Source organism: Drosophila willistoni (assembly GCF_018902025.1).
Source record: "Drosophila willistoni isolate 14030-0811.24 chromosome XL unlocalized genomic scaffold, UCI_dwil_1.1 Seg142, whole genome shotgun sequence".
Classification (NCBI taxonomy): domain Eukaryota; kingdom Metazoa; phylum Arthropoda; class Insecta; order Diptera; family Drosophilidae; genus Drosophila; species Drosophila willistoni.
This window is the reverse complement of record NW_025814053.1, coordinates 8,135,660-8,656,009: the sequence shown is the minus strand read 5'-3', so window position 1 is coordinate 8,656,009 and position 520,350 is coordinate 8,135,660. Positions and strand designations below refer to the sequence as shown.

At 36.3% G+C, this 520,350-nt stretch overlaps 57 protein-coding genes and 1 long non-coding RNA gene across 83 annotated transcripts; 28 read left to right on the top strand and 30 right to left on the bottom strand.

The window, feature by feature from the left end:
* The first annotated feature begins 59,625 nt into the window (after positions 1–59,625).
* On the top strand, positions 59,626–65,191 carry LOC6644811 (AF4/FMR2 family member lilli). Its single transcript, XM_023177032.2, has one exon. The coding sequence runs from the start codon at positions 59,840–59,842 to the stop codon at positions 65,021–65,023; it is 5,184 nt and encodes a 1,727-aa protein (XP_023032800.1). The 5' UTR covers positions 59,626–59,839; the 3' UTR covers positions 65,024–65,191.
* Positions 65,192–88,987: 23,796 nt separating this feature from the next.
* Positions 88,988–91,443, bottom strand: LOC6644688 (kinesin-like protein subito). Its single transcript, XM_002067254.3, has 4 exons — positions 90,842–91,443; positions 89,767–90,769; positions 89,387–89,567; positions 88,988–89,310 (listed from the first exon to the last, which is right to left on the bottom strand). Exons 1-4 carry the CDS (start codon positions 91,362–91,364, stop codon positions 89,188–89,190), a joined length of 1,830 nt encoding a protein of 609 aa, XP_002067290.1. The 5' UTR covers positions 91,365–91,443; the 3' UTR covers positions 88,988–89,187.
* A 648-nt stretch (positions 91,444–92,091) lies between these two features.
* LOC6644689 (cytochrome c oxidase copper chaperone) lies at positions 92,092–93,542 on the top strand. 3 transcript variants are annotated; one of them, XR_006954445.1, is made up of 4 exons: positions 92,092–92,165; positions 92,250–92,451; positions 92,530–92,834; positions 93,079–93,542. XR_006954445.1 is itself a non-coding variant. In XM_023176927.2 (2 exons), the coding sequence occupies exons 1-2, from the start codon at positions 92,294–92,296 to the stop codon at positions 92,612–92,614; spliced, it is 243 nt and encodes an 80-aa protein (XP_023032695.1). In that variant the 5' UTR covers positions 92,213–92,293; the 3' UTR covers positions 92,615–92,749. The 3 variants fall into 3 exon arrangements, 1 of the variants encoding a protein (XP_023032695.1); XR_006954444.1 differs by having other exon boundaries at positions 92,530–92,972; XM_023176927.2 differs by lacking the exons at positions 92,092–92,165; positions 93,079–93,542 and having other exon boundaries at positions 92,213–92,451; positions 92,530–92,749.
* LOC6644690 (microsomal glutathione S-transferase 1) lies at positions 92,740–93,937 on the bottom strand. Of its 2 annotated transcripts, XM_023176926.2 has the most exons (4): positions 93,691–93,937; positions 93,579–93,614; positions 93,106–93,185; positions 92,740–93,038 (listed from the first exon to the last, which is right to left on the bottom strand). In XM_023176926.2, exons 1-4 carry the CDS (start codon positions 93,877–93,879, stop codon positions 92,786–92,788), a joined length of 558 nt encoding a protein of 185 aa, XP_023032694.1. In that variant the 5' UTR covers positions 93,880–93,937; the 3' UTR covers positions 92,740–92,785. The 2 variants fall into 2 exon arrangements, with proteins under 2 accessions (XP_023032694.1, XP_002067292.2); XM_002067256.4 differs by lacking the exon at positions 93,579–93,614 and having other exon boundaries at positions 93,691–93,934.
* Positions 93,938–100,824: 6,887 nt separating this feature from the next.
* Positions 100,825–104,431, top strand: LOC6644691 (lipid storage droplets surface-binding protein 2). Of its 4 annotated transcripts, XM_023176900.2 has the most exons (5): positions 100,825–101,358; positions 102,580–103,017; positions 103,306–103,359; positions 103,663–103,835; positions 103,981–104,191. In XM_023176900.2, exons 1-5 carry the CDS (start codon positions 101,133–101,135, stop codon positions 104,122–104,124), a joined length of 1,035 nt encoding a protein of 344 aa, XP_023032668.1. In that variant the 5' UTR covers positions 100,825–101,132; the 3' UTR covers positions 104,125–104,191. The 4 variants fall into 4 exon arrangements, with proteins under 4 accessions (XP_023032668.1, XP_023032669.1, XP_002067293.1 ...); XM_023176901.2 differs by lacking the exon at positions 103,306–103,359 and having other exon boundaries at positions 100,826–101,358; XM_002067257.4 differs by lacking the exon at positions 103,663–103,835 and having other exon boundaries at positions 100,828–101,358; positions 103,981–104,431.
* A 4,279-nt stretch (positions 104,432–108,710) lies between these two features.
* LOC6644692 (1-acylglycerol-3-phosphate O-acyltransferase Pnpla3) lies at positions 108,711–110,183 on the bottom strand. The gene has a single exon (XM_002067258.4). It carries the CDS (start codon positions 110,043–110,045, stop codon positions 108,834–108,836), a length of 1,212 nt encoding a protein of 403 aa, XP_002067294.1. The 5' UTR covers positions 110,046–110,183; the 3' UTR covers positions 108,711–108,833.
* Positions 110,184–110,941: 758 nt separating this feature from the next.
* LOC6644693 (T-complex protein 11-like protein 1) lies at positions 110,942–114,223 on the bottom strand. The gene is made up of 6 exons (XM_002067259.4): positions 114,200–114,223; positions 113,011–113,423; positions 112,202–112,686; positions 111,833–112,136; positions 111,581–111,747; positions 110,942–111,514 (listed from the first exon to the last, which is right to left on the bottom strand). The coding sequence occupies exons 2-6, from the start codon at positions 113,262–113,264 to the stop codon at positions 111,252–111,254; spliced, it is 1,473 nt and encodes a 490-aa protein (XP_002067295.1). The 5' UTR covers positions 113,265–113,423; positions 114,200–114,223; the 3' UTR covers positions 110,942–111,251.
* A 160-nt stretch (positions 114,224–114,383) lies between these two features.
* Positions 114,384–116,139, top strand: LOC6644694 (protein-lysine N-methyltransferase EEF2KMT). The gene is made up of 2 exons (XM_002067260.4): positions 114,384–115,355; positions 115,422–116,139. The coding sequence occupies exons 1-2, from the start codon at positions 114,509–114,511 to the stop codon at positions 115,538–115,540; spliced, it is 966 nt and encodes a 321-aa protein (XP_002067296.1). The 5' UTR covers positions 114,384–114,508; the 3' UTR covers positions 115,541–116,139.
* LOC6644472 lies at positions 116,116–117,927 on the bottom strand. The gene is made up of 3 exons (XM_002067261.4): positions 117,708–117,927; positions 117,372–117,629; positions 116,116–117,308 (listed from the first exon to the last, which is right to left on the bottom strand). Exons 1-3 carry the CDS (start codon positions 117,766–117,768, stop codon positions 116,182–116,184), a joined length of 1,446 nt encoding a protein of 481 aa, XP_002067297.1. The 5' UTR covers positions 117,769–117,927; the 3' UTR covers positions 116,116–116,181.
* Positions 117,928–120,741: 2,814 nt separating this feature from the next.
* On the top strand, positions 120,742–122,447 carry LOC6644473 (heparan sulfate glucosamine 3-O-sulfotransferase 6). Its single transcript, XM_002067262.4, has 3 exons — positions 120,742–121,174; positions 121,264–121,736; positions 121,805–122,447. The coding sequence occupies exons 1-3, from the start codon at positions 121,028–121,030 to the stop codon at positions 122,310–122,312; spliced, it is 1,128 nt and encodes a 375-aa protein (XP_002067298.1). The 5' UTR covers positions 120,742–121,027; the 3' UTR covers positions 122,313–122,447.
* A 1,306-nt stretch (positions 122,448–123,753) lies between these two features.
* On the bottom strand, positions 123,754–131,102 carry LOC6644474 (rapamycin-insensitive companion of mTOR). The gene is made up of 10 exons (XM_023177120.2): positions 130,919–131,102; positions 129,959–130,169; positions 129,352–129,897; positions 129,108–129,261; positions 128,012–129,052; positions 127,742–127,950; positions 126,878–127,669; positions 126,693–126,817; positions 125,719–126,619; positions 123,754–125,655 (listed from the first exon to the last, which is right to left on the bottom strand). The coding sequence occupies exons 1-10, from the start codon at positions 130,980–130,982 to the stop codon at positions 123,903–123,905; spliced, it is 5,796 nt and encodes a 1,931-aa protein (XP_023032888.1). The 5' UTR covers positions 130,983–131,102; the 3' UTR covers positions 123,754–123,902.
* Positions 130,165–131,453, top strand: LOC124460573. The gene is made up of 2 exons (XR_006954475.1): positions 130,165–130,315; positions 131,152–131,453. It is a non-coding gene; the product is annotated as an uncharacterized LOC124460573 (long non-coding RNA).
* A 476-nt stretch (positions 131,454–131,929) lies between these two features.
* On the bottom strand, positions 131,930–137,599 carry LOC6644475 (ran-binding protein 16). The gene is made up of 17 exons (XM_023176868.2): positions 137,268–137,599; positions 136,097–136,492; positions 135,790–136,016; positions 135,628–135,727; positions 135,342–135,557; positions 135,138–135,284; positions 134,389–135,068; positions 134,013–134,305; positions 133,795–133,948; positions 133,318–133,723; positions 133,102–133,240; positions 132,956–133,033; positions 132,827–132,888; positions 132,589–132,728; positions 132,402–132,521; positions 132,265–132,335; positions 131,930–132,198 (listed from the first exon to the last, which is right to left on the bottom strand). The coding sequence occupies exons 1-17, from the start codon at positions 137,268–137,270 to the stop codon at positions 132,149–132,151; spliced, it is 3,282 nt and encodes a 1,093-aa protein (XP_023032636.1). The 5' UTR covers positions 137,271–137,599; the 3' UTR covers positions 131,930–132,148.
* Positions 137,600–137,906: 307 nt separating this feature from the next.
* On the top strand, positions 137,907–142,333 carry LOC6644476. Its single transcript, XM_002067265.4, has 9 exons — positions 137,907–138,061; positions 138,872–138,953; positions 139,295–139,407; positions 139,468–139,616; positions 139,678–139,852; positions 139,976–140,243; positions 140,305–140,404; positions 140,470–140,668; positions 140,735–142,333. The coding sequence occupies exons 2-9, from the start codon at positions 138,890–138,892 to the stop codon at positions 142,238–142,240; spliced, it is 2,574 nt and encodes an 857-aa protein (XP_002067301.1). The 5' UTR covers positions 137,907–138,061; positions 138,872–138,889; the 3' UTR covers positions 142,241–142,333.
* Positions 142,334–144,158: 1,825 nt separating this feature from the next.
* Positions 144,159–155,561, bottom strand: LOC6644477 (stromal interaction molecule homolog). 3 transcript variants are annotated; one of them, XM_023176886.2, is made up of 11 exons: positions 155,370–155,561; positions 152,743–153,365; positions 151,677–151,846; positions 151,377–151,609; positions 151,204–151,319; positions 150,960–151,132; positions 150,304–150,898; positions 150,175–150,222; positions 148,346–148,679; positions 147,936–148,160; positions 144,159–145,495 (listed from the first exon to the last, which is right to left on the bottom strand). In XM_023176886.2, the coding sequence occupies exons 2-11, from the start codon at positions 153,176–153,178 to the stop codon at positions 144,721–144,723; spliced, it is 3,105 nt and encodes a 1,034-aa protein (XP_023032654.1). In that variant the 5' UTR covers positions 153,179–153,365; positions 155,370–155,561; the 3' UTR covers positions 144,159–144,720. The 3 variants fall into 3 exon arrangements, with proteins under 3 accessions (XP_023032654.1, XP_046867537.1, XP_046867538.1); XM_047011581.1 differs by having other exon boundaries at positions 155,478–155,561; XM_047011582.1 differs by lacking the exon at positions 147,936–148,160 and having other exon boundaries at positions 155,478–155,561.
* Positions 155,562–158,554: 2,993 nt separating this feature from the next.
* Positions 158,555–162,632, top strand: LOC6644676 (pro-resilin). Its single transcript, XM_002067267.4, has 3 exons — positions 158,555–158,767; positions 161,947–162,027; positions 162,100–162,632. Exons 1-3 carry the CDS (start codon positions 158,666–158,668, stop codon positions 162,220–162,222), a joined length of 306 nt encoding a protein of 101 aa, XP_002067303.2. The 5' UTR covers positions 158,555–158,665; the 3' UTR covers positions 162,223–162,632.
* A 636-nt stretch (positions 162,633–163,268) lies between these two features.
* Positions 163,269–166,411, bottom strand: LOC6644677 (myb protein). Its single transcript, XM_002067268.4, has 2 exons — positions 165,108–166,411; positions 163,269–165,043 (listed from the first exon to the last, which is right to left on the bottom strand). The coding sequence occupies exons 1-2, from the start codon at positions 166,258–166,260 to the stop codon at positions 164,370–164,372; spliced, it is 1,827 nt and encodes a 608-aa protein (XP_002067304.4). The 5' UTR covers positions 166,261–166,411; the 3' UTR covers positions 163,269–164,369.
* On the bottom strand, positions 165,753–167,065 carry LOC124460519. Its single transcript, XM_047011506.1, has 2 exons — positions 166,875–167,065; positions 165,753–166,804 (listed from the first exon to the last, which is right to left on the bottom strand). Exon 2 carries the CDS (start codon positions 166,757–166,759, stop codon positions 166,418–166,420), a length of 342 nt encoding a protein of 113 aa, XP_046867462.1. The 5' UTR covers positions 166,760–166,804; positions 166,875–167,065; the 3' UTR covers positions 165,753–166,417.
* Positions 167,066–167,533: 468 nt separating this feature from the next.
* On the bottom strand, positions 167,534–174,783 carry LOC6644678 (BTB/POZ domain-containing protein 7). 3 transcript variants are annotated; one of them, XM_002067269.4, is made up of 4 exons: positions 174,461–174,783; positions 171,007–171,648; positions 168,372–170,933; positions 167,534–168,283 (listed from the first exon to the last, which is right to left on the bottom strand). In XM_002067269.4, exons 2-4 carry the CDS (start codon positions 171,412–171,414, stop codon positions 168,143–168,145), a joined length of 3,111 nt encoding a protein of 1,036 aa, XP_002067305.1. In that variant the 5' UTR covers positions 171,415–171,648; positions 174,461–174,783; the 3' UTR covers positions 167,534–168,142. The 3 variants fall into 3 exon arrangements, with proteins under 3 accessions (XP_002067305.1, XP_046867491.1, XP_046867492.1); XM_047011535.1 differs by having other exon boundaries at positions 174,554–174,783; XM_047011536.1 differs by lacking the exon at positions 174,461–174,783 and adding an exon at positions 174,252–174,270.
* Positions 174,784–175,256: 473 nt separating this feature from the next.
* On the bottom strand, positions 175,257–178,786 carry LOC6644679 (WD repeat-containing protein 6). The gene is made up of 3 exons (XM_002067270.4): positions 178,549–178,786; positions 177,645–178,430; positions 175,257–177,584 (listed from the first exon to the last, which is right to left on the bottom strand). The coding sequence occupies exons 1-3, from the start codon at positions 178,616–178,618 to the stop codon at positions 175,372–175,374; spliced, it is 3,069 nt and encodes a 1,022-aa protein (XP_002067306.2). The 5' UTR covers positions 178,619–178,786; the 3' UTR covers positions 175,257–175,371.
* Positions 178,787–178,953: 167 nt separating this feature from the next.
* LOC6644680 (putative tRNA (cytidine(32)/guanosine(34)-2'-O)-methyltransferase 1) lies at positions 178,954–180,340 on the bottom strand. The gene is made up of 4 exons (XM_002067271.4): positions 180,266–180,340; positions 180,024–180,154; positions 179,272–179,960; positions 178,954–179,198 (listed from the first exon to the last, which is right to left on the bottom strand). The coding sequence occupies exons 2-4, from the start codon at positions 180,142–180,144 to the stop codon at positions 179,088–179,090; spliced, it is 921 nt and encodes a 306-aa protein (XP_002067307.1). The 5' UTR covers positions 180,145–180,154; positions 180,266–180,340; the 3' UTR covers positions 178,954–179,087.
* Positions 180,341–180,418: 78 nt separating this feature from the next.
* LOC6644681 (cathepsin B) lies at positions 180,419–182,166 on the top strand. The gene is made up of 4 exons (XM_002067272.3): positions 180,419–180,751; positions 180,831–181,091; positions 181,241–181,408; positions 181,486–182,166. Exons 1-4 carry the CDS (start codon positions 180,629–180,631, stop codon positions 181,954–181,956), a joined length of 1,023 nt encoding a protein of 340 aa, XP_002067308.1. The 5' UTR covers positions 180,419–180,628; the 3' UTR covers positions 181,957–182,166.
* Positions 182,167–186,769: 4,603 nt separating this feature from the next.
* LOC6644775 (protein retinal degeneration B) lies at positions 186,770–202,142 on the bottom strand. Of its 9 annotated transcripts, none has more exons than XM_023177107.2 (14): positions 202,039–202,141; positions 196,734–196,987; positions 196,534–196,631; positions 194,886–195,030; positions 194,545–194,736; positions 194,043–194,456; positions 193,574–193,968; positions 193,146–193,178; positions 192,741–192,816; positions 191,343–192,671; positions 191,138–191,275; positions 190,063–191,033; positions 189,815–189,987; positions 186,770–187,091 (listed from the first exon to the last, which is right to left on the bottom strand). In XM_023177107.2, the coding sequence occupies exons 3-14, from the start codon at positions 196,609–196,611 to the stop codon at positions 187,019–187,021; spliced, it is 4,017 nt and encodes a 1,338-aa protein (XP_023032875.1). In that variant the 5' UTR covers positions 196,612–196,631; positions 196,734–196,987; positions 202,039–202,141; the 3' UTR covers positions 186,770–187,018. The 9 variants fall into 9 exon arrangements, with proteins under 9 accessions (XP_023032875.1, XP_023032878.1, XP_023032877.1 ...); XM_023177110.2 differs by lacking the exon at positions 186,770–187,091 and adding an exon at positions 187,696–187,770 and having other exon boundaries at positions 191,177–191,275; positions 202,039–202,142; XM_023177109.2 differs by lacking the exon at positions 186,770–187,091 and adding an exon at positions 187,696–187,770.
* A 121-nt stretch (positions 202,143–202,263) lies between these two features.
* Positions 202,264–203,558, top strand: LOC6644776 (mitochondrial tRNA-specific 2-thiouridylase 1). Its single transcript, XM_002067274.4, has one exon. It carries the CDS (start codon positions 202,332–202,334, stop codon positions 203,472–203,474), a length of 1,143 nt encoding a protein of 380 aa, XP_002067310.1. The 5' UTR covers positions 202,264–202,331; the 3' UTR covers positions 203,475–203,558.
* Positions 203,559–203,642: 84 nt separating this feature from the next.
* On the bottom strand, positions 203,643–205,920 carry LOC6644777 (cell division control protein 45 homolog). The gene is made up of 2 exons (XM_002067275.3): positions 204,751–205,920; positions 203,643–204,694 (listed from the first exon to the last, which is right to left on the bottom strand). Exons 1-2 carry the CDS (start codon positions 205,647–205,649, stop codon positions 203,878–203,880), a joined length of 1,716 nt encoding a protein of 571 aa, XP_002067311.1. The 5' UTR covers positions 205,650–205,920; the 3' UTR covers positions 203,643–203,877.
* Positions 205,921–205,998: 78 nt separating this feature from the next.
* On the top strand, positions 205,999–206,758 carry LOC6644778. Its single transcript, XM_002067276.3, has 2 exons — positions 205,999–206,246; positions 206,312–206,758. The coding sequence occupies exons 1-2, from the start codon at positions 206,080–206,082 to the stop codon at positions 206,706–206,708; spliced, it is 564 nt and encodes a 187-aa protein (XP_002067312.1). The 5' UTR covers positions 205,999–206,079; the 3' UTR covers positions 206,709–206,758.
* Positions 206,759–206,833: 75 nt separating this feature from the next.
* LOC6644779 (gamma-butyrobetaine dioxygenase) lies at positions 206,834–208,587 on the top strand. The gene is made up of 2 exons (XM_002067277.4): positions 206,834–207,689; positions 207,763–208,587. The coding sequence occupies exons 1-2, from the start codon at positions 207,097–207,099 to the stop codon at positions 208,394–208,396; spliced, it is 1,227 nt and encodes a 408-aa protein (XP_002067313.1). The 5' UTR covers positions 206,834–207,096; the 3' UTR covers positions 208,397–208,587.
* A 607-nt stretch (positions 208,588–209,194) lies between these two features.
* LOC6644780 (protein suppressor of white apricot) lies at positions 209,195–215,045 on the top strand. Of its 2 annotated transcripts, XM_023176882.1 has the most exons (7): positions 209,195–209,660; positions 211,098–211,270; positions 212,043–212,263; positions 212,334–213,360; positions 213,424–213,690; positions 213,755–213,883; positions 213,946–215,045. In XM_023176882.1, the coding sequence occupies exons 1-7, from the start codon at positions 209,371–209,373 to the stop codon at positions 214,866–214,868; spliced, it is 3,030 nt and encodes a 1,009-aa protein (XP_023032650.1). In that variant the 5' UTR covers positions 209,195–209,370; the 3' UTR covers positions 214,869–215,045. The 2 variants fall into 2 exon arrangements, with proteins under 2 accessions (XP_023032650.1, XP_015033413.2); XM_015177927.2 differs by having other exon boundaries at positions 212,334–213,690.
* A 179-nt stretch (positions 215,046–215,224) lies between these two features.
* On the top strand, positions 215,225–215,641 carry LOC26529286 (chymotrypsin-elastase inhibitor ixodidin). The gene is made up of 2 exons (XM_015177966.3): positions 215,225–215,324; positions 215,383–215,641. The coding sequence occupies exons 1-2, from the start codon at positions 215,237–215,239 to the stop codon at positions 215,577–215,579; spliced, it is 285 nt and encodes a 94-aa protein (XP_015033452.3). The 5' UTR covers positions 215,225–215,236; the 3' UTR covers positions 215,580–215,641.
* A 9,405-nt stretch (positions 215,642–225,046) lies between these two features.
* Positions 225,047–226,599, top strand: LOC6644781 (27 kDa glycoprotein). The gene has a single exon (XM_002067279.3). The coding sequence runs from the start codon at positions 225,062–225,064 to the stop codon at positions 226,046–226,048; it is 987 nt and encodes a 328-aa protein (XP_002067315.2). The 5' UTR covers positions 225,047–225,061; the 3' UTR covers positions 226,049–226,599.
* A 9,980-nt stretch (positions 226,600–236,579) lies between these two features.
* LOC124460525 (uncharacterized protein DDB_G0290301-like) lies at positions 236,580–238,083 on the bottom strand. The gene is made up of 2 exons (XM_047011533.1): positions 237,904–238,083; positions 236,580–237,789 (listed from the first exon to the last, which is right to left on the bottom strand). Exon 2 carries the CDS (start codon positions 237,684–237,686, stop codon positions 236,745–236,747), a length of 942 nt encoding a protein of 313 aa, XP_046867489.1. The 5' UTR covers positions 237,687–237,789; positions 237,904–238,083; the 3' UTR covers positions 236,580–236,744.
* Positions 238,084–241,353: 3,270 nt separating this feature from the next.
* LOC6644711 (succinate--CoA ligase [ADP/GDP-forming] subunit alpha, mitochondrial) lies at positions 241,354–242,759 on the bottom strand. The gene has a single exon (XM_002067281.4). It carries the CDS (start codon positions 242,558–242,560, stop codon positions 241,505–241,507), a length of 1,056 nt encoding a protein of 351 aa, XP_002067317.1. The 5' UTR covers positions 242,561–242,759; the 3' UTR covers positions 241,354–241,504.
* Positions 242,760–253,006: 10,247 nt separating this feature from the next.
* On the bottom strand, positions 253,007–328,186 carry LOC111518889. Its single transcript, XM_047011528.1, has 7 exons — positions 327,945–328,186; positions 309,006–309,056; positions 295,842–295,889; positions 286,875–286,915; positions 266,747–266,775; positions 255,459–255,780; positions 253,007–255,392 (listed from the first exon to the last, which is right to left on the bottom strand). Exons 6-7 carry the CDS (start codon positions 255,688–255,690, stop codon positions 253,942–253,944), a joined length of 1,683 nt encoding a protein of 560 aa, XP_046867484.1. The 5' UTR covers positions 255,691–255,780; positions 266,747–266,775; positions 286,875–286,915; positions 295,842–295,889; positions 309,006–309,056; positions 327,945–328,186; the 3' UTR covers positions 253,007–253,941.
* Positions 274,254–275,162, top strand: LOC124460523 (26S rRNA (cytosine-C(5))-methyltransferase NOP2B-like). Its single transcript, XM_047011530.1, has 2 exons — positions 274,254–274,398; positions 274,478–275,162. The coding sequence occupies exon 2, from the start codon at positions 274,480–274,482 to the stop codon at positions 274,846–274,848; it is 369 nt and encodes a 122-aa protein (XP_046867486.1). The 5' UTR covers positions 274,254–274,398; positions 274,478–274,479; the 3' UTR covers positions 274,849–275,162.
* A 23,333-nt stretch (positions 328,187–351,519) lies between the features above and the next one.
* Positions 351,520–352,413, bottom strand: LOC111518892. Its single transcript, XM_023177018.2, has 2 exons — positions 352,279–352,413; positions 351,520–352,217 (listed from the first exon to the last, which is right to left on the bottom strand). The coding sequence occupies exons 1-2, from the start codon at positions 352,286–352,288 to the stop codon at positions 351,559–351,561; spliced, it is 669 nt and encodes a 222-aa protein (XP_023032786.1). The 5' UTR covers positions 352,289–352,413; the 3' UTR covers positions 351,520–351,558.
* An 11,657-nt stretch (positions 352,414–364,070) lies between these two features.
* On the bottom strand, positions 364,071–366,210 carry LOC6644714 (eukaryotic translation initiation factor 4E1). The gene is made up of 3 exons (XM_002067284.4): positions 365,849–366,210; positions 365,320–365,708; positions 364,071–365,255 (listed from the first exon to the last, which is right to left on the bottom strand). Exons 2-3 carry the CDS (start codon positions 365,699–365,701, stop codon positions 364,555–364,557), a joined length of 1,083 nt encoding a protein of 360 aa, XP_002067320.1. The 5' UTR covers positions 365,702–365,708; positions 365,849–366,210; the 3' UTR covers positions 364,071–364,554.
* Positions 366,211–372,958: 6,748 nt separating this feature from the next.
* LOC6644715 lies at positions 372,959–374,908 on the bottom strand. Its single transcript, XM_002067285.4, has 2 exons — positions 374,713–374,908; positions 372,959–374,617 (listed from the first exon to the last, which is right to left on the bottom strand). The coding sequence occupies exons 1-2, from the start codon at positions 374,891–374,893 to the stop codon at positions 373,104–373,106; spliced, it is 1,695 nt and encodes a 564-aa protein (XP_002067321.4). The 5' UTR covers positions 374,894–374,908; the 3' UTR covers positions 372,959–373,103.
* A 3,253-nt stretch (positions 374,909–378,161) lies between these two features.
* On the top strand, positions 378,162–382,608 carry LOC6644716. The gene is made up of 4 exons (XM_023176989.2): positions 378,162–378,199; positions 380,223–380,272; positions 380,861–381,628; positions 381,701–382,608. The coding sequence occupies exons 3-4, from the start codon at positions 380,864–380,866 to the stop codon at positions 382,385–382,387; spliced, it is 1,452 nt and encodes a 483-aa protein (XP_023032757.1). The 5' UTR covers positions 378,162–378,199; positions 380,223–380,272; positions 380,861–380,863; the 3' UTR covers positions 382,388–382,608.
* Positions 382,609–383,966: 1,358 nt separating this feature from the next.
* Positions 383,967–385,296, top strand: LOC6644717 (27 kDa hemolymph protein). Its single transcript, XM_002067287.4, has 2 exons — positions 383,967–384,230; positions 384,300–385,296. The coding sequence occupies exons 1-2, from the start codon at positions 384,065–384,067 to the stop codon at positions 385,070–385,072; spliced, it is 939 nt and encodes a 312-aa protein (XP_002067323.1). The 5' UTR covers positions 383,967–384,064; the 3' UTR covers positions 385,073–385,296.
* A 1,989-nt stretch (positions 385,297–387,285) lies between these two features.
* On the bottom strand, positions 387,286–389,318 carry LOC6644832. Its single transcript, XM_002067288.2, has one exon. It carries the CDS (start codon positions 389,316–389,318, stop codon positions 387,579–387,581), a length of 1,740 nt encoding a protein of 579 aa, XP_002067324.1. The 3' UTR covers positions 387,286–387,578.
* Positions 389,319–395,935: 6,617 nt separating this feature from the next.
* Positions 395,936–396,779, top strand: LOC6644833. Its single transcript, XM_002067289.4, has one exon. It carries the CDS (start codon positions 396,080–396,082, stop codon positions 396,650–396,652), a length of 573 nt encoding a protein of 190 aa, XP_002067325.1. The 5' UTR covers positions 395,936–396,079; the 3' UTR covers positions 396,653–396,779.
* A 66-nt stretch (positions 396,780–396,845) lies between these two features.
* LOC6644834 (tyrosine-protein phosphatase 99A) lies at positions 396,846–401,741 on the top strand. 2 transcript variants are annotated; one of them, XM_023176987.2, is made up of 3 exons: positions 396,855–397,958; positions 398,025–398,100; positions 400,744–401,741. In XM_023176987.2, the coding sequence occupies exon 3, from the start codon at positions 400,744–400,746 to the stop codon at positions 401,635–401,637; it is 894 nt and encodes a 297-aa protein (XP_023032755.1). In that variant the 5' UTR covers positions 396,855–397,958; positions 398,025–398,100; the 3' UTR covers positions 401,638–401,741. The 2 variants fall into 2 exon arrangements, with proteins under 2 accessions (XP_023032754.1, XP_023032755.1); XM_023176986.2 differs by lacking the exon at positions 400,744–401,741 and having other exon boundaries at positions 396,846–397,958; positions 398,025–398,095.
* Positions 401,742–402,440: 699 nt separating this feature from the next.
* Positions 402,441–412,846, top strand: LOC6644835. The gene is made up of 3 exons (XM_002067291.2): positions 402,441–402,482; positions 409,840–410,204; positions 412,129–412,846. The coding sequence occupies exons 1-3, from the start codon at positions 402,441–402,443 to the stop codon at positions 412,844–412,846; spliced, it is 1,125 nt and encodes a 374-aa protein (XP_002067327.2).
* Positions 412,847–413,276: 430 nt separating this feature from the next.
* LOC6644836 (putative mediator of RNA polymerase II transcription subunit 26) lies at positions 413,277–422,934 on the top strand. Its single transcript, XM_047011601.1, has 3 exons — positions 413,277–413,375; positions 420,857–421,344; positions 421,405–422,934. Exons 1-3 carry the CDS (start codon positions 413,277–413,279, stop codon positions 422,792–422,794), a joined length of 1,977 nt encoding a protein of 658 aa, XP_046867557.1. The 3' UTR covers positions 422,795–422,934.
* Positions 422,935–431,018: 8,084 nt separating this feature from the next.
* LOC6644838 (alpha-protein kinase 1) lies at positions 431,019–431,911 on the top strand (the record flags this gene model as incomplete). The annotated part of the gene is made up of 2 exons (XM_023177041.2): positions 431,019–431,238; positions 431,349–431,911. Coding segments are annotated over exons 1-2 (783 nt in total), but the record flags the coding sequence as incomplete, so codon positions are not given.
* An 18-nt stretch (positions 431,912–431,929) lies between these two features.
* Positions 431,930–433,709, top strand: LOC111518907 (hybrid signal transduction histidine kinase L-like; the record flags this gene model as incomplete). The annotated part of the gene is made up of 1 exon (XM_023177085.2): positions 431,930–433,709. A coding segment is annotated over one exon (1,737 nt), but the record flags the coding sequence as incomplete, so codon positions are not given.
* Positions 433,710–435,443: 1,734 nt separating this feature from the next.
* Positions 435,444–436,216, bottom strand: LOC6644839 (histidine-rich glycoprotein). The gene is made up of 2 exons (XM_002067295.3): positions 436,202–436,216; positions 435,444–435,892 (listed from the first exon to the last, which is right to left on the bottom strand). Exons 1-2 carry the CDS (start codon positions 436,214–436,216, stop codon positions 435,470–435,472), a joined length of 438 nt encoding a protein of 145 aa, XP_002067331.1. The 3' UTR covers positions 435,444–435,469.
* A 1,971-nt stretch (positions 436,217–438,187) lies between these two features.
* Positions 438,188–440,742, bottom strand: LOC6644668 (ESF1 homolog). The gene has a single exon (XM_023177081.2). The coding sequence runs from the start codon at positions 440,667–440,669 to the stop codon at positions 438,270–438,272; it is 2,400 nt and encodes a 799-aa protein (XP_023032849.1). The 5' UTR covers positions 440,670–440,742; the 3' UTR covers positions 438,188–438,269.
* Positions 440,743–441,053: 311 nt separating this feature from the next.
* LOC6644669 (solute carrier family 12 member 8) lies at positions 441,054–444,951 on the top strand. The gene is made up of 8 exons (XM_002067297.4): positions 441,054–441,072; positions 441,170–441,760; positions 442,022–442,569; positions 442,634–442,835; positions 442,903–443,137; positions 443,204–443,821; positions 443,887–444,065; positions 444,145–444,951. The coding sequence occupies exons 2-8, from the start codon at positions 441,516–441,518 to the stop codon at positions 444,302–444,304; spliced, it is 2,187 nt and encodes a 728-aa protein (XP_002067333.1). The 5' UTR covers positions 441,054–441,072; positions 441,170–441,515; the 3' UTR covers positions 444,305–444,951.
* A 788-nt stretch (positions 444,952–445,739) lies between these two features.
* On the bottom strand, positions 445,740–446,800 carry LOC6644670 (aurora kinase A). Its single transcript, XM_002067298.3, has 2 exons — positions 446,559–446,800; positions 445,740–446,505 (listed from the first exon to the last, which is right to left on the bottom strand). Exons 1-2 carry the CDS (start codon positions 446,727–446,729, stop codon positions 445,813–445,815), a joined length of 864 nt encoding a protein of 287 aa, XP_002067334.1. The 5' UTR covers positions 446,730–446,800; the 3' UTR covers positions 445,740–445,812.
* A 246-nt stretch (positions 446,801–447,046) lies between these two features.
* Positions 447,047–451,510, bottom strand: LOC6644671 (mucin-5AC). Its single transcript, XM_002067299.3, has 2 exons — positions 450,999–451,510; positions 447,047–450,932 (listed from the first exon to the last, which is right to left on the bottom strand). Exons 1-2 carry the CDS (start codon positions 451,199–451,201, stop codon positions 447,266–447,268), a joined length of 3,870 nt encoding a protein of 1,289 aa, XP_002067335.1. The 5' UTR covers positions 451,202–451,510; the 3' UTR covers positions 447,047–447,265.
* A 10,748-nt stretch (positions 451,511–462,258) lies between these two features.
* LOC6644672 (N-alpha-acetyltransferase 30A) lies at positions 462,259–464,448 on the top strand. Its single transcript, XM_047011631.1, has 4 exons — positions 462,259–462,733; positions 462,795–463,648; positions 463,711–463,956; positions 464,025–464,448. The coding sequence occupies exons 2-4, from the start codon at positions 462,797–462,799 to the stop codon at positions 464,187–464,189; spliced, it is 1,263 nt and encodes a 420-aa protein (XP_046867587.1). The 5' UTR covers positions 462,259–462,733; positions 462,795–462,796; the 3' UTR covers positions 464,190–464,448.
* A 1,251-nt stretch (positions 464,449–465,699) lies between these two features.
* Positions 465,700–470,687, bottom strand: LOC6644673 (poly(A) RNA polymerase, mitochondrial). Of its 2 annotated transcripts, XM_002067301.4 has the most exons (4): positions 470,635–470,687; positions 470,445–470,570; positions 469,522–470,380; positions 465,700–466,846 (listed from the first exon to the last, which is right to left on the bottom strand). In XM_002067301.4, the coding sequence occupies exons 2-4, from the start codon at positions 470,542–470,544 to the stop codon at positions 465,937–465,939; spliced, it is 1,869 nt and encodes a 622-aa protein (XP_002067337.2). In that variant the 5' UTR covers positions 470,545–470,570; positions 470,635–470,687; the 3' UTR covers positions 465,700–465,936. The 2 variants fall into 2 exon arrangements, with proteins under 2 accessions (XP_002067337.2, XP_046867585.1); XM_047011629.1 differs by having other exon boundaries at positions 470,445–470,677.
* Positions 467,272–468,878, top strand: LOC6644674 (tetraspanin-2A). Of its 2 annotated transcripts, none has more exons than XM_002067302.4 (2): positions 467,272–467,319; positions 467,983–468,878. In XM_002067302.4, exon 2 carries the CDS (start codon positions 467,996–467,998, stop codon positions 468,728–468,730), a length of 735 nt encoding a protein of 244 aa, XP_002067338.1. In that variant the 5' UTR covers positions 467,272–467,319; positions 467,983–467,995; the 3' UTR covers positions 468,731–468,878. The 2 variants fall into 2 exon arrangements, with proteins under 2 accessions (XP_002067338.1, XP_023032856.1); XM_023177088.2 differs by lacking the exon at positions 467,272–467,319 and adding an exon at positions 467,380–467,402.
* A 546-nt stretch (positions 470,688–471,233) lies between the features above and the next one.
* Positions 471,234–477,984, bottom strand: LOC6644675. The gene is made up of 6 exons (XM_002067303.4): positions 477,743–477,984; positions 475,649–477,688; positions 475,459–475,588; positions 473,542–475,395; positions 473,259–473,473; positions 471,234–473,200 (listed from the first exon to the last, which is right to left on the bottom strand). Exons 1-6 carry the CDS (start codon positions 477,899–477,901, stop codon positions 471,311–471,313), a joined length of 6,288 nt encoding a protein of 2,095 aa, XP_002067339.2. The 5' UTR covers positions 477,902–477,984; the 3' UTR covers positions 471,234–471,310.
* Positions 477,985–478,233: 249 nt separating this feature from the next.
* Positions 478,234–498,900, top strand: LOC6644656 (ecotropic viral integration site 5 ortholog). 4 transcript variants are annotated; one of them, XM_002067305.4, is made up of 9 exons: positions 478,234–478,656; positions 492,054–492,571; positions 492,646–493,681; positions 493,744–493,858; positions 494,111–494,128; positions 494,390–495,057; positions 495,126–495,243; positions 495,314–495,412; positions 496,368–496,473. In XM_002067305.4, exons 2-9 carry the CDS (start codon positions 492,352–492,354, stop codon positions 496,419–496,421), a joined length of 2,328 nt encoding a protein of 775 aa, XP_002067341.1. In that variant the 5' UTR covers positions 478,234–478,656; positions 492,054–492,351; the 3' UTR covers positions 496,422–496,473. The 4 variants fall into 4 exon arrangements, with proteins under 4 accessions (XP_002067341.1, XP_023032846.1, XP_015033414.1 ...); XM_015177928.3 differs by lacking the exon at positions 496,368–496,473 and adding an exon at positions 498,236–498,900 and having other exon boundaries at positions 478,235–478,656; XM_023177078.2 differs by lacking the exon at positions 494,111–494,128.
* Positions 485,515–488,024, bottom strand: LOC6644655 (sphingosine kinase 1). The gene has a single exon (XM_002067304.4). The coding sequence runs from the start codon at positions 487,751–487,753 to the stop codon at positions 485,669–485,671; it is 2,085 nt and encodes a 694-aa protein (XP_002067340.1). The 5' UTR covers positions 487,754–488,024; the 3' UTR covers positions 485,515–485,668.
* A 4,545-nt stretch (positions 498,901–503,445) lies between the features above and the next one.
* On the bottom strand, positions 503,446–508,630 carry LOC6644657 (glutamine synthetase 2 cytoplasmic). The gene is made up of 4 exons (XM_002067306.2): positions 508,511–508,630; positions 508,216–508,400; positions 504,594–505,126; positions 503,446–504,525 (listed from the first exon to the last, which is right to left on the bottom strand). Exons 2-4 carry the CDS (start codon positions 508,397–508,399, stop codon positions 504,133–504,135), a joined length of 1,110 nt encoding a protein of 369 aa, XP_002067342.1. The 5' UTR covers position 508,400; positions 508,511–508,630; the 3' UTR covers positions 503,446–504,132.
* Between the last annotated feature and the right edge of the window lie 11,720 nt (positions 508,631–520,350).

Below are 520,350 nucleotides of genomic sequence, written 5' to 3'. Positions count from 1 at the left end.
CAAAAAGGCAAAAAAAAGCCTTGTAAACCAATCCCACAATATATATATATATATTATATATACAAATATCGAATGTAATGCAAGTTTAAAATTAAAATTATATGCATATGTTTTATTTTGCTTCTTTTTGCTACTTGATAATTTTTAAATTTGTACTTATTTGATAAAAACAGCAGCAGCAGCAGCCATATTCAAAACTAATTCATTAAATAATCATCCCCGAGAACATATATAGATATATCCCGTATATATGTACAGTAATGTGCGCAAATGGAATTTCGTACACGCCAAAAAAACAAAATATAATAATCGTTTAGTTTTTTTTTTGTTTAGTTCTCTCTTAACTATTTTAAATAAACATATATTTGATTTGTAAAGCAAATTTTGCAGGCGTTCCTAACAACGGTTAATTTGTAAAACAACCTATGTACGTGGAGTTTAAATATATGACCACACACACACACATGTGTGTGTGTGTGTGTGTGTGTGTGTATTGCTCCATGTAAAACAATCAAAATAAAGTAAAGAAAATATTGTAATTATTTTAGTAAACTGTTTGCCATGTATTCCCCGGGTTAATTGTATAATCTCAGACTGCAGCCATATATGATGAAAGGAAATCGGAGTCTACATATATGTATTAACTAAATATATATATATACATATGTATTATGTCGAATTTACATCTATATATCTTTATGTTTAAGCATCGAATTGATATACATAGCAATAGATTTGCAATTTCTGAGCTCTAAATCTTTTTGTTAATCATATATAGTTGAAAAATTTATAAATTTCTTTCTTACTTTATTTTTTTTTTGTGTATTCTTGTGTCGAAATAGTTTAAGCAAAAGCAAGAAAGAACTTAAAGTCCGCCGCTACCGATGTGAATAATAGTTGTTAAATCTCTTTTTTTTTTTTTTTGGTCCGTTCTAATGCATCAGAAAAAGGATTAGTAGTTTTCAATAGTTTCATTATAAATAGACAGACTATGGAGCAAGAATATGTACTTTAAGTGCGTTTTGAAATGAATAGTTTAATCATCCATCGTGTTCAGTTGAGTCTTTATAACCAATTTTCAACTATTGCCATTGTCCATAGTCATCCTTGGCCTTTTGTGACTTGTCTCTTAATTTATACATAGATTCTTTATTTCACATATCATTTTTATCCATATATAGTATGCAAATTTCTTTTTGTATGTATTATTCATATATATATATCGTTTATTAAATAAATAAATGCTATTTATTAAACAAAATGCGTTTTGTTTTTTTTTGTGTTTTATATTAAATTCTATATATTTTGCCAATTTAATTTGCTTACATTTAAATGTATAAACATGAAAAGAAAACAAGTAAATAAATAAACAAATTCAAATATTTTTTAGAAATCATTATTATTATAAAAATAAACTTATTAAAAGTATATAAATATATATACAATATACTATATATTATAGGAACAGAAAATGAAATGCTTATAAAATGAAAATGTGCCATAGGCGCGCTCGGCAAGTAGAAAGAAGTTGAATTTTTGAATGCGAAAACAGATACAAATACTTTGTAGCGATTTGCTAAACGATTGTACTAAGAATGAAGCATTATAATGATTTATCTAGGCCATAAGTTAAACACTAAAAGAAATCAAAAAGAGAAAAAACAAAAAACCCACACACACACACACACACATATTTCAGCAATACAAAGAAAGGGCAAATGAAAAGTGAAAAAAACTTTAAAAAATATGCTTATATATATATAAGAAAAATAAAGGAAGGCGAAGAATTTAAAAACAAATGCGTATTACCTAAGCATATTTTTAACATAAATTCGATTTAAAAACAAAAACAAAAAAAACCTATAGTCTATAGAAGCCAATATAACTTCGGCTAAGGCCGAAGATCCTATACCCTTGCATAGTTACAGTTCCTGGACTCTTTATAGCCCGCATAACTAACAGGTTAAAATGTTTACTAAAGTTCCCTTAGGTTCAAATGTGAATGTGACATTTTCTATAGATTATGATTAAAAAAATATATAGAAATATTGTGCAGAAGTTATTACCTTCATATCAAAGATCGATTTTTATGGTCATTCCGATAAATTGAAACCTCTTTACGGCAAAACTCTCATATTGTTGTAATTTAAGCTCGAAAGATTGCTTTTTTCTCAATCGACTCTAGTTTTGGAGACATTCAGTAATATTCAAAAATAACTAAAAATTAGTTTTCTGTCACCTAATGGAAATATTAAACACAAATAGATACAAAAGACTTATTTTTATTCAACATTTGGGCAAAGTCAAGACAGTGTTAATTGAAAAATTAAATTAATCTTAAATTTTGATCATACAAACATATTTATATTTTCGTATTTACGTCTTAACTTGAAAGAAATTTTGATTTTTGGACACAAATTGTGGTACCTAAGATTGATTTACTCAAATATGTTTATTTCAGTAAGCTAGTTTGATTTAAGAATGGGATACTGAAAATGTTTCCTTCTGTTTTTATAACTAACATGTTTTGGCAAATTAAATCTAGACACCATAATTCTATTTGAAAAACTAAAACTGTTTTAGGTAAAAATGTTACAAAAATACAGTTTCGAAAGAAAAAGTTTCAAAGTGTTTGAATAACATGAGGAAATATGTATAAAAATTACATGTTATCCACTTTTTTTTTGAATATTTTGGAATCGGGAGGCAATTGGAAAAAGAAACAGAATCTTTTCGAGGAAACAGCGAAATTATCCCAAAAAACAATATAAGAAATACTTGCCGCAAAATGGCTGTTAATTTTTGCAGTTAAAATAACTCTTACCATATATGTATATATATACAGTGGTGGTCAGCAGGTTAGCTTCCGTATGAAAGTAAATAGAATTTCCCGTCAAATGATACATGTTTTATAAAACAAAGACAAAGAATACACATGTCTAACTATAATATTAAAGATTTTGGAAAGACGGGATTAAACTATTGAGCAGAATTTGGGAAGCGCTTTTCGTTCAAACGCACCCGTAAAAAAACGTCGAAAGCTAACATAACAATAATTACGGGTCATCATCTAAATACAATAACCAACAAATAACTGAAAAAATTTCTTCACTAAATTTCTTAGGAGCCGAGAAAATAAAATTCAAAGTTAAAATAAAAAAGAGCGCTAACCTGCTGACCACCACTGTATATAATTTTTTTTTTTTTTTGTGAACTAACGAGTTTAAATCTTTTCGTATTGTCTTTCTCTGGATTCATCTTTGAATCGTTAAATGTTTATTTTTACTTTTACAATTTTTGAAAACTATTTTGTGATTCATTTGTGTTCATTTTGTGGCGAATTCCAATTTAAATTTTGATTCAATTTTATAGTAAACTCCGATTCCGAGTCTCTAATATATGCTTTTGATCTGATACTTATTTTGCAAGGGTATAACGGTTTTTGTAATGCCAATAAACAATAACTTTTAAATATTTTTGATTCTGATTTTTGCTTTTTACTAAACTAAAAGTAATAATAATAATAGAAAAACAAAAACACAAAGACATAAAAAATGTGTACTAAATAAAATATGTATTTTTTCTTCTGTTTTTTATAAGATGCATAAATAATTATGCAAACTAAAGGCAAATCAAACTAAACTCTTCAACCCTCCCTCAATTTAAGAAATCAGCCGAAAATACTTAAAGCTTCATAGAGAATGCAATAGAAGGCAAAGCATATAAATATATAGTATAAAAGTAAGGCGACTTGATATATACATATATATAACAAAATATGAAAAAACATTTCTAAGAGCATACAATATTTATACACGTAAGTGTGTGTCTGTGTGTGTGTGTGGATGTGTGGGTGAGTGGGTGGATGGATGTGTGAGTGTGTTTTTGTCATAATATGTGTATGTATGTACTACAAATTTACAAAGCGAAACAGAAACAAGCCATAAACAAACAACTACAACAACTACAACTAATTTATACATTTATACATATACATACATACATAAATATATAGAATTATGTATGGAATAATAAAATGAAATACAAGAAATTTTTTGCAGGTCTATTATATAGTGAAAACAATGTTGCCATTTGATAAGATATTCCCCCTTCCCAAAACAAAAAGACACACACATTTGATATAAACTATACATGTATACATACATACATACATGCATACATGCATGTAAGACGTACGTACATACACATGTATATGTAAATATATGTGTATGTATATAAAGTATGTATACATATACATACATAAGACTATATACCTTATATTCCAATTAAAAGAGGGAATTTTTTGTAATTTTGATAGAAACATTAAAAACCAAACAAAAACAACCAACAACAACAAGAAAATTTGCATACAATTTGTTAAATTACTAAATCAAAAAAGAGACAAAAAAAACAAAAAAAAAAAAACCAAAAACTACAAAACGACACAAAAATAAATGGAACAAATGCCTAAAAATTCAAACAACATCAAATTGCATTTTTAATCAAAATGATCCATAAAGATCACTTATCGATTATTTCCCACTGATAGAACTAATCGATAACGAGTTTGTTTGCGATCAATTATGCCCTATGGGGCAATATGACAATTTCCTGTCATTTACTTCATTCAGAAAGAGAGAAGATACATCGCTGGAAATTAGTTACAATTTTTCCAATTAGGCCATTATTCCGTTCGTCCCGCTAAAAACTTTACATTTTGATTCGCTTGCATACTTTTAGACAGTCTTTGTATTAGTTTGAATCTTTTTTTTTAGCCCTTAATTTCTCACTATAAATATTAGAGCTAATATTATTTTGTTGTTATTAATTTTTATCCCTCTCAAATTTCTTTCTGCTAATCAAAGCGATAATTTTTTACCATTTTGTGCACTTTTATTTCTCAGATATCCCTTTTTTAGTTTATCCCCTAAAACATTCAAGTTCGCTTGTGAAGTTCAAGTGAAGAAATTTTGGATTGTCTTGCGAATCAAAAATAAACCTTGATGACAATTTTTGCAACTTCCACGAAAAGTTATAAAAGTTTGTTGAAAACAATGAATACTTTTTTAGCCTATTGCATACTTAAAGGAGCAAAGATCTTTAATTTTCCCTTACATCCCTCGATGAATGTAGAAAATTGAAAAGTAAGAATGGTAAAATTAGTCTTCTAGGTTGTAAAGAATTTTCGCTTCGTTTCGTGATGACGTGGATCGTGGGATCGTAGGATCATTTTTAAAATTTTATTTTGTGCGATTTAATAATATTAATATTACCATACATAACCATTGGTAATATTACTGATTTGTATATTGTTAGTTTGTTTTTAGTCGATAAATGAGAATTGCGATTTATAAAAGGATATAGTATACGAACAGTCTTGTTGATTTCATCAATTGTGTTACTTATATGTCCATTAAATAATAGTTTTTTGTTTAAATTAAATCCTAGATATTTAACAGATTCTTCCCAAGGGATTTTGATGCCGTTAAGTTCGAGATCTGCGGTTGGTAGGACAAACATGGCTTTCGCTTTTTAGTAAAAAATAAAGATTTCAGCTTAATTTTCCATCTATGAAAATAATCGAGAAAGCGTTGCAAAAGCAACGTGTATATATAGCTTTGAGCGATATACATTTATATCTTGTTGCTGATTATACAGATGTAAGAGTTTGTGCTCGGAATATATAGTATAGTACTTAGCTGCTCTATTTGTTGTATTGTGTATGTGTGTGTGTGTGTGTGTGTGTGTTATCCCTTGTCGTCTGATCAATCAAATGGAAAAAGCAAAAGAAGAACAAAAATTGCACACTTCGCTGGAAAAATTATTTCTCAATTCGTCAGACAAATTTTTATGCCAGAATTGGAGGCCAGGATAATGAGGTGCGGACCACATATGTATGTATGTATGTATAAAGGGTGGAGTTGTCCTTGTCCCGCCTAAGGCAAGTAACCAACGCCTCAGCCCACACACATGTATCCATATGTATTTACCACCCAGACAGAACGTAAATCATATTACTGCGGTAGTCCTGTGTGAACATGGACCTTACGCCAATTGAACTTTTGCACCATGCTCCACGCCCCCCTGCCACACCCCCTACACCATCGGACTGACGGCGAACTATAATATTTATTTGCCTATGTAGTCCTTACACACGCATGACGCTGATGCTGGCTGGAAAGGGTTCACTCTACAGCCCAACAGTGTGAGGGATTTTTTTTTTGGGGGGGTAGGGTTTGGTTGGTCTTTAGCGATGCAACGCACGCTTAGGTCTGTCCCCCCCACCCTCCGCACATACCATCGTAATTTCTTCAAATCATTTTGGGTAGTTGAGCAAATGTCCCAGAACCCTGCACATATTCACTTTCACCTCACAGTGGTTCTGAATCGCTTGAACTTTCACTTCAATTTATTTGAAAACAATTTTAAGAAAGTTTATGAAAGAACTAAAAAAATCAGCCTAAAAGTATGCAAGCTATTTTCGCAAGAAGATAAAGGATACTTTTTTCAATACTTCCTTCAGCAAAGAATCGGTTCATAACTGATAAGAAGAGAAAATGATAAGATACGAAAGGGATCAAATTCTTGGGATATACATATAAGAAAAATATTTATTTAGTTTTTTATAGCGTCATATGAGGCTATTTTCTTTAGCCCGTGTTTGGTCCTTTTGCCCGCTTGGGGTCTAAGCCAGACGGTAAGCAGCCTCTTCTTGTACCTTTTTCTATATAATTTGATATTCGACCGTTTACAAGTTAAGATCCTGTCGTAGTGAGGCATCTCGTATAAACTAGGGGCACCCTGTTATCTGCTGCAAAACTGTATTTTGGAAAGTTCGAACCTTTCTGTCTTTAGCTACATATTTTCCAGAAGGAGCATTGTTGCTTTATAGATTGCGCGTTTGCATCTTAAGTTTAACTAACTTCAATGGAGTCCTTTGAAGGCAAAAAGCGTGTCAATGACTATTTCCAGGTATTTTCCCTTTATCACAAAATGTAGTACCTTTCCATTTAGCCATACACCAGAAGGAATGAAGGAATGATCCTGCGTACCCATCTCTTAAGGCAGTTAAAGACTTTCTTTTAGAATTAAAGGGCAGAAAATATAAATTTTGTTTAAATCATATCTAATAAGCTGTTTTTTTTTAATAGTTCCTGGCTAAACATCTTAGTCCTTGAAGGTTCTTAGATAATTTTTCAATCTAAGTTGATAAAGAATTAACTTACTTCCAATTTTTGCAATATATTCAACCCTTTCTATACATTTTATCGCATTGGTCACACAGTACAAGGTTTATTTTGCTGTAGCATGAACAAAGTAGGAAGATAACAGTCAGCCATACTTCCGTCTATGCACACACACACACACACACACAGAGACACTCAATGCAGAGAAGTCCTTGCAAATTTACGCATTTTAATGGCTACGCACTGACCAGGCGCGGAAGCTGGAGCAAAGGACACGAAGCCAGCCGATGGTCTCGACGTCGGCGCAGATGTAACCAAAAGCCTTGGCGTCTCCATAATTTTGAATTTCTTGTTCTCTTTACGTGGACAACAACTTGGATTTCAGCCGGCCACTGGGTACTGCAAAAAAAAAAAGAAAAAAAATAAAATACACACAACGAAATTGTACGTAAAATGGAATAAAAAAAGTATGAAAACTCACACACACACACACACTTGAACAAAACAAATTCATTTTGCTATGATCGAATATTGCTTGCCCTTTCCTTTTCTCTCCCTTTGCTTTGAATATAATACATACAAAATGTCCCTAAACCGCTTTGAATGATGTTTGTTTCGTTTTTGAATGGAATATTTTTTTATTCAATTCAGTGCGTGTTTATTTTCAAATAATATATTAATTTTTGAACAGCTAATGATTAGGTAAAGTTAAAAGTACTTTACGCTTTTCAGCTGTAAGATATAAATACTTTGAAAGGATAAATAACTTTGCTATAGAATTAGGATACGAATCTATATTTGATTTTCGTCAAAACACAAATCGATGATAGAATATTTGGAAACTTTCAAAACTCTGTAAGCCAAAACGAATTTGTTTGAACTAAATATTAAATTTTGTCTTAAAAAGTTTTAAAACTATGAAGAATTGCCGACAATTTATTTTTAAATCGTTTAATTTAGTTCCTTAATTTTTTCTATAAAGTTTGATACATTTTATAAAAAATAAATCAGAATAAATAAGAAAAGAAGTTTCTCTAAATTTCAATCTTTTTGAAGGTAATCAAAACGTTAAAGATATAGTAAGGCCCTTACAAATCTGGATTCTTTACGATGTCTGCCGATTATAGAACTTTGTGGTTCTTAAAATTGCTATATAGCCAACATGCTCACCTTTTGTGCTGTCTATGATTAAAAATTAGTTAGTATAATTTTTGGACTTCAAGTTGGCTAAAACCCAGTTGAAAACGGAAATGTTTGAAGTTTCAGATGTTTCTATTTCATTTCCGAGCATTTTTGAAACACTTTTAAAGACAAGGGGTATATTTGGGTAGACAAAAACTAAGACTTTTTTAAAATGTGGTTTGAAGTTTAAATTTTTGTAGCTGCCTCTTGTTCAACTAACTGATGTATCCTTCTCCTTGTAAGAGTATCAATAAAGGAAGGAGAAATCCAAAAGAGAAAGTCGAATCGTTGGACAGAGACGAAAGGGTTGTTAGCCGTGTGTGTGAGTGTGTGTGTATGTTTTTTTTTTTGTGTCTGCTCGGCATTTTATTTATGCTGCGTGGTTGCGTGGACGTTGTTCCTTATTTGGCTCTGCTCTGGTCTCCCAAGTCCGTTGCTGTTCCCTCATCTTTTTTGTTTTTTACTTTCTCTCTTCTTTTCTCCCACTTTTGTTGTGCTTTTTAAATTGGCAAGTGCCAGCGGGCGAGCTCAGCCAACACAGCCGAACAAAACTGTCCCCCACTCTGCCTTCACTTTAAGCCAATGTCAAACGCTAAAACCCCTTGACAACGGCTTACACTGGGCTAAAAGTGGGTCCAATTTGAATCATTTTATTCAAAAACGATAAAACTTTAAGAAATGTTCTCGAAATAATTTGAACTGTTCTAATTTTCGAATGCTTTTGTTAAAGCTCTACGCCATATAATTCGCTTTGTTAAGAGTTGAATCAAAATTATTTAAAAACAAAAAAGACATTCTAATATTAAAACCGTTTTGAAAGCAGATTTTAACTGCTTATAATTTTCAATTTGTTAACAATTGGGAAATTTTGACTTCCTAGGCTTAAGAATTGGCTTTCCAAAATTACTTCAAAAAGCATACGATTGGTATTTCATTCAAAACATCAAATTCAAAAACACTTCGAAATTGCTTTCAATCTCAAAACTCGTAAAAATCACTTGAGCGTTTTCCTTTTAAGTCAATCTTTCCAAACATTTACAATCTTATTGTAGGGAGTCTGAAAAAAATAGTCGCGGGGAAAAAAATCTCAAAAAATTAAAGGTTAAGCGAGTGGAAAATCATTCGGGGAAGCCCCGAGCTAGAAATCTCAAAATTTGTATTAAACTTAAATTGAGTTTTTTGTTTTTGTCGCTGGGTTTAATCTATTCTAAATGTAAGGATACGAAACGATTGTTTAATTATATATGTTTCATTTCATTTCTAATTTTTCGATTTCTATTGTAAATGAATTTACAGGTCCATTAAGAACAAATTCGTTGGAGCAATTGAGAACAAGTTTTAGTTTATAAATTCGGTTCGTTTAGAAAAGTATAAAGTCAGTCTAAACTGAACAAATGAATCAGTGAGTTAACTGAAAATGTGATCAAGTTACTCAGTGAGTGAGCAATTGAGTGAACAAACCTGTTCACTCATTGAAAAGTGAGACAAAGAACTAGTTCATAAATGGTTTGGCCCGACACTAATATGCACCAATTGTAGCCTACTTTTGAGGGAATCCGTTTTGGTGGTGGGACCACAGTGGCATTTACGTCACTTGTTTGACTGCTTTTGGCACATTGTGCAATGTGCGCGATGCGTTGCGATGCGATGCTACCTCATCAACAGGAACAGAAGAAGGACCAAGGTCTGGCTGGACCCTTAACCCGTTCGTGCGTTGTTTGAGCGCTGCCTTCGTGTGCGTTGTCCATCTTCATCGTCGGGTGGCTTAATGGATGGAGGATGGGCGACGGCGACGGTAATGGGGGATGGTGATGGTGGTTGCTGTTGTTGGTGGTGTTGGCCAGTAGGTGGGTTTAATTTAAGCGGGTTTTATTTTTTTTGTTGTTGTGAATTTTCGTTTTTTCTGCGTTTTTTTTTTTTCTTTTTTACATGCTTTTGGTTTTCTTTTTTGCGTTTTTTATTTGATTTTGCTTTGTATTTTTTTTTCTTGCACAAAAGGGGTGGCTTTTCCTTGTGTGTGTGTGTGTGTGTGTGAATCTCGTTATGTTGTCTTTTGTTTGAAATGCCCGCTGCTGCAGCGACGTTGGCTGCGCTGTCGACGTTGCTGTAACTCTTTTAGCCATTAACATTTGTTGTTGTTCCTTCTCTCTCTCTCTCACGAACATTTTCATTTTTTTTGCCGTTATACAATTTTATTTATATAATGTATTTTATATGTATTTTGTATTTGTATGTTCCTCTTGCTTAAGTTACAAAAAATTTTAATTGAATTCTTCATTCGTTGGCAGGTTGTTTTTTTTGTTGTTGTTGTTTTTGTTTTTCGTTTTTGAAGTCCATTTATTATTTTTAACTGAAAGGTTAAACATATCGAGCGAATAAATAAAGGATGAAGGAGGAGTAAAAACTGTAGAAGCCATTGAAATCGGTTATACAAGGCAAGAACTTGATGCATTTTCAATTAGATAAAAAGTTTCTTACCAAGTAGCAGGAGGAGTTGGAGTTAGTTTTTCAATTAAGCATTTATGGGATTTCGTTTTGAAATAAATGACTTTTGATGCTATGTTTTCAGTTTTCATTGTTTCCAAAAGTATGCAATGAATATTTTACATTTTCGGCACTCAAAATTGACCCATTTCTAGAAGATTTTCCAAATTATGGTAATTGTAACTAATTTGCATTTATTAAAAAATATATATATTAGATAATATGTAGTTTAAAGATAATAAATCGAAACAATGTCAGTGCTATTGAAGCTATTTATATTTTGTAAATTTTGTAAAACTTAATATTGAATCTAAAATGTAAGTGGACACAGTGAACAAGGTTAGAAATTAAAGCCTAGAAAACTTTTTGGCAATTAGGCAATATTAATAAATGTATATAGGTACATATACATATGTATATGTATATGTATATATATACTGATAACTGAGAAACAACTACATATATCAACACATAATTGTTTTTAACAAATCTATAACTTTTCGTATTTTTTTCTCAACTTAAAAATGGTCGAGAGTTACTTTCTATACACAGGAACTAACAAAAATTCATTCTTAGTTTTAAAAAGCTAACCCTTTGACTATTTATTGCCTACTTTAGGGGGCAATTTCCTTCGTTTTCTAGCTCTTCATCTACTGATGCTATAACAATCAATATAAGCAATAAGCGAAAGGATTAATAAAGTAAATCCAACATAAATATTTATGAAATTTTGGCAGACTTAAACAGTTTAGCGGAATTATATATAGACTAAAGCTCAGTTTTGGTTAACTACAAAAAAAGGTCGAAATCTAGACAAACTATGAACATACATATGTATGAATTGTATGTCTAGAATTAAAACTTCTTAAACTATATTAAAGCATGCGTTTAAGTCTACTCTAGAACTAGAGTAGTATATAAATATTATATGTATAAATATTATATAACTACTTTAAAAGTAGTTTAGAAAACAGAATGGTTTAAAATTGCATTCTTCTTTCTATTCTCTGAATCCAATTTTAAATTTGCCATCAAAATAGTTTAATTTGTTTTCTAATATTACATCATGGACAAAAGTAGTCGCTATAATAACGGCTATAAGCGATTTTTCAATGTAATTATTAGTATCTAAAGCATTTATTTGTAGTTATATTTATTTGTCAACAAATTCAACTCTCATTTATTCAAATAACACAAGAATTTGTTGTTAAACCTTTGTCTAGAACCATTTTTTGACCTTTCGCCAAACATATTGAAAATGAAAGGCGCTACAGCGACTTTATTATGCTCTTTAACGATATAAAACTTACAATTTTTAATGACACTAAGCTTGGGTCAAGCATAGAATAATACTATAGCATACTTAATGGGGATCGAAATGGTTTTCTTTTTTTATCTTTTGAATTATAGAGTATTAGAAAATCAAAATAAATGCAAAGAAAAAATGAAATATGTATTGCCATGGCAAATGATGCAAACTTAATTGGTAAATATATATATATATATATATATATATGTATATGTATTATGTAAGCAGGAATGAAATATATACTTATATGTATATATGTGTGTATGTACAAGGAGTAAAATGTAAACGAAAATCAAATTTAAAATTGGGCAAAATGTCTTTTCTTTGATATTTAATATGCTTAAATATGTAAAGCCTTTGAAGCGTGTCGGAAACAAATTTTCAAGTAAAAAAACTCTGAAATGTCTCGACTTTAAAATATCCTTTAGAATTTGTAGTTTTTAATTTGATCTTTCTTTCATCAAGTTACAATTAATGTGGCGTGTGGAATCGGTTAAGTTTTAAGAACAAATCGATTCCCTTTATAGATCCGCCAATGCTTTTCAATTTTTAAACCTTTTTTCTTTTCAACCGATCAACCGATCTTTTTTAAGCAAAGTTTTTGAAATTTATCGATAGCATGAAGAATACTGATCAGATATATCTCAATATATAATTTTGTCGATTACACAAAGAGGCAGACAACAATTTTCTGAGTACAGGGTAAACGAAATGGACAAAAACAAAATCAAATAGATTCAACTTACACATATGCACATTACATACATATGAAATTGTATATGTATGTGTGTATTTGGTATTAGGCTGATATAGTAGAAACATCAGCAAAAGGCCAAGGCGAAATTCATTCAAACGAAACGAAATGAAACGAATTCAATTGAGATGACGATGACGACGCCGACGACGACGACGACAAAAGCAGGAATAATGCCAATGAAGAGTAAAGTAGATCGATAGATAGCACTAACACACACACACACACACACATGACCAGCATGTGTGACCATAAGAAGGTGGGTGGGGTTAGGTGGGGTGGGGTGGCATGGGCTTCTAGAGATCGTAATGCAAACTGTCAGAATGCGTAACTCAATTTACAATTTTTTCCTTTGCTATTTCTTTTTTTTTCACTTTGCAGCAGCAACAAAAGAACAAAAAGTGAGAGAAAGAGAAAGGAAGAGAGAGAGAGAGCAGGAGAAAGACAAAAGTAAAAGAAAAGAGAGAAAGAGCAAAAGTGCGTAAAGGTGGTGAGGGGATAAGAAGGGGGTTAGGCTATAGCAAAAAATGGAAAATGCTAAAAAAAAGCAAGAAAAAGCGGCTGGACACAAGCAGCAGCCGCAGTAGCAGCAACAGCAGCAGCAGCGGAGTCGTAGACGTTAGTCCACATACTTGTTGGACGGGGGTAGATGGGGTAGGAGGCGGCTAAAGGAAAACGCTTTCTCTCTCTCTCTCTCTCTCTATCTCACTCGCTCATGATAAAGACACCCAAATGTGCTAGGCGTGTGTCAGACGCGAGCAGCAGTTGCAAGCGGTTGACAGGGGACGTGGTGGAGGTGAAAGTGTGGATGGGAGGGGGATGGAGGATGGAGTTGGTCATCTGGGCAGGCGGGTAGGCAGGTTTTTTTTTTGTTGTTTGTTTCGCACGAATCCTTTCGCCAACCAACAAAACGAACAGGCAAAATAAAAAAAAAAAAAAACAAGAAGAAAATATAATAAAAAGCGAACGAAAAAATGTAACAAAGTGCGTATGGACGGGGAGGGGGGTATGGGGAGTGCGGCGTTTTCTGCAAGACTGGCAACGGGCATGGAGAAAAGTTCTATACGTAGGTACATACAGTGAATATCCCATAAAATGGATTTCATTCATTGACTAGTTATTATAGATTAAACCAGCCCTGACAGACTAAGGAAAATAAGGGGCACATATCTAGAAATGGATAAATGTGGCACACATAACATGGCCAAAAATTTTAGCACATATTTGTATGACCAAGGTCTAGGTCCTAGTTCTATCCCAGCTAGCGTTTTCTACAAAATTTCTGACCAAATACGAAATACGAATATTTTTCGTATTCTCTAATCATAAATGGCCTCTTTGTGAGGAGAAAATCCAAACCCAGGGACCCAGCTTATGCCTTCGCTTGATGTTTTGGGTATAGTCCCTTCTTTTATTTATTATTGGATCACAATTTTAATTAAAACCTTCTCTAGAATTACTTTTTGTTAATTTAATTTATATAAACCAAATTTTTAGCTTATGGACGAAATAGCAATATAATTTTGTAACCGAAAAGAGGTTTCAAAATAGGAAAAACTATCTTGCAAATTCTAAGTGGGACCTTTACAAATATTTGTCCACTTTTGTTTTGGTGGCAATTCCATAAGAAAAACGTTTTTCTAACCATTTTATCAATCTCTCATATATATTTTTTATTATTTGAAAAGATCTTTCTTGAAAGAACTTTATGATATACATACTTTTCTGATACTAATAATAATTTGTACATATATAAACACTAAAAAAATCAAATGTGTGAAAACGAAGACTGTATTACATAACCTATAGTATTACGTGTACCTACTAAATTATTGTTAGGGTCAATTAAAAATATTTATATTTCTATTGGACGAGATACTTACTTATACCTCAAACAAGCGCTTAAAAATCGGTTGAGTGGATTGTCATTAATGTATAAGAGTATAAAATAAGAACTGCTTTCACTTGTCAATCGCCAGTTATGGCAATCTCTCCTCTACCTGTTGTAATATCTAAGTTATGGCTAAGTATACACTTGAAATGCTTTCGATTTAAATCAATTTCGTGAAAGTTTCCTAGCTTTATTGACCACTGAAATCTATTTAAGTTTAAGAGTTTAAAAGAGGCTATAGCACTTATTTGTTATTATTTTTTGGAGGTGGATTTCAGAAGAATGAAGAGGATTTTTGTCGATCTTTTTGAATATTTTCTATTTAAATTAAACGTATGCATACCTTATTTTAAGTGAATTTGACATGAGAGGTCTACGAATAATAAGGTATAATATTTTTTGAAAGCACTGAAGAGTGCTTTGATCACAATTATTGGTTTTGTTTTTGTTTGAACTTTACCCCTAAATGCATGACATGAAAGCAATACAAAACAGAATATTATTAAAAAATAGTGAAAATAGAAATAAGTTTAAAAGTTTTCTTTAGTTTTAGGGGACATGGTTTGTTTTTAACCCCTATTAGAAATTTTGCTGTCGTTTTAAAACGATATATATATTTAAAGCAAAAGTATTTTACACCTTTCGAAATATAATACAAATATAATATGCACATATTCAAAGTGATTCAAATTTTCGCATTCATTTCCGGCTAAATTGAGATAAATTTTGAGTTTTAAACCCAAAAATACTCGTATCAATTTCATGAAATTGTTATAAGGACTTTGTTATTAACTAGCAAAATGATGCATTTAAAATTATATAATAATCATCTTAGTCTTTTAGCAGAAACAATCTTCTCATTTGTTAAGTCAAAAGATGATTTAAAGTCTGACAAGAGCTAAGAAGTTAAAATAAATAAGTTTTAGTAGAAGAAATTTAGAAGTATATTAAGATTTTTTTATATTTAGATTAACTTAGGTTTCTTTTTACTCAAATTCCATTCTAAGATTGGATGATTTGGTCATTTTGTGTTATCATTCTATATTGATAGTATTTACTGTAAAAGACATCCAACACACACACACACACACACACACACACACACATTCACATACATACAGTTATGTATATTATATATATATGTATATATATACGCACAGATACGCTCGTTTGGACAATTGGCCATGGCTACCCCTTGCAAACCTCCTTTCGCTTATCTCCCACTCCTTACCCAACGCAATACCCCCTTAATGTCCCCCGCCCACCCCCCTCCCCCTCCCATCCCTTCTACTCTACCCCTTCTCGCCGCACTGACAATGTTTGCCAAGCGTGCAGAAAAGCTGACCAGCACAAAAAAAAAGAAGAAAAAAAAACGCAAAAGCAGACGCACCAAATTATATAGAAAATATACGGTACAAAAAAGAAAAAAATAAATAAAAAAGAAAGCAAAAAAGAAAAAAAAAACACACGAGCCAAAATCTCTAATAGAAGGAGTATAAAAAGGGTTAGAAGAAATTGCGTTGGCAAAAGTAAAGAAATGTAAAGAAAATTACAAAATCACCCCCTTTGGCCAGGCTTACATGCTTACAGTTATTACCGTGATAAGGTGGACGGACGTGTGATTGTATATATGTGTGTGTGTGTGTGACTCAAGGAGGGAGGTATGAGATATAAGGATGGGTAGGGGTATGGGTATGGGGATGAAAGTAGAATGGGTATGCAATTGCCCTTGATAGTTTCGCCTGTACTTTATATGTTACTTACATATCTACTTACAAAAGTATGTCTCTACTCTCTTGTGTGCTCTTATTTCCTCACTGATTATCAACGTTAAATTAACGGAAACGAGTTGTTCAAGTTGCAAGAAGAACAAAAAACAATACATAATGCAAAACTGCGACTCATAGGTTAAGCTTCTTCGCCATCCCCCATCCATTTACATTTAACCCATTTTTTTTAAAGAGTCCCCCAAGTTTGTATCCCATAGTTTTTGGTTTATGTAAAAGGTTTTTGAGTGACTTAAAACATAAAGACACAATTTGTCTGAGGGTCATAGGGTCAATAATTTCACTACATTTTCAATGCTTAAAGGGAAAACTTGATCAAGTTTTTTTTAGTTTTTTTTTCACATTAATTTGAATTGAGTAAAAGTTAGCAACGTCTGCTGGAGAAATCATAAAACGACGCTTAACAGGATGTAAGGACATACATCTAGGACAATAAGAAAATGTAGTATTGCAATTTTAGGCAGGAAAATAATAGGTCATTTCAAATGCATCAATAGTTTGAAAATTATTGAATCAATCTTGTTCGCTGGTTGGCTTGTGAGTGGGTAACAAAATCGAATAATTCTTTTCAGTGAGTGAGTGAACCTTTTCATAATGCTCGTTCCTTTTTTACTCACTCACTTGCTCACTGACTCAATAGTTTTCTGACTTAATAGAGATCACTAACTCATTAGAGGCACTGGACTCTTATAACAATTAATTCTATGACAATGTTATCTAGTCTAAACGTGAGAATCTTCCAAGTGAAAGTATCTAGTTCAATTTATATGAATAAAGAATACAAAAATGCATTTTAAAAAGTTTTCAACAATTTCGAACAAAATTGTTGCATGCAATATTTTGTTGCACGATACTCTTAAGTTTATTTTGCTGTTTAGGATATTCACAGTTTCCTTATTTATTTACCCCATGTATGTTCCTAACTAATCTTAACTGAACATTACAGTGCACTATGGTCCAGATGTCGAAAATTTTGGCATAAAGTCAATTTTTGGTGGTTTTTTTTATTTTTATCTTAAAGTAAACTCATCATACATTATATTTACAAATTGTAATAAAATGTTTTTAAAGCGACACCAAAGCATTTTGAGAGTTTTCAAAAGTGAGTTAGCGATCTGTTGATTTCGCAATAGAAATTGGAGCCAAATTATTTAGTTGCTTTATGTTGTGCCACACTCTTCAAATTGGTTCATAGAATGTAACTAAATTATGGAAAAAATCTTTAAGGTATGCACTATCCATTGTACATTGTTATTTTATGTGTAGTTCCAGAGATTTAGTGTTGGGTAATGTCCAATTTATATGCATTTTTTTTAGAAAACGCATGTTATCTCAGTGTTTCGTGGATAATAACTAATATGCTGTTTCATGCTGAAAGCAACTTTTTGGTCCAGTTTGTACTTGTGAGTGTTGTCTTTAGCCACACATCAAAAACTCATCCCCGTTCGTTCCCCCTTTCGCACATTTTGGTAATATAGAGGAACGTTCGATTAGAATTGTGCTAAAATGTTAGAGTTTTGGCTTGTATTTTTCCAATTTTTGCCGAAATTTTAAACTCTTTAGACTATACTAAAGAGTTTTAGGTAAAGTGGATTAATTTAAGTTCGTCTTTTATCCATTTAATGCTTCGTAATAATAATACAAAACTAAAATGACTTTTCGAATAATTAAAAATGCGCCTAAAAGTATGCAACTTGGTCAAATTTTACACTTTTATACAAATTACAAGAAATTAATGGTCGCATTGCAAAAAATTGGTCTTACACCCGCGAAATTTCAATTCGCTAGCATTAAAATTGTAGTTTATGCCAAAGTTTTCGAAATCTGGACCATAGTGAAGTGTTAACTTTATGTAGATGCTTTCTATTTAATATAATTTAATTTATTTGTAAAATTAAATAAAGTTTATATTGCATTGCCATTCGTTTTCCTAAGTATTGTAATTATCTTATTTGTTTAAGCTTATATTTTAAGATTAACACATTCGAGTTTCTGTTATGTCAGTGCCAGTAAAAATTAGAATTAATAAACTTACTAAAGTTGTAATATGAGTTTTTTTTATTTTAAATGAAAAAATCATAAAATTTGTAGACGTTGAAGAAGAAATAAAATTCGTAACGTTTGGAACACACTAAAACTAAGCATAAAACATAATTTAAAATGCAATTAATGTTTATATTGTAATAACTTGTTTATGTCTGTTAAGAAATGTTTTCATTTCGTTTCTTTCTTAAGTGAATAAATAAAAACTTTCCACAGTGTATTTACATTAGTTTCCTTTTTGTTAACAATACTAATTAATCTATGTACATATGTATGAGTTTTGATTTAGTCAACTCACCTGTCTCTAGTATGTATCTAGTCTCTGTTGGCCTTGGAATGCCATTAGGAAATATAAAGGTGATTGATATCCATATCCTTACCCAAGGAGTATACAGAAATATATATACTACATATGTATCTATATGTATGAATGAATACACTCGTATCTGTGCATAAAAATTCATGAATATGCATATAAAATATTATAAAATTTGCTTCACTCTCTCCCACACAAACACACAGACAGTCATATGTATATGCGCTATGTGTGTTATGTGTCTGTGTGTATGTGTGCTGGTCAAGCAAATATGGCAAATCAAACGCATTTCCATTCCCAACTTCACTTCACCTCTCTCTCTCTACCACTTTCATTTTTTATTCCCACACTCAGGCCCTTACGCAAAAAAGTATGCTATGGAAAATGTGAAGGCAACAAAAAAACCGAAAAATTAGATGCTGACCAAAACGTCGACGTCGTCGTCGACGTTGGCAGCAAATGAAAAATTACATAAAAACCAAATTTATATACATATGTATATATATATATGTATTTATATATATATATGTATCAGTGTGTGTGCGTCGGAGAAAAAGGAAAAAAATCTTCCCTTAACTTTTCATTTCAATGTTATGTAGTTGACAGTCCAGACGCCCCCTTTCTTTTTTATTTTACTTCTTTTTTTCCCGTATTTTTGTGTGTGTGTGTTGTTGTTGTTGTTGTTTTTTAAGTAGGAAATTGTGTCCAAGCTTCGTTGTCTGTCATCTCTGGTCGCTGTCTCTTATCAAATGATTTTCTTTTGTAAACTTTCACTGGCCGTCAAGGCGAACAAGGACAAGGCAACCCTTTTAGTTCCATGCCACAAACATAGGATAGAAAGGGGCAAACGGGTAAGATAGAGGTGGGCGGGGGAAGGGTGGTTTGCCTGAAATGATGAAGTATGCTTGGGCGGGGGGTTGTGGGGGGGTGTGGAGTGTGGGCAGTGCGAGCAAATGCTAATGTCGTATGCGCTTGTCATTGGCAAAATGTTCCAACATTTTCCCCAGTTTTCCTGTGGTGTTTTTATTTTCCTCTTGTTTTTTTACGTGATTTTGCATTTTGGTTTTGGTTATGTTGTCTGGGTTTGCTTTTTTTGTTTCTTCTTTTTCTTATGTGTGTTTTTTTTTTGTCAGTCTCAACTTTAACCCAAATATTCCGCTGTGGGAACTAAGTCAGTGTGTCTGGTTTGCAGAGAACACACATACACACACACGTTCACTAAAAAAACGAAGAAAAAAAAGATAGAAAACATAAAAAAGTAAAAAAAAAAACCAACAGAGGAAGAAAAACTACACAGATTCAGGGCATAAAATTTTCGATGGCCATAAATTAAGCATGCAGCCCACAAATGTATGCTATGCTAAATGCGCTGAAGCGTGCGACTGACTGGCATAGGCAAACCAACAAAATTATCCATCTCACTCTTTGTCTCTCTCTCTCGCTCTATCTATTTAGGCGGCTTGTCCAACGATATATGTAAGTTTGTTTGTAGGTTTGCATAAATATGTAAAGATTCATGTGTGCCCATCAGCCCAGATCCCCCCCTTCCCACCGAATTTAGCTGTCCTCCTTCAAAGGGCATTTTGTTTGTGTGGTCGCAGAACTTCAAAACTACTTTGCATAAGACACAAAACTGGGAAACACAAACACACAACCCTCACTCCCTTATAGCCATCCCCCATTCACCATTCTCCACTCTCCATTTTCTGCTTTAACAACAAAAACTTGCCTTGATTATAAATTTCAACTTAATTACAAAAACAGAATTTAATCCTTTCAAACTGTGTCGCTGACTGGCCTGCACATGTGTGCGTGTGCCCATCGGTATGCGTATGTGTATGTGTGTGTGGGTGAGTGGGTGGTTGAGTGGTGGAGTGTTTCGGTGGGACGCACACTAATTTATGGCCAGCAAACTATCCACACCACAATCCAAAACGCCTGAAGTGACTGAAATCACAATCACACCGTGGAGCAAAGTTTTTTAGTTTTCGACCATAAATATATATGGAAATATTTGAAAAGTTTAATTTGTAGACTTAAAAAAGTTATTTATTAAATTCAAAACGTGCATTTAAGCCGGCTCGATGTCTCTTGAGAAGAAGATTATTTCAAAAGGCAATAAAAAGAGGCAATAAATTAAATTTATTTTCACTCCAATTTTTATCTTATTCATTGTATTTTGAAAATAAACTCCTGTCAAAAAAACTACAGCGTTTTTTCTCTCTTTTTTCCTTGGACACTTTCTTTAAAATAGTCGTTAAAGATAAGAATAATATAATTGGAAATTGAATAATAAAATCGTGTAAAACGAAATGGACTAAAATCAAACTTTTTATGGCATTTGTTTAATTCCAACTTTATACAGTTAATAAAATATTTATTTATGTTTAAAAAATGTTGTCCATAAATATGCTAGCTTAAATGCCATCATTTTCATTAATTATTCTTTTCTTACAAAATTATATAATCTCATTCTCATCATTCTCTCATTCTCATTCTCATCATTAGCTACAGAAAACCCATTGAAACTTTGTTCCATAATTGCTGAATATGTTGTAGATTGAGGGAATCTCTCCTTAGGGAAAATTTTTGTATTTACTTTTAGTTCCTTAATGTTTTAATCACATCTTTGCAGACTTCTTTAATTGTCTAAATAGATCATTAACAAATCGTTGAAACAATGTAGAACACGATCTAAAATAACATCTCCTTCTTAAGAATGTGTACTTCCATTTCTTTCTAGTTGAGTTCTTTGTTAAGAAATTTTGCTGAGCTCATAATTGATAACTAAAATCAATTAGGTATTAGCCGTTCTAAGGTCAATGTGACGAGCAAGATTATGAAATCAAAGAATCAAACAATGCTAGAAACTTCAGAATTGCAACGACCACATTACAGCGCCAAGACTAAAACTAGTTGAGAATTATAAGTTATAATTTATTTAAGCAGGCTAATGTAATATAATCAAATATATCGAAATTCTATGACATATCAGTTGTTTTATTGTGCATAACCTATAATCTATATCTATTTATGATGGTAGATTCATAGACGGAATGAGTTAGTGAAGTGTAAACAATCATAAGTAACTTAATTGTTAAAAATGAAGCTGCTGAAGCTTTTGAGTTGGTTTAGACTTCCTCAGTTTTCTAACCTGTTAGCTCATCGATAAATAATGATATTCATTACTAATAATTAGGTATTTTCATGCAAACCAGTGTTGTTATAAAGGAATGGATTTGATAAGTGTAAGTGTATATATACCTACACTTGTGTTGCTCTCTTCTTTCTTTATTTTTAGAATTTTAAAGTCCAAGAATTACATGTTCGACTTACTGGTTATGTGAATTTTGTTAGAATTCGTCTAGAAAACATTACGCAAGATTGATTTGTTTAGAATGACAATGCAATATTCTGACCGATTCTCCATTTTATTCATTGTTTCATGACACTATGCCTCAAATTCACAGAAGAGCAGAGCAAAGCATCGACTGCTTGGACCATGATGGATATACACATATCAAAGTTGCTTCCACATACATATATATACATATATACTCACACATGGTCATATATGCATACATACATATATTATGCTTCGCATAGTTTACAATTGAGGAGCTCAAGTTAAGTGTAGCATACAATCAGGCGTTCATGTTGTTTGCTTCCCTCTTATATATACAGAGACAGAGAGAGCGAGAAAGATAGAGAGAGATGTGTGTGTGTGTATGTATAAAGTTTGGCCATTAGGCAGTCTTGGGCCGATCAGCACCATATACACCTGCCTCCCCCCAAACACACACACACACACACACAGAGTCCCCCTACACTTGCCCACCCTTGGCCATCAAAGACCATCCATTGCTAAACCAATTTCCACACAAAAATTTTAAATTTCCGACACACGAAGGACGAAGATTTGCGAATGGCAAACTGAAGGATGCCTTGAAGCTAACTCACCCTCACACACACACACACACACACACACACACACGCATACATATATGTATACATATGTATGACCAACTTAACTTACAATAAAAGCTATCCCCCATTCCACTACCTCTATACCCAACCCCATTACCTTATAGCCCACGACAATTTTGCTGTCCCATGGTTCCTGCTGTTGCCGTATGTAAAGTGTGTAAGTTGTGCCCTGAGCTTGTTTGTATGTTGTATTCGTGTGTGTGTGTGTGTGTGTAGTGTGTAGATTGAGGCCTGAATTCACTATTTTACATACGTAATGCAAACTTCATGGCGTTTTTTGTTGGCCAAAGCTCATAAGCGCCGCTGGCTATAGATTTGGAAATTAGCGTAACGTTTGGACCTGGACCCAAAATTACAAGGGGCTCTGTGTATGCGTGTATTAGTGCGTGTATATGCTATTTGTGACTGTGTGTGTGTGTGTAATGTGTTAGAGGACAAAATTACTGTGTGTATACATATAGGATATCCAGGGTATTGATGTTCCCAACTGAGAATTAAGTCAACTGAAGCTTTAAAAAGTTTATTATCTAGTTGAGAATTGCACAAAATATTTGCGTGCCAATTGTTATTTCATTTTCCTCACACAATAAACAACTTGCTCCATTTCTGTATATGGGTTTCAATTGTGAAGACAATCATAATTATAAAATAAAGAAAACATTTCTAATTTATGTTTAATAGGTAAACTTTTGTGTTAAAATCATGAAAAGAAGAGATAATTCAACTGATTCAGATGATTAAGGGGTGATTAATATTGAGTCCAAGTTTCAATTTTTAAAAAAAGGAATGCAAAACTTAAAATCATAGCTCCATAACTCTTAAATTTCTACTCATTGGCATAAGATTCGATCTTACATATTCAAAGTTTGATATAAACTGCAGGCAAAATCTGGACACGTCTATTGAAAAATGGGATTTTGTGTCAGCTGCTAGTTTTTACAGTTCATTAAAATCTCATTCCTTAGATAATGTCCTTTATCCAGAAATTGTGCATATGCGAATTCAATGATCAATTAAGGAACTTGTTTTGTAGTTTCTTTTTATGTCATTCTTTTGATTATTACTCAAAAGTTTTGGGCCTACGAAAAAGAATCTTTTTCAATGAAGAAAAATGTTTTCTTTGTTCAAATTCTTAGTGCAAGACATTTGCTTTTTTCACGAAGTGAATCCTTGACTAATAGGGCTCTTGTTTATTTAGTTTTATCAAATAAAAATAAAAGAAAGAAACTGTTTATTAAAATATTTATAATATAAAATGCTTTATCTGCTTTATCTTGAATGCCTGTTATGTGACTTTAAACAAGATGCCCGGTAAATGTTTCCAATATGTGTACATATAATATATATTTTTGTTTGTTCGATTTAAACAAAATATCTATCTTAGTCGCGGCTAATCAATTTAAAAGCAAGTCAATTCTCTTGTTGGACATACTAGTATCCTTGTATCCTTTTTAAGTCTAGAAATAGACTACGAACTTTAATAACAAAGAAATTTTACACTTAAACGTTATGATTATTAAAAAATAAAAATATAACTGGCACAAAAAGCTACCTTTAATTAAATTTTGCAACGAATAAATATTTTAATGTAGAGTTTAAATATGTTCAAAATATCATGACATATCTAGAATCAAACTACATAGACAGACAGCGAAACAGACGTACATGGCTCTATGAAAACGCCCTGTCATGTTGGTCTATAAAATACAAAATATATCTCTTTATCTTGAGTTTAAGCTGTGACGAAGCAATACTTACAAAGTAGTTCCATCAAAGATAGTAAAAACGAGCAAAAAAAGCATCTTTGATCATACTGGTTTGTGATCAAAGATGCTCTTTTTGGTTTTGATGATCAGGGTGATGTATATCAAATATATGTATATCGGCTCTCGGAACGAATTACAATGAATCGGTTTGGATCTTATTTATTTTCAAAACTAATTTGCATACTGTAAGGCGCTTCATGGAACACAGTGAAGAATGTATAAAGAATAAAACAACTGATAAAGTTATTGGCAAACTTAGCTTAGGTAGCTTATTTAATGCCAACTCTTTCTGACTCTTGCTGTTCTAGATTGCTCTTAAGTTGACATAAATATTGTATATTTTTCTTTCGGATAAAGTTACAAATATATGTATATATGTATTTTTTATTCAAGTCCAACCAATCAAATTCCAAAAAATAAGCATAATTTATATTTAACTTCTTGTTATACTAGATTGAATGTCATTTCGTCAGTTTTAAGGACATAAATGATACCAACAAATCGAATAATGTAATCTATTTATCCAGCTAATGTTTAATTGAAAACGTACCATTTTCTTGGTGATTTTGATTGGTTTGATTCGTATAGTTTTCTTTTGTATGTAAAAGTTTATATATTTGTAAATATTACCCATGTAGAATCTACAGAAAATTGTAACCTTTACGAAAGAGTCGCCGAGATCATGGAACGGCATAAGAAGTTGTAAGTTGTGTTTGTCAAGGAATACAGTCTGCCTTAAGGTGAGAATGACGAACACATCCGGACCTTTCCATGGAAGCAAATTCCGTTCTTCAGTCATTTATTTAGGTGCAATTAAATTTCCCGGAAGTCTTAAGAATGGAGAGTAAAAAGGTTAACCAGGTAATTGAGATTGATAATATTAATTTGCAAAATAAAGTGAGAATCTGAAGGCAACTCGTAGCCATTTGTCGAAAAGTTGATTACATTTTTCCTCTGATCTTAAATATAAGACACGCTTAGTGTCTATTCGGTTTGTAATGTCAATCAATGCTTGAGATTTTTACTTTATGATTGTGTAAAATTTTTCTGCAATAATGATGGGAAAACAAAACTAAAAATATGAAGCAAACTGTTTACTATCATTTAGTTTCTTGACCCCTTTCAATTGCAAAACTAATCAATTCAGATGAAGTAGATAACTTAATATTTAGCTTATTAATTTGGACATGGCTACCCACCCAAGCTTTCTACCTAACTACACACTCACTCCCACACCCAGACACATTCAGGCTAGGCCAGGATCTAAATCCAATTTGCAGCAAGTATTATTCAATATATATTGAACTTTTAAGCGATGACTGGGAGTTGGTAGATGGATTGGGGAGATGGGGTGATGGACGGGGGTGAAGAGGGGTGGGTAGGAGAATTGCCGGCAGCTGCCACCAAAGGACGTCACTCGAGACTTGTGAGTGACGCAGACGGGAAGAGCGGAATAGCTGCATGATAGCCGGGATGGGGTGAGGTGTAGTGGGGTGGGGAGGGCAGCGGAGAGGAGGGCAGGGCAGATGGGTGTGGGTGGTAAGAGCAGGACATGTTGTGGATGTGGCAATGCGTGCGTTCGACCGTGCGTTCCTCACTCACCGCACACACACACACACATACACACACATATGCGCATACATTTACACATGAATTTTTTACAGAACCAGGACACAGGCACAGGACTCGCTCTCTCTCTCTGTGGCAGCATCCTTGTTTCCTGCTTTCTACCCGTTTACAATTTTTTTTTTCGTTTTTCTTTTTTTTTTTGCATTTTTTACTGGACGTCAAGACTTACGTGCGATTACGTTCTTTAGCTTTTGGCATGGCACATGTGTGCGCCAAAAATGGTTGTGTGTGTGTGTGCGTTTGTCCGTGTATTTGTGTGCCTGAGAAGCTGCTACCCCCATTTGACTTTCACTTTCGTCTGGACTTGCCCTTGCCCTTGCCAATTGCCAAGTATTTACCCGCCAGCTAAAATAAAAACTATCTATATTCAAAACGAAGTGCTAATACCCTGCATAGAACAATTTATACTATATATAACAGGAAACATTTTTGCTTCTTCCAAAAAGTGTTAAGTAAATGCCCCACGCTAAGTTTTACATACATAATTTTACAAAATTCGTGTAACTAAAAATTGTAAAAAAAGAATTTTTCAACTAAGCCAAAGTCATGAATTTTATCATTTAGAAATCTAAGAATCTTCAATATCTTTACTTAAATATATATCCTTTCCATAATATATGTATACTATTTATTATATCGAAATTGTGTCTGATCTTTGTAGATTCGAGAAAGCTCTAGTAAAGCTAAATTGTTAATCCACAATCCAATATATAAATATATATTTAATAGTTCTCCACTGAGCCATAAAATAGAAAAAATTACAAATTTGATATTTGCTGGAGGGTCATATATGATTCTCTCCACCAATTCTTGTTTTCAAGATGAATTATTTACTTAAATGTTTTTACATTTTTATGTTATATTTCGCTGTCTAAAATTTTTGTTATAAAATGACAAAAAAACATAAATTTTTCCAAATTTTCTGCGAAATTTGGAGCCGAAGAAAATTCAATTAAATTATTTTAATACATCTTATTGTTAGCTTAAGGTCTAATTTGATATTGTTAGTTTACAATCTTCTTAGCTCGAAAAATTTGTAGCTTTCATGCTTTCAGTTAAAAAACAAGTTAAAATAGACTTAAAATTTAAATATTCAATTAGATTTAAGTTTCATTTAGAATACGTTTATTATATATAACTCAAAATGAATATGTAGTTGTAAATAAAATCTAAATAAATAAGATTAGCTTTCTAATTTTTTTGAGTAAAGACTTTTTTTAATTGTTCCATAGAAATGTTCAAAATATAATTCATTTTCGATATGCAAAAAGCATAATGAGGGAAGTTTAATTATGCAAACATATTGAAGATCATTTTAAACCATGTGTAGGGTCTTTATTTAAGTATAAAAATGTAGTTATTCTGAAAACTTAGAACAGGAAAAATCATATTACTTAATAATATGACTTAACATTATATATTTTTTTTATATTAAAGCCGTTTGTTAAAGAAAATTCTGTGAAAATTCTTAATTAACTACTGAATTAATAGCTCCAAAGCACTTAATATAACTATTAATAATTTGTCCATTTTTGATGTTGTGATATATTTTGTGGGTCAAATAATAATCAAAATAATAATCAAATTTTGATGGACGTTTTTGTTATTATACCATGCATCCAAAGCATGAATTGGTATATTAATTCTTATTATCTTACTTAAAATTGGAATATTACCAAGAAAGTTTTTACCTGTAAGATTTCGATTATCATGCACTACAAGTTTAGGTGAAATGATAAAACGATTGCAAATTGTGATAACACCTTAAATTGGTAAAGGGTATGAATTTTATTTTTGCCAAAGCTAAAGGCAAAAAGCATTTTCTGTTGTCTGTCTATTTGTTTATTTGACAACGTTTTCTACATATACCTATCTGTGTGTGTGCGAGTGTGTGTGAGTGTGTGGATGGGTGTGAGTGTGTTATTTATGCGCCTGTGTATATGCTTTTAAATTTTTCATTTCCCCGTTTGCTTTTTTGGTTGTTTTTTGGTTCTTTATTTTCTCCTTTGTCTTTGGTTCAATTGACATTAGGTTCAAACTGAAGAGTTAAACGGCATATTTTAGGGGGGAAAAACAGGAAAATGGAAACAGAAACCATATGGCGCATTAAGCAATTAAAAATCATAACTGTTTGATTGGCCTGTGGCTGAAAGTTAAAGCTTTTTTTGTGACCTTTTTAATTTTTGTGTATTTATTTATTTTGAGATATTTTGCAAGCAACTGTACCTTGTAGCATCTTTTGTTGGCCGAAAAATGACATTGAAATATTACAAGAAATTTAAAAACCATTAGAAGCAGATAAAAGTGGACGGGGGGTCAAAACACTTTACCCTATCCTATCCTATATATATATATTATATATTTACATATACACAATCTTATGTACAAAACGAGAGAATAAAAAGGAAAAGAAGTTGAAATTCAGTAACACCGAAAATTGCGCGCGAATAAAGACGGAAAATACATATATAAATACATATATATATATGTATATATCTAAAGAGAAAAAAAAACACAAAGAAAATCGACAGCAGCCCAAAGAAAAACCATCCACTTTTCCACTTTTTTGTTTTGTCCTTGTCGACGGTTGGTCTAACTGGACTGGTGGCCACCCTGGGGGGGTGGGGGTACATATTATTGTTGTTGTTGTTGTCGTTGCGTACTACCAATTTGCTAGTGACCATAATCAACCCCTTTTCTTTTTTTTTTTTGGTTCGGTTTTCGTTTTGTTTGGTTGGTAAGTATGCAAAAAAAAAAAGAAAGAAAAAAAACAGGAAGAAGCGAAAAAAAGTGCGTAAGGCGAAAGGATGCGCAATCAAAACATGGACGTTACCTTAGAGGGGACAAACCAATTAAGTAGTCATCCAAAATTGTGACAAAAGAAATGACTATCATCTAATATATTGCCATTCGAATTGGTTAAATCAAAAGAGAACTGAAGTAATCGAGTCGTAAAGTCTCTAGCGAATCTATAAATTAGTTTTTAGAAAACTATATAACTCCACCAAGTTTCATCCCTTGTTTTGTCTCTATTCTTGACAGCAATAATAATATCTTTATTAACTTAAGGCCATTCGGTAATACTCATTTAAAAGAGTTCATAGTATTGGAATATATTGTACTTAGAAGACTTTTTTGCAAATTAAAAATATTTTCTAATCACTATTTTTGTTTTTTTTTTTTATTTTATTGAGTGAGAACTTGAATTTCTTGAAACAAGAACTCTTATTTTTGAATACGAGTCGAAATTCTGCTTGTTTTCGTTTTCGTTTGCGAATGAGTTGAACTCAATTCTACCGAATACTACGAATACGAATACAGAAACTATTTTTTATAGTAATCGTTTCATTCGTTTATAGCATTTTTTGTCAATCATGAAATGTATACAACTTTTTAATTCTTAGAGTTATTTACTTAATGTTTCAGTATTTATTTATGTATAACAACATATCTATTAACCTTGAATTAACTTCTCATTATTTGTTATTAATGATAAATTATTCTCAATAACACAAAGAAATCGTTATTGATAAATCGGCAAAAAAGATTTAATTTTCTTTAACATCAGCATTTTCCCTTGACTTTTTTACGTAATTAACTACCTAATTAACTTTCGCAATCAAGTAATTAACTTTCGCAAGTAATTAACTACCTGCAAGCATTAAACAAACAGACTTTCCGACAAATAATGATACCTAAGTCCTTGTCTATACATTAATATAACGTTCTTATTTTAAATTTATTATATCCTTGCAAAAAGGGTATATTAATTTTGGTCCGAGGTTTGCAACGCATTGAAGGAAGCATCTCCGACCATATAAAGTATATGTATTCTTGATCACCACCACGAGGCGAGTTCAAATAGCCATGTCCGTCCGTCCGTCTGGCTCAGCGCAAACTCCTCCTACAGAGCCGGATCGGACCACTATATCATATAGGTCCCATACAAACAGCAAAGTCACGAACAGTCGTCGTGAAATTTAATATTGGTAAGTTTATTATACCTATAAACGACTGTGCCAAATTTAATCAAGGTCGGGTGACTATATACTATAGGCCCCATAGTAACGATTGTTTCACTTTGATCTAACTTTTCTTTTTTGAGTGGGGAACTCTTAACTTAACTCAAAGGGCCCAAATTGACTGATTAAATTTGTTGTTTACTGCTTATTTAGTCATTTCTGTGCTAAAATACAGTCAATCCTCGATATAACAATCTTTTTTATAAAGATAAACTCAATATAACAATTTTATCTCAAGGTCCTTGAACAAAAAAAAAAAACCTCAATAAATAAAAGATAATAAGTAACATTACAAATCAATAGACTTAACTAAGAATTTGTAATTTGTCAGATTCGTTGTATCGAGGTTTCACAGTACTTATATTAATGTTAACATCATTGCTTAGACTGCAAACAAAATATAGACCCAAGTTTGTTTTTGTTTTGTGTTTTAGATGAAACTTTTCAGTAGTTTGTTGCTTAATATAATCATTTAGAACTATTAAGCGATCTCTTTGGATTTTCGAAAATTAAATTAAAACTAAAATTAAAGTTTAAGTTTTAAAAGGATCTCTTTCCCAAAAAGATCCCCGTCTCCATTTAAAAACCTTCAAAGATCACGAATAATTGGTTTTTTGTATATATATTTTCCATCGCCAAATTTGTTGGACTTATTGAGAGATCTTGAGAGATTTTTGATATCTTGTGATAATTGCATCCCTTTTTGCCTCTTGCTTTGCTTTAACTCCTACGCACGTGTCATCGATCAAAAGCGCCTTAAAGTATGCCTCATGCATATTCAAATGATGCCAAAGGAATCACAGCAACGAAAATCAAGCTTACGCATTTAAAAAGCGCCAGCCCATGAACTCAGTCCATCTTCGACTTCAACTCCAACACTCTCACAGTCCATCCCATCCCATTCCAACCCATCCCAAGCCTGTTTCCAAGTCATAAAACGCGACAAAAAAACCAAAAAAAAAAAAAAAAAACCAAAGGCAAAGACAAAAACGAGAGAGAGTAAAAAAAAAAGAAAAATTAAAATACGCACAAAGTTTTGACAGCTGAATTGGCATAATGATGGGGTTAGTGACGCCTAAAGGGGCAAGGGGTGGGAGGTGGGAATGGGGTGGAAATGATGGCCAGTGGAAAGGGACAATGGGCGATACCGCATTGTCACTGCCTGCTAGTCTGTCCTGTCTCTATCTCTATCTCTCTCTCTCCCTCAATCACCTGTCTCTATCTGTCTCTTTACTTGCCCATCCAATATTTTTTAGGATTCTTTCCTTTCCTTTTCTTTCTTTTTTTTGGTTTGGTTTGGTTCTTGTTTTTGGGCGGCCATCATCGTTAATTTTATCTACGCAAATGCAAAATAATTACTTTACTTTTTCTTTGGTTTTCCATCACCCACCCCACCCCCAACACCCCACCACCAACACCGATCCGTTTCCCCTTTCCCCTTCCCCCGCTGTGGAAATTTATGTACATACTTTGCTTTTTCTTTCTCTATTTTTCTCTCTTTTTATTCAGTTTTTTTCTTCTTTTTTTTGTATTGAAAAGCATTTTAAAATTCGGCGGCAGCTGTCCCATCTTGTTCCTTTTGGGCCCGCTGTCGCGTCTTCTCTATATTTTCTCTTGTTTTTTTTTTACTCTCTCTTCTTCTTCTTCTATTTTTTTTTTTTAATTAAACAAAAGGGTTAAAAAGTTTGCCAACGAAACGAAAATCTATGTTGGAAAAAAAGGGGGTAAAATCAAATTTTTGCCCTTGCCTTTCGGTTTTTTTTTTTTTTGTTTTTTGCTTTCGTTTTCATTTTCAGTTTCTATTTAGTTTTCATTTATTTTTAAAAGGAAAATTTTAATAACTAAGGGTTGGCCCACGGCCAACAACGGGGAATAGGCGACAGTAGGGTTGGGCGGGGGGAGGAGGAGGGTGGGGGGTTGCTTCATTGGTTCACAAAGAAAATACATTAATGTAATTTTTCTACAACGGTTTTCATTTACTTTTTTTTTTTTGTTACTCGAGTGGGTGGATGAGTTAACCCCTTTTTCTTTCATTAATGTCCGGTTTTGTCAGTTTCTTTTGGGTGTTTATCCTTATTTCGTTGCACCCGCTTTCCGTTGTTGGTGTTCTCTTCTCCTTCTCTTTCCATTTTTGTTTCTTTTTCTTTCTTTTTTGGTCATGTGTTTATCTTCACGTCTCAGTTGGCAGATTTTCAGTCAACTTCTGGCCGGGTCCAATAATACAAGAAACGAAAATTGTATAAATGTTTCATTACATTAATTTTCTTTGAAACGAAAAATAGTTGACACAAAGTTTGCAAAGCATTGCATACAATTGGTACAAGAGGAAAGGGACATACAGAATAGACACCGAGTTCTTTAGAATTCCCGAAAGGTTCTTAGTTAAAGACAAATTGAGAATTCATTAAAGCAAGATTGAATTTTCGTAACGAAAACAAAAATGACAAAATAAAACTAAAAATAACTTAATGCATCATGTCGATCTTTTGATACTCTTAATATTTCAAGTATTTAGTATAGAATTTTGAAATTTATTTTGCTAGATGAACTAGCTAATAGTTTTAGATGAATTCTTGGACAACTTCGTACCTAATCTTTCTTTTAGATATTCAAATAGAGTTTTGGGCTGCTATCAGATCAGATAAAGACGATATGGGAATGTTTTCAGGGCAAATACATGTGAGTTTTTGTTTTCCCTTTCATCTCAAGTAAATGGCAATTGAAATCAAATACATTATTATTTAATAAGTATATTAACTGTTGAAACATATTAAAAGTAAACGATTTAAATACGAATCAAGTGGACACTTTTTTGCTAAGCGGAAGCTAAAGTAAATACCAATTTCGATAAAGAGATCTAAAATCATATCTTCAGGATAACTTGACATTAGACCAATCTTAGTTTATGTTAGCCCACAAAAGTTTGACTCCTAATAGTATCAGATCCAAGGTTCTTCTTCCTCAGGTGGATGACACTGTTCATATATTTATCTTATTGTAACTGTATGCGATTTTGTAGAATTTCAGAGAGTCTAAAGAAATCATTTAGTTGGTCAAATATATAGCTTCTTCTATATGCCAAAGTTGTCTGAGTGCTTGCTTATGGGAAAATTTGATAAGTTCTTTGGAATTTGAATTTATTTGTTTCACAGCCAACGACTTTTTTTCACAAATGTTGCACTCTCTGTATAGTCAAAATTTGTTGAATTATCCACTATCAATTAAATATTTTGTGGATTCCTTACTTTATTCTAGTATCCATTAAAAATTGACTTTTTGAGATAACCCAACAAACTCAAGTTCAACTTGAATAGAAAATTAATTCCAAGCAAAACTTAAAACTTGAAACTAACAAGTAAATTCACGAATTCCCGCTTAATGTTTTTCAATTTAATGTCTGCATTAAAATCTCGACAACTAAATTTTGTGTCGAACTTAAATTTTCCAAATATCCAAGTGTTTGAAGTGTTTTTTAAATTTTGTCTTCAATTGAACTTAAATTGAGATATAACTTTCTGAAATCGGTTAAAAATTGGGGAGTATACAGTCTGAGGATTATACATAGGTGGAATTACAAGATTTAAATTTAAAATATCTGTTATAATCTTTACTTTGTGAATCTCTAATTCTGTAAATTTCAAACCGATTCTCAAATTTCTCAAGTTTCTTATTAGAAAGTAATCTTTAAGTTTGCATTAAAACCTCAAGAACTTAAATTTGACAAAATTTCGTAAAAAGTCATGATTTCTTTTTCAAAAACCGGGTCATATAAAAGTATAATGAATTCCAATTAATCTGATAAATTACATTTTGAAATTGATTAAAAATGGGTCAAACTATAGCCTAAAAAAAAAAACAGATTAACCAAAAATTTATGTTTAAAAATTGTAAAAAAAAAAACAAAACATTATTTTCGCCAATCGTTTTTAATCGATTTTCAATTAAGTTTTTAAACTTTCACAAATGAAAATAATTTTGAAAAATAATTATTTTTTCAGTTTTTTAGTTATTCCAAAAAAATCCAAAAAAATTCACTCAAAATCGATTATTATTTTGCATTGAAATTAATGAAAATTTGACAAAATTTGGTAAAATCATAATGCCTAATTCATGCATTGACAAGTAAATTGGATTATTCCCCTCCAAAAGTTATGACATTTTCTTGTTCGCCCGATAAGATTTTGTCCATTGCGATGATGGATTTGTAGGAAAATCCAATAGATTTGCAATCTTTCAACACTTATTAAGATCCTCTCTTGATCAGCAATGACTCCATCGCCCAGAGAACCCATCCAAATGAGATTACTTCATGATGCAACAGTCGTGATGCCTTGAGGGTTTCGGGTGACATGAGTGGCTTGAATTTCCCGATTACCTCAACTTGTAAAGTTTCTGTAAGTTTTTTTTTGGGACAAACTTTGTCATCGAAGGATTCATTTGTGTGTGCGTGTGTGTGTGTGTGTGTGTGTGTGTGTGTAGCAACAAGTTTGAAAATTTCCTTCTTTGCCACGCACAATTTGAACTCTCATATGCAGTGGCATTTATTTCTATTAAATTTAATAATAACCCCAAGGAGCAGTGCCTGGAGGGGCAGCAGCTGCTTGGTCAGCCACAGTAGAGCATTTAGAATGGACCCAATGTATCAACGGCTGCTCCAGTCCTCTGACCGCCTTTTCCCTCAATTCACCCCCTCTCCATTTCTCGCTCGCCTTTTGCCCTTATTCACATCTCACAGCCTTTCTGGTTCACCCATGCCATTCACAAGCAATCGTGAAGCAAATGGAAAGTAAAACTCATTTTCCCCTTTAGCCAGGCATTTTTTCACTTTTGCCAAACCAACCAAGAAAGAAAAAAAAAAAACAGAAAAAGAAAAAGAAAACCGAAATTGTGTAGGAAAAGGCCAAAAGGAGGAAAATACCCCCTTGAGTTTATAACTTAAAAATTCAAAGCACGAACAAAGTTCTAATTTAAACACCGAAAAACGAAAGAAGTGAAGAGAACAAAAAAAAAAAAAAAAAGAAGAGAAGAAAAACGAAAAGCAAATGGAAAAAAATTGGACATAAAGTGCACAGGCACAGGCGCAGCTCCAAGGCGAGTAAATAAAAAAACGAAAGCTCAGGACCCTTCGGACGGGCAAAACAGACGGACAAACGAGCAAACGGACAAACGGACAATCAGGCTAAGCAAGTAAAGGGTGGCGGCAATGGCAAGTTCTTTGCAAAACCCTTACCCCAATCCCAAAACCCTCTCTTTCACACACACACACACATACAAAAAGAAAACTGCGTACAAGAAAAAAATAAATGCCAAGTGAAAGTGAAAGCAAGTAAAATTATTTGAAATGAGGATGAGTTGCCTGCTAGTGGCACAGGTCTATGGGGTCGAGCAGTCAAGAGGGTGGGAGAGGCAGAAGGTCATCAGGTTGGTCAACACATGAAATCAAGTTACATCTACTTCTCTTCCACTTACTAGTTGACAATTCACTTGGCTAAACTAGCCAAATTACAAAGGATAAAATCTGCAAGCGTTTAAAGTAGAATTTTCTTAATACCGTTAACGTTAAATAAGTTTTAAATATCGTCTAGAAAATAATTGCAAATTTGTAACTCTGCCAATTATTGACCGATTTTGATCCTAGAAAAGTTTTCATTGAGCAGATAAAATCCTAAGCGATAATTGTTGTGCTTTTACCATAAAGGAAGCGCAGCCTTTATGAGTCCTGTTACTTGTTAAATGGTATAGAGAATAGATCGTGTTTGCCTTAAGTAATCCGAAAGACTGAATGCAAAATATCTCAGCGGTATAACAGACGATTAGAGGTTACATTAGCGTACAGATAGCCTTTTAGATATCCCGTTGGTTAAGACTCTATCTAAAATCATATAAGTTTTAGGTGAAGTTTTGGGGAGGGTGAAACAATACAATATATTTTTTGATGCAGTTTCCCCTTCTTGTTATGCTCAACTATAAGAACAACTAACAATAGTCATCTGTTGAGCAACTTAAACAGGTCTTAACTTAAAGAAGTCACATCTACATATATTTTGAAGTCTGGTGACTAACTATCAGGCCCGGACTGGGACCCTAAGGGCCCACCAGGCATACAAGTTCAAGGGCCCCCTATACTATATGCTTGAAAAATTATATCCGAGGAAACCGAATAGTGCACATTTTTAGTTTTTACATCAAGTATGATAGTTTATGTGAATAAAATATAAAAGACTAATTTCAAACTTATCTTCCAAATAAGGGCCCTCCTACCTTGAGGGGCAGTCCGGGCTTGCTAACTATTACTCCCAATGTTGGAGACAATATTAAAGTGTACCTGACCCTAATTAGTCACATCTTCTTTTCATCTTTGAAATTGAAATTCAGTTAAAGACTTAATCCATTGATTAAGAAAGTCAAATATTTCTGGATGTTAATTTAATGCTGATTTCAATAATTGTTAGACCATATTGACAGGTGTTCATAATGACCTCAGATTTGTTAACTGGATCCATTTCGGAAATTAAATTTTAGATACGTCAATGATAGAACTGCAAAAAATACCTACATGGAATCGATATAAACCAAGATAGAAGATATTATAAACCAACGGAAATGAGTAAGATATTAACCGATTAGAATCTTTTACGTTAACAATCAATGCCAAATAGTACAGACTTATTGGTACCTACTATTGGCCTTTGTAACTTGTTCTTATAACTTATTGCATGATGTCCGATCGGACGACCTCAATTGCGATCTTTGTATACCCTTGAAAGGATTTGTGTAACTCTTTTCCTACGAATGTCCTTCTAATAGAAATACACCAAACTAAGGAAATGTTAGTGCTAAGAATTCACATCAACCTCTGAAACCAGGGACCAATTCAGGGGGTTGTTTAAGGGACTAAAGAATTCATTATAATAATAGTATTTTGTGTAGGTCTCCTAAAGACTTTAACAATAACAGGAAACAAAGCTAGTTTATCATACGAAAAAAAATTTAGGTAAGAATTGATCCTATGAAAACTTTTTTTGAAACAGGCCTAATAAGACGGAGGGAGAGAGAGGTGGAAAAACAGACTCGTGATTCCTTCTTCGATGCGTGGCTAACTTCTCACTAAATGGAGCAAAGCCCGTTTTGCGTAGAGTATATAATCATTACATATAGATAATTTTTGTTTTTTTTTTTATGTACACTGTGATGAATCAGTTTGATTCTGCTTATATAGTCTATCTCACTTTACCACTCGTTTTGTCTCTTTCTAACTTGTTTTTGCCTTTCTTTTATGTTTTTTGTTTTCGTACCAATTCTTCAGGTTGCCTTATGCGTATTTTTAATTTATATAAATGCCAATTTTCATTTGCCCCGTGGCCAACCCTTACGCGAACCAAGCTCATTATGTCCAAAGTCCTCTTGTTGTTGTTGTTGGCGTCTTCTTTTTTGTTTTTATGTACTTAGCCTGGCCAGGCATAATCGCTGCCTCCACATTGTGGCATCATCATTTGCATTTTTTTACCCCCTCCACCCCTCCATTATCCTTTCTGACTTCTTTACACCGTTGTGATAAGTGGAGGGCTTACTCGTTTTGGTAGGACTAAAAAAAGGACGATTGCTTGGAAAATTGAGGCTACAACTATCGCTCTCTATTAAATAATTATTAACAGATTTGTTAATTTACTGCAGTATTTAAAAAATTTTGATTTCATACAATCAAAATTCAATTTAAATAGATAGAAATTGTAAAACATATGTTCCTATAGATTCATTTAGGTTCAGAACAAGATTAAATAGGATTAAAGCAGAAATTTACATTTAAATTCTTTGCCTAAAGAAAAGACAAAATAAACATTACCGTTTAAACTTTAGAGTATCAGTTTTTTTAAATTTATAAAAAATAGTTGACCATGTTAATACCTGGAAAATGTGAAAAATTGTTCAATTTGTTTTACCTTTGAAATTCATCTTTGCAGTAATGAGAAATAGCCCAGGACTAGCTATTTGACTAGTTGTCATTGGAGCTGGACTAGCCCAGGACTCGTCATAGTATCATATAGCTAGCCCATTTAGGCTAGACAATTGTCTAACATATCAAACTGCCGACTAAATATTATCAAAAATTACTAGATTAGCCTGCTAATAATGACAAGGTACGTAGTCTCGTCTAAGCCAAAGCACGCTTCGATTTGGTACCTCATTGTTGTTGCTTCATTATTCCAATCTTTGCCAGTTACTCATCGAAAATTCCTAATAAAATTACTGTGAAAGGTAAGCATGAAGTGTAGCTTTAGTGAATATTCACTAGGGTTAAGAAAAAACTTTGACAGTCAAGCAATTGGGTATCAAAACGAAGCACGCTTCGTTGCTCGGACAAAAGTACCTTGTCCTTATCGCATTATGGGCAGAACCGTTCAATTATGACTAGAATTGACCAGAAAAATGTCCTCGTAAAGTTGCTTTCTTTCAAAGAGTTGAGAGTTGCGTAATGAAAGTAACTTTCCAAACATATAATCAGTTTTACATTATTAGCACGAAACAAAACACAGCCCACCATGACAGGCTGCTCTCTCTAATATTCATACATATATGTAAATACTTAATTGTAATATTTTGTAATTGTTAATTCCACTCATGACTTAACCCTCTAATGCCCAAGAGTGTCTCAAGACACATATCGATACTTTATAAAATCATTGATACTGACCATTTTTTAAACCATTTTGAAGTTAATTTATGTTAAAAAGTTTCATTTGTTTATTCCCAACTTTAATAAAATTCAAATTTTTCAAAATAGTTTCGGACCTGTTGATGTTGTAAAAGTAGTTCTCCTTATTTTAGCTAAACTCTGTTAGTCTTGACCCTCAACATATACATATATATGAATTATAGTTTTTTGCACTACAAGTATTAATGATTAGAACACAAAAGTCGAAAAAATCATGTGGGTAAGTGATAAAATGTCATCGAATTTGCCCTGCAGTATCAATTCTAAAGAAAACCTCAAAGAACATTTTTTGTTCCCAAAGGAATTCTCGTGGAATATGTTAGAAATTCCTTAGGGAATTGTGTACTATAATGAGGATATTCTAAGCGTTAAAGGGAAGTTTTTCGGACTGTATTACTTAACATTCTCTCTATGATTTACTTTCTAGTGGGCTGCATAGCTTGTAAAAGAAATGTAAATTTGTTTTAACTTCAACTCAAATTTGTAAAATTTATCGTAATATTTTGTAACATAGGATGATTCTGTATGGCAGGAAGGGTTAAGTATTGCAGTTTTTGAGCTGTCAATGTTGGTAAATATCTTAATCTTTCGTTTGATAGGTTTTCAAATTCCGGAATACAAATTCTACAGCCCTTATAGGAATGGATGTAGATGGAAATTTTCAGCATATTCAGCATTCTAATTACTTATTTAATATTATGTTTAATCTTTAGTTTAGACCTTTTATCCGGAATGCATCTTAATTGTGTGTGTGTGTGTGTGTCTGTGTATGGGTGTGTGGTGTGTATCCTGTGTAAAACTAATTGCCAAACAAACTAATAACCAAGCACAAACTTGTGCATTTTATTTTAATAGTTAGTGTTGTAATATTGTACATACCTACAACAACAAACACAACAACAACAACAAGAGCAATAGGAAGACATCCAGATGACAATCAAAGTGCGAAATGTTAGACAAAAGTTTTGTTGTTGCCTTTGCCATAAAAGGACAACCGGCAATAATGCTGGAAAATGCTACATTTACGTCACTTAAGCTGCCATTTAGTAGCAACGTACGATAGACAGGCATATCTGTAGATATGTGTGTATGTATGTGTGTATGTATGGGTGTATGTGTATATGCTTGTACATGTCGGTGGCAACATAAATTAAGTTATTTTGATAATCAAAACTGAAAAGCGAATGCTTTTTGGTTAGACAACGGGTGGTCGGTCGGTCGGTCGATTGTTCGGTCGGTCGGTCGGTCTGTCGGTCGCTCGTTCTAAAAACTGCAAAATGAAATATTTTTGCGTGGGAGTGGCCATCATCTGCATGTATGTATGTATGTGATTGTGGGCATGTATACATACATACATATAACTACATGTATTGGGGGGCATTCATTTGTAGTTGTAGTTTAAGTTTTGCTGCTACCGCTTGTGGTCCTGTAGTAGTTTTTTGTCGGTGGAGGGGGGAGGGAGGCGGGGTCGTTTGGGAGGCGGTGGGTTTTTTAAGGGTTGCTCTGGTTGCCGATTTTGTCTTTTCGGTTCATTGTTTGTAGTTGTCTTGCTGTTTTACAACATAACAACAACATCAAAAACAACAACAACAACAACAACAATAGAAAGCAACTACAAGTCTACTATTGCCTAACATTCTGAACACACTCACACACACATAGTCTCCCCTAACCCTTTATCCTTTTGCCCTGTGAAGTAGGCAACATTGTTAGCACAATTGTGTTGCATACTTTGTTGGGCATGCGTCAGAACAAGATGCGAATTTGAATCTCTCTCTCTCTCTGAGTGTGTGTGTGTGCGTGTGTATGTCCAACAACTGCCCAGACGTGTTGGCCATGTCACACCCCCCCTAACCATCACCTTTCTCCCCCTTTTTGTGTAGACACACACACACACACACTCACGCATAAATATACAAATTTTAAGGAACTTTGGCAAGTGGAACAGGCGTATAAGGTGGTGGAGTGTGTGTGCATGAGAGTGGGAGGAGGGGATGGAGAGGTGGACACACAGACGAACTAATTTACCTACGCTAGCAGTTTTTGGCACATACAGACATACAATATATGTATATATATATATGTATACATATTTACGCGCACATATGCAAATTTTCAATGCTTTATTTTCGGTGGTGGTCCACGAGTGTGTGGAATGGCAATAGGGGTTGGGGCTGAAGCCTTAGTTGGGGAATGCTGTGAAAGCAGCTGCGTCATTGTCCTCGCCCAGAGACCACCAACCTCCGCCCACCCACATCTCTCTCCCACTCTCACTCTCTCTCTCTCTCTCACTTTCTCCTTTGGTCTGTCTTGCTGTGAATGTCGTTAGGCAGCCTTTGGGCCATTGTTGGACTTATGCGAGTTCCTTTCATTTCGATTCCTCTTACCCCCTTTTTAGACTGGCCCATGGCCAACAACTAACGCCTGCTGCAAACACAAACACACACACACACAAGCACTCACACACATTACATACATAAATATTTTAATCTTTAATTTATGGCTTATTCAAAACTAATGACACTGAAAGCGTCCAGGCAAAGATGTAACAAACCAAAGCGGTTACTCATGCTGATGAGGTGGATGGTGAAAATGGCATTGCCATGGAATGGACGAGAACCATTTGTCAAAGCATTTGAAATCATTTGAGAGTCCTCTTCCTGTAATCCAAGACAAATCGAGTTTCAAACTTATACGAATTCTCTAGTTATCCTTTTCGACCCTTGTCTATACATAATTGCTGATCATATCCAAGACCTACTACAAAAAAAATAAAGTACATAAAGTATACTTTTTTATTTTTTTTTTTTGATCAGTGAAGAATCAACTGTAACTTAGACAAACACTACTATTTCGGGTAATCAATTGCCAATTGGCGTTAATAAAAATTCTACTTAGAGCTATGCTTATACTCTTTAATCCATAATTCTCTGTTTTCTATGTTTATTCATCTTCTTCTAAAACCATTATATGAAATATTCTTTGACATTACAACATAAGAATAGGATAAGATTTGGAGTCGACCATTCACATTCGACTCTTTGCTCCTAAAAGTAATCAATGATTTTTTATGATGTGACATTTATTTTGCAAACGAAAAGTTACACAATTCGATCATTCTATAACTTCTGTACTTTAGCTGATCCATGACTCAAATTTGAAGACGAACCACATCTTGGATTCTGAATTCTCTATTTCAAATATTTTCTAAACTTGCTCGTAACAGAATAACGACAAAAAACCCCTGGAAACTTTTACATATAAATTTCGTTTTAAAAACGCAACTGGTATATGATAAAGAATAGTTTTAGCAATAACTGTGTTATTTTGCAGAATAGAATGTCTACTTTTAATTAAGATAAAATCATAGGGTAACAGAATAATAATATTAATTATTGTCTCTTCTATTTTATCTATTATTCTATTAATAAAACTTTTATTTATTTTTATATAATCAATACTCAAAAAGAAAGATCAAATTCTGACATTTTCAAGTCGCAAATATGTTTGAGTTACGTATTGCCAGAGCAGTTATTATTTGCTTTTAATGGATTCAGCTATTGGTATCATTAGTTTCTTGTTGCTATATAAATATGTACCTATGTATATATAATCGTACCTAAATAGATATGGGATAGGTATAAAATTGTAAATAGACTGACAATGTTATCATAGAACAAACTGTAGCTTTAAAAAAGTATTCAGATAATTGAGATATCTGCTACACTATGGAAGATCTTTTGAAACAAAAATAGTAAAAAACAACATTTGGGTGACATTTAAAAAGAATCGTGTATAATTAAGTGATTAAGCTAATTATCATAAATATATATACATATGATATGTATATGTATAATGTATGTAACATAGATATATATATATGTATATATATTAATGTTTCTAATGAAATGTAGTTAAATTAGTATCAGAAATCATGAATTTTAATTTTTAAATTCTTCGTCAAATATTTTATTTATTTAATTTTAAATTCCATCTCATTTGGATAAGCTAATAAATGAAAAATCAGTTAGAGAAAACTTATATATTCTTTATCTCTTTTGCTAGAATATGATTATTTAGTTCAGACAATGGAATAAAGAAAGAATATTTCATTAAAATCAATCTTTGTAAATTATTATAGTTTTCAGTTTGTTCATTTGACCGGATGCAATGCCAAATTTGTGAGATGATTTTGCCTATTACAGCAATATTTAGTTTTCAACCCTTAAATGTATCCAAGATGTCTATGTGTGTGTGTGTGTGTGTGTGTCTATGGATAGTGGGTGTCTGAGTATGGGTAGTGGGTGTTTGGTTGTGTATCTCAAATTGTTTGCCATTTGTAAGCGTTGTATGTTTTAGGCCTTTCTGTGTTTTTGCCTGTTGTTTTAAAATTAAAATGAATGCCCGCAAGCAATAACTACGACAAGCCAAGCAAGCAACCAACCAACCACCCACCCAACCAACCACACACTCTGTTAGTTGCCTCCTGCTGCTGCTGTCCAAGACAAGCCAACATCATTATGCGTAGCTGTGTGTCCATGTGGCCTGCCGTCTCTCTCTTTCTCTTTCTCTCTCTCTCTTTCTCTTCCCTGCTCGATCGATCGATGTGTGTGTGCAAAATAATATCGTAAATTACGCAAAAAACAAAAAAAAAACGTAACGTAAAGGAAACACAACGACGACGACGACGACGACGACAGGACGAGAGATGAAGAACCAGAAACAGAAACAGAACCGAAGCTGTGGCCGGTGGTTGGCTGCCAGCCAGACGTTAGAGACGGAGACGCACCACGTGGACGCACACACACACACACACATGCACATGTGTTGGCTGTTGTCGTCGCGCCGTCGTCCAGCTTAGTTGGCCTATGTTTGTGTGTGTGTGTGTGTGTGTGTAAGGATTCGACTTCTCTTGGGCAATATGAGGCGAAACTAGCCACCACCGAAGCCAAAAGACTGTAAGGGAGCTTCTTAAACAGTTTATCATTCGTAAAATGATTAATGCAGATTGATAAGCGATCAACTAAGAATTTAATCAGCATAAAATATTGCCTAGAAAATTTTAATTTACCATTTAAATTTTAGCTTATTCCAAACAAATTCATCCAAATTGTTTCTTCACACATTTTGGTTATTGTTTATTCTAATAATGATGTATTAGTATATCTAATTTTAATTTATTAAAAAAAAGTCGATGACCATAACTAATGCTATCTTCAAGAACAAAAACTAAAGCGATAAAATCGACTTGGTTTGGCTGTTTTCTGTCCGAAAATATTTTAAAGCATACATTTTTGGGCTCAAAGCATAATGTGATATTCGAGGTTTATATTTTCGTATTAAGACCAGACATAAACATCTAAAATACCGATATGAACCTTGTAATTTCTTGAAGGCATAACTAATTGAGAGACCCTCGCACATGTCCCCACGAACTTGGTCTTGGACTTGGACAAAAGCGGCAGCAGTAGCATCCGCAGGAGCTGAAGCACATTGTAAAATCCGGTTGTGCCAACCTCTCCCCCTATTCCCCCCTTTAAAACCTACCCACACGAATGTGCTCCCGCCTATGCCATGTCCATTCACAACACTTGCGACGCACAATGCTTGCCTCAAACCTCCTTACGCCGTCCATACCCCATCTTCCCTTTCTATCCATTTCGTTTTGGCCACCAATGACGATGGCAACGTCTGCCGTTAGGTCCTTTTGGTCTACACACACACACACACACACACACACACACACACACACACGCATATACATACTGTGGTCCACTTATGATGAGTTTACATTTTCGAAAACTGGGCAAGTATCAACAACAACAACATTAAGGAAAATCGCCCTCATCTCTTATAGTTGGAAAGGGAAGACGTATGTATGTATGTATATGCGTGCGTGTTTGTGTGTGTGTGTGTGTGGGTGGGTGGTGGGGTGTAAAATTGTCGACTGTCATACATTCAAAACAGTTCAGAAACCAGTATAACGGTAAGAGTGGAGTATGGTTGTGCGTATAGGAAGAAAGGCGGACGGATGGGCGAGTGGGCAGTGGCGGGATGTTGGCTTAAACACAGACACAGGAAGCCAAATGTGCTTGTCTATCGTCCAACTTTCAAGACCATCCCCATAGCCCCCTCCCCCACCCCCTCCCACAAAAGATACACTACCCGTTACGTATGCATATTTTGTATAAGCATAGATCCTGATGCTGAGGGGAAGGTGGTAGGTGGGCAAATGAGCGGGGGAGGCATGTTGCTCCGTCACTCAGTCAGTCAGACGATGAAGACGACGTACAAATGAGCTTGGGCAAGGACGACGAGACCAAGACGTATGCATGGGACTATAAATTCATGTGTTCCACTCTGTAGGTGTCTGTGTACAGTACAAAAAATTTAATATAAACTTGATAATAGATATACGTTTTTGACAAGCACTTATCAATTAGAAAATTATCGAATTTTCAATTAAACTGTAATAAGCGGTTCCCTTATTTCTTTTTTCTATTGACTTTTGCCTTAATACAGTGTAACAAAATTTGTTGCAAATCGATTCAAAACATAAACGATTTTAAAGGTAAGCCATCAAAATCGAGTTTTTAATCTTAGTGGTATCGTCAGAATAAGAAAAAACTGTATAGTCGACATTGTCAGAACATCCCTACACATCCTTCTAGTGGCAAAACATCTTTTCGAATCCCTAGTGTAAATATTGACTTATCTAACAAATCGCAAATTTTCGTTCTAATTTCTTTTATTGGAATTTTCAGTTAAAATATTTGTATATTGTTTTGAAGTAAAGATCCTTTAATTTCGCAGGATCTTCAAATGTCGAACATAATATACATATGAAAGAATTTCAATTTATTCTAAAAGAGATCAGTTACATGAGCTATTATAGTCCTTTTTTTACAAAGTCCTCGATGTTCTCTATCTCTATTAAAAACCAAAGAATCTAACGTGATTATTAATATAGATAAACGAAGCGTTTAAGTTATTAGTTTAGATAAAAACAAATATTATAAATAATTAATTGTAATACGAATTCTGTTAAAACAAAATTCTTTTAAAATATGTTTTATACCAAGCTATTTTTCTCTCAGTGTAGCATTTGGAGGCAGAGAATGTAAAACTGGATGTATGTGTGCACATACATACATACATACATACATATATAGTTTGTATGTATGGACATGGAGAATCAGATGATGGTTAAGGCGGTTGCCTGGCGGACGTTGGCGATGCTGACTTTCAATGTCCATGTAGACATTTTGCAATTTTGAAATACATGCGCAGTCACACACATACACACAGGCAAACACACACACACACACACATACACACATGAAAGTGCTTTTAACATTTTCTAAGATTCAAATTTCGTAAATTATCCCTTTGCGAGTTGTGTGTCCGTGTTCGTGTGCGTGTGTCGACTCGGACGGGGGGGCAGTGGGTGTGGGAGTCGGAGTTGGAGTGTGTGTGTGTTAGGCTCATATTGCTCGACCATTATAAAACTACATATATACTATATGTGTCTATATATGTACATACATATATAGAAAGAAGGGAGGCTAAGCAACAGGAGCAGAATGAACAACTCGCGGGCTACGTAATTTCCGTTTCAGTCGACGTTGATTGCTCCTTCGACTGGTCGAGAGAGAGTTTGTGAATGTGTGTGTTAGATGGGAAAAGTTTTCCCAAATTTTACATCTTATAACCCAACCACTTGATTCATGGCTAATTTGAATTGCAGATGAAACCGGCAGCAGGTCAAAGTATTAATCATCTCAACTAATTTCCAACAAAAATAAAACTAAAAGCTTTCTGATAATCTTCTTTTATACTCATACTGATCAATAACTACATCTAGTAGAATTAGATTAACAATATCATAAATCAGACGATTATAAACATACATATATATGCCGCTAGTGATCCTAATATCAAGATCAGAGAAGTCAAAATGCGCCACAAGCCTTTTCTAGAAATTAAAGATAAATATGTATATTAGAAAAGTTAATTGTATTTAGATTCCATTCAATATTCCTAGTCATACTAGTCACCTTAGAGATTTCGATTTTTATTAAATATCAAGAATATAATGTTTGATTATTGCAAAAGTCCTTGCGACATAACTTGAGTTGTATAGATTATTTTTATTCATTTATTCACTTAATTTTGATATCTGAAAGTAATATTCTAAGGGCTAAAAGTTCACAAGAATTTGCCATTATTATTCTATACTAGGTATTGGTTCTTAACAAAATAGTTACAAAATAAATACATACTTAAAGTTAAAAAAGCAGCAGATCTAAATGGCAAAAAAAAAAACATTGCCTAAGAAGAGAGTAAAATATCTAACAAAAATTATGGATGGATTCTAGGCTTTTAATTAAAATTCAAATTTCAGCCAATATTTCTTTTTAGTACTAGTGATATAATTTCAGGATTGACACTAACATACTTCTGTATTTAAGTGTATCAAGGTCATTCCAAAAATGATAAAAGAAATTGATGGTAAAATTACAATATCCAAAATATGTTTTTACAACAGAATACACTCTAAATGAGACTTAAATGGGACTTTCGACCCAATGAAGTGCATTTAAACTAAAATTAAATTATAAATACTTTGAACTAGTTGTTCATAGCGAATAAACAATTAAATAGCATTGCATTTTAATTGTTTTAAAGATCTGACTATTGGGACATATTTGTCCAGAGGACCTTAAACTCTTATATTTACTTAGCAGTTCTTAGCAGTTCTCTTGAATCATGTTTTAAGATTTTCAGTGGCATTGACACTATTGAGAAGTTTTGCAGATTTTGTAGTAATATTAAAATATTGTCATTGCCAATCGTTTTGCCTGGGATACTTCAAAGGAAGAAGACGACAAGTTAATTTCCGCTTATATCCATGTAGCTTTGAATACAGTGGTGTTCAATTTTATAGAGCCAGCTGTTAGATTAGAGATTAGAGATAATTTCAATTCGTAATATAATAAGGGATTGGGAGTTAGTTTTAAAATGGCTAAAACTACAGCTATATGAATAAAGTGAGTGATAAGATTGAGAGTTAATCCTTGTTTCTCCAGTACAGTGGCTTGTAATTTTAACATTGAGAACTTTGTTTACACACTTCGATGATCTTTTTTTTTGCATATTTTTGTTTCTCTCCTCGCCAAACTGTTTTGTATGTACAGACATCTCTTTTGGTGAGTAGTTAAAATTGTATTTGCTAAGCACGGTGGTTTTACGTTTGAAATTAATTTATTTAGGCACACACACACACACACATATAGAGAGACGCACACATTGGCAAGTGAAAGTGTCGGCCGTTTGTCCGCGACCACCTTTTCCACATCCTTAACTTCAATGTCCGCGCATTTGGTTGGCTGCCATGTGAATTTTAAACACACACACACACTCATACATTTTCTTTGCACATGTGCTTCGTTGTAGTGGTATTGGTTTGGTGGTGGTGATGTGCGTGCCTGTGTGTGTGTGTGTGTGTGTTTGCTTGTAGTTGCCGTGCGGTTAAAAAGGTATCTCAAAGATACTAAATACTTTATGCATGAATGTGCCAAATAGATTTACGAGAAACGAAACGAGAAGGAAGCCAACAAAAAGCCAACGAAAGCTGCCCTGGACAGTTTGCTTTACTTTACAAATTTGTATATATGTACATGTTTCAGTGTGTGTGTGTGTGTTGTGTAATGGTGGTGGTTTGTCCGTGTGCGTCGATATTAAATTTAAATTGGCGCTTGGATATTTTAGAGTCAGAAAAAGGGGTAGGAGGTTAGGTCATGTGGGGGACGTCGGTCACGATGGCTTGCAATTAAGCTTTATATCGGTGTGTATACATCCACATACATACATATACATATATATGGCATAACAGATACACTCACATACCGTTAGTTACTCTGATGTGTGTGTGTGTGTTTCCTTTTATATAAAGCCTTAAATATTAATAGCAGTTACAATTTTTAATGATTAAAATTTTGGCGCTTGTTTGGGTTAAGTATCACACACACACACACACACGCGCAAATGACTGTCTGTGTGTGTGTGTGTGCGTGTGTGCCAGTTGAACAAAAGTACAGTCAGTACACCACAACAACAAATGCCAGTCAAATATTCGACAGCTTCCTGTCTTCCACCCGCCATTTTGCAAAACTTGTATGCCAATTTCCGTAATATTTTATGCTGTCTACTTTTTGGGGCATCACAAAATGTCGATCAATCAATGTTGAAAAAAACAACAATATTGGCGCAACATTCATTACCAATCTTCTTACTCGCATTGGTTTTTTTTAAATTATTATTTTAATTATCAATCGGTAAAGACATAAAGGTATATCTTAAAGTTTTCATCTTAATTATCTTGTTTAGATTTTGTTTTTTTTCAAATATCCATCTTTACAGTTCTTTTTCCATAATCTCAATACTGAACCAACAAACACACAAGTATATTCTTCTTATATACCGCTAGATATTCATTTAATGATAACACTTGCAATAGCATATAGTTGTAGGATTAAGAATTTTTAAGCTGCATTTCTAATAATCATACATCATTATTTTCTATACTTCAAATACTTGATTAGCTTCCGATTAGTACATTAATTTCATTTGATCCTTACACCCGAGGAAAGAAAAGTATATACATAAGTCAATGTCATATAATTTTATAGATTATTTTTAATAAACCATTTATTTCATCCTTCAAAATATAAAAAGTTTTAAGTTCTTCTTGTACTGAAGAATATTTATTTTACTATCTATTTTATTTAATGAATAATTAACGAACGATTAATAGAATAAAATGTATTATCTTTGCTCTATAAATTTATCATAAGTTAAAGCTTTCAATTAAGAATACTAATTAAAAATATTCGACTAGATTTTAAATCGGTTTAAGACTGAATCATAGGCAGCAGAAATGGCAAAAATGTTGTCTATATATGTTGATATTTTAACAACCAACAAGTTTTAAGTATCAATATCAAATTTATATTATATTATGCCATTCAGCGCTAAAACTAATTGAGAATTACAGCTACATAAAAAAGAAGAAAAAGCAATTCTTGATTTGGAATTAATTTAAAATCTTTATGTGTCATTAACACGACACCGCAATTCAAATTCAATAAAAAGAAAGAAAAAAATACAACGAAATCAAAACAAATCTCATCCTTGTCGACAAGGATATGGGGCAAATCACAACTTATGTATGTAGGGCAAAATGAAATGCAACAAAAATAAAACCAAAAATGAGGAGGAGGAGAATCCATGTCGTATATGTATGTGTAAATGTATGTGTATGGCCATGTGTTGCTGCTGCTGTTGTTACTGTTGCTCGTATTTTGCAACGTGTTGCACATGCCAGAGTTTTACAAAAAATTGTGAACCAGAATTGGTATCAGAGACAGCATCAGCATCAGAGTTGCAAAAACAAAATGGGAAGTACAAATAAAATGTATAGTCGACTGCAAGATGCTCTATATCCATTTGGGTTTCTCTAGCTTCTGTGAGAGACGGAGAGAGAGCCTCTTAGTTTATATACCCGATTGTCTACTCCGAGTGGAGGGTATAAAAACGCACACGTAGACAAGGATTAGCCATGCACGGCAGGCGTGCGTAGCGGCGGCGGCGGCGACGACGGCGACGGCGACGGCAGCAGCAGCAGCAGCAGCAGTAGATGACGCAGCGGGAATTGCATGCAACGGCAGACAGCGACAGCGTCATCCCCCTCTGGTTGGCCTCGCTCTCTCTCATTATCTCTCTCGCTTGCTCTCTTTGTGTGCTCTTTGCTCGTTTTGCTCATTTAACTGCCTTTGGCTGTCGTGTTTCATTGCCATTTTGTTGCATTTCTTGGCGGGTAAATGTCCTTGCATGTGTGTGCGTGTGTGTGTTTGCATTTTAAATTGAATTCCTTTAAAAAATTTCGATTCATCCTTGTATCTCACTCTCCCTCCCTCTATCCCTCTCTCTTGCTCACTCGCTTGATGTCTTTGCACATTCTTTGCTTTGCGTGTGTTGGTATTTCATTTTTCGTTATTGTTGTTGTTGGTGATGCATCTGCTGTTTTTTTTCTTTCTTCTTTCTCCTTGTCCATCTGTTCTGTTATTTTTCTCATAGTTTCTACTGTCGTTGTTGTTGTTGTTGTTTTTGCTGGCTGCCATGCATTTTTCAATTATGATTGAGCGGCATTTGTCGCCCGTTTTTTTGTTATTTCGGTTTGACTGAGCTGCTTTTATATGCACATACTTATGTATATGTGAGTGTATGCATGTATACATATGTGTGCATTCGCATGTAATCCTTCATTAGGGTGACTCGTTAAGTGCATAGAAACATGTAAATTCCATTGCAGAGCTTTTTCAAAAATGCATTTAGGCCAAAGTAAACGATTTCTTTGGTAAAATTTGTAGTTTAATATTCTGAGACATAAATTTAAGTTTAAGTTTAGTCAAATTCACTTAAATGGAATATATTACCTTTTTAATACCATATTTAATCTTACAATAATCGTTTTCATCTCATTTTACACACATGTATGTATGTATTTACATATTGAACCACCCTAATAAACCTATGTACATACATACAATACATATATATTTATCGATGTGTGTATTGAACGTGTTAAAAATTTTTTTTATGATCATAGTTTTCTTTATTTTCACCCTCTTGAAAATTGTTTTTACCCCGCTAGCTGTCGGCTATTACAATTCTTAGCTTCTTCTCCTGTCCTATAGATCTTTCGATCCCGGCGTCGATCTGTTACCAAGCATGTGCCAAAAACAACAAAACACCAAGACCGAATCGTAACTGGCAAATCTGTAGAAATATGCAAATGAATTGCCGCCCCAGCCATTGGCCCCAAAAAAACTCCCAAGACGAAGACAAAGTGTTAAACAAACAAAATCTGTGAGAATCCACAATGAAATGAAAGAGAGAAAAAAACAAAAAACCAAAACAAAATAGGAAACCAAAAGCAACGATGATATTGTGCAAACGTACCAGAAAACTAACATCACATATGCAAAAAAAGAAAGAGATATTACCGATATTGCTATACTCTATAAAATCTGTGATCTATTTAAGCATTGTTGGCTTGTTAATTATTCTTGGAAAACGTTTATGACTATTAAGGACCTGTCTCAAATACTTGAAATACTTTTAAAATTAATTTAAAATGAATTTTTATATTATTTATGACAGAATTTATTTTCTGTTCTCAGTGCTTGCAAAATTCGTTATAAAATTAATATGGTTTTTAGAAAGGGTATCGAAAGAAGAAAAAGAAAAAACTGTAAAAACAATATACAAAAACGACAACAAAATACACAATTGTACATACAGTTTGGCAAGAAAGTGTTTACACATGTAAAAATTTCTTCATTTTTCTACTTCAAGATGAAAATAAAACAATAAATAGTAAGTTTTTTCAATATTTTTTGATATGGTTAGGTAAAGTAAACAATTATCTTCTAAATTAACAAAAAAAAAACATAATAATAATGTTTCCAATAAAAAAAAACAAGCAAAAACTAGAGAAGGCACAAAAATCCACTGCCAAGAAAGTGTTTACACACATTAAATTCTTTCAATTTACTTAACATATTTCTATAATTAATATTTTGTGTGGCCTCCGTTGGCTTTCACAACTGCATTCAAACGTCTATTCATTGATTTAATCAAGTTTTGAACATAGTCAATGGGTATTTTGGACCACTCCTCCATGATTACCGATTTAAGGTCATTTTTGTTCTTTGGCTGACGCTTGGCGGTACGTTTCTTAAAATGAAGAAATTTTTACTTGTGTAAACACTTTCTTGCCAAACTGTACGTACATAAACAATAAAAAGAAATCTTGCTGTGTAATTCACAATTGTCGTCATGTGAAGAGCAAACAGATCTATGTCTATGTATACACACTATATTTTATATGGACACACCTACATACATACATACATACATATATAAAACTGAACAATACGGAATGGAATATAAAATAGAGCTAAAGGAAAGTTATACATCAATTCTAATGTAGATATGTATATATGTACATACATATAACGTACATAACACATACATACATACACTCCTGGCCAGATTAATAGGTGTGAGCCTGAGGATTGGAGTATTATCCATATTAAAATGATTCATAAAGATTTGTGGTATTATCATCTGTTACATACATAGGCATTTACATATTTACATCATAAATTGTGAGCTCATTAATAATTTTTTGTAAATTTGATTTTAAATTTTAAAGTAATGTCTGAATGTACATTATTCTAACTGTAAGTATGAACATGTGTACATCACACATACATACGACAAGCAAATAGAGTACATCAAATTCGTCACAATTGAAATTAGAGTCATGATTAACTTAGTATGTCAACTTGAACGGTAAAATGCCAATTATACTTGTTAATCTCTTGCCAATTACAACTACACGGACACACACACACACACACACATGCAGAAATTAATTAGTATGTACATACATTGCGTATGACAAATCCAAATCGACTGAATTTACTTATGATATTTGTATTTGTATTGGCGATGATGCGGCCACAAAGTTAACAACAACAACAAAAACAACGACGATGACGACGATAACAACAACGACAACGACAACAACGAACGGCGAACTTGAAGCCGGCTTTGGCGGTAAGAAAATAATAATAAAAAAACCAAAAATAACAACAAAAAGAAAAGCGCAAACAACGTAGCCAAGCCGCGTACGCGAACGCCAACGTCAACTTCAACGCCAACGTTGGCGTAAAAGAAACCACAACAAACGGCGCAGCCGCAGCCGAAGCCAAAGCAGCAGCTCCACAGATCTCAGCCGCAAGAGCGGCCAACGGCTTGGCCCTGAAGTCAAGTAACAATGAGTCATGTATGTATACATAATGTGTGTATGTATGTGTGCGTGTCCATATCAGAGCTCTGCAGAGGAAGAAAGAAGAAAGAGCCCCCGAGCACGAGAAGAAGGCGCCAATGGGAGGGCGGCGGGGGGTATTACATAAGCCAAAGTTGATGTTGCGACGACGCGACGCTTCGTGTCGGCTTAAGCTCGGAACACTGGCGCTTTGCTCTCAATCTCTCTTGCCATATCTCTCTATCGATTCTTCTCCCATCTCTTTCTCATTTCACTCTCACGTAATTAAGCAGAAGTAAGAGTACGAAAGTAAAATAAAAAAACAAAACTATGTATAGGTTTATGCCCAATACCCTGTAAATAGAAAAAAAGGCCAAAGCGAAACGAAAGATTTTGACTATTAGAATCAGTCATGGATTTAGCGGGGGAGGACGGCAGATTTTCGCTTACGGTCCCTACTATAAGCCATTGCCAATCATGTAAAATATTTAACTGGAAGTAAAAGCACCAAATATCGATAAATACAAAAATATGTATATACATATATAACGACCTGTAACCTAGTCTAGGACATAATCTAATAATGAATTGAACTGCATAAAACTTGTCCGTAACATACATATGTATGTATCTAAAATCCAACTATGTGAGTCGTTGAAAACTTTTACTGGCCCCAAAATGAATTCTCGGGCTAAAATTGCTGTATGAATTTTATCTTATTTGAGATTTTTCCTAGATCTATAACTTTTTCAAATGGTATATAAGTATATGTATAATCTTAACCATCCAAGAATTAACAGTGCCTCAAAAAACATATCCTTATTTTATAAAATCATTAATACTAACCATTTTTTTTAATCATAAATAAATAAAGTTAAAAAAAAACCCCACTGTACACATAGTTTTTACTTACAATTAGTAGTAGTAGTCGAGGAAAATTTGGAAAACCCTCATATATGTATACGTACATAAAGCAAAAACGAAACAAAAAAGTAAAACAAGAACGAAATAGTTACATACATACATTGTTAAGAAATTGGTAATTTAAATTAAAAATATTTTAGGCTTTAGTTAAAAGATGAATTAAGTTTAAATGTGTTAAAATGAAGAGTTCATAAAATGCCTGTCAAAACTGATATACCCCTCAGAGAAAATGCAATGGGTAACATTTAACGGCGCTGACAATGACAGCTGTACGCGCTCAATTAAAAAGTCATTAAGAGCCATACACACATACACACGCACACACACACACATACAGAAACAAGTGAGGCTCAGGATTTCAACTGCAATCACCCGTCAACGACTTCGACTTCAACTCCAACTGCGACTGCGACTGCGACGGCGGCTGTGATCGTGATTGACGCTGGCACGCAAGAACCTCAACCTCTTTATGATACCATGCTTCCATTTTTTCTGGCCTTTACACGCACCTTGTAATTACAGTTGCCCTACAACAGCAACAGCAACAACAACAACAACAGCCATGACCCCTCTCTCTCTCTCTCTCTATCTCTCTCTTTCTGTCACTCTTGTCTACCTGTATGCAGAGACATAATGTTGCAACTGTTGCATGTACCATAAAACTGTCTAATCCCAGCGCCTGTGCGTGGCTTAGGCCGGCTGCAATACCGTAAGTTCAACCCAAGCAACAGCCGCAACAGCAGCAACAGTTGCATCAGCTGTTGAGTCGAAAGCTACATAAAAGGAAAAACAATAAAAGCATTTTCCATTCCTTTTTCGTTAACCATTATGCAGTTCGCTTTCTGCTTGCCTTCTTCTTCTGTTTTGCCGTTGTCCTACATCCCCGAGGCATTTTTTTTTGTTTTATGCAATTTACAGTGAAGCTTGCTGTTATGTGGTCAACTGTTGACACACATGTGTGTTGAATCCTTTTGTAGCCAATTGACACTGTATTGGCTGTTTCCATCTTTGCCATTTTATTCGCATTGTCTTGTCTCGTCCCATTTGGCGTGCGTCTCTCGCCGCTCGCCCCCTTCTACGCCCTCCCACAACTTCAACTTGAACTTAGTCTTCGTTGTGTTTGTGTCCGCGTCGGCGTCGACGTCGGCAGCGGCTTTAGCGTTCGCGTTCAGTTCTCTTCTTCATTGTTTTATTGTCAGTTTAGGGATTTGACAATTTGCTTGCTGATTTTTTATGACATTCATGTACACGCACACACACACACACGCGCGCATATGTAAATTTTTGGTATGTCTTCTCTCTCTCTCTCTCTCCCTCACGCAACTCTTCCTCAAAGGCCCAAAAGCATGTCCACGCATGTGTGTGTGTGTGTGTATGTGTGTAGATATATCTGAGCTCCATTAGCTCTCGAATTTTGGCTTACGAGATTTTTAAATACTTTGGGGGCATTTTCAGACAAACTCTTTACCCATTCCGTAGCTATTTTTAGTTTACCTCTTGCCCCTCCTCTCTTCTCTTCTCTTTTAAATCTTTTTTTTTTTTTTTTTTGCTTTTTGCATAATAAAAGTTGAGTTTATTAATTTTTAAGCGTTGACAAGTTTTACGAGACCTGTGACGCCCCTAAAACAAAACCAAAAAAAAAAATGAAAGAAACACAGATATGAAACGACCCAGACAGAGAAACTAGGCTAGTAGTGTGTGGCGGAGACCGGGATCTGGATTTGGATCCCAATCTCTCCAGGTTCGGTACTGCAATGACTCAATGGTGCAAAATGTTTTAAACAAAAATAAACTATTTACAAATCTCCATGGATTATCGCAGGCACGTAAATCGTATGCAAAAACCAAATACAGCTGTGGCTGGTACGTCTATGACGAGTTATTAGACTTTGTTTCTAATCGTTAGTCCCAAGCAAAACAAAAAAAAAGAACAAAAAATCAATCAATTATTTAGTTTCTTTGGACTCTTGGCAACAGAGACACGGGGGGTTATGGGGGGTGGGACACATCAAGAGAACAAATAGTCCATTAATTTCTGAAACTTAATTCAAAAGAATCATAGAAAAATATTCAACCATACACCCAAAACATTTTGGATGGTTCAAAACTTTAGAAATTAATTATATTTCAATATTGAAAACATCAAAAATTATTTACATATTATGGCTTAAAAACTGTTGAAATGAATATTAAAATCTATTTTTGTATTAACAATCTTTAAATGGAAAATTGTTTACTTTCAACAAGGTTTTCGACAATATTTCCTTATAATTGTATACTAAAAGTTGTCAAAAGTTTCAAAAACAAATATGTTAGATTTAATTATTTTATATAAATTACGTTTAAAAATTCAAAATTCAAAAACAAAAATTCCTTAAAAACTGCTAAAATGAATATTCAAATTAATTGCTTTATACATGTAATTTAAGGGTTAGCTAAAACTTTAAAATTTAATATACATACATTTTCCCTAATTATGGGTTAATTATTGTGTATAAATTGTGTTCAAACAAAAAAAAAAAAACAGCGAATTAATAATTAATTATAAATTAAAATTCGATACATATACATACATATATAAAAAGTATAAAAGGATTTTTTTTAGTTACAACAGAATTTACTACAATATTTCCTTATAAATATTTATAATTTATAAGACTGGAATTTTTACAATCCTTTTTTATAAATATATAATCCATGAGTTAGCTTAAAAAAGGAAAGTTTATACATTTTATTTAAATAATTTTTGTAACCTATGTTTCAGTATTAAAAAATTTAAAAAAACATTTCCTTATTATAGTTCAAAAACTGTTAGGTTGGACATTTAAATAAATTTTGTATTAATTATTAGTATTGTATTGTTCAAATTCGGTTTTCTACAAAAATTCTATTTAAATGTTATTTAAATTTTAAAAAAAATTCAAATGTTTTTACTAAATATTATGTAGAAATTGTGTTTTAATGTTGAACAATTATAAAATAATTTGCTTTAATTATGGCTAAAATAAATAATCAAATCAGTTTTTGAATTGAAACAAGGTTTAATACAGTAATTTTCTATAAATTGTTTTAAAAATATCTGAAGTGAAAACAAAAAACCAACTTAATTTAGGTTTTAAAGGGCATATAAAGGTCGATGCAACGTTTGGTGATTCAAACACATGAACCGAACGCACGTGTATCTCAATCAGTGCTTGCTATCGCCATTGTCCACCTACGATCTTCTTCTCATGATCAAATTTGTAGGGTTTGAACGAAAATTGTGAGTGAAAATTGTTGCAGAAACAAAGAAGGATGTTTTTTTTTTAAGGACTCGAGAGTCGCCATATGAAACTGATATAAATAAATCATAAAACGCACAACATATGTGTATGTAGGCAAATGCAAAGACAGCAAAGTAAAAGCAAAAGCAAAACGGCAAACACAATGCAAAAGCAGGGTCAAAGTAAAATCAAATGCACTAACAAGAGCAGAAAGAGATAGCGACAGCAGCCTCAGTCTCAGCCGACAGCGACAGCAGCAGCAGCAACAACAACTTCACATGGTTTGCTGTACATAACACGCACACACACACACGCAGTCACACGCACACGCTTAGGCATGACAGCAGCGACTGCGCTGCTTCTGTCGCCGTTGCTGTTGGCCGCTATGGCCGCCGCTGCCGCATGCACGTTGGTCATTTGTATTTGGAACGCCGTAGCAGAAAGAAGGACACGAGCGAATAAGCGACGAAGCGTGCGAACGGAGTGGAGCGGCTACTTTTAGCGCCCTTTTTTGTTTCATTTTCTTTGTAAAATAAAAAAAATAATAAATAAATATAGAAAAACCAAAAAAATTAAAAATTTACAAAATTTTAAACTGACGGCAAATTAAACAACAAAAATTTTGGCAACAATTTCGGCAAAGCAACACAAACAAATCGAATCAAACAACCACAAAAAAAGGTGCATTTTGGACAACAACAACAAAAAAAAAAAAACACAAAGTTTAATAAATTATTAACGTTATTTCTGTCTTGTGTTCGTAAACATTAAACATATATAAACATATTTTTTTTTCTGTTTATTGTAACGCGAAAAAGTGATCAAAGACCGGCAAAAGCAACAAAGAAAGAGAGAAAGAAAGAACACCAAGCAGCAGGCAGAAGAACGAATCAAAATTCTAAATTGCAATAACCAAAAGAATAAAACAAAAGAAAACACGAAAATAGTTAAACAAAAAATTTCAAATAAATACCAAAAAAAAAATACAACAACTACGGTTCGGTTTTTTCCTTTCCCTTACGTTTACTTTACGTTATTTTTTTAATATTTTTTTTTTTTTGTAAAAAAAAAAAAACGAAAGACAGAGCGTAAAGAAGAGCAACGAAAGTGCTTAAAGCAAAGGCGCAGATAAGTAAGCAAAAATTGGATCAACAGAATTAATATTTTATATATTTATATAAATTTATATGCATGTTGATCTGCATGTGTATGTGTGTGTGTTTGTGTGTGTGCGTTGAGACAATAAAAAGGAAACTTTTAGCTAAATGATCTTAACAAGAAACAAAATTAAAACAAGAAGTAACTGAACCGTTATACAATATATGTATATGTGTATGTGTGTGTTTCCATGTGTGTGCTTATATCAATTAATTTTTTTTTTTAATTTTGTCCAAATTCTTAAATAATTTTCTACAATAATGCAAAATTTTTCATATTTTTGCAGTACAAAATAAAACAAAACGAAACAACAAAAAAAAAAACACAAAAAAAAAAAAACCAAAACCAATCAAACGAAACAACAATTATAAAGGATACAATGCTAGCAGCAGCAACAACACCAAAAGGAACGACTACTACAGCAACAACAACAACCACAACGATAGCAAGATCATAAACATAAAGTTGACACATGAGCAACATCGGGAGTGAAACGAAGCAATTGACTTATGTGGCGGCCGGTTCATGGCTAGCATAAAAAGTGAAATGCCGCCACTGCATGCGGCCGAGGCGCTTGTAGCCTCCAGCAGCAGCAGCAGCAGTGTTGCCGATAGTGGTGGTGGCAGCGGCGGCGGAGGAGGAGGAGCGCCACCGCCAACAGCAGCAGCTGCAACATCAGCAAGTGGAGGATTAGGAGTGGGTGCCACCTCTAGTAGTGCCGATAGAGGCGGTGGCAGTGCACCAGCAACACCAAATGCAACAATTAGTGCTGCAGCCGATTCCAGTGATAATCAACCGGGTACACCTCAACCCACACAACAGCAACAGACACAGCAGCTGCCGCAGCAGCAACAGCAGCAGCAGCCACAAAGCATGTCTAGCAGTGATCCTCAGGTGACGGGCATTACCCATCAACCGTATGCCAATCACCATCATATGTATTCAACGCCAGCTCAATCTCAATCATTGGCTATGCAACAGCAGCAGCAGCAACAACAGCAGCAACATCAGCAGCAGCAGCAGCAACAACTATATGGTGGTCTCTATTCAAGCGATATGCAACAACAGGGCAGCTATGCCACTAGCTACATTAACAGCTATGAGCAATTCTATCAACAGCAGCAGCAACAGCAACAACAACAGCAGCAGCAGCAACAGCAACAGACTCCTGACTATTCCTACGGATCGTCAGTACAAAGCAGCTCTTCCAGTGTACGTTATCATCCTTACCTGCAAACTCCAACATCAGCGGTGATTGCTGGCGAGGATGCTGGAACAGCTCCTAGTGCCGTTAGCACCACAACAACAACCACCACATCGGCAATGAGTCCCCGTGTGGTTAGCAGCAGTAGTCCCACATCAACGTCATCGCATCTGCAACTGGCCAATGGCCAGACACCAGGATCGCCGTCAAACGGTGGCGGCAGCAACAGCGGAGGCGGCAATTGTAAATTGCAATGCAAAAAATGCGGCATCCTGACCACCAACGAGTCAGAGTTGCAGGAGCATATTGCCAATGTGCATGGCGAATCACCTTATGGTAGTAGTGGCTATGCCAGTTCACCATACATCAAAGAGGAGCCACAACCAGCTCAGGCGAATCCCGGTGAGCTATTGGATTTGGATTCACAGAAAATGGTATACCATCAGCAATTGTTGCAGCAGCAGCAGCAGCAACAACAGCAGCAGCAGCAACAGCACGAGACCATTGTCCCCGGTGGTCTTCCCATGCCACTGGCTCTGCCCGATCCCTTGCACTCCATGCAATCAATGCAACAACGAGCCCTCCACAGTTGGGATCAGCCGCAGAGTCAGGCGGTGGACACCGGACTGCCAGCATATATGCAGCCAGTGGGCGTTGGTGTGGTCGGAGTCGACAAGTCGCCATATTATTCACCCAAACAGTCACCCTACAGTCACCATCAAGCCCCAGGCAGTCTCATCAAGCAGGAGTATGGCCTCATCAAGGCCGAGTATCCGGACTCCCAGCACTATGTGGACAAATCCTTTGATCCCACAGCCGGCGGGGGTCCAACGGGTGATCTTTGTGCCACCAGTCCCGCGGAATTCCCCAGCACTACAACAGGCGGACCCGGTCAGGATGCCACCGGCGCCACAAGCGGTGCTGGCGGTGCGGCTGGCTATCGTAATTTTGAACCACCCACCTCGAGCTCTGTATTGCCGGCCAATAGTCTAACGGCCAAGGCGGCCACCTGGAAATCGAATGAGGCTCGTCGGCCCAAAACCTATAATTGTACCGCCTGCAACAAGTGGTTCACCAGCTCCGGCCATCTGAAGCGGCACTACAATACGACGTTGCACAAGAATGCTGTCAAGTCAAGCGGTCAACCGGATCCTGCCACATTGCCCATATCGGCCCATCATCATCCATCACGGGATCCGGTCACTAAGAGCAGTAGGCGTGGCAATGCTGCTGCTGCAGCAGCGGCTGCGGCGGCAGCAGCTGCCGCTGCCGCTTCTGGTGTCAATTCGGTGCAAGCAGGAACTGGAGGAGGACCACCGCCGCCGCCAAATAATGTGCAACCGCCGGAACCGCCTAGAAGTCCGCCCGATTATGGAGGAGGTGGGGGCGGGGTTCAAGGGGTGGGCGGGTACTCGGCCTCGCCGTCACCCACCACAAATGGTGCCAGCAATGGCTATCCGAGCAATGGCTATGGCTACATGCAACAACAACAACAACAACAAGTGCAATCCACGACAAACGCTTCACCACAGCATGCTTCCAATCATCATCACCAACAACAACAACAACAACAACAACAACAGCAGCAGCAACAACAACAGCAGCAGCACAACTCCGTTTTGAACGGTCACCCAAACGGGCTAGCAGGTCCCTCCGCCCCACACAACATCAACAACAACATCAACAACAACAACAACAACAAACCAATGCCGTCCTCCCAAATGAGGGGCCTGCTGAACAAAACAACAACCATCACACCAACCACAACAACAACAACCACCATACCCATACCCATACCCATCCCCATGCCCATGCCCATGGCCATGCCCATATCCATGGCCATGCCCACCACCCACATGCCACAAGCAATAGCTATAAAGAGCGAGCTAACGGAGGACAGCAACAACACCATCCACAACAACAGCAGCATCAAACAGGAGGAGCAGCAACAGGAGGAGGAAATGGCGAGAGCGGAAACGGCAACACATCACAGCAGCAGTCGCAGCTCAATGGCCATGGAGGAGGAGGAGGAATTGGAGGAGGAGGAGGAATTATCGGGGGAGCTATCGGAGGTTCTGGAGGAGCAGGAGGATCAGGCGATAGCAGCCGATCACCGCCAGCAGGTGGATCAGCAGCAGCAGCAGCAGCAGCAGGTCAATTATCTGCTGGCGCAACGACAATATCACAGCAGCACCCCCAACTCCAGCACCAGCAACCACAGCAACAGCTTGGTCAGCAGCAGCAGCAGCTCGCCCCATCCCCTTACTACCACCACCACCACCCACATTTACCACCAGGAGCCGCAGGCAATGGATTTCTCGCGCACCACCACCACCACCCTCACCCAGCCGCAGCCGCTGCCGCCGCCTATGGGAATGCCGCTGCCGCCTATGGGAATGGATTACAACATGCTGGCTTTGGATATGCCCAGCAATATGCTGCAGTGCAGCAGCACCAGCACCACGCCGCTAGCTACTATCACCACCACCAGTATGGACACTATGCAGCCGCCGCTGCAGCATCTGGTGCACCATTACCAGGCGGCGGTGCTCCAACAGCAGCAACAGCCATTGGACCAGGAGGAACAGCAACAGCAGCAGCAGCACCACCACCACCACCTCCAGCATCATCAGCAGCAGCAGCAACAATTGCAGGAGCAGGAGGATCATCATCACCATCATCTGCATCCTCAGCAGCAGCAGCAGCAGCAGCTAATGCTACGGGACAATATGCCGCACAGCAGCAGCAGCAACAGTTCCCCACCGCCGCCGCTGCCGCCGCACATGTCGCCCATGCCCATCACCACCACCACCACAGCGCAGCAGCTGCTGCCGCTGCAGCTGCAGCCGCTGCCGCCGCCGCCGCACATCACCAGCACCATGCCCATGCCCACCATGCCCATGCCCATCATGCCGCCGCCGCCGCCATGTTACCAGCAGCTGCAGCCGCTGGAGCACACAATGAGCTATCACACTATTATTGGTAATGAGGCTGCCGCCGCCGCAGCCGCTGCTGCCGCTGCCGCCGGCGCCTCGACTGGCGGAACTTATGGCGATGGACAACATCAGATTCTCCAATTGATGCCCGCCTCACTGTTTGCCCCCTATGCACCGCTGTCGCCCTATTCGGTGGCTGCGCAGAGATCACCGCAAGAGGGGGATTTGCCGCCGGTGCACACATTGACAACGGCATTGCATGCCCAATTACAGGGACAACACGAGGCGCAGACGCCGACGACAACACCCACATTGACTGTGTTGGCCAGTGCCACGCCCTATTCGCCAACAGTGAGCAGTTCGAGGGCAACACCAGCCTTGGAATTAGAAATGGCCACAATGATGGTGCATCAGCAGCAGCAGCAGGATTATGAATTGCAGCCATATCAATTGCAGCAACAACAACAACAACATCATCATCAGCAGCAGCAGCAGCAACAGCTAGATCATCTCCAACAGCAGCAGCAGCAGCAGCAGCAACAACAGCAGCAGCAACAACTCGAGATCCAAATGCAACAGGTGGAACCAATACAAACGCAAACGCAAACAAAAAAACGACGAGCTCCAGCTGGAACGGCAACCGGTGGAGCAGCTAAACGGCGTCGCAACAGCAGCATTGGCAGTGGATCAACATCACCACATTCGACCACATTGCCATCGGGTCGCATCAAATGCCTGGAATGTGACAAGGAGTTCACCAAAAATTGCTACCTAACGCAGCACAACAAGAGCTTTCATTCCGGTGAGTATCCATATCGATGCCAGAAATGTGGCAAACGATTCCAGAGCGAAGATGTCTATACAACGCATCTGGGGCGACATCGCACCCAGGATAAGCCCCATAAATGCGAGCTATGTCCCAAGCAATTCCATCACAAGACCGATCTCCGGCGACATGTCGAGGCCATTCATACGGGCCTCAAGCAGCATATGTGCGATATCTGTGAGAAGGGTTTCTGTCGCAAAGATCATTTGCGAAAGCATCTCGAGACCCATAATCGGCCACGTGTAGTGGGTAAAAAGGCGGCAGCAGCAGCAGCAGCTGCAGCAGCAGCAGCGGCGGCAGCAGCGGCAACACAAGCTACTACCCCGACTGCTGCTACTGGCACCACCTCCATTACAACCACTAACACTATCAAGGCAGCCTTTAGCCGGATTGAGATTGCATCAAATCAAGACCAACAGCAGCAGCAGCAGCAACAACAACAGCAGCAACAGTTGCTGCTACTGCAGTCCCATCAAAACAATCTCAATCCGAGTCTGAAGCGTTGCATTGATGATGTGGCCGCCGATGATGATAGTTTGCTCGACGACGATGACGAAGATAATGAGGAAGAGGATGATGAGGAGGATGAAGAGTTGGGGGATCATCATGCTCATCATCATCAACAACAACAACAGCAACAACAACAACATCTTCTGATTAAGAATGAATTTGTTGAGATGAAGCCAGAGAATGAGTATGAAGAAGATTTTCAATTGATTGAAAAGAATATTGAACTATATTGACAAGGCTAAAAGACCTCCTTGTCCCTTCCATTCATCCGGATTCCTTAAGGTTTTGAAATGCTCTGGAACTTTGTAAACTAATCGATATTCGAATTCCATTCTAAATGCGAAAGAACACCAGAAAAACCCAAAAACTCATTTGATTTGCCAAAAAAAAAGAAAGAAAAAAACAAAAAAAAAAAACAACACAAATATATATATATATATATAGGTATATAGGGGGGTAGCCAATAAATTGATGTTTTACTGTCAAAGTCTGCAGCATTTCAAAACCTTTCATAAAAACCCTCAATAACCCCCCACAAACATAGAGATACAGAGAGAAAGAGAGATAGAGAAAGGGAGAGAAATATTGAGACAAAAATTTCATTCATTCCCTTAAACTAGAGTTTGCCATATAAAAGAAAGAAAGAAAGAGCGAGAAGTGAAAAACGAAAAAATGAATTCCTAATTGTTGTAGCAGCAAATTATTTAATTTTAATTTTAATTTGTATTATGTTAAATTTGATTGTATTATTATGTAATTAATTAAAACTATGTTTTAACCTATAAACCTCAAAGTATACCTCAGCAACAGAACACAAAAACAACAACAAAAACACAAAAAACAAAAGATTAAAACGCTTAGTTGTATAATTTTTTTTTTTTTGTAATTTGATGTATTATTATTATTATTATTATTTTATTGGATTTTTTTTTATAATTTTAATTAATTTGTTTTCAATTGTTTTCTTCATTAAAAAAAAAACTACAAAATGCCATATATCTATCTATCATATATATATTTAACAAATTGCCAACTGATACAATTAACTGTGTATATATATGTATACATATATTTTTATTGATATCTATATATATATATACACATATATGCGCATATATCTATATCTATTACCAATTATAATGTTAGCCTTAAAAACGCCAAATTATCCAAAACCGAAAAAAAACAAAACAAACAAATTGTAAAATCAGGGATATTATTACTATTATATACATATACACACACCAATATATATATATATATATATATTAGTTATAATATATATGTATATATATATATAACAAGTGCATTTACTGCATATATTTATTATAACTAATTCTTTTAATTTATGTTATTTTCTTTAAAAAAAACCACAACAAAACCTTCCCCCTCACACACACACACACATACACCCAAAACAAAACACAAATAAACAAGAAAAATTATTGTAATTATTTAACACTTAATTTAGTTTTTTATAATTTTTTTTTCATTTCTTTTTATTGTGTTTACCTCACCTCCCACCCGGAAACCTCATTTGAACCTCGACAAAAAACAAAACAAAAACTTAATAGAAATGTTTTTTTTTCCTAAGGGGCCTTTTAAGTATTGATTTTACGCTTAATTTAAAATAATAAGAAAAGAAAAATAAAACATTTTTTTTTGCTCACTTAATACTCAAATCAAAAAGGAAATTAATATGTACTTATTTTTTTTTTGTGAATATGTTTAAATTTTGTTAAACTTGGAGCGTATTTTTCTTCCTTTTTTTTTTAATAGCGCAACCAATTTGATATGTACACATACATATGTATATGTATATATATATTTATATAGGACATATATGAATAAGAAAAATCAGCAAACAAAACACTGATAAATAAATTATTGAAATTGTTTCAAACCAAACAAAACTTTTTAATTTTTTGAGTTGATTTTCATTTTTTTATTTATTATTTTCTTATTTACAGCTTAATCGAGGTATTTCATTTTGTCTTTTTTTTTTTTTTTTGTGATTTTTCAATCATTTTTATGGAAAATTTATAGTCATTTTTTCTGTAGTCATTATTTTGTTGCTAATTCCAAAGAAATTGTATGATTATCTTTAACATTTTATACTCTACAAATTTGAGGCATAGCCTCACACTCCTGTTCATAGAACTAGGGACCGTTTTAAGAAGGAACATTTAGGCCAACTAACAAATTTTAACAATTTTAACAAATTTAACAAACTTAAGATTTTGACAAAGTTTATGGAAACTAAATAAAGAGTATAGAAAGTTTGTTTTAGACTAGCTCAATCATTTCTTCGCTTTTTTTTCAAAGTTGAGGCACATATTTTTGCCAGTTTTTGTGTTTTGTATTTTTTTTATTTTTTTGAGAAAGAAAGACAATAAAACAGACAGAGAAACATGTGTATGTATACATAAATATATATATGTGTGTGTGTGTGTGTGTGAGTAGTGAATACCATGAGACACTGAAAGCCAGTTCTCTGTGAGAGGACATACATATAAGGGTTCATATGCTTATGTATGTTTGTATTTACACAAATACATGCATACATACATATGTGAATATATAGAAAAAATATGGGTCTTTGTTATGGCTTATCCTTTAGCTGGACTTAAATCTTTCTATGTATAAAAATCAGAAACTAAAAAGACTACAATCTTTTTTTGGGTCAGTGTTAATAGGTCTATTATATTTGACTCAATCTACTAGATCAATGACTATATCTTCCACTGTAATCATCCTAGATCATTAAAATCAATATTCTCTATTATCTAGGATCTCGATTATAACGGGAAGGTTCTATATTTCTATTCTATAATTCTGTTGGTCTCGAACCCAAATTTAAATGGTGTTTTACCCCCTCTAAAGCTAAGCCGAAAGATCTCTCCATCCGGGATTAATGGGAAAAGATTTGTATTACCCAAAAAAATACACAGAAAGACGAAGAACGTCCTCAGCAATTAGATAAAATTATTTCATTCCTGGTATAAAGAAGTAGAGAATCGTGATGACAAGTCTGTGGGCAATTACATAATTTGCATTTCCATTTTCTTTTCATCTTTGAAAAGTGAAAAGTTTGTTTGAATTGTTAGGGTCTCGAAATATCGATAATTTTGTACTATTTTTCGCTTGTCTTTAAGGCAAAGTAGTAAAAAATTCGTTTAAAAGGAGTCACCCAGAGAATTGTCTCAAAAGCATTATCCAAAACGTATTGAGTTTGAAAACGATTCGAAAACGAGAATGAATGCAAAAAAAAAGTAAGAAATTTTAACTTATGTTAGATTGGCTATTAAATGAATGGACCTTAAAAGTCTTTGATTTAGGCTCAAGGTTTTTGTTCAGTTAGCGTGATTTTGTTATGGAATTTATCTATATAAGTTTGTTTGTGTGTGTGTGTGTGTGTCTTTGATTTGTCACATGCAAAAAAAACAAAAAAAAAACCATAACACGCACACATGTTTCAATTCAATACAATATGTATCTTTGCCTGTGTCTGTGTGAAGGAAACATACATGGACACAGACATATACATATGTATATATGTATGTATGTGTGTATGTGTGGGTCTGTCTCTGCCTTAGAGCAATGTATAGGAAACTAAAAGTGCGCGCCACACGGCATGCTATTTTATGCTATCTCAAAGATATATCCAAGAGAAAAGAAAGAAAGAAAGAGAATTATATAAAAACAACAACAACAACAACAGCGCACATATTGTGGCGCGTTGTGCGCATGCGCGGCAGCCAAAAAAAAATTTGTTGGCTATGTCATCATAACCTCGCATAGCATTGGTATTGTTGTTGTTGTTGTTGCTGCTGTTGTCCTCTTCTTGAACTTCTTCGTATACGTCTTGGTCTTGGTATTGGTCTTCTTCCTCTTCTTCATCATCATCATCATCATCATGTTGTCGCCGTATCTGTGCTCTGTGTCTGTGAATATTTCTACTCGTTTTTTTTTTCTTTCTGTTCTCGTTGTACGTTTTTCTTACGCGGTTTTGTTTGTTGAACATAAAACTGGTTTCCTGTACATATGCTCATCCAGCCAACAACCATCTGTAATTTTAATTTTCGGCAGTTGTTTTTTTTTTTTTTTGTTGTCTTCTTTTTCTTCTACTTCTGCTTCTTCTTCTTCTTCTACTTTGCTCTTTCTTTTCGTTTTTCGGCAAAGACAGAGATTTCGATCGCTGCTCGCGCTGCCCAGGTAGAAAATAAGTATACCTGTATATTAGTGTGTGTGTGTGTGTGTGTGTGTGTGTGTGTGTATGGTGTAGATACCTCGAAAAGACAGTAGATCTCTCCTTCGCTCACACGCTCTTTCTCTCTCTATCTCTCGCTCGCTCGCTCACTCACTCACTCATTCACTCTCGTTCTCTGTCCGTCTCACCCTGAATGGAATCCTTGAAATTCATTTGCTTCTCTTTTATGTTTCTACTTCACTTTTATATACAAACATACATATACATATGTACATTTGTATGAATGTTTTGTATATACATACATATACAACGTTAGCACTTACCATGATTCATAGTTATATGTGTACATATATGTACATATATAGAATGCAAATACATATAGGATACATATACATATATCTGTTTTGCTGTTGTTGCTTGTCTCCTTTCATTTAACCAAAATATAAGACAACCAGCAAAAGAATCTACTTCTTCTTCAGACACACATACACACACACACAGACTCATTTATATATATGTATTTCCAGGCGAATCTACTCATATTATTCCCCCCCTTCGCTTATACTATACTTAAGTCTATAACAGAATTCGTGCAGTTTACCAAAAGATGACATAAAATTGTTTCATTTTCCGGATATTCATAGGAAAAAGTAAATTTCCACAGGGACTTCTTTCTTATTATCTTAATTTGTTTGAAACTGTTGGCAAAAGTCATCAAAAAATTAGAAAAGATGGAAAATTTCGTTGATAATTTTCGAAAACCAGGCTTAAACCATCAATGCCGAAGACCACACACAATTAATCCGTTTATAGAATAATTTAGTTGGAAAACAACCGCTGAAAAGTTTTGGCCTTTCAAAATTTTCCCCGACCTTGCAACGATCCTTTTTCGTCCTTATAGTCGCAAGTATTGACTTTCTGAGCCCAGTTAAAAGAAAAGAACACTTTGCATTTGAAGTGATTTGAGCTGGTTCATTAAGATAGAGGATGGCAAAGTATTGAAATCTTGATGGGTTGTATGCTCATCCTTTCCCTTGACGGTCTGCTTCTGCCTTGTTGTATGTATTATCCTTTGCTCAGTCTCTTAACCTACCTAATACGTTGGATGCGAAAGATCCTCATTGAATTCTGATTCACTTTCGAAACACTTTAGAAAATGTCCCTAAGAAAAAGTTGTATATAAAAACTAGATTTTGAACTCACATACTTTAATTCTATATTATTGTTTGCTAATGAAACCTCTTGGAAAAAGGTGAAAAATTAGTTTCATTGGGATATAGTGGTTGGGTGAAATGGGTGAAAATTCCAATTCTTTTCTTTTGTATTTTCTTCGAGTGTATTAAAAGATATCTGTGCCATAAAGCACACAGAATCACAGATCTCAATTCCCCAGTGCCTGGTTATATGATCGATGTGCAAATATTGTATACACTCCTCTCCTCCTTCTTTCCTTCTCTCCATCCACCTCTCCTCTTGTCTTCACACTTCACGGCACCACACCGCACCGCACCGCACAACACCTCAATATCGTCTCTCTCTTGCTCTCCCCCAATGTTTTGTGTCTTTGTATTTGGCACATGTGTTGGTTGCTGCTGCCTCTTCTTCAGTCACTTCCTTTCGTCGTTTCTTTGCTGTTTTCATTTGCTTTGTTTGATATGTGTATGAGTTGTGTGTGTGTGTTATTTTTTTTCCTTCTTTAGCTTTTGTTTAGGATCTTTGTGTGTGTGTGTGTGTGTGTATTTGGGCGGGAATGGCAAAAGGCCTAACTGTTCTTTTGTATACACTGAATTCAACTATTTAAGATTCCCAGAGAGTGAGTGAGAACATTCATCTCGAAAAGAATCTTCTACAAAATGTTGTCCCCCTTTTAATCAAACAAGTGTCAACTTTCCTATAATATATATGGATAACCAGACTGATGATATATATAATCTTAGTCGACCTACTTTAAGGTGATTTTCTAGTAGAATATATTGCTTCATTAACGATTACTTGGAAGATATAGTTCGACATTTTGAGAATTTTCTTTTTTTTTACAATTTACTTTCTCAGTTTGTTCTTCTTCTGGTACCTTTTGGACTAAATGTCTGAATCTTTGATGATTGATAATTAAAAATGATAGAATTTAATTGCTAGAACATGAAAAACATTTGCCTTAAATCTAAATGTAGGTCTGGCCAAAAAGTTTTTACTTAAGTTAGTTAGTTTTGCCTATTTCTGTTGATACCTTTCCCCATTGTCAGTAAGTGACATATCACCGACCTACTAAAATAAAAGTGAACCCTTGTCCGACCCCATGCATTACAGCAAATTAGTTGAAAAAGGTTAAATTAGATGTGTCAAAATGTGTAGTAGGGTATGGTATTCCCACCCCCCACCCTGTCCTCCCGTATTCTCGCATTCTCTAACCACCGAATTTCATCTAAGTAAAAAAGAGAAACGATGAGTCCTTGACATCTAACACAAGAACTCAATCAAATTAGCTTTAAACAAAAAATCAAATGGAAAAGTCTCCCCCTCCCTTTCACATAGAAAGAAAGGACAGACATTAACCAGAATAGAAAATATGTATATGTATGTGTATGAGACTGTAAAATTGTAAATTTTTCCTTATTTTGTTTTTCTATTTGACTTTCTTTTTACAATTTTCTTTTTCAGTTTGAATTGGCTTGGTATTTTTTTTTTTCAACTTTTAATTACCAAACATTTGACAGCATCCTGGGATGCTGCTTATATTCTTGTCTATAAGTTAGATCTACACACATAGACACACACACACACACACACAGAGTTTGAATGGCATACAAAAGCAGCCAAATAATGTTAACCTTTTTTTTTGAGAAAATCTTTCGTGAAGAGTAAAGAGATGAGATGAGATGAGAATAGCATTAGCAGTAACAGCCAAAAACCAACCCCTGAGATACAAATACATACATACATATATAGCGTTAGATATTTGATTTCCAAAATTCAATGCCAAGCAACAATAACAACAACAGCAACAAGCACATAGGACAGCATGGCGGACGCATCAGCAGCAGCATCTTAGCATCATCATCTGAGCATCTGCCGCCTTGGGCCCAAATGCTTCTACATACATACACACAAACATAACCATACTATGTGTGTGTGTGTGTGTGTGCGAGTATTATGTGTACGCTTTGTATATTTGGTGTACATTCCATTTAAGATCTAGAATTTGTATACGTATTTATTTCTGATTGATCCAGGATAATAGTTTCTCTTCTCTCAAAGCAACCGCAGAACATCTTTACTTAAATAGAGATTATGAAATTATTTAAAAACGAATTTGAAATCTACATCTATCCTAGAAAACAAATTTACATGCTTATCTTGATTCGATTTTTGTGTGTTTTTATCACATTTTCCATTCGAAACTCATCAGAAAACTGAACCGATAACCAATTACGCTATATTATGAATTTATCTCAATCATAAGCCGATTAATAATTTAAAAGAAAACATTTCTTATGTTCTATTTAACAAATCTGTATGCAATTTTTAATTCAATTTGCAAAAAAAAAAAATTTTTTATTTTTTTCAAACAAAAGACTTAGGCAACGAACTTGATTAAATGGCTGAACTTAATTTTGGTTTATGTCAAAAAAAAAAAAGAAAATAATTCTTTGTATTAACATTACATATAGATATAGGAATCAGTTGTGATTTCACTTATGAGGCAGAAAAAAACACCCCATAGAGAGTGAGAGAGGAAGAGAAAAGACTTTAACTTTCAAAATCTATGTAAATATAAGTATACTTAGTATTCTATTTTAATTGTCGACTCAATTAATTTATATGGTATTCAGCTTAGTCATCTGTTTAGTGCTCTTCTTTACAGTCATTAATTGTAAAAAAGGAAGAAAAGTTAGGCTATTGTAGCTTCTAGAATAATTAAGGGTAAGTTATTGAGATATTTTCAATATTTAAAGTAATAAGTCAAGTAAAATTCTTAAAATATAATGCTTTGGTAGCCTATTAAAATTAAAATGAAAACAGTAAAAACTGCAGAATAATATTTATAATTGTCGCCTGTACTCTTACAGGTATTTTGGGGCAGGTTCAATCCTTTCATTTTAAATCCGTGCGCCAGGATTTTAAGATAGTAAATGATCAAATATTTTTAAGCATTATTAGTTCGATTAGTTCAAACATCTTTCCCAAAAATTTGCAAGCTACACAAAGAAAATCATTAACCAGGTCTTAAGTGTCAGAGAAAAAATGATTTCTTTTTCAAAAATAAATAATCTATTAGATTTTCTTGAATAGAAACACAATGTTCTGTACTTTTGATTGTTTTGCATTTGTTTTGGTCTTCCAAATCCAAATATAATATCTTGATGTTTTAGATATAATATCTTGATGTTTTAGAGACTAGTAAGAAGCAAATCAAATGAAACAGGTCTTGTAGGGCATGAATAGGTTTTCTTATTAAAGTTAAATATATGTTTCTTCAAACTAGCGACAACATTTGTGCTAAATCATTTGAGTTTTAGTTCAATTTAAGTAATCGATGAACAGATTTTGTTTTTGAATATTCTTATAAACTTTCGGTAGGTTTCAAAGTCTTAAAAACTTAAGAAAAGCAAAAAAAAAAACAAAAAACTGATCTAAAAGTAAAATCGATTCATTAATTCGATTTGTATAAACGATTTTGGTTAAAAATGAATGGTCTAAAATTTTCTTCTTTATGATTATTTGAAAGAAACTCACACTGCTAATATAATTTAAAGACTTTATGAATACACAGTTAACAAAATGTTTGGTCTAATTTAATTTGCTTCTAATATTTCGGATAGAACTTGATAGATATGGGAAATAAAAGTATAAACCCTTTTTGCTGCTTTTAAATAGTAAATCCGCCCCTGATAGGGATATATATCATACATATACACACACATGGCAATGATACATGTTCATCTGTGTGTATGTGTGTGTGTGTGTGTGAGGGGGGTGCGGCAGTAACAAGCCAAAGAAACCAACAGCAACAACAAAATAATAATAAGAAGAAATAAAAAACGGCAAATGGCAAGCGAGGAACATCGAGGAGAGGAGCGTCGTCAAATGGGGCACAGCTGCGCTTAAAACGCAACAACAACAACCACAACAACAACAACAATAATCACAGATTTTGACTGTTGCCCAGAAATTGTTACTACATTTTGCTCTTGCTGTTGCTGTGTGTTTCATGTGTGTGTCCTAATTCCAATTCAACAGAAATTTTTGTCTCACAATCAGAAAATAAAGTAAAACAAAATAAATCTTTGAGCCCGAACGAGTTTCAACCAACCAACCAACCAAAAAAAAAAATTAGGCAAAAGTTTCTGTTGTTGCTGTCGGCGCTTTATCCGATTTTGTGTGATTTTGGTTTTTTTTTTATGACGAGTTTCCGCTAATTGCTGATGGGCTGCAGATTAAAAAAAAAAAAAACAAAAAAAATAAGTCAGCATTAGCCACGAAAACAACAACACGAAAACTTTTGAAGGAGGCACAACCAGAAATCTTGGTAGAAGAAATCTCATCCCCCCACCCACCCCCGCCAAACTAGACTTTTCAATTTTGAAATCAAAACCATAATCTAAAATCAAAACGCAGCAAAACCAATGCATAAATCAAAAAATAGAAACAAACAAAAAAAAAAAAATTAACTCTAAAAAAATGAAATTGGAATAAGCAAATTATAATCTGTGATTAGCTATCAACTCTTTCTATTGAATTTTAAATGCTATTTCATATTTTTGAAGGAATACTCTAACAACAAAATAGCACACTGGTCAAAAAACTAACAAAAAGGAAACCTCAAAGATCAAAGAGAAGTTTGCGGTGAACAAATGACAGGACGAAGAATATAGATTTGCTTCTTTTTCTGAGCCAAATTCATATGTTCTTTGTTTGTAGACAACTGAAACATGCAAGGGTATCTAAACGTCGAATTGGTTTTTGTTCTTTTATTTAAATTACGTCTCTAAGAATAGTTTAATTAGTCATTAAACAGTTAATCAAAGTTTCAGCATTCATTATTGAGAGGAATATTATAAATAAACATAAATATATTAGATTATGTTGCATAATCCTTGAGAAAATGGGAAATATTTATGTGCATTTTCTTCAGTGTAAATTGAGCCTAAGCCCAAGTCACACACACACACACACACACACACACACACACGCACACTCACACAACCGCATTAAAAGAAAACAAGGGGCAAAAACCGAAATTAGAGGAAAAAAAGGCGTAACGCTGTGGCTGTTGCTTCAAAATTCATTCCGCTTTTTGTTGTTGTTGCTGTTGTTGTTGCTGCTGCTGCTGCTGGTGTTGTTGTAGATTGTGGGCCAGAAATTAAAAAAGGAAAGAAAAAAAAAACCTCAAGAAATTAAGTTGTCATACAGCGAAGTCTATATACTCTATGAAATATATCATATAAAAAGAACATACAAAGAGCATAGGAAATAAGAGATACATAGAATAAGATACATAGATTACATAATTAAAGATTTTTTAATTAAAGCAAAAAAATAATCAGGTATTTTAAATTATAGATATTTCAATTTTTATTAAATTTCAAATGAGTGAAAATGATAAAAAACCACAAAATATTAGATATAAATATGAGAGCATAATTTCCTATTTAAAATTACAATTTGAAATCAATTTTATAGCATTTGAGTTATTACCTTATTGAAAACAAAAATATATTGGAAAGGGTATTAACAACAAAAATACATGAGAAGAGAAGTGAAGAGGAAGAGGAAGACAACAACAACAACACAGCACAACGAAAAATTATAAGAATTACGCTGAAAGAGAGAAAGACATCTAAGATATCAGATTATGGCCCTGGGCCTTAGCCTAAGCTAATAATTCTAACACACACACACACACACAGGCATAGAAATGATGATGGCTGAGAGCCCTGTGTGTGTGTGTGTGTGTGCATATAAGCATAATGAGTTATAATTGGATTAAAGATTTATATATTTGAATTCTTGATACAACTTTTACATTCGACCAGCTGCCGCTGCCGCTGCCTCTGCCGCTGCCTCTGCTGCTGCCGCATTGCCTTCTCTGTCATCGTCGTCATTGATTAATTAGCAGCTAACTGGGTCTGATGGGATTCCTTGAAGTTAATGTTGTTCATTTGTTTTATTTTCTTTTTTTTTTGGTTTTTGTATAATTACTGGCAAAAGTTATTTGCATTAATCTCAATGTCTCATCATATGCTCTCACCTTCTCTCATTGCAGCCTCATACAATACAGGAGGGAAACAGCAACACCAACAGCAACAGCAACCAATGCGAATGCCAATGACTATGCCAATGTCAATGCCAATGCCAAATGCCTGGCAAACGACTCTAAGGCAACATCATCATCATCAGAATGCCCAAAGACGGTTCAAAATTTAAGTAAATTGAATATTTCGGTCATGCCGTCAAACGAATTTTTGTTTTCTATTCTCTTTTTTTGGGGCATTTAGAATGCGAATAATTAGAAGCATACAGACATATATAAATACATACATATATATTATACAATATATGTACATAGATGGGGTTTTTTTTTTTTTTGAAATAAGTGTATGTGTACGTTAAATGTTAACCCCGAAACACCCCCTTAACAAAGACAAAGATAGAAACCAAAAAAGAGGCCTCCCTAGCATTTTTGTTGTTTTGTGTTTTTATCTATGTCAATCCCTATGATTAACAAAAGAAGTCAATGTATCATTTCAATGCTCTAAATATTAGTACAGAGTACTAATCCAAGCCCATCCTGTCCAAAAATTTGGATCCTGAACGTGCCAGCAATTTGTCAATAGTTGTGAAACAGATATCATCAATTGGCAAGTTTCAGATTACAGATTTAGTACACGTTTTGAATATTTGCTATGTACTAAAATGAGTCTTATATGCATGTACTAAATTTTAGCACATCTGTCTAAAACTACCAAACAATAGAGCAATCGACAACAATACCCAATACATACTTATGTGTATGTATGTATGTGTGTGTACTAAACTTTTTAGTATACACACATATATTGTCCAAAATAGCCGTACTTTGACATTTAGTACATAAGAACATTTTAACATGGCTTGGCTAAAGGGTGAACTAAATTTAGTACATCTTAGCAAATAACTACGACAATTTCATAGGTGTAAAAGTGCTTGTGTATGTGTGTGTGTGTGTGTATACTAAATTTAGACCAGTTCTAATTTGATTCATAATATAAAAAACACAACACACACACACACACACACTCACACAATCAACCAGATATAGCCAGTAATCTGTATATACATACCTATATATATATATATTTCATCTCCAATTAACGATTCAATAATGTCTGCAATTTTTTTTTTTATCGTCCCAAGTCTTCTTCTGTGTGAGAAAAAAATCACCCTATATCAACATTGTGCATATCACTTCCTTTTTTTTTGTTTTTGGTTTTGTTTTGTTTTTGAAACCTACAATAATTAAGAGTAAATAGCGAAAAAAAAAAACAAATGAATTTGTACCAAAAGTGTACAAAAATGTACTAAAACGAAAAACAAAAAATACGAAAAAAACAAACTAACTATATATGAAAATTGAACAAAAGAGAAAGGCAATAATTTTAGTTGAATTACATTTTCCAATTAGTTTTGTGCAATATACAAAAAAAAAAAAAAAAAAAACAAAAAACAAAAGAAAAGTTGTGTATGAAGTAAAAGTTATACATATAGAAATTTCATTTTCGACTTTTGATTTTGGATTAATTTTTTTTGTTGTGTTTTTTCTGAATGTAACTAAAGAATAAGGCAATGCCGAAAACAATTACCTCAGCAATTTGCAGCTCAAAATGAAAACAAACGGATAAAATCAATCTGAATTAACAACAAAAGAAAAAACTACCTCGTTAGCAATAAACAGCAGAAATAGGACTTCAAGGATTCACGTATGTATGTATGTGTGTGTGATTGTGTATATGAATGCGTCTGTGTGTGAATGAGTGTGAGTGAAAGTGATAAGCTTTTTTTTCTTACTTCCTTTTGATTTAATGATGAAAAAACCAAAAAAAAAAAATTGCAACTAATTATACGTAAAACTAAAACCAATAACATTAAATTTAATTGTTTACCTATATATATGTATATGAATAATTATGAAAACTATATAGTACATATATATACATATATAAATATACTATAACTATAACTCAAATGAGTCCAAAAGTCCTTGAATTTGCTGCTAACCCAAAACTCCCGGACCAGTTGTCATCAGTTTAAATTTGAATATTTTACACTTTTGGCCAGACACTAGCAATTTTTTGTTGTACACATGACAACAACAACAACCACGGAGTGGAGGGCAAGTAGCCAAGTAGCAACAAGGACACACCAAAAAAAGCTATTAATAAAAACAAATAAAAGACGATGAAAACTATTTGTTTTACAAAAAAAAATTCTTAAAAGTTGTATGTAATTGCATTTTGCATTCATCTATTTCAACAACGAAAATGATATCGAGAATTTAGGTTTATCGGTTGTACGATATTTCACATTTCCGATTCGTAATATCTACAACACAACAACAACGTAACAACACAAAAAACAACATCCAATCACCTAGAAAACGATTGTACTGCACTGCCAAAATTAGAGCTCCAAAAAAGAAGTTCTTTTCCATAAAGAAAGGTCCCTTCTAACAGAAATTAAGTTAATGGATGATGAAATCACAAAAAACAGGATAATTTATCCTGATGAAAACGACCTACCTCAAGCAAAAGAAACTTTCATAAAAAGACTTGTCCAGAATTTGTGACTTCTTTTTGAGGGTATTACGAATCCGAATTGAGAATGTATTTGTATATGTTTTTTTTTTGGTCATCTTTTTTTCTGTTTCTACCTAAGCAATATATGAAAAAAAAGTAAAATGATGATGATGACGATGATTTTCCCTTTAAGAACTATGCAATTTTCCAAAAAAAAAAAAAAACAAAATATAAGAAAAGAAAAGAAAAATTCCAATAAATTAATATATAAAATAAAAAACAAAAAACATATTTAAATTATGTAGCAACTACATGTTAAATTTTATCAATTATGATCTGAATAATTTTTGAATGAAAATTATACACTCTTATATATATATATATATATACATATATATCGATGGTTTAAAGCAACATTTTGAAAGCACCAAGTGAAAAGTCAACACAAAACTCACATGAATAATGAAAAAAAAAAACTTAAGTAAATCTGTTCTCCTCCCTTGACCCAAAAGAAAGTAAAAACAAAACAAATCCCAACTATTTCTATATATATATATATATATAAATATATATACAAATGTAGTTTAACTTTAAATAAAAGAACAAAAACAAAAACAAAACAACTAAAGAAAGAAAACAAAACAATTTAACAATAAAATCACAAGGAACCGTGTACCTCTCACTCATCTCTCCTTAACATTTAAATGAAAGAAATTGTAACCGATAAACATACATATATGTATGTGTATGTGTGTATTTAGCTATATAGCGATATACCGTTAACGGAAATCTCATCGTTTTCGTTTTCACAACAATTCATGTGGTTTTGTAAGTGTCTTTGTAAATTTTTTACAAAATCATTTATCAACAATTTTTAAGAAACTAACAAAAACAGAGAAACTAAGTACATAAAAGAGATGAAACAAAACAAAAAACAAAAACAAAAGAAATAGGTACCTACACTCATTTTATATAGCAAAAACGTTGTATGTATGTAAAAAACAAAAAACAAAAAAAAAACAAAAAGAAATGAATAACTTAATGTTATTCAGTTGACATATATGTGTGTGTGTGTGTACACACCTCTAAATATCAATTTTCCTCAAATCTAATGTAATGTCGTATGTCTCATCTGATCTAGTGGAACAAAGAAGAAGAAAAGAAAAAAAAACAAAAACCAAAACACAAAGCAACACACAAAGAATTTACTATACGAAATCAGAGAATAATGTTTTTATCATATTTAATAACCGAATGAAAGGAGCAAAATATATATATACATATATATGTATATATTAGTATATATACACATACATATGAAGCAATTCCATACAAAGAGAAGAGGAGGACGTCAAGAAGCCAAAAAAAGAAACGAAATAACAATCTGAAAACAAACGTAATAACAACAACAACCACAAAACAAAAACAAAACAAAAAAGAAAGAACATTTAAAAGAAAAAAACGATTTTTTTTGAGCCGAAATAAAGAATGTAAACTATATATACATATATGCATATTTTGTTTAATCCTTGGGTTGACAGGACATTTGTTATTTAGCAAAATTGATACAAGCACACTAGCGCCCCCACCAGCCGACGGCCAACTCCGGCCTTATGGAAAAACGTTTTTATGCATAACTCGACTGTTTTTTGTCCGATTTTGATTAAATTTGGTTATTTGCTGGATATAAGTATCAAAAAGCTTCCTTCTAAATACATTTTGGCGACTTTAATATACCATTTCACCCTATGGGTGTATGGCATAAAAATATTTCCCCGACAGTTCCAATTATTAGCAGACAAAAACTTTCTGGAATTGACAATGGCCATATAACCATATTCGACGCTAAAACTAGTTGAGAACTACAACTGAAAATCACTAACCGAGCATTGTACATACATACATGTACATGTATCTCGGAATCGGCAACATAAGACCGAGCGGTCGAAAAAATGTGACTATTATCAGTTCTTAGGTTCATCCGTGTGATGGTGTTTTTTCAACATTATGTTTTTTTTATAAGCGATTGGAAGTTAAAATTTTGAATTTGGTCTAGGTCGGGTGTATGTCAATATTTCGAACAGTTTTTGCATCTTTTTCCATCTCTTTATACCACCAGCTAGTGAGTCTTCAAAGTGATTTTGTGCAATTTTGCTAAAGTCGATTATTCTTGGGTAGATAACTTTTGTCTTTCCAGTCTGTCTTTAGACAATCATCAAATCACAGAATTCGAAACTACCAGGTTACCAAGTTCAGGTGCTTAGTATTTGTTTACCAATCTGGTAAAGGTCTAAAGGGATGGATCACCTGGAGTGTAGACTGTCATCCAAGAGGTTAAGTGACAGCCAATTGTTGTGGTTTTCCAGTCTCGAAAGATCCTTACAAACCAGAAGGGATTAGCACCAAGACCAGAATTGGGCCTGAAGATAGTTCTAAAGTGCAATATCTTGTTTTTTACAGGCTAGTCAATTAATTATTGTTAGATTTTAATTGCTTTATGCCCATCAAGGATAAGAGCAAGATTCTTGACTATCTCATATGTATATGGTATGATGACGATTGAATATTAAATTTGAAGCATGATTTGCTTTTAATATATGAATTAACATACATATATATACACATACATATATAAACATATATATGTACTTATTTATGTATAGGGCTTTATGTATTTTAATTCCAGCCAACACTTGGCGGGGGGGACGCAATCATGCAGACCGTGTCCAATTAAAAGGCGCCGTACATCATTTGAAATGCAGCAACAGCAAAATGGAAAACTCTACAGGTGGTGGTCGAAGTCGGAGTCGGAGACGGGGTCGGGGTTCGGCGAGGCAAACGATGTAGACGCCGATTACCTCAAGGCAGTTTCCTGTGATCGCTCGAGGCCTTGAAGCCAAAGAATCGAAGTGAAAACGAAAACCGAAAATGAAAAACAAAAAGAAAAATCGAATCGTTAAGACCGGCACTTGCAGTTGCATTTTAGGAAAAGCCAGTTAAATGCACAAAATGAACTAGGTTTATGCCGCTTTAAATTCATGATATTAGGAAAACGCAGTGCGGTAGAAGAAACCTATAACATTTTTAATCTTTTGAAGCTAGAATAAAGTTTTAAATTGATATTTGAAAAATTTCAAAAGTATCTATCTTAAGACTCGTAGGTTTAGTTTTCTATTACTTGTCCTGTGCAAATTGCATCTAATCTTTATTTTCGACTGATTTTTCTAATATTTATTTAATTATTATTTCAATCTTTTGTAATAATTCTTAAAGCCATAAAAAAAGACAATGCTCCCAATTTATTTGCATAAGTTAAGGTAGTTTGAGAATTATTTAAGATATTCTCTTTGTGGCAAATTATCGTGATAAAAGAATAACGTATAAACGATAAATACAAGGACGATGATCAAAGCGATATTGAACGCATTTTCCTCATTTCCTTCGTTTTTACTATGGTTCTTTCTTCGCTTCTTCAGCTGTTTTTTCATTCGTTTTTGTCTGTGTATGTCAAATTGTTTTAATTTATAGTTGCATGGCAAGTTAATGAGTGTGTAAGAGTGTGTTAGTGTGTGTGTGTGTGTGTGTGTGGGAGTGTGTATGTATATATATATATGTATGTTTGTGTGCCATTGAAAATCGAGGAGGATGAAAAAGAAAAAGAAGAAGACGAAGTGCCCATGAAGATTGCCCACCTTCCTGCATCTAATCCAGTGGAAAATCAAGACAAATAAGTAATGGCATCGAATCGGACAGACAGTTCGCAGGTAGAAAATTTGTTATAAACACACACACACACACCATATTCAATCTAGGCATCTATGTATGTAAGCATAGGAGTGTTCTCTGTGTGTTTGTGTGTAGATTGCCTTTTCATTGAACAAGGTTATTTGATTGCATTCGATGCACATGCACTTCCATAACAAAAAGAATTACATGCCAGAAAGGGGGTCCGAGGGGTCGTAGGGAAAGTTAATGGGCAAGTTGGGCCTGGTCAAGATCGAGAACAAATACTGTCATCTGAATGATGGTTACTCACACTGAATTAACTGGAGTGGGCAATCAGTGAAAGTTTGTCTTGAAGTTTTTATGTTTTTGATTATAAAATAGGATTAGACAGGCTCGTATGGATATCCATGACATGGATGTTTCTGATAACTCACATGAAACTAATCAATTTGATATCTGATTAAGTGAATACATCTTCACTCAGTGAAAGATCAGATAAGGATGAGTAACTATAATCTATTTTGGACTTCTGTTCATCAAAAAAATTGAAAATTTGTTTTCTTTTAGAACTCCAATTTCTTAGCCAGAAATGAATATTCAAAGTGAAGGCACACATATGTACATATGTACATATGTATGTACTGTTAATTGAACCAGCCCAACGGGCATTCTGATAAAAATCTATCCTCCGATGGTCCATCCATACATCCTTTTATCCTTGCGTCTGCCCCTCTGATGTGTGCCTGCAGCACTTTCGAGCGATTTGGAAACCTTTTAAAGCGCTTTACGCTGTAAGCGGTGTCTAAAAGCGGCTTACTACAAAACACATACACACAGACTCACACACACATTGACGTATGTACATATATATTTTTTGCATACGTATGTATGTATGATAATGCCAGAGAGGTTGAGAGAGAGAGCTAGAGAAAGAGAGCGCAATTTTCCTTTGTTGCCATTTCCTTTCAAATTTTAGCACCTAACCCCAAAGGCAGAGACTTTCCTTCTCCAATGGGATAATCACATAATTTTTCAATATGCTAGCTAGGACATACCCACACATAGTCACCCAAACTCTCCAACACACACACACACAAACACACACACATAGTCGCCTATACATGTGACAATTGGTCTGGGGTCGATTAATGGATGTTCCTTGATTTACTAAGGTTCGACAGGTGATGGCACTGACGCTACTTTTACAAAAATATCATTAGATTTCCAAATGGTCAAATATCATATCTCTGATCAGTCATAGATATTTGAAACCTTTTTCATTTTAGTCACTATTAGTACACAAAATATGATCCACGTAGTGTGGAATCCTTTCTTTAAAAAGTTAATTGATTGGGAAAGCATTTACATATTTTTTGCATTTCCAAAAAATTGTGTTTTGGAATCAATTAAGTTTTCAGTTTTTGCTACGTTAGATAGAATTTCTTTCAATTTAAAGAAAACATCATTTAATTCAAGGATGTTTTGCGAATCGAAGTGATCGCATGTAAAATAATCAAATGTATAGCATACTTAGCGGCGCCGACGGAATGGCGGGCGAATTATTGGGACAATGTTTAACAAATGGAAAAGTCGAGCTTAAAATAACAAAAGGGCATTCTTTGATTGATTACTATAAAAAACATAACCATGATAAGAACATCGACTGAAATGTTCATAAATATTTAAAATTTAACAATTGAAAATTGGCTGAAAAAAAGTGGTTAGTTCATAGTTGTTTCAGGAATCGTCATATATTACTTTTTTATAGTATTTATAAATAGAATGTTAACTTTCTTCAATTTCAAGTTGGACCATACATATTCAGTTTATTAAATCAAATAAAGAACTAATTTTTTATTAAGTTTTCTTAATAATTGTTTAAATATAGATTCAAAGCAGTGCCCAACGGCCACTTAAAGGAACAGAAATATCCTTCTATAGAGAAATGGATATTGATCCAATGCAATAGTGGTAGGTATATGTTAATTTTCCATAGATTAAACATATCTACATACACAAGCAAGCAACCAATAAGACCTTGAAAGACATCCGCCCCCTCGACCCATTCACCACCACCACAACCATCAGCACCAGCACCACCCACTGGTGACATGGTCCTCTTCTCGTTTGCCATTCTAGATGCCTTCCACTGCTTCCTGATGCTAGTTCAGGCTACTTCAGTTTGAATAAAACGCATTTTTCAAAAGTGCCAATGTGTCGGTGTGTGTGTGTGTGTGTGTGTGCGTGTATAAATAATGTAAATATATGTGAAATAACATACATACATTCAATGGCGTGTGTGTGCGTGCTTACATATGTGCTGTCAATGTGGGCGTTTTTGGGCAGTTGGACAAACATACACACACACACACACATCCATACATATATATACATATGTATGTGTGTACATATTTTCCATTCCCTTTCTCCTTCTGGCCCAATATTGAAACTTTCAACTATAACACGAACACACGCATACAGTTTAAATTTGTATACATATACATATGTATATGTATGTGTGTGTTTGCCTGAGTAAGTGCTTGGACCACTTTCACTTTCACACACTCATGCAAACACACACACACGTCACATCACAAAAGCAAAGGAAACCTTGGTCTTGGCTCTCTCATGGTCGAAACGATAAAAAAGCTTAGGCTTACGCTTTTTGCACATTTTAAGCTTAGCCCACCTCCCCCATACCCCCTTCCAACCCACATCCCTCGTGTGTCCACCCATCGAGAGCAGCAGGAACAACAACAACAACAACAACAAGGAAATATCTAGAGCTGAAAGCCTGCGTAATTTTAGATGAAGAAACGTTTGTTTGCCGAATGGGGTAGTACGATATGAAATGGAATGGGGGCGGGGCGGGGAGGGGTTTGAGATTGGGATTGCGATTGAAGCGAGAAACAGCATAGAAGCACACACACACACACACATGTGGCCCTCTTAAAATTGTGCACATTGAAGCAAAACATTATGGCTTGCAAATAAATTTACGTTTAATTGAATAATACTTTCTAAAATGATCACAGAATCACTAAAATTCCCAAATGAAAGAAAAACAACAAAATGTTTAAAAATTTCAATTGAAATTACAAAAATTAAATGCATCCTTAAACAAGTGAAATTTTATAAATATTTCATACCATTCGACTAATTTGAAAGAATTAATATATTTGGACATTATAAGCTATGTATATAAAATCAAGAGATGTGATCCCCCAAAAGTATACTATAGAAAGTTAAACAATTTTCTCTTTGTACATTTTTAACCGCTTTTAGAATATCTCGTTTAAGAAAATTAGTTTTGAACAATTGAACTTAGAACACTTTTCCATGAACTCAATTTTGACCTATGGAATCTAACGGTATCGTAAGCCGATAACAACTCAAACGATACAAAAATAAAGATCAAAAACCCACCAAAGTTCGAGATGACAATTTGGGAATAGGTTTACAATTTCTTGGAATACATTTTGTTTCCAATATTTTGTCAATCGTTTATACGAAAGTTTTAACCGAACTATATTGGAACAGGAACACCCTCAATATAAACAAGTGTCGACAATATTATTACATATGGAACCACTGTGCGTGCGTTTGTGTGTGTGTGGGTGGCGGAGTTTGGGAAAGGGGGGCTAAACAAAGAAGTTTTAGAAGGAAGGCATTCAGGAGGTCGAGTCCTTCTGCTGTCCAGCAACGAATTTTCGTTTTGATTTTGCATGGACTTTTCAAAATTTATGCGCTATTTGAAATGTAACGCACGTGCGTGTATGTGTGTATGTATGTACATACATAGGCATGCGGACATATGTACATGCATATATATATATGAATTGTACGTTTGTATATGTGTGTGTGTGTGCATGAGCTTTAAGATTCTATTTCAATATATAAAGGTTATTTTTATACCCTTGCAGAGGGTATTATAAAATTGGTCAGATGTTTGTAACGCACAGAAGGAGACGTTTCCGACCCCATAAAGTATATATATTCTTGATCAGCATGAGAAGCTAAGTCGATATAGCCATGTCCGTCTGTCCGTCTGTCCGTCGGTGCGTACGCGTTTTACTCAGCCATCTTAAGAGCTATCGGGATGAAATTTTTTTTGGGAGCTTTTTTTTACCCGGGTGAGATAAAGTATGAAAATCTTTGGGATCGGACCACTATATCATATAGCTCTAGAAGAAACATTTTTGCAAAAATTGGAGTATCCCCATGAAATTTACCAATATGATAGTAATAGATATAAAATCTCAGATCCCAAAATTTGAATCTGATCCGATAAATAGAACACAAGTTACAGTCAATATAAATCGGTTCAAACGCTGCCGGCAGCGCTGCTTGCTGCCTACTACTGCCATCATCAAATCAACAGAGCACACGCATACACACGCAACGCTACATGAACTGTATGTGTATGCGTGCCGTGCTTTGCTTAGAAAATGATGGAAGAAGAAAAACTTGTGGTAAAAAGAGAAATAATATTTTGTTTGTGTATTGATGAATTGAGTTGCAGGGAAAGAAATTTCAAAAAGGAAAAATATTATTGCCAAGTATACTGCAAGGGTATATAAACTTCGGCATAGCCGAAGTTAGCTTCTTTGATATTTTAAATTCAAGCTTGCAATTTACAATTATTGAACCAAAAATTGTTTAACTGATCAATAAAAACACTTGGACATACACATTAATGTGTAATAAAATTAATTTTCAAATATATTTTTTATCTTAAATTGTAGTAATCCTTTGACATCTCTTCCCCTTCAGATTAGGCCCCGCGCTTTTATTTACGAAGTAAATTAACAAAAAATTCAATTTGAAAAAGTTTTAAAAATTCTTAAAAACTTTGAGCTTGATGAAACTGTAACTTATCTAAATTTTAACCGCTCTTCGAAAGTAATATCTCATTTTAATGCTTTTTATTTTGAATTGAAATGTTATCAAGTTATCAGTTTAAGCGAGGCAATAAAATGCCAATGAATTGCAATGTGTTCCGAAAAACCTTAATTTCATGAAGCTCCAATTTTGTAAATTTTTGAGTATTTGAAAAATTCATGTCCTTATTTTCAAGTTAGAATAATTTCTTTCAATCTGTATTAAAAACTCGCATACTAAATTTTTCTCGTGATATATACAGTGGTGGTCAGTAGGTTAGCCCCCTTTTTTTTAACTTTGAATTTGATTTTCTCGGCTCCTAAGAAATTTAATGAAGAAATTATTTTCAATAATTTGTTGGTTATTGTATTTAGCTTTCGGCGTTTTTTTTACAGGTGCGTTTGAATAAATAGCCCTCACCCAATAATCGGTCAATAGTTTAGCCCAGTCTCTCCAAAATCTCTATTTCTATATTTAGACATGTGTATTCTTTAAAGAAGTTGTAGATCTAGGTAATCTAAGATAAACTGCATACCAAAAATGTTCATTTTAGCTCCAGTATTTATTTTGGGGCCCATCGAAATTTCGGGTTTTAGTATCTAATTCTTGAGGTCTCTTGGTTTGACGCCGTTTTACGATACAAATTTAAACTGAAGTACTCTTTTCTTAATCTAAATATGAAAGTAAATTAAATTTCCCGTCAAATAATACATGTTTCATAAAAATCCGACAAAAATTACACCGATTTCATTGCCAATATTTAAAAAAAGAGCCAGGTAAGCAAATATTATTTTATTACAAAAATCGGTTTGAAATTAATTTTTTCAAATATTTAATGTTATTTTAAAATATGCTAAATTCCACTCAAATTGAGTTATAACTTTTTGAAATCAGTTAGAAATGGTTGCGGAAAATAGGTGGAATCACAAGTTTGTTTTTAGAAAAAAAAATATCTCAAATATTCTGATAAAAACCTCACTTTGTGAATCGCTAATTCTGTATATTCATATATCAGTTTTCTTATTAAAAATTAATCTTTAAATCTGCATTAAAACCTCCAAAAAATCATGAAATTATCCAAACAAAAGGATGGTAAAATCGCATAAGAAACACAACTGGCCAGAATTATTTTTCGAAACGGTCGTTTCTATAAAAGCTAAACAATTTAATATTCCGTTCCGTCGGAATTCAAGTTGACAGAAGACTATATGCTTAATTTGAGCACTGTTACCCTGTCTGAAAGGCCTTTGCATTGATCCAAATGAATGAACAAGAATATGAGCTGAGCTGATCAAGAATATATATGGACATTAAGTGGTTGAAAATGCTGCCTAATATTCCCTGCTTACTTTAGCCATATCCACTATTCAGAAGTGTGTCAAAGAGATAGTTGGCAATTAACTTAAAACAAATTCAAACTTAAAAACTAAAATACACATATTTACCAACACATTTAAAGTCGTATATAATTGAACAAGGATTTTTTTGAACGAAATCAACGAGAAACCTACAAACAAACTTACGTATAAAAAAGAACAGTATTTTTAATTTAATTATATTTATATCTACATTTTTATTACAAATTTTAAAATAGAAAAAAAAATTAAGTGTACATTTGTATCTGCCACTAACCAATTGAACTTCATTTATTGGCGTTATGAATTCATCTTATAGAGACACTTTTAAATGTTTATTACTAAACAATTAAAAACTAAATAAAAAGAACATCAACACAGCTTCTCGCAAACAAATAGCAATGCGAAACTAAAAATTAATGCCAATCTCTCTGTTACAACAACAAAATAACAGTTTAATCATCGTCTTCATCATCATCATCGATAATCTCAACATCGCTGTTAGCATCACGAAGTTCATTAATTTCGTCTTGCAGATCCTCGATCTTTTCAGCATGAGTCCGTTTGATATGTGCAATCTTTATGTTTGAAAATAAAATCAAATGTTTAATTAAATGGATTGCATCAATCTCAACTATAAAACTTTGGACTTACCATAGCTTCATGTTCCCGACGTACGTTTGCCAGTTTTCTCTCACTCTGATCTTTCACCACTTTCAAACTTGATGCAAGTATTTCTTGGTGGGTATTGTATAGCTCTTTTCGCAGTTTTTCCTCTTGGAGTTGCAATTTCAGAGTCGTCTCATATTTCAAACGTTCGACTTCCAAGCGTAGTCTAAACAAAAACCAAATTTAAACCATATATAGTAAGTTTTGATTTAAGACTATAAATTGACAGTAGTAATTGTTTAAGTTGGAATTATATTATTAAGATTTGACAACCGACAACTGAAAGATTCTTTGGAAAACGTTTCCAAACATTCGGATGGATAGACACTAGTAGCAATTAAAAAATAAAAAAAAAAATTACTTACTTTAAATTCTCCTGCTCTAAGGTTTTAATGTATTCACTAGAAATTACGCCAACTGACGGATCTATGAAACCGGAATATCGAGTGCTATGGAATTTCTGTTTCGGCTGCTTAAATACAATATCCTTTGCTATTGAGGCAAAATTGAGAACATTCAGGTTTTCCTCGTAGAATTGATCAAGTGGTGTCACTGTGACAATCATAGCCAGACGCTCCTTCCCCAATAATGATGCCTGCAAAAGCATCGTTAGCTTGGAATCACGATATGGTATATTCTTTTTTTTATTCGATGGCATAGCGGCTGCATCCAGACACCGACCCAATACCATAAGCGATGTATTGATATTTTGAGCTTCCCTGAGTCGGGAGCCAATTGTACCAGTTTTATCTACACGCTCCGATCCCGCCAAATCGCAGAATTTGTATGTATTTTGTGTTGTCATACCCGACCGGTGGTATTTCAGAACATCAATAGTGAAGATGCAATGCGATCGACTTGATTTTGCATTTACTGCAGTTGAGGCACACGTGGAACGCTGTTGACCCAGCTGTAGCAATTTGAGAGCCTCCTCAGCGCTCTTAACGAACACTCGATTCAGTCCCTTGACAAATACTTTGCCATTGCTTCCAACAATTTTCAAATTCGTTCGCTGTACATTGCCCAGTTTGGCTTTTCTTGGTGGCAATGCGAGCAGATCATAGACCAATTCATTATATATCTCTACAAAGGACACCCATATCATGACGGAGTAATCATTGCCTTCTAACGGCTTAAAAGAATGGTCTCCACGAATAACCTGTTTAATTCTATCATGATGGGCATATTCTGGACACATTTCTAGCAGCCTGATACGTATTTGTTGTTCTATGATTGTGGCATCATCTTCCAGGAATACCACACACTCGTTGATTACTTTGAGTTTGGGTTCGTGATATATATTCGCACTATACATAGAAAAGATATGCTCAAGGGCGCGAGGTATAATGCCAGCACGTACATCGTCACCTATTTAAAGACGAAAAGGTTAACATTTAATAACACATTACACAATTTGCTTTTCAGCCAATCCGTACTTACCAAGCAGTGTGTATGTTTTTCCCGAACCAGATGTCCCGTAGGTCATGATTGTGGCACACTCCTCGTCCGTGATGCGCGGGCCCACGCAAGTGTCATAGACGTCACGTTGACCAACTTCACTATCAAATATGGTGGTAAAACTAAAATGTTTTTCCATGCGATTTACATTGTTGCTGGTGTTCTCAGTGTTGGCGTTCATGGTGACCAGCACATTACCGCAATCTGAGATCAAGTATCCCTTGCATGACATCTTTACAGGGCGTAGACGCAGGAATACTTGAGGCCCAGATTCAACATCGCTGGGATTATCAGCTGTGGCCGTGCTTGATGCTTCATATTCGGATTCAGTATCCGTTAGCTCATTTTCTGTGGAGTCACTTTCTTCACTTTCGCGAATTCCATCAAATAAACGTTGCTGTTTTTCCGGACGAGGACGAAAGCGACGATCGACGCTTGGTTCGCGGGCCATCAAAAAAGAACGAACTTCGCGTTTTTTTTCCTCGTGCGGTTTATGATTATCCATGTCTAATAAATAAAACACAATATTTTAACGACTGCAAAAATTGGCGGCTTTTTTAAGACGCTTAATATATATAGAAAGTAGAGTTGCTACATGCTCAGAAGAAGATAAACATCAAACCACTTGGCAGCTCTGTCCAGGGCTGCTGTAAGTTATCGAAACTTAAATTAACTTAAAATAATGCTAAACCCGTTTAGGTTAAATTTTTTGAATCCAACTAATCAATCAGTTGCATTTGCTTTTGATTTGCCAAAAATTGCGATATATGTTGTTGAAAATATCAAACATTCTCTCAACTACATTTAATGGCGCCAATTACCAAATTGGATGTTTACCATCACTGGTCTTTTAAATTTTACTGTTAAATTATCCATCACTAAAGACATTTGACACTAAATACAAAAGAATAAAAAATTGTATATTTAACTCTGCAGATCAGTAAGGTAAATTCAAACTGAGATTCACATTAAAAACATGTCTTGTGAAAAAGGTCGTTCCTTTTTATCTTCCTGTAACGCAAATTGGAATTTCGTTCACACCAAAAGTACATCTTTCAATATTTCAAGAAGTTAATATCGTATTCTGCATTTCGTTCAAAAGTTTGCGCCCAACGCAATACCGATAGACCGTAATCGATGAGCAGTGTGGTGAAATGCAGTTAACTATCGATAGTCTAGAAATACTATCGAGATTTCGCAAAACCAACGATACTATCGGAATTGCTACGAATAAGTCCCCCACCTCTACTGTGAGAGATGAACTTCAATCAAAAATTGTGAGATATCTGAAATATATTTTGCGACAGTACGTACATTCTTATTTATTATATAAAAAACATTGAAAGAGAAAGTCATTTTCATTCTCACTTCCCACAAACGTCACCCGCAGATTGTTCTAGTCATTCATCCAGTCCACACATTCTCGAAAAAGCAATGGGCAGCAACACATCCAAGGGAGTCGAAGTCGCCCAAGCGGCGGCGGCAGCGGGACCAACTGTTCCATCCGCCACTCAAGGTTCTGCAGCCGGCGAGAAACCAAAATGCAAGGCCTGCTGCGCCTGTCCCGAGACTAAGCGAGCACGTGATCAATGGTGAGTGACGCAACATTTCCCCGAAATTGCATTCTATTTTGAAATTCATTTCGTTTTTCGTCCCCTCCCCCCTGACAGTATTGTGGAACAAGGAGAGGAGAACTGCACGACATTGATTGAGGCGCACAAGAAATGCATGCGTGATGCTGGATTCAACATCTAAATGAATCAAGTGTCTAATGGCAAAGCCGCCCATTGTTAAGAACTGTTTTCTTTTTCTTGTTGTATCTCATACTATAGATATAGTCTTAAATTAAAAAACCAACCAAAATAGAAAAACACAAATTGTTAAACAAAACGGATATATGTAGTATGTTTAATGCACTACAACAAGCTAAATGAAACTTAGCGTGCGCAATGCCACCACAGCGGCCATATAAAAGGTAATGCACAGCATCGTAGCGAAGGCCAAAATTCTCGAGGGCTGTGGCACCGGATACACTGCATAGACCAATGTATGCAGAATGCGTGCTACGGAGGCAACACGAAACAGATTGCAGGCAATTGCCTGGCTAGGATTGGTACTTATATAGATCAAAGACATAATGAAATATGGCAAAATATTCTCCATATCGTTGCGATGTGCCCTGAAATAGAAATATTTTTTTCTTTCTTGTTATTTCATAGGAGGAAGGTATAGATTGCGGGAGTTACCTGCGTACACGCTCTACATGGGGATCATCAAACTTGACTTCAAGATTCTTAAAGAATAAATCCTCCTCATTGGGGAAAATCTAGAAAATAATTAATTGAGATAGTATAAATCTGTTTAAAAAAACATGTAATGCCTTCATGCACTTAGAAATTTAATCAATATGTATTCAAGTTTTTTTTTTTTAATTCGTATTACAATTTATAAATGTACCAATAATATTATCATTTTAGTTTATGTGACAGTTTATCTAATTTCATTTATCAACTGAGATATAGATATTATTAATTTTCAATTGGGGCATATTGAAATTTACCATAATAACTTGTTTTCTATGCACCCTTGATTTAGACGTTAAGTATGTAAATGGAATTTCTGTTACTGCGTATTATGTTTTTGTGTTTTAATGGAAAGAAAACACTTGATTATCTAATTTGTATTAATGTTTGTAATGAATTATCTTTGATTGGTTTACCTTGCGCCTTAGGGCCAATGGAATTAGACCCAGTAGCTGTGAATAAGCGAACAAACACCAAATGGATCAAATGGTAGATCACAGACATGCGACAAAGATCTGTTGCACTCACCTTATAGCGGAAACGTTGCAAGGCCGTTAGCAAGGACATAAGCAGCATTTTAGCCACCAACACTGTGGACCAGAAGAGATAGCAACAGAATGTGGGATTATCCAAAGTAAATGTTGTGGCATTGCCCATTCCTGATCCAGGCATTGGTGTTGCCAATGGCGTTAGAATAGTCGAGCTATTAGTTGACATTTTTGTGATTTTTTTTTAGTGAGTTAAGCTAAAACAAAGAGTACGTCTGATTGCCTGAAACGCAAACTTTGACTAAAGCTGCGGCAGTTTGTTGGTTTTTAGATTCGCCATTAAGCCAAGGGTAAGACAATCGACAATTCATTCTTGGAAACTGGACAAACTGGTTACGAATTGCGTTAAAATAGTTGGCAATGATCGTTCTATCTTGATCATTATTATAGCACTCAAACCAGTAGTAAGCATATGGGTGAATAATTTAACAATTAAACAGCTCGTTGGGCATCGTAGTCATAACTAGTTAAATGTTTTTAATGCATCAAGATGAGCAGCAAACAAGGTGGCAAGATGGCAAAGGTAATAAATCTTAGGGTTAAGGCAATCAAAATTGGCCCAATGCCCTTTCACCAAATGCTGAAAGACATGGTAGCTAGAGCTTCACAAGTTTCTTTTTTTATTTATACTTACTGATAATTCGAAAGTTTCCTTGGCACATGCCGAGGAGTGACTAAGCTGGAAATGACTAAAGATTAGGAATTACCCAGTGCGATTTACATTGGCAGAATCTCAATTTCCCAGCCTAGAAACCTGACCTAATCTTTGTTGTGGTTTGATTTTTTAATAAACTATAATTAAATCAAATGGTCAAAGACTTATTAACTAATGCAACGAAATCAATCAATTAAAATTTTAATGAAATTCAGTATATACACTTATTAATTATACTATAACATACTAAACTAAAGAAAGTTTAGCAAAATAAAAAGGTGTAAAATAACTTTTTTATTTCTCTCAAATTTTGCCAATTATTTCTTCTAACTTTCATAGGACCTATGTATGTATTGGTATATATATTAGAAATGAGATGTACCAGAATTTCAAACAATTGAAAAGGTTTGCAAATCGATTTTACATATATTCAAATCGTTCTTGGAATTGGAAATCACTAATTTAAATGCAAACAAATTGAAGGCGAATAGCGAATACAAATTGATTTGTAAACGGAAGCGTCAAATAGATATATAAATTTCGATTCTGGCAAGAACAGGCATTCTATATCGTTTATATCCGGAAAGTATAATGCGACAATATGCCTGCAAGTATAATACACACATACACATTTATGTATGTGTGTATTTCCAAAAATAAAAGATCAAGGTTAAGAACTCACAATTTGCAGGCAAACAACAAACAACAACAACAACAAATTGCTATTAAATATATATATATATACTTTAAACAAAAAATTCAAAAAAAAAAAACCCAAATAAAAAACAAACTAATACATTATCATAATAACGCTTCGAAGGAAAATTGAATAGAGAAGTCTTCTTTAACTCCGACAAGACCTCAGTCAATTATTTGAAATAAACTAAATCGATGTATGTATGTATGTATATATAGCTAAAGACACCAGAACGGAAGTTCCCCAATCCTATGACACGTTCCAAGTGCATGGGCACGGCCACAGCCAAAGTCAATGCTAGCAACTGAAAATATGTTCTATTGTATACATATTTTTTTTCTTTCTTTCATTATTTTATTATCAAATATAGTTTTTAGCTTTGTTACTTAAACGAGTGCGTCTGATTAGAAGTCTGGGAACAAGTCATGGATAATGCTAATGGAATAGCAGACACAACAAGTGTATACAAATATTTGGCCGGACTTTTGATGTATGAGGGGAATACTTTGCAGTTCAAATGAATCCATCTAAGAACTTGCAATCTCCATAGACGGACAACAACCAAGCACAGGATTCAAATCAGAAGAAAGTCAGTAAAATTTTAATTTGAATTCCTAAAAGAAATAAAATGAAATTTCATTCTTAAATAATCTTGTTATATTATTCAGCTGAAAATACAAATTCTTCCTGAGATTTACAAAGTGAGAAGTGTTAAAAAACACATTGATGATTTCAAGTATATTCCTCGGACTCAGATATGTCAATTTAAGCGCAATTTAACATATTTTAAAAAGGCATTAAAAAATTGATGATATTTTAAAAAAATGCAAAAAATTCTTAGTTCACGAGATTTGAATTTTTTAAATATGTACTAAATAAGTGCTTTTTAATATTAGAGCTTTTCAGAATAGGATATAGAATTGTATAACTTAATCATTAGCGTGATTTACATTCCAATTCAAAATTGGAATTTAAAAGACTTAAAACAAGGAATCATTTTCGAAAATCTTTACAAATTTGGTCAATTCGTACACGCAGATTCGAAAAAAAAATTGTTTTTAAGAATTTTCAGAATTTTTTTAATTCATTTATTTTGAATTCGTATAGGCCATCTGCTGACTTAATCCGGTACTGAAAATTATCTACAGGTTAGTCGTGGTCTTCTGTATTATAGACAAGAAGTCAGGAAAATAGACCAACCAAAGTGTTTTCGAAATTTCGAAAAGAAACAAAACAACTCATGCTATTGTTTATTATTAATTAGGATAGATTACATTTAAATAACTTACATTTTGAAAACGAAACTAAAATGAATTAAATGAATCGTTGGCTGTGGCCTTGGACAATTCCGAGTATAGCATTAATATTAAGTTAGCAATTCCTTAATGTTAAATTCAAAAATCAATGTATTATTCTGTTTGCTTCTGTAATATATTAAAAACATTGCGTAAAAATTACAAGTAATTAGGAAGAAGATAAGCTAAGATATGTCACACCAAGAGATCGGCCCTCAATCTAAAACAACTTTACATCAGATTTCAAGTGTGCAAGGTCTTTGTAAACGATCCTTATATAAATATTTACGAATTGTGGAAATTGTTGTCAAAGATACTTCAAATGCTTTCATATCATATATAATTCCCAAGAACAATTGCCATCACACATAGTAATTTATAAACAATCCACCGACGCCCCTTCTCCACCGACTGTGGTGACGTTTTCCTGATAGGTAATTGGAATAGAAGGTGGATTAACAAAGTATTTTTAACCGCCCCCTTCGCATCAGATGACAATAATAACAAGAACAGATTTCGAGATTCAGATGGAAAGGCAAAACCAATGAAGAGCTCTGTTTACATACATACAAAGTTTATTCTCCTTTGCCGAGAGAATTTTCCACCAAGTGTAGCAAAGTCTCGAAACGTCTGACTCGTCCGACTTGTCGTCAGCACGTAGACCGTACAAAGTCCGAAATTGTTTTCATTCCAACTTTTTTTTGTCTCTTTCTTTTTGTGTGTGTGACGAATACACGCTTTTAATATTTAAACAGAACACAAATTAAACAAAATTTAATGATAAACATTTACTACGTACTTAACGGGGGCAGGTAGAAAAACTCGCACATTTCATATGTAGGTACATATATGTATGTATATATATTTATGGGTTCAGAAGTCATTTCTCATATTGACAAAATATAACTCAGCTCCAATTATACGAGAATGAAACACAGAAAGAGAGAGAGAGAGTGAGAAATGAGTAATATTATTAAATAAACCGAAATTAATGAAATTGTTTCAGTTTTCTTATCAGTCACATCAAGCCATCTAACACTTATACTACCAAAATTACCTTTCACTTGAATCCAAAGTTCATTTCCAAATAAATGTCATGCAATCTAAAAGTTTAAATATAGATATAGATATATGTGTATGTATATATGTAAGTGCATCAATTGGAACAATAAGAACATATCTAAGGACAGACAAAACAATGTGATAATAAAAGACCCCCAAACTAAACCATGACAAAATTTTTTGTTCTAATCAGCAAACGGAACTTCGATTGTAAATTAAGTTTTGTCTACACACATTAAGTTATATTTTTAGGCATTAACAATTCGAATAGACAACTAGAAATCTTAGTATTTAAAAGAAATTCATTATTTAGAAATTAAACAATTTATTTGGAACTATTCAATCTAACTTGTTTTGAGGTAGATTTGACTAGACGATTCTGATCAAATAAAGCCTGGACTTGGCACCAAAGTGATTACCTATCTGATGATATAGGGTTCACATGGCGTACGATTATGATAAATATATGTATATTATAAGATAGAAAGAGAGATACATACATATACATACATATAGTATTTGTTATAGAGTACTCTGAACAATTGGTTTTATTAGCGTTCTAAGCTAAATGGAACAAACGCGCAATTTGTAACTGAGATTACAATGATTACAAAGTCCATTAAGAAAACAAAAACAAACTTGAGTAATACCAAGTACTTGTATTTGGTAGTTGAACAATCTTAATACATACATACATACGTAGATGTAGATACATATGTACATCAATGTATACATATTTACATACAACAAATGATAACCAAGTCTATATTTCATTTCATAAGTATCTCGATGACTATAAGCACATGGACAAGGTGTGTATGTGTGTGTGTGTGTGTGTGTGTGTGTGTGTGTGTGTGTGTGTGTGTGTAGTTGGCTAACGTTTAACAGTTACAACATACCAAGTTAAAGCCATGACGAACAATCGATTAAATGAATTGAACTTTGGATGTAAACTATTGACTGATGAAAGGTGCATTTGTTACATACATATATATGTACATACTTCAATAGAATAATCATCAGCATGTTATGAGTGTTTATTAAATGGTTATGTTTATGGCTAGCCGTCTGGCACTGCTTTACCTTATCAGGCAGACATATGTATGTATGTATTAACTTTATGTAGAAATAGTTTTTATTTTTTTTTTATTCATACCATTCCATTGTTGTTCACTCATAGTGCTCGTAATTTTTGTTTTCGTTTAGTCACAGAACATTGGAATGAACTTTGGAACTTTGTTAAACACACATACACAAGTACACACATACTTATGCATATATCTACATATATGACGTATGGGACAGTCGGGTTATACATACATGTGGAGACAGCTTCCTATAGCTTGTGTCGGTTGCGACATGATTGCCACCGATTGCAACTGGGCAAATGCAATATTATCATACTATATAGTACATACATACATACATTACGTATACGTATATGTATATGTACACGTTATCGACGGAACGACTAAGGCGACGGAACGGCGGCTGGGCCAAAGGTCACACGTAGCTTTTGCGTGGCTCGCGATTGATAATGGAAATGCCCCCATATATACATACATACAGGAGAAATGTGTACTTCAATTCACATTCATTCACACATACATATATACAAATATATATACTTACTTTGTTTGTCGTCTTAATCTAGTTGTCAAGCCCCATATAACAAACAAACATTTAACAATATTCTTAAGTGCTTTCGCTCTATATACATCCATACATACATACATACATAAATATGTATGTACCTTTCTCTCCCTCCTTCCTTTTCTTTGTCAGAGCCTGATCTTGCATATGTACATATGTATATCCTTGTGATCATCTCAATCTTGCCACTGATATGCCAAGAGATGTGGGTACATATGGACTATAAGTATTCCATTTGAGTATCTCATTCACATAATTCAGCCATTAAATATGCAAATGTTCACTTAGTTTGATTACTGCAATTTGAAAACGTCATATTCACTTTTGAAACTCAATTCAGGTCCAAAGTAACAATGCGATGCCAAAAATAACAATAAAAAAAGCAAATTATAAACTTACGAATACCCCGCCCCAAAACCAATCCCTCTTAGTTCAACCTGACATGAGGCGATCGAAGCACAGTCTATCCAAATTGTATGCCACAAAGAACAATCCAGAGTCTTTCCACTTTTCTGTTTCAAAATCTCCAATTGAAGGCCAAGAAAAAATCTCACCTATGTTAACCAATCTACTCTTAGTTAGTCGTAACTTAAACATTGGATAGTCATCGACTATGCAACACAATACAATCATTCCTTAGGTTTCATCATACTTTTAAACGTCACTGTGGCTTAAAAGGTAACGAGAGGCCCCCACAAAGTCCAAAAGAAAAAAAAAAAACAAATTGGGAGAGCGCAATGGAGAGTCAAAGAGCGCAAGATGGGAGCGAGAAAACTAAAAGCCCGGGGCTACCTTTTACTGAAACGAAGTTTGTATACCCTGCCATATACTTCTCCTTCTTCTCTCTATCAACTAATATGGATTAATAGTAAATATCAACGAGTATCTATTTAAACGAGAGACTATTAAACAAGTACATAAATAGTCCGTTTTTCATATTAACCTTTTTTATGGTCTTTCGATTCGCATCGAATTTGAAATATTAGTTTAGATTATTAGTTCCATGATCAGAAATATAATATGTTTTTTTAATAAATAAATAATTTTTTTAATGCAGTTTATAATATAAAATATAGAAATTTTTAATAAGTAATTAAGTTTTATTTGGGGCACAATTATTATAAAATTTAAAGACAAAATTTTCCTGTAGAAACTCTGTTTTAAAATTTTATATTTTTAATGAAATTTTTTCCTTTTTTTCTAAATAATATTATGTATTATCATAGTTTCTACGTGAAAAATGTTGTCTTTATATTTAACATAATATTAATTAGAAGATTAATGCATTATTTTTAAAAGATCGATTCAACATTTTTCTAGAAATCTTTAATATCGATTTGAAAAATGCAATTTTGAAGAAATGAAAAAGTATTTAACAAATTTTACAAATTATTTTTTAACAAATTTTCTTTTTCACCCAAACTAAGCTTAGTAAACAAATTAAATTTAGAATTCGTTTTAAGTACAGATTTCTTGAATCTTGAAATTAAAAACCTAAACCTAAACTAAAAATTTAATAAAAAATTATTCTCTTTCAAAGAGCATTTATATTTTAGGTGTGAAATATTATGGTTAGTAGAATGGAATGCCAAAAATTAGTCTCCATTCATGTTTATTGCATATTGAAGATGTTTCGTTTAAAAATCCATATACCCCTCCTTCAAGGGTATAACGAGATAACCGTCGGCAGTGGGTCTCTCGTTGCTCGCCGCCTCCTAATAAAATAAACCAGACGCGCAGCTCACAAATCAGTCAGAATATATATGTCCACATAGACAGACGTTTTCAGACGTGCGTGTGCTCCATATAAGAAATCATAATTCCAATATATATATATATATATATACATATATATAAAGTTCTTTAAAAAGCAGAGTGAACCGGCGGACACACACACACAGACACATTGACTATTAGTAAGTTGTTTTTTTCTGTGAAAGAAAGAAGAAAAAGTGCCGCAACAAGCCAGAAATCATAAAAAAGAAAAGTGAAAACTAAGCAAAAGTTAAAAGCAAACAGAAAAAACCAAAACCAAAACCAAAAAAAAAAAAAAAAGAAACATGGCCAGTGCAGAGCAAAAAAGTGCCACAGGCAATGGAGCCACCGTTAACCACACAATTGCCAATGGCTCGACAGTTCAGCATCAGCAACAGGATCAGGAACAGGGCAAAGATGCCAATGCCAAGGATCTGTTGCCCCATCTGGAATCCCTGGAGCGTATTATTAAATTGCCTGTGGTTAATGCTGCATGGGATAAATCACAAGATGTCTATGGCAAAGTAAAGGGTAAGTTCAAAATCAAAGAAGACAAAAAAAAAAAATAGGGGGGAAAAAAAAGAAAAATGTGCTCTGCCTAGCAGAGGACAAGACGATAGCGTCGGCAGCGGCAGCGGCGGCGGCGGCAATGCGGTCGAAGTGAGGGCATTGAACTCCTTCACCTTCTCCTACTCCTCCTCCTCCTCTTCCTCCGCCTCCGCATTCTCTCCTCCTACTCTAACCAACAACGCAACCTCAAAACTTTTGCCTATTGCATTACACATTTGTGCGGATAAGACAAAAAAAAGTGCAAGAAAAACCGTTGCTTCGAATGGACAAACGAACGAACGAATAAAACGACGCCATTTTCTTAGTTTTCGAATTCGAACTAAATAAAATTAACCGGCAATAAAGCGAAAAATTTATCAGAATTGAACTCAATTAAAGTTAATTGATACATTGATTGATTGCTGCAACTACACCGCACAACCACACACACGCACACAAACTTACCACCAACAACAACGTGCTAAGAAATCAAAAACAATCGCCATGACCTAGCAACCAAATTATTAAATTCTTTTCTTAGTATTGAACTTTGCCCTCGCAAAAAAAAAAACGTAGACAGAGCAGACCAGACCAAAGAACTATTTCAAGTGAAGAAAAACAAAACAAGAAAAAAAACCAAAAAAATTTACATAACATAATATTGCGAAGCGAAAAATACGTAGGCGAATGCCTGGGCTAGATGTTGGGGGGCGCCAGTGTATTTTTGTTTTTGTAGTTGGACTTTAAACTTGTGATTTTTTTTTGTGATCACTATCATCATCGTGATGATGACTATAATGATGTTTGCTGTATGACAAACTATCAAAGTCTAAACTTGTCAGACAGATACATAAATAACAAATACTAAGCATAATGTAGGGGGGGATGGTGTGGGGAAAATAAAGAGAGATGTGCGAAAAATAAATGTGTATGATGGGCGGTTGGTTGGTGGGTGAGGTGGAAGAGGGAGAAGCACCTTTGCCAAGTACAAAAACTGCGCAATTGCTTATCAGTTGGAAAATGTCACTGACAAATGACGATAAGTTTTGTTATCACATGCCTTTAGCTGCCATACCACACTACATACATACATATAAGTGTGTGTGTATGTGTATGTAGCCCTTCCAGAAATTTCAACTCTCTAATCTAAATTCCACTTTCCCACTCTCTCCCTCTCTTTCACACTCTTGCTTTGTTTATTAGGTAAAAATCGTGTCTTTGAATGGGCTTTTACTGCCGCCGAGGATTGTGTGACTCGTGCTGTGACCACAGCTGTTCCATTTGTCACAAAACTAGATCGACCCATTGCCTATGTGGACCAGACCATTGTCAAGGGCATTGAACAATTGGAGGTTAAGGCACCAATCATTAAGGATACACCACAGGAGATCTATAATCAGGCCAAGAGCAAAGTCATCGATGTCGTTCAACCCCATTTGGAGCGTGTGGTTAAATTCAAGGCAGCTGGCCAACAGAAGGCAGCTTCCTTGAAGGATTTGGCCTGGCAGAAGGCCAATGAAGTCCTTGCCACACAATATGGCAGCTTGGCGGTAAATGGTGTGGATACCACCACAGCATTAGCTGAAAGACTCTTGGAATATTATTTCCCCAAGAGTGAATCCGATGTGGAAGAGGATAATGGTATGTATATTTTTATGTTCTCATTCATTCATGCAGGGAGCATGTCCGATCTGAATCCATTCCATTTTCTTTAGACTTAAAGACACACACAAACACACACAGTATTAGATATTATATTATGCATTTTGGCTTGGTTCCCATTTGAATTTCCAATTTGAAATTTAGGTGTTTAGGCGTTAATTTTTTTTGTTTCTCCTGTTGTTTTCTCGCCATTCTATTTGCTGTGTGTAAACAAAATAAGAAAAAAAGAAATCTATAAATAAAACGTAAATAATTTTTAATTCTCAGATAATAAACAAAATGCTGTCGTGCAAAATGGCAAAAGCTCTGAAAATAATGACAGTAAGTTTCTCGTATTTGTCGTATCGTATCGTATATTGTTTCTAACACAAAGCATGTTTTCAATGGATATATACATATATAGTGAATTCCTATCTCGAAATAGAATTTGTTGTGTTTTTCGATTCAAAAAATTTAAAGAAATATTCAAAATATTTAAAGAATATTAGTTAAACTTGATTCTCTTCAACCCACTCCACTTTATTTTTACTTACTAAATTCTTCTTTCTCTCTCTCTCTCTCTTCTTCTTTCTCTTTTCTTCTTTCTTCTCTTTGGTATCATGATTTTGGTTAAAATATATTTAGTCCTTAATATTGGGGACTATGATCAAGAAGAAGAGGTTGATGCTAGATTCATTGTAGCTGCCTCCACAGTATTTCTATCCATGTCGTTGAGAATCATAACTGAAATAGTTGAATACATTAGAAGAAATCCAGAGATAATAGGCATTATCGATAGGGAACTGAACAATTTTATGGTAAGATCAAATAGTTTAGGATCCACCAAAAGCAACAAAAAAAAAATCCAAAAATTACTAACCACTGTTTAGAAATCATTATGTTTCCATCTTATTAATCTAAAATTTGCATTTTTTCTTTCTTTCTTTCTTTCTCTCACTTTAGTGCCAGTTCCCGCCAGCGAGGATCCAGTCTTACACACCGTCCAGACAGTCGGCCGCTTATCCAATAAGATCTCACGTCGCGTCTATAGAAATGTCTCCCGACAGATCAAACAAGTCCAAAAGGGCAATATCAATGACTATTTGAGCTCATTGATAGCCGCTCTCAAGTTGCATCAATACATTAATTTCATTAACTCATCGATGGGCACAAATGTGGAGCAATCGACTCTGGTGGGGGGGGATACATGCTCACCCTTTGGGCCCAGCTCATCGTCGGTGAGCAGCACAACCACAATCACAGGAGTGTCAAGCACAGGATCAGTTCCAGCCAAGAAAGTACAGGCCATTAAGAAGCCAACGGCTAAGCCAGCAGCGGCCCAGTGAGCTGATGGCCCAGTTAAAACATATATATATATATTAATATATATCTTATTTTTTTTATTCTGTCGCGCTCCCACACCCACACCCACCCACACACATTATTATTATTTTTTTTTTAAACACTATTTTAAGTCTGTCTTCTCCCCCCTCTCTTTGCCCTGTTCCCATGTTTGCTTTGTAAATATTTATTTGAAGTAACCTCTGCACCCACCCGCACACCCTCAGCCACATTTGCACACACACATACATACACACACACACATATATATATGCTAAATATATATATATATTTAAGTTGTAGTTGTAGTTAAACAAAAAAAAAGAAAAGCTTAAGGTTTTTTTTTGTAATTTTTTTTTTTTTAGCTGTGCTAAATCTATAAAAAAAAATTAAAAGCAAAAAAATAAAAAATATGGAAGGAAGTGCCACGCCTGCATTAAATGAAAAATAATTTAACATAATCTGCCCCCATTGTATATATAGAAATATATATATATATATTATATACCTTTATGTGGATATGTTATAGAACTAATCATAATTGCTATTTAAATTCTAAATGCTAAAGAAAGAAAAAATGAATTATAGACAAAAAAAAAAAACAAAAACAAAAACCTCCCCCCACCAATTGAGACAGGCGGGGGAAACCACCAATGATGATCATAATAATATCATAATGATAATAATAATATATTATTACGTTTAATGCTAATGAGATAATGAATTATGCTTTATATATATGAAAAGAAGCAAAACAATAAAAAAAAACAAAAACACAAACAACAAAAAAAAAAACTGGAACAAACAATACAAAACAAAATGTACATATTGAAAAAAAAAAAGCGAAAATTTCATTTGAAGTTCATGATAAGATATACATACATATGTATGGAAAATTGGTATGTCTGCTGGTATATTGATTAAAAAAAGAACCTTAACTTATCTCAGCTGGCAATTCAAGTCAGTTTGAAAGGTTGAACAATTCAATAATTTCTCAGATAAGCCCAAAATGGAAAAGAAACTAAAGACTCTGGAACGTTATTCATGTCGATAATGATAGAGTTAATGGGTTTGACTTGGTTTCGTTTTGTCTCGACTTCGCTTCTTCTTTTTTTTTTTCGTTTAGTCTCAAGGGGCAAGGGCCATGGGGGGGGGGGGGGTTCTGTCTACATATCTATAAGATTCCTTTTCATTTTTGAATCAACTTAATGTGGTATTCTTAGCATGGTATGTTGGGATCCTTCACATAGTTTGGCATAATTTTCGAACGAGACGCCAAAACATTTTACGTAAATATTCATGAGATTGCTCGTTTTTTTGTTGTTGTTGTTGTTGTTGTTTTTGAAGGTATGGGTTCGGTTTGATGGGTTCGAGATGAGATGATTTAGGAAAGAGGAAGATGTGGTCCAAAAAAAAAAAGGCTTCGCTTGTGGCGGTTTTTACTTTGGTTGACTGGTTAGACGGGTTTCCATTTTCAGACCGCATCGTCATCATCATTTCAATGATGATGATCATGATCATCTTGTAGTGATGAAATTGCCAACCGCATGATATATATGTATATATGTATATATATTATGCGTCTGCCAGTCTTGTAGTTACAAACAATTTACATAAACCACCTATAACATGTTGTGTGAAGTTTAGCGCTGGACTTTAGACTTTTGATGACGATGATGACGGGGCCATTAAAGTCAGGCCCCAGTTGGCAACGTGGTAGGCGCAATAGACTCTTATCAGTTTTGTCGGGGGACAAAAAAACCTCCAACTACTACCAGAGAGAGTGAGAGAGAGAGAGAGAGGCAGCGACTGAGTGATAAAGGCCTCATCAGGATGGGGTCCAGGCCAGAGCCAAGAAACCAACATGCAACGGAAGAGGCGTGATCCAGCAATCAGTAGCGACGACTGCGCTTCAAAGTGAGTGCAAAGTACAACAAGTGGCGTGATTATTATTATTATTCTCTTTATATACACATGTGCATATATTTCTTTATTTTTTTTATTATACTAAATTCTCGGATCGGATCGGATCAGATCGGATCTGGCTTGTTGTTTTGCTGACGTTCATTTATTTTTCTTTTTGCATTTGTTCATTTTCCATTTTTTTATTCTTCTTTTTTTTTTATGTGGAACTAAATGTCATTTAACAACTGTCATACAATGTAGGTACATGGATTACAATATATTGTACATAAATTTCGATACTTAACTCAATTGCATTAGCAACTAATTTGAATTGAAAATCATTGATCCATTTTCTGTTAGAATTAAACATTGAGTAAGAACTCATTTCCGATTTTAAATCTTGTTTACAATTTGATTAACATTTTCTCGTTAAGATTAGAATAATTCAACATTTCTTATCATTAAATGTTGTTAACTAAAAGTATTATTACCATTGTCTAAAGTTGAATGAAAGTGACTAAGGCAGGTGTTAAATTTTTAAGCACCTACAATATAAATATTCCTAATATTTGTATATAAATAACTTTTTTAATACATCCTCTGACGATCGGTGTGTAAAATAATTGGAAAATAGAATTCGATTTCATCCAAAACCTTCTGCATATATTTATGAGTTAATTTAGTTAATTATTAGCAGTTTCGCTTTTGGACCTAAAAATTTCCTTCAAAGCGCCGAAGTCTGTATATCCTTGCAAATATTTATGTTACAATTTTTCCAGGTTTCAATGTGTTAATCCTTGTAAGTTACAAGTTGTAACTAATAGAACGAATATCGACGTAAAAACGTCTGACTAACTTAAGCCGATATATACACAGATCTTATTTGCTCGTATGTTTATATGACTGCTATAGGATATAGAATATAGTCGGATTTTGATTTGGTAGACTTACAGCTGACATATATAAATATAATTGTATCTTGTATAGAAACGATAAAATTATTTATTATTTTTCGGCCCGATCGACCATTATAGAAATTTATTATTAAGAATAATAAATATTATATTTTATAGTTAACAGATCTCAAATTCGAAACAGAAATTTACAATTTTTCACGATCATGTCTTTAAAAATATATAAGTTTTTAAGTTAAAACTCAACTTGCGATTGATTTTTTAAGGGAATCCGCGCTATCAGAGCGTTGTTAAAAGATTTTTGGTCACTGAAAGGGTTCTTGACAGGCACTTAAACCCTCTGGCCTGCTCGATAACAGCTCAATCACCAGAAGACTCCATGTTCTTGACCTGTCTCACGGAGTGGACTAACCAGCAACCTGCTCCAACCACCCCTATTTCCCACCCTCTATTTTCTACTTTACTTTAATATACTTTATTTTAATATTTAAATTTGTTCTATTTGGAAATTATGAAATGTTATATGTACCTTTTGTTTATGTATAACCTTGTAGATGTCCTACAGTAGGTGGAAATAAACTAAATTTAACAAATTCGGTAAATTCTCATAAAAAACTCTTGACTTTGCGAATCTGAGACTTATCTAAATTTGATCGATTTTGGAAAGTAATATCTTATTTTAAGTCTTTTAATTTTGAGCTGAAATTTTAGTGACACAATTTATCAAGAGAGACAAAAAATGCCAATGAACAGAAAAATATTCCAATAAACCGTAATTTCATGAAGCTCCAATTTTATAAATTTTTGAAGTTTTTAAGAAATGTCTTTCAAATTCAACTTCAACTTTATGATACATGATTTTGTTAAAATTCGAATCAAAATTAATTTTTAGATTAGAAATTTGCGAAAATACAGTCTTGGGAAAATAGGTGGAATCACAAAAGTTTATTTAAATGTATCTCAAAAAAAGACTCTCTTTGTGAATCTCTAATTCCATCAACTTTTATCCGAATCTAAAAATTTACATACCTATCATTTTTCTTATTAGAGAGTAATCTAAAATCTTTGGGAAATGATCTTTTTATTTGCACTAAGTCTCTGAAAGCTAATATTTTTGGTTTTTTTTTTGTTGCTACATGCTTAATTCCCCCTGCTAGCTTAATTCGGATGTCTGATCCTACTGAATCCGATGTATATAGTGCTCTACAATAAATGAAACTTTACATGATAAAACAAAACAGCTCATATAGATTCACACTTTAATATTTCTATTCTTTTTGCAAGGAGTTTTGCTTTTTAAAGCTTTTTTAATACACAGAAGATGGTCTAAGCCCCGAATCAAGTTCTTGAAATTTTGAAAATTTCATCATATTAGCATATAAACGACTTCTCTATGGGTATATACTCTATATATAACATACATTTTCTAGACTTCTTTTGTATACAAGTTTTAAGGGAACATATCTATATATATTTACATATTTCATGGAATAATCAATCTGTATTTTAAAAAATAAAACATATAAAATTAATTTTTAATTACATATCCTTTACACATTTACAATTCCTTTTTGTTTACAATACAAACACTCAACATGATTTTTTTGTAAATATTTTTTAAGCTAACAATAAGTAAATATACACAGATCGGATTGTTCAATTTGCTCTCTTTGACGCTGCGACAATATCTTTGAAGTCAAATATTTCGATTGCCTTGACTTTGGCAGTGCTTTTGTTGTCATTATCTTTATATGCTAAATGCTTATCGCCGGCGTCGGCTTTGGATGGCGTAGGATCCATCGTCCGAGGCCCGCATAGGCGACTCGTGGTATCGCCGAGATCAAAGTGCGGTGGATCGTGCAGTGAGAGTGTTAAACTGCTCAGGAGTTGCGACATTTGTTTGGCCAGCTTTGGCCTGAGAGTTCCTATTTTAGCTATGGTGGCCAGAAGTACATCCACGGGCAGTAAGGCTGGCAGGGCCAACAATTTGAGGCCCCTGTAATGAAACATCCAATGGGGAAAATTTATTTTCGCTTGTCCCAGATGACTCTGTATGGGATTCCGATCAAGCAATGTTGCTTCATGATTCATTTCGTTGAAAAAATACTGACGACATTTCCGGATTGAGATCATATTGCGACAGTGGAGAAATTCCAAAGCATCTGCGAATCCTTGATGACACAATGACGAAAGGAAATCGGTATGTGCTGGCAATATGATGTGAATCAAGCGATGAAAATTTCGTCGTGAGATCTGGAAACTTGTATTGGCCCAATTGAGGTGAATCTGAAAGAGTTTGGAGCTCTGATCCCTGGGACATATGTCACTTTCGCCGGAGAAAGGACTCACAGTTACAGTGTTTCCATCCAGTATGGGCAAATTGTTGGAGAAGGCTCCATCCACGTAGCGAACCCCGCGCCAACGTGGCGGCAATATACCTGAAAAGCCGGGTATAAAGCAGGAGCAGAGCAGGGCCTGCATTAGGTCCTGGCGTGACTGAAATTCGGATGCAATCACATTCTTGCCATCCCAGATCCGTGTGAGTGAAATGTGCAATCGACCGGTAACTCTCTCATGGGCATCTGAAGGTAAGAGTCGCTGTAATCCCTCCAACAGGCAGCTCTGAATGTTGAACGATGGGCTAAATGGTCCAAGTGAATGACGTCGGGCCTCCTTGACAATGCGCAGAAAATCGGATGCCATGGTGGCCAATGGCAAATCGCATAGAAGACAACAGGCGGCCAATGCACCTGCCGATGCACCGCCAATCTTGTCCTGCAGCATGTGGGGTGCATATATTTTAAGGCACACAGCCACGCCCACGTGATAGATGCCCAAGAAACCACAGCCAGCGAATGATAGATTCATCGTGCATGCGTTGGAATGGAATGAGAAATGGACATTTGCCGATATATGTGCATTAAGATGTTGTTTTTGTTGATTTGCACTTTTTATGTTGTCGACATTAATGTTAGTGTGACCATCTGTGTGAAAGAATACCACTAAAATGGATAAGATCTTGATCGTAAATTATATTGGAATACCCTCCGCCAATTTTTGCTCATTTTTATACATTTGCCATAGCAATCAGCTATTGTTTAAATTCAAAACAATTGTTTTCGAAATGTGTTTATTTCATATTATACATATATGTTTATGTAAATAAACTAAATTCAATATCTATATATCTATGAAAGCTTTCATCAGCATACTTTCTTGTAAAATTCAATTCATTTTGTTTCTTTTTCATAAACTAAATTCAGTTACAGCTACAGTAAGGATTTGGTTAGATTAATGGTGGGAGATTAGTAGATTAGTACATATCATCAGAAACAGGGACCGTAACAATTACATACACAAAAATACTTTTTAAATTTAGCGGCTGTTATTTTGGCCAATTTAGAAATAAACTCGATAAAATAAGAGATAATTAGAGCAAGATTACAAGGTAAAAGTACAAGTACTTCATTTAAATAGCAGATTAACATATCTGGATACTGATATACTGGACATCTAGTTATTACATATAATGCTAGCATATTTACGGCCCCCCCACATAAGAGAAATATTCAATCCAACAGTCGGATGTTGAAAGATGATAAAGTTGGATTATTTTGCGAGCCTCCTCTTTATCACAGACAATGCTGCAGCACCAGATATAGAGAGTGTGGGGAAAAGTATTATCACTTGCTCCTTGTTTCGTTTGTTTTCGATTTGAATTTACAATTCGTTTTTAATTTGGTTTTGATTTTCTAATTTATTTTGCTTTTTTTTGTCTAGTTTTTCACCCTCCGCACAACAAAAAAGAATTTTGTTATATATGCATGTCTGTGATTGCTACGTGTTTGAAAAAGAGAAACAATCGGTAAGTTAGAAGCGAGGACTTCATTAGGACAAAGTCACATTCTTGTCTCTCTCCATCGTTGTACATGGTTACTCGTCAACTTCATTTCACTTTCTAATCTTCGTCCTTATTATTGGGTTATGCTTGAAGGCGGCGGCGGCTCTATTCCAACTCTTGACCTAAAAGCGCACAGAGACAGGCATCGGAAACAATTATCGGCCCCCGAATGCTTAAGGCTTGGCCATTTGCGCGTGGCCAGTGGCAATACCAGCGCTGGATGTGGCCTCTGGCTGAGGCTCATCACTCGAACGCTGGCGATTGAGCACCGTTGCAAAATGTTCGCCGAAAACGGCATGATTATATGAAACGAGGCGCCGAAAAGAGGCAATAAATGCAACAAGTTCCTCCTCGTAGTCCCCAAAGCCAGATGGTGGAGGTGGTATACCGTTATTTGAGCGCAATGCAACACGGACAAAGCCATTCAGACGTTTGGCTGGAATAGACAGAGACAACGAGACAATTAGATGCCAAATTCAAACAATTTAAAATATATTCTTACCCATTAAAATGCGTACAGGCGACGTTTTGTTAGTCAGCTGCATAATTTGAGCCTTCAAAGCAGCTTGATCCGCATCACTTATGGCTGGCAGTTGCTCCTGGCTCAGGGCACTCTGAATAAAGGCACGTACCTGCTCATAGCAGCTCTCAATGGCAGTAGATACTTGGCTAAAAAAAAATGATGAATAATACAACATTTTAGCTCTGAATTTGCAGGACAAAGATAGATTTCATTTCTATGGATGAAACTTACTCAATTTGCTTGACATCCTGCATTATAATGTTCAATTGTTGGGCCAATTTAAGACGATTCTCGCGACGCTGTGAAATCACTGGCATCCCTTGAGAAATGGAAATAATCGAGGCGCATATAATCAAACGTTGAGCCCGCCAACTGAGATTCTCAAAGCGACTCTTGTCGATGCGCATAAGTTCGGGAAATTCTTTATCCATCGGATAGTCCAACAGCTGCATGTACGCATTGTAGATGATATCATCATTGCTGGAACAACCAGGGCGATGACGCTGTAGCCAATCCTCTGTGGCAGGAAAACCAGCTGAAGGACGATAATTAAATTTTTATTCGAATTGATGTTAGAAAGTCAGATGCTGAAACATTTACCTTGGCCATGGAACTCCCTTAGGTACTTGCTAAATTTCTCTTTCTCAAACTGCACCGAATTGGCGGCAATACTTTTACGAGCCATAGACAACATAAAATTGGCCATATCCAATTTCATTAGTGTCATTATCTCCAAAATATTGCGAAATGTTTCAACCACATCGTCAATATCACGCAATTTGGCTACAGCCTCATCACGTGCGGGAGCACACATCCGCGACAGAATATTGATGAGGAAATTCGCATACGAACGAAAATCGAGAACGCCCCGTTCCGCCTGCTGACGAATGATGGCATCATCGAGCACCTCATTGATACGTACCAGCGAGCGTTCATTATTGGGGGATAAGAGCTGGGGTAATTCCTCTTTGATTTCGGCCAGCAGGCGTATGGCCTGATCAAAATTGGGTGGCTGTTGTTCCAGCTGCTGACGGAGAATATCCCAAAATGCCTGATGCATAATCGTTTTAATGCGACCCTCCAAACTGCAAAGATTAATAAAGTTAGATTAGTTTAAATGATGTAAATATCCTTTCTTGAAACATTTAAATATGTTTTTCAAGTGCAATAATCAGTTTCTAAGTTTGTTTAACTTAAATCTTATTGGATTATTGTATTCCGAATTATGAAATTTGAAAATTTTTGATTTCAAATCTAATCTCAACTAAAATATAGATTAAGTTGTTAATTTTCTTATTTAATAATATTTATACATTTCATGGTCATAATTGCAATTATTGGCATTTTAATAGAATCGAACACACATATTTGAGTAAAGAAAAGGGATTAAAAATTAAAATTTTAATTACCTATCCATTGGTGGTACATATTGTTGTAGCTTAAACTCCGGATTCAAGGCTATCTCATGGGCCAACTCAGTGTTACGTAGATCCTTCAGCATGCTGGCCACCTCATCCATGGTGACAATTTTTGGTGGACTGCCATCCACGCTGGGTAATACAAAGCGAGTTATTGAATCTGTGGAACTTTCGCTGTCCGTGCGAAGACGATCCTCCAGCCGCTGGCGTTGTTGTTGTTGTTGCTGTTCGTCCCTCGAGTCCATAGTAGCTCTTTTTATTTTCTTTCTTCAGATTGCACTTCTAACCAAAGGTGTAAGTAAAAGCTCAATACAAGCTTTTTTTGGATTCAAGCTTTCCTTTGTTTTTCTTTGTTTTCAAAGACGTAGTTTTTTTTTATCTGGTTTTGACCAAATTTAGATTTCCTTTGTTTTTCAAGACGAGAAAGAAAAAGGAAGAAGGAAATCAAAGTTAAAGCTTGACTTTCAGAATGCGTTTCATTATTTTCAGGGTCACAAAACTTATTCGCACGTGAACAAAGCAAGGTAAATGACTGTTAACCATTATTCACACATTTGAAACTCTCATGTCTGTGTGTGACAAGCAAATTGCGTTTAGTATTCAAAAATTTTCCATTTTTAAAATCAATTTTAAGATAATTTCGCAAGATTCTCAAGTGGCTAATTCAATTTGACACAGTTTCCAAAATTAAAAACTAGAGCACAACCAGACCAAGCAGAGAATTGCTTAACACCCCAACGAATGAACGACATAAACAAAACAGCGCAATAAAGCAGACAATGAAAACAGAAAGATGAAAACTGTGCATATGCAAGTGTGTGTGTGTGTATGTGTGCTTTGTTATTGCGCAGCTAAGGGGAAATTGGAAAATGGACACAAGGACAGTAGAAAATGTATATGTAATTATTTTAGTTTTCAATCTTCTAGAAATTACTAGAATCTCTCGAAATTTGATTTCTTTTTTTTTGGAAATTTCTAGATTAACAGCTGATTGATTCACCTTACCCTTTTTGTTTTTGTTGTTTGATTTTGATGTCTTTTTTTTGAATTCACTTTTCTTATTAATTCATATTTTTTTTCTTATACGACTTAACCAATACCAAACAACTTTAACCCAGCCAAAACAAAACCGAACTGAATGCGACCAAATGTTGTAATGAATAATAGACAAATTTCGAACCTTTATCCCAAAAGCAGCGCCAGCTTTGTTTGTTGTTCTCCCTTCTTCCTCCCACCAGACAACTATCGATGGCACTATCGATACCAACAGCTGTGTTTCTAGTATTTTCGTGTTTGGAAAAGTAACGAGTCATAGTCGTGATGAATATTTTGAATTAACTTTGCTTGGTAGTTTTTTCTTGGTCACACTACCTTTGGTTTTTGTTGCTTGTTAAAATATAAGGTATTATATTTAACTAGCTCACTTGAATATCACATGAATTCGGGAATACTACTGGCTCCTGTTTTTTGAAATAATAAAATAATTAAAATGGCCGATAAATATAAAAAGTTGACCCAGCAATTCCTCTGCTGCTATCCGGTCAATAAAATGGATTGGTCATTGCTCCAATTGCCATTGGATTTGACAGAGCAAAAGGCTGTATTGGATGCCACCTGCAAGCATCGTTTGAACCGAAAGTATCCAGTGCGTTGGAGCTATCAAGAAGCATTTCTCAAAAAACTTTTGGTGATGCTCAAAGGTCACGAAGAGGTGCACGACGAACTGTTCACCACTCTTTTAGTAGACGCACCGGAGAACATCTCTCCGTATGCATATAAGCACTACATAGTGCGACCTGATTGCAAGATCGTGCTAAAAGAGTCGATCAGTTTTGTTAGCGAGGGGACCACAGGTCTATGTACATGGGAGGCATCTCTGGCCTTGGCAGATTATTTGCTGGAACACCCCGATTTGGTGAAAGACAAGAATATTTTGGAATTGGGAGCCGGTACTGGACTGTTGGGCGTTTTATTAAAACAACCATCGTTAGCTTTGGGCGTACGTCGGGTGATCATGACAGACGGCAGTCCTTCATGTGTTAGGCTTATGCGCCACAATATAAGAATTAATTTTCCAAATGCAAAGTCCAAAGAGGAAATAGAGATTCCTCACTGTGAGCAGCTATTATGGGAGACCGTTGAAGAATTCGGTTACGATGACGAAGATGCAATTAATCTGGTCTTAGCCGCTGACGTGGTTTACGACAATTCCGTATTTAATTCCTTACTCCGGACTTTTGAATATTTCTACTTAAAAAGCAATTTAAAGTTGCATATTCTTTTGGCAAGCACTGTACGAAATATAGAGACATTGCAAAAATTTTCAGAGCAACTACGTAAGCTATAGCAAAACATATTTTATTAATGCAATAACTTCATCTTGTTCTGCTTATCATTTACAGAACTCTATGATTACCAGGTAACCCCCTGCGCCAATGTGCCAACATCCTCAAGTCATTTTTGTCGTGATAGTACCGCTGCTGTGCAGATAATATCCATCAAAGGACGAGATCAGACTTGAATCCACCTCATTCGATGCATTAAAATGCATTTGTAGATTGTAAATTCTTTTTTTACGATGGACGTCTTTCAAACTTAACACATAACTCCGTTTTTTTTTTTTGTTAATTGATTCGTTGGACACAAATGATTTCCACATTTAGCCACTATTACCCATACATATTTGCATTTTGTTTAACATTTTCATCATTAAATTCTTTGTTAAACACATATTAGAAATTTATTTTGAATGTGGTGCCTAAAATGTTATACGATTTGAAATCAAAGACATAAATTAAATTCATATATTGTAAAAGTCTAAAAAGATTTAGACGTTAGCATTTATACATATATACATATATAGCCCCTCGAACCGTTTAATTAATGCATTGATATGAATTCGTGATTGTATTAGTTGATACGCATAGTTGTATATAGTAGATAACCCGTCTGTTGATAGAGAATGCATTGCATATATGTAAGTAGAACCTACTTTATGGAATTTGCCTGTGATTCATTCATATTACCATGAAGCTAAGGATTAAAATCAATCTATTAATAAAAAGAGAGGCAACTTTTTTGAGTAGAAGAATAAATCTAATTGCATATTTATATATTGTATATATATTTGTATACATTTGATGGCTAAATTTTTTAATTATATCATTGACTGATGGTTGGTATGGTGCCATCGTTTAGCCAGCGTACATTAAGTTGCTCGATTTGATGCTTCTTGAATATAATGCCATAGACCTCATACTGTATGTCAAGCAATTGGGCACGATGCGTACGCGGCACCTTCATGCCCACAACTAGGGCCAACAATGAAGTTATAATCATGAAGACGAATCCCTGTGCCATCAGTGTGCTCTTGTCCGTGGCATAGAAATACGAATTCTTCGCATCGGCCACAAAATAGTAATAGACAATGCTGGTGCTTACTAATTTCAATACATAGGAGATGCAAATGATGCACTCGGTTAACCGTAGATGGGTAACCTCAAGCAAAGCAACTTGTAAACTGGAGTATGATAAGCCAAATAGTAATAGAAGCAGCCAGAATGTCCATTTACCATCATCGGTGGTGCTACAAATGGCCATCCCAAGGAGCGTTAGAAAAATTAACAACAATTGAGTGGTCACAAAGTGAACTTTAACCGAATAGAAGCACAGGCAAATCAAGGCTAAAACACTACCTGCGAAAACCACCCAGAACATGGCATCGATGCTTGCCAGATCGGTTAATCTCATGGCGGGATTCAGGGTGAACCAGTAGACAAAATATATGAATAAAGCATACTGAATGGCATCTATAAAGAGCAGAAGAAGCGTTACATTCCACTGCTGATTCTTGGTCACATAGAAGAACTCAAGTCGTTTGATCACTTCCTTTCGTGGCTCAAAGATGCTGCCATTTGTGTTGGCTATTCGCAAATCGTTGTCCAGACTATTAACCGTATCCACAGTGCCGATGAAAGTGAGTACTTTCAGACCAATCAGGATGGCAAGCATGGCAGCGGCAATGCACAGATATGTGGCCGCAAAATTCACATAGATTCCATCAATCAATTGCTCCGTGGTAGCCGTTTGTCCCGTATACTTTTCTAGATTTTTACTGTATGCCGTTCCTATCAAACTCACGGCCGATGCAATGCCCATCAAATAGCAGCTACAGCAGCCGGAGATCATCAGAGAGCGGGTCTCCTTGGAGCTTATGGTATGCAGAAAACTATATCCAGCGATAAAGGTCATACTATGGGCAATATATGATATATAGGCGCCCACATGATCTGTATGGAATTGATGTCATGAGTAGGCGAGATGCATTTTGAGATGCCTTTTTCGAAACTCACCAAAACCATCGGCAAAGTAAAAGCAACTGGCCACTAAATTCAATACTCCGGTCACTAAAAGCATCCACGGTTGCCAATAGACAATGCATCGCTTTAGAAACTTAAGAGCCAGCATGGTCAAGGCAGTGACCACAGACCAGCAGGCACCCAGGATCAGAGGTCCGTAATCATTTAGCGAGGCATTGAGATTGCGTTCGGCCACCAAAGAACAAATGGTATAACCAAAGATAAAGCCACAGGGCAGGAAGCACAGACACACTGTAAATTAAATAAAATTTTGTTGTTGTTTTTTTTTTTTGCCATATGCCACGGAATCACAATCTCACTTCCACTTACCCACATAACTGGGTGCGTATTTGAAAAACTTTAACATCAGTTTTCCAAAAAAGTTCGCCATCTTTTGAGAAAAGAGTATTTTATTGAAAAGAGAATAAATTTAAATAACCAAAAAAAAAAACAATAACCAATTCAAGACATTATTGTGTTATGAGAGCAGGTAGACCAGCGATGGCCAAGTGGAGTATTGCGCGAAGTCTAGCCCAGTCGAAAGACGTTACAAATGGACAAATGGAAAGTCAACAATTGGGAACGACAATGCCGACGAAGGCGACGATGGTGAGCACGAGCAAGTTGATAAGATAAGCCACTCGGTTGACTGATGACTAATGTCGCAGTGGAATCAGTCTTTCAGTCAGAACCGAAGCCAGATAACAGATAAACAGATGTCCAGCAGATAAGCTCAAGAATTAAGTTCCGTTGCGTTAAAGTAATCGGATATCCCGAACAACAATCAATTGATTATATATAGGTACATACATATGAAAATGGCTAATTTCACGAATAAGTTTTAGGCTTCAATTGCACTTGCAATTGTAGTCTCACACGATTCTATGAAAGTAATTGTTTAATTTGAAATTTCATCGAATTGAAATTTGATATGATTTGTCTATAGGTACCTAATTGTATATTCTTTACTATAAACACATTGGGGTGGACAAAAATCCATATATGTACCTATATTAGTATTGATATTAAAATCACAATAGCTAAACACTTGACAAAAAAAAAGAAAAGTTATTCATACGAACTGTGAGCTGGGCCTGCTAATGCAAATATTACTCATACGACCTGTGTTACAGCTGAAATGAAGTAAGTTGACACGACGAATTTGCTATACCATGCACCAAGTGAAGCAACTAATTTGCATTGCACACTGGCGCCTTCAGCGATCGCCTAGGACATTTTGAGGCCTAACTTGTTTATTTCATACTCTTTCTAGGTTACAATGGCTCTATGTTAATGCATAGGAGACTATTAGAATCTTCAAGATCTAGATGATCTCATTAAGATGGCTGATCAAAAATATATATAGTTTATGTTTTCAGAATAGCTTTCTTTTATCCATTACATACATTTTGGCAACGACCACATTGAAATACCATTTTAAACTCTAGTACATGGTATTAAAAATCGGTGTAAGGAAATTTTGAAACAAGAAACATTTAAAAGAGAGACAGAGAGAGGGAGTATGATTGTTGTGTACCCTTTGTTTCTCATGACAACGAGAATATATGTATGTATGTATGTTTTATACCTAGCACTATATTTTGTTGCAAAACGATATTGAATCAAGAAACCAAGTAAATTTAAAGAACTTAACAAAAATTGACAAACTAAATTGCTTCAAGTGTTAGATGACAGTCGGTATTGGCACTTAAATCTTTATTTTAATTTTAGAAGAACTTAACATTACTCATACGACCCGTGTACAGAGATTTATATACCCGTTAAGGCTTATTGAAAACTCTCTTTTTGTGGCTCTCACTACAACGACGCCAAACAAATAAATAAATGTCGAAAGCAACAACAAAAATAAAGTTACAAACATATATTGAGTTCCATCATCAGCGGACTCTGCTAAAGATTCTATAAATTACATTTTATTTTAAAAATTTGCTAAATTTTATCAAAATCGTATAAACATATTCGTTTCTCTGGTCACTACACACAGTTTTACTTTATTCCCAAAATTACATTTTCAGCAAATCCACAAAAAGAATAGAAAATCGTAGATTTTATTATACAGGGTGAAATCTTATATTAAAGTCGTCGAAATGTATGAAATAAGGCAAATTATAAGAATTTTAAAATTATTATTTATAGTAATATAAATAAAATTATTTATAATTTTAAAAAACATTTTAATATTTTATCAGAAAAAATTAAAGGTTGAATTTTAAAATAATATTAATCAGTTGGAAACTTAGAATATTTTGAATTATTTTTTCAGTTGCTTTTCGTTTTTGAGTTCCGAAGTCCTCAAATCGTGACGAAATGACAATATTCTCCGGATTGCTCTCGATCTGTCTTGACTATGAGATTCAGAATATAAAAGCTCTGTCCATAGCTATCATCAAGGATGTTATAGAAATCGAATTCCTTTCGTCCCCCAGATTTGAAATTTTCAAGCTTAAAATAAGTAATTTCGAGCAGGCTATTTATCCGCAGGACATTGACCTATTTCCTTGTTTGCACCACCATCTCTTTCACACATGTTGCTCACTCACCACTTTCTTCGTTGACTCTATATTGTCTTCTCGCTCTATTCTGCTGTTTTTGGACGATTTGTATGTGATATAATGGTACGATCGGATCGGTTTCAAGCCTTAAGTCACGTATGACTGTTAACTAAACAGTTAAATGTTTAAAATACTTACATAAATCTTGAACCGTTTCTTGAGAAAAAAAAACCGAACTCCAATTTTGTGAAAAATAATCATTAAATATTAATGAAATCTAATCTCTGCGAAATAAACAGAAAACTGAGAAGGGCAATTGATTGGAATTTCGTATGTTATCAGTAACAAATAATAATAATTAAAACGAAAAAAATAGAAGGCTTATTGGGGTGAGGGTGACGACTCTGCAATTTGTTTACATTTGAGAGGAAAATATGTGCATACATATGCATGTAGGATACACATACATTTGTACTATGTACGATACATATGTAGCTGCATTAAACTAACTAAGAATAAGGAGAGTGTGAGAGAGAGAGGAAATCTTTCGAAAGGCTTAAATTTGATAAATTCTCTATATCTTGTTTGTTAAATTATGATTATTTAATATTGATGTGTGTGTGTGTGTGTGTTTGGCTTTTCCCATTCAATTTAATCTCTTGAGTCGATTGTATGTGTGTGTGTTTAAATATTTGCATATGCAGCAAGTAACCGTTAGAGAGCTGTTGCGTAAGTTAAGTTGGAGACAGAAAGAGAGAGCAAGCGAGAGCGACCCTTTTGTGCTTCTGCGCCATTGCTCTACATGGGCGCATCAATATCCCAGCGACTGGTTGGTTGGTTGGTCTTATCCCTGGACTTCATTTACCGTAATTCGCTAAGGAAGGAAACAACCGCAAGCGACTGCCGGCGCTGGCAGTGCATACTTCCCCCTCCCGGGCCCTCGCACAATACGATTCAACATAAATACATATACATACACCACCCGCCGTTATTATTATTATTTACTTTTTTAAGAGAGATGATGCATTAAATAGTTTTCACACGGCCGGCTTGCTACACAGTCAGCAATGAAACGGCCGCTTAAGCAGCGACAGATATGAATTCGTGCCGTTATTCGTGATTGACAGGCAGAACGTCATGTTGGGACTAAGCATTTGGTGCACCAATCTAAATCTAAGCAGCCGCAGCTTGGCCATAGTCCTGATTGTCACATTGACACTTGTTTATTTCTCGTATAGCTTTAATGCCTGTCTTTTGGCAAGCATAAGCCGCACTTTGCAGCAGGTATGTACAAATATTTGGCCCTCTCTGCCTGATGAAATTCGTAATCTTTTATACATATGTATGTATGTACATATGTATGTATCGTTTAGAGCAACTTGCGCAATTTGCTGTCCCTAACAACACCGCCACAGTCGCAGGATAAGACCATTGCCCTTAATGGCAGTAGCACTAGCAGCAGCAGCAGCAGCAGCTCCAGCACAACCAATATAGATGGCTCCGACTCACTCTTTTCAAATAGTAGCTCGGATGGTGCTTCGCCAAAATATCAATTGCTACGCCAGCAAGGATTACGTCCGCTACGCAATTTGCCCTCGACGCTTATCATTGGTGTAAAGAAGAGCGGAACTCGAGCCCTGCTCGAGTTTATCCGTTTGCATCCGGATGTACGTGCTGCCGGTTCGGAAGTACATTTCTTCGACCGACATTATCAACGCGGTCTTCGGTGGTATCGTCATCACATGCCCTACACCATTGAGGGCCAAATAACTATGGAAAAGACACCGAGTTATTTTGTGACCAAGGAAGTGCCGCAGCGTGTCCATCACATGAACGTGTCCACAAAGTGAGCATCTGATGAGAGTGAGAGAGTTCAAAGGATTTTTTACCCATATGAATTTGAAATTTTTTCAGATTGTTGATTGTGGTACGTGATCCTGTGACTCGGGCCATCTCTGATTACACTCAGGCGGCTAGCAAAAAGGCTGATATGAAACGATTCGAACAGTTGGCTTTTGTCAATGGCAGTTATTCGGTGGTGGACACCAATTGGGGCCCAGTTAAAATCGGTGTTTACGCTCGCTATTTAGAGCGTTGGCTACTTTACTTTCCACTATCGCAGTTACTATTTATCAGTGGCGAACGACTGATTATGGATCCCGCATATGAGATCGGCAGAGTACAGGACTTTTTGGGCCTGAAACGTGTGGTCACCGAGAAGCATTTCTATTTTAATGCAACCAAGGGCTTTCCATGCCTCTTCAAATCGGAGGCACGATCAACCCCACATTGTTTGGGCAAAACGAAGGGCCGTAATCATCCGCATATCGATCCCAATGCTATCGAACGACTGAGAGAGTTTTATAGGCCGTTTAACAATAAGTTCTATCAATTAACCGGCATCAATTTTGCCTGGCCATAGCCAGGTGCCAAATGATTAGCGGATATTATGATTCGGATCCTCCCAAGTGGAGACATGTTGTTGTGTTGCTCCATTTGCAACAGACTGATATTGTTGAATTGCATTTTTTGATACATACCATTATACTTACTTACATAAACATACATACATATGTATATGTAGTCTAAATATATATATATATATAGATATATATATAATTGTAATTATTATAACCTATTATAAAGGTGCATACATAACGCTACGTTAATCTAGTGCTCAATTACATACTTGTAGCTTTATCAATTGACTAATTTAATGAAGTGCATAATGTTGCAATATAATGTACTTTCACAACAGATCAACAACGGTTCCTCTCTCTTCAAAAATACACACGCACAATACATAGATACATATAGTCTATATATATATATAAAGATTATTGATCATTATAATATACTAGCTGTGTATCATCTATATACATACATATATGTGCATTTGTAATGCGCATAGAGAACAAATAGAGCTTACCATAACCATAAATTCCTACTTCTCTACATCTTTGCCATTCCTGAATGTACTTACATCATTCATTCATTACATAAAGCATACATACATACATGCAAACACATAGTGCTATTTAAAAATGATTAGAATCAAGAATTTCAATTGCATGACTTACTTAATACCGAAACGCATAGCTAATTTCAATAAAAACAAACTGGAAAAAAAAACTAAAACAACTGGAACAACGATTCATTAATATCATTGCCCATGGGATTTGGAGATTATCGCCTGTCCAGAAGTCTCTGAGGCATATTGTTCATAATTACTCAACTTGATAGGGTTAAAATTAATTAATAATTTGTCAAAAAAAAAACGACGGTTCATTACATTTTCTGTGATATTTTATTTCATAAATTTGAAACGTTACTTATATACTTCTTTCTTTTTTTAGTTTTGGATGATTTTTTTGTTTGTTTTTCTTTAATTGTTTCTTTCTTTTTGTGTTGGATTTGTTTACTTTAAGTACATAGGATACAAGTGAATGAATAATTTGCGGTGGTTTTTCCTATTTTGTTTTTGTTTTTTGTTTTGTTTTTACTGCTTTTGGATGTGAATGGTCATCATATTATGACTTTGTGGCGGTAAGGGGGAAGGGATGGGGGATTTTGGGAGAAAGTTGTGTGTTGTTATACTAGTATTATTATCATTAAAAAAATATTAAATATGTTTTTGGATTTAGTTTCAATAGATGTCTTAAAATTAATGAATTTCATTAAAAAATAATTGTAACTTTAATCGTAATAGTAAAATAACTTAAATTCTATAGTAAGGGTGTCTGTATAACATATTCTTTGTTTTCCACTTGTGTTTTATATATTTATATATATATATACATATATGCATCCTATATGGGTATTGGAAACATATATATATATATATACATATTTATTGTATATGTATATATACAATATATATATGTATTTGTTTGTATGTATATTACAATTGCTTGAAGACCCCATTAATAAGAGAAGAAGTCGAACTGCAAGTCGGGGTTAGGTGGGAGACAAAGCAAATGTTAACTTTAATTATTGCTTTTAATAACCTTTTTTAGGATGTGGATAGCTTGTTATTCCACCCAATCCTGCCATTTCCACTTGTGGCGTACACCGCATTCGCATCGCATCCAAGCACCGCCTCCGATTTGGATCCTTGCAAACGTTTCTCACAGTATAACCGACCAACTGGCTTAGCCATAGATGCTGACAAACTTTTGGTCACATTTGAATAGTGTAATGGTGCCTCATTAGTTGCATTAGTCGGTGTGGTCGCATCTGCACTTATTTGCCGCTGAAAGAAGCCTGCAACTGGCGTGGTGGAGGTGACTGTCGTCGTCGTCGTCGTGGTTGTTGTGGTTGATGTTGTTGTTGATGATGATGATGATGTTGTCGATGCAGCACGGTTACGATCCCTGATGGGAAACTTATTTTTACTACAACTTAGATCCAATTCGAGTGTATAGAAACGTCCGCGGGTATATTGTCGATTGTCATTGACCAAATTTGCTTGAGAATTAGCAGAAGCCTTCTCCACTTCTTTTTGACCACAGCTTCGAGCACTAATGTCGCCGGTATTTATATTAATCCCATCGCAGACATCTTCACCAGCCTCCTCTTGCTCGTCTCTCTCATCTGGCTTATTCACTGGACTCCTTGTTATCGTATCCTCGATATGCAATTCATTGATTGGCATTGGTATTGGTATTGGTATTGGCATTGGCATTGTCTTTGGGGGCATTTTAGTGGCTCCCAGTCGGGGTGACTGCTCCATAAGCAGATTTTCCCAGCTAGTCTCGTATACGCTAGCCAACTGGCCAGCCGGCTTGGCTTTTAATTGGGTCTTATGCGATAGCAATGGTGCAGGTGCCGAGACAGTTGTGCTAAGGGTCGGAATATCAGCTTTCTCTTCAGTTGGCAACTTGCGCGAACCAATTATGAGCTGAGGCTCCACATAGAACGTGTCAAAGTTCAGATCCAGGAAAAGCTCTTGCAGGAACCGGCGGGCACTCATGCGGTAGCTACTACGGCCAAGAGTTTTGCACGACTCGGAGTACAGGCAAATGTCCTGGAAGGCATGAGGATGCTTCTGCTTCAACTCCAACAGGGCCATCTTAGATTGCTTGGCACTGACTGGATTGGCCAGCCGCTGGATATTGTATAAAATGGAGGCAGTCAGCCTGTCCGGCAGGCTCTCCTCACTAAGTATGCTCTCTGGCGAATGGAAACTAATGTCCGGACCCAAGTGCATTGATCCACTGGATCCACTCTTTTTGGCAGAAGCAGAAGCCAAGGCGGGTCCAGCCTGCATGCCGGCAGCCACCAGTGCAGCAGCTGCACTGCTATAAAGCTCACACGGAGCTGGAGCCAATGTCAAGGCACCATTATTATGGGCATCTGGTCGGGATTGAGGACGCGACAAGCGCGCGCAATGGAGACACTGACTCCTTGCATGCTTCGCCCCCTGATGCTGCCACTTGGGCAGTTGGCGACGACTCGCCGAAGACGACACATCCGACAACGAGGATATTACCGAGGATTCGTCGCCACCTTCGTTGTTAAGCGAATCGTTGAGAATCTGTTGCCGTCCCGAGCTAAGACAATTAATGCCCATACCCATCACATCCTGGTCCTGGATATCGCGTGACACATAAGTTCGATTTAAATTGCGTGTTGGAAACAAATCGAGGGCATTTTTGGGTAGACAGATGCCTGCATAGCATGGACCCTTTAGGTCATTTGGCGGCAGGAACTTGGGTGCATTCAGTGTGGGCAGAGGCACTTGCAACTCCTCCGTCGAAAGTCTTCTGTAAATGGGTATACATTAAGGTAAGTGTGAATGTTAATGGAGTATTTCTCTTGCTACTTACGAAAACACGTTGAGCATCGTCTGGCGGTCAAAGCTTCGCACTTTGACGCTTCGTCGCTGTGATTCGCCCCAGGAGTATTTACGTGTCCGTCCACCCTCCGCCCGATCCACGATATCCATGAAGTCATACAATTCAGCAGCCGATTCCGAGAACACAGGCCGACTGTGGGCACGCAGAGTACGAAGTTGAGCGTATCCCTTCATGGCCATCGGACTGAGGGCATGGGGTAGAAAACTAGTGCCCAGAAGGGAGGTGCGGCGTAGCAATACCTGCGATGTTAGTGGCTGCTGCAACTCCAGGAGATTGGACAAACTGGGTATCGGACTTAGGGGAAACTGTTGAAAATCTCCAGCCACTGCAGCAGCTGCTGCTGCCGTCCGTCCTGTCACCGACTCGCAGCTGCTCACGCCCGATGTATTGGAGTCTGTGCAGGAATTATACCGTATACGATGTTGATAGTGCATTGGTCCGCCACTGCTGGCACCGCCGGCTATCACAGGTCCACCCAGCAGGCTTATCACATCAGTTGTCTTCGATTCGGAGAGCGAACGTTGATGTTTACCCTGCCGGAGATTGCTGCCCTCGGGCAAAGTCTTCGATTTGGCAGCCACGCCACTGGGCAGCGTTCGCAGCGGCTGTGGATATACTTCATCGCTCATTGTGGTCGTTGCTGTTATGGGAGCATTAACATCAGGAAGTGTGGTGTTGGCTGATCCTTCCTGGAGATTCCAATAGCTGCCCATGTAGTAGGAGCCATCGATTTGATCTTCGATGCCTGCATAGTTGTACGGCGGCATATCTTCGTAGTGATGTCGCACGGGTGTTAACTGATTGCTCATCCAATCTTCCGGCTGATGTACAGGCCACATGGTATTCCTATCATGACGAATGCTCAACCAATCTATAGAATGGCAAAAATAAAATATATTACAAAAATAAATTTACAGCATTTTATACGCTCGACTATAACTTACTTAGTTTAAAGAGTATATTGGCTCCCTCCTGGGTACCGGCAACCAAACCCAAGGCACTGAAGCAGGTGGCCCGCACCGAGTACACCTCACACTTTGTGACCAACACAATGAGTTTCTCATAAAGTCTAAAAATGGCGGAATGAGTTAGAAAGGGCAGAAATAGTTGAGCATTTTCTGAAACTCACCGGCTATTCAGCTCGACAAAGTATTCAATTCCATTTGCATGTGTGGAGGCATGACACAATGCCCAGATCGCGGACTTCAGTTCCAAGCATTCAGCATCATCGGTACACTTGCCACGCGTGATCACATCCAGCAAATGCGCCAGATCCGCATGATTCCTTAATGCCGTCATGCCTTGGGTAGTCTGTGCCATTTGGCCATAAAGATGTGGCGGTATATTGGGTGGAACCATCTGCGGCCGTTGATTGCAATTGCGTCGCGAATAGTAACCATCCTCGTTGCGAATGTGTAGAGTCAGGCTAGCATGCGTATCGGCCTCCACGAGCAGCACATAGCGCTTGTTATAGCCATTTCTCCAGAATTTAATCTCTTCTTCGATTCGAGCCTTGGCGCTGTTTAAGCCGCGCGATAACGAATAATATCGTGACATTAGCAATCGACCCACATCTCCCAATTGCTTGAGCTGTGGCCACAGACTGACAATTTCCTCTAGATAGTACTTGTCGTGGCATGCCTCTTCCAAGACATCCATGGCAGCCAATGACACGCTTCTATCCGCATCCTTTGTCTGCTGAATAATCAACGGAAGGCCCCACACTTCAAAATTGGGAAGACGGGCACGAAGGAGCACGGCCAGAAACTGGGTAGCATAGAGACGACCATTGCGTGTCTTGGCCAAAGTCAAAGCTTTCTCGAGCACTTGACGTGGCCATTTCTCGTAGCTATAATTTAATCCGGATACTATAAGCTTGACATAACACACATGATCCGTCAATCGCACCAAAGTGATGAGACTAAAAGAAATAAACACAAGTTTGTACACAAATCTTGACAAGAGAAAGGCTTTCTCCATTTCTTCTACTCACTATTCAAATACAGTTGTGTTCTTTAGCACTTCGATGCCTTTGGCGGAGCGACACATTCGACCTATGTAGAGGAAATACTGCTGGCACATTGTGTTATTCATATGCTGCGGACTAAATAGACAATCGTGAGCACGATTCGATGTCGTCACGGCGAGCAGATGTTGGCTAATATCCGAAAAGTAATCCGTAATATAGCGCATGCATTCCAACTGCAATAAGTAAAAGTAAAGTTAAAGTAGAATTTTAGGTTGGAAAATGAATAGATTTTACCTCGCTGCTTCCAAGCAGGACATCAATCAAATCCAAACCAGCACTAACATAGGCTGGCATATTATGGCCAGGTACCAAATCTTGATGTGAAAAACGATTGTTACTCGGCTTGTAGAAATCGACCAAACGCTTGAGAAACTTTCCCAGTGTGTAATCTAGTTTGCGTATGAGATTCGATCTCAATATTGTGGTAATCACATCCCAGTCCCAGGCACTGGCATCGGTCTGGGTAAGCACATGCGACTCGGTTAACAGACGATTGAAAGCTCGGAAATTATCAAAAAAGACTTGGGGCAACAGCTTACGCTTCAGCCGAAAGCTGGAACGCAATGAACCAGATGTCTGGGAATTAGATTCATCGCTTGAAGAAACGGAATCCAGTCGTGTTCTTTCAGTTTGGCGGCCTAATGTGCCACCTCCACCACCAGGACCACCAACCGGAGCCGTATCCAGTAGCTGCAGCGACGAATTTGTCGACTGTTCCTGCACATTGAGGTGCCGTCGAAAGAGTCGCGTCTGAGTCAGGGAACCACCCTGGATAATGCTGTCTAGAAAAAGACTACACGAGGCCGGCCTCTCCCGCAGCATTTTCTGATAATTTTGGAGGGCAGCTACCGCAGCATTGGCCTGCTGATTGCCTTGACTGGCATGGCCGATTAGCGTGGGCAATGCGGGACTGGTACTGCAAATATCTGCAGGGAGATGAGTGTGCATCAACTGCAGGATCTTGCCAATGAGAATGGTGGCTCGTACTGAAACGAATTGATCTGGTGATGCGGCCACTTCTACAAGAGCGTTGAGCAATCCCGTTTCCAGAAAACAATAGAGCAGCAAGGCCAAATGTTGTTCCACAACATTGGGAGCCCGAGCGGCTAGACTGGGCAAAATTGAGCGTCCCTCTGCAGAGACGAAACCATTGGTAAGCAGCCAACTATCCTGGAAATCGGCAGGATCCACAGCCTGTAAGGCCACCGCATAATCATCTGTCCAGGCAGGCTGTGGTAACGAAAGTAGCTCGTACAGCAAGTCCAAGATAGCTTTCTGTAACGTACGCACTAGATTAGATCCAAGATTATGCAAATTCGGGTGTACTTACTCGAACTTCCACCTGGTTTAAATACAAAGCATCGACTATGGCCTTCAGACCAGAGGGTTTACTGGGATCACAGAATTCAAGTGTACCTGTCCAGCTACGCAGAACGGAAAGTAGGGCCAGGCGGCAACTCGTGTAGCGAAGCTCTCTAGCATCTCTGAAACGAAAACCAATCATTAGTTCATGTCATCATCTGTCAGAGCCCTGCCTGACATATATATGTATGTATGTATGTCACTTAACTTACTTGTTTTTGTCCATGATACCCAAACGATAGGTAAAGTCACAATAGGGTGCTGCTAAACAGTCTAGACGAACTCCGCAGATATTCCGCGTCTGTGGCCATTCCAGCAGATAGAGCAAAACACCGCAAAGGCTCTCGGCAATGCGGGGATTGTGACACTCGAGTACATTCCGGGTAATGGAGGTAACACCACCACAGACGATCAGCAGAGCCGGATTGAGTACAGCGAATTCAGCCAATGTGGCTAGGCAGGCACGCAGCAGATTATCACTCTCCTCGATTCCACTGTCCGCCAGCGAAACCAGGCAACGTACCACCACCGGGCTAATCTCATCTGGAGCAATTGCCAGCATTTTTCTAACCAATTTAAGTGCCTGAACTCGTTCATCGTCGTTTTTGAGCATCAGATCGATGGAGCGACATAGCAAATGGTGTAGCTGCAGTTGATTGAAGGTTTTGATGTCCTTTGGCGTGCTTAATGCGTAACGAATGGTGCGTAGAGCAGCCGCTCGTACTTGGGTAAATGTATGTACCAAAGAAGCGCTCAAACTACAGCCGAAAAAGAAAACGTATTAATGTTGATATTTAGTAAATAGATATAATTACGTACCAATAGAGCAGCTCCTCCGTGGTGAACCGCAAATTATTGTGCGGTGATCCTGTACTTGCCGCCAAACAAAGGGAGGCCAGTGCATTGAGCAGAAAGAGGCGTTTGGTGTCCCGTGTCTCCTCCAGACAGAGCATTGCATAGATATCGTGAGCATTCTCTGCAGCTGATCTCTTTGGATCTAGGCGATAAAAGTCTTCCGGATCTTGTGAAACTAAAAAGAAACAAGTGAAATGTTATTATTAATCGATGGATCGACACTACAATCAATGGGGGGTAGGGGGAGAAGATCGAAACTATGTTGCAGCTAAAAGATAGCCCGACCCAAGGGTGTCTGTGGTGTTCGTATGTACACGTGAGGTATGTTGATAATATAAGCTAACTGTACTTGCTGTGGCAACGGGCCGAAGTGGTAGGGGTTACGAGGAGGCAGTTTAATGCGTTTTACTGTTGTACTTGTTGTTGTTATTGTTATTGCTGCTGTGTCATCGCTTCTGGCTCTTTCTCTTTTTTTCTATGCTGCCGCTGCTGGCGACTATCTATAAATAGTTGACCAACATGTAGCAAAAGAATTTGGTCAAATGACAACATATTCTAGATACATACATATATATGTATGTTGAAACATTTGTACCGTTATGCGCACTTGGTTTAGCCATGCAGGTGGGAGAGGGATAGATAGCCAAAACAACAACAACAACCTCTATTTTTCAATAGCAATGTAAACAAATACATACATACAAAATGCATGGATGTACATATGTATGTATGTAAATACACACACGCAAGCCAATGCCAATTATTGAATAACCTCGCCTTTCCCTACTCCCTTCGCCTAACAAACTCAACTCAAATGATTGCAGTTGCAGCCCCCGTGTCCACCGTAATCCGCATCAGCATCTCCTGAATCAAGGAGAAGGAAAAAAAAACAAATGGGCCTGTTGCCCATTTCGTTACATTTACCTTTAATGCGTAATTGAAATTTGCTTCTTTTTCCGAAACGCCAACTGGAATGTAAGGAGGCCATCGCCGTCAACAACTATTGTGGGCGTGGGGCCAAACGGGCCACAAAAATGATAGCCACACGAACGCCAACAATTAGAAAGACCACGGATAGACAATTGGATTATCTACTTTTTTTATATATTTTTTTATTTACTTTTATTTATCTACCTGGTATCTACCTTCTTTTTTAGGTAGATAATTATCTACGATTTGCAAAGCTATCGTTATCGACGTTATCGGAGCAAAAGCTATCGCAATCGACATTTCGGAGCAAAACATATCGAAAATCGAATTTGAGCACTTTTTTAAATGTTTTTTTTTTGTTCTATTTGTGTGGATTTCTTCTGGAAACTGCGAGAAGATGGGGAATTGCAATTGCAGCCGCGACGTATGCAATGTGATGTGGATGTTTGTTGGGTTCCTTTTTGAATTTGTGTACTTTTTTTAAATTGCGAATCGGCATTAATTAAATGTTGTTCAATAGTTTCATTTACTTATGATTTTTTATAAGATGTATTACACACAGATGTATGTATTTCAAAAATACAAGATGCAATTTTTTATTACCTTCTTTTATAATATATAACGAAGCGATAGGTAAAATTTTTGTTGACAAAACATCAATTTTGCAACCACCACATCCGATCATCAAAATGGGAGAATATCATTTATATAAACCCCCTAAGTTAACTATCGCTAATATCATGTTTTAAAGAAATTTATGAATTGAATGAACGCGTAAATTATGGATTAAGCAGCATGGTTTTTTGCTTCTTTGAAATCATATACATTTGTATTACAAAATTGCAAAACTGTTCATTGCAAAAAGTTACGTCCTTTATATATTACGCAAATTTCACTTTACTTTGCTCGAGATTTATTTACACTTCTTTATATGTACATACCTTAATGTTGTACAAAAAATATAGTATGCATGTATGGTATGATTTCAATTAAATTCAGGACATATAACACACGCAGCGCTGATATAGATGTATATTTCTCATTCGACTTATAAAGACGGCATTATTATTCTCTTTGAGCCTACAGTCAAAATATATTCCTTATGATTAATTGTATAATATATTTACATAAATATTTGTATAAAAACATTTAGTAGTTTTGTAAAATATTACGAGCTCCTTCCGAACATGGTCGTCACATTACTAGCAATAATAATTATCCCATTTAGACAGATATCGAATAGTTCGTTTCGGTATACGTTGGATATGAATTATCTAAAATTAAAAAAAAAAAACATTTGTTTATATACGTAATAAATAGTTGTTGAATATAAAACAAACCTGCCGAATATGCTGTAGTCTTTGGCAAATTCACAACGTCGCGACGGAAAGTTAACAAATTTTGTGTAAATCTAAAAATGGTTAGAATATATTCATAAATTATGACAAGAGATTCAATCGACATAATTTCTACTCACTTCTCTTTATTTTTACTGGATACATTTCGTTCTATACCAAGCATCAGGTCATCAAACCATTGTGCCATCGTTTGTTGCTTCTCGACAGGTTGTCCTCGTATAATACTCTCCTTGAGGGATCTAAACATATAAAATTATTGTCCTTAGTACATGTACTCATGGATGGATCGTCTCATTATAATCTTACCGATAATAATCCTCGTATAGTAATATAAGTACCAGGAGTGGACGTGACATTGACCATTGGTTCCGACAGTCCTCAGCCAGTACATTGTTCAATAGAGATGACATCATTGACTGCAGCAGTTCGGAATTCATTTCAACAACCTGAAAAGCAAAGAAAAAAAAAAATAGTAATTAAAATCCCTATATACTAAGACTATGACGAATTCAAAAATGAGATCACCATATAAGCGATTGATTACCTTAAGGAATTGTGCGTTTTCGCTGGTCAAACTTCGTAGTTTCTTATTTGGGAATGTGGAAACTGAAATGAAATTTAATTTAAAAGAAAGATATACATATGTATATTGAAATGAAAATCTTTAAAAAACCTTTTAACTGAAGCTGTTTGAATATGTATGAGACAATACTATCCAAAATTGTACAACAGCTGATATAAATTGCCGAATCTGGAATGAAAATAAGAATTATAAATAATTGAAATGGTATTTTATTCGATTTAGTGTTGTTTACTTACCCAATGCAGCGAGACCCTTTGTCAGGCTTTCTAATATATATACAAATGCACAAGGTTCCAAACTTGCTAGGTATGTGACATGATCTTGAGATAAACAATTTAATAAATTGTAATATGCAGATGACAATTTTGGGTATTCCTGTAATTAAAAAATGTAGTTGTTTGTTTCGTTTCAATATTGGCTTTTGCATAAACTGAACATTGAAGTTGACTTACTAGCAAATCAGTTTGTTGTATCGAGAGTATTAATTTAGCAATGATTTTGAGAACATTGTCTAAGGTATCATCTCCATATAATTTAAATACACCACAATTAACATAATTGCCACCAAGTGAATTTTTCAATATCAAAAAACATATTGCTATTCCTTTTAGTCTCATAGGATAAAGTTGATCACGCGGCACTTCCAGATGCAGAATGCGATTGCCATAAATACAGATAAGTTTCGATGCCTCGCGAAAGAGTAGAATACCCATCGGACTGGAAACGTTGCCAGCCAAACGCTGTGTGCGACAATGCACCAGCTCGGCAAATAGCTTTAAAACGGGCGTTGTTACGGCCGGATCATGGGCCCAGAGCTCAACGGCCCTTAACAATATGGGCAAGTAGTCTGTGTAGTATCTACAAAACAAAAGAAAACAAAATCAAATCAATTAGAATGCTTAATATTTTCCTTATATTGCAATACATACAGCCACTCGAAGAGCATAGTATACTGAATGCGCGCATTAAGCGGTAAGGCTAATCCCCGGAGATCGCGTGCTAGTCCAATAATTGCCTTTTTAGCCTCATCATTTGGAAAACTATTTGTATCCATTAGTACAGAGCCGAGGGATTCGAACTGATCTGAAAAAAAGAATATATGATATGTTAACTGATCTTGGCATATAGTTGTGAGATATCAACTAACTTGTTAATGGTGTCAAAAAGTTGTAGAAACGCTCCTCATCCTCCCCCAAATCAAACATTAACAAACGGCCCAATGATGTATAGAACATGGTACGACAGCGCATTTCACTTAAGGACGAATTTGTGCCCAAAAATGGAAAATGATCGCTTGTGTGATGTGTCAACATGAACTGAACTTCCTCTAAACGAGCCAACTTGCGAACAGAATTAAAGTGCACAGAGAGATCAGATAGTAACATCAAAGTTTTTGTGATAATCTGTTCAGAGCGGCCCCAGAATTTTAAATTGGTGATGCTGAAAAAATGTTGCATGAAACAAAAACAAGTAGTTATTGTAATTTGGTATAAATAAAAACGTTTATGCTATAGTTAACCCACATTTTGCGGTTTATGAAGCTTAGCAGCATTTGTTCATCGCTTAGTCCAAACACTTCACTGAGTCTTTTGTATACATTTGCCTTTTGCGCTTGCTCACTGCTATGCATTTTGCGGACCTGATCTAAAAAGCTGAGAACGGCCAATTCGAGCTTCTCGCAGCCAGCCTGCGGCAGACGGGCATCGGTTAAACTCATTAGCTGTAATACACGGATAACTAGCTCTGCATCCATTGTGTCATGCTCATCGCTAGTTGTCACAGACAGCCTGCCCACTATGGCCGAACCGATAATGTAGACCAGCCAGGTCAATTGCAACTCATGTACGGTAATATCTATGGAATTAGCATTTGGATTCTGCACCAGATTCTCATATTCCCGTGCCTTTTGATCAAAGTGTTGCACAAGGAGATTGCAAGTCTTATTATATTCGCAGCGCTCAATAACTGATAGCTGCTCAAGCTGTTGCTGTACCATGCAGAGGTCATCTAATGGATCCTCCAGATTATCCCGTACAATTACTGGCACAGCGTCCAGACGTGATTCAATGTAAGCCTTTATTACCTCTGGTGTGTATGTGCCAAGTAAATGTGGATCGGGTGACTTGACATACGGAACGGATGCCACCATGCGCTGCCACAGGGTAAGCAAGTAATGCACACTGTTCGGTGCAAAAAGCCACATCTAAGATATGAATAATTCATTAATAATGAAATTTAACGAAACGACAAAGGACTGAAAGGATCAACTTACATGTAATGATTGAACTGTGAATTTTGCAATTAATTCAATAGCTTCTGGATAGCAAGGAACAGCAATGAGTTCTCCCAGCTGATAATTGGACTTTAGACGTGCTAGCAAACGGCAGAATTCATGGTAATTATCCGGGTCACTAAGACCCTAAGTGAGATAATCGAGTATTAGTAAATTGTGAGTGAAATAAGCAAAAACTCTTACATGTAAATTAGTCAGTATGTTTTTAACACCTTCAACCAGATGTGTAAGAAATTTAGTTCTCTCTGAGTTACTAAACAATGATCGACGCACAGATGTCATTTGGACTAAACACGATAGAGAAAAACTCGCCAGGCCATTTGGCAGTATTTGATATAGATCAAAGAACAATTTCAATGTATTTGGATCCAAAAAAGCTGGACGCCACGCTGTAGGAATCTGCATACGTATAGAAATTATCGATGATTATAGGTAAATAAATAATTTAATTAATAGCCAGCCAGCATACCTGAACATTGTTCATATCATCGGCAGATTCATCTGTGGAGCTGCCAATAAAGTCGAAGCTCAAGCAGTTTTTTGTCAAGCGCAATACATGTGAAATAAGCCTGGTTAAGAAACCATAAGGATTAAAAGTTTGAACATGGAAATGGAGCGTAAGAAAACTTACGCCTGTTGTGGTTCATCCATAAGAAGATTTTTATTGTTGTCCCGTGCCGTTATCAACAAGGAGCAGGACAATAAGAATGTATCATATAACTGCTGATCTCGATATGAGGTGGCTATCTTTCGGTTCTTTGAGAACGACAAATGAACATCTAACTCTACAATGGAATTCATTTCGGACACCAGCTGAGACAGTATTTGGACTCCAATCGTGCAATGCTCCACAGAGCCCTAATGAAAAGACGAGAAAAAACAAACAATCAGAAGAGTAAACACCAATTACAAATAAATGAACATTTTTTTTTGTTTACCTGCAAGAATTTTTTGACATCTTCTAGTAAATTTTGAAAGATCAATTCGCCCTTGTACGAGTCGAACCAACCATATTTTGTTGTTTTAGCCAAAAGTGTGACTAATGCCTGGATCACAAAGTGCTGTAGATTTGGTCTAGTGGCCAAGTAGTTTAGTGCATAGCTACGTATATCAATACGCTGCTCCAAAGTGAGTCCCTGTATGAGTTTTGTCAGAGTCGAGGCGGCCAGCAATTGGGCGTAACTCGAATCGGCGCGATCCAATAACAATTGGCACTTGGGCAAAGCATCTTGGCTATTAACGAATGTTACCAATGCCTTTTCCGCTTCAGCACGTATACTGGCATCTGTAGCCTCGTATAGCTGTTTACATAGAATTTCAAGCTGTTGAATCTCCTGCAAGACAAAGAAAGCAAAAAAGAAAACAAAGTCAAATAATTGAGAACTTCTTAGAAACTTCAATTAATACATATGTATGTACATACATATGTAGTTATAACTTATCAACAATAACTTAAAATCGACACTCTTAGAAAAACTATTCACTAGAATTCCCGCCTAAACAATCATTTCTTTTGATGTACAACAAAGCAGCTGATCTCACAATTGTAATTCTAATTTTGAGCTTTTTTTTTATCTAATCAGAAATGTTTATTATTGTTATTATTATTGATCAAGATGGCTGTTTCAGATTGTTTTAAATATACATATTGGATTGCAATAGAACTGATGTAAGTATGACCACACATCTATATGTGTGTATATACAACTTGCATTAATTTCATATAATTGTTCCAAGAATATTTTGTAATATTTGTATAAAAGTTTATGCAAAAGACGAAATGCATTTGCAGACTTCTCTGTTTGACCACATAACCTAAAAGAAGTAAACATGTAAGTACATATCAATGTATGCGATTATGTTTTTTACACACATGCATAACAATTTTCTGTATGTACACACATGTATATGTGTAGGTAACTATATACATATACATATCCTTTTGGAACTGGTATTGTAATGGATAAAAAGATAAATAATTGCCGATATGTATGTATGCATATATACGCGCACATACACACACACACACACAACGTATACATGTATATATAAATACAAACAGCATACAACATAAACATAAACAATATATGTATACAAATGATACTTTACCATAATGAATACTCAGCTGAGATTTGAAATGGATTTAAATGGACGGGCGCAGAGATTGTCCAACTGCGTGTTTCATAGAACTTTCTTGGAAATTGTAATCCAAATCCGGCACTCTTTTAGGTAAGGTCTTGCTGTCAGTAGTACCGCATATGCAGATATATTCGAAATCTAGTTATTATGTACATATGAATATATGTACCTAATGCATGCAATGTTAACACTAAGGTGAGTAATAAAATATATTTTATTTGTTTTTCTGTTTGAAACTGCACTAAATTTCATATACAAAATCACATTAACTTTACGCTGTTTCCAAACAATTGTTCAGTGTGACCAGAGTTTCATAAGCGGCAAACCCCAGACATGATTTCCGCAAAAATACGGGTTTCATATCAATGTTTACACGACCGCCAAAATAACTGTTTTAGTGTATTTTTCAATTTACATTTTCCCGTATGTCAATAGTTGTATGCAATAAAGGGCTTTCCAAAAACAATTGTTCAAAAAGGAAATTGATCATTTCCAATGATTTCTTTTGAGTTTGTCACTTTTTAGGGTTGTTTAGGGAAATTTGTGTATTTTTGGTATTTTTTTCTACTTTTGGTATTTTTGTCAAGTCTACTTTTTGTGAATGGCTAAGTCGTCGTTGCAAACTGTGAATAGTTCGGTTATATGGATGCATGTTAAAAATCCGTACATACATAAAAACAAAAAGCCAACCTGCCAAATAGCAAACCCATTGTGGGCACTTCAATTAAAGAATCTCATACGTCTGTAAATAAGGGCCATTTGCTGTAAGTATAGACATCCATACATGTACATTTGTTGGTAAATAAACATGTAAATCGTCGATCAGCTTTCAACTTCATTTGAAAGGGGATGCAAAAATCAATAATGTGACTTGCGAGTGACGGGTGCTCTCTTGAAACAGTTTTGCATATACATATATGTATATATATGTACACTTATATATTGCTGGATGCACATGCATACGCATTAATACATTCGTATGTATATACACACACTATCAAAAGTTCGGTTCGATCTAACCATGACCTCCATGTTATTCATACGACAAGCTAGGCTTTCCGAGTGGAATCTTTGCAAATACACTTCTTGGTGGAATTAATCAGCTTGATTAAGGTGCAGCCATATTAAAAATTGGAATTACCAGTAGTCGCTTTTTGTATTTTTTTTATGTATGCACATACAAGCATACATATGTGTTTAATTTACAGTAAATCAAGTAAAAAGGGCACATGACCAAAAACCAAAGACAGCCATGTTAAATTAGAATACCGTTGTAAATACACAATGTCAATATGTGAAACTTCCAATATGAATCTTGTCTGATTGGAATTACAATTAGTTTTCTCTCTAACAGCTGTTTATTTTGGTTTGTCGCGCGCAATTAGTAGATGAAATCCAAATGGACATACGAAACAGTTTAAAACCTTAAGAATGAGTTAACACAATTCATTTGCAATTTATGCCACTCTAATTCAGCAATGAAAACATCATTCGACATCATAATTGTTTTTGATTGTTTATTTATTTTGCCCCATCCTGTAATTTAATAAATGCTTCATTTTCGGTCAATATAGAAGCGTTTTGAATTCAAAATGGAAGCGTCAGCGCGGGATGTGGCTACAAGGCAGCCGGATATATCGCAGTTTATGCTTGATGGTAAGTAAATGTTATAATTTTGCAATATTCAAAACGTATACAAACTAAAGCAAGATGTGCAAACAAACAAACATAAATGCATACAAATGTATGAATGCTCTAAAATCTATATCAGCATTTTTCGTTGGCCCAAGAGTTATGACCTTTGTCATGTGTCAATGAAGTCATCAGACGATTTGCACAATTCGCTCTTTGCTTAACACTTTAACAGGTTTTAAACAATTCCAAACGAAAACATTATGGAAATAGTGTCTTTTGAAATCTTTTAAACCAATACGTTTTGAGAAAGAGAATGCTAAAAGATGCTATGAAACTTCCATTCAATAACTCTACTTTTGTAGATCTACAATTGGCTGCCGAGCTTGGAAAGACGCTGCTTGAGCGCAATAAAGAATTGGAAATCATTCTAAAGGAATACAAAAACAAGAGTGAGGAACAAGAGCGCGAAATTTTGGTAAGTTGAATGTAAACAAAGTCAATACAAATCCATTTATCTTTACTTCTTTCACATTAGCATCTAAACAAACATATAAATGCCATGACTGAGGTAAATGATTCTAGGCTAAAAGTTTACGAGCAATTGGAAGCCGGTATACAAGATTTGGAACTCACAAACAAAAGTCTAAACTTGGAGAAATGTCGCGATAAGAAGCAAATCAAATCGTAAGACAAACTCATCACTAAAAAAAAAGGCCAATGAAATTTAGACAATTTCTTTTCTTAGATTAACGTGTAGCATTGAAACACTGGAGGCACGTTGTGATGAACTTACTCAGCTTTTGAATGAGTGCAGACAATCTCTCAATGCGGAACGACGTAAGAATGATCAATTGCAACAAGAACGCTGTAAATTGCTTCGCAACAATGAGGAAACAGAATTGAATGTCCGCAATCTAGGAGTACGTAAAACAATTAATACTTTGATCCAAACTGCACTAGCTTACCAATTGAAAATTGGCATGCGATTTCATTTGTTCTTTTGATTGTAAATTTTATATTAATATCTGTATTTTTCTGAATAGTTTACCGAATTAAGTACCATGGATCAATTTTCTTATGGACAAAGAAATGTGGCCAATTCGACAGGAGTTTCCCAGCTTGATGATATTTCTGTGCCAAATAAACAATTGTTGGGCGACAGTATGAGTAATCTAAATGATAGCGTCTCTATCAAGAATGAAGACAACGAAGTTCTTGTTAAATTAGTCAGTGATTTGGAATCCATGAAACGTGACTTTTTGTCGGAACAGCAACGTTGCGGCGAATTGGAAGAGCAACTTATCGCCATTAGTGAGTCCAAGCCAATTGTTTTCAAATAATTGATATATCTAAATCTATTCTTCACTTCCAGTACAAGAGAATCAAAGTTTACAGAGCCGTCTTGTCCAAACTAGTGCAAATGAAGAAATGATGTCCATGCATGATGAGTTCTCGCTCCTCGAAGACGTGAGGTATACAGAAATCTTCCCAAATAAAAAAGTTAGCCGATAATTTCAATGAAATTTTGAACTTCCAGACAGGGCCAAATGTGCATCCGTTGCTTGCGTGTCATAGATGAACAGAATACAAACAACGATGAGCAATCATCAATAGCCCAGACCGAGGAAATGGATGAGGAGGACGAAAGAAGTTTGATTGATTTGGAAAGCCAGCGGGATCGAGATATCGGAAGTGATTTACATTTAGATAGCTATAACTATGGCATTTCCAATAAGGTAACAGAATATTTATCCCCTATCTCTTTTTGAGTTAATCGAATTTACAATTGTCATTTTCTTTAGGAGAACTTCCGTGCATCTGGATTGCCTGACAGTCCTAATCCGTATCGTGATTTGGTTGAAAAATATGAAGCATTGCTGGAAGTGCAGCGTTCTTCTATAGCCATCAAAACAATGAATTCAACTGCTAATAACGCTCAAAATATTGGAAATGTTGGTGGTTCATCTCTGGCAAAGGAGCTGAATATAGGTGGCAATAAATTGAAACATAATTTTATGATGCAAACAGCTTTGGATGCTACCCAGGAAACTGTAACTTCGATAAGTAATGACTCGAAAGACGTGGGATTATTAATGAACGGTGTAGGAGGAGGTGGAGTAGGAGGAGCTGGTGCCGGACGCACACCAACCGAATATTCTGAGGCAGAGACATCGTCATCAGGATATTCGGATGAAACGAGCAACAAGTATACACAAACAGATGAGCGTCCAGGATTTTTCCTCTGTTCAATTAGTGATGGAGAAGATTGTAAATTTAGCATTTACGATGATGTTAGTCCAATTGATTCGCATTTCCGCAACCGTCCCGAGTACAAGGAGCTCTTCAAAGAAATCTTTGGAGTGCTTAAGAAGGCCGCTGAAAACAAAGAGGAAGGTGAGAAATTACCACTATTGGATGATGAACACCAAACCAAGGAACAAACGACAGGAAATGATGCCAAAGTGCCACCAGTCACGCCCACCAATGAGGATCAGTCGGTGGATTTTGCCGATGACACCCAAAGTATTATATCCTCAGCTGTGTCGGATCATTCGTTTGCCATATCTGAGTGCGTTACCAAACTGGAACGCAAAACGGCCAAAAAACATATAAACGAAACCAGAGCACAGGCGGCAAATTGCCCACCCATCATGACGAATTCAGCATCCACAGCACAATTAAGTTCGTATAACAAAAAGTCATCTGTCGCGGGCAAGAATCTAATACAAATTGAGGAAAACGGACGAATTCTAACGCCATTCAAACGCGAACCACTTGAGTATCTTAGCATTGGTGTGGGAGTAAAAAAAAAAAATCGCCGAAAACACAGAGGTCTGCAGAATTCTGGAGAACGCGTCGAATCACCATTAGCCGCTACACCACGCTGTCAAGGCAATGGCAATGGCAATTCTGGAGGCAGTGGCCGGCGATCAGGAGGCAGAGAATTTACGCCGATATCATCAGATATATTTACAATGGATAATGGTCGACCAGGTGGACGGGGTGGACGTAAATATGCTCCAGCCTCTGGTGACAATTGGAATGGTTCTCCAATGGTAATATATAATCGAAATCTAAACAACTCTCGATCAATTCGTGGACGTGTCATAGATGTAAATGGCGTTGAATTCCATCCCAATACCGTATCGCAAGAGTTATATAAGCTCAAGAAGCTTGATCTGTCGTATGCCGAGGTTCTACGCCGTGCCGAAGGATGCGCCGAGCATCCACATTCCGCACTGCGAGCTCAGCGATTGCAAAATCGTCGCAATGGCAACAATATCAATAGTAATCATCGTCGGCAGTAATGAATCTACTCCAAAAAAACCCCAATTGACTCAATAGACATAGACTTAGAAATACCTATATATATATATACATATAACCATATATATATATATATGTATATATATATAAACACATATATGTATGGTGTTCCTGTGTTGAATATGTGTATATGTATGTGTTTTCTCATGTGCAGTTAATAATAATCATTAATATCGTAGGTCGTCAAAGATAAATTTCGAACAAAAATGTCCTGTCATTAAGTCCGTGCCCCAAAAATTGTAGAAATTTGTTTGGGGGACAAAAAGCGTCAAAGAACCTCTAGTCTATTTGTTCTAGTTTGGAAATTTAATTTACGAAAACATTTATACATAAAAAAACGAACTAATTTGTGTTTGTATGCGAGTTTTTCAGTTTTATCAGTTTTGAATTCGGATATTTTTTTTAAAATTTTTTGTGAAAGAGTTACTTAAATAGTGTGTCTGCTGTGTGTGAGTGGGTGTGTGTGTGTGTGTGCGTGCGTGTGTGTATGTCAGTGTGTGAACTAATGACAATCTAGTAATAGTGTAGACGGAAATGTTCGTTGCCACAGTCATAGATAAAAAGACAATTTCCTTGGCGTTAGCCATGCCATATTAAACAAAGCTGTGATAACAGGCAAGTCAATAACTTAAGGCCCCATTTGCTTAAGTGTTCCTTTCTTGGGTATAAAGTACCGTGTCGTCTACATATTATAGATTGTTATTGGATCAGGATCAGAGTCAGAGTATCTTTTAATATGTACATTAATGTAATAAGCTCCCAACATCCTACTCCCCCCTCCCTACCGTCTACCGCCCACCCCACCCAATTGCTATTCGCATACTAATATAATTGTACATTACACGATCAAACAAAATTATATTTTGCGTATTTTTCCCTTTCTTTTTTTTTTGGGTTTTTCAAACAAATTTTACTTAATTGTCGAAATGATCAAATTATTTTCATAAAATTAAATGTTACAACCTGACCACGAGAAGAAAAAAATCTATTAAAAATATTAAAATAATTAATCCAAAAAATTTGCTCGAATTGTAATCTTTAAGAAGTCTATAAGAGAACCAAACTCAAAATCGATACCAAATCGAAATCAAGTTATAACTAAAAACCACAATTGCAAGAACAAGCGAATTCACACTCTGTGTGTTCGAATATCTTGGAATTCAGATCTTTAGATTCAAATATATCCGCAGCAAAAACAACAAACTTGTGTTATTAGTTGTAATAAATAGTATTTTTTCGATGAATTTTAGAAATAAGCTCAAAAGAACTTTTTAAAACTAACCAAATTTACAAAAATGTTTGAGTTCAAATTTTTTGTGTTGAATTTTTTTTTTTTAATCAATTCTATTATACATATATAGAAGCAAAACATAGTTTTCTTGATCAATTTTATTAATATTATTGTGAATTGTTTGAATAAATTTTATTTTTCGATAAGTTTTACGTCATTTCCGGTCAAATTTTTTGAAATCTTTTTCTGAAAAAAATTGCAATTCCTTAATTATTTTTACCATATTTTTTCAATGTTCCAATAACACAAAAGCAACAAAAGTCAAGTAATCGAATGTAGTTGATATAATTACTAGTATATTTAACTATATTTTAGTAATTAGGTTAAGTACTACTACTTGCAAATAAAATGTAATACAAAGCCGAACAAATTCTCCCCCTTCCCAGGAAAACTAAGCTTAAAAAAACAAAAAACAAATATATGTATATTGCCATTCAATAAAATTCCATATATCCTATAAATATTTAGCATTATATATATATTTATTTTTTTTATATGAATCTCGTAAGTAGAAAACTGAAACTAAGTTGTCTATCGATGATTAGATGATTATTGATTGCTAAATCCGATTTACAACGAACAAAGAAAAACACACACACTTAGGTATATATATTTTCTAATTTGCTTTATATTTAACACATTTGGCCTTATATAAATATATTTATTTTGATTACATATTGTCTTTGTCTTGGAGCTAAAGTTCAATACAATTGTTTGCCCTGCTTTATCAATAAATTATAAATTCCGTAATTCGATGACATTATTAATTCACAGCACATCTCGACAGCATAGCACCAATTAGGATTGCACTTGCATATATAGGTATATCTATGTACTATATGCTCTGTACGATGATGAATTAGAGTGGTGGATGGTATTAAGATAAGTAACACATTATTTCGTATAGGATACTAATGAGAAAATAAGTAAATACACTACAAAAAACACAAAAAAACGGAGGATAAATAAGTAAAAATTCTGTGCAAATCACAATCGGCTGTTTCTATACTGTATAATTGAGTGTGTATGGTCATGGATACCGCAAAGAGAAAAAAAAAACAAAATTAAAAAAACACCCTGACAAAACTATCAAAAATTAAAATAAACACATTCAAAAGTATTTAGGATTTGAATTGTTGTTAATGTAGGATTTGTATTTGTTTTTGGAAGTTACTTTTTTTTAACACTCTCTTTAAGGAGGCTCTCATCGTCCGCCGTGCTCTTGCTGCTGGTGAAAGGAAAACGGATTCTTCGCTTGTGATGCTTCTTAACCACCTGCGACTGCGCACTGCCGGATGTGAGATCAGTGGGTTCACTACTATTGCTCTTTATGGCCACATTGATGCCAGGGATGAGGGGATGATTGGTAGCCTCTGATGGCAAATTGGCTTGTGGTTTCAGTGAGATTGTTGCATAGGGAATGGGTCCGGTTGGGCCCTCCAGGCCTTGATGTATATTACCAATGCTTGAATAGATAGTTTCAAATCCACCAACAGACTGCATGCCCGGTAATCGTTCATGCGATGACCAACGAGCCGGCGAATGTTGCTGACTTCCAGCACTGTGCCTTGGCAGGCGATAGAAATCGGCATTCGATGGCGCCGATTGCACCGACGAAGATGTGGATGATGTTGACTGTTGGCTGGCATTGCTTAGTTGCATGACCATCTTTCGCCGTGTACCACTGTCCAATGAAAGCTCCTTAACGGCAAGTGTCTTCTCCGGCGTCTTTTCGTTTGTGCTTGGAGCAGCATTCATTTTCCGACCACCAATGATGAATTCTGGAGAGGATGTAACATTCTCTGGGTCAGCAGATCGAGATGCGGCTGCTGCTGCGACTGCGGTGGTGGAGTTGGTGACATTTCCTGCCGTTAAGTGTGGCATTGAAAGGTATGTGTAAACTTCCATTGGCACCATATCCGTACTTTGGGATCTCACCATTTGACTATCCGTGTGAAGAGTGTTTAAATAAAACAGAATGACATAAGCACACATTAATTAAACATCATTATCATCGACAATTACCATTACAACTAAGTCAACTCTCTAGTATAAGAAAAATAAAACACATGAACCAAGAAAAGCCACTCTGATCCGTATGACGACATCGAACTCCATCTCTATTGGTGTTGTACTTAATCTATATATGTCTAAATTTGAAAACCTTGGGAGGGAAAATGCTTTCAGTTCAGCAAAAAAAAAGAAGTGATAATGACAGAACCAAAAGGAATTGTTCATCTCATAATATGATCCACAAAATCAAGAAAAACATACGCAAGAATCGGTACATGCAGAGCAAAAGTGATTATTAGTATTCTTCAGATGCCCCAAATATAAAATCCGATCTATTGTTAGGAAATTTTTAGAGCTATGGGGGAACCATATACAAGAAGAATCTATCAATTTTTATGCGACTGGGTCGAGGCAGTGTGAAAGGATTCCAAAACACAATTAAGCCAAAAGTGGAGCCAGGGACAGCAGCAAATTGGGTTCTTTCAAAAATATTAAGGCATTAGGCATTCAGCTAAAAGGATATCAGCAGATGCATTTTCGCGGCATGCGAGGATACCTCTTATCAAACTCAAATCATCTCAGAAGATTCGAAATGTCTCGACTTGGGTAGACAATTTTTTAAAGAAGACTAAGCTTAGACGGGTGAATGAGTGTTTATGCAAAGGGGTAAGACTATTTACAAATGGATCAGCAGATGGACAAATGTAAGCTATTATTCTCGATTCATGAAAACAGCCAATAAAATATGATTTCAAAAAGCCTCTCTAAATATATTGAATTGCCTAGATTATAGGTCATAGGTTTGGACTTCAACTCGGACTTAAGTTTTGAGTAATACGATTATCTAAATTGTATTCAATTCTTCTTAATTTATAACAGACAAAAAATAGATGTATAACAAAATTTGAAGCATTATCTTTAGGTCCAATTACAGACAATTGGATTCCTGAATCATCGGCATACCGAAGAAAAAAAAAAGCTTTCAATCCTGGATAATGGATAATGAATAGAAAATAAAACAAATGTGAAATCATAAAACCAATATCGAAAAAGATCCATTGTAAATATAAATAGTTTAATGGTCTCGGTATCCACTACTCATATGGTAAAAAAAAAAAAAACAAAAAAAAAATAATCAGTAGATGTACACGAACAGTTCATGTGGGTTTCTGCTTTTGTTTTCTGAAATAAATCAGAGAGTAAATTAAAAACAAAATAGAATAAGTCGAGTATTTACCTACTTAGGTAAATCGGTGCTGTTATACAAATAATGTTTTCTGATCGGCAGGTACTAACATTAGTGCGTATGTAATTATGTGAAATGAGATCAGAGATTGAGTTGAACATAACACAACTAAATACCTAAGGACATTGAAGAAACTTTCCATTCAATTAGAGAATTTTTTTGCTCCAAGTCTACTGAACGATTTTCAATCCAAGTAAAAAGGTTAGGAAATTAAGTGAAAAGTTGAAAAATGCCAATAAAGTATTCTAGTCTAAGATATTAATTCAAAGCTTTTGACGTCAATAAACGTTTCTTAATTCTTTTTTGCTTCTCAATATATTTCAATATTCTTCTTTTCCCCTTGTTTTCCATTCTCTCATCACTAAGTTGTAGTTCTCAAATAGTTTAAGCGATGAGGATATGATATCACTTTTGAAGTTCTTTAGCAAAGTCTGCTAATAATAGAAGTTGATAGTTCCGGCTCTCCTTTTTATGCTGCGTTTTCTTTCTCAGATTGACATAAAGCTGGCTTTAACTCAAGGTTTGAGGAACAGAAAACCTTGAAAAACCTTGTCGCAATAGCCATAAAATCTCAAGATCTAATCGTCCAATTGAATTGAAATTTGCTATAACCACAAAATTTCAGACCACTAATTTGTCCCGGAAATTGATAGGGGCTACCACACAGACTTGTGAAATATCCACAATCTAGGATATTTGTTCAAAGAGGGGACTATGTGGGGACTGCTGGGCCACACATCTAACAATAACAAACAAAATAATCCAATTCAGATAGCTGGAATCTGTCTATACAAAAACTAAGCCTGCATTATAAAATATAATTATATTGAAAGAGAGAAGCGTGAGAAGAGATTTTCTCATATATATAACTTTCCCATCATAAATTTGTATATGTTAGTTTCGTGTTGGGATCAGATTATCAGATGACTCTGTCATGCGGCCCGCTCATGATCGACTCAAAGTCACAAAGTTAAATTGTCAAAGATAGTAAACCCCCGACAAATATTTCAAAGGGAATTGGGAATTGTATGTAATTCACGTTGTGCAGTGATCCTGATTTATAATGGAGTCGCATGAATATAGAAATGCCTAGGAAACTATATTTAGTTATACTTTAAACACACACCTCTGAAGAGCTTTACGAGGTGGGGGTAGAGGAGTACGCCCAATCAGACACGCATTGGACGATGCCGATGGTGAAGATGGAAGTTGCTGTGTTGTTGTTGTGCACGGAGGCGTTACAGATAAACCCTGTTTCTTGGTACGTGGCGGCACAGTAACCACCGAGTGTTCTAAGAACGATGCATTACAAGTGCTATCACATCCGCCTATATCAACGCCAAGTATATTGCTAATTATCCAACGAGACGTAGAGAAAGATAAATAAGAGAGAGAGAAAGAGAGAGAGATGAAGCAAAAATTAAACAAAATTTATAATTAAATGAAACGCTATAGAAGAAGGCAAATTCCTTACTGTAATACAATTATTTGTGGGGATAGGGGGTAGGTGGGTGAGTGGGGGAGGGACATAATTACCTCTCAGTTAGTAGGGCTGCTGCCGATGCATTGTTATTGTGTCCCAATGTTCTGACGATTCCCTCATCTGCCGATATCAATGGAGTCGACGAAGTTCCTGTACCTGCCGCCACCTGGCCATTGTGATTTCCGATATTAATTATGTCCAATGATGCCGGCTGATTAAAGTTTCGCGTACGATCCGGTGGTGCAATGCTGCTTCCCAAATAGAACTGAACCGACTGGGTGTCCGTGCCATCTTCACTGCATGAACTATCATCGCGTATGGCACTGGTATTGCTACTTAAATGGCCGCTTGCGTTAGCCGAACTTCGGCTGTAGCTTTCAAACATACCTGAAGAGGAATTGGATGGATCCATATTATATATACATATAACCCCTTGACTGGCATACCAAATATAGGAAAAACAAAACAAAACAGAGTGTACATCTGTTCCAACCCAAATAATGTCATTACCATTACCTGTAAAACCTGAACCAACCTTAGAACTTGCACTTGAATATTTTATAGTTTAAAGCAACAAATTTCTCTAGTCCTATCTCTATTATATTTAAAGTGAATTTGAACTATCAGAGGAATTCTTAGGGAAATCTTCTGAATAGCTATGACTAGCAGGAAAACATTCCTTTAAGTATTTGAAAACTTTCCAAGAGTATGTATCCAAATACTTACCCTCTACACTTTGGCAAATAAACACGGTTGAACCTCTTTCGAGGTGAAGATTAACAACAACAATAACAACCAGAACAACCACAACAACGAGGACAATGATGGGGGAAAATGTATAATGAATCATCTAAACTGGAGTTAAAACTATTCTAACTTTCTTCCTTCCTGTTTTCTAATGCCTTAGCTTAAATTTGATGCTAACTTTCTTTTCATTTTTAATTGAACTTTGTAGTTAAGTCATTAAAAATTGCAATTTTAAGCAAATATTTTAAAAATATATATCCTATAAATCTTTTTCAATCCTTAAACCTATTCAATCGATAAGTGAATAGTAATTTATATTGTGTTTGTCAGGGACTTAGCATGCAGAATAAATGTAATGAATTATACTAAATTTTCTCTGCCTTCTTTACTTGGTAAATACCTAATTTTGTATACTTTCTTGGTAATTTTAGTACCAATTATTGTTCCACTATGATCAGTTATCATATTTGAATGAAAAGTGCAGTGCATAACTTTCATTTTTTGTTAAATTGTTAGAAAATTTCAAATTGAATACACAGCAACCTCTTGCAAACACTCTTCTTGTGATATACTTGTGGATTTCATTTCTTTTCGTTTTGTGTGCAAGTGAACTAGTCTAAGAGGCGTTAATAGGATCCTCATTTACCTCACTTTAAGGAGCAGGCGATTTCTAAGTTCATTCTGAACATATTTCCAGATAGATTTTTGGCATTTGAACCATTGTGTGTGCCGCTTGTTTGTTTGTTTTTTTGTTTGTTTTAGAATTTTAGTGCATGAAATTGTTTTGTTTATATTGTTTATAAAAAAAAGTTTGGAGAATACAAATTATTTGTTTAACAATATTGGCGATACAATTACAAATGTAAATTACAATTACATACATATATACAAGGTAGGCCCTGACCTTCACTAGGATTGCACCTCCTGCAAGTTAACATATGAGACTCACTGCGGAAGGTCAGGTTTTTGTTTTTGTTTTCTTTTTTGGGTTAAAGTGTCTTAATGTCCGTAAGTTGACCAAATAAATGGATCTGATATTGAGGGGGGCCGTGCTGTGTTGCCTGCGACACACATTGGAACGTGCCTGGGGCCTATTCCGTGGCGAGCAGAGAAAAGTTCTCAAAATTCAGCTTACCTTGCACAGACTCGTCATCCAGATCATCAGTACTGCTTGTAATGCGTGCTATTAGCCCAAAACGAAAGGAAAAGAAAGTGTGTGCATATAAATATAAAAGAGACATACATATAATTTCATATGATATACCTCTAGAGCCTTTTGAAGATCCAGTTCCACTAGAACTTTGCACACTTCCACCATTCCGTCCATATAGTACACTTTCCAAATACGACAATCCATTGTTATTAACAATATTCAAGCCAAGGCACGTTTCAATTTGCTTCCATCGATGTAATCGTTCTTGCAACTCATTGGTTACCTCACCAAGAGCATTGCGCGCCTCGACAATTGAGCGGTCCACATCGTCGATGCTCTTGCCATGGGTGGACACAAAGGCCCCAACTAAGCTGGAACGCTTTTTCCGCAATTTCTCGCACGCCTCTCTCGCTGACTGAAGTTGCTTTTCAGCTGAAATTCTCTTCTTCTGATGATTCTTGCTTTCGAGTTCATAGGTGTATTGCAACCAGGATTGCAATTGTGGTGGAGGAGCCCAGCAGTTGTCAACCAACTCGAATTCGGCACGTGAGAGTTCATTGCGCAGCATTTCGATTTCTTTCTTCAACTGTTGGACTTCAAGGTCTGAACTTGATGAGCTCAAGGATGGAGCTTCTTTTAGGCGTCGCTCCAAATCCATTTTTTCTGTAGCCACATTTTCCTGCTCCATACGGGCTCGCTCTAATTCCTGTGAAACGTTTTAATTAACATTTTAGATGAAGGATTAGAGTAAATTGCAAATAACATACTTTTTGCATCTCTTGTAAACTCTGTTCCGCACGTTGCAGTCCTTCCATATCCTGGGCCATTCTTCTTAAATGACGCTTGGCGTTTTTATTCTGCTGATATGCATACCAACAGCCAATAATTGCGCTCAATAGCAGAGTGACCAATATGTAATCTTTCCAACGGGTTCCCGATTCTTTTTCAAAAATATGAAAAGGGCATTTCAAATTATTTCTGTTGAAATGAAAGAAACGAATCATTACTCACCTCTTGGCGGACCAAAGAGCACTACATCCATAGCTTTCAGAGAAATTTTTTGCTTATGTATGGGATCTTTAATGCCCAATACATTACTAACATAATGGAGATTATTGACAGCCAATCTGAAATAGAGTTTAGAGTCAAATCCCCGTGTGAGGGTAGGTAACCATAACGCTTACCTTGGCAAAGCAGCACCTGTGACTTTGTGTGCCTTAAATAATTCAACATATTGTGGAAGCTGGACGGACTGAGCTAACCAATCCGTGGTCTGCTCAATAGTCCAATTGTGAACCTCTGATCTTAGCCATGCTTCCCATAGCTCTTTCACCGAAATATGCATATCATCATTAAAATGAAAAGCTTTCTGGCGTTTCTCATATCCCGAATCGTACTTCAGTTCTTCTCTCAGAAACTATATGAAATAATATGGTCATTATAAAGTGAACCTAAGGGGGTTGATCAAACTATTTTGTACATACATCATCCGATTCGCTCAAGTCAATGTTGCCATTATCATCATCATCGAGTTGACGATGTAAACTGGCAATTGCTTCCATGCCGAAGCGATCTTGCACATTCCCATTAAAGCAGTCGAAATCGTCAGCATTACATGCGCCATCCGCTGAAGCTGAACCACTTCCCATAGAATCTGCATTGAAAAAGAATATGCTAGTATTACACACACATACATATATATACGAAAATCATTTCCTAAGCTAATCTAAGCCTTATTTAAATGTACTTACTTTCCCTAATACAAGTTTATTTGTAATTTAAATAATTGTATGATATTTAAAATATATATAGCTACTATATACATATACATACATATATACGTTAAACCAACAAACTAACTAACTTTAAGCCTCTGAATAAATAAATCTGATCAAAGTGATTTGTTTTGGGTTTTTCTCACGTTATGGCCTATTGTTTATGCCTGATTCACACGGCGACCAAGTTGAGATTTTCAAATAGCTGAAAATAGTTTACTTTTAAGTTAAATCTGATGAAATGAATGTCGATTCGACTCTGATTTTGTACTCATTTGTCTGCTGTAATGATATCTATACTAGAGGTCATCCAGCAATATGGAAGATTGTTTTATGAGAAATTACTTTTATAAGTCTTCTTTAAGCCCTTTTGTTGATTAAAATGTGATTAAAAGATGACACGAAAAGTGTCTTTTTCATATGGTCAAAATCTGATTTATTATTCTGATTAAAACTGATTGAAAGAAGGGCTCAACTTGAACTCATCAAGAGGAGTAGTGACTAGGGTATCAAAGGAGTCATTTATGGTCAGAAAATAAGATCATTTTTAACAATTATATTCAGAAAGAGTATTAGAAAAAGATTCGTATATGTTTAGAAATTATATAAAATGTTGAATGGGAAGAAGTTATTTTTGGAGCTCTGTGTGGCTTTTTCTTGTAACCATTCTCCATAACAGCCCATAAACCCATATTTAATATTAAAGCTTGATATTTTAAAACAGAACAGAAAGAAAATTAAAACAAAAAAAAAGACATAGGCATAGATCACTTACTAAATTCATTGCTGACCGCTTGGGACATTGCCTCACTTAATAGATTAAACGAGCTTCTGTGTATATGTTGTTCAAGATGAGCCGATTGACCACCGCTTCCAGTATGGGGAGAGACGGCCTGAGATGCCGACACTCCGTGGCTTGGCACGGATGATGATGCATCATGTGGCACCTGGCCATGTCCAAGACTACCGACATGCGGCGGATGCTGTTGCTGCGTTTTATGAACTGCATTATTTTTGGGTTCCTCGATCGAATGTGGCTTTGTATTATGCTGACCACCAGCCTGTTGATATGTATTGTATCGAATTGGACCATCAATTAGCGATGGGGAGGGCGACGGCGACGGCGGCGTGTCATCGGCCAATGCAAGGACAACGGTTTGCATCACGCAGCATAAAATAAAGAAAGGATTGTACCACATCGTCTTCAGCATTTTTGTTTCTTTTATTATTAGAAATGTTCGCAAAACGAGGTAATAAATCACACACACACAAACTACTTCAACCCAAGTAGCTTGGCTTGGCCAGTTTGGCTTGATGTTCTGGTATTATATATTTGAGTATATATGTATTTGTGTTTACATTTGCAGATTTCTTGGTTTCTAATGTCGTTTCATTGATCTGTAACCACCGAAAAGTTGAAAAAAACGAAACAAAAACAAAATAAAACATAAAAAAATGTATAAAAAATAAAAGATCAATATTGAACGCATCTTAATAATAGTTTATTTTAGCGTATCTTATTTATTTATTTAACATTTTTGGTCACAATGTCACAATATTTTCATTAACTTTGAAATAGTCAAATTACAAATGTATGCGCCCAATTTTAAAACTATGACTAATGACCAAATACCTAAAATTATTTTGATAGCTGGGAAAAGTTAAAGTCTAAGTTGAGACTCATTGAAAAATTCTATTTATACATAAATTCTGAATGATCTCATGCTAAAAGTTCTTAGGTCTGATACGTAATTTTTTTGTTTGTCATGAAACATTATCCTAATAGCTAGCTTACGTTAAATTTGGATAGATTGGAATAACCGACGACTATTTGGAATAAGTCGAAATTTACTAATTTATCTTATGCCATTTAAGACATTTAGACATTTTTATGACAGAAAATAGTAAAAAAATTTATATAAATTAAAGGCAACTCATTTAAGGGCAATAACTTATTATAAGCCAATATGTTTCATGGTTTAGGGTATTAGAAAGTCGCCTTCACCCAAGTCAAATTAGGCATAGATTCGTTCACTAATTACGCCAATGGGATCCCAATTGATAACTCGACAACAATCAATCAAAGTAGATATGAAATTGAAATGTATTTATATAATCCATACAATGTGATTAGAACAACTATATAATCCATATCAGGGAATCGTTCAAGTGCTCTTGAACTTGGAAGTATTTTATCTAAATGTACTTAAGATGAGCGGTTATAATAAACAATTATTTGATATGTTCCAAGTGGAATTTGATTATTCAATCAGATTTGTGTTATTGACTTTGCTCCAATAAGATCACACATGTATGTATGTACCTATAAACGTCATAGAAATGACTAAAAATGTACACAACATAAAGAAACAATCTTTGCAAGGGTATAAAGAAAAAACACGAGAGACCCAGAGCCAAGGTAGGTCTGCTGACTAACTGACTATGGGCCCCTTGAAGTTTTAATTAAAATTCAATTTTATTCTTGTGTGTACACAGAGATTTACAGTCATGTGGATAAATACATACATACATACATTATATTACATACATGTCTACATACATACATAGGTAGATAGATATACATGTGTACATACATACATATACAGATGTACGTTCATATGCATGTATTTCAACAAAGATTACGCTAGTAATAAAATGATTAATTTTGATTTTATAATTGGGTATTGTTGAAAATTTATAAAAAGGTAAACACAAACATATGTATGTACGTTCAAATAGAATACGAATATATATGGATGTAAGTATGTATTACACAAATACTTCAAATGGTCATGTTCGACTAAACTTGCCTATAACAGACATATGTACATTATAATGATTATGTTGATCTTGATGCATGCCTCTCTCTCTCTATTGTTGTGTGTGTGTGTGTGTATACAGATACATATGTACGTATGTATGTACATAAATATGTACATGCATTGATCATGTCATGTACATATGTATGAATACAATAATGTAATTAGATGTATGTATATTAAAATACGTTTGCACAGTTTGCACATACATACATGCGTTTGTTTTTAACCATGTAAAATGTGCGTACATACATATGTATGTATGTACATCTGCTCAACTTTTTTTGGACAATGCTGTATTTTGGCAAATACATAGACATGTATGTAGATGATGTAGATGTTTGGATGTATGTATGTTTGTACATACGCACTTGCAAATACAGCACGTTTGTTTACACTTCTTTAATTTCTCTATTCTTGTCGACTTTTTGGCCACCGACCGACCATTAATTCTCTGTTAATATGTATGCACCACAAGTATATACATCGGAATGTAGATGTTTGCACATGTACATGTACATTTTAATATTAAATAGAACTGGGATCAGCAAGACAAGTTATTTGTTCTCTATTGTTAATATACCCATTTGTACACATTTCGCTTTCACCCTTTTCCGTTGTTAAAGCTCGTTTTTGGTTTTAGTTGTTGTTTTCTTTTTGTTTTTCGTTTTTTGTCGTTGAGTATAACTACCTAAAATTTCACGGCAATTGTATTTATAATAAAAAATTGTATTAAGTACATATACAACGACATAATATTCAATTCGAGTGTGTGAACAGAGTTGGATTTCGATAAACAATAAATAATGTGACCGTTGGCACAAAACAAATGCAAATATACTAATTTGGGACAAAAGCCAAAAATATTCCCTCTAACCGTTTTAAAGCTTTGCAATTTTTGGTTAAAGAAATATTTGTGTCATAAAATACTCTTTATGAAATCCATTCGAAACCTCAAGAGTTTGCACAATTTTCAACACAATTAAGTAGTTAAAATTTGTTCCAATTGGAAAATGCCTGACGTTCGCATGAAAGGAACGTTAGGAAAGAAACAAATTTTTCGGACTGTGAAACGGGATTTTCAAAAAGTTTAGATTTCCGTTAATATTTTGGAAGTAACTTCCAATTAAAAAAGATTTCAGTTATTAAGCAAGAATGCAGTATTCTTAACTTTTATATGCCACTAATACATTTTTTTCTTTTTTCTAACATGCTCAATATTGTAATCTTATACGGTGTCAATTATATTTAATCAGAGAATCTGGACTCGGCCAATAAAACTGTAACTTTTATCTAATTAATGACGTTTGTCACTGAATGTTCACAAATTAAAGCCCCCTGATTATTAAAATACTCGAACTTTGTTTTGCACAAGTCATAGCATTCATTTAAATTTTACTACTTTGCATTGTTTATTTGCATTGCTGAATTGGCCAGATAGCAGGATTAGCGAATGTTACGGGCCCCGCGATATCAGAGCTAGTTAAAAAATGTTTGATCAGTAATAGTGAATTGACTAACCTTTTTAAAAGGGGTTAACTTTGCAAGGCTGCGAACTTTGACAAATTTTAACCGATTTTTGAATGTGTTATCTTATTTTATCCAGTTTTGCACTGGAATGTAAATCCCGGCAATGATCAGTTATCTTATCAAGCGAGACAAAAAATACCAATGAACTGAAAAGTATTTCTTATTTTAATGTACATTAAAATCTCGCAAACAAAATTCTAAGCTATTTTCTCAAGAAATCGTGATGTTTACATACATATGTACATCATTAATTTTTTTATTTTTAAGATCTAAATGTTTAATGTCATTTTAAAATATACCAAATTCCGCCTTAATTGAGAGTTCCGCTAGAAATTAACGAGAACACAATCTGAGAAAAAAATAGGTACAATCATAAAGGTTTATTTCGCAAATAGCCCTAACTTTGTAAATCTGTAATTATGTCAATTTCCAGCCGATTCTTATTTGAAATCTATGACCTTTAAGTTTACATAGAAAAAAAAATCTAAAATTTGATCAATTTTAGTAAAAAATCATGATTTACATTGGAAAGTTTTATTCAGTATGACCCCGAAAGCTAATATTATTAGATTTTTGGTTGCTTCAGAGCCCGCTCTGCCTTAATCCGGCACTGTTTATTCGCCCATAGGAAACTTTAGAAACTTTAAGAAAACGACACAAATACATATCTACATATGTATATGTACATATATAGTATAACTTTTTATCTGTAGATGTATTATCAGCTACAGGTTTCACATTTTTATTCAAATTCATTTTAATATTGTTTATCATAATATTATTATCAAACATTTTAAGGACGAATTTACTTTGTTTAACTTTAATCAAAACCAAATGAAGTTTCACTTTGTAATACCTCTGATTAATTGCTAAATTGTATGTAAAATATATTTACTTATAAAGGCTAAAAATAAATATACATACAGCCTATGTAATTAATAATGAAAATAAAGACTATCTTTAAATCAAAAGCAACATAAATAACGGTGAAGTCGGGCAGGTATTAAGTGCCTCTTTTTGTTTAAACAATTCATCTAAAATATTTACGCACTTGACATTTATTATATGTACTTATGTACATTTCTTAGCCACCCAAAAAAGTAATTATGTTTACTGCTGTTTTGTCCTAGAATTCATTATTTATTTGTGGGCTGTAGCTCAAATATGCAAAATATGTAAATACATACATAAATACATGTACATACATACATATGTACATATGTAGGTACATATGTACTTACATCAATATGTACATAGAAGTCTCGTTGCTTGCTCTGTGGAAGAGTCAAATTAACGGCATTACATCTTGTTCTTTATATCTTTTTTATACAAACAAACAAATTGTAATAATAGTGATTGTAGTGATTATGAAACTAATGCAGCTAAATTCAAATGGCCAAATCTCATGATCTTTCTTAAAGGACATTCGCGTGACTTTTACAAAGGCATCAGTGAACCAAACCCTGGGGCAAACAATTATTACAAAACTACCACTTATTGTTTATTAAAGAATTCCAAAAATATATATGTAGGTATGTAAAAAAAATAACATTTTATATACAAAGATTTAAAGATGCATTGCCTAAACCGTTTAGACATAAATGGGTTTGTGTGTGTGTGTGTGTATGTAAATATATTCGTTCGCCATGACCTTTCCATAAGAAGAATTAATTTGAATGTTCTACTTACATTAACTTGATTTAAAGGAAATTAAACAAAGGTGATGAATGTTTATTGACATAAAGATAGAATATTAATTAATTTTACAAACTTTGGTCAATATAGGTACTTATATCGATATATATTCCACATTACATATGCAAGGAGCTATTGATGAAAGATTTTTTTTTGTTTTTTTTTTTTTTGCGTTGTCTTAGAAGATTTTGCTTAAGTTATGTCAAATTTTTGACTATTGTTTTTAAGGTTGTTAACGACAGGTGGGAATCCAATACCAGTAGACAAATGTATAGAAAAAACAAAACAAAAAGTACATGTATTCGTAAATCTATATTTATGTATGTACATACATGAATGTAGGTATGTAGGTATGTACATATTCATGAAAAACCTTTGACCTATGATGCAGCAGTGTCGCTGCACGCGAGCTACGAGATGCAAGCTGCAAGCTGCTGTCTGTTATTGTCTCCACTTTTTAGTATAAAAAGACATACACGATTTTCAACGACATCAGTATGAAAATAATAAGCGACTCGTAACGTCTAACAGTCTAACATCAGAGACGCGAATCATCTTCTTCTTATTAAAGTAGAATTTATACATCGCTAGTATCTACTACAACTACTACTCTTACTATATATAGTACAAAACCCAAAAGACATTCCAATCGAAATGTCATCGTTAATTTGTGAAATCGTATCCGTTGCCTTGCTGTGTACATGCGTTTTCTTTTCGGTTAATGGACTTCCACAAGCACCAGAAACGCCCGAACCGGTAAACATTGTTTCATTTTTGTTTTGCATCCTTTAATAATATAGATTAACATCATTAATTTTTTGTCTTATATATAAATCTATGCATATATGTATATATAGTATAGTACACGATGCAACAAACAATTCACTCACTAATTGCAAATTGATGATCACTTCTGTAATTAATGTTGAAGCCTACGATTAAATAAGAACTACTGACAAAAACCAGTTTGCTGAAAGTCAAATAATTCAAATGCCAATTTTGTTTTGTTTGTTTTTGCTTAACATTAATTAGCTTGCAACTTACAGAGGCAACTAGCTAACTTAACTATTATACTAAAGATCATTCTATATACCTTTATAGTGTTTGTGCTTGTGTGTGTGTGTGTGTGTAGGACATTGTCAAATCCGAAATCTATTTTTTTTTTTCATAATTTCCATAAGTTATACCTACTATGTATATACATATATCCATCCTCTATTGTGTGTGTGTGTGTTTATTGTTGGCACAATCGTCTTGATTGTTCAAATATTCTCATAATGTGAAATCATTTTTGAATTATTCAAAACTATTCAGAAATGTTTTTTTTTTTTTGAGTGGCAAAGCAGAGACTAATTGGAACTATTCCTGATCATTGTTATTATTATTATGAGGAAGAAAGTTATATTACACTTCTAATTCTTTTTTTTTTTTGTTTTGAATGTTAAGAATATTGTCCTAAAAAGGTTTTTTTTTAATTCAAAATAATTTAGGAGATATGACGTTTTTTGTGAGGCAATGACAATTTTTTTAAAAAGGGTGAGAAAAACAGGATCTTACCAGGAATACAATAAATAAAGCTAGCTGTAAAAAATGTTAAGTAGTAATAATTCTGGAAATGGGTTCCACATAAATCTGAAGTTGATAAAAAGTGGAAATAGGTTCCCTAAAAATCTATCAATAAACCTGTTATTGATCATAAAATGAGCAAGGCATCTCTATTCCTGATCACTTTGATCACTTAAATCAAAGATTGTTCTATTTAAAAAGAAGCTTAGATCAGAAATACATTCTCTGGAATCTTTTTCGATCAATCCCTACGCAACAAAACATAATCATACTAGTAATAACCATAATATCAATCAATCAATAAAAAGGAAAACCCCCTGGTTATAAAGTATTCTCATCGACCCCCTGGACCACCCCCTAGATCCGTTTCTAATTAGATAGGAATCTTATTAGCGCCTAAAGCCGAAAAGATGTAAGAAAATGTTTGATGTTGTGTGTGCCATCACAAGGGGTAAGGCCCACAAACAGAAATGGCCAAAAAAAAACCAAAGTGTTAGGAGCGAGAACCAAAAAACAAATATCTATGTATGTACATATAAGCTTATAATTTATGGTAAAAAAAAAAAATGCACATCAAGAAACCCTATTTGACTTTTGTCCACAGATGTTGACATTCAGCCATTTTCATCATCTTCTTATGATGTTTTAAACAATCGAATTGCATATATTGAATAAAAGGTTTTTCATATGAAAAGCAAATTGGTCGCTGTCATTGGCATTCTTATGGTCTTATAGTTCACATTGTTTTAGTTTTGAGCAATCTTTCAGTTGGCTTGCGCAAAGTACGTACCAAGCAAAAGGTAGGCAAGTCAGGGGTTATAAGACTTGAGCATGGCTGGCAGAGACTATGCTTCCCACACCTTCTGCTGGAAAATTGGCCACCAAGCTACACCTAGTTGTAAGCCGTTGCCAAAGGTTGTAAGTGTCATAGAAGACTTTATCTGACATATGTATGTATGCAGCAGTTAAGTGTATACCTTCTGCCTACCCACCTGCCCACCTACCCAACTACCCACCGACTATGAAATGGCAAAAGAAGCAGATGCTTAAAGTAGCCTCAACTGGGTGCACACAACGTGCACTTTAAGCACTGTTTTTGTTGTTGTTGTTGTCTATGTACAAATTTGCAAATATGCATACAAAAGAATTTGACATTTGATGCCCTTCAAAAATGGAAATGTCTCTTCCCCCGGCACGACTCAAACAAGTTTCTCAGGTTTGGTGCTTTGTTCAAAATGCTAAAATTGAAATTATTTTAGAAATCAAACAGTTTTTCATTATTTTTGTTAAATAACATCGAATTAGTATTCTTTGGAAAGTCATCATTCATCCATGGTCATCACTTGGTCCAACGACCTTCAATGGTTTAAAGAGTTAACACTTTGCACAAACGCCCAAAAGTAGGCAATGCTTACCCAATTAGAACTCGGTTCATATAAATTAACCTTCTAAGCCTCTTAAGTTTTTAATCGCTTGTCATATAATTTGAAAAATAATAACAATAAATAACTTTAAAAGAAGTCGAAAATTATGAAAAGAGAAGTTGTGGTCAGGGTTCTATTTTCTCCAGTCGATGGACTCATTTATGGTTCGCTTATGACCAAAAACTCTTCATGAATACGGCTGGGCATAGTGAGGTTCATTTTTATTGTTTTTGGCACTTACGAGTTTTTAAAAAACCTGTAAAGCTGGCCAGACTTTTGAAAAAACTAATCTAGAATACTAAAACTTAAAATTGTTTTTTTATTTTTTCGTTTTTCTAATAGTTTCTATTTGTAATCTTTAAATATCTTTCCTATCTAAAATCTTTTCAATTTAAGCTCTGTATTCAAGAATCTATATTCTAATAATATATAGGAATATAGGAATCTATATTCTATAGAATATATAGGTACTAGGACATGCAGTGAAAAAATTTAAAATATTTTAATATTTCAGTTTATTACAAGGGGAAATCTTTCTACTTTTATGACAAATTTATGTTTAATAACAGTTTTTATTGTTATAGTGACTCCTTTTAGGCAAAACCATGAAGCAGTGAAGCATTTTTTTATTTCCCTGTTTCATAATATTTAAAGTCAAAAGAATTAGGTAAAATTTTTAGTGTTCGTTGAAATAAAATAGCCCATTAAAGAAGCGGAAGTAATGTGACTCCATTTAGACTGGTATTGGCCACATGTATTCAGCTTTTCTTTGAAGAAATTTTAGACCCAGTTTAAGTTAATTTATCTCCAATTTTCATTTTGAGGCCAATTAAACAAAATTTTTTTTTTGTTTAATCTTGGCTGAGTTTTACAATTAATTTAAATAGATATTTAAGTGTGTTTAAGTAAACTGATTTTAATCAAGAAATTTGTATTTAATTTCAGTATGAATACCAATATGAAGTTAAGGACGCTGAAAAGGAATTATTCTTTAATAAAAACGAAGGAGGCGATGCGGCCGGAAAAGTAAGTAACTTCAGTGAAAATCATTGCAATTTAAAATAAATATAAATGTAATCCTTTTCTGTTGCTTTTTAGGTGTCCGGACAGTATTCAGTTTGGTTACCTGATGGTCGTCTTATGACCGTAGAGTATACGGTCGATGGTGAGACCGGTTTTGTGCCTAAGATCTCTTTCGATACGACCAATCCTTTAGGATAAGATAACACTAACACAACGAAATGCCAATACGATAAATTAGGGACAATTCTTTAACCACGAGCAACTCAAGTGACATTACTAGGAACATCAACATGCAATTATATACATAAATATGTGTGAGCTTTTAATTTAGTTAGTACGAGCAGCCAAAGCAGCTATATCAACAACAGCAACAACAACAACAACAAAACAGCAGTTTAACAACAGTTGGTGATTACAAAAAACAAGACAATTTATCGCTTTCCGAGTATCCTGTTAACATAATGATCAAATGTGATTTTCAGATTATTTTAACAGTGTATTGGAAGAGCGATTTCCAAATCAAAACATACATACATACATACATACGTACCCAAAATATTAGAAATTTTATACAAAACAACATTACTTCAGCTATTTGTAAACATAATGATGTGAATAAATTGTAAATTTAAATATATATAAATGATTATTATAAATATGACGCATTTTGTATCTTTAATATCAAAACCATGGCATGGTTCCACATCCTGTGGGTATTAGAGTTGAAGACGATCCTGTTTTGTCGAATAATTTTTTATTTTTCTTCCACTTTTCGACTTAATAGAGAAAAGAAAATTAGTTTGACAAAGCAAAAAAGAAAAGTAAAATTGCTTAAACATTGATAGAAATAATTCTCAAATATCTAATCAAGACATTTAATTTCCAATTTCCGTTAAAACTTTATACATTTTTTCAAGAAAACAAATATTTTATTTTTACACATTTTTTTTTATTTTTATGTTGTTTGTTTTTTTTTTTTTATTGAACTTTGTCATAAGAAGTATACAATGAACGATAATATTTTAGGAGAAACCGATAAACTAAATCAATCCATTTGAGTTTTTAAAAAAATGGCTATAAACGTATTCAATATTCGTATGCGGATGAATAATTTGGTTAATAGGGCAAATGAAAAGTAATGAAAAAAACCAATAATAATTCTTCAAATTAATGTTTCAAATAATTGTTTGGATTGATTGTAGTGAGAAGGAGTGAGAAAGAGAGACAGAGAGAGCAGTTTTGAATTAATGCTGGAATGGTTATGACAAAATTTAATGTTCCAATTATGCCCGTAAACTGCCAAATGTAGGCTTAATATGGTTTATATATATTATAACTCTTAAATCTGTTTATTATCTGTATGTACAGAGCTTAATGCGGGGTGGGGGAAATAATATAATATTTTTGTATGTATATACAGAAGAAATATAAATATAATTTATTCATATATATAATGAAATTAACCAATTAGCCAAAAGAGCGTTTAGATGTAAAACATTTTCGACCCCATAAAGGGTGTTTTTTTTTTTGTTTTTTTCAACAGCAAAGTCGATACAATAAATTGGACCAGCCACTTTACTAGTCAATCGATCCCATTAACATTAAGCGAATCGATTAGCAAATTGTTTTTTTTTTTAGTAGTAATGCGGGACGTACAAAAGAGGAAAATATAAAGATATCGGCTTATATTTACAAATACAATTCAGAGGAAATGTTGAAATAAATAAATATGTAAATTAATCAATTCCCATAACTATAGATGAGTTTGTTCCTTTTGGATGATTGGTCGGATATGATCGGATAGTATGGCTGGGCAAAAAGATGATTATAACTCTCAATAGGGGGTCGATAATGTTTAAAATGTTTTATTAAATTTATGGGTAAAAAAAAAAACAAAAATAAGAAAAATACACACTGGCAAACTAATTTCGTTATATTCACTCGAACTAGGTTAGTACAAAAATATATATATGTATCTATATATCTGTGTGTAAAAACATGTTTATGCCCGATTCTGTAATCTTAATATAAATTCCATGAAAAATTATTGGTATCGGATGTTCCTATATATCCTATATATGTATGTATAAATATGCATGTGTATGCAAGTATATATATTCCTAACAATAACAATATATGTATGTGATTCTATAACTCTGATAAAAATGCGCAAAAAAGAGCCTAGCTAAAAAGTCCATATGGCCTATCTCAAATTATGAACCGATTCACAAACTAAAATCCTCCTAATCCTGTTCGATGTGTGGCTATAAGCAATTTGGGTTAGCCCATAAAATATTCTCTAACTTGCTCTTTTCTATTATTATCGACTCAAATGTGTCGCCGATTCACTTTTGTTTCTCAAAGTTAAGGGATCTGGGCATCAAGGAGAGATTCTTTAAACAGGCATAGGCTTGCTTCTCCATGAACAACTGGTCTTTGGTTTTACCACAGGCAACACGAGCCCATTTCGGATCAATGACATGGTCGTATGCCCCACGACCAAAAGCCGACGATGTGGACGATGAATATCTACCGTTTGTCCCGCGAGAATATGGGACACTATTCTCCTTACGTCCCTCGTCGAACAAAAGATCCTGTTCGCTGCACAGCGTGTCATCTTTCAGCAATGCATTGCCAGACGATGCGAGGAACTTGCTGGGCGTCTCCGTTTCAAAGGGTTGCACCTTTTTGCCACATTCGTAATTGGTATAGTTAGTGCTCCAGCTGGTAAGCAGAGATTTGCGGGCCCGTTTCGGTGGCGGAGATGGAGCCGCAACTGATGTGGCTGTGGCTCTAGCCCCATTGACACCCTTGGAGCCATTACGTTCAATGTTCAGGAGGCTAGTGGCGCTCGTCTGCGCCGCCTCTGAATCATTCAATTGCTCTTCGTTGATAATCTCGTTCAAGTCCTCGACCAGGCTCGATGGGCTAGATGGTTCGTAACGACGACCATCCCGCTTCCTTCCAATATCAGCCAGGGCCTTTTTGAAAGGTGTCGGAGTGCGTGGGCCAATCACACCTTGAAAATAATAATAGAATCTGGTAAGAAAAGTGCTTTTAGAATTGGAATCTATAATACTCACTTTTGTGTGGCGTTTCAATTGATGAAGTTTCCAACTCCTTTTTGATTTCCATTCCAATACGATTGTAGGTCTTGGCCACTGGGGTACTAGCGCGCAAATTCATGTCCTCGAATGTCGTTAGGCAAGGCGACTTGACCAGGAATTGACTTGGCGAGAAAGGCAGCGCCTTGATGGGCGTAATGACAGGTGACTTTGGCGCCTTGGTTGATGGTGCATCGACTTGTGGAATGTGCTGTGGCGCCTTTTGGCGCGTTCGCTTCAATATATTTGGTTTTTGTCGCGTCGGGAGCATTATAGGACCTACAATAGGCTCAATATTCTTGATGTCTGCCTCCATCTCCGAGGTATGACTAGCATCTCCAGATAGTGGCAGTGATGGCTTATTAAGGCCGGTTAGAGATGCTTTGCCCCCTGGCAAATCGGCCATGGGCATATCCATTAGTTTTCCAGCCTTAGACTGCGCCTTGCTAATGCCACCGGACTTGATCAATGTGATAAGATGGGTTCGCGAACTTTTGAGATCCCCGCCAGTTGCTCCGCCTACACCTGCATGGGATTTACGTTCTGCATCATATTTACGTCTCATTGTCGAGTTCCAGTGATTTTTAATTGCATTATCCGTACGTCCGGGTAGCAGTTTTGCTATTTTGGCCCACTGATTGCCCAGTTGGATGTGGGCATGGTAGATGGTTTTATCTTCCTCTTCCGTCCAGGCAGTCTTCTTGATGTTGGGATTGAGATGGTTGTGCCATCGTTCTCTACACTGCTTACCAATCCGACCATTCAGGTAGCGAGCAATCAGAGTCCATTTCTTGGGGCCAAATCGACGTACAAGCTCAATAACCTTTTCGTCCTCGTCGCGCGTCCACGGTCCCTTGATGAGCTCCGGATTGAGCACTTTCGCCCAACGCTGATGCACTTGTTGTTCAAGCCTATCCTTAAAATAAGGCCCAATGATGTCCCATCGCTCGCCATGTTTGTCCACCAGGGTTTTAAGTAGAACATCTTCCGATTTGGACCAACGTTTGCCAAATCCATAGTTCGGATGACCATTTTTTTGAGACAAGGATTGAGACTGCCCAGAAGAAGACAGGCGCTGATCTTTTTGGTCATCGGATTCTTCCTTTAGGTGTTTAATTCTAGCTTCTGGCATTCCAGTAACATCACTCACATTAAAGTTCAAGGTGACAACACCTTCCGAATCGAATTCGGCACCATCTTCACCACTGATTCCAGCTGCAGCTTCATTATCGGAATACTCTGACTCCTCTGATTCGTCCGAGTGTTGATTGTAGTCATGGAATTCTTGTTTAAGGTCTACGACGTCCATTTTGCGGTTGCTTTCTGGGCGAACAGTAATGATAGGGTTCGGGTTGGCCCTTCTGGCGCCTCAGGAAAAAATGCACACTACCTTGGCAATACAAACAACTCGCTGCGTCCTCCTGTCGATGCTCGTAGTATGTGTAATGGGCACAAATATCACTAAATGAATGGCACTGGAATTGCAGGCGGCAGCTAAGGCACTGCACTAACTCAACCTGATGCCGACGATCTGTGCGTAAGGCAGGATGCGTTGCATCACTTTCCGTACGGTCGTACAAATCAGAATCCGAATTTTTCACTTCATTCAAGCTGGTACCATGCTCTTCCATTTAGACGTATGCACACATACATATGAACATGCTATGCTGCTATTTCTATGTTGGGGTCGTGTGTGTGTGTTTGGATGTATAAGAATGTATTATTATTTGATTTGGTGGCACATACCAAAACTGCTCAGCAAAAAATAAAATGTGGATTCGGCAGATTCTTAAATTGCAGTCCACAATTCGTTTTATTTAATAGGACAAACCAAATATCAGCCTAGCTCAGTTTTTATGTCTTTCTATCACGGCGTCGATTGGTACGTTTAGTTATCGATAACTGATGCCTCAAGTCTATCGCAGTTGTGACCAGCTAAAATGCCGCTGTTTTGGAATGCGGAATGAAACGTTATTTATATTTTTGAAACGATTAAGAATTAATTAAAATTATTTAATAAATTTAACGGTTTTTTCACAAAGACCAACTCGCTTTAGTTAAATTAATATCAATGAAGATATTTTTGTTGAACGAAAGTAAACTACGTACACAGATGTAGTTAATTTATTAGTTTTTCACAACTTTGCTTAAATAGAACTTGATTTCATTCACCTTGATTGCTATATACAAATGTAAATACATTCCCATATTATGGAAAGACTCCTTTTAAGACTTTAAATGAACGTGAATCACTCGAGCAGACCTGTACGTTTCTTCCACTCCAAGGATTTCTGAAAAATTCATAAAGTTTTTAACTAAGTTGAAGCCTTTTAAAGTTGGCAATATGCACAACATTGAACCTTATCCTGACTTTGAGGATAACATAAAAGAAATTAAAGCGATAGTTTAGTCCGTTAACATTGAAAACATTTATTCTTTAAATTCTTCAAGATACGATTCATATACATATGTATATCCAGGGAAAAACAGCTCGGGACTCATGTTCTTTGGGTTTTCATACGATAATAGAGACAAGAACACCTTAAAAGAACTCAGGAGCCAACACAAGATTCCCGTTCTCAGACTAGAAATACATACGTTCCCCATAGAAATAAATAATAATGATGAATGATGATGCACTTCAAATAGCAATCTATAGGGATTATTATTATATATAAAGATGATTATGCATGCATGATTTGAAAAATAAATAAATGGGTGTTTCCCTAAATATATTGATTTATATACAAAATAAATAACCAGTTTGTTAATTATTATCTTTTTATACATTTGCCCTTAACGGGACAGAAAAAACGCGTTTGATCGTGTATTTTTAAGCCTTGAAATGTTCATACGCTAGTTACATTTTGTATTTTATTTTATTTATCTAATGTTTTTTGTTTTGTTTTGCTTTTGTATTTAAATTTTAATTGGGTTTCTTTTTTTTTATGTTTTTTGTTTGTTTAGAAAGGCGTGCCGAAGTACAGCCCCTTATCGGGGGCTACTCGTAGCCTCTATAAAAACCTGGGTGGTCCGGAGTTGTAAGCCCCAGGATGTGGGGGGTGTGGTGCGGGAGAATGCTGTCCTTGGCGCACATCGAACGGTGAGTTAGAACGCTGCATAAAATGGTGATAGTTGCTTTGTGGTAGTTGATGCTGTACAATGAAAATAAGAAAAAACAAAAAAAAACGATTAGCTCTCTCTCTCTCTCGCTTTTCTGTTATCTCTTTCTTTTTCACTTACCTGTAAACTGCGTAGGGCCATAGCACTGGCAGCATTGCCCATTATATGTGGACCGGGGCCATCACCCAAATCTAATTGCAAGCTTTCTGGCATATCGTTGTTGCCCACAGCACCGCGGTTAGTGTTGCTATTGCTGGTACAACCTCCAGGACCGCTATTTGTCAAATGCAGTTGACCCAACGATGCCGTTGCCATGGCCACGTCGGGCATCATATCAGATAGATGGCCATTACCAGAGTCCATGCCGCAGGCGCCACCCTCGGCCCGCATATCCAGGCCCATTGCATTGCCATGGGGAAAACGAAAATCACCTTCTGTAATTAACGCTGGCAAATCATTGCGATGATGAACCGATGCCGAGAGGCGAGCATAGCTGCACTGCAAACCAGGGCCAGAGCTGGCCGCCAGAAGGCCGGCCACGCCAAGCAAACCGCTTGAATGCTGGCGAGGAAATGTGAGATTCCGACTGTAGAACGGATGACCAACATCCGTGCCACATGTTGAGGATGTTGCTGATGAGGCCATCGACGAGGACGATTGAAATGAAGAAGCAACTGTTGTGTGTCGCGGGGCTAGGCTTGTTGCCGCTGGCGATGGCGGCGGACTTTGGTCTTCGTCTTCAAGTAAACAAGTTTCTGTCTGAGTGGTCGTTGGCACTCCACTTCCACATTCATCAGTGGCGCTGACATCGCCGCTTCCTTGATTTGACTGCAGCGCATTCTCTAATAGATCGGAAACCTCATCGGGCAGATTGAATTCCCGGACAACGCGAAGACGAATTTGTCGATCGATCTCGTGCTTGGATGAGAGTGGCAGCAAAAGTGCACGCTGGCACATTGGCGATTGGCGCAACTTGTGCTCCCGTTTTCTCATTGCGGCAAGTGTTTGGCTATCGGGTGGCGGTATTGCAGCAGCTCCAAGCTGCGCCTCGGCACTGTCGCCGCCAATTCCACCACAAGTGATGTTCCCAGTTCTCAGACCGAGTCCATTATTTGCTGCCGCATTCATGCGTGAGACCATATACAGGGTATCCGGTATATCGGGTGGATGTCGCGAACGACGCATACGCATTAGCTCCACCTGATGATGCGACGACGACATCCGATCCTCTAACAGTGCCTTGACCTCCTCGAAATACGGCATAAAGAGGCGTGGACGCACAAATAATCCCTGGTTTTTGCCACTACGAATCCATGCATTGATCCGCAAATTCTCACGCTCATCGCCAATCATATGTGAGGGCGGTGTGCTGACAAGTCCTCGACGTATTGCCTGGCAGAGCACCTCACTGTGTGGCGGCAGCACATGATCCATGCGGACTAATGGCAACAGTTCCGATAGAATCTCCCTTAACTCGACATCGCTTAGGTCACGTTTCTTCACACCCTTGCGGGCCACTGAGTGGGCTGTGTGTGACAGCAAATTTGGCTCCCGGTCCTCCATGCGACGAATGAGCTCCTGCTCGCCCCATTTGAGTACAGCCTGCAATACTTCCAGTTCGGATGCCTGCAGGAAATTACTTTGCAGCACATGCAAAAGCTGCGCCTTATCCAACTGATGGAGCACCGGCGATGCGCTCACTGCGGCAAACTCCTCGCGTAAATACTGGCAAGCTTGACGGAACACCCATGCCGAGCCATGTGGTTGGCAGCCCCACTTAAGCACGGTTGGCAGTGTGTCCAACGATAACCATTCGAGTATCAAATCCTCACAACCCTGCGCCAATATATCAAGCTCAAGAAAACGACCAATCTGATACAGCTCCATGGCCTCCTCTAATGTGGTTGGACGCACGCGTCCCGTATTCGTCAAAGCATGCACCTCGCCCAAAGAACCAGCCGAGGTGCCCGATCCGGCACCACGTAATATCAGTGTCAAATCAACCGTGTCAAGGTAAATGGCATGCAGAAGGACTCGTGCATATCTCTTCGGTATAACCGTCTCGTCCAGCACAATCCGTGTGGGCACGTGCAATGAACGTTCGACATATTCGTCAATGTTGCGCGTTCGACGCGCAATTAAATTTCGAAAGAATGGCGAACGTGCACTCAATATGGCTTTATGGCATGGAAGTTCGAGCTTCGGTCGAAAACCATACTCTGAGGTCCCCGAATCCTGACGCAAATAGTCATCGCTGCTGCACTCGGCGGTAAATACAAGCGCTGCATCAGCATAATCGCCAGTTTCCAGCAAATAGCGGAGATCATGTTCCAGGGGATTGGGTGTACCGAAATCATCGCCCAATTGCCGCAACAGATTAATGTCAATATTCGGATCATGCGTACATAAATCGCCTGTATATAAATATCGTAGAAGTGATGAGAATAGCTGAACATCGATCGGAGATGTGGGCAATTCTAGACAAATTCGTGCTCCAAATCCAGGACAACCCGATAGTAAATCCCGAAAATATGTACAACGTGATGACAATACGGAACGATGCACCGGAAATATGGTTCCACGAAATACAAGATCACAGTCAGTGCACAAATTTAAATCGTAAAGTGCGGCAAGGTCTTGCTTGTATGTAGTTGCTGGAGGTCGTGCGAGCTCTGCTTGCACCTATTTTTGTTAAAATAAAATCATATACTAAGTTAAACATACAAAAGTATAGTCGGTTATTAGTTGTACTTACAGACAGATCCCTTAAAGCTGCCAGAGATTCAAACTCCTCACAGAGTGCAGCCAATTCAAGGGGTGCCCAATCCGAGACAAAGTCGCGTAACACGCGTGCATGATCACAGGCCTTTGATGAACGTCGGCGACGTATAAATTTACGTTTAAGCGTCGCAAAACCAGTAACGCGTTTCCGTCTTTGATCACGATTATAATGAGATCCGCCGAAAGCAAAACCGGCACCGCTGCTGCTACTGGCACCGCCAGGACCACCTCCGCTGCCAGTTGCACCCGATGAGGATAAGGCCGCTGTACTTAGCGGCATCATGACCGATACTCCGCCATTTGAGTTGCTATTACTATTGCCTGAAGCACCCCCAGATCCTGTGCTCATGGGATAGCTGTCACTGGAAGAGTTTGCTCCCATTTTTGTATACTCTGCAATACACACACACACACACGATAGACTCTCTCTCTCTGATTTAGTTTAATGTTTGACGCCCTGAAATTATTCAAGGCATCCTCCTCCGTATTTGGCGTAGTAATCCATTTAAATTATCGCATTGTCATTTTCCACTCTTTAATAATCATTTGTAGTAGTAGCATTATCATGGTTCATTCTCTCATTTGATTACATCTTTGCCAATGGATCAACAATTTTCTGCAAATAAACAAATTAAACTTGTATTAAGTATTATACACAAACAGTTTCGAAAATATAAAAAGAGCAACACTTTAGTTACAAACTTTTTTACATCGTTTATTTCCAAATCATACGATTTTATTTTTTTGGGTTTTTGATGAAAAATAGATTAAATTTCCTGATATTCATGAAATTTTGGACTTTGAGCTTAATGTTTTTAAATTTCAACATTATTTAACTATTTACAAATAATTTGTTGGCAAATTTTGCAGACAGCATTTAACCATAGAGAGCACTAAAAGCAGGACAAACGAATCATATTCAAAAAGATAATGGCAACGGAAAAATATAATCTCAATAACATAAATATTACCAAGCTCCTTGAATGAATTAATTAACAAACTAAATGGGACTTGGCCCAACAAGATTAGGCAAAAACGAAATATTTTACTGGGAATTCAAATATGAGAGCAAGGATTCTGGATTCTGTTGAAAATCATTCAAACTAAAGCCGACTCAGAACAATAAAAAAATTGCCTAAAATAATATGGTGCTAGCATTTTATGTATGTATAGAGGTAAGTAAATTGATTTATGGTGACAAAGCCTCCTTCTTATATAATAATTGAAGACTCCTTTATGAAATACCGGGACTAAAATTCAATTCACAATTTAAAATACAAAATTTGTAACAGAATGGGGGTCCACAATAATATTATACAAATCTGCTTCAAAGTTGTGTATCTAAGCTTAAAACTATAAGAGATTTTCTCATATAAAAAAATTAAAAAATTAAAAGACATTATTTCCGATTACTGTTGGACCCCGGTTATTCGGGCTCCCATTAAACAGAAACCTATACTATCCAGGACGATGTTGATTTTGTTGCTTTAGATTTAATTAGCAAAATTAATTCTGGGTTTCCCCATTTTGTTGTATTTGTTTGTGAACTGAAATTTTAGAGTAAGAAACACGTTGTGATTTTGCTCTTATTGTAACGAAATTTTTAATTATCCGTGATGATCCTGATCCCCACCGTCTCATATAATTGGGTTTCAAGTAAATCTAAATTGAGTTTCAATGGAACAATGAATGAAAATGAAAATGAAATAAACTTAAGTTTCTCAAGAAGCTGTAAATATTCAGAGTACTTGAAGTTTTAAAATGATTTTTATCATTCATTCAATTTCGATTAAAATTTCTTAAAATTTTTTCAAAGTTTTCAATGTATAAAAAAGTTTATACATATGTATTTCGAATATGTACATACATATAGAAAAATATACTATAGTTTATGTTTATGAATGATTGAAATTATGTGGTTTTAATTTGACTCTCTCTTAATTTTTGATCTTGCGTTCGTTGGTGCGAATATAATTAAAGCCAAAACAGAGCACTAATTTTCTATATCAGTTCAAAAATAGTTTTTTAAATTGAATTCTAATTTGGTGACTTTATAACAGCTGGTTCTAAAGCGCGAGAGGAAAAGAGAGCGAGAGAGATGGAAAGTGAGGAATCAAAAATGAGAACATGCAACTGAATAACTCTACAAAACACCTGCACAACGGAAGCATCTGTTTTTTTTTTTATCAAGGTCCTTTGCTTTGAGTATATTTACTAATCAGAATTTTAAAAGACATAAAATACATTTTTTTTTTAAATTACAAAAAGAAAACGAATACATACATTTGTATACATATATCGTTCATATTAGTGTATGTACATAATATGTACTACATATGTACGTATGTATGTATGTATGTGTGACATCCTTTGGAAAAGTAGGTTATTGCAAAAGCAACATATTGTTTGATATAATAATATATTCACACGCATGTACATACATACATATGTATGTATTTTAAGAGCGGGATGTAATTGATGAATTTAAAATTGGAATTTAAAATCAAGATGAAAAATGTCAATACATATCTTCAAAGTACCTACCCACACACACCTACATAAGTAGGCACATATATGTACATGCATATATCTGTTATATTTTCGACATGTGTATGTACATTTGTTTTTCCTGTATACATACATCTGTATCCATACATTTTCTTATTGACATATGAATATTGTACATACATACATACATTCATGGTACATGGTACATAAGGTGCAGCTTCATTTTATACTTTCGATGAAAACGAATTTATAAATGTATGTACATACATACATATGTATATTGGAATCTTTGCACATAGAAACAGATTATATATAGACACTTGTATGTACATACCTTAACATGCATTATGTATGTATGTACATATATATATGTCTATGTAAAGAAAATTTTCAATGCTACATCACTCACACACACACACCCACTCACCTAGATACATATAATGAAATAGATGTATGTACATTTATTTACCCAATGTATATGGATTTATTTGGAAAAATTTATCTATGTCACTGTCACTGATGTACATACATACATACATACATACAAACTGACAAGTGCATTATATGAATGTATGTACATATGAAGATGAAAAGCATTATGTATTATTCAAACACTATTATAAACAATACACGTATCTCTATGCACCTATGAAAACATATTTTCATGAATCTAGAATATTAAAACAAAACAAAAAAAAAACAGGAACCCACCAACAACTCAATAAACTATTTACCCACGTACATACACACACAGAGGCAAGTAAGTAGGTGTACAAACATATGTATGCACGTTCATTGAATGAGTTTTAACAGAGAGAATTTTATGTTTTCACTTTAGAAGATGACCATTGTGCCTACTTACAGCACTTTGTTTTATGTTTTTATTTATTTCTTTATTTTTTCATTTTTTTTTTACCAACATTTGTTATACATAAGTGTACACTGCAACACTGACACTGGCAAAGATTTGCCTTGGCACATACAAACTAATTTATGAATGTATGTATACATACTTATACGTGAACATATGTATGTACATGCGCGCGGGCACACATCTATTATATACAAGTGAATTGTTTTGGGTGTCACTTTTCTTATTGAGCGCCTTCACATAACGAATATAATGTTAATTAATCATATTTTAAACCGTATATATTTTCGCTTTTTTTTTGTTTCGATTACAAGTAAATGTCCTGGTTTGCGTATATACTTGCGGGGGGAATCGACTAGTGTTGCCAGAAGTCAAAGTCAGAATAGTGTTGCCACACTATTGTTTTTTCGCTCCTCGGAGTCCGAAAGTTTGCTTGCTGCTAGTTCCGAACAGTTATTCAGCACTAGTTCCAAGCGATTTTAAAACAGTGGAATATAATGAACTTGTTAATAAAAGTCACTGTTTTTCAATGAGCACAATTTTAGCAAACTAGGTAAAGTCACTAAAGTTTAATATTCTAGTAGACGCTTGCGTTGACCCAGACGAAAGAAAGTACATACATTGATGCTTATATAAACTTTTTCCATACTGCTGATCAAGAACATATATACTATATATATGGTCCGAGATGCTGAATTTCATTAAATTTTTTAAAAGTTTTCTTTGAAATTAAAACATTTTTTAACTTTGCTTACAAATCAACCCATAAATTTTAAAATTTATCCCGCCTACTCATACATAGTCTACATTGAATTAATTTCTGTATATACATATAAATGTAGATATATTTTTTATTTCAGAAAAAACTTACAACTATAACATGTTGCTTAAATCTAGTCGTTTGCTTTGAAACCAGCTACATTTACTATACCTAGTATAGTATTTAAATAGTTGACTTGGTCAACTAAGAGGTAGTACTTGCAATCCAGAGCCGTATAAATAGGCCAATTGATTTTCATCTATTAATATTCCCTTGATATCATCAATACACGTATAACCAACTCTAAAATATTCACTAGTTTGTAAATTGATTCGATAGATTTGTTTATCCATACTACAAGTAAATCCAAACAAATCGGTCTTCTCTCCGTCCGGTTTGGAATGGCAGTATAGAGCAAGAGCATTCACTTGGGCATTGTGTAGGGCGGCAAAAGCCTTTTGGTTGATATCCATGGAATATAAATTAATAGTTGTGTGCTTAACATTTTCATCATCGCCGCCTGATAAAATATGGATATTGTCACGATCAACGTATGCATCCAAAGTATTCACTCCCGTCTCATGCAACTGGAACTGCAACATTTTTGTTCTGAATTCATTATCGTAAACATAAATCTCGCCATTCGTGGTGGCAATCAGAAGAAGGCTGGGATCAGGCAGCCAACGCAACTGAAGTGGACATCGATGCAAGTCAATTTGGTGTAGAAACTCTAGGGTAGAGGGCTTCTCTATTTGCCAACGATGTATGGTAATTTTACCATCAGCATTAGCTATATATAGCATAAAATAACCAGATGACGCATCGCGGGACACATCAATGGCCATTAGACGGGCTTCCACGACACCATTATCGGCGACAGTTGGATTTCGCAGAGTATGTGAGGACAGCTCAGTAATCCGGCAGTCATTGGATTGGGTTCTATCAATCTGATTAATGCAAAGCTGTGCCCGTCCACCAACCGAGAATATAAGCCACGAAGCAAGATAATTTTTCGATTTAAGGGGATAAATCGTCAAGTGTCGTACACTTGAGATATGAGTGTGCACTTCAGCACATTGGATGGCATTGCCATCGAAATATTTTGTAATTTTTATAACATTATCATCACCAGCCGATGCAAGAAAATGCGCCGAATCAGTCGAAACAATCTGGCCAAGGAGTCGCAAAGAGTTGCAACTGCGTGTGTGCCATCTATTTCGCGGAATACTAATTCCCTGGGAAGATTCTTTATCGCAAAGTCGATAATGATGAAAGAAAACTTGCTTCTGTTTAACAAAAATGATGTGAAGCTCCTTATCCAGCAAATGATAATCCCAACAACGATGACCACCGCCGCATTGCAACTGGATGAGGACATCTTGCTCTTGGGACCATGCCACGAAATGATTGTCATTGAAACCAAGTACAATATCATCGGACAATGATGCTTCAATCCAGGCGAGTGGAACACATTTACGTAAAGAAATTGTTAGTTTATAATCGTTTAAGTTCAAGCGAAGATATTTCAAAAGAGGCTCATGACCGCCACTCAAAATGCAAGCTTCTTTGCTTGTAAGTGTTACCAAGTTTAAGAAGGTGGAACCCATGTTACCATGAATATGCTTCAATTGGCTAATTAGTGTAAACTCCTGATTATGTCCGGTGTTACGGATGAAAAGCATTATTAAACCATTGCGATTGCTTAGCAATAGAATTTTTGGCGACACAAGCAATGCAGCTGTTATCCAGGGTTCACGACAATGGACAAGCGATATCTCTGCTTCCACATGCAGATCGTTACCCTTCAATAATTCACAATTTCCTAAATCATCGGATACAAGATAAAGGTCTGTGGCCAGAAAATGGAAACTTCTTATTGTTCCCTTAAGTCGTGGACCATCAAAAAGTTGTTCCAATTGCTGACTTTTCACAGAGAATCTGTGCAGGGTGACTCTTTGATAGCCACAAGTAGCAATTATCTCATTTTTAGTTTCGAGAACAGTGCATTTATAAGAGGGAAAATTATCAAGCAATTGCCAATTTTGTGATTCCAACGAATCAGTGAACAAATTAATGAAAAACAAACGATTTCTATTGCTGAGACCAATAATCGTTGTATGACTTAGAAACTGCACATTGCCAATAAATTCATTTTTGGTTTCTATAAACGAGTCTAGGGGACACAATTGTGTTAATTGATTATTTGTTTTTCCTTCCAGAAGTGCTTTAACATTATATGTGAGCACATTCCCCGTCGAGCCACCACTGTAAATAGTCGAAGTAGTAGGATTATAAGCTAATTGCCATATTGGAGCGCCAAACTGTTGACGACGCTTCAATAGCAATTCCCCAGAGCTATTCCAAATGCACATATACGAATCCTCACCGCCACTTGCAACATAGATATCGTTACCTGCAAAAGAGTTAGAAAGTTAGCATCTAAACATGGCAATTGGGGATGGAATGTCTTTACCATATTCCATTACAATAGAACACATTACTCGTGCAGTATGCCCAAAGCAGCTAAACATGGGACTGACACTATTTGGTGTCTTCCAATCCACATAATCTTTAGTTTCAGTGTTTGCCACACGCCAAAACTTTACGGAACGATCATCCGATGTAGTGATTAGCAACTGTTTGGCCGCATTGTAAGCTATAGATAGTATTACTCCATTGTGGGCCTGTAGACGTAAGAGCAGTGGATAAGTTTTCGAACCAGACACTTCATTGCCATCATCATCTCTAGCAATGGCAAATTGAGGCCGCCAGATTAGTAGTTCACCAAATGCATTGCCGCTCATTATCACAAGTTGATCATAGGTAGAGCCATGGAGACAAGTATAATACAGCATGGAGTAGTCGGTGCAACATGCCAATTCCAGCACAATGCAGTCTCCTCTTTGACTATACTTTTTCTCTGAATCCAAATCCACAGAGTCCTGTAGTGAGGATGAGTTGCTGATCCACTGTAGATAAAGAACCGTACTATGGGCCATGTGCAACACAAAACGAGTTTTTTCTTCATTCTCGAGAAATGTAGCTGCATTTATCCAGTCTTTGGTTTCGCCCTCATAAACTAATTGAAATTGGCCTTCCTCTGAATGATATAGAAATATATAGAATTCATTTTCCGAATATAGTAGTACTAAATCATCGGAGGAGCTATGTACAAAACCATGAACTTTCTTGTTCCGTGTTCTCTGGGGAAGTTCAATTCGGGAACCTTTTGTGTACAAAAATGCCTGGTTACCCACACCTGTAACAAGAAAGGGTATCTAAAAGATGAACTAATTACAGTATTTAATCATTAACTAGATTAATAGATTTGTTTTGCCGCCAAAATTAGATATAATAATTACATTTATTTTGCATACCTATCAGCAGATCGTTGTTCTTTACATGTAAGCCAAAGGCGTCGGAAAACAAACTTGATTTTATTTCCATGATTTTTTTTGGAACTATAATCAATTCATTATGTGTTGCTTTAAGCGATAAGATGCAAGCTATCAAAATTTTATGTTTCCAATTTTTATTATTATAGCACAATTGTGTTTTGAGTTGTTTTGACTGCTGCTGCTGCTGCCGGTGCTGCACGTTTTTGTTGACACACTTTTTTTGGAAACAGATCAGCTGATTTGTCCGACTCTTGTAAACAGAATCGATTAATTACTTTCTGGCAACGCTATTTTGTTTTACCCTTATAAAAAGGGTCTATTAGTTTTGATCATATAAGAGGCACACATTATCATTTAAAATTGAATTCTTTTGGAAAAACTGGATTTTTTTTTTGTAGCTGGCGTTATTTATTCATTTTGCTTAAAGTAAATTGCATTAGAGGTTGTGCTATTAAAAGTTGACTTTCATTAGGCACCGTCGTTTCAGATCGAGTACGCAACCAAAAATATTAGTTCTTTCAGCTCTTGGCGTTGGCCAATTCTTCTACGAATATATCATTCAGTAGGTCCTTAAATTCCTGAGGGTACTCCTTGTCGTTCATGATGGCATCATAGGCATAGGCAATGTCCTTTGAATAAACAAAAATAATTTAGTTTGACAACATTCCAACAGACACAGTGAAAAGTATGCACTACACTAACTTCTTTACTCGGATTTGTACAGTCCACGAGAGGCTCATCCCCATCCACAACGCCTGTCAAGTCGCCGTGGGCAATAAAAGGCACCAAACGTCGGTTAGTTGCCGAGCCAGTCTTTCTTGCCTGATCCGCTATATCATTTCGAGCTGGATTAATAACCTGCGGAATGTAGCCAGGGGGAAGAAAAAAGTCTCTGCACACAACGAAGTGCTCAATGCTTGATGGTCGCGAACTTAGCGGTTTATAGTACTCAAAATGCTTGAAGAACGTACGCATCTGCGAGTCGAGTAGAGTCGTGTCGTTGCCCTTGAAGATTTTTGCCACAAAACTGCCGCCCGGTTCAAGAACAAATGTAGCGATGCTTAGGGCAGAGACTAGCAACTGATGTTGCATATATTCATCCATTTCGTGAACACCGGTCACATCTGGGGCTCCATCGCAGACAACAAGCTGAGCCTTTTGTTCGACGCCCTCGCCAAAATGTTCAATTATAGCCTCCGCTGTGCTCTCTTTTGTGATGTCACCTTGCAGTTGAATTACTCCTCGAATGGGTGCCATTGCCTGCAAGTCTACAGCTATGATTTTCACATTTGCCTTCTCCTCATCGGTTTCGCAGGTATCATATAGCTTCCGGGAAAGTACTTGAGACCAGCTACCAGGCGCTGCGCACAGGTCGACAACTCGTTTTACGCCTACAACATTTCATATGCATTTTATGGTAAATTATTCCTAAAATATTAGGTCAGAATGCCTACCACTGAAAATTTTAAATGCATCGTCAATGTGCATCAACTTAAACGCACTACGTGCCCTCCATCCTTCCTCCTTGGCCAGGCGATAATAGACGTCTCGTTTGTCCTTTGACGTCTTCCCCATTGCTTTTTCACTGAAGGAGACAAGGAGCCATTTGGATTAGGAGCATGAAAATAGATTGTTAAACGTAGTGTTACTGTTAAACTCTTGTATTGGTTACAATAAACAATTATTATAAACTTACACACATGGACAGATATCGTACAGGGTTTTCCTTTGATAATGTCGATGACGATAACTATGATCCGATAGTGTCGATAGCGATAGCTCTGTTCCGATAATGTCGATAATGATAACTTTGCTTCGATAATATCGATAACGATAATTTTGCAAAATAAATAATAACAAAACGCTGACAAATTATTTTCCGCAGAACCAGAAGTGTCTAGCAATTTGCAAACGCAGCTAGAGCTGTGCTGAACAGATTATAGAGATATACTATATATACCTTTATATACCATAAATACAAAGCAACAACGAATACGCGTCATTTTCATTGTTTAGTGGGTTTTTTTTTCTTTCTTTGTGTCGGCCATTTTGATTGAAAATGGTTCGAAAAATATATTCCTTACTTTTGATGGTCGTGTACCTCTCCATGTTCGAAGCGAAGGACCATTTGCTGTCGGATGAGTTTATTGAGTTGGTCCGCGGAAAAGCAAATACTTGGACTGTAAGCTCAAAACGAATTAGCTGCAACTGCCTCTATAACTAGTTTACTTTATTCCCAAATTGGTGATCCTTTCTTGCAGGTTGGCCGAAATTTCCATGAATCTGTGTCAGAGAAATATATACGGGGCCTAATGGGCGTCCATCCTGATGCTGATAAGTTTGCTTTACCCGACAAAATGGAGGTTCTTGGCAAACTCGTAGAAGATTCCGACTCCGATATACCAACAGAGTTTGATGCCCGTGAAAAATGGTCTAATTGCCCAACCATTGGTGAGATCAGAGATCAGGGTTCATGCGGTTCATGTTGGGCCTTTGGAGCCGTTGAGGCCATGTCGGATCGCGTAAGTGCATCACCTTACTGCCTATTTGCTCATACCTCTCCCCCTCTATAGCTGATTAGATGACTTGCTTATCTTTTGTTGCCAGTTGTTGTTTTCTTATCGATTTTGAACTGCCTTTAAAATTGCGTCGTCTCTTTATATTCGCATAGGTTTGCATTCATTCCCAAGGCAAAGTGAATTTCCATCTGTCCGCAGATGATTTGGTCTCATGCTGTCACACATGCGGATTTGGCTGCAATGGCGGATTCCCCGGTGCCGCTTGGAGCTATTGGACACGCAAAGGAATCGTCAGTGGGGGCAACTTTGGATCTCAGCAGGTAAGCACCAAGGAGGGGCTACACATTGCCAACAGCTTATGCTTAATTGTAAATATTAATTACTCATTTGTACCCAGGGTTGCCGCCCCTATGAGATTGAACCATGCGAGCATCACGTAAATGGCACACGCCCACCATGCTCCAGCGGCAGTACGCCCCGTTGTCAGCATGTGTGCGAGTCCAGCTATAAAGTGGACTATAAGAAGGATAAAAACTTTGGTTCCAAGTCCTATTCGATAAAAAACAATGTACTGGACATACAGAAAGAGATCATGAACAATGGACCCGTGGAAGGAGCCTTTACCGTCTATGAAGATTTAATTTTATACAAGAGCGGTGTCTATGAACATGTCCATGGCAAGGAGCTGGGAGGTCATGCCATACGCATTCTCGGCTGGGGTGTCTGGGGTGACGAGAAAATTCCCTACTGGCTAATTGCAAACTCATGGAATACCGATTGGGGTGATAATGGATTCTTCCGCATTGTGCGCGGCAAGGATCATTGTGGCATTGAGAGCTCCATATCGGCTGGTTTGCCCAAGCTATAGACAAAGAAACATTCTAATATTTTTACATACCATATGCATATACTTTTATATTGCTCACAAACAAAAAGGAAACAAGGAGGAAGGAAAACAAAAATGAATACCTCTTATGACATTAGTTAAATTAAATTGATTTCTAACGCAAATGTAAACAAACGAAAATATTAAAAAAAAAAAAATAAATAAAAGACCAACTATTTTGTTATACCTATATATATAAACTTGGCCTAGTCTTTTGATTTTAGGATAGTTTATCTATCTATGAAAATATTTGAGAAGTTAAATGGGATCCATTTTAAATAAGACCACCGAAATAAACATTTAATGATCATTTTGTTTACATTAGCATTTGCTTTTTTATTGATTTTTATTTATTTTTTTTCATTTTGTAACATCAAATAGAACATTTTGGTATTTTCCATGAACCTTTTTCTTTTGTTTGAATAATTAACTGTATTATACATATGTATTAATATGCATATATACGTTTTGTTTTTTCTCTTTTTAATTTAACAAACAGCTTACATCGAAAAATATTTTTGACTGTTTTCATCATGTTTTGGAAATCGTTTGGCTTCCTTTTTTTAGTTTTGTCATCTTTTTCGATTTATATATATATATATATTATGTATTTATTAACGATCGGTTCAACGATAGGGAAAATAGTTTTTTTTTGTATTTTTTTTTATTTGTAATAGTTGATTTGTAAATAGATTGCATCTTTGGCCTACATACACTGAGGCTCCTCTATCAATAAATATTTCATTATTTCAGTTTCAAATGAAATGAGATTATTCTCTTATCTTTAGTTTTGTTTGCTGTTGTTGTTGTTGTTATTCTTGGACTTTTGCATTTATGTAAATATATATATATATATATATATATATATATGTATATACATATATATATATATATATATATATATATATATATATGTATATACATATATATATATATATGTATATACATATATATATATCTGTTTTAATTTGTATGTATATAATATATTATATTAGATTCAACAATTTTTATTCTCTGTGCCTGTATTTTTAGTTTCTTTTGTGTTTAGTTTTTAGATTATATCCTAGTAGAGGGCTTTGACTCTGCATGGATATATGTACATACATACGTATATAATCTTTGGCATGCCAAAGCAAATATTTTGCTTGTTTTTCATCTTTTTTTTCCCGTTTCTCTTTGATAAATACATATAAATAAATGAGGGGAGGGGCTCAGCTTATCAGCTATATGGTGGGTTTAACTATCAAATATACACATACATACTTATTTATTGTAATTTCAAGCTTGTAGTAGTAATTGAATTTGGCAAATTATTACCATTCTAGAGAAATGGGGAAGAGGGGATCAGAAAGGTAAAGAAATATTACATGATAAATGTTCTACGTAAGAATGCAATAAATCTCTAAACAAGTTTTGGCATTACCAATAAAGGGGAATAAAATGGAAAATTTCTCATTATGCATATACTGCAAAATAATGCCTAAACAGGTTTTTAATATAGTTCTAGTATCAGGGGGTTCCCCGTCCATTAAGATAAAACGAATCTTTTGGCTTCCAATTCATATGAGAGAGTGAGTGCATGAAGAATCCATAAAGGAGGAACTAGTATAAGAGCATTGGCTCTGGGAAGAATAACTTCATCAATTGTTGCCTTAACACATAAAACAAAGCAAACAATTTTTAATGTCAAAGATCTTTTTAGTTTTGGGTTTTTTTTTGCTAATTATAATTTGCATTTAATTTACAAAAGTATTTGATCATACAATTAGGTGTATGTACGACTGAAAATTGTTCAATATGCTTTATTTGCAGGCAGTACATACAGTGAGAAGTCTAAGAATGTCAAAGAGGGAGGAAGCTTTGCCCCCTAAAGTATGCAATACATCCTAGAAGAATAACAAAATTGTCTTCATTGTACTTTTTAGTCAAACAATTTTATAGATTTCAAAGAATTGAACTCTTTTACTGCATATTATACATTCCCAGTCCCCATTTTACATCCTTAGATCCGTTTTTGAGTACATAAGTATGTGTTGACTGTCTCCTTCTTTCTTACTCTCTCTCTCTCTTGGTTTGGAATCAATTTGTACCGTGTTGTTAATCATCATTTTTTGTTTATTTTATGTGTTTTTTTCGGTTACTTTAAATAGTTAACTTGGGCTGGACAGCACACACATATACACATGTATGTATGTATGTATGTGTATATATGCATGCATGTACAATACATATACATAGTCATATGATTTGTTGTGTGTTTTATCATTTAAGTTAAACATTTGCTACTAATGTTGCCTAATTTATTTGATTCAGGTCGCCTTGAGTTTAGGATTTTCGGAAGTTCTCTGCTTGAAATGATCTGTTTTTTTTCAGTTTGGTTTATTCTTTTAGTTATATGTATGTTTTTTTTTTTTGGTTTTTCTTTTTAGATGTATCACAAATTAGCGTAGTTCGAAGACTTTTTGGGGGTTTTTTTTAACGAATTTGGGGCTTGCATTCATATACATTTTATATATGTATATTTATTTTTAAGGGGAATTCTGCAATTTACATTACTTTTTTATATTTTATTTTTGCTATCACAATTTTAGAGTTTTCTTTTCTTTTGATACAGAATTGGATTGTTCTCAGACGATACATAAATCGGTGCAAATTGTTCAAGTTGGTTTGATTCTTTTCGTTCTGTTTGTATTTTTTTTTTTTGGTTTTTTTTTGTTTGTTTTTTAATACACATACACATAGATTAAACGACTACTTTTAATAGATACATATATCATAGGTGGTGAAGAGGGGAAAGCCGTAATTTCTTTATTTTTGTTCAATTTGTTCAAAGAAATGCATTTAATTTGCTATTTGATTTTTGTAACGCCTTTTTCTATCATCATGTTCTCAGTTGTTTCATTAAGATCTTTTGAATAATGTTTTTGTGTGTTTCTGTCTCTCTCATTTATCAAACATACTGTGAGTCATATATGTTGTGTGGTATATATATATATGCATATATATGTATATACAAACAATAAAGATTTATGCTCTTCATTTAAGAATTTGCAAGTTGTTTATGATTCCTCTGTCTCTTATATATGTTATTATATTATTTTGTTCTGCTTTATGTGTTTTGTTTGTATTTGTGGTTTTTGTTTCTTGTTAGTAATTAGTTTGTTCTTTAAATGGTTTGGAAAACCATCAAACAACAGGAGGAAACAGTCTTTCTTTCCAGGTACCTGAGAAGCGAAATGGAACAGAGAAATACATATATGTTATATATCTACATAGTACTTACATATGTGGAGAATTTTTTTACATACGTATAGGAATTTCTCTCTTTATTTAAATATCTTTTCAGCTGCATTTGTCTAAATATTTTTTCTAATCTAAAAACTTACCACTTACCGGATAGATAAAATGTGTTAGTTGATTTGTAAAAACTAAAAATAATTTCTTCTTTTTTTTGTATCAAATCAAATTTCTAAATACAGTGTACCCTCGGTTAACGATTTCCCACACATTTTCTTGAGAACGAACGAACAACGAAAAAGGTGGAAACCCTAATTGCAGGGGAATACCCGAACTAATGTATATTCGGCTTGTCAGTGTGACCATTTTACCGAAAATATAAACAATTTTTCACTTTCAAACTCTTTTTCTTTTTCCCTTTCAGACGACTTCTTCCGTCCAATATATTTTCAGTTATTTAACAAATGTTAAACGTTTCACTATTTTCTATAATATCTGAATTTAGAATATATGTATATGGTGAATTTTTCAGTTCTTTAAAAGTTTTGTTGTACTTTATGTCATTTCAATTCAAATTAAAACAATTAATACGTGTATTACTTTTTAGTCGGAAACACATTAGTTAATTTTACATTGATTTATATTGGAAAAGTGGTTTCGCTTAACAAACAAGATGCTGAAACGAGTTCTGTTTGTTAACTGAGGGTTCACTGTATACCTTTTAAGGCGAAAATGATGGAATATTGCAGAATTTGTTTTGCCTAAACTTTCCTTTTCTGAAAATTTATATGTGAGCCTGTCCATAAGGTTTCTTTGTTTAGTATATCTAATCTAATTGCAAGTAGATTAAGTAGATAAGCAGACTGTACTATATATCTATATGGAATTTTGTAAATTTTAATAACAAAATCATGGACAAAAGTATTGGGATCTATTCTCTTTTCAAATAAAAACTTCTAAATTTAAATAACAATATTAGTAGTTTAATTATTTATATTCTTTTTGTCACACATTGTCATCTATTTTGTGCCACACACTTTTGATGTTATAGTTCCGAATTGGGGGAGATTGATAGCTTTTGGATCCTTCTATCTAGTTCATCCCATAAAGACTCCATTGGATTGAGGTCCTTTGATTGGGAGAGTTGGGAAAGAAGGTCTGCAATATTGACAAATTTTTACAGCTTTTTGTATGGATCAATGCCAAAAGCATTATCAGACTATAACTGGTCTATTTTGAATATTTATCTAAATTCGTTTCTGGATCGTGGTCTAGTTGAAAAGTATGTATGTATGTACATATATATAAGCATAATCGAGCAAGATTCCAATTGCCAAAACTTTTGTCCATGACTTTATATTATAAAATATTTCAATTGTTTATATTTTAATGACATACTCACCGCGTGACACATTTGACTTCGGTTAAATGTTGTACAAGTTTTGGTATTGTTTTTTGTTTTTTTGTTCTTTGTTCTCATGTAGTTGTTGTTGTTGTTGTTGTTGCTATACAATATATGTTCATAAATTATATACATTGAATAATGTTGCTTACATATGTCGCGCATACATATAGTCATATGTATTTGTATATGTGTTATATATGTACACAGAGAGATGGTTATTTCTTTTTTTTGTTTGTATTGATATTGACGAAACGCAAAGGAGATCCATTTTATTATCATTTGCTTTGGGGTCTGTGACTGTGAAAATATAGTCTATATATGCGAATATATATACAAACTCTATATATATATATAGTTGCTGATGATCTGCTCTCTCGTCCTGTTTCTCTCGCTATGTGATTCTTAATGATGACTCAAATAGGTTTTACGCTTCAGATATCCGCTGCGTATGGGCGATGATAGTCCTGTCTCGTTGCTAATTGTGTGTATGTATTATATTTTAATTTTTTTTTTATTTTTTTATGAAAACAAGTCAATGGAGTGTGTAAGGTGTGTCGGGGTATAGATGTACATATGTTGGTGGGTGTCAGGTTTTGGGTAAAAAATTGGATTTGGTTTAAAAGAAAGATAAAGTTTATGTTAGGAACAGAGATTTGAAATTGAATTTCACTCTAATTTCGATTTCTGCTGCTGCACAACACCAATCAGCTAAGAATGCATTATCAATTCACTATATAATTATAACCAATAAGTGATAAATAAGTGTTTCAAACTATAAGCACTAAGCCAAAACAAAATTAACATCAATTTTGCTGTAATTTGTCAATTATATATATATATATATATACCCTATGCCCACATAAAGGCGGAAATGATGCTTGACACTTGTAGGGGGATTCCCAACTAAAGAAACACAACAATTTTGTGGAATTAAGCAAATCGGAGTAAATATACATATGTATGACAGTTTAATTTTGTATCAATTCTAGAACGTGGCATAGGGTATTATAAAGTCGATGTACACCGACATGTTTCTCTTTTTTTTTTTTAATAATTTTGTATATTTTTTTTGTTGGGTGTTTTGTTTTATTTATTTGTTTATTTGGTTTGTCTGCATTGCATTTCAAACTTCATTCGTTGGTTGTTCATGCAGCCTGAGGGTGATATAGATCCAGCAATTGATTCGATTTAATATTATTGTACACATATATATGTATGCATATACGTTTGGTTTATGGTGGGCGTGGTTGTGGTTGTGGTGGAAGCAATTGTTTTGGTTTAAGCATATGTTTAAATAACAAACGAAGAAAAAAAAGGATACAAATTGTAATATTATAAATCATATATAATATAAATTGGGAGGTATAAATATATATATATTTTGTTTTGCATTTTTGGTTTATGAATTTATACAATTACATTATATATATATATATTTGGTGTTTTCTTTTGATCTTTAGCTTTTGTTTTTTTATACTCTTGCAAAATAAAGAAATCAAATCCCTATGAAAAGTTAAACTTATTATAGGAATAACATGTTAATTTGTTTTGATCGATAATTGAACATTTCTTTCTCATCAGTTTGCAAGCGTATACAAAATTCTCGGCATTACCGAAATTCTTGTTATAGTAGGTATATAATTTGGCTATATATATATTATAATATCAGTTGATACTTTGTATGTATATTAATTATGATTATATCAAATTGTAGAAATAATACAAAATGGATTTCTATATAACTTAATATATACTAAGTGATGTAAATAATACGGCATTTTGTTCGAAAAGTTAACATAACGAAATAAAAAAAATAATAATAATAATACATTGATATCATCTCGCATATAAATAGACTAGGATTGAATGATGGTTTGGTTGGATTGGATGGTTGTGGTGGTTGGTAATGGCGTGGCTAAAAAGTCCTCATTCAGTTTGTTGGCCAGATTGTTGCTGATGTTCGTGCTGTTGTTGTTGTTGATATTGTTGCTGGCCAATTGCAGTTCAAAGGCAGTGCTGCTCCATGAGAGCAAGAGTTGGTGCAATATATTTGTAACGGGATGGGGACAGATCAAGATTAAGTCAGGCGGGGGCAGGACGGGGGGCGTGGCAGGGCGCAGGGTGACATGGTAAAGTGTAAAAGTTAAAAGTAGTCTTTGGTTTTTGGCAAGATATTAGTGTTGGGTCTGCTCATTTTGTGAAAATAAATCAATTTTTTCAATCACTTGTTTAGTTTTTCATTTTAAAATATTATTCAGATGGTCGCTTATGGATTGATTAACTTGATTTGTTGTTCCCTGACTAACTTCTTTGATGTTTGCTTTACTGCAACAAAGAGATACAGTTCTCTGACCATATCAATCTAAATTCCACTAAGTTTTGCAAGCATCTTTGTTGTCTTGAGAAGTTAATCATTTTCTGTTGCTTATTGTGACTTTTGGAAGTGTGAAAAAGTAAAAAAGTCAGTGGAAAAAACTGAACAAGTGATTGAACAATCGAAGAAATGAGCAGCCAACGCTAGAAGCTTCATTATATGCATGATGTATGTATGGTGTACGATTTTATATGTGAGACCATAAGCAGTTGAACAAAACAAAACAAATTTCCAATTTACTACATCTCTACATCTCTTTACTGTGCACTGTGCTCTTTGCTTAATTAATATCACCATTTGGTTTATTCATAAACAACTACTTGCGGTCAATGATAACTATTTCTGTTATATCGCTTTAGCTTTTCGATATATCAGCAATTTTAAAATGATGTTAAATATGCTGATGTAACACTTTCACATATAATTGTTTAAATTATAGTCATTGAACTATTTAGTCAATGGGACGGAAGAGGGGGGAGGAGCGAATGGTATGAATGAATTTCACTAGAATGAACGAAATAATGGATTATTCAAATGGTTCGAATGCAAACAAAACGAAAAGAAAAACAAAATGAAAAAGACATTAAAACTAAATGCTGAACAATAATATACAACACCAGAAATCATAAAACTAATTACAATACTTATTATTATGCATACATACAAGCATTGGATGCCTATTTACGAATATATATATAATATCTGTATATATATATATATTCATATAATTAATACAATTGTACATATATACAATACACACAGACAGACGCATACATAGAGTCAAGACTCTTGAGAGACCCAGCCTGGCTAGACGTGAATCTTACCTTCGTCGTCGTGGATTTGCCGACTGTCCGGGCAGATTAAAGCATCCGCGTGGTATGACCATGCGAGCATTACCCTTGGCCGGTCGTGACCCACCAACGGCCTGGAGGCCAGCCAAATGAGCTGCATAGCCATCACTCAAAACTGTGGCATTCGATTGCAATTTCTTGCTAACCTGTAATCATTAGAAAAAATTGTATTAAATGGACTCTTTTTTGGGCCATATTTATTTTTTTTTCTCTTTTGTTACCTTGCCCACAATGAATATCTGTTCGGATCGCATGCCAACATTGGTGTAGACACTAATATCCTTGCTGCTGCCATAGGCTGCAGTGATTGAGATTCCATGATTTTGTACCAAATTGTTGAGATAGGCTGTCTTATGCCCAAGGGGATCGGTGGACAAACCATCGGCAAAAGAGATCAGTCCATGGGGGAAATTGTGCTGGCTTAACCATGAGACAACACGCTGTTGTTGCATATCCGGACGTCCGGTTATATAGATGAGCAGATAGCCCAATTCTTGCCAATGGCGGCAGACATCCACTGCACCAGCACGAACTTTGGGATCACGACCGGTCACCGACATGGATGCCGTAAAGGAGCCATCAATGCTAAAGACCACACATTCGGTGAGCGGTGGCACCACAGCCATATAGCAATCCACCGATGTATGATCACCGCGTACAACCATTTTAATGGGATAAATGCCATAGCCGAGAGATACCTGATCGGGTATACTGTACGAGATGCGTCCATTTTTATCTGTCATTTCTGTGGTTAGGTATGTCCATTCCCCGGCTGGTGGATCCTTCATAATATGCACATCGACTTTCTCGCCATGTAATGTGATCATATCGAGTGGCCCGTACATGAAGCGAGCATTTAAACGCTGTTCCCTACCCTCCTGGACAATAATATCGTTGGCTCGATGATTGGCCGCCACATTCTTTAGCTTCACCGATGTACGTTTCTTAATCCATTTCTCTCGCGGTTGTCCCGGATGGAAGCTGCTGGCATTGTCCTTATCATCCTGTGAGCCAACAAACGGAATTCCTTCGAATTTGCCAATTTGTCTCAATATAAAGGCAATCACATCCGGACTCTCCCAGTAGCTGGCGTGAAACAAATGCGGCAAAGCATGGGCTGGGAAATTGCTTAATCCTTCCGGGCAATAGAGGGCATAATCCAGACGCTTAGTGCCCCACCATTTGTTTTGAACTACAATGGGCGCGAAATTAGTTTCGAATTAGGAATTTGAATGAATGCAAAATGTTTTTGAGGGGGAAAGGTTTCATCTACTGACTGGGTTAATCTAAACTTACGGGAATGTATGGTACTTAGGGAAACATTCTCAATCAAACCAGATATTGTGCTCTGCATTGAGGCATCCGAGAGTCTTCTACCGGCTAATAGATTATGGCCATCATTGAAATGCTGAGGATGCGATTGTATCACCTCCACTACAATGAAAATGTCGCTAAATGAAGTGAAGTCTATTTTAAGGGCAATCGCCCGATTAATACTCACATAAATGCAATGGCTGACCATTACCAAGCGGATATTTGGCATATCTGGGCACATTAACCGGTGCCAATATGGAGAATCTGGCACTAAGCAATGGCTCTAGACGCGAGGCAATCGGATCAGTTGGATGGAACAAATTGTAAACCTGATGGCAATTGGGTCTGGCCAAGGCTGCTTTGGCATCGTGCAATTTACGGGCAGCCAAGACCACAGATAGGGGTGAACCAAACATAAAGAAATCACTAATTTCGAAATCCAATTTACTGCAGGTCGAAGCACCAGCAGCGGCCCGCGAATCGCTGGATGAACTGGAGCGACGACGACGCGGCGATGGGGCAACCAAAAGACGTTTAGCATCCAAGTCAGCTGTCTCAATGAACGAACGAACTTCTTCGTGATGAGAATGATGATGTTGATGTTGATGCTGATGATGATGATGTTCCATGTCCAGACGGGAGTGACGGCTATTGATAGTCGGATTGGGAATCGAATTGTTGGCATCACCATCGCCACCGGTATTCAATGTAGCTGGCTGACAACCATTTCCACCGCGACACAATGCCTCATAGGCCAGTAGCGAGCCCATAGAATCGCCAAGCATAACAATTTGGCCGGAGAAGCCATGTCCTTCTTCCGATTTCAAGAACTCATGGTAAACAATATTGGCAGCGGACACAGTTTTATTGACTGTCTCTTGATACTCGGGCGAGGCTACTGATAGCAAAGGTATCGCTCCAATTGGCACATCCGCTATATTAGGTATATCAGCGGCCGATGGTGAAGCATCAAACGAATATGGACTAAGGCTCGATAGAATGCCCAAGGCGTCGGTGCATATCGATGGACAGGGTACCATTTTAATTGTCACATGGGTCAACAGGCTGGGATAATGCTGACGCATTACAGCCTCGAATGAGCCACGAAATGTTGTAACATCTGATTTTTTGGCGGTCAATTCACTTGCCGCATCCAGCACGCTGCCAGCATGGATGACAAGTATTAATATGGTGGTCGGACATGATGGTGTGCTTGGAGAACCCGGCGGTGATGAGTCATGGCTGCGATCCACGCTAGCCGATGAACGCAACTGCCGCTTATTGCCACGTTCGGAGGCGACACGCATTAGGAAATCCTGATTGAATATGCTATCATCCTGCCGACCATGATAACGCCCGACTCCAGAAGAACCGCTCGATGAAGTTCCACCGCCCATGAAACCACCGCCACCGCCGCCGCTGCTGCTGCTGCCGCCATGAGGTGGTGGACTATCATCGCCCTCGCCCAACAGCTCCAACGAACTCCACTTGGCCAATGAATTTGTCTCATTTGTGTCTAAACAAACAAATGAAATTAAAAATGGTTTACAACAATGGTATAGAACAGACTAATAGTTTATCTTACCCAAGCAATCAAAGAATTCCTCATCTGAATTGGATTTAGAATCAACTTCCAAACGTTCCATACGCCAATTGGCCACCTGTGAAATCCAATGAAATCGAAAAACAAAATTATAATCAATTTAAGGTAGTAAATTTTATTTGGCTAAGCCAACAACAGTTATTCTTGTTCTATCGAAATGAGAGGGCAAAAACTAAAAAACATTTAGTCTGAGAAGGAATAAAAGGAAAGCTTTTCTTTTCGCTCGTTTTGTTACGATATTAACAAAAGGAAATTTGATTAAAAATTGGCCAGAAATTTGAAATGACAATTATTATTATTCAAAGGAAGTTTCATTGATTAAATTCTAAAACAATAAGAAGAAAGAGGAAGGGGATTATGTTATCGGATAGTTTAGGTGGAACTTACGTGGTGTCTGGGTGGCTCTGTTTTGGCATGCGGCTTTGTGTATTTGTTTTGAAATGTTTTTTGGAGTTTTCGGGATTGTTGTCAAGTTGTGCAAGGAAATTAAACAGATTCTTGGTAAGAGAGAAATAATACACATACAAAACACAGAGAAAAGGACAGAGACAAAGACTGGACAAAAAAAAAAAACGGAAACAAAAACCAAGAAACCGATTTTCTTAAAAAGAAAACTAAACTAAACTAGACAGAACATAATAATTTGAATTCTTTCCATTTCCTACACAAAAAAAAAAAGGAAAATAAACATCATACAGACACAGATATGGACATGTGTACTACTTTGCATTGATATTCTGTTTCCTTTGTCCAAAAATACGAGAATAAAACTCGCAAAACATTGCAAAATATGATCACATGGATTTGCTGCTTACCTGCAAATCAAAACTATGTGCCGAACCCACTGGGGAATGGAGGGCACCTTTAGATCCAAATTTGCTTTTACTATTCGCACCACCAATGCCAGTGGCTAGCTGAATACTTTGGGATCTCGAGCGTTGACTGGACCCACCGGTAGTGGCACCTTGTTGTTGATTGCTTGTACTTAGATCCAGACCGGCGCCAATTCCATCGTTCTCATCCTCAACATCATCATCGTCATCGCCCTCATCCTCATCGGAACTGCCTTCGGCGCTTGGCGGTTGTTGTGTCACAATTGGTGGTATAGCTGGAGCAGATTTCTTTCGCTCACTACCAACAGTAATGGCGGCAGAGGAGGTAGCAGCACCTGCACTTGCCGCTGTGCTAACATAAGCCTCCGAGTTGCTATCTAATTAAAGCAACGAAAGCCGAAACAAATACATAAGTAAGGGCAAACAATGTGACTTTTTTGGAAATACTAACCGGCATCGCTGCCCTCTTCGCCGCTGCCCATTTTCTTGGCCAGCGCCAATTGGGTTTGCCTCTCCAATTCGCGTATATCCTCAATGGTTAGTCCATGCCATTCATCTTGCCAGGCCCAAGCCTGACGATGGGCACGCAACATTACTTTCCGTAGTGCTATATCGTGTATGAATTTTTCTAGTTTTGTTTGCATTCCCCAATAGCGGAATTCAACACGGCAGATTTTATAGGCAGTCATCAAGGACATGTTGCGGGATGTTGGTTGCTTTTTACCCTTGACTTCACGCCAATATTCCTCTAGCCAGTCATCGCCTAATGGACCACGTCCCGTCTTATCTGACACGAAATGTTTGGGATCCTCTTCTTTGATATAATCACCGCCCCAAAGTTGATCCTTAACAATGTCAATTACATCTACAAAAATTCAAAATGTCTCAGATTATATTTTCAAAACCTTTTTCCAAGCGTGTGTGTGTGTGTGTGTGTGTGTATGTTTACTTACCCACAATACGATTACGTAAATCACTTCCAGATAGTTGAAATACGTTTTCTTGGAAGCCATTATCTGGATAATAATACGTTTCAATGTCCAATGAGAATTTCTCAACGAATGGACAAGTATAGCGTGTCCTTGTGTATGGATATGCATTCCATGCCTCTTCCTCAACTGTCAGGGCACTTTTGGGCAATAAACCTGCAATTAGACCTTAATTTTATGAAATACGAAGAAACAGAAAGATGGAAAAAGAACCAAATGTGAAATGGCATGATTCAGGAATGATCGATCGATCGATCGATCGACTGATCAATCAATCGACCTGTAAGGGTAGAGGGAATACGCACTTTTTATCCAACCGGGTAAATGATTGCCCACATGATAGATTTTTTTCGTATATTGTCCATTGCCGCCGGGTCCATCTTTATAGGGTTCATTAATAATGATCTCTACTCCGCTACCTTCGCCGTGGCTCTCCTGGCGACTCTTTTTCTGTATTTTTGGAGAACATGAGAATGAAGATGAAGTGAGTTTTAGTACATTTTTCCACAGAAAACCTTGAAAGGGCCCCTTGGAAGTCAATCACCAGTAATCAAGTCCCAATATCATCGTGTGATTCTAAATTTGGGGTCTTAGAAAGATCGACTATTTGATCGAGTACATCAGAAATTTAAAATACTTGCAGCAGTTCTTTCTCGAATCAAATGAATGAAAGGAAAACCACTTGATCGAACCCATTTCTATAGATTATTGACACTCTGCTAATCTTTTATATTAACAAATATAATTAATTATCAGAACATGACAAATAATCAACACTTTTTTAGGTATATTCCGAGTACTTTTAGTTTTTAAATGACTCATTCGGTTTATTAAGTTCCATTCGGAAATAATCAAAATACTTTTAAAGCCTCGAATGACTCATTCGATTTATTGAGTTCCTTTCAGATTCATTTTATTCGACTTCGTTTCTTTAAGTTAAATAGTATTTGAATATGAGTATTTATTTACGAGTATTCGAAGTTTAAAGTGTTTTAAATGTATTCATGCAACCCTCTTATTGTAAGATATTATTATTGAAACAAATTATGAATATATATAAATGTTAATCAAGGGAATTTATAAAGAATCTCACAGATCTAAAAAAGGTACATAATCGAATATCTATATATGTATGTAAATAGTTTTAACCGGACGGCCATGCCCACGTTCGATACATTAAATGTAGAATAAAAATAGTTTATTCATTTGTTGATTTTAATGAATCAGATAATGTAAAACAACATAAACAATGTGTCGAATCTATAGAAGGGAGGGCGAGAAAGCGGGCGGACAAAATAGTATTTAATGTATTAGTAACACACTGAAACTAAGAAAGTGGCGTAAAGGGTGAGTAAATCCAAAAAACTGCGATTGCAAAATGTCAAATGTCTATACAGGGCCGGATTTACTCGAAATGCTGCCTTTTTGTCATATTTTTAATTATTGTGGAATTATACCTTCAATCAATAGATCTAGACATATTATTGAAACCTTTTTTCAGGAATATTGTGAACAGGCCTGTTCAGTCCGAGTTTTTGAGTCGTTCTCAAACGTAACGAGTCAAAGATATAGCGTTTTCGTATTCGAAACACTTTTGATTCGCCAAATATGTCAGTTAACCCTGTAAACCAATATTGACAATATCGGATTTTATCACTTATGGCTAATATTGTTACTCTCAACATATTAAAGAATTATACAAAAATTACTTTATATTCCACTGAGTAAGAGGCAAACGTTTTGTAACCGAGTAATTTGGCTCGAAATCAAAATTAAAATCATGTCTCGAATCTGATTTCAAACAAAATAAAGCGAATATGAAAACGATTTTTAGAAATTCAGAAATATTAGTAATTAAGTTAAGCCCTAAACAAATTGCCCCTATTTTGAATTCAGACCTTATTCTTATCGCATTTTCGATTTATTAATGTAAACAAAAATGGTAAAACTTACCGCTATCATATACAGCTGGGCAATGCGATACTCCTCGACGGTGAGGGGCAACGGTATGCGATATTCCTTGATCAACATTTTGATCTAGTTGCTTTTATCTGAGGCGAAATAATAATAATGACGATGATGGATGATGTGTGGATGGCGATTGGTTGCGATTAAAAATTGAAATTGTTCGCAATGGCGTTTGCTTTCCTTACTTTGTAATCACGACCTTCTTCTTCTTCTTCTATATACACACAAATAATAGTCTATAACATATATGGAAATATATATACATAATACATAGGTATGTACATATATATGTAGGTTGTCTTCTTAGCTAATCATCGATTCTTATTGGACATGGTGACGACCATGGATGGTGCTAGGTGCTGGGTGTTGGGTGTTGGTTGTTGGTGGTGGGGCCAACGCTTGGCGTCTGACGTAGATTGAGTGTCTTTCCTCCTATGACCTGTAAATGTCATAGAACAACAACAATAACAGCATGAGTTTGCTTAGCTTAGTTTATAATTTAGATGCTCGTAGGTTAGTTAGGTAGTTTAGTTGCTATGGCTTCTCTCTCTCTCTCTCTCTCTCTTTCTGTGTGTGTGTGTGTGTGTGTATGTAATTTGAGTAATGTAAATTGGCATTTTATTTATTGATTTCTTCCCCTCGCTGAATATTTGGGGTGAATAAAGTCAGCATGTTGGCTAGAAAAAGGTCACACACAACGAAACAGACAGACACACAGTTGGGTGTTGGGGAACCTCGACAAATTTCCCTTCTTATACTGCCAAAATCGACACCTGGATCGCCCCTCACACCCCTCATTACCCCGTAAACCTCAATTTCGATCCCCTTCTCAACGCTCGAACCACCTCTGTGACGAACAATGACCAACAAGAATGTCCGATAAGGTCGCCTCTGTCTGGCTCAACAACAACAAAGACAATTACGTTTTTATCGTGCATAATTTTTGTCGTTGTTGTTGTTGGTTTTTTTTTTTTTTGCTGTTCTTGTTACCTTGAACCGTTTTGCTGCTTTCTTTTTTACTAATTGGATTTATTGTTGACTGCTGACACAACAGCAATAGCCAGATCAAAGGTGAATAGGGGAATAGGGTAGTATAAAAGTGGTGGGCGGTACACACACACACACACATACACAGAGCTAGCGTGTGAGAGAGGGAAAGCGAAGGCCTCTCTACATCTGTACACTTTTTATTACCACGTTATATATTCTATATATATACACAAACTATAGTAATTTATTCTTTATCACATTTTCCTTTGCTAATTTCTTTAATAGGGTTTTAAAAAATAAACAACAACACAGGGAATCATCAAGTAAGTCAAAGGTAAGCGAAAATGGAATTTAAGGTGGCCAGATACATAGCAAAATATACAGGTGGGTAAACATAAATAAACGCCAAAAGCAACATTGAATTAAAATTCTAAAATGTTTAATAATAATCTTTGGTATATTATCCAGAATGTTGTTATTGTAGTTGTCACACGTTGCGTATACGTTATGTTTGGCTAAATAATGGACGTTAAAAAGGGGCAGCTGGACAATTTTGCTCTTAAAAGTATGCAACAAGCACTCCAAGCATTCGGTTTTTGTTATATATAAAGATGTTTTGGAGTAGTGGATAAAAAATGGATTTCCCAAGCAAACATTATTTGTACACAATTTATAGGTTACAAGGCACACGAAAAGTTATAAATTTGTTGCATATTATTAATACTTTTGCAAACTAATGCATACTTTTGGGAGGCCTTTCCTAAGCGTGTTAAAGATTTTTCTATGCAAAATAAAAGAAAAATCACTTAAAATTTAGACATATCTTAATTTCTTTATAGATATTGTCGAATAAATTTGTTAAGATATGATTATTTAAGAGGGCTGACGATTTCGCAAAATGAAACTGACATTTTTTTCCGTCTCACAGCCAATTGATTGCCCACATAGACCAGCCACGCCCACACACAACCGCAGCCCACATACTTGCGGGTGTGTGTATGTGGGAAGGGGGCGTTAGAAATGCAAAATAATACCAATCAATATTTATTGGGAACAATCCTAAAAACAGGGTGGGAGCGGGCAGGGGGGATTGGAGGCAAAAAAAAATACAGAAAAGAACTGACAAATAAAGAGAAGATGGGGGGAAGGGACTCTGATGGTCATATTACATATTCACGCTCATGTCATGGTAGATAAGTGGACACGACAGCACAGCAGAGGACAGGACAGGAGGAGTGTCAGGGCAAACGTTTCAAAACGTCAAAACTCGACATTTGTATGTACATACAATTTTTAATAAGGTAATTTCATATAGAGAGGCTTTTTAATAATAAAAAAAAAAAAAAAACATTGAGCAATTTGCAATTCATAGAACGATGAACGATCAAAATGCGTGATCTTTAAACTTTTGCTTTGGCTCTCTCGTTAAAATAAATTGTTCGCCATAAACCACACATGTTTTAATTAAAGCCAGTGTAAAGTGCAACTACAATATGTACACAATTATATAATGATAATTTTGTATAAAGGCATAAATCAAGGTACGTGCCGTCTCTCAATCTGTTTGTCCCCTTCAATTTCATTGGAATAGCATTTATTAGTCAAAACCGACCGATTCAATGCGTTTAAAGTGTATAGCGTATCTTTATGTATGTAGTATGTACATACATACATACAGATATATGTATACTTCATCAGCCCTTATCTGAAAGTTTTATATTTTTTGATAAATACATTGCATATATAAGAGGTTAACATAGTTATTTAGGCGCCATAAAGAAAAACGTTCAATCTAAGCTCTAAGAAATGAAGTTCAGCATAAGCGGTTCAACCTTTTAAAACATATGTTGGCCACCGACTTTGAAAATACACTTTCAAACACGCCTTTGCAATCCTAAAATGAATCTGCTTGATTCTAGTCCTCGCAAATGAATTTAATTTTGCACAATTTGAAACATATATTTTAAATCGCATTAATTTGTCGTTTCGAAAAAGGAGAACAGGTAATGCCAGCTAAGAATAATTCTTATGAATTAATTGTTGGAACGAAATTATCCATTAATACTTTGAATTGTTCTCACCATATTAGCTTATTAGAAAATATTTAAAAGCCATCATTTTGATGAATTTATAAGAAAATTTGCAATTAATCAAAGGCAAATGATTTGAAACCGTATAATTTGGCTCGGAATCAAAAACGAGAACAGGTCTGATAATTTAGACAAATTTTTATATTAAATTGTGAATAGTTGCGATTTTCGATTTTGTTTTTTTTCCAAAAAAGCAAATATAATGTTTGTTTTATTAGCCTGGATAGACTTGAAATACATTTATTTGCTCCACTTATTTTCGGTTTAGTAATTTTGGGTTAAGGAATTTTTGAAAGTTTACTTTATAACAAAATTAAATGCGATTTAAGATAACTTAAAAATAGGTCCATGATTTTTCTGTATTTACATGGTTTCTTAATCTATAAAATAATTTCATATTAAATTTCCATGGTGGTTTCCTAGTAAAAAGGAAAAATTTTATGCTTTACACACTCTTATCTGCTAATGTATGTACATATATCAAACGGGTCTTATAGAAATGGCCAAAATAAAGTTATTCTGATCAGAGCGATAATGTAAGAAAAGATATACATATGTATGTATGTATGTATGTACATACATATATGTAAGATTAAAGCATATGAATGCCTGTGTATCAATGCGTGAGAGTGAGTCGCACTAAGATTGTTTAAATATGAAGAAAGAGAGGCAGAGATACTTCTGTAATTATTTCAAGGTCATTTATTTACATGACGTCATATTGCTTAAGACAATTGCGAAAGCTATCAACTTCTTCACGAATTACAGCTAAAATAGGTATAGAAAGTCTGCTGCAAATATATGTACATATGTATTTATAATCAGCAATCCGACAGCCGACTTTGAGATTATATGGAAACTGTCAGCTGTTTACATACAAATGTTAGTGTGTGTATATGCAGATACAATAAGATATTATCTATCTTATTTGGTTTTGCATTTGTTTGCCTTCTTTTTGATGATGAAAAGATTACTCTGCTGGGCCAATTGGATTGAATAAAACTTTAATAACTTAAATATGCAACGCAATTAGGCAGTTAAAAGCAGCTCAGTCATCGTGAAGAGATAGTTTAATTTAAGTTTAAAAGGAGATTTGCAGAAGCATGAAGCGAGAATGTGTACAATTGTATGTACGTGTGTGTGTGTGTGTGTGTGTGTGTGTGGGACAGAGACGCGTATGCATTGAAGTGTGAAGGTCATTTATTTTAAAATTTAAATGATAAACTGGAATGTTGGATAAGTTGTTACAACTTACATGAACTTTGCACTGTAATCATGTGAATGACTTAATGGACAACAACAATAACAACACTAAGAGGGGTTTGCCAAGTGTTGACAGCCAAAGAAAAGGTAAATTAAGCTTGAGTTAATGAAAGTAAAACAACTAACATACGAGGTAGGATAAAGAAAATGAAGGGGGGGTCAGTTACACACACACACACACACAATATATATGCACACCTGTGGCGCGCTTTATGTTTATTAATAATTTATAAATATAACAGCAGAGCAAAAGAACACAGTGCGTGCACCTGTCGCTACCCAGGGCTCAGCTTAAAGAGCCTATAGGGACGGAGAGAGAGCGAGAGAGAGAGCACGCGAGGGAGAACATGTGAGAGGGCAAAGGGAAAAAATCAGTGGCCTAACGGTGAGGCTTTGGTCTAAAAATTACTGTACCTAAAGCCCACGGCCAATCAGGCGAATATACTCAATTTGCACGCAATGCCTAGGAGAAAGAGATAATAACTGTAATTTTATTTATTTAATTCGAGATTCTTATCAGAGTGAGTTACAAGAGAGCAAACGATAGAAAGGAAGAGAGAGATACCAAGCAAGAGCGACAGAGAGCGAGAAAAGACCTTGAGAAGTTTACACACTGCCATTGAAGCATTTTTGCACATTTCCACACATTTGGAAAACTCAAATTGTTTTTTTTGTTGTTGTTTCTTTTACTTTTGGATTGTTTTCTCAGCGAACCAGCTGCACAATTAACAAAACTTAAAAAAAATCAAATAATACCAACAGAGAGTGTAGTTGATATGTATATATGTTAGTACATAGATACATATGCATACACCTATACGAGAGTGTGTATGTGTGTATAAAAAATAGCACAGATTTTTGGCAATGGTTTGTTTTTGTTTTTCCAGCTTCTTGTTATTTTGTTTTGCCATTCACACAATTTATTGATTGAGTATTGCTTATATTTTTGCATTTATTTAGATATATATATAAGTTTCTACAACTGAGTTGTTTTTTTTTTTTTTGGTCAAGCGACCTGCGTACGAACGAGCCAGAAATCTAACATATTTGCATGCAATACGCTTGTAGCTTAAATTTCCAATCAGAAAATCTATTTACAAAGTTTCTCAATCTATAAATATGATATTTCCAACTGTGTTGTCAATACCTTCTGCCGTTTAGTTTTCCGCGCTAATAGTATAAACACAATTATTTTTTATCAAAAAAATTTACAAGCGACAGACGCGCGCAACACACCGCTCACCCAGAAACAAAAACAACACTGAAAAAAACAACGTAACCCAGAAAACATTCTTGGCATTGAAAGCCCAGTGGAAGATACCCAACTAACATTTTGACTTTCAAGTTAACGGATATTATGGATCTGGCATCACTGACTATCAGTTGTTCAAAAGGCAACAAAAACAAATTTCTTATAATGTATCTCAATGTTTTATAACAATGATTCGCAACGTTGTGGTGGGGATATCAGGAGGTGTGGACAGCGCCATCAGTGCCCATCTGTTAAAGGAGCGTGGCTACAATGTTTTGGGAGTATTTATGCGCAATTGGGATGAAAACGATGAGGCGGGTCGTTGCAGCGGCGAACTGGATCTGAAGGATGCGGAATGGGCATGTCAAAGATTAGATATTGAGTTGCGACAGGTGAACTATGTGAAGCAATACTGGATGGCTGTATTTACACAATTTCTTGATGATTATCAGCAAGGACTAACCCCAAATCCGGACATTCTGTGTAATAAGCATATAAAATTCGATTTGTTTCATACGCATTGCCGAGAAAGATTACAATATGATGCAGTGGCCACAGGCCACTATGCTGCCAATAGCTGGGGCAACTATCTAGAGCAACAGCTTCAGGGAGAAGAGCCACGTTTACTTATACCTCAAGATAAGTTTAAGGATCAAACTTTCTTTTTAAGCGGCATCTCGCAGCGTTCCCTTCGGCACACGATGTTCCCACTGGGTTGCATGCTTAAAACTGAGGTGAAACAATTGGCCCGTCAAATTGGACTACAGCGTCTCGCCGAAAAACGTGAAAGCACGGGAATTTGTTTTGTGGGCAAGCGAAATTTTAAATCATTTATCGGCGAGTACCTAAGCCCCCGGCCGGGCCCCTTCATCGATATTGATACCGGCTGTGAGGTAGGTCAGCATGAGGGCATTCATCAATGGACTATTGGTCAACGTTGTCGCTTAAGTTCCTTCCTCCAGCCCTATTTTGTTGCCCGTAAGGAACCTCTACGCAATATTATCTATGTGGCTTCCGGCCACGAACATCCCGCTCTGCACAGCAATCGCCTCACTATTGACCCCATCAATTGGCTGTGCTCCACAGCGAAAACAAGATACGTCCAAGAGGGGAGACTTCGTTGTCGGTTTCGGTTTCAACATACGAAACCTTTAGTTAATTGTAGTATAATTGAAGAGGAAGTTGTGCTGGATTCCCCCTTGAGAGCCATTACCCCAGGCCAATACGCTGTCTTCTATGATGACCAGGCCTGCTTGGGCTCAGCGAGAATTCTGCGCTCGAAACCGCTGGACCAACTGGAGCAACAAACTGTAAAGCATCGTGCAACGTGATAAACTATTCATTAAGCATAATCAGTGGTAGATTTAAGACTGAATAAAAAGTCACTGTAAAGATTTTCAGTGTTTTCCAAGCGATCTTTTTCTTCAATTTGAAAAGATGGTTCACACCAAAATGAAGGATTTATATCTCATGATGTTAATTGAATACAACATTTGGAATTAGGGATTACTTATTAGGTCTTATATTGTTGACAATTGTATTTTCTTTCTATTTCTTATATCTATTCCATTCATTTGCTTATTACATTATAAACGAAACGCAAAAGATGTTGAGAGGAAGATAAAAAAAAACATCCATTACTATTAATGATAAAAACAATTTGTGGTTGGTACATAAATAATATTTTCGAATTAAGGCTAAAAAACATAAAACTAAGGCGATTTAAGTCTATGTTTAGGTCAACAGGACAGTTAGCGCGTCTAAGAATCGTGTAAGATCACTTGATTTCAACTGGACTATCGAGGGCTCAAAGAAATCCTGCAACAATTGAGCTTTACTCCTCTGAGCTGCCTGTTCGAAAGCCTTGCCGAAGAAATTCTTGGGTGAATCTTCGCGTACTGGCGGAATACCCACCACCAGGCACATACCCTGAGTGGCGTCCAATGGACATGAGGCTATCAATGGTAAATCTGGTGCTTGGCGAGCTCTTGTTGTGGCCACATGACCATGCAATATAAATTTGGCCAATAGCGCCAAGGCATACGGATAGGAGAAGAAGGCATGTTCCTCCTGCAGCACATAGTAAAAGAACGAGCCGGTCGAGTGAATTTGATGCGATTCCAAACTACTCTGCACCTGACGGAATATTGATGAATGCAATAGCTTAGCATTATCTATGCCAGCATTGAGCAATTGCTTCTGCTGACGATTCAGTGCATCGGCTGCCTCCATGAAGCAATCTTCGGGAGTCTTGTGCTTCTTTACCGATTCCAATATGGCCAACAGGGAGTACACATAATCGGAGGCCACAAAACGACTACGATAGCCATAGCTCAATGTAAACGTCCCGTACACAATGTGCGGTATACTATATTTCTCGGCCAATTGCTCCACCATCGTGTAGAATTCTTTGCGTAATTCCAAATTCATCGATGAGTACATTTGTTTCGCTTGGACCAATGGCAAGCCCATTTCCACCAGTAACTCGTGAAGCCGCTTCTCCCCGCGGAGAGTCCACAATTTTAGCTGGCAGGCTGCATAGCGGGAATATCTAAAGAAGGGAGAGTAAGGAGCAATTCAATAGCTAACTGAATGATTCGTACTTACCGCATTGAATCAACAACTGTCCAATGTCTATATAGAGTCAAATGCAAATCATCTTCAAAATGGATTTTTGCCGAACTCATGGTATTTTGATCGTTTGTTTTGTTGGTAAGCCGCGAGACATGCGATTGTATGTTCTCCAATTCCAAGGTATAAGATGAGCTCTCAATTTTGCCTAATATCAATTGTTCAGTAATGCCTACAATGGCCCACCAAAGAAGATCCATATTGTCTTTGGATAGCTTCCAGGCCAATTCGAAGATTAGTAGAGCTGCCGATCGTCCATAGTAACTGAATTGTGAATATTCAAACATAATGCGATCCCGTTCGGATTCCCACTGACGACGCATACGTTGTCTCATAATCCGCTGTTCATGTCGCTCCAGGCGACTCAGTTTTGGTCCACTTCCATTGTCATTTTCATCCTGCTCATGCTCATTATCCTCGCTACCCTCCTGGTCATCGTCTTGATCCTCATCCTCATCGTTGTCCGAATCATAGAAAATGGTCTCAAACGATGGTATATTCTCCTCCAGCTGCGGATCTCCCAAAATGCACACTTGCCGATCACTATACACATTGCAGACATCCAATGGACGATGTGCGTCGAGAATGTAGAAGATGACATCGTCGGCTGGCTCCAGTAATTCCACTATGTCCACACAGCCGCCACAATTGACAAGCACCACGTTCTTGACATCATCGCGATGCTCACGATATGCTCGACGAAGTCCTGTCTGGCCCATAATCGGAACCACTGTGTAGAGCATGTGATCATATTTGAAAAGCGATTGTAAGATTTTGCTGGCGCAGATAGCATCGATATCATAATTGACTATTATCAGTATGCGTTTCCCTATCAAATGTCCGTAGAAATCATTTTTAAGGTCCTGTATAAACATTTTTCAAGGACACACACCGAAACACACAAAGCGCGATCAGATGCAATTGCAGTTGTTGTTATTTGTTTTTTCGTATTGGCAAGTCGTGTTATTATCTTGCTTCAATTTGTTTATGTTTGTTGTTGTGTTTTAAATGTTGTTATCCATATTGATTGTGCTTTGTGTTTTATTTGTAAAAATAACTGCACGCTATTTGCTTAACTATTTGCTACACAAAATTTGCAATTTACTTAGTGTGACCAAATCACAAATTAAAATGGCGGGAACTAACAGCTGATCGGTGCGCAAAGTGCTTTATGATCGAAGGCGCGAAATTACAATTGGCGGTGTAGAGTGACCAGATGTCATAACCACATAACTATGGCAACACTGCAAATACTCGAAATTATTTGTTGACATCTCTGCTTGGTCAAGAACAAAATACAAAAAAATGACTAAAAACAAACGGAAAGGTTTAATTACCCAAAATTCGGTGTGCTCCCGTATGAATTATCTTTACCAAGCATCCCAATTGATGGCTGAAAGTCATCACAATATTCTGGCAGCATACTATGGAAAGCTGTGTAGAAACGTGGGCACAAAGGCCCAGATTCACATGTAAGTATGGTGTAACTAGTTCCTTTAGTTATGCTCCGTTAATTTTGAATGTCTATGGCCCACAGTGCACCTGCAGTGAAGCGAACCCTATGCAGACGCTGCTCTCTGCCTCTGATTCCTGGGGTAAACTCTACTCTGCAAATGGAGGAACAAAGAAGAGAGCCGAAACGAAAAGTGGAGGAATCAGAGGAATCAACATTAAAAGCAAAATCGAAGAAACGGCGTCGTTATCGTCCACGACGTAGAAAAGGTTCCAAACCACCCATTGATACAGACCACCAGAAAATTGTTACAGATGATACCTATGGCTCTCTCCAGCTTCAGTGTCATTTATGTCAAAGTCAGCGGCGATTTGTAATGGACACGCGGCAGCCAAAAGAATGTTGGATAGAACATGAAGACGCCATAGATCACGTGGTAACTCTGGACAAGGAGAAGCAGCCGCAGCAAGAACAAAAGTAACGACGAAACACAGAAAGACTTATAGAATAGATTGATTTTTGTTCACATCATCCTAATCTGCCTAATTTTGTCGGGTGGTATGACAACTCTCAGCACCTCTCTTGGGAGCCAGTTACTCTAGTGCAATGGCGTGTTTTATAACGCTCACTTAATTGCTGAGTGCTACTCCAAAAAACCCTTGATATATCATTAACACCCTACAAACATATTTTGGTTCTTGTAAAGGGGCCCGATCATTTTCTATCTCCCGGGCCTGACTATTGAGTCCTCTCTTTTACTGATAACAAGTGTTTACCCTTCGTACCACGCTCACACCACCGCCACCACCATCATCATCATCATCTTATCGTGCTGTTAATCGGCGGCAATAATATCAGTCCATGACAGCATGCTGACTTGTAGACACTGGATTGGTCAGCTACGCCGCTGGTCTAGCACTAGCTCAAGGGCCCTTCTCACAGATCAGAATTATGTGGAATTGCGATTGGATGGTAAAGAAGTCGCTAAGCCATTAAAGTATCCAACTGTTTGGCTACGGGACAACTGTCAATGTCCAGAATGCTTTCACGCATTCACCAGAGCCCGGAAGAGTCACTGGGAGCAAGGGCCCTTAAATGTGAAAGCCGAAAGTGTAATCTACAATGAGCAGAGTCAAAAACTGGAAGTCCAATGGGAGGATAGACACAAGAGTAGCTTTGCGTTGGAGTGGCTGAAGGAACGAGATTTCAGTGAGGAGACAAGGAATAAGTATTTACACAATGTCTACAAGCCATTGGCCCAATTGTGGAGCAAAAAAGAGTTTCAGCAAGTGCGCAATGAATTTCAATATGAAGATATTCTACAAAAAGATGAAGTATTAAAATCATGGCTTGAAGCATTGGCTGTCCAAGGATTTGCAATACTGAAACAAGCACCGAATGACATGAATGTTGTACGTCATTTGGCTAATCGCATTGGCTATATAAAGAAAACGACATATGGGTGAGTTTTTTGTGCAAAACAAAGATTAACGCATGATTTGATGGTTTTTTGCCCCCCTCTCTCTCTCAAACAGGGATATTTTCGAAGTGAAATCAAAGCCAAATGCTGGCAATTATGCTTATAAAATGGTACCGCTTCCCCTTCACACCGACATGCCCTATTATGAGTACAAAGCAGGGATTAATATTTTACACACTTTGGTCCAATCGTCATCGGTGGGCGGAGCAAATACACTCACCGATGGTTTCTATATAGCCGATCAGATGCGCCAACTCTATCCTGATTACTTCAACGTCCTTAAATCCATACCGGTCAATTGGTATGACATTGGACACGATGGTGATGCCAAGCAACCGTTTCACAGTCTTTGGCGTGCTCCCGTCATCTGTCTGGATGTTGACAACCAAATAACCCGCATCAATCAAAATACCACCAAGCGGGATAGTCGTTTCTCAGTGCCATTGGACCAGGTCCAGAAATGGTATGAGGCGTATAATAAATTTCTAGAACTGGCCAGTGCGGAGGCGGTGGAATTTAAAACTGAAGCCGGTGACGTCTTTGTCTTTAACAATTTAAGAATGCTTCATGGACGCACAGCCTACGAGGATTCGACGGAGAATAAGCGACATCTGGTCGGTGCCTATGTTGATTGGGATATTATCTATTCCAAGTTGCGTACCCTTAAATTTCCCAATGCCCAGGATTAGAAAGTGAATTTACTTTTGTTGGCCGTTTTTGCAGTCCAGTTTTTACAAAATATGAAAAATTTGTATAATTTCCTTGAAATACAAATGTACATGTGTATGAATTTTTCAATACAAAAATTTACATTAAATATATAGTATCCGATACAAATTGAATCCATCCTTTAAGCAAATGGTATTTGAAATATTTATCTTAGTATCTGAAAAAAAATTGAAAGATAATACTTATTAAAAATTCTCTTTTTGGAAGGAAACTTACTTTTAAAATTGCGTATTTGAATTTTAGTATTTTGTAACGTCTTTTTGTCGGTATTCTTATCCTTTCAACGCATATGTTTGAATATATAAAAATTTTTTTTAGATTTTACATTGGGCTTCTTGTTTTACATAATGGCTTTTTATCTGTTTTATTTCTATCTTTTTTCTTAACATATATTTAATTTTTGTATTTTTTTGAATTTTGTTCCGAAACATCTATATTTTAATCCAAATCCGACGACTGTCGATAGCAAACTGAGAAAATAACACATAGTAAAACAAAAATTGAAAATTAAAGCAACTTTGACTTAAAAGTATTTTTAAAACGAAATTTCAGTATTATTTATTTTTGGAATCGGAACTAGTGCAAACGTCTACATTTTTTGTTTGATAACAGCTTGTTTGTGGATTTTCCTTGTCGCGACCGTTGGTCACACTTAAAAGTTTTTATTTTTATTTTGCATTGCGGAAAAAATTTACTGCAGCAATATAAATAATATAAAGCATTATAAAAAAAACTTAAAGTAGTCAGTGCAATAAAAAGAAAGTGATTTATATGTGCGTGTGAGTGAGTGAGTGTTTACCCCCACCCAATCAAATTGTGGGATCCCACGCGTGATGTTGAGAGAGGGAGAGAGAGAGTGAGAGCGAGAGAGTAAGCAAGAAGGGTGGTGGAGGAGTGCAAAAAGGGCGGTAAAAGAAAAAAGAAAGAAGGAAAAATGATGCCCCTGTCGTACAACAACAACAGCGACAGCAGCGGTACCAGCAGCGGCGTAAACGGTATATTGCGCAAAACGGGTGGAGGTGCTGCATCGTCGGTTGGAGTAGGAGGTCTCACAGCAAATGGAAACAGTGTGACCAACTCGTTGGAGTCACGCCAACCGCCACTGGAGCTCCTTGTCTTTGGCTATGCCTGCAAGATCTTTCGGGACGATGATAAGGCCAGGGAATTAGATCATGGCAAGCAATTGATACCTTGGATGGGCGATATAAATCTCAAAATAGACAGGTTAATAATTGTTGCCTCTCTCCAAACAAAAAAACCAAACCTAATATTAATTTATAATGTTTATAAAAACGAAACAACAAAAACACCTACATACATACATACATACAGACATACACACACACATACACACACACACTCATACTGGATGCACATACATTTACACCTTTCGTTATTTATCTCCCACACGTTACAGTTATAACACCTCCCCACCAACACTTTCGACTTTTTTTTCGTTGCTTAATGGCTAGACACAACTAACCGATTATACTTGTTCGATCGATTAATTCCCCACCAAAGTCAGATGATAACCTTGCCTGCCTGCCTTCCATACATACATACATACATAGATACAAACATATGTACATACATATATACCAGTAGTTTTTAACTGTTTAATTGGCTTAAAATCAAATTTTAACCGTTAGACAATATCTACATGTAAAGTCATTCAAACTGTGACTTGGCTGTCTTTATAAAGACAAAAAGGATATAGCCCATGTTTATATATCAAATAATCGGTAAATTTTTAATCTCAGGGTCGTCATAAAATATTCATTCCAAAATAAACATAAATATCATACACATGCATACATACATACAAACACATTCATTTAGAGAAAGATTTTCCTATTCATACCAGAAATCAACACGTAGAATATCGGCCAAAACAAACTAAACATTATTTGTATTATCTTCATTATATCCATTCCCCATATCCATAATCCATAATCCATTTTCATATCATTCCATTCATTTAGCACAATCAACCATTTTATATTAACAGCTCTTTTCAGTGCTTCTCAAACTGTAAACCCGTTATATTTATCGTTTTTATATATTTGTTTTTAAATTTTAAGAAATCTGTAATTTATCCGACCATCCTTTTCGATCTATATAATATTATTATTATTATTACTGTATACCTGTAAAACCGTTTAATGACTTTTGTTATAGCCAACGGAGCGGTATGTATAAGCAATGAAACAAATTAACTATATTAATATTATACTATTTAAATGGAATACAATATAAAAAACTTGAACTTGATATATGTATGCATACATCTATATACATACATATTTAATTAAATAGATGTATGTATGTATATTTACTTGATTTACCACCATACGAACTGAAAATCAAAAAACTTAAACAAAACAAATGCAAAAAAAAAAAAACCGAAAAAAACAATAACGAATATATTTATAAACAAAAAAAAAAAGAAATAATAATAATTTTCGTAAAGCTGCTTTTTCGATTATATCGATGCCAATATCTTACACACTGATACTAATTCCATAATTGGTTTTCTCTATTTTATCTTTGTTTTCTTTTTTCTCTTTTCTCTCACTTTCTCTTGTCCGCGCTATGTCTCTGTCTCTTTCTCTGTCTCTCTCTCGTTCTTTCTTTGCCCTACATCTATATGAAATTATATAGATATGATGTACGGGGAGCCCTTTGCGATTTATCCACATATGAAGCGCCACCTGGCGGCTATGGCAATCGCTTGGAATATCTGAGCGCCGAGGAACAACGAGCCGAACAATTGTGCGAAGAGGAACGATATCTGTTCCTATATAATAACGAAGAGGAACTTCGATTGCAGCAAGGTAAGCAGAAAAGGGGCAAAAAGCAATAAATAAACATTATAAATAAATCAAATGAAAACAAAAATAAATAAATAAATAAAAAACAAACGCAATGACAAATGTGGAAACCAAAAAGTGCAAATTGTATTTAAAATTCCAAAACTGAATAAGAATCCCCCTGACAAAAGAATATCAACATATATATATTTATATATAATATATAAAAGACACAATCAAGAAACAAGAAAAACAAACGACAAATTGATACAATGAAAAAAAGCAAACAAACTATGAGATGAGACCAACAACTCATCAAACACCCAACTACTACTAACTGCAGCTATAGTCAACCTGACTGATGATCGATCGATCAGTACTGATACCCGGGGTCAGGTAAATAGAATTTAATGACATTTTGTACGATTAAATAATTTCTTTCAGATCAAGTTTTATTGGAATAAACATCCGCTCAAAAGGAGATTATTAAACTTACAAAAAAAGAAAACAGAAAAAAAAACAGAACCGAGAAATTTATTCGAAAATGAAGAGACTTGAATCGCCAGTCGCGCACTCTCTCTCTCTATCTCTCTCGCTCACTCGCTCGTTCCCTTTCTCACTTTTTCTCTTTTTCTAATTTTGTGTGCATTTTGTCATAGATTTTTGTATACTAAAGTCAATTTTTGTCTCTTATGTTCTCTTATTTTTGCCCACAAACCACGATATCGATATCATATTCGAAATCTTGTCACAAAAAAAAAAAAAAAACCCAAAACGAAAAAATTACACACACCAGAGGAGGATCTCAAGCGTTTGCAACAGGAGACATCTGGCGGAAGCTATTCCAATGTGGGTTTTCAATACGATGGCGGAGGAGCACAGGGTACTACCGGGGTCTCCTCAGCCACAACCACGCCACAACTTTCACCCGGATCGGGGGCGGCGAATGAAGAAAGTGAATTACCATTTGTTTTGCCAAGGAATCTTATGGTTGCCCCCGCACCAGGAATACAATTGGTAAGTTGCTATAGAAGAACTCATATTATTTTTGAATCCCTTCCCTGAATCTCTCTAAAACTCATTCCAGCCCGAATCAATGAAACAACATGCAATTATAGAGAAAACTGCACGATTCATTGCCACCCAGGGCATACAAATGGAGATTCTTATCAAGGCCAAACAATCGAATAATTCCCAATTCGATTTTCTTTGCCAAGGTGGACAATTGCAGCCATATTATCGTCATTTACTCGAGGCCATTAAGCAGGGCAAATTCATTGAAGCTATTACCGCAACGGATGCGCCAGATCAACAGGAGAATATGGAAACTGATTCATCTTCCGGCATTCACTCATCCCTAATGCCGGATAGTCCGAAACGATCCGCTCAGGTGGTGATTACAGTTCCAACCATCAAGTACAAACCCTCTGCGAATTGTGCCTACACCCAATTGATAAGCAAAATCAAAGGTGTTCCCCTTCAGGCTGTCATCGATGATGAATTAATGAATAATGGTTCTCAACATTCCGGTGGCACTGCATCGCCCGCATCCAGTTGCCAATCGGATGGCAAGTGCGGAGATCATAGTCAAAACGAATTTACTCCCGTGTTGATTCAATATAATGGCAGCACTTTTGCCCATGAAAAGGAAACGGTCGACGAAGAAAAGAAATCAGCAGATCAGGATAGCTCCAATGGTGGGTCCAAAGTTGAACTTTTGAAAAATACCAGCGCCTTGGCTTTGGCCCAGGGCTACAGCTCCGAGAGCGATGAAGAAGACAACAATGATGATGACGAGACAGCGACAAAAGAAAAGCCACCAGAGCCCATATTGAATTTCCCATTGCCCGAGGAAAATCTCAAGCATATCATTGATAAAACCGCCATCTATGTCATTAAGAACGGTCGACAATTTGAGGAAACGCTGCGTTCCAAAAGCGTTGAGCGTTTCAGTTTTCTACTGCCAGAGAGTCAATTCTATCCATATTATATGTATAAGATAACTGGCGACGTGGATGCCGCTTCTAAAGAGGAGAAAACCCGAAAGGCAGCAGCCGTTGCAGCGGCTTTAATGAGTAAAAAGGGTCTGACATTTGGCAAGGCGGCTGAAAAGGGTATGTCCTATGACAGAAAGACGTCATTGGCATTGAATATTAAGTTAAATTTTTTGCTTGCAGCTCCTGTTAGTTTTTCGATACGTGCACGCGATGATCAGACTCCGTTGCCGTCGAGTTTGAACCAACACGAGGCTAGCGATGAGGATAACGAAGATGCTAAGATCAAGGTCAAGGCTGAGAATAATCGTTCCGGAATGCCAGATAGTGTCCAGCGGGCCATTAAGCAAGTGGAAACGCAATTATTGGCTCGCAGTGCTGGTGGCAATGGGGGAAAAGTAACGTCTACGGTCCTAGCAAGTGATTCGCCGCAAAAAGATCAGCGTCAGGGTGAGTGAGCTTTTAAAAACCAACAAACCTTTTCTTAACTGTCTATTTTTTTTCTTTTCGCCAGCTGAGGAACGGGTCAAAGATAAATTGGCTCAAAAAGCAAGGGACAAGCTAAATGGCATGATTTCGAAAGAGAAACAATTGCAGCAAGAGCGAAAGCGAAAAGCCATGGCATTTCTCAATCAGATCAAAGGTAAAAATTATAAAAAATTTCAAAAGTTCCAACGTGTTTTTAATCACAACTTTTTTAAATAGGCGAAAAGGTTGTTCCTGCAGCAGCAGAGTCTTCTACAGTTGGTGGCAATCCTGATGATGCACTCTCCGAGGCGGCCAAAGGCGGTGATAGTGATGCCGAGTCCACGGAATCTGTGCGTTCTATACCAATAACCTACTTTGGGCCCGATGATGATGAGGAGCCAAATGCTAAGCCAGGCGAAGCTATTCTTACAACTGTTGCTGCTGCTGCTGCTGCACCTGATGAGGAGGATGATGATGAGGAGGGCGGCGATGGAGATTTGGAGAAATATAATTTACTAAACGATGACAGTACCAATACATTTACCAGTAAGCATGCTCCGCCTCGCTCAGAGGTATCATCATCATCATCTGTACCGCAGCCGCCATCGAAAGCTTCGGCTACTGCCCCACAAATTCCCGTGCTGCTCTCCGATGATGATGATGACGACGATGTCCAAGTGGTGAATGCCACATCAGGCACACCCAGACGTAAATCCAAACGCAAAAGTCGCAGTCGGGATATAGTTAGCTCTTCGTCCAGTTCAGGCAACAGAAGTAGTAGAAGTCGTTGCAGTTCCGCCTATACACAACGAAGAGCGAAGCGAAAGACCCCTCTTGTGGACGTCATGTCAACGTCATCCTCGTCTCGACGCAAACCAAAAAGGCATCGCAGTCGCAGCCGTAGTCGTAGTCGCACTCCCCACAACTCGCCTTCACACAATCGTCCGCGTAGTTATCAGAAACATCGAAGTAGATCGCGTTCCAGATCGAAACGCCGAGGCAGTCACAGTCGGAGTCGGAGTCGCAGAAGTTCAACCAGTCGGGACGAGCGTCATCATCGTCGTCGGCGACAACGCAGCACTTCGATGCGTCGCCATCTGAGTACGCCTCAAAAGAAGAGTCACAAACGTCACAAGCGGCGGAGACGCAGTAGCTCTTAGTTTATCTTTTTCGTTCTTTATATCTATGATTTAATTTAAGTTCTTTATTTTTCTGATCATAAGCAAATTTTTGAATATATTTAAAGGGTTCTTCCCGTCCCGCCCATGGATTTCTCTTTTGTAAATGTTGAACGCCAAGTAAATAAAGAAGATAGTGTTGTCCAAGTAAGCAAAATACATATATAAATGAATGTTTTGGTGCCCATCCCTGGTTAACCCACAGTCAGTTCAGACGTCGTATTGCTAGTTATATTATTCTCTATTCTGTTGAATGCGATGTGTGTTCGGTTCTTCCCCTCACACGTCACACTCGATGAGAAGTTCACATATAAAAAGCACGTTTCATGCTAATCAGTTTAGTCACTATAATGATGTCTCCACGTATGAATCTTTCGCCGTTTCTGCTCTTGCTGCTCGTTCTCTTTGTTAGCACTTGTTGCTGCCAACTTACCATAAGTAAGATAATACAAAAAGGAAGAAGGAACTCGTAGCCATTTATTCAATTTAATCGTAGCTCCCCGGGAGTGTCCGCCAAATGAAACATTCCTGCCCTGTGGTCCCAGTTGCCAGACGGAATGCTCGACATTGGGTCAACCCTGCCTGGTACGACATATACGCTGTCCCGATGGCTGCTATTGCAACAAGGGGTATGCCAGGAATGCACGAGGAACATGCATTCCTCAGGCTCAATGTGGTCGTCGAGGATATTAATTGAAAAATGTCTAAAGCAATGATAAAGTTATTAAAATGTGTCGATTGTCGATCAAACAACAGCTGGCGCGTTAATTGTTTTGATAGCGACAAAAACCTTGATGACAATGATGATGATGATCATCATCATCTTTGTATTGTTTTAAATGATATCTGGTTTTATGTTATTGTTGTTTTCTTTCACAGTGAATAGTGTAGAGTTAAATTCTCTAGAGGAACGAAACAATCAAAAGTCAAAACCTGTCCCACTTAAAAATGGAATCAGTGAGTAAACTCTTTATTAAGATTGATAGATATAAACAGCTTAAAACATTGAGTTTTTCGCTATATCAGACGATTATTCAGAATTGCAATTCTGAATCGATTCATTAAAGACTATGCGAACATGGGCCAGGATGTTATCAGGAGGGGCCTATTAATTTTTAAAACAGCCTAACATTTCAGCAAGTATTGTTGCTTGATATTCCATAAGCTTTTTCCGATGAAATCTCTTTCTGAAAACTATGATCAAGTTTTTAATATTAGGAAGCTGAGTCACTCGAATGGGAACTTAAGTCCCATCTTGTCAAGCGTAACCAAGTCTCAAATCAATGACCTTTCAATCTTGGCAGTTGTGCAGGGTTGAGCCAGTGCCGGATTAACCAGGATTTGGGCCGCTATCAACACGCTTTTAAGAGATTTTAATGCTCATGCATTTGTCTAAATAACGTAAATTGACAAAAATTCAAATTGAAAAATGATGCAAATTTCTAAAAACTTTTGCTTTTTGCGCATTTGTATCTTATCCAAATTTTTACAGACTTTCGAAAGTGATAGAGCATACTAAAGCTTTTAAATACGATTTCGAATCTCAAATGGAAATAATTCTAATTATCAAGTTACATTTTCAAGCGAGATAAATAATGCCAAAGAACAGAAAAGCATTCCAATAAATCGTAATATAACGAAGCTCTAATATAGTTAATTTTTAAAATATTTAAAAAATTCATTCACTGAGAATTTTTGAGATATTAAAAAAAAATTTTTGGTAATTCCAACTATTTTCCTCAGACATTACTTTTGCCTATTTCAAACCGATTTCAGAAAGTTATATATCAATTAATTCGCAATTAAGTTTTTTTTTTAATACCATTAAACACTTGGATATTAGAAAATATTATTTTATTTATTTAGTATTGTTTTCGTCACGATTTTTTGCGAAAATTGGTCAACAAATTTAGATCTCGAGACTCAGATTAAAAGACATAACTTTGAATTTAAAACAAAGACATGAATTTTAAAAATACTTTAAAAATTGATTCAATAAAAGCTACATGAAAGGTGATTTGATAATTAGCATGAATTACATTAGAGATACAAAATTTAATTTAAGAATATCCTAAAATTGTGCATATACATTTTTTTGTCAAATTAAATATTTTGCTTAGAGAGCTTTGCTTTGGTAAAAAAATGAACATTGAATCATCTTTTCAGTGAGTAAATTTTAATGCAAGTAATTTTTAAGTTTTGATATATCTTAATAATTGCTTTTCATTAGATTCCAAAAGTTTAAGTGGTTGAATATTAATTAAATTTAAATTATTGTCGCATGCAATGTATTGTTAAGTGGTATTATTTATTTATTTATTTTTAAACTTTTTTAATATTACCACCTGAATGAGATGATTTTGCATGATTTTTCATCTAAAAGCATATATTCAAATACAAAGTGAATAAAGCGAAAGAATCCGTTACACAGGTATTTGGATATGGCCAAAATGATTAGTATTAATAAGATTTGAGAGTGAGAAAGAGAGAGAGAGACAGAGAGACGGTGGTTTAAGGATACGTTAAGTTTTTAGGAGAAGGCGCTGTGTCTGGCCGGTTTGGGTCGACTGGGTGTGCTGTGGGCTGGGGGGTGGGGGGTCGGGTAAGGTTGATAGGCGTAAATCCCATTGACTAAGCCGCGCATCAAAATCAAATCGGAGGCTTGCCGCGTCGATGCCAACAAGTCGATGGAAAAATGTAAATGTTTGCTGTCATTGAGTCGAGTTGAAAATGTTGGCGAAAGACCAAACCATACGTTAATAAACTCTCTAGGCAAGGCTGCCGCTACTACTACTACTACAGCAACAACAACAACAAAAAAAAGGACTAAAATGGAATGGGTGGAGAAGAAAGATGTGGTGTCCCGTTGAAGCAGGCGGTTTGGGTTGGCTCGATTTACATGAGCAAACATGGCGAAAGCATGTGTGTCTATGTACATACCTTGCTGCACCTCTCTCTCCCTCTCTCTGTCTCTCTCTCTCCCCCACTCTCTCTCCATCTCTTTCTCTGTTAGTCGGTCCTCTAACATCCTTTTGCTCTTGCGAATTTTCCACGACCACGTGCAGAGAAGACCTCACAAAAAAAAATAAATACATACATACATACATATATGTATGAATCTTCACGTGTGTGTGTGTGTGTGTGTGTGTGTTTATGGGTACGAGTGTGGGTATATCCTTATTAGGGTGATCCATAATTTGAGAATTTAATAATAAAATAAACCAAGAAATGCAATTCAATTGGCTTATCAATTTTAATTTTAATTTTTAGAGAGCTTTCAAATGCATTCAAAACTTCGCAAACTTTGAGTAACTCATTAATGAATACATGCTCATATTCATATTGAAATACCCTTTGAATGAATACTTATTTGAATATGTAAAACAAACAACATTGAATGAATGAATTTGTGTATGCAAATGAATATATCACATAATCATAACAAACACTCATTCAATCGTAATATTTTGAGTACCCCACTTAAAGGTAATCGAATGCGTTAGACTCAGAGTTCTCTTAGTATTAATAGTATTGACTCTGTGATCTTAGTTTCTATAAAGATTCCAGATATAATTTAATTTATTGAGTAGTTCGAAAGGGCATTTCATGCTGTCCTGGATTACCCTAATGTACCCATGATCCGAGAAGGAGCACTGTTTGGTAGCGCCAACATTTTGGATTTGGATTTGAAATGCAAACATCACCAACACCATCACGAATGCCATCTCCATCTCCATCTCTAACCCTGTCGCCACCTCCGTCTCCCATTCCACCTTCACCTTCACTTCTTTATTCTAGTGTTTGTGTTTGCCTATGTCAAAGACGAAAACGCGGGGGGGCGGGCGTGCGCCAACGTATTTCTTTTTTTGGCTTTTCACAAATATTCCTCAAATTCATTGAATTTCCACAAGAAAAAAAAAAAAGAAAAAATAAAATGAACGAAGGAACAAAATCGTCTGTTGGTTAGCGGAAATTCAAACGCAATCAAAGTGAAAAAAGTTCTAACCGAAGCTGAAAAGAATTGACTGCATACATACATATATGAATATATATAAACCCACAATATATCCCAGCCCTAGCCCCCCACCTTCACAGTTCTCCCTTGGCCTCCAATACCCTTTTCTTTTTTTCTTTTTGCCATATCAACAGCAACTGTCAGTCAATCTTCGAGTGTTTGCTAAAAAGCAGAGAGAGAGCAAAAAAAAAAAAAATATACCAAAAACCAAATCAAAAAAGAAAATAAGAATCCTCGACCCGTTTGTAAAGAGTTTCAGTTACCAATACAAGAACCATTCAAGCTTGAATAGACTTTATTTTCAGTTTTGGTTTTTTTTTTCTTTTTTTTTCTCCGGCTTAATGTTTATATAATTTGACTTTATCTAAAGGCCAGGCAAGGAACCCGATTGGCATTTGAAATGGGTGCCAAATCGTTGGGCAAGGGGCCATCACTCTCCTCCAATCCGAGTAATCCGATTTTGATTTATTTGTAGAAATCATTAAGCCTTATAGAGTCTACCAAAAAATATGTATATCCTTTCGTTAAAATATGCCAAAACATTGTTTTACTTAAAAGTATTAAACACATATCATTTCAAATCATTTCAAAAAATTACAAAAATTATACACAAAATTTGAAAAGAAGTTACTTTCTAGGTTTTAAGAAGGCTATACTCTTTTACCGTTATGTTCCAATCAGTCTTGGATATCGATATTTTAATAGGTTTGGTATTATAAAATTGGTCAGATGTTTGTAACGCTTAGAAGGAGACGTTTCCGACCCCATAAAGTAATATATATTATTGATCAGCATGAGAAGCTGAGTCGATATCGCCATGTCCGTCTGTCCGTCTTTGCAAATCAACTTCACGCTGCCATCTTAAGAGCTTTCGGGATGAAACTTGATATTAGAGCTACTTAGAGCTGATAAAGTATGAAAATTGTCAGGATCGGACCACTATATCATATAGTTATAGAAGAAACATAGATGAAGAAATTGGAGTATCCCTATGAATTTTACTAATATGATAGTTTTGGATATAAAACATCAGATCCCGAAATTTCAATCAGATCGGATAAATATAACACAAGTTACAGGCAATATGAATCGGCTCTACTACGTCATTGCTTAGAATCCACAGAGCAGCTGAGCACACGCATACACACACACACAGATGCAACGCTACGAAAACTGTATATGTATGCGTGTCAATCGTAGCATGGAGAAGAAGAAGAAAAAGAAATGGAAATGAAAATAATATTTGGAAGATTTTGTCTGTGCATTGATGAATTGATGATACTGTCAAACAGTTTGGAACATGTAAAAATATTATGGCCAAGGACTGCAAGGGTATATAAACTTCGGCACAGCCGAAATTAGCTTCTTTGATATTTTTTTAAAATTAAATTTACAAATTTTTTTATTTATTAAATTGTAAACTTTTTGTGGTACGAAGCAAGGGAGTAAAAGGTACTCCACTGGTCAAAAATCTTAATCAGTCTAACTTAGCTTTCAGCTGAACTAGAAAATTTAAAAAATATTGAAATGTACAAAATTTTACACGACTTTTAACCAAAATTTTATTTTAAACCCCACTTTCTGTTGGTCCTGTTTTAGCACATAAAAAATAAACTATGCAACCTGTCTGAAATATCCTAGTTCTGCTCATAGCCATTCACGAGGAGGAACATATCCCGGAAGTTTCGAATTTCCCCTCATTTCCTGTCCCGCCACGGATAAGGAACCATCAGCAATAACACCAAATGCATTTTCCTGTTATCTATGGTTTTTCTTCTTTGAATTTCTTTCAATCGTCCAATTTCAATACATTTTAGCTTGAACCTTTTGGCAATTGGCTAACTGCTTTTAGATGTGCTCTTAATATTTATCGTCTGCAATTAATATTTGCCACATAATTGTTATCAAAGTGTTTTTCAATTCATTGCTTTTTTTAAATATTGTTAATATAACAAATTAATGAGCATGTACATTTAATTAGCTTGCATTTCCTATTAATTGCATGGCAATCAAGTATTGAAAAATGATTTTTTTTGTTTTTATTTATCTGTGTCAAGTGATGTAGGCGTCGGCTTTGCCATCGACGTCGGCTTCAGCTTCGGAGTTAAATTAAATTGTGAATAATGTTTGGAGTGTCTCCATTGCAGAGAGAGAGAGACAGAGACAGAGACAGAGACAGAGACAGTGAGAGAGAGAGAGAGAGAGAGAGAGAGAGAGAGAGAGAGAGAGAGAGAGAGAGAGAGAGAAAATGATAGCAATAGATGTAATGCACAAATTATACGTTAAGAGTATACATTTTTTTCAGTTTCTTAGTTAATCACTTTTGTAGGGTATTCACATTCGCTTATTCTGATAAAAATTAAAAGAGAGTATCCAATTCCTATTTTCTCTACACTTTACAGTCAAAATCTGTTGAAAGACAAAACGTTTCTTCAAATACAAAAAGTCCTTTAACCTAAGAAATAAAGCATAGTCTACTTATAGGCTGACGTTTCTGTATTGTTTTCCCGGTTTTTTGTCTCTTTCTCTTCCCTCTTGTTGCACATGATGGCATAACAATATTTGGCGACATGTTTATGACTTGCAAACTATTCTATTCTGGCATACAAAGACCCAAAACCCTAGTACATCAACGTCATGATAGTCTATCGAAATATGTTTCTATATATCCATATATCCATCTATGTACATACAAATAAACTATGTATGTATATACATGAGAGTATATCCATTGATGTGGTGCACAAATTGTCAACATTTTGTAAGCAACAAAATCAATATGCTGGCCCCTCACAGTCTTCCTCTCGCTCTCTCTCTCTCTCTCTCTCTTTTCGATGAATGACGATGATGATGATCAGACATTGTGACGATGTTGGCGTGACTTTGGCATCGTTATAATGATTGCCATTGACTTGAACTTTGTTCCTAGTGCTGCTCCTGCTCCTGCTCCTCCTGCTGCTGCTGCTGCTGCTGTTGACGAAAAATCCATGCAATTTGACAGATATCAAGTTGTATGGCAATTGACACGCGGACATGTTGACACTTTGCAGCATGCATCTACCACATGGCAGGGGCATGGGCATGAGTATGGGGATGTGGGCATGGCACTTCAGTTTTAGTTGATCTGACACTGGGCCCTAGGATTATAACCTACTTTTATCTCTTCACCCTCTTTCACACGGGGCCCATTTTATGCTGTGTGTTTTATCCATTGAGTGCAATTTTTCAAGTTGTTGCCATAAAGTATGCAATTGTTTTTTGAACTTTGTTAAATGGGTTACGGCAACCCATTCGACTAGAGAATACCCTAAACAATTGGTTGCACAACTAAAAGTGATTCAATTAACATTTGCCCATGTATATATATGAATTTAATATCCATTTTTAGTTGTTTCTTGTTTGTTTTTAATTGCACTACAACATTTTCATATATTCCCATTTCGATGGCAAATGGTAAATATATTTGTTTACTGTTTTTGCGGTTTGTTTTAGTTATTACAATTTTTATACCTCAATTTGGTTACATTTTTGTGTTGTATCTGTGTGTCTGTGTGTTTGTTTGTTGTAAGCTCATCCACTTTGACTCACCCGCACTTCGCCCCCTTCCTGCCCCCAAACACACACCGCACACAATCGTTGCAAAAAAAAAATAAATAACAAAAACTCAAATTTACGCCGTATTTGTCATTTGTGTTTTGTGGTTTGAACTCGTTTTAATTGAATTGATGATAGACTATGGATGAATACGAAAACCGGGAGTAGCAGTTTTTGAACAATTCTCATTTCCCTCCTCGATGTGTGGCCGGCCAATGTGGCCACAATTACAGTTAAATGGCTTATCGATTAACATGCTAATCATACTATACTTAGTTCCATTCAAATTCATTTCATTTGCATTGAGAGCAAGTGCATAGGTAAATAATACTAAACTTGAAAACAAATCAAGTTCTTAAGTATAAGTTTATTTCCATTTTAATTCACTCAATTAATTTTCCAATTACAAGGGAAGCAAGCGAGTCCTGTTATCTGAACGTCAAGGAGATTGCAGGATATAAGGCAAATTACTATTTTAAGGAATTTATCCAGGTTTTTGCTGGGTTTGTCCTTTTGAGCTAATTGATTTGGAATTCTTGTGTTTAGGGTTTGAAAAAATGATTTGAAATCTTAAAAATTCATAAGATTTATTATACCCAGGTTTGAATTTTAAATTGGTTCTAAAATAATTAACAGACAGTATCTAATATTTAAATTGTTCTTAAAATTAAATGAATATTTTGCATACTTGTCTCATATTCATTTCCATTCAGTTCTGGTATTTATGTACCAGATAGTTTCAGAGATGCTAAATTAATTTTATATATTTAAAGGTAAATCCCTTTCTGTTACTTTCTGACAGCTGCCTCTCCGCCCTCTTGCCACTATATTCAGAAACATAATAATATTGAAGCTTTCGGTTCGATTTGTTGCAATGCTTCAAATGCACTTGTAATAATTGTAATATAATGTGGAATAAATGCATTCAACTGCATGGCTATATATATATATATATGTGTGTTTGTATATATGTTGAAAGAGAAACTGGAAGATAGATTGACAGGATGTAAATGTTATCATATCATCATCACAATCCTTTGACTTCTCTTCCTTCTCTAATTGGGATCAACACTAAATACGGAAACGGAAACGTTTGTAAAAGCATTTGGCAAAGGCATCCTATGTCTCTCAATTACCATTTTCCTACTTCCTTCCTTCCATTTCCATGTGTGCGTGTGTGTGTGTGTCTGTTCCTCTCTTTGTCCATAATCATGGCGATTGTTAAACAGCTTGCAAATTTATTGGCAACTGCAATTAGTTGGTCCAACATCCGTTCATTTCATTTCATTTCATGGGTTAGCAAACATTTGCAGGACACAGAAACATATTGGCCATTTATATGGAAAGGTTTCCATTTAATACAGCAAACAAAGTGAGAATAACTAAAATAACGAAGAGAGAGAGAGAGAGAGCGAGAGAGCGGGAGAGAGAGATAAAACAGATTCAAATACACTTCCTATTCCTACAGTCTATTCTTATCAGAATTGAATTTAAGTAAACAAATACTAATCACAATTTTAATACAAATCTAGGAAAAGCCTCGAATGAAATGATTGAATAAATTACACAGTCCGACATTTTTGAGGTCTTGCTAAATTGTTTTAAGTTTATAAGGTGTCCTATAGAAATTGCTAATTAAGACCCTGTACTTAGTTTTTGTCCAATAAAAAAATTATTATCTTACACTATTAATATATTAGGTATGATTTAAAAGTTATTTACAAAATATCATAATGCACAATATCTTACATTTTGGAGATGATTCTAAAATGAGTAAAATTTTATCCCAAAAGTATGCTAAGAATTTGTTGTTTTTAATTTTAATGATTTATTTCATAATTTAAAAATTTGTTTATTAGTAATGTTTGCAAACAAGAGCTATTTTTCACAAACAAAATATTTGAAAATTTGTTAAAAATGTACAAAAAATTCTTTAACTTTCTATAGTATACTTTTGGGTGCCTTTCTTTGAACTCCAGATCCACAGACTTTACAAAATTTGGACGTGTTGGGAAAAATCCGAGAATCAGTAAACCAAAAATCATGTCGGCCTGTGTTAAATATATAATGTATGGCTTATTCGATAATGTGGGATTGCGTTTAGCCCTCTCTTTCTGGAGTGCCTCTTGAATAAGTATACCTATTATACTTGACCAAAAAACTTGCACTTTAATAAAAAACCAAATGTATAGAGAGAGAGAAAGAAAAAGAGCAAAGTTTATTTTTCTAGTTTTTGAGTGTTTCTGACACAAATTCCAAGCCCATTTTGTGGTTTATAGTGTATACTTTTATATAATTTTTTTTATTTTTTTTTTGTTAATGGGGTTGCCGTAATCTCAGGCTTTGGCAGACAAGGCACCAGAGTGATATCTCGTAAAAAGAAAAGCAAAAAAAAAATAATAATAATAAAAAACTCATACTCAGAAACGTTGATAAGCTAATCGTGAACACGTTATCTCTGTCCCTAGCTGTCTCCCTCTCACGCTCGCTCGCTTTCTTTCTGTCTCTCCCTGTCTCTCTCTCTCTCCCTCTGTGTAGACTAAACTGAGGCAAGCAACAATCAGTCATGGCTAGCATATTGAAGCTACAACACTTATTTGTAGCCCTAATCGCTTACCTCGCGATATTCGTGGGGAACGGCGGCTTGGTTGTGTCTCAGGAGCCATCGAATGCCAAGCAATTGCTGAGCGATGCAGCCAACTTGAAGGATATCGAAGAGTTGAAGGCCAATTTCATACCCGAACAATATCGTAAATCGAATATCTCTCTGGCCGACTTGCAGGGATTATTGGAACGCAAGTGTGCCAAAGCGAATGCAGCTGTTGGCAATGTGAATGCCACCGAATTGAGCACCAAAATCCAACAGGCCGGCTTTCGGCTCACCGAGTGTGTTAACAATCTGGCAAATTTGACAGCCATATTGGATGAAATCGAGGATGCTCGTCCAAAGGGTGATCTGGATGTGGTATTCGAGAAATATTGCCTGCGCATGCCCCAGGCCAAGGCATGCATAGTCGACTTCAATGAGTCGCTGTTGCCATGCCTTTCCCGGGAGGAGCGTACCCACAATTCGGTGATGCAGCGGATTATGAACAAGCTGCTGGAGTTCATATGCTATAAGAATGGTGATCAGATTGCTTTGTTCATTGCCGAGCAGGGTCCCGAGTGTCTCGAACAGAATCGCGAGAATATTGGCAATTGTTTGAATCAAACATTCGGCGGTTATATGCCCAAGGAGCTGGCCAATATCGATCAGGTGAATCTACCCGACTTCATATTGGGCCCCTCGCAATGTGTGGACATTTATGACTTCGAGACATGCGTTGTCCGCCATTTGGAACGCTGCGAGACCATAACACCCAGCAATATTGTCGAGGCCATGTTCCGGTATGTGCGCAAGGAGTCCAAGTGCCAAGAGTCCATCGATAAGGCCATGAGCGAGCGACAATCGGCTTTACCATTGACTGGAAGTGCACCTGCCCTGCATCATCTCAACTGGAATGGAATGGTTAAGCTTGGCTTGGTTCTAGCTCTCTCCTTTGTCTCTCTATAAGAAATTTGTGTGTGTTTTTTTCGCTTTTTTTTTTACATATATTTTATAATTATATTTAATAAACATCAAAAATTCATATCCAGCCAGTTGCCATAAGCCGCTTAGGACCCTTCCTCCTCTTCAATTTTCTCCTTTTTTGTTATTCTTTCTCCTCAACTCTCTTTGGCCAAAAGGCAAAAGTGTTAAGCTGCATAAACACAAGCCTGAAATATGAGAGGGCAATGAATTGGTGGAGCAAGGAAAGAGAGAAACGACTCGGTGGCGTTTGGGGGAGGGCGGTGGAGGAGGAGGCGAACACCATATTGCAGTCGCGCTTATCGCATTTAGCAGGCAAAGGCAAGGGTCAGTCGCTTTGACTCTGACGCAACTCTTATCATCAGCGAGAACAAAGACACAGATGAAACAGAAAAAAATCCAACCGAATCGAAACTAAAAACGAAATCGAGGAGCCGACTAAGAGATCCCTTTTACGACCAAATAGAAATTATCAGATCGATCCCTGAATCGTTTACAAATTACGCTACATTCAATAAAAATTTCTAATTTCTCGAGTGACTGTTGTTTTACTATAAGAAGTGATAGTCTTATAACTGTTTAGCTTTAAAATCGAGTAATTGGGTCACAGAATAAGTTTAAATTTCAGTTCCCGTAAAGTCATATATAAATGAAGTGAGTATATAGGTACTTACATATGTATATTACAAGATGGAGAGTATGGAGAAGGAAACTTCCCACACCCAAAGATTGATGGGATCATCTTATGCAAGTTAAAAGAGAGTGAGAATAGCATAACTTTGGGGGCCACACACAGAAGTCACGCCACCCCAAGATCATTTAAAAATCTTCGAATGTAATCGTTTTTTTTTGTAGTGACTATCTTACTTTTTTCTGGTGAAAGGGTATTCGTTTCGTGTGGTTTTGAAGTTAGCTGGAACTTGGCTAAGCTTTAGCCATCGTCCTACAGTGAACTCTACGTATAAGCAAATTGATTTGCCACCTTCACAATGATGTTGGGGCCTTTTTCTTTTTCTGTTTCGTTTCGGTGTTTATTTTCATCGTAAATCATAAAAAATTGCGTATAAATCTAACTACACCCAAAGCAAGAAAGAAAAGAAACCGCAACTGTCATCATTTCACAGACGAGTGCCAAAGGGAAATGTGGTTGGCTGGGTGGTTGATGGGTTGGAAAAAGGAGCACCAAGAACTGGACAAAAAAATATATATATATGTATATATATAGGTATGTATATAGAAGGAAAGAGCAAAGCAAAAACGTTGGCCAACAGCTGAAGCGTGAAATGAATGGAGTTTTAGTTGGCTTAGTTCAGGGAGTTTATGGTTTGCACTTTTTTTTGTTCTCCTTTCTGTTTTCCGAAATATTTTTTGTTTTCCTTTTTTTTTTTTCTCTCTTTTTGGCTTCATATTATTGAAGACGATGGATAGAATATTTATGAAGGATTAGTGGGTCGAAAAGACGATATAGAAATTCCATTAAAAACTATCCATTACTTTTTTTAAATAGAAATATTAACAATACTTAATATATATTGATATAGGGATATGGTAATAAAAGTAGATAAGTAGATAAGAAAGATTGGTTCTTGATGTTAAACTAAAGTTTAGTTGCAGTTTAGTTAGTTGTTAGTTCAAAGGTTGATAAGGGCCATCAAATTTAATTACTTGGTCTTTGTTTTTTCTCTCTCTCTCTCTCTCTCTCATATTTGCAATACTCTCTTCATAGTCGACAAACTAAAGGGTATCAGAAACTTGGAATTCCTTTTTGTCTTTTTTAAATCATTTTCTTAAGTTTTCATTTCTATTGTTTTATTTTATTTTTTTAACTGAAGGGGACGAATTTTTTTTCTTTTTGGTTTGCTTAACGCCAAATTGAGAGCCAATAATTTGGCCAATGACGTGCAATTATTTATTGGAAGTATGTGTGTGGCTGTGTGTTTGTGTGTGTTTGTGTGTGTGTGTGTGTGTGTGTGGGAGGGCGTGATGGTTAACTTTTGAAAGGGGGGAATTCCATTCCTTTACCTCGGAACTTACCCGGCACTTGCTCGTATGGCACGTACAAAGTTTGTCTACAGCTCGTCCTCGCCGTAGTGAGGAGCCACGGCCGTGAATGCGAATTGCAAAAAAGTGCGGCAGAGAGTCGGCGAATGATTCATGGACGTTGCAATTTAGCTGCCAACTCGCGAAAAGTACCGGAAACGCATTCATTTTCCGCATTTTTCACATCAATAATAAAGTGCCCGCACCCAGAGAGAAAGAAGAACTAAAGTCCAAGTTGAATTGCCAGCCCCAAAAGAACAAGTCCAAAGCGTAGAAAGAGACCAAAGAGTAGAGGCGAGAGACAGCAATAGAAAGAACAGAACAGAAGGAGAAGAAGAAGGAGAAGAGAAACGCAAAGAGCAACAGCAGCAGGAGCTGGCGCAGTCCTAATTAAGTTTGTAACATTTATGACTTGTTAGCTCTGTGTGTGTGTGTGCATCTGTCCGTGTGTGTGTGTGTGTGTGTGAGCCAAAAAGAGTTTGACTAGCTAACGAACTAAAGGAACGAGAGTGAATAAGCAGAAATTTACTGAACGGGCTAAGTGGCTTAATTTGAAGCTTTCAAAGATATATTGATTGAATGCCTTTCAAATTGCAGCTCAATATTTATTGCCATTGATTGCTAAATAAGAGAAGTCAATTTCCAAAGTAAAATAAATTCAAATGCTTTTTCAATTGGCTAACATTTGATATTCATACCATGGATACGATGCATTTAAAATGAGTAAGCCAGGTATTGAAAGAATTCAAATTTAAAGGGCCAGATCGAACATGGCATACTCTTTTTTATACGCAGATTAAATTTTACATAATTTTCTGATGATGATCAATAGATGCAGATTACCTTTTTATATAGTTTAATAATAACATGGGTCACTTATTTTCTAGATTTTTACGAGACTTGAAGATTTCTAAAATTAAAACTTCTTAGTGATTTATATCAATATTAGAATATATTTAAAAATCGTTGATCCAATTATCATATTTTTATTTTCAAAAGTAAAGTCGAGAGAGAATATCACTACATTAAAAAACGTATCCGTCTTTGTCCTATACGGAAGCTATAGCCACAAGAACTTGGATTATTAGATATCTTGCTAGTAAGAAAGCATTACTTTCTCCTTAGAACCAGAAAAAGATAATTATTAGTCTTCTTTGTTTAAGGATTTAACAATTCACATGTAAACTTTGATGTTTCCTCTATATAACGCAAAAAAAAGATACAAATTGGATCAGCGATTCTCAAGATATGTCTATATATTTACACGTATCTCGAAAAAAACGGTGTTATTTTTCTAGAAGAACATTTAGAGATCTCCTGCCAATTTCCACTAAAAAGTTTTTCTTATTTTGAACAAATTTTAAAAATCTCTCAGGTCTTGAAGCAAAGTTAAACAGTTTTTAATATTTTCGTCACACTGTGTAATCGAATTAGAAGGAAAACTGTCTGCTTAACCAAAGGAATTTTGGTTCTATAGTTAATTTTAGCATTCAAGTAAATAAAGAAAGTCAATATATTAAACAAACAAATGGTAATTAAATATTATAACAATTGATGTATAACTATATTAGCAGCGATCATTCCTATGGGAGCTATGCATATGATATTGTCTAACGATCTTGCAGAATTGGAGATCTACAAGAATTGAACAGAAGATTTCAGCACAGTAGATCGAGCTGCTTGAACGGACTCATAAGCAAATAGAGGAAAGGACATGGCTTTAGTAGCCACATGCAGTGTGATTAACTTTCATTTTGATTTTTTGAAATCTTTTCAGTTGTTTGTTGATTATTGTATTTAGATGATGACCCGTAAATATTGTCATGCCAGGTTTAGCCCATTTTTTACCTGGTGCGTTTGAACAAAAAGCACCAGCAATAGTTTAGCACCGTCTAAAATATTTAATATTATAGTTAGATATGTGTGCTCTTTGAAGAAGTTTTAGATCAAGGGAATCTAAGATAAACCGCATACCAAAAGTGTTCAATTTAGCCCCAGCATTGTATGTAGTTCTTAAAGGGTTTGGGTTTGACGGCGTTTTACAATACTAATTTATACTAAAGTACCTTTTTTCTTGATCTACGAAGGAAAGTAAAATGAATTTACCTTCGAATGATACATGTTTTAGAAAAATCCACCAAAAATTAGATAGTTTTCAATGGATCCCCTTATTAAGATATTCATATATATATATACATATATATTGATTGTTAACCAGATTAATTTTTTAAGGTTTTTAAGTGAAATTATGTGAGTAAAATAAATTAGGGAAATTACATTGATTGTTTTGATAAATTATTGTTTTTGTTATCAATTTTAAATGGAATACAATTTTTATAGTTTTTGTTCATAGTTACTTGCATTCAACTTTCACTCACTATGATTAATGCAAATTTCAGTAGGAATTGGCGCTAATTGCAGGCCCCCAAACTAATGTATATTCCCTTTTGTTCACTTAGTGGCCACGCCCTTTCGCCAATCGCTCACTGCCCAACGCCCACAATAGCAAGAAGAACAAGAGTAGCAATTAATTGCCTTCATTTTTTGTATTTGTTTTTTTTGGTTCTTTTTGTTTTTACAACACTTCTTGCGCTTCATTTCAATTTAAGCCAAGGAACCAAGCCAAACCAAACCAGCCAACCAGCCAGCTAGCTGCTGCCTTTCCTCCTTTTAGCCCCACCTGCATCTTGGTTGAAATTTCACCGAAAATTCGTTGTGTAATGCATACAATGATTCTCTTTCTCTCTCGCTTTGTACCCCTCTTTCGTGCCCTTTGCGTCACTTATTCTCTGTTGTTCCCTTACCACTCCCCCCCTGCCACAGTGCCACCCTGCCCCCCTCCGCCTACTCTGCTCACACTCTTTAGCTTGTTGTTTATTACACTGCAACTTCCGTTACAAACGAAGATAAATTGTTAGTTTTTTGTTCTTGTTGTTTGTTAGTTGTGTTGCATTTGAGTTTTGCAGCAGCTGTTGCTGCTCTTCCCCTTTTTCTCTAACTCCACCTCTCTTTCCATTCCCCTTTCGTTGCTCCCCAAAAACTCTAAAAAAAAGAAAAACAATAACAACAATCAAAAATAACGAAATAAATTCAACCTCAAAAAAGGCAACAGTCCAAATTTCATTTGCCTTTTAGTAAGTTTTACAGAATTTGTTGTTTTTTTTTTTCTTTTTTTGGTTTAGTTGATGGATTTCCATTTGATAAGATTTGAATTTTCAAGTGTTTGCTTTAACGATTAAATTGAACCGAATAAAAGTTTCTGGTTTGATGGTTGAGCCATTAGAACTACATGGCTAATCCAGATTCTTATCACTAATATTGAACATGAGGCTTATCATAAGAGGAATACAGAGGAATATATAGGTACATACCTACACATATGTATTTATATGTATTCGACACTAATCGCACTATCTGTCTGCTGATAAGAATTTACTTTCAAATGCTTTTAAGCAGAGAATCCAACTTTTATTTTAGCATTAACGAAATATTGCCGATAGCAAACCTTTTAAATGGTTTAGTTACAAATTTAAAAGGTAAAAGAAGTAGATGGCATGAAATTTGTAACACTTGAGAAGGAAGTTCGATTTACTTTCTATTGTAGTTAAGACAAAATGTTTCTAAGTAACCCAAAAAATGACAAAAAATATGTGAATTACTCCTGAAACTTAATTTAAGAGTTAAATTAGATCTAGATATTCTTCAAAGAATTCATAATTGTAGCGTTATCCAAATTGGATTGGGGGATTTTCTTCATTAGAAGAAAAAATTGCAAAAACTCAGTCGGTTTATTAAAATCTTTTACAAAGTTATTTGTGGGTGGAGAAAATCTGAACTACACTAAACGTCAAGAATTTGGGTCATCACTCTATATACTTTCTGGGCCTGTTACATATATTTAGACTTTAATAAAAAAAACTGTATCCCTAAAAACATAAACAAAAAGAAAACCGCTCTAAGTCGTTCACCCTAAAAGTAGACCTCAAAAAATGTACATCATGATCCTGAATCAGTTACGCATACAGGAGGAGAATAATAGCTATTCGAAATGAATTTATTTGAAATAGTAGATTTTGTTGTTGTTATGGTGCCTCTAATTAATTTTAAGCTTAAAAACAATTTTTCGTTTTTCATGTGCTGGGGTCTATTTATAATTTGATCATGTTTGAACATTCAATTCGTTTCAAAACTTAAGCGAACAAGTCGAACAAATAATGTAAAATTTTTAGGTTTTTTGGTTGTAGATTGGACAGCTTTTGTTAAAAGAGTAAAAGTTTGATGGGGTAACATAATAATAATAATATAAATAATATTCTTTTTCCAACCCAGCGTCAGCGATTTTCAAGACATGTCCTAAATTATTATTATTATTAAAGTAAAGGATAAAGTTGTAAACTATTGACCTATTTATATTTTACAAGCACTGGCAAGTCCTTCGGCTTAGACGAAAAGTACATCCATACACTAGCCTGGGATTCGAACCCGGATCGTCGTTGTTCAGTTGACCATTGCCCATTGAAGGATTTTTATAAATGACTACAGTTCTTCTTATTATAAACATAACTTTAAATTTATTTTGTGTTGAAAAATTCTGTTTGCCAGTGTTTCGTTTGTTGTGTTTAATATTTTTAATTTTTTTGTTTTGCTGCCTGTTCTAAAAGGAAGAACAAACAGATTTAATTTTCCTAGCAACTGTCACTAAAATATATTGTTAGGTATGGCAAGTCTGCAGTTGAAATTGTTGAATTAAATTGATTGGTTGTAACATATTCTGCTTACCATTTTGAAATGTTTACTATTTCTTTGGGTTTAGGTATTTCTTTGACCATTATCTAGTTGAATTTCTATTGAGGTCTTAATGAAATTCAATGATTTGAAAAATAAAATGGATCAATAATCAGAGCTAGAGTTTTGGATTGAGATTATTGCAATATTTCAATATCGTTTCGCAATTTCGAATATGAAAATTGTGAATGTTTTAATTGTATAGCATACTTTTGTGAGTTGACCAATTAAATGAACAATTTAAAGATGGCAAATATATTGCAATGATATAAACATACATACACTATTTGTGTGTGTGTCTGTGTGTATGCGTGTGTCTCTGTGTCTGTCTGTGTCTTTGTGTGTGTGTGTGTGTTTGCTGTGAGAACAACTTCAATTGTGGTTTTTGGCTTGTCATGGCATTTATATGGTTCTGGTTTTTTTTTTTTGTTTTTTGTTCGTTTTGGCAACTTTCTGCAATTAAAAGCACATCAGATATTGTGTTGGCACCAAAAAAAACTCTGAAACAGGCAAAAAAACCTTCCTCTTCTTTCTTTTCTTTTTGTAGTTTGTGCTTCTTTTTTGTTGTTTTTTAGTCCTGTTGCAAACTGATGCTGCTGCGGCTGGCCGCAAGACGAGCAACAACTGAAACAACAAGAATAAAAATCAACTAAGTATGAAAAGAGAGGAGAAGAAAGCAGAAAAGGTGGGAAGGGAAAGGGGGTGGGGAAAAGAGTGTGCAAAGTGCATTTGGTTAACGGTAGAAATGACAGTGGGTAGCAACAATTTGGAGTTTTGTGGTAGCGTTGAGACTTTGCGGTTCTTTGTTACACACACACATACACATATACATATGTATGCATGTAAATATATTAGGGGTGTTCTTATTTTCAAAAATTCCTTTTAGTCCAAAAAGAAATCTTCAAAAAGTGTGGAGTCAATCGAATAATGTTGAAAGGGTGTGAAACTTTCCTAAACTTTTTAGTGTCATTGTTTCTTTTTACCATATCCAAGCACCATGGGAGTGAGCGAGATGGCGTGCAATTATATTATTAAGAACAACCTCTTAAGTATGTAGTATATGTCTACCCTTATACGCTATACAACACTGTTTATTTAGCGCAAGTTCTGTGTGTGTGTGTTCAGGTGTGTTTTGGGTGGCTTTAGTTGGACTGGGAAGGTAGGTTATCCAAAAACTTTTGTCGTTGACATCTTAATTTCTCTCACTTGTAAATTGAGCTGCGCCAGAAAACCGCAAATTAGACCCCAAAGTATACGTACTTTGTGGATGCCAAAATATCCCCCGTTTTCAAACATTTGAACTCACACGCACACAGACACAAAGACACAGCGACTGGGACTGGGACAGGCACATTCATGCGTAAAACCAACATGCATACGCATGTCGTCGTAGACACACACACACACATGCACACACACAGACAAAGCGCACTCGAAGTGTTACAAAGTTCAAGTGGGGAATATGAAGGCAATAAAACTAACCAAAGGACAGACTAGTTCGCTTAGGGTATTGGAAAGTAGACAAGGCGCACACACACACACACACATACACATGCAGATGCCCCCAATAGTTAAATTGAATAAGTATTGCTATAACTTAATAATTAAAGGCTTAATTTAATTGAAATCCCTACAGCTTTTGTGCTAATTTATTGAAAGTTTTTGTATGTTTATTTAATAGGTTTTCCTTTTCGAAAATGCAACATTTTCTTTGTGACCAGCATCAAATTTGTTTGTTAACTTCAATTATCGTATAGTGTTGCATCACTTCAATTAGCCCTTTGTTTGTTGGCATCAGAGAGAGAGAGAGATAGAGAGAAAGACAGCCGGTGCACATTTCCTGCAATTTCCCCAATGGGTTGCAATCGCGCTACTCTCTCTCTCTCTTCTTCTCAGCTACGCACAAACTGCAAAGGCAGGAATGGGGAAAAAAAGGGGGGGGGGAGGTGCAACCAGCAGGGTACGTGGAGCATTTCACACCGCGCCACGTAGACAAACATTTGCAAATGAGCGTTGAAGCATGGGACAAGGAGACGACCGCAGACCCAGACGCCTCAGGTGCCAATGACGATTCCCATCTCCATTCTACCTCATGTCTCTTACTCTCTAGTACTTGGTCTCTGTCTCTGTCTCTGTCTCCAACTCAATTCCCCAATTCCCCTTTGCCAGTTTCAATCTCGTTGACAGGTTTGAGCATTCGTCTGTGGGTACAATTGAAAGCGGGGGATTTCTTTTGCACTCTGTTTTGTTTTAGTCGTTTGATATATTTAAATATTTAATTAAAAATTTAAGTAATTTTAAGTGCCACAAAGTTTTATTCTAAATTCAATGGCCATGTCATTTGATCAAGGTTAAAAATAGTTGAGAATTACAACTAAATGAAGCGAATAAACATCAGAAGTGGAAAATTGAACTTAATAACTTAAAAATGCAGTAATTGAAGACGAATCGAATCAATGATTTAAAATTTTCTTTTTAATTTTCTCACATGTTTGATCAGTTGTTTCTTTATCAACACTTTTTGCCAAATTTTGCCCGTTCTCTTTACATTTCGTACTTTAAGCCAAGAGGTAAGAGATTGTATCGGACTAGATGTATGGGTTGTTGGAATTGTTGGTAAAATGCAATGAAATAAAGTTTAAATTAAAATCTTTAAGAAAATATTTAACTTCAATATTTATATTATCAAAAAATTTCCAAATACTTAAAACGAACAAAAAATTCAGCCTGAAAGTATGCAAAAAGGCAATGTTTTATAATTTAAAAGAAATTGAATTGCAAAAATAAAATAATTGCAATTATATTTTAGTCATACTAATGTTCTTGCCAAAAATGCAGACCTCTAACATTTAAATTGTATTTATGCCAAAAGAAACGAAATCTGGTCCAATGTGCAGAGCTTAGAATAACCGAGTTTAGTTGTTGTTTCGTTGTTATACGAATATTAAGTACGCTGCCAAGTTAACTTGGGATGTCTTGATAACTTTTCATAGAGCCCTCGAAACTCTGCAACACTAAAACCGCACCCCCACCCTACACACACACACACACACACACGCCCACTCACACAATTTACACACTTAATGGGAACGGAAATATTCTACTAACTAGCAAAAATTTGATTAAAACTGCATATTAAAATCTGTTGACAGCCATGACACATGGAAAAAAAAAAAATAGCAAAGGGGTAGGGGTCGGGGGGATAGGAAAAAAACCAAAACCAACCGCTGATGACATTAAAAGTCACCCCTTATGCGGTTAACTGAAAAATTATGCAAAGACGCAAAATGCGAGGGGAGACTGTGGTTTGGTGTGGTGGGCAATTGGGCGGTGGGGGCGGTGTGGGCGGTGCCGTTGCTGGGTTTGCCGTTTTTTGGCGAAACTTTCGGTTGATGTCACATGCTGTTGCGTATACGCCGTGGAGTACGCAGTATCGTGACATTTTTACGAGCAAGCAAATTGCACACAAATATTTAAACAAACTGGATGTCGCTTCAGTTAGTTGGTTCGTTGTTCGACGCAAAAGTTTATTAATTGCGACAGTAAAGTTGCTAACCGCCGAAAAATTTAAACTAAACCAAGGGGAATGGGGAGGGGGGCCTCCACCCCCTCCTCAACCTCCTCCAAGTACTCGGAGAATTGTCGCCCGCTGCTGCTGCTGCTGCTGTGTGAACTAAATTAAAAATTGGGATTTAACATGTTTAGTTTAAATTTCTTGTTGCAAAAAGAAGAAGTAAACAAAAATTCCATAACAGAGTTGCTAACAAAATATTCGATATACATAGTATGAAAACTTTTTCAATTATCAACCAAATTGCACTGATAAATTTTGAAATTTGTATTCTAGTTGCTAATTTTATTTGAATTTTGTTAGTTTCGGTTCATTATTATGAACATTTGCATCAGCATAGGCGCCACTCTTGATGAATTCGACAATGGAGTAGCGGGTCGCACGATAACGACCGACCATGCGACGATAGAAACGTTCATCTTCCGACTCACTGGAACTGGCACACGGTGTCGAGCAATCGGGACGACCATTCGAATCGCACATTTTTGGATATTCCCGGGGAGCAGGAGTTGAAGATGCTTCTACAATTTGCTTGGACTTGCTCAAATTTTGCTCAATGTCATCATCTGTTTGGGGCTTTTCTTCTGCTTGTTGCTTTTCTTCTGCTTGTTGCTTTTCTTCTGCTTGTTGCTTTCTATCCATGGTGGCTTTTCGGTCACCATTTTTCAGCTGTCGTTCATTTCGAGCTTGTTGCTCTCTTTGTTGTTCCTTCTCTTCAAGGTATTTTGCCAGTTTGTGATTTCTTTCCTGAATTTCCCGTTTAGTTAGCTGGCCAATCTCATTGCTTTTCCTTGGTAATAGTTTCTGTGGACAATCTTTCGATTGTAAACTTAATGATGTTCGTTGTTTGTTCGTTTTGAATCTAGCGATTTCTCCGGTGATCTCTTCAGAGATTGTTGGCTGTTTTTGTTCTTCACACGTTGCCAGATTCTTTTTGACACTAGAGACACGTTTTGGTCCATTGGCTTGATCGGATTGTTTCTGTAGTTTTGGTTTGTTTGCATTGGTTTCTGGCGCATCCAATTGATGCCTTGAACTTTGTTTGCTTTTTGAACTTCGGGCGGAGAGTTGCTTTTGTTCCTTACGTTTCTTTAGCTCCAGAGTAGCCAGTTCCTCCTGTTGCTCTCGAACCTTACGCTCCTGGATGGCTTGGGTTCTTTTGGCTGCAGCCGCTATAATGTGCCTACGTCCAGGTACTGCAGCATCTTTGGAATCCAGTCTTTTCATTATCCTCTATTTCGTTTTCTGAGGCGTAACAAAAAGTGTCCGCTTTGAATGAAAATTGATTTTTGTTTGAAATGGTTTTGATCAAAAAGTTGTCTCCCCTTGACTGTTGACAGTTGAGAGTTGACAGTTGACAAAACGTGACCAAGTTAGTAAGAAAATAAACCAATTTGGCTTGGTATACCCCCAAAGCCAATTCCCCCAACTGTTTGCCACTCACTCTTCTCTGCCATAGTTGCAATTAAGTGCAACATTTTGGGGTTTTGTTTGCATTTTAAGCCAAAGCACTAGAAACTTTCTCTGTGAATTGCAATGAAGAACAAGAAAAATAGAAGTTGAGCCACAAGGCTTAATTTGATGTGTAGGTGTGGGTGTGTGTGTGTGTGTGTGTGTGTGTGTGTGTGTGTGTGTGCGTGTGTGTGTGTGTGTGTGCGTGTGTGTGTGTGTGTGTGTGTGTGTGTGTGTGTGTGTGTGTAGTGTGGTATGATATAACCAAATGTCTTTGGGAAAGAAAGAATTTTGAAGCTGTTTATATCGTTTATGTGAAAAATTCAATTCATTTGACAACATTTCCATAGAAAATATCGATAACTTATCAGGGTTGTCACCTTCTCTGCAGTAGATCCGGAATGATGCATAACTTTTCAATGAGTGACGCCATAATAGTTTTTCCATATAATATAATTCAATTTTAATTCTTTTCCCTTTTCCTAAGCCAAATTACCAAAGTGCCTGTCAGTCGTCTGTCTGTCTGTCTGTCTGCCTGTCTGTCTGTCTGTCCCACACTGTTCGTGTATACATTTATAGTATGTATGTATATGTATTGTATCAGTAATCAAAATGGTCATTAAAAGGCCAACGACAAGGAACGAAGCTTTCCATTTTGCTGTGTACTTAATGGCTAGAAATTTTCTGCCTTTCGGAAAGCTTGTCTTACTTTAATTGCTTTTCACTGTTACTGCGGTCGACGAAATGGTTTGGGATTGTGGTCGGTTTGGGGCTTTGGTCTTGGGCACGGTATTGGGGATTGGGATCGAGATTGGGCAGCAAAGTCCTACCTCTCTACCTCCCTCACTGTTTTTGTCTCTCTTGGCTCTCGTCTCAGCTGCTCTCCGACAATTTTTAGTAAGAGGTTCTTTGCTCCTTTCGTTTTTCCTGTTGCTCCTTTTTTTTGAGACTTTTTGTTGTTGTTCTACTTCTCTTGAGTGGGTTGGGTTTGGCCCCTCAGGTGGAAAAATGGTGAATGTGTTTGACGTTTTGCTTTCCACCCATTACCAGCGCCAAGCTCTAACCAACCGTCTATATAATTTAAATGAAAACTCTACACACACACACACACACACACACACACACAGGCAGAGACTTAATAAGGAAAATGCATTTGCGCCTGCACTCTTGCCCATACAAGTGCCCCAGTTGTCAGAAAAAGTCGTAAGACTCCCTGCCACACATTTCCCCCCAGTCCTCTCCACTTCTTCTGCGTGTCTGCGGCATTTGCCAAATGGTTTGGCAAAAGAAAAAAATAAAAATAAAAGAAGAAAACTGAGAAAATAACAGAAACTACGTACGTACATAAGCTCAAGTGCAATGTTGACACCTAAGCAAAGAGCTAGCTAAGGCTAAGATACTCCAACGGATACTTGGAAAGCAGGCAAATACTTTTGGAAGACATGAAACTTTTTATACCCTTGCAAAAAGGGTATATTAATTTTGGTCAAAAGTGTGCAACGCATAGAAGGAAGCATCTCCGACCATATAAAGTATATATATTCTTGATCAGCACGACGAGACGAGTTCAAATAGCCATGTCCGTCCGTCCATCCGTCCGTCCGTCTGGATCAACTCAAACTCCTCCTAGACCGAAAGAGCTACAGAGCTGAAATTTCGCATGTAGGCTTGTATAAACTGCAGGCGTTGTATATCTCGGATTCAGCCGGATCGGATCACTATATCATATAGCTCCCATACAAATGGCAAAGTCATGAACAGTGACTTTTCTTAATAACTTTGTTATTTTCTAAGCTATGATCATGAAATTTAATATTGTTAAGTTAATTACACATATAAACGACTATGCAAAATTTGATCAAGATCGGGTGACTATATCATATAGCTCCCATAGGAACGATCTTTCGAAAACAGTGACTTTTGTCAATATCTTCGTTACTTTTGACGCGATTCCTTTTAAATTTAACATTTGTTAGTTTAATATATCTGTTATTGACTGTGCCAAATTTGATAAGGATCGGGTAGCTATATCATATAGCTCCCATAGGAACGATCGGTGGAAAACAGTGACTTTGATCAATATCTTCGTTATTTCCTATGCTAAGATTGTAGGCCGTTCTTTCGCAAACATTAACCTTTTTAGCTTGAGCGTTTTTCCATTTTGATGGCTATAGGTAAGGAAAGAGTTACCATAAAAGTTGCAAGGGTATACAAACTTTGACGCGGTCGAAGTTAGCCCCGGCCCTCTGGTTTTTTTTGCTTTGCCAACAAACCGATGGATGGCGGGACAAACAGGAAAGGGATTGTGCCACTTCAGCAGGGAAAATACTTGAAACTTTCTCTTCATCATTCAATACAAAATCTGTATACCCTTTGTTTCTGAGATTGACCAACAATTGTAAATGATAAATGTATTAATTTCAGGAAAAGGGATTTCAACATTTGTCAAGAGAATAGAATTCCAGAAGTAGGCGTGGCACATAAACGTTTAACGAGAGGAGAGGATGGGAGAAGGAGATATAAATGGGGTAGACAAAAAGTGCTCCTTGTCCTGACATAGCTGCTGAAGGGGACTTCATATGACAGCCGACTTATGCCACAACATTGTCAACGCCATCATCATCATCATTATCATCATAATTATTAGCAGACACACAGACACCCTCCCCCGCCTTCGACCCATTTGGGGCCCAACAAAACACAATGACACACAATGTGCGGTAATTAGTTTATAGCCGGCAGTTAGGCAAACATGATGGAAGAAAAAAACAACTGAAATTGGTTACCTGACATGACATGCAGGAGTCAGGCACTTCAACAATAACATTAACAACAGTTACAACAACAACATCAACAGCAACAACAACAACGAGGACAGCGGCGAGGGCAGAGTTAGGATATTTGAAAGTGTCGCTGCAGAGAAGAGTCAACCAAGCGAGTACCCTGGAGGCCAAAAGGTACTTCAACTGCAGATGAAATCCTCACATTGGCTTTGAAGTGAAACTTCTTTTGAATCGCTGTGAAACGAAAATAGACAATAAGTATGACTAGGGTTAAGGGACGAATTGATGACGAATCTAACCTCGATTACCCTTTCTTTTAACCTTCTTGTAGCCAGCAAACAAAAACAGGAGTCACTCGTCATCATCACTCGCAACAAAATTAGCTCATTTTTTTCTGAGGAGCAATTACTCTAAACACAAAACAAACACACACACGCACACACACACACACACAGAAGGCGAAAAAAAGTTGAGTAAACTTTCACTTTTTTGTTTTTGGAGGTGGTTACAGGAAATGAAAGTCATGTAATTGTCCTAAAAACCAAAAAAAAAAAAAACCCCGTTAAAAGCTATTAACTACTTATGAATTCCCATGACGAATCGATGACTGGATATGTGGGGCAGTATCTCATTTATAGAGAAGGAGAAACAGAATGATATCTTATGGCTTGTATATATTAAATTTCATGAATTTAGCTGATTTTTCTACAGCTTTGTTAAAATGAAATCTAGTTGAAAATTTGATAAACTATATATGCAAATGCCCTCCTATATATGTATGTATGTATAGCAAATATCCATCATCATCATCTACTTTTCAGTTTTGTTGGTCTTGCCGTTGGTTGATTTGGGGTCATTCGGTTTTGGGATGATCTTCAAGCGAACCATTTCATTGTGAAGTAACTGACCCATGTGACAGGGATTCTTGGCCACAATGACACCAGCCTTCTCCAGGGCAGCGACTTTATCCTTGGCAGCACCCTTGCCGCCCGATATAATGGCTCCGGCATGACCCATTCGTCGCCCTGGTGGAGCCGATTGCCCGGCAATGAAGGACACAACAGGCTTGGCATTGCAACCAGAATTATGCTCCTTTAGATAGTCCGCGGCATCTTCTTCGGCGGATCCGCCAATTTCACCAATTAGTATAATGCCCTTGGTCTCTGGATCGGCGAGAAAGATCTTGAGGCCATCTATGAAACTGGTGCCATTGAAGGGATCGCCGCCACAGCCGATGCACAGCGATTGACCGAGGCCGACACTTGTTGTCTGAAGCACGGCCTCGTAGGTGAGGGTGCCGGAGCGGGAAACAATGCCCACCGTGCCGCGTTTGTGTATATGCGATGGCATGATACCGATTTTGCATTGTTCGGGCGATATAATCCCCGGACAATTGGGCCCCAGCAGCCGTGATTTCTCCTGGCAGTTCAACATCTGCATAATCCGTACCATATCAACCTGTGGTATGCCCTCCGTGATGGCCACAATTAGGCCAATCTCATTCTCGATGGCCGCACAGATGCCTTCGCCAGCATTGTTGGGCGGTATAAAGATGGCAGTGGCATCGGGTTTCAGCTCCTTGACGGCCTCCTTGACTGTCTTGAAAACGGGCTTATCCAAATGCGTTGTTCCACCCTTGGAAGGCGACACGCCACCCACGATATTGGTTCCGTATTCCTGGGCGGCCTTGGCATGGAATGTACCCTGTTTGCCCGTGAAACCCTGTATCATCACTTTGGTCTCCTTCTTGATCTTTAGATTGGCAATGGTTTTCGCATAGTCGGCCTGATGTCGCATCGCTAGCCACTGGGCCAGATGATTGGGAGCCTGCAGGAGTCCACGACGCCAATTGATCAAGGACGACATGTTCTGTAGATGATGGACGAATATATATATTATATAAAAAGCGGAAATTTCAAAGGATTTATTTTTGGGGTATTTTTGCACATAAATCTGTATTTTTTTATTTTATTTTTTTTTTTTTTACGTTCTTTATCGAAAAGGATAACCGAAAAGTGATTTGATTTCTAGAGAATAGGAGAGCGAATACATATGTGAGTGTGTAGAAATGTTTAAAATCCAAGTATAACTCATGGCCGACTATAAAATGTTTCTACTACCAAGTCCCAGGGTTGTCGAGTCGCACAAATTATTCACTAGAGCACGTCTGAGAGATTTGTCCAAAAGCCATTCCAAAATTATTTGACCGGTGCGCGTCAATTTGGAAAGGAAATCCAAGTTTCAACATCGTGAGTCCCAAATGGCTTTGTTTTTAAAAACCAAAAGAATTGACTGACCCACCTCCTGCTGTGGGCGCCACCATCCGCCATCCACCATCCGGTTGGTACTGGACTGCACTCCCGTGTTGCACGCCGTGTCTCAACTTCCGACAACCAGTAACAGATACAACAAATATGAGGGGGGAAAAAAAACAAGGAAACAACTTGCTCCATCCACGGGCTTTGATTGTGGGGACAAACATAAACTTGCCCCGCCATGATGTCAGCATAAATCATTTGGGTGGAGATGCTGCACATGCAGATGCATCGCCGTTTGCTGGATACCGGGTTCCGGGCTCCTGGTCCCTGGTTTTATCCATCTTTTGCTTCTGAACTAAATGACTTCATCGCAAACAAATAAAATATCAATAACATCAAAAGTCCCATTAATCATCGGCGAAAATGAAATACAACAAAAAAAAATAAGAGAAAGCGATGAAGAGAGGAGCCCCAAAAGAAAGAAAAAGCGAAATAAAAACACAAGGATCCCATGCATCCCCTCTTCCCCTCTCTCCACCCCATTGTGTCCTCATCTTTTTGACCTTTAGCCGAGTTGCAGCCATTTTTATTTGACTGCCGCCGTTGCAGCGGTCTGAAAATGGAAAATGCAAATTGTTGGCGCGTCGCACAAAAGTATGCAAAAATTTCCTTCACGTACTCCACAGACGACAAAGAAGAAGAAGAGGGAGTAATAAACAAGAGCAATGGATATGGAGTAGACCGTACCGGTGTGGCCAATAGACAATGATCCAGGTCCAGGTAGATGGATCCTCCTCCCCTGGAGCTTAATTTTAATCTCTCTATGTCTTTTTTGACTTAAAGATGCAAAACTAAAATCAGATCGATCACAATATTTGATGGCTCTCTACCATCCATTGATAATTGGTATTCATATCACTAGCTTACAAATCAATTCCAAATTCATTTTCAGCATTGATTTCACTCAATAATATGCAATCGATTGCATTGTGTTGCCATATTTAACCCACTTCTATTATCATTTCATTTGCCATCCTCTCATATTTTTTTTGATTGCTCAATAGGAAACATTTGAGTTGAGCGAGCGTAAATTTGTTTGATTCACAACTTCTACATATGTGAATAGAATCATGGAAGTGCCACTAGAAGGGTGAACCCCAATCTCTTTGTGGCCAGGGAGACCATCAGCTTTATATGTTATCGTCATAAATAAATATAGGTACATACTTTTGCTTGGCCTAAGTAATGTTTGATAAACTGAAATAAAGTATTTGCAGGCTGACAAGTTTTACAATTTGTTAAATCTATTCAAATATTTCAATTATTTCAGCTCATCTGTCACACAATTCATGATTGAAAAATTTAATTCACTTTTGCCTAAAAGTATGCCAAGATTTAAATATCAATAGAATAATTCTAAGGAGCAGAACATGGACGATAGTTTCTACTATTAACTATGAATTTTATTTGATATTATTAATAAGTATAAACAAGTTACAGTTTTAGACTTTTAATTTATAATCAATGCGCGTAAAAGTTGATTTTTTTTAATTAACAATAATTTGAATGCCAGAACTGTGAAGTATATTAAATCTTCAAGTTTGACTCAGAAATTCGTTGTGAAATTTCAGAAAACTATAAAACTTCACCCCTTCGAATACTTTTAGTCTTTGTTTTTAAGTGTTCGAAGCCCAAAATCAGTCACTCTCTGTGAGAAAATATTCAAAACTACTTTAGACCTTAAGAAAACTATTCAAAATTATTTTAGGCCAAGCTTTAATAAAACTAAGAAAAAGTTTAATAAAATGTAAATTTTAAGACATTTCCAAATATTCTTAAGCCCGCAAATCGTATTTTTTTAGCGATTCATGTAAATTTAGAGGAATGGAGATGATGAATAGATGGATAGAGGATAAATCGTTTCAGTAATCGTTTCAGGCAACTGAAAGAAATTTGAAATTTCTTCTTCACTTTTTTTGGATTTCTTTTTTTATTCATTGCCCATGGAATGAAATATTTTATATGTAGTTATATAGAATTTTTGAAAGTTTTTTTTTGTTTAAACCCTCTTCCCACCACTCGTAATAACATTGTGGAACGTCTATGTCGAAATTTAGTTGAAAATCAGCTTTTACCCCATAGACAATTTGAACATTTTATGAAAATGTCGTTTTCAATTCTCGTTGTTTTGGTTGATTTTAATTTATTATTGTTTATTGATAAAATGCAGCAGCAGCAGCAACAGCAGCAGAAGCAGAATCAGAACCCAAAATAGAATCAAATTTCCATAAATCGATAAATAATTTTTTTGGTGTATATTTATTTATTGCATATTCGGTTATTCGTTAGGAAATTGTCCGATGCAAAAGCGTTTTGGTATGGCATTTGATTTTGCTTTCAATTTCCGCTGAAAACCGTTTTACCCAATTAACTAGATTTCAGTTTATATGTGTGTGTGTGTGTATATGTATACATATGTGTGTAAGTGTGGGGTATCCCTACGAAGAGAGGAAATCATAGTGGCTGGCTTTAGTTGTTGTTCTATTTATTTGACCAAGGGACCAGTTTGGTGGGAAAAACTATACAGTTTAGAGCACAGAAATAGTGGTCGGAGGGACACAATTTAAAGTTTTCTCCTCTCTCTCTCTCTTCCTCTTCCTCTTCGATGCTGTCACTCTTTGCTTTTATTTATCTTCTAACACCGTCATTGTGGTCATCGTTCTCATCCTTGTCCGCGTCCTCGTCCTTGTCGCCATCGTCACTAAGCACCCAATCCCAAAGTCAAAAACAAATGGCTCCCTATTCTATTTTTTCCGATTTCCGTTTTGTGTTTAAAAAGCAAAACCAAAGAGAATAAAACGAGAGGAGAAAACTTGGATGACAGCTTCTATTTGAGGAGAATTACCCTAGAGGGAAAGGTGGGCGTTAGATAGAAGGGAAGAGGGAGAGAGAGAGAGAGAGAGACATAGAGAAGTGAGGCAATTGTAGTGGTCTTCCCCTACCACATAGCAGTTACAGGTGAGCTAAGTAGACACCTCTCAGTGGTTTTACAGCTTTTTGTTAACATTTATCCACTGTAGAGTATCGTCTGGGTATATAGAAGAAACTAATGTGATCCTGTTTATCCTTAACCATGGGCGATTAATGTTCCTTGAAGAAATCTTTAAGTGAAATATCAGTTGCCGTTTGATTAGAACATTCACAGGATAATGAAACACTTCGATGATTGGTTATGGTGTTGCATCCAAAGAAGATTAGTTTAATCCGTTTTAGAGTGTTTCGGTCTCGGTTCCAATCTCATTTTTGTCTTGTCTCTCTCTCTCTTCCTCTCCCTGTGTGTATGCTCGTATTTCTTTTTCAATTTCTCTGTGTTTCTATGTGGTTTCCTTAGTGTTCTTTCTCTTTTATTTTTTATTTTTTTTTTTGCTGGTCCAGCCTTTGTTCTGTGCATCCTGGTTGGCTTCCCAGGGGGCTACCAACACTCTTGCCCCTTTGTGTTGTGCTACCCGTCTCATCCATTCTATAACCATGGCCGTTTCTTCATATCCTTCTGCCGCTTTTTCTGGTCTTGCCTTTGTTCTGTGTTGGGGCTGCTGCTGCTGCTGCTGCTTATGCATAATTCTTTTATCTCAAACAGGCCGAGAGAGTTTTTCTTTGCTTTTTCTTTGGCTGAAAGAGTTTTTCTTTTTCCGTTTTTTCTTTTGCTATTGATGGCTTGTTTACATTGTGTACCACAGCGAGCGGACACACACAGTGAGAGGAACCACACTCCCAGGCCATTTGTCTATAATTGACTAATCGACAGGCGGAATGGGAATATGCAGCACCGATGGCAAAGTGGTTAAGGCTTTAAGGCCTTATGCAAAATTGTAAAAATGTTTCACCGAAAAATCCATCAACACGAGAGAGGAGAGGAATACCAGGGGGGATGGAGTAAAAGTCAGTTCCGATGAAAATCCCCTCGAACCACCATCAAACCATCAACGAATGTTTACGAATTGAATTAGCCATGAATTCCGTTCTCAATTAAGCTTATAATTTTCCATTGTGTGTGTGTTCTGTGTAGAGCGGGAGACCAAGAGGGTCTGTGGATGAGGTCTGACTTTGTGGGTGGGGTGAGGGTGAGGGTGAAACAACCAAAATTGGCAGGTAAGATGCAATAGGTTAGGGTACGTACGTACAGTAGGGACATTCTACTCGCTGTGCGGTTAATTAGATTGCCAGCAATAATATTGTATGAGCGTCCGTTCGTTAGGCCGTCCGGCCGTTGGGTCGAAGTGGCAACTTGTCTGGAACGATGACCAACATCACCACCACCGCCACGGCCAGTAACACCAGGATAACCCACCCTGCCACCTTCCCAGCACCGCTTTGTGAAATAGACCAGGGGGTGCTTGGGGATAATCGAGTTGGTTGAGGGGCAACTGCCACATGCATGCACATTGCCTCATTCATGACCAAATACGCAAATGGCAAAGTTCATGCGTGACATCAAAATTATGACATGACACAATTTGCTTTAGTCTCGATGAGAATTCAAAGGATCAATAGCAATTTATTGATATTATTTAGACTGTGATTTACAAAGAGTCAATATATACATATTTTACGGATTCAACTAAAGTAAAAAGCAATTTATATCTTTTCAAAAGGCTCAACATCACAAATTTTGTTTAACGTATAAATGTAGAAAACCTATATACATATGAGTATCCACACTTGCATGTAATTAGCATTTCCTGTAGGGAATCGCATCCAACTTCACACACAGACACACACACACACACATACACACACACTCACGCATAATTAGGCGGCCAAAAATCAAACGCCATGTCCAACATTCAAATTCAAATTCAGCTTCATATACACCAGCTTTTGATTCACTTTTCATACCCTTATAGAGGGTATTGCAAAACTGGTGAGATGTCTGTAACTATATATACATATATATATATATATATTAATCAGCATGACAAGTCGAGTCAATATAGCCATATATGTATATTATTTTCACAGAATTTAAAAGATAATAGAAAAAAACTTCTAACTTAATTCTTTTCTTTACTTTTGTAGGTCAAGTTAGAAAATCGTTCGCATAGGGCCATTTTAATTATAGATCTAAATCTATCAATCAGTTGGAGTAACCTTAAGAAATTGAGTATTTTAATAGTTTTTAATGTAAGTCATTATATTTCTGAATTCCAATAAAATGGTTCAAACAGAACTCAAGTTATTATCACGCCCTTGCTCCACATGAGCAAGCAGGGGGAAAGGGTTCCGCTCTTTTTTTTATGTATATGTCTTGAGACTTGAAACATTTATAAATTTATTATGGCCAGGGTATAAAAACTTTGACATAAACGATGTTAGATTTTTGGATATTTTTTCTTTACATTTCTCTTTTGGCTTAGTTTCATATGCAATTGCATTGCGATGGTTGTAGAAGGGTGTAAAAAGGGGCGAAAAGGTAGTGATGCAAATCCTTCAGGTTGACCTAGTTATTAGAAATGTGATGTGTGTGTGTGTTTGCTTAGTGAAATGTAGATGAAATTGTTGGAATACAGATTGTGTGCCAAACAAATTATCCATAACGAGAACACTACAAAAATTATAATGAATCTTCAATATGGTTAAATTACATCGACTCAAAAGGCACGGACTGGTTAATATCGATGAGATAATAAGATAAAACAAAGGAGAGTTAAGCTTCAAAAGGTAAAAGCCAAGAACAACAATCTCTTACAAAGTGCTTCAAATAGTTTACCATAAAGATGCATAAAGAATTTCCCCCAATTAATTACAAGCAGGCGGTTTCTAAAATGTTTGCTTAATTTAGCTAAAGCCCTATAGTAAGTTTACTTTGTTGAATATGTAATTCTTCTAATTATGATATGCACTTGTTATTAATGGTGACCCCGACGAAACATCAAGCACAAAAAACTGACTAACCACAATCATGAAAGTTCATGTGGTTTTTAGTTTTTAACACCCATAAGCCAAAAATAAAAAATAAAAATAAATAAATAAATAAAACCACTTTTGGCCTCGCCATAAAAATAGTTGCAACACCCCCTCTACACCCCCTCGGAATTCAGTCATCTTTTCATCTCTCGCACTGTTAACTAGCATCAGTAATTGCACATTTGAATTTTGCATGGATTTTTAAGCCCTGGCGCTTAATTTTTTGGATTTATGCACATGCATTATAAATACTTATATCTATATATATGTATGTACATATGCATTTATTTATATATGTACATATGTATGTATGTTTATATATTTGTTTGTATGCAAAATATTTTGCCACGTAAAATGCCAACCAGAAGGATTTTAATTAGTTCGCTGGCATTTGCATTTTGCCTGCATGCATTTTTAGTTAGTCATCCCTGTGGCCGTCAAGTCCCAAGCCCCAGCCCAATCCCAAGCCCGATCCCAATCCCAATCACTTGCAAACCGCTTACGAACCCAATCTGTTTGCCAGTAAATTGTGTTATTAATAATTTATTATTCGTGTAATCCACAACTCTGATATGATCCAAATACAATAAATCACGGCTATATAATCTGTTTTATTCATGCATAACTATAGACATTTTATTCCCATCAATGTTGGTCTTCGAATTCATTTCATTTGGTTTGTTTTTTCAGTAGGTTTGCAGCCTAAAGCAAAGGAAAATTCAAGAAGAACAGAAAGTATAGCATACATAAAAGGGCTGTTGCCTGTCTAAACTGAAATTGGATATTGAAGTTGGGTTAATTTGCTGCATTCGGTTTAAACTGAAAAAATTGGATAGCCAGTGTATTTCGTATTCATTATTCCATGTAACGTATACCTGACTTACATACATATATTCTGCATACGGTTGCTAACGGCAATCATTAACTCAACCCTTTCTGTTCTCATATTTAGGTATTAATAAAAAGTTACTTAGGAGCCATGAGATTTCACTTAACGACTAACCAACCGCTAACCGGATCCTCACACAGACACACATACACACACACACACACACACAGAGAAACATAGACTCACACACACAACCACATAAACGGGCAAGAAAGGGTTCAAGCTAAGAAAGGAGGGAGATTCTGAGGTACTGACTCTGTTTGGCAGCAAGCAGCGAAGACACCATAAACAGACTCATCGTCATCAAGGTCCTTTCTTACCCTCTATAAGGATGTGAGTTTGAGTGTTTGTGTATCGGTGTGTGTAGTTAAATAAACATAATCGTGAAACAAGTCTGGAGAGGAAGAGGAAGAAGACAGAAGCAGGCGGAGGCCAAGTTAAATGCTAAGGAATTTTAATAGTTCACGTAAATGGTTTTTGTGGCGTTGGTAATGTTTATTAACCAACTTAGCCAAGAGACTGAGAGTGAGCTGAAGACTGAGCTAAAATGGCGACACGCACACGATAGAGAGAGATAGGGAGAAAGAGAGAGGGAGAGAGGGACAGCAAATGGGGATGGGTGGACCAAAAAAAGGACCCTGCTTCAGTGAAGCATGTTTAATGCTCACTTAAGTTGCGTTTTATACAAATTTCTTTGCTTTTCCCGCTCACCTTCATAGTCCTGCAACTTTTGTTAGTTGGCTTCCTTCCTTCCTTAGTTCCTTCCTTCCCTCCTTCCTTTCTTCATTCTTTCAAAGCGGCGCTAAAAACTTTCTATGCAGTGGCTTAAGGTATGCTCCACCAACATCAACACCAACACCAGCACCAGTTTCAGCACCAATACCAACGCCACCATCACCATCCACATGACTCCTTCTCCTCTTCATCTTTATTCTTCTTCATTCCCTAGCAAGTTGTGCGTAAGTGGATTCATTTATGCTCAAGAATAAATGCTTTGTTGTTTACATTCTTGAAAGTTTTGTGTCTCACGTTTTTCTTTTCCCTTTTTCCTTTTTTTTGCCGCCACACTGGACTGACGGCAGATATATGTATATATATATAAATGTGTGTGTATTTTTGTATACTTACATATCCTTGTGGCCATTCGCAAGGTGCAATCATTCATCTGGAAAACGGATTGTGTGTGTGTGTCTATGGGTATAGCACAGGGCATTGGTATTAAGGATTTAGGCTAAATTGAAGCAAAAGAAAGACAGAGAGCAGTCTTAAACAATTGACTAAAGTATTTGGATAGTGTTATTTTATAAGATCCGCCGATCTACGATCCTTGTGTTTTTAACCAAACCAAAGTATATTCCCTAAATATTCATAAATGCATGAACAATCGCCTGAAGCAAATATTTTCCTTATAATGTAAGAGAACCAGTTAGAGAACCAAAAAGAAACCAAAAAACCAAAATTTTCATCTTAAAATGGCAGACAACCTTAAGAGATAAGTTTTACAGGTGATATAGCAGCAGATTTAAACAAATTTGTCTGAATTGTAGGTTGTAATAACCGTTTGTTAAAAACCAAGTTTAACTTTATTTACAAAAAACTAAAATTTTCAAATAATATTTTGTTTAAGCCAAACATTTTGATAAGATAAGTATTCTATACTCGACCAAATTTTATGAAATTTGACATAGATATAAATATGTATATTAAATTGGAAAATAATAAATTTAAAAAGCATTGTTTAAAAAATGACAATGGTATTGATCTAAAACATGGTTTCCAATCGATCATTCCCATGATGTATTGGTCAGATCTTAATAAAACTTATGCTTAACTTTATATGGTCGAAAATGCTTACAATCAAATATTTATACTTACTTCTGACTAAAACGAATATACTCTTTCTGCAAGGGCATGGAAAAGGGAGGGTAATTATCACCCCGTTTCCGGCTCGAAAAAACATAAAAAACAGTTTTATATTTCAATTTGTTTTTGTTGTATTTATATATATATATATATTTTATTCATCAATCACTTTTTCTCAATATTCATTCAATTGTTATTAGCTAGAAAAAAAAAACAGTGAAATCACTGTTATCAACTAACATTAATACATTTATAGATATATATATATATATATATATATATCTTTGTATATATATATATTTATATGATTTAAGAATAATATTTCGTGTCTTTGCTTCAACAATTTGACTAAAAACTGCCAATTCAATTAATGAAAATCAATTTAAAAAAAAAAATAAGGAAAAGTAAAACTAAAGTATATAAAATAGAAGTATATAAAAAACTGTATGTGTGTGTGTGTGTGCGTGTGTGTGTGTGTATATAAAATAATGTATGTATGTATGTGATGGGTAGAAACTGAAGATTAGTAAAACTTTGTATTTACAATGAAATTAAATGGCTTAACCACTTAGAATTTATAGGATCGAAATTGATTGGCAATATATAGTTGATAAATTTATATATAGATACAGACATATGTATGTATGTATCTTATTTAATATATATATGTATGTATGCATATATAAAACAAAAAAAGAGAAAAAAAATTATATATCTATATATAAGTGTAACGTATACTAAAATTGAGCAACTCTTTTCTTAGCTAATTTTGCTTTTGTCTTTTCTTTCTTTAAGTATGTATGCAGATATTCCTATAGTTTATGTGTGATTCATATATGTGTATGTGTATATGATGGTATTTATATATATATATTATATAGTTTATGACATTATCAATGATTTTCTTATCCACTTTGCTTTTACATTTCTCTCCGTTGTATTATTATTATTTTTTTTTGTTTATTTCTTGCAGTTTTTTTTTTTTTAACAATTTTTCTATTTACACATTATAAAATCCATCGTAATGGATATATATTTATTATATTTGCTTAGCATTTAATGATATTTCTTTTGTTTTAACATTTTTTTTTGTTTTTAGTTTTACTTAATACAACAATACAAATTTATTTTTGTTTTGTTTTTTGTTTTTTAAATAAAATTTTAGTTGAAAATTTTTCACATAATTTCGCTTTTTTGCTTCATTTTGTTTCAATCTAATTATCAATAAACATCATCAGTCTTGAACTTAGTTTACCTTTTCCTCATGTAGTTTTAGTTTTTATTTTTGTTTTTTTATACTTAGTACTACAGCTCAAGCGAAATTAATGAAGGAATCGGTTTTTTTTTTTTTTTTGTGGGAATTTTTAATGTGAAACATTGAAAAAGTTTTACATCTTTACATCAATTTCTTCGGCTAGGCCATCGTTGGACTTGAACTGATTGTTCCTGATGATATATATATATAGTATATATGTGTAATATATCTGATTTTTGATCAGATTTACCCTGTTCGCTTGAGCTGTTCAAATAATTGCGTAAAAAAAAAAAAAAAAATGAAAGTCAAAAATTTTGATTAAAATAATTTTTAGATTAACAATTTAACGAAGAAAAATAGATGTGATGGTTTTGTTAGGATGAAGAACCACAAATAATACAAAAAATAATGTTTCATTTCCTTTGCTTTCCTTTGAGTCCTTAAAATGAGCTTGTGTGACATTGTCGTTTGTCCTTGTTTTGTGAATAAAAAACTTGAGTTTCTCTATATGACTAAGTAGTGATTAAGAGTGTTCGGAAGGAGGGACGAAAAGGAGGGATGATTGGTGGGCGGACACTCTATAGTTTTACACTACAATTTAAAGTTTTGAAGGCACAATTTCAAAAGTGTTTTTCGCTTTGTCTTCTCAGATATATCTTTACAACTAGCCACATACAAAAATAAACTTTTCGATCAAGGAATATATGCTATATATGTCTATTACATATAGAGGCATAAACTAACTAACGATAAATGGAGATAGTAGATTAGTCATATAATACAGAGCAGAAGCAAATGGGAAGAGAGATGAGAATGCTTGATAGAGGAACATGAAGAACAGTAGAAGGAGCAGGAGCAGGAGCAGGTTTAAAAGGATATGGGTGTGGGAAATACACTAAACAAAAAATTCTTCATTGCCATCGGCTCCAAATGGCTCCATATACTGATGCTGCTGCTGTTGATGATGCTGCCAGGGCCACGCCCAATGGCTGACACCACCACCGCCAAAGAGTGTGAATCACCGTTCCGTTGAATGGGTGGTCCCCAAACCACTTGACCCACTGCCACTCACTAGACCACTGCGCCGAAAGAAACCCAATGTCTCGAGGGCCTTAATCGTTCGCCGTATTAGTTCATCTTTGTATTTCCAGATCGTCTTATCCTCCACCGAATTCTCGCGATACTCTTCGCAGCTCTTCTTCAATGTCTTCACACAATCGGCACGATAATGCTGCAGCTGGGCATCGGGTGTATCCACCGGATACGATTTGCACACGCCGCCCAAACAACTCAGTGGAAAATGATTGTGCAAGGTGAGAACCCGTTCGGGATCATGGAAACATTTCACATACTGATTCGGTTTCGTATAGTTTTTCGCACGATGCACATGCTGCAGCATATGCATATACTTTGGTATATCCTTATGCCAGCCATGCTCATGCTGCTGATCGTCCAGGAAGTAGACATTACGGAAATTATAGCTATGGAAGCCATCCGGCTTGATTTTTAACGATTCGGGCTTAACTTTCGTCATCAGTTGGGACCAGTTTTCGGCATTTCCCTTGGGCATTATCACCTCATCGATATCGAGCAGGGCTATATAATCGTATAGATATAGATTTTTATATAGACAATCATTGTAGGGTATCACTTCGTTTTGTCTCTTATGATTGGTCTTCTTGGTCAGATACAAATGCTGGAAACCGGGCACATTCGGCTGACCACCTGGCAGAGTGAGTGGTATCACCTGCACCTTGCCCTCCTGCTCATAATGATTGAGAACTTTTGTAATATTCGGATGTACTTGCAGATTATAAAAGTATATCTTATCCGCTCCCAATATATTGAGCATTTCAATCCATTCAATTAGTCGCACACTCAAATCATCGTAAAGGAAATCCAAACCCTTCACACAAACAGCGAAACCCTTTTTCTGATCGTCCGATGGCCGATTGTAGATAACACGCAAATTATTTGTGGCCGTATCGCATTCCTTTTCCACCATCGACACCGAACTGGGCACCACTCCATGGAATGGTTTCGGTATCTGGCAAGCAATCAGATATGGCTGATATATACCCTGCTTATAGTTGCCCCATTTGTTGTACCAAATGTATTTGTATTCAAATGTCTTCACAATGAACGGCTCCTTCTGGCCATCGAACCAAAACTGGCAATACGTTTTCACGCGCGGCTCAATCCTGTCGATCATGCCCAAAATGCGTACAGTGGGACCCAATAACGATGTCTTTCTAATGTCATAGTAGGCACCGAATAGCTGGAAAGTGCCATTCGAGGTACGCAATGTCTGCCAGTAGATGTTATTGAATTCCAATTCAAATATCGATGGATATTTCGCACAAGTCGATGATTTTTGTTGCAAGAAATTCTTATTCTTACTCCAATAGGCAATCGGTAGGGAAGGTATGCGAGATTCTACATCCCTTACCAACTGATCATCGTCCATGGCTGCAAGAAGAAATTCAACTCAAGTGAGTAAGTTTCCTGTCTCAAATTTGGGATGTTTGGAATTACCTGTTCGATTGTCCACCAATATCTCACTGGGATCGAAATGATCTGTTGTCGTTGATGTCGTCTCTGCGTAGCGTAATATATCCTTTTGCAGCAATATTCGTCCATTTAATGGCATTTGCTGGTACTCCTGTTGCACCAGATTTGTGCCATGCATTTTAAACAGTCCAATGATCACAAAGGACCACACACAGAGTGAGAACAGGATCTTTAAAATAACCTTGGAATGGGCCATGTTTTTTCAAAATTGCTCTATGTTCAGTTTTCGCAAATAAAAATTCTCAACAGAACCTGTTTCCCTTTTGTTTTGTCTTCAGTTTACACACTGCAATTGAAATGAAAATATGAAGCAAATATAAGAACATTGAATTTACAAATACATATGTGTTGCCTATTTTTAGGCAGCGCTTTAAAAAACAAATCGAATCTCTTTAGATGTAGATTGATCAGGTAAATCATTACTTTGTAATTTGTTTTTTTCTCTTTCCTCCATCATTTTCCTTCTTTTTTTTTATGTTGTGATGTCATGTTAAAAACTGCGTGTAATATTTCTCTGTTGGCCGTTGGGTATGAAAATGGAGATGGGGCTGGCAGCCAACAAGATAGATAGATAGACACCACACAGCCTTTTGCCTAATGGAAAACAATCTAAATATGCCACACAGCAGCAGCAGCAGCGAATGCCCACAGGGGCACAGTGGTAAAAGATACATTTCAAATATTTTAAATCTAATGCATTTGATCAACTTTGTGAAATAGTCCCCTCTCTTTCACTCTGTCGTTCGCTTTGCTCCCATTAAACATTGTATAAAACTTGTTTATGGACCGCATTAAATGAAAGTGTTTGGCCATGAATTTCATTTATGGGTGACAACCACTTAACCAGTGTTGATTAAATCATTTATGAGCGGACGCAAGAAATTGTAGTGTTGATAAATGCACTTGGTTTACAAGAGTGTTGATTAATAAAAGTGTGCTTTGATTTAGATGTCAGATTAATAGTAAAGATGAAGCGATTTGAAATTTTTGTAAACTTGATTTCCTTCGATTCAATCGAACCACTGTAAAAGCTTCTGCTACTGGCACACATTTCATTTGCATTAGTCGTTGTCGTCGTTGTGGGGCTGCTGTTGGTAATGGCTGGTCAACTCTCTCATCTCCTTCCTACACCCATCACACACACACACACACACCATGCCACCTCTCCACCGATTCTCGGACACGACACTTCAGGCGACAATCTGTTTGTCTATCTGGGCTTTTGTATCTTTTGCAATTGTGTGCGCCGCCTTCTGTGTGCGTGTGTGTGTCGTCAGCATTGTGTCTGGCGGCGGAGGCCCTCTAATATTTATGACATTGCAAAAAACCTTTCTTCCCTACCAACTACCCTACAGAAGCCTGCAACTGGCCATTCACTTGCCTCTATTTCAACTCAACTTTTGTCTGGCCCAGACCAAATGGAGGAAAATGAAAATGTTTTTCAAACCAAAAAGACAGTTACTCTCTGTGTCTCGTCTAGTCTCGTCTCTAGCTTCTTCTATCTATCTATCTTTCTGACCGTCGGTCCCTTCTTTCTTCCTTCCGTTTCGTCTGTCTATCTGTCTGTCTCTCTGACTGTTGTGTTCGCTTCTGTGTTGTGTCTGTGGTGTCTGGCGCTTTGTCAGTTTCAATTGCTTGTCCAGTTGATTTCATTCTAAACACACACCTGAGTCACCTCTTTGTTAAGCCTTTTGCTAGCCATCTCCCTTCTTCCTTCTCTCTGTTTTCTATTTCCCTTTAATGCAATTTTTACATAATCAAAAACTTTGCAGTTGAAAAATCACACAAAACTAGAAGTTTCGTTTTTTGCTCAAGTGTTTTCCATTTCATTTGCATAAGAGCCGCAAAAAAGCATTTTTTTTTTGCCTATTTTTGTTTGGGTGGTTTTTTCCGTTTTTTGTTTTGTTTTGCAGGATACCAAAAATATTTTGCAACAAGCTTTGAAGCAAGCAAACAGGGTAAATTGAAGGGGGAAGCAGGGTAAAAGGGCATACTGCAGCTGCAGGGCTTGTGAAATATGCAGAAGAGTTGCCGACAAGTACCTGCCGCTCCGTCCCCCCTTCCCCTACCTTTAGCAACATCTGCTTTTGCCTCTGCCATCAGCACCTGACTCTGTCTATATGAACTGTGGGCACTTGGGGGTTTTTGATTCTCATCCTGGTCTTGTTCACTGGAAGTTGGAACTATAAATCTCTCATGATTTAAGCTTTCAAAATCACAAACATACTCTCTCAAACAAGAAACAAAAAAACGAAAAGAAAACTTTATAACAACTCAACAGCTTTTGTGTAGGTAGGTAGAACAATAATCAAAAACAGTAACATTTAACCAAAACTGTTGGCACAAGTTAGTGTATGTAAGTGGGGTATAACCATTATTCCCGTCCAGATGGAATCTTTTCCGATGACCCCATATCTCTATTGAGTTCAGAGAATCGATGGGTAAGAAGTAAGCCAAGGCTTCAAGTCACAGAACCCGGTTTTATTTGGCCAAGACCAGTTCTAGGCATACTTTAAACGTACATTTCCTGTGCCCCATGCAATTTCAATTGGATCCCCCCCTCTTCTACCACCCCATCCACGTCTTTTCAATGCTTTAACTTCAACTTTTGTGTGTCTGGCAACTGGTTGGATGGCTTTCTGCGCGCCTGCGCGCACACTCTCCCATAAATGTATGTATATAGACTCTCTCGTGGATAAATAGATGATGTGCACACACAATGCCGTTAGGCGATCAATGAACTATTCGGAATCAAGATAATCATCATTATAGGAGAAAGACAGTCAGTCAGTCAGACAGACAGACAGTCCGACAGGCGGACAATGAGTGAGTGAGAGAAAAGGAGAAAGATCAATGCACTCTCTGCCTATTTAATCGTTTTATGTTTTCTTACACTTCCAAAATAAAAGAAAAAACACAGAAGAATTGTTCAAATAGCCACAAAAAATAAAAAATTAAAAACCATTTGGAGGGTCGCTCATTGACCCATTTAGGTAGCTGAAATAAATAGACTTTTTGGGCATCATTAAAAGTCTGTTTGGAGGGTCGTTCGGTCGGTCGGTTGGTTGGTTGGTCCGTAGGTCTCTCCTCTAAGCAATATTTGACGTTTAGTTTTTTGTTTTCTGCTTGATTTTGGGTGCGACACACATTCTCCCTCTCTCTCTCTCTCTTTCTCTCGGGAAAAGATCGAACCTGTTTTGCCTAGCAAATTAACGACAAGAGCCAACAGCAGCAGCAACTTGGCCATGTGACGGGCGTATGTAATGGCAAATTGACCCAAATCGTTTAGAAACAAAAATAGACAACGAAAAAAAAGAAGCAAAAACATAAATTCCAAATACTTAGATTCTTTTGTTTTTTTACTTCTCTATTCCTTTCTTTTTATTATTTTTTCTGGGGTACGTGAAAGTTGTCGTTGTTAAACTTCTGTATACATAAAAGGCAAATCCAAGTGACATCAATAAATTGGGATTTTGTCTGGTAATGGTAAATGAAACCCATGTATAATAGGATCCTAATGATATTTGATTGATTTCAATTATCGTACTCAAAAGGTTTCCTTAACTTTAAGTGAAATTTGGTGTCATAGAATATGTTTTTTTTTTCTAGCATTTCTTAATTGAACATGAAACGGTGGCTCATTACGAATTCCAAGTAAAATGAAGTGCAAATTGATCTTCAAATAGCTCAATTGAGACTCCTCAATATATCTGCATATATTAACTAAGAACACATTATGGAAAGAAGGCCAGAAATCTATTCGATGTGATTTATGTAAAGACATATAGATAAATTGGCACAGTAAACCGTTTGATTGTTTGATACATTTGCATCTTAGCCTACCAGATACATTCATATGGTTTATTAAAGAATAAAAAGACAGAAGCCGAAGCCGAAGCCAAGTTTAATAGATTAATGGTGGCGAAAAGAAATGACAAAGAGGCGCAAATGAACTTGAGTATCTTTCATGGAGTAGTTGCGGCGCCATATGTACCTATATATATATATGTATATATTTTTGTATCTGTATCAGCGATTTTAATTCGCCTCACATATCCTTTTTATTTGCCTACGTGAGTCAAAGTTGCTGCCAGCTGTCGCATCCGTTTCCCTTCAAGTTGATGGCAAAATGATTTCTCGATTTTCCCTCTTTTTTTTACTTCCCCCAAACAAAAAAAAAAAAAAAAACAAATACACATATACATATACATATATAATATATACATATATTATGTATATACTTCTTCCTCTTTGCTCGCTTTGACATAATTTTAATTACAGCGATAAAGGAAAATAAAAAGTGAAAAATATGTCTATATACTATATACATAGATACATATTTAATTGGTTGTAAGTATATATCGTTCTATGACATCTCATATTTTACTGCAAGTGTTGTCAATGATTTTTCAATATTTTTATGGTATCCATAAATAATTAACATGGCAAACGATGAGTACAAAAAAAAAAAAAAAAGCGAAAAAGAAAATCTTCAACATGCTCGCATAAATAAATAAATAATCAAGTGTATTTACCCATTGGCATTTCGCACATCATTCAATTCGAAACTGAATCGATGTTGTATTTGCCATACTTATGTATTGCATATATGCCCTATATCGGATACGGCACGCAATGCCGAGGCGTGGAAATGTTTAAAAATATGAAAAATATGATTGGCATTGGCCTTGAGTTGAGATTTCAGTTCATTGGTCATTAGATCTCGCATCCTTTTGGCTTTTAAAATGGGGCCTTAGCTTCACTTTTAAAACTTCCATTATGACGTAAGAGTGTCTTACGACATTTGGAAGACGTAATCAGCTAGGTGTTGTTTTTTTGAGGAGGGAAGGAGGAGCAGTTGGTGTGAGGTGTCAACGACAACAATACTCACGACAATTTTCTTGACCCACTATAAGCAGCAACAGCAGCAGCACACGGCACTTGGCACAAGGTAAGCTTAGTTAGTTGGCTACTCCCCACTAACCACTCCCCACTAACCACTCCCCACTCTCCTCTCTCTCATTCTCTAACCACTTTACTCTGTATCTACATATCTGCATCTCGCTCCCCACACACAACACACAATCATCCCATGGCGCATCTTCTTCTCAACTTATTATGGCAATTTACTGAGGATGCACCGCACCATATATGTATGCACGTTGTATGACATGGCAAACGAGCTTGGGCCAAACGAATTGAGAAACAATTTTTTTTTTTAAAATAGCAAATCAACGTTTAGTAAGGGGAGGTTGGCGGAGAAAGAGAAGTAACAAGAAAAAAAGCAAGCGGCACGTTGTCTATAAATGCGACACGAAATGTTTAGTTGTGGTGACGACGACGTCGACAGCGACAGCGACAGCAGCAGAGGCAGCAACTGCTGCTGCTGATGTTGCATGCCACTGAAAATCTGCACACAAAACTAACTGCAAGACATGTCCAATGTTTTTTCTTTTCTCTTCATAGATCTCCCTAGTCTTTTGTGTGTGTGTGTGTTGTGTGTGCCGTGTTATCTCTAGCTAGGCAGCCAACCAGCCAGCCGTTGTAGTCGTTTGCGTATTTGATTTTCTTGTCACGTTTCTGCTAACAACATAAGGAAGCAGTCAAAAGCTAGCTAGCTGCCTGCCAGCCAGTCCCCAAAAGTGCGATGAGGCAAGTTCTCTCTCTCTCTCTCTCTGTGTGTCTCTCCCTCACGATATTCTACGCCCTCTACCACCAGTTTCTTCTCCATCCATCCATCCTATGGGGGCTCATGGTAGCGAAGATGTCAACAGCATTTGAATGACATACACAGAACGCAAGCAAAAGCGGCATATCTGTAAAGTTCGTCTCGCTGTCAGTCAACTGCACTGTGACTTTGATTGCAATGCGCCAAGGATGCTGCTGACTGCCTGCATGTCTCTCCTTTCATCCCGCATCCTTCCCCACATGTATGTATGTAGTTGTCGTACGTCTCTCGTTGTTCGTTGTACGTCGTTTCGTAGTTGTCGTTCAACGCTTGAACGCACATTGCCGAAATTGTCAAGACGTTGACGATGCAGTCACTCAGGCAGTGTGCCAGATGGAGGAGGAGGAGGAGGACGAAGCGGAGGAGGAGCATACAGGAGACATCAGGGGATGTGAGAGGACAGAAAATTGTTGGTAGCAACTTTACGTTTTCCTTCTTCCTCTTCTTTTTGCTTCTTTCACTGCATTGCTGCGCTACCGTTTAATGTGGCGGCAATAAGTCAATAGATGCGTTTCTCCAAGGTGCTAAGCTGATGGAACTGTGGGGTGAATTATTTATGTGAGTGTGTGTGTGTGTGTGTGTGCGTGTGTGTGTGTCTCTGGGATAACGTTCGTCGTCTCGTCATTATTGACATAAGGCAATTACGTGAGTAAATTGATAAATATTTATTTAGCAAATCCATGGGAATTCCGTATAGAGAACCAAAAATTTACATTTATGTACATAATTCTCTGATCCTTTTTGAGAAGATATCACTGTGACTATTATCCCTGATCTGAATAAACCCTGGAAAAGAGAAAAAGTATTTGCTAATTAAAATACCTACTTATCTACCTAAGCCCATTAAATCTTTTTTACAATTTGGTATTCTTAATCCAAGGCGGAGAGAGACTGAGTGAGTGGAAAGTTAGGTGAAGGGAAAGGACTTCATGAAAAAAGAGGCCATGACGTAACAACACAAATAAAGGAAAGTAAGAAGCCCAACCGAAAAATAAAGAAAAAACGACGGGGAGACGGCAAAAACTCGACTGAAAATGACTGCCAGTTGCAGAAAGGCAAAAGCAGCCTGCAACATAAATAGAAATGGCAACAAACAGCAAACAAAAGTCGCGAAAAGAGGCACAAAAACTGAAGGTCCATGTGAATACTAAACACGCCGAATACATATATACACTACACGCGATAGAAACTAAAACATCCAATCAGTTGGTTAATTCAAAGGGCTTCTTTTGACATCATAATCTGATATTTTTGCTATAATTGGAAATGCTGTGTTATTATAGTTAGGGTATATAAATGTAACATAATATACAAACATACCCTACCTGAATAAGGAGGTGAGGCATGTATCTAAAAATGCAATAGGTATGTAGTAGGCAGGACTGTCGCCAGTGCCGGATTAAACCAGCACAAGGCCTATAGAAATCTAAATATCGTAAATATAAGTTTTCGGGAATGACCCCGAAAAAAAAAAATCTACATTACAAGATCATTGTGAAAGTTAGAACATTTTGCAAAGATAATGGTTTGTTTTAAGAATTTTTAAGCATACATTTTTGTTTAATCTACATATTTTCATGCCAAATTTTCGTAAATTTTTAACCGATTTTAAAAACCTTAAGCATTACTTTCTAATAAGAAAACTGAAGAATTTGTAAAATCGGTTGAAAATTGAATAAAGTAATAAATTCACAAAGTTTGGGTTATTTGAGATATTTTTGTAGAGGAACCACGACAATTTCTAATTGATTTCAAAAAGTTATATATCAATTAAATTGCAAATTAGCATATTTACTTTGCATTAAAAACTTGGATGTTTCAAAAAATCTGCTCCGATTGAAAAAAAAAAATAACATGTTAAAGACATAAAATCTTCAAATATTAAATAAATTGACTAAATTAGAGATTCATGAAATTAACGTTTGATGGAATCGGTTAACATTTTCGAGAATCGTTTAAAATTTGTCAAAGGATTTTATGGAGTTCGTTAAATAAATATATAACAATCTACCAATTTTGAACAACATAGTATTTCAGAGATCGAAAATCATTTAACAGGGTTCTTATCCTGCTTTGTGGCTAATCCGGCACTGACTGTCGCCATTATGAATTGCCAGCAAACTGGGAAACGAAACGAAACTTTTGGCCAGGCTATTTGACGGTTTGCCTTATTTTATTTCTAAAAAATTGTTTCGCCTTTTGGTTTTGTAAGAATTTTTTGCTTTGGTAAGGATAAAGGCAAAGAAAAGCTTAACCATGCGACCGACCAAATGGCCGACCATTTCCACCCATTCACCCACCGTGCAATTTGCATATGGAATTTATGCTTTTGATGGCAAAGTCGTCGTCGTCGACGTTGGCCCAAAGTCGACTGCATGTTAATGAAAGCCAAAATGCATATGCAACCCTGAGCTGCTGCGCCTTGCACAAACAGCTGCCAGTTCTCTAAGTTTACACCAGATGGATGAGGAACTAACAAAAAAAAAAAAAAAATACACACACACAGGTAGGTAGTAGGGCATGAGGGAGAGGGGAGATTAGAGGGGGAATTTGTGCTTGATGGAGGAAACTGAAAAGTAACGCGACTTTTTCATGCCGCCATGCATATTTGAAAAGCGAAAAGTTCAAGGATTGCCGTCGAGCTGAGCTCAGCTTAGTTGAGTCTCTGTAAATGTCGTGAGCTTAGATTTTAGGCAGATTGTATGTTGTTTCTTGTTGTTGTTGTTGTTACTGGATGTTAGGCCACAACAACATAAAATAATATAAACCAAAAAACGACAGAGATATGGCATTCAACCCAACCGGGGATTGCTGTACTGAAACATGCTTTATTCGCTAACTATGATTCGGTGTAGTCTTTTATTTTGGTTTTCCAGGAAAACAACAATTACGAAAAACAAAAAAAGGTGCAAACACTTAAGAGAAGAAGAAGAAGAAGTCAATGGCCAGTTAATAAAATTCTCTCGATTCCATTATCTAACCTTGAAATCTTTTCAAATGGTTTTTCTCCCAATTTTAAATCATTTGGCTTGGGGTTTTCAAGTTTTTATTAATGAGGTCAAAACCAAATACAAGATTGATACATAAAGATATATTTTATTTTTAGCCTTAGATGCTAGGATTTCCAATTGAAAGATCAGAAAGATCAATACTGATGATAGAAACCAAGAAGAATCGAAATGTGATTAGATAAGAAATTTGAAGCTACAAAAAGAATCTCAATCTTTGCAAATCTTCATTATACATGGATTCACTTGGTATGCAATCTCAATTACTCAAACATTTCAAAACATTTTGGTTAAATTTTTGAAAACCATTTTAAAGTTTGTACAGTTTGAATGAATATAAAATGTTTCTAAAATGTGAAGATTTAAGTCATAATCCTTTTTTCTTTATTTTTTTTTGTAGGTTGTTGTTGTTGTCAACTGCCTTTCAAATGTAACAGGTAAACTCACTTGAAGATAACATTCAATCCAATTAAGCTATAAAATAAAATAAAAAACACATATACAACAAAAGGCAAAAAAAAATCGTAATTTAATTATTTGCCACACGAACAAAGAGTAAAAAGCTAAAAAGCAGAACATGCTGATGTTGGAGTCACTGGAATTGGAGCTCCAAGTTAGACTTGGCTATGGAACAGCCATTTGCCATTCACATTCACATTTTGCGAGAGGAGTTTTCTGCAAAACGAGTGCAACGTTGACTCTCTGACGACGATGACGATGACGGTGACGGTGACGGCGACAGCGATTTATGGTGGCCGGTTTTTCTTCATTTAGGCGCTTTAAGGCAGGCAACGACGAGAGTCAGCAGCAGCATCAGGCAGTCAGGCTGCCAGGCTGGCAGGCAGACCAGCATGCATTTTTCATGAATTAGTTCATATAAAAGTCAAATGCAGAAAATGCCATGCCAGGGCCAGCGAGAGGGAGGGTGGAGAGGGGGACTAACTTCACTCCACTCGGATGGTGGACTGGGCAACCCGAGGCATATAAGCAGATTTGCGGTGGCAAACATACAAAATAAACTCCCCGAAAATGTAACACAACAACAAATAACAACAAAAAAACACCGCCCACTCATGCATCCCCACGGTAAACCACAAAAATGGAAATGAAATTCGCAACAGGGTGGTGCAAAAATTTAAAAAAATAACCAAAAAAATTCCAATATGTTAAGGAAAAGACAATGAATATTCATTTATAAATAGTTATAAAATCGAATTTGAAACAAATGAGAGAGAGACAATTCTTGGCCTAGAGATGCTTTCAGGCCAGGTTGTATGACAGATCGTGTCACGTGTTCATCTCTAGTCTAGTGAAAACCACATATAATACCTGGGACTATCTGGGCTCCCGTTGTTGATTTTTGCACTGCATAATTAATGAAATGAAAGCTTTCCTTTGCCCAATTCCACCGCCAATGCCAACGCCACCCACCGCCCCCCACTCAGGCAGTCCCTTATCCTCATGCATACATATGTGTCGTCTTAGGCCATAAATTAGATGATGCAAAATGGGCACAATGGCGGTGGGATGGGGTTGGAGTTAGGAGGTAGATAATGCTTAACCGATAATGCGAATGCCTGCCGGGCAAAAACCTGACCAAACTCTCGGCCAAAATCAAAGAGAAGACAACAAACACACACACACACACACACAGACAGCGAGAGTAGGGGAAAAATGGAAACCCAAACTCATAAGCTCAGTCAGCAGGATAAAACGAGTCCGTTTAATGTTCGAGCAGGTTGTTCAAGCTGCTCCAATGAGCTGGTTGTTGCGGAGGACACGAAGGAGCGGATATGTTGTTTGCTTGTATTTTTATTTTGTTGTTGCTGTTGTTGTTGTGTTTGTGGGTTGATGCCCGTTGGCCATTTTATGCCCTGGCACTTGAAACAACAAACGAAACAGCAGCAACAAACACCAAAAGAGGCCAAGAGGAGAGAGAAAGAGAATGATGATGATGGAGCCCAGGCGGAGGCCAGGAGGAATCAGTGCAGCAGCACACAGAACATTGAACACGAGTTAAAATATAATAAATAGGCTTTTCTTTTCTTCTTTTTTTTTGTCGACAACTCGTGATTCATTTAAGATGAAACTAAAGGCAAACTTCTGCAGAAAAGATAAAGATTCAGATACAGATACACACATACGTATGTATGTAGTTACATTTCTGACAAATAGCCAAGATAACAACAGGTAACAAGCCCCACCGTCTACACCCTTCATACTCTTCCCCGTTTTTGATTTATGCAGATGGACTCTTAAGTTCTAATTAAATAACAGCGATAAGATTATTATCACAATCTAGTTCAGTTGAGTGGAAATATTCTGTATTTTGTGTTTACCTAAAAATGCTGATAAATAGCTGAAGGGAAAAACTATCTCAAACTGAAAAATATTTAACTTGTCTGCAGATAAAGAACTACGCCATAATAAAATGCGATTCTCTCTATATTGATTGGACCCTATCCTGCAATAGTCTGACCTTAAGGATAAATCCTCCTTGCCTTTTTTATTTTTACCTGACAATTTCCAGTGTTTCAAATTGTAGCTGTAATGAGAGAGAAAAAAAAAGAAAATGTTAAATTAGACAACGAGAACAAACTATATACTTATACTTATAAAGTCATAGAGGGAGAGGGGGGCAGGACCTTGTCCCTTGTGCTCAATGTTTTGTATCCCCAAAGCTCATTAATATTATTATTTGCCTCTTATTATTCCTGTTTATTTGTATTTTTTCTTCTTGTGGTACTCATGAAAAATTCGCAAGAGAAATGTGACCCAAAACTAAAATGTGGTTCAAGGTTTTCGCACCCAGGCTGCTCTCTTCTCCTAAGGGCTGGCCACAAAAGTGAAAGTGAATTATTAAAAACAATTGCAATTGGCGGGTTGCTGTTGCTGTCGGCATTTCTGTGTGTGATAAGTGCACGCTACAAAGCGCTACACATACATATGTATGAAATTACACTTTTGGGTTGGTAGGTCGTTGTTTGGTTATTTGTTGTTGCTGCTGCTCTTTGGCCCACTCGACAAGTGGCTTTTGTGTTGGCGTTGGCGTTGCCGTTTTCGTTATCGGTCTGCTCTTTTGTAGGCATATCAAGACGGTTTTGCCCCTTCCTTTTCCAAAAGGAAAACAAGCAGAAGAAGAAATGCTGGCGGCTTCCACATAAAGTGGAAGAAAAGAGGCAATACACTTGCCGCCCAAGGTCGCTTAAAAATATACGAGGGTATGATGAAAGCATAAAGACTATCTATTCCCTTTTCTAATAAACTAACATTAGATACATATATGATTTGAATGTTTTATAGTGCCTAATTATGCTTGAATATCGTTGCCCATTGTATTAACTTATATTCAGTCTATATTTTGGATAATTTCTGAATAATTTTGAATCATTTGACTTAATTTTCTTGTAATTTGTAAAGTCATTTTTCATTTAAATCAAATTTTTCAAAGTAATTTATTGATTTAAAAAAATTGTAAAAATTGTTTGAAACCTTCATAAGTTTTAAAAGCAAAAACTATCTAAGATTTTGGAAATATTTCGATCCAAAGGTTTATTTAATATACTTAGCTTTATTTTTCTCCCAAAACAAGTAAAAGTATTTTGAAATTTTTGAATTCATTTTCTTCATCATGTTTTATCTCTCTTTTGATTTCAAACAAATTTTTAAAACTAATTTTTTTACCTGATAATGCAAACAGTAGCAAACGCTATCTGGATCTTCGGAAATTGCTTGGCCCAAAATCCAAATGTCAAAGAAGAAGAGTTTTAAAACTTTTTATGACTACTTATAAACATTTGACTTAGAGTTTTGGTTTTATGTTGGATATACAATATGCAAATTTCGAGTAAACCTATCAAATGTAATTGAAACTAAGGGAAATTTCTTAAGTTTTTGTAACGATCCTTTATGGAATAAATATTGAATGTCAATGAGAAGATATTAACAATATCAATCTAGAGAGAAGAATCATTAAAATGATTGAGGTACAGGATCTTTGTTTGCTACTTTGGCATTCGAGGCAAATATATCTATAAGTGTACTTGTAGCATTTTGTTTTTGTTTTTACTTTTTTATAGAATTACACTTAAAGTTGAGTTTTATTTTATTTTTTGTGTTTTTGCTGCTGGAATGTTGCAATGGGGATTTTGTTGTTGACCAACTTTGATTAATGACTGCACAAACAAGAAATGCCAAACTGCTACTGCAATTGGAACTGGTTCCTTGCCATGGTGGTGGTGGTGGCACCTTTCCACCTTCTACATGAACCCTTGACCATTACAAATGTCAGGCTTATTCACTTTTCACTCCCCCCTCCAGAACCACTTGTCGACCATCAGCTTAGGCTATTCGCTCAGCCTCTGCTCTGAAATGTCTGTTGCTCTCAAGCAGCTAGTTGTCTCATGTTTTGCTAAGTCTTTCTAGATTGCTCATACGCCATGTGTTGTTTAAGCCAAAAAATTAAGTTGCTTGCGGTTTTTATTTGGTTTAGTTTAGTTTTATGTGAACGAAGAGGAAATGGTGGCAGTGGATTGCAGAGTTGGATGGGCCGAGGGGGAGGGGAATTGCTTGTGATTTATGTCCTTTTATTTCATTTTAATTGAAAAACTTCAACACATACACACACACACACACACACAGAGACACAAACACAAAACACATAAGAGCAAATATAATTAAAATGGCATTTAAAATGTTTTCTCTTTTCTTTTTTGGATTTTTCATTTTTCGGTATAGTATATACATATATTTATATGTATGTATATATAAATAACAACACAAAAAGCACAAATGTAAATAAAATGACTTTATTAAAAACCAAATGACAAGAGAAGGAGGAGAGAGCATGAGAATGAGCTCCCCCAGAAGGGGGAAGGTGAAAGGATAGGCGTGTTTATAAACTTTCGTTGCGCAGTGTGCAAAATAATAAAGACATTTCCACTCCAGACACAAGACAGCCCAGCAAATGCAGTCGAGAGTTGAAAGGAGGCGACAGCAGAGAGTGCAGCGGGGGGTATATAAGGATATATGGGAGGGGAGTATGCCAATGTCTAACCATCTACGCGGCGACCTTTTTTTTTTGCATATTATTTCATTTCTGAATTTTATTTTTTTTTGTTAGCGCACAAATGCAAATGACGCACTCCAAAAACGGCTTTCAAGTCTCTCTCTGTGTCTCCCTCTTTTTTTTGGGGGGGCGAGGCAAAAGTGGGCGCAGTCTATGCAAAACTCTAAAGGAGGTGGAACAAAAACCATCCATTTGCACAGTGGTTTGAGAGAGATTGTGCATGCGTGTAATATGATATGCAAAGCCATTAAAAGTCAAAAACTTTTACAGCAGGAGGTTAACAGAAAATGACATAAAAAAACACAAATGCAAGTGAATTATTAAAGATATCTTGAAGCAGAAAAAAACATTTGCAGGATTAAAATGCAATTATGATATTTTACAAATAGAGAGATTGCATATTTCATGTTGTTCTTGTTCTTGTTCCATCATGGAGAGCTTAAAAGAATCGACTAAGCCTTGTTGAAAATCCTGTATCTTTAGTATCCTGTTTTTTTTTTTCTATTTTACTTTAATAATTCTTGTAATTGTATTACTACTTTTCTTCTTTTTTCTTTTAATTTTTGTTATTGTCAACATTTTTGACATAGTTTTCAAAGGTATTTGTAGTTTTTTCGTTCGTTTCTTTCTAAACAATTCACATTTTAAAACTAGTTAGTAGTCCAATGACTACTGTGTTTTGTGATGTTGAATTACATTAATTAGTTAATCCCAATAATTTTACATCTCTCACCAATATTTCAAATTAGAATATTAAGCAACTTGACGTAAAGTCAAGACTAACTTTTATTTCACGATTAGACATTGGCATTTGCATTTGGCCACAATACCATTTAACAATCATTGCTCAAATGGTTTCAAGTAAACCATTTAATGTCCAATTGTCGCGTGCTGCGAACTATGGCAATAATTTGCCAGATAGCCAACAAACAGACATAACCACACAGTGCAGCTAGCAGTTAGCAGCCAAGAGCCAACAGTCAACAGCCAACAGGCAGCAGCCAACAACCAAACAGGCAGCAGCAGGGCGTACAATGTGTAGTTAGATGGCAGTGGGGGTAAATGAAAAAACATGCCGCCAACGCCATAAATCATGTGGCCAGCATAAAACGGCACAGCGGCAACACTGGCAACAACAACAACAATAATAATAATAACAAGAGCAGACAAAGCAAAAATGGTAACAGTAAATGTGTATATATATAAAAAAAAGTGAAATTAAATAACAATAACAAGGTTAGTTGTACCTTTTCTGTTTTGTTGTTGTAGTTGTAGTTGTTGTTATGCTGTTTGCGATAACGTTGCCAATATTGCAACTAAGTGCAGCACCAGCAACAGCAACAGCAATGCGGAGCAACAACAAGGCAACATTGGAAAACATTTCGAATGTGCAGGCAAGCAAATTGACTGTATGTTTTTATTGCATTAACATAAATAAATTAGAATGCCAGAGCATTTCGTTGCATGTTGTTCAATGTTGCTGACTCACACTCGACACCAGCAACAGCAACACCAGCAACAGCAGCAGCAGCAAGAGCGATTGCTGTTGGCTGGCCTGGCGCGTGTTTCCAATTGACAACAAGACATTTTTCGGTTGTTGTTGTTGTGGTTCATTTTTTTCGCCCAATTCACTTAATTTATAGCAACTTTTGCTTTTTGCGATTTCCATGCAATATTTTGGCATGTTGCTGCCATTAGACCAACAGCAACATTTGTCAAATGTTTAACAATTTGCACCAAGCAGCATTTAGTTTAAGTTCATCACTAATAAATAAATGCAAGTTCCTTCTTGGTTCAGCTCTCTGAGTGTTGAGTTGAGAATTTTAAAATGATTGCATATTGTGGTTGTGGTTGTTGCTGTTGTTGCTTTTGTTGTTGATGGCGGTGCCAAGTGCAGTTGGCAACTTGTACGACAGGTGCTTAGCTTAGACTGTTGCCAGGATAAGGGGCAAAGGTCTTTGGATGATATACCTAGAGGAAATTCATACTGACAGCTGCTACTTCTTCTACTCCTGCTGGTTGCTATTGCATTGAGTGGCTGCTCATTTCTTGTGCCTTTGTTGTGGGTCAGTCAGGGGCAGCTGTCGACAACAGCAAAGCAATGGCAGCAACGGGAATGGCAACATGACAAAACAAAGCTTTAAGTTTAGTTGGCCCGGCCCGTGTCAATAAAATGAAATTAAAAACTTTAAATAACACCAAGCAAGCAACTGAGACCAAAAAAGATGCCAACGACAATGGCAACACCAACGCCATAGCAAAAGCCGACGATGAGGCAAGAGTAAGACAATTTAATCAACTAACTGCAAATGAATGCCCTGAGCAGCAGCAGCAGCAGCAACAGCAGCAGCAGCAACCCAAAGAACTTCATCTCCTTGTTCGCTTTCAGCATTTGCATGCCAACGCGAAACAATCAAAAAGTTTTTAAAACAAATTAAAAGTTGACGACGACCAACCAAACACCAGGATAAAGACGATGATGTTCATGATGGCAACTAAACTAAACCAAACTAAACTGCACTAAAACAACACCAACACCAACACCAGCAACAAAGAACAAAAACGATAGATAAAAAAATATGAAAGAAAGGATAAAAGAAGAGCTGTAGAACAGTTTATTATGCGGTCAAGAGCAATTCCAATCCCCGAGCACTGAAAAAGAGAGAGAAAGAGAGAGACAGAGAGAGAGAGAGAGAGGGACAAAATAGAATTTATGTCCCTAAAGATGTTCAATAATAGGACAACACTAATTTGAGTTAAACAAGAATGATTTTTCGATATCAAAATAGTCAGTTTTAGTCACTTAGTTTTATGTAAATTTACACAGATTATACATTTATTCCAATTTTGTTTTTTATGCTTACAGAAGGATCAACCAGAAATCATTTCTAATCATAATAAGAATATGGTAAAAACAAGTCTAAAATGGGGAAGTTCCATTACCGAAGTTCTTAAATCAATTTCTAAGAACTAAAAGAGAGAGAGAGAGAAAGAGAAAATATAATTTATGTTCAGTAATTTAACAACACCAATTTAAGTTAAACAAAACTGATTTTGGGATACTTCTTAGTTTTAGTCAATCTATTAAAGTTTTAATTCATGTTTATTGAAATTCTATCTTAACACTAGATGTATTGAAAGTTTAAAAAAAAGAAGTTCTACTATATTTTTTAGTCATTGCTAATGATACAAGCCTAAAATGGGGAATCACTTTGGAGTTAGCCATTAGCCAAGTTCTTAAACCAATTGCCAAGAGATATATGTAAATCATTGTGTATCTACTGAGTCAAAGTTATGGCAATACATATGTATGTATATATTGGGGTATATATATGTATATTTGCCAACTAACTGTTTCTAACGGTTAATAATATATTACCATTTTGTGCTGCTTTGTTCAACTTCTTCTCATGTTTTATTGTCTCTACTTCTTCTTTGGTTATTTTTGCTAGACCCACTTTCGTAAGCTAACAGCAAATTCAATCGGTTTGGTTCATTCATTTTTTCAATTGATGATTGATTGATTATGAAAATGTTACACATATGCATACGCACACACACACACACACACACACACGCACACACACACACACACACACACACACACACGCACACACACACAATCTTAATGATGATGATAATTATGATTTATGAACTGTTACGACTATATTTATTTAGTGCAACGGCAAATCGCTGACTAACTGAAGATTGAAGAAGAAACCGAAATCAATTATTATTATGTTAATGATTGTACAATCCGCTTTGCCATCTCTCTCTCTCTCTCCTTCACTCCTTTCACGGCTGCGGTCATTGTCCGGAAATGATATAGAAAGATATATTGGGAATACAATTTAACTCTAGAAAGGTATTTGAAATATTCAGGCATGGCATGGAGGTGAAATTGTTGTTGCTGAACTTGTTATAGTTCAAATCGGCAACAGTATTCAATTGTGCATGCATATATAGACATACATATAGACGTATGTGTGTGTGTGTGTGTGCTTGAAGCGCGTGCTGAAAAAATGTTGACCGGTGGCCATGTGGTGGAGCTGTTGTTGTTGGTCGGAAACTGAAACCGGCTTGACGTGTTGCAAAGTTGGCCGTATCTCTTTCCCTCCCCTCTACTTCTCTTCACTTGTCTTGGTTTCCCCTTCACTCCTCTCACTTAGCCTGAGCCCGTGAAGCGTTTGGTTGCTTGTCTATTAAACTTGAACTTGTCAGTAGTCGAGTGGTCGATGCGTTGCTTGGCCAACTTCAGCAAGAAGGAGAAGCAGATCGCCGAACTGACCCAATGGCAATTTTTTTTCGTATGTACATTTGTGCGTATGCATGTATGTGTGTGGGGGCGTGGTCGTCTTCTCATATTCCATGTTCTCTTCACCAGGTGTCGTCTCGCCTTGTAAAAGTTCATTTCATTTGGAAAACTTTCAAGTGCAGCAGCTTGTTTTTGTTTTTTTTTCTTTTTTGGTTAAAGAAAAACTTGATATGGCTTTGTGGGTTGCATGAAGTTTTTCTTCACGCCACACCGCTCCATTTCATTTCTCTTTCTCTGTCTGTCTCCCTCCCTCTCTCATGGGTTTTCATTTATATTTTTTGTTTTCTCTATTGGTCTTTAAATAATTTCGTACTGTGAGTGCACTTAATTCAAACCACCTGCAAATCTTGGTCAAAGAAAATAGCACAAAGCAAATGAGAGTGGCCAACTAACCAACACATATGTAATTCCTTGCCTTGGCAATCAATCTACTCAAATCCTAAGAGAACTACAATTTCAAGTCATTTGGCAAATGTTATCCAAGTAGGCTGGATATGTGTGTTTTCAACCTCTATCTTTGTTGTTTGAATATGTGTTTCTCAGCATCCATCCAAGTAGCCTGGTTTTGTTCATCTTAGTAGGCTGGATATGGATTTTTCGACCTCCATGAATCGATACCCCAAACTGGTAGCAGCTCTAAGATTCATTCTCAAATCTCTAGCTCTAGCAGCAGCAGTACAAAAAACTAAATCAAATACAGTATTAATCTCCAGTTTTGGCAAAAAAAAAGTTGTAATATTTTCCTAATAATAGTAAAACAAGTGAAATAATCTGAAAAAAATTTAGTAAGAATATATTTTTGGAAAATTTTTCTTTTTTTTTTTTTCTTTATTGAAATTTCCTTAACATTTATCCATATTCTAGAAATGGCTGAAAATAACAATAATTCTAACCACAATCTGGAGACGAAGAGCTCGCTACAGCTAAATGAGTCGTTCAGCGAAATGTTAAAAAATGAACCACTGACCCAGGAGGAACTGTCAACCATTTTTGACATTAAAGAAACGGAGCCTGAAAAGTTGCAAACGGCAATTGATTTGGGAGTAGAAGAAGGAGTTTTGTTGATGGTTGATGGCAAATACTATATTCCGATGCAACATTTGCGCATTGCTTCGGGTAACGAGGACAGCGAAGACTCTAAACCTGATAATGATGATGACGATGAAGACGATAATGATGATCATCAAGAGGAATCGATTGGGGATTTGAATAAAAACCAATCCAAAGAATTCTAACCAGGAAAACCCCAAATGCTCCCCAAAAAAACCCAAAAAAAAAATCGTTTCGTTCAAAAGAAGTTCCATTTACTCAGAATAGCCAAAGAACTACCCAAGGTCCTCGAAGAAGAATTGCAAGACAAGATGCGAAGAATTTCCGGAAAAAAAAACACATGGACTTGGCATACGGATTAGGACTTCTTATTATTATTATATAACGTTTATTTTTACCAATTTTGGAGGTGGACCGAAACAAGGAGGCGGTTTAAACTGCATATTCATAGATTTCTATGCAACATGGTCTTGATACTTTCAAAAATTGTTTTGCATTCGTTTAAAATTCAATATAAATTAAAATAACATCCAAAAACCGTAACCTAAAGTTAGCAGCAGCTGACATTTGTATTAACAGAAACAAATATACATTTTAGGCCACAAATAAAACACAAATACAATCTCCATTAGGGGGGGGAAAAAAAAGGAGAACTCCATTTTCTTAACACTCCTCTTTTTGAATTGGGTGAAACTCACAAATCAACTGAAATTTCAATTTGAAATGCACAACCTGAAGTTGTCATAGGCAAACTCATCGTATTCGTTTGCATCCTTTTTCAAGGATGCAGTAACTTACATATTTAATATACATGTAGGTAGACAGCAACCCGTAAAAGCTCATTCCCCTAACATATCTTCGTACGGATCTGGGAATTAGGACTGTAGGCAATTTATGGCCTTTTGCCTGACTGAAATGAATACAAAAAATATTTATGCATTTTCATCTGACAATTATGACCGAAAATTTCCACTTTTAAGTGCAAGCAATGCATTCAACCTGGGCCAAAAGACCACACTGATACTAAGGGGAATGAACTTCTCCAAATGTGAGAGTGGGAGAGTGAGTATATACTATATAGTAAGCGAAAGTTGATATGCCTTGGTCTCGGTCTCGGTCTCGGACTCGGACTCGGTCACTCATCGGTATCATCGTATTTTCTTCATTATTTAGTTTCATGTCAATTTTGGTCAACAAAACACTTTCGCATTAAGACAAAGATTTTTGTGTTTCTATCTGTTGCTGTCGTTTGCCATTTTTGAGCATTTAACAGAAAAAAAAAAAAAAAAACTTGCCGGCCACAAAAACATCAAGAGAAACACATACATCTCGCATGGCTTTTGGATATTTTTGTGGATATGAAGTTTGATAAATTTTAAAGATGATGCTGGGTTGCTAATACTGATCCATAGCCACTTTCTCAGGCTTAAGCCAGAAACAAAACCAAAACAACAATGAAAACAAATTATAAGTACATTTAATGTCCATGTCTCTCTTTTTTCTCTCTCTCTCTCACACACACTCGTTTTCTATTTAGTTGCCTAGCTGGATATTGGAATGTTTGTATGAACAAATGAAAAGCTGCTTAAAAGATTAATCATATAATAATAAATATATATACACACACACATACATACATACATACATATATGTAAATGTTTAATTGAAATGAAATCCATAAACCTACAACCTTAGAGTGTCTCATCAAGTTTAAAAGTAATGGAAATTGCTAAATTTAATTATTTTCTTTAATACAAAAACCGATAAACGAAAACCTATACATAGATGGGTAGATATAGTTAAGTTTAAGCACAGTTTTTTTTTTGTTTTATGTGAAAGCATTTTTGTGACAACAAATTTTTTTCTATTTTTTTTCGCTTTTTGGCTGGCTGCACTCTAATTGCATTTCAAGTGTGGCCAGGCAAATTTATCAACTGATGATCATTATCATCATCCACTTGACCAAAAAAAAGAAACCAAGTTGAAGTGGAAGGAAAAGAAACACAGGGAAGGAGAGGGCTGATGGGAGTCACTCTTGTCTGTGAGCTCAAGCATAAGACTTTGTTTTCTAATTTGGCTTTAACCTCTCTTCCTTCCATCAAGCCATTTCGCCTTCGACATTTTACCCCCTTTGCCCAACCAACATCTCTACACCTTTTTTGGTGGCACGTGATGGGGGAAGGTAATTGAACCATGGCATCAACCTTGACTTAGCCAAAAGATTTTGTTGGAGTTGTGTTTTTTTTTGTTTTTTTTTTGTTTCTCTCTACATCTTTTCTTTCTTCTCTCCACTTGTGTTTGCCAGCAGCTTCTTTTGGGCCCGCTTTAAAAGCAAATGAATGCCTCAACCAGGTGATGGGTGATGGCGTTGTGGATGATGACGACGCTGACGACGCTGACGACGATGATGATGATGATGATGATGATGCTGATGCTGCTGCTCCTCCGGCAAATGAAAAATTCGCGCATCATTTGTCATGAATTCGATTTAAGTTTGCAACTGGCTCTGGCTTTGGGGCATGGTTGAGATGTCTGCATAGAAAAATAAATTCTCAACGACGTATTTTTTGTTTGCTTGCCCTTCCATGAATAAATGTTGCGAATAGCTTTCATGGGAGACAAGCCGGCAAGTGTGTGGCCTTCATCTGTTCTTTTACAATCTAATTGCACCTCTGATCATTCCAAGAAGATAAAATTTTTTTTATGTCTGTCTAGATATATACGTACATATGTATGTACATCTAGAAATCCCCAATTCAATTGTGTTCTCATTCTTTAAAACTTTCACGTTTCGTCACCAGAAAAGAAAAAATTCCCCAAGTCAGCACTGAAATTCTCAATTCTAGGCGCATCTACATAGCAAAAAAAATACAAATTTGAAAAAACAAAAATCCAAACTTTGTCTAAATCGAAATGTTAATACCCTTACCAACTAATAGAGGCATGCCAAAAAATTATTATTATTCTTAATACCAATCTAATCTCTGCAAATACATTATAATTCTCTAATAAATTTGACTTGATATAGCACAAAGAAAGCTTGAATGGTTATACATATGTCGAGATATGAATGATCGATCGATCGATCGATCGATCTGTATTCTATTCTTTGATGACATCAAACACTTTGAATAATGATCCATCAGGTGTTTCTGGGGACATATAGTGAGACACATTCGATCTGATTCTATTCGGACAACTTTAAGTGGTTTCAAGCATTATAAAAGGGGTAAAGTTTGCTTTATTTTCCCCTTGATTGGCATTATTATTTCTAATAGACTCTTTTTTTTTGCTAGAGTATATGTATATAGAGAATAAAATCATGAGTCAGCTTTCAGTACAAAAACCCAGACGAGAAAACTATAAAAAATTATAACAAAATATGAGATTGACGAGGCGTATACATAACACGTTTGTCTCTTGACAGACAGAGAGAAAGAGAGACATTGATCTTGTACTCTGTCTCTCTGACTCTTAAATGCTCTTTCCCTCTCATTCTCTCGCTCTCTTTATATAGGCTATAAATCAACAAACAGGGACAGCAATTGGAATTAGCATGCCATTAAAGTCAAAAGCCCCTCCCTCTGGGCATAACCATCGATTGGCAGCAGCAGCAGCAGCGGCCAACGCAAAATGTGTTAATTTATATCGATTAATTGTTAATTTGACCAAAAATACGCACATAAATACATAAAGGCAATGAAGGAGAAATGCCTCACTGAATGATTTCCGCAATAAAACACAAAATGTTTAACGATTACTCATTGACATAGCGACAAAAAGGTCGAGGCTTAACAACTTTCAATCGTCCAATTCTAAACTAACAAAATTGAAAATGTTATTATTTTAATTAGCTTGTAATTAGTCAAACAAAAATAACAAAACAGAGAAAAACTGAATTGTATTGAATTGAATTGAATTGATTGCTGCCTTGGCACGCCTTCATTAAATGAATTCATCAAAAAATCATCATGTACAAATATCGTATATAAAAATAGTTGGTATACACACACACACACACATACCTCTTGATATATATATACATTTAGATATTCATTTAGCTGAAAGTGAAGGTGTAGGTAGCATCGGGTCAGTCAAGTTGAAATATTTACGTAGTGTTTGGGCAATGGGAAACACGGACCGGACACCAAATATTATATGCATATCATAATCTTAATACTTATAATGGATCATTTATGTAAATTTTTGGTTTGTGTGACAAAGCGCAAAACATTCACGCCAAAGAAAGGGGCCCTCCGAAGCGATTGACGCAACTTTCAGTGGGAGAGAATGTCACGGGGGGTTGAGTTAGTCAACCAGCCAACAATCATCATCAAAAACACAAAATATGATGAAATAAATACATACATACATATATGTCTAGTATATGTAAATATTTCTCTGCTATAAATTGAAAGTGTGTGAAATGGGCATAGTATTTGTTGGAAAATTGAATCTTAATATACGATTAGGCAAATACAAGTTGCATTCCATTGACTTTGAGCGTCATTTATTGTTGCACTTGTAAAGAAATGTTTAATCGATACAAGACAATCGAGTTCTCTTTCAAAGGAATGTCAATGTTATCACAAAAAAGTTGTTTAAGAATATTTCACTGCTTCATTTGGCTTATCAAACAGTTTTTCCACAAATAGTCAGGGCAATTTCGTAGTTCCTAATGAATTGGTATTGTTTGTAGCGAATTGTAGTTTGCATGAAAATTGCTTGAATGTCAATGTTATCATTACAAGCTCAAAAGGTTAATGAGAATATGTATCTGCATATGGGGGGGAAAAAAAATCGAACTAATAATTGAAATTGTGTACTTGTTTTTCCCCTCTCTCTTTCGCTCTCTCTCTTTCTCCCTCTCGCATTTGCCATTTTGATTGAAACAAGTTATTGTCTGTTTGTAGATTAGGTAACATCTTTTGGTAATAGTTTCATGACACTTTTAGCTACTTCAATGTTTCGTCGTCCATTTCTAAACATTTTATGCAACCTAATCAAAGCAATGATGATTTCTGGTTGCTGTTGCTGTTGTTGTTGTTATTGTTGTTTTAACTTCAATTTCAACATTTTGATTGCACTGCATTAAATTGATTTTCGTCATATCTGGCCGGGGCCGGGGTCTGACTCCGACGACTCCAAGTTGGAGTTTGAAGAGCCACAGCCACAGCCCTCGCTGTGCCCCTCTTTCAACTTTAAAGCATCTTCTCTCCCCCGTACATTCTCTTGGTCTATATAATTTCATTCCCATCTTGCCATCATCCATCCAATCATCATTATCATCTTCATCACCATCATAATCATCATCATCATCATCATCTTTGTCTTTAGTTTGTTTTGCTTTGGTGTCCTCTTCGTTGTATTTTGTTATTAGCGCGCATGATTGGCATTTCTTTGCCTTCTTCATGTTGGTCTTCGTGTTGTATCTTATTGTTGGTTTTCTTTACTTTTCGCATTCATCAGTTTATTTGCTTTGCTCTGTTTACTGTTGATTACTTCACTTTTGCCTAAACTGTAGCCATCATCATCATCATCATCATCGGCGACATCATCGGCGACATCATCCATTCCAGCCATCGACATCTGTGTGGCATCTACCAAATCAAAATGAAAATTGATTTTATGCCATTTTGGCCACTTCCGATTCGAAATGTGACACATCATTGTCATCTGGGGATTGGAGATTTAAGTTGCTTCAGTTCGATTGGCGACGATTGCATAACCAACAGCAGCCATAGATCATGGCAGAAGTGACTAGCAAAAGTATTGCCAAAAAAAAAAAATTGGTTTTTTTTTGTCGATTTTTGGTTCGTAATTTTACTTTCATTTTCGGGGCAGCTTAGAAACAATCGATCGCTAACTGAATGAGTGACTGAGAAAATGTGGCAAAAGCCATTCACTTTTTGGTTTCAAGTTAGTTAGGTTGCCAAGACTAAAGCAATTTTCAATTGAAGGCACACAACTTGAAGGTATCAATTGGTTTAAGTTTAAGTTGGCTGTGGTTTTCCAAAGTGGAAAACAAATTTTCAAATGAAAACTGCAACTTTTCTTCAAGTATTTGTACTTGGTACTTGTTGATCAAGTTGATTTTTAGCAGAATGACTTCAAAAATGTTTCCTTGTTACATTTCCTGATTCTAGCTAATTATAACGTTTGTTTGTTTGTGATGATTTTGTTTTAACATTTAAGATAATAATAACCGAGTATGAGAGAAAAATGTCAAAAAATATTCTCCTGTTGACACTCGATCATATTTTTGGCAAAGTCTGACTCAATAATAATGACATTTGCTTAAACAAAATTCCTTTCACATGAATTACTTCTTTTTGTTTTATTTAATTTTTTTTTTTCTTTTTGTGTTTTAGCTGCTTCTGTTGAGCCGGAAATGTCTCGTTTGCTGCGATCCGGGATTCAGCCTCGACCGGGCGCACGGTCTTTGTGGGGCCTTTTCAATAGTATTTTTCACACTTGTGAAAATTAAAACTTAACTGAACATTTTGCTAGTGGCTGTTGGCTATTTGGTTGTTGCTGTTATTGTTGTTGCTGCTTTTTATTGTTTTAATTACACGCGTTTTTCCGCGCATTGTTTCAATGACCGTCACGCGCCGCAAGCCTCTTGAAGCCGCCAAACAAATGACGATCCGACGGACCGGCAAACAGAGTTGCTGTTGTTGTTGTTACTATTGCTCTGTGACTGTGTGGCTCTGTATCGCAGAAATGAAGTGGTCATATCTGTGCTCACTCCCAACCAAAAACCCCAACCCAACTTCAATTTATTGCCTCCCAACCCCCCAACCCAATTGCCGTTTCGTCGCTGAAAAAAAAAATGCTTTAATGATAATTTCAAAATGACATAAACGCAGGTCCAACAAAAATGGGAGTCGGAGTGGTCCATACATAGAGATGGCATCGTGAGGGGATTAATATTTTTGCATACATTATACAGTCGATAGTTTTCAGAGTTTTCTTATTGTTTCCTTAATTTACTACTAGCTTAAGGGGTTTTCCAGGAGCTTTAAATAATAAACTGAGAAAACTTTCAAGTTTCAAGTTATTTTAAGAATTTGTATACAAATTTTCAAAATTTTCTATTTCCATTCAGATCTCCCAGAACCCCTGCCAAAAAGTGACTTTAAAGTGGATTATCCAACTAAATAAATGTATGTATATATATTCTAACTCAATTGAAAGCCTAGAAAGCTAGGTAACTATGCGAATTTATTTCAATCTCACTTGCTATCTAAATTGACTTGTATGGCATTCCAGGGAAACCTTTGGAAATTACATCTCTATATAGTGGGCTGGCACTTTGAATTGAGTTAAGTCGGTTTGTTTGGCCGTTGTAATCAATGAGCTGGCAGCCAGGAGGCATGAGGCAGGCGGCAGTCCAGGCCAACCCCAAGATAAATGAAATAAATGAATGGGATGTCTGGCTGTCCGTGAGAGTTTTGTTGTCTCTGTCTCAGTGTGCGTGTGTGTGTGTGTGTGTGTTTGCACTTTAATGCCTTAATGAAAAATGCATTTTTAATTATTTTTTGTTCATTTGCAGTCAATTTTTTTTTCTGTTGCTGCCGTTGTTGTTGTCGTCGTCGTTGTAGCTGTTGCTGCTGTTGTATTTATCATTGAACGTTCGTTGGCTTATGCGACGTATGCGTAATTTATTGCGCTTGACAAGTTTAAGTGAAGCATTTGGAAGCAGTCTCTCTTTCACTATTGCCATCTCACTCTATATGTATAATGAATACATGTATATGTGTATGTTATATCCCGTTAGGTGCATATCAAGTTTCGCTAGCGTTAAATGCATTTTATATAGAGACAATGTCGAACGACAATGACAACGACAACGACAACGCCAGCGACGAGGACAAAATATCATATTTCATCATTTTGCCATTGATTTGTATAGCAAGAACCACCAGGTTGAACACACAGACAGGTAAAAGATACATGTGAAAGTATAGAAACAGAACCAACCAGGAGCATAGGTTGCTTGCCATTCATTAGAATGGCATGTCATTCATTAGCTTCATACCCATACCCGTACCCGTACCCGTACCCGGGTATGCCTCCTCGGTTGCTCGGTTGTCTCTTTCCCTTTTTGTTTTATGATTCCACTCGTTGCACAACTTTTGCACCCTTGTGCGACAACAACGACACGGCAACAGCGGAAGCTACCTGAAGTCATCATCAAATTTCAAACCAATTTGTTCAGCAGTCTTAAAACATGGTTATGAAGAGAAACAGAGACCGTGAGGAGGGCAGAATATCACCTGTTAGCAATTGCTTGATTAACTGACAGAAACAGCGTGGGAAACATTTTGATTTCGAACTGTATTCAGCATTTTAAACTTAAAGTTAAACTTCAAATACCATTTGAAACAAGTAAGTGTAACTCAAATAAATGTGAAATGTGATCCTTTAAGTTTTAACTAACAATAAGAGTTAAGGGAAATGCCCATAAGCTTTAAATCTTAAATTAATTCTTAATTTTAGTTTAATTAACGAATAAACTTTTTTGGAACTTTAGTTCAATCTTAATTTAAGAATTTTATGGTTTATATAGTGTTTTTTTTGCAATTTTTTCTTATTCATTTTCGACATTTAATTTCTGCTTGAAACATTTTCAATTTAAATTTTCTTTGGGTTATTCTTTTTGTGAATTGCATGTTTCATTTTCATTTTGGCATCTCATTTAGTCCGCTTTTCCCCTTTCTCGCTCCCTTTCTCTTTTTGACTTAATTTCAATTTTATGCTCACATTTCAAACCCCTTAAAGACAAAAAAAAGTATTGTTGATGTGACAAAACTCTTTCATTTTCCTATTGTATTCACCTTTCTTGTGTTTACCTTTTTATACCCTTGCAGAGGGTATTATAAAATTGGTCAGATGTTTGTAACGCACAGAAGGAGACGTTTCCGACCCCATAAAGTATATATATTCTTGATCAGCATGAGAAGCTAAGTCGATATAGCCATGTCCGTCTGTCCGTCTGTCCGTCTGACCGTCTGTCCGTCTGTCCGTCGGTGCGTACGCGTTTTACTCAGCCATCTTAAGAGCTATCGGGATGAAATTTTTTTTGGGAGCTTTTTTTTACCCGGGTGAGATAAAGTATGAAAATCTTTGGGATCGGACCACTATATCATATAGCTCTAGAAGAAACATTTTTGCAAAAATTGGAGTATCCCCATGAAATTTACCAATATGATAGTAATAGATATAAAATCTCAGATCCCAAAATTTGAATCTGATCCGATAAATAGAACACAAGTTACAGTCAATATAAATCGGTTCAAACGCTGCCGGCAGCGCTGCTTGCTGCCTACTACTGCCATCATCAAATCAACAGAGCACACGCATACACACACAGACGCAACGCTACATGAACTGTATGTGTATGCGTGCCGTGCTTTGCTTAGAAAATGATGGAAGAAGAAAAACTTGTGGTAAAAAGAGAAATAATATTTTGTTTGTGTATTGATGAATTGAGTTGCAGGGAAAGAAATTTCAAAAAGGAAAAATATTATTGCCAAGTATACTGCAAGGGTATATAAACTTCGGCATAGCCGAAGTTAGCTTCTTTGATATTTTTTCTTTGCTTTTGCCATTTGCAATCTTCTCGTTTAAAAAATTTCAACATAATTGCAATTTGGATTTATTGCCATAATTTTTGTCTGAAACTGACATTCGACATGTCGATTGAAACATATCAAAACAAAAATATTGTCAAGCGACCCCAGAGAGCAGGTTGTGTTGTCATTAGCAGCAGCCATGGAAAGGTGAGGGGGTTCAGGTGCGCCCACCGGTTTTTCTTTTCATTCACAAAATTTAAAAAAGCAGAAGAAAACTGTGAAAAATGAAAATGAAAGTTTCAATTACAAATTGGTTCGTCGCTTGGTTGGTTGGTTGGTGCTCGGTCGGTCTGTCTGACTGACTTGAAGTTGACTTGTTTGTTAAAGTAAAAGCTAGTAGCATAACTTTTTCATAGACAAAAAAGTATGTAGTACACAAAGTGGGCGAGAAAAAAACAAAAAGTGAAAAAGGCAAGCTATTTAATTACTGGTTTTTCCGCTTCAATAGACATTGTTTTTGAAGGTGAATGACGCTGGCTTCTACCCACTTCCACCCCTCATGCTCGTTCAGCATGTTCATCTCACTCTTTCTCTCTCTCTGTTTTCGTAGCAAATTAATTTGCTAATTGAAAGCACAGTTTAAAATTGACAGTTTAACATAAATTTTGGTCAGTTGTTTTAAGTAGCTCTGATAGGCAATTTTGAACTTGATCTACAATCAATTGACAATTGTTTTGCGTGAGAAACAAGTTAGAAAGAGAGAAGACAAGAGAATTCAATTATAATTGAACGAAATTGATTGAAAATGTCAACAATTTAGTTACTTGATATGCAAATTAATAAGTGAGTTCAATCAAATGAAAATTGATTGAAAGCAAAGACTTATTCATTAGAAGTTGAATCAAATGTTTTTGGCGTCACGAGCTCAATTAAATCCATTTATTTTTGAATCGAATACTTGTCCTTGAAAGAAACTTGCATAATTATTTATTTGTATTACTACATAATTTAGATATAACAATTATTAAACATTATTCATTGAAATTGAAACTTGTTTCTGTTTAGCTTTCTTTTGTTGGCTCTAGTCAGTGGCCGGGGGCAAGTCAAAATGTTTCTAATAACCAAAATAAATAAATAAACATTACTATCTAAACAATTTTAGTAGAAAATACACACCGACAACAAGAAAAAAGAAGAAAAATAAAGAAGTTAATCAGCTTAGTTTTAGCAACATTTTCAATTGACAAACAAAATGTTAATAGATAGACGAAGGGGCACAATAAACTAAGTATCTACATATATATATTGCCCCACTGTTACAATCGACTAAATTTTGGCAAAGGGATGGCACCTGATTCAATATTTTATATGATGAGTTCATGTTCTGCCGCCTCTTGCCTTTCACTTAGTCTCCCTTTCTCTGTCTCTCTGTCTGTTTGTGTCTCTTTCAATATTTACCCAAAATGAAAATTCACTAAAGTGAATTATTAGTTGTGCAAATAATTGCACAGTGTGGTTTACAGAATGAACGAATGACCACCAAGGGATCCTGGTGGGAATACATCTTTGAACGCTTGGAACAATTGTTTCCAGCTTATGATAATATTTAATCAACTTAATGGAAGGAAGCAAGTGTAAAGTGCAAAGAAAGAGACTAATTTATTGTTAGACGATTAACTAAATTCTTTTCTTCTTATTTCAGATGTTTATCTATTGTTTTGAGCTAATTGCAGTCAACTCAAGGATGATTCTTGAGTTATTTCATTATTTAGTTTGGTATCCTTTGCCATTGTTTCCATTCATTTTGTAGGAAATGCAAAATGGGTGACCCCGATGTCAAGCTTCAATCTAACACAGTAATTCCTCGCTTTCTCCTCTCCCTATATGCCATTGGACATTTCTATTTTTTCACTTTAATATGCAAAAACCAAATCCGGTTTGAAATTCATTATGATGCTGCCCCCACAATTTTGATGGTTCATCTATGAAGTCAAAAAAAAACCCAAAAAAAAAAAACCGCAAAATTGCAGTAACAGCAACAGCACAAAACGAGGGGAAAGGGCAACAATTGGATTTAACATCTCGTAAAAACAACAAAGCGGCGAAAAATGTTTTGCAAGCACAAAAATACAAATTGAAACAGCAAAATTTGTTGATGAGGAAAAGGAGTCGATGTCATGATAATGATGACCGACCATTTGAAATGGACAAAGATCCATGTCGCACATTTGTATGACATGACTGACTGACTAGTCAGTCAGTCTAGTCAGCTAAACTATACCCCATTATATGTGAGTATGTGTGTGTGTGTGTGTATGTTGGACAGTCACCATTACATTACATTCCATTCAAGAGTGGACAAAGTGCAAGCATGAGCAGAATGAACTAAGGGAGAGGTAGGAAATGGATAAAGTCTATCTGTCTATTTGCATTCACTGGGCCTTCCCTCAACCCACTCAATCCCAGTAAACAGGTAGTTGCATTCATTTCGATTCATAGGTTAAGCTTCTTTCCTACTAACTCCTTCTCAGCCTTGTCATTTGCAATGAGCTGGAAAGCAATTTAGTTGGTTTTCGTATGGATACTAGAAGTGGCTATATACATATATTTTATACAACGAACTTTGCACTTACCATTTAAGCTGTGGACATTGGACGAGGTGCGTTTCGCTGAACTGCAAAAGATTTCAAAGAAAACATTAATAGATTGATTAATTAAATGTTAAAGATTTAAATATATGTATATCTACATATAATTTTCCACTCTAAGCTTCATCCCATCTCATTCCACTATAGCCCATTCGAATGACCTTCACTTTATCAAGCATATTCTTAAGTAACTACTAACAACTTCCCTATATAGACAAACTTTGTATAGAGAGAAAACAACAATTTGAGTTTTTAGTAAGCTCATCACGTTTTGGCGTCTTGACAAATAGGCCACGCCCTCGGCCCCACGCCTACATTTCGGACTGTGGCTGTTAAGTACACACAGGTGTCACATGCAACGACATAAAGTGCTGGACGAAATGATGAGTGGGAAAAAGGGGAGTTCTCTATAGCTCTATACTCGTATCTATATAATAAAAAAAAAAAACAAAAAAAAAACCAACTCATTATTTTAAATTTCATTTTTTCACAATTTTTGTTGTATTTTTTTTTTTGGTTTTGGTTCATGACCCAGAAATGTTGGCTCCGTTTGTCTCCATCCACCATGCGCCGTCGTCTTCACCATCTCATCCATTTCGTGAAACGTGAAAACGTGAAATGTACGTGCGGTCATCTGTCATGATTCTTGGCCTACAAAACTTGGTGGACAGACAGACAGTTAGACATACATAGAGCCATAGAGCCAGCCACCAAGCAAGAAGAAGTGCTCGAAGAGTGCCGATTAGGTGGGAGAAGTGTGTGTGTGTGTGTGTGAGAGTGTGTGTGGCTGGGGAGACGAACCGGCGGCTGGAAGGGAGGAGGATGCTCCATTGTCTATGTGCGTGAGCTTTGCTTAAATGTCAATTATTTCACGCTTATTAGATTCTTGATGATGATGACGATGAGAAAGCGGTTGAAAGGCCAGTCTAAATATATATGTTTATATATATAAAAAATAAAAGTAATTTCTGTCGTCTCTTTCTTTTTTCTTTTTTTTTTTTTCTTTTTTATAGCATTTTAATGCGATCTTTTTGGCGAGTCTTTCTTCGTGGCTCTTCTTTTTTCGGTTTTTTCTGTGGCATTTGTGTGACAAGTCTAGACGATTCTTTTGTGGGTCATTCGGCATTTGTTTGGCAAAGAGAAAAAAATGAAATGAATCGACTAACCGACTGATGATCGATTGACTAAACTAACTGATATATGTATATATTCATGGGTTAACCGAATTCTATTACCGCTATCATTTTTGAACATACCTATGAATTTCGGTTATTCACACAATTATGTTCTTTTTGATGTTCATTTTAAGCGAATTCTAAATTCTGATTGCAACCGATATCGTTACCGATATAAATAAAAATATGTATGTGCGTTTCACGGTGCACTTCCTGGACTGATAACAATAAAGAAAATTTTCCACCATGAACCCCAAACAAAAATGAAAAAGAAACTGAGGGAAAAGGATATGGGGCATGTAACGACATTTTGTACAACCAAAAATAAAAAAAAAAGAAACTCGTAATAATTTCATATAAAACGCAGCGACGTCAACGCCAACGCCAACGGCGACTGCGGCAGCGGCAGCGACAGCAGCAACGAGTGCACTTCTTTTTCTGTTGCGCGCGGAATGCCTCGGTGGGTCGATGGGCGGTTGTTGGGTGGGTTGAGGGGTTTTGTGATGCTGACGGCGGGGTAAAAAGAAGTTTCGGTTGGTAATGTGCCAGTAAAAGGTATTTTAACGCTGGCATTCCCGCTTCTTACCCCCTTTATTTAGCGTGGATCGAAGGGAGGGAGGAGAGGCGGAGCAGTGGGAGTGAGCCAAGAGTGAGGGAGTCATCTGCCTTCTTCTGCTTTGTCATGAAAAATAACTTCGCTTCGTTGAAATGACAGTCACGATTTTCCCTTTTTTTTTCGTCTTTTCTTCTTTTTTGTCGTTGGGCTCTTCTTTTTTTTCGTCTTTCATTTTTTTGTATATATATAATTTTTGGGAAACTCCTCCAAGGTCCATTCCCTGTCATGTTGATGAGACGAAGGGGTCTTTTGCCCCCTCTTAAACTCCCGTTGTCTGCACTGTTTGGGTTTTTTTTCACGATGATTTTCATTCTTTTCTTGCACATACTTTTTTTTATACCTCTTCTTACGTTTTGTTTTTTTTTTTTTTTTTGGTTTTGTTAGACAGTGTAACAGACTTGGGTGCTACTAAATGAAAGATGATGAATTTATTAAATTTTCTTTTCGTTTTCTTTTCGTTTTGTCTCCTTTTTTGGTCTGTCTAAGATGGATTTCGATGTCTAGCATCATTTTAATGCTTAAAGCGCAAAAAAAAAGAAACCAAGCAGACAAAATGATTTAAACTCGATTTAAAAGGATTTCAAATGAGAAATCTCGCGAAAAATCTTGAAACTATATAATCGTATCTAAGATCTAAATGAATGTGATTTTCTTTAATTGATTGAATTGAGTCCCTCCCTTTCTGGAAATTTAATTCCACTCATGCTTACACTTTGGTAACTTGTTTCCGTTTATGCCGCATCAATTTCAATGCCATTAAGTTCACATATAATTGGCAACAGGAAAAACATTTGACTAATTTATTTAATGGCCTGGTTATTACCAGAACATGGCGCTCTCAAACCGAATTAGCCAGACACCACATAATGAAGGGAAAGTGGTGGTGCCAAAGAGGGGCGGAGAGGATAACCCGAAATATGCTGCAGAAAGTTTTATTGCACTTGCTGAAAATTAATTGCCCTCACTTCTACTCCTACTCTGAAGACGAGGCAAAAAGTTCCTCCTTCGAAGGGTGAGGGATAGGAAATGGGATTTACCCACCCGACGACACCACCCTCTCCTTTCGGCCACGCCCTTTTTATTTATCGTAGGGAGCGATCTGGTTGGTCATTGTGCTTTAGCATCAACCAAATGTGCGTTCATTAATTTAATTTTTCATTAGAAATGAAAAGTGTCATAAGACCCCGCCAAGATTTGGTCATAAACAAAAGGCCACCATGCAAACGACCATTTAAGAAAAGGAAGAAAAAAATTAAATAAAAACGAAACAAAGACAGAGCGAGCAAGAGAGAAAGAGAGAGTGAGAGAGAAGAGAAAGGTAGCACCTTTTATTTTAATATTTGGTCATTAAAAAACCGTTTTCATTCCAAAGAAAGAAAGGAAAGAAGAGGAAAAAAAAACTGAATCAAGTTTTTGATTTTTACGATGACAGCGCAGAAAAAAAAGTGCCATGAAGAAGCGACTAAAGTAAAAGAAAATGCTTAAACCAAATACAACAAATCGAAATCAATGGTGTGAAGGTGAAGGAGTCTTATAGTAAAGTGAGGGGGAGGGGAAGGAAGGGTGGAAAATAACCATAACCTTTAACATTGGGCAAACAATTAAGGCTAAACGCTTTTATAACTTGCTTGCTCTTGGTACGGGAAGTGGAAGGTTGGACCTCAGATTAATGACACAGCGCAAATTTTTACGATTGTTTCCCCAAGTTTTCCTTCAGTCCCCCGCCTCTCCTTCTGTTTGGCAGGATACTGCTTGGCCTTCTGTATAGCTTCCACCCACTTACTTGGCCTTTTCATAAAATTTATGAAATTTTACCTTTCGGCCAAGCAATTTGCTCCATTTACATTCTTTATTAGCCCAGGTGAGACGCAATGGTGAGGTAAGAAAAGTTGTTTGAAAAGAATTTCCCTGGGTGTGTGTGTGTGTGTGAATGTATCTGTGTGTGTGTATGAAAGTTAACATGGAAAATGGCATAAAAAGTTTTTCTTTCTTGTTTCGTTACGTTTCGTTTCGGTTTGCAAATAGAAAATTGTAAACTTTTGTCAATCTTTAAGCCATTTTCTCTTTTAAAGATTAATAAAGCAACCAACAATAAAGAAAACAAATCCTTGAGGTAAAAACATCTTTAAAATTTCTAGAATATTTAATATTAAGGTCTGACAACATTTTAAAATTGAATCGATATCAATTCTACTTTCGTATCGTTTTGTGGCCTACATCGATTTCAATGCGATCATTTGAATTTTAGCTTATTTGACTTATATTCACTCAACGATCACCTAACTTTGAATAAACAGACTTCTAAAATTGTCATGGTCCAAAAATTTGATGGCTTAATTGAAAACCAGAAAATGCGAAATATGAATGCGAAAAATGTTTGCAATTAAAGTGAAGGGTTAGGCAAAAGAAAAAGGGTTAAAAGAAGACAAGGGCAAAATGGATTGAACGCAATAAATCGCAGATGAGACTAGTCTGAGCTCTGACGCAGGAGTTGGAGTTGAAATTGAGGTTGTATCTAGATACAAATATATAATCGGAAGTTTCTCTCTGCCCTCTGCGTTAATTGCGCTTTGACACTTCTGAGGGGAGGCTGGTCGAACGAGACGAGACCCGCATCGGTTGCTATGTTCTGTGCACCTCAAATCAACCCTGCAAAACTCATAAATGGGCAAAAAAAAAAATAACAAAACAGGCAAGGGCAATGGACAATGGCTGACTTCAGTCTGGTATCCCCATCCTCGTACTTCTCTATAGCCTCTAATAAATCCTTGTCACAATATCCTTTTGTTTTGCAATTCTTTTCTGCTGATGCTGCTGTTGCTGCTGTTGCTTTTGTTGTTGTTGCATCATCCTTTTTGAATTTACAGCGCAATAATTCAAAACACATTCGCTGACTGAGTGACAGAGCAAACGACAGAGAGAGAGAGAGCGGGACGAAAGATGTTGGCAACGCCAGACTTGTCTCTCTCAATGATTAAAGTCCTGTCGTCACGCAGGACCCGAACACCATATGCTTAACACAGGCCTCATTCCCAGCATTTCGTTTCAATCCAAAAGGGGCCCTAATACATTGCATGGCATCATCAAGAGGAATTATTTCAAGAGCACGCAAAACCACTTTCCCAAATCAACTTAAGGAACAAAGATAACAAGAACAAAAACGGGGGTAAAAAGGACTATTTGTCCTAGGTCAATATTTAACTAGATTTTGCATTGCACAACGATTAGAATCGAGCAAGAGTGATATATATATATATCTATTCAGTACTAGAAAAAGCTGTGGTTTATTTTTAATAATTCACTTACCCCCTTTTTATTCTGCGTGCAATTTAATTTTGTTTTTCTCTAACCAAGACCAAAAAAAAAGAAAATAAAAGGAATTGTCTCCTCCCCCTAGTAAAACTAATAAATTTAGCAGTTATTTATGCTAACAAAACATTTCCTTAATATTTAAGGAATGCAATTGCAATTGCTGAAAATGAAAGAACACACACACTCACACACACACACACACACACACGGAAAGAGAAAGAGAGAGAGAGTGGGAAAGCAGCAAATTCTGGATGAAAATTTAACAATATAAATGCCACATTTCAGTTGACTTGACTTCACAACAGATTCAGAATGGGGCAACTGGCAAATGGGACTGCAAATGGTGGAGAAATCCAAAGTGAATCCTTTCCCACCAACACCAACAGAGAGACAGACAGACAGACATCTATTCTCTTTTCATTCTCATTCACTTGCACTTGCTTTTGTTGGCTGGACTTGGTGCAAGGACTTTTTTAGATGCTTCAATTTTTGTTTCGCTTTTGTTTTTGTTTTTGGTTTTGGTTTTGTTCTTGGGTGTCTCTAAGTAAAAACATATATGTATAACTCTTATATTTAGTCGCCCTTTTGCACATTTCCTGTGCATGCATACATGTGTGTGTGTGTGTGTGTGTGTGTGTGTGTGTGTGCTTAATTCCATTTTCATTTTCATTTTCATTTGCAGACAACAAGCAAAAGTAGAAGTAAGAACTTTTATTTGAGTTTTTCCCATAAGAGTTTTCTCTTCTTAAATGTTTATGTCCCAGTACCTTAGATTTTTGCTTTATCTTTAAAATTCATTTCTTCGGCACATAATCAATTTTCCCAAAATTTTTCGTTTTTAGGTGTGAAATTATAAATAGTTTTCCCCCTCGTTTCACATCATAAGCGTGTCTAACAGAAGGAAAAAAAATGAATTTATGACATGCCCCACACACACTCACATTCCAAATGAAACATCATTCACATTATTCATTCAATATTCAGCAAATGAAATGAAATGAAGTGACAAAGTGAAGGGGCAAGGGGAATGCTAGACAGATGGATGGATGGATGTATTCGAGAAAGAGACGCCAAGTTAGGGGATCGACCGCCCACAGGCCTACTAGTCACCTATTCCAAAAATAACTTTTTAACAAAAGTCCCCAGTTGGCCTTTTCTCTTCTCTTCATCGTCTCTATCTCCTTCTATGTTTTATTCATCTGAAATGATTCATAAGTAGTCACACTTCCGCTTTGCAAAAGGTTCAAAAAACTCCGATCGAGATTGGCTGCTGATCTCGTCGTCTCTGAGGTTGATGCCTTGGGTTTTTATTCGTTATTATTTTTTTTTTTTTTTGTACTTGAAGCTGAGGCTGAGGCAAGTTTACATTTTAAGTTGGTTAATGCCCTCAGATCGCGTGGCGGCCTTTATACGATTATTTTGCCTTCTATCAAATCTCTTTTCTTTCTATTAAGAAGATATATAAAAAAGGTTACTTTATTTATTGTTTAGCTGTTTCTTTCATTTTGGTGATTTTCATTTCATTCCTTATGGTTAAGTCAGATTGGTTTTTGTTTTTATTATTGGTCATTCATTTGTTTTGTTCTGCCAATTTCTTAAAATTCTCTTTTTTCATTGTTTGGTTTTTTGATGCATTCTATTCATAAATTATAGCCATTGTTTTATAATTTACTTGATTGTTTTCCTCAATTAATTTGTTTTTGGTGTGTTCTTTCAGTTGTTAATTCTCTTTCTCTCTCTCTCTCTCTTTCTGTGTTTAATTTTGTTTTTCATTACACTTAAATCCTTAAGTTGTTTCTTCATTTCATTTCAATCTTTGTTATGTCATACCTTTCTTGCCTCTGATGTCACATGTTCTCTTAAGCTTGTTAAATCTATTCTATCTGCAAATAAGTTGAAACTGATTCATATCTTTTTAAATCTAATAAGTTGAATAATCTTCTGGAAATAATTTGAGACCTAAACATAGAATTATTAAATCAAACGGAAACGGCAACTTTAAAGAATATTCATTTCGATTTCACTTCCTGTTTCATATGATTGCTTTTAATGATAACTTTAGTTGGATAAAGTTAATGCATTGATTACCAACATCCACTTCTTTTATGAACAATTAATTTTCATAACTATAAATTGAAAAAATACACACTCAAATACAAACATTCCTTTGCGGCTTTGACACAGATGCATGATGTCAGAGGAAAATTCGTCCCATCAACACAATTCAACTTAACTCAACTCAACTCAACTCAGCTATTCATCATCATCTCCATCTTTATCGCCCATCAACAGCATCCGACAAAACTATTTTACAATAGCACAGACAACTCAGTCGTTAACATCATGGGATTATAATTATAAAAAAGAAAAAGAGTAAAAATATAAAAAATAAAAATCTGAACAGCAACTGAAATCGTATATAAACTCAACTCAAATGAACACAACTCTCTGTGCCTCCTCCCCTCCCCCTCCCATCACCAACATACTCTATCTGTCCGCTTATTTGCGTATTTGATAATTGACTTGGGCTTAACGCAATTAACAAATGATTGAATAAAAATAAAATTTAAATAAAATGAAACAAAGCCCCCACAGCAACTTCAACGCAAAAAAAAATTGAATTAATATTGTTGAAGTTTCTCTGTGGATTAAGATATGTTTGTGAATATTGATTATGTTCAATTCTAGTGATGATATCATGGATAACTATGTACATATATAACCGATGACCTCCAGCAATTATTACTGCTTTAATACTCCCTCTGTCTCATCGTAATCTACCATCGTGATAATTGTAAGCCTCTTGACAAAAAAATACCAATTTACCTTCAACTAACCATGAAAAATCAAATAATCTAAAATCTATGTATGTTGGAGTTTGTGCTTTGGTTCATCATAGGTTGACCGCCCACTTCCGGATCTAAAATGATGACTGTCTATATATTTATAATGATGAGCATGGCCCCAACATAATTGTTAACAAACTCAAATTAAAAAAAAAAAACCGAGGAAAGAAGACAATAACAAAATTGGCAACGTTTTTATGTTTCGCCTGAGTAAGTACAAAATGAGAAAAAGTGAAGATAAATCAGAAAATTTAATGTAAACGAAATGTATTAACGAAGTTTTTATACTCTAATCAACCTACAATTTCTATGTGGCTTACCTAACTTAACATTTGGTGACCCCGACGAGATAAAATCACATTTGCTTATCAGTTTGAACCAATCATTTTGAAAAGAAGAAGATTTAGCTAATTATGTTGACCATGAAATTCTGTTTTAACTGATGACAATATTTGATTAAATAGTTAATAAGCTTTCTTTGTTAAAGCATAAAAATGTAAAAATTATGAAAACAAATAATCAAAAAGACAAAAAAACAAAAAGAGTTAAAGATGAAAAAATGCAAACAAAATAGACATACACACAACAATTTAACGAATGCCATTTAATTATGCACATAAAGCTAATTAATTAGTAACTGGGGAGGGGAAGGAGACCCAAATGGTTGAATGACTCTCGTCATCGTCATAGCCATCGTTGTCGACGTCGTCGTCGTCGTCAGGTGGCCCAATGGCACGAGTTGCTTACGTGATGTGGCTAAAAATGATCGATGCCTAATCATCCGGCTATGGTATTTTAAAAGAAATGAGAATTTTAAAGTCAAATAAATCATAAAGCTACCGCAAGTTATCAATAGATGGATTGCAGGTACTTGGGAGCCCACTAATATGACAAGCGAAAACAAGTTGCGAAATCATCTAGCACATCTAGTTGAAAAGAAAGACTTGACTCACAATTCTTCCGTACAATATAATTAGATTTTATTCAATTCTTTTCTTCTTACCTTTTTGGGTACATAAATATTATTCTCCAAGTACAGGAAATGAGAGATCTAAAAGCACAAAGAAGAATAAATGTATTAACAATAAAGTAAAAGGAATTATCGTAAATTTGGTTGAAAATTTGCTCCCAACCTCCCTCCTTCTAGCTGGCATGACAGATTCAATCTCGAAAAAGCAAAAATTGATATGTTATTATGCGCCTGAGCATGTATTTGTCACACGAAATTAGCTGCGAATGTTTCATTTTGGACTACATCATTTATCAATTGTCTGCCAAATTTGCCAAGTGACAGACAACAGTAAAAGCAAAGAGACACAAATAGGGAGCGACAGAAAGAGGGGGCAGGCAGGAATTGATGTAGATGGAAATTGGTGAATTGGAATAGACGCTGGAGGGTTGAGAATTGAGAGATTTAGTTGCCTTTAAAAGCGATTTAGAGCATTTTGCTCAAGTATCAAGAAATTCTTACAGATGTTCCGGGGGCAAATACATTACGCGAGGAATTTTAAATAATAGACGAGAATTAGACACAAAGATGAGTTGTTCTTAGTTTTTGGGATGTAAAAGTTCCACTTACTAATCGGCTTTTAGAGTAAGAAATTGAATAGAAGAACCCTTTTTGAAAAGATTGCCATGCTACCTGAAAATTTATTTAAGGCAAAAGAAACATTCAAAAAAATATGAGCCCATTTTATTTTTCCTAGGGCGTGTGTGTGTGTGTGTGTGTGAATTGGAATGGGTATCCATGTCGGACCCGTTGTCATTTATTTCTATCCCCCATCGACCCTTTCGCAAAGAGCAACATCAGACAGAAGTTATGGTCTACACATGTTGCTGTTTGTTCTTGTTCTTTTTGTAAACAAAATTGTTTTTTGAAATGGCTAACAAGCTATTAGCAAAAACAAACCCATAAACATGAGAACAAGAAAATATCATGATGATGCTGATGATTATGATGAGCAGAATGTGGGTGGGGGAATGAGGTTGGATGCTGGGCTAAAAGGGTTTCATGGAGGAGGATTTGAAATCTGTTTTCGGGGGGGGTGGGAGAGAGCAAACTCCTCACTGCCAGCTGTTAAATGAATGTGTGACAATCAATCACAAAAAAAAAAAAACAAGAAGAAAAAAAAAAACTTGAATGATTTATGAAAAGTCACTAGAAACTGGACAACGGTAAAGAGTTAAGCTAGAACAATTTTAATTTAATTTACTGTTGACTTTCAGAAATGTCATAAATCATTGCGTATTGCTATTAATTAAAATGTATTAAAATATATTTTTACGCTTTTTGTTTTTTTTTTTTTTTTTTCTGTCTACAGAAGGGATAAACTTGTGCATTTCTATACAAATGAGTCTTTTGGTTTTTAAGCTTTTTTTATATATTTTATAATTTTGATTTATCGTTAATTTCCACCTGCTTCATTGTTTTATAATTTAGCTAGCTACTTTTATATTATTCAGCGCTCGGAGTTGAGCAAACAAATGGCGAAACCAAATTATTTTGAAACCATTAATTTAATAAATTCTCTTGTGGTCGACTTGGCTAATACCCTGTGATTTGTTGATCCTTTTCGTCCTATGCGAAGAAAAAAAAAGACCAAAAACTCGAAGAGATATGGAGAAAGGGACTTACAGGGTATACAAGTGCTTGGCTTAACAAATACACAGACAAAGCACAGACAGGACGAAAAGGGGGCCCAGGACATCGGCAACATATTGTGTGTCATGTTTTATGGAACAACAATAGCAACAGCAACACTGACAACAACAAATGACACATAAACACAGACAAAATGATACAAAACACAAACGAAATGAGACAACGTGTTTGGAAGTGAGTGGGAAAGGGGGAAACTCGCTCATGGAAATTGCTGGGGACCATGACGATGAGGACTACGACTACGGTAAAGCAACAGCCACTGGCCAAACTGTCTAGCATCATTGCCACCGACGCCTTAGCATCGCCCTCAACGCACTTCCTTCTCATCATCCTTTTACTACTCATCATCATCATCATCATCAGCATCATCATTATCGTCATCTTCATCCTGCCACTGTTCCCCCTCGCTCATGCAGCCGTCCGTACGTGCGTGGAACAGGGAACGCGCAAGAGAGCAACCTCGCTGCAAATTGCCAGTTAAAATTTTTGACATGTCAGCAAACGGCAAACGTACCATGGGACTGGCAACGCAAAACAGCGAATCTCCGACTGGCATAGTGAAGGGAAGGGCAGGGGACAGGGAATGGGAGTGGGAGTGAGACTGGGTGAGTGCCAAGTGATTGGAGTCAAGTGTCAAATGGTATTTCGTATATTATTTTTTTCATCTGTTTTTCCTTTTTTTTTTTGTTTGAGTTGAGATTTTGTTAGAAATGACAGTAAGCGGTTTGTGATAAGTGTTAAACGGATTAGATATTGAAGGACGAGACAAGGAGCAAGAGCCCCAGAGGGGGTGCAGATAAAAAGAAAGAGAACGGAAGCTGATGTTTAATATTTTCCTAATTTACTTTTGAATGTTAGATTTGGAAAAAGAATTCAATTCTTACAGGATAGATATTCATTGCCATTAAATTAGAAGTTAGTTAATTTGTTTAGTTTAATTTTTAAGGATTTGTAAATATCTTAATCCATGCTGCAGCCCATTGTTTCAAAACTCTCCCTCTCTTTCTCTCTTTCACTCTCTCTCTCTGGCCTATGTATGTGTACAAGTAAGTGCGAATGAATGGTTGGCTGGTTAAGTGGCATACGGAAGGCAGATACAGGAGCAGACGAGGAGTAAGAGACAGCCAGAGAAAGAGATCCCCGGAAATCAACAAAGGCACGCTTTGTTCCATGAACCAAACACACACACACACACACACACACACACTCAGACAATCATGTTGTGCCATGGCAGCTAGATGGCAACGAATCGAGATGTTGTCTCTTCCCAATCCTTTCTCGTACTCATCCAGCTTTTCAATAGATAGGTACATACATATACATATATACATATACAGAAAGACAGAGATATGTTCCTGCGACAAGATTCTAATTGAAAGGAAACCAAAGAGACAACCGCTTAGACAAAGTGGCGAACGAGTGTCGATGTTCATGGGGGAAATGTCATTCGTATTGTCACCTCGAGTCATAATTTTGGACACGTTTATTGTTGTTGTTTTTCAACAATATTATGTTTGTTTTTTTCTTCTTTTTTTCTTGTTGGTAAAACCAATTGTGTGACCTTCAATTAGCCAGCTATCGTCGTCGTCGTTGACGCCGTTGTCTCACGTCGTCCATACATAATTGAAAATCGAAATTGAAAACCAAACATTAGCCAAGGGCAAGCGCCATTTAGTTATTTAACAAAACTTAAAGCGTATCGAAAGCTAAACTGCATTCCCCCCATTCATGTGGGTGAGGTGGAGGATGGCCCCCAAAAACAAAAATAAAAAATAATATCAACAATTGACCCCAAGATTTGATTTTGCTTTTGCTATCGGTTTCGATATCGTTTTGCAAAATGAGGGGAAAAATAAAATGCCATTGAAATGTCAAACTAATTTTTATAATGATGAAGTGAAACAGCCCATCGAAACACTTGTCAACTTCACTTCTGTATAAGATGAGCCACAAGAGTCTGCCAGATCTTTGAGGTCACAAGAACTTTCACATACAAAAACCTCTTTAATGAGAGATCAAAATAGGCAAAATATAGGTACATTTTATGGGAGACTTTTATCATCAAATTATGAGTTTAAAATATCCCTTTTCCAGTCCATTTAAATGATCGCGAATACGAAGCGAGGAGAAGGACTAGATAATTCTTAAAATTCATTCCACATCTAAGAGCTAGAGCGAACTAAACCAAAAACCTTTTAAAGGATTCTACACATTTTGCTTTTGCAAATTCTCTTTGTCCATCTTTAGCCTCTAAGTCTTACTCTGGGCAAATACCAAATATTTTCTAGTGCCTTGCTAATACATCATGGCCAACAAAAAAACAAAAAAAAAGAATAAAATCCCACACCTTTTGCCAGTTCAGTTGCTGTTGGTTTTTCCCTTTTTGCTACCCCTTTTAACCACTTTTGTTGTTGGTAGTAAAACTTTTTTTTTTTGGCACAAGTTGGTTGTCGCCTATTTTGTTTTCCAACCTTTTGTTTATTTTTTTTAGTTTTTTGTATAGTTTTTGTTGGCAACATCCGGTAGGTTTGTCCTTCTCTACTTTTCTATTCTGTACAGACCATGTATGTGTGTGTGTATGTATGTATGTGTGTGTATGCATGTGTTAATGGCAAATTAAAATTCACTTAACAACATTTTTTGGGGTTTTGTTGTAAATGTAAAAATTGTCTGCATTTAATATTCCTTCAATAATAAATAAGAAAAAGTGCCTGTTGGCCTTTGGGGGATGAAGTTTTGCTTTTTGCTTTCTGCTTTTCGTTTTTCATGTTCGTTCTTTATGGTTGGTTGTTTTTGTTTTTGTTTTTGGCAATGGCAAATCAATTAAAAATCAATCAACTCAAATGTAGTGAAAAACAATTTTTAATTGAAAACGAAACGAAAAGTTGGACAAGGATAAGCCGCTTCCCATCCTTTAGCCCGCAATTTCCAGCGATTCTCCCTGAAGAGTTGATGAAGAGCTTTTACCTGGGCAAGTGTTGAGTGCTCAATGCTGAAGTTCAAGTGTGGACACACACACACACACACAGGGCACACACATACACACACACAGGGCACAAGGCATATCTACCCGAAAAGCAAAGTGCATGAATATTTTATGAAGATAAATAAGGATAAAAACTTCAAACGACCACGAAAAGTGGTCCAAAAAGGATGATGCAAGCCAAAAGTAGAACAGAGAACAAGAGTAAAGACCATACACACACACACACACATACACGCTCTTTCTCTGACATTCACTGACACAGGGCGGTCGAAGCTTTTGGGTGAAGAAACGTGTAAAACAGCTGGACAACTGTCCGTTTGTTTGTGTGTGTGGCCCACATGGCGTATAAGCAATGAGAGTGCTAAATGTATGCTTCAGGCATTTGCATTTAGCCATTGACAATGTGTGTAAAATAAAAAAAGAAAGAAAGAAAAAGCCAACCAACTAAAATTGGTTTTCTCTTTTTTCACCTATCTCTGCTTTTCCAACCTATGAATTTGTCGCATATGTCACAGTGGAACAGAAAAGATCAATTTATCTACAATCCCAAGAAATTTTTTCAGAATAAATGCATTTCATGTGTTTTGGCTCCACTGTGCGAGCATAAGATGAATGTGAATTTGCTGTTTCTTTAGTTTTTTGGTAACCAATGTGTCTTCCTTTATTGACAAAACGCTTTAAATTTCCAATAAGCTATGAATTTTTATCACAAAAGTCACAAAACACTTTATGCGATACACTAGAAATTTCAAAATTGGTAACATTATATATTGACAAAAATCTTTTTTTTTTTTAACAAAAATTTGTTCATTCCTCTGGATTTTTATTCACTCGCACGTATCATTTATTCCTCCTTCCTCTTTAAGTGACAGAACGAAACCGAAACTCGATGCGACTCAAAAGTGTAAAGAAACTGCAACTGCAGCAACTCCTTGTCAAGGAGAGTCTCTTGTCGAGAGTCTCTCAGGCCTGGAACAACGTCGTCGTCTTCTTGGTGGGGCTTCCCTTAATACGTTTAAAAATAAGTACACAAGGCGCTTTTTCATGAATGGTTGGTTGGTTGGTTGGTTGCTTGCTTGGTTGTTGGGTGGCAGAGACGACAACGCTTTCCTCTTGCCTGCACTTCAACGTTCAATGTTCGCAGCTACCTTCCCATATCTGCCTGCCATCGCATTCTCTTTCCCAGTCTCAAAAGTTGCCTTTCTATGTACAGAATGCAGAATCTCTCCCCTTGGACCTATTGTTGCAATGGCATTGACTGCTTGAGTAATTGAAGCCGCGTCAAACAAAAGATACACTGAACGAAAAATGAATCACGTTGACCAACTTTGACAGTTTTAGACATTCTATATAATTTTAATATGCACTTTAATATTATGTTTCTTAAACTTTAACCTTAAACTAAGCATAAAATTCAATCAATATTTGTATGTATAAAAAAAAGTTTAGCAACAAAACGATAAACAATAAATATCAAATACCAGCACACACACACAAACACACGCACACATAGTGTGAAAGACAAATATGACAAAGAGAAGAGATAGAGTAGGCGACAGAGGTTACAATGGCTAACCGAAGCACCACAAAACCGTTTAAATAATAAATGAATATTGGTTGATGCAAGGTGATGGTGGTATTGGTGATAGTAAAAGGCAAGGTACAACAGGGCAGGCAGGGCAAACAGATTTGTGTGTTTGTATATGTATGTATATATCATATATACACACGTTAGTTCGGTGACCTGACATAAATGTTGAACATGCATTATTCATAGCGAAATGAAATGAAACTTTTGACTTCGATACGATCGTCATTGTCATCGTCATCACTTAAGCTCATCCTCCCTTTAGCCACAGTCCTTAAGCACTTGGTTCGCCCATTATTCCCATACGGTTTTCTCTTCGTTTTTCATGTCTTTTTATTTTTCACAAGGCTCAGACTTCTTTTACCACTTACTTAAATTCCTTTTCTTTTTTTTTTTTTGCTGGTTATTTCTTTCCTTCTTTTTTTTTGTGTGTGGGCTTCCTTTTTCAATTGCCATATTATAGAGGCACTATATGGATGCGAAGCTGGCAAACGTCATTTTTATGGTTAAAGTGGTGGAGTGTACAATCGCTGCGATTCACAGTTGCAACGAAATGCGCTTAAGTCACACACAGACACACACACACACACGATACATTGTTGCATTGGTAGAAAAAGAAAAATTGATTGGCCAAAGTAAACGAACAATACTGAATGAAATTCAATGCGCTAATGTTTGAAATTGAAATTGAGTATAAATATAGATACTTGGCGAGTTTCTGTTTATCTAATAATAGTAAACATCTAATCACAGTTAACGTAAGGTTAATAAATCTCAAGGCTAGTAAGTAACTCTAGCACAAGAAAGGCTTTCAATAAAAATCATCTTTAAGACAAATTTAAAACAAAATACTTTCAAACTTAAAAACCATTTGGTCTTGCAGTAGGGCCAAAGTTCAAGTTCAAGATAATTAAAAAATTAAAATGTTATTTGTTTTTTTTAGTTTAAGCCAAACCGTTTTGCTTGAACAACTGTGACAAATATAAAGGAAATCAATTCAAACATTTAGCGTGGGTTAAGTTAAGGCTAAATAATGTTAATTCCATTCATTGAAGAAATCCTTCAACACCTTTTTAACTACCGTTCGACGTGGAATGTAATTAAACCAATTGCACAAAATTGAATGAAAAGGGCCAAGCGACCAAGGACACCGACTCAACAGTCGGCAGTTGTCCTTGTCGATGTAGTTGGGAGTCAAAGTCCGACTGCTTGCCACTGTGTGACTTGATTATAATGATAAAATCTAATTAAAAAAGTTAAACTTAAGATGTCAACTTAATTTACAAATACCAGACGAGACGAGTCGAGACAAGACAACGTAAGGCAACAAGGCAAGTCAAGTCAAGAATAAGACGACGACTACCACGACGATGAAGATGAAGATGAAGATGAAGATGGGATAAGCATGAGAATGGAATGTGGATTGGGTGGGGATTGAATAAAGTTACCTTCTATCTTCTTGCCATTTTGTTCTTCGACAGACGTTTGCCCCTTTTTTTTTTCTATTTTGTGTCTGTGTCTGTGTGTGTGTGTGTGTTGGTTTTTGTTTTTGTGCTTGTCTATTGGCATCGCAAACATCCTAATTACCAAGTTTTTCTCATTTTTCTTTTTGCCTCTCACTCACTCTCGCTCTCTTTTACTCATCAATGACTTGTGAGGGGGTGGGGGGCCGAAACGAGGGGCGAATCTCTTTGGGTCAGTCGAGCGCCCTACTTTACATGTTTTGATGTCATCATCATCACGGTCGTCGACGACCGACGGCGACGACTAATTACGTTTTACCAACCGATGACCATGGACAGGGACAGCCAGGCAGCAAGCGTCACCTAATGACCCAAAGCTGGCAACAATTGAGCCAAGACAAGAAAGTTTCTTCGACCCCTTCCCGACCCAAACTTCCCTTTCATCCAATGTAGGCGCTGTCCCCTTCCCCATCCCCGTCCCTTCACTTCATTACCAATGTTTGTTTGTTACGCACTTGCAGCACAGCAACTTGGCCAAAACGTAAAGTGCAAATGAGTTGTGTGCGTGTGCGGAACCCAAAAAGACAGAGAGAGAGAGAGAGATCGAGAAAACCCTCAAACTAAATGTAAGTATATTTCTAATGACCTTCATTACATTGAGTGGCCCCTTCATCTAATTGGGGCGGTGATGGCGGTGGGTGTAACGCATGAACGCCTTTTGCAGAAATTGCAAAAAGCCCCAAAAAAAAAAAAAAAAAAAAAAAAAAAAAAAGAATAAATAGAAACCAAAGAAAACGAATTGTAATGAGGCCAGTAAAAATTATAGTTGAAATTGCTTTCGGTTCGCTTTTTCGAGACGAGAGCGTGAGCAAGGACATTGTTCATGTAATAAACACTAAAAATACACATTAATCACAGTTTAATTCAAATTTTCATTCTTGATTTTTATTAGACTTGTTCAAATTTTTAGTCAACTCATTTGAAATATAAGAAAAAGTTTTGCTTCAAGAACAATTTCCAAGTAATGCAGAAGGTTTTCTTTTGTCTTTCAACATGGAAAGGAACTAGTTTATTGAAGGATTCCATTTTTTTTTTTGCATATTCTTTTTTTTTGCTTTGTTTTGCACGCTCTTATCTCTAGTTGGTGGCATAGTTTTCGTTATACTCTGTTTGTATCCTTGCCTTTTGTTGCAGTTTCCGTCTAATAGCTTTGAAATGAGTTTCGCTTTTTGGCCCTATTTCACTTTGTTTGTTTGTTTGCCTGTTTGTTTGTTTGTTTGTTTTGTTTGCTCTTGGTCTCTTCCCTTCACTTTGCCACTCATAATGGTAAATGGTTCGTAAAGTTCATTAAAAACAACAGGAGAAAAAAAACACACCAAGAGGAAAAATGAAATAAAGTTCTGAACCGCAGACACTATTAGCGGTTTTAGATGGCAGGCAATATTCTCGTCCTTCAGTAGTCACACACGTATGTGTGTGTGTGTGTGTGTGTGCTAGTGTGTGTGAATGCTAACATTTGGCAAAAAGTTGTATTTCAGCCCACATTTAGTAAAGAAATATGAAAAAAAAGAAAAACTTATTCAAACGGAACGAAAATGGCAGTATAAAAACTTTTAGAAATTCTCATAATATTCAAGGAACATTTCATAATTGAAGAAAAGAAAAGATTATTGTTAAGAGCATCCTTTTAGATTTTCTATTTTCGGTAGATGGTAGACAAGTTTGGCTAACAAATACTTAATTTATCTAATTATCTAATTTCCAAAGTTCAAACTATTGAATTGTAAGCTAAAAATAATTTAATATTCAAAGCAAAACTCACTTTATCCCTCTGCATTTACTATTATTTATTTATGATTTTTTTTTTGTATTGGTTTTTGCATTTCCACTGGCCACAAAGGTCAAAAGAAAAGATCACAAAGGAAGGCAGGGAGAAAACTTTTTGTTTGTGTTTGTTGTGTTTGTGAGTGTGGAAAATAAACAGAGAAAATTGCCAAAGCCAAACAGTAACTCGGACTAGATCGGACTCAGAACTAGCAGTCAAGAAGTGGCCCACCAACTGAGAGAGACTGAGAGACAGAGGGAAGAAAAGTTGCAAGTACACAGCAAGTTTTCATTCCGCTTAACAGATTTTGAACTTTAAGTTTTTCCAGCTACACCTCCTTCGTCTCCTCTTCAGAATTCCCCACTCCCCGCACACCCCACACGCTTCTACTCACTTCACACTTTATGGAAAAGTTATAAGCGCGATAGAAAAACGAAGAAAAACCAAGAGAGAAATTATTTCGGTGGCTGTTTTTCCTTTGCTGCTGCTTTTTGGCTGTCGAATTCATGTTGAAGGCAAATTTATGACTGTCAGAAAGTACATCGCGAAAAAGGCTGCAAAAGTTGAACCAAAGCACCAAAAAAAAAAAAAAAAAAGGAGTAACGATGTGTTGTGATGGGGCTGAGGGAGGGGAGTTGGAACAATTTTAAGCTTTGACACTTTACGCGAGATGCTGCCAAAGAGGCACAAATGAAGAAGCGAAAAAGTATTGCATAATTTATGGCTGACTGCAGGATATGATAGAAGGGGGTAAAACAGGGGGCCATGGTAGGCGTGACAGAGCTTTGGGATACATAAAAGGTTTTCAAGGAGTTGGCTAATAAGCCAGCTGACCGAATGGCCAGATGCCAAAAATCTGTCAACTGCAAGAGACACAATGAAATTTCCCCTAAAACAGCCCAAAAATAGAAGGAAAAATCCACAATTTTCATAAAATTTAAATCTCTTTTCTTTAGAGCTTCAACTTTACTTGAGTTCTCTATCATTATTCTCGTTTTGTCAATTCTAATTTGTTTAGACTAACTCAATTCCGTTCCATCAATTAACTCGGCATAGTTTTTTTTTTTCTCTCCCATCTAAAGAAACATTTCTTTTCTAACTCCTGCACTACTTGGAAAATCAACCAAGAGCAGCAGCAGCTGTCAATACCTAGTATTGGAACGGGGGGGTTGGTTGGTGGAGAAGGAAAAGCAAAAACAAGGATAGTCAGCGGAATGCCACATCAACGCATCAAAATCAAAGCCACAAAACCTATCAAGACATTTTTAATGATGCCACACGGACAGGACACAGGATACAGAACACAAGAATAGCGACGCGGGAGGACTGTGCCAAAGAGAGTGAGGGAATCCAGCACTTGTCGTTGTTATCCCTCTGCCCCGTCGAAATTTGCGTCTGACTGCGGTTAGCGTACCAGACAGACACACAATCTACTTTACCCTCTAACTACTCCACCCAGTCCAGCAATCATTCTTTTCGGAACGGATGCGGTATGCTATCAACACTGAGAGAAAAAACTTGATAAATTGATAGTAAACTAAACCCTCGAAGACTCGAAGAGTGTCTCAAAACATTACGAGGCTTAGAGAGTATAGATAAATCACAAGTTTATTATTGATTTGAATATTTCACAAGTAGATAAAGATATTTTCAATATTTGCCCTACCTCTCCAGCCACACATTGTAAGTTTTATTTTGATCAAAATTTCCCATTAAATATCCCGAGAATAATGTTAAAATTCTGTTAAAAACGTAGCACCAAGTTAATTGATCTACTAAATGATGCCTAATTTGACCTATTTGGCAAGTAACTGCAAAATTTGTGCTTGAGTATATACAAAAAGAATTCCGAATGTTGAGAGATTAAATTTTGAAAAGTGTATTATGGTTCCACTCGTTCTCTTTCACTTGGCTCAAATGAAACAAATGCAAATTGTTGTCATTCAACGACAGACAGAAGCGTGGGCTCAATTGGGAGGCTTTGCTACCTGCTTCAGCTCCCGCTCCTGCTTCTGCTTCGTGGCTGTGGTCCTGCTCCTGCTTAGCTAGCTATTTCTGATGCTTCTGCTTGACAGTCTCTTGTAAATGTTCATTAATCCCAAACAGACAGCAACAACGGAACCCTCCTAACGCATGATTTTTGCGGTGCTGTTTGTGTATATTAATGCGGCTGGTAAAGTAGCTTTTAATTAGCATGTTGCGGCGGTTCGCAATTACGACGTACAACATCATTTGTTACAAGTAGCTGGGTTTGAATTTCTGTTTTTTCTTCTCTCTTTTCTTGTGTGTGTGTGTGTGAGTGTGAGTTTTTGGCGGGCTCAGGTGGAAAACATTAGTGTTTGAGGTTGAAATTGCGGCTCCATAACAGTCAAACTCTCATTCTTCCGATGGGTGGGATGGGTCGATTGTTCCCTGATGTCTGCCGAGTCTCAACAGGGCTCAACTTGGGCTTAGGTCTAGAAGAGTTTTGTTGATTTAGTCTTTATGCCTAAGACGATTTGGTTTTGTTTTGGGATAAGGAACTCTTGAGAAGAGGCTTAAAAAAGCAATACACAGGCAGACAAATCGAGACAAAGGCACAAACCGATGAAGTAAACTTTTTGTGGAATCTGATTTGTCTAGGATTAACTGGAAAGGTAATTATTTAAAAACCCATTAATAAAGAATGTGTAAGACAAATTTTAAGAGTATTCTAAAAGAAACAAACACCCTGTATACATCTACATATATATATGTATATACATTTTTCTTTTCAAATATATAAGTAATAAATATCGTTAGCCATTCAAAGCAGCAATGTCAAGCTGTAGTTGTAGTTGAAATGTTCTCAACGAAATGGATTTTCCAACCACACCAACTAATTAGTAGTCAAAGCCAGAGGTGGGGAAGGAATGACAGTGGCGGCGTGTGGAAAGGAGAAAAGAGGGGTAGGGTGGGGGGAGGACTTATGTCGGTGGTAAAGAAGTTGCAGTAGTTGTTCTTATTATTGTTGTTGTTGCTGCTGCTATTATTATTATGATTATTAGGCATATAAAGTGTTGTTGGCTCTGTTGCTCAGTCTGAGAGAGTTAGAGCCAACCTCAGGGACCAGGGCCCAGAGACCCAAAGACCAGACCCCAACACTCAAGAGTCAGGCCTAAAGTAACACGATTTTTCTTCATTATTATTTCTTGGCACGCGATCTGACAAGTTAGACGACTTGCTGCTGCTGCTGCTGCTGTTGTTGCTCTTGTTGTATATAGTTATTGTTGGACTTTGAGCTAGTCAAGCAAGCTGTCGCCATCGCCATCGCCTTGCCTTGCCTCGCCTTGCCTTGGCTGTCGTGTTATGCGATTTACATCAAGTATTATTATTGCTAACAACACAAAAAAAAAACAACAAAAACTTCATTTATATACCTACTAACACTGGGAAAAAAAACACACAGAAATCCCCCCCCCCCCCCCCCCCCCAAAAAAAATGCTAACAATTTTAAAATGTCTTATCTAGGAAAAATTTTCAATGAGCTATGACTTAAAAGCAAAGAAAACTAATCATAGACTATCTTTAAATTATTTTTTTCCAGTGTAAGATTCTTTTCATCATTTCGCACGTCAAAGATATATACTAAAAGATATATATGTATGTATATAACTTCACTTACTTGCAATTAGCCACTTCCAATTACATTCCCTTGATGATTTTTCCTAATGATCTGAAAAACAAAAGCACAATTGCGAGGTTTTTATTAATAATCATGTTAAAATAAACAATAAGCATGAAATTAACATTAACTAATGAGATACCTCAAATATCTTTAAAAACTTATTCTATATTCTCTTCCATTCTCTTATTTTATGTAGACTAGCACGAGGCGCTTATTATATCCAGATATTGCTTTGATATGTTAATTTGGACTAAGTTTTTTTTTTAATGACGAAAACGTAGAATTCAACCGGTTTCAACATGTAATTATGATAAAAAAATTTAAAATTTTAATAATTATAAATATTATTACGCAAATTCTACTGAATAAGAAAAAGATTTATCACTAACGAGTCTAAAAGAAGATAAGCCTAAGCTTAATAATTGTTTATTTTAAAGAGACTACTAAAAATAGTTAAAAAATAAACATAAGAATTTAATATTTTTTTAGAATTTTCTTTTATTTTATTTGTTGTGTTTTATGAGCACGAGAAGGTCAACTAAATATGAAGCACTAAAAACAAGTAAAGTATGTTAGTAAGTTGTCGCGCCGACAACTGATATTATCTTTATTGCAAACAGAGACTATCTCCCTCACACTTATATATGCACGGACAACTCCGCCCAATTGGTTTACTTAGTCAAAGACGTAGAAGGCATAACTTGTGTTTTTTTTTTTGCTAAGAGTTTTCATAAATTTATAACTGAACTCATAAATATTGACAATAAAAATTCGTATGCGCCAAATTTGCAATGGTTTAAGTTTAAACAATTAATTGACACAAATCATTTATTATCAATAAATTTTTGAATTGTTCATATTGCAGTTTATTGGGAATAATTGTGGGCTTACATTATTAATACATAGATTATTATATTTGCTTTTATTTAATCTTATCTGTCTTACTGAAAGTGGCTTCCGTTTTTTCTTTGTTATAATTAATTGATTTGCCAATCTTATAGAGAGGGCCAAGCAAGAAAGTTGGCAAGTGATATTGCGATTATCTGGAACTCTCAATAACAGAGACTCGTTTCGCTCATCACGTGAGATTTTGTTAATTGCAAAAAAAAAAGTAATTAAATAAATAATATTATAAACCAAGAAAACAAAAAAAGGCAACAGCCTTAAATTCGATGCACATAAATAATAAGTAGAAAAAGATGAGTGAAGGCGGCCCGAAAACCAAAAACCCAAAAAAAAAGAAGAAGAAGCAGCAGCAGAAGAAGTGGGTGAATTTCAAAGAGATGGAGGAGTGAAGCAGACATTACATTTTCTGCTCCAAATACGCTTTTCACAATTTCCACACACACATAAAACAACCATGGAAGACTTTTCATTTTTCCATTCGTTCGTTGGTTCGGGCGTTTTTGTTTTACTTTTTGTTTTGTTTTTTTTTTTGCCATACGCGTCGTATGCGCAATGTTTGCAAGTCAAGCACGCTCCGAGTGAAAGAAAGGCAAACAAACAGGCAACGAACAAACAGACAAACTGTATGTGCACACACACACAGACACTCACCCACACACACACACACACAAACACACACACAGATATTGTATATGTATAAGTTGGCCCAGTCAGTGAGCCATTCGGGCGTTGTGTTTGTTATATTTAAAAACATAAAAAGTGAAAATTGCATTTGGCTTTTAATGCAGTAGAAAATTAAGTTGAAAATTGCAACGAGCTGCTATCTCATTCACTCCCTCTCTCTCTCTCCATAACTCCCTTTCCCTCTTCCACTCTGTTTCACGCTGTGCACGTGTGTGTGTGTGTGTGTCAGTGTGTTAGTATGTCATTTTTGGCAGCTTGTTTCAATGTCAAATCAAAAAAATTGCAAAAAAAAAAAAGGCAAATGGAAATGTTGACTTGAAAACTTTCATTAAAACCTTTTCATAGGGAATGAATGAAAAGTTAATGGAATTAGATCTTCCGTTTCTTTTATTCAGTGTCCTTGCATTGCTTCCTTTCTGTGTCGTTTGATAAGTTTACAGTGAAATTAGCCAACATTTTCCTATATTCGTAGAGACACACTCAAAAACGTAAAAATCCTTGAAAGAATCCTTTTCCTTCACAACTTACAGAAAGATCGGCAATCAGCATTCGTCCCCTATAGCGGTTAAATGGGCCTCTTTCCGCAGCGTTACCGACTATGATACGAATACTTATAAGACCGAGTGTATTTATTATCAATATTACGACTTAATATTAGTTATTCTCAATCGCTGGAATGATGATAAATAATTTTCACCGGCATATACCACAGGCAATAACTTATTCCCTTTCTCCCTTTCCCTTCCATCAGTTATGTATGTCATTTCAACAAAGTCATCAAGTTTGGGAAATTTTCATACTCTTATCGCATTTTTAGGCAGGAATTAGCAACTGTTTTCTAAGCTCTTATCGCTTAGTAGAACCCAAAAAAAAAATGAAGCAGACAGACCTTGTTAACACGTCTATTATTAGTTTTTGTTTTGTTTTTACGTAAGTAGAGATATCAGTTAGACAAGTTCAAAATAGTTGTAAACCTCTTTTGGAAACTCTAATCAAGTGTAAAATAATGTCAAATTGGAATTAAACTATTAGTAAATAGTTGCTAAATAATGTATCGATTATCGTTTAGCAGGAAAACTAATTACAAGCGGGAGGAATTAATTAATCATCAGAACAATTTTGTTGACATTCAAACACTTTATACAAATATTTGCTGCATTATCTTTTTCTGTTTTCTTTGATTATGTTACTCAAATGCTGCATTATCTTATCTTAAGGCCAATGTCTTGCACAAGTCTGCTCTTTATATATAATCGTTTAGCATATAAATTTCATCTCTGTTGACTTTGGTTTAGATAGTGTTGGGGGTTTTCTTTTTCGTTTCGTTGGTATCGTTCGTGTTGAATGGAATAAAAATTGAAAGTTTTTGCGTAACTTTTTCATAGTTATTAACACCAACAATTATCGAGAGCATCCCAAACATATTGCTGGCTGTTTTTTTGTGCCTTTTGTGTAAACTATTTCATAAATTCAATTCATCGACATCATCTAATCAATTTGTTATGCCGCCACAACCCTCTTTGCTATCATCAAATTGCAGCCGTTGATGTTCCCATCATATGGTTGGTTGCATTTTGGCCCTGCTGCAGTTTTAATTAAGTGTTTAATTAATAATGATGACCATTACCATGATGACGATGATGATGATGAAGCTGGCTCAATGTGCTTTTGAAAGGAACCAACCAATAAGGGCAGGCGGAGGTGGCAGCAGCAGCGGGAGGCAAGAAAGGAAGGAAGCGGGTGAACTATAAAGGGACTTTTAAATCAAATATTTACATCTTATACATATATGAGGGTTAATTACCTGATATGCACGACTGGATTCTATATGCAAACAAATTAAATTTCAAGTAGCATAATACAGATGAACCATTTAATTATTGACCTGGTGAAAGACGCGATAGGTCGTCAGAAATCGAGTTAAACATACACAAATAAGGCACACAAATGACCATTTAAGCAAGAAACAAGAATCAGCTTTCTATATCTTATAGTTCTTAGAAAACACGGAGCTGTTTGCATCTAGAAATTGACAATAAATCTTGCACACAATTAGCATCTTTTGGAAGAAGTTGAAAATAATTATTTTCTAATTTTTTTAAAATGAGATCAGGAAAAATCAGTTTGTTTGGTGAAATATCTACAAAACTAGAGGGTCGGGCAATCTAAAAAAAAAAAAGTGAGGTCAATCAGTTCAGCCCCCTCTTTGGTTGACATATATTTTTTTATAGAATATTTATGATATCAATGCTTTAGCTTTGTTAACGACAATCAATCATATTTAAATATATGCCTACGTACTATATAGACAGAAAAAAGAAAGGAAAAAAAGAGGAGGGGGGAGACCTAGAACCGAGGAAGAATTGGTGTAGGTCGATATCCAAGCCAGCGACCATTAGAATTTAAGTCAAGAAGCAAATCGAGGTGGAAATGTATTATAGGTGGGGGCGATAGAAAAATTTGCCTCGCTTTGCTTGACAGCATTTTAACATTAATTTAACGTTTTGTATATGCCACAAGGATGGCGGCCTCCTCTGCCTTTTTGCCACCCACATATACATATATATATATATATTCCTGTGGTAGCTACAAGATGTTTGTGTCCCTCTGTTATGAATAATTTGCATTTTGGTCATTCTTTTTTCAGCTGTGACTTTTCTTTGGACAGTTGTCTTGTTGATAAATCGCCAAGCGAGTGGTTGGCCAAGATGAGGATGGTGATGAGGATTGAGAGAGGGGGGAGTGAGGGATTGACCAGAGAGAAGTTTGACTTGTATCAAATGTGGTCATTTATCTGGCTAACTGTTCCAAATCCCCACGCCCACTCAGCGCCACTTACATATAATGTTCTTAACCGGTTCAGTGGTATTTCAGGTTGGCTTTTCCTTTCCTTTCTTAACTCTTAACTGTTTAACTGGTTCGACCCACACACACTGCTACACACACACATACATTTGAGACACTTTTGAGATACATTTCTTATGCTTTTTATATGTATAGGAAAATCTCTTCTAACTGTTGCCAACATCTATCTTATGGATGGATTTAAAAAACGGCCAACCAAATCGCTTATGCTGTTAGTGTTATTGTTGTTGTTGTCGTTCAGCCTGACAAGATACAATATCTGAAAAGATTTCCGTTTCTTCTCCCCCTTTTTACCACCCCTTTGCCCTTCGCCATTTATTCACAATTCCTTCCTTCTTCTTTTTCTCCTTTCGCCTTTTGAAGCAATGGGAAATACAACAGCAAATAAGGCATATCTATCAAAAAGGCAAGAAGAAAATAAATATATATAAAGAAAAAAAAAAAGGTTTTGGACAATTTATAACAATTCCTTTCACATTTACATAAGAAAACAGGAGCGTAGAAAAGGGGCTGACTTGGTATAAAAAACTGAAAGCGAATTGAACTTCTATACCAAAGATCGATTTCTAAGAAATGTGTTCATTAAGTTACAAAATTTTCCCTTTTTAAGTAAAGATCTTTAAAACAAAATTTGATTCTTTAATTTCGCTCCTGAAATTTGTTAGCCAAATGATGGGTCGTCGCCTTCGTAGGTTCCAACCATTTTGATGTGATCTCGGAGAGGAAACAAATGCCTAAATTTGCACTATTGAATCTACTTATGTATGTAACTTGCTTGGTTATAAACGATTTCCTAGGCAATAAATAAATAAATGTTTTCCGGGGGGAAACCAGGAGGACCAGGAGTGGGAGCTGGTCTTTAACAAACACAATAACAAATTATGGGTCCCAAGTCCGTCCCCAAAGATACTTATTTATATGTATGTATGTATGTAAGTGTGTGTGTGTGTATATATTGTTCGTTGCAAGAAGGCAAGTCGAATGTGAGTAGGGAATTATTATTGAAAATGTAAATGAAAATGCTCAACACGAGTTGAGGACACGAGGGGGATAAAGGTCCTAGGGCAAGGCCATTTTTTTCTGTCTCTTTCTGTGTGTGTGTGTGGGTGTGTGCGTGTGTGTATGACCCTCAATTTTGGGACTGGGCACTCAAGATAAACAGCCTTTGATTGCGTTTTCGCATGAGCTTTGCTCTTTGTTTCCTCTTGGCCCCATTGGATACAAATTTGATTCCTTCAAAATGCAAACAAAAAAACAACAACAAAAACACTCAAAATTGTAATTTCTTAGAAAAAAAAATTGTAAATAATTTTCGCCCTCTATAAGTTTTAAATGGATTGAACTGTAAGTAAATAATATTAGTTGCCAATTATATACACACTCTTTCATTCTTCTAAGTCTGCTAATTATAACAGATCTGTCGAGTAATGGGTGTAATTTATATATAAAGTTTGGTAACCAAAAAAAACTTGGAAGGTTTATATTTCCAAAAACCCATTTGATATTTAAAGTTGTTAAAAAAAAGCCTACTATATAAATATGTTCACTCACTGAGCAAATTTTAGTTTCTAAATCAAACATATTTCAATTTGTTTTCTTGGCCATTCTGTCTGAAGTTTTGTCACCTAATTAACACATTTGATTTTTCTCTTACTAAATAATAAATAAACATGCATTGTCTATATATACCTATGTATATATACACAAGAGTATCTAACCCTGACCTGAGTCAACCACCTGGAAAGAGGCCTAAAGATTAACGAAAACAACATATGGCAAAATGAAACTCATTTGATTCAAATTTTTGTAGTTTCTTTGCTTGGCTTAATTATCCATTTTTAACTTGGCCAAAGGCCATACACACATTTCCAAACCAAAACCGAGAAAAACCAAAAAACAAATTTCGAAAACCAAAAAAAATAAAAATGTATAACAAAAATTATAACAACAACAAAATTCATAATAATAATGTTAAAATTTTGTAAAATAAAATCAAATCATAAGCAAAAGTACCCGAAGCGAAGCGATAAGCTTCTCTATATACCCTACAAATAAGCCAATCGGGTATATGTGGATGAGTGCAAAAAAAAAGGAATGGCAAAGAGATATGTCCTTTATACAGTGAAGTTAGTTAGCTAATCAGAGAAAGAAGCGGAAATAATTTCAAATTCATTTGCTCATTTAATTTAAGGTACAAGCAAGTCGACTTAGTGACCAATAAGTGATTTGGTCAGCTTGTTTTGCTTATCTTTCGAATATCGGACAATGAAATTTCTTTGTCTTTAAGGGTAGGAATGGTAAACGGGTGGAGGAGGAGGTGGAGCCGCGGAATGGACGCGATTCGAGCCGACAATTACAGTTGCTTAACTTTTGACGGTTTCGTCTTCTTCTCACTAAACCATAAACTTTTACTTTTCATTGCAAAAATTGTCTAATATGTCAGGAAAGAGATAGAGAGTGAAAAAGAGAGAGAGATAGAGAAAGAGAGAGAGAGAGAGATCGAGATAAAACGAAGGAGAGGTAACGATTTAGATGTTGGCTGGAAGGAGTGGTAACAACAAAAACGTTTAATTTGCCACCAAAACCCAAACAAAACGCAACCAACCTCAAAACATTGTTGGCAGTTCGATACTTTTGGCTTGCAAACAAAAAAATGCAAAATGGGGGGGGGGGGGGGGGAAAGAAAAACGAAAACAAAACGCGAAGCCAAAGCCAAAAGGCAATCCTTAACCCCCCCAAAAACTCCACCGCCTTGATCCCAATCCTGGCACAGCTGTTGCAAGTCAAAAAATATTTATGAGTGAGCCGCCGCAAACCTGCACCGCCATTGTCTGCCCCTTCCCCCCCATCGGCTAACCGCCGTCCCTTTCGCTTCACCGCACAATGCACGTTTTTGAGGCCGTTCCAAGTATGGTTCACCATATCCCCTCTTTCTCTCTCATCCTTGTCGTTGCCCCTCGTCTTTTGTTGTCTTTTGGGCCTCCCGATGCTTGGCCGCTCCTTCTCCTGCCATAAAACCTCCAGCGAAATGTCAAATGTGACAAGCTCTTTATTTGCCAATTGCCATGCTGCAGTCTTATGATTAAGGTGTCTCCCTTCCCCCTGTTAGTCCTTTCCATTGCCACCATTTTATTCTTAGTTAGAAAACTAATCCAAGATTTGGTAATAACAAAATGTTTTATATCTATAATGAAAGAATCGTCAAAGCTGTTCGATTTAAGCGTAATGAAGACTTTCCAAAGGGTTTACGATGTCAATCAATGAATAAAATGATCATTTCGAAAAACTCATAAAGAAATCTCCCTTTGAATATTTCATAACATCGACAAGTAAACGACAATATATTTTAATTTTTTTTTCCCCCCCTCAGTCATAAATATAGAAAGATGTGTACTTTATCTTCATTATTTTTATAGATGAGGAATAGCTGGGAGTGGAAGGAGGAAGAGGATTAAATAAAATCGAAATATCATTGCATTTTTCGTAGAGTCATATGAATAGTACAATAAATCGATAGCTCAAAGAACAAATAAAAGTGAAGTTGTCGCAACTTCATTGGGAAATCTTCACAGAGATGTTGGTTAAACGGTCGGATGGATGGAGAGAGTAGTCAGAGGAGAGAAGAGGTGAGGAGAGGAGAGATTATTATTTTTTACTTTATATCACAACGCTTTCAAGATGGAAAAGACACTTCAAATAAAGATACACATTTTCCTTATACCCTTAGTGTAGTAAATTTAGAATTAAACCTAGACTTAAAGGTTTTGGCTTAAAGTATATTGAATGAAGCACCCAATATACCTATTCTATTAGGGTATATAGGAACGAGCGAAAAAGAAAAACCCAAACTTCGGTTGTGTTCAGTTTAGGCGGCTTCGCCATCGTCTGTCGTCGTTTTGCTTCATTGCACAAAAAAAAAAAGAAGGCCGTCGATGGTGCTGGGGTCTTTTGGGAACTCTGGTTCCATGTAATACCCACAAAAACCCCTCAACACAGCACACCGCACCTCTGCCACAAACCCCACACCTCCACCCCACTCCTCTTTCACAATTGGTTGCCTTCTTTCAGTTTTGCCGCTGACGTTGTCAATATAATCTGCTTCTTTTTCTTCTTCAATATTTTCCTTTTTCCTATTTTTTTGTCCATTTTTTTTTCTTCAATTTTTGTTTTTCTTTTCTTTTTTTTTTTTTTGTGTGGAAGCTGCACTTCAAAGAAGTGGAGGATACAGATAGAGGTAAATGGGTGGCAAATAGAAGGTTGGTTGCATTTTTCAGGCATTGACAAATTTTTTTCGAAGCCCAAAACAAAACAGACTCACTCCCACATCCACGCAGAGCAGCAGCAGCAGCGCGGTTCATGATGCCGATGACGGGGGCGAAAGTATGCGCAATAATCGAAAACTGTCGCCCAGCCCCTCACAACGATGGATCGGAACGTTGAATCAACTTAAGAGTGGAGGAGGAGGAGGAGCAAGTGGTGGAAGTGGAGACGGAGATAAAGTGGAGTGAAGTCGGGGAGGATGGATCGCTGCATTGGAGTTGTGTCGTAGTGGCATGAAATTGAAAGCAAAAACGAGCGAGAGAGAGAGACAGAAACAGAGAAAAGAAAAGAAAAAAAATTGAAATATTTTGAATATTTTCACGTGCATTTGCATAAAAACTGGCAAAGAGGAAAGGAATGGAAAAGAAGGAGAAGCAAGGGACGGGGGCAATGAGGTTAGGCATTGGGGCGTGGGCCCTGGAGCTGGGCTGCACTTGAAGCTGCAACAACGACAAAAAAGCTTTTTGGCAATTTGCCTTCCAAAATCGGTTCTTCCTTTTTATTTCCCCCCCTCCGCCACCATATATATACCCTGTATTTTCCTTGACTTCAAGTGAGGTGGTTGGCGGTGAAGCTGTGTGGGAGGGTGTTAAGGGAATGCAGTTGTTTATTTTAAGGCTAGAAATGTTTAAAACAAAAACCTGCGAAATTTTGTCAAGTTAGTTTTCAGAATTATTTGCGTTTAAAAACTTTTTGTTTCTAATAAATTATATTTTGTTTAACGTTTGTTAATAAATAAATAAATTTAAAGCCTTTGTAGAAAGACAATTCTTGATTTGTTCCCTCTCCTTCTAAACAGGAAAAGAAAATTTCCTACAGAACTCGAGTTCAGCTTTAGCGGATGGTTAACTCTCTGTCCCTCTCTCTCTCCCTCTCTCTCACTCTCTCCTGGCTGAAGTTGAGATCACAACTTAAGCGCCATCTCTTGGTTCTTTTTGGGACCTGTTATATTTAAGTGAGAGAAAAGAAGACAACGAGGAGGAGAACGAGAAGAACAAGGGAAAAGCAAAGTTACCTCTCTATGGCTTAAGGCAAAAAAGCAACGAACCAAGGAACGAAAAGAACATATAACGAGGAATAGAGAGAGGGAGAGACTGAGACCAAGACCAAGATCGGCCTAGTCCAGGGTATTACCGATATACAATCGTTTGGTTCGTCGATCTTTTAAGACCAAATTAATCAAATATTTCATAGGAGAAGTCTTTGCTTTGTAATAAACCATTTAAAAATCAGAGAGTGGGAGTCAGTCAGTTACAAAAGGCGTGACTAAAACATTTAACTAAATTGCGGAAGCAAAATTCAATGCAAAATCCTATAAATTAAAGAGAGAGAGAAAGATAGAGTGGTAGATGGAGAGCGAGAGAAAGAGAATGTTGACTTAGCCAATTGATTGACAATTTTTAGTTTGGTTAGCAAAGAATAGCCAAAGAGGGCATACAATAATGCCAACCCAAAATGCCCTCTCAAAAATACTTTTAACAGAGAAAATGTCTACTGGGCATAGTCTCTAAAATGTAGATCTAAAGATCCTCGTGGTGTTGTTCTTAATAAATTTAAAGCTTCATTAAAGTGCTTTATCTTCTATCTGTCTCCCGCTTTCTTGGCAGAGCATTTGATAGTCGTCATTTCTAATTTAATGGCGGGGAATGTCATTTTATATATGTATCTATGCAAAAGTAACCGGTTTTTACTTGTTTCTCTCTCCCTGTATGTGTATATAAGAGTTAAACAAATTCCTGATGCCGCCGCCGCCGTCAACGACGACGACGACGATGAGCGCGACGCATGTTTTGCCCAAAGACAACAAACAACCAGCAACCAGCAACTTCATCATCATCACCATTCCATCCTCATCATTCCCCATCACTCCCATCATCATCATCATCATCATCGTCATCTACGTTGTTGTTGTCGTCATCATCATCCTCTTCAGTCGCCTCTGCATCATCGTCAAAGTCGTCTGGCATTGTTGGCTGTTGCCGTGTGGGGCTGTTGTTCAGGTTGTTGTATGATGTTAATGAGGGGGCACTCATGAATTAATCTTACGTACTCCTTTTTCTTTATCTTCTCCACTTCTTGTACTGCTCTGCTCTGCTCTGGTAAAGAGCAGAGAGATACTTGCCATTATGTTTTCGGTTTCGGTTGCTTTCGGTTGTTGCTTGGTTGTGTTGTTTTTGTTGTGGTTGTTGTTTAGCTGGCGGGCCTACATGCTACAACAAGCTACACCAACCAAGTTTCGAATTTTCTTTGGCTAGAGAACATTGACAACATACAACAATAACAACAAAACAAAGATAAAGATGATGGCTGCTCAGCTAATTGGCATAATTTAATAATAAATGAACAGAAGCATACGCAAATGAATATACATATATACATATATACTTCGAACTGAAACTTTTATCAATTAATAATTTGATAAAAATGTATATATACATATTTGATATACAAATTAAAATTGAAAGTTCAATGTCCCTTTTCACAAAAACAATTGGCAAACAAGTCTGAACGCCGCACAATCATTGATAACTTTAAAAATAATAATATTCACGCAAATAAAATGTTTTCGATTCGGAATTTGTGTCTGCTATCTCTTTCTTTTTCAAATAAATTTTCCAATTTGATCAATTATTCAAATAAAACGTGATCTAAGTTGCCAAAACCGAAACTGATTTGATTTATTATATAAATTGAGATTTTCAACTTATTACTATTGTTTTAAAGGAGCTCGTGTGATCCTTATTTAATAGTTCCACACTATTAAAGTTGTTTTCAAAAGCTTAAGAACATTTGTAATTTAAAATTCTTAAAAGAGATGTTAGTTTGGTCACAAATCTAAAAAAAAACAACTTGTTTAGCTTTCCCAGTGAGCATCATAATCCTTTCTATTCTACAAAAAAATCAAACTATACAATTATCTTCAACATTAATTTTAATTTTTTTTAATGATATCATACAAATTATTATTCTTAGACGCGACTGAAACCGTAAAAATTCTTAAGAAGAGATCTTAGTATTCCCCAGACTTATTTATCTTTACAAATCTGTAAGAATCAGTTTACTTATTTTAGATATTGCCAAATCATTTTTACAACTTACTATTTCGATAAATTTTGGCAATATATTCCATGGTTCTTACAGATCTCATGATCAAGATCTAATATCAAGTATTAATGTCCCACATTTTGGCGGCAAAAATATACTATGTAACCTTTGTATTTTCTAGTTAAAAGCCACATTTATCTGTTTAGGCCCTAAAGTATGTGTGATATTCGAAGGGTCTCGACTTTAGTTGGATTTATCTTTGGGCTAGATGGGCCCCATCCGCAGTATTATCATCGCAATCATCTATGTACCGCACCTTTTCCAAGTGTTTTTCTTTTATTCAAATGCCAAAACCAAGAACAAACAATTGCACTGAGTCTCGCACTCAGCCAGCAAACACATGTGGCACCGAAAATTATTCACACCTTCAACCCCTCCCTACCTCTTCTTACCCACCTACACACACACACACACACACACACACCTATCCATTCTACCACGCCCACTCGAGACGCATAGGAGAGTTTTGCCGCCAACACCGCATTATTATTTTAATTACACAAGAAGAAATAATAATATGTGAAGCGGAGGTGGAGGTGGAGCGAGTGGAATTGTCGTCAGAGTGCACTCCGTGGGCAAAAAAAAACACACACACACACACACAAAAACGGGGACGAGGGGAAGGCAAGGCGACATAAATGGGATTCGCCCTTCTAGCGGGCTCCTTTTCGTCCTCCTCTCCTTGTCCTTGGTATTGCTTGCTGTGGCACACACGTGTTGCACAGCTGTGGCAACAACTTGAAACACACACACACACATACAAAAAGGGGCAACACAAGAGTTGGCAAAAGGCATAACTTTCTCAGTTCAGATTCGGTTCAAGTTGTTGGTGTTTTTTTTTTCTGTTTTTTACATGGTGACGACGACAACAAAAAAACAAAAATAAAAAGAAGGACAGGGTGAGTCACATATGCACACAAAAGTAACTGAGTAAGAAATATTAATAATGATTTATTATCAATAACGATCTAAAAGTAACTTCAAAAAGCGCCTTAAGCCTTCAAAATCCAAATAATGTTCTTTGTCTGCGATGGAACATGAGTTATAACCCGGTTAATTCCCATTAATTAGTAAGTCTTGGGAAATTTTTAATATCAATCGATGAAGTGTTCAGATCAGAAGTCTTTAATCATGCTGCTTTCTATAAATTCTTTTATCTTAAATTGCCGCATTGCAAATTGCAATTATGCGTATATAGTGCGTGTATATACATATACACATATATAGGCTTGATCCCCTCCTTTAGCATCACTTCACATCCTATCCACATCCATCTCCCCAGTTTAACCGACACTTCTCACATCATCATCATCATCATGGTATTCATCATCATCATTATCATCACGAAATGCTGTGCATTTTTTCATCGTCTTCTTTTCTCTTTGGGGGCCCGGTGTATGTATGTGTGTGTGTGTGTATTTTCCCCTCTTAAGAAGTGCACGCACAAAAAACCACAAGCCCAGAGTGCCGAGTGCCGAGGCCAGCAGCTAGCAGCAGCTAAATATAAAAATTATTTCAAGCCAAAAAGTAAGAAGGAAAGAAAAGAAATAAACCCAAGCAACTAGCACCAAGCGGCAGCAATGGGCACACACAATTGAACAGAAAATAACAAAAAAAAAAAAAGAAAAACCAGAGGAAAAACACTGATGAAAAACCAGAGAAAAAACAGAGCCACAAAAATGAACAAACAGAACCGAAAAGGTAATAGGCACGACGGCACATTTTACCCATAAATCAGCACTGGGAAACCGAAACTTTGCGAAACGTCAAAATGAGAATTTCAAAAGAAATTGGCAAAAATATGATAAAGAATCCGAGTCATTCTCTGATTAACTCGCAAACCAAGAACAAGAAACAAAATTCTCATTAGTTGTTTTTTTTCCGGAATATTTATAATACGAATAATTGAAATTTAGCTAAGGAAAAATTCAAAGAAAATTTTATGATGCATCTACACGAAATTTCTAAATTTCCTGCGGGAGAGTTCAAATTCTTTTCAAATTAAAAAATTAAATTTATATATGTTTGAGGTAATGCATTGATTAAAAACTGAAAGATTTGATATCAAATTAGCCCAATAAATTAGTTTGGAAATGAAAACAAAAGATTACAATCGAAAACGAAGAACAGACCTGATTGGCAATTCTAAAGGACTTAAAAATTTGATAAGTAATGTGCATAGGAACAAATTTAGTGATCGAATATGCCTGAAACGTTTTGCAGAATGACAACCGCAAAAATGAAATTCATTACTTTTCAAGATTAAGAGATAAGACGTTTTTTTTTTTATTTGGAATTTATCAAGATTGGGCAATCACTTCGAAAATACACTAGTTAGGGGGATCCCCCAGTCACCTTCTGGGATCCGTCCATGGTTTATTGGAAAGATCACGTAAAAGTTTGATAAACTGTATCCAAATTTAATAACTATAAAAATCACTTACAGGCATTTACAAAAGTATTCGCCTCTAGCGGTCCCCTATATTTTATGCTCGTTTTTGCTGAATATTCAATAATAAATCTTTAAAAGGGCTTTAATTATTAGATTAAACAATTTACATAATAGTATACTTAAGTCTCAGTCAAGTCTATAGACTCCAATTTCATTAAGATAACAACCTATAAATTTGTTAAATCATATTGCAGATTTGTTTAAATAATCACATGAAACGATAGATATATATGTATGTATCTAATGACCAATTTCAATTGCTGATATCGCACTTTCCAAATTACCAGAAAGAAAACCACAAAAGAGGCGAAAAGAAAAAAATTATAAACCAACGATTTAAATTACTCGCAAAATACGCGAAATTTAAATCAAAATGCAAATTTCATAATGCGGATATGACCCCCCTTAAAAACCAAAAAAAACACAACAACAAATTAAAAAACCAATAAATTCGTAAAAATCACGAACAAATGAAATGGGAGCCGAGCTCTTGTGTGTGTGTTTTTTTGTTGTTGTTGAAGAAGTCAATGCAAATAATGAAGGGGAACACACGAGCTAATTAAGGGCCTCTCATGGCATATAATAACCATTTCTCCTCAGTCTCTTCAGTCTTTAAGAAAAGGCAATTCACCAATTAAAAATACATTAGACAAAGAAAACGAGCAAAAAGAAAAAAAAGTTGACTACAAATTAATTAGTTTATTTTATTCGAATATAGATAGATATATGATTATGAATTTCATGAAATTACTTTCATCAATACGAAATAATGAAAAATCATTTATTATCGCAAAAAAAAAAAAAGAGGAAACATTATTGTCTCAATTTTTTTTTAAAATTAGTTTATATAGACTATTTGAACTGTAATTGATTTCTATAATTATAATCAAAGAAAAGAAATTAAATGTTTCTAAAATAAAATGCAATCTAATTTGTTGCAATCAGAGTTTGCAAAAACTCAATTTTTTAATAAACAAATTTCTGATTAATAAATGTATGTAGAAAGCCATCAATTCAAGACGAAAAATAAACGAAAACAACAAAAAAAGAAACCAAAACCAAAATCAAAAAACAAGAAAATGTGAATGAAATTAAATACACTTCAAGTGGAGAAGAGGAGAGAGAAATGAAGAGAAGCCGCAATAAATTTTTGCAATCATTTATCGTTGCTTAGTGACACTGATTAAACTTATTAATACCCCAAAATTTCTGGTGCTTGGGCGAGACAGAGTAACGAAGACAGAGAAAAGGAGACGCAGCAAGAAAGATTTTTTTTGTTTCTTTCTTTAAGATGCGGCGGATTGATTGAAAAGTAATTTTAATTAACAGAATTAATGCCGTTTATTATTAATGAAAATTAAACCATCGAATCCCAAAATGTAAGATGGATATATAGATGGGTGAGGATACCCTTTTTTTATCCAATCAGAACAAAACGAATCTAAATTTCTGTGTCAGGATTAAGAAATTGAAAAAGTCTCGAGAGCCACCGCGCTTGTAGCCTTTTTGATGTCCTTCGGGGAACTACTGCATCCTGTGTGAGTTGAGAGCTTTCCCATTCTTGCCTCCTGTCCACAACTTTTACAGATTGACTGTTAAGAAAAGTTCTATTCTTTGCTAACTTATCCTGCATTACACCTTTTCTGCCATTTCTATTCTAGATTTAGCCTGGTCTAGAACATTTAGTGGTTAACGGTAAGATCACATAGAATTGATGGATGCCTATTCAGATAGATGATCAATACTTTTATTATAATGTCCAGTTAAGACGCACTTTGACAAGGTATAGGCTTGCTATATTTGGTAAATTTTTGTCGCAAGATCACTTCAAGAGCCAGAGTTGGCTAGTTTTATTTTTCTACTGTGAAAAGTATTCAAGAAAAAACGTATTTTCTATCCCAAAACTAAGGGATTCAACCTAATTTGTTTATAATCTAATGTTTAAGAAAAACTGGAAAAATGAAACACGAAGTGCTGAAGATTCCCAGAATAATTGTCTCTGTGAAAGGGAATCTTTGACCAACTCTCACTTGCAGCATTTTTTTGCTGCTGCAGGTTGCTCTGCTCCACTGAAACACATTATAAAAATGCCAACTAATGGGGCGACAAGCATAAATCAAATGAAAATCGGTCAAACTGACCTCAGGTAGAGGCGAAAACAGAAAAAAAAAGTGTCGTTTCTTTTCAACCTTTCCACACTTCTCACCTCATTTTTTTTCTACCATTTTTGCACTGGCCGTAAACTTAGTTGACATAATGAGCTAAACTTAAAAAAACCAAAGACAAAGCGCTATGTGAGGAGAGGAAAAAAAAAAAACGAAAAACACCGTCAAAGAAAGACAAATACACTGATCAATATATGCAAAAGCAAAGAGCGAAAGGGTTTCGGTTTGGCTTAGTTTGGTTTTTATAATGCCTTAAGAAAAAAAAACCTATTAAAGATTAGCAAAAAGTTAGCATCCTCGTGTCAATTTCTTAAGAAAATAAAAAGATGGTGAGAACTTTTTGCTGATAATATCGATAACTATCAGAATCGATAGTTATCTGATAATATATATTTCGAATCCCACTAAACATTATGCCGTGGCAGACAGATATACATGAGGAGGAGATGGAAATGCCATTGTGATTTGGTTTCCAGGCGCCCGCATATGCTACAGTTTCTGCTAATTGAATTAGCACCCCGAAAAGAGAGTCCAAATTCCCAAAGTCCATTCCCCCCTTACCGCACAATTTCGACAGACAGAAAGAATAATACAAATTGGATTAATGCGAAAGGTATCGAACCCAGGCAAAGTTAAAAAAAAATAAATAAACGATGTCGGGGCACAACTTGGAATTAAACATGCCCAACTTGATTCCTAATTCCGATCAGCCATTTCTTGATTATGGAATTCTAATTTTCGAAAGGTACTACCACGAGGTAAAACATATACATAAATCGACCAAAATGGAGCAAAATTGACTGACTCCGATGATGAAAAATTTCTCATATTCCCTTTTCCTTCCTTCCTTTTTAAGTTCTCTATATGACTTTATATTGTACGATTTGTATGATCTAATATTTAAAAATGTTAATAATGTATTGTGTAAAAAATGTTTTCAAATCAAATGAATTTGGGCCACTAATCCGTTATCGATAAAAGAACAAAGATAGATGAAAAATATTTAGACATCGTATCAAAAGAGATTTGGTTTATGGTAAAGGGTAACATCTAGTGGTTGCACTTTTGGAAACCCTATGAATTTTGTTCATTTAAATTTTATTATTTAACAGATTTGCTTTTGGGTGTAATTTCAACATTTATTGCCATAATACAGTAATAATAATAATAATAATCGATTTCAAAACTTTGTTTATTGCTTTTTGTCTTTTTCAGTCGTTCACACATTTATTTTTTGTTATCAATATTTTGATTAGATTTTTGTTTTCAGTTTTGTTGTTCTCGCTCTTGAAACCCCTTTTTTATACATATGTATACCAAGTTTCTTATCTGCAGAGATAGAAAACTTAATTAATTAATTAATAAATGCTTCGAAAACTAATTTGCCTTTTTTTAGGCAATTTCCATTTACCTATTCCAAAAATTGTGGCAAGAGCTTCAATTTAGGTACGAGATCAATAAATTGAATAGTTAATCCAATATTGCATCATAATTGTGTTTCATTAGAACTGTCATAAAACCGATTACTTTATTAGCAACATGTAATAGCCAAATTTACGATCTTAACTATGCAAAATTTAAAATTTTACAGCTTGTAATTAATCGATTCATCTGACGATAGTTTCATTACACTATTAAGTATCCAATACTAAAGCCAAGTTTTTATGCCCTTCATTTGTGGTTTTTACAAGCCGAATAACTTTTGAATATAATCAATTTTGGGTAATAATAAATCTCGCAATCTCTTTCCTTCTCTCCCACCTTCTCTCTCTCTCCCTTCTTGAATTCTTATCGTACAACAGTTTTTGGCCTTGTCCAATGAATTGTCAATGAGTTTTAACAATTTCATTGGTTCGGCTAGATATTTTGATAAGAAAACGTTACTAGGTTGAAATAATTTCAATGGAAAAGCACTCAGACATATGTATTTTAAGAATAATTCAAATTATTGTGTTATAATTTATAATTTTGGGAAAAAAAACACGAGCTAAACAAATAAAACAAAATCTTCCTGATGATTTGCAACAAGATATTAAATTACTTTTTTGACTAAAACAATTATTAAAATGGCAAGTGACTATAACTGATTTCAATCAATGAAATTCAGTATTTTTTAGTTAGTCAGTTATTTGAAATTTAAAGTCAATCGTCCGATTTTATGGCCACCTATTAAATTAAACAAAAATATTTACAAGAAAAACAATTTTTAGAAAGGAAATACTACCCTGACATTTTTTAAAATTTCAATTTTTCTACAGTAATACTAAGCAAAAAACCAAAATTGTTCAAAAAAATATCAAACAAATTTGTATTTTTCAGTTTTCTTTTAAACCTTAATAAAAATCTCTAGCGCATAATCCAAATACTTTTGACCACTAGTGTGTGTTGAATATTCTTCCTTGGTTTTTTTTTTCCTTCTGTTTTGCTTTTTGCACTCACCTTATTTACGCTTTCCTTGTTGGTTATTTCCTAGCAATAACAACAACAATAATAATAGCAGCTGAGGCTGCGCGTCAGCGCCGCTGCTTGTGCGTGTGCGCAAAGGCGACGGCTGCTGCTGATGCTACCAGAAGCAAGAAGAAAACAAAAACAAATTTTTCGTTTGGTTTTCTTTCAGCTTCTTATTTCTCTTGTGTGTGTGTGTTTTTGTGTTGTGTGTGTGTGTGTGTGTGTGTGTGTGTGTGTGTAGTGTGTGGTATGTGTGTGGGTATTGAATCCGGTTTTGTATTTCTTTCCACTTGTTGGTACTAATAGAAAAAACTAAACTGATTTGATTCTTCTCTCTTTTTTTTAACAAATTCTTATTTTGCACAATTTTATTTTTGTTTGGAAAAAAAACCAAAAAAAAAACAACCGAAATTAAACCAACATAAACAAATAAGCAACAAATTTTCTTTTTCGTTGTGGAAACACGTGAAAAATGCCGACGCTGAAAAAACACACACAGATGACGCCGTTTGTCTCCTCTCACTCACACTTACGCGTATTTCACGATCCTTTTCTTTTTGATCTTTCTTTCACTTCTTCTTGCTTTAACAAAATTATTTATGAATTATTCTGATCAATGGTTTGTTTAGCAAAATTTGATATTGGAATTAAATATTTTTACGTAAAATCCGCGGCACACACGCAAGTTGAAACACGACGGAGACCACGCGCAGCTCAACCTTTTCAAACGAATGCCGGCAAAATACTAACGGTAAACAACAATTTTTTAACCTTTTCAACTTTTCAACGAAAAACAATAACAAATAGCCAAGTTCGAATCGAACATCCGCGCTGTTAACCATGCAACCGATGCGAACCTCTATTTCAGACCCGATTCCCTGTATTTGATGCCCGAATCCCATTATTTATGTTTCTGCCCACTATTCGACTCCAACTCGGACATGTCTGTCAAACCACCATGGTGTGGCGAGCATCGCCTCGCAGTGGGACAACTTGTGCAAAAATTACAAAATATGAACCCGAAAATTCAATTTGATTGGTAAATGACTTTTCGTAAATTCCTGTAAAACCTTTTGGCAAAAACCAATGCTATTCCATATCTATTTTCATATGGTAAATGTCATTTGTTTGATTTCTGTTTGAATTAATGGTATAATTCTGCGTAGAGCAATAAGCCTTTGAGAAAACCTTTGAAATATATCAAGAACTGAGATAATAATTTGTGTAGACACGGACAAAATACCAATCCTATAAATTTACTATATATCGTGCATTTTTAATTTAATTATTAAAACAATTTAGATGACTGATGAAAGACTTCTCAAAATTCAATTTTTGTTGCACAGAAACATTTTTAGTGTTTACAATTTTTAAGGTCGCATTTATATTTTCACTTTTTGCCAAAGATGCATTTTGGTTTTTATCTGCCTTTCCTTGCAATATACATTATGAATGATCACTGTGCGGCAGCAGAACCAAAATAACATAGCAGTTAGCAGAGCTTTAACAGAGCACTGTAAATGCGTTGGGGAAAATACATGAAATGGACGATCATCAAAAGTAAAAAATAAAATATATGACGATCCCAGAATAGTAAAGCATTAAAAAGATATTCTTTTTTTGTTAAACCTTGCTTTTTTGTTTTTCTTTTTTTTCTCAATTTATTTATGTTAATCTTCGATAGCCGCGCATTCAGAACATAAAAATAGAAACTTGACCTTAAGCCGGCTGAGCTACTACTTTTAACTACATTCTTAATGTTATTGTGAAACTTACAAGTATAAATTTCAATTTACTATATTCAATTTAATATCTTTTCTATATTTATGTTAACTATGGTATGTATGTAAAGATAGTTAACCTTCAAGAACTACAAATAGACAAAGTTCTTAATTGTCAATTGCATATATTATTTACATATTTATTTCTTGCTAATTTCCGATGTTCTTACTAATGGCAAAAAACACAGGAATAAAATAGGTATAAAAACATAATATACATTTACCTATCTAATGTTGTCCACTTTGTTGTGTTTAACTCTGTGAGAGAAAAAGATACATACATATGTATGTACATATGTTCATATTAATAATCCAAAGTTAAGTTTGTGTACTTCTAATAAAGTTTACATCTTGTAACAATAAAAGTTTTGGGACACAAAGTGCATGGGCTAAGAAATAGGCATTGAAACACAATAACAAATATGAGGTCATCAACATGGGACTTACCCATTTCTGAATAGATAATACAATTTCTAAACTAATCAATCAAAATAGATGCAATCAGCTTACCCAATAAAAATTAGTAAGGCATTATTTGTCTGAAACATTTGACATGTGGTCAAAATAAATAAAAAAAAGTATTGCTCTTGGTGGTGATGATGGATTAGGGTTACACACAGCTCGTTGGTCAAATGTTTAAGGTAAACTCCAAAATTGACAAATTAAAGAAACAACAAAACTATGCCTACAGAAAGGTCAAACAACGATCAACATGTAAGATCACTTTACATAGGTCTTATCACCTCAATGAACTCACCTGATACTAATCACAGTTTCATTGTGTCATCTACAGGAGCGGCATATTGTAATGTATAGTAACTATTAATAACCCTCAATCGAGTACAGTCCGCCCCATATGCTCGGACTTAAGTTTTGGGGGTCGAGAGGGGTTATACGATCGGTGCGTGCGAAGACAAAGTAAACTCAGCATTTTAATAAGCCATCGTTGTAGCTTACTTACTTATTTTTGCACTTGACTTTGAACATTTGAATACGAGTCGAGTGACTACGGATCGAGAGATCGAGGCGTAGGAGAGGGAGTCAAGTCAATTGACGGTGCTAAGGGGACTACATACACATATAAATTGTGTAATTAAGCGTTGGATGCATTCAAATGCTGTACATAACGCACCTGAGCTATCGTTTATATATACATACGTACGTTCAGTCGGTCGTTTTGTTTTTCTTGTTTCTATACGTTCTCTGCTACTGCCAACTATTTGAGTGCTGACCTTGAGGGGAATCAGCCCCAAAACCCCAAGCTCAATGTCAACTGGAGGCCGGCAAAAACCAAAAAAAAACACACACATATATCTCTTGTTGTTTGACTTGTGCTTCAGATTTGTCGTTTCTACATTAGTTTTTGTAGGGTTATAGACCTCAATTTATAGACAGAGGTTGGTTCCTGATCTTGACTATTATGTCATATACCACAACATTCATTTCGTCTGTTGTACGATTTTGTAGAATTTCTTAATTGGCCAGTAAAGGATGTGTCTTTTGTCTGTAGCCAAACCAATTTTTGGCTAACTTCTCTTGTCTATTTTCTTGACTTGTCAGTTAGTTTCAGCTACTATTCTCTTTTCCTTTTTTTTTTTTTTTTGGTTTTTTGTCAACTTGACCAAAAACAAGAACAAACAAAAATATCAACAACAAAAAGACAAAAAAAAAACCTAAAACTTTAATTCAACTACCAAGTTCTACAACTTTTTGGGACATTTATTTGACACTGCCAACATACCAAAAAGGCGATGCAGAAGATGCTGGAACTAGAGCTGGAGTCAGCACTAGGATTGGGATTGCGATTGAGATTGTGTGGGTGTTTGTTGGGCATGGAATGCCTTTGGAATGCCATGGCCATGGTTTGGAGCAATTGGGGTTATGCTGTGAACTTGGGGAGTTGAGGCCAATCAATCAACACTTTGCTTCGAATCAAATTTAAAATTTCTAGGGGCGTTCTGTTCCGTTACAGAGACAGTAACAAAACCAGAAAAAGAGATAGCAACAGAGAGTGAAAGAGAAAGACATCTTTGGAAAGACTTTTAGAGCTGAACGCGTGTGGAACGGCAAAAGTTTCAATTAAAAGAAATGGCCTGGGGTATGTTTGGATTATGGCGCATCGACAGTCAAATACCCTGCACAGTCAATGCTTAAATAAACAATATTCCCATATAGACTAAGCTTTATATCCATTAAGCTAAATGTGAAATAATTAAATACATATTTATATATATGTAGGTTTATGTAGAATTTAATGCATGTCAATATACCCTTTAATTAATTTTCTGTGTGTTGGGTATTAGAAAACTCGTGAATTTTTGTGTATTGTGGTCGTCATGCTACGCTTCTTTTCCATATAGGGAAAATGTCAAAGAAAGAGACAAAAGTAAACATAAAACATAGAAAGAGAGAGAGGGAGAGAGAGAGGGAAAAAGAGAGTTATTAAAACCAACCTAAAAAAAATAATAAGAATTAAAACTCATCAGCAAATCACGTTAATCAGTAGCCAGAGAAGAAGTAGCTTGAACTGAGTTCAACATAGAAGTAGCTTCAACTTTGAGGAGTTCGGTTCAAGATAACAAGACCCAGAGGGGAAGGGTTATAACAGGAGGGGCGGGGTCCAACGGTAATGAAGTGCACCCAGGCGAATCGTTAGAAGCGACGACGAGCCCATCACAAGAGCCACAAGAGACGTAGGCGACTCGATCTTTAAGACTCGCTGAGTTGCGGCAAAGTGCAGTCAAAAGGCGAACCATGGACACCATGGACAGACTCAAGATGTGGGGTGGGGCAATGTATGGGGATAGGGTTACGCTGGCTGGTCAATGATGGTCATTGTTATGTTTTGCTCGTCTCGTCTTTGACTTTGGACTTTTGCTTTCAACTGTTTGGAAATAGAGTAAACCGATTTATGAGATGCAAATTAAAGTTTTGTGAAATTTTTGTTATTCAGAACTCGTGAATAGATATTCAGTTGCTCTAGACATTCCAATTGAGTTGAGTATTTACATGGCTTTAGATTCAAATTTGAACTTTAAGTTTATGTTGATGTTGTGGATTGTGGGATAATCCCTAACACTCAATTTTTGCAGCTTCCTGAAATGAATTAAAAGGAATTTCACATGCAAACACAACAATTTTCACTCACATACTAATTTATTTACACATACATACATACATACATACATATATAGGATTGCATACTTTTGGGAGCATCGCCATTCCTTGTTGACGTCGTCTCAGTTTTCATCAGCATCACAAGGCTTTGCCTCTGGCTCTGGTAAATTAATTTAATTGAAATGCAGCAGAAAATCGAATTAAAAATTTAAAACAAACCAAAACAGAAAAAAAGGAAAACATGCGAAAAAAAAGGAAACAAATGCAACTGCCATACATACATACATATGTATATGTATGTTCATATAGGACGAATGTCAATGGAACGGGAACGTTATGGAGATGACGACGACAAATGCATGGACGAACAAACGTTCATTCAATTGGTTATATTAAAGTAAATTAACCCATTAATGCCTGCCTGTCTGCTTGCTCGTCTGTCCACTCGCTCACTCTCTGCTACTTACACGCATCGTTGGGCATGTTAAGTGGAGGATGGAGGAATGGAAACGGTGAGCGATGGTTTGGCGGGGGTGACACTAGGTGATGGGAAGGACAGAGCAAATTGAATGCACCTCTATGTACAAACAGACAAACATACATAGTTAGTTAGTATTTATCCATAATGAGTAAAGTAAATATGATTAGAATTAAGTAGATTTTAAGTGGGTTTCAAAAACATATAATGGAAATCATTTGGCAGATTAAATTGGGTCAACATTTGGTATTAATTCGAAATTCGACGTTTGTATATGTAATAGCTGTTCATTAAAAATAACAACTATTTTGAAATCGTCAATTAAATATATCTCGACTAGAGATTTTGATTTATTGACACTGAGACGGTGCAAAGGAAAAGTGAAAATATTGGAAAAGTGGCTTCTGCAATATAGTGAAAATATCTGCTAAGTACATATCTTTCAGACCACCCTCGTACAAAATGTGTGTGTGTACATATGTATATGTAAATGTATTTATTGCAAGCCTTGTTCTCTCAGCGCCACGCCCACAGTTAATGCCTACAAAAATTATTTAATTAAAAAGTGCATGCTGGGCAATTAATATAATTTTAAACCCGCACAGAAGGCAAAATGTTGGAAAAAAGAAGAGAAAAACGCCCCCGAAAAAACGAAAGGATCAAAAAAGAAAACCAGCTGAAAGACAAGGAAGTGTAGTTTGAGAGAGAGAGAGAGAGAGAGAGCGAGAGGGTAGAGGTGCGGTGAGTAGGGGGCTAGTGGATAGGAAAAAGGCTAACAACAATGTTGGCAGCTGCATGGAAAACTTGGAAAAGTTTTTAAGTGACTTCTAATAGCGAATTATGATGCAGGCAAATGAAAAGGATGAGGCAAGTTGAAAAACTGAAGAGCCGAGGAGAGATGCATGCAGATGGAAGAGCTGAAGGATACTGGTTGCAGGAGGCCAATTTTCAATGCAATGACTGCGGTGACTATGTGTGGGAGGGGATAGCCGAGGACATGAGGCTGTCATGAGACGCGGGGAGGGGAGTAAAAAAAGTTCACGCTTAAAACTTGGACGATAACTTCATTTGAAGAGACACATGCGAGGGTGTGCCCAGAGAGAAGAGGACTTTGGAGCAGTAGCTGGAATTTGGAGAGGGCGAGAGAGAGGCACCTACTTCAAGTCTTAACAAAGTTAGTTAGTTTCTTCCTTCCTTCCGTTTCCGCTTTGGCGGTTGTGGTGTGTGCGTGTATGTGTGTGTGTGAGTGTTCGTCTGCTGATGCTAGAGTATATGTGACTTGATATAATGACAAAGTGCACTTTTTGGCATTATCATCATCAACGCATGGGGTTGGGAGGGGCTCCTTCCCTTCACCCTGTTCGACTAAAAAACTTTGTTCGTTTTAATGAATTATGCGTACATTGATAATAATTTTCTTGGTTAGTTTTTGTTGCCTTTAGGAATGTCTTGTTGTTGTTGTCGTTGTGTCTTCAAGTTTTTCTTCCTTTTTTTTTTTTGTTCTTACTCATTTTGCACTTCCTGTCTGCACTAATATGAAAGTTTACGCGCACTTTTAATAAGGCTACGCTTATGGCGCAAAATAGCGAAGGTCGCTGCGATGCGATGCCATGTATGAGAATATATATGTATTTATGTAGGTGGACCTGCATGGGAGTGGGAGGACGACAAATGTCAGAAAGTCAAAGACAGTGCAAACGACAACTGACAAACTTTTGCCTTATAAAAAAATCCAAAAAAGTAATGCTAGAAAGTAATGAAAAAAGGAAAAACAAATTGAGATGAAAAGCGGCCAAAAAAAGATGAAAATTGAAATTTTGGTATCAAAACCAAGCTAAATTAGACCGTGTCGAAGTTGGTATACCCCTTAAATGTTTGTCCATTGTGCTTCTTTTATCCACAGACATCATAGCAAATAAAAATGTAGCTATCCCATTTTAATCAAAATTTTATAGAGTTTGAGATTTACAACCTTTTTTGGTAGTAATCGTACATATATAAAGTAAAAAAGTTTTCCTGATTAAAAATAATATAAATTTAACTGATAATGGTCCGATCTTAGTTTAGCAGAGTCATAGATCATTATGATCTATGAACTGAAAAGAAATTGAATTTTCTCTTTCAAGAGTTAAAGACATGGACGGATCTAGAACAACATTTGGGATAGGGTTTAATCGAAAAATTGGTAATACAACAAAATTAAACAAAGTTTTTACTGTTAGGGATAGAAGAATAACGTTAGATACTTCAAAATAATAAGGAAATTCTAAAAATTTGTCAGTTATACGATAGATTAAACCGTATTTATAAGAGGTTGTCCTTTGACAATCACTAAGTCAATGAAAATTATGGGCCCCAAGGAAAGTTGATCTATTCATTTACCAAAATATGGACTGAGCAAAAGAGGCAAATTGAGAGGAATATGTACCAATCGACCTAATTTGAGTAGGTTTTATTTTTCAAATTTTCGACAGATACTATTTATTCAATACTTACAATAATTATTACTTAAGCAGGGTTCCTTCTATTTGAGAGAGACTTAAGTTAGTTAAAGAATTTGCGGATATTTATAGAGCTAGTTGTGTGCAATCAATTCAATCATGTCCTGGGGAAAAGTATCTTTAAAGAGTTACGAATGGTATGCTGACCGAGAATATATATATTTAAGTGTACTAGGCTTTCATTGTGGAAACACTTGTAGTCCCTTTTCGTTTTGCACTCGACCAAGTTATACAATCGAAAAAGTGAGCCAACTACTTGGATATTGTCGTCATTAACATTGCCATCCTCATGATGATGCTGATGATGATGATCAGTTACCTAACACCTTGGGCAGGAGAAGCTGAGGGATCAACTCTAACTCTGACCTAACCACAGTAGCCAAACAACAACCAGTAGCCAAGTTAACTTCACGATGGTTTTCGTTTTAGTCGCTCGACTGATGCAACCTGTTTCCTGATCTCCCCTCTCCCCATCCCTCAAACCACTGATTGCCTTCATAGTGGTATTACTTCATTATAGATTTTCCACTCTGGCCAAATGACAAGAAGATTTGCTGCTTCTCCAGCTAAACTGCTTCTCTCTTTTTTGTTTTCTCTCCTATTCCAATGATTACATATGCTTTTTGGCACAAGAAAAAAAAAAAACTTTTTGGCCAAAAGACAAAAGCTTAGTTAGAAACACAACAAAAAGACTAAGTAAAATGGGGACGAGACACGGGGAAAGGGGTATCAGGGGTCTCGGAGAAAGGGAAAAGGCGGCACTTTGTGCTGCTGCTGGTGTTAATGGGAAATTGAAAATCCATTTGCTGATTAATTTCTCACATTACTTAAGCCCCTAAAAACGAAAAACATTTACGTAAATGAACTTTGTGTTTTTCTTCTCCTTTTTTCATTTTATTTTTTTTTTTTTTTGTTTTCTGTGTTTTTGTGTGTTGCCAGCAAAAGTTTTCTCTGTTGACAAAAAAAAAGGAAAAACTGGTGAAATGCTTTTGTTTTTTTGTGCTTTTTTTTGCATTTTTTGTTGCTGCTAGTTTTAGAGTTTGTTGTTACTTGGCACCGATTTGCACGCTGGGAAAATGAGAATTTCGGCATGACAATTTGCAAAGCTTGAATAACATAAAAACCCAATTGAAAGTTGAATAATTGATCCTGAGATCCTTTGGGGCTTAAACATTTGTTCAGCTTACCATCCGATCATAATTTGAAAACTCAAATTATCTATAAAGTTTCGTTTTAATATGGAATATTTCGAAAATTATGTGTCGAGACGATGCTGATCTTTGGAATTCAATGCATTGTAATTGGGCACAATGTGAAAGCGAAATCCAAAAGGTTCCTCCGATGAAAAAATAATAAAAGAACAAAAGAAAAAGTGAACCGTACGAAATACATTGAAATTAAGGCGACCCAGTTCTACCCAGATCACGAATAATGTGTGAGATGATGGCTATATCAGGGCCATATCTGTGAGACATATCTCTGTCGGAGCCAAGTACGTGACACTGTCTCCGGCTTATCCAATTCTCTCACTTACTTGCTCTCGCCTCCCGCTCTTGTTCCTCTATCCTCTATCTATCTCCCACTCACTTGTTGTTGGACACGTTTTGCTGGTTTTTTTTTCGGTTTTTTTGTCTGTTTTCAGTTCCATATCGCGGTAAATGGTGGGATGAACGGTGGGTTGCGGGGGGTCACACAGTGGCAGCCTTCATAAAGTGTCGCGATATTCATAAAGATAAGAACTCGGCATAGTTGTAGTTGGCATTTAAAAAGCAAGCGAAAAAAAGCACCCGCGTGCGTGATGGCCACGCCCCCCACACCGCCTTAGTGTCTGCCCCCTGCTCCAAGTGTGATTTTTATCGCCGGCTAAATCGCTCCCTCTCCAACTCCGCGCTCCCTCCTGTCCACCGCATGTTGTTATATCTGAGTATCTGTATCTTATGTGATGTGTGCGTGCGGCCAAGGCTTGGGCAATTAAAATACCCATTAGGCTCTATTAAAATACCATTGGCTACTGTATGCTACGTTTTTGGCCTTTAAGTGGCCGAAAGGATGTTTGCCCTTTAGACCAAACACCGAACACTTAAGCGAACCGTACCGAAAGTGGAGAGAGCCTTTGAGGCAAATTTAATGCAATTACATGCAAACCGCCCACAACAACAAGGCAAACAACTCAATTAGAAGGAGGAAGGAAACATCAGCAGGAAGCTTCTTCCCTCTCCCCTCTCTTACATACTCAACTTTAACTTTGAGTGAAGTGGCAAAGTGCCTGTAACAAAGTGGAACTGAACCATGGCCCGGGTATCTAGTGGGGGGAGGAGGCAGTAGAAAAACATCAAAGCAAATTCATGGGCCATATGTGGTCATTATCATCATCGGCATCATCTTCATCCTCCTTAAAATATATATGTACATACATACATACATACATACAAATGTATCTATGGCCAGTGTATTGAAGTGACTCTCCAAAGTGCTTGGCCCACTTGTCTTCAATTCTTTTATTATGCCATATATAAAATGCAAATTTAACTTTCAAATGTAATAACTTAAATAGACAAAAATCGAGCAAACATTTTCAATGAGAAATCAATATTAACCTTACACATTCGGAGACTTGTCTTTACCTTTACCTGAATAAAATGTTCACTAACAATGAGAGTCAATTGTTCTTGAATCTTTGACCATGGAATTCCATTTCCGAAATGGATAAGAAATTACTCAGGTCTCTTATACAATTTTGTTACCAGGTAATCTCTAAGGTTTCTCTTCAGAATTCGTATTAGAGAATTATGGTAAATTTAATATACTCAATCGCCCTAAGAGTGTAGGGTATGAGAATCAAATTTCAGCTCTTGTCGTATGCATTAGCCATATTGCGCATACGACAAGTGTTCCCTCGATGAAATTATTCGGCACAAAGAGAGCTTTTTGGTTTGGCATTCATTTTAAGGTTTAGGTTTCTTTTGTTCAAGCATTTTCTAGCTATATATATGTGTGTGTGTGTTGTGCCTAATCAACTGTCCAAATTGTTACCTGTCTCCCTTTGCCTGCCACTGGCCCCTGCTTCTTGTGTCGTCCCTTCACAACGCATATATTATTCAGTGAGTAGCCTGCACGGATTTTCTCTTCACAACGCATTTGATTTGAATTGTCTACAGGAAGAAGAAAAGTTGTCTCTGCATTTTCGATAAGTTTTTTTTTTGTTTTTTTTTTGTTTGTTGCTGTTTGCACCTTATGTGACAGGCTGATGGTCGCCGCTTGAAGCCCCCGGACCCAGGACCCTAGAAATTGTAGAAACTCTCCGTCTCCAGACATCGTTTCTCTCTCTCTCTCCCGTTTTTCTGTCTCAAAAGTTGAATTTCTGTTGACGGCAAATGAATGAAACGAAGCCTGAAAAAAAACGGAAAATAGAAAGAAAATAAACATATACAGAAGTACCTTTAAAAGAATATATATATATATATCTATATCTATATCCATATCCATGTCCTGCTCGTCTTCTCTTTCCATATTCTTTGCCTGCTTTTGGTGTCGTGTCTGTGTATGCAAAATGCGAAAAACTTTTGCCAGTAAATCTTTGCAAGTGGCACATAAACTTTGGCCAAAAACGAAACTTTTCGAAAGAGACAAACAGACATTAAGACAGAGATAGAGAGAGAGCAAAAATCTAGAAAAAATGATACAGTGCCAAAAAAAAAAACAAAAAAAAAACATTAGGTAAGAAATCCAACGCTAAAGCTCAGGAAAAGTTTAATGCATATGAAAAAAGGGCAAACATTGAAAGAACATACAAATTTTTGAATTAAAATGCCTAAACCTGAAAAAAAATTAATTTCTTAAACATTTTTTTTTGATTAGTAGGTGTGTATCGTGTAGCTTCATATGTAAAATTAATCTTATATAGCCCTCGAGGTCATAGAAATGTAATTTATTTGTTATATTTATTCATAACTTCTTGATTATGATTCTAATTGGAGTTGGTTTTATTGGGATGCCATTTGGAACTTTATGAATGTAACTCAACGATTTCCAACTGATGGACAAACTTACATATATCTGACCAATCCTGGTTAACATTATTATAGATAAAACTTTCGATGTTCAATTTAATGTCAGCCTGTATTTTCGAAATTCGCTTTTTGCTTAACAATTTGGCAATTTGAACATGACGTTTGCCACTTGGCAGCAACAGTAAGTGCAACTGCAACTGCAGCTTGTTGCCCCAATTAACTATTGCAGTTGCAGTTTGCGTTTAGAGCAAGTCGTGGCAACACTCTTTTTATTTTGTTTTTGGCCTATTGGGCCCTAAGCCATATATACTCGCATTTAAGACCAAAAACCAAAGAAAAACAAAATGCCGAAAAGAGTTAAAGCATCATTCGATTGCAACAGCAGCAACTTCAACCTCAACTCCAACTCCAACTCCGATTCCAATTCCAACTTCAACGCCATCGTCTTCATTATCGTCAAGGTCTTTTTGGCTGTCTGTCTATCGGTCTGTCGGTTTGTATGTCATTAAGCTCTCCATCCAATTTCAATGTTTAACGAGTGACAAACTAAAATGAGACTTGCATTTGAACCGCACCGAAAAGTGCATAACTAGTTAAGTATCAAATGGGTGACCCAGGCAATTGCAACAGCCACAGCAACACCATCATCATCATCATCATCATCATTAACCACTCACAATCTATATCTCTCAATGCCCATCAGCATTTTTTGAACTAATTGTCGACACCTTGTCAAAAGATACAAATGAAAAATACAAAACAAAAACCAAAACAACACCAAAAGGAAAAAAATGATTTTTTTTTTAATGTATTTTTTAAGGTTTTGTCTCCACCCCTTCAAAAATATCTAGATGAAAACATAAAAATGCATTGCGGAAGTTTGCCTTAATTATGAGGATTGCATTTTAGAAGATTAATGGATATACAGATACCCTAAATATTAATAAATATATAAAGGGTATCTAAGGTTTCATGAGGAATTATAATCCACTTGAGAGATTGTTTCTTCTACATAAAGTACAAAAAAAATTCGATATTTACCTAGGCCTGAATAAATTGTTAACCTAAAGTTTAAGAGGTATCCAAACATTGTAACTTTTTAATGGTTAACTTGAAAACAGGTCTTGTAATTTTGATGCTATTCATTGAAGGAATTAAGATTATCACACACCATTTCCTATAAACCACTTAATTAAAGACAGGTTGTTTGGTTTTCCAGTGATCATTTTTCATTCCACTTCATTCATTCCAATGGGCGAATGTCATTTATTATGAACCGATTCATTAAATGGGCCTACAATTTCTATGCACTTACTCCATTTCCCATTTGGAACACTATTATTAAGCTGAAAACACCATTCCTCAATGGCCACCCCATCCCACCATCCCCCCAACTACGACATGTCGTTACCCAAGTTGAAGTAGATATGTATTTCCACATACACACATATATGTATAAATCGTTTTAGGCAAACATGCTTATTCGCATAATTTTCAATATAACGCCAATAAAAAATAAGAGCAATACACATCAGAAAAGTGAGGATGGAAGGCGGATGTGGAAGGAATGGGTGGGATTGGCAGAAATTACATTGGAAATTGAAAAACGCTCTTCATGCTACTTTTCGCAGCATTTTTGCAGCCACTTCCGATGGTTAAAAAACAGCCATTAGCACCTTGCCAGGTAAGGATTCTGTTGCTTGTTCAAAAAAGGGGGGGTATATGGAGTGAGGGAAGATTTATGTGCCATGTGTTTTTATGTGTGGTGTGTGTGTGTGTGTGTGTGTGTGGCAAAGTGGTGGCTAGACAGAGGAAAAGTGAGGTAAAGAGGGACTACATATGAAGTAGAAGTTCTGGCAATATGCTAACAAATTTCGTTTCACAATTTTTCATATGCATAAAATATTCTGTCTCGATTCTAGCCGTATATTGAATTGCGGGGGATGAAGTGAGGAGGTTGCACAAGAGGTGTTTCGTTTTCTGGGTACCTTACATACACACTTAAGATCATATTTCACTCTTTTACTGCTGATTTCAAATGTTTTCATTGAATATAATGAAGTCATATAAGCTTTTGCACTTGCCAAAAGCAAACCAATTGCTAAATTCAAGAATTTCTAAAGGGTTTCATGTATTCATGGGTATTTATAGTTTCATTTATAATGAAGTAAGTAAGTCGTCTCGCCGACTTAGGTATACCATACACCAGTAAAGCAAATATTTAAACTTTATTAAACAAATGCATTTTCACATGCTTTTTACAAGCATATCTTAGTATCTCGCTCACTCAATCATACGAGCACCCTAGCGCCCCCACCAGCCAACGGCCAACTCCGGCCTTATGGAAAAACGTTTATATGCATAACTCGACTGTTTTTTGTCCGATTTTGATCAAATTTGGTATTTTGCTAGATATTAGTATTAAATTTAAGTGTGCCAAATTTGATTGCATAAGGTAAAAAAATACGGGAGACAATCAAGTTTTTCAAATTACGGGGGCGGAAAAGGGCCCCCGATAAACGCTTTTTTTAATTGCGGGGGCGGAAAGGGGCGTGGCAAAAATTTGAAATAAACTTGATCACTCTACATACTACACGAGTCTACATACCAAATTTGGTGGCTCTAGCTCTTACAGTCTCCGAGATCTAGGTGTTCATACGGACAGACGGACGGACGGACGGACGGACAGACGGACAGACGGACGGACGGACAGACGGACGGACAGACGGACATGGCTAGATCGACTCGGTTGTTGATCCTGATCAAGAATATATATACTTTGTGGGGTCGGAGATGCTTCCTTCTGCCTGTTACATACATTTTGGCGACTTTAATATACCATTTCACCCTATGGGTGTATGGTATAAAAATATGCAGCCACACTTTTTGTTGTGCATGGTCACACTGATGATGTAAAGTTGTGCCAGAGAGAAAGTATATTTCGGACTCGTTAGGGACAATAGAATTGACTTTAGAATAAATTACAATAGTTTTCCATTTATAGATCTGGTATAACAGGTGAAATTTTTATATGGACTCAAAGAGAGATGGAACGGAACTTTTTCCGTTTACCAGCGGTTTTAGTTTAATGTCTTTTCAATCAGATTTGGTATCCTTGTTGTCACTTTGAAGGTTTTGTTGTTGTTGTTGTCCATGCTTTCACTTTGCATAGAAAAACGTAAACGTTTCATCATTTTGAAAAACTGGACACAAAAAAAAACATCAGCGGAAAATGCATCACTTTGTTTTTCCAACTACAAAAACTCCTCCACCTCTTTGTCCCCTACTTTCCCCTTACCTTCAATTTGGCCAATCTGCCACGCCCAGAGATGAGAATATGCCTCAATAATATTTTTTTGAATGGTCCCACAACGAAGCGAGTTGCTCAAATGTTGCAAAACACGAAAAACTAAAAAAAAAACAGAAGAATAAAAAAAATTGAAAAAACGAAATGTTGCCCCCTTCGCCAACGCCACGGCATCCTGCGATCCTGCGGCCCTACTGTCCCAGTGTGTGTTTGTGTCGAGAAGGATTTATGTGTTTATATTGTGAGTTTGAAGTTAGTTTGGCAGCCATCGCGTCTTCTCCATCCCCCACCCCGCACCCCTCATACAGGAGTTTTTCCAATAGTTGGCAGTGGATTTTGAATGGGTTGCGGTTGCAGCAACTCTTTGCTTCTGCTTCTGCTTTCGGTCCTGGCTTGGGCGCATAAATTGCAACCATGTTTATAGTTCAACAACAAGGGGCAAAAAGGAAAAAAAAAAAAGTAGACTATGGAGGGTTGTTGGTTAACGGGAATCGTTCACTGAAGTAGACGAATGGAAGATGGCAAAGGAATAAATATGCTGCGATTGAAGGAAACTGATTGAATGGCTTTTGGCGGTATTTGTGCCACTAGTTGGCGGCCCTCGGCGATCATTGAACGGTGTTGATATGCGTACTCGTGCCCCACTCCTTCCACATATTCTCCAGAGAGGTAGCAAATGCTACATAACATTGATTTAGATTGTTTAAATATTGGCGAAGCAAACAGGGAGAAGGAAGGGAAAGGGCGGTGCGAAAAAGGCTAATATTGCAATGTTTTGAACAAACAAAGATAAAATCAATCCATTTTTTCTAAACATACATATATACCTATCATAATTCTTGACAGTTTACCGTTAAGAGAACTTTGTAGTCAACTTGTTTACATTTTCCTCTTTTTAATTTAAATTAAGTTGAGCTTAAAGTTTAGTATATATGTTGTAGGGGGTCCCATTAAAATTAAAGTGGTTTTTAATAGGGCATTATGTCTATATTTGGTTCTACTGGACTTGAAATATATTAAAATATAATCCTTAACAATCCATGTAAAACTTCCCACAAATCTGCAAAGCAAAAGTTATTTTTGAAAAGAAAGTGAATTGAAAAATACATTTTTTTGCGAGAAATAATGATTTCTATGTTTTCGTTGTTAGCCGAAAAAGGCTAATATTGCAATGTTTTGGAGTGTAAAGAATTACTCCACAAACTTCATGTAGCTTCTATACAAATATAATATTATCCGATATAATGTTATTCGATTGTAATAATATTTAAAATTTACAACAAACACGGAACATGCGTTTAAATTACCCTTTAAATTTTTGAAGGTACCCAAAATATTTTTACTATCTCCTTTACATCAACTTTAGGCTCTTATTATAAAAGTTGTTTGTAATCCTGATGCCTCAAAGGACTTGCGAGAAATTGTTAATTGATTGATAGATTGATAAGACTTTTTTTATACCAGCTTTTTGCATATCTTTTCAGGATCTGATAATGTCCATATCAATGTTAATCCACAAGGACTAGAATCTGTAAAATAAACTACTAGAATTTAGGCGCATCACCTTTCTTTCTACTTAAATAAAATAGAAAATAATACAACTTTTAGTCCGTGTTTCACCCAAATATTTCTAAAATATTCCAATCCAAATGTTTAACTTTGACCCAAATCAGCTTATTAGTTATTGTAAATAATTTTAGTTATAAACAATCAGAATTGTTTCTAAACTTTTGCAAGATATTTAATTTTATGCCACTTAAAAATGTGAAAAACTAACAGATTTGGTTATCATTTTTAATTTCATTTTTCATCGATCTAAAGCAAAACTTTTTTATTTTTGTGCATTTGCAGCAAACTCATTTCCATTAACACTTGCTCCAATACCCTGCGGCTGGTTGGATGGCGTCGTTGCAATTTTATTTCTCCTATTTTTGTATTCCCGCGAGCCATTTAAATTGGCCTCCCCCCCCCGCCTGTTGGCATTCTCGTTAGGAAGCCATATATGTAAATGGTTACAAAGTTAACAGCAGTTGGCTATATCTCAATATCTGCATATCGAATGTGCATTTTGGCGTCTCACTAAATCAACGCTAGATGCATTGTGTGTGCTGTGTGGTTTGGTGTGGTGACCCCGACGACGACGGTGCCATGGGGGACAACACCTATGGCTATATAGCAGCAGTCAACACACACACACACACACAGACAACAAAAAAAAAAGGCCGTCAATTTTATGTTAGCCAAGCTGAAAATTTCGCAAACGAAATGTAATTGACGCGCTTAGGCAATGCGGTCGGGTTTCAAATTTTGGGTTCAGGCAACTGCTTACTCCTCCTCCTACTACTCGATGGCATTCCGCACTGCACACCACATTCCACTCCACTCCACTCCTCTCCACTGTCCACTCCCAATGATCATTTTGAAAATGTTGATTGCCAGGTTTGCGGCTTGCGCGGGTGTCGCATTCCGCACCATTGTTGCTGTTGCATTGGAAAATTGAAGAGGTGGCTTGCGAAGCGCTAATTAGATGACATCGTACGGGTTCAATGAGAGAGACTCACCTTTGGGTAAACAGAAACAGAAATAGAAATAGAAAGAAAACAACCCTCAACGTGGTGGGGATCCAGACTCAAACTCAAACTCAAACTGGAAGAATTTCCCCCATCTGGCTTATTTTAATGCTTCAGCGCCCCCATAGAGTGATAATAATGATGTTGCACACACCCCCGTTGAAAAGGAAATGGCAGGAATAAAGTAGAAAATATAAAAAAAAAAGGGTCAGCAGTTCTTTAAAAATGCACATAATTAAAATTTATGAGCAAAAGGAAGCTTAAATAAAGATAGCCGGAGACTTTCATTGCATTGACATGGTCATGGTGTAGCGGTGAAATACAAAGGCTCTGCCTTCCGACAGCGACACCGAAAACAGGTAACACCGTCTCCTACTCCTACTCCTATTCCAATTGCGCCTCTCGCTCTAATGGCTATGACTACGACGACGACGACGACGACGATGCCGACGACTCTAGGACGACAATCAAATTAAATACCTGTAAAATGAATGTAGAACGAACGAAACGAAGCGAAAGAAGGAGAACAAATTATAGGAAAAGGAAAAAAGGCAAAGAGAAAATGTGAAAGTGAGCTATTTTTCTCGATGTCAAACAGGAAAAAAACAAAACATTTGCACAGTGTTTCAAAACTGATACGAAACTGAAACGAAACATCACAACAGATCTGATCAGATTCAAAATAAAAACACATTTACTTTCTCTAAATTTTTACCATTTTTGAGTATGTCTTAAGACCACTGTGAATGGACATCTTTGGTCCACTTGCTTACTTCTTCTTAGATATGACATCCTTGTTGTTGCTTCAAGTAGAGATTGGTTGTAAGAAGCGACAGCAATGGAACAGTAGGGCGACAAGGTCAAAGTAATTATAAGTAAACAAAGTGAGAGAAGCATCATTTGTTCATTGTGTTGTTGTCTGTTGGATGGAAAATGAGTTGGGTCTCTAAAAAAAAGGTCCATTCCATTCCTCCATTGCTCTTCTCTTCATCTTTGTGATTTTTTTTTTTAAACAACATTAATTTTGTTGAACACCCAAAACAAAGGAAATGGAAATAGTTGCCGTTGTTAACGCTGCAAATCAGTTTGTAGTTTAAATTTTTATTTACTTCAAATGGTTAAATACATTTTATTTTTGGTATTCGGAGATATTACTAAACCATAATTGAGAATCTAACAACTTTCATGTTCAATTTTGCCTCTATGAAGGTTTTTTTTTCGAAATATTTTTGAAATAAGCCACGTTTAGATAATTGCAGATTGCAGATCTTTACCTGGCTGTATACTTTGATGTGTCCGTAACTTGTCGACGATCTGTGCCACACGGCGTATGATGCAAATGAAATTGACATCTCATGAACTACCTCAACATATTTACTTAAGGTTAATATGGGGCATGTTGATTGATTAACTGAGGGGGCTTGCCAAGGGAATCTAGAAATGGGAATAAGACTTCCAGGTGAGAAACGTAGTAAAAAAACCCAAATGTCATGGCCAAGTTGATGGCTTTGGGAAAGTTTTATAACATAATAGTTCAAATTATTAAGGCCAAGCCATAACCAATTCAACAACACGTGCAGACAACAAATGAAGAGGAGCCAACTGCCCCCCCTCCCAAAATGGACCCGAATGGACCCAAATCTTTAATCATGAGTTGACAATTTTCGGTCATTTCTTGTATTAAAATCAATAATGTTTGGCAAAACGAAAATATTGGACGCTTTTTAATGAATTGCATAAGCCAACAATGAGACGGAAAGAGAAACTGAAAAAGTAAGGAAAACAAATAAAGAAACTATAAAATAAGATAATGTTATTTGAAGAAGTCAAGTCGTAGGATGTACGTTTTTAGGCCAAAAGTGTCTAAAATTAACTAAGATTGTTCAGTTTTCCATTTCCATCCATTTTTCTTGCATCATCACCCAGGACTAACCTGGGTAGATTAACCATATAGCAGGGTGGCCCAACACCTTGAAGAACCTCGCGCGATTAGAATTTTTGATCCCCTGAACCAATATATAGTAAATTGACGAAAATTTAAGTTGATAAGTATACTTGAAGTATATGAAAAATTCATATCTTTGTTTTTAAAACAGAATAATTTCTTTCAATCTGCATTTAAATTTCGAGAACTAAATTTTTCCGACCGATTTTCGTGTCGGAATGGAAATTAATTTTTTAACCAATTTGTTTGTTATCCATTCAAAAATATACTTAATTTAGATTTAATTGATATACATATAACTTTTTGAAATGGTTAAGAAATTACCAAAAATACAGTCTGACAAAAAAGTCAGATTAAACAAAAATTTGTGTTTAAAAATTCTCAAAATAAAGACACCATTATCTTTGAAAATCATTTCTTTACCGATTTTCATTCATGTTCTGACTTTCGTATTGGAAACAGATTTTTGATTTGCATTATGCACCCGAAAACTGATACATTCTTCTTTGTTTTTCTATTTTTCCAACAAACTGTTTAGTTTCTGCTTTCAGCTGCTTCTTAAAATCGATAAAATTCTTAGCTTAGATTTGAAATCAATTAATGATTGAAATTGAATATTGGAATCTTTTATGAACATTATTAGGTAGGTATTCATTTGAAATTTAACGATATATTCATAATTTTGCCTAGGATAATCAGCTCTTCCTCTTCCTTGCCCTGTAAGCTACCGTAATTCCATTGTCTCAATTCCCATTGTGAATCCTCTCAAATATTTTTCACTTCATCGTTTTCATGGGAGTTGCAGCTTTAAAATATCCGTAAATCCTCTCCCTCTCTCCCTCCCTCTCTCTCTCTCTCTCTCTCTATCTCTCTTTCAAAAAAGGGGAATATATATATATAAAAATAAAATAAAATGCCACGAACAAATGAAATCATTTACATTTTTATCTTCGTTTTTGTTTTTGTTTCTGGTTTATTTTATTTTTTTTCCTTTTTTAATTTTTATCCCATTTCTTGTTGGCCAAAAAATAAACTACCCATGAATTTATGCATACGAGTGAATTTTGCAGTGCGGAAATTTGTTGCCATCGATGGGAATGTACAGGGATGGGAGGCAGGGGGGTATTGGCTGGAGTATGCATCCTGTTGGTGAAAGGGGAGGGAGTTATGGTGCGGCATTCTCACACATAAATGGCAGTGGCAAAAAAAAAATGAAAAGAGAAGAGAAGAGAAATAAAAAAAGAAAATGCAAACAATGAAAATGCCTTGCAATGAAAATGCATTGAAAATTGAAAATCAATGAACTGTTATAATAACTTGCCGCAGAGTCAGAATGTATGTATATGTATCTGTGTGTGTGTGTGTTTGTGTGCATGTGTGGGTGTAAAATTCTGCATTGACAGGCAAAGGCTCACACGCAGGCAAACTTTTCGTCGATCCCAAAAAAAAGAGGATATATTTATGTATGTATGTATGTACGTATGTATGTACATACATATGTCTGTATTGATACACTTGAAAAAATTCAAATTCAAAAAATATATTTGCTTAAACTGACTATGAAAGGAGTCCAATTAGCTCGTTGATAATCCAATAGAAATCAAAACTTTTCCATTGTTTTTGCCTTGAAACCTTCAACTGTCGTTCATCTATGGATACCAGGATGTACTTTGGACATATCCCATTTGCCATTGTTCCAACATGACAAACATTCTGAAGCAAAGTGTAAGCCAATGCCATGCCTTTGTAGGTCCGTTTGTCCACCTCGCCCACCGCAGCTGCTGCATCTCCTTGAATTTTAACATATGTAACGCGTTGAGCTCAACTGGCAGAGTTGCCAGTGGCCTCTCGGAGTTGGGCCAGGCCCAGACCAGGCCAGGCCAGGCAGCATTTCCATTTCCAGCAGCGATTAAAAATTAAATGTTGTCGTATTAACAAACAACAACTTTGCCATCAGCAACGGCAACTTCTCCTTTTCGCTTCTTGCCAACGGACCAGAGACCAAATGGAGTTGCCTAGGTGGAGGTGGTGCTGTGGTGGGTGGGTGGTTGGCTGGTTGGAAAATCCCTTTCGGTCTATGTATAATGCATAAGGCCATTGGCTGGCGCCACGTGTGAAAATTTATGCACATGGAATTTCAAATGAATCGAAAGATTCTTGAACAGCATTCGTTGTAATTTTTCTCTCTTTATTTTTTGTTTCCTCTTTGAATATCCATATATGTATGTATGTATGTATGTATTGCATATGTGTAAATGCATGTATGCTTGAAAATTGAATGTATGGGCTGGAAAATTGCTGATCAATGAATTGGAAAAACATATTTGATGGCCTTGTCAAGTAAGAACTTAATATGTCCCCCATAATATACATACATATGTACATACATACATACATACATAGATGTAAGATATGATGTCAAAACAATTAACACACATTACAGACTCAGGCTCAACCATGACCCAAAGGGCTCAGGCGTTGTCAATCAGAGAGAACTTTAATATAACTAAAAATGAACAAAATATAAAAGATTAAATACTTCAGTTGTGACGAACTCCATATACCCTTAAAGTCATGGAGAAACTCTCTCTTATGATGATGTCAAACAAATGAATGACACTCGACATTAGAGTATTTTAGTTTAGTGTTATATTTAATATATTTACTTATTTGCCATGAACGACTAAATAACTCTTTTATTTCTCTGGCTCTAATTAGATTACCAGATCTAGTTTATATATTTTCTAAACGAATCCCAATTACAAAATTTCATTTAAAAACTGAGAGACTGACAATGAGGGGCTAACCAATTAAATTATTCTCTCTAAAACGATTATAATAATTATTTTCAACCAAAGCCTTTGACAAATATGCATTACTAGATTAATAATGCTTTAATTTTAGGTAAAATATAATCAACTTAAAGCTTTATTATATCTTCAAGAATCGTTTTAAGGATTGAAATGTTTCGTTTAATTGAGACTTGCCAACTAATGGACTTTTCTTTAATACTCTTACCACCTCTGCTTTAACACTTACCTAGTTATTGCATAAACCATTCAACGAGTGTAAAATGAAAAGTCATTTCGCAGCGGCCGACAAAAAAATATTTAGTTAAACATCAGCAAAGTCAAATAAACAACTTCAACACAAAGGCCAAAATCATAATAATGAATAATTAGACAAAACAACAACAAAATGCTATATGGAATATACTAAAGTCGAAGTCAAAGTTGGATTTATCGATGTGTATGTGGGTTAATAGAAAACATAAGGCCAAAGAAAAACACAAAAACCTGATGAAAAAACACCAAAGACAAAAAAACAAAACTCTAACAGATATCATCGATGCATCGCTGCTCAATTGGTCTCATCTTAATTGCTGGGGCCTTATTCCGTTTTTATGCCATTTTGTTGAAATGGCCATCATGTCAGTGGCAATTTTCACCTAACAAGCATTTCATTAGCCTAATTTCGATTGATCTGGGAGAGCCAGACTGGGGGTTGGGCATGGGTCTGCTTCTGACCAATCAGTATGTTCTATTTACGTTTTTCCTTTCTCACTCTCTACCGAATACCCATTGACTAAATGGGCATATCAACTTCTTCAGAACATAGTTAGTGTATTCATCTAACAAATCCATTAGAGGATAACCAAAAAGTCGTTGCCAGATATGACTTACAGGAATTAGTGCTGCTCTTTTCATCATTTGCTAAGCAAACAGCAGCAGCAGACGGAATCATGAAAGTGGCCAGTGGGATGGTAAGCCAATGATTGCTTTTATCCACCCACCATCCACCACCCACCACACAGTAAAGAGCAGGTGGAGAGTTTTTCATAAAATAAAACGGATAACTGACTGTGACTTTAGCGCAGAAACTTTGCTTTCAAAGATTTACTTTTCCGCTTCTCTTTTAAACAAAACATTGACTTCAAATTTATGGTGTTGATCTTTCCCAATAATCTGTTTGATCAAGTCCCAGCTTACTAGTTTACAATTGCCACATTGACATTCAGAATTTCCATTTCCCCCAAATTTCACTTTTTCGGCATTATTGGCATCTTTTTGGGCGTCATCTGGTTTTGAGGGCAACTCATTCATATCGTCGACTACGCGAAAAACCTCAGATAGGACAAGTTTTTCCCTTAGTTTCTGGAATTTCCGATTATGCAAAGGATCAACCAATTGTTCTGCTGGCTGGATTGTTCTCTTCTTGTCAGTTTTCTTTTCCAAAGTACGTAGAAATCGACCCAATTTAAGCAACTCTGGCGTATAACCTGCCACAAGGTCGTCGAGATTAAAATGCCAATTGAGTGATCCCATCTCGAAACCTGCCTTTAGAATATTGAAATTGTGTAGACAATCCTTTGATGATTTAGTACAATGTTTGACCACTCCTCTGGGTACAAGACCAGGACGCAGTTTGCCCAACACTTGACACCAAATGGCACCAGCTTTCAGTTCATCGAAATGTATGGCACGTAAAGGAGCCAATAAACGATTGATCCAATGAAGTAACATGTGAATCTCCTTCACCTCGGTTTGCTTTAATGCTAAAACGAATACATGATTATATCACAAGATGGAAAAAGAGTTCTTCAAACCACAACTTACTAGTCGACATAATGTAGAATAACTTTCAATTTTTGTGTCTTTAGTAGATTGGAAACTTTTAGTTCTAATTTTGATTTAGATTTTCAAATCGAATTGAAGCATTTTAAATGCTTTGACTACTTCCACAAAGCAACTCGATAAATATAAAAATATAAAAATCTGTTAAGTTCTAAGCTCGTCGGGGTCACCAAATGTTGAATTACTCATATGTACTCTGATAGTTTAAGCAATGCAACAAGAAATTCCGCTCTCTCAACTATTTAGTTGTTATGCAGAAACAAATGAATGAGTCAAAAATCTAAGAAAATGTTGTTCATTAAGTTCAGATTAAATTGGAAGTCTGATTGCGGCCTGGTCTGAAATAGAGAGATTCATGTAATTTTGATCGTTTTTAGGTCTTTGGAAGGTTATGGGTTATAATTTATTTTTTATTCCGAGAGCCAAGAAATCAAAACTGGCCAAGAGATATGAGAAAGATTTATGATCTCTTGGTTAATCTGTCGTTGAATTATTCGGTAGTCTAAAAAGAGCATTTCAATTTTAGAACAAAAAAAGAAAACAAAAACAAAGACAAACAAATAATTTCCTTCTGGGATGGGCTTTTCTTTTCTGACCGACAAAGCTGCCCTTTGGTACAGGGGAATCCTGTAAGTCCACAGCCTGAAGACAGAGGGCTCAGAGTGGTGAAGTGCAGGAAAAGTCTTTGCATTTTGCTTTGCATTTCCTGTGGTGACGTCTGTGGCTTTTCCCTGTGGTCAACTCCACAATTCGTTGTCCTGCATGCAAATGAATGTCTCCCCTCCCCTTCCCTCCCCCCACTGCTCCTGTCCCACTTCACTCTTGCCTTGTCGTGGCCAGGGTCCTCGTCACCTTTCTTTCGTTTTCCTTTTATTTTATTTTAATTTTTTTTGCAGAGGCCATTTCATTTCATTCTGCCTTGTGGCAGGATGCTGCCGCGGTTAGTAACGGCTCGTTCTTCTTCTTCAACCTCCTGCTCCTGCTGCTGCTGCTGCTCCTGCTCCTTCCAAATAAAATGCAAACAATGCTTGTTTCATTTGCGTAATAAAATATTTATACAGGTATTTAGTTTTCCAGCAAAAGAGAAGCAACAAAAAAAGTGAACAAGTGAAAGGCAGAGGAACAGCAAAAAAAGAGAGAGCAAAGGAAACATGCTGAGACCAACCAAAATTAAGCGAATTGCCGCAACAAAAAAAAAAAAAAAAAACACGAGACAAATAAAACATTTTGTCTTGCAACATTTTTTGTTTTTTTACCAATTCCCTAGTTTTGTTCTCGTTAAAGAGACGAATTTTAGCCGGGTCGAAGTTTCTTTACTCTGCCAAACTTTGCCAAAAGTTTCCTCAGATTTAGTGATCAACTCTAGACTCTTTCTCGAGAGATGAACATTTTTTCTCAAAACACTTAAGTTCTTGAGATTTGTATATGTCTTTCATTTACAGCTTAATATACTCCCTCGCTTATTGGGGGTATCAACATGGAACAAAGCACAAGAGTCTAGACATCATTTCTCAGTTTGTACGTTAAATCCTTTTGCTCATCCTTTGGACACGTTAGATAAATCAAAGCTCAGGCTGCGATTTGCCATAGCTCATATATAGAACGAGTGTGTATGTTTGTATGTATATGTATGTATGTAGGCGGCAGGGTGGTAAAGGAACAAAAAATTGGGCGAACAAAAAAATTGCCCCTCATTTATCACAACAAAGCGCCACACCGACAGGGGGGGGGCCAACAAGTTGAAATCCCTTAAACCAAAACCACCTGATAAAGTCCTTATGGCTAAGCGCACTTGGTAAATATTCTACTTAACCGTTGACACAAGTCGAACTTTTCAGTTTAATTATACCATGCGCCCTTAGGGTGAAATCGTATACAGTAAAATCCGGTTATAACGACTCCGCTTATAACGTCCGTCCGGTTATAGCGACTAAAGTTCGATGAGTGATTGGTTGGTCCCAATACAAACATATATGAAGGGTTCTCCGGTTAGTACGAAAATCGTCGGTCCCTTGGGCGTCGTTATAACCGGATTCTATTGTATTAAAGTCGCCAAAATGTATATAACAGGCAAAAGGAAGCTTTTCCGACCCTCATAAAGTATATATATTCTTGATCAGCATTAACAGAAGAGTCCATCTGTCCGTCCGTATAAACAGTTAGATTTCGAAGACTATAAAAACGCGAGCCACCAAATTTGCCAAATAGAATCGTGTAAAATCTTCCGCTGATATAGACGGACATGTCTCACAGGTACGAAAATGTACCTTTCAAATAAAATAAAAATGTTGAGAATTCATTAATTACATTCTGCGCAATTAATTCCCAAAAAAACACCTTCATATCGGACTCAGAGGGTGTCATGCCCCCTCAATTTAGCTGCTTAAACTGATCCAGAATATATTAATAAAATAAATTTCTTTTCATATTTTCGACCGATTTTTATTTTATTTTATTTTATTTAAGTTTTTACTGATTCGCCTAAACTAAAAACCTCTCGATTATGGGAGAGATTCCATGAGGAACATTTTGCAGGACTAATTTCTATATGCCTTGTAAGATATTTTAATTGATCTTTCTTTGTTGGCATTACTCGCAAATAATCCATCGACGTTATAGACAAGTTGATCCATTTCAACTCAATTTTCATTTTGTCTTTTTTAATGAAATTCAAATTTCAATATCTTTTCAACTTGGTTTCCAACCATTAAGTGGTTGAGGAAAAGTCAAGACAACAACCACGCCCAGAGTCAATTTGCCATGAATTTGGTTTTCCCTACGCCTTGTTGACTCTTCCTCTCTCTCTCTCTCTAGCTTTTTCTTTCACTTTGTCTCTGTTTTCTGTGGTAAATAATTTGCATGGGGCCATGCCCTTTTTGAGTCGCTTAACAGCCACTTTTTGAAATCATCTTGGAAACAAAATTTTCGCATTTATATGCAACTTTCAAATGCTTTTGAGCCATGGGCTTGCATCAAATTTGGATCGGTTGAAATTGAGAAATGGTTTGGGGAATCGCTCACGTTGCAGCGGCGGCAGCTGCAGCTTGGGATGCAATTTCGACGTGCTTTATCGCACAGACGCTAATTAATCTGCAATGTTGCAACGTCCTCACCATCCTCGGTCCACCTTTCAGCTCAGCTTCTTCTTCTTGTTGGAGCTATTAGCAATTGTTTGACACGTTTTTCTTTTTTAACAAATTCACGGAAATTCTTTTCAAAATACATTTTACATAATGGCTAAGTGAGAAATGCTTTTGAGAGTGAAAATCCACCTGTGAAAATCCTAGCCAGCGATGACAACCAACTGAGACTGTTGTGGTCCAGAGAGGGGGGAGAATGGACTATGGGGAGTGAGTTTGGAAGGTGATGCTCGGTCAACACACAACAAAAAATGTCTAAATTTGAAATGTCAGCATTGTCAACGGCAATTTTGCAGTCACACAAATGTGCAGTGACAGCTTTTGTTTATGTGTTTTTGTCAGTTTTTGTTGTTAAAATAATAATACATAATAATAATTACGAAAAGCTTTCAAATGTTTTATTTTGTGCTGTTTCAAGTGTCACCGCATTTGGGCAACCATCTAAGCTGTCAGGGCCGCTGACCTCTCCCTCCCCACTCCCCACCCCCCACCGGTCTAATCCAAGTTCGGACGACGATGCCAACCAAATCAGTCAGTGAATGAGCATATATATATATGTGTATATATTATTTATATTTGTTGTTGGTATTATGAGACCTCCAAGCATGAGTCGGCTTAATGGGCACGAGCCCATTGGAGGGCTAAAGGAGGAAAAGGGTCGATATGATGGCTGCTGCTGCTGCACTTGCTGAAAGTTATGCAACATTCTGTGACTAGGCAAAGCGAGTAAACTGCAAATTAACCGCAAATGAGCATAAATCACAAAATCTATAAATACCTCCTACCCACACACAAACTAACTTAGAGATGAATGCATATTAAATATTGTTCTCCATTTTGTGTTATTGCCAGTTTAACCACATTTCCGACACATTTGAAATATGCAAACAGAAGCGTCAGAACTTCACTTTATACTATGCCAGTTAACTTTAATATGCACTTCAAATTTCTATACAGTTTACTTATTAAAATACCTGAAATATATGTTTTTGATTAACATAACGACAAATTTCTCTCTTCTTGTATACACATGGAAAATGTATAAGAAAGTTTTTGGAAAGGTTGAGAATATAGTAGTTTATTAATTTATTTTTTCTTTATTTAATTGTCCAATCAGATTTCATGCATAGAAGTTTTTAACTTAGTTCTCTTCAAATGGTGCCCGAAGGATTCGTCAGGTGTCGCCAGGATCATCACCAGAGAGTTCAGAGGCGTAGCCCAGTATGGACAGGGGTGATCAGCTGACCCCACTTTTGATTATTCAATTTTATACTTTTTTTTTTGTATAGAAACTCATTCAATTCAAAATTCAAAATTCGTTCAAAATTCGTTTAAATTTTGTTTATAATGATCAATTGATATAAAGATGAAGCATTAATTGCTTTTATTTAGAAATTCAAATCAAATTAAGTTTAAAATTTGTGTCCCTCCCTAATCTTGGCCACGCCTTGGACAGAGTTAAACTAACGCTGAACTAAAGCTAAGTAAATTTCATAATTCCTGATTCGGTTTGAGCAACTACAACATTTCTATTCCCACCAAAAAAATCACAATTCAAACCCATAGAAGAACGAAAGCAGTCAACAATCCAGTAAAAAATCATATATAAAATCAAAAAAAATAACAGAAAATGAAGTAAGTAAGTCGTCTCGCCGACTTTGGTATACCATACACCAGTAAAGCAAATACATATTTCAACTTTATTAAACAAATGCATTTTCACATGCTTTTTACAAGCATATCTTAGTATCTCGCTCACTCAATCATACGAGCACCCTAGCGCCCCCACCAGCCAACGGCCAACTCCGGCCTTATGGAAAAACGTTTATATGCATAACTCGACTGTTTTTTGTCCGATTTTGATCAAATTTGGTATTTTGCTAGATATTAGTATTAAATTTAAGTGTGCCAAATTTGATTGCATAAGGTAAAAAAATACGGGAGACAATCAAGTTTTTCAAATTACGGGGGCGGAAAAGGGCGTGGCAAAATTTTTACACATTCAAAGTGCGTGCATTTACTAAGCAAATATACATACCAAATATGGTGTCTCTAGCTGGAATAGTTTTTGAGATAAACGCTTTTTTTTAATTGCGGGGGCGGAAAGGGGCGTGGCAAAAATTTGAAATAAACTTGATCACTCTACATACTACACGAGTCTACATACCAAATTTGGTGGCTCTAGCTCTTACAGTCTCCGAGATCTAGGTGTTCATACGGACAGACGGACGGACGGACGGACGGACAGACGGACAGACGGACGGACGGACAGACGGACGGACAGACGGACATGGCTAGATCGACTCGGTTGTTGATCCTGATCAAGAATATATATACTTTGTGGGGTCGGAGATGCTTCCTTCTGCCTGTTACATACATTTTGGCGACTTTAATATACCATTTCACCCTATGGGTGTATGGTATAATTAGTCTTCAAGTTAAGTTACAAAAGCTCTTACCAGTTTTAGTACGAAAAAAATTCTTAACTACAGATAATTCGATTGGGTTTAAGAATATCTAAAAAAAATTCATGTTTAGTCTGCTTCATTTGAGTAAGTGAAAATTTTACTAATTCCATTTGCAAGTCTTTAAACTGCAACACAGTTGAAATATCTTTGCCAGAGCCAAAAAAGGTTGCAAGAACACTGTAGCACACACAAAAACAAACACACACACACAAATATACAGAGCAGTTTGGAGGTATGTGGCTAGCAGGTCCTTTTGGGAGAGGGCAAAGCGAAAAGGACCTAAAACCCGAAATATTGTCAACGCGAATTAGTGACACATTTTCGAATTCGATATAAATGTTTTTCATGGTTCACAAAAACGGAGAAACGGAGAAATGGTGAAATGGTGAAACGAAACGACGACATTCGTGTCGGTACTGTGTGTTGCCGTAGCCGTAGCCGTTCCCCGTCCTGGTCTCCTGGTCCTTTCATGTCCTGGCACTTGCCTTCCATCCATTGATAGTAATTGCAAGCAGCATGCACAATTGCAGCAACTTCGCTTGCAGCTTTTTACTCAAAAAGCAACGACAAGAACAACAACAGCAACAACAACAAACAAAAGGAAAGGGAACAAAAAGAAAAAAAGAGAAACGAGACGCGTAATAAATCCATAATCCAAGGCGACAATTTGAATCATTGCTCTGTAAATGGATGGCGCGCGGGGAATGTGCAAGGAGGAGAATGCCAAGCGGGGGCAGGGCGAGAGGCAGGCGAGAGGGATTTGACAATCGCAGCTGCAAGACAAGACAGTTGTCGCTGTTGCCTGCTGCCTGCTGGCTGCGCCACTGCTGTTACCCATTTTTGGTACCCCGTATCCGGATGCCAGTACAGGCAATACTCATTCATTCTATATGGTATTAAATCGTAACACAGACACGCCCCCACCCATTATGTTATGCACTAGTGTCTATTAGGACATTGTCTTTGTGTTTACCTGGTGAAAATAATTGGCTAGTGTCACTCCTCGACCCATGATTCCAGGGCATGTCAAAAGTCGTCGACCGGCAAGTAAAAATTCATGGTAGTTTTTTTGTTTTAGTTTCTTCTCTTTTTGTGTGTTTTATTACATTTCACTTTGTCTGGCATTTGCCCTGACGCCAAATTTGTTTCACCCGCATTCCCCCCAACCGACACCACCCCTCACCGCCCTTGCTGCCAGCTATCAACAAGGCAGCCCTTAACCCGACTCTAACCCATGCGAAAATTGCATTTTATGCCCTCAACTGATCCTTCCTCCAAGATTCTTATGTTCCATTTCCCCCACCATTCTCACTCTCTCTCCCTCTCTCTCTCTCTCTCTATACCAAGTCACTCACTCACTCGGTTGCTTGCTCACTGTTTGTCTTTGCTTTAGCAGTTAAAATAATCATAATAAAAACAAAATCCGTGCGCTTTAAGCGCCAAAGAGGAAAAACATTCAACGAAATGTCAACATTTGCCAACTGAAGTAGCCAACATTGGCAACAAGCAAGTGGGATTGCGACATGAGGCAAGCGAACAGGAGCTAGGCTAAGGACACTTTGATGTCGGCTTAGTTATCTTGATCACAGCAAAGCAATCGATTTAATTTGACCTTAATGAAGTTGGCCATGCAATATACATTAAACTGCTCTGACGGACAGCCAACAAAGGAGTTAGCGATGGCCAAATAAAACGAAAAAGGAATTTACTATAAGGACTAGGGGAAGTAAGGAATAAGGATAGTTCCAAGGAAAAGGGTTTTTTTTTCTATTTTTGCCGATGCTCTTATGTTTACCATCTCTAATAAGTGGAACAATTTATAAGCAATTTCCGGTTGGAGTTTTGGTTGACAGCCAAAAAAAGAGTTCCTAGCCCGGTTAACCTTTTAGAATAAACGCATGCCATCAGATAGTCGAATGCTCGAACATTCTTTAGCTGAAATTTTGTATACATATGTACATACATGTATAAATGCTTATATTTTATGCATGTCGTTTATAGTTGATGTTATTCTTGTTGGAAACTTTCCGACAATTTGCATTTTCCATTTGGGAACTTATCCCCTTTCCCATCCACACACACACACACACACACACACACACACATTCACAGGATTTAATTAAATGCAACAACAAATTAGTTGAAACATTTTGGCAAACATTTCTCGCTACATGTTTTTAGTTCGAATACTTTGTGATATATACAACACACAAAATGTCTGTAAATGTTCGAGTGTACATACATATGTCAGTATGTAAATGGATGTACATATATCTACATATATATATGTCTGATTGACATATCATGCTATTTGATAGACCACCTCCCCTCCAATCGTTCTACCACTTTCAAATGGACATTGAACTTTGAGCAACAGCAAAATGACCAAAGGTAATCACACCGACGCCTAGCCTCCTAACTAACTCATGCAGCTCATGGACGATTGACAAATAGTTACTGGACACCGGGACAGACAACGTGGCCAGCCATGACATTACTTATTTAGCATGGCCCAAATGTCAGGGAAATAGTCTGCAAACAAAACCAAAAAAAAAAAATAAATAAAAGGCAACACATTCAACGAATGAGTTTTATAGGTTATTATATCAAAATAAGTAAAGAATTTAAGCATTCAATTAAATTACTTTTAACATGAATCTATAATGTTAACATTTCTTTGAGATGAGTTTGCTCTTATGAAAATTAAACTTGAAGTACACCATCATCTCATTCTATCCCATCCCATTCTAATCTATATCTAGTAGATCTCTGAACTCTAATCCCTGACAACAGGTCGTATATGTAATATTTATGAGAACCTTTTCATTTTCCATACTATTAGAATTTGTGCAGCTGAATGCGTAGTTTATTGAAATCGAAACTTAAGAGCCCCATTGTTGATCCCCTTTTAGATACGTCAATGTTCAAAATGAGCAAAATTTAAATTCTACCTCTAATGGCCAGACTCTAGAACATCCAGTCCATTCAGAACAAATGCATTTACAATTTCTCTAGTACATACATATATGTGTGTGTGAACGGGTGAGTGTGTATATGTGTGTGTGAAGGGGTGAGTGTGTACATGTGTGTGTGTGTATATGTGTGTGAAAGCGAGCCTACGTTCTGGGTGTATAATTAGGTGCCTCGCCTTAAATCGTCTTGACTTTTGGGCCACAATGGTTTCGGCCAAGAATTTCAATATTGCATTGACTCGAAGGATGACACATGCGGAATTGAGGATATGCTTTTGCTTTTGCTGCTGCTGCTGCTTGTTCCTCCTTTTGGTCGAACCCCTGGTGTTCAATCATGCAATTTGCCACATGCAGGTTGAAAATTGCATGCCTTAGATGAGATGAAAAGGCAAGGTATCCTGATTTGGCCGACCTATATTTATGTCACTTTTCGTTTGACGTTTAAAGCAAATGTGCATAAGTTCCAAAAATCCCATTGCCTGCTACAAAAAATAAAGAAAATAAAAAGTACAAAATTTGCATACGCAAATAAAAATAAATAAATTGAAATTTCGTCAAGCGACAAGGTGAATGCCGACCCCCTGTGCCTTTTTTTGTATCACTCCACGCCACCTCCATCTCCGCCTCTCAACTTTCACTTCTCGTCACAAAAAGTTGGTTGATATGCTGCATATACAACACGCATGTAAATCGAGTCTTTACAATACAAAATGCCACCTGTGGGTCCGGAACAGTGGATACAGGCCCAAGGACACCTCTCAATAAAAAAAAAAGAGGAAACAAGTGAAGAAAAAAGAAGCAAATCCATGAGTGTCTGGAGTGTAGTTGGCAGCTTAAAGATAAATTTGCTTTTCTATTCATTTTTTTGTTTTCACCCCTTCATTTTCTTTTCTTGACTGTTTTGAAGAGGAAGATTCTCTCCCTTTGTCAATTGTTATGCCCAGAAAGCGATGCTATTAAAGTTTTGGCATTTTACAATGAAAGAAATTCATGCAAATCAAGCTAAAAAAGAGAACGTTAATAGTAATAAAATGAGTTGCAATTTAAAATGTACTTGAAATTCAAAAATACTATAAATATATTAATTACTTTTCCATTCATCTCATTGATACAACAAAACAAAATTAAGCCTAATCAAAGGCAAGAGTAAATGAAGAATCCTTTCCAATTTCCTTCATCTTTCACAAGTTTAAAGGAAAAGCTCGATTCTTTATTAATAAATACGCTCTATTCTTAAGCCTAAAATATGTAATTTTAAGAGTGGCAAATGAAAAACTTTTTAAAAACTTTATATATTAAGTATACGACATGGTGACCGAATTCATTCTCATTCATTTTTATTATACTTCATTTGTTTATGTTCATATTTAAATTTGGAAAACACATTCAAATTTTTCTATTCAACTTTTAGAATACTTCGAGTTTTGAAAATTTATTTTCGGGTGTAATTGTTGAATGTACACTCCCGGACAGACAGACGCCTGTCACATTTTGGAACTAAATATATTCCGTTGAAAAAAGTTGCATTCTAAATTGTTGTTGATAGAAAATGGTGAAAATATTGAAAAATGGAATGTATTAGACATAAAAAGAAAAGTGAATTACTAACTTACTTACTTACAGAATAAGGCGTGAATGCATTTTTGAATCTATATTGTTTCGAAGATAAAATTTCTGGAATTCATTCAAGATTTTCCTTGCCTTCAAAATGGGTTTTTGGTGGGGATTCAACAAAATGCCATTCCAGGTAAAAACACTTCTATCTCTGAATTCCTTAAAAGATGCTGATAATGGTCAATGATTTCCCAAGCTATATAATTTCGTTTCTAGCCATCCCCATTTCATATCGTTTGTGCAAGCCAAGTTAGAGCCGTGAATTGATTTATTTTCTTATTTGGAAAACCATGGTAAACTAATTTACTAAATGTTTTCTAAAACAACTACATTTCTATGATTATGTTTTTGTTGAACCAAATTTTCAATTGGAAATTGTTTAAGAGAAAATTCGTTGATATAATAAAGTCATTAATTGATTGATTGGTATTTTTTCTTTCAATCTTAAAAGGGGCAAAGCGATATGAGTGGTCATTTGTGTACAAGTTTAATCCTTCAGCTTTTTTTTTTTGTCAATGACCAATCTGAGGGTAATAAAAATTGGTTAAAGTGTTTAATCAATTTTTTGTAAGTTACAACTTATTTAGGACCGCCAACATCGACCGCCGACTACCACTTTGAGCGAAATGTATGTGTATAATAAAATGAAATTGTATGCCATAAATCAAGGACCAAAATACTCGTACACATTTAGCCTATTTAGTTGAGGTTATAAATTTATGTTAACCATATGGTTTGGCAGCTAAATGAAATAAAAGGGATTGACAAAGCGCTTTGATCCTGCCTCAATGTAAGAATCCGAACATTTTCTCGACCCAACTCTCTTGACCAGGCACACACACACACACACACACACACGCATACACATGAAGCACATAAAAACCAATCAAATGGAAGTAAAATGTTCAACGACAACGACAAAGGCGAAAGGAACAAGCTAACAGCCAACTGTAGCAAAAACCGAAACCTAAACTGAAACAGCAACCGAAATCGAAACAAACTTACATACACACACACACACACATCCACACATACAACACACAAAGCACCTGACCTGAAAAAATAGTCACAATAAAATGCCAACTGCCAATAAACGTCAATAAATCAAACAATTGAGCGCGGCCAAGTTTTTGTGATGGCATGTGCCAAATAAGTCCGTCCAAACAATGTGACCCCCCCCCGCCCCCCACACCCTTCACCGCGCTGCCACCATGCTTCTCGCCCACTCAAAAGAAATAGTCAGCCGAGAAGAAAAAATCAAAATAAACTAAAATAGCCAAAACCACACAGAAAAACTATTGTCAGCAACATGCACATGAAACATACAACATGAAGTTGATGTTTGGTATTCAGTTTCGATTTCAGTTTTCCATTTTGGAGTAGAAATGTATTCTCGATCAGCATAACTTGTCAGGTTTATCTCGGCTCAATTGGCTTATATGGAGAGGCAACATTTACACAGCAACGTAGATGTTCTCAACCGTCGTCGAGGGGTTCAGTTTCCATCCTGGCAGATAAGATTAAGTTTGCTTGGTGGTGACCCCGATGCGTGTAAATACAATAAAAAATACAAATTCAGATTTTCATTTGAAACTTCTGGTGTTTCTGTCATGATTTTGCCCATATGGAGTTTATTTTTTTGTAAGTCTTTTGTTTGTGTCGTAGTAATAACAACTAAAAAATTTCACTGACATCCATTTCCTCCTAATGTTTTTGTTTTTTTTTTTTTAGATCCCTTAATAAAGTGAACATAATTTAACTATATAAATTTAGCAAAGGCCGAAAAATGTGTGATTTTTTTCCAGCCGGTTGTGTGTAAGAATTTTTGACAATACTAATAGCTTAAGACTTGAGGGATGGGAGGGCTATCGGGCGGTTCAGGATCTAAAAATTCCTTCTTCAAAAAAAAAAAAAAAAGTGTATATACATATATATAGCAATAATAAAACGAATCGAATGTTTTGTTGATCTGTTTGTGTGCGTGAGATTCTTGATCATTTTTGATATTCGTTTTCTTTTTCTCTTTTGTTTCGCTTTTTTTTTTCTTTTTTTTTTTTTTGGTAGTTATAGAGTGTAGATGGACTTGACAGCGGAGCCCTGCTTGACCATGGTATCCTTATGCAACTGATATTGCAGAACATAGCCACTCTCCATGCGAAGGCTTTCGCGTAGTTTGTTACCAATTTCAAGAGCGGCAGCCTCATTGCCACCGTCAGCGGTCCAGATGGATATCTTGTTGCTTTTGCCTCTGATATTGACAACAGCGCCGCAAAGTTCATCCGAATAGTCACAGCATTCGCCGATCAAGCAGAGCATCGTGTCCAGCCAGAAATGATCCAGATCATTTTGAGTATTCTTATTCAAATTAATCACCCAACGCCCGCCATGAACATTGGCATCATCCTCCCACATGGGGCGTATACCCTTCTTGAATAGACAATAATCGCTGCCCAATTTGATTTCCGATGGCGGCTTAATGTGATTGATTAAGCTCCAGAAATTCTCCACTGTATTGAAGCTAGTCACCTCGTGAAGCATATCCTCCCAGGATTTGCTGCGATCGTTCTCCAAGTACCATAAAGTCCAATTGCTATGCAATGGATGATGCGGCTCAGCCGGCTCCTGTTGTCCAGCCGGTTGTTCACCTGACGCATCGCCATAAGAGTCTGTCATTGGGGCTCCAGCTCCAAGTCCGCAGGCCATCGATGTGCTGGGCACAGCATCGTCTGGATTCGAGCAGCTCGAATGGGAGCGTGCGACAGAATCTGGTGAAAGCAAGAAAAAACATGAACTTCAGCTAGCCAAAAAAAAAATCTGATCCTTGCGCACCTTCTGAGCCAGCAAACGAACCAAATCCATTTCCAATATTCCCACCATTGCTACCGCTTGCTGAGATGGCACCGGATCCATTGCCGCTACCATTAGCAGTATTACCATATGATGATGTCGATTGGGTATTCTTATATTTGGATGTGTTTGAGTCCGGAGTACTAGTGGCATTTGGATAGCCGTTCCCGAAACAATTCTGTCCGTTTTGCGGCGATCCAGACTTTGGACCACCTCTCATCGATGAGGACCTAACCATGCGACTTCCATTTGTGGTCGGTACCACCGGCTCCGTACTGAATTGCTCATCATTATTGATGCATGACTTGAACATCGTCTTGGGATTGGCAAAATTTTTCATTTTATAAAAACTATTGGGATACATCTTGCTTCTGAAAGGAGCGAATAGAACGTAAAAAGTAATTGCAGGATATTCTTACCCAAACAGAGAAACGTCTTTAGATGGGCGGTTGATTGTGAATTGTGTTAGCGGGGGGGAAAGTAGCAAGGATATGGACAGGGGGATACTTACCTTCGTTTTTGTTATTTTTTATTGTTGTTTACTTTAAATGCCGCTATAAAAATGAATAGTTACCGTGATGTGCCGATTCGGCATTTACATCGAAAATGTTATTTTCTTGTACCGATTTTAATTTAGATAACTTTACTTTTTTACGTTTCTGTTTCGTCTCTGTTGCTGCCGTTCTTAATACGTTACACTCATTAATGTTTTTTACAGAAGCAAAGAGGATAAACTGAAAATGTGAAAATAACTCGAAATTTGTTTATCATCTGGCACAACGAGCTCCGGCACAGGCACAACTGAAACTGAATTCGAAACCTATTCGGGCGAGCAGGATGACAATTCGATGCTCGGAGTTTCTTATCGTCGCCTATTTAGTTTTGTGATTCTCGTCGTTGGCTAACTCTGGTGATGACAAATAAACGATAACGATTAATCAAAGGTGCACGATTACTAATTACTCACAATTAATCGTGAAATTAGTCGAATAATCAGGCCTTTATTTATTTTTAATGGTTTAATTCTTTATTATTTATGTCCTTTATAGTTGAAAGCAAGTTTGTTTGATCTTGGAAAAGATTTTTTTTATAGAGATTTTTGGTTACAATTTAACAGTAATATCAGACAAACTAATCGATGATTGCGTGTCATATAATTAATCTAAGACACCAGGGCTGCTATAGTTTCTTGTTGTTAGATATTTAAACTACTTGAGTAGGTAAATGGAGCTACAATAATCGATAAGATTCGGTGAACTGGCAGCTGAACTTAACTAAGGGCGCATTCATCTATTTTTTTTTGTTTTTACAAATTGAGAAAAGACTTTTTAGACTGCCAAAAAAAAACTGACCAGAACAAGAAACGTGCGGACTGACTGAATGTATGTGTATGGGGCGGTTATGGAGGCAAGAACTTGGCAAGTTTCAAAATAAATATTTGCCCACCCTGTTGGAAGTCGGGTTCACGGGTTTTGCTTTGGGTTTGGGTAAGCATACGAATTCGAGTTGGCGCTACACTTCACGCATTTCTTATTATTAGCCTGCACTTCTTCCACACATCGAGTAGAATTTGGGATAAAGTTGCTTTTGCTACACACAAAACTTGTTATGACACGGAAGGAGCGAGAGAAAGCGATTGGGACAAAAAAGTAGGAAATGCATAGGAGGGGAAAAGGAGATGAGAATCGAAATAGAAATCCAAACTTTAACTAATGGCAATATTTTTTTTTTTTTTTCGTTTGTTTGCCTTTGCTCGTGTGTCGAATGTTATTGAACAAACTTTCGTTTCGGTTCCAGACCATCTAGCATCTACACCTCAACGTCTCATACCCCCTCCCAATGCTCCGCCGACCAACCGCTCTATGAAGTGGAAATGAAACATTTTCAAAGTCAAAGAAACAAATATTTGTCTAGGTATCTTCAGGATCTGAACCTTTGACAATGTTTTTCTTTTCCCCCCTTTATTTTTCGTTTCGTCGACAAATTTATGACGTATACGCAGAGAAGTTTGGAGAACGATTGATAGTCTAAGCATTTGAACTAATCAACAGATTCGAGGTTAGTCTGTAGTCGAAAGTCGTGGAGATGGTTTTCTTTTGCTCTTCGAGGAAAATATTAATCTACTCAGGTTATTTGTTATTATTCAGTACCCAAAAAAAAATCAATCTTAATAGGTTTAAGGAAATCATTTTGAGTTGAGAGTCCCATTTTGCATATGCAAAAGGAGAATTCATCCAGAATGGCATCTTCTTTCGAAGGGAGGGCATAAATTTACCTTTTTTCAAGTGGTTAATTTTTCATTTTCCTCAAACCCAACAACAACATGAACATCAGCATAAAAAATAAAGAAAGAGCATGACGGGAGGAAGGGGGTGGAATAGCAGCAAAGGCAATGGCAAAAGAAACAGGGTAAACCTCATTCAAGAAAGCGATTTATGTGCTGCCAATAAATTTACTCAACACTTTGGCCCTGACTAATACAATATTTACATCAAATTGTTGTAATACACGAAGCAAGATGGTGAAATTGAAGGGAAAGGGAAAGGGAAGGGCAAAAAGAACGATGCCAATTCGGAGGGTTTTGTATAAAAAATTGCAATGCGTATTTTCCAGGACCATGGAATGGCTTCAGCTTTAGTTTGCAGCTCCCCGTTGGACTGTCATTTAAGTTAAAAGCGCATTTGTATATGAGAAAAGGAGCAGCACTCTGTACTACAGTACAGAGCCCCAGTGAGTGGGTCAGGATTGGAAGGAGCTGAAGAGTATGGGTGTGTGTGTGTGTTTGGACTCCTCTGACTTACTGCTTACAGCCGGTGGCCCAATCCCTGAGCGCTTTTTAAAAGCAAATCTGGCACAAGCGGTGGTTGGCATCGGGCATTGGGGCCGTCTTTTGCTCATTTTATGTCTGTTGTGCAATGTTTTAGCATTTGCTTCTCTTTCGTCTTCACTCCGAGTCCAATGTTTAATCCCCAAGCTGCCTTTTTGGGTAACTTTATGGCCGAAAGAGGCGTAAAGTGTTAAGTGCGGGGGCGTGGTTCACATTGTTTCTGGCTGTCAATGAAACAGAAAGGATGCTTCTTCTCTTCCTGCATCTCCTTGTGTCTTTAGCTATAGATCCTAAAATCTTTTGTTCATTTTGAAAATTTGGATTTTGAACTCATCTCAGTAGACATTTCAAATACTTTTACGAAAATTTCCCTGTTTGATTTAGCTAAAAGGTGATTTAAGTAGTCATGCGAGTATTTTAATTTTCAAAGTCTGTAATTATTTTCTTTTTGTTTTACCCAATTCCCAAATAATTTGCAAGTTAATATGCATAAATCATACATCCCTTGGGATTACGTATCGAAATTACTTTTTCGTTTCTCCTCATTTGGCATGTAATTAAATATGTAGTTAACAAGAGCAAAGAGAGAATTTTTAGCCATATTTAAAACCAACATTTGCTTGTTGTTTCGGTCAATTCTATTGTTCATTGTAAGGCTATTTATTTCGATTTTGCTGTTGACCTGGTCCACAGAATGTTGTTATGTTTGGTCGCAAAGAAAAAAGGAAAAAAAACTAAAAAAAAAACCTGATGAAAATGCAAAAATTTCATCTCTCTTGCTCTCTCTCTAACATTTGTTCGCCCAGCTGCTGTCGCTTCCTTTCTGGCTGACTGGCTGGCATGCCAATTTTAATTAACAAAAAACATGGAAGGCTTCGTGTTAGATTTTCGGTTTTGTTTGCTTAGTTTTTAACTCTCTGCATGTTTGTTGTAAATACATACATACATTCATACATTCATACATATATATATATATATATATATATATATATATATATGTATATTTGGTATGCGTTTATATATACATGCGTTGGTTATTTTGGACAAGTCAAGCCAAAAAAAAAACAAAAAACAGAAGAGAAATACATTCCACTGAATACAATGACGGTAACGCTTGAACAAACAACAAATCGAAGTATGTAGATTTCGGTTTATTCTCATAGTTATTCCAAATAAATTTAATAATAGACTTCTCTTTAATAAATCCATTTATTTTTGGCAAGATTGATAAAATTGCCCCTAAAATCAGGCAACAGATTTACCATGTACTTTGGCTGCAGAAATATGTAGCATAGTTTTGGGCAATCAACAAAAAAATAGTTTTCAGTAGGGTATCAACAGGTTGACTTTGGGCTTTAATCCTTTTTCGGTGGTCTAAGACGTTACTTGGTCCGCCATTTGGTGACAATTGCCGTTGTCCATGCCGAATCTGAGAATCAAAACGAATGGAGAGAGGCAGCAGCTCTCGGCATTGTCATTGTCGCTGACTGTCTCTTCCGGTTCCGGTTGCTCTCCCCTTATTCAGTTGTTTGTTTGTGTTTGTGTTTGTGTTCGTGTTTGTCTATGTGTCTGTTGGCCACACTTTTTCTCTTTTGTTTGGCGGTAACTGCTGCAGTTTCTGCGGCTATTCAAATTTTTTTTCCCATCCTTCACCTTACTCCTTTTACTCTTACTCTTCTATTCTTTCTTGTTCTTCTATTCAACTGGCCCTGATCCTATTTCCGCTTTTCACCATTCTTTTGCCATTTAATTAAAAAATCTTTTCTGCTCATATTGTGCGTTTTTCTGTTCAGCTTTTTGCTCATATCATTAATTTATCATTTAATTTTATGGTTATCATTTGCAGTTTTTTATTTTCTTCTTCATTTTTGTTTGCTCAATTTATGCACATATATTCACATATTTGTGCGAATTATTTGTTTTTAAATTGCTGCAATGCAATTAATTAGAAGTGCTGCAATTTTTATCTGTGCCACAGAATAACAAAAAAAGAAGTACAAAAAAAAAAACTATATGGGTATACGCATAAATAAAAACCATAGAAAAAAGTAATAATAATCGAAAAACATTTAAAATGTTGCGTGTGGTTAGAGGCAAACAATTTAAATAATTATGCATTTTAATGGGCGACCTATTAAATATTTAATGCAATTGTTAAGTGTCCAAATCAAAATTTAAAATAAATATTTACAATGTCTCATTAGCAATTCATTCATCTCCAACATCATCCGCCCCGTGCAACGGTTCGATGGCAACAGAAACTTGTCTCTCAGCTGGTTCCAAGCTGTTACGTGTCATGCAACAGAGCTCTGTTAACTCTTAACAGCGGACTGCGACCTAGTTTTCCCGTTGCTTTCTGCAAAATTTGGTAATGTTCACACTTATAGGGTTTTAGAAATGTTGAAAAACCCCATTGCCATTCGTGACTTAAGTTCATCAGGTGTATTTGAATAGGATCTTTTTTTGGCTATATTTATTTTTAAGCCCGCCTAGAAGGGTCCCGAGCTATCAAAGCGCTGTTTAACGATTTTTTATTACTGAAAATTACAAAAAATTAATTTACAAAAGTTCTGAAAATTCTTCAAAATTGTTAACTTTGCGAATTTGTTACCTTGTCAAATTTTAAGCGATTTTGAAAAGTAAGATCTCATTTAAGTGCTGTTAAATTTAATTTGAATTAAAAATGTAATTCACGTTAATTATAAAGTAATCTCAACTGAGACAAAAAATGCGAATGAACAGCAAAGTATTGCAATTAGCAATAAACCTTAATTTCATGAAGCTCTAATTTTGTCAATTTTTTGGGTAGTTTGAATAACCTCTTTCAATCTGCATTAATCGAGAACTAAATTTTTGCCAATTTTTAACGAAAATCAGATTGAAACCTTTTTTTGTTTACTATTCAAGTGTTTGATGTAAGTTTTCTATTTGATTAAGATATATATTTTTAAAATCGGTTTAAAAATTGGCGAAAATGCCGTCTAAAAAAACGTCAGATTAACTAAAAATGTATGTTTTAAAATTCCATATAAAAACATGACCTTTACTTCGGCCCCACGGTGGCTTAATCTGACACTGAGAAGGATCGTTGCACTTGCCTAAAGGAACGACTAACACAGCACCCTCGCCTGATGATAGCAGCAGGACCTTTGGTGATTTTACTGAACATACAGCAAATGAGGCCATTGGATATTGGCTAACTTTTTCCTTCTTTATCTATTTATAAACATTTATTTCACTTAATCTTTTTAGAGACTTTGCAGCAAATGTCGCAAAAAATAATAAATATACGAAATTCATTTATAACAGACGATTTTAAAATTATTTTTTGTTTATCCATAAATATTCGTCATTGTTTTATGTATTAAATAAAGACATATTTATTTTTGGGGTTTTCTTTTGCAAAACCTGCTAACATTGCCAACTTTCGTTTACGTCTTTTCACTTTGCTTTGCGTACAAACTAATTGTTGTTCGCAATAACATTTAAGTAAATATTGAAATTGCATTTAAAACAATATTTAAAAGTATTTTTATAGAACAGTTTCTACTACACAAAAAATTGTCAACAAATGTACACTTAAACATAGAGAATGTCCTTCTAAAGATTGAACCATTCATTAGTACTCACTTCGCAAATAATGTTTGACCTTCTTTTTTTAAGAGTAGAAACCGATTCAAATAAGATGGCGATATTATAATTCTCTAAAATATTTTAAAGGTTAATAAAATAAAAGGCTAAAATATATAAAAATTTAAGCTCTGTCTTGTTTACAGATAAAGAAAACATGTATTAAAGTTTGCCAAAATATATATTTAACAGGCAAAAAAAAAAAACCAATTCGACCCTACAAAGTGTATCTACATATGAATCTAAATTTGTCATTCTATCTTAAGATTTCAGAGACAATAAGTAAACTTATTTTAATTGTTTATTAGACAAAATAGTAGACACATCTGCAGAGAAAATAAAAAAAAACAGAGGGCCGGGACTAACTTCGACTGCGTCAAAGTTTGTATACCCTTGCACCTTTTTTGGTAACTCTTTCCTTACCTACAGCCATCAAAGTGGAAAAACGTTTTATCGAAAAAGGCGAAAGAACGGCCTACAATCTTAGCATAGGAAATAAATAAGATATTTTGATTAAAGTCACTGTATTCCACCGATCGTTCCTATGGGAGCTATATGATATAGTCACCCGATCTTTATCAAGTTCGGCACAGTCATTTATAGGCGTAATAAACTTTCTAATATTAAATTTCACAATCATAGCTCAGAAAATAACAAAGTTATTGAAAAAACTCACTGTTCGTGACTTTGGCGTTTGTATGGGAGCTATATGATATAGTGGTCCGATCCGGCTGAATTCGAGATATACAACCCCTGCAGTATATACAAGCCTACATTTCAACTCTGTAGCTCTAACGGTATAGGAGGAGTTTGCGTTGATCCAGACTGACGGACAGACGGACGGACGGACATGGCTATATGAACTCGTCTCGTCATGCTGATCAATATATACATATATATACTTTATATAGTCGGAAATGGTTTCTTCCATGCGTTGCACTTTTCTGTCCAAAATTAATATACCCTTTTTGCAAGGGTATAAAAATGTCGTCATTCTGTTTCTAAAAATTTGTGGCATAAAAAAATCCTGAATTACTGATGTCCAAGCATGTAGATTTAATCAAAATCAGTTAAATTTTATTTACAAAACAAACAAAAAAAAATAAATGTTTCACTTTTAAATGGATTTTGGTTAAAATATAAAAAAAAAACCCTAAAAATCTCTTATGGAATTATAATTTTTTGTATTTTTTCGGTCGTATAGAGAAGCCAAGCATACTTAGAACGTACTCGTATTTCCCCCTAAGCCAAAAGCTATTGAAGCTATAGCCAAAATAACTTTGGATTTAAAATATAAATTTATAACATTTTAACTGTGAATTATGGCATCTTTTAGTTGTTGTTCATCCAAATGCCTACGATGTGTTTCGATTTCCTGCAATTTGTGGCGATCGGGCAGGAAACCGAGAGTCTTATATTTGTGCTCAATGCGTTGTTGCAATTCCGGCTGAAAGCGCCAAATATTATCATCGATAATGGGATTTATAAGCAGGGATTTGGTATCGGGTTCCCTATAATGATGCAGCTGGGCATAAGCAATGGGCACCGATTTGGCCTTACAACTTGCCTCCTCCGTGTGATAGAAGGTGAAATGGTTGTGGAGAGCCACCGCGAAACGAGTGTCATGCAAACATTTGGCCGCGTCGCCACGATTGCAATGCTGTTGGACACGCTCCACATGCTGAAGCATATAGAAGGAACTTGATAGATTCTTATAGACCTTGGGTCTCTCGGGATATCTGGGGAAGTAGACATTGCGAAAGCAGAAGCTAACCCATTCAGTGCAATTCTCTGGAGTCACTCCCCCATAGTCGGGAACAATGCGAGCCAGCTCGACTAGTTCCGACCAATTGGTCACATTGTGCAGTGGCATTATGACCTCATCAATATCAAAGACACCCACATAATCATAGCGATACATATTCCTGTAGAAGCAATCGTTATAGGGTATCATTTCGTTGAGAATTCTATTGAAACCATCGTCCATCATGGCATAGTGATGAAAATGAGTGGGCGAATGCGGTTCCCCTCGGCCCAACGACATGGGACGCAATTCAACGAACTCAGAATTTGTTTCCAAATAATGGTGCACTACACGGGACATATTCGTATGCATATTGCCGTCATATAAAACGACTTTGCCAACACCAAGAAGTCGCATCAATTCCAGCCATTCAATTAATCTCCATGACTTATCGACATAAAGAAAATCCATAGTCTTTACACAAACGACAAATCGGGAGGCATTCTGGTTGTCTGATGTCAGCACATCGTCTTTGTCTTTGTCTTTGTCCTCATCCGGTTCATAGATCACCTTCAACAAATTGGTGCCCCTTTCGCATCTCTTGGCCACCAGGGATACCATCTGTGGTATCATCCATTTGTAGTCACCCTCGGGCAGGGGACAATCCAAAAAATGCGGATAGAATCGTTCGGGTGCCCAACCAAATGGCCACATCTTTTTATGCGAACTCACTGGTACAATCACCGGCTCCTTTTGATCCTTTAGCCAGAATTGGCAATAGATTTTCGGATATTGATAATCCTTTGTCGATGGCGTGTCAATCATAGCTAGAAGTCGCACTAACGGGGCCTCTGGGACTGCTTCCCGATTATCATAATAGGCTCCAAAGAGAAAATATGTGAGATTCTTCGTTTTAGCCGTTTGCCAGTAATCGTTGTGAAATCGTATATTTAATATATGAGGAACAAAACCGCATTGTTTCGGGTCTTCGGCTAAATTTTGGCGATTTAATAACTCGTCTAATGGAAATGAGGGCATTTCCTTGCGTATCCATTTCAAGCGTTGCTTCAATGAAGGTTCTAAAGTTAAATACACCAGCAGGTACAGGATATGTGTAGGTAGGTGTTAGTAAATTGCTTAGTTAGTGATTGCTATTTAATTCTCTAACACTCACCTCCTCTTCGATCGATCAGCAGTTTATCGTAAATTTGCACTTTAATTGGCTTCCCACTGACCATTGAAGTCTCTTGATTAATATAAACATTGCTTCGCATATACAAGACCAAAAGAAATAATAATTTCAAAAATATAATAACAAATAAAATTCGAAATAGTTGGTTCCGATTAACTGACATTTCTGTAATGAGTAACTATAGACTAATATCGTCAAGTATGCTGAATGGCTTCAGTAGATCGACTTTTCAACCGAAAAGGTGCTCAGTTCGTTTATTTGATAAAGGGGTTTTCCCACAGAAAGGCCGTTTGCGTTGTGTTTAATGCAAATAGCAACGGCAATGGTAAAATATGTTTCTATTACTCATACTAATACGAAATATCTCTGACAAATAAATGAATCTACCTACGCACATAATACTCGTAGTTTGAATTGCCGTCACCTCATTTTACCTCATTTACATACAATGCAATGAGAAGATTTCCGAAATATGATACATTTAAAATACTATAGCAAGCTATATGTGTTTTAAGATCTATAAAATATATATATATATATTTTTTTTTTTGTTAGATTATACTAAACAAATGCAAGGTATAACACAGGGCAACAAAATCTAATAATGGCAAGGACCTCATGGCCTTTACATATTTGAGGATATATTACAATTATAATTTCCAATTGTTCTTATGGTACGGAACTATATCCGAAAACCAATGGCAAGTTAAGCATTTTTAAGATTTAAGTCACTAAAGAAATTGAAGTTGGGTATATCTTGGGTCGACCCATTGAACATATTTACAATGTACCCAACATAATTATTTTATTAGGACTTTTTATTTCTACGTAAACAGAACCCAGTCCCAATTTACATATATCTGCAGATGTTTTTTTTTTTTTTATTATTTTCGGCAAATTTAGTTCTTGGTTTTTTTTTTATCACCTGATTGTGCTGTTTGTACAAGTTGGGTTGGCAGTTAAAAATACTTGTGGGGGTATTCCTAGTTGGGAAATTTTTGTATTCGATATTTTTTCATTAGCTTAAATTACTCTAGAGTATTGAGAATATACTTTCGGAGTTATGAAAATTTTTGTGAGACAATGTTCTCCTCATGTGAGGCAAGCCTCAAACGTTTTTCTCGAAAACATTTTTTGTTTTTGAACTGGCGGCAAGGATACAGCCCGAAATTCTTAACCGATTTTAATGAAACAAAATGCAAGCGACGCAGAATATCCATTATTCTTATCCCTAACTCAATCACAGGCTTAGAATTTTGTTATCTTATTTTTTTGTGAAATTACAAAAGAATAAAATTGACTAAAAACAGATTATCAATTACATCTATGCTGAATCTAATGCTAGTTTAAGTTTAATTTAAGTTTTCGTCGAGCTATCCTTGTCGCCAGCCTGGTCGAGTCTGCTTTCATCATATCAAATGATAATCATTAAAGTCAATCCTTTTCATTTAATTTAGATTATGAGGTCGTTGAAGAAGAAAAGACCGGCACACATAAGTTCAAAATTTCCACTTACGTCAAATAGAAGTTAAAGTTGTGAGGACAGATGGATTCCTACGTCAGCAGCTGCAATATTCTATGTTTGTTTAATTTTTCGAATTGCCAGGCAAAATAAATTAACTATAGAGTCAGGTGGTAGCTCTTCGAATAACATAGTGGCGGCATAACGGAGCCAGCCAGCCAGCCCGACAGCCGACAAAGCCAGACGAAAAAGAATGCCTGTGAGAATGGAACTGAGACTGAGACTGAGGCTTTGGAATCATTTGACTGTTGTTGCTACTTTGGTTGTACGTGGTCGTCGTCTTGTTGCTTTCACAAAAGATTACAAAAGGGCGGAAAGAAAAGCAAAGCTTGGTATGCCACAGATACCTGCACAAGTGGGCGAAGGAGGTGGAGCAGTGGGTGGAGGTTATATATACTGTGCTGCTTGGTGCTCCAAAAAGCGCATACGGAAACGCACCTGAGCGCAAATGAATGATGATGACATTGCCACCATGCAAGAAGCACAGTTCCTTAAAACTTTTGATGCAGTGATTCAGCAATGTTGGGAAATAGGTAAGTTTCTATGAATTTTCTTATAAAGTCCTCAAAGACCTATACCTTGGCCATAGTGTCCTTAATAAGGATATGAGTACAAGTTTTAGTAAAAGGATACATCTGCAGCACTTTCCCTCTGCAAATTCATAGTAAACTAGTTTAGTACTCTTAAAAAGCAGTTGAAGGGTATCATAAAGTTCATATACCGAAATTTGTTATCATTGCATCATATGCTGTATCCTTTCGCTTAAGCAAATTGCAATGTACGTGTGTGTGTGTGTGTGTGTGTGTGTGCTGTTATGTTTGTGTGACCCATTCCCGAATACGGCAACTTCTTTTGCTTGCGGCCACTAGGAGATGCTGAATTATTATTATGTGGGTGAGCATGGGGGTAAGGCTTCACCCCGAAACTCCACTCTCGGTAAAAGTTTACCCCGCCCCTCCATCCATTCCTCTGCCCTTCTCCTCCACAGCTTCACATGCTGTTGCATTTCACTTAAAATGCTTTTAACCAAAACATTAAGCAGCTGGTGTCACATTATATTAGAGGCACAACTAGACCAGTTTGCCCAGGTTTAGTTAGCTGGAACAAGGCACAGCCAAAGCCAAAAGCAGAGTCACAGCACAGGGCAGCAAAAAGGGGTAAACAGAACAAAAAGTTGCACAACAACAAATTTATGGCCCAAATAAAGAACAAGAAGAACTATTTCAGTTGATGATCTCAAGTGGCTGCTAAATAATAAATGGCTTAAAGGCAAACTGCTTAAACTTTTAACGAATATATATACTTTTTTTTGTATTTTTTTTTATACAAATTGGCTTTAACTTGAACCTAAAATATTTTGAATTACATTTAAAATCATTAAGAATTTCAAATTAGTTTAAAATGAGAAATTGTTTTTCCAGTTTTGTATTTATATGTTCAAATGGATATGCGATTTGATAATCTCATTTAACATAATATCCATAGAAATATCAACTGCCGAAAATAGATCTAATAATTATAACGTATACGCAGTGTATGTCGGCTAGACTAAATATGTTATTATGGCTGACATTCTAAAAACAAAAAGTGTATGTATTTAAGAAAGTTTTCCTACACATTCAACACAATAGTTTAAACAATTTTTGACGTTCCATCCCATTAGTGTTCGCTTGCTATTTGGCTGGGAGTTGTTTATCAATAAGTAACATCTTCAGTTACACTGATAGTTGAGACACTTTGCTTATTAAAATGTATAAACAAGTTGCTACTAAGAAGCAGGAGAATACGAGTATTTATTGAATTATTACTTTGCCGATCATCACGAATTGAGGAATTCGATCAAGTATATAAATGTGTGAGGAATATGAAGAGAGTTTCGTTAGGAAATTAATTAGTGCGCATTCAAGTCTTTAAGTGAAAGGATCTCCATATATACCCTTGAAAAGTGTGAGTGAGAATTGTAGTGGGAATTATTTTATTTAAAGTGATAGAGTTTTCATCCATTTTTGTTTTCGTTTGCCTAATTGTTTATTTAAATTAAATTCTGCATAGTAAAAATTGTTTATCGTTTCTTATTTGCTTACTTACTTGGCTGTAATAATTCACCTTGGCTTCGAATAATTGATGGCATTCGTCTAGGAAATTTGCACTTTAAGCTGATTTTATGCTAAAATATAACAATTTCTCTCTGGTTGCACTCGAAATGATGCATCTATAGACAGAAAAAGAGAGAGAGAGAGAGAGAGAGCGAGAGAAAGAGAAAGGGAGAGTGGAGCTTTAAGTGGAGGTAGAACAGGAGGGGGCAGATGAATTATGTATGTATGTTCGGTTCCAGGCATAGTCTATAAATCACTCTAAATACTCCGAATAGACTTCTTGCATGTTTGGAGTCGAGGCCAAGGCCACGGCAAAATGGCAGACCGGGCCGGGCAGCCCGACTACCGGACAACCAAACGGCTGGGCAGTTGGACAGCTTAAACATTTGTGGTTGGACATGTGCCAAGACAGGAGAAAAACCAATTGGTTTGCTTGTGAACAAGCGGCGTTAAGGATGGCATTCGATGGGCACGGTCTTTCGAGTTGGCCGAAGGGAAAGTTCTTGCCAAATACTTAAAGCTTAGACAAAAACTAAACACTATCGGTTACAGTATAACGAGTTATTAGATAGCTTGTATCTTAACCATTTAAATTGGAATTTACTAGGATCCAAATATTCATTTGGGTCATTAAGTTAGGTTATGTCGTTATGACGTCGGGGTCACCAAAAGTATAAAAAGCGTTATGCATACCCATGATTTGCACTAATTTAATTCTTGACTGCTTCAGCTAGCTATGCTTATGCTGTTGCTTGCTGTTTCTCTTCCCAAGTTGCCTCTTAATCACTATAAAAATATTTGGCAAAGCTTTAGGAATCTCTGTGTCTGTGTGTGTGTGTGTGTGTGTGTGTGTGTGCGTGTGTGCAAACTAACCTGAACTGCAGCAGTAGAGAGAATCATCAGTATGATTAATTGATGAAAATCCTTTTTGCCATGCAGGATAATAAATTACAATATACAGGGCAACGGCAACAGGATGGATGTATGGGACAGGTGGGACAGATGCCAGATGCCAGCTGAGAGGGAAACAGAAACACATTTAGGATGGTGGGCAGGGACAAGTGAGGAGAGAGATGATGGAAGCAGACATGTAGCATGTGCTGCAAATAGCTAAAACAGACACTCACACTTAAACTCACACTCACACTCACACACATATGAAGCAACTTTGATTTCGCACGCGGCACACCCACACACACGCACACCTAGAGCCATGCATATGCATGAGATTCTACGAGTGTGTGTGTGTGTGTGTGTGTGTATGTTGGCCCCTGCATTGAATTAAATTCTAGCGAACTAGGGCGTATTGCGTGGGCGTGGTTCCGTTCACAACGCGCTGCTTTGCCTGCCTGTTTCCCGAAATTAGCTTAATTTCATTTAAAAGGATACAGCACTGCAGGCATCCAGCCAACCAGCCAAGCAGCCAGCCAGTCAGGCATCCAGCACAAAGTTGCTCTATTCCACCTTACCTTCCCCATTAACTTCTACTCATTTCGCTGGTCCCAGGGTTGGATAGACATGGCTATGCATACATATATGCTAGTAAGTAAGTAAGTATAGAATTTTTGATATTTTACTTTTGTGGATCTAAAAGACAAGTCGTCGGGGTCACCAAATAGCATTAACAATACTTTAGTTCAATTATAGCTGATGTATTTTGATAAACATATGTATGTATATAAACCTCGATTACAAATAATTATTTTTGGCTATTATGATATACGTATGTACATATATGATCAGAGTTAAGTAGAAAGGATATCAAAGTTACACATTAAAACTTTAAGGGTACTGCGATTTCGTTTTGATTGTGTGAGATTTACTTTTATTTCATTTTTCCTGCCATATTTTAATTTTTTCTCATTTTCTTTTAGCTCTTGCCACCTTCCGACCATCCTCCATTATTGCCGTTGCGGCTAAATATGTATGTATATGTATGTATATATACATAGGGTAAGGGTATATACGCACTGTATGTATGTATGTATGTATGTATGTATGTACGTCTGTTTATAATTCATTAGTTTGCTAAATATATTTCCGAGCTTAATTGGATAGTAAAGCACACGACTAAGCTCATAGAGCAGCCAACCATTCAGCCAGTCAGCCAGTCAGGCAAACTGCACATAGTCCTTGGCACAGTCCTTGATGATGTCTGATTAAAGCGGTCCAAATGAATGTGTGACGGAAGGAAGTTAAGGCATTGAGGGGTGAATTAACTCACACAGATAGACACACACACACACACACACACACACACACACACATTCAAACACTACTGCTGCATTCGCTTATCATTTGTATTCATGTGCATGTGGAGGCAAATTTTGCATCAGACTGCCAATTAAATTGCCAATCCGTTAAGCCTCTTTTGAACTTGGTTATCGTTTCTGTCATCACTACCATCATTATCATAGGGGATCACAAGCCCAAGCAAATGACTTTCAAATGTTGTATATTGAACATTAAACTATCGATAAGTGTTAACAATTAATTTCCTTTTGCATTTTAGAATATGTTAACACAAAGACGACAAAGACGACGACATCGCCGTTTGCCACGTCTTCCCACACCCGTTCCCATCCATCGAGTCTATCCATTTGTGTTTGAAAAAAGTGTCCAATTGCCACTGCCAATACCCGATCCTTTGCTTTTGTGGGTCAATCGTTTGCTGCAATGCCAAATCGAGGACTATAGCGATTTCTGTAGTGGCGCTGCCTTCTGTCAGCTGCTGCATCTTGTGTATCCCCAATTTATTGACTTACGTCTGGTGTATTTCCAATGCAGTCATGTGGTTCAATATATATTAAACTATGAGTATCTACAATTGGGTCTGGCACGGGCTCAAATCTTTTTTCACATTCCCGTAGGACGTTTGATCACAGAGGATGAAAGGCGAGAGGCTCGCAAATTGCTCAATTGGTTCCATGATGTCTACGTGCAGAGGGAGCCGAAACATCGTCGTGTCTATAATGCGATTGATGAACGTTTCGATCAGAAAATAACCAAAAAACTAAACCCTTTGGATCGCAACATTGTGTGGCAGTATTTCTTTGAGACAGAGGCTCGTGTGGTGAGTGTAGGCCGCTTGACACCGGAGCCACTGAAGCATTTGCCCGCCATGATCTATGGCACCCAATTGAGTCGCATGGCCATCTATGTCAATAAGGGAATGTTCGGTCTGGCCAATGTGGAAGTCGAACGTGATTTGATTACCCTCAACAATTATGGCGATCGTGAGAGACCTTCACGTTTCTACTGGGCCGAAAGGGATTTGGTGGTAGGTCCTAAAATGTCTTTCCAATATTTACATTTATCATTAAATGATGTCAATCACTATCTATGAATTCAGTTGGATTTACAGCGTTTACGTGTGGCTCGTGGCACATTGCCAAAGCGTCTGGATGTTAATCGTCGGCAGCGTTTCGATCCACAACCCTGGGAGCCACCTTACCTGCTTCCCGATGAGCTGCAATCTCTAATCACAGGTCGTTCGTTGGCGAATATCTCCCTGATGCTGAATGCCGTGGCCCATGGTTGTTATCCCTTGCGTTGCCTGAAAAATTTGCGCCGTCTGTTCAATGTGAGCCTTCTAATGGTGAGCTACACCGAATGGGTATCCAGTTTGGTCCACCAACAACCCGGAGATCTACTCAAATGCAATGAGAACGACAATGGTCTTATACTGGTGGTTATTAATCTCAATTTGGCCAATCTAAGCGACCTGGCCCACTGGTCGAAACAAACGCGTCACGAGCGTTTCCGAAAACGTCAGATTATCCAGCTGCCTGGCTACATTGGTGACCAGATCGAGACTCTGCGTGAAATAACCGAACGTCGCCTGCTCGTGACATCTTTGTCGTCAACTCTGGCCAATGTGTTGCCCATTACGGAACCTTTGGATGGGGCCCATGAGCAACGTTTGGCATTGGCTCTCGAAGACTATGTTATGCAAACTCACATCACAAATCCAATGGAGAAGATTAAAAGTCAAAGCTACTATAATTCCCTCATGCCCGACAATTGTGTTGTGACTTAAACCCACCCCACCCCCTCTCCCCATGCCAACAACAAGTTGAACTACTTGAACTTTGAATGAGCAATTAGAACTGGTTTTTGTTTCAGTAGTCTGTACTCACATACTAACAAGTATGTTAGATAAAACCAATGTCATGGATAATAACGCGTGACTTAAACACTTGAAGAAAAGTAAAAAAAAAAAAGAAAACGCAGTCAAATGTTTTATCATTCTTAAGCAACATCCGTTTAAATGAAATTGTAATTAATTTAGTATTAATAATTATGTATTAAATTTTCAAGCATTTCCCATTAAACAGCCTATTCATTTTTCTCAGTGTACAAAACAAGTCAAATATAATAATTAAATTACGAAATAGACAACTTGAACGAAAAACAAAGTCTATAAACCAAAAATGAAGAAAAGTTGAAAAACCCTCACGTATGTATCCATAATGGTCGTCTTCGGTTTCAGTTGCCATTGTAAAGTTTTCAACAAAATGAGCTATATAAACACATAATACTTATGTATGTATATGTATCATCATCATATCGCACCTGGAATAACTCTGAAATGGACTATGAACCAGCAGTAAGCAGGAAAACGATGAGGGAAACTGATTCACTGACGTTTCTAGCGAATCGAACCTTATTGTCATTAGGTTCTTTGTGCTAACACAAATCATTATACATATATACCCTTGACAAATGCAAGGCATATCGATTAGCCAAAGCCCAAGAATTTCAAGGTGTCTATTCAAAACTCCAAATATTTCATTTTTCTGAGTTCTTTTAGTTGTTATGCGGTATTCAGTTTACGGTTACCATTACCTATTCATCCATTATCAATAATGTTTAGCTTATAAATAATATATTAGCCATGGTTCGCAATGAGATAAGATAACCCGATAAGTTATTTTTTTCTTTTTTTTAAAGTCAAACGATATCGTCATTCGGTATATACATATATGTATTTTTATAATTGGTATGTTTGGTCTCCAGGCCGTGCGTTTTGTAATTTGTAAAACGGATGACAGATTACAACTGGTATAAAATTGGAATGGGACTAACTATGATACTATATTTTGAAAGGGGCTGTGTGGGGGTATCTTACTACTGCTTTGTACTTTGCCTCCATAATACACCCACACACACCAAATGTGTGTGTGTGTGTGTGTGTGTGTGTGTGTGTGTGTATGTGCTTGATAGTCACACTTACTCATTACCCAGAGACAAAGTAAGTTTTTCCATTGGCAAAATGAATAAAAGTTCCGGACCTGGTGCCGAAGTGTAAATGCTTTCGTAGTCGGTCTGATTGACAATGGTCGTGCCACAGTGGTACAAAAGCTATAAAAACTAAATAACCCATATGAAACGAGTTCAAAAACCAATAAATAAATTAAACTAAAAACAGTTCTAACAGCTAAGTTGTCTTAGCTAGTTCTCTCTAGATCTCAAAGTTCATCTGTTTGCATAATGCTATTAGGCAACTTCGCTCAACCTCAGACCACTGTGGCAAGGCAGCTTATCAGAGTTTCGTTGCCTGATCGGTGGCCACGGCTGCGGCAGTGAAGCTACTCAACGAGAAACCGCATTCATTGAGACAAAGCAAAGCACGGCGGACGTCCACCGAAGAGAAGTGAACTGAGAGGCAGCGCGAAATCGAGACGAATATACTTATTACATATCCTAAGCCAAAATGAACAAATATGTCTTGATGGCTGTATGCCTGATGGCCACTTTGGGGGCCATATTAATCGAGGTGCAGGCCAGTCCCAAGCCGCAGCAGGTGAATGCCGGTCAATTGGGTGGCTTAACATCCCAGTTCCTGCCTCCAGAATATCGGAATACAAATGTCAGCGTGGGTAAGTGACTGATTTTCTGAAGTCAACCAACGAAAGATTACTGATCAGTGCAACAATTTTCCAACTTAGATGACATCAAACGCATGTATAGAGAGAAATGCAAAAAGGTAACCGGTTCGGAGAACTCTACTCTCTATTTGGAGATTGAGAAGGCCACAGCCAAAATGTCTACGTGTTTGTCCAAGGTGGCAAATCTAACGGCATTGCAGGAGGAAATGGAAGTGGCAAAGCCAACTGGCGATTTGGATACAGTATTCCACAAGTATTGCCAAAAGGCCCCCGAGGCGGAGAACTGTGTCAAGGAGTTCAATGAGAAAATCCAGCCATGTCTGAGCGTTGAGGAGAAACACCAACAGGCCACCATGATGCGTATTGGGGCAGCCCTCCTGGGATTCGCCTGCACTCGAGGCGGTGATCAGATTGCCCTCTTTGTCGCCGAACAGGGTCCCGAGTGCCTGGAAGCCAACAAGGAGGCCATTAGCCACTGCATGAACCGTTCCTTCCATCAGTACATTCCCAAAGATGGCCAGATCTCCGACCTGATGAGCCGCCCCGAACTCCTATTCACGCCCACCCACTGTGTCGACTTGCAGAGCTTCGAGGCATGTGTGGTGCATCATTTGGAGCAATGTTCCGAGATTACACCAGCGAATATAGTTCAGTCGATTTTCCGTTTCGTTAAGAACGAGACCGATTGCCAGGCCTGGATGAATGCCCGATCCAATGAGAAGCCAATTCTAATGGCAGCCAGCGGGAATGGCACAGGAGCTGCCACTCAATTAACCACCACTCTGGCGAGTACTTTAATCCTAACTGTGGGTGCCATGGTGCTACGTAACTAGTTAATCGAAAGAAAAACCAAATGCGATACACGAGTTTTATAGGGCAAAAGTTTATTTTGCAATTTTTTTAGTGCCTCAAAAGTGTTTTTTTTTTGTGTTTTTTTTTTTTTTGGTATCATATTCTTAGAGGGTTGCGTCATATTGTTCACCTTCCACCCTGCAATTACCTCTACCTACCATATTTATTGCTAATAATAAACGAAACGATTGCTAAGTAAATAAAATGAATGGTCTTTTCTATGGTCTGACTGATACATGTCCACAGATACAGATAACCATACCCATAAGATTGACCAAAAACAAAAAATGAAATATACAAAATACAGAAGTTTTGCCATTCAAAGCGAAAATATATTTTGCTGATTCGACTAGAGTCAGAACCGAAGTTGAATTGCCTTGAAAGAAAAAAATTATCACACAGTAAAAATAAATATTTATGTACATACATACATATATTCATCATATACATAAATAACAATCGAATTGTTCGATAAGATAGAACATTTACGATATGCATGATCTAAGTTAATTTTATTTGAAACTTTATTAAAATGGTGAAAATTCCCCCCAAATTTACATATATTGGGTTTTTCAAAGCCCCTAAAAATTGGTTACATAGCAACAATTCTAAAATCTAAAAATGGTAAATAGTTTCATTGTAAAGTAAACTGGAATGGTTTAAACTTTATTAACAATAGTTTTTGTTTTTTTTTTTTTGTTATTAAGCGATTCCACAAATATTTACCGCTAAATATACTCAATTGGCATATGTCTCATTCATTGTTTTTTGATAAGAGTTAACTTGAATCAACAGACAAACAAACAAACAAAAACAAACAAGTAAACAGTCAAGCAAAAACAAAGAGAAATACTGAATGAATAATTAAAGAGACGAAAATTGTATCCACTGCCAATTTTTCCTCTCTCTCTCTCTCTCTCTCTCTCTCTTTCGCACTCACTCTCTTTTCTCGCTCACACATTATGTTTCCAGTTTGATCATTTGTTTAATATTTGCTTACAAAAACAAAAAAAATATTGTCATTAACCATCTAAAAAAACAAAAATTTCTGACTAAGATATATTCCAAATGTCTCAAGATTTTCAAAACACTTTTTGCAAGGGTATATGAAAGAAACAGAGACAGAGAGCTTTTTGTTTAGCTATAATTCAAATGAATGCTAGAAATCGTAGCATAATTTTAGGCTGCCATTGACTACCATTAGGACGCAGGTGGTATTTAAAAGCAATACTAATGTCAAATTAATTAATAGTCTTAAAGGCATATCAATTCTTGGTAGTTGATATCGCTATCTTGAAGCTTTACTGATTAGAATTACAAACAAGTTTTGCCAATTTAATGGCTCTATCACGAGAATATTAAACGATTGCGTTTAAAAGTAATCATTCAAGGCAAAATCGAATAACAAAACAAATTAAAATATCTAGAAAATGAGATAGTGAAGGAGATGAGTCAAATCAGCTTAATTTTCCTTTTCATTGTCTGTTGCTAAACAGGTATCACAGTATGAATTAATGATATTGATGTGTGATATTGATGAATATTGATAAGAAACTTTCTGGGGGTCCATGCTAATATTTGAATTAAACATACATATGACTAATTGTAAGACAAATGCTACCATTCTCAACACCATTAACGCCATCATCATCATCAACATCATTAACGTCATCCATATCGTCATAATAACTATTATTATCGCCAAATGACAAAATAAATTTTTATCAATCAATTCAGACATGTCCATTGGCTTTGACTTAAATGGATAGCTCGCGAATGTTAGCAATCAAGAAAGTCAACTACTTGAGATTAAACATGAGTAAAATTGAGTATATTTCTAATCCCATTTAGCTTTACGCAAAACTCATATCAGTAACTATAAAAAAACAAAAAAAACAACAAGTTTTATCTAAAAATCCATGCTAGTTATAACATTCACGAGGTAGCGAAATGTCCATCATATGTGATATTTTCTTTTTGTTTGCAAGTTATGAAGATATCTCAAGGTTTTTCCGATAATTTGTGTGATAAGACATTCAGTGAAAGTGTCTACATCAATAAAAGGCTAAAGTTGTAGAATGTGTTGAGAAAGACTTTTATCACACACTATTTGTTGACTTGTACAATCAAATTTTTTGGGTTTTAACACATCAGGAAACACAACAACAAACAACCTCGAGTATCATGATTAATGTTAATTATAATATATATTTTATTTATTATTATTTTTTTGGCAGACCAAACAAATCACAATTGTGTCTGTTGCCCTATCAAAGCAATTATAGCAAATTTATGTGGTAATTTTTTTGGATTGACTGATTAGACTAGGTATATCATTTAATATGTACAGCACAGCCCTACCCTGACATATATAGCCCTACCTGATTTTAACTGAGTATATTTGTATGTATTTACAGTCTGAACTTAAACATAGAACAAAAAAATTGGAAAAAAAAAATTAAGTAAACTAATAAGTAGCCTCAGGCATTATCCCAGTATCTGTTGTGTTTGTTCCTCTGCTAGATCCTCTTCTAGTAATTCATCCAAGGATTGCTCCTCTTCTAGATTACCAATCGTTTGCTGAGCACCATCATTCAAATGAATCCACACATGCTCGACATTTTTACGCAATTCTGAAGCGAATCTCCATATGCTACGATCCTCGACCAACTCAGAGAGCTCATAATTCTTGTCCGGTTCGCGATAATGCTGCATTTTGGCATGTTCGGTGCTGACAGTTCGTGGCCTGCAGCCACCTGTTATCCATTTCAAAGTGAAATGATTGTGTAGCGTTATAGATAAGTTTGTGTTATGGAAGCATTTTGTGGCTTGGCCAGGACGTGAGAAATTCCGATGACGCATCACATGCTGGAGAACATAGAGCTCTTCGGATTGTTCGGCCTCTTCGTGATTGGTGGCATCGCCCACAACCTTGCTAAAGTAGGAGTTAATAAAGCAAAATGCCACAAAACCTTTGGGACACTTTGTCGATGGTTGGCTCAACTCGATTTCCATTGTTGTCTCTATGACCTGCTGCCAGTTGGTCAGATCGCCTAGGGGCAACATCACCTCATCTATATCCACATTCAGAAGGTAATCATGACGATACATATTGCGATAGAAGCAATCATTGTAGGGTATTAGCTCATTCAGACGTTTGACCAGAAGACGTTGTTGGAGCAGCATATGTTGATAGTGCTTCAAGCGGGGCATACCATTGGCCATGGTCAAAGGACGCAGCTCCAGGAAGCCCTCATGCTGATAATAGTCCAAGACCCGCTGCACTGACGGATGCACATCGTACATGTAGGCATAGATGCGTGTGGCGCCCATTAGACGTTGCATTTCAAACCACTCGATAAGACGTTCCGACAAATCCACATAGGGGAAATCAAAGCCCTTAACACAGACCCCAAAATTCAGTGTTTTTGGACTGGTCATTGTTGTATTCGTATCATTGTTTGTATTATCATTATCGTTATCCGTTTTCCGCTCATAGTGCACTCTAAGCGAATTGGTGGCCTTCTTGCATTGATCGGTAACTAGAGACACTGTTCTTGGTATGGCATCGATTAAGTTTGGGGGCATCTCTTTGGGCAATGGACAACTGAGTAAGTGGGGATAGCTCAGCTGAGGTTTATTTCCCCACCCCTTCACCCACACGCTGACAAACTCGGTGACATTCACGATCATCGGTTGGCTATGATTGTCGTACCACAGATGACAATATGTTTGTGGGAAACCCTCACCGATTTGATTCGCTGTGCCCAGCACTCTCACTCGTGGGCCTTCGGCGTCATCGTCCCGTGTATCCAAGTAGGCAGCATACAATCGAAATGTGACATTTGCATTCAAGAAACTCTGCCAATATATGTTGTACAATTGCAGCTCCAAGGGATCCGGATAGGGGGCACAGGTTTTATTTAAACGATACGTTTTCGGTTTGGCCTGATAATACCAATATTTATAATCCACTTCGGGTAATTCCTGTTCCAATTGTAAAACTAATTGCTCATTGACGGGCTCTTCAACGTACTGAACGGCTGGCGGCGTCACCTTATTAATTGTAGGAGACGATGGGACAGCTGCCTTAGCTCTGTATGACAGCAATTCATCCTGCAACTGCTGCCGTGTGTCATGGTGACCAATATTGATCACCAGCAGCAGGGCAAATAGTGCCAGAAATACCAAAATAGTTGCTTTGGCAAAACCACTTCTTAGTGTCATGACGGCTAATAGCAAACTAGAACGCCGGTAGCATTACCATAACTGGTATATGTATTTTGGCCACCAATCTAATCAGTTTGATAAAGAACCATCTTATCTGGTGTACTAGACTGGCTGTGAATGTAGCGAAAATGATAGAGGTAACACATTGTCTTGGTAAGTCATCATTATCCCATATATGTTTATAATAAAATGTTTTAAAATATCATTATCAATCAATTCAAATATCTTTAAATTCTTGCATAACCTAATAATTAAAAATCAAAAATAATATATATAGGAATTTGCTTCTTTTTTTTATATGTTGTCATATCGGTCAAATATGTATGACGTTATTTCGTCATCAATGAAAATTCATTGTACTCATATCGCTTATCAGTAAACCAATAAACGATAAGGGTTTTCTTCAATTGAGTACGTAACAGATAAATTAATTTCTTATCCGCCATTCGATTTGGAGACACTCATATGCGTAGTGTGGTGGACAAGGGTATTCAAATGGTCTGGTCCATGGGCCTTTTCTCAAGTCGATTTATCAGTATTCCCTCGATAAGAAACACTAGCTACGCCCATGACTGTAGAATTCCTAGAATCTAATTGATTAATGATTTATTTGTGCCATTTTTTATGGGCTTATATACAGGGTATACGGAATCGATGAATGGAAAGATTTCAAATTTGGTTATAATTAAATTTGAAACGATTTTTATAAGGTTTTAATCATGTTCACTATAGTCCCGATAATTTTCATTAGGCGCACATATTATCAAAGTCAATCCTTTTAACAAAATTCAATTCAATTTGAAATAAAACAGCCAAGTTATAATGGGGCTGGTAAGTGGGGCTAACGTTTGGTTTGTATTGTTGTGTACAAGAGCGAGCTAGACTTTATTTAAGTCTTTTGCAATTCTTTTAAAGCTCTACCTATTCCATTATTCGAAAAAGAATCAGACATTCGTTTTGGAATCTACTGTTGAATAGCCTTAACTATCACAGACTATCACTGAGAGATTATTATACCATGCACTTATGGGGTGAAATGTTATTTTAAAGTCGTCAAAGTGTATGTAACAGAAGGAAATAAGAAGGTTTTTTCGACCCCATAAAGTATGTACATATATTCTTGATCAGAATTAGCACCCGAATCGACTAGATCTTGGAGTATATGATAGATAGGGCCATCAAACTTGGTATATAGACCCATGAATGATCTAAAAATTGCTACACCAAAATCTGTCACTAATATCAGACAACATGTCAAATTTCAGCAAAATTCGACTGAAAATAGCCAAATTATGTCGATAAAGGTTCTTCAAAATGTAATCGATAGTAGAGGAGTTGACAGTTGTAATAAAAAGCGAGGTAGCGATATATACTTGCTAAATAGCATGTCGGCTAATTACTTCATTTAATGTGCGATTCTTGTTTTCCCTATCTTTACTCTTGAGAAAGAGATAGACGAAACAAGTAGTTCACATGGACATGAGTAGAATGGCAAGAAAAAAGCATTAAGGTAATTGAAATTTCCAAGAGAATTTGGTTCCTGCCAGCAAACTACACATCATGAGGCACTTTCACCCACAAATGCCCATGGGGCTACATTGTTTTTGTTTTTTTTTTCTTTTTTTGTACTATTATTATTATTATTATTATTATAACTTTTTAAGTACATACATATATTTGTATGTATTTTTTTGCCATTTTTGCAAGTAATTTAAAAATAATTTGATGTTGTTCCGGATGGAAAGAAGTTTGCTTTATTGACATTGTCACCCTCTACCCAGGCAGCCAGCACCTGAGGAGAGAATGGACCACAGGAATAAGGGCAAAGGCGATAGCTATGGGGACAGTAAAGGCAATGGCAAGTAGGACAAGGAGCAGGGATGATGATGACAACCGACAACCGACAACGACAACGTCGACGACAGGATAATAAAATTGTGAAACAACTTTTTAATGAGAAACACTTTTTGCACATTGCATTGCCTGGAGAGTTGGGTAAATTGTTGCCTCTATTCATGATGATGATGATGATGGTGGTGATGATGGTGATAATGGTGATGAGGATGAGGACCAAGACCGAGAATGGCTGAGTAAATGATGAGCTTGATGAGGTAAAGTAAATGTTTTCGGCACAGCATTGAGTTTATAACCAGCTACCGAACAGATTCAGATAGTTGAAGTCACAATGACAGATGAAAAATAATCATTGCAAGAATATCACAAAGTTCCTCTTTAAGTAACTGCCATGAAGGTATATGTTGTTGGTCTATCAAGCAATAACAACTTTAATTCAATTGAAAACTCAAGCAACTGCCAACAATTAAAAACACTTTGAGCTTGCATCTCTTACATAAGCATACACAACTAAATTTCCCCGCCCCGCACTCAAAATAGTTAAGGAGTTGCAATGTTTTTGGGTATTAGATAAAGTTTGCTTAACTGAACCACTCGACTCATTATGAAAGTATATCTAAAAGCTGGCTAACCCTTGACCAATTGCCTAAAGCCTTTTTCTACAAACTCCACTCACACTTGTTGCTGCCAACGATACTTCATGCACATAGCCTTTTTTATCTGCCACTCACTTTTCCTCATTGATTTTCCTGGACTGCATAAAACTTTTCGTTTCCCAAAAAATAGAAAAACAGAAAACCCAATCCGAAACCGAAACCGAAACCAAAACCAAAACTCCAACCTATCCAAGTCTAAGGCAACCGCCAGCACGTCAACAGCTTTTGGTCTACAATTAACTATGAAAATTTTACGCCGCACTGGAAAAACTGCAATTTCAAAAACTTTCTATACATATACATTCATACATACATACCTACCACCTACCATTTCTTTCCTTTCTTTTTTTATTTCTCTCTTGCCTTAATTGCCCAGAAAAGTAACACAAATGAAACGCATCGACGCTTAATTACTTTTGCTAAATGGCCATGGACTTTTGTCGACGACTGTGTTAGGTAAACATTTCTAGGGGGTGAGCCAAGCCAGAAGAAGGATCCAAACTTTTACCTAATGCGGGTAGATTTGCATCGAAAAGGTTTTAATAGTCTTTGCCATCTTTTCCAATGAAATCTCAGCGAAATTGATTACAATGATAAGAATAAGAAGGGCAAGAATTAATTTTATGTTTAAATACCTGTATACCCTATAAATTGCAATGAATTATTGATTGTCATATATGTACAGATATAAGCTAAGTCGATAGTCTGTTCACTTTCAAGTATTTCTAACAAATTTGAAGCTCTTAAATAGGGTATCCCCAATTCGCTTATACAATTTAATGTTGGCATATTTTTTCAGCCAATTTGATTGCTGCATGGACGAGAGCGTTGGTAGAAAGGTCCTCCATCTCCACGATTTGACTTTTGTCGACGTCACAATTTGAGAAGTTTTTACCTACCACCCTCATCGCCCTACACCCTCCCCGCCCACAGTTTGAAGCCGTCGCATTGCAGAAAACTTGGGCCACAAAAGTTCTGTAGTCACACACACACACACACTAAAACACACGCACATACAAACAGACTGTGGGTAAATGCAAGTTTTTGATTAAAAGCCTCTCACACTCTGAATCTTTAGCACTCTGTTCTCTCTATATATACCTAGCTTCTGCCCTGTATAGAAGCCTTTCTGGCCGCCTGGCAAAGTTTTCCACTAGGAAGCCGGTAGAGAAAATTGTTAATTGAATGCATTTGGGACGAACGTTGCAATATTTGCCTGTGTGTGTGTGTGTGTGTGTGTGTGTGCGAGTGCGTGATATCAGAAGGACGCAGTAGAAATAGCAGCAGTTGGTCCTGATGAACGCTTTGCAGTCAGGTTTTTTTCTTTCTAATACCCTTACACAGTAGGGTATTTCACATTAATAGTCATTCGGTAAACTACCGAGCAGTAAAGATAAAAAGAGACAGAGGGAGATAGAGGGACAGAGAGAGAGAGAGAGAGAGAGAGGGCTTAAGAAAAAAATACTTGAGATTTATGAGCAATTGTTATCAAATTTGATTGCATTTTGACTAGGGTATGACTATTTCGCATTGTTTTCCGGTTTTTTTTTGTTCTTTTTTTATTTTTAAAGTAATAAATGGCAAAAGTCGCAGTGTGAGAGGTGAGAGGAAATCATGGTATATTTTGATATTTCATTTAAGTTTCTTTCGACTTTCGGACATTTCAATCAATTCGAACATTCTACAGTAGGCAGTTTTGTTAATTTAGCAGAATGCAATTGGGGGTGAATGCATTTCTCTATGGAATATACCAAAAGTTAAGGTGGGTATTCGGGTCTATTCAGTACACCAGAGAACAGAAATAAATGCTAATATTGAATCCTGTGAAACGGTTAACTCCTTTATGGCTCGCCTGCTGTCTGCTTCCTGCTGTTTGGCTACTATGTACAGTAAGTCATAAATCTTTTTGGCCTGCAAATGAACTTGATCTATCAAAATGTTGGTCAAATTAAATTTTCTTTCGCCTTTTGGTTGGCAGCGTCTTCTTCGTCTTCGGTAGTCAGCCAACCAGCTGGCAAGTAATTCGTCAAGCTGCTATGTTAAGACTGCGACTGCGACTGCGACTGGGACTGGGACTGGGATTGCGTCCAGGACGAGCAACTGAAACTGGGTGTTAGCTTTGTCTGCTTACTTGGTGGCTGCCTTTCATGTCAACTGCATTTTTCTTTTGCCATGTTGCCTTGGTGTTTTGCTAGCCATTTCTTTTACAATTTTCTTTCATTCTTACTTTGCTTTTTTGTTACTTTCTTGCTTCTTTTTTTTGTTGGAGTGCCTTAAACCACTTAATGGGTTTTTTTTTCTGCGTCCTTTGGCTGGATGCGGGAGGTTGGCTGGCCAAGAGTGTGGGAACTATTCATGCGATGCAGCTTTCTTGTAGCTTCATTCACAAAGACTTGCAATTCATCAAATCTCGTTAGCTACGGCTTTTATAGAAAATCTGCAGCTGGTTTTGCCTTCCCTATCTTTCTACCTCACTCGCTCTCCTTCACTCTATCTCTCTCTCTCTCTCTTTATACATATATATATATATATATATATATATATATTTCTATTATTTTTTTGGGATAGGATTTTTCTTTTAGTTGCACTTTAGCCAAGTGAAAAGACGCCACGCCCAATAGACAAGCACACATAGGCGTAGTTTGGGGGGTGAGTTCGTTACAATAAATTTATAATTTTGTCTCATTTGAATCAAATTAGTGACAGCATAAATTTGTGGAAATCGAAATTTAAATCTTCTTTCCATCGACTCGATTTTAAGTCGTTAAATCGTATATATTATATGCTAAAAGCAGATAAATATATTTCCCAATTATTTATTTTTCCTTGCAGAGCCCCCCTTAAATTAGATGCTGCCTACGCCCATGCAAGAACAATATGAGAAATTGGAATTTTCGCTCCTCCTGAAGCTGCAGCTGGTGCAGCCCTTTGTGTTGGCTTTAAGACAGCTTTTACTCTAATGCGTTATCTTTAAGGGCTTCCTCCTGTCTCACCGCACTTCGTGATGCCTTTCAAAGATTTCTATAAAATTAAAACTCTATGCCTTCGAATGAGTGAATCCTTTCAAGGGCTACTACTATCAAGGATAACTTTTCAAGAGGAACTATAAGTTTTTGTACTTAATTTAAGGACACTCACAACAAACACTGTAACAAAAAGTAGTGTTGGCCCGAATGAGTCATTCTCTGTTTCACTAACTTTTTTAGTTGCTCACTCAGTTATCTAATATGTATGTATGTAGCTACATAATAATAGCTAACATACAAATAAGAATATGATTGAATTGCATGCACTGAGCAAATGTATACGGGCCGCATTATTCGAGTTTGATTATTTAATGTTAGCAAAATGTTTAGATAAACTTGAAGCGTAATAAAAAAATTAAAGAAGTAAGTCGTCTCGCCGATTTAGGTATACCATGCAACAAGTGAAACAACTATGTATACTAAATTTATAAGACCAAGTGAATGAAAATCTGTAGACTATCTCCCTTACTCTTATTAGCACACAAGCACTTAAGCGCCGCCACTGATCAACGGCCAACTTCGACCTTATGACCCACAGAGTCCAAAATGTTTATAAATGTTTTGGCTATTTCATGGTCGATTAAAATGAATTAACATCAGCAATAAAATTGATGCTGGTCAAGAATATATATATGTCCTTCCGCCTGTTACATACTTTTTGGCAACTTTAATACACCATTGCACTATGTGTGTGCATGGTATAAAAACTATTAATACCAAAACACAAGATGTCATAAATATAACATAGATTGGTTACTATTTTGAGAAAGCTTTAGGCATAACGAAAGCTAACGATCATTTTGAACGATTTGCCTAAAACTAGGCAATTGAAATCGAGAAAATAAATATAAACTTTTTGGTTTTTAGTTATTTATTTTGTTGTTGTTTGCAATAAAAAATGAAAGTAAACAAACCGCCTTTAAAGTGGCGGGTGTATGTACATCTATGGCCATTCGGGTGAAGAGATGCGGGGGTTGCGGGTTTGAATTGAATTTTCCACAGTTTTTCACAGGCAACGTAATGAGCTCAGTGGAAATGAGGAACAAAAAAACACGAAGGCCTTGACTTTGGAGCCAGTTAAACTGGCTCTCAGTTAGTTAACCATTTCCAAATGTCTGACTGACATGAACAAACCACCCGAATAGAGTTTTCGAGGAAAAGCCACAAAGCCAATAGCCAATAGCCAATAACGAAGTGCAGGAAGTGAGTCCAAGTGATTCCAATGGCTCGCCTCACAGCATTGGGCATAGCCGTATTACTCCATTCGGTGATGGGCGTCTCGTACTACTTTCTGCTGGGCAAATGCTCACCGGCTCCAATGCTGGGCTGTTGGCTCTTCTCGGCCTGCATTGTGACCGTATTGCAAGCGATTCATATATTTCCCGATTGGTGGTACACCAACTATTCGGCAACTCTCTTTGAACTGACCACGGAGACATTGGTATGCTGCCTCACATTGGATCTGATGCTAACGAAACTTTGGTGCCGCATCGAGGGACTATGTCACTGTGCCATTGTCGGCATACTGCAGCCCTTGATCACCGAAGATGACACCTATGCGGCATGGGAATATTGGTTACTTGGCCTCACCACAAGTGTGATCGGTGCTTGCCTCCTATGGTTCACCCTATGGGCCACTGCCTTGCCCGCCAAGATGTGGCATGGCTTTGTCGTGTGGCGTCAGCGTATAACAAGTTTGATTGATGGGAAACTCAGTCAATTGGTATTTGCTCAGCGGGAGAGTACCAGAAGTTATCACTGCAGTCGGCAAAGTGAAGTAACCCTGGCTGGCTAACAATGAAAATTACAAAATTCAAGTAAATAATTACCAAATATAGTAAGCGAAAAGCAATCTCTAAGATTCCAGTTGTTAACTTTTCAGTGTGGCTTTTCTAAGAATAAATTTTTTGTTTTAAAATCTATTCACCAATTGTTCTTACTCCATCATATTGGCCTTGATATACATTTGTCAAAACAGTTTCCAGGTAGTTTAGTCACATTCAGAATTATCCCTCATATCAAACTATACATACAACAACTCTCCAGCTAGCAAACACGACAGAAATATATATATATATTACTTTCCATTCCAAATTACAACAGCAAGTTAGAGTTCAATTAGTTTTTTTTCCAAATTGTTAACATTAAATGTCTGCCAAGAGTGGATCCAACGAACTAAGCCCAGACGAGAGGGCTCTGGCTGGTGTTAATTTGTTATTGAAAAGCGATTACAAATCGCTTAAAGAATTGCGTAATGGAGCGGTCTGGTGCCATCTGCTCGATCGGATATTGCCGGGCAGTGTTCGTCTGGAATTGGTTAGTGAATATAGCACTAATCTCACCGACTGGCATGCGAACTATCATCTGTTGCACACCTCATTGAGGCAGCTGCACATACCAATGATCCTTCGAGTACACGAAATAATTGATGGCGATGCTGAACAAACTATGCATTTAGTTTATTCCTTTCTGGAGCTTTATGTGCGTAAGGAAACTCTGGGCAGTCAGTTATCGCTGCCAAAGAAGTCGGATAAACTGCTGCCACGAATAGGCAGTTCCTGTTTCGTACTCATTCCGAAATTGAAAAATATCCTAGCAATTTTCCATGACGAGAAGGTGAAGCAACACCAAATTGAGCAGGCAGAAAATAATGATGAAAAAGAAGTGACAATTGCTAAAATAGTGGAAAAGCAGCCCAAGAAACGACCTTGGCTATTGGATCGAGCTGGATTCTGGTCAGCGACCAGTCGGCGTAGTTGTTTTCTACCAAAACGTTTATTCACAAAAATAGGAAAACGCATGGCGGCAGGACATCAGGAAGAGGAGGAGCCATTGCAATTGCAAGTGCAACATTTGTTGGGACAGCAGCATTCGCAGATTATGCCAAGTGAAACACAAACAAGTCGATCTGAACCCGATGGACAACAAGTCCTTGAGACACAGCCACAGCAAAAGCAACAAATTGTTTTAAAAAAAAAGCCTCAAATCGATAAGTCACTGGAACGGCAGCTAATTCAAGAATGTTCTGAACTGGAAAGGGCCGAGCTATTCATGGAACGTCTTTGGTTACAATGTCGCGAAAGGCGTAAACATGCCCATAAGTATATAACTTTTTGTCTGGCTTTTCCATCTGCAGTTTATCTCATTCCAATTTGTTTCACCAACAGCAACAAGAACAACACGAAATGGCAACTTTAATTGCCATAACATCGAGGTGTGAAGTGAAGTGTGCCACGAAAAGGGGTAAGCATTTTCGATTTCGATTTTTCTAATTATTGCTTATGAAATTTAAAGTTTAATATTCTTGAAAATATGCCAATTCGGTTTGTTGGCTTTCTGGTCCGGGTCATTGTCAGGTATGTGTAGTTGAGGGAAGGCAGAAGGCTTCCTTGCGACTTCTGTTCTGATCAACGCCGAGTTAAAACGAGTTAAACATCGTTTGTCTGTCCTTGTCCGTTTTAATATTAGGTGTAGTACTTGTTAATGTTTTAAGTATGAGTAGCATATCTGTAATTGTAATGTGTTTCCAGCTGCGAAATCAGAAGAGTGTCCACTTTCTGGGCTGCGAGTTCTTTTTTTTGTGGGTTTATATTGTTTCGTTTCTTAGTGTCCGATTTATGTCCTGAGATCCCGGTTTTTTATTTCTTGGTTCATTTCTTGGACTTTAGCTCCACGTTGTTGAATCTATGTTTGCGGTTTTTGTGCCATTCGAACATTTTCCTTGATTTACAACAGATGCCGGCAATTGCTTCCTTATAAACGATTGTGCTTCCTTACAAGTTTGCATAAAGCCAATCAAACCGTAAAATCGTTATAGCGGGCATCCACTGTATATTGAAATCTGTCAGAGAAGCGCGCATTGTTCTGATATCGATTTTTGTTTTCTGCATGAAATAAATCGTGGTTTCTGTCTTAAACTCTTATATAAGTTTTGACCGTATTGATGATGGAATCCTGAGGGTGTTTGTAGTTAAAATTGATAACACCATGTAACAAGATTTTTGACCATGGGTTGTAATTGTTATTTCCTAGTCAGTTAGGTATAGTATAGAAAACAGCTATTGTCCCAAGAGAACTTTGCTTTTGTGACTATGGCACCAAATTTTCGAAAAATACCTTAACGCCTATACTTATGTACATATATATTACTATGTAACAGAACACAATCTCATTGTCCTGGTGACAAAAGCAAAGTTTCAAAAGCAAGGTTTCCATACTTTTAAGACATAACAGACTAGGAAATAACAATTACATCAAAAGGACTGAGACATTTTTTGTAATTCGTCCATGTTTTTATTGTCCATTCTTCATACTATTGTGTCCGTAAACTCCATTGTAAGTTGAATATCTTTAGTGTTGTCCTCTTAATTTGGTCCTTCTTCATTAGTGGTCTACATATTTGCTGAGCATTCTTGTAACTTTGAAAAAAGAATCAAAAATCCCATAAGTCACACACATTTTCTAGCTGACAAGCAACAACAACCTAATGAATTTTGAATTCTTTTTATTTTATATATCCATTACGAGATTTTTGATGGATTTTTTTTGTTAGGAAATTAAATCAAAGAAAAGCTTACGCTTTTCTCTCAAAACAAAATGATGTTCTTAAACGAATCATTGTTAAATCCGTAAATAAGCCTTATTTACACATTTTGGCCCATTGTTAATTGAATGCTGGTGATACCAATTAATAAATGTTTTATTGGCTAAAAGGAAGAAAACGAAAGAAGAAAAGAGAGAAAAAACGACAACTGGAAAAGCATTTTCCAGAGCTTTTTGAATGAAAACAAACACAAAACTAAAGCGAAATGAATCGAGTGTGCCGAAACCCGTTTAACCGTATCATAGACAAAATGCGGAAGACACTCTCAGCTCTTTGGCTAATTGTGGGCCTCGAAAAATGTTTCGGAAGACGGAACCAAGCAACAACTACACACACACATACATGTAAATACATGAAGAAAAACCTCAAAAGGAGCCTCTCGCCACGATGCGCGTGTTAAACTTGAACTTGAATTGATGGCCAAAATGCGTTGGGCACATGCAACAATTGAATTTTTTTTTGTTTTTGTTTGTTTCTCTGCGTTTTTTCAATCATTTTGTTTGCGTTTTGCCTTTGATTCAAAAGAATTGGCCAAGACACGACGATGTATTTGAGTTTTGGTTTTGACACACACACACGCACACACTGGCAAATGCCTTTGTCTAGAGTTGCAGAAAGAGCGAAAGAGACAAGAGTCTAACCCAGGTTGGATGCAGTTTTTCATGGCAATTGAGGAAAATTGGCAACTTGCCGCCAGGTTTTTCACTTGCTTTCTGTGTTTTTATATTTTCATTCGCCTCTCTCTGCTATATAAAAGCCAAGGCACTTCATTTCAGCAATGTTAATCAAAGCGCGTCCGTTGTCCAGGCTTCTCCACGTCCAACATACTTACAACATAATAAATATAAACACACCAACAAAAAAAAAAAAAACAAAAACGACAACAAACAAAAACCAAACAAATTAAAATTATAAACAATAAACCCCCCAAAGTAAAGGTGATTTTGTTTTTGTTTAATTTTTCTTCATTTTTTTTTTTTTTTGGTCCGTTTGTAATATATTAAAACATAAACCCAACAAAAAAAAGAAACACAAAAAACCTAATAATTCAAAGCAAGTGAAAGTGAAATTCGGCGATATAAATCAACATCAGATTAAAGTGGGAGGTGACTCTAGACTAGACAGTTTTTGTATCGTGTTTTTTATAACTTCTCGGAAATTCATATTAAGTAATAAGTATCTCAAATGTTGGAGGCACACTTATCCTTATCCTTGAACGTTACAAAGCCTTCGCAGATCCATTTAATGTTATTTTATTTAATCATTTACATTTTTTAATGCAGATGCCGCGTTACTTTTTCCATTGCCAGCTTTTGCTGTTTGTGTTGATGCAATTTGTACAATCATTGCCAGTATCCAATCCGGAGATATCCAACAAGGTGACAAATTCGGTTAATAGTATCCAAGTGCAGCAGCAGCCACAAACATCGAGCGGCAGTCAAGATCTTCATCTGAATACGCTGAGTGCGTTTGCCAGCAGCTATGACCAGGCTCAGCAGCTGCAGCAACAACAACAACAACAACAATCCCTACCAATTGAGTCCGGATTTAAGCCATCATACAAAATGCCCGAAATGGAGACCAACTTCACACCCATGCAGACAGCTGGCACTCCCAGTGTGGCCAGCTTGCCATCGACGCCCATGCTAATGCAATATCTGCCAGCTCAAACCCTCCAGGATGGCAGCGGGGCCGTTCAGTATCTGCAGCTTATACCCACCAGGCCGATTATAGTGCCAATTAGTCCATATTTGGCAGCAGCAGCAGCCTCAGCAAACAATGGCAATGCGGCTCCATCTTCACCACCAGCTGCCCCATCCCTCACACCGCATGCAAATGCTCAGCCGGATTATAGCGGACGCAATGCCGCCGTCCTCAGTGTATCGCCGTCCATCAATTCTGGTATTGGCCTTCACTATGGTTCGCTGCATCATGGCTATGCCGGTTCAATATCACCAGCGGCTGCTTATCGCAACAGTTATCGCATCAATCGTGAGGCCAAGGACAAACACTTCCCTCCCGCCTTTACACTGAATCTCAATGAATATATACCGAGTGCCACGCTCCTTGGCGGCTCTTCAGTGGGAGGATTGGGCGGAGCCAGTCATGATGTAACCGCTGCCAGCTCAGCTTCACACCCACATACTCACATGTATATTAGAGCCAGAACAACATAGATTTCTAGCATCAACAAGTCCAAGCCAAAGGTCATATTAACCCATGTTTACAATTGTTGTTAATCCTTTTGAATAAAATGTGCTGAAAGAATTTCAAACCTTGACCAAACCTTGCCACATAGTGTGACCATAGCATAAGCGGGTATTGAAACTTTCATTGGTTTAGGTTGGGGCTGAGTTTCGTCTGAATTTTATAGGTATATACATATCTCTAGAGTCTAGACTCATAGCTGAAATTTGTTAACAAGGTTTTGTAAAAGAAGTTTTAAGAATGTATCACACACAAATGACTGTAAGATAATTTCTGTAAACAATTTTCACACCCATTTCTGAATGACTCGACATGTGTATAAAATTTTTAAATATTTCGTATCACACAGCTTTATAATAGGCCTCTTACGCATTTGGCCAACCACCCACAACTGGTGTTAGGGCATGGTTACCACATAGATTGTTTATTTGGCCAGCATAACATGAACAAATAACAAGAAACAATCCAAAGAGACAAAAATAAAGGCCTAAACCAAATCCGAGTCCAAGTCCCAGACACTTGACACACTCAACAAGGTCATCCATCGTTGGCGTCAACTTGAGAATGCATTTGCATTGTCTCAAAGTTTTGCGCTTGTGTTATTTATTTTTTTCTTTTGTGAAAGTTGTAACCAAAAAAAAACAAAAATTTCACGCCCCACCGGAACTGACTAAGTAAAACCAACACACACACACACACACACACATGTGTCCAAATTCAGACTCTTTACTTTTGACCAACCTTGGAGTAGGTTACATCAGAGTGCGACACGATGTGGAGAAAGGAGAAGATGGCTAGGGGAACGGACAAGAAGGTAAATTCCCCAACCCCAAAATCATGCCCTATACCCTCAAGCCATTCATTTGTCTAATTGTCACATTTATGACAAATTCATTTTGACATTAACTAGCCGAAACTGGAAAACTTTAAATTTGTTTTCAACTCAACTCGCTTTCATTACACCCCAAAAAACAAAACAAACACACAAACAAACAAAAAACCAAAGCCAAAGCAAAACAAAAAAAAATAAAACGAGGCGATGAAAAAAATCATTTGAAATTAACTCATTTTAAAAACCATCAAACAAAAATTCAATCAGTACCCCCCCACCACCACCCAACCCATCCGTCTTCGATTCAATGAAGGGAGATGACGAGGGGTAAAAACTATTATCATATTGAGAGCAAATACCCTAAAGGCGAATTTCATACATTTCAGGGCAACGAATTGAAGTTGCCCTTGCCAATAGGACTCATTTCAAATTGGCCTGGCTAAAACATTTTATTCATTATCTCAGTATTTGAGCTAAGAGAGGTTTAAATGGAATAGGAATGGAAGAACGTTCACAATTTAGTCCTGCGAAATGAATTAATTACCTACTGAAATTCAGAACTTTTCTAGATTACATAACCAACCATTAAAACCATTAAAAAGAAAGATAAAGTGGAAATTAAAAACCTTAAGTATTCTAATTGCTTTTCGCGTAAAAAGTATTGATTGAAGTTTTGTCTAAGACAACTAAATTTAAATATATTTATGTATGTAGGTACATAGACAATCTAACCCAGTTTCAAGTATTGGTACTCTCCACAAGCATGCAATAAACAAAATGTTTATAACAATTTAAATTTACTTTTCAAGCACTTAACCTTTCATACACTTGTGCCTCGCCTCCAGGGCGAATGACGATGACGATAGTCATAGACGATGGATGACGCCCTGCAGCGTTGTGTGGCTGAAACACTTGTAAGAGCATTGTAATGAGATTTGAATGGATTTGCTCTGTCGATGGGTCTGTCGGTCAATGATTATTTTGGTGCACTTGCGTCTCCCTAGGAGTTCAGCGGAAGTGAACGGTTATTGATGCTGACTCTGGCAAGAGGAATGGCTCGGGCATTAGGTGTTTGTTGACCACAAGACCATATGATGTAATACCCTTTCTATACATACCCTACAAAACCAGGAAAAGACTTAAAATGAGCAAAAAATAGAACTAGAGTCTGAAATTGAACTCTGAAACATTAGAATGTAAGAAACTCTACTCCCTACTTAGTTTATTCGGGATTAATCGATATAAAGAGCCTCTAATCTGTTTGGTGGGGTTCCCCCAGTTATGTATATGAAAGGATACAGAGTATCTTCTGGTCGTTCATCTTCATTTCTTTCACATGGATAAGTACGCAAAATGCGTAAATTAGCTTGACTGCGGTTTGGTTTTTTGACTGGAATTCGAAATGATTTCAATTTCAAAGCTCTTTACTTTCCTTTTTTTCTCCACACATTTTCAATTTCAATTTCAATTAATTGCCTCACTCAACACTTTAGCTTAGTTTTTGGTTTAGTTCGATTCAGTCAATCCTTTTGGCCAATCGTCGCTCATCTGCATCTTTCCCAATGGCAGGTGACCACCAACCATTGCTAAGGCGATGGCCAAGGAGGTGGAGAGAACTAACTGAACCAAATACAAAAGCAACAAAAACAACAGAAACAAAAGTGCTTACTATGCTTTTTGTTGTTGTGCTGCTGCTGCTGCCGTTGGAGCTGCTGTAGCCGTTGTTGTTTTAGTTTATGTTTTTTTTTTTTTGGTTTTTTGGTTTTGGTTTTTTGTGATGTTTTTTGGGTAGGTATAAAATGTTGTGGCTAAGCTCGACTCTGTCGCAGTTTGCCTCACTCGACGGTCGTCATTTGGTCGGTTTTCCGTTTCGGTTAAGAAAAACACATCTTTTTTTTATGAGTTGAATGGTGAATGTTGTTTTCTGGCCAACAAGTAAACCAGTGAACAAGTGTGTTGTATTAATGTTGGATGTTTCTTTGCTTTTTGCACTATAATTAAACCGTGTAAATTCGCTAAAATGGTGCGTAAATTTCAAAAAAGAAACAAAATGTGCCTTGGTTCTTCCGTTAAAGTTTCAATTTAAATTTGTTAAGAGAAACTTTTTTTTTTTGAAATATTTAATCCCCTGCAAACAATACGATTAATTGATTGACAACAAGTATTAATAACTTATCATCAGGTTATGTAAAAGTTTTTGTTATTTTATTAAACAAAGGGAACAACAAACCAAATATATTTTGAGATTTTTCTTTGCATAAGTTTTGAAATTTGGTGACAGTTTTGTTGCATAAGAACTTTCTACAGACTCAAAAATGTAATCTCGTTGGGTATTATTAGTAAATAGCATAATTTATATATACACCTAGACCTCGCTTTGCGTCGTTTCGTTTTGCGTTTTTTCGAAGTTGCGTCGCTGCTTTATTAGTACTAATTATCACTGTGCGTTGTTATATTCTCGTTGTTGCGTTGATTTGAGTTCGAGTGTTTAACTTTTTTTTCTAAATCAGACATTGTGGCAACGCCAATACCAACTTTTACCAACATTGCCTTTGAATTATTGGCTGTTTTACGTTTTTCAACATTTACATCTAGCTTACCTACTTCTGTTTATAATTGCGTCTTGCTATCAAAACTCGGGGAAGGTTTAGTAGAAATGTTCGTAGAACAGTGTTTAACCTCCAAACAAATTTAAAAAGCGATGGGCTTGATTGACCAAGCAATGGAGAATTTTTATAAAAAACGATCCTGACAATGACAGAAGTTTTAAGGTATCCCAGGCGGTAGCTGCAAACATCAACTGATACAAAGAAATTTATTTAAATTTACAAAAAAAAGCTATTCACCAAACTCTGGACAAATTTTTGGCGAACGAAGCTACTAAAAACTCATAAAGATAAAATAATTGAATAGGTTATTTTGATTTAATGGAAGTAGTTTTTTTTTTATGAATGAATGCAATAACATTTTTGTTTTTAAAAGTTTACTTTGTTCAATTTTTCTTTCTAGAAATTAGTATTTTCATAGCCCGGGAACCTATCTTTGATTTTTCCATGGTTGCCTATAGAAAATCTTAATTCACTTTGCGTCGTTTCATTTTGCGTCGTGTTTTTTTGGAACGTATCCCCAACGCAAAGCGAGGTCTAGGTGTATATATATGAAGGGTTTTTATATGTATTAGGTAGAATAAATATTTTGTATTCGAAGGGTATTTAAATATTCTAGACATTTTGTTATCTAAATTTATAGATAGAATAATTTCATTCATATACCCTAAATTGATGGCTTAAGGAAACAAATATTGTCAATCATAAATGCAATAATTCCATATATCATTTAAACCTTTTGGCTTAACTATTGATAATCAAATATATCTGAAGGGTTTAAAATAAATGAGGGTAGCCACAACTTAATGCACGATTCATTACCCAATTCGTTCCTAGTCAACGCAATTCTTCTTAATCTTTTTTGGGGTTAATGACTTTTTTCACAGGGATTGAAACATATTAAGAAAGATAAGATGAAGAAGATTTGTGATAATGTAGGACTGATATATCTACACCTGAAGGAGCTGAGATATGTAGGTGCAGATATTTGGATTTTATAATAAGAGCTTGTGCCTTTAGGGGCTGTCCCTTTGCAAAGATCCTATCGACTATTAAGAAGACTAAGCATTAATTCTACACAAGACAACAAAGTCTCAGTTTTCCTACTGTTGTTTGTGCTTATCCCGAATTTCCACTCAGTATTCCTTTTTGCATCAGCTTTAGTTCTTAAGAATAATAAGCTAAAATAATAACCTTTGAACCGCTCTTTTTTTAATGTTTAACTTGGATAGATGAAAGATAGTCATATCTTCCGATGTAAAACTTATTCCTCAAAAACAAAAACAGATTGAACGACAGTTAAAAGAATTTAAAATCTCATTTTTTTTCCAAATTCTTTGACTTGGATGCCATTTTGACAACGACCTAATTTATTGTGACTACATAAGAAAGTATAGAAGATTTTCCGTCAAAACCATATATTTTAAATAAATATTGAATACAAAATGGCTTATTTTTCCTAATTGACGTTTAAGGTTTTTCTGTTAAATACTTTTTTATATATTTTCTAAGCTTATTGGAATTGGAATTGAATTGGTTTAATTCAAAATGTCTTTTTTAATATAAACTAGATTGACACTTGACCTATATAAATCAAAACGAAATTAACTTTTTGGTGCAAGCTCTTGTTGCATTTTTCTAGAATTCTAGAAACTGACCCACCATTTTTTTTTTGTATTTTGAGAATGCCTTCCCAATATTCAATATGAAAAATATGCATGGATATATAATTTTGCAATGCATTTGCCTTGGAGTTAACTTCTTTAGAATGGCAAAGTTCTATTGTAATGATTGGACCTCCCTAGTAATTGCATTGGCATTCACATACGTTTGATTGATCGACATTGCCCTAGCCCCCTTGAAGTTCATTCTTTTGTCCATGTCAAGTTTGTATCTTGAGTCTTTTGTTTATCTCTTTGCGTGTGGTTTATTTTTTGCCTTGCCAACGCAAACAAACGATTACAAAGCATCTATCTTAAAGCCCATCATTAGCTGGAGGGGGTCATTAATCAAGCTGCATTTGCATAGTGTGTTTAATTTTAATTTTTTTTTTTTTTTGGTTTTCCTTTCTGTCTTCTCAGTTTTTGGCAAGACAGATTCGACCTGGGCAAATCATTAGCAGACTACCACAAATAATTACACACCAAAAGACCAATCTGGCTCACGCATCGTCAATGCGGCTCAGTTTTATTTTGAAATTGGCTATGATTTTTCATCTCTTTTTTTTATTTGCAACTAGTTTTGCCGCATTCGCATGGCATCTTTTTGGCCAGCCAAATGCAGTTTATTGCAATTTGGAGATGGTTTCATTTATTTTTCGTTTCTTCTTATATATCGTTTCTTCTTCTTATAGTATATGTACATACATATACCCACTCGATTCCATTTACTGTGACGCAACTTGGCCACTTGGAATTTTCGCAGCTTAAATATGGCATGACAAATGGCCGTTAGTAACCGAACCAAGTGAAGATTTGTATATCTTTTTTTTCTTTTTTTTTAGAAAGGCATCTGCCAGGTTATCAATAGTGGCCTTGGGTCATTTGTCTAAAGTTGTGGTAAAGGGTGGGGGTGTGGGGAGGTGACAAACTAAACCCACCCACTATATACTTGCATGCAAAATTCATTTAACTCTTTTTTGAGCATGCAAATATATTTAATTAAAGAAACCTTAGAAATAAGAAATAAGTTACTTCTGCTTTAAGGTTGCAATTGCCTCTGGAAAGAATTTAGCAATCGAATTCAGAGAGTAACCTACATAATTAGACAGCCAAACTGCTTTACAATATCTTTTTCATTAGTTTCTATTTGTTTTAAGGTTTCAAATTAAAGAATAAAGAGTAAAATTATTCATTCTGATAAAGAAGAAGTAACAAAGTTCATTTATTTTTAGTTAGAGTTCGTATCAATGTCAGTTAGTAACGATCGATTTAATCAGAGTAGATAGTAGTAGTTACCTTAGACCAAGTTTTTATTATCAGATTTGGATTGAGTAATCACATTTTACTCATCGAAAGCTCCATTTTAATAATTATTATGAATTTCATTTCTTAGGATATCATTTTTTCTCTTATCACCAAAAAAAAGGATTCACCCAAGGAATAAAAAGCTATAACTTTAAATCTTATAAAAATCAAATACTCATGCTCCACCGACGTATAGAATGGGGAGAGTCCCCGTGGATGAATGGCCCAAAAAATCGTCATACTAACATAATGCCTTATTAAACATTATTCAAATTACTGAGCCGAAAATCTTGGTTCTTGGATCGGACGCTCCTTGAAAATATTTTCTATATCCATCGATCCATAACCTTACGATATTAACCTGCAAAGGTAACCAAACTTCGCCATGGCTAAAGGAAGTTTGGACAAATGCATCTGCATTTTGTAGCTAATTTTCTCAATTTTAATTGTCATTAGAAACTTGAATCTGGTCAAAGGCCAAATCAATTTATAAGTCGTTAGAATTGGATTATTCACTTTGGGGATATTACTTTTTGATCAGCTAGTAATTAAGCAGTCAGTTTTGTAAATGCTTCCTGGAGATATTTTCTGAAGACACATAAACTCGTTGACCTTTTTATATGTTTCTTACTTAACAAATATTTGTTTAAGAATTCAAAAAAATTTCTTTTACTGTTCAAGTTAAATAGTATTTTAGAATTCATTAATATGAAAAATTCATCATTTGATTTGACCCCTAAATGATTATTGGGGATAATTAAGTATCTCTAGCAAGGCGTCTTAGCAATATTGAACTCAGGAAACACTTGTTAAATAATTGGCCCAAACGGAGCAGTTTTATGGTTAGATGTGATGACAACATTTGTGGTACATCATCTTAATAAAAGTTTACTGAATTACAGGCAAGATCGGAATCATCATTAATAAACTTTATTCAGTCGAAGATGCTTTACTCTATGTGTTGCATACTTCCCATCAAAATCAAAACACTCGTCTTACAAGGGTATACAAATTTGAAAGCTATAAACCCTGTAAAAAAATGAACGTTTTTACAGTTGTCTGGATTGCTTTTTATTGGTCATTAATACCAAACAGTTTGCTAAAGAACTGCAATTTACTTATGTAATACTATATTGCAAAGTCAATATACATATATTTATCTCTATATATATCTCTATATATATATATATATATATAGTTTGTAAGTTTCCTTCTTTATGTGATATCTTTATTTTTAAAAGCTATTCGCTTTAGTTATCAGATTATTTATGTCCAAAATTATGTCCGTAACCCTGATAAAAACTAGTACCTAGTAACAATTAGTTACTAGTTTCCCTCAGGGTCATGTTTGGTCAAACGTTTCACTTATCGCTTTTTAGAAATCTACTTAAAGTTTATTAAAAGTTATTCAATAACAAAAAAAAATTAAAACACTCCTCCCATTAATTTGTTTTTTGTTGTCATTTCGAACCAAGCCCACAAAACGAGAAAAAAAAAAGGAAAAACAAAAAGACAGAAACCAATTAAACGCATCACTGGGCGCTAAGACGATAGGCGTGGCATGGCAAGAGGCCTTTCACCACACATAAAAAACAAAACGAAATCCCCCCCAAAAAAAAAATTATGAACAAAAAGCAAAACATAAAAATGTATCAAGTTGTTACTTCATTTTGCACCTGCTTCAATTTTTTATATCCGAGTACACATGTCCAATCCCCTTCTAATGACCTATCGTACCCTCTCACTTTTTTCACATTTCTATTGCAGCTCGTCTGGCCACATCTTTTGATTCATTTGCTGGCCCTTAATTTGGCTTGGGCCGTTTTAGCACCACCGCCCCAAGGCTACGACGATGACATCACTCCCTTGCCGCTGCGCCTCGAGGATCTGGAGCGAGAGCAAGAGCAATTTCAAGTGGACCTGAATCGTCCTCCCCTGCTGCCCAATCGCTATGAATGGCGCCCCAGTGTGGCAGCCAGTGTTCCACCCAGTTACATTCAAGATGCTGCCCAGCGAGAAATCGCCAGGGAGAGGGAGAAACTGGAGCAACTGCATCAGCTGCAGCAGCAACACAAACACCTAAGCGCCGGCTATGCATTTCCCGGCCAACTGCCGGCAAATCTCTTCTTTGTGTAAGTCCAAGCTCGAAACCAAAGCTCCCAACCAAAAACATCAAGTTTAAGCTTGAAAGCTGCTTGATAAACGAATGACTGAAGACACGAACCTTTTTCCATAATCATAAAAGTTTCAAATGAGTGCAAAACTTAACTAGTCGACATAGATTTGCTTATAAAGCTAAGTAATATGTTGTCGATCCAAAAAACAAAAAATAAAAGTTTATAAGAAACAAGTCATGTTAAATTGGACATCTATCTATGTGACTATGGACATATGGAGCTCGATTTCAGAATCTGAAATTCAGATCGGACCGAAAATTATAGCAAAAAGAAAAACATTTCAGCTTAATACAATTTATTAGCCCTTATTCACAGATAATATTTAGAATCACGCCTGTTCTCGTTTTCGATTCCAAATGTTTTTGTCGCAATCGGATTTCGCTTCCGATTCCGCTTCAAATCGTTTGCCTTTAAGTCAATGGAATGAAAAGTAATTGCAAATTTTCTTAGGATTTCATGAAAATTATGGATTTTCAATTTTAAAACAAGTTTAAAACAATCTAAGTACTAGTGGATAATTCCGTTTTGTACCATAATTTACAAAAAATATTCTTAGCAGGCAATAAAAAAACCTATGACAGAAGTCGAAATTAAATTGGCCTGTTCTTCTTTCCTAAAGAATCTAATGCGAATTCTAATACAATTTTTGATGATTCACAATAAACGACAAATAAAATTTATTAAAAAAATTTCTGACCAATTTTATAGAGGGTATAAATATATGTTTCAAAATTCTAAAGGAATGAAATTTATTTGCCAGGACAACAATCAAATTTGTTTAAAAACCATTCAAAATTTAAATAAAAAGTTTTTTTTCACAATACACCTAAATATTTATAGAGATTGGCAACTCTGTAACCGGGCATAGTGGACGAAAATGTTTCAAACTTAGATTCGATTGAAATTGCACCGAAGTCTATCTAATTTTATCCGATTTTTATGGAAAATATTTCATTTAAAGGGAAATTCAATTCACTGTCTTTCGTAGTTCAGGTGTAGTTTCACTTTATAATCATTTTATGTCGTTAAATAAGGAAAATCAGGAAGACCAAAACAAATACATACAAAATTGCATTTTTAATTAGTTCCAAATTGGATCCTGGGGTTAAATTGTTTACAGTTTATCTTAGTTTAGTGTACAGTCAATTTTTATAAATTTCAAAATGTGTCTGTTTTTGCCAAGTCCAAATTTGGGGCTTTTTGTCAAAATTCATTATAGAAAAAACCATTAAAGATAAGCCCACAAACTTTACGGTACATCATCTTAATAAAATGCCCAACTTAACGCTATAAATTAACAAACATGAAAACTTTTCACTAGACTTATATACAAATCAAATGAAATCAGAATTTAAGGTGAAAAAATGAATGTCTCAAACTTTTTGTCGCCACTGTATATTGAATGGATCTCAAATAATTTTCCCAAATTTGTTCTCCACCTAAACTTAAGCACCAGTTATATATATCTATGTATATATGACTTGACTGGAAACTACTTACTATAATTCTTCGTATAGGAAAACTTTAAGTATCATTGATTGAACGCAATATTCACACATTTCGTTAATTTGAGTGACGCAGTGAAATTGCAGTGATTTGCAATGTTTAACTGGAAAATGAATAGTTTAGTCAATGCCTTTAACAGAATTTCAACTAATTTGCAAATAGTTTGTTGTAAGAGAGAGAGAGAGAGAGAGAGAGAGAGAGAAAAGGGGAGAGATGATGAAATGGATTGAAAATTTCACTCACGATTGCTGCCGCCGTTGGCTTCCGACAAATGAGATTCAATTGGATTAATGGCAATTAGACTAAATCGCTTGGCAATTCTCTTTTTGTGGCTCACTCTAACTAGCTAATCTAATCTGTCTCTATCCCACAGTACGCCCACAGCAGCAACGACAACATCAACAGCAACAATACCAAAAGAAATTGCCTCAACCGTCTCGACGAGGCTGCTAAAACCGATTGTGCCCTATGATTTGGATTTGCAATTGAATGGCATACAATACTTAACAGGAAATGCCCTAACATCATTGCCATCCCCAGGACCGCCGCCGCCACCGCCTTCGCTACGACCACGCCCAGTACGACCACCCTATATCTATGCCCAATCGCCAGCTACTTCGAGTCTATATCAACAATCCAAACAATTCGCCTACGCACCGCCAGCACAAAGAAATTATGCACCAAGTCCGAGGATTCCCTTACCATATCCACCCAGTTTTATAAGCATCACTACCCGTCGTCCTGGTCCAGGAAGGGGGAATTTCGGTTATACTCAATACCAGAAGCCATTCCGTCCCTCTCAGCCGGATCCCACACCAGATCTATTCGCTGGCCGTGAGTCCAAGTCATTGCTGGATTCTTATATACCCAGTTGGGAGGTTCTTCGTATCCTGCAGCAGCATCAATTGCCATCATCCTCATCATCGGCATCATCCTTATCCCCATCGCCGAGTCACACCTTGGCCTATCCCATTAACAATTTAAGATTGTTCAAGCGGATGTCCGCCAGGGTAGCGAATGATTCGTCGGGCAGAATTGTGAAAAAGTCCTTAACTCAGTCACTGGACAAGACACCAAACATTCCGACATAGATCATAGTTTAAACCCATATCAGTTTGTTATTTTTTTGTACATTTATTTTAAATATAAATATAAATATTTTATTTATTAAATAGAAGAAAAACGAGTTAGTTTTACCTTTCGAATATCTAACAAATGTTTCGCTTGATAAGCAGATAAAAGGATATTAAGAAGCTCTTCTATTTCTTTCGATTGTTCACTCATGTGAATAAGTAAGTATTATATGATTGCTGGTTAAACAAGTTCTTCTTCATTTTGTGACTTTTACCAAAAGTCGATAATCAATTCACATAACACAACATGGAGGATCTATTCAACTGGTCACATAACACAATTCCTATCCAGTTCCCAAATCCCCAAACCATGTGCCTGGCATTTGTTGTACCATTTTAAAGCGAAGCAAGTCCAAAATTCAATGTGCCATAAGGTGACTTCTTCTCAATGAGCAGCGACAACGATAAAAATGGCTATGAAGATGCAGTTAGAGACGGAGACGGAGATGGAGATGGAGCTGAAGATGCCAGACTGGCTAGTGCTCACGTAATAATGGCCATAAAGCAAACAGTCGGAGGCAATAACAAACAATTATGCCTCGACAATATCTTGGAAAATGAAGGGGAGAAGAGGGATTTAAATCGGCATCGACTCGCGAAACGAAAGTAAGTAAGTCGCATCTTCTGCTGATCCACACATCATGATGATCATCATGATCATCATCATGATGATGATGATTTGTGTGGCAGTGTGTTGTTTTGGCAAAAAATTTATGCAAGTAGGAAGCAAAACGATGATGATGATGATGCTGCTGCCACCACACACTAAGATGTGGCTCAACGAGTTACCAAGTTTTACTCTATGATATTTTTGGTCTCCACCTTTGGGCCAAGTCATCCCATGACTGTTAATGAAGTTGCCACAAAATTTTGTAGGCATTGTTTGCGGTTTTTTTTTTTTTTTTATTTTCTTTATTTTTGTTGTGTTGTGTTTGGGTTTTCTTCTTTTTGGCATCAATTAAATATATGCAGACATGTTGTATGCCATCATAAGTACTACTACAATCATTTTGCTTTAGGTTAAAAGGGTGTGTAACTTGGTGTGTGTGTGCGAGTGTGTATGTGTCTGATTGTCCATTTCCTGCTACGACTGGGATTCCGGGAGGAATCATTTCCCAATTAAGAAATAAGGGAAAATTATGTAAAAGTGTATTGAAATATATTTTTTACTTATAGAACACATTTAAGATTTAATATTTAAAGAAAACTTCATATAAAATCTTCTCTCCGAATTTTTGGAAAAAGAGAGAAATTAGCTGAGAATTTAGTTTTAGGTTCAATTATACAATTGTTTTACTTATGGAATTCTTCTTCTAATTGCAATTGTTTATTTGTTGCTCATTTAGTTGCAACATATTTTTGATACATGAAAATATTCATTCAAATTCAAATGACATTCAGTGTTATGTTTCTATATTGACCTTTTGGCTTTAACCTTTTACGAACCAAAAATAAGGGCCCCCACACATTACCTTGGCTGAACCTTCTTCATCATCATGTATTTATGTTGCTTCCCTTTGTCAGTGATTATTTAGTCTTTGCCTTTGATAATAATAATAATAATAATAGTAATAAATAATGCTAATAATAAATAATAATAAATGCTGACTAAGTGACATTGTTTGACTGCAGTTGTTGCTCTTGTGGGTAGACCCAAAGATCGATGAGCTAAATGAAATTGAGCTTGATCGTTAAATATATATATATTTCTATATACATATATATATATATATATATATATATATGTATATTGTATTCAATTTCAATTGTGCAACTTGATGGCACGAATGCTGAACTGGAGGTAGGTGTTTTTTTTTTTTTTCATTATTATTATAATATTTGATCATTGTCGGTTTTGGGACAAAAGATCTTGCAAGTCTGACCAACATTTCAATTGCTGTTTGTTATCGATGAACCGATCAAGGCGAAAAAATTAACAAAAACAATATTGACAGAGGAGAAAACAAAACTGAGACAAAGACTGAGACACTGTATTGTAGTCATAAATGCAACTACTTATAAACAATTGAAAAATCAAATAGTTTCAAGTTGCAATATGGAGCAATAACCAATGCAATCACAATAACTAACTAATCCTACGTTATTTGAATAACTAAAATAACTAAACCGTTGATGAAAAATAAATACCAAAATAAATTTACAAAGTGTATAAAGAAGTATTTAGAAAATTATAGCAGTATTTTTTATGCTTTCTAAAAAAAACAATAGATAGAAGTAGGTATAGCTTTCTATAATGTTAATGGACATACTTTTATACGATTGCCTTTTGTTGTTATCGTCCTTCATGATCTCATATTTCAGGAATTTCATTTCAAAAATTTCATTAGCCTTTTAAAGAGCAACCAATCGTAGATGTAAAATCGTTGGAAATAGTTTTACAACGCTCTCGATTTTATACCATGCACCCATTTGGCAATTTGGTTATATTAGAGCCCCAAAATTTATGTATTAGGTATTAGGAAGAAATGTCATTTATCCTATAATCATCTAACATCTATATCTTGGAGAATTTAGAAACTAGAGCCACAAGTATATAGCGGAAAACGAATTTGTTTCAAATTTTCGCCAAGGTTTCCGAGGTTCATAATTAAATTTGCCGCACTTATACTTGTTAACAATATTCATCAATATATAATAATAATATAAATAATAATTTCCTAAAAATCAGATAAAACTAAAGCCTTTAAATTTACCAATTTATTGCAAGGCACGATACATTTCCACAATCCAAATCACCTAAAGCCTTTGAGCCTTAAAGCCTTTAAGCCTACATACTATTCTAACTCCCCAAAGAGATCTATCTAGATCTATATAAGTAGATTCTTCGAATTTTAGAAATCAAAAATAATTTAGATGGAACTAAGCAAACTATTTTCAACATTGAATGATTCTTGAAATAGTACACAGTTTTTTGTATTAATTATTAATCCGCTAATTGTTTAAAGTGTATTGTTTTTAGCCAAGTTAATAGAAACACGGTTAGCTCCTCGATGCCACAAAAAGTGTATGAGGGCAACAACTTTCGGCAATATTGTTCAGATTGCGAATGAAGTGATTTCAGTATGTGTTTGGTTTTCAAGTTTTATCGTTATCGTGAACAAAATGGATTACAAAACTAACCAACGAAAACAAAAAACAAAAAATAGACACAAAGAGACAGTTTCGCCGCCTTTTGTATTATGCCATTTCTCTTTTTTCTTTTTGCTTTGTCCAAACCAAATCCAAGCCCTGTTGCTGCGACTCCGACGACGACGACAACTTAATGCGTCAATTAAATTGCCACTACTTAAACAGCTAAACCCCTTAGCCAATTCCTCAAGCCTTCCCGTTTTAGTAAGCCCTACCCCCTTTGCCTTGCCGAGGCATTTTCCCTTCTTATAGCCAGCTAGCTACTTCTGCAATTGTTTTTATGCAAATTTCTGTTTCGATTGGTTTAAGGTTGGTTTTTCTGTTGTTGTTGGAGTCTTTGGCTAAGGTTTTGCTCTTTGTGAAACAGAAAATCATAATAATGGCCATAATAATAACCATAAAATGTATTCACATAAAATGAAAGGCCTGGAGATGCTGAATCGCAGATGCTGTCTGTTGTCTCTTGTGTCTTGCGCCTTGTCAGTTGTCAGTTTTTTTTTTCTTCTCTTTTTGTGGGCAAAAAGTTGCGCCAGTTTTTTATGACTTTGAACTTGAACTGGAAAAATCAAAAAGACTATACACGAAATACAACAACAACAACAGCAGCAGCAGTTCCAAAAGAAATTCAAAAACAAAAAAAAAAAACAAAAACTGAGCGTCATAAAAAAATGAAAGGATTTGGGAAATTTGAAAGGTAACTCCCTTGGATAAGACAAGGTCATCAACAAATATTGATAAGGTTAATGCAGTTCAAGAGAACTGTCGCCCCTGGGAAGAAAAATAAAAATACACAAATAATACATATAGATTTATAAATGTATATATATAATTTCAATAATGTCTGTTCTAGGAAATGAATCAAGCCAAACTGAAACTGGCAATTATTCAAGGATCCTTTTAAGAATCCGGAATTGCGATAAACAAGATTCTAGATGATGAAAGCAATTTCCAAACAGAAAATCGATAAAATTTGATAGTTTTTTTTTTTTTTTGAATCTATTTCTTTTTAATCGCATTGATTTGATTTTGCCATCTAGGCATCTTTAAATGATGATTGAGGCAATAGGCAAAGCCACAACCTACACCTTCAACCACACACACACACACACAGAGGCACGCATACACAGACAAATACATGCGGTGTCATTGCTGATGAACTCGTCCATCAGCCACCAAATTGTTCCGCACGCTCTGACTCCCTGTCGACTCCACTGGAGTCGACACCGAGACCAAGACCCAGAGTATCTCTCCCTCTCTCTCTCTCTATCTGCTATCTGGCCAAGTGACTTGCGGCTGCTGCAATACACCGAAGATGAAAACGAAACTGAAACTTACAAAAAAAAAATAACCAAAAACAAAAACGAAACACATTTGAAGAAGAAGAAGAAGTTGCTATAAAAACCAAACACTTTGCCAGCGCCATTCACAGTACGAATCGCGACATTTGAACGTTTGCATCGGGGGGCCAAAACATCCGCCATTCGCCAAACCGTCAACCGTCGACTGCCATCCAAGAGATTTATCAAATTGTGTTGTTATTGTTTTTTTTTTATCCCCCCACTGATCCATCCCTTCTTGTCCTCCTCTGACTACTTCATCTGTGGGAAAAACAATTGTGTATGGTTGTTTTTTTTTTTCGTTGTTGTGCTCATGCAAAAACCAAATACATTTTCCAAGTGAATAAAAACAAAAGGAAAAACAGAAGAAATACAGCAATAATTTATTTGTGTGTGAAAACTTCTAAGTAAATGTTGATTGTCTACTGAAGCGGTAAAGGAAAGGAACAACCATGAGATTAGCATTGATATTGGTAAGTAGAAAAAGAAAAAAAAATCAAATCTCAACCCGGAAAGAAAACTTCACTGAGAAGAAAAAGGGGTGTGGTGGTGGGAGGAAAACCGTCTGCTATGAAAAGAAAAGTCAACGCCCACCAACAGACATCTCTTCCTCCTTCTTCTTCATCTTCATCTCCTCCTGCTCAATTTGCATTTGCCACTCCGTTGCAGTTGCAGTTGCAGTTGCTCAGCCGGTCTACAGACCGACCAGCTGGCAGGTGGCACATGCATGTGGTAAAGTGGGAAATAACACCAACTCTGAGACAGTTCAGTGATCCTTTTAGTCAACCAACTAACAAAATTTTGCATAATTTCCCAAAAGAGATCTTACAACATCACATTCAAAGCAAATTGCATAGATTTGGATAAAGTAGAAGTAGGTTATAGTATGATAATTCATATAGATTCATTTGTTGTCTATTCTAAAATATATTTACAATTTCTTAAACATTTTACTAACAGCAATTAACTTTTTAGAATGGGATCTCTTCTCTGTTTAATTATTTAAGGAAGGACTGCTTTCTCTTTGCGTCTCTCTCTCTCGCTCGCTGTCTCTCTCACTATCTGTCTCTGTTCGTTGTTCATCGAAACTGAACTAACTGACCTTTTGCGCATCGTTTGCCCTTCTTCCGTAGCTGTCTGCCCTTGCCCTTGTACATCAATCAAAAACTGACAGCCCGCCTCCGCGCCTCCTCCCCACCTCCATCGCTAAGATGAGCATTTTATTCAGTCCTCGGGGCAGGCAGGTCATTTAGCGTGTTGCCCCCCCGCTAATTAGGCTTAACTTGCTACCATATGTCAGCTAAATAGACCGTTATGCATTTCCTAACAAACCGAAACCGAAACCAAAACCGAAACATAAACACACACACACGAACAACATTAGCAATAATCATAAGCGAAAAACTAATGGAAATGGAAAAAATTTAATAAAAAAAAAAATAAAATATAGCAAGTTTTTGTTGTTGCAATGAGAACTTGTTTTGATGCGGTTTATGTGGTTGGCTTATGTAAAGTTTCCCACAAACAACAAGAGTTTCTTTATTTTTTTTTTAGACTGACTCACAGGACACACTTAAATCTAAAATATTTTTTTTTTGTGGGGGGGGAGGGATGGGTGCTCTTTTTTTGTAAACAGTTAGTTGGTTACTGTAGATGATGATGATGATGATGATTATGCAACCCCAAGACGATTATCCGCAACTAAACTCCGACTAATTTCACTCTCGACTTCAACTCTGACTAATTTCTGTGCGTTGCGTGACTATCGTTTGTCTTATCTTTTAGTTTTAGTAGTTTATTCAACAAGAGACTATCTATCTCTAGCTCTTTCGCACTCTCTGTCTTCATTTTCATGGCTTTTGGCAGAGTGAGGAAAGTTCATTAAACTATTTTGTACAAAGCAAAAGATTTCGAAAAATTTATATACTTTACCAAGATTTTTTCAGTTCAGTTCCTTCAAAAGATCAAATTTCATTTAATCTGGCATAGTTTATTAGTTATTTAATACTCTTTTCTTAGGGATCGCTATGGCGAAGTTTTTCCTGTATTTTCTTTTAATTGTCAATCAATTTGAATTGGAGGCAAGTGAAAGGCCTCATTTCTTAACAAATTTAATTAAATTATTGCACAAAAATGTTAAAAATGATAAATCAATGTGAGACAGGCAATTTGAAGTGGGCTAAAAAACTAGATGGATTATATAATGTGATAGCAACTAGCAGTCTGACTAACTAACTAACTAACTAACTAACAACAAGAAAATGCACATACACAAACAAACATAAATAAGACCTCCCCCGTCTTGTCCCAACCCCTCCACCGCACTACCATCACCACCCTATCCCACTATCCAAAGATTTGACAAAACAAAATAACAAAATAAAAAAATATTTTTTGGTATTTCACATTGTGCCTGAAGCTAGTTTTTTGTTTTTGCCGAAAAAGTCTTCCTGCTTGCAAAGCCTCCGTTGGCTTACCATCGAGTGAGGGGGTTGGGTTGGTCAAAGGAGGGCAAGGGGGGTGGGTAGGTAGGAGAGACTATTAAACTTTACTTGACACACTGTCCCAGTTTCTTTTGCGAGTTTGTTTTGTGTTTGCGTTGTGAGTTTTGTAATTGAGTGACAAAATGCAATTAAATATTTTAAGTATTCGTTAGATTACTTAGTTAGTCAGTTGTGCGCGACATTTAATTGATATATGTGAGTAGTTAGTGTCTACGTGTATGACAGTTTTGAGCACTATGCAAAACGCCTTCAATTTGATTTTGAAATTGAATTTGAAAATGAGGATTGTGTAAAAAACAAACGAATAACAAAAGATTTGAAGAGAGATTTTGTGGCTTTTGGATTTGGGGCATTGCTCAGTTGAGTTCAGTTGATTTCAAGTAGATCTTCACTTTAAGCCGCTTATCGTTTTTTGGCAATGATTATTGTTGATTTTTTTGCCCATAATTATGATTATTAAAGATAAATCAAAAACCGTTGGTCTTTCTTTTAAACTGTTTGACTAACGATCTACGGGCATCTGTTAACATTTGCCCCTCCATAATGGGAGAGCGATCAACTAATGATCTCACGGAAAACCAATTGCACATAAAGACTTTGTACATAAACGTGTCAAAAAGGAAAAATGTTGTGAATTGTCGGCCAGGTCAGGTGCGCACAGATAAACAAACAGACCGACAGTCAGCCAGTCAGTCAGTCATTCGGACATTCAGTCAGTTGAAATGTCAAATGTGAAATCGTTTTTCTTTTATTGATTTTTGATGTCGACCATTAGCCAAGAGCAAAGACATTTTATCGATGGTTTTTGTCTGGGTCACCTTGAGATGACAAAAGCCACACACAAAAGACAACACACCAAAACACAATCCATCGAGATTTGCAACAACTAACAATCACAAGTTTTTTGATTTTGATTTTTGCATTTGTTTTATTTGTGTTTTTTTTTTTTTTTGTCTTTTCATCCATTCAATTTGCAGTGCTCGACAAGCGCCTTGTTGTGCCTGGTCAATGGTCTAGAACGATCGGAAACGACGCCAGCCAAATCATCAGCAGCAGCAACAACCACATCGTTGTCATCATCGGTCAGTGGTTATCCCAAAAAGGTGACAACATTGAAGAAGCGTCCCACCAAAACCGCAACGACCCTCACCAGCAGCAGCAGCAGCATCTCGAGCAGCAGCACCGCCAGCAATGGTGGAACAACCACAAAGCCCAGTAAGCCACGTGTAAAGTTCACCAAATCCACAACCAAGACGACAACAACAACAACCAGAGTGCCCAAGAAGGCAACAGCTTTGGCTGATAGTTTTACCAATTTGCCAGAAGATGATTTGGAATTCATCAAGGAACTGGATAAGCAATTCAAGTTGCATGGCGATAAGATAAAGATCAAAGTGGAAAGATCCAATACAACTGGAGAAGCAGGCGGAAAGAATAGCAAGCGAACCATAGAAGGAGATCTTGGGTAAGTGAGCTTTAAAATGATTAGAGAATTGTACTTATCTTTTGTTTCTTATTCCAACAGCTATGGCTATGCTCATCAGGGTTATGATTATACGCCACCAAAATTCATGTTCTATCCATATTCGCAACACGATATACCGGCCACCGAATCACCCGATGTCTATGGTGGGTATTCACCCTCAGGTTTCGAGCTGCCACAGACATCGCCGCAGCATCAACAGCAGGTGACTAGTGTGACCATTGAACCATCATACTCCTATGAATTGAAGCCTCAGACCAGTTACGAGACCCAAGCGCCACCAGCACAAGAGGAGCAGCATCAGCAACAGGAATTGGAGGCACCGGGGCCAGTACCAGAGCAACCTCAAATTGATTTGCCACACGACGAAGAGCAGCCTCATGATGACAACGGAGGCTACCAAGAGCCGGTTATAGTCCTACGTATACCAGGACCAGCCAAATATGCGGCACATTTGCAAGCATTGCTGCAACAATATCTAGAAATACGTGCGGCCCAATATTTGAGTCTACTGCAGGAAGCCGAACAGCGAAAGCAGTTGCAACATCAGCAGGAGCAGGTGGTTCAATATCAACCAGAAGTGAATTACAATCACCAATCAGAGCCAGTTCAATACGCTGCCATTGACGATGTCTATCAGACCTACAAGGGCAGACATCATCAACAGCAGCAACAACAACAGCAGCAACACTATGTCGAACAACCACAGCCCGATGCCTATTATGGTCCACCTTCTGTGTATCAGCAGGAGACACATCAGCCAACGCAATTCTACTATGCCCAACCCCAGCAAGCCTCATACGATCCAAGCTATCAGCAGCAACCACAATTATATCTCATCGCCATGGCAGCTCCTCCCCAGCAAGAGCACCAACATCAGCAACAATACAGTGGATCGCAACCCATCTATGTACCCGAACAACAGGAGCAAGGCCAGAGTGCTGAGGAAACAATTGTGCCAGAGCATCATGAGGATCATGATTTGCCCATCACTGAAAACAATCCGCGACCCACTCACACCAAAGTGATATTTAATACACAAAACCATGGTGGATCATCGCATATGTATGCCACCATACGACGACCCTATGAGAATGCCCCAGCAGCATCCCAAGAGGATGCCCAACATGCTGTGGATCCCTCAACAAATTATCATCCACATTCACATCGTCATCATCAGCAGCAGCAGCAGCAGCAGCAACAGCAACAGCAGCAGCAGGAGCCAACCCAATCACATCAAAGACCTTACAATTATCATGCCCATGGTCTTAAGCAGCGTCAAAGTCAAAGTAAAAGATCCCCGAAATCCGCGACGGCGGCAGCGGGTCCGGATCAACGTTTACAGGAGATCCGGGACTATGTGAGAGATAAACTCGGTGCCGAAATGGGTTCAGCTGTGGAATACAAAACTACACAATTGCTAGAGGGTTAGGATAAGAGAGATTTTTCAAAAGTTGTGCCTAAAAACAAAACAAAAATTCAACAAAATATCATACAAAAACCCAATGTATTAGTATTTATTCCGAAAGTTAAGAGAAATTCAAATTCACACAAAACAATGAAAATTCACTTCTAATGAGATCCATTTCACATACATTCATATACAAAAACAAAAAATACATATACACAAATCGATTCGATGGAAAACTCATTTTTCATTTGGTATATTGTTTGTTTATTTGTTTTTTCATAGGTTATCCTAAGCATGCTTCTTCAAAAAGTCAAATTAGAGCCCAACTAGATTATGTCGCTCCATTTTCATTTTTACCTTAATTTTAATGTGTTTTTTTTTTCTTGTTTGTTTTTCGTCTCATTAAATAATGGTGTTTAACCCTTAATAACGAAACAAAAACAAAATGTGTTAAATATGTGCAATAATTTAGTTTGTCATAAGATTGATATGTAATTGCGAATTTATACATACTTTTACTTAATAAAATCAAATAATTTTGAAATACTTGTCATCGCCTTGAAAGATAGCTATGTAGTAAAAAGTTTTTAGAACTTTAGTTCAAATCGATCTGAGCCACAGTTGGGGATTCTACATATTTTCTTCTGTCTGTATTTTAGTCAATATCCTTTTTAAAAAGTCATATATTTGCAATTTAAAGCGAATCGAGCGTTTAATTAATTTTTGACCCTAAAAGTATGCCACATTTAAGTTGCACAAGTCCACAAGTTCAAAATGTGCTCATAACTTGATTATAGCGCTTTGATTGGCATCGAGTGACAACCCCAGAGTGTCCTTCAAGAAGCTGCTCAGAAAGGACATTTTAAAGAAGCTGCATGTCCTTCATTCTTACAGCTTTTGTCCTGCAGCAGCCTTTCTAATTTTGGAGCTAGCGAACGAAAAAGATTTGAAAATCTGCCACAAATTCTCGAAACCATTAACTTTTTAAATCCATATTTTAGTCACTTTTGAAATGAATATATTAAGTTTCTTTAAGGAATCCAAGCTTTTAATTTGCTGTAAAACTTTGAGGATACAATTTTTTGCCAATTTTGCAAACAAAAAGTGATATTTTCCTGCCTTTTTTTACCATAATAATATAAATTAACTTTTAAGATATGTAGAACTAAGATACGAGCATAACTTTTTAAAGTTGACTAGAAATTGTCATAGGTAAAAAATTATAATAGTCTCCGAGATCTAGATCTTTATAGGGACTGATGAAATTCTTATAGGAACTATTGATGGTGATCTCGAATGTGTATACTTCATGAAGTCGGAAAAGCTTTGTATTTTTTGGCGAGCTTAGTATACCATTTCACTCTACAGGTGCAAGGTATTAAAATCTTTATCAAAATTATATATCAATTGCAAGTATTTGCCATTAACTCGGGTGTTAAGTGACCAAAACAAATCAAAAACTATAAACAAAGGAAAAGAAAAGCAAACACGCAAAAACGCCAAGAGAGTAGAAAAACGTAAATATTAAATTTTTCATTCGACTAATAGTGGCTAAACATGAGTTGAATTTTTTTTCATACTTTACCACTTTTTGTTTATTTTTTTTTTTTCTGTTTCCTTTTAATTTTTGTTTCTTTCAACGATCAATGGCTTTGAAAATTACTAGTATTATTTTATTGGTTTTTACTTTTTGCCCTGTTAAAGGTTAAATCATATTTGATTTTTGTAAAATTCGATTTGATGATATGTAAAAGAACCTATGTATATTGTAGATGTAGCCATATAAATTGAATATTAACTAGAGACATTGAGCATGTCGCATTTTCCGCTTTTGGCGCTTCTGTAGCCACAGTTTCTCCATTTGCAGTTCGGTCTTTTCCAATTCCGTGCACATTTGCAGCAGTTTATATAGACCACGCTGTTTGGTCTCCAATTTGTTGTTGACAGCCACAAGAAAAGAATTGTCGTCAACTTGTTGCTGTGGTGTCGTCTCATGTTGTTCTTGTCGATCCCCGCCACCCAGTTTTCGTTCGCCCTGATTCACTGGTGACCCATGACGCTGTTGCTGGAGATGCTTAAGTTTCTCCTTTTGCTTGTATGCTTTCTCTTCCAGGGATTCATCGAGAAGTCTAGCGTATTCGCGTTTTGGCTTATCAAATGAGAAGAAGTTCCTAAATTTTGGTATGAAATCCAGACCCAAGCCAGCTGGCAAAGTCTTGGTAACGTTGTCTTTTCTCTTATCGTCTATTTGTTCGATTGTCGGTGATATTTGTCGACGTTTCTCCTTCTTCTTTAGATAGATCTCAATAAAGAAACAAACTGCATGCCCGATTTCAACATCCTGTCCATCAATCAGATTGCGAACACTCAAATCAACTGGTATATCTAACTTTTGTAGTGCTGCATGTAGCAACTGATAGTTGGCATACCAATCCACAACACTGTCACTTTTTTGTTTCACCGATTTCAAGCGTATACTACCCGGATGGACCCGATTAAGGAGACGACACCAGATCACTCCATCGCGCAATTCCTGAAATGAGTTAATATTCTCCTTTAATAATCCATTGATCCATTTTATTCCAGACGCTTCTTGAGCTTCTGGGTAAGTTTTATCTGTTGAATGTATATTTATCATTTGAAGAGAGAGAATCAATTTTGAAAGCTGCAAACGTTTTGGTCTATTAAATGCAATATTCAAAACGGAAATATTAAAGTTAAGAAATTAAATTGTAGTTGTTTAAGCGTTCGTCACCTAAAAGTAACTGCCTAATATTAAGTTGTTCCTGACTTGCAAACATTTTCACAGCCTTCTATTTTGCCATTAAACTGCTTGATTAGTGTTAGAAAATGTCATAATGCTACTCACAGTGAAGTTTTCAACACCATTGGGCGCTAGGTTTCCCCAGAAGTGCTCTTGGGTTCTTGATTTCCGTAATTTTTCCAATTGGGCTAAATCCCAACACTTTCACTATGCATATCTTGACGCAAATTAGTGCTCTCACCTGTTGCCACATTCGTTTAAACGTTGCCTTTTACGTAAAGCAACAAACAATTAGCATAATAAGCCAATGTAATGTGATGTTGCTGCCGCAATGTTTGGTAAATTGTGCCAATTTCTATAATTTTTCTTTTCTGTTTGGTTGGCTTTTCTTTTCTTGTTTTTGTTTTTTTTTTTTCATTTCAGATGCGGCAGCAAAAAGCAAACACTTCCGCTTGAAAAATTTTAATGAGTCTCCTCCTGGTCTGTTTTTTTCTTTGGTACTAGGAAAGGAGAAGATTTGCATCTAATCTCTGCTTAGTTGTGTGTGTGGTAAAAGGGCAAAAATCGAAAGTTTCTTCTTTAATATGAGAAATTTGTAATATATGATAGTCACGTGGCGTTGACATTTAGGCACTCTGCCAGGGCCCCACCTCATCGTCTTTGAAAACGAACTCGTTTATTGCCATTGAAAAGAAGATGAACAACTTTCAATTGGCGTCAAAATTACAAAATTTACAAACTACAAAAAAAAACACACAGAAAACACATCCAAGTTGACACTTTTTTTCCTGGCAAGCCAAGTCAAGTTATGACAATTTCCTGGCGAATAAAGAAACCTTTTATATGATAGTCAAAATGGTCTAGCTTATAACAATGGACCCATATAACATCACAGCAAACAAAAAAAGCAAAAACAAAAACTAATTCACTCAGTTACCTGCAACAACAATTAATAATTTAAACGTGGGCCAGACAGATGGCGAATGGCAGATAGCCGGGGGAGGCAAGTGCAACAAACGTAACATTTTCCAACATTGTCCAAGCGTTGCCGTCGTCTGTCTATACACACACACACAGTCGCACAGTGGAACAAATATTATTAAAGACACATAAGCAAATTTTATGATACGACAAAAATGGGTTTCAGTTAGAATAGTTTAGTAGAAAAAATATAATTAAGAAAAAAAAAACAAAAGGCCATTTGGCTTAAATAAATAAAGATAAGAATTAAGTATTTTGTTTTTAAATTTCCAATTTGTTTTTAAAATTTAAATTCTTATAATTAGTCGGCCTTAGCTCTATTTACCAGTAAGATTATGAAATCAAGAGCAGTATAAAAGCTTGACTTTGAAAACAAATGAAGATTAAGCTAGAAACATTACTTAAAAAAAAAAAAACAAGTTCAACTGTTTATTGGAACTAGAGCTTGTTATTGACCCTTCATATATTCACTACCATTATTTTGCTCTACCAAAATGAGGACACTTTTGATTAAATCAGCCTTATTTATTTAGTAATATTGTTGTTTTTAATTTTACTAAAAATTCGGAATGAAATATTGAAAAAACACGAGTTTTTATATGATTTTTAAGCTGAACAAAGGCACTACTATTTTTTTGCCCGCAGCTGTATATACAGTCGATTTGGCTAGATTTCGTCTGGTCTCACAAGTAATTTTATCAAACATTTTTCAAATAAATAAACAGGATAATTTCGTTAGTTCGTTGGCTATAAATTCTCACCTGTTTTGGAAGCACTGTGAACCAATGTTTATCAAAGTTAACAATCATCGCTGCTATTGCTGCTGGCCGTTGCCATATTGCCAGTTGTTACTGTAGTTGCTGCTGCTGCTTCTTTTTGGCCATATAACGCTATAATGCATCGCCTGCGCTTTTCGCATTTGGTAAGGTTGTTGATCTTCACATGTGAAAAAGCAACAAAAATGCAAAAAAAAAAAATATTTGGCTACCATCACCAGCTCGAAATAAAGTAAGGCAAGAGACATGTACATACATATACATTTTGTTGTCAGAATATAAATCTAAATTCAAAAGACAGCAATGAATTCATTAAAATTAATTAGTTGAGTTCGGGAATTACCACACAACCAGCAAATCCTCGTAGTCAATCGAAAATTAAAGATCGGCTTAATAATTTTTTTACTTTTACTAGGCTTAAATTGCAAAGAGATGGCAAATGTTGTTGCTGTTGCAGTTGCTGCTTTCTGATTAAAATCCCAATAAATTGCATTTAAACTTTAGTTGTTTTCTTGTTAAACCGAAAACCGTTAATTATTATGCACTTAATCACTGACCATGAAGTGGACGAGAAACGCGCAGATGATGATGATGATGATGAAAATGTTAACCGAAAAACTAAACAAAAAAACAACAAAAATTGGTTAGTTGCTTGGCGATTATTGTGGCTTTTCTTTGCCAAATGATAATGACGATGATGATGATGTGGAAGATCAAGATGATGACGAGATGCCGAGGAGAAGGGAAAGCCCTCTTTATGGAGAAAATCGCCCTGGGATATACTAAAATTTAGTGCCAAATCAAAATAAAGAAAGTAAGTCGAGCATTTAGTGAGGGCGATGATATCTTGATTAGCCTTGATCACTAGCTAAATGAGGAATACCTTAATTGGGGCAATGAAAGAAAGTGAAAGCAATAGTAAAATGAAAATGACGAATCAAGGACAAAGCATAAAACATGAAGAAGTAAGCAATGAGAGATATTAAAAAAGGGCTAAGACTTTGCTTGCAGGTTAAGAAAACTCAATTGAAACTTCTAGATAACATTGACTACATTTCCAATGTATTCGAACTTGTGTATTATTAGCTAATAGCTTTAAGCCATATTTTTCCCAGCCGCAAAATATATATGTTGAGGCACATATTCGTGAAATTCGCTCAATTTTTGTTGGCAATTACAGCCCAATAAATGTCTTTCCTATGCAATGATTTTACAGATCGATTATATGGCTATCGATATCCATAAACTGCAGAGTTTGTATGTATGTACGTACTTATTATTAAACACTTTGGCCACTCCACCTGAAGCCACAAGCAGGAGTGAGTGATATTATTTCATTGAACTGCATTTCCAATGGCTTTCAACATTTCAGATGGCTTAATTGGCCAAACGCAAAATGAAAACTAAAGAAAAGAGCCGAAAAACCAGTTGCAAGCGATTTGAAGAAGAGATGATGGCCAAGGAGCCAAAGAGGAGGTGTATATATACATACATATATTGGTATATGTCGGGTCATTATCATTGAACTTAACACGCATACGAAGTGCGTTAATTGGTCGATACAATTTGTATATATCTCTTGCCATTCGAATTTGAATTGTCAATCTTGAGGTGAGAGCACTTGCTCTATAGATTCCTCTCCTCCCCACCCCCACCCCCTTACTTAAACTAACAATCAACCATGGGCTCATTTTCACATTGTCTCTCTCTCTCTCTCTCTCTCTCTCTCTCTCTATGGTGCTCTCTTTTTCTCTGTCTTGTAATGTCTTTCTCTGTCTATCTTTCGCATAAATTTTCCGCGCTGCAACTGCAACAGGCAACGGGGCGGCTTCATTATAAAAGCCACAATTCAAACGCTTTGTGCAAACAATTCAATTTCAGTTTTAGACGCGAAAAGATGTTACCCCACAACATCATCGCCATGGCCAAAACGCATCATTCATACCGTCATCATTGCAGTCATCAACGTTCCCTGTGTCTCCTGCTAATTGTAAGTGAAAGAGGCCAATAAAGGAGCTCACCTGGGACCTTATAATTTTGGATTGTTTTTGTTTCTGTTTATTTTTCTTTTGTGTTGTCAAAGTGTTGTGCAAAGACTATGCTAAATATTCTGAACTCTAAATAATATTTCAAAAATAGTGCGAATTCAATTCAATAACATTGAATAACAAAAATCTATAAGGATTCTAAAGCACATCGAAATGAAAATGGAAAGAAAAAAATACATTTAAGTCAAAGAAAGGAAACAAAATATTTGGAACACCAATTCACTTACTTTGTTTCGAGATTAAAACTGAATATTTTACAAAAAATTTGAAATTCTTCGTTACATTATAAAAACAAAAAATCGTTTTCTAAATTGTAAATATATATATTTTTTTTTAACTATGACACAAAAACTTATAACGTATCAAACTTACAGTATTTAAAGTCGACATGTGCTTAAATATGTACTTAAATGTAATCTACGATATTTCTAAAAAGAATGCCAAAATATTTTATGAAATATTTCAAAAAAATGTTCAATTGTATCATTGTAAGACAGAAAAATGTGCTGGAAAATGAGACCCACCTAAATTTATGGGATAATTTTTAAAGACAGCAAGTGGAAAACTCCGCAAAACTCTCTAAGATCTCTATAGGAGTTCGAAATGTATTGAAAATGAAAACAAATAGGTTTTCATTTTACAATTAGACTATTTAATGGGATAATAACCTTAAACTTGATGGCCTGTCTAATTTCTGTCATGCCAAAGTTGATATGCCCTTGCAAGTTTTTCTTTTACTTTTTACTTACCTTCACTCAAAGAACTATGTTAAAAAGTCGAATTTCCACCCGCTTATAGCGGTTGGAATCATACGTACCCATGTATATGACAACTAACTAAAGTAAGTTAATAACCTTGCAAAGGTCCTCTTACCAACACTATTTTTTGTCCCACCGTTCCTATCTAAGCTATACGACGATATGTATCCCAACTTGATGAAAGTTAGCACAAGTAAATTAAACTAACATATGTTAATCTGTATGATGATTAAGGGCAAAATAAGAAAAGGGACTGTTTTCGGAACTGTTTTTAAACGAACTTATTGTTATAGTGGTCCCATTCAGTTCAATCCGAGATATGCATAACAAATTTTCAATACTCCATTTTAAACGTTCTCGAAGAAGTTTGCGCTGATTTCGACGGACGGATGGACGGGTAGAGAAAGGGACATGGCTATATAAACTCGTCATGTCGTGCTGATCAGGAACATATATATTTTATATAATCGGGGATGCTGTCTTCTATGCGTTTCACACTTCCAACCAATTTGAATGTACCCAATCTAGTCGAACATTTAGTACATTTGACTTAGTATCCTTTGGTTAAGAGGATCATATTTTCAACTTCTTCTTCTTCAGTATCACAGTCAATGGCAGAAAGAAAAGTTGCGTGCCCATAGCATGCAGCATTTCATGCCTCAATCCAATCTCTCAAATCGTTGTGAGACACGAGGCCATTGAACTTGGCTTCAATCATAAGAAAATTGAGCAACTGGCAACTGGCCGACAGCGCCGAAGCGAAAGTGAATTGGTTAACGTTATTTTTGTTTTTCTTTTTTTTTATAATTAGTTTAATTGCAAATACAAAACATATAAGTAATAGGAAAAAAATAAGAAAAAACAAACAAGTAAATGACACTTTACACTATTTCTATATCTCTCATTTAGTTGACCATCATGTTATCGCTGAGCTGGGCGCATTCGGTGACACACGGAACGACGGGGGCACTACGGCGTCGCGGCTCCGGATCAGCTGTCAAGCAGTCTGTGGAGGACTCCAGTGATAAATTGCAATCGATACCCGATCAACTAGCCTTGGCTGCCAGTCGATCGGACGGACGTAGCTATACGAGACGTGGCCTAACCACCAGAAATAAGGATGCCAATGGCGGGAAAGGTAATAAACATAATGTACTCTATTTAGTTCATTATAAGACATGGCTTTGTTAATTAGCCTTGCCACCTGTTTGCGTAATGAATCACTTATTGCAATATCGCCCAAAACAGATTTTGGCTACAGCCAGGTGGAATTGAATTTAATACGACCCGAGAAAGAGTCACACTCACATTCTCACACCAAACTCAGTACGCATTATGGTGCCAATAGTCTGAGCACAACAACAGCAGCAACAGCACCGGCAGCAGCGTCAATACGGTTGGGAGCATCACTCACTATGAACGATGAACAGAGCTTATTGGATGACTCGGAGACGGCTGCCGAGTATGTGGCCAATGCCATGAAATTGGCATATGGAACACAGCATAAGGAACAGCATTTAAGTCCACATAATGTCGCCACATCACCATCATCATCATCTACGCAGCGACCCTTTAGCACGAGCACCGAACATCATCATAATTCCTATCCCATACATAAAATACCAGCCGAGCATGAGAGAGATCATTCGAGAGGATCCCTGTTAGAGTTGCAAATACAGGAGGAACTGCAAAAACAATTGGCTCAACAACAGGCATTGCTTCTAGCCGAACAGCAGCAACATCAGGAGCATCAAAAGCAGCATCAACAGCAGCAGCAACAACAGCAACAGCAGCAACAGCAGCAACAACAACAGCAGCAACAACATCAACAACAACCGCAACAACAGCCACAGCAAGAGCAACAACATCAAACGGAAGAGTTGCCAGCTCCAGCGCCTGTTTATGAAAAGGAACCAGTTACCCGAAGCTATAATTTATATGAATCTACGTCACAACAATCCCAAAGTGGTGAACAAAATGGCTCCAGCGATATCGAGCGAAATTATTTAACAAAGTACTACAACTATCCGTACCCACCGCCACATCTTTATAGGAACATCGAAGCGGAGGCCGAGGAAAAGGTGCGTCTGTCGGCATCCACGGAAATACCCAAATCGGAGATTATGAAACAGATTGAGAAATCGGTCATTAAGTATATGAAAGAATTGGAGGCAGAGGGTAAAATTTTAAGTACACCACAGGAGCAATCGGCTGCATCATCGTCCTCAGCATCATCATCATCACCGCCGCCATTGACAAAGACATACTACAAACCGATCTCATCGTCGTTAAGCTCTGCGGCTGCCTCATCAGAGGAGAAACGTTACAGTAGCAGTACAATAAGGCCCAAGATTCTGAATCAGGGACAGCGACAGCAACAACAGCAGCCACACCAGCACCAGCAATACCATCACGTCCAGCATTCCCAGCAACATACAGTGCATGCCCCGCATGCATCACATGTCATCCATCAACATCCCGCTGGGTATCATCAACAATTGAGTAAGAAACCCCAGCAGCAACATCCACCACATCCGCAGCAATATCAATCGGAAACGGAGACAGCATATCAGGCTCCTGAAATCCCCGTGGATGAGCTCTCGCCCAATGTGGAGTTTATCTATAAAATCAAGACACGGGCTCCCCTGCAAACGGCCACTGTGAAAACGGTCTCCAAGCCCTACACCTTGCCCCTGAAGAGTTCCGAGCACTTTGATCATGGGGCGGCCCTCAAGAATATCGAGGAATTCGATCTATCCCATGTGGTAACCACACCAGAACGCATTGAGGACGACCAACGGGTGACAAGTAAACCGCAAAAGCTTTACTTCAATTCGGAAATCTATCACGATATCAATTCATTGCCCTACAAAGGTGAGAAGCTGCGGCAAGAGCATCAGCTGCAACAGCACCATCTGCAACATCAGGAATATCGACACAAGCTAAAAGCAGCCTCTGATTCGCATTCAGATTATAAAGGTTATACGGGTTACTTTGCCGAACCGGAACCGGAATTCGATAGGGAACGTGAACGGGAACGGGATCTAGTGAAATCCAGCAGTGAATCCTTGCACGATGATGGCTATCCTCTGATTAATCCCTATCAATACGTTCTGAAAAAGGAACCCAAGTACCATGAGGATCTGCATGGCGAACGTGACTCTCTGTGGGATCAACCATTACGTTTGACCAAACACTCTGCACCGGGTGGCATCTACAAGTCGCCCACCGGCAGCAATCTAGAGTATGACAGCTATAGTCCGAAATTTAATAACAATCCCGAGGGCTATGGCTATCAGCATACGTACAAATCCCAAGCTTTACGTGCTGTTGGTGGGGGCGGTGGAGGCAGTGGAGGAGGCGGTGGAGTTAGCGGCTCTGGAGGAGCATCCATCGGCTCTGCATCGGCTGGCAAGCGGGGCAAACGCGGTGGTGTTCCACCACCAGTCGGGGCACAGGGAAAGAAGCGAGTTCGCACAGTTACCACAAGTCCAGGCATTGTTAGTGGTAAACTGGTCAAGGATATGGAAGCCAATTTGGCTCTACGACCGCCACCCAAAAATTAGTCTCATTCATAGAAATTTTCCTTGTCACTCTTTATATGTTTTTTTCCCCATTTTTTTGTTTTTTTTTTTTTTGTTTGTTCTTGTTTTTACTTGGCGCTTATTTTTAGTGTTTTTTGTAATTATTTATTTTTTATGGCCAGCTGGGCCTTACAAGGGGGGGTTAGTCAGCAAACTTGTTAAATAACTTTCAATTGAAACGAAAAAAAGAAACATCTACTACATAATATAATAACGAATAAAATAAAGAATTTAAAAAAAAAAAAAAAGAAAACCAATTTGTTTATTTATTTTTTAATTTACTTAGCTTCCAAGCTGCTTATAAAACGGAAAGAGGCGGAAGTACAAACAAAATGAATGAACAGAAAACGAGTGGCGCCACTGAAAATACGTTTGCCCAGGCGGCGCCACTAGAAATATATCGTTATTTTGTTTTGTTTTTGGCTGAAATAATATATTAATGTCAGCAAATATAATGTTATAAGGTATGAACAAATACTATAATCAAAATACAAAATATTCTCGTTCAGAGAGCAAAGTTTATTTATAAAGAAGATGAGTGCAAAATTTGAATCGGGTTTTCATCGATTTATTACTTCGAGAAATCTTCAATATTGATTTCATTGATGCGGTTTTGAGAAAAAAAGAAACTAAATAAAAAGTCTAATAAATGGAACTTCTTGAAGATAAATTTCTTTTAAGTTTTGAAACCAATCTAATCTACTTAAATAAAATAAACCTTTCTAAAAAACTAAATCATTTAAAGAAAACTCATTCCTAAACATACGTAATCCATTTAAAATTATAATTTCTAATAATAAGCTAGACTAATTCTTAATCTACATAGAGGAGATGTAAAAGGGTATAAAATATATGACCATCAATGTAATATTATATATAGATTGATAGATAAATATAATATACTTACCGATTCGCAAACATAATTGTTTTTTAGCATATTTTAAAATGTCATAAAATTTGTAGGTATATTCATATCTTTTGTTAGATAATTGACAAAGATGAAGATTGCAAGATATCATTCTAAATTTTTCAAATACTCAAAGAAATGAAGGGTTATTGGAACACAACTGTTTTTGTTCTTTCTGTTCTCACTTCAATTTATCGTCAATTCGTAACCGATTTCAAAAAGTTATATCTCAGATTAATCGCAACTTAGCATATTTAAAAATGGCATTAGACACTTGAATATTTTAAATAACACAAGTACTTCAAAACTTTACTAAATTAGAGCTTGAAGGTTTTTTGGAATATTTTGCTCTTCATATTTTTATTTTGATAATATAAAAATTAATTTAAAAGCATTAAAAAAAAGGATAGAACTTTTGAAAATCAGTTAAAATTTGGCAAAATTCAGAGTTTTAAAGAATTTTCAATACTTTTTTAATAAAAGTTGTGTCAATTTAATATATTTTGATAAATGAAAGATCATTAAATCAACTTTTTAGTGATCATACACTTCGACATGATCTATCATGTGCAGTCTCAATATATATTTCAAAAGCTTACTCTTTTGAAATATTTCTTTACTGAAGACTGAAAAAATATTTATTTGGTTTTTGGAGTTCTTCTTTAAAACTGACTTTTTGATAAAAGATCCAGAAATAATGATATAGAATTTTGTATAAATTTTTGGAATACATTTTCCATAATACTCTAGGTGATTTTTTTTTATTATTGATTTAACACAAAGAAAAAAAAAACATACATATTTTTGTAAATATATAAAAAAGAATTTTTTTATAAAATTAAGATTTGGCAACATCGTCCACGATTTTGAACGCAAGTTTACTCATGATGCGAATAATGTTCATAGTGCTCGGAATGATGCACTGGCTCCTCATAATGTCCATGCTCATGCAGATGGGATTCACTGTGATTCTCCAGCACGAGGCCGTGATTGTGATTGTGTTCGGTCTTGGGATGAAGCAGCTTCAACTTCTGTTTGGTGCCACCAATTTCGATTGGTTTCTTAACCAAATGCTGATCCTCCTTCTTGATATACACGGGCACAGCATGGTAATGATGGAATTTAACACTCTGATGCGAGGTGGCATGCTTGTGATCGATCTCGTGATGCAGTTCTGTCTCCTCATGTTCCGGTTCAGCCTCATGATGATAGTGCTCTGGCTCGTGATGTTGTTCGTGATGGTGATCGTATTCATGGATCTTTAGGGCATTTGAGAGGGCCACGAGAACCAAACAGGGCAACTGAAAATGAATTACAATTGAGAGTGTATTAAGGATTCAGTTCCGAAACAGTTGAGATCAGCAAAGATCAGATCGGTTTTTTAACTGTGGAAAGTGTCTTAGGTAGTCATGTTCTTAGTTCCAAGGGATCCGTTAAAGTCGCACTAAATAAACTTTTTCAAAAACTTTTACAATTCATCCTGAATTAAATTTTATCCTGGAGCAATTTTTTAAACACAATTTCTATGCCATGTATTTTGGCCATTACTTATTTTACATCACATTAAAATACAGTTCTATATAAAATTCTTATTATCAACTTTTGCTTACAATAAATTTTAGCATTTTGTAGCACAAAAAAATCACACACAAATATCCAGAAAATCACAGTAATAAAAAAAAAATCCAATATTGGGAGAATCGATTATTGTATATAGCTCTCTGACGATGTTAACTCCTTGAGACAGTCAAACTGAATGTGGCTCATTGGTTGGGACCAGATTCGATTTATAGCCAAATAGCGAAATGTGAAAATTGTCGGCAAAACCGAAGTGAAATGGCGGCAACGAACTTCAAACTTCAAACTAAACGAAATTTATGGCGGCTGCCACAATTGTTGCATATTCACACTCACACACACACACACACACTTACACACACACAAATACATGCTGGATATTGCGTGCAAAACTCGTACAATTAAAACATATTACGTATACACCACAAGGGGCAAGGCAAACGAAACAAAAAACCATTTTCCCGAATGGAAAACCAAAATTCAAACCCGTTATCAATCAATTGTGGTGCGGCGGGTTAACCACCCAAAGACAAACGAAAACCCGTTATAAAAAATAAAAAAAAATTCAAATAATTTTCGATATTTTCGATCTATACACTACAAGTTGAAGGTAAATTCAACAAACAAAAATAGAGAAGAAAACAAAACATGAAACAAATCAAACAGTTTCTTTCTATTTCTTGTTTTATTGACACTAATTGGCCAACTAAACGAATGAATTTTTAAGTTTTTTTTTGGGATATCCCCAACCAAATAAAGCAAAAAAGAAAAAAGAAAACAAAGCTGCATGAAATCCTTCCTGTTTGGTAAGAAATTGTGTTAATTTAAATTGAAGCAGCCGGAAATGAATTGAAATATTTCATATAAAAACTTCTTAATCAATCTAAATTTTGATATTTTTAAAAAGGGAAACAGATAAATAGGATATTGTTAGGACTTTATTACAGAAGATTTTCATCACCTGTCTACAAAAATTACACCTTAATCCACATTTATGTAGGTACTACTAGTGACTTAATTTTGAACTTGCTCTCAAAATAATTTTCAATATATGTAAGTATATCGTAGTTATGCATTTTTTGATTGCACATTTTCCGCGTTCATTTCATAATGATGACATGAAAAATGAAATTGGGGCAACTTTTACTAGATGAATTGAACAATGATAAATGATCGATTTGCTGTTAGATTTCAAATTTGACTCTAATTATGGTGAAGGGCCTCTTTTTTTCTTTATGTTTCTTTATGTAAGCCATTTGGGAAATGTATGGGCGTGGCTTGGGTGAATGCTCGTTTACATGGGCTTTTGCCTAACGTTTTCAAACGATTGGCAATTAATGCATCAAACACTATTAGATAATAAATCGGAATCTCTCAAGCTCTCAGGAAACTTCAAAACAAATCAAAACCAAAAAAAAAACCACAATATTTTAGGATGGATTTTTTTCTTGTAAGATCAAATCGATTGCATTTTTATTGGGTTAGTTGGATGCTTAAAGCCAACAAAAAGTAAAAGTAGACTAACTACAAAATTAGAAGAAAAACATATAACATCGACTTGGGTATACCATGCAGCAAGTGGAACAGTTATTAAGTATCATACATAAGGCCAAATTGATATTAGATTCTTTTTACTGGCTATCCCGCTCAGTCACTTTAAGCCCATTTCAAGCGGCCACTTTTACCCATTTCGTTCTTTTTGGGGGTCCTTTTGTCTGTTACATTTACAAAACTTGGGCGACTTTGATATACCATTTTGAAAGATGTATGGTATAAAAAATAGAAATGAAATTTGCATAACACACTCACACAGACTGCCTGCATTAGCAAGGAGTGGAATATGAGGGGAGACTCGGGTAGCTGCACTCTCTTTGTCTTTCGTTCGTTTAATTAATATTTCAACAGGTCTAAATCGGTTTTATATAATCAGTTAATATGTCAGGAAACGACAGTTGATTGGATATAAAAATTTAAACTGACAAAGCTATCACATGGTAGATAATTCAAACTTCTGTTCATTCTGGTTTCATATACAAATTTATTTTGTAATGCTAACTAAGTTTTACATAAACAAACAAAACTAATCGAAGAGATGATGGCTTAAAGTTTTTTGTGCTGTTGCAATTTCATCTTAAGACTCTTGACCAAAGCGTTTTGCTCCAACTGTTGCTTTGATCGCTTGGGCTTGTCCTGATCTTCATCCGCAACGCCATCCCCGTTAGGTTTGCTCTTTTCCACCTGATTGTGACGACGTTTCAGCTTCTCGCCTATGATCTCCTGCATACCCTTGGTGGCCTTATAATGGGAATGAGTGGGATCAATGTTATATTCATGGGACTTGTAGACGGCCTTGAAACGCGAATCATCAAGGTTTAATTTGAAATTATCTTCGGGCTCTTTGGATTCCTTTTGATTTTTCGCCTTTTTCAATTGCTTGCGACGTTTGCGCTTGGATCCCTCAGTCGATTGCTCTTCCTTGAGAATTTTTGTAAGACTAAAATGTTGCTTCTCATCGGCATCGGCATCATCCAGCAATAGAGCTAATTCCTGTTCCTGCTTTTGCTCATCCTCATCCAATTCACGGTTGGTCTTCTTCTTTTGTTTTTTCGTCGTCGACTTTTTGGTTTTGGCGGGCTGATAGTCACCGGAGGCAAACTCTTCGGCAAAATAAGCATCATTCATATCAATACCATCGGGTATGGAGTCGGAATCGGAATTATCACCATTAACTCCACCGTTGGACTCGATTTGCCTTTGTCGTCGCTGCTCCTTGCGCTGTTTATTCTTTTCACTACGCTTTTGTATGACTTTCTCGATGGGTGTCAGATTCTGTTTAGATTCTGACTTCTCTTCCTTTACCTTTTGCTCAACAGCAGGATCATCTATCTGCCAGGACATTTCCATTTCATATTTTTGACCTTTCGATTTGGTTTCCTGTTCATTGATTTCTGCTAATAGACTTCTATATTTCTCAATACGTTCTTTTTTCGATAGTTTCTTTTTCTCCTCCGGTTTTTGTACACTTTCTTCAGGCTGACTTACTATATCTTTATCGAGCTCTGCTTCATCATTATCGTCGTCGTCGTCTTCTTCGCTGCTATAGTTGACTATCTGACGCAGTTCCTTGTCATTTAGTTTATCTACTTTGCCCGATGATAGCTTATCACCCAATTCCTTTCGCTCCAGATTCGTTTCATCCCACGTTAAATCCACCTTAGCCTGTTGCAGTGCCGTAGTAGTGAATTGTCGAGGCTTATACGAAGAGGAATCCGGCATTTCATAGCACTCTTGTGTGGGTTCATCCTCATCGAATGTCGTATCATCTGGTATGAAACGTAAGTCCACTCGTGTGGCAGAACTTTCATATTCAATGCCATCACATTCCTTATATATCTTATCGGCTGTCTCCACACTATCCAATTCGACCACAGCATAATAATAACGTAAACGATTAAGCTGATATTCGCGTAATTTTTCCATATGATAGTTATCCCCTTCCTCGGCATCACTGTCCTGCTCTTTAACCAGATCCTCCTCGTCCTCATCATCATCATCACCACTGACATCCTCGTCGTCGTCCTCTCCACTCTTTTTGATAAGTTCCGTTGGTCCATGCATATCCTCTTCGGCGATGCGTTTCTTACCAAATTCAGAGGGATAAATCTTGACACTTAGGACACTGCCACCTAATGGTAGAAATGAGCTTAGCAACACCATTAAGTCTTCAGCTCTAATGCGATCCCAATCCATATTGCATATGGCCAAACGTTTGGTCGATTCCTCAGTTGTTTCTGCATCATTATCCAATTCACCCCAAACATGATCTATCTGCAACTCAGGTCCCTCGTCGTCGCCATCTGCATCGGAATCATCATCAGAGGAGGAATCACTCATGAGACGACCTTCACCACGAGCATAATCAATATTTGGGTTTGTCAGACGCTGCCGCAATGTCTCCGGTATCTCCTCAGAGCCATCACTGTCCAAAAGATCATTGCCAAAGTCATCCTTTTCAGGGCGATCTTCATGCACCAATGCTAGTTCCTCCAAACGGCGCTCCTTGGCCTCCTCATCGTCCTCCTCCACCTCTCCCTCTTTCGCAACATCCGTCTTTTCCTTTTCCACATCATTATTGTCGTCCTCTTCGTCGCTTTCATCCAGTTCATAAAACTTTTTTAAATCCTCCGCATTGCTTTTATTAATTGGCCTGCCATATTTATCCACTGTATACTTGACTTTAAATTTGTCATCGGTGAACATGCCCTCGAAACGTTTGTCAATCTTCACCTTACGCTGCACCTTGGGCACTCCCCGGAATCGAGGATCCGCCAGCAAATGCTGAAAGCGGGTATCTTTCCATATTCCTGAGGTGGACGGTTCGCCGTTGCCATTGGTAGGCACTTGGAGCGCTGTAGAGGATGTGAATGACTTTGCTTTCTCAGGCTCTCGTTCCTTGGGTTTTCCTTTTAATTTAGCTTTCTTCTCTTTATCTTTGGCCATTTCAATATTTTTAAACGTCCAATCGGCAAGTCGTATACAAAAATCAAATATCAACACGTGCGGTACGGCGACAGTGATGCCAAACTTGTTTGCGATAACCAAAAAACGGCTAGAAAAATATACTTTAAATTTAGTATATTTTTATTATTTGCACAAATTTAAGTTTAAAATAGGTTATTGGAGTATGTAAATCAAGTCATACGATTGAACTAATGAATTCAACCAGTTTGAACTATAAGAGCATTCTTAATAACATTTTATACTTTTTTTAGTTTTAACAAAAGTATTATTTTACAACTGTCTGGCAACTCTGTTTCTTGGGTTTTTTTTCGATTATCTCTTATCGGCCTCACGCTAAGCAACAGCAACAACAACAATAACATCAAATAAATAGCAACAAAAGGTATCGATGACGACCTGCACATAAATTTTTCTGTGGTTTTATTAAACAAAGTGTAGTAAACTTGAGAAATTTTCTTTTTGTTAATGTTTATTAACAGTTTAGTTATTATAAAAACTAATGTGGCCCACTGTTGCTGCATCTAACTGCAAGTGAGAGAGAGAGAGGACGGCAAGAGAGAGCGCGAAAGAGAAACGAAAGAGCCACAGAAATTGTTATTGTTTTTCTTATTAATTTTTGTTGTCGCCGCTGCTGCTGAGATTTCACCTACTCTGCCTAGCCTTTGCCTGCGTGGAAGAACGTTTAAAACGTAAAAATCCCATATATGTTTATGGCCAGCTGATTAGATCAGAGCCAGGCCCAACCAAAGAATCAATCAAATAGCAGCAGCGGAATAAGAGTGGCAGTAAAGCTAGCGGAGTCAGGTGCGGGGGTGCGTCAGTAGTATGAGTAATAGTGCAGAAAGTAACGGCACTTCTCGCCGCACAGTGGACTGGCAGCGGTTTGGTTTGGGCAACGAAGATGATGAATCCGGAGAGGTGACGGTTAGCAATTTTCGCCAACGTAATCATCACAATAACAATACGGGAGGATTTGTTGATTTGGGCAATGAATATACATATGCGGCCGGTGGTCATCATGCCTCGGGGGCAAATGAAATATTTGCCGGCGAGCAGGGCGATAAACCCTGGTAAGTAAACCCTGCAAGGAGTGAAAGTTGAAATTTACGGTTACGGTAGTGGAATATCAATTTCACTGAAGGAAAAAACAACGCAACAAGCAATCAAGCTAAAACAAACGTCACGCAAAGTTCTTTTTGTTCCTCCGTAAAGGCATACGTTCCTAATAGAAACATATGGCAACTGTTTCGGTCGAATAACGGTTGCATCCCCTTTTTCTTCTATTCCACATATGTATTTATGGCGTTGATAATTCTTTAACCCTCCAACAGGTGGCGTTCAAATTTCTTCATCTCTCAACCTGTGCTCTTTGGCACTTGGGATGGCGTCTTTACATCCTGCCTGATTAATGTCTTTGGCGTTATTGTATTCCTTCGTTCCGGATGGATTGTGGCCCAGGCAGGCATTATTAATGCTGTCCTCATTATATTCTGCACAGTGGTCATTGCCCTGGTCAGTGTCCTATCGGCTATAGGTATCTGTGAACGTTGTCGCGTGGAGAGTGGTGGAGTGTATTTCCTTATAGCCCATACACTAGGTTCACGTTTTGGTGGATCTTTAGGCTTGCTGTATTGCTTCGGCCAAGCAGTAGGTTGCGCATTGAATGTCATGGGTTTTGGCGAATCGATGGCCGGTCTGGTGGGTCTGGCCGGTAGTAAATGGGCCATTCGAGGATTTGCCACTGCCGCAGTCCTGCTTCTCGGCTGCATCAATGTGGCTGGCGTTAAATGGGTAATCAAATTGCAATTCATATTGCTAATGATTTTACTAATATCGGCGCTGGACTTTATGGTGGGCAGCTTTATAGGCGAGGATCCGAGTAAGCAAAAAAGGAAAAACACTTGAAAATTCTATTTCTATACTTTCAATCTTTTGCATTTTAGAAAATGGTTTCGATGGATGGGTGAGCAATAACTTTGTGGAAAACCTGTGGCCTAAATATCAAAACGAATATACTTGGTTCCGTGTCTTTGGAGTGTTCTTTCCCACAGTCACCGGGGTACTTTCCGGCATTAATATGAGCGGAGACTTGCGCGCTCCCTCAACGGATATACCAAATGGCACCTTGGCTGCCTTTGGCACTTCGTAAGGTTCACACAATTTTCCTAAGCCGAATGAAGATTTTTAATGTTTGGTATTTTTACTTGTCTAGAACATTTTTGTATTTGGTTTTCGTATTGTTTTTGGGTGCCACCTGTCAGCGAGCGATTTTGTATGATGATTTCATGATTGCCGTCAAAGTGTCGGCAGTACATTTTCTCTTATTGGCTGGCATTTATGTGTCCAGCATGTCTTCATGTTTGGGCGCCATGTATGGTACACCCCGTGTCCTTCAGAGCATATCCAAGGAGAGTGTTATACCTGGCATCGATGTTCTAGGCAAAGGAGTGAGTCATTAACTGAAGGCAAAGAAAACCTTTTTCTATTTGTTTTTTTCGCTTTCTCTTTGACAGCGCGGACCCAATAAGGTGCCACTTTATGCCATGGCGGTGGTGGCTGTTGTCACAGTCACCTTCATTATAGTCGGTGACATCAACTTCCTGGCCCCCATAGTGACAATGCCATTCCTGATGACCTATGCCTGTATTGATTATGCGTACTTCGCTTTGGCCCAGACATTTGATATACAGGAGCAACGCGAGGAACGGTTTCGCATACAGGCCTCGAGCCCTAGCTATGAGACCAGACGATATGGCAGCGTCTCCGATGGTGGCAATGATTTGGATCTCTTGTTTCCGGATCGTGTGCGTCATAAAAATTTACAAAGCCCACAAAATTCACCCATGCATCAAGTGGAACAGCCGATGCCATCAAGAGAAAGGGAATTAAATGGACAAGATGAGGCAACAACTTCACATCAAAACTCAACTGCAGCAGCAAGAGACATTAATGGGCTTAATGTGGCTGGCGATGCAGCAGCCACAACGGTTTCCGTTGATCCACAAAGTGCAACAATGCAAACTGAACTGGATGATGAGAATGAACCTATTGCCCCCATCCGTCCGCCCATACATTCGAAGACGAAAAACTGGTATTCCGGCTTCTGTAACCGTTGGGCTTCACTGCTTGGAGTAAGTGTCTCTTATCCTTTTCACTATCATCTAATAAGAAGCTGTATTTCTGTCCTATTCTTAAGGCCGTGACAAAACTATTGGTTATGCTGTTGGTAAACTGGTATTATGCCTTGACGTGTTTTCTCGTCGTTTTCGTCATCTGGTTTTATGTGGGCACTGCCAATCCTGCCGTCAAGCCTGGTCTCACAGCTGAATTCAATTTCTTTGCCTGGCTCAAGAGTGTGATATTTCGTTGCTTTGGGTGAGTTATCGGAAATCTTGATTAATTCATTATAACCCAGAATTCTCTCTCTGTCTATCTCTTTCTTATTTAAATATAGTAAACGTATGCATGAGTATGAGCAAATTGTGGTCACACCTTCGTGTCCTAATGTGGATCTATCGCCCACTCAGCTTAATGAACAAAATGAGGATTTCCGACCACGTCCCAACTATCATCATTCATCTGTGATTGAGGGTCGCCTTATTGATGATATATAAAGAGAGAGAGAGAGAAATAGTGGCGAGTGGTGTGAAAGGTAGGGCAAGGGAGTGTGTGAGGCTGTGGCAAGCAATATTTAAAAAACCAAACTAAACTTTATATATATATATATATGCATATGTATTCACTATGTGTCTGTGTTTCTATATATATACATATATACCTATCTAACTCGATGTTTATATGTGTATATCTGTATAAGAGTCGTGTTTAGTTAACAAGCTTAAACTAGCAGCACTTCCTCTGTATCACTCTAGGCTGATGAATTGATGGAAATTTGTCTTCATTATATCTGACCAAAATTAATTTTCAAATTTTAACCATTTTAACGTGTGACTTAATATTTTTGTTGTTTGCAAATTTCCTTCAATTCTCTTCAGTTGAAAAAACAGTCCTTTTAAAATTAAATCGTGGCTATAAAAACACTAATATTAAATATTTACTAATTTTAAGTTTAATATTTTGCATTTTTTTGGTTTTAAATCGTTTTTTTTTTTTTTAAGAGGACTATTCTCAATTCCTATTCCGATTTCAAATTGTGTGAACATTTTCCGGAATTGCAAATAGGTTCCCAACTTTCGTTTTTGTTCAGTTTTATTTTGCTAAGCGTGTAAAATTGTTGCTAAATAATGAATATGTTTCCAAATGGTTTAATTCTTTTTTTATGTTCATGTTTATTTGCATATTGAAAGCGGAAACATATGTGATACTGAGATAATAATAAGTCCAAAAACCAAAAGAAAAAAAAACAAAAAAAGAGAAACTAAAATCAAATTTCACCAAATTTGACAAAACATTTCGGCGCCTTTGCATTTAATACACAAAGTGAAATTAATTTGAAATCGTTTATTTATATGCATTTGATCATCCTTTGTATTAATCAAAAAAAGAAAACAACAAACAAAAATCCCGATCGATTCTCCACCATAATCACTATCAAATATATAATTGTATAATATACTTACATACAAATACTATATGTAACATCACCCAAAACAAAATATACAAAATGTCTTCAACTCTTTTGTACTCATATACACATATAGATGCATATATATATATATTCTCTGTATGTGTATATATTTACATACTATATATATATTTAGCATAAATTGTACCTAGTTATACGAAATGAAATGAAACACAAAGGCAAAGTGCACATGTAACCCCCACAAATTGTAATAACAATAATTATTAATTATTAAAACTGTGTATTTAAACATGAGACAAAACTAATAGTAAAGAGAAAAAAAAAAAAAAAATTTGATAATCAGATAGATGATGCTTTTTTTTTTTAGGGCCCATACTAAAGGAGACTGCGGTATATACCTACTTGTCCCAATTATTATATCTATCTGCCAGTTTCTAGGCAAAGTTGCTTCTTCTTAAAATTCGCGTTTTATCTCTTAAACGAATAATGAAAAAGCAGGTTTATAAGAAATCTTAAAGATCGTTTATAGAAGAATCATAGATAATGGGCATAAATAAGATTTTGTATCACTTTTAACTAATAACTATAATTAAAATATTGCTTATAGACGGTTAAAGTAATAAACGAATCCATAGATAATAGGTCAGGCAAACAAATGCGTTTCTCCTGCTCATAGACGACCATTTGTTCACAAATTCTGGGCCAAATTGGATCATAGCGTATTCGCATCAATTGGCAATCTAATTTGGGCTTACTCAAGGCCATCACTACATTATGGACACTCTGGACGCTGGCATTCGGCCTAAGTAGACTAGCAAATGGATTTCGTCCAATGCATAGTTCATATATAACCAAGCCCAATGACCAAATATCGGATTTAAAATCAATCTTGCCATCGGTACACATTATCTCTGGGGCCATATAGAGCGGAGTCCCAAGTCCTGTTTGGGATGGCTTTGATGGTGCATGAACATTTGATATACCAAAATCGGCGATCTTGACACGATTATTCAAATCTAATAGCATATTTTCTGGCTTAATGTCGCGATGTATGACATGACGTATATGAAGATATTCAAGGCCAATGACCATATCGGTGAAATACTGCAATAGCCGAGCCTTGTCCACTCCCAATTTATTTTGTTGGATGACGTTGCGCAAAGTGCCATTGGGAGCGTATTCCATAACTATATTGACTGTGCCGGCATGGTTGAAGGATCGTATAAATTGCACAATGTTCGGATGGCGAAGTTGTGATATTATGTAGATCTGTAAATGAAACGATGAGGTCTTCTGCGGTTAATTAGTTTTCTTTCACTTACCTCTTCTTTGATTAGTGCCAATTCCGCCTTTGGATTTTTAATTATAATCCGCTTGACGCAAACATTTTTCTTTTGATGTCGTCCCTCGTGTTGAATGCAGAGAAACACCCGCCCAAAAGAGCCTTCTCCAAGGACACGTATTGGTCTCAAATTTGGGTCTCCTAGATCCATTATTAATTACATAAAACAATTAAATTGAACACTTTACAAAACTAAAATAACTTTTTCACATAAAACACACAAAATAAGAACATCTCAGTCACATTTACAGTTAAATTTTGTTCGTAGCGCTTAAAATCGATAGGCTTGAAATTGTTTCGATATTCGATTAAACTGCACAGATAACACATTGATAACAGAAATATCGATAACAAATTGGCGCCAAGCTTAAGAAATTTAAAAAACTTCCATTAACATTAGCATTTTTGTAGTCTTCTTTTATGGTGAATTATGTGTCTCTCAAATATGGATGTCAAGTAGAGAGAAGGTGATTTTAAACGTGTTTTTATTCATCTTCCTTAAATACGTATACGTACTACTAGATATATGTATGTATGAATTGACTCTTACAGCTTAGGCCCAAACTTATGAGTAAGTAAAAAAAAAGTAACCAGTGACTACAATAAATACAAAGAGAGTGTAAAGAGAGAAATATGTACATACACAATTATTTTTAGCTATAGGTATATAGGTATTATGTAATGCCACTACGAGGGTATTTTAACGGGCAAAAATAGCCGTGGATCTCCAATTTTGGGACTAAGGCGTACCACGACTTGGTCATCACCATCGCCAACTTCTAAAAATGAATTCCAGTCCGCTAGGAAGTAGAAACCGTTCTTTTTCTTTGGTGGTAAAGGCTCCTCGGTGATCGGATCAGGACCAAAAGAATCAGCCAGGTCATCTAGCGAACCGTTGCGGGACTCTTCGGTGGATGAGGAACTCGGCGGGGATGGTGTCGATGAAGAGTCTGTAGTGGAAGAAGCCGGTGAATCTCCGGCCAAATCACCATCATCCATCAATCCCAAATCTAAACTAAGGCGGGTGGGTGAGGATGTGGTGGAGAAGGTGTCCTCCTTCTCAGTGGAGATGGCCACTGTGGTACTTGTGGTGGTGGTTTCACTCTGTCTTCTATTTTTAAAGGTTTCACTGGCATTTTTCTCCAGGGATTGCAAATACAATGCATCTGTGGTTGCTTGATTTTTTGGTTTCACCTGGTCTAGGCTTACATTAAGCTTCTGCAGTTCTTGAAGATTGCTTATTAGACGCTGTATCTCACCCAGATCTTGTCCCAATTGGGGTTTCTCTGGTTCTGGATCTGGCTTGGCCAGTTGATAGTTCAATTCACTAAACTCTGCCATCAGATCGCCATTCAAGACGCCCTCCTGATCATCTCCTCCTGCATCTAGATCTTCTTCATCATCGCTGCGACGTCGGAATCCTGCTCCTAGGCTTCCCAATGGCTGCTCTGTTGCCACTCCAATGCGATTGGCTGCTCTCTTAATGGCTGCCTCTATAATTTTGGTGGCACTAAAAATGGGCAGCTCGGCACTCATCTCTGTCGTAGGCGTTGGTCTTGGTGGACGGGGCGATGCAGGCCTTAGGGTAGTCAAGGAGAATACAGCCGGCGATGAGGTATCCGGAGCCGCCGTGGTGGTGGTGGTGCTTGTTTTCCTTGTCGTCGACGTCGTGGTACTTGCCTGTAATTGACTTTCCAACTGCTGCGAAAGTTCATGGGGTAAGGCTACGCCCAACTTTTGCAATTGCTGCGTATTATAAAGCAATTTCTGAAGCTCCGCCAGATCCTCTGTCTTATCCTTTTTCATTGCAATATTGGGGGGAGTCGTTCTCTTGACCTCCGTTACAGTTGGCTTTGCTGTAGTTGTGGTCGTCGTCGGGGTGGTCGAAGTTACAGTTTTATAAATCGGTTGCATATGATGGTTATCTTCTAGGCTGCTAAAGAATTGTTGGTATTGCTCGAATTCAGCGTCATCGAATTGATTAGCACTTGCAGGATTTGCTGGTTGAGACATGGCCAATTCACGTAACTCCTCGCTAGAGCTTTGCTCTTGATTTGGCTTCTTCTTAGGCTTTTCATAAACGGGCAAATCCAATTTCAGTTCCGGTTCCGGTTCCCGTTCCGGCTCTGGTGCCGTCTCAGCATAGACAATGTGGGCACCATTCAGGGTCTTGACATTCTGACTGCGTCCCGAGGCGGCTGTCACCAGTTGATGATGATGATAGCTTGGCGTTGCTGTTGTGGTGGGTTTTGCCGTCTGAAGTTGAACGCGTTCCAGTTCCTGCACTTTACTAAGCAATTTCTGTAATTGGACATAGTCTTGTGGTTGAACATCCTGAAGAAGGCCATTCGAGCGTTCAAAATGGCTCAGTGGTCGCTGCTTGGCAGTGGAGGCAGCCGTCGAGATTTCCACTTGACCTGAATTTGGCAAATCGGAGGCATAAACCAAATCCTGAAGATGTGCATAATCGTTGCTTGGCAGATTGGCCCGCGTTATGCTCTCCGATTGCACCACATTGCGTGTGGTGAAACTGGGCACAGTTGGAGCCGGATGCTGCAGACGCTCCAATTGCTGGACCCTAGTGATCAAGGCCTCGAATTGAGCATGATCTACAGACGGCAATGATGGTAGTGTTGTCCTTGTAGGTGTAGGACGCGGGGTGGTCGTGCTGGTCGTCGTTGATGTCGTCGTGGTTGTACTGGTGGTTGATGCCTTCTTCTTGCTGTTTCTAGCTTGCTCATACAGTCGTTCCAGCTCTCGATCATCGCTTAAGAGCCGCTGCAATTGTACCAAATCACCGGGTCCTAGGGTATTAGCTCGAGCTGGGCCCAAACGTCCATCCAAGTTCTTGGGTACTACAGGTCTTATAGTAGTGCTTGCCAAACTGTGCTGTTGCAATTGCCGCAAAATAAGCTCCAATTCTCTAGCCTCGTTTAATTGGTTGACTGTTGGCTTTGGCGTGGTGGTAGTGGTGGTGCTGGTGGTGGTGGTGGTGGCACGTGTGGTTGCGATACTTGGGCCAACCTTCTTTAACACATTCTCTGGATTAATTCGTAACTTTTCTAGTTCCTGGAGATTCTCCAGTAGCTTGGACAATTCATCGGTTGGACTATTTGGTGTCTGTTGATTTCCCTTGTTGGCAAAATTGATATCTATATTGGGATCGATGCGCCTTCGTGGCTTTTTGGCCTCAATTAGCAAGGGTTCACCATGGGTTATCAACTGAGCTGTGGGTTGCGGAGATGTGGGTGGGGCTCGAGTTGTGGTTGTTGTCGTTGATGTTGTGGTTGTGGTTGTTGTTGTTGGAACCGGTTTAGCAGGAGTTTTTGTAGTTGCCCTCGTATTAAGTCGCTCCAATTCTTGCAAATTCTCCAACAATTTGGCCAATTCCGAATTTGTTTGAGGCGGCAACTTAGCTGTAGCCGTCGAAAGCTCAGTATGCTCTCCAGTTGGTTCCTGATTGGCTTCTTTGGACTTTTTTAAAGCTTTTGGTGCCTTTTTCACTATACCGAATCGTGTCAGATAACCCTCCACTTCAGGCTTAACTCTCAGCTCCTCGCCAATGTTCAGGGGCTTGAAATTGGAGTAGGCATCGGGCCGTATGCGAGCTCCCTGCAGGCCTCGAAGATCGGCCATTGCTATCACTGGCTGAGGAGCACTCTCTGCGGGATAGTAATCATCCAAGGCATAACGCTTATTGCCATTGCCATTTGAATTACCTTTGCCTGCTCCTCCACCTCCTCCCACAATGCCCAGGCTCTCTAAGATGTCTGCAACTGGTTTTACGGTGCTGGACGTTGACGTGGTCTGAATAGGACTTTGTCCAACTGCTTGGGGCTTTGGTTTCCGCAAGAACTGTGCATTCTTGGCGCTATAATGGGAGCTAAAACGTTGAGATGGACCCTTGGCGTAATCATAGGCCTGCGGCAATTTGGTCACCGGCTGAAAGTCCATAGAGGGCTTACCCAACGATGGTGCCATTTGATACATCACTGGAGCTGGGGCCGGCGGATGATATGTCGTGGCAGCCGCTGCAACGGCTCCAGCGTATGCTGGCTTGTATGTGGTAGCTTTAACAGCTGGATTTCCACCGGGCACAGTACTTCGGGGCACGGCATTGGGATCGGGAGTTAAGAACTTAATCGGATCGGGTGGGGTATAGGCATCGATGACCCTAGTAACAGGCTGCCGTGTATACAGCTCTTGCAAATTCTCTTCCGTATTATTGTCCGTGTTGAAGGGTAAAACCAACATCAAAGCTCTCATGCTATCGGCTCGACTCATATCGCCGGCCTCAATGCTTTTCTCATATTCCTCGCGGGTAACCTTCTCATAGAGCTCCTCAATTTCTCCGCTAAGAAGAGATAGAGCAGGTTTTTTACACTGTTCTTTTTTTGGTCCCCTTTTTGTCAGTACTTACCGCGTTAGTCTCGGCAATGCTGGATCATTGGCCAGAATCTTTTGCACCTCATCAATGGTCTGCTCAATCTCTGGCGGTTGAAAGAAACTCTTGTCCAATTGTTGTACATAGTTTACTCGATTCTTTTGCTGAATTGTCGGCAATGCCTGAATTTGCATTAGCAGACATAAGACTAGTCCCAGTTTCAAACCCTGGCCTGGCATTGTGATCAGCTGAAAAGGTATATAAAATCGTTTAACCACAGAAGCGATTCTTCAACGAAAAACCCAAGCAAACTTAGGACCGGATCTTAGGAAGTAATGCGATTCCGTTGGATGTTATTGTTATAGTAAATCATAATTGCATATTACTCGAATGGATAAAACCATAATGGCCAAATAACCAACTATTGGCGGCCCTCTTTTGATCCCATTCAAATGAACAATGAAAGTATTGAGAAAACCGAAAACTAAGCCAAGCAAATAACACTAATTTCCGCCCAGGAAAGAAAACAGACAAAAAAAAAAAAGAGATACCAACTGAAAAGAAATTAAATGAAATGAAATTGAAATGAAATGCATGACAAATTTTTGTCAAAACCTGACAGCTTCGTCAACAAGCAAACAAACAACAAAGTGGCAAAAGATGTGAAGAAAAAAACAAAACAGCGACAAAAACTAAAAAATGTAATTCAAAAAACCAGAAAATTTGTTAACATTATTATAGTGTGTGAATGGGGGGCAGGGGGACATGGACATGGAGCATACTACATAAATAATTTACTGTCATTTTTTATGATTTTTTTTTCTGAAAACTTTGTTATGCAATGCCACAGAAAAGATCCTCATAGAGGATAGAGGATAGGATATGATGCAATCTCAAGCGTTAAGCACCTGAGGCAAATGATCTTGTCTATGAATTTCCATAGGCTTTTCTTTTTTCTTTTTAGTTTATGGAACAACTTTTCACAGATCATTTGGAATTGTATATGTACATGGAGTGAAGTACCTATCGAAGCGTTTAATTTTCACTTAATTGCCGTAGTTAAATCATAAATTTAATGAGTGCCATAGAAAGCGATGGCGTTGATCAACTATTACTACTACCACATACTACCGATGGCAGCAGCAAAGCCGTTAGCTAAATGAACTGTTAGATAATCATGACAAAAAACCAAAACTAAGACTTAAAGACAGACCAGTTATGGTCAAGTTATGTGGAGCTCTCTTTACTTGCGGCTACGTGCCGGGCATTCTAAATGACCAAACCAAAATGGTTTGTTTGTATTTTGCCATAAGTTTAAGTTTATCAGATCTACTTATGTATGTATATGTATCTGTGTCTGTATGTACATACAAATGTTACTTATACGCTCTTTAACTGGACCTGAAATAATGATTACAGGAATTCATTGCATTCTATAGATCAGCTTAACGTCTAATAAAAGGTTTCCAAAGATTACAGGAAAAAAATACAAAATTAAGCCAATATGGAAAACAAAATATAAATATTCAAGTAGCTAACGTTTAAGTCTTTTTATTTAGACAATTAGAAGTCTTTCCCATAAATCATATGAATAGCTCATACTTGAAATTATCTAGCTAGATCTTAATACAAAAATAAAAAGCAAAAATAAAACTAAATTACCTAACTTGAACCTAGATTTACATATCTTATAATGTTATTACTCTTGGAATATTTATTGGCTATTCAAAACATACGAAAGGATAATGCCTTGACAGTCATCTCTATTTTGCTTAAAGCTCCATTGGAATCTTTTAATTCTGATCACACGGATGGCAAATCATTTTTTTAGTTACGGTCTATATCTAATTTATATCCTATTTTAAAAAACAATATATCAACTATGGGAAATTCTTTTCACTTGTTTTTCTAGTTGAACGAAAAAAGTACTTAATGTCCTTATAAATTCGTGCAGAGTGCTTTAATCATTCTGAATCCAATATATGTGCTGCATACAATAAAAATGCGATTGAAAATTATATGTTCGTACCAACAACTTAAAAACTGAGAGAAAAGTTTAGAGAGAAACAGACAGACACTCTGATAAATGTTCCCTAAATTTTCTGCAAAATTGTTGCCTATTAAAGGCAATCAAATGGGTCACACTTTGCATTTTAACTGGTAACGAAAGTGATAAATAAATTACAATTTTAATTACAAATACCCCCTATGGGGGGCCAGGAAGGAAGACAACAGCGGAGAGAGAAAAAGTGGGAAAAAGCAAAAAAAAAAAGAGCTAAAGAGAAGGAGTAAAATGCAATGCATTTTGTAATTGCATAATCTTTCATGGCTATGTGCGTGTCCCCCATATATACCTAGACCATAATCAAAACGCAAATAATTTGTTTCAATTGCAACAACCACACGAAATGTGAGCCAATCTTTGAGTGGAAAGCATTTTCAATCCGTCGACGACGACGATGACGACGATGATGATGATAATGACGATGACGACGTCACTGGAGCGCATTAAATACATATACATATATATATATATATATATATATATATATACTTAGTCTATGTGTGGTAACAATTAAATGTGTGTGTTAAGTAATTTCTGATTATTGGCCTAGTCTCTCAACAAGATACATATCAAAACGAGTCTCTATAGGTATGTATATAGAAGAAGTGGCTAGGCAATTTCAAACTAATTGAAATGATTCAAGAGCATTAAAGGCGATTAAAAACATGTTCATTCATTAGATGTGACATGCGGAAGAAAGAAACTCATTTTCATTTCCATTTTCATGTTCATTTTTTTCGAGTTCAGTGTCAGAAAAGGCCTTGATCCTAATCTATGTTGATGTTAATAACAATTATTCGCTTTTTGACTTATTAAAACCATCAAATGAAACTTAACTAACTTTACAAATGGAAGCAATGACTATAAAAAAAACTCTATATCTAAATGTTATCTACACTCAAGCCGATTTATTTATAGAAAATATATAATTATACGACTATTTCTTTGTATATCATCTATTTAAGTATATAGTTAATAATTTTTAATTTCAACTCTAGAGAAAATGATTCTAAAAGGAAAATATATATAGGTATAGTTAGGTATTTTGGACCCTAAAATGAAAAATTATAGTGGCGCCCCTGATAAAACTTTTTATTCCTCTCCTGTTCTAATACATTACTCTCTCATCTGATATATCTTCTTTTATAGGTCTTATTTTTCTGTTAGCAATCTTCCAAGTTTTCAATCAACTTGACCAACAATCTTCAAAAGTAAAGCAACCGTTATTTAACCATAAATTATACTTAACGATTCTGAAAAAACTTTCTTTCCCAAAGTAAAGTATGTAGTAAAAAAAAGAAGGCATTTGTGTATGTTTGCCTCGCCCAAAATGCATTTAGCTTAATGAGTCTCCATTTTGGTTTCGTATTCGGACCACCCTGAATACATATAATGCCTAACCTTTAGATCTCACAGTCTGATTTTCAACTTAGACTGAAGGTCAATTCTATTAGAGACTGTCGGACCGAAGTAAACCATTGCTCTTTGATTGACCAAAACTAATGAAGTGGCCACTTTAGACAATGGTTTTAACAACAAACACAAAAAAAAGGGAGCTATAAAAAGATATATAACTTAAAAAAAAAAAAGAAGATTGGCTCTGTCTCTTCGCGTTTTATTATAGTAAATTACTCAGGCATTGTTATGACAGTCAGGCTAGAGGGCGTTAGGGGAAACAAGTAGGGGACGAGGGTCAACTGGGGAAATGAGACTGACTTGACAAATGACAAAAAAAGGCGAAAAAAGACCAAAAGAGGTGCAAAAAACAAAAAGGTTCAGGGTTAAAGTCATTCGAGTCAAGGGCTTGGGAACAAAATTCGTACTTAATATTTGTACATAGACAAACTAAAATTTTATTGCAATTAAAAAGATATTTATAAAACAATTTTCCTTAATAAATGAAATCAAAGATTATACTTTTATTAGGCCTTCAACTATTTTCCGAGCCAATGGGATACTTATGTGCTTATTTATATTATAATCTTGTTGATTAATATCTGGATTTAAGTCTCTTTTAGAAAACTAAGTGATAAAATTGATTAAAAAAACTAAAATCATAAAGAAGATTCTTGATTCGTTTTTAACTTATGATCAAAAACGAAATTTATTGGTAAGCACTATATAAACACGAATTTTTGATGCTTTATACTTAAGCTATTAAACTAAGGGACTTATGACAGGTTGTCAAGACATCTTTAGGACATTAGATTATCAGAAAGACGATTCCAATAGCAAAACAGCAAATACTCTTCAACCTTTATCTAAATTAAATGCCACACACATTTGTACTTATATTATGGAACTATAGATTAAGAAAAACAACGATTTTGACAAATCCTTAAGGCCTCGGAGAACAACTTTAGTGATTCGTTTTTTTGAGAAATCCAAGAAAGTATGAAAGAAATTTGATATTTGAATACGTCACTCAGATCTCTATGACTGAACGAATTTGTTGACAAGCCACTGGAGGATCTTAATATGAAACAAGGTTTTATATTTGACGATTTCGATCTATCTGACGACTCTCTAATACGACTGAAGGTCACATTTCTTAGATTTGCGACAAGTTTGATTGAGAAAGCTGGGTTTTTATTTTTTTCTTTCTTTGCCTGCTGCTGCTGGCTGCTCTCACTTTACTCACTTTGTTAGTCAGCAAATGACAAATCGCCATATAAAAATACTGTATGAAAAAAAAGGCAAAATTCATCAACTAAAATAGAAAGAGATGGAGCCACTTTTACTGCAACTTGTTACAAATTGTGGTTTGGGGTTTGGTTTTTGGTTTTTATTTCTTTTTTGGTTTTGGTTGTGTTTTTGTTTTTCCTGCTTTTCCAGCCTACCAAGTTGGACTGGCTTTTGCACAAGTTAGTGGCAAGTTGGCCAGTTAAATTCTATTTAAGCTAAGTGAATGTTGATTCGGTTTTTTTTTTTGTTTTCTTCATGTCCAACACAAAAAGTGAACCAAGCCAACGGCTTAGCTTGGCTGTCTTTTTATTGATCTAACCAATTCCCATTTAGTTGCCACATTTTATTACCCTCAGAGGCATTGACTAAAGGGTATATTCAATATGGCAAGCAGTTTGCATAAGGCACATAATTGTTATTATATTCTCAACAAGTTTTCATTTTTATCGAGATGGATTTACTCATTATATCAGAGAATTTCTACAGGATGTAGATTATCTGAATTATCTGATGTAATTATCTGTTTCTCATATCTTAACAATTAGTTTCAAATGAAATGGCAAAAGCAAAAACCTCATAGATATCTATTATATATATGCTTGAAATCTATTGAGGAATGATATCGCTCGATATTGCAAAGGGTATGACATGGGGGAACTATCATTTGGTTTGTTTAACACTTTGATTTTTGATTTAAACAAACTTTTACTTGGTCAATTTGTTGTCTTTCCCTTAATTATTATTATTATTATTATTATTCATATATTTTGTTTTTGTTTATATTTTGTTCACTTTCACCAAAATGACGACAAATGACGACAACAATAACAACAACAATTATATATGTATTTTAAAACACTTTACATGAGCCTCACTTTTGCTTATTTAAATTGTTTCTTTTTTTATAATTACGAAAAATGCGGCAGTTTGTTGAAATTATTTCATTATCACGTTTGGCTTGAGATTATATAAACTAACTTGTTTTCCCTCTTTTTTTAACTAATTCTTGTTAAGTTGTTTTCATTTTACTTGTTCATTTTATAAACGAATTCTAACTAGAGTTTGTTTCTTAAGTCTTTTGTTTGATTGAATTCGAAATAGAGTTCGTTTCCTAAGTCTTTTGTTTGACTAAATTCGAAATAGAGTTCGTTTTCTAAGTCTTTTGATTTGGCCTAAGAGAAAATTCTAAAAAATATCGATTGTCCTTGCAGACTTTATGAATGCATTTTTATGTAAATAAATTGATAATGATCCAAATGAAAATGTTGAAAAATATCCTAAAATGTATAAGAAAATTATAGCATTCAGTAAAGAACAATATAAAACTAGAAAACTAAGCTTAACTATTTGAACAACTTTCCTTCGAAAAAGCCTAAAAGAAACAACATTTAAAATCTAATGAACAGATTAATAGATCGAATAATAGATCGATCGTAGCTCCTTAATTTAAATGCCAGTAGAAGATTAGCGGTAATTCGACCGATGTAGGTTAAATTAACATTAAGAGTGCTTACTTCCGGTTAATGAACTTAAACTCTATTTCTAAGTCTGGCTTTCCGTAATGTGTTTGACTGGACTGGACTGTAACTGACTATTCCTATTAATTGTATATCATTGATTTTGAAATCATTGCAATCAATTGTTTCATTTTCAACACCCAATCATCACTGCTAGGCACCCACACGATAAGTCTTTCAAAACCAAATTTGCATAATGCATTTCGGGTTTTTGGAAGTTGGGGGCCGGAGTTTTTTTCTCTATTTTGGTTTCCGATTCGCCCTTGTGTCAAGGTCGTCGAGTGTAAAACTGCATTCACTGGTAGCAAATCGAATTTCCATTCCCTTTTTAAACGGCAATCAAGTTTTATATGCAAAAGATTTTTCAATCACAATAACAATAAAAACGGGCAGGCAATAAACAAAACAAAAATTTTCGTAAATTTCCAATTACATTTTCAATTTTCGTTGGTTTTAGAGGCGCGCTGGCCTGTCAATCAGCAGACGACGAGACTTATTCACGTTTCACAACTTTCAAAAAAATCACTAGCACACGGCAACAACAACAAAAACAAGTGTAAATCTAGTGTAAAATAAACCGTAGCACACGCGCCTACCGACAGACGATTCGACAACTCGACACCGCCGCGACCAAGTTACGACTTGACTAAGTTGAATTGGTAACTCTTGCTTGGAGAGAAGGCTTGGCGCATGCGCAGCCTGAAGACCATTTTCAATGAGCGCTCGAATTGTACTGACTACCCTACCCGGTCGGTCGGTCGCCAGTGACTGCCAACTGGCGACAACATACTCACCCAGACACACACACACACACTTGCATTGTATGTGAATGAATGTCTACCAAGTGGAATCTCCTTCTCCTCCCCCCACCGTTGATTTGCCATATCGTAGTCGATATGAATTGGAAATACAATATGATATTTTTCTTCGTTTTTTTTTTCAAACTTAAAATGAGAGCGATCGTCTCGGTGTCTCTAGAAGTTGAATTCTGTGCCAAAGCTATTCGTTCGATTCGTTTAGCTCTTTGCCTCTAGGCGTGACCTGTCATCAAGAGCAGCCGTTTACCTTGACCACCTCAATTAGAGATGAAGCAGTAGAAGAATGTGAAGATTGGGATGAACTTAATACAATTCTTTCACCTCTGCATATTTTCTTAGGGCGTTTCTTAACTTTCTTTAAAAGGGCCATCTTATGTGGAATTTTGTGAGGCGTTACAAATTATCTAATTATTATCCGATTTTAATTTAACATATATCATTTGACTAGAAATTTAATGTACTTTTATTCATAGTTCTAGAAAAAAAGGTTAGTATAAATTAGTGTTGTAAAACGGCGTGAGGTCAAGAGACTCTAAAAATGATCAGTTTATCTTATATTTCCGAGATCTACAAGTTGTTTAAGGGTTTCACAAGTGTATCTATAAAAGACTTAACAATCGTTTATCCAGCTGAAAATGGAAGCACTTTTAGAAAAAACGATGACATTTATAATAACTGACAATAACTGAAAATTTTTAATTAATTTACTAGGAAGCCGATTCAAAAACAAAAAATGTGCTAACCGGCTGTCCCCCACTGTACATAAATACACACATATGTATACACATAAATATTTATAACCGATTATTCCAATCTGTAACTATTTATTATACATATATCATGTATATGAATGTATGTCATTGACATTAGTTCAACATTCAAGATTACAAACAATATAGGAATAATTTCACGAATTGAAAATTTTATTTCAAAAAAAAAACTTTTAAGTATTTAGAGATATGTACCTAAAAATTATTCAGTTAGCTTACACCTTTAGAAAATATATAAGAACTCGTAAAAGAAAATGTATTCAAGTTCCCATATGAATTGTTTGAAATTATATGAGGCTTACAACTGAAATAAATTAAGTAAAAACAAACGCTCTAATAATAATCAAACTCACTTAATTGTTTTTTGCTTTATAAGACCTCGAAGAATCCAAAGTTCAGATTCTGAATATTTTTCTCTTTGTTTATAAAATAAAAATTCTAACTTTAACGATTATTCCACAGAATTTAGGAACGTAATTTAAGAATTCAATTAGGAATACTGAAAATATTGGGCATATTAAATAAACCTACTTTGAGCTTTTGAATGATGCAGGCTTTTATGACAACTTATTCAAAAAGTATTTGGATTAAATTACTAAGTTCTTTAAACAAATCTAAGTTTCGAATGTATTCATGCATTCCTCTATATAGAACTTTTAGACATTTTTATAAAATGGTTAAGAAATTCATATATTTTTTATATTACTTAAACTAATAATATCCAGTTTTATTTTAAACTTTTTACAATCAGATTCTTAATAAAATTTATTGACTATATGTATAATTAGCTACAGATGAAACTAGGCTCAAAAGTTTTAACTTACAGATATACTCCTATATTTAAATTTAAAAAGAATGCTATACTTATTAAGCAGTAAACAAGTACCTATTAATATATTGACATTAATTTATCTGTATATTTGAGTTTCTGTATTAAACCATTCTAAACTAAGCTCTGGTAAATCTTTATATAAGATATACATTTCTACACTGTGCTCTGGGCTGCTCCCCTGAGACCCCTCCTCATCACTTGGACTCATTTTGCGCTTTACACGTTTTGCTTGAAATAATTAAAAGTCAGTTATTTTTGGGCAACAATTTGTTTTTGTTTATTTGTAACATTGCCATTTACACAAAACTGCAAGAGGGTTACAAAAGGTGAGCAGAGGGAGAGGTGAATATTGCGGTAAGAGGGGGAGGCATTGCCTACGCCTTTTTGTGACAATGACAACATTTGACACAATTTAACGCTGACATGGCAAAAAGTGAGAGAGAGAGATAGATAGAAAAAACCAAAAATCATCTGCAACATTTTAGTTTGCTTGAGTTAAGCTTGGGTTAAATGGTTTTGTCAGGGTGGACGAATAAAGTGTGTGGGTTAGAGGGGGAGGGGGAGCCGCATTGGTAGGAGTCTTTAGTCTCTAGGTTTTTCCAACTTAGTATTTGTTGCGCTTGCGCTTTGACTTTGCCTGCAAATTGCAACACACGCAAGATGACTTGAGCAAAAGTGGAATGGGAGGCAACTGCTTTTGATGGCTAAAATCACAATAAATTGTAGTCGAAATTAAGGATACACTTTTTAAAGAAAACAACAAGATAACTTCAGTTGATTTGATTTAATACATCAAATCAAACGCAACCTAATTGTGAGTCTTTTGATATTGATGCAGCTAAAATCGTAAACTCCCATTTAAAGTTAGATAAATTGGAGTTTTTAATTATATTAGCACCTATAACTGCACCCAAAGAGTAATCTTATCATAATTAAGTTTAAAATAATGACTTCCCCATTATCAAGTCCCGGTTCCCAATACCTTATCCATCTGATATCAAAACTAAGCGGATGCCAAGGTCATATCTAAACCGATTTAGTTTGGGAATGAAGCACTTTTGAAGGTTGCTTGCGTGCCTGTAAGGTGTCATCGTTAGTCACTTTTGTTGGCCGTCCACATTTGTGTCTGGAGACAAGTTAAAAGCTTTTTAGTTCAGGCGTTGGCTTGTCACTTGCCTCTTTTTTTTTTTGTTGTAGCCGCTGACTGCTTGTCTCTTCTTCTATTTCAGGTTGCTGCTGCTGCTGCTGCTGCTGCTGCTTTTACTTTATGCGGCCATTCACTTTCTCCATGTGTTTGCTTTGCTAATTTTGGCTTTGCCTTTTTCCGTTTTGTTGCCTTATTTTTCTTATTTCTCTTTTTTTTTCTTTCTTTTTTTTATATGAGTTTTGAAAACTAAAAGTGAAGCAGATAATAAACAAGCAACCTATGCAAATTCCGAGAAACCACAAAATTATTCAATCGTCTGGCCAAATCATACGTAATTTTTGTATATCTTGACTTCTAATTACTAGTCCAATCTACATTTTTTGTGTGTGACGTCACAAAATGTGTCCCCATTTCACTCGGGTTCGTAATGGGGTAGCAATTTAAATCAGGATGAGGTACAAGAAAGTTCTTGAAGGATCCCACACACTTTCGTTGCTGGGATCCGTGTCAAAAGAGTGTTTATTGGTCGTTTTGTGTAGTTTTCTACACTTTTTTTTTTATCTTGGTTTTCATTAACTTTTGTTTATGTGCTCTCAAAATCGACAAAAGCAAAGATCTCAAGATGTTGCCGTAGCTGCGTCTTGTGCGTTTTTCTTATATAAGACGAACCCGAGCTCGAACCTGAGCCCCACAGTCTGTACCAAAGTTAAGCACACTTGAGCTTCAGAGGAGATGGTCCCCGCCCCCCTACACAGCAGTGCAGTTGGTTGACCACCAAACGTTAACCATAACAGGAAGGAAATCTCTGCTAAAGAGACGAAGGCGTTCACTTTGCTCCGAAATTGAACAAAAACGAAACGGCAAAAGCAAATTTGAAATATATATTTTGTTGCTTGCTTATCGCTTTAAATCCAAATTAATTTGATTTAACTTTATTTAAATTGATTTTTTATTCAAGTTGTTAAATCAAAAAGTAGGCGAAGGTTTTTTGATACTGCTATTGGACAAAATACGATGGAAACAAATCATCAAAAAGAACAGTCAATTTTTAAATATGTACGTATTTTTGAATTTCACTTTTATATGTTGTAAAACATTCTAAGACCTAATTAAATTTCATAAAATTGTATTCTGGGTTCTTTATTTAAGATTCTAAAGAGAACACTTTAAAATATTTACATACAAATATACATATATTTCTATTATGGGCAAACCTTTAAAAAAAAGGTTGGAAAATCTGATTCTGTCCGTGTTTTTGTAATTTTAATTCTATTTGTAAGAAAATGTTTACTTTTCTACTTTACAATGCATTAGGTTAATTTTCAAATTTTTATTAGCCGCGCTAACAAATGCAGGGTTGTATTGTGGTAGCAATAAAATTGTTATCGATAACATTTAGTTAGCAACTGAGTTAGCCCAGCTGTTTGCACCTTGATGCATATGTGTATGTATTGTATATGTATGCATGTGCGTGCGTTTATACATATGTGTGTGTGTGAATTTATTCATAGCGTGAAGAGGCAGAGGCCCCCCCAAAAAAATAAGAAAGAAAAACCAAAAATTGTTCTTAATTTGATTTCTTTTTTATATAATTTTTTCACCATACGCACACACACATTAAAAGAGACCTATGAAAAGTGAAAAGGTGAAATAGATAACCATTCGCCACTTAAAAGAAAAAGGAAAAACGGAACAAAGTGCGGAAGAAGAAAGACGAATCAAGTGTGAGTTGGTGTGTGTGTGTGTGTGTGCGTGTGAGTTGCGGGTGTGTGAATGAAAAACCCAGCTAACTGTAAAAAATATAACCAAAAATAAAACAAAAAAAGAATTTAGGCAAAAGAACGTAAGTCTTTTGTCAAAGAGGGGGCGCAAAGGGAAGCCCAAGGGCATTGACTTCCATAGAAGCAGGAACTGTAATAGAAGAAGAACGGGGGAGGGTAAGGACGACATTTATAATAAATTGTTGTTAGTTGCATTAATTTGCTTTCGTTTTCCTAGTCATGGCGGATACAGAGATGAAAGCGACGACGACGACGACGGCGGCGGCAACAGCACCATCAGCAGCAGGACCTGCAATGGGAGCCACGGCCAGTAAAAAGAAATACAAAAATAAAAAGAAAATGGAAAAAACGAAACAACAACAACCACAACAGCAGCAGCAGCACCAACAGAACCATAAGGTCGAGGTCAATGGACATCGAGAGTCGGATAAAACTGTAGAGGAAGCAGAAGCAGATGGATCAATTGATGGCAAAAAATGTGTGAACGATCTAAGCGAAATAAATGGCCTTATAAGCGAGCTGCATATTTGCAATGGGCATAAAGCAAAGTGCGCGAATCAATTAGAGGAGGCTGCTGTGGCGGCGGTGGCAGTGGCCACACCCATGCCCCTGCCCCTCAATGGTCATAGCAATAATAATCACATTTATAGCAACAACAATAACAATAGCATTAATAACAATAAACATAAAAATCAATGTTTGGTGGACAAAAGCAACAACAACAGCAATAGCAGCAACGCCATTATTAAATCAAAATCATCCGAGAAGCTGGCGAGGAATGGCGGAACAGATCAGACCACAATCCTAGCCACAAGCACACTTACTGCCAACACACAAACAACTACAGCAACAACCACAAAGACAACGCCACTTGAAACGGGGAAAGATGCCATTCAAGCCTCGACCTCTGCGGAGGCAGCAAGCGCATCCCCAACAACAACAGCAAATCCAGCATCAACATTAACAAGCACCACCAATGATTCGCCCCAATCAATAGTTGTGGAATCGCCTCCTGCCATTTCAGCAGATGAAATCATCTACAAGGAATACGAAGCCGAATATCAAATGCATGTACGTTTACTTTCTAATAAGGATTAGCCAAGTTTTTTTAACATATAACATTTTCTTTTTAGGACATCATGCGTCTGATTCAGGCGGAGCTCTCCGAGCCATATTCGATATATACATATCGTTATTTCATATATAATTGGCCAAAATTATGCTTCCTAGCCTCGCATGAGAATCAATATGTCGGCGCCATAGTATGCAAACTGGATATGCATATGAATTGTCGGCGGGGATACATTGCCATGTTGGCTGTACGTAAGGAATATCGTAAATTGAAAATAGGAACAACTCTCGTTACCAAGGCCATTGAGGTAAGTCGATAGAATCATTCGAAATGGCTTAGTTTGGTTTGCTTAACCTTCTCTTCTATCGTATTTAGGCAATGTTGGCCGATAATGCCGATGAGGTAGTTCTGGAAACGGAAATGAGAAACGAGCCGGCTTTGCGATTATATGAGAATTTGGGATTTGTGCGTGATAAGCGATTATTTCGCTATTATCTCAACGGTGTGGATGCTCTACGCCTAAAGCTCTGGTTCAGATGAGTGACACCTGAGCCCGATCTGGTTAATGAAATTGTTGTCTAGCCCGGATATAAAGAAAAACAAAAAAAGAAATCCAAAAAGAAGAAGGAGAGAGAGAGAAAAAGAGGGAGAGTTGAACTCTTTTTAGTTGAGGTGTGTTTGAGTTTTTGTATGTATGTTCGAGCGAGTGTATGTCCTGTGTTTAATGTCCCCAGAAAGTATATTTAGAAAAGGGAAGGATAAAGTGTATTGTCAAAGTTTTGTTTTTTAATTTTTTTGTAATTATTAATATTAGAACTAAACAAAAACAAAAAAAAAAGCAAACAATTATCCTACTTGTAAATTATGTTCAAATATAAAATCATTTTTTTTTTACCTAGGGCAAGAGAAGGAGTTCAAGAATCAAATGAAAAGCAACAGCAAATTGAAGATCCCCGAAAATTAATCGACAAAACAAAAAAAAAACTATTAGTAAACCTCAAATTATGCAATTTTGTATGCAATACGTGATTTACATACAGCAAACAATATATATATAACTATATATATTATACATACATATATCTATATATGTATATAGATATATGATAAGCAAGCAATTAGTTATGTATATTAAAAACGGACATCTAAAACTCAAGAATATATATTTAGTCTATAGATCTGAACTAACCGTGTACTACATATATATTGATATATATATATATGTATATATAGCGTTATGTATACTTAATTGTATATGTCTTTTAAAACATTGGTCTTGTATATGTATATACACACACATATATACAAATATGTATATCACTTATAAACTGACCCAATTTGTGGCATCCAAAAAAGAAATGAAAAAAAAAACATCGCGAGTTGTTAATGAAAGAAGAAAATGAAGCTGAAGACTTTTGCCTTCCTCCTCTTCCCAATTACCTACCTCCTCTACCCATAACCCGCTTTCCACCCTTTTCCTCTAACCACTAAACATGTAGACAAGCATTTCAGAATGTCATCAACCATCCATCCCCCCAAAACCTCTAAAAAAAAAAAATGAGAAACAAAAATGAATTGAATAAAAATTGAAGAATTATAAAAATTAAAACATTATATTATTTGTATTATTTCATCATAGAGCCAGCATGGGATTCTTCTGAGGGCAAATCCTTGATGCTTTTGGAAAGTGTTGAAAGCAAAACTTATTACTAAGCTAAAAACTTTAATATTTCAATGGCAAGAGACCAAACTATAGTAGAATCCGGTTATAACGACGCTCAAGGCACCGACGATTTTCGTCGTTATATCCGAAATATCACGCATCGAACTTTAGTCGCTATAACCGGACGGACGTTATAAGCGAAGTCGTTATAACCGGATTCTACTGCATTTTAAAAAGCCCTTCAAGATCCATGTTACGATTTTATTTTAATATATCAAACATTTAAGTAATTCAGACTCTATTTTCAAATTTCTTTTAGAGAGTCCTTAAAGACGTATTTACGATTGGTGTGCTAGTCGTTGCCATCAATTTGTCACTTGAAACAAATTATATTCAAAAAAGGACTTTGGTTTTATTTATTAAAAAACAATAAAACAAGTGTTCTCTACTTAACAATGAAATTAACCTCCGTTTCGATACTAGAACTTCTACTTAAAGCTAAACTTACACAATTAAATGAACAACAATTATTGGTAATAGTTGGCTAAGCGGTCAAAATATATGCTAAAACCTATTCTAAGTATTTACACACAAGCCGAGCAAGTGAAAAATAATGCCGAGTGATCATCTAGAGCGCTTGTTTTTGCTGCTTGTGGGCGCTGATGAGGATGATGATGCAGCTGCCGCTGATGCTGAAGTTGCGGAAGATGAAGAGCCTCGCATTTGTTTCAGTTCATTTCTTGTCGATGCTTTTATGTTCTGGACTTGCTGGCGTATTGAAGGGTTTTTATATGTCACTCCGGCTGGTGGCGTGCCAGTCGGCGACATGCCATTCTCAAATAGATCACTGACCTCGACCATGCGAGGCTTGAAAAACATATTCGGTCGTACAATGGTCTTTTCGGGATGCTTAAATAGATTCAGTAAGCCCCAAATTGTTTCCGGATGCTCATTTCCTTCCTTAACTGATGATGAATTCTCCACCTCGGATTCCAGAAGCCAGGCAGCATTCCTCACCTCAATGCGCAAGCGTTCACATTCCTCTAGACTTACATTCTTGCTAACATTTAGTAATTGTTCCAGCGGATTTACTATATAGATGGCCGAATGATCGGGTTTGGCCAAAGATCTCGCCTCATTGAGCGATATGGCACGATTGTGGAAATCGAATTGGGAATAAAACTCAAAGAACTGCAACAGCAGTTCACTTAATTTACTTGTGTTTCGACTCTGGAAATTCAAACGTTCCAAATCTCGAACAAATGTGCAATTAATACCATCTTCGGTGACACGAAAATCATCGGCATCGGCAGCTTTGACAAGAGAACCAATTGAGGGTAATATCGGTTGTCTCAATTGCTGTAGAAAGAATATCACTAGACAGGATAGAGAAAAATTACTGATCCAACGACCTGGCGAGGGATTCGTTAAGCCACAACTCTGGGCCCAGCGACGTATGGTAAAGGTTAGAGGTCGCACACGTGTATCCAGTTCACCGAACATATAAAGCAACTCCGACATATAGAAACCAGAGCTGAAAAAGGGAAATTAAAACCAACAACATAAATTATGTATGAGTCATAAACGTGAAGGATGGATGGATGAATGGATGGGGCAGGACTGAAGAAAACTGACCACCATTACACCGGATATGAGTGCAATGCGCGCCGCTTTATCCATTATCATTTCTAAGACCTGATTCAGTAAAAATTTTCTGATTCACCTGTTTTACGGAGAGAGAGAGAGAGAGCGCGCCCTAGCAATGGAGAGGATTTTCCCCTTTTCATGTTTGGTATTTGGCAATCATGAAGCATTGTATTATCTTATCTTATCAAAGCATTCGGTATGCCTTTTAGGCCTTCTCACTATCTTATCTTTCTCTCTTTTCTCCCTTTTACACTCATTGTTCTGTTTTCTAGATGTTGTCATCGGCAAGTGTAAGCTGGCACATATTTTTCTGGGCAGGCAAAACGATTTCACCAAACGAACTAAACGGAGCTCTTAACGGTTCGAAAAATTTATATATCTATTTTTTTTTTTACTACTTTTTCCTATCATTATCTTTTCATTTTTCGTTTTTAACCAAAAAGGTGAATAGAGTGTGTTTTTTTTTTTACAACAAATTGAAATATTAAGTTTTGTGAACAAAATGTACATAATTTTTTTTTTTTATGCTTTATGTTGCAATTGTTATATTCCCGCATGTGTGTGTGTATGGTGTGTGCGTGTATGTTATATTAATCATCTATCCAAAGCCAAAGTTTTTGATAAGAATATTTGCTAAACAAAATGCTGATAAGATGGCCCCAGCCAATGGAGTCTCATAAAAGCCTTCAAATGATTAATAACTGGGTCTAAAAAGCACCAACTAAATGTGTGACTCAATTGAAGAGAGAGGAAAATAAAAGGAACAATTCCAGATTTCAAGCAATGCTCCTTTAAGACAGCATTTCGATCTAACGATTGTGATTCAACAGTGATAAACAGATCCTGATAAATGTAGTAAATGTTGTTTACCCCCTCCTCCACTCAAAATGGGGTGTGGTAAGAAGGGCCCATTGCCCATTTTCCACTTCACAAGAATTTCAGTGATTCATTCATAAACAAAGAATATTATTGAAATATTTTCAAGTCTTATTTTCGTTGAACCTTTTTTTTTTTGTTTTCTAGCCTAAATTAAAAAATGGGCATTGGCTATGGCACCGCCGACGAGGAGCTGGAGAAGCAAATCGGTTGTGTAAAATACACATTATTCTGTTTCAATATTGTGGCATGGATGATATCGACGGCTCTGTTCGCCCTATCTGTTTGGCTGCGGGCCGAACCCGGTTTCAATGATTGGCTACGGATTCTGGAAGCTCAGTCGTTCTACATTGGCGTTTATATATTGATTGGCATCAGTATCATCATGATGGCGGTTACATTTTTGGGCTGTCTAAGTGCCTTGATGGAGAACACATTGGCCCTATTCGTATTCATTGGAACTCAAGTGTTTGGCTTCGTGGCCATTGTGGCGGGATCAGCCATATTGCTGCAATACAGCACTATGAATTCCAGTCTGCAGCCCTTGTTGAATGTGTCATTGCGTCGCTTTGTCTCCACATCAGAGTACACATATTCGAATGCTGTGCTAACCATGATTCAAGAGAATATTGGCTGCTGTGGGGCAAGTGGTCCATGGGATTATTTGGATTTGCATCAACCGTTGCCAAGCTCCTGCCGGGACACTGTCAGTGGAAATGCCTTTTTCAACGGCTGCGTTGATGAGCTTACTTGGTTCTTTGAGGGCAAATCCTCCTGGATTGTTGCCCTAGCCATGACATTGGGCCTTCTGAACGTTATCTGTGGGGTAATGAGTTTCGTGCTGGCTCAGGCAGTCAAAAAAGAGGAGGAGCAGGCCAGCAATTATCGCCGTTAATCATCCAGGAGGATCAAGTTGAGACCATTGTGTGGAGCCATCTTTTTTTGTAACATTAACATTAGCTAAGTTAGATATGTAGAACGACCAAACGACACTTTTAAGTAATTCCAAAGCGAACAATCAATAAAAATCATCAAAAACAAAACTGACCCTCCTCTTGGGCCAGATTTAAACAAAAAAAAAAAACATAATTGTATTTACTTTACTCTTGAGAAAACACTTATTTAACCGGATATGATTTAACGATTCAATGATCTTTGGAGACAACTGAACTAGTAAATCTATATATTCTTGATCAACAGTATTGGCTGTCTATACTGAATATGCTTGATACTCCACTCCGCGAAAGAAATCAAGGTACTTGCGTTTCGTATTCTTATTTCCTTTGTTTAGATGTGAAGCCCACTGGATCTATGGTTACTTATTGGAACTACAAATGTTTTTAAAAGTACAGGATTTGCTGTTAGATTTTTTGAAAAAATTTAAAGTTATTCACTGAAGACGACTTTTTGGAAATAATATGCCTTAAATTTAAGAAAATTACAAGGCAGAAGACACTGAACTGGTTGTATCTATTTTTCCCCATGGCATTATTGAACTCGAGTCAAATCTTAATGAAAACAGCGACGAAATATGTTAGGCACTAAGCCAGCACATGGTCTAGAATCAATAACGTAAATGTAATCCTATACTATAATTTGCCTTCATATTCAAATCATTGTTTTGTATAGCATTCGAAGCGGAATTTAGTATTTAGCTAAGATATTTCGTTAATTGATTGTACTCACAGATTACTCATTGATAAGTCAACCTCCAGATTCAAATGCTCATGATGGTATTTGATAATGGGAACTCTGGCCTGCAGAATCCGACGAACATGACAGACACCAGGGAGAAACAGATGCAATAGATCGCCAATTGATTCCATTTGTCGCTGTGTTTGCGAACGGCCATTACTCAGATTCTCTTTCAGATGATAAATCAAACGGGAGGGTTCAGTTTGCTGATGATTTTTGGCTCCCCTTTCCTTATCGAAGCGCAGGATCAAATCCAGATCGCAGCCCATTTTGCCAAAACCATTAACTGATGAACCGAATGGCACTGCCTGGGCTGAGGGAAACATGCCAGAAATGGACTGCTGGATTTGTAGAGCAGCCAGAAACCGCATCCGCACTCCCAAATCATTGAGTTGGGAATTTTGATGGAGTTCAACGATTTGACGGTCAATATTCTCTGCTTTTCTAAGCAGTGAAAGTAAATTCTCTTGTCCTATGGGTCTACATCCATCGATGCTCAATAGACCTGGATGAGGCATGGTGGAGGAGGATATGCTCTCCTTCTTTTTGCCCGTCGACGCTCTGAACCATAGGAATGGCGAGCGTACTGGTGTCCCACTCATTTCATCAGTGACTCCGCCAGCATCAATCGCCGCTGAGGCCTCCTCTTCTCGAGCATATTCCAAAAGAATATAGTTGAGCTCATCATCATGTCGCAGGCAGTAGTGATGGGCATTTACGATACTTCCAAAGCGACTGCAGTAGTTATACAATTCTGGATAGGAACGCTCTGAGCTCACTTGCACCAATATGGAGCATTTGGCCTGCTGCTGCCGGTTGTCTATGAAGTCCTCGTAGTTGCATTTCGTTTCTTAAAAATTTGATCAATCTTTACTTCATGGATACAGGTTAAGAGTCGGTAGATTGAAACTCACCTGGCAATGTGCCGGTTGCTGATGTGCTGCTCGATCTCAATTTCAAGCCAAATTTACGCCCTGGGTGAAGGTTCCGCAGACGTCGCATCAAGCAAATCATGTTCAGCTATGTGTTAACTTAGGAGCCTGCCAATAGTGTTCTTATAACATTCAATTTTTCATAAAGTGTTTTAACAATTTATCCCTTTACCTCAAGCAACTGGTTCATTACGGGCAGGCAGTGTTGCTTAATCGAGTTTCCAGCTGACTGGTGATTCTAGTTCCGATAATTAATCGCTAGTAAGCGCCGATAACAGAGAAATTATTGACAATTGTCAACATATCGCATACAATCGATAACTTATCAGCGCAGTGCTTAGCACTGCGATAATTATCGAACAGTCATGAACAAATTTAGTTAGCGTATCGCGGAAAGGTTTGACTTTTTGGCTCATTAAGTTTTCTTGGCTGATGCATTTTGGAGCAAATAATTTGTCAGTTTAATGAGAAATGAAGAAAATTATTGCCTTCATCAAATTAATATGTGCTTTTAGAATGGTAAACGAAGTTCATGAAAGTAAAGTTCATAAAATATAAGTTAGAAAATTGCTTATCTCTCATAGCTTTAAGTCTGAATTATGAATATTTTGTTGATTTTGTAAACTATAAACTTCAATAACAAGACTAACAGCTAATTATACCATTACCAATTATAACATGTTTATACCATTTTCTTTTTCTAAAATTTAGTTTCCAAATGAGTAAGCAATCAATAACTTTTCTGAAATTAAAAAATTGAAAGCAGGAAACTATTTAAAGAATTTTTTTATTAACAAATAACAAAGTATAATTCATAATTCAGATGTAACAATAAACTTGAGGACTATCTATTTACATTGAAACCAAGGTTCTAACAGTCCAGATATAACTACTTCATAGAACGTCACCTTTCTACTCAGTATCACAGCAAAGACATACTGTGCCCCCGGTGGTTTTTGTAGGGGTAATCGTAAAGCCTTTAATTGCAAAACTGGTGAATCCGATGTGGCTCCTCGCGCTTCAAACTGAGAGAAGACCACAAAGCCCTGTACTCCGCGGTAGATGAAAACGCGTATGCGGCAACAACCCTCCACAAAGGCGAGAAGAGTCTCATCCTTTATTCGCAATGCACACAGTTGACGCGTCTGCCGATCAGCTGCCAGTGATTGGAAAAGCGATCCGTTGGCATAATGCAATTGAATGTGAGCAGGAGGAGCTGTCGATGGTGTAGCCGGAGGCAAGGACTCGCCTGAGAGCAACGTTAAACGGGCGTAGAGCAAACGTGGGCGTTGGGATGATCCCACATGCATGCGTATGGTTTGAATGGGACGCCAATAGCCGCTGCCCAGTTGGTAAGTGTCCTGTCTAGTACTGGCAGATGTAGATATATCATCGCCATCATACTTATTGGCCTTTATTTCGTGCTGTAATTCTCGCAGTCTTTGAATTACATCGTGCAATTGTTTGGTATTATCCAAAGTATGATTATTATTTGCCATGAGGAGCACATCCATTAGCGTTTGTTCTAGAAGCATAATCTCATTTTCCCTTCCTTCGCCGCCCTCCTTCATCGTTCTGTATAACTCCTGCAGCACATTCCATATAAGTTGAGAACTGCGGGCAGCTAAAACTCTGGCCGGGCTGTCTGGTAAATGCAATGTTTCGGTAGGCAATTCCTTATGAAAGCCCTCCAAATCATGCATTAAATGTAGAAAATCTTCAATTAGATAATTGTCGTATAAATCGCTTTCGGGTATCATCAATTGGGTAATATTAATTTCGGTCTGTAAACGGAATATTAGATTTTTCAACAAACGTTGATGTACACGCCCAATACTTTCAGCCTTATCATCTTTGGCATCTACACGGTACTTGAAATCACTTTCAATTTTGGGTCTATGCAAATATCTAAAGGCCTGCTGATATTGCGGCTCTTCATACCGATCCCTGAGATCTTCCATTGTTTGTACAGGTAGATCGAAAGGTTCCAGTTCCATTTCGTTTTCGGTGCGCCAACTTTGCAATCGATTTAGTCCCGTACAATTCCAATTGGTCTCGTGCTCATCATCCTCTAACTCATAGCTGGTCATGAAGGTGAATTGTTCATCGGTGGATTGTATGACTTTTACATCATCAATGGGACCACTTTGAAAGGCCCCATTATGATGAAATCTTGTACCATTCCATTTGTAAATTCTCGTCCAGCATCCGACCTCATTAATCATTAGATAATATTCCTTTTGCTTTGGCTTCTCCACTGCAAATACTCGACGTATTGATGATTGATTTTTAGCCTGTCTCAAGCTAAAACTGCGCTTTAGATTTTTCAGTTGATAGGGCAGATTCAGTAGATCAAACATCTGATTAAACTGCGAACATAATTTTGTAGCTTGGCGCCGATAAAGATTATGGGGAGTTTGTTTGACCCTCAAATCTTTAACCCTCCAATTTCCAGAAATAATCTGTTGTGCTCTGCCCTGTGACCAAAGACTGTTCATATACCAGTTGGTGAAATTGAATGTATTGATGATGTAGTCGCTCTTCAAATCGGGTATATGTAACCTTCCCAGATACAATGGCGATTGTATATTAAGTTCTCTTTCATTAAGAGTGGCAACATTGCTTAAATTAAGATTAGAATTCCCATTTACAGCTGCTAATGTCTCTAGAGAGTTAGAAACATGGAGCAAGGGCAGTATTAAAGGTGTCTCCACACGTTGTTCTTTGGGAGAATTAATCTAGAAAGTAAAACTCCAATTTTTAATCTCTAAATACATTATATTATTCGGGTCTTACCATTAGAGTATTTTCGTATTCCTCCCGTAAAGATCTTTCATTGACCAAACCTTCGACCTTCATTTCACCATCTAAATATAGATCATCAATATTTAAATTCTCACTGAAATTTTGTGCCTTATTTAGGGTGACAACTTTCGATAGATCCAAGTCATTCAAATGATTTACTCTGAGAGCATTGTTATCCAAAGAACCAGTGAGAAAAGTTAAAGCAACTGTCGAATAAAAAACATAACCACTGGCCATAAATTTCTTTTGATTCAAAAAAGTTCACTTCACTTACCATCGCTCTGCCAGTCTTGGTCCACTCTGATCGTGTCCCTTAGCCAGTCGGTTACATTGCAGCCATTTAGCAGTTCGCCGGGTAAAATGAAACGCTCTGCATAAAGTTGATTCATCTGAATTGGAGCTTTAAATGAAATGGGTGCATCTATGATAATCTTATCATCCTGATCATCTAAGAATATCATATCTTTTAATAATTTGCCAACGGGAAAATTATTTATAACTTCTATGTTTGCTCCTTCAATTATATCAACGCGTCCAGTGAAAAATTGATGACTTTCTAATTTTATATTATCTTGATTTTTATAAATTAATCGATCAAAGAAGTTTCCAAGTGGCAGATGACTTTGATTTCCAAAATGACCAAGAACAATAAGTTCGTCAGTTGTGATGCGAGGTGAATGCCAGATTCCTTTCATTACAAATGAATCTAGTGTATTATTCCAGACCAAGTACTTTTCCAGTTCCTGAGGTTTCTCATGGTTTAGGTTACCCTTTAAATGCAAATCCAAAACATATAGATTGCCATTTAATTGAACATTGCCAGTGATATTTAAGGGATGTTTCGTTTGAGCCAACTGATCAAAGGAAATGCCGTTTAAGGCCTCAATTTGTAGATTTTCCACAACTTTTGTTGGTGAACTGAAACTCTTGGGGCCCTTTATAACAATTTCTTCATTCTCACGACGATAGACAATGTCATCTAGAATCTCCGGCAACATGATTCCATTATAGCTTCCTTCAATATTTAAATTCTTGGCGAAAATCGGTTGTTTTTTGCATAGCCAACGGGTTTTTAACTCATTCGGGCGATCCAACCACACGACTTCACGCTCCAATTGCGACCAGTCTAGATTGTTGAGCTTCGAGTGGATTTGTATGTCCCCACTTACAAGCATCTTTTCTACATTTAACTGACCATAGAGCACAAGTAGAGGCAACTCATCCAATTGTTGATTTAGGAACTTTAGCAAGTAATCAGCGTTGACGCCTTGAAGGTTTTCGGTGTTCAGTCCCTGGGGTAGTATTAATTCTTGAACATAGATATCATCGGAATTATGGTAACCATTTAGCAAACCCTCTCCTGTAATATCATAACCAACATCGGCTTGTTTAATCTGCAGTAAATCGAAATTAGCACTTTCAGTATAATAGTCTTCGTTGAGTGTCTGATAGTCTTTGGCCAGAAATAGATTATTCAATTTGGATATAACTTTTAAATCATGAAATTCGGGATTTACAATAAAGTTTAGATTCATTTGTGGTGAATTTATAGGTTGATCTATGAATATGCCTTCATTCATAAGTCGATCCAGTTGGACACCATCATAGGTTTTATTTTCCGCTAATCTCAATTGATAAAAGTAGACGTGGGCATTGAGATGAGTTAAATTCCTTAGTATCTGTTCTGTATTTTTCGTTACAAAATCTTCCAATGGTATCTCACTCAATCTACCATCTTCCACATGTGAATCTATTGGTAAGTTCAATTGCTCTGTTTCCTTTAAACTTGGTATGATGAGCTCATGTTTGGGATCATCTGGGCGCTGCACCAAGTCCCCAAATAACGAATCGAAATTTTCGTTATCTAAAGTTTCTCTTATATGGACTGGTCCCTGGACTATTAACTCATTAAAATAGCAGGCAGAATCAATTTGATGGCTTTCTCTTAATGTGGGATTCAAGGGAATTTCTTCATTTCCCTGAGCTCTGCCTTTCACTTCCATTTCTTCAGAGACCTCGAGTTGGGTGAATGTTATGGTGCCGGGCCAATCCTGATCATCACTTAAGGTTATGGCGTCTAAGGGATCGATGCCATTTATGGTTCCCGAAGTATCCATTGAGTTGACAGCTTCAAATGGAATTAAGTTATTATTTTTTTAACACCGAAAATTTAATTTAGTTCCTTTCTTACATAAAGTTTGGGTGAACTCCTTGGGGGCTTGTATTATGGTAGTGCTGTTACCCTGAGACCACAGATAATCATCGGGGAAACTCAACTCATTCAGGGATGTAAGATGCAATGAATCCTCAAATATAATAGGCTTGAATATGGAATATTGTCAGAGATATAATTAAAACATTAATAATTCTTCATACGTTACCCCTTCAACCTCCAATTCATCTAGTTGAAGCGGTTGATCTCTCCATACCACATCTTGAGCAATGAACTTTTGCCATGACTGACCATTAATATATTCAAATTCCAAATCATTGTCCAAAACTAGAGACTCCTTTTTGCCCATTTCCTTGCCCTCGAATATTTCCAACAATTCAAAGTTCTCAACATTGAGAGAACCTTGGGGAAATTGTAAAGTTGCATTTTGTATATAAAAGTTTTCTTGATTTAATTGCTTTAGGAACAATTCCTCAACTTCCACAGCATCAAAGTCCAAGGATTCATAATGAAATCGAAATAGATCAACAGGTATTTGTCGTTTGCCACGTTTCGGTTGTTGATCAACAATTTCACGCTCCAATGCTTTGATGTCCTCCAGAAGATGAAGTAAATTCAATTTGCTATCCTCTTGCGGAGACCAGGTCATGTCATTCACGAGAAGCTGTTTTATTTGGGCATTGCCATCATTGATCACTTCCGGAGCAAAGATTTCGTCAAAACTTTCAAAGTTTCCAGTTGATGGCAAAAGAAGTTTCTCGCTTAGTTCTTGCAAGTTGTCCTCTTCCTTTACCCATTGCTGCATGAATTCATATATCTCCTGGAGATCATGCAATTCTGAATTTCTGGGCAATAGCTCAGTTTGCAAATGAAATACACCAGTTGGAGCTGGGTTTTGTCGTGGCACCAATAACAATTGTTGTCCCATGAAAAGTGCTCCCCTGAGACCCTCTATACGCCTGTCATCTATAATACACTGAAGCCCATAACTAATGTGGTTCATCACATGACAGGGCGGTGGCAGACTCGCCTCGAATGCCTCACCGTTCCATATGACCAGATCGATAACGACCAAAAAGTGAGGATCAAAATCCACACGATGCTGGATGAGCAACAAAAGGTCATCCCGATAACTACGTATCGGAAGAGGTAAATAGGATTCGACTAGACCAAAATTCTGACCCAAAATTGTGCGTGGTAGGAATTTTCCTTGATCGTAGTAAACAATTTTAGGAAGTGTCCCGCCCAGGGCTAAATAGCTGCGTCCACCCATTTGAAAGCTAGTTATATCAATCAAATTCTCTGCCTCAATTCTTTCACTAAAACGAAAGTTAAGAAAATCATTTCCCAAATTATGCAGATAAATAAGTACCTCATCAGAGTGACCTAGAGCTAAGCATAAGTCACGTCCTGTATCCAGAAGGCTCATTGCTGTAATATCCTTTCTCATTTGCATGTGCTGAATAATTCCAAATTCTTGGGTTTCCAAGTCAATACTAAATATATTCAACGATTGATTATGATTGGAGATAAGATAGGTTCCTCTATCCACTGCAAATAAACGAAACCTTTCAATCTCATAGCCCATGGGCCAAAGCCAAAAACTCTTCAAACCGCCCTCCTCGCCCTCCAATCTAAGCCAAATTATATTTTTCTCACTCGCAATCAAAAGAAACCAATCAAAACTTTCCATAGCATGGATAGATCCGGGCAATTGCACAATCTGTAGGATCGTGAAATCCTCTCGATAGATTACCATATCGTTAATTCTTCTACCCAGGATATAGTTACTGCCATTGTGTCTCAATTGTAGATATTGTATTATACCCAATTCCAAATTGATATTGAAATTTTCTTCAACGCCTTTTAGAATTAGCATTTCACGAGTTCTTCTTTTCGATAGTTCCAGAAGTTGCAATTTCTCCAAATCGAGTTCCATATGAAATGAAGAGTCGACAACATTAGGTTCACCCTTTTGATCCGGAATCGGTTCAAGACTGGCGCCTAGCATTTCATCTTGAATACTGCCAACGTTGCCAACGGATGCTTTTTTATCTTGCTGGGCCTTGACTTGAGCATCAAGTGCCTCTACCTCCTTGGTATTACCTTGGGTGGCTACCGCTTGTTGGATTTCTTGACGCCAGGCAGCAGCTGATCGTAAATTCGCATCATTGACAATTACCTTAGACCCTTGAGAGCCTGACGCTGGACTATGCTTAGTCCATCCTGGTTGTACTACGACGCCTTCCTGTGGGCGGTAAAATTAGTTTGATTTTCATTTTATGGCCGGCGTGTAATTTACCCGTTCAGTATCACCTGCCAGTTTCACATTCAGTTCGCTTCTTAATTTTGCTATTTCCTTTAACTGCTGAGCTGTGGGAGTGGCTGTGCGGCATATAGCAATCGGAAAGCATCCATACAGAAGTATTATAACTACTAAAAATAGTAGTCGCCTTGGCATATTCCCTCTTTCCTATCCAATTTTGTCAAATTCAAAAACAAAAAAGTGCAACACGTGAAACGACACAACAGAAACTTGATTTACCGTTGCAATTTTTTTAAATTTCAGTTTTTAGTTGCATGTTAATTAGCAGACTCAAAATTGTGCAACAACGGTCAATGCTATCGAGCAGACTCAAAAACGAGCAAAAACACTTTATCCCAGTATTTAAGCCAGTATTTCTCGTTGGCTCCCACTATTTGATGCAGTATTTTAACAGATGAAAAGAGATATGTTAAAAAGCAAAAGTCTGTTAAAGAGCGAAGTCTGTTTATTGTTTGTTTTTTTTTGTCGAAATATTAATAAACTATTATTAATAAAAAATAATAAAAATCGAACGCCAAGCGTACAGGTTTCACAACAAGAGCGGGATTATTTTCTTCTGTGAATTTGTATACGTGTGTGTTTTGTGTGTGTGTGTGTGTGTGCGAGTGTAAACAGAAGTGACGTTTGCAGCTATAAAAAAAGGCAAAAGAAAATAGAAAAAAGTTGAAGTTTGTTTCGCCTTCACTCCCCTCTTCCCATTTCTCGTTTAGTCTGTGTCCAAATTTTTTGTGTCAAAATTGGCAAATGCTTTTTGGCCAAAAACAATAAGCAGCCAGCCAACACACCCAAAAAAGAATTTCATGCATTTCCAATAAGAATTGAAGTTAATTTGTTGCTGCTGCTGCCGCTGCTGCAGCAGCAAAAGAGCGGCGAAGCACAGGCAGACGCAGGTGAGTTGTACAATATTTCGTCTTTTTTCTTCTATGATTTTTTTATTAGTTTCAGACAAGACAAACTTTCTTTTACGTTAGTATGTGTGTGTGTGTGTGCGTGTACATGAGTGACTGAATGTGTGTGTGTGAGGCAAGTTTGAACAAAAAAAAGAGTGATTTTTTAACAAATTAACGAACGCCGTTCATTTCTCTAATAAGAAAGAAAATCAAGCAGCAATATATATGTATATACATAAATATAACTTTAATTTTTTTCTTTGCTGCAATTTCTTCTTGTTGATGATGTTGCTGGCATTAATAAAATTAACTACGCTTGCTTGCTCTTAACAGCATTCATCAGTCATCTTTATTTTCATCATCATCATCATTCAAAGTTTCTCATTTTATATTCGCAATTTAGTTTTGCCGACCATGCCCTGCCCTTACTAATCATCCCACCACCCTCGCACCCTTCACTTCATGTCACCACCACCCCCACCAATTTTTTTCCTTCCCTTACTTGTCCTGTCAGCTGCTGTGTTGTTGTTGTAACCTTGTCTTTTACATCTCTCTCTTTCTCTCCCTCTCTCTGTCAAAAACTACCCACTTTTCACCTCTTCTTACTCACTCTCCTCGATGGCTCTGCCTTTCCAGATCTATCTATCTCGCTCTATCTATCTTTATTATTGTGTAGGTCTGCGCTTGCGCGTTGCCACTTTTGAGGGCAGACGACACCTTGCATATAGTGTTGCCATCTAGTTGTTCTCATTCCCATTCTAGTTGGAGTTTTTTTTTTAAGTTATTTATTTTTGTTCTGCCTACACACGCACACATATATTTAAATATGTACATACATATATGTACGTTTGTACGTACAGACAACAACCATTTACATAAATTGTTTGCGTTTTTTATATCATTGTTTTCATATGCTTTCATATTTAAATCAAAAGCTCATGGAGCAGAAAGTCATCATGTTAATTAGTATTAGCGGGCGAGGTGAGAGGACAAATGCCATCATCGGAAGGGGTTTGGCATTCAACAGAGGCAGAAAGAGAGAGAGAAATATATTGAGGCAACGTCACATGGACAATGAGACACGCGACAGATGATTAATCCTTTTAAAGTCGTTATGGACACGGTGTTAGGTTATTTTAACCATCCCTCTGTTAAAATACCCTAACAACCAACACTAATTTTTAGAAAGTATAAATATATTCTTAAATGAGGGTATCTTCAAGTCAATACGTGGCTTGTGGTTGAGCCCTATCCACAGGTCTGTGCCAGTTTCGCTTGCTCTAAGTAAATGTTTTGTCTTTTTGCTGGTTTTTCAATTATCTGTTCAAGTGTTTTGATGTTTTTTTTTTTATTTTCTTTTTGTTGTTTCTCACACAATATATGTATGTACATATGTATGTACATGTGTATTGTTTTGCTTTTTATTTGCATTATTTTATGATATTTGACGGCCTTCATAAAAAGCCGCAAAAATACGTTTGTATCTCCATACATTCATATGTATGTCAAAAATATATATACAAAAAACATGATCAAATTATAATATCCCCACGGCAACAGTGCTGCCAGATGTTTTGCTGATGTATAATTGCTAAATATATATATTTAATAATACATATATTTGCTTTATCGTGAAAGATTATTATACTTAAACATGTTCAATTTGGCTAAATTTCGCTCAAACACAGAACACAGCAGTAAATCAAACTGAAAAACATATAGACTTTTATATATTTTATTTTAAAGATAATAATTAAATCCGATTTATATAAAGTCTCAAAGTTTGTCCAATTGACAGAGCTCCTCTCAGGTATGGCTAAAATCGTTTGCTTATTCCCTCATATTTCCCGGTTCCCCAATCCTATGTATATTTGCATACCCTACCCTATTTTATTATGTTGTAGTTCAGTCACAACTCTTGTAATGTAAGAAAAAAACAAATCGGTTATATAAAATAATACAAAATATGAACAGACAATAGGATACTAATACACACATACATAAATACATATGTATGTATGTATCTATGTTTGGATGTACTTTCATTCATACAAAAATTTTGGTATGATGAGATGGCAATCTAAATCCAACTTCATCGTGTGCCAATTCCTTGTATCTCGAATCTCTTGCTACGTGTCGGAATGAATATGCTCTTTTGATTGTTGTTGCCGCCAACGCCGCCGCCGCCGCCGCCGCCGCCGCCGTCGACTCTGCCGCTACCTTTAACTATTGTTTTGCAATCGTTCAACACTCCAATTGCATTGCGATTTTGTGCCACATTTGTATACCCTATCCTACACTCGCGTCGTCTCGCCATGATAATCGAAATCATTTTTCTCTTTGCAAATTATCAGACAAAACGTTTCGTTCATTTATTTTTTGGCCCCTTTCGAATATTGCGGGTTAAATTTTAGATTATATAACTTTCCATAAGCTGGCTCACATTTTTTGGTCTTCATTTTGCATTTACTGTATTTACTTGTGTCTGTTTGTGTAGATTTTTGTTGTGTCTGTGTAATTTAAAGCGTTTTTTTACTTACTAAAATATAAATAAAAGCTTAATGTTTAAAAAATAAATGCCAGAGAGCAACAATTTAAAAACCGAGCAGTTGGCAAAGGAAATAAAGTCAAAGATACAGTGACATATGTTTTGATGGACTGTGATAGAAAAGGTTTGCAAATATTATGATGATGCTAGAAATATATATTAATTATTTAAAGTATTTTAAATAAGCACAAATCACAAGAGTGCCTCGATTCTAATTCTTCCATACCAAAACATAAAAAACAAAGTTAGATTCATAATTATACCGCAAAAACAGATATCGAGCGAAGCTCAGACATTAAAAAATTTCCATTTGGAATTTATACCTAATGGTAATAGTTCTTGCCAAAATTTTACGTCAATGGGCCTATGAGGGCTTGAGATTGAGATTGACTCAAAACAAGTTTCGATAAAAATATTAAATCAGGACCCATGAATTGTCAGGACACTCAAAAGCCTAGCTAGAGGACACTAGCTATGGTATATCTCTCTATTTTTTCTCTGTATTTGCTTTCTTCGAAATAAGAAATAAAATATTTTCGATTCTAGACTAGAAAAGGCTCTTAAGATCTACTTGACTTGAAAAAGATTTATTTGGCACCATGGAAAACTTTGAATATATTGAGTTTCATAATTTTCATTTTCCGATTGTATTTTTGTCTAGTTTTATTGAAAGTGTTGTAATTTCACGTGAGTGTGTGTGTTTAGCTCATTTCCACATATGTAGTTTGTAGTTGTAGTTTGTTCCGCCCCCTTACATATTTGTTATACATATCTCCACCCACCCACTTTTCCACTCTCTCGTTTTTCCGCTCTTGTCTGTCTGTTTGTCTATCTGCAATTTGGGGCGATAAAGTTTCATTGTTTTGTTTTGTTGTGTGTATTTTTTTTTCGTACTAAAAAAGAAACTTGAAATGAAAACAAAGCGTGCGTCGTGCTGATTGACCGAATCGACAAGCCGCCAGCCATAGCTATCGCATCTTGGTCTTGCGCGCTTCTCTCTACTCTTCTATTTTGTGTGTTTCAACTTTATCAATGCACACGGCCCTATCAGAGAGTGGAAACACACTCACACACACACACACAGTACACCAAATATGTATTCGAGGCGCACATCAAGTAATTGTGATTTCCTATTCGTCTTACTAATATGTAACTTGAAAATGCATTTACAGAATGTTTCTAAATGCATTTCACAATTAGGCAAAATTGTCTTTAATGTGTGTGTTTGTGTGTGTGGTGATGGGTGACGTCAATTAGTCGTGACTCACGCGTTCATCTCTCTCTCTCCCTCTCTGTACAGGAGGGCAAACAGTTTTTGATGGCTTAAATTACATTGTGTGTGCGAAACCATGCTAGCCAGTCCCAAAGACTGTCGACCAGTGGCCAATTTTTGTCTCCCAACGAGGCCCAATGGATGCCACACCCGAATAGATTTGCTCACTATGCACATTTTGAAAGATATATTCGGTTTGGTTTGAGACACCCGGTTAGTTCTTATGATCATCGTTTCAGTAAATATATGTTTAAAACACGTATCAAGTGGTTCAACCTTGCATTAGGGGAAGGGGGGCAGTGTGTGTCTTACGTGTGTGTGAGTCAAATCTTCAAAACGCGCGTGTAAATGATGCACTATTCATCTTGAACATAAGAAAGAATCAACAGAGAAAGTGCCACCAGCAGAGTGTGAGAGAGTGGTGGAGAAAAGTGAGGCGGAGGAGGAGGAGGGTAAACCACTGGGCAGTATTAGTAGCAGCAGGTTTCTGACTAATCCAAAAGCGGCTAGGAACCAACCGCACCATTCCAAACAACCAGATGGACGGCAATGCACACACACACACACACACACACAGAAATACACAAGCAACCAATGTGTATATATATTTTTTTTTGTTAAAAATAAGCACAAACCGCCAACCAAACACGAAAAAAAAACACAAAAAACAAAATCAAACCAAACCACATAACGTTATTTTAGGCCTGTTCCCGTTTTCGATTAATCCGTTTGTTGTTTATTTGTAAAAGAATTGAAAGATGTGTGTTATTGACTTTTAGAATAAAAATCCATGAATCTATCTATTGGAACTATATACCTAAATGTCACGGTAATATCGGATTAGTGGGAAATAAACCTTCAATGGCAATGCAAAGTTAATTGTGAATTAAACTTATTAAAATGGCATTTTGAGCCCATTTGCCAGTGTGTTTGTAATGAAACCATTAGGCAACTAACCAACCAACCAAACAACCAACCAAACAACCAACCTGCCATCCATCCCCAGTTGGCTTTGCTTTACCTTTTTTTGATACCACTTCATTTTTGAGTCTATTAGGAAAGAGAAAAATCTGTGCAATGAAAAAAATGAAAAAAATTCTAATACGTTTTCATATTGAAACGGTTACACATTGTTCTTAATAAAACTCTTGGACTTTGTTTCAAAATTATGTGATTATATATTATATATACTAAAATTTGCTTTGTCTAATATAGCCAACTTAGTTGTAGTTTAATGGGTAAAATGGCTTTGTATATAAATAGCGTGCGGGGCTGGCAAGAAAAACCTTTTATGAATGAATCAGACTGGAAATAGTGCATACTTTTGGATTTTATCTATGTGCATGCAACTTGTATATACATGCACAAACTGCATGTGTGTGTGTGTCTGTGGCAAAAGTATCTGCACTTGTAGACACTAAAATATACAAGTGTTGTTTGTGAAGATTCTTTTGACATTTGCTTAATTCCTGTTGAACCAAATCAAAATTCTATTCACTATGGGAAACATAATCCAATGTTTTCCACTTTAATATAAAATATAAAAGTTATTGTATATTAAAGACAACTGTTTTAGTGTTGGCGCGAAACATTGTTGGCAACCTTTTGTTTAAAAAACAAAACAAAAAGGTAACAAATAATCTCAAGGTAAGGTCATCAAAAACTGAACAGTTTTGCTCATGTTCTGTGGAGTATTTCTTTAGTATAGCCACTAGTATTAGCAAAGTTTAATTAAACAAAAATACATGCATACGATTTAAAACCAACAAGCAAAAGCAATTAAAACTCGAGTTTTACGTAAGTATTAAAACTCAAGTTTTTTAAGACAATTTGATATTCCTAGAAGAATATTAAAGCTACATTTTTTTACACCTAGCAAAATAGTCTTAGTTGGTTCTTATGCTTTAAAGTGTGTTTTGGTATTCGTATATGTAGAAGAATAGTTTTTTACCTATAAAAAAAGACTTATGCCAATTCAATATTTATTTATGCAGCGCCCATTAAGCCTAAAAGTAGGCAATTATTTTTCGGAACTTACCTTCCAGAGCTCTGTTAAGCGGCTGTTAATTTTAACAGATGTGAATTTGTTATCCACTTTTATGGAGGGAATTACCGACTAAGATGATTTCTATAAAGATTTTACACTTTAACTTCTGCAACACCAGGTCAGGACTGATAAACTTAACCCAAATTGGTTCTTAAATTGAAAACATTTACTCTTAGCTTAGTAACAATATTTTTTATAGATTAAAAGATAAACTTCAATCCTATGTCTTAACATTCGCAAAGAAAAAACTCGGGCACTAATCAAAGCCATAAATAATAGGATGAAATAGATAATTACGAATAAGCTTGCCCCTAAACACTTTATAAAAACAAATATCTCGATAAATATTTTGAATTTTTGTGCAAATGAATAATCAGTATTTATTTTTCATATAAAGAAAATAACTTTTAAAATCTACAACATTCAAACTGATCTCTGATGCAACTTTAGTTTGTTGGTTATATTTCATTTAGCCTTGGCTTTTATCGATTTATAACTGTTGCCTTTGCTTGCCAAGATTGTAAATATATTTCACTATCAATGATAATCTTTTATTATGCCTGGATTTCAGCATAATATGAAAGAACAAATAATACATGTATTTATCTACACAAATGTACATCTATATACATGCATATTTTCAAGTATGGAAAGCTCCATTCCCATTTATATTCCTATTCATATTTTCGTAAATAATCCGCTTTGACTAAACTAGTTAGCTTAAGACATTTATGAATTCCACTTGTGGACATCGTCCAAAGGCCCCTAGCACCAGCTGATACTTTCAGTATATATAGGTTATATATATAGCTAACGTTTCGACTGATAAAGATCAGGCAGCTTGCAACCGGATGGGCTGTAAATTGCCAAGCGTCGTTCGGGCCGGCTGGCTGACTGGCTGAATGGATGGTTGGTGGCCTAGTGATTACCTTTAAGAAACTCTATCGAAATTGTTATCGTAATCGCAATCAGTTAAAATCGCATCAGACGTAAGAATGAGTGTGAGGTAAAAACAGCTTTTTATTGTTTGTTTGTGTATCCGTGTCTGTGTGTGTGGTCTTAAAATATATAAAAATTAACAATAGGCAAACCAAAAGAATTAAATTCTTAACCTTAACTGATTAGAGTTCTGGTGGGATTCGATTTATTCGCCATTTGTGGTCATAACCTTGATCATGCCCGGAAATACCTCAGCCTGAATGGGTCCATAGTCCACTCGCTCACCATCGACCGTAAGAATGCCCTGGTTGCCACTCGGTTCAATGCGAAAAGCTTCCACGGCCACCACCTGTATGTAGGGATCATTATTGGTCTCGGGTAAATGAGTGCCACTGTTCATGCTGAGTAGAAAATTAAGTAACTGCGGTCGACCGACCCCCGCCCGTATAATGACCAAATAGATTAGGCCATCGTTGAGTCGTGAGTCGGGGGCAAAGAAGCAATCGGATGCCAAATGTGTTGTGTATGCTGCATGAACCATTACGAACTCCCCTTCCTCAGATATCCAACCATCTGCTGAAGGTAGAGGCAATTGTAGTCCCGGCATTGTGCCAGTGGGCACTAGTTCAGCGAACTCGGCATTGGCATCTTCGATCTTTTGGGCCACACTCAAACGGCTGCGATTCGAGCGAGTACTTTGTCCTCCCACCGAGTAGTAGGCAGTTCGTCGTGATACTGCCGAGTGCCAACTATCGGCATGCTGGCGATAAATTGATCGATTTAGGGACATAACATCGGAAAATTCATCGTCAACGGCATTCCTGGCGATCGTTTCATTATCAGCAGCAGCAGTAGCAGCATCATCATCATCATCGGGGATATCCTTAAATTCGGGCGAATTAATGGGCAGCGAGAGACGTTGCGATGCTAATCGATTGGATTCATCGATTTGTTGTTGTTGTGTTATCGGCGCCGATGTTTCCTCTCGTAACTCGACGTTTTGTGTCTTTGGTGGTGCTGGTGGCTCCGCTTCAGTTGATGATTTGGCTTCAGTTGACTTTCCCTCCGTTTTACCCAATTTATAATACAGTTTGCCCTTGTAACTTCTCAATGTGATTAATCGTCTGATGGCCCACAATGTAAACCGTTGGGCACCAATCGAACGCAAGCGTTCGCTTTCGATGTCGATATCAGCAATCAAGCCCCAGCCAACCGACAAAAACGAATACATCACGTAATGCTTGTCCCGCCGTGACAATTCCACACGAACCACATCCATGGGCGTAGATTTGCCGGCCACACAGGTAAGAGTAGCATGCAGAATGGGCTTTGGTTCGTACGGCTCATTGCAATGATGGGCCACACTCTTGGCCAGACCGTTGCCCGAACCGCACGGTATGATGCCCAGTGGCAATTCGCGACACACTCGCCGCCAATCCATGCGCTCCATCAGACCATTGAGCACCTCATAGAAGAGGCCATCGCCGGAGGCAACCACAATGCCGGAATAACGTTCAAGCAGATTTTTGTTGGTCCTCACAAATTCCTGAGCATAGTTCGGATGTGTTGTGATCTGCAAGTCGTATTGCGCCTCCGCTTCACGCAATAGTGGGGCCACCTGTTTCTGGAACAGTTCGCGTCCCTTGCCTGATCCCGACTTGGGATTGAGTAAGATTAGCAGCTGTTTCTCCCCACTATTCCCACTCCTTTGCAATTTATGCTGACGTATTGTATGATGCCAAAGTTCGGCTGTGCGCAAATTCTCGGCAAAGTCATTGCTTGAGCGAAAACGTAAAATGCGCAATGTCTGGACACGACGCAGTGGCTTCTCCTTCTTCAGGTACGCATAGATGTATAGAAAGGCGCTGTTATCCTTGCCCGTGCCTGCCGCTTGTGGCTGCTCATCCTCCGGTTCGGGTACATTGGCATTGGGATTCTTGCACGAGCTTAAACCGCCGCGGGCACGTTTCTTCAAACGTGAACCATAACGGGAACCGATAATATCATCAATACGTATTAACTGCTCATTAATGTGATCATCCTGTTCGGTCTGGCGACGCAAATAGACACCTTCCGGACATAGTTTCACCTGGATGCGTATGCTCTGTTTGCGTCGATTGTTTTCCACAAAGAAGATTTCGCTAAGCTCTTGCAAGGGTTGATCCTGTGACTGCGACTCTGACTGTGTTGCCTGTGTTGATTCCATATCCTTGCCAATGGGTTGGGGCACAACAGTTGGGACTGTAGCTTTACCTGTTGCCTGATTGCTACTTGTCGTACTGGCCGTCATAACGAACGAACGAACAAACAAACACACAACGCACACAAACTAATTCGACGTCGAATTCGAACTAGTTTTCGTTTCTCGTTTGCAAATTTTCCACGACCTTGTCTTTCTCTTTGATGTGTTACTTTTTTTTTTAACTTGTTGGTGTGCAAACAAAAAATTTAATAAATTCAAACAAAACAAAAAACCAAAAAAAAAAGCTAAAACAAGATTTAATGGGCGCCCACGGTCCGCAGTGTTTTTTTTTCGTATATATTTGTTTGTTTTTTTTCTTCCTCTTTTTTTATTGTGTCTTCTTTCTTTCTTTGGGGGGTTTCTCTCTCCTTTGTTATTGTTGTTGTTGTTCGTTATGGTTATTTATTTACTTTTATTGCAGTTAATTGTATTGCATGCGACTCGCTTGACTCGACATTTCGTACTGAGACGAGCGACCAGCTAAAGTGAACTAACCTTATTTTCAATCGAGATTTGACTGGCTGATACACACACACACACACACACCCACACATATGCACTTACACCGACGGCAAAAACACAATCGTGTGTTAGTGTCGAAATCTAATCAACACGTATCGTATCGATGATATATTATAGTCAGGCTCTTCATATCTTTGTCGGTCGTTTGGTCGGTTTGGTCTATTTCGTTAACTCTTTGACTGGTTAAATTCATTTTCGAAAATTTTCCTTGATTTTGCAAATTTTTTTTGTTACATATACATATGAATAATAAGGGGGGTGTATACACCTACATACACACACACACACACATCTACATATTGTGACTTTGAACTGAAACTGTTGTATAGTAGTCCAAAGGGAGAGGGTATACCTGGGAATTATCGTCACGGATGAGATGTTGCACAAACTGATATCCCGTGTAAAGTCAAATATTAACAAACGTATACATTTGAAATATATGTAGAGAGAGAGAGAGAGAGTAAAAATATATCAATTTAATATAATTAGACTTAAAAAATACACTTTAAAGTTTCAACATTATTAAATAAACAAATTCAATAAGGAAATTTCTTAAATATAAAAGTGTTGCAAAAAAGGGAAAAGAATAATGCACTCATAGGAATATCGTCTCTTCTATTAAAGTCGCCAAAATGTATGTAAAACAAGCAGAAAGATATGTATTTATATATATTTTTGTCACCATCAACAGTCGACTCGATCCATCCGTCTGTCCGTCCGTATATGCACTTTGATTTCGGACACTTTAAAAGCTAGAGCTACCAAATTTAGTATATAGACTCGTGTGGGATCGTACATAGATAGATAGATGGAGTTTATTTAAAGTTTTTAACACGCCCACATTTATTAGCATATTGATTTTTTGTTGTCCTATCTATCAATATACAGCATTACATTAAAATCGGACTGAAAATAGCCAATTTATGTGGGTGGGCCAAAAGGACGGAGTTCGTTACAAGCACTAATGGGCTTCTAGCAAGTGTGAGCAAAATAGCATATAAATATAATTTAATATAAACACATTTGGTTGTATAAATTTAAAACAGTTGTTTTACTTGATGCATGGTGCACTGAAATTGGAGAAACGACTTACTCACTTCATCTTGTAAGCACATATAGAATAATAAAATCATTTTGAAATATATAAAAAACATTTGACACATTAAAAAGTATAAAAACAATTTTTGTATATTCAATATTTCGCATAGAATACTCCCAATTTGTAAACGAGTTCTTCAATATTAAGGACTATTTCCGGTTTTTTGCTTTCGTTGTCAACTAAAATTTCTCTTTTAGTTTCATTATTAGACTTATTAATTCAAAAATGATTCGAAATTAAACCAATGTAAGTTTAAAAAGGCTTTGAACATCAAAACAGATTCAAATTTATATATTTTTTTGAAAACCCATTACAAACAAACGACCCATTGACAGGGTATTACGACAACTTAACATGAATTTGCAACTCAATTAAATTAGTGCTTTCCCTTTTCATCTTACTTGTTTGTCTTTTTCTCTCGCTCGCTCTTTCTGTCTTCATTCATGGGTTCCGTTTATTAATGGATAGCGGGTCCTAGGTACAAACCGACGACAGGTCATCCATCATGGATGGGTGGCTCAGATTTGGGTTTCCTACGTATGCGGCGATGTCTATCCGTCTGTACATGCGATTTTCGTGAATCACACAATTCCATGGTCGGTCGGAATAGATTCGTCGACATTATGTAGGTGTAAACGGCTCTCTATGGATGGCTGATGATGGTTATCCGAAAGTGTTTTCGTCAGCTATTATTATTATTGTTCATTTTGGTATTTTGTGACTTTTATTTTTACCCTACCTCCAAGCATATTGATGTGATAAGCTAACTTTTCGATTGAATTTTTCATTAAAAAGTGAATTGCGAAAAGACTGATTAAACAAGTTGGTGACAATGTTTAAAATTAATAATATAAATTGATATATACATACATACTCATATATATGTAGGTATATATATATATGTATTTATTTATATCGGTCAACGTCAATATATTATTACTAACAATTAGTTGTACATAAAGGCGTATTTGTTTTCTCTCTTTGAGTCACATTAAATGATGATGATTCAAATGTTTTACACGCATTCTAATGATATTTATTTGGCTAGAAACATGTGTATGTACATACTCATATGTGTGGGTGCCTACTTATCTCGACTCATTAGCCTTTAGTGGTGCTTAGTTAAGGTGAAGAACATTTGGCCCTCCTCATTTATCGCCGACAATGCGTATACGTACAAGAGGCACTCAAGTGGCACAGCGGGCGGCGCATTTTGCATTTTCGTTTTGCAAAACTTATTTTTCCTGACCTACCTACTCTTTCTTCCTTCGATTTGAAACTTATCAAACAACTCTCGTTCCCTTTTCGAAGCAAATTAATTAAATATTAAAGAGATCTCGCTCTCTCATACGTATCATAAAAATTAACTTGCATTATATATATATGTATAGATAGATAGTAGGTAGACAGCAATGATTGACAGAGAGACAAAGCTCCTCTCTCTCTTTCGCTTTCTCTTTCTCTCTCAGACAAATAGTAAATAGATTAGACAGACAGTTGTCTAATTGATAATAGCCCACATTGGGCGTATGTACATGGTCAACTTTTTTTGTGTTCCTGTTTATTGTATTTTGGCCAGAGAGGGGAGATGTCAGAATTTCTTGTTATTTTGTCCAATCACTAGTTATTCTGTCGATCAAACGAGTTTTTAAAAATTGCGGTTTCTGGGTCGTATTATAATTATGCGTTAACTGCTTAAAGACCACGCTAAGGCGTTGCATCTAATTAGATTTTCAAAAAATCAATTTTCGTCGTCTGAGCAAATTTTGCACGATTGAAAGCCGACAAACTGAGATTTCTAAGAAACAGCTCAATCGATTAACCCTCTGGAAACGAACAAATGAGAACAAATTAACCCAAATTAATTTCTCAATGATTAAAAAAAATGTCAGTAATAAGAAATAAATTGATCCTGAGTTTGAAATACCCTGAAATACTCTATGAAATAATTCATTTAAAAGTGTTTTCAAGAAAAATGTTTGAAAACCCTCTATCCTTGAGGTCTCCCAATTATAAGTGACCCCTAAATGATTGGTCAATTGACCAACTTTCTGGTTCTGTTTCCTTGAATCCGCACATTTCGTTAGCTAGACGCGTCCTTAGACAATCGAAATGCCTTGACACCATTTGTGAATGAATCTGATATTGATAAGTAATTTTGATGAATTATTGATGAAAGAGAAAAAGAGTCCACATTATCTTTTTATTTTTTTTTTTGTTTCGTTTGGGGGGTATTAACTATATATGTATGTATACATTGACAGGTTGAACTCGCTGTGCAAGAACAACAGTTAATGTTAAGCCGTTGGGGCTTTTGTTTTCGCTTTTATCCATGAATTTTAGTAGGGCGCACGAATAACAAATAATAACCGAGAACTCCGCCAGAACCAGGCGGGCAAACAACAGAACTCACACACCGGCAACTGGGTGTACTTACCTACCTACTCTCATTCACTCTTATTGACTTAACCATGTGGCACACACACACACACACACCCACACACACATACAACACTTTCCTATTATGCGGAAAGTGAGCAAACAAATTGTGGAAGTACAAGTTGTGAGTTCAGTATCAGTGAACGGGAAATGGAACAGAGTTAATCAGTCTGTGAAGCTCCAGTAACTGGGCTTAAGTTGTCTTCGTCTATATCGTTATCGTTACCATAAATGTGTCTAGTCGTTCTAATACATCTATACATCTTTGTCTCCCTTTTTTTTTTGCAGCGTGTTGCATTAATTAAGAAAATGAACATCTAAGACGCAGTGTTATGCTGAGGCAGCAACATCAAAATTTGCGGCATTCAGGCATGTGGCGGTGTTAAGACCAATTAGCAAAATTAAAACCAAGACCAACAACTCAAACACACATTCCAATATCAGCGAGTACAACAACAACAACAATAGACACTAGCGAATAAATTGGTGTACAAGAGAGAGACAAAGAGACAAACAACGAGAACGCCGTCGAGACAGAGGAGAGTGTGTGAAAAAGATTATTGCCAGGTGAGATCGTTTGTCAGCAATGACACTGATCACAACTGCCTCAACACCGGAGAGTAACACGAAAATGGAAGTTAAGGGCGTTCCAGGTGAAGAGAATCTGCCCACTTCTGAAATGGATCTACTAGCTAAACTGGAGGCGGCCAATAAGCTCATTGAGAGCGATGCCAAGAGTCTGAATTCGTTACATTCAACGCACAGTCGCAAGAATTCCGATACGAGTCAAATAAGTTTGACATCGAGTAAGTGTTTAACAAAGTAACGAGTATCGAGTAGTTTCATATTATTCTCTTCTCCACCACCCCCTTTCAACTAGGTGGCAACTCTGTTGCCGAGGAGGACATCTGGACCCAATGGGCCACCATATTAAATGACTGGGAAGGCGCTCTAAAGCGTAAAAATCCCTGCGTTCGCGAACTCGTACGACGCGGCATTCCCCATCATTTTCGTGCAATCGTCTGGCAACAATTGAGTGCGGCCGCCGATGCCGATAAGAAGCAATATGCCGAATATATCAAAGCCACATCGGCCTGCGAGAAGGTGATAAGGCGTGACATCGCTCGCACTTATCCCGAGGTTGATTTCTTCAAGGAGAAGGACGGACCTGGTCAGGAAGCTCTCTTCAATGTGATCAAAGCGTATTCGCTCCATGATCGCGAAGTGGGCTATTGTCAGGGCTCGGGTTTCATTGTGGGTTTACTACTCATGCAGATGCCCGAGGAGGAGGCATTCGCCGTGCTGGTTCAGATTATGCAGCAACATCGTATGCGTCACATGTTCAAGCCGTCGATGTCCGAGCTGGGGCTGTGCATGTATCAGCTGGAGAATTTGGTGCAAGAGCAAATACCCGATATGCATATACATTTCCAGCAGCAGGGCTTCCAGACGACCATGTACGCTTCCAGCTGGTTCCTAACCCTCTATACGACCACATTAAATGTGAATCTTAGTTGCCGAATCATGGATGTCTTTCTCAGCGAGGGCATGGAGTTCATTTTCAAAGTGGCATTGGCATTGCTACTCACTGGCAAGGAAACTCTGCTTTGCCTCGATATGGAGGCCATGCTCAAATTCTTCCAGAAAGAGCTACCCGGCCGGGTTGAGGCCGATCCAGAGGGCTTCTTTAATCTATCCTATTCCCTCAAGATCAATACGAAGCGCATGAAGAAAATGGAGAAAGAGTATCAAGACTTACGCAAAAAGGAGCAAGAGGAAATGGTCGAATTGCGGCGATTACGTCGCGAGAATTGCCTTCTAAAGCAACGCAATGAGCTGCTCGAAGCGGAAAGTGCAGAGCTGGCCGATCGTCTGGTACGTGGCCAAGTATCCCGAGCTGAGGAGGAAGAAACTAGGTAACCATTATTGGCGTCGTCCCATACTGAAAATGTATTTAATATTTTCTTTTCTCATCCAGCTATGCCATTCAAACTGAACTAATGCAATTGCGGCGCTCTTATTTGGAAGTATCACATCAATTGGAGAACGCCAATGAGGAGGTTCGTGGCCTGAGCTTGCGTCTGCAGGAGAATGTAAGTATCCACTGCTCCGACTACTTTCTACCACTTTAAGTGACAACTGTGACTAAACTCAAAACGAGAACAGAAAGAAAGAAAAACCCATTGCTAATCCAATTATTTATATTTCTTAAATCTTTTCCATCTTTTTTTTCTTATGGTTGTGGTGCGTCAATACACAAAAATGTTTTACTCTTACACTATATTATAATACATATCTAAACACTATATTACACACACACACACACACATAAAACGCATAAACAGAACGTTTCCATTGACAGCGTGAGTATTTTGCGAGTGGCTTTAAATGTTAAGCCACCAAATTGTTATTTTAGTTAGTTCCTCTCTCTCTTTCACTTCTTGCATGCTCTCTATCTGTCTGATCTAAGCTATTAAAGCTATAAAGCCTTTAAACTAATATTAAATGTTTTTCTTAGAAGTAGATTCTAATCTTAATCCTTCCTCTTCATTCTAATAGCATGTCAAATGCATTTTAATTGTGAAACGATTTTGAATTACAATTTGTTTATGCTCATCTCGCAGAATAACTCTCGCCAATCGTCAATCGATGAGCTGTGCATGAAAGAGGAGGCCTTAAAGCAACGAGATGAGATGGTCTCTTGCCTGCTGGAGGAGTTGGTCAAGGTGCGTCAATCGCTTGCCGAAAGCGAGGATCAGATACGAAATCTAAAGTCGAAAATCGAAGAGCTTGAGGAGGATAAGAAGACATTGCGTGAAACTACCCCAGATAATTCGGTGGCCCATCTGCAAGATGAGCTGATTGCAAGTAAATTGCGTGAAGCCGAAGCCTCCCTTTCCCTAAAGGATCTCAAGCAGCGGGTGCAAGAGCTGAGTACTCAATGGCAGCGGCAGTTGGCCGAGAATCAGCGTAACGAGAACGAACGTAGCACAGCGGCTGTTGATTCGACGCCCAAAAAACTGTTGACCAACTTCTTTGATAGCTCGAAATCGAATGAGCATACCCAGAAACTGGAGGAGGAACTCATGACGACACGAATTCGAGAAATGGAGACGCTAACCGAACTCAAGGAGTTGCGACTCAAGGTGATGGAGCTAGAGACCCAAGTGCAGGTCTCAACAAATCAATTGAGGCGACAAGATGAGGAGCACAAGAAACTGAAGGAGGAGCTCGAAATGGCGGTGACTCGCGAAAAGGAGTTGGCCAACAAAGCTCGCGAACAGCAACACAGGTGAGCAGTTATATAAAGGTTTAATGGGCTTTAACTCACACACCTTCTCCGCCCTACCACCTCTTTAGATACTCGGATCTGGAATCTCGCATGAAAGATGAACTGATGAATGTGAAAATTAAATTCACCGAACAGAGTCAGACAGTCGCTGAACTGAAACAGGAAATATCGCGACTGGAGACAAAGGCAAGTCGTCATCGTCATCATCATCATCTCGTTTTCCATTTAGTTATATTAATGTCTTTTCCGCATTTAGAACTCGGAAATGTTGGCCGAAGGCGAACTACGTGCCAATTTGGATGATTCGGATAAGGTACGTGACCTGCAGGACAGGCTGGCCGATATGAAGGCGGAGGTGAGTTTTAAATTTTACAAACTCTTTTTTTTTGTATTGTCATTGATCCAGCTTTTGTTCTTCCTTCCTCCCCCACACTTGGTGGATTATAATTTTCTTTAATTTTTTAAGTTATTTGTTTTCTAATTTATCTTGATTTTTTCCCTTCTTTTGGTTTATTTAAGTTGTTTTGGTTTTTCAATTAATATTACACTCTAAAACTAAGGATTGTTGATATTAATAAAAATAAAACTTTGGAGACGATTTTTTTTTTTTTGAATATGTCTCGAAGAGAAATGAAAATCATTTATAAAAATGCTCATATACCTTACATAAAGATTCCCATCAACTGAGAGCTAAATCTGTGACTTTTACATAGAGACGAAAAAGATTTTATAAGATCTTGAGTTATTTCTCAATTTCAAGAATTCACATTTATGAATACTTTTGAATATTCCCAAAAATAAATAGATTTTGCTTTACAAGTTGATAATCCTTGATTTATAACGTAATATCTCCAAAGTTAGACATTTATTCATACTTATATATCAACAATCCAACTTTATGTACATAACGCATACACTCAAGCACACACACACACTGAAACACACATCTACTAAACCCTATTAACCGTGCAACCGTGTAAATATTCACGACGAACCCTAAACACGCTTTTTGGGTGCACATCATCGCTAAGAGAATCGATTTCTTCTCTCTCCTTCCGCTATATATATATAATACACTTGAGATTTAGATTTATAGTTTATTATTATTTATGCTAATTGTGTTTTTAATTGCTAATAATTTTGTGTAAACCACCAAGCAAACATATATACTCATCATTTCATTTAATTTGATTTAAGTTTCCTCAGATTATAATAATCTCTTGTTGTCCTTTCTCATTTAAATTTCTTTCTCTCACCATGAATATGACCAAAAAACCAAAAAAAAAACAAAAAAATATATACGAAAATAGTATCCCACTCCAATAACCAGCCCCGACACTGAGCCGTGGAAATGGATAAGCTAAACTATTAAAAAAAGAAAAAACAAAAAATAAATTAAATGCTATACAACAATATTCGATCAACAAAACAAAATGTAGAGGCAAATAAACAAAAACAAAAAACAAAAAAAGGAAAAAACAATTCTCATCAAGCCAAATCAAATCGAAACTCAGTTATCATCTCTATATCTTTCTAATCTCAAATTACATACATAAAAAAAAAAACATAAAACAAAAAACTATACGATATTAGGCAAGCGAATTAACATCAGGTCTCTATATCTCAACTGCCAAACAATTAATAAACATTTCTAATTGTTTAATTCAAACTTTGTGCAATGTTGTAGTTAGTAGGAGGTACTTGTTATAATATTCTAATCAATAATGTAGAAACTATATTCCAACTATTGTTTGCTGCATTATGTATTTTGTCTGCCTGCGCTGATCCCTCACCCCTCTGATCTGTCGACCCCTAATTACCATTATCCCAATCTTAATCTAACTTGCATGAATTTCTTAAATCTTAAACTCATATATCTTAGAATGGATTCAATTTCCAAACTTCTTTTCTATATACTTATGTACAGGCAGTTCATTAAGTTGTCGCCTCAACATTTTGTTTACATATATTTTTGATCCTTTTTCAGTTGAAAGAGAATATTAATCAGAATATTAATAAGTTGCCAATCCTTAGAAAGTCCTTTCTGTTAATTAATCCTTTTTTATTTTTGAGCTTTATTTAAAATATTATAGTCTACATTTAATTTATAATGATAATCTAAAATCTAATCGTATATAATTGCCATGTAGATAGAGCAAAGCTCTGCGTTAGCAAATACACAAACCACTGGGAACAGTTTTTTTCATTTATTTGAAGATCATTATGGCAAGAAATGTGTTTCGATGTCGATTTAATAATTTCAATCATTCAAATGATGATTTATGATGCAATTTCAACAAAATATAATCTCTCAAACAGTAACAGTTTTCAAGGCAAAGGTCGATCTATAATGATAATGGTCAAGGTTAATGTTCAGGTGAATGACTTGAGTACATTAGAAGATATTTTTGAGCATTAAAAAGAGCATTTGAGTGTGAATCATAAAATATAGACGTTGATAATGCTTCCGAATATAGAAATTTCATTGGATAAGTTTTTGTTATTAGAAGATGGAACCCTTTTTTCTGTTTGTTTTTACTTATAGACAGATTTTTTCTAAGAAAATCTAATTGTCATCTGTGAAATTGATTATACATAGAAGCAAAGGTCATCTCTATATACATTTATTAAGTACCTACTACTTGCTCATTAGATTATGCTCTAATCGTATAAATTTGTTAGTTTTATGTCTAAATATGAAATTGTTATTGATTATTTAACATTTTTTTTAATGTACAGTGCATTGAAAATCTTTAAAAGAAATGCCGTGACGCATGTAGTAATAAAAACAACCACCTTTTTTTTCTTATTGATTTTTGAGTTCCTCTGTGTTTGTTTTCATTCATTGATTTATCTCTGGCACATCAAACTAATTGACAGGTGTCACTTTCATTGCCGGACGATGATGCGAAGCTTTCGCTTGCTTGTGTGCTACTATGTAGAAATAAACACAAACAAAAAATAACCAATGTTTACTGTTTTTAGTGCACGTTTTAGGCCTTAATCACACTATTTAACTATCTATCCCATTCTATATGTATGTCTACTAGAAGTTATGCACTTGTATCTGTATTGTGCCTGCTCATTTTGTTTTACATATTTGCATGATGAATGAATGAATGAATAAATCGATCTATTGATCGTTATACTAATTTCTTAAACTATTTCCCTAATCTAGTTGACGGCACTAAAGAGTCGCGGTAGATTTCCGGCCAACAATTTGCGAAGTTCATCGATTCAATCAATCGAATCGACCGAGATTGATTTCAGTGACCTCAATATGGTACGGCGTGGGAGTACGGATCTTTCAACATAACTACTAATCAATCTGCTCCCTACCCAAACCTATGTCCGGCACCTCTAGGCGAAGGCGTAGGCGGGGCAGGCAGGCGGCAACAACATCAACAACAACAACAAAACAGGCACAGCAAGTTCACACAGGTTTTACTTTTTCTATATTATGTCAAATCAAAAATATATATAATTATATATATATATATATATATGATACAAGTATGTAAAGTATGTAGCAAGTATGCCTGTGATCTATAGGAAAAGTCGGCAGCGACAAAGCAGATTAGAGGCAGGCAATATGTTTCGATCTGATCTGAACTAGTTTTGGATGCTTTGGCGCACAGGAAATAATTTGAAAAGTTTACATATATTTTTGTGTATTATATTATTTTAATACAATTTTACTTAAATGTTTCCCATTATTTTATTATTATTTAAGCTTAGTTTTTTTTTTTATTACATTTTTTTGTTTTAATATTAAGTTAATGAAGATTAATTAGAAGAAAAGTGAAAGAAAAACAGAGAAGTCACACTCATATTTATTTATTAAAATTGCATTGGTTAGAGAAATAGAAAAGATAATCACAAAACAAAAAATATGTTAACCACGATATAGATATATCTCTTTACACACACATATACATATACACACACACACATATAAAGTATGAGTAGGCAACAAGATGAATTTTATGTAAAACCCCCTCAAAAAAAGAAAAAGATAAATACTACTAACTATGATAATTATAATAATATTAATTTTTTTAACGTAAGTTTTAAATATGCAAAATTAGCAAATTAAAAACAAAAAAAAAAAAACAAACAAAACGAAGAAATGAAAAGGAGATTTTAAACATTTTTTAAATCTACAATTATTCGATTCGATGATTTATGTTATAAGTTATAGCCTCCGATATTCAGCCTTTGTCTGAGAGAGCGAGAGAATAATTTTCTATTCATTTGAGCCAAGAAAAATGATAAACTTTGAGTTTTTGTTTATAATTTTACTCCGTCTGTTCTTTTGATATTAACAAGATATATACATATATACCCATCATATATAGAAAATATGGATATATATATATATATACGTTGTGTGTGTGTACAACTCTGATATGTATTTTGTAACTCGTAGTATTTTAAGTTTCACAAGCGAATGAAGAGATAAAAATGACATCCCTCAAAAACAAAAACAAAGTGCGAAAGACAAGTAAACAAGCGTTGCCAAACTCTATAAGAAACATAAAAATAATAATAATAATACAAAAACAACAAAAACTAAAAGTATTTAGCAATACACCCCCTCCCTACCAACCTCCCTCCCTCCCTACCAACCAACCAATTCACTCACACAAATTATGATATTTACACTATTTATCTATATATGCGGGAATTGTGGTAATACTATGTGGCATTATTCAAAATCGATCTCCGACATTTTCGATCGATTTTACTTTTTTCTTCGACTATATATAGATATCAATAATTCTCAAATATTTCTAACCCGTCACAATGTAATTGTAGTGCTAGTGAATAAGCATACATATCTATGTATATATCTATGTTTATATAGATATGCATGATATATATATATATATATACATCGTTTCTGGCAGCTTGTAAAATCAAACAAAAACACACAATATACAAAATATACACTATATAATGAGAAATGTAATTCAGGTTGAACCGTTTTCCAAGTGCAATACATTATTTTCTGTTCTTTTAATTTCATTTAGTTTTGATTTTTGTTGATTTAAATATTATAAATTGTTATATATCATTTGAACGACTTGTGTTTAGTTTTCTTCTTTATCTAAATGATTTACCGAAAAGAAAGCAAAAACAAAACCTCTGTCTGTGTAGTTTGTAAGTCAAGTGATGAAAATTCAATTGAAAAGAAAAGCGAAATGTCACAAATAATAATTGTGTTATATAATACCATTTAAGTATATGTATTAATGATGATGATGATGATGATGATAATGATCTATGTATGTATTTGATATATTGTATTCAGCATTTTGTTAGATTTCTGTGTGTTCCGATTGTTGTCAATAGAGAGAGCGAGAGATCTTGTTTGATTTTGTTTAAGAAAAAAAGTAAATGCAGCATTTGAATAAGGAATAAAACAAACCCATTAAGTAAAGATATAAGATATATATATATATCTATAACATTAATATCAACTGTCCCCTGCCTACAACATTCCCTCTTCAGTTCCTCTTGTTATTGCTTCCGTAATGTTTTTTTTTTTTTTGTTAACCAAATCACGTAGATCTCTCTGACAACAAATTTAGCAATATGTAATTCAATTTTAATGGCGCACAAGTTTAACGATATCTATATATTTATATATATATATATATATATAAGTGTTAAATGTATGTATGTGAAGTTAATATGATGATTACTTATGTCCATAGGAGAGAGACCTTTGGGGGAAAGAATCAGCAGACAAACGATTGCTGCTGCACCTGACCTATATACATATATATCGGAAATAGTTCGACGCAATTTATAATTTAGCGTTTGTTCAACGTCTAGACTGTATACATTGTAGCGCTTTGGTCTTCTCAATGGGCGCGCAAACGCGTTAAATGATTAGCTCTCTCTATTGACTGCTAATGCCGCAATGTGGAAGTCGCGTTTGAGAATTAATGTGCAAACATTTGCCGATCTTTATCACTATCTTTGTCTTTGTCTCGGTCTGGGTCCCTACACTGACTCATCCACAAGTTATTGAACTTGCCATGTGCCAAGATCTGTCAACATAGCATTTTTTTGTTTTTTCTTTCGATTTGATAAATGTTGTCAGAAATTGCAGTTTATAAATTGACTTTCAAATGCCAATGACCTTGCTGCAGATACCCTGTGAGAGCAGCCTTTTGTTATAGTTAAGTCTGTCTGATTTAACCGATAGATGCATATACAAATGAGTTCATCATTGATGGTTACAGGGTAACTCGCCTTGCATATTAATTACAAAAGCTTTTTTTTTTTTTTTAATCAAATGTAGTCAGTTTTGCTTAGCTGATCGCCCCGCCTCCTTATGAATAATACAAGTTACAAGTTGCAGTAATTATATTAATACACATACAAATACAAAAAAAAAGAAAAATAATTCAAAAAAAACACACACACAAATAAATCAACTTCCATTAATCTTAAAAAGGAATAAACAACATTTCTAATTTGAATTAACTTTGAATTAAAATTTTGTCATCTCATTGTTAACTTTTGTTTTTTGTCTGTCTCAAAAGTAGAAAAACTATCTCTATATATATACAAATACATATACATACATATGTATCCCAGTAATGAAAAAATTTGAAGAAATTCGAGAAATTTAAGAAATTCTTGTACTTTGAACTACTTTGTTGTTTTTTTTTTAAGATGAAGGCAAACGAGAGATCCAATTATACATAATATACAACATATACAATAACTGTAGTGAAAATTGTGTTAAATTTACATTTGCATACATATACACACGTACAAGTATATGTATGTATATACATATAACTAAAGTGAAATTTGTGAACCAATGCAAACATTAGTAACCACTTCCTCAAACTGAAAAAAACAAAACACACACACACAAATGTTTTAATTTAAACAAGCGAAACGAAAACGAGTTATAACTTTTAATAAAAACGAAATAAAATCGTCAAAAAAATAAATGTGGTTTTTATTATCGATGGAATGGAATGGAAAATGAAAATTTCCACATACATAAGTTCACTGGGGATGGTATTCTATGTTTTTGAGTCGTGAAGGAATCCTCTTTATTAAATAAATATACAACTTTGTCCTCATTTGTCCTCCGCAGTTGTTAGCAAAACTTCTTTAAGGCCAATTTGTGAGCAGTTTTAACTACTCAATTCCCTTGTCTAGATGGCCCTATCCACAGTATAAAGGGATCTAAAGTATACGCGCCCTATTTAAAGCTTTGGCAAACTGAAAGAACAAGTGTTTATGTGTTAAACGATTCTTTTCTTCGTATTTCAGCAATATTTAACACTTTTTTTTCATTATTTTGAGTTTTTAGGATAAATACCTATTCCTGTTTGGTAAATATATAATGATCTTTTGAATTTTATTCCAAGTTTCGCCACTCGAAAATCAGGATTTCGATCTAATCCTATTTTTTATACCCTTGCAAAAAGGTAATATCAATTTTGGTCAGAAGTGTGCAACGCATAGAAGGAAGCATCTCCGACCGTTAGAGCTGCAGAGCTGAAATTTTGCATGTAGGCTTGTATATACTGCAAGGGTTGTATATCTTGGATTCAGCCGGATCGGATCACTATATCATATAGTTCCCATAAAAATAGCAAAATCACCAAAAGTGACTTTTCTCAATAAATTCGTTATTTTCTGAGCTATTGTCGAAATTTGTTGAAATTTATTATTGGTGAGTTTATTGTGCCTATAAACGACTTTGCCATATTTGATCAAGATCGGGTGACTACATCATACAGTTACCAAAAAAGTTGCAAGGGTACACAAACTTTGACGCGGTCGAAGTTAGCCCCGGCCCTCTGGTTTATTAGTAAATTGAGTCTTCCTTGACCAATTAAAGCTTCTCAGTACAATTGTTTCAATGGGCCTTTATAATTTAACATAACAAATTAGGTTTAGAAACCCAATTTAGTTGTAAAAATATTTGTTGAATGGGTTAAATGGGATCCAGTCCAATCTTTGAGCAAAACTGAAAGATAATTTCACACTTGACTACTTGCATTTTGCTCGCTAGAAATTCGGCATTCAAAGTTAAGACCAAGATTAGACCAAGAAAGAGCTAAAGCCACAGATGGACAATATAATAAGTGGAACTTGTGGTACACATTTAAAAAACTGTTTCTTAACAGCTTTTATATCACATTAGAATATTTTTTTTTTTAAGTTTTCTGTATAAATGTTGATAGATGCTAAGTAGTATTTATTTTTTAGGAACTTTAGCAAGCAAATCAAGAATCAATCCCATTCGAGAGGACATTCCAAAATTGTATCCTGTTCACCTGTTCCTGATCCATCCGCATGGAAAAGCTGTGTTTTCCAAACCCACAGAGAATGATGAGCAAATTGTTGTTACATTTTTTTTTGTGCATTTACTTAACTAAAGAGTATATGTATACATTTGTAGTTTATAATTAACATTAATTAATTAATATCATTACCAATTATGGGTTTTTTTTTTCTTTCTCTCTTTTTTTCTTTCGTTAGATTTTGGTTTTAGAAGTTTGGTCTTTTTGCTTTCTTTGTTTTTGAGTTTTTCTTTGTGTTCTTCGTGGCGTGAAAGGGCGCGGGGGTGGGGCAGGGAGTGTATATATGTATGTATATAGCAGTTAGATATGCGTAGTATGGGTGGGTTGGATCAATCTATCGATCTTGGGATTTGTTTGTTGTTGCCTAAAACATAATAACAGCATAAGCATAACAGGGGAAAAAAAAAACAAAAAAAAAATTATATATATATGTATATATATGTATGTCGATAATGTGTATGGGAAATATTTGGGATCATATAGAAAAATCGCATATGATAAAGAGCAGCTGCCTAAAGTTTAACTCTGGAAAATACGTTAGGTAAACTTGAATGTTTGATAACCTAAAAGCTAATGCCTAAGATTAGGCCGTCTCTCCTTCTGGTTAGATTCGAAGGGGGAGACGGGTATACGGGGGTCCGGGATCAGTGTGACAGTTAAACAAGACAACAAGGGGCGTGAAACAAGGCTGAACGAGAATCGTTTAGGGGGTGGGGGGGATGGGAGATGTCTACTCGTCCAAGCAGATTGTCCGCAGAATAGCCTCCACTACGGAATACGGATCGCAATTTGAGCTGGGTCGACGATCCTCGAAATAGCCCTTGCCGTCATCGTTAACACCACGTGGGATGCGTATGCTGCAGCCACGATTGGCCACACCGGCACTAAAATCGGTAATGGAGCTCGTCTCATGCTTGCCAGTTAGACGACGGGCATTGTCCTGGCCCTGTTTGGGATCGTAGGCACGAATGTGACGCTCATGGCATTTGGAGAGCTTGGCCACAGCCTTCTCGATGTCACGAATGCCGCCATCCTCGCGCATGGCCTTTGTCGAGACATTGGTGTGGGCACCAGCGCCGTTCCAATCGCCAGGCATGGGCTTGGGATCAAGGGTGGCAACAATCTAGACAAGCAGAAAAACCAAAGACTTGGAATAACTTCCCATATGGTGATGAGGTGATGAAAACTTACGCCAAATTCTTCAGAGATGCGATGCAACAGGAAGCGAGCCATCCATAGATCATCACCAATCGAAATGCCCACACATGGACCCACTTGGAATTCCCATTGGGCTGGCATCACTTCGGCATTGGTGCCGGACACCTTGATGCCAGCATACAAGCAGGCACGATAATGAGCATCCACAATGTCACGGGCATAGACCTTATTGGCACCAACACCGCAGTAGTAGGGTCCCTGGGGTCCGGGATAACCGTTCTTGGGCCAACCCAATGGATGGCCATCGAAGTCAAGGAACGTATACTCCTGCTCAATGCCAAACCAGGGCTCGGCGTCTACACACTTGTTGGCCACCTCCAGGCAGGTCTTGCGCTTGTTGGTATCGGTGGGAGTGCCATCGAATTTGTAGGTATCGCACATGACCAGAATGTTGTTGCCACGGCGGAAGGGATCCTTGTAGATGGCCACTGGATATAGATAGGTGTCCGAATTTGAGCCCTCGGCCTGATAACAAGAGCTGCCATCGTAATTCCAAACGGGCAATTCTACAAAAATACAACATCAATTCTTTAGAGAGGGGAGGGAGGGGATGTTAAATCACACGACCGGATGAGATGAGATGAGATAATCACTGGGCGACAATCTTGATTCATCATCTGTATTATCATCAATGTATGAACTCGTTTATTAATCATAATTGGTGGCAATTGATTAGAGTGTCTGTCCCCCCCTATCCACCCTTCACCCACCCTCCAACCCGACTTCGTATCGCCATGTAAATTCAACTAGTATGTAATCTAATGACCTTGAGGAGAGAATATTCTTCTGATAATGGTAAGTTGTTAAAATAAAACAAACAAATCCACCCAAAAACCAATTATCAAAAAAATAAACAAATTTGGGTCAAGTTCTTAAATGTGATTAGAGTAAACCTTGAGTGGGGGCCAAGGGAATTCTAAGTGGCAATGGCAGTGGCAATGCCTTCTTCTCCCTTTTCCACCCACCTCCAAATGAAATTGTAAGTTGGTACTTGATTACAAATATTATGTGTTGTTGTTGTTGTTATTGTTATTGCATATTACATTTCACATTTTTTTTTTTTTTTTTTGTTGCTGCATTCTGATTATGACTGTTTACACAAAACAACAAACAGACAATTGACAATAATATCAAATGGGAACCAGTTTGCTTTTCTGATTATTATAATGGATATATAGTAGTTAATTCCCCCCTCTACCCTTCCCTGCCCACCACCCACTTCACGTCAATCACCACCACCCAGAGACAGTAGCTGCATGTAATCTATCTAACTAACTACATTAGACTGGTTTTTTTTTTGTTGTTTGTTAGGCGCATGTTTCGAATCTTCTTTTGGGAAATGTGTGTATCGCTCATACGACACGTGGCACAGGTGTTTATAGTAGTAACTTGACCAGAGGAAAAATGATTTGATATCATTTAGAGTGAATCTCTTGAAAAATAGTTTTCATTGGATATATTTGATTTTCCAAGATTTGATTGTTTATCATTAGTTGGATTTTTCCATTATTATCTCAGTGAAACAGATACAAATGTATATTTACTCATTTGTTTGATGTGTTTACAGTAGTAACCGAATGCATACATATTTAGTTGTAATAGTTCTAATGAAAATATTTCACTTATGCAAATTTCTATTGTTTCTAGCTAGACCAAAGGGTTGGGGAGGAGAGAGTGGCAAGTGTTGGGGGGATGTACACGATGTATAGGCAAAGTCTCTAATGACCTTGGGCCAACGTTTTTGTTTACATCAACATTCAGTGTGATGATATCTCACACACTCTCTCTCTCTCTCTCTCTCTCTCTCTATCTGTCTATCTGCTGTCTCTATCTCTAACTATGCATGTACATATATCTCTAGTTTACATTCTACTCTCGATCGGGCGACAAAAGAGTAGCACGGGTTTAGGGCGTGCCGCTGCCAATTGATAAACAGCTGTAGAGACAGCGTGTCACTGTGTCAACCTCCTCACATAGTAAATGATTAATTGCTCTTCACATGAAGGCTGGTGGCGAGCGGTGCGGGAGGGAGCGGAGCGAGGGACGACTAGTGTGATCTGATTTGGAGAACTATTCTCACCACAAAATATTAATCAATAATTCTCAAGTACTTTGAATACAAATACAAATTATCAAACATTTTGTCTAATTGGCTTGTTTGCTTTGTCCTTGTCACTGTCCTTGTGGTTTGAGTGTTATTTGGTAAATTGGCAAATTATCCTTTGACCTTTTGAAAGTGATTTCAATTTGCCCATTATTATCTTTATAATCATATCGCTTCATTTGAAATGTGCATTCAATGTGTTGAGCAAATGAATTTTGCTTCCGAGGAGACTTTCATTGCGCTTTTGCTTGATAGCATTTTATGTTTGTCTGGGGCACACGAGTTTACGGCCCGATAAAGCCCATATACATATATGTATAGTACTAACACGGGATAGTAAACTAATTGCACTTGCACATTAAATGAAAAAAAAACAAAACACAAAACAAAACTTACAATTAGTCAATTATGATGATATTAAAAGCAACACAAGAACTCTTTCATATTTTACCGAAACGGCATTATCAGTCGAAATATAAATAAGACGCCATAAAAAGTATTTTGGTAACAAAGGTCATTGGTAGCCAAAGACATTCACTTCTTTCTTTTGTGGTCTTCGGGTGAACAGATGTTTTCTCTAACATTTATGGGGCTTAAATTTAAGGAGGGAATCCTTAGATGAACATTGCCGAATCGAAATGACAATATGAAATGATCCCTTAAGCCCTTTACAGATCAAGAATCTGCTACAAAGATCACTTTTTATTAAAACACTTTCCTTTAAAAGTTCTCCCCTCTTTTTACCCTTCTCTATTTAACTATCTCTCATATAATAATGATTGCATAAGTTCTGTTTAACATATAATCCCGGTAATCCCCATCGGAATCGGAATTACCCATTACCCAAAATGAGTAAAATAAAATAAAATTGCTTAAGCTATAGCGGTCGGCGATCAATTATCAGTTAATTAATTGATTGAATTCTACAATAAGTAAGTTTTGCTTTTATAGCCTCACTCACACTTGATGTGATCGTGAACCATCACATCCAATGGCGCGCGTTTATATATACATACATATATGTATATTTTCCCAGAATCTAGAAATACTTTTATAAGCCTATCTATACACAATACATACATATATATGTATGTGTCTATTAAGTACAAGTATATTTTTATATATAGTAAATACAATTCAATCGTCATTCGTCGTCTGTCGTCCGTCTGATCAATTAAAAACTTTGCAATGTCTAATTAAGAGTATTTAAAGCTCCCCTCCAAAAAATAAATGTACTATTAAAACTGGTCAGAAATTTGCGACAGGCCATAAAAAAAAACCAAAAAACGAAAAAAAAAAAGAGTGACGACCGTCTGGCCGGGCCAACCACCCAGCACACCTGATAAATCCGGGCAGCACTCACAACTGTCAGGCACACTTGTCCCGGGCGAGATTAGATTAGATGGAGGGATGGATGGATGGCGGGCATTGTACCGGGTCATGACATGGATTCCGGCGAAAAATGTTTGATTGGGGATGATGCGTACTTACCCTTTGGACTCGATGGAATAAAGTCTAGGGTGCGATCCTTGCAGCGTAGATCCTCGCCGGTGCCATCGATCCACACGTATGTGGCCTGGACAACATTCTCCTGCAATGGCAACGCCAGATACCGATCCAAGATGGTCTTATTGATGCGCGCATTGGGCGAGTCTTCCAGGATTCTAGCGGACATACTGAGATATTGAGAAAAATAATCCCAAACGACGAGAGAGAGACAGCGAGAAAGTAACCACAAAGTGAATTAAAATCGGGATCGGTGATCAACGGGATCAACTATATCTACCTGATCAGTTGTTTCTATATGCTATGCTTTGTGGGTGGGTTTCGGATCCCTTTTTGGGTTATATTTAGTAGGAAAGTGTGGATTTTTTTTTTTATTTTAATATAGGTTGCTCGCGGAAGCGTTACTGGAACACGACTAAGCTGGAAAGCGTTATTCCAACTCAATTTATAACGACAAACAAAAACAATAAAACAACAACAACAACAACAAAAAAATACTAAATGATATTCGCTGTTTTGTGTTTGCTGTGGTTGCTATTATTGCTGTTGTTGTTGCTGCTGCTGTTGCTGCTGTTGTTGTTGTTACTGCCTAGTATACTACTTACAACAAACTAAGCGACCGACGACAGCAGCAAACGGCGACGTCTCAATAGCAGCAGCGGCAGCAGCGACGCAGCAGCGACGCACATTGGGCCGGAAAACTCAAATGAAAATTTTGTTTGTCTTTGTCTCATCAAAGAACTCTCTTTTTGCTTTTATCTCTCTCTTTCTCTCTGCTGCTGCATGCAAAACGATAAGTTACCAAAAAGGTTTCCAAACACAAGAGATAATTTTCATTGGAAAATTTTGTAACTGATAAGGTGACTTTTCCGATATTCCTAATTTTTTGTAAATTTTAAATCCTCAATTTCATTGGATCTTAAGATAATTTTTTATTGTTGACAGACTTTGCTTCTCATTTAGCTGGATATATCTACATATATGTATATGGACGGATCTAGCAAATATTTTCGGGTCGAGTGCTCGATCAAAAAATTCAAATTTTTGGCTCGGTAATTTTGATAATTGTCGATTATTTCATTTTGTCAGTATGAGGATCCAAGAGAATACGGATTCCCCCTGGATCCGTCCATGATATATGCATATGGACTGACCTATGTGGGAATATCTATATATATCGAAGATAGTCTGCTTTCTTTTCCCTTTCAAACGTAGAATGGTTTAATATAAAAGTGATTTCGGAATTGCTAATCAAACTCAAAATATTTATTTAGCTAATTTAGAAACTATTTAGTGCTAAGTTACCTATAAGTCAATATAGGGCTTTCTACCTGTTTTCTTCACCTTCCTAATGAAATTAGTTGGTTAAAAATAATAGAATCCCAAATGAAAATCAAGAAGCTAAACTTTATATATTAAATATATATCTCATTATGCTTAATGATTTTTAAATTTTTGAAGTTTAGTAAATTCTAACATCAAACGAAATGGAATCGAAGGGCATCAATTAAAATTTCCATTTCGGTTTAGATTTATTATTAAATTATTACTGAAAACTTATGATCTTTTTGAAAGAATATATACAAAAATGAAAACTAATATTTATTATATATATCACCATCGGTCCCTGGCCTAAATACTTAAGTTTGTAAATACAAATTAATCTGAGAAATGTTAGTTGAATCTATTAAATTGACAATTAGTTAAGTTTACATTTCTAAAATATCTTTTTAAATTTTCCATTATTTTGCTTGACCTACAACATTTTATTGTTATTGTTTATAAAAAGCTGCTTCTGATAATAATTTTGTGTTTTCTTTTCAAATTGATTTATGGCTGATTTATCCTAATTTATTTGGATTTGCTTTAGTTTCATTGTCATCTCTGTTATGTGCATCAATTTTGGTCCCACTGTGCATCAACGTCAACGTCACAAAGACGCGGCAGCGTTTTCTGTTCTAAAGGGGTTGGGGGCGGCGGCATCGACAAACCGAAAACAAAAACAAATTCAGTAACAGCTGTTGTCGCCGTGTCGCCTTGTTTTAGCTGCTGTTGCTGCAAATTCTCCAACAACAACAACAACAGCAACAACAACAACAAACGATTAGAGCAACGTTAGTATGTCGAAGTTAGCTACAACTATTCAGGGGCAGCGGCAAGGCATCGGCATCGGCGTCGGCGTCGTCGTCGACGTCGCTGCCACTGTCACTTTCGTCGACGTCGACGTCAACATCAACGCGTCGCGACGCGTCGTCGTTCCTGGCTGGCTGATGTAGTTAGTCGCCGTTAAATTTGAAAATCGCTTCCTACTAAAAACCGTTTTGTTTATTTTTAATTCACTTTTTTTTCAATCTCTCTTTCTCTCTCTCTCTGTGTTACACACTTTTTCTTTGTTGCCTGGTCTTTTTGTTTATATTATTGTAAATTTAATTGAAATTCTTGCTACATTTTAGATGCGATGTGACCGATTTGTCGGCTCATCAGCATTTAAAGATAAAGCACTTACAAGGATTTTGGCAAACGTTTCAAAGCATTGCGTATACACACTGAGAGAAATTGGCACTTATTAATATCAGATTATGGATTACAAATGAATTGTAGTTAATGCAAAATGTTTATTCTGAAAGATAGTTAGATGTTTCGTTTTTCAATTTAATTATATTATATATATTATAATGTAAAGCCAGTCTAAGAAGGTTTAAGCCAACTTTTTTAATAATTGAATAAAAATATATATATAAACATATATGTACATGTGTATGGCCAGTCCAACGAAATAAGGAACTCTTTTGACTCCTTCAGGGAAAATTTAATAAACTAACTTTAGATTTGTATACAAATTCAAACCATGCTAAGATATAAATCGCTATTTGGACACCTCTTTAGGAACTTCTATTACGTTTAATATGACTTTTAATTTTTTAGATTATTTTGTATGTGAAATCCTGAAACTTTTATCCTTTAAAAAAACACTCTCCCACCGAAAGAGATCTTAGAGATCCAGAGAAATTTTTGAAGATCAAGATTAGTCCTATCGGTTTATGGGAATTTCGGATACAGAACTGTTTGACTAAGAACCACATATATTTATCCAGTTTTCCTATTTTTAGATGGGTAGTATAAATTTGGTAGATGAAAAATCTACAATAAACTTTATTTTTGGTACATTTCGCTCTCCATCCATGATGTTGGATTAACCAGTGCAGCTTCTTTGATCTGAGTAAATCTTTAGTTCTGCATTTACAACAAGAAAAATAAAGAACTTCTCTTAACCAACTTCTCTTTGGGGAGGATTCCTCTCTCTTGTAAGCTTATGTTTTCCCTAAAAAATGGAATTTCTTTTCAAGTAATTTCTGAAATTCTTGGAGTTAATGGAAGCCGACAAGGAATTGCCAAAGAAACGGAATAACAATCTTATATTTGTCTATGCCAATTATCTCTCACAGTGTATTAAAGTCACTTGTTTGCTTTAGTTTAATGCTTAATACTAAATTAGTGGAGAATGTTTTTGCTTGTTTGATTAATATCTTAATGAACTTACGATGAATGCATTTTGTTATGCTAGTTCCTTTTATTTCCTCTTTCTATATTGTTATCTCTCACGTTTTGATCAACAAATTGGTCGTTTTGTTTTTCGTGACACTTGACAGATCAATTTTTATTTTATGACTGGAATGGGATGCTTCAGAGTTTTAGCTACTGATTGATTTTCTCACACGATGTCGTCGTTGTTCGGGTGATATATTCGCGGGGGTCTCGGACTCGGTTTCGATCTCGGTCTCGGTCTCGGTCTGGGTCTGGATCAGGGTCTGGGACACTGGACACGAGAGTAAGAGAACTGATAGAGTATGGGCACACAATGGCAATTCTATATTTAAGACTGCGCACATTCAGCGGCGATTGATCTGCTTTTATAGGCTGTCGCAGCTTTATATATATACATATATAACAATATTTAGGTTTTTTTTTTCTCTCCTTTTGGACTTAAAAGATTACTATGTGTGTGTGTGTGGATGTGTGACTCGATTTTTTGATTATTTTTATGGCATATAAAACAAACAAACAAACACGAAAATGTGCTAATTACCTTTTCAATATTCTCACATTTTTATGTGGACAGTCGGACAAGTCTCATCTGAGCCAATTGCCTTGTCTCAGGTCTCTAGTCTCAAAGTGTCTCTATCTCTCTCTCTCTCTCTTCCCCTTTGACGCCGCCGTTGAGCATACCAAAACATAAATAAAAAAAGTAAACCTTATTTTCTTTGAATCACAAAAAAGAAGAAAAAAAAAATTGTAGTCTATAAACTCAGCCACGCAAACTCTATGTAAATCGTGTTAAAAAAAAAAAAAAAACAAAAAACTATAAAAAAGCTATATAGCCAAAATCTTATGTATGTTAACTACATAGTGAGGATTTATTGTTAGGCTGGCGAGTTCTATAAATAGATATATTTCATACTCTAACCTTCATTACCCCCGCTTATCGAATCAGTTTAAATTACAAGCAAACGACTAAAATGCGTCTGGTTTGCTAAAATTCTGGTTTTAAATTTAAAATATATAACACAAATTGTTAAGTGTTTTTTACAGGAAAAAAGGTTTGGCCTTGCCTACAATTCTAAACCTAGATGGAAAGAGTTTTCGATTGACTTAAACCAGACGACTAAACAAACCAAAGGAAAAGTCATTAATTTTTTAAATCAAGCTTAGAATATTTAAGCCGTCTCGAAGTTAATCTTCAAAAGAAGATTATTTCTTTCCTATAAGAAGTCATTTTGCAGAATCTTGAGACACTTGCCAAGTATACATGTCGTATGAGTGATTTAAATCTAAGAAAACTAAATGTTTAACTTTATTATTCTTTGCCATTTTTGTTTAGTCACCCAAATCAAGTCCAAATTAATAACGGGAAAAATGTTACCAAAAAAAGGGTTAAATCAATATAAATTTTAACACGATTCCTAACTGGTTAAATTGATCTTTTCGATATGTACATACACATATGTATATGAAATACGTATCTCATTATCACTCCAATACAAAATAATAAAAGGAAATCCGTCTGTTACGCATGAGATAAAATATTGCATTAATATTAAATATATATACGTAAATTTTGTGAGTCTGGAACGCAGTTGTCAAAATGTAAGCATTCGATCATTATTCAATTTGCAAACGGAATCGCAATCGCACCTCCCTCGTTGAATGGTCGAATGGTGTGATATATAGACCTAATTGTATATTGGGATGGACAAGAGAAAAAACAACTCGAGATGATATTCAAATTGGCTTAACATTTACTTAAGTTTATAAATAAATCTCTACGCCTTACTTGGTAGATAGCACCGATCCTAGGCCCATTCCATTTCTCTATTACTTTGTCCTTTACTTGATTCAAAAATGAAGTGTTTGGATGCCTTTTGACCTCAGTCAAATGTAAGAATTGGAAGGGAATATATTCCTCAGCATATAGCGAGTTAATTGGACTTGGACTATATATATATAAATACGAATCATTTTAAGCGAAAGAATCTAAAGAATTCTTACATAGATTTATTTTGGGCTAGAAAAATATCACGCATACGCAGAGTTAACTCTAATATGAAGCCAACTAGAAGATGGTCACCAACATTGCGTATGCGCAATATGCAACAAGAACAAGTTTTTTTTAATAGATTTAGTAACAAAAACAAAAAAATTACTTCCATTTAAGCTAAAGAAAAAAATAATAATAAATTGTTAGTATAATGAAAAATTCTGAAAAATATTAGAAAAAGTTGCAAAAAGAAAGTGTATAGCATTTTCGAGATGAATTCCTTATGAAATGTTTGTAATTTTTCTTCCCCTAGAAATTTCTGTATTCGACAGACGTGCATTGTCCATTCCAATGTTTCATTTCTCTTATTAAAATGCGTAAGTGTTACATTCACCAGTCGATCTAAATTTAAACGCAAATAATAAAACGACACCACGCAGACCTGATACGATCTGATCCAATCCAATTCGATTCCATACCATCGGATCCGACCCGTCCGACCAACCGACCAACCGACCAGCCGACCAGACGAGGCGTACGGTCCAAAGTCTGGACAGGCAGACGGGCCAGACGGATGGCTCGGACCCAGACGACAGACGTTTGAAATTTTTCAAATATATTGCGACAAGCTTCATTTTATTTCAATTTTAAATGCACAATTAACATATACGGCTAAATGTATAAACATACAAACACACACACACACGCATACATACACAAATTCATTTATATCAAATAAGCAAACAAACGTGAAATAATTTTCTATTAATCGCCAAAAATAAAATAAAATAAAATGCAAACAAAAAAAAAAACGACGAAGCATCGCCATCGGCCATCGTTCTTTATTCTTGACGACATTTGCCGACTAATTCGCATTTGGCGTTCACGTGAAGTGCGCATGCGTCTTGCCCTGGCTGAGGTCGATTCATTTTAAACGACGCATTGGGCATTATTCTGCATTCAAATTGTTTCGGACGGCATACTTGATCTAGGCTAGGGTATGGGGCTGGCCATAAACTTGGCCACAAACTTTGATCTCTGATAGCGCTGGGAGGTATGCGACCAAAGCCACCCACAAAGTAAAGTACTTTGGGTGTGTTTGTTACGTTTATTGGCACAGACTATTCGATACCCTTTAAACTGTTTGAATTCGCATTTCGCATTCTTATAATTATATAGAGCATTCGTCAATAGTTTTCTACAAATGGATGTCAATGAGATATTGAGGCCTGTTTCCGATTCCGCATGTCTTTGGCGGAATCAGATTTGAGACTTATTTTCGCTTTTGATTCCGATGTTCTCATAAATGCATAAAAATCACGACTTTTTAATATATTTTTCTCTTAATTCGTGAAATGTTGAGAAAAATTTAAAGTATTTTTGAATATTTTGATGTAAAATTACAACAATTATTCTTAGTAGTTAATGAAAAAATTGAATCTGAAAGTGTTATGACAGCAGACGAAATTAAATTGACCTGTTCTCGTTTTCGAAAGGCCTTTGCCCCTTTTAATGTTTACCAATAAACGACAAATAAATTCAATTTCGAATAGATGTTCGAAATATTATAAAACATGTTAATTTATTTGGCAGTACTAGAATCAAATCATTTTAAAAACCATTCACAAATGAAACTTGAGTTATTTTTGTAAGGACTTGCACTCAAAAACAAATTGAGAAATATAAAATCAAAAAAACTTAAGGAATTGTTTTCGATTTACGTTGAAAATCGACTCGAAAACAAGAATAGGCCTGAATATAATTTATTTATGATCAAGCAGCATCATTTGGAGATATCTTTTGATATATTCTTCAGATATGTTAAGCCCCCATTACCTTTGAAAACGATATGAAACTTAGTCAAGCAATTTTGGCTTTTTTGTTTGAAATTAAACATCGAGTTCTCTGGTTGAAAATGAACAGTTTTTCTTTTAGATTTTTTCAAATATGTTTGGAGTTAAATCTTTAAGATTCGAACATCTAATGGAAGAGTTCTGAGAGCTCAATCTAAGCAGAGATCTAGTGAGAACTACTAAGAACCTATGATGGCTAAAGAGGGTCAATTCCATTGCCATTTCAAATTTAAAGGGTATGCAAATAGTCTGACGCGTGTAGCGTGTTTGATAAGCACATATATATGTATAAAAAGCCAGTTAGCGGAAAACACAAGTTAACCGACTTAACTGTGTATAAGTAGGTGAAGGCAGCTGCTGCTGCTGCTGCTGACCGGCGAGTGTCGAGGCGAAGTTCGATGGTGGCCCCATCGTGCCCATTGGTGGTGTGGTGTGGTGTGGTGTGGTGCGGTGGCATGAGTAATTGATCGTATTGAGCCTGTGCCGAGTGCAGAACTTGAAACTGTGGTAATTGGCCTGGCCCCTTTTGCATATGTGTATTATACAGATTAATTTGGTGGCTTAATTGATGCTCATCAATCGTCAATTTATGGCCGACGAGTCCGGGTCTGTACCCGGGTCAGCAATGTGCGTTCTTCCATAGCGTACTATCGCGTACAATTTTTTTTTTATGCGAATTTAGTATGTGTATGTGTGTGTTTGTGTTCTTTCTATTAATTTTTTATTTTAGGCATCAATAAAGTTGCATAATCGTCACGCGCCTCATAAAGGGGCCACAGGAAGTCATCAAAGCCAGCCAAAAGATTGGGCACCATAAAACCAAAACGCACTTTTATACACACACACACACAGGCTGAGACATAAGTGTTTCACAGTACTAGACCAAAACCCTGAAGTGAAATCTGTAGAAATACAAATACAACTTATCGTATACGTAATAAGCATGTAGTTTATTTTTCTTATCTGAATAAAACGTATGAAAATGCCAAATAATCCAATGGGAAAATCTCAATTATTTAGTACTTGATCATACAAAATGGGGTTTACCTTATTTTTTAGGCAATCAGAATAGATATAAGATAATAGGGAGCAATGACCCTTTAAGGACACTACACGTTTAAAGGATAATTGAAATAATTCATTAAAGGAGGAATCAAATTCCTTTTCAATCAATGTGTTTTCAAATTTTATAAAATGTACATCAAATTTGCCGAAATTTGTTATTAGATTTAATATTTTAGGATTATTACATACCACTTGGGCAAAGAATAATCTAGGTTAAACATTCGCCCCCTAAAGTATGCACAAGGTCAAAGAAATAATCATAAATAAATAATTTCTAAATAATATGAATACTTTTGTTATGCCAGGTAGCTTAAAAATATGCCTCAGTTAAATGTTAGCATCAATGATAAGTTTTATACGCAGGACATTCCAAAAAGTAAATTCTTTAATTGCCATTGCATACTTTAGGGGGTTAATTTTTACCCTTTGCATTAGCTGTTAGCATTTGAGCGGTTCTTTAAAAGTAAATTCTTACTCATTCTATTCATTCTATATATTTCTCTCAGTGTGTTATGAATGGATTGACTGATATTGTTGGTTGGTGTAAATTTTTGTTTTCGCTAAAATAAAGCAACAAATCGACAAAAATACTTTTATTGGATTGCCGTTGTGATGTTGAATAAACTCTATTACTCAATTTATGCTTTAAGTTGACTGAATTGCTTAACTTCTTTATAACCCCCATCGACCTGGGGGTATACACTTTAAAGCCCGCACACTTATTTATTCTATATAATAAACTTATCTAATAGTCATGTGCACCACCAGCACCGCCAACTCAGCTCGATGATGATGATGATGGTGGTGGTGTTAGTGGTGCCAATGCCGGTGCCAGTCGTTTTCCATTCATCAAGAGCGTGATCGCGCCAAAAAATAAAACAAAGAATGAACAATATACACAAAAAACAACCCAAAACACTAAACCAAACGAAGCCGGAAAGTCGGCTAAATTAAAGCTACTCATATCCCAACTGGGAGCGACCATTTGAAACAATGTCAGGCCACTCGAGTCACCCTTCGGTTAGAGATATTTAGTCAATTGAAATCACACTGTTACCCATCATTAGATCTCTTGAAAGATATATATTTTAACCAGTGCATCATCTGATCATTTTCATGCCAAAAATTTTTATCAGGTTTTTAACCTGTAGATATTGAAGATATTGAGATAACCATAAAGGGTATTTCCAAAGTCCAGTTTAATGGGAAAATATCTATCTTTAAATTCAATATAATTGGATTGCGTGCTTGTCACTGTTTGGCCGGGACGACTGACTGACTGACTGCCGCTTAGAAGGCCTCTCTGTTTAGGGCTGCAATTTGAACGCACACACACACACACACAATTTGAATCTAGGCACAACAAAAAAAAAAGGGGGCTGGCCAATTGCGCTTGATTCAATTTGCAAAAATATTCTAGCATTTGAAACAATTATTGTATGGCCACAAATCGGGCAATTTACTCATCATCATCATCATCATCATGCCACCGTAATCAACATTATAGTTGTAGTCAAGTGCATTATATAATTTAACCCTCAAGGTTCGACTACATACAAAAACAATGTATTCTTCTTCTGCGATCTGACATCGTCATCGGAGAACCATCAACCATCGGTCAACAATTGCGTCGCTCCGATATATACAAAGTTATTTCCAAACTTGTTCAAACACTAAGAACCCGTGAGACCCGCTCACACACACACACACACACACACACACACACTGAAACACAATCAGTCCCTGACGTCACAAGACCTGGGAACGTGCTCGACTAATCTCACTTACTTACTTAGACAGGCCTGAAAATCGTTGACAAAAGCCAAAAAAAAAAAAAAAAAAAAAAAAAAACATACAGAAGAAATTAAATTATAAATATATCAATTCGACTTTGCACACTACACGCTCTCTTTTTCAGGAGCGCATTCAAGGAAAATTGGAGTTTTGTAGCTAACATTCTTAATTAAATTTGATCACAGTAAATTATACTCCACTTCTTCTTCTTCTGATTGTATAAAGTGAACAATATATTTAGGTTTTTATACCATGTGAAATGGTATGTTAAAGTTGCCAAAGTGTATAGTTTTTGCGTGTCAGGAAAAGGAAGCTTCTTTGGATCTCATAAAGTATATACACCTGTATATGGTAGATACACTCGATACTCAATTTCGAACACAAAACTTTAAAAACTTAAGACTTTTATTGAACCTAAAATATAGTTTCATACAGTTAATAAGATTTTAAATGAACTTATTCGCTAACGTGGTTGACTGATCATGTCTACCTATATACAAAGAATTCTTTATGTTGAATAAAATATCTCTAAAATTTGAGACCACGTTCTAGTACCTTCTTGAAAATGGGTTCTTTTGAATAAGTTTAGCTCATTGTGTACGATGTCAGACTTAAAGCCCTTTTCAAGACTATTTAATTTAAGAAAATTCAGAATGCCAGGTCATATGAAAGTAGCTAAAAGTGTTACAAGATTTACAAGTCGATTCTTGAAACCGTGCTAAGCAAGTAGAGTAGAGGTACAGGGGAATATTTTTGATCAGCATCAGCAGCCGAATCGTTCTAGACATGTCCATCAATTCATCCGTACCTAATTCTCTGAGGCCATAAGACTTAGAGCCACAAAATTTAGTATGCAGACTCGTGTATTATGCACGCCGATTAAGTTTCTTTGAAATTTACTTCGTTTCTATACAAATAATCGACTTAAAATTGCATATTGGCTGAATAACTTTGTTAATTTCCATGTTTTTGTCATAACATTGTATATATATTTATTTAAAACACTTAATGATAATTGTACCAAATTTCTATAAAATCGAGCAACAACATCGTATAGCCACCTTACGAATAATTTTCCCTTATCTTAGCCATTATTACACAACTAGGTAATTAACAGAATCCCATAATAAACTACAATTTGGGCAAGTTTGATTGCTGATACCTTTGCCTACCACAACATAGTCCGACCCTGCATAGAATGTCCAGATATGATTTATGACTTCGATGGCGAGGGCGAGTCCGAGTGGTTTCATCTAATCCACTTGGCCAGGGGCGGCATCACGATTATGTCTCATTTAGCTAGACATTATGCACTTCAGTATTGACTTGTCATTGGACAGTCAGCTAGTCGTAGGAGATAAAACTCGCATTATTGGATAGTTATTTTTCAATGTCTGCTGTTGCTAAATGGAAAAATTGTGATTTCAGGTTTTAACTTAAACTTTACAGATAGATTAATCAATAATCAATTAATAAGCTAAGAGTATCCAATTTTAACATTATCAGTCTCTGTGAAAGACTCTAAAATACCCATGGCTATACATTTAACACTAAAACTAGTTGAGAATTACAACCAAATGAAGCGTAAAAAGGGAAAATGTTACAACAGGAAAGTCGAAACTTAGCCGAATACTTAAATATATATTTATCTGATGTAAAACAAACTTTGAAGCCTCACTAATGATTTCAATGATATTAAATATGCATTGGCTGAACTTTTTCCCAAGGAAAAATATCTAAATAATATTAGGAAATTCGTTGGACAAGTTTTCTTCCAGACAAAAGCATCTCTTATTAGGCTATTAAGTCATAGACTACAAAAGGCAATAGTTTAGGTTGAGAAACAATTCGTAGCAAGACAATGAAACTATA

Excerpts from the sequence above, each read along its gene's own strand:
- LOC6644811 (XM_023177032.2), top strand. The coding sequence starts at position 59,840 with ATGGCTAGCATAAAAAGTGAAATGCCGCCACTGCATGCGGCCGAGGCG.
- LOC6644688 (XM_002067254.3), bottom strand. The coding sequence starts at position 91,364 with ATGGATAATCATAAACCGCACGAGGAAAAAAAACGCGAAGTTCGTTCT. Across the intron at positions 90,770-90,841 it reads AAAAACATACACACTGCTTG|GTGACGATGTACGTGCTGGC; the intron begins GTAAGTACGGAT and ends GTCTTTAAATAG. Across the intron at positions 89,568-89,766 it reads TTAGAGCAGGAGAATTTAAA|ACTACGCTTGGAAGTCGAAC; the intron begins GTAAGTAATTTT and ends GTTTTTGTTTAG.
- LOC6644689 (XM_023176927.2), top strand. The coding sequence starts at position 92,294 with ATGGGCAGCAACACATCCAAGGGAGTCGAAGTCGCCCAAGCGGCGGCG. Across the intron at positions 92,452-92,529 it reads AAGCGAGCACGTGATCAATG|TATTGTGGAACAAGGAGAGG; the intron begins GTGAGTGACGCA and ends CCCCCCTGACAG.
- LOC6644690 (XM_023176926.2), bottom strand. The coding sequence starts at position 93,879 with ATGTCAACTAATAGCTCGACTATTCTAACGCCATTGGCAACACCAATG. Across the intron at positions 93,186-93,578 it reads CATTGGCCCTAAGGCGCAAG|ATTTTCCCCAATGAGGAGGA; the intron begins GTAAACCAATCA and ends ATTATTTTCTAG. Across the intron at positions 93,039-93,105 it reads CATGTAGAGCGTGTACGCAG|GGCACATCGCAACGATATGG; the intron begins GTAACTCCCGCA and ends TTTCTATTTCAG.
- LOC6644691 (XM_002067257.4), top strand. The coding sequence starts at position 101,133 with ATGGCCAGTGCAGAGCAAAAAAGTGCCACAGGCAATGGAGCCACCGTT. Across the intron at positions 101,359-102,579 it reads TGTCTATGGCAAAGTAAAGG|GTAAAAATCGTGTCTTTGAA; the intron begins GTAAGTTCAAAA and ends TTTGTTTATTAG. Across the intron at positions 103,018-103,305 it reads CGATGTGGAAGAGGATAATG|ATAATAAACAAAATGCTGTC; the intron begins GTATGTATATTT and ends TTTAATTCTCAG.
- LOC6644692 (XM_002067258.4), bottom strand. The coding sequence starts at position 110,045 with ATGAATCTATCATTCGCTGGCTGTGGTTTCTTGGGCATCTATCACGTG.
- LOC6644693 (XM_002067259.4), bottom strand. The coding sequence starts at position 113,264 with ATGGACTCGAGGGACGAACAGCAACAACAACAACAACGCCAGCGGCTG. Across the intron at positions 112,687-113,010 it reads TATGTACCACCAATGGATAG|TTTGGAGGGTCGCATTAAAA; the intron begins GTAATTAAAATT and ends TAATCTTTGCAG. Across the intron at positions 111,748-111,832 it reads CAGGATGTCAAGCAAATTGA|CCAAGTATCTACTGCCATTG; the intron begins GTAAGTTTCATC and ends ATTTTTTTTTAG.
- LOC6644694 (XM_002067260.4), top strand. The coding sequence starts at position 114,509 with ATGGCCGATAAATATAAAAAGTTGACCCAGCAATTCCTCTGCTGCTAT. Across the intron at positions 115,356-115,421 it reads AAAATTTTCAGAGCAACTAC|AACTCTATGATTACCAGGTA; the intron begins GTAAGCTATAGC and ends TATCATTTACAG.
- LOC6644472 (XM_002067261.4), bottom strand. The coding sequence starts at position 117,768 with ATGGCGAACTTTTTTGGAAAACTGATGTTAAAGTTTTTCAAATACGCA. Across the intron at positions 117,630-117,707 it reads ATACGCACCCAGTTATGTGG|TGTGTCTGTGCTTCCTGCCC; the intron begins GTAAGTGGAAGT and ends TTTAATTTACAG. Across the intron at positions 117,309-117,371 it reads TTACTTTGCCGATGGTTTTG|ATCATGTGGGCGCCTATATA; the intron begins GTGAGTTTCGAA and ends AATTCCATACAG.
- LOC6644473 (XM_002067262.4), top strand. The coding sequence starts at position 121,028 with ATGTTGGGACTAAGCATTTGGTGCACCAATCTAAATCTAAGCAGCCGC. Across the intron at positions 121,175-121,263 it reads TAAGCCGCACTTTGCAGCAG|AGCAACTTGCGCAATTTGCT; the intron begins GTATGTACAAAT and ends TGTATCGTTTAG. Across the intron at positions 121,737-121,804 it reads CACATGAACGTGTCCACAAA|ATTGTTGATTGTGGTACGTG; the intron begins GTGAGCATCTGA and ends AAATTTTTTCAG.
- LOC6644474 (XM_023177120.2), bottom strand. The coding sequence starts at position 130,982 with ATGGCCTCCTTACATTCCAGTTGGCGTTTCGGAAAAAGAAGCAAATTT. Across the intron at positions 129,262-129,351 it reads GGTATCATGGACAAAAACAA|AGATGCTAGAGAGCTTCGCT; the intron begins GTAAGTTAAGTG and ends TTTTCGTTTCAG. Across the intron at positions 126,620-126,692 it reads CAATATACTCTTTAAACTAA|ATTGGTTGAGCATTCGTCAT; the intron begins GTAAGTTATAGT and ends GCCATTCTATAG.
- LOC6644475 (XM_023176868.2), bottom strand. Across the intron at positions 132,889-132,955 it reads CAAACAGCTTCAGTTAAAAG|TTTCCACATTCCCAAATAAG; the intron begins GTTTTTTAAAGA and ends ATTTCATTTCAG. Across the intron at positions 132,522-132,588 it reads CTATACGAGGATTATTATCG|ATCCCTCAAGGAGAGTATTA; the intron begins GTAAGATTATAA and ends TTATATGTTTAG.
- LOC6644476 (XM_002067265.4), top strand. The coding sequence starts at position 138,890 with ATGGAAGCGTCAGCGCGGGATGTGGCTACAAGGCAGCCGGATATATCG. Across the intron at positions 140,244-140,304 it reads AGAGCAACTTATCGCCATTA|TACAAGAGAATCAAAGTTTA; the intron begins GTGAGTCCAAGC and ends CTTCACTTCCAG. Across the intron at positions 140,405-140,469 it reads TCGCTCCTCGAAGACGTGAG|ACAGGGCCAAATGTGCATCC; the intron begins GTATACAGAAAT and ends TTGAACTTCCAG.
- LOC6644477 (XM_023176886.2), bottom strand. The coding sequence starts at position 153,178 with ATGCTGAAGACGATGTGGTACAATCCTTTCTTTATTTTATGCTGCGTG. Across the intron at positions 151,320-151,376 it reads ACAGGTGCTGCTTTGCCAAG|ATTGGCTGTCAATAATCTCC; the intron begins GTAAGCGTTATG and ends ACTCTATTTCAG. Across the intron at positions 148,680-150,174 it reads GGATGACGAGTCTGTGCAAG|GTATGTTTGAAAGCTACAGC; the intron begins GTAAGCTGAATT and ends ATTCCTCTTCAG.
- LOC6644676 (XM_002067267.4), top strand. The coding sequence starts at position 158,666 with ATGTCATCGTTAATTTGTGAAATCGTATCCGTTGCCTTGCTGTGTACA. Across the intron at positions 158,768-161,946 it reads CACCAGAAACGCCCGAACCG|TATGAATACCAATATGAAGT; the intron begins GTAAACATTGTT and ends ATTTAATTTCAG. Across the intron at positions 162,028-162,099 it reads GAGGCGATGCGGCCGGAAAA|GTGTCCGGACAGTATTCAGT; the intron begins GTAAGTAACTTC and ends GTTGCTTTTTAG.
- LOC6644677 (XM_002067268.4), bottom strand. The coding sequence starts at position 166,260 with ATGCCAGAAGCTAGAATTAAACACCTAAAGGAAGAATCCGATGACCAA. Across the intron at positions 165,044-165,107 it reads AATTGAAACGCCACACAAAA|GTGTGATTGGCCCACGCACT; the intron begins GTGAGTATTATA and ends ATTATTTTCAAG.
- LOC124460519 (XM_047011506.1), bottom strand. The coding sequence starts at position 166,759 with ATGGAAGAGCATGGTACCAGCTTGAATGAAGTGAAAAATTCGGATTCT.
- LOC6644678 (XM_002067269.4), bottom strand. The coding sequence starts at position 171,414 with ATGGGAGCAAACTCTTCCAGTGACAGCTATCCCATGAGCACAGGATCT. Across the intron at positions 170,934-171,006 it reads CAGCTTTAAGGGATCTGTCT|GTGCAAGCAGAGCTCGCACG; the intron begins GTAAGTACAACT and ends TAACAAAAATAG. Across the intron at positions 168,284-168,371 it reads TGGCCCTACGCAGTTTACAG|CATCAACTACCACAAAGCAA; the intron begins GTAAGTGAAAAA and ends TTCATTGTACAG.
- LOC6644679 (XM_002067270.4), bottom strand. The coding sequence starts at position 178,618 with ATGGAAATAAAATCAAGTTTGTTTTCCGACGCCTTTGGCTTACATGTA. Across the intron at positions 178,431-178,548 it reads GAACAACGATCTGCTGATAG|GTGTGGGTAACCAGGCATTT; the intron begins GTATGCAAAATA and ends TTCTTGTTACAG. Across the intron at positions 177,585-177,644 it reads TTCTATTGTAATGGAATATG|GTAACGATATCTATGTTGCA; the intron begins GTAAAGACATTC and ends ACTCTTTTGCAG.
- LOC6644680 (XM_002067271.4), bottom strand. The coding sequence starts at position 180,144 with ATGGGGAAGACGTCAAAGGACAAACGAGACGTCTATTATCGCCTGGCC. Across the intron at positions 179,961-180,023 it reads TGCATTTAAAATTTTCAGTG|GCGTAAAACGAGTTGTCGAC; the intron begins GTAGGCATTCTG and ends GAAATGTTGTAG. Across the intron at positions 179,199-179,271 it reads GTACAAATCCGAGTAAAGAA|GACATTGCCTATGCCTATGA; the intron begins GTTAGTGTAGTG and ends GTTTATTCAAAG.
- LOC6644681 (XM_002067272.3), top strand. The coding sequence starts at position 180,629 with ATGGTTCGAAAAATATATTCCTTACTTTTGATGGTCGTGTACCTCTCC. Across the intron at positions 180,752-180,830 it reads GAAAAGCAAATACTTGGACT|GTTGGCCGAAATTTCCATGA; the intron begins GTAAGCTCAAAA and ends CCTTTCTTGCAG. Across the intron at positions 181,092-181,240 it reads TTGAGGCCATGTCGGATCGC|GTTTGCATTCATTCCCAAGG; the intron begins GTAAGTGCATCA and ends ATATTCGCATAG.
- LOC6644775 (XM_023177104.2), bottom strand. The coding sequence starts at position 196,611 with ATGTTGATCAAGGAATATCGCATACCGTTGCCCCTCACCGTCGAGGAG. Across the intron at positions 195,031-196,533 it reads CCCAGCTGTATATGATAGCG|AAAAAGAGTCGCCAGGAGAG; the intron begins GTAAGTTTTACC and ends CCAAAAATACAG. Across the intron at positions 194,457-194,544 it reads TTTACGTAATCGTATTGTGG|ATGTAATTGACATTGTTAAG; the intron begins GTAAGTAAACAT and ends GAATTTTTGTAG.
- LOC6644776 (XM_002067274.4), top strand. The coding sequence starts at position 202,332 with ATGATTCGCAACGTTGTGGTGGGGATATCAGGAGGTGTGGACAGCGCC.
- LOC6644777 (XM_002067275.3), bottom strand. The coding sequence starts at position 205,649 with ATGTTTATACAGGACCTTAAAAATGATTTCTACGGACATTTGATAGGG. Across the intron at positions 204,695-204,750 it reads ACAGTTGTTGATTCAATGCG|ATATTCCCGCTATGCAGCCT; the intron begins GTAAGTACGAAT and ends TCCCTTCTTTAG.
- LOC6644778 (XM_002067276.3), top strand. The coding sequence starts at position 206,080 with ATGACTAAAAACAAACGGAAAGGTTTAATTACCCAAAATTCGGTGTGC. Across the intron at positions 206,247-206,311 it reads ACAAAGGCCCAGATTCACAT|TGCACCTGCAGTGAAGCGAA; the intron begins GTAAGTATGGTG and ends TATGGCCCACAG.
- LOC6644779 (XM_002067277.4), top strand. The coding sequence starts at position 207,097 with ATGCTGACTTGTAGACACTGGATTGGTCAGCTACGCCGCTGGTCTAGC. Across the intron at positions 207,690-207,762 it reads ATAAAGAAAACGACATATGG|GGATATTTTCGAAGTGAAAT; the intron begins GTGAGTTTTTTG and ends TCTCTCAAACAG.
- LOC6644780 (XM_015177927.2), top strand. The coding sequence starts at position 209,371 with ATGATGCCCCTGTCGTACAACAACAACAGCGACAGCAGCGGTACCAGC. Across the intron at positions 209,661-211,097 it reads ATAAATCTCAAAATAGACAG|ATATGATGTACGGGGAGCCC; the intron begins GTTAATAATTGT and ends GAAATTATATAG. Across the intron at positions 213,691-213,754 it reads GCAAAAAGATCAGCGTCAGG|CTGAGGAACGGGTCAAAGAT; the intron begins GTGAGTGAGCTT and ends TCTTTTCGCCAG.
- LOC26529286 (XM_015177966.3), top strand. The coding sequence starts at position 215,237 with ATGATGTCTCCACGTATGAATCTTTCGCCGTTTCTGCTCTTGCTGCTC. Across the intron at positions 215,325-215,382 it reads TTGCTGCCAACTTACCATAA|CTCCCCGGGAGTGTCCGCCA; the intron begins GTAAGATAATAC and ends ATTTAATCGTAG.
- LOC6644781 (XM_002067279.3), top strand. The coding sequence starts at position 225,062 with ATGGCTAGCATATTGAAGCTACAACACTTATTTGTAGCCCTAATCGCT.
- LOC124460525 (XM_047011533.1), bottom strand. The coding sequence starts at position 237,686 with ATGAAAAGACTGGATTCCAAAGATGCTGCAGTACCTGGACGTAGGCAC.
- LOC6644711 (XM_002067281.4), bottom strand. The coding sequence starts at position 242,560 with ATGTCGTCCTTGATCAATTGGCGTCGTGGACTCCTGCAGGCTCCCAAT.
- LOC111518889 (XM_047011528.1), bottom strand. The coding sequence starts at position 255,690 with ATGGCCCATTCCAAGGTTATTTTAAAGATCCTGTTCTCACTCTGTGTG. Across the intron at positions 255,393-255,458 it reads ATTGGTGGACAATCGAACAG|CCATGGACGATGATCAGTTG; the intron begins GTAATTCCAAAC and ends TTCTTCTTGCAG.
- LOC124460523 (XM_047011530.1), top strand. The coding sequence starts at position 274,480 with ATGGCTGAAAATAACAATAATTCTAACCACAATCTGGAGACGAAGAGC.
- LOC6644714 (XM_002067284.4), bottom strand. The coding sequence starts at position 365,701 with ATGTATCCCAATAGTTTTTATAAAATGAAAAATTTTGCCAATCCCAAG. Across the intron at positions 365,256-365,319 it reads TTCGTTTGCTGGCTCAGAAG|ATTCTGTCGCACGCTCCCAT; the intron begins GTGCGCAAGGAT and ends TGCTTTCACCAG.
- LOC6644715 (XM_002067285.4), bottom strand. The coding sequence starts at position 374,893 with ATGTCAGTTAATCGGAACCAACTATTTCGAATTTTATTTGTTATTATA. Across the intron at positions 374,618-374,712 it reads GCTGATCGATCGAAGAGGAG|AACCTTCATTGAAGCAACGC; the intron begins GTGAGTGTTAGA and ends ATTTAACTTTAG.
- LOC6644716 (XM_023176989.2), top strand. The coding sequence starts at position 380,864 with ATGTTAACACAAAGACGACAAAGACGACGACATCGCCGTTTGCCACGT. Across the intron at positions 381,629-381,700 it reads GGGCCGAAAGGGATTTGGTG|TTGGATTTACAGCGTTTACG; the intron begins GTAGGTCCTAAA and ends CTATGAATTCAG.
- LOC6644717 (XM_002067287.4), top strand. The coding sequence starts at position 384,065 with ATGAACAAATATGTCTTGATGGCTGTATGCCTGATGGCCACTTTGGGG. Across the intron at positions 384,231-384,299 it reads GAATACAAATGTCAGCGTGG|ATGACATCAAACGCATGTAT; the intron begins GTAAGTGACTGA and ends TTTCCAACTTAG.
- LOC6644832 (XM_002067288.2), bottom strand. The coding sequence starts at position 389,318 with ATGACACTAAGAAGTGGTTTTGCCAAAGCAACTATTTTGGTATTTCTG.
- LOC6644833 (XM_002067289.4), top strand. The coding sequence starts at position 396,080 with ATGGCTCGCCTCACAGCATTGGGCATAGCCGTATTACTCCATTCGGTG.
- LOC6644834 (XM_023176986.2), top strand. The coding sequence starts at position 397,006 with ATGTCTGCCAAGAGTGGATCCAACGAACTAAGCCCAGACGAGAGGGCT. Across the intron at positions 397,959-398,024 it reads AGGCGTAAACATGCCCATAA|CAACAAGAACAACACGAAAT; the intron begins GTATATAACTTT and ends TTTCACCAACAG.
- LOC6644835 (XM_002067291.2), top strand. The coding sequence starts at position 402,441 with ATGTGGAGAAAGGAGAAGATGGCTAGGGGAACGGACAAGAAG. Across the intron at positions 402,483-409,839 it reads CTAGGGGAACGGACAAGAAG|CTCGTCTGGCCACATCTTTT; the intron begins GTAAATTCCCCA and ends TTTCTATTGCAG. Across the intron at positions 410,205-412,128 it reads CCGGCAAATCTCTTCTTTGT|TACGCCCACAGCAGCAACGA; the intron begins GTAAGTCCAAGC and ends TCTATCCCACAG.
- LOC6644836 (XM_047011601.1), top strand. The coding sequence starts at position 413,277 with ATGAGCAGCGACAACGATAAAAATGGCTATGAAGATGCAGTTAGAGAC. Across the intron at positions 413,376-420,856 it reads CCAGACTGGCTAGTGCTCAC|TGCTCGACAAGCGCCTTGTT; the intron begins GTAATAATGGCC and ends TTCAATTTGCAG. Across the intron at positions 421,345-421,404 it reads ACCATAGAAGGAGATCTTGG|CTATGGCTATGCTCATCAGG; the intron begins GTAAGTGAGCTT and ends TTATTCCAACAG.
- LOC6644668 (XM_023177081.2), bottom strand. The coding sequence starts at position 440,669 with ATGGCCAAAGATAAAGAGAAGAAAGCTAAATTAAAAGGAAAACCCAAG.
- LOC6644669 (XM_002067297.4), top strand. The coding sequence starts at position 441,516 with ATGAGTAATAGTGCAGAAAGTAACGGCACTTCTCGCCGCACAGTGGAC. Across the intron at positions 442,836-442,902 it reads TTGGCTGCCTTTGGCACTTC|AACATTTTTGTATTTGGTTT; the intron begins GTAAGGTTCACA and ends TTACTTGTCTAG. Across the intron at positions 443,138-443,203 it reads TCGATGTTCTAGGCAAAGGA|CGCGGACCCAATAAGGTGCC; the intron begins GTGAGTCATTAA and ends TCTCTTTGACAG.
- LOC6644670 (XM_002067298.3), bottom strand. The coding sequence starts at position 446,729 with ATGGATCTAGGAGACCCAAATTTGAGACCAATACGTGTCCTTGGAGAA. Across the intron at positions 446,506-446,558 it reads TGGCACTAATCAAAGAAGAG|ATCTACATAATATCACAACT; the intron begins GTAAGTGAAAGA and ends TTTCATTTACAG.
- LOC6644671 (XM_002067299.3), bottom strand. The coding sequence starts at position 451,201 with ATGCCAGGCCAGGGTTTGAAACTGGGACTAGTCTTATGTCTGCTAATG. Across the intron at positions 450,933-450,998 it reads GCATTGCCGAGACTAACGCG|CGGAGAAATTGAGGAGCTCT; the intron begins GTAAGTACTGAC and ends ATCTCTTCTTAG.
- LOC6644672 (XM_047011631.1), top strand. The coding sequence starts at position 462,797 with ATGGCGGATACAGAGATGAAAGCGACGACGACGACGACGGCGGCGGCA. Across the intron at positions 463,649-463,710 it reads AAGCCGAATATCAAATGCAT|GACATCATGCGTCTGATTCA; the intron begins GTACGTTTACTT and ends TTTTCTTTTTAG. Across the intron at positions 463,957-464,024 it reads TCGTTACCAAGGCCATTGAG|GCAATGTTGGCCGATAATGC; the intron begins GTAAGTCGATAG and ends TATCGTATTTAG.
- LOC6644674 (XM_002067302.4), top strand. The coding sequence starts at position 467,996 with ATGGGCATTGGCTATGGCACCGCCGACGAGGAGCTGGAGAAGCAAATC.
- LOC6644673 (XM_002067301.4), bottom strand. The coding sequence starts at position 470,544 with ATGATTTGCTTGATGCGACGTCTGCGGAACCTTCACCCAGGGCGTAAA. Across the intron at positions 470,381-470,444 it reads AGCAACCGGCACATTGCCAG|AAACGAAATGCAACTACGAG; the intron begins GTGAGTTTCAAT and ends CAAATTTTTAAG. Across the intron at positions 466,847-469,521 it reads GACTTATCAATGAGTAATCT|CTCTGGTTTCTATATGTCGG; the intron begins GTGAGTACAATC and ends TCCCTTTTTCAG.
- LOC6644675 (XM_002067303.4), bottom strand. The coding sequence starts at position 477,901 with ATGCCAAGGCGACTACTATTTTTAGTAGTTATAATACTTCTGTATGGA. Across the intron at positions 475,396-475,458 it reads GGAGTTCACCCAAACTTTAT|CTGTCAACTCAATGGATACT; the intron begins GTAAGAAAGGAA and ends TTCCATTTGAAG. Across the intron at positions 473,201-473,258 it reads AATACGAAAATACTCTAATG|ATTAATTCTCCCAAAGAACA; the intron begins GTAAGACCCGAA and ends TTTACTTTCTAG.
- LOC6644655 (XM_002067304.4), bottom strand. The coding sequence starts at position 487,753 with ATGACGGCCAGTACGACAAGTAGCAATCAGGCAACAGGTAAAGCTACA.
- LOC6644656 (XM_015177928.3), top strand. The coding sequence starts at position 492,352 with ATGACACTGATCACAACTGCCTCAACACCGGAGAGTAACACGAAAATG. Across the intron at positions 492,572-492,645 it reads TCAAATAAGTTTGACATCGA|GTGGCAACTCTGTTGCCGAG; the intron begins GTAAGTGTTTAA and ends CCTTTCAACTAG. Across the intron at positions 495,244-495,313 it reads TATCGCGACTGGAGACAAAG|AACTCGGAAATGTTGGCCGA; the intron begins GCAAGTCGTCAT and ends TTCCGCATTTAG.
- LOC6644657 (XM_002067306.2), bottom strand. The coding sequence starts at position 508,399 with ATGTCCGCTAGAATCCTGGAAGACTCGCCCAATGCGCGCATCAATAAG. Across the intron at positions 505,127-508,215 it reads TATTCCATCGAGTCCAAAGG|AATTGCCCGTTTGGAATTAC; the intron begins GTAAGTACGCAT and ends GTATTTTTGTAG. Across the intron at positions 504,526-504,593 it reads GCATCTCTGAAGAATTTGGC|ATTGTTGCCACCCTTGATCC; the intron begins GTAAGTTTTCAT and ends CTGCTTGTCTAG.